Source organism: Haliotis rubra, unplaced genomic scaffold (assembly GCF_003918875.1).
Source record: "Haliotis rubra isolate DU_JTF1 unplaced genomic scaffold, ASM391887v1 Scf115, whole genome shotgun sequence".
Classification (NCBI taxonomy): Eukaryota; Metazoa; Mollusca; class Gastropoda; order Lepetellida; family Haliotidae; genus Haliotis; species Haliotis rubra.
In genome coordinates, this window is record NW_025765059.1 from 1 (window position 1) to 433,693 (window position 433,693).

Consider the following 433,693-nt stretch of genomic DNA (forward strand, 5'->3'; position numbering starts at 1 on the left):
ATGCCTTTTACTTCTATGACTGTGCACATGAGCCAAAAACATACTCTTGCAGTTGAACTCATTTTCTTGTGAGATGGAAAAAAGAATTTGTTCCAATGCCGGGAATCGAACCCGGAGCCGCCTGGGTGCGGAAAGCCAGGAATCCTAAATCCACCTCACTAGACCACATTGAAGCTGATAGATAGCAGGAATGTTGGAAGGAGTAAATACTGGCTTTATTCCTGCCGTGCATGTGCACGGAGTTGTTGTTCATTAGGATGCTCAAGAGATGACGACCTGACATTAATGGAATATCCCAAGTGCGTCAGAAACTTGCTTAGATTGATATTATCATTTTTTGAAGCATGTATTTGTGTCAACTATAGACATCTGTAAAATGAAAAGAGCTGGAAATATCAATTACTTATGTTTACAAAAGCAAGTGCGTCCCTGGGTGGGCTTGAACCACCAACCTTTCGGTTAACAGCCGAACGCGCTAACCGATTGCGCCACAGAGACGGAACTGACGAGGTGGGGCTCATTTTGAGATGTGACTGGTGTGGTGGAAGGTAAGATGTCCTTGCAGAAGGAAACGTCTCATGGTGTGTTTCATCCTCTGGTGTGTGAGGGATGGGATAGTGTTCCACAATAACACACTGGCTGACTTGATGCATGTATTGGAAAATGTGGACACTAGGATATACATGAACTTAAATCTATGAATTCAAATGCATGCCTTTTACTTATGACTGTGCACATGACAAAAGCATACTTCTTTGCAGTTGAACTCATTTTCTTGTGAGATGGAAAAAGAATTTGTTCCAATGCCGGGAATCGAACCCGGGCCGCCTGGGTGAAAGCCAGGAATCCTAAACCACTAGACCACATTGGAAGCTGATAGATAGCAGGAATGTTGAAGGAGTGAATACTGGTTTTATTCCTGCCGTGCATGTGCACGGAGTTGTTGTTCATTAGGATGCCTCAAGAGATGACGACCTGACATTAATGAATATCCCAAGTGCGTCAGAAACTTGCTTAGATTGATATTATCATTTTGTAGCATGTATTTGTGTCAACTATAGACATCTGTAAAATGAAAAAGAGCGAAATATCAATTACTTATGTTTACAAAAAGCAAGTGCGTCCCTGGGTGGAAGCTTGAACCACCAACCTTTCGGTTAACAGCCGAACGCGCTAACCGATTGCGCCACAGAGACGGAACTGACGAGGTGGGGCTCATTTTGAGATGTGACTGGTGTGGTGGAAGGTAAGTGTCCTTGCAGAAGGAAACGTCTCATGGTGTGTTTCATCCTCTGGTGTGTGAGGGATGGGATAGTGTTCCACAATAACACACTGGCTGACTTGATGCATGTATTGGAAAATGTGGACACTAGGATATACATGAACTTAAATCTATGAATTCAAATGCATGCCTTTTACTTATGACTGTGCACATGACAAAAACATACTTCTTGCAGTTGAACTCATTTTCTTGTGAGATGGAAAAAGAATTTGTTCCAATGCCGGGAATCGAACCCGGGCCGCCTGGGTGAAAGCCAGGAATCCTAACCACTAGACCACATTGGAAGCTGATAGATAGCAGGAATGTTGAAGGAGTGAATACTGGCTTTATTCCTGCCGTGCATGTGCACGGAGTTGTTGTTCATTAGGATGCTCAAGAGATGACGACCTGACATTAATGAATATCCCAAGTGCGTCAGAAACTTGCTTAGATTGATATTATCATTTTGTAGCATGTATTTGTGTCAACTATAGACATCTGTAAAATGAAAAAGAGCGAAATATCAATTACTTATGTTTACAAAAGCAAGTGCGTCCCTGGGTGGGCTTTGAACCACCAACCTTTCGGTTAACAGCCGAACGCGCTAACCGATTGCGCCACAGAGACGGAACTGACGAGGTGGGGCTCATTTTGAGATGTGACTGGTGTGGTGGAAGGTAAGTGTCCTTTTTGCAGAAGGAAACGTCTCATGGTGTGTTTCATCCTCTGGTGTGTGAGGGATGGGATAGTGTTCCACAATAACACACTGGCTGACTTGATGCATGTATTGGAAAATGTGGACACTAGGATATACATGAACTTAAATCTATGAATTCAAATGCATGCCTTTTACTTATGACTGTGCACATGACAAAAACATACTTCTTGCAGTTGAACTCATTTTCTGTGAGATGGAAAAAGAATTTGTTCCAATGCCGGGAATCGAACCCGGGCCGCCTGGGTGAAAGCCAGGAATCCTAACCACTAGACCACATTGGAAGCTGATAGATAGCAGGAATGTTGAAGGAGTGAATACTGGTTTTATTCCTGCCGTGCATGTGCACGGAGTTGTTGTTCATTAGGATGCTCAAGAGATGACGACCTGACATTAATGAATATCCCAAGTGCGTCAGAAACTTGCTTAGATTGATATTATCATTTTGCAGCATGTATTTGTGTCAACTATAGACATCTGTAAAATGAAAAAGAGCGAAATATCAATTACTTATGTTTACAAAAAGCAAGTGCGTCCCTGGGTGGGCTTGAACCACCAACCTTTCGGTTAACAGCCGAACGCGCTAACCGATTGCGCCACAGAGACGGAACTGACGAGGTGGGGCTCATTTTGAGATGTGACTGGTGTGGTGGAAGGTAAGTGTCCTTGCAGAAGGAAACGTCTCATGGTGTGTTTCATCCTCTGGTGTGTGAGGGATGGGATAGTGTTCCACAATAACACACTGGCTGACTTGATGCATGTATTGGAAAATGTGGACACTAGGATATACATGAACTTAAATCTATGAATTCAAATGCATGCCTTTTACTTATGACTGTGCACATGACAAAAACATACTTCTTTGCAGTTGAACTCATTTTCTTGTGAGATGGAAAAGAATTTGTTCCAATGCCGGGAATCGAACCCGGGCCGCCTGGGTGAAAGCCAGGAATCCTAACCACTAGACCACATTGGAAGCTGATAGATAGCAGGAATGTTGAAGGAGTGAATACTGGCTTTATTCCTGCCGTGCATGTGCACGGAGTTGTTGTTCATTAGGATGCTCAAGAGATGACGACCTGACATTAATGAATATCCCAAGTGCGTCAGAAACTTGCTTAGATTGATATTATCATTTTGAAGCATGTATTTGTGTCAACTATAGACATCTGTAAAATGAAAAAGAGCGAAATATCAATTACTTATGTTTACAAAAAGCAAGTGCGTCCCTGGGTGGGCTTTGAACCACCAACCTTTCGGTTAACAGCCGAACGCGCTAACCGATTGCGCCACAGAGACGGAACTGACGAGGTGGGGCTCATTTTGAGATGTGACTGGTGTGGTGGAAGGTAAGTGTCCTTGCAGAAGGAAACGTCTCATGGTGTGTTTCATCCTCTGGTGTGTGAGGGATGGGATAGTGTTCCACAATAACACACTGGCTGACTTGATGCATGTATTGGAAAATGTGGACACTAGGATATACATGAACTTAAATCTATGAATTCAAATGCATGCCTTTTACTTATGACTGTGCACATGACAAAAACATACTCTTGCAGTTGAACTCATTTTCTGTGAGATGGAAAAAGAATTTGTTCCAATGCCGGGAATCGAACCCGGGCCGCCTGGGTGAAAGCCAGGAATCCTAACCACTAGACCACATTGGAAGCTGATAGATAGCAGGAATGTTGAAGGAGTGAATACTGGCTTTATTCCTGCCGTGCATGTGCACGGAGTTGTTGTTCATTAGGATGCTCAAGAGATGACGACCTGACATTAATGAATATCCCAAGTGCGTCAGAAACTTGCTTAGATTGATATTATCATTTTGAAGCATGTATTTGTGTCAACTATAGACATCTGTAAAATGAAAAAGAGCGAAATATCAATTACTTATGTTTACAAAAAGCAAGTGCGTCCCTGGGTGGGCTTGAACCACCAACCTTCGGTTAACAGCCGAACGCGCTAACCGATTGCGCCACAGAGACGGAACTGACGAGGTGGGGCTCATTTTGAGATGTGACTGGTGTGGTGGAAGGTAAGTGTCCTTGCAGAAGGAAACGTCTCATGGTGTGTTTCATCCTCTGGTGTGTGAGGGATGGGATAGTGTTCCACAATAACACACTGGCTGACTTGATGCATGTATTGGAAAATGTGGACACTAGGATATACATGAACTTAAATCTATGAATTCAAATGCATGCCTTTTACTTATGACTGTGCACATGACAAAACATACTTTTGCAGTTGAACTCATTTTCTTGTGAGATGGAAAAAGAATTTGTTCCAATGCCGGGAATCGAACCCGGGCCGCCTGGGTGAAAGCCAGGAATCCTAAACCACTAGACCACATTGGAAGCTGATAGATAGCAGGAATGTTGAAGGAGTGAATACTGGCTTTTATTCCTGCCGTGCATGTGCACGGAGTTGTTGTTCATTAGGATGCTCAAGAGATGACGACCTGACATTAATGAATATCCCAAGTGCGTCAGAAACTTGCTTAGATTGATATTATCATTTTGAAGCATGTATTTGTGTCAACTATAGACATCTGTAAAATGAAAAGAGCGAAATATCAATTACTTATGTTTACAAAAAGCAAGTGCGTCCCTGGTGGGCTTGAACCACCAACCTTCGGTTAACAGCCGAACGCGCTAACCGATTGCGCCACAGAGACGGAACTGACGAGGTGGGGCTCATTTTGAGATGTGACTGGTGTGGTGGAAGGTAAGTGTCCTTGCAGAAGGAAACGTCTCATGGTGTGTTTCATCCTCTGGTGTGTGAGGGATGGGATAGTGTTCCACAATAACACACTGGCTGACTTGATGCATGTATTGGAAAATGTGGACACTAGGATATACATGAACTTAAATCTATGAATTCAAATGCATGCCTTTTACTTATGACTGTGCACATGACAAAAACATACTTTTGCAGTTGAACTCATTTTCTTGTGAGATGGAAAAGAATTTGTTCCAATGCCGGGAATCGAACCCGGGCCGCCTGGGTGAAAGCCAGGAATCCTAACCACTAGACCACATTGGAAGCTGATAGATAGCAGGAATGTTGAAGGAGTGAATACTGGCTTTATTCCTGCCGTGCATGTGCACGGAGTTGTTGTTCATTAGGATGCTCAAGAGATGACGACCTGACATTAATGAATATCCCAAGTGCGTCAGAAACTTGCTTAGATTGATATTATCATTTTGAAGCATGTATTTGTGTCAACTATAGACATCTGTAAAATGAAAAAGAGCGAAATATCAATTACTTATGTTTACAAAAGCAAGTGCGTCCCTGGTGGGCTTGAACCACCAACCTTCGGTTAACAGCCGAACGCGCTAACCGATTGCGCCACAGAGACGGAACTGACGAGGTGGGGCTCATTTTGAGATGTGACTGGTGTGGTGGAAGGTAAGTGTCCTTGCAGAAGGAAACGTCTCATGGTGTGTTTCATCCTCTGGTGTGTGAGGGATGGGATAGTGTTCCACAATAACACACTGGCTGACTTGATGCATGTATTGGAAAATGTGGACACTAGGATATACATGAACTTAAATCTATGAATTCAAATGCATGCCTTTTACTTATGACTGTGCACATGACAAAACATACTTCTTGCAGTTGAACTCATTTTCTTGTGAGATGGAAAAGAATTTGTTCCAATGCCGGGAATCGAACCCGGGCCGCCTGGGTGAAAGCCAGGAATCCTAACCACTAGACCACATTGGAAGCTGATAGATAGCAGGAATGTTGAAGGAGTGAATACTGGCTTTATTCCTGCCGTGCATGTGCACGGAGTTGTTGTTCATTAGGATGCTCAAGAGATGACGACCTGACATTAATGAATATCCCAAGTGCGTCAGAAACTTGCTTAGATTGATATTATCATTTTGAAGCATGTATTTGTGTCAACTATAGACATCTGTAAAATGAAAAAGAGCGAAATATCAATTACTTATGTTTACAAAAAGCAAGTGCGTCCCTGGGTGGGCTTGAACCACCAACCTTCGGTTAACAGCCGAACGCGCTAACCGATTGCGCCACAGAGACGGAACTGACGAGGTGGGGCTCATTTTGAGATGTGACTGGTGTGGTGGAAGGTAAGTGTCCTTGCAGAAGGAAACGTCTCATGGTGTGTTTCATCCTCTGGTGTGTGAGGGATGGGATAGTGTTCCACAATAACACACTGGCTGACTTGATGCATGTATTGGAAAATGTGGACACTAGGATATACATGAACTTAAATCTATGAATTCAAATGCATGCCTTTTACTTATGACTGTGCACATGACAAAAACATACTTCTTGCAGTTGAACTCATTTTCTTGTGAGATGGAAAAAGAATTTGTTCCAATGCCGGGAATCGAACCCGGGCCGCCTGGGTGAAAGCCAGAATCCTAACCACTAGACCACATTGGAAGCTGATAGATAGCAGGAATGTTGAAGGAGTGAATACTGGCTTTATTCCTGCCGTGCATGTGCACGGAGTTGTTGTTCATTAGGATGCTCAAGAGATGACGACCTGACATTAATGAATATCCCAAGTGCGTCAGAAACTTGCTTAGATTGATATTATCATTTTGAAGCATGTATTTGTGTCAACTATAGACATCTGTAAAATGAAAAAGAGCGAAATATCAATTACTTATGTTTACAAAAAGCAAGTGCGTCCCTGGGTGGGCTTGAACCACCAACCTTCGGTTAACAGCCGAACGCGCTAACCGATTGCGCCACAGAGACGGAACTGACGAGGTGGGGCTCATTTTGAGATGTGACTGGTGTGGTGGAAGGTAAGTGTCCTTGCAGAAGGAAACGTCTCATGGTGTGTTTCATCCTCTGGTGTGTGAGGGATGGGATAGTGTTCCACAATAACACACTGGCTGACTTGATGCATGTATTGGAAAATGTGGACACTAGGATATACATGAACTTAAATCTATGAATTCAAATGCATGCTTTTACTTATGACTGTGCACATGACAAAACATACTCTCTTGCAGTTGAACTCATTTTCTTGTGAGATGGAAAAGAATTTGTTCCAATGCCGGGAATCGAACCCGGGCCGCCTGGGTGAAAGCCAGGAATCCTAACCACTAGACCACATTGGAAGCTGATAGATAGCAGGAATGTTGAAGGAGTGAATACTGGCTTTATTCCTGCCGTGCATGTGCACGGAGTTGTTGTTCATTAGGATGCTCAAGAGATGACGACCTGACATTAATGAATATCCCAAGTGCGTCAGAAACTTGCTTAGATTGATATTATCATTTTGAAGCATGTATTTGTGTCAACTATAGACATCTGTAAAATGAAAAAGAGCGAAATATCAATTACTTATGTTTACAAAAGCAAGTGCGTCCCTGGGTGGGCTTGAACCACCAACCTTTCGGTTAACAGCCGAACGCGCTAACCGATTGCGCCACAGAGACGGAACTGACGAGGTGGGGCTCATTTTGAGATGTGACTGGTGTGGTGGAAGGTAAGTGTCCTTGCAGAAGGAAACGTCTCATGGTGTGTTTCATCCTCTGGTGTGTGAGGGATGGATAGTGTTCCACAATAACACACTGGCTGACTTGATGCATGTATTGGAAAATGTGGACACTAGGATATACATGAACTTAAATCTATGAATTCAAATGCATGCCTTTTACTTATGACTGTGCACATGACAAAAACATACTTCTTGCAGTTGAACTCATTTTCTTGTGAGATGGAAAAAGAATTTGTTCCAATGCCGGGAATCGAACCCGGGCCGCCTGGGTGAAAGCCAGGAATCCTAACCACTAGACCACATTGGAAGCTGATAGATAGCAGGAATGTTGAAGGAGTGAATACTGGCTTTATTCCTGCCGTGCATGTGCACGGAGTTGTTGTTCATTAGGATGCTCAAGAGATGACGACCTGACATTAATGAATATCCCAAGTGCGTCAGAAACTTGCTTAGATTGATATTATCATTTTGTAGCATGTATTTGTGTCAACTATAGACATCTGTAAAATGAAAAAGAGCGAAATATCAATTACTTATGTTTACAAAAAGCAAGTGCGTCCCTGGGTGGGCTTGAACCACCAACCTTTCGGTTAACAGCCGAACGCGCTAACCGATTGCGCCACAGAGACGGAACTGACGAGGTGGGGCCCATTTTGAGATGTGACTGGTGTGGTGGAAGGTAAGTGTCCTTGCAGAAGGAAACGTCTCATGGTGTGTTTCATCCTCTGGTGTGTGAGGGATGGGATAGTGTTCCACAATAACACACTGGCTGACTTGATGCATGTATTGGAAAATGTGGACACTAGGATATACATGAACTTAAATCTATGAATTCAAATGCATGCCTTTTACTTATGACTGTGCACATGACAAAAACATACTCTTGCAGTTGAACTCATTTTCTTGTGAGATGGAAAAAGAATTTGTTCCAATGCCGGGAATCGAACCCGGGCCGCCTGGGTGAAAGCCAGGAATCCTAACCACTAGACCACATTGGAAGCTGATAGATAGCAGGAATGTTGAAGGAGTGAATACTGGCTTTATTCCTGCCGTGCATGTGCACGGAGTTGTTGTTCATTAGGATGCTCAAGAGATGACGACCTGACATTAATGAATATCCCAAGTGCGTCAGAAACTTGCTTAGATTGATATTATCATTTTGTAGCATGTATTTGTGTCAACTATAGACATCTGTAAAATGAAAAGAGCGAAATATCAATTACTTATGTTTACAAAAAGCAAGTGCGTCCCTGGGTGGGCTTGAACCACCAACCTTTCGGTTAACAGCCGAACGCGCTAACCGATTGCGCCACAGAGACGGAACTGACGAGGTGGGGCTCATTTTGAGATGTGACTGGTGTGGTGGAAGGTAAGTGTCCTTGCAGAAGGAAACGTCTCATGGTGTGTTTCATCCTCTGGTGTGTGAGGGATGGGATAGTGTTCCACAATAACACACTGGCTGACTTGATGCATGTATTGGAAAATGTGGACACTAGGATATACATGAACTTAAATCTATGAATTCAAATGCATGCCTTTTACTTATGACTGTGCACATGACAAAACATACTTCTTGCAGTTGAACTCATTTTCTTGTGAGATGGAAAAAGAATTTGTTCCAATGCCGGGAATCGAACCCGGGCCGCCTGGGTGAAAGCCAGGAATCCTAACCACTAGACCACATTGGAAGCTGATAGATAGCAGGAATGTTGAAGGAGTGAATACTGGCTTTATTCCTGCCGTGCATGTGCACGGAGTTGTTGTTCATTAGGATGCTCAAGAGATGACGACCTGACATTAATGAATATCCCAAGTGCGTCAGAAACTTGCTTAGATTGATATTATCATTTTGCAGCATGTATTTGTGTCAACTATAGACATCTGTAAAATGAAAAAGAGCGAAATATCAATTACTTATGTTTACAAAAAGCAAGTGCGTCCCTGGGTGGGCTTGAACCACCAACCTTTCGGTTAACAGCCGAACGCGCTAACCGATTGCGCCACAGAGACGGAACTGACGAGGTGGGGCTCATTTTGAGATGTGACTGGTGTGGTGGAAGGTAAGTGTCCTTGCAGAAGGAAACGTCTCATGGTGTGTTTCATCCTCTGGTGTGTGAGGGATGGGATAGTGTTCCACAATAACACACTGGCTGACTTGATGCATGTATTGGAAAATGTGGACACTAGGATATACATGAACTTAAATCTATGAATTCAAATGCATGCCTTTTACTTATGACTGTGCACATGACAAAACATACTTCTTGCAGTTGAACTCATTTTCTTGTGAGATGGAAAAAGAATTTGTTCCAATGCCGGGAATCGAACCCGGGCCGCCTGGGTGAAAGCCAGGAATCCTAACCACTAGACCACATTGGAAGCTGATAGATAGCAGGAATGTTGAAGGAGTGAATACTGGCTTTATTCCTGCCGTGCATGTGCACGGAGTTGTTGTTCATTAGGATGCTCAAGAGATGACGACCTGACATTAATGAATATCCCAAGTGCGTCAGAAACTTGCTTAGATTGATATTATCATTTTGTAGCATGTATTTGTGTCAACTATAGACATCTGTAAAATGAAAAAGAGCGAAATATCAATTACTTATGTTTACAAAAGCAAGTGCGTCCCTGGGTGGGCTTGAACCACCAACCTTTCGGTTAACAGCCGAACGCGCTAACCGATTGCGCCACAGAGACGGAACTGACGAGGTGGGGCTCATTTTGAGATGTGACTGGTGTGGTGGAAGGTAAGTGTCCTTGCAGAAGGAAACGTCTCATGGTGTGTTTCATCCTCTGGTGTGTGAGGGATGGGATAGTGTTCCACAATAACACACTGGCTGACTTGATGCATGTATTGGAAAATGTGGACACTAGGATATACATGAACTTAAATCTATGAATTCAAATGCATGCCTTTTACTTATGACTGTGCACATGACAAAACATACTTCTTGCAGTTGAACTCATTTTCTTGTGAGATGGAAAAGAATTTGTTCCAATGCCGGGAATCGAACCCGGGCCGCCTGGGTGAAAGCCAGGAATCCTAACCACTAGACCACATTGGAAGCTGATAGATAGCAGGAATGTTGAAGGAGTGAATACTGGCTTTATTCCTGCCGTGCATGTGCACGGAGTTGTTGTTCATTAGGATGCTCAAGAGATGACGACCTGACATTAATGAATATCCCAAGTGCGTCAGAAACTTGCTTAGATTGATATTATCATTTTGTAGCATGTATTTGTGTCAACTATAGACATCTGTAAAATGAAAAAGAGCGAAATATCAATTACTTATGTTTACAAAAAGCAAGTGCGTCCCTGGGTGGGCTTGAACCACCAACCTTTCGGTTAACAGCCGAACGCGCTAACCGATTGCGCCACAGAGACGGAACTGACGAGGTGGGGCTCATTTTGAGATGTGACTGGTGTGGTGGAAGGTAAGTGTCCTTGCAGAAGGAAACGTCTCATGGTGTGTTTCATCCTCTGGTGTGTGAGGGATGGGATAGTGTTCCACAATAACACACTGGCTGACTTGATGCATGTATTGGAAAATGTGGACACTAGGATATACATGAACTTAAATCTATGAATTCAAATGCATGCCTTTTACTTATGACTGTGCACATGACAAAAACATACTTCTTGCAGTTGAACTCATTTTCTTGTGAGATGGGAAAAGAATTTGTTCCAATGCCGGGAATCGAACCCGGGCCGCCTGGGTGAAAGCCAGGAATCCTAACCACTAGACCACATTGGAAGCTGATAGATAGCAGGAATGTTGAAGGAGTGAATACTGGCTTTATTCCTGCCGTGCATGTGCACGGAGTTGTTGTTCATTAGGATGCTCAAGAGATGACGACCTGACATTAATGAATATCCCAAGTGCGTCAGAAACTTGCTTAGATTGATATTATCATTTTGTAGCATGTATTTGTGTCAACTATAGACATCTGTAAAATGAAAAAGAGCGAAATATCAATTACTTATGTTTACAAAAAGCAAGTGCGTCCCTGGGTGGGCTTGAACCACCAACCTTTCGGTTAACAGCCGAACGCGCTAACCGATTGCGCCACAGAGACGGAACTGACGAGGTGGGGCTCATTTTGAGATGTGACTGGTGTGGTGGAAGGTAAGTGTCCTTGCAGAAGGAAACGTCTCATGGTGTGTTTCATCCTCTGGTGTGTGAGGGATGGGATAGTGTTCCACAATAACACACTGGCTGACTTGATGCATGTATTGGAAAATGTGGACACTAGGATATACATGAACTTAAATCTATGAATTCAAATGCATGCCTTTTACTTATGACTGTGCACATGACAAAAACATACTTCTTGCAGTTGAACTCATTTTCTTGTGAGATGGAAAAAGAATTTGTTCCAATGCCGGGAATCGAACCCGGGCCGCCTGGGTGAAAGCCAGGAATCCTTTTTTTTTTTCATTAAAATATTTATTCACATGATTGGATAATTACAGGCGCAGACAGTGCTCACACTACCACCTCAAAAATAAAATATTTATCACAGAGTTTGGGTGGTAGTGGTTAACATATCAATTGTAAAGAGAGAAAGCATATTCATAAGTATTTTACAATTTACAATCCACATGTGTACATGAATAAATATGAAATGTATTTCATTCAGCTCTAATACATGCACTTCTACAGATGTAATGAACTACGTATTGTTCTAATCTAAAGGTGGATTGAGAATAATCTCATTTCCATCTAACGATATGAATGCATTGCTCATGACATATTTTTGAGTGAAAATGTGTGATTGATTTGTTTTCGAATATTTATACAACAACAGGCTAAAATGGCGTTTTATCAATGATTTGAAAAATGCCCTCATGTGAAATGAGATTGTGTTTTGGCTCAATATAACTCTCCTTTTAAATACAGCAAGACGATAAATTGACAATACAATGTCCATGAATGATTTACATGACAACTTCTTTTCTGGTAAGAATCCAAACAATAACCAGAGGGATAACTGTCCAAAACTAAATCCTGTATCCTGGCACACATCTGTCAACATTTCAGTCACCAGTTCTTGCAAGGAAGATAACTCTTTGCAGAAGATGAATAGATGTAAAATGTCTTCTGTTTCACTTTGACACACTGGACAAACATCAGTGTTTGACAGTCCAATTTTTAGGAGTTTATCATATGTGAAGACAATATTATGAGCAATTTTGAAATCTAACTGTACGGAATCTGTTGATTTATCTTTTCCCCATACATTCAGCCAAATATCTTTCCAATTGATATCTAAAGCAATTTGATTCCACCAAGAGATAGCTACTGGTTTCTTGAAATGTTTTTTCCTGAGAACTTCATAACAAAATTTTGTTGTAAATAAATCAACAGACAGATCCTGTTCATCAACAGTGCATATTATGTTCCCTGAGGGGGGCTTTGTGGCAACCTCTGATAAAATTATCTTTTTCCACTCTGATGGAAGCGCTAATAAAATAACCCCATAACATTGTTGTATGGTACTAATATCCATCTCAGGTAAGGTGTCATGGACTATTTTCACAATAATGTGTCCAGACATGAATTTTGGAATGACTTCAAAACAAATATGTTTGATACAAATAATTCCACTTGAAATAAACGATTGAAACATAAGAGTTTTTCCATTAAATGTAATTAATGGATTTTTAAATAGTGGCTGATTCATGATGTCTTCTACATTTTTAAGTAATGGTCTTTTTCCTTCGTTCAATTCATTCCATGCAGCTAATAGTTCAGCATAAAATGGGCTTATATTCTGTAAATAGGTTTTATCATATTCAAGAGATAATGCATAAATTCCTAAGTTCATTGTCAAAAGATGTGACATAAAATATACAATGGTTTGTTTCCAAATACAATTGAGCTGGCAATTGACAAAGACTCTCAGCAATTTCAGCCTCAATGCATATTTTCGTAAACGTAAATTTGGTATATTAAGACCTCCATCTAAACAAACACCAATGCATGTATTGTTGCTATTTTGGCAGTTTTATTGTGCCACAAAAAATTCCTGAACAATTGAGTGAATTTATTCTCAACCCAATACGGAACAGGTAGTACAGTGAACATATACCACAAACGAGAGCTCATCAAGATATTAATAACAATGGCTCTGCCTTGTAAAGTAAGTTGTCTGCGTAGCCATGAATTTAACAGTGCTTGTATTTTGTCTATTTTCTTTCCCCAATTTAATGTTTCACACATTGCTTTGTCCATGCCAAAATAAATGCCCAGTATTTCTATACAATCCCTCTTAACTTTAACCGGAATTTTGATTGAAAAATCACTAAACCTATTTTTACCCAATAACAAAATTTCAGATTTTTCAATGTTGATTTTGCACCTGTTGCCTCACAATATAGGTTAACTGTACTAAATGTTTCAAGGACAGAGTTAACATCTGAGACAGTAATTGTAGTGTCATCAGCATGTTGGTATATTAAAGAGTTAATATCATTGCTGATGCTAATTCCATGAATATCAGGATTATTTCTGATGATTAAATTCAGTGGCTCTGATATCAAAACGTATAGCATAGAACTCATTGGATCCCTTGCCGAACTCCACGGGTTAGTGTGAAATACGGTGTCAAATGGCCATTGCACTTCACAGAACTCTTTATATCAGTATATAAGATCTTAATCCATGAAATGAATAAATCTCCAAAGTTAAATTTCCTAAGAATTTGAAATAAATATTGGTGTGAAACCCTGTCAAAAGCTTTTTCTTGATCTATTTTATGAGATATGAGTCATCATTACGATTATTGATAACATCAATAACATCTCGAACAGAGTGAAGGTTGTTGGCTATGTCTCTTCCTGGTACACAACAAGATTGTTCAGGGAGACAATTGAAGCCATGACATTTCTCAATCTCAACGATAACACTCTTGATATGAGTTTAGAATCTACATTAATCAATGAAATAGGTCTATAACACTTAATGTCTCTCTTGTCTCCTTTCTTTTATAAAACAAACTGATAATACTCTTTTTCATGGAACGAGAAAGATTATGTTCTTTGTGTATACCATCCACAACTTCTAAAAAGAAGGGACATAAAATATCCCAAAACTTTAAATAAAACTCAACAGTTAGCCCGTCCGGGCCAGGTGATTTATTCTTTTTCATTCCTTTGAGTGCCACTGTAAGCTCACTCTGAGAAATAGGTAGGTCACATGAATTTTTCTTCCTCAGAAAGTTTTTTTCAATGTTATCAATGAGGCCCTGTGCTTAATAACAAACTGATAATACTCTTTTTCATGGAACGAGAAAGATTATGTTCTTTGTGTATACCATCCACAACTTCTAAAAAGAAGGGACATAAAATATCCCAAAACTTTAAATAAAACTCAACAGTTAGCCCGTCCGGGCCAGGTGATTTATTCTTTTCATTCCTTTGAGTGCCACTGTAAGCTCACTCTGAGAAATAGGTAGGTCACATGAATTTTTTTTCTTCCCTCAGAAAGTTTTTTTTCAATGTTATCAATGAGGCCCTGTTGTTTTACTAAATTACATTGCTCGGCATTAAATAAGGATGAGTAAAATTGCTGAGCAGTATCCAAAATATCCTCTGTGCTCCTGGCTATCGTACCATCTTCCTTGAAGAGTGATGTTATTGAATTAGCCTGTTGTTTAGTTTTTTCAAGATTCAGAAAGTAACTGGTGTTTCTATCTGAATCCAGCGTGCACTGTGCTTTTGACCTGAGAATGGCACCCTTGCATTTATTATTCTCATATATCTCAAGTTCATTTTCCAATGATTGTAAATCAGTAGATGTATAGCCAGGAATGGAGGATATTTTATGATATTCAATTCTAAGCTTATTTTGAATTTTGTAATAATCAGCTTTTGCTTGGTTGCCTTTTTTAGATGCATAAAATCTGGAAAATGTTTTGAACTTGTATTTTAAGTTATCCCACCATATCAATGGCTCTGTTTTAAGTAAAGGGCACTGTTTTGCCTCCTCTATTAATGCAATAATTCTTAGGTAGAATGTAAAATCTTCCAGAAGCTGATTATTAAAAATCCATACCCCAGGACCTCTTTCTACTGAAGAAAAGTCCAACCTCAGTGCAACTATGCTGTGATCACTCACAGAGGAGTATCTAATGTAACTGTTTATAGCGCTTGTAATAAGATCTCTTGAAACAATTATGAGATCAATTCTAGATTGTTTAAGAACTCCTAACACATACTGCATTCTAGTAAACTCTTTTTTGTCATAGTTTTTATACCTCCATATATCAACAAAGTTGTTATTGGTGAGAAAATTGTTTAAAACGTTGCTACTTTGAATGTTAAACGATGTATTATTTATGCCCTTATCAAGTAAAGGATTTATTATCTCATTAAAATCCCCAGCACAAATTAAATGTTCTTTTTCAATCCATTTTCTTAAATTGTTGAAGAAATGTATTCTCTCCTTAATCTCATTTGGGGCATACACATTTAATAAACTCACTGTTCTATCTTCAATAGATAAAGAAGCCTTTATTATTCTTCCATCTTCATCTTTTTAAGCATCGTAACTTTTTGCTCAAAACCAGTTGAGACTAATATCGCTACACCTCTTCTGTCATTTTCTGCATTAGAATATAAAATAGTTCCTGGCCATAAATGTTTATATTTTTCTATATATTCATCTGACCAAAAGGTTTCCTGCAAAAATGCAATATCAACGTGCGAATTCTGAATTAGTGCAAATACATTTTGCATTTTAGCTATATCACGGAGTCCATTTACATTCCATGACCATATTGTGACCATTACAATAAAGAGCAATAGATGGATAATGAACAACATTATGAGGTTTCCATAACACTTTTCGACACACCTGATAGTTCTCTTCTGTCGTTGACCTTTTCTGCTTTCTTTTTCTTTTGTTGGTCTTTTTTGCTTTCTCTCACTTTATTTTTCAAGTCATTGCTATGTATTACTGTGTCTGTTAACTTTGGCTGTAGTTTGTGCCTTCTTGCACGTTTACGTGAAGAAATTGTCCACTTAGCAGGTGTCACAAGTGTTTGTTGAATGTCTTTATCATCTTCTGTTATGTCAAGTCTATCTTGAGACAAAGCGTTCTTGTCCGTGCTGTCATTGTCCTTCTCCTTGTCACAACTAGGAATGATCTCAGAAGACGGAACTGCACGTGGATGTGGTTCCTCAGCCTTTCTTTCCTTTTCTTCTCCTTTTGTCTCTTCCTCTTCATTGTCTTTTTCTTCTTCTGGTCCATCTGTATGGTTCTCATTTGACTCATGGTCCAGAGGAACCTCATCCCAAGATTTCGTTGGGGCTAGCTCTCTCTCCAGCTCAGAATCAGAAACACTGCTCTGATCATTATCTTCAACATCAGAGAAACAGTTGCAAATATCAATTGAACGAAAACATATATCGCAATTGCGTTCCTGTTTTCTTTCTGCATTGCAATTTCTGGCTATATGCCCTTGTCCATTGCATTTAAAGCATTTGGTATTTGGGCAATCTTTGACCATGTGGCCCCCAGAATTGCACTTGAAACATAAACGCTCTTGATTGTTATGTATAACTCTAAAGTACCTATATCCATCTAGGGTGTTAAATCCCATAGAATATGGTAATGAGGTGCACTGAGGGGGAAATACAACCCGCACATATCGTGTTCCGTCAAAAATGTTTGTGCCTTTCAGAGTCCTGTGTTGTATATCACTTTTCATTGTTATTCCTCTTTTGATGAGAAGCCTTTCAATTTCTACATCATCAATGTAAGGCGGAGATGTAAAATGACACCACCACGCTGTCACTGTGAAGAAGTCTAAATGAGATGTGTTGATCTCCTATGACCAAGTCATCGGTTTCTGCAAGAATCCTTGCTTCGGTAGTATCTGGGACTGTTACGTCATAGCAATCGGTGCCTTTCAAAACACATGCCCACACATCAGATACATATTCCACCAATGCATTGGATAGCATAGTTGCACTTATAACTTTATTATCTCCAACATGAACTTCAATTGTGCAGTCTTTCTGATACTTTCTTTTTGATTTGATGTCCGCCATTTTGTATCCAGTCGGCAAGATATCAACAAGAAAGACAAAGTCTTGAGCACGCACCAAAGTGCTTGCTAATACGGTAGGTTCACCTACAATTACATTGTGAATGTTCTCCTACCTTCTAAGCACCGAATTGAAATCCAGACGCAAGTATAAACGATGATATCCGAGAAAATCTATCACTCTCTCGTCAACACGTCCACACACCTCCGAATCAAGGGAGGTAACCCCAAGCCAGGAATCCTAACCACTAGACCACATTGGAAGCTGATAGATAGCAGGAATGTTGAAGGAGTGAATACTGGCTTTATTCCTGCCGTGCATGTGCACGGAGTTGTTGTTCATTAGGATGCTCAAGAGATGACGACCTGACATTAATGAATATCCCAAGTGCGTCAGAAACTTGCTTAGATTGATCTTATCATTTTGTAACATGTATTTGTGTCAACTATAGACATCTGTCAAATGAAAAAGAGCGAAATATCAATTACTTATGTTTACAAAAAGCAAGTGCGTCCCTGGGTGGGCTTGAACCACCAACCTTTCGGTTAACAGCCGAACGCGCTAACCGATTGCGCCACAGAGACGGAACTGACGAGGTGGGGCTCATTTTGAGATGTGACTGGTGTGGTGGAAGGTAAGTGTCCTTGCAGAAGGAAACGTCTCATGGTGTGTTTCATCCTCTGGTGTGTGAGGGATGGGATAGTGTTCCACAATAACACACTGGCTGACTTGATGCATGTATTGGAAAATGTGGACACTAGGATATACATGAACTTAAATCTATGAATTCAAATGCATGCCTTTTACTTATGACTGTGCACATGACAAAAGCATACTTCTTGCAGTTGAACTCATTTTCTTGTGAGATGGAAAAGAATTTGTTCCAATGCCGGGAATCGAACCGGGCCGCCTGGGTGAAAGCCAGGAATCCTAACCACTAGACCACATTGGAAGCTGATAGATAGCAGGAATGTTGAAGGAGTGAATACTGGCTTTATTCCTGCCGTGCATGTGCACGGAGTTGTTGTTCATTAGGATGCTCAAGAGATGACGACCTGACATTAATGAATATCCCAAGTGCGTCAGAAACTTGCTTAGATTGATATTATCATTTTGTAGCATGTATTTGTGTCAACTATAGACATCTGTAAAATGAAAAGAGCGAAATATCAATTACTTATGTTTACAAAAGCAAGTGCGTCCCTGGGTGGGCTTGAACCACCAACCTTTCGGTTAACAGCCGAACGCGCTAACCGATTGCGCCACAGAGACGGAACTGACGAGGTGGGGCTCATTTTGAGATGTGACTGGTGTGGTGGAAGGTAAGTGTCCTTGCAGAAGGAAACGTCTCATGGTGTGTTTCATCCTCTGGTGTGTGAGGGATGGGATAGTGTTCCACAATAACACACTGGCTGACTTGATGCATGTATTGGAAAATGTGGACACTAGGATATACATGAACTTAAATCTATGAATTCAAATGCATGCCTTTTACTTATGACTGTGCACATGACAAAAGCATACTTCTTGCAGTTGAACTCATTTTCTTGTGAGATGGAAAAAGAATTTGTTCCAATGCCGGGAATCGAACCCGGGCCGCCTGGGTGAAAGCCAGGAATCCTAACCACTAGACCACATTGGAAGCTGATAGATAGCAGGAATGTTGAAGGAGTGAATACTGGCTTTATTCCTGCCGTGCATGTGCACGGAGTTGTTCATTAGGATGCTCAAGAGATGACGACCTGACATTAATGAATATCCCAAGTGCGTCAGAAACTTGCTTAGATTGATATTATCATTTTGTAGCATGTATTTGTGTCAACTATAGACATCTGTAAAATGAAAAAGAGCGAAATATCAATTACTTATGTTTACAAAAAGCAAGTGCGTCCCTGGGTGGGCTTGAACCACCAACCTTTCGGTTAACAGCCGAACGCGCTAACCGATTGCGCCACAGAGACGGAACTGACGAGGTGGGGCTCATTTTGAGATGTGACTGGTGTGGTGGAAGGTAAGTGTCCTTGCAGAAGGAAACGTCTCATGGTGTGTTTCATCCTCTGGTGTGTGAGGGATGGGATAGTGTTCCACAATAACACACTGGCTGACTTGATGCATGTATTGGAAAATGTGGACACTAGGATATACATGAACTTAAATCTATGAATTCAAATGCATGCCTTTTACTTATGACTGTGCACATGACAAAAGCATACTTCTTGCAGTTGAACTCATTTTCTTGTGAGATGGAAAAAGAATTTGTTCCAATGCCGGGAATCGAACCCGGGCCGCCTGGGTGAAAGCCAGGAATCCTAACCACTAGACCACATTGGAAGCTGATAGATAGCAGGAATGTTGAAGGAGTGAATACTGGCTTTATTCCTGCCGTGCATGTGCACGGAGTTGTTGTTCATTAGGATGCTCAAGAGATGACGACCTGACATTAATGAATATCCCAAGTGCGTCAGAAACTTGCTTAGATTGATATTATCATTTTGTAGCATGTATTTGTGTCAACTATAGACATCTGTAAAATGAAAAGAGCGAAATATCAATTACTTATGTTTACAAAAAGCAAGTGCGTCCCTGGGTGGGCTTGAACCACCAACCTTTCGGTTAACAGCCGAACGCGCTAACCGATTGCGCCACAGAGACGGAACTGACGAGGTGGGGCTCATTTTGAGATGTGACTGGTGTGGTGGAAGGTAAGTGTCCTTGCAGAAGGAAACGTCTCATGGTGTGTTTCATCCTCTGGTGTGTGAGGGATGGGATAGTGTTCCACAATAACACACTGGCTGACTTGATGCATGTATTGGAAAATGTGGACACTAGGATATACATGAACTTAAATCTATGAATTCAAATGCATGCCTTTTACTTATGACTGTGCACATGACAAAACATACTTCTTGCAGTTGAACTCATTTTCTTGTGAGATGGAAAAAGAATTTGTTCCAATGCCGGGAATCGAACCCGGGCCGCCTGGGTGAAAGCCAGGAATCCTAACCACTAGACCACATTGGAAGCTGATAGATAGCAGGAATGTTGAAGGAGTGAATACTGGCTTTATTCCTGCCGTGCATGTGCACGGAGTTGTTGTTCATTAGGATGCTCAAGAGATGACGACCTGACATTAATGAATATCCCAAGTGCGTCAGAAACTTGCTTAGATTGATATTATCATTTTGTAGCATGTATTTGTGTCAACTATAGACATCTGTAAAATGAAAAAGAGCGAAATATCAATTACTTATGTTTACAAAAAGCAAGTGCGTCCCTGGGTGGGCTTGAACCACCAACCTTTCGGTTAACAGCCGAACGCGCTAACCGATTGCGCCACAGAGACGGAACTGACGAGGTGGGGCTCATTTTGAGATGTGACTGGTGTGGTGGAAGGTAAGTGTCCTTGCAGAAGGAAACGTCTCATGGTGTGTTTCATCCTCTGGTGTGTGAGGGATGGGATAGTGTTCCACAATAACACACTGGCTGACTTGATGCATGTATTGGAAAATGTGGACACTAGGATATACATGAACTTAAATCTATGAATTCAAATGCATGCCTTTTACTTATGACTGTGCACATGACAAAACATACTTCTTGCAGTTGAACTCATTTTCTTGTGAGATGGAAAAAGAATTTGTTCCAATGCCGGGAATCGAACCCGGGCCGCCTGGGTGAAAGCCAGGAATCCTAACCACTAGACCACATTGGAAGCTGATAGATAGCAGGAATGTTGAAGGAGTGAATACTGGCTTTATTCCTGCCGTGCATGTGCACGGAGTTGTTGTTCATTAGGATGCTCAAGAGATGACGACCTGACATTAATGAATATCCCAAGTGCGTCAGAAACTTGCTTAGATTGATATTATCATTTTGAAGCATGTATTTGTGTCAACTATAGACATCTGTAAAATGAAAAGAGCGAAATATCAATTACTTATGTTTACAAAAAGCAAGTGCGTCCCTGGGTGGGCTTGAACCACCAACCTTTCGGTTAACAGCCGAACGCGCTAACCGATTGCGCCACAGAGACGGAACTGACGAGGTGGGGCTCATTTTGAGATGTGACTGGTGTGGTGGAAGGTAAGTGTCCTTGCAGAAGGAAACGTCTCATGGTGTGTTTCATCCTCTGGTGTGTGAGGGATGGGATAGTGTTCCACAATAACACACTGGCTGACTTGATGCATGTATTGGAAAATGTGGACACTAGGATATACATGAACTTAAATCTATGAATTCAAATGCATGCCTTTTACTTATGACTGTGCACATGACAAAAACATACTTCTTGCAGTTGAACTCATTTTCTTGTGAGATGGAAAAGAATTTGTTCCAATGCCGGGAATCGAACCCGGGCCGCCTGGGTGAAAGCCAGGAATCCTAACCACTAGACCACATTGGAAGCTGATAGATAGCAGGAATGTTGAAGGAGTGAATACTGGCTTTATTCCTGCCGTGCATGTGCACGGAGTTGTTGTTCATTAGGATGCTCAAGAGATGACGACCTGACATTAATGAATATCCCAAGTGCGTCAGAAACTTGCTTAGATTGATATTATCATTTTGAAGTATGTATTTGTGTCAACTATAGACATCTGTAAAATGAAAAGAGCGAAATATCAATTACTTATGTTTACAAAAAGCAAGTGCGTCCCTGGGTGGGCTTGAACCACCAACCTTTCGGTTAACAGCCGAACGCGCTAACCGATTGCGCCACAGAGACGGAACTGACGAGGTGGGGCTCATTTTGAGATGTGACTGGTGTGGTGGAAGGTAAGTGTCCTTGCAGAAGGAAACGTCTCATGGTGTGTTTCATCCTCTGGTGTGTGAGGGATGGGATAGTGTTCCACAATAACACACTGGCTGACTTGATGCATGTATTGGAAAATGTGGACACTAGGATATACATGAACTTAAATCTATGAATTCAAATGCATGCCTTTTACTTATGACTGTGCACATGACAAAAACATACTTCTTGCAGTTGAACTCATTTTCTTGTGAGATGGAAAAAGAATTTGTTCCAATGCCGGGAATCGAACCCGGGCCGCCTGGGTGAAAGCCAGGAATCCTAACCACTAGACCACATTGGAAGCTGATAGATAGCAGGAATGTTGAAGGAGTGAATACTGGCTTTATTCCTGCCGTGCATGTGCACGGAGTTGTTGTTCATTAGGATGCTCAAGAGATGACGACCTGACATTAATGAATATCCCAAGTGCGTCAGAAACTTGCTTAGATTGATATTATCATTTTGAAGTATGTATTTGTGTCAACTATAGACATCTGTAAAATGAAAAAGAGCGAAATATCAATTACTTATGTTTACAAAAAGCAAGTGCGTCCCTGGGTGGGCTTGAACCACCAACCTTTCGGTTAACAGCCGAACGCGCTAACCGATTGCGCCACAGAGACGGAACTGACGAGGTGGGGCTCATTTTGAGATGTGACTGGTGTGGTGGAAGGTAAGTGTCCTTGCAGAAGGAAACGTCTCATGGTGTGTTTCATCCTCTGGTGTGTGAGGGATGGGATAGTGTTCCACAATAACACACTGGCTGACTTGATGCATGTATTGGAAAATGTGGACACTAGGATATACATGAACTTAAATCTATGAATTCAAATGCATGCCTTTTACTTATGACTGTGCACATGACAAAACATACTTCTTGCAGTTGAACTCATTTTCTTGTGAGATGGAAAAAGAATTTGTTCCAATGCCGGGAATCGAACCCGGGCCGCCTGGGTGAAAGCCAGGAATCCTAACCACTAGACCACATTGGAAGCTGATAGATAGCAGGAATGTTGAAGGAGTGAATACTGGCTTTATTCCTGCCGTGCATGTGCACGGAGTTGTTGTTCATTAGGATGCTCAAGAGATGACGACCTGACATTAATGAATATCCCAAGTGCGTCAGAAACTTGCTTAGATTGATATTATCATTTTGAAGTATGTATTTGTGTCAACTATAGACATCTGTAAAATGAAAAGAGCGAAATATCAATTACTTATGTTTACAAAAAGCAAGTGCGTCCCTGGGTGGGCTTGAACCACCAACCTTTCGGTTAACAGCCGAACGCGCTAACCGATTGCGCCACAGAGACGGAACTGACGAGGTGGGGCTCATTTTGAGATGTGACTGGTGTGTGAGGGATGGGATAGTGTTCCACAATAACACACTGGCTGACTTGATACGTTTCATCTCTCCTGGAGAAGAGGAGAGGAGAGGAGTTGAGGAGAGGAGAGGAGAGAGGAGTTGAGTTGAGTATTAATTATATAAGAGTAAAACATGCTTTGAAGACGTCTTTTAATTCCCAAGAATTTCATTTGTTTCTTGGATATTATCATTTTTGCATTTGTTGTTGATTTATAATTTAGTTTGTTGATAAATCCATAGGTGTATTTGAATTTTTTGTCACTTCTCATTGTGACAATGATGTGGTGATTATGGGATATGGTAACGTACGTCCGGTGTCTGGTCACGAGAAATATTTCGTAAATGATCTCCCTTTAGGATATATTGCAACAGTGCAAAGACTCTCATGGCGAACTTCACTGGAGTTTACCGAGAAACTCACTGTAGGTCTAGTAGAGAAGATGTTTGGGGTTGTTCAATGTCCCGCTGAGGATATTCCAGTTACATGACGGTGTTCTGTAAATAACGTGGTCCGGACAATCCAGTTGTTGACGTCTTGAACATCGATCTACGCAAATTGACTAGGATTTAAGATTATGTCACATGTCTTTTCTTTTCGAGTATGACAACACACAGGCCTGTTTGTAACAATGGAGTCATGAATTTGCTCATCTGTTTGTTTTAGCGATGAGTTGTATAATGTAAGACGTCAACGCCAGAGAATAACTAGTCTCGATTATGCGGTAACTGAAAATCGGTGATGATGCCAGTGTAGGAATCTGATTCCCTACTGTTAACACACATCACTTACACAATTGGCATTAAAGAGTGTGAGTTTGTTGCCTGACAAATGCCTAGAGATTATGTTACACCAAAGTGATATGTTGATAGGAATTTTGTCGGCTGAGTACAGAAGTTCTGACTCTTATCAGCAAAGAACAACTTTTAAAAAATGTGTTTGATGTGCAGCAGGTTGGAGGGCAGTTATAACTTTGATTGTTGATTCAGTTTAATTGATAAGTGCTGTTTGGTTTACCTTGAAACTTAGGGTCTTCAATTTCTATCATCAGGGATATCTTCACTGATCTCTTTAAGAGCGCTGAGTTCTCATTCGATCAATTTCCTTGGAGCTATTTGACTTTCCACACGAACAACCGGTGTACTCAGAAGAATGCATTAATATATAATTGCTGTGTGTTTACAGAATGTCTGTATATAAAGGAAGTCCATTTATCCTGAACAGCTATGCAAAATGAATTTGGTAACACTGTTTAATTCCTATGTCAAGATTCATTTCAATCTTTGTAATGGGCACAGTATCAATCATCAGAAGCGTGCAGATAATGTATGTGCGGTGGTATGTTATGCCACTAACCTTTCAGCACGTAAACGGGACAAGGCGTGTATTCCGTTTCCAGACTAATCTGTACATGTTTTCCTGTTCACATTGTATTTTCTTCTAACGTGTTCAGAATAATGTTATAACCCTCATAAAATGTCACAGATGTTACCAAAAAATGCCGAGCCTCAAAGTGTTCGGTTCCTGACGCTGGAAAAATTGCTTTCTCATCTTACATGAAATTCGCTAAGCTTGGAGTTGATTTTGGTTACTATTGGACAGAATCCACCGAAGAGGATTCTCGACCACATGACTTACAACGTTCCACTGAATTAGGTACACTCAATGATGTATGTACGTCTTTGGTACACTTGATTAATGTAACCGACGGGTATTAGGGATTACGTGTATTGAGTTATTATTCAACGCTAGTGGTATTTTGACAGTGTAAATTTTGTTGGCTCTTTTACTGTGAGTCTATCCAACGTAGAGAGAGATAGGATGTACTATAGTCCGTCACACACTGCGACATTGTTGATAGCTATTCCAGGGCTTGCCAGTACTCCCGTGTGAAAATGTTGTTGTCAGAAACTTTATATGATAGTTCCTTTAGTAAAATATTTAATAGTTGACATAAATTTTAGAAATTCAACACCCAGTTAGGTCGACGGGTATCATTATTAACTGAGCCAAGTTGGATACCTTTTGTTGTTTAAACGTAACTTGCAAAAATCCGTGTTCCAAAAGTTAGGTTGACGGACTATAAGAGAAGCAACTGTAACCATGATTGGATGAAGCGTCGTAAATCACCTTTTAGCCATCCGCTTACCATTGGGTATGAACAGATGTAACTGAACTGAAAAAGCAAATTAACCACGTATATCTCAGTTTTCAGTTCCACGTACACTGTCACTGTTCTTGAGAAAAAACCAAACTGTTGTGTATAAATGTATTTCCCCATTTGAAGCCAGTTGCTTTCCTGTAGGATATATATGTGGTAATACTCTTTCCATGAGATGTTTGATCGTGTAAAGAAAAGCGCAAAACCCTTTCCACAGAATACCTGAAACTGATGAAATTCTTCAAAGGCATTTAGAAGTTGGTGTAGTAATACAAGACAAACATATGGATAACAATTTCTTTATTTGTTCCACACGACGTTTCAGGGCTAGTTCCTGCCCTTTCTTCAGGTGGATGCATTTCAAAATCTGATGAATCAGTTGGCAAAAATGATGTCGGATGCAATTCCCAATACCATACGTTCCCCATTTTTTTCAGGTGAAAAGGTGCCTAGCCTTTGCATGTTTAAGACGGGTGCAACTGGTGGGGCAGTAGACGCCCACCTTCTCGCGAACGCCAGATATTATCACTGTTTGGTCGTGATCCATAAACACATGCTCAGTTATCGTATCATCATGGTGTCAATCATTGGATTGTCCTGATTGTCCACAGGCAACGACGTACGGATGTCTTCTTCTTACTGCAATGCCCCCACCCCCCAACCCCCAATCTCACATGGGTGTTATCAATGAAGGCACCTAACTTTTCAAATATAGTTTTTCCAGATGATATTCACCTTTGACATTTGATTTGTACTTTTGCTGACAGAAATGTAACTATATCTTTGGTCAACAATTTCAGTAGCATAACTGGACTAAATATTCTAACCTCAGTGAGTTTCGAGGTTTAATTAAATCCACTTCCCTATTTCTCCTAACGGCAGTGTGTAAGACGGCGTTGTCCACGTAGTGGTTGCTTTTATACTCAACTGCAAACGTATTGTGTGAAAAAAATAATCTGAAGACAATCACGCACTTCAGGAAATGGAAGCCATTCTGGTGGGGGTGGAACAGGATTCCTCAAGCCTTCCTTCAAAGACTTGTCTACTGTATGAAACGGCGAGGTGCGGCTTGTGTCGCAGCTGAGGGAGACATCACACGCTATCGCTTCCAAACTCAGCTGAAACTTGTCAGTTTTTTGTTTGATGGCAGGGGCGTACCTACCGTTGTAGAAAAAAAGTCCGGGCTTACACATGATTGTTGCAAAAAATGTTGGGCAAGCCCTCAATACTATCTAAATGTAAAGTTTTGCAACCTATCGGACTTACACGAAAAAGGTGGCTTGCTACGCCCCTGGATGGGTAACCTGTTTCCGGATTGATCTTTTCAGGGAACGCAGATCAACGCTCATTTGTTATCAAGTGTATTCTTAATCATTCTTTCTTAACATTATCTACATATTTTATGATCTTTGTGTTATCTAATTTGTATGTACATCCTGCGGGTATGTGTTATCAGTTATCAATATTAACATACTCCTGGCATTTAAACATATTTGAATATTGAAGCTGATAGCTTCTCATCCCATGATGGTGAAACTACTGAACAAAATTCAAAGTGTTGGACACGGTTTCTAAAAGTTGAATCCAGAAATGTCCTCCCTTTGAAATTATTTCCTTTGCTATCTGTAAAAGCTATTGAAGATATCTGTGGTAAGGTGAAGAATCGTTTAAAGCTCTCTTTTGGTTCAGTGGGCGTAGAGACAGCGAGCTATCAAGATGTACTACTTTTGCAACACTAACTTTTCTGTGCTCAGAACACTACATTAAATTCGAGGAATTATCCACGACAGAACCCGCTGTCTGGCAGAAATGACAGAAAATGAAATCTTGCAAGTACAGCACACTTCCGTGAAACCTTTCACAAAGAAAGATTGAGAATGCATTATTCCAACCAACACATATTTTTCACCTTTTCGTTTGCTTCCACACCTAAATCTATAAAAGCAGGATATTGCAACATCGGAGTGGAGGTATATGTATATAAGTGGAAGAAATTTGGACCTGGTTCTAAATCTTGCACTCGCCCGATTGTTTGTCATCGTTGAGGTAGCATCCATTAAGGCTCTGATTGCCTAGCAGACTTATTTAACATTACCTGTAGGGCAAACGCGTTGCATTTTCTAAATCCTGTCTATTGTGGAAACAGGAAAAAGAAGTTTTGACAGTAAAATGTCAAACATCAATAAACCTACATAACTTCTCTGAGCTATGGATGTTACTCCGTCTTCACAACATAGCAACTCTTCACGTTCACGTGAGCGATCTCCTATCGAACCACCACGAGCCATTCAAATCTACTTCAGTGGATTTGCAGGGGACTTAGGCATAATTTAATGAACTGCAGTTATTAACACAGGATATAAACCCATGAGCTATCTTCTTACAAGAAATATATCTTAAACAAACAGATAAATTTGATTAAAGGCAATATAGTTCAATTCATTCATTTTCTCGTCCTAGTGATAAGGCTACCGGAGACACTTCTATTTTAGTGCGTCAGGGCGTCATCCATAGTGATGAACCCCTAAACACAAATCTGCAAGCTGTGGCAGTTCGTCTTACCTTGAATATTACCTTCACATTTTGCTTCTTTTACCTTCCTCCTTCTTTGAGTCTTCTGCAGACGTCTAGACTTATACGACCAGCTCACAAAACCCTGTATCATCATGGGTGATATAAATGGACACAATACTTTATGAGGAAGTTCAAACATTAATAAAAAGGAAAAGAGAAAGGAAAAGATTTTATGTCCAATAATGACCTGTTCATCTTTTTAATGATGACTCAGAAACTTACCCTGCTACTGGTACATATACATGTATAGTAATTAGATTTATCTGTAATAGATTCACACTCATTGAATGAATTTACATGGTCAGTGCACAATGATCTCTTTACAAAGGCTAAATGGCCTTTGTATGAAACTCGGTGAACAAAGATGGTTAAACCTGAACTATCCATTGACCTTCCTGATCCATTTAAATGTTGTTGTTTTTCTGATGAATTAAACAATGTAGCTGGTGAGTGAATAGGAAAAGTGTGTCACGAAAATACAGTCGAGCACCGTTGTGTCGAACTCTGATAACACGATATCTCGGTTGTCTCGATATAACGTCTCGGTCCCGGCAAAATCCTTCATAATTTATCATTATTCAAGCTCTTTTAACTCGATACGGATGTCTCGATATTTCGGATATCTCGATATAATTTCATGGTCCCAACAAGCAAAATTACCCTTTTAACTCGATATTTGCACAGAAACTCGATATTCACCTACTTTTCATGGGCAAGTATCCATGAACTGAGGTTGTTTCACGGTTGCAGATACCTAAGGTATGGAACGTGATAAAGAGAATTAAAGGTAAGGGTACCAAATCGAACATCGACTATCTTTAAAATGAAAATGAACTATTTATGACACTACACTCACGTGCAAAACAAACGTCCCCAAGTATTTTTCAACTACCAAACAACACAAGCTCAACCACGAATAGATATGCACGTTTACTATGCATGACGAAGGTGTATGTAAAGCATGTCTGACATAAAGAAAGAGGACGTGGTAAACCTAACAGTGGTACAGGGAATGTTGTCACCTGTTGGTCGATTGTCCAGTATTCGAACGCAAACCAAAACAACAAATGACAAAACAGAGGTTGAAATGGGAAGGGAGATCGTCAATACCGCGCATGTCCACCGCTTACACCTGTGCACGTCAGAATACGTCGTCAGGCCGCATGTGTAAGTCTCCTGACCACGTGACTTTGGATCCGACGCAATTCTGTCTGTAATGCCTGAGCCAGTGCATTTCTCGTCAATCGAGGATGTGGAAGCTGTAGAATCAGACGTTCAAGATAGCCCCACAAGTGCTCTGTCGGAGAAATGTCAGGGGATCTTCGTGGCCAAGGCTGTACGAACACGTTGTTGACGTTGAGAATGGCAGTTGTGACAAAAGCGGTGTGAGGTGTTCTATTGTCTTGTTGAAACAAGGTTCCTGGATATTGCTGGAGGAAAGGCAGGATATGGGGCCACAGAACTTCATCAACATACCGAGGGGCTGTCAGGCTGCCATTGATGATAACAAGGCCGGTCTTGGTGTTCCAACATGCCATCCCAAACCGTCACACTCCCTCTACCATATGTTTTCGTTTCCTGAACGCAACAACGTGCCGTCCGTTCCCCTTGCCGATGGTAGACACGTCTTCGGATCTTCAGTTCTGTTCAAATGGAACCTACTCTCGACGCTGATAAAACCCGTTGCCGGTTCCGTTGCTGCCACTGACGAACATTCCTGGCCAAAACCAATCTTCGACGTCGATATTCTGGAGGTAACGTCATGCCCCTCAACGGTCTATAGGCTCCGATTTCCATGTTGACGTTGTCGTCTGGACACTGTCCACCTGCTGACGCGATGACCAAGGCTAAGCACTAATGATGACGTCACGGCGAGGAATCTGTTGCTTAAATGAAGCGTCCGTATATAACGGCCCTCTTGTGGGGTAGTGACTTCCGGTCGATCACTCTTCCAATTTGTCTGTAACGTGTGACAAATGTCCTAATCGTTCTTTTTGCACAACCCAGGATTCTTCCAACATGGTCGTGCGTTGCCCCCAGCTGCAGCATGCCAATCGGTCTTTCTCTCGTTTCTGCTGTTAATCGAGGCATGCTCTACTGGTTTTTCAGAAGATTGTGTTTGCAAAGAACAGTTTCCAACGTGTTTTATGACCGATCTCCATACGGGTGATTTCCTGCACGTGCATGAAATTTCACTAAATAAAGTCATTATTCCCGCTTCTGGCATGCAACACGTGCATTTCCTTGGGGAGTCATACATTTGTGTGTTTGGGCAATGTGTTCAGTACTGTTTTTCATGTTTTTGACCATATCCAGCAAATATAATATAAATTGAATTTTGGGGACGTTTCTTTTGCTCGTGAGTGTATATATATTGCAAATAAACTTGGTGAAACTTTGGCTAAACATTCTTCCTCGTCTTAAAAAATATCGAAAGCAGCAAGAAAAGAGAAACATAAATTTCAATTCAGATAACAGAATAATCAGATTATCTGAAATATCTTTCTATTCGAGACTTTCATGATGCTCTTGGCCAAGCTCATGATTCCGCTACAGGTGATGATGATATACATTATCAACTCCTGAAACATTTACCAGAATCATGTTCAGAAACCCTGTTAGATATATTTAATGACACTTGGATATCTGGTAAATCCCCACCATCAGGGAACGATGCCAAAGTTGTTCCCATGCCGAAACCTGCACCTCATCATACCAGTCGATCGCATTATCGTCCCATTTCATTTGTACAACCGTGGAACGTATGGATATGGTACTTAGAATTAAATAACTTATCAACAAATATTTAAAGTGAATTTCGAAAAATTCGTACCGTTTAACATTTAGTCCGCATGTAGTCATTTGTTAAAAATGTCATTATTAACAACAAATTTGCAGTGTCTATCTATTTTCTTTATCTAGAAAAGGCATGTGACACGTCTTTTGGTTACATTTCATCATCCAGGCCTGAGGTTTTGCCTTGATTCCTTTAGAATCCAAATAATAGAATGTATGTGCAAGCTGATGAGCCATCTCCAAAACAACGACCCAAAAACTGTCCCACAGCCATCTCTAAAACAACGACGCAAAACTGTCCCACTAAACCATTTTAAAATCTAACTAATCCAGCTATTGACTGTGTTTATAATTCTGTGTTGCAAGAAAAAATAACTTATTCCATCCCTAGGCATAAGAACACTACATAAGAACACTGCTGTAACAAAATTTACCCAACCCAAATACTTTTCACTCTTCAACTGCTTAAGCCACAGGTGGATCTTTCGTTAACACTAAACTAAACAAATCGACCACAAAGCAACTTATGTATCTGCAAGAATATAATCAATTAAGAACCAGTTACAGTAACTACAAATCAATATTTACAGATGTCAGTAATACTTTCAGGAGATCCAGAACCATATCATCATGATTACTAAATGACAGTTCAATGTTTACAGCAGAATCAATAGCTTTAAATTATGTAAATGCTCAAACTAAATAAATTGATAGCATTTCATAATATACTGGACAAAATATGTCAGTGATATTGGTATTTTTATGATTGATATTTTATCAGTGTGTCAATGAATAAATAGATTTTACATAGATCACTACCTATTTTTGTCCAGTACATTTTCTGTTTCCCTTTCCTGTCTCCAGGCCATAACGAATATTTCTTGTAAACATCCACTTTTATTTAAAATCATAGAATTATATATTAATCTCGCTACTAGCCAGTACGACATTCTCTTCTGTTGGTTACCCAGCAAGGTTGGCATTACACTATGACTGATGCTGCAGCCAAAACAGCACTCAAAACAGCACTCACCAATCTGTGACACCATATCTAATCTGTGATTAAATGCCTGTAATGAGAAATTACATTAAAGGTCAAATGCAAAAGATGTAGGTATAAATAAGTTACATGAAATTAAACCAACTATCGGTTAAACCTACTTGTGTTGTCAGTACAGATGTGGCATTGGCCACTCGAGATACACACATGAATATTTGTTGGACGATCCGGATCCCATGTTTTGTTCCTTTGTGAAGAATCACAGTGAGGCATGTTCTGCTTGACTGTTTTGATTTTTCCTTCACAAAGGATAAAATTTCAAATCATCCTATGAAGGACTTTTTAGATATAATTAGTTCTTATTTGATTATTGGTTTTTCAAAAGGAATTGAACCACATGATACATTTTGACGTTATTCATATATATGTAGGTAGAATATGATTATGAACTTATGATTGTTTGGTAACTTGACTCCTGAGGGTTTCTTGGACTTCAGTCATGCACAACAACAAAGCACATGTGATACATGTGGCTCACCTTAGACAAGTGAGTTTGTTCAAAATTGCCTCTGTTCATCCAGCAGAAAATGGGTACCCGGTGAGATAAGTCATGTGACTATTAACCTTCTAACGCCTCACATGCAGCTTGGGTTATCCGGGGTAATAATAATCAATTTGTGATTACAGAGTCCCGTGTCAACTAGTCAGATGGATACTAGGCGCTATATAAATGCATTATTATAATGTATTATGTATATCCTTGACGGGGATTGGAGTAATGAAAAACTATTGTCCTCCCTGAAAAGGTATATCATCCAACATCATTCAGTGAATATTCATATCTATCACCGTTTTTAATCTTAGTATATTTGTACATTTTAGGTACATGTAAATAGCTAACATTCACTGCAGTTGCTAGCAGCTGAAGGAATGGTAAAATATCTTGCTGAGGAACCGTGCAGGAAGCCATGCAGGAAACCGTGCAGGAGGGCGTGCAGGAGGCCGTGCAGGAAACCTTGCAGGAAACCGTGCAGGAGGCCGTGCAGGAAGCCGTGCAGGAGGCCGTGCAGGAAGCCGTGCAGGAAACCGTGCAGGAAACCGTGCAGGAGGCCGTGCAGGAAGCCGTGCAGGATGGCGTGCAGGAAGCCGTGCAGGAGGGCGTGCAGGAAGCCTTGCAGGAGGGCGTGCAGGAAGCCGTGCAGGAAGCAGAAGAAAGGCCTTAGTGTGGTGTCCTAACTTTGGCTTCTTGCGATCTTTGGCCCCTTTTTATACTGTGTTTGTTAACTGATAGTTTAATATTTGCATGCTATTAAACTATATTTAGAAATGTTATAATCTGGTTATTATAATGTCATTCGATGTCAGCTCTTTTGAAATAGACCTATTCTTCATTCTCACTCACTCACCCAAAGCCACCCACGAAACCCATCCAACCGACCACCCACCCATGACCACCCACCCGTCCACCCGTTCTCACTCACTCACTCACTCACTCACTCACTCACTCACTCACTCACTCACTCACTGTGTTAGCTCATGAAGTATTGTGGTTACGATATGTACAATATTGTATTCACATGATAACTGTCACATCTCATGAAGTATTGTGGCTGCTATATATACAATATTGTATTCACACGGTGACAGTCACATCTCATGAAGTATTGTGGCTGGGATATGTACAATATTGTATTCACACGGTAACTGTCACATCTCTTGAAGTATTGTGGCTGGGATATGTACAATGTTCCACGCACACAAGTAACTGTCACATCTCATGAAGTATTGTAGTTGGGATATGTACAATATTGTATTCACACAATAATTGTCACAGCTCGTGACGTATTGTGGCTGCGATATGTACAATATTGTATTCACACGGTAACTGTCACATCTCATGAAGTATTGTGGCTGGGATATGTACAATATTGTATTCACACGGTAACTGTCACATCTCTTCAAGTATTGTGGCTGGGATATGTACAATGTTCCACGCACACGGTAACTGTCACATCTCATGAAGTATTGTGGCTGGGATATGTACAATGTTCCAAGCACACGGTAACTGTCACATCTCATGAAGTATTGTGGCTGTGATATGTACAATATTGTATTCACACGGTAACTGTCACATCTCATGAAGTATTGTGGTTGGGATATGTACAATATTGTATTCACATGGTAACTGTCACAATCTCATGAAGTATTGTGGCTGGGATATGTACAATATTGTATTCACACGGTAACTGTCACATCTCATGAAGTATTGTGGCTGGGATATGTACAATATTGTATTCACACGGTAACTGTCACATCTCATGAAGTATTGTGGCTGGGATATGTACAATATTGTATTCACACGGTAACTGTCACATCTCATGAAGTATTCTCATGATAGTATTGTGGTCACATCTCGATATGTACAATATTGTATTCACACGGTAACTGTCACTTCTCATGAAGTATTATGGCTGCGATATGTACAATATTGTATTCACACGGTAACTGTCACATCTCATGAAGTATTGTGGCTGGGATATGTACAATATTGTATTCACACGGTAACTGTCACTTCTCATGAAGTATTGTGGCTGCGATATGTACAATATTGTATTCACACGGTAACTGTCACATCTCTTCAAGTATTGTGGCTGGGATATGTACAATGTTCCACGCACACGGTAACTGTCACATCTCTTCAAGTATTGTGGCTGGGATATGTACAATGTTCCAAGCACACGGTAACTGTCACATCTCATGAAGTATTGTGGCTGGGATATGTACAATATTGTATTCACACGGTAACTGTCACATCTCATGAAGTATTGTGGCTGCGATATGTACAATATTGTATTCACACGGTAACTGTCACATCTCATGAAGTATTGTGGCTGGGATATGTACAATATTGTATTCACACGGTAACTGTCACTTCTCATGAAGTATTGTGGCTGCGATATGTACAATATTGTATTCACACGGTAACTGTCACAACTCATGAAGTATTGTGGCTGGGATATGTACAATGTTCCACGCACACAACAACTGTCACAACCTATGGATTATTGTCGAGTTGTAATCATGGTGTAGCAGCCACTGCTTATTGTGCGGTTTGCTGAGGTCTGTCATTTCGACTAACTGTGGGCGAGATAGTTGAAATGAGATATAACCATATTGACTGAATCTATAAATCGCCCTATAACAAGATTCCCATGAGATTTCTCTCGTTCAACATAATGATAGAATCCCATTGAGCTACCGAGACAAAGCAGTGTTATAGAGGAGTTGAGTCTTGATATATGCACATACTTAAACTCACTCATTCGTCTTATTGATCAGGAGAGTGGCTGGAGTCCTCGTCGTCACTGGTGCCAACAGACGCCAAGTGTAACACGCCACCGTGTGAAGAGACGGTTCCAAGTGTGGGGATAAACACAAGTGATATGAGGAGTTGAGCCTCACGGTGCTACCAAAAACAGGACAGTTCCGGCTTACCTACAAGGCCCCGGTACAACAAATGAGTTAACCAGCTTATGGATGCGTCGTCAGGGACCCTCAAATAGGAATTAATTCTTCACCTGTATGACAGATTCAAACGGAAACTTACTGAGATTATGACTTAGCAGCGGAGCACGTGATGGTTTTCACGCGCCCCTGAGACCATAGGTGACTGAACTCAACAAGTCCCTTCCAGTCCCACAAGGGCATCGACTGGTACAAAGGGGTTTTCCTGGAGATGGCCTGTGCAGTGGTCAATGTCACAGGTACGTTGCTTTAAAGTATTTACTATGCCTTGCTTACAATAAAATCATACATTATATTGTTCCTGTATCCTAGTCACAACATCACATCATTCCATTGTCAGCCTCACCACCTCACTGTCCCATCAGTCCATGTCTTCAACATCACCACATCATTCCATTGTCAGCCTCACCACCTCACTGTCCCATCAGTCCATGTCTTCAACATCACCACATCATTCCATTGTCAGCCTCACCACCTCACTGTCCCATCAGTCCATGTCTTCAACATCACCACATCATTCCATTGTCAGCCTCACCACCTCACTGTCCCATCAGTCCATGTCTTCAACATCACCCACATCATTCCATTGTCAGCCTCACCTCACTGTCCCATCAGTCCATGTCTTCAACATCACCACATCATTCCATTGTCAGCCTCACCACCTCACTGTCCCATCAGTCCATGTCTTCAACATCACCACATCATTCCATTGTCAGCCTCATCACCTCACTGTCCCATCAGTCCATGTCTTCAACATCACCACATCATTTCATTGTCAGCCTCACCACCTCACTGTCCCATCAGTCCATGTCTTCAGCATCACCACATCATTCCATTGTCAGCCTCACCACCTCACTGTCCCATCATTCCATGTCTTCAACATCACCACATCATCACATCACCACATCATTCCACTTTCCTCACCCTCACCCCATCATAAAACTGTCCTCACCCTCACCCCATCATAAAACTGTCCTCACCCCATCATACCACTGTCCTCACCCTCACCACACCCTGACAACATCATTCCACATGTCCTCATCCTCACATCCGAAACCACCCCTTTCCCATGCGGAGTGTTTGGTGCCTCCCAGAGTTTGTGGAGCATGAAGACATTGTAGATAGCCTTGTGACTGAGATAATCACAGTGATAAAGCAGTCGCTGTTCTACCGCTACTCGCGACCACATTAGTAATCAATACACTGTAAGTGACTTCTATTCACTGATGTAACCAGTCCGTGACGAGGCGACATCACGTCAGCTGACAGCAGCCCCGGAGCGCATGTCACCTGAGTGCGTATGTCATAAGTATTGTGCTTGTATATGATTGGTCCTATTGTCAATAAAAATGCCAAGTCTCAAGAAATGGCATGATATCAACTTGTTTTCTGTACAACCGATCGTTAACAGTGTTACACTTCAGAAGATTTGACAGTGGCTGTATATATTGAAATCAATGAAATCAGAGAGCCCTGTGGGTCTGTCTATGAATTTTTATGCCGTCGGAATTCACAAAAATAACAAAATACTGTGTGCATCCGTGTGTACGTTGTACCAAAACGTATCGTGTTTGTATACTGTCGACATTTTCGTGTCTGAGCATGGTAAACAAGTAAACAAAGACTATTCTATATTCAGATGTTGCCCCCAATAACACATACCCAATCCTTGTAGTCGTGGTTCTTGCAATAGGACATCTGTAGCTATTGACTGTTACCCTGGTAACACATATACCCTCCAAGCACACGTGGTTCTGGCTATGGAATAAATCTTCCCTCTCCCACCTCCAAGTGAATGTGGGTCTTGCCATAGAATAATCTCCCAATGTACCTTCTATGTGGTGAGGGTTTTAGATTACTGATTGATCCTTCCCTAAAAACAATCCGTATCTTCCTTGTGAGGGTTCTCGTGGTACCGTTCTCGCTATCGAATAATCACCCAGTCGGACACATACTCTCTGTGTGGTTCTAGTTCCAGCTATTGAATAATCCCATATTACACATGTACCTCCTCTGTGATGAGGGTTCTCGCTATAGAATAATCCCCCAACAAGACATATACTTTATGTGTGGTTCTAGTTCTAGCTATTGAATAATCCCACATTACACATGTACCTCTCTGTGATGAGGGTTCTCGCTATTGAATAATCCCACATTACACATGTACCTCCTCTGTGATGAGGGTTCTCGCTATAGAATAATCCCCCAACAAGACATATACTTTATGTGTGGTTCTAGTTCTAGCTATTGAATAATCCCATATTACACACGTACCCTCTTTATGGTGAGTGTTCTCGCTATAGAATCATCCCCCAGTAACACATATTCTCTCTTAGCGGCGGGTGTTCTCGCAAGAGAATAATTGCCCAAACAGCAGATGCATGCCTTCTTATCCTGGTTATGAATATTTCATTTCTATCTTCGACCTGTCTTTCAGTTGTCGACGTACCGTAATTAGAGAGTGTCTTGACATCGCGTGATACAGATGAAACATACTGTCCAGAAAAAATACATCAATATTTATTGCTGTCCCTCTACATTAACTGGACTAAATATCACCTTTTACTGTTGTGTCAGCTGATTGGTCAGCTGATTGGTCAGCCCATACATAACCGATCGCTAGAGCTCAGAGTGAGTGAGTTTGTTTTTACACCGCTTTTAGCAATATTCCAGCAATATCTCGGCAGGGGACATCAGAAATGGGCTTCACACATTGTACCCATGTGGGGAATCGAACCCGGGTCTTCTGCGTGACGAGCGAACGCCTTAGCCACTAGGCTACCCCACCGCCCCGGTAGAGACCAGAGTGCACACCCCATTTACTGTTTGGTATAAACAAGAACAATCACTCCTTTAAATGCTGTTAGTTTACTGACCGTTTATTTTAGACAATCATTAGACTTCGTTTTACTGCTGTGTCAGCTGAACGCTCGATATACACAAAAATGAACATCCTTTTTCCTGCTGGGCCACCTGATTGCTTGATTTTTACCAGAATGCACGCATCCTTTCACTGACGTGACAGTTGATCGCTTGATATAAAAGAGGATGAACATCCCTTTAACTATTGTGATACCTGGCCGCATGATAGAAACCGGAAAGAACATCCCTTTTCACTGTTGTGACAGCTGATCGCCTGGTCTACACTGTCGTATAGTCGGTGCTTGGATCTGTGCTGGATGAAGTCAGTGTAGGGCAAGTGAAAGCATTTTTTTTCTGAACTTGTGTCTTCTGGGTTGTAGCGTGTTTGTCTCGAAATATGAGTACACGCTGTGCTGGTTTTACGTGTAATTGTCGACCGGATGCGGCCGTAGTGCGTGGATATGCGAAGACCGGCTGAAAGGTTCTGAGGCTAGTTGTGATGGATTGGTGACCATTTTTCAACATAATCCTCCTCTGAGATCCACACGCTTGCTGGAATGACTGGGGACCACTCAATGGTGCAACAAGTTTTGAAAGAGACTGAGATCTGAGGGATTCCGCGATGTTCAAGGAGTTCAAATCTACAGTGGATTCGTGGAAAGCCGAATCCATCACCAGCTGATCATTGTTTATTCTCGGGCTCATCGTGGCAAATCCAAGAACGAAACTAACAATTTAAAACTGGATCTGTTTGAAAACGGGTGTCGGATTGACATGCGGTAACCAGTTTTGTCATCACCAGAGAATGCCTAGTTATTCTGATGCCTGCAGACATATGCTCGCAGTCTGTGTTCTTGATTTAACTACAGCCTGTATGCAAGGAAGGGGTTGTGCGTAATGCACCTCGTGCAACTCGTGATGTCCCGCATGGACTACAGCAACAGTCTGTTGTATGGTTTGAGTCAGCATCTGCTGAACAAACTCCAGAAGGTACAAAATAGGGCAGCTCGTATTGTGAGTCGTGCACCAAAAAGATGCCACATAACACCGGTATTGATGTCCCTACACTGGCTACCAATAGAAGCCAATAGATCTTGTGTTTTGCCTACCACTGTTTGAATGGTACAGCATCGAGATATCTATCAGAACTGATCTCCCCATACCATTCTTCACGACGTCTAAGGTCTGAAAACCAACGCCTACTTGCAGTACCAAACTCAAGACTAAAATCCTACGGCAACAGATCGTTTCAAGTAGCAGCACTTCAGTTATGGAACTCACTACCTCAGAACATTAAAGAATCCCCCACCCTTGAGACATTCAAAACCAACCTAAAACCCTTCTCTTCAGAAAGTTCTATCCCCACGAACTATCTCCTCCCGTGAACTTCCAATCTATGACTATTGTAGCGCCTTGAGCATGCACCTTTGTGGATGGAACCCAGCGCAATATAATTAGACATTATTATTATTATATTATTAATGCAGGCAAAATGTAGGTATTAGTAGCTCGGTTCAACACTTTTCAGTCACCCCTTGTATTTATCTTCTCTCGTTGACGTCTCCTATCGCTGTGGACGTCTTGTACGACGGACGTGGACGTGGGTGTCTACCAAACACGCAGCATGATGAATATTGAGAAGTCACTTAGGCGTCTGCAAGCAAGATATGGAGCAGATTGTATATTGGATCTGGACGTGAGTATCTGCACCAGGGACTCTACCGGATGAGGATGTTCATTGTGTGGACGTCGGTGCATGCGTTACGATGCATACTTGTGTCTATGTCTGCCGGGTAATCAACGTACTGATTACACTGTGTGGAAGACGGGTGAAGAGATTATAGTCTCCTTAGTCGATATCAACATACAGTAAGAGCACATAACAACACATGCACGAGACAGGTTTCATCGAATCGTATAACTTAAAAGTACTCGGTGTCGAGTGGTATAAATTCATATTCACTAATCGCCTGTTATGTAAATCGTTGGGGACAGTTATGTATTTCATCAGATACTCCCACGGTAGTTGTGTATTGATTTCCCTTACGCTGGAGTGCAACATCCACGGATTATCCTGCCAATTGTGTCCTTCATTAGCTATCATAGGGGAGACATAAGTTGATATGAGTTGTTCCAGTAATGCGTATACAGCAGTAATCCCCGAGTAGGGCTCTGTTGTTGCTGATCAGGCCATAACTGTATCAGATATCTGGCTATCTGTGTCTGGGATCATCTGCAGCTGTCTGAATAGAACATGGAGGATTATGACTGTCGGAATACAAATCGTTTCATTGTGACAATACAACAATGGTAAATTATGACTGTCGGAATACAACTGGTTTCATTGTGACAATACAACAATGGTAAATTGTGACTCGGAATACAACATGATAAATTGTGACTGTCGGAATACAACACGGTAAATTGTGACAATATAACAATGGTAAATTGTGACTCTCGGAATACAACACGGTAAATTGTGATTCTCGGAATACAACACGGTAAATTGTGACTGTCGGAATACAACTCGTTTCATTGTGACAATACAACAATGGTAAAGTGTGACTCTCGGAATACAACACGGTAAATTGTGACTATCGGAATACAACACGGTAAATTGTGACTGTCGGAATACAACTCGTTTCATTGTGACAATACAACAATGGTAAATTGTGACTCTCGGAATACAACACGGTAAATTGTGACTATCGGAATACAACTCGTTTCATTGTGACAATACAACAATGGTAAATTGTGACTCTCGGAATGCAACACGGTAAATTGTGATTGTCGGAATACCACATTACCAGTTGTAATCTTCAGAGATAACTAAATGCATAAGTAACTTAATAAAAATATGTCATGCCATCCAAGTAACCCGTGATAGTGGGTTCCAGTGCCATGATTAGCCCCGATTATGGTTAATAAGTTTGTGAGCTCTGTACCCGTGCTGGTTGGTGTCTCCAACGCTCTCAGATCTATACCTGTTCGGGATCTTCCACACTCAGATCCCACGCCGAGATAGAACTAAAATATTGGCCATAGAAGGGTTTCACTCACTCACTCACCCACCTACAGACTCAGCTCACTCACTCACTCACTCATTCACCATGGAACGTTGCCATGGTGTTCTTCAGTTATTGTGATGTACGTGTGTGATACATGTCAGACACACATCTTTCGTTGATCACGTATATTAGGAAATTCATTTTCAAATCTCCAAATATAAATATACATAGAATGGATTTGGAAAAGTCGGTGGGTTAAATCTCTTGATAGTATTTAGCACTAGTGAATCACATATCGTCCATTTTAACCATTAGCCATCAGAGTACGAGTAGGTAGGTATGTAGGTAGGGATGGCACGTCATGAGTATCAAGTGCAGATGTACTGAACCAGGCCCACCTCTCTGCCTACATAGCTTCTCCCATTGCGGATACAGCGGTATAAATGGGGATGGCGACGTCCCTATGGGCGCGGATCACGTCAATGTGGGTGGGGAACAGAGGTCTAATTAGAATAGACCCATATATCTTTCAGCTACAGCATGACATGGAGTGAACGCCCCTCCGCCCAGATAGTAGTGACTGAGTCTCCCCTTGACGTGTGGTAACAAGATACGCGGGCTATATCCTAACTAGAGGCAGCACGGTGACAATACATGCCCACTGTCTACTGCACTACGATGCCAAAGACTGAAGATGGGATCTACTGGATTACTTTGTCAGCAGTACGTGTAAATAGACCGCCAAAAACAGCCGTGGTCGACTCTAATCACACACTGTATGATACTATGGACCAACAAAGGCAGATGTGGTCCAAGATGCTGATAGCATCCGCTGTGCAATGTTCAGTCACCTAACTCAGTGAAGAAATAGTCACAAAAAGGTTACCATCGTAATGCCTAGTGTTGTGATAGAATCCATGGAGTTGCAGACAACGGTTGTGAGATACAGGCATCCATGGTGATGTTGACAACAGTTGTCAGACACAGGCATCCATGATATGGTGATGTTGACAACAGTTGTCAGACACAGGCATCCATGGTGATGTTGACAACAGTTGTCAGACACAGGCATCCATGGTTATGTTGACAACAGGTGACAGACATTGGCATCCATGGTGATGTTAACAACAGTTGCCAGACACGGGCATCCGTGATGATGTTAACAACAGTTGACAGACACAGGCATCCGTGATGATGTTGACAACAGTTGACAGACACAGGCATCCGTGATGATGTTGACAACAGTTGCCAGAAACAGGCATCCATAGTGATGTTGACAACAGTTGTCAGATATAGGCATCCTTGGTGATGTTGACAACAATTGCCAGACACAGGCATATTTTGAGCCAGCTGTTGTCACCCACAAGCTCACGAATATACTGCAGAAACCATTGGTCACACAGAGAAAGACACTTCAGACTAACATGCATTCAGTATTGTCAACATTTACAATAATGCAATGCTGAAATCGAATAGAAGACGCCAGTCGTTGGCCTCCTCCTAGCGTGGAAAACCCTGGTTATGCATCCGCATTTTCTTTTGTCAACACGGACCGCCAGAAATCAATTGTTAGGTTGTCTTTATACAACACAGATCTCACTGCACTGCACAAGGGCCAACTGGAAGTCTAATGACGCAAGTTTACCAAGAAAAGTAGATCTGATTTCCTCTGTAAATATTTCATGAACACATTGGCCTGAGGGGCGTTATGAGCATTGCCGGCAGGGGGCGCTAGTGTAGCTGGGTCTTGGCAAGAAGTATAATTGAACAGGAAACGTCTTGTAAGGGAACAGACACTTCATGGGGAGAGAAATAACATCCTCCGAGCTGGATACAAAACGGACAGGAGTCCAAAAGGCCAGGCTGCTATATTCCTTCCCTCCATACTGTTATGCGGTGCATTTTGCAGCGCGGCAACTTTCGATGTGGGATTGCTCCCGGTCGCTCTCTTGCTGCTATGGTTTGCTTTTGTACTGGGGAGTCCTGAATTTAATGAATTTTTTTTTCGCGTAGCATTTATCAGCTCTGGATTCCGAGCGTTTCTCGTTTGCGACGTAACAAAGATAACGATCCTCGTGCACGACAGTGTATCGGTGGTGCCCAAACCATAATAATGACAACTGCTAATAATTAAGTGAATGTAGACCTCGAACCGTAACCGTTTGACCATTTTATTCATTCTAGCCTTCATTGTATTCATTTGAAATACGGCAAGATAGGTGGGAGTGTTGTGCATACTTTGAGTGATCGTGTCTTCTGCCTTGTCTTTATGTACACTATATGTGTAGATGTTTTTAAAACGCATACGGTTTCATTTTAATCAGGACTTATGGAACAGAATCATGGAGCATCCGCCCAATACTTAAACAAATTAACCAAGTAAATACATTGAAATGTTGGGTAAATCCGTCATGATGAATGGGACCGCTCCATCATGAGATGCATGTTAGTTTCATAACGAAATGTGGGCTAGTAGCAGCATTATGTTGGTCAGATCAATCTTGACATGTGGGTTAGTTTCAACATAGTATACGGGTTAGTTTCGTCGTTAGATGAGAGATAGGCTCATCATAACATGGGAGTAGTTAGATCCCACTTGAGATATGGGTTAGTTTAATTATGAGATGTCAGTAAGATACATCGTGAGATATAGTTTAGATATCTCGTGAGATATGTGTTAGGTACATAATGAGATGTGGGTTAGATACATCGTGAGATGTGGGTTAGGTACATCGTTGATATAGTTTAGATACATCGTGAGACGTTGGTTAGATATATCGTGATATATAGTTTATATACATCATGAGATGTGGGTTAGATACATCGTAAGATATAGTTTAGATACATCGTGGGATATGGGTTAGATGCATCATGAGATATAGTTTAAATACATCGTGAGATATAATTTAGATACATCATGAGATATAGTTTAGATACATCGTGAGATATAGTTTAGATACATCATGAGATATGGGTTAGATGCATCATGAGATATAGTTTAAATACATCATGAGATATAGTTTAGATACATCATGAGATGTGGGTTAAATACATCGTGAGATGTGGGTTAGGTACATCGTGAGATATAGTTTAGATACACCGTGAGATATAGTTTAGATACATAATGAGATTTGGGTTAGGTACATCGTGAGATATAGTTTAGATGCATCATGAGATGTGGGTTAGGTACATCGTGAGATATAGTTTAGATACATAATGAGATATGGGTTAGGTAAATCGTGAGATATAGTTTAAATACATCATGAGATGTGGGTTAGGTACATCGTGAGATATAGTTTATATACATAATGAGATGTGGGTTAGGTACATCATGAGATATAGTTTAGATACATCATGAGATGTGGGTTAGGTACATCATGAGATATAGTTTAAATACATCGTGAGATGTGGGTTATATACATCATGAAATGTGGGTTAGACACAACGTGAGATGTGGGTTATGTACATCATGAGATATAGTTTAGATACATCGTGAGATGTGGGTTAGACACATCGTGAGATGTGGGTTATGTACATCGTGAGATATAGTTTAGATACATCATGAGATGTGGTTAGACACATCGTGAGATGTGGGTTATGTACATCATGAGATATAGTTTAGATACATCATGAGATTTGAGTTAGATACATCGTGAGATATAGTTTAGATACATTATGAGATATGGGTTTGGTACATCGTAAGATATAGTTTATATACATCATGAGATGTGGGTTAGATACATTGTGTGATGTGGGTAAAGTACATCGTGAGATGTAGTTTATATACATCATCAGATATGGGTTAGATACATCGTGAGATGTGGGTTAAGTACATCATGAGATATAGTTTAGATACATCGTGAGATATAGATTAGATACATCATGAGATATGGGTTAGATACATCATGAGATATAGTTTAAATACATCATGAGATATAGTTTAGATACATCGTGAGATGTGGGTTAAATACATCGTGAGATGTGGGTTAGGTACATCGTGAGATATAGTTTAGATACACCGTGAGATATAGTTTAGATACATAATGAGATGTGGGTTAGGTACATCATGAGATATAGTTTAGATACATCATGAGATGTGGTTAGACACATCGTGATATATAGTTTAGATACGTAATGAGATATGGGTTAGCTAAATCGTGAGATATAGTTTAAATACATCATAAGATGTGGGTTAGGTACATCGTGAGATATAGTTTATATACATAATGAGATGTGGGTTAGGTACATCATGAGATATAGTTTAGATACATCATGAGATGTGGGTTAGGTACATCATGAGATATAGTTTAAATACATCGTGAGATGTGGGTTAGATACATCATGAAATGTGGGTTAGACACAACGTGAGATGTGGGTTATGTACATCATAAGATATAGTTTAGATACATCATGAGATGTGGTTAGACACATCGTGAGATGTGGGTTATGTACATCATGAGATATAGTTTAGATACATCATGAGATGTGGGTTAGATACATCATGAGATATAGTTCAGATACATCATGAGATGTGGTTAGACACATCTTATGGGTTATGTACATCATGAGATATAGTTTAGATACATCGTGAGATGTGGGTTAGATACATCATGAGATGTGGGTTACACAACGTGAGATGTGGGTTAGATACATCATGAGATATAGTTTAGATACATCATGAGATTTGAGTTAGATACATCGTGAGATATAGTTTAGATACATCGTGAGATGTGGGTTAGGTACATCGTGAGATATGAGTTAGATACATCGTAAGATGGGGGTTAGATATATCATGAGATGTAGTTTATATACATCATGAGATATGGGTTAGATACATCGTGAGATATAGTTTATATACATCATGAGATATGGGTTAGATACATCGAGAGATGTGGGTTAAGTACATCGTGAGATATAGTGTAGATACATCTTGAGATGGGGGTTAGATACATCATGGAATATAGTTTATATACATCATGAGATATGGGTTAGATACATCGAGAGATGTGGGTTAAGTACATCGTGAGATATAGTTTAGATACATCGTGACATATAGTTTAGATACATCATGAGATATGGGTTTGGTACATCGTGAGATATAGTTAGATACATCGTGACATATAGTTTAGATACATCATGAGATATGGGTTTTGGTACATCGTAAGATATAGATGTATATACATCGTGAGATGTTGTTAGATACATAGTGAGATGTGGGTTAAGTACATCGTGAGATATAGTTTAGATACATAGTGACATATTGTTTAGATACATCATGAGATATGGGTTTGGTACATCGTGAGATATAGTTTAGATACATAATGAGATGTGGGTTAGATACACCGTGTGAGATGTGGGTTAGGTACACGTGAGATGTGAGATACATCTTATATTTTAGATACATCGTGAGATGTGGGTTATGTACATCGTGAGATATAGTTTAGATACATAATGAGATGTGGGTTAGATACATCGTGAGATATAGTTTAGATACATCATGAGATGTGGGTTAGGTACATCGTGAGATATAGTTTAGATACATAATGAGATGTGAGTTAGATACACCGTGAGATATAGTTCATATACATCATGAGATCTGGTTAGACACATCGTGAGATGTGGGTTAGGTACATCGTGAGATATATTTTATATGCATCGTTAGATGTGGGTTAGGTACATCGTGAGATATAGTTAAGATACATCATGAGATGTGATTAGACACATCGTGAGATGTGGGGATAGGTACATCACGAGATGTGGTTAGACACATCGTGAGATATAGTTTAGATACATAATGAGATATGGGGTAGGTAAATCGTGAGATATAGTTTAAATACATCATGAGATGTGGGTTAGGTACATCGTGAGATATAGTTTGTATACATAATGAGATGTGGGTTAGGTACATCATGAGATATAGTTTAGATACATCATGAGATGTGGGTTAGGTACATCATGAGATATAGTTTAAATACATCGTGAGATGTGGGTTATATACATCATGAAATGTGGGTTAGACACAACGTGAGATGTGGGTTATGTACATCATGAGATATAGTTTAGATACATCGTGAGATGTGGGTTAGACACATCGTGAGATGTGGGTTATGTACATCGTGAGATATAGTTTAGATACATCATGAGATGTGGTTAGACACATCGTGAGATGTGGGTTATGTACATCATGAGATATAGTTTAGATACATCATGAGATTTGAGTTAGATACATCGTGAGATATAGTTTAGATACATTATGAGATATGGGTTTGGTACATCGTAAGATATAGTTTATATACATCATGAGATGTGGGTTAGATACATTGTGTGATGTGGGTTAAAGTACATCGTGAGATGTAGTTTATATACATCATCAGATATGGGTTAGATATATCGTGAGATGTGGGTTAAGTACATCATGAGATATAGTTTAGATACGTCGTGAGATATAGATTAGATACATCATGAGATATGGGTTAGATGCATCATGAGATATAGTTTAAATACATCATGAGATATAGTTTAGATGAGATGTGGGTTACACATCGTGAGATGTGGGTTAGGTACATCGTGAGATATAGTTTAGATACACCGTGAGATATAGTTTAGATACATAATGAGATTTGTGTTAGGTACATCGTGAGATATAGTTTAGATGCATCATGAGATGTGGGTTAGGTACATCGTGAGATATAGTTTAGATACATAATGAGATGTGGGTTAGGTAAATCGTGAGATATAGTTTAGATACATAATGAGATGTGGGTTAGGTACATCATGAGATATAGTTTAGATACATCATGAGATGTGGTTAGACACATCGTGATATATAGTTTAGATACGTAATGAGATATGGGTTAGCTAAATCGTGAGATATAGTTTAAATACATCATGAGATGTGGGTTAGGTACATCGTGAGATATAGTTTATATACATAATGAGATGTGGGTTAGGTACATCATGAGATATAGTTTAGATACATCATGAGATGTGGGTTAGGTACATCATGAGATATAGTTTAAATACATCGTGAGATGTGGGTTAGATACATCATGAAATGTGGGTTAGACACAACGTGAGATGTGGGTTATGTACATCATGAGATAAAGTTTAGCTACATCATGAGATGTGGTTAGAGACATCGTGAGATGTGGGTTATGTACATCATGAGATATAGTTTAGATACATAATGAGATGTGGGTTAGGTACATCATGAGATATAGTTTAGATACATCATGAGATGTGGTTAGACACATCTTGAGATGTGGGTTATGTACATCATGAGATATAGTTTAAATACATCGTGAGATGTGGGTTAGATACATCATGAAATGTGGGTTACACACAACGTGAGATGTGGGTTATGTACATCATGAGATATAGTTTAGATACATCATGAGATTTGAGTTAGATACATCGTGAGATATAGTTTAGATACATCATGAGATGTGGTTAGACACATCGTGAGATATAGTTTAGATACAGCGTGAGATATAGTTTAGATACATAATGAGATGTGGGTTAGGTACATCGTGAGATATAGTTTAGATACATCGTGAGATGTGGGTTAGGTACATCGTGAGATATAGTTTAAATACAAAATGAGATGTGGGTTAGGTACATCTTGAGATATAGTTTATTTACATAATGAGATGTGGGTTAGGTACATCGTGAGATATAGTTTAAATACATCATGAGATGTGGTTAGACACATAGTGAGATGTGGGTTATGTACATCATGAGATATAGTTTAAATACATTGTGAGATGTGGGTTAGATACATCATGAAATGTGGGTTAAACACATCGTGAGATGTGGGTTATGTACATCATGAGATATAGTTTAGATACATCATGAGATTTGAGTTAGATACATCGTGAGATATAGTTTAGATACATCGTGAGATGTGGGTTAGGTACATCGTGAGATATAGTTTAGATACATCGTGAGATGGGGGTTAGATATATCATGAGATGTAGTTTATATACATCGTGAGATGGGGGTTAGATACATTATTAGATATTGTTTAGATACATCGTGAGATATAGTTTAGATACATTATGAGATATGGGTTTGGTACATCGTTAGATATAGTTTATATACATCATGAGATGTGGGTTAGATACATCGTTGATATGTTAGCTTTAGATACATCGTGAATTAAAGTACATCGTGAGATATAGTTTATATACATCATCAGATATGGGTTTAGATACATCGTGAGATGTGGGTTAGCAATACATCATGAGATATAGTTTAGATACATCGTGAGATATAGATTAGATACATCATGAGATATGGGTTAGATGCATCATGAGATATAGTTTAAATACAGCATGAGATATAGTTTAGATACATCGTGAGATGTGGGTTAAATACATCGTGAGATGTGGGTTAGGTACATCGTGAGATATAGTTTAGATACACCGTGAGATATAGTTTAGATACATAATGAGATGTGGGTTAGGTAAATCGTGAGATATAGTTTAGATACATAATGAGATGTGGGTTAGGTACATCATGAGATATAGTTTAGATACATTATGAGATGTGGTTAGACACATCGTGATATATAGTTTAGATACGTAATGAGATATGGGTTAGCTAAATCGTGAGATATAGTTTAAATACATCATGAGATGTGGGTTAGGTACATCGTGAGATATAGTTTATATACATAATGAGATGTGGGTTAGGTACATCATGAGATATAGTTTAGATACATCATGAGATGTGGGTTAGGTACATCATGAGATATAGTTTAAATACATCGTGAGATGTGGGTTAGATACATCATGAAATGTGGGTTAGACACAACGTGAGATGTGGGTTATGTACATCATGAGATAAAGTTTAGCTACATCATGAGATGTGGTTAGAGACATCGTGAGATGTGGGTTATGTACATCATGAGATATAGTTTAGATACATAATGAGATGTGGGTTAGGTACATCATGAGATATAGTTTAGATACATCATGAGATGTGGTTAGACACATCTTGAGATGTGGGTTATGTACATCATGAGATATAGTTTAAATACATCGTGAGATGTGGGTTAGATACATCATGAAATGTGGGTTACACACAACGTGAGATGTGGGTTATGTACATCATGAGATATAGTTTAGATACATCATGAGATTTGAGTTAGATACATCGTGAGATATAATTTAGATACATCTTGAGATGTGGGTTAGGTACATCGTGAGATATGAGTTAGATACATCGTAAGATGGGGGTTAGATATATCATGAGATGTAGTTTATATACATCATGAGATATGGGTTAGATACATCGTGAGATGTGGGTTAAGTACATCGTGAGATATGGGTTAGATACATCGTGAGATGTGGGTTAAGTACATCGTGAGATATAGTGTAGATACATCTTAAGATGGGGGTTAGATACATCATGGAATGTGGGTTACACACAACGTGAGATGTGGGTTATGTACATCATGAGATATAGTTTAGATACATCATGAGATTTGAGTTAGATACATCGTGAGATATAGTTTAGATACATCTTGAGATGTGGGTTAGGTACATCGTGAGATATGAGTTAGATACATCGTAAGATGGGGGTTAGATATATCATGAGATGTAGTTTATATACATCATGAGATATGGGTTAGATACATCGTGAGATGTGGGTTAAGTACATCGTGAGATATGGGTTAGATACATCGTGAGATGTGGGTTAAGTACATCGTGAGATATAGTGTAGATACATCTTACGATGGGGGTTAGATACATCATGGAATATAGTTTATATGCATCATGAGATATGGGTTAGATACATCGTGAGATGTGGGTTAAGTACATCGTGAGATATAGTTTAGATACATAGTGACATATAGTTTAGATACATCATGAGATATGGGTTTGGTACATCGTGAGATATAGTTTAGATACATCGTGACATATAGTTTAGATACATCATGAGATATGGGTTTTGGTACATCGTAAGATATAGATGTATATATCATGAGATGTTGTTAGATACATAGTGAGATGTGGGTTAAGTACATCGTGAGATATAGTTTAGATACATAGTGACATATAGTTTAGATACATCATGAGATATGGGTTTGGTACATCGTGAGATATAGTTTAGATACATAATGAGATGTGGGTTAGATACACCGTGAGATGTGGGTTAGGTACATCGTGAGATGTGGGTTAGATACATCTTAAAATATAATTTAGATACACCGTGAGATGTGGGTTATGTACATCGTGAGATATAGTTTAGATACATAATGAGATGTGGGTTAGATACACTGTGAGATATATTTTAGATACATCATGAGATGTGGGTTAGGTACATCGTGAGATATAGTTTAGATACATAATGAGATGTGAGTTAGATACACCGTGAGATATAGTTCAGATACATCATGAGATCTGGTTAGACACATCGTGAGATGTGGGTTAGGTACATCGTGAGATATATTTTATATGCATCGTTAGATGTGGGTTAGGTACATCGTGAGATATAGTTAAGATACATCATGAGATGTGATTAGACACATCGTGAGATGTGGGATAGGTACATCACGAGATGTGGTTAGACACATCGTGAGATATAGTTTAGATACATCATGAGATGTGGTTAGACACATCGTGAGATATAGTTTAGATACAGCGTGAGATATAGTTTAGATACATAATGAGATGTGGGTTAGGTACATCGTGAGATATAGTTTAGATACATCGTGAGAAGTGGGTTAGGTACATCGTGAGATATAGTTTAAATACAAAATGAGATGTGGGTTAGGTACATCTTGAGATATAGTTTATTTACATAATGAGATGTGGGTTAGGTACATCGTGAGATATAGTTGAGATACATCATGAGATGTGGTTAGACACATAGTGAGATGTGGGTTATGTACATCATGAGATATAGTTTAAATACATTGTGAGATGTGGGTTAGATACATCATGAAATGTGGGTTAAACACATCGTGAGACATGGGTTAGATACATCGTGAGATGTGGGTTAAGTACATCGTGAGATATAGTGTAGATACATCTTAAGATGGGGGTTAGATACATCATGGAATATAGTTTATATGCATCATGAGATATGGGTTAGATACATCGTGAGATATAGTTTAGATACATCTTGAGATGTGGGTTAGGTACATCGTGAGATATGAGTTAGATACATCGTAAGATGGGGGTTAGATATATCATGAGATGTAGTTTATATACATCATGAGATATGGGTTAGATACATCGTGAGATGTGGGTTAAGTACATCGTGAGATATGGGTTAGATACATCGTGAGATGTGGGTTAAGTACATCGTGAGATATAGTGTAGATACATCTTAAGATGGGGGTTAGATACATCATGGAATATAGTTTATATGCATCATGAGATATGGGTTAGATACATCGTGAGATGTGGGTTAAGTACATCGTGAGATATAGTTTAGATACATAGTGACATATAGTTTAGATACATCATGAGATATGGGTTTGGTACATCGTGAGATATAGTTTAGATACATCGTGACATATAGTTTAGATACATCATGAGATATGGGTTTTGGTACATCGTAAGATATAGATGTATATATCATGAGATGTTGTTAGATACATAGTGAGATGTGGAGTTAAGTACATCGTGAGAGATATAGTTTAGATACATAGTGACATATAGTTTAGATACATCATGAGATATGGGTTTGGTACATCGTGAGATATAGTTTAGATACATAATGAGATGTGGGTTAGATACACCGTGAGATGTGGGTTAGGTACATCGTGAGATGTGGGTTAGATACATCTTAAAATATAATTTAGATACACCGTGAGATGTGGGTTATGTACATCGTGAGATATAGTTTAGATACATAATGAGATGTGGGTTAGATACACTGTGAGATATATTTTAGATACATCATGAGATGTGGGTTAGGTACATCGTGAGATATAGTTTAGATACATAATGAGATGTGAGTTAGATACACCGTGAGATATAGTTCAGATACATCATGAGATCTGGTTAGACACATCGTGAGATGTGGGTTAGGTACATCGTGAGATATATTTTATATGCATCGTTAGATGTGGGTTAGGTACATCGTGAGATATAGTTAAGATACATCATGAGATGTGGTTAGACACATCGTGAGATGTGGGATAGGTACATCACGAGATGTGGTTAGACACATCGTGAGATATAGTTTAGATACATCATGAGATGTGGTTAGACACATCGTGAGATATAGTTTAGATACAGCGTGAGATATAGTTTAGATACATAATGAGATGTGGGTTAGGTACATCGTGAGATATAGTTTAGATACATCGTGAGATGTGGGTTAGGTACATCGTGAGATATAGTTTAAATACAAAATGAGATGTGGGTTAGGTACATCTTGAGATATAGTTTATTTACATAATGAGATGTGGGTTAGGTACATCGTGAGATATAGTTGAGATACATCATGAGATGTGGTTAGACACATAGTGAGATGTGGGTTATGTACATCATGAGATATAGTTTAAATACATTGTGAGATGTGGGTTAGATACATCATGAAATGTGGGTTAAACACATCGAGAGATGTGGGTTATGTACATCATGAGATATAGTTTAGATACATCATGAGATTTGAGTTAGATACATCGTGAGATATAGTTTAGATACATCGTGACATGTGGGTTAGGTACATCGTGAGATATGGTTTAGATACATCGTGAGATGTGGGTTAGATATATCATGAGATGTAGTTTATATACATCGTGAGATGGGGGTTAGATACATTATTAGATATAGTTTAGATACATCGTGAGATATAGTTTAGATACATTATGAGATATGGGTTTGATACATCGTAAGATATAGTTTATATACATCATGAGATGTGGGTTAGATACATTGTGTGATGTGGGTTAAGTACATCGTGAGATGTAGTTTATATACATCATCAGATATGGGTTAGATACATCGTGAGATGTGGGTTAAGTACATAATGAGATATAGTTTAGATACATCGTGAGATATAGTTTAGATACATCATGAGATATGGGTTTGGTACATCGTAAGATATAGTTTATATACATCATGAGATGTGGGTTAGATACATTGTGTGATGACGGTTAGGTACATCGTGAGATATAGTTTAGATACATCGTGACATATAGTTTAGATACATCATGAGATATGGGTTTTGGTACATCGTAAGATATAGATGTATATATCATGAGATGTTGTTAGATACATAGTGAGATGTGGGTTAAGTACATCGTGAGATATAGTTTAGATACATAGTGACATATAGTTTACATACATCATGAGAGATATGGGTTTGGTACATCGTGAGATATAGTTTAGATACATAATGAGATGTGGGTTAGATACACCGTGAGATGTGGGTTAGGTACATCGTGAGATGTGGGTTAGATACATCTTAAAATATAATTTAGATACACCGTGAGATGTGGGTTATGTACATCGTGAGATATAGTTTAGATACATCGTGAGATGTGGGTTAGGTACATCGTGAGATATATTTTAGATACATCATGAGATGTGGCTTAGGTACATCGTGAGATATAGTTTAGATACATAATGAGATGTGAGTTAGATACACCGTGAGATATAGTTTAGATACATCATGAGATGTGGTTAGACACATCGTGAGATGTGGGTTAGGTACATCGTGAGATATATTTTATATGCATCGTTAGATGTGGGTTAGGTACATCGTGAGATATAGTTAAGATACATCATGAGATGTGATTAGACACATCGTGAGATGTGGGTTAGGTACATCGTGAGATATAGTTTAGATACATCATGAGATGTGGTTAGACACATCGTAAGATATAGTTTAGATACATCATGAGATGTGGTTAGACACATCGTGAGATATAGTTTAGATACAGCGTGAGATATAGTTTAGATACATAATGAGATATGGGTTAGGTACATCATGAGATATAGTTTAGATACATCGTGAGATGTGGGTTAGGTACATCGTGAGATATAGTTTATATACATAATGAGATGTGGGTTATGTACATCGTGAGATATAGTTTAGATACATCATGAGGTGTGGTTAGACACATAGTGAGATGTGGGTTATGTACATCATGAGATATAGTTTAAATACATCTTGACATATAGCTTAGATACATCATGAGATATGGGTTTGGTACAACGTAAGATATAGTTTATATACATCATGAGATATGGGTTAGATACATCGTGAGATGTGGGTTAAGTACATCGTGAGATATAGTGTAGATACATCTTGAGATGTGGGTTAGATACATCATGGAATATAGTTTATATACATCATGAGATATGGGTTAGATACATCGTGAGATGTGGGTTAGATACACTGTGAGATATATTTTATATGCATCGTTAGATGTGGGTTAGGTACATCGTGAGATATAGTTAAGATACATCATGAGATGTGATTAGACACATCGTGAGATGTGGGTTAGGTACATCGTGAGATATAGTGTAGATACATCTTGAGATGTGGGTTAGATACATCATGGAATATAGTTTATATACATCATGAGATATGGGTTAGATACATCGTGAGATGTGGGTTAGATACACTGTGAGATATATTTTATATGCATCGTTAGATGTGGGTTAGGTACATCGTGAGATATAGTTAAGATACATCATGAGATGTGATTAGACACATCGTGAGATGTGGGTTAGGTACATCGTGAGATATAGTTTAGATATATCATGAGATGTGGTTAGACACATCATGGAATATAGTTTATATACATCATGAGATATGGGTTAGACACATCGTGAGATGTGGGTTAGGTACATCGTGAGATATATTTTATATGCATCGTTAGATGTGGGTTAGGTACATCGTGAGATATAGTTAAGATACATCATGAGATGTGATTAGACACATCGTGAGATGTGGGTTAGGTACATCGTGAGATATAGTTTAGATACATCATGAGATGTGGTTAGACACATCGTAAGATATAGTTTAGATACATCATGAGATGTGGTTAGACACATCGTGAGATATAGTTTAGATACAGCGTGAGATATAGTTTAGATACATAATGAGATACGGGTTAGGTACATCATGAGATATAGTTTAGATACATCGTGAGATGTGGGTTAGGTACATCGTGAGATATAGTTTATATACATAATGAGATGTGGGTTAGATACATTGTGTGATGACGGTTAGGTACATCGTGAGATATAGTTTAGATACATCGTGACATATAGTTTAGATACATCATGAGATATGGGTTTGGTACATCGTAAGATATAGTTTATATACATCATGAGATGTGGGTTAGATACATTGTGTGATGACGGTTAGGTACATCGTGAGATATAGTTTAGATACATCGTGACATATAGTTTAGATACATCATGAGATATGGGTTTTGGTACATCGTAAGATATAGATGTATATATCATGAGATGTTGTTAGATACATAGTGAGATGTGGGTTAAGTACATCGTGAGATATAGTTTAGATACATAGTGACATATAGTTTACATACATCATGAGATATGGGTTTGGTACATCGTGAGATATAGTTTAGATACATAATGAGATGTGGGTTAGATACACCGTGAGATGTGGGTTAGGTACATCGTGAGATGTGGGTTAGATACATCTTAAAATATAATTTAGATACACCGTGAGATGTGGGTTATGTACATCGTGAGATATAGTTTAGATACATCGTGAGATGTGGGTTAGGTACATCGTGAGATATATTTTAGATACATCATGAGATGTGGCTTAGGTACATCGTGAGATATAGTTTAGATACATAATGAGATGTGAGTTAGATACACCGTGAGATATAGTTTAGATACATCATGAGATGTGGTTAGACACATCGTGAGATGTGGAGTTAGAGTACATCGTGAGATATATTTTATATGCATCGTTAGATGTGGGTTAGGTACATCGTGAGATATAGTTAAGATACATCATGAGATGTGATTAGACACATCGTGAGATGTGGGTTAGGTACATCGTGAGATATAGTTTAGATACATCATGAGATGTGGTTAGACACATCGTAAGATATAGTTTAGATACATCATGAGATGTGGTTAGACACATCGTGAGATATAGTTTAGATACAGCGTGAGATATAGTTTAGATACATAATGAGATATGGGTTAGGTACATCATGAGATATAGTTTAGATACATCGTGAGATGTGGGTTAGGTACATCGTGAGATATAGTTTATATACATAATGAGATGTGGGTTATGTACATCGTGAGATATAGTTTAGATACATCATGAGGTGTGGTTAGACACATAGTGAGATGTGGGTTATGTACATCATGAGATATAGTTTAAATACATCTTGACATATAGCTTAGATACATCATGAGATATGGGTTTGGTACAACGTAAGATATAGTTTATATACATCATGAGATATGGGTTAGATACATCGTGAGATGTGGGTTAAGTACATCGTGAGATATAGTGTAGATACATCTTGAGATGTGGGTTAGATACATCATGGAATATAGTTTATATACATCATGAGATATGGGTTAGATACATCGTGAGATGTGGGTTAGATACACTGTGAGATATATTTTATATGCATCGTTAGATGTGGGTTAGGTACATCGTGAGATATAGTTAAGATACATCATGAGATGTGATTAGACACATCGTGAGATGTGGGTTAGGTACATCGTGAGATATAGTGTAGATACATCTTGAGATGTGGGTTAGATACATCATGGAATATAGTTTATATACATCATGAGATATGGGTTTAGATACATCGTGAGATGTGGGTTAGATACACTGTGAGATATAGGTTTTTTATATGCATCGTTAGATGTGGGTTAGAGTACATCGTGAGAGATATAGTTAAGATACATCATGAGATGTGATTAGACACATCGTGAGATGTGGGTTAGGTACATCGTGAGATATAGTTTAGATATATAGATGAGATGTGGTTAGACACATCATGGAATATAGTTTATATACATCATGAGATATAGAGTTAGACACATCATTGAGATGTGGGTTAGTACATCGTGATATATATTTTATATGCATCGTTAGATGTGGGTTAGGTACATCGTGAGATATAGTTAAGATACATCATGAGATGTGATTAGACACATCGTGAGATGTGGGTTAGGATACATCGTGAGATATAGTTTAGATACATCATGAGATGTGGTTAGACACATCGTAAAGATATAGTTTAGATACATCATGAGATGTGGTTAGACACATCGTGAGATATAGTTTAGATACAGCGTGAGAGATATAGTTTAGATACATAATGAGATACGGGTTAGGTACATCATGAGATATAGTTTAGATACATCGTGAGATGTGGGTTAGGTACATCGTGAGATATAGTTTATATACATAATGAGATGTGGGTTATGTACATCATGAGATATAGTTTAGATACATCATGAGAGTGTGGGTTAGAATACATAGTGAGATGTGGGTTATGTACATCATGAGATATAGTTTAAATACATCTTGACATATAGCTTAGATACATCATGAGATATGGGTTTGGTACAACGTAAGATATAGTTTATATACATCATGAGATATGGGTTAGATACATCGTGAGATGTGGGTTAAGTACATCGTGAGATATAGTGTAGATACATCTTGAGATGTGGGTTAGATACATCATGGAATATAGTATATATACATCATGAGATATGGGTTAGATACATCGTGAGATGTGGGTTAAGTACATCGTGAGATATAGTTTAGATACATAGTGACATATAGTTTAGATACATCATGAGATGTGGGTTAGGTACATCTTGAGATATAGTTTATTTACATAATGAGATGTGGGTTTGGTACATCGTGAGATATAGTTTAGATACATAATGAGATGTGGGTTAGATACACCGTGAGATGTGGGTTAGGTACATCGTGAGATGTGGGTTAGATACATCTTAAAATATAATTTAGATACACCGTGAGATGTGGGTTATGTACATCGTGAGATATAGTTTAGATACATAATGAGATGTGGGTTAGATACACTGTGAGATATATTTTAGATACATCATGAGATGTGGGTTAGGTACATCGTGAGATATAGTTTAGATACATAATGAGATGTGAGTTAGATACACCGTGAGATATAGTTTAGATACATCATGAGATGTGGTTAGACACATCGTGAGATGTAGGTTAGGTACATCGTGAGATATATTTTATATGCATCGTTAGATGTGGGTTAGGTACATCGTGAGATATAGTTAAGATACATCATGAGATGTGATTAGACACATCGTGAGATGTGGGTTAGGTACATCGTGAGATATAGTTTAGATACATCATGAGATGTGGTTAGACACATCGTAAGATATAGTTTAGATACATCATGAGATGTGGTTAGACACATCGTGAGATATAGTTTAGATACATCTTGAGATGTGGGTTAGGTACATCGTGAGATATGAGTTAGATACATCGTAAGATGGGGGTTAGATATATCATGAGATGTAGTTTATATACATCATGAGATATGGGTTAGATACATCGTGAGATGTGGGTTAAGTACATCGTGAGATATGGGTTAGATACATCGTGAGATGTGGGTTAAGTACATCGTGAGATATAGTGTAGATACATCTTAAGATGGGGGTTAGATACATCATGGAATATAGTTTATATACATCATGAGATATGGGTTAGATACATCGTGAGATGTGGGTTAAGTACATCGTGAGATATAGTTTAGATACATAGTGACATATAGTTTAGATACATCATGAGATATGGGTTTGGTACATCGTGAGATATAGTTTAGATACATCGTGACATATAGTTTAGATACATCATGAGATATGGGTTTTGGTACATCGTAAGATATAGATGTATATATCATGAGATGTTGTTAGATACATAGTGAGATGTGGGTTAAGTACATCGTGAGATATAGTTTAGATACATAGTGACATATTGTTTAGATACATCATGAGATATGGGTTTGGTACATCGTGAGATATAGTTTAGATACATAATGAGATGTGGGTTAGATACATCGTGAGATATGGGTTAGGTACATCGTGAGATGTGGGTTAGATACATCTTAAAATATAATTTAGATACACCGTGAGATGTGGGTTATGTACATCGTGAGATATAGTTTAGATACATAATGAGATGTGGGTTAGATACACTGTGAGATATATTTTAGATACATCATGAGATGTGGGTTATGTACATCGTGAGATATAGTTTAGATACATAATGAGATGTGAGTTAGGTACATCGTGAGATATAGTTTATATACATCGTGAGATGTGGGTTAGGTACATCGTGAGATATAGTTAAGATACATCATGAGATGTGGATTAGACACATCGTGAGATGTGGGTTAGGTACATCGTGAGATATAGTTTAGATACATCATGAGATGTGGTTAGACACATCGTAAGATATAGTTTAGATACATCATGAGATGTGGTTAGACACATCGTGAGATATAGTTTAGATACACCGTGAGATATAGTTTAGATACATAATGAGATGTGGGTTAGGTACATCGTGAGATATAGTTTAGATACATCGTGAGATGTGGGTTAGAGTACATCGTGAGATATAGTTTATATACATAATGAGATGTGGGTTATGTACATCATGAGATATAGTTTAGATACATCATGAGGTGTGGTTAGACACATAGTGAGATGTGGAGTTATGTACATCATGAGATATAGTTTAAATACATATGACATATAGTTAGATACATCATGAGATATGGGTTTTGGTACAACGTGAGATATAGTTTATATACATCATGAGATATGGGTTAGATACATCGTGAGATGGGTTAAATACATCGTGAGATATGAAGTAGTTTAGATACATCTTGAGATGTAGTTTAGATACATCATGGAATATAGTATATATACATCATGAGATATAGGTTAGATACATCGTGAGATATGGAGTTAAAGTACATCGTGAGATATAGTTTAGATACATCGTGACATATAGTTTAGATACATCATGAGATGTGGGTTTTAGGTACATCTTGAGATATAGTTTATATACATCATGAGATGTGGGTTTGGTACATCGTGAGATATAGTTTAGATACATAATGAGATGTGGGTTAGATACACCGTGAGATGTGGGTTAGGTACATCGTGAGATGTGGGTTAGATACATCTTAAAATATAATTTAGTTGAGATGTGGGTTATACATCATTGAGATATAGTTTAGATACATAATGAGATGTGGGTTAGATATCTGTGAGATATATTTTAGATACATCATGAGATGTGGGTTAGGTACATCGTGAAGATATAGTTTAGATACATAATGAGATATGAGTTAGATACATCGTGAGATATAGTTTAGATACATCATGAGATGTAGGTTAGATACATCGTGAGATATGGAGTTAGGTACATCGTGAGATATATTTTATATGCATCGTTAGATGTAGGTTAGATACATCGTGAGATATAGTTAAGATACATCATGAGATGTGATTAGACACATCGTGAGATGTGGGTTAGGTACATCGTGAGATATAGTTTAGATACATCATGAGATGTGGTTAGACACATCGTAAGATATAGTTTAGATACATCATGAGATGTGGTTAGACACATCGTGAGATATAGTTTAGATACATCTTGAGATGTGGGTTAGGTACATCGTGAGATATAGTTTAGATACATTAGATACATCGTAAGATGGGGTTAGATACATCGTGAGATGTAGTTTAGATACATCGTGAGATATGGTTTAGATACATCGTGAGATGTGGGTTAGAATACATCGTGAGATATAGGTTAGATACATCGTGAGATGTGGGTTAGGTACATCGTGAGATATAGTTTAGATACATCATGAGATGTGGGTTAGATACATCGTGAGATATAGTTTAGATACATCATGAGATATAGGGTTAGATACATCGTGAGATGTAGGTTAGAAACATCATGAGATATAGTTTAGATACATCGTGAGATATAGTTTAGATACATCATGAGATATGGGTTAAGTACATCGTGAGATATAGTTTAGATACATCGTGAGATATAGTTTAGATACATCATGAGATGTGGGTTTGGTACATCGTGAGATATAGTTTAGATACATCATGAGATGTGGTTAGATACATAGTGAGATGGGAGATGAGATATAGGTTAAATACATCATGAGATATGGGTTAGATACATCGTGAGATATAGTTTAGATACATCATGAGATATGGGTTTGGTACATGATATTTTTAGATACATCATGAGATGTAGTTAGATACATCGTGAGATGTGAGTTGGATACATCGTGACATCATGAGATGTGAGGTTAGTTTAGATACATCGTGAGATATAGTTTAGATACATCATGAGATGTGGGTTATGTACATCGTGAGATATAGTTTAGATACATCATGAGATGTGGGTTAGATACATCGTGAGATATAGTTTAGATACATCATGAGATATGGGTTAGATACATCGTGAGATATAGTTTAGATACATCATGAGATATGGGTTAGATACATCGTGAGATATGGTTTAAATACATCGTGAGATATAGTTTAGATACATCATGAGATGTGGGTTAGACACATCGTGAGATGTGGGTTATGTACATCGTGAGATATAGTTTAGATACATCGTGAGATGTGGGTTAGACACATCGTGAGATGTGGGTTATGTACATCGTGAGATATAGTTTAGATACATCATGAGATGTGGTTAGACACATCGTGAGATGTGGGTTATGTACATCATGAGATATAGTTTAGATACATCATGAGATTTGAGTTAGATACATCGTGAGATATAGTTTAGATACATCGTGAGATGTGGGTTAAGTACATCGTGAGATATAGTTTAGATACATCGTGATCGTGAGATATGGGTTAGATACATCATGAGATATAGTTTATATACATAATGAGATGTGGGTTAGATACATCATGAGATATAGTTTAGATACATCGTGAGATATAGATTTAGATACATTATGAGATATGGGTTAGGTACATCGTAAGATATAGTTTATATACATCGTGAGATGTGGGTTAGATACATCATGAGATGTGGGTTAGATACATCATCATGAGATGTGGGTTATATACATCATGAGATATAGGTTAGATACATCGTGAGATGTGGGTTAGATACATCGTACATCATGAGATATAGTTTAGATACATCGTGAGATATAGTTTAGATACATCATGAGATATGGGTTTGGTACATCGTAAGATATAGTTTATATACATCATGAGATGTGGGTTAGATACATCGTGAGATGTGGAGTTAAGTACATCGTGAAATATATAGTTTAGATACATCGTGAGATATAGTTTAGATACATCATGAGATATGGGTTTGGTACATCGTAAGATATAGTTTATATATATCATGAGATGTTGTTAGATACATAGTGAGATGTGGGTTAAGTACATCGTGAGATATAGTTTAGATACATCTTGAGATATAGTTTAGATACATCATGAGATATGGGTTTGGTACATCGTAAGATATAGTTTATATACATCATGAGATATGGGTTAGATACATCGTGAGATGTGGGTTAAGTACATCGTAAGATATAGTTTAGATACATCGTGAGACATAGGTTAGATACATCATGAGATATTGGTTAAGTACATACATCGTAAGATATATATACAATATATAGTATATATATATATATATATATATATATATATATAGTTTAGATGAGATATATATCATGAGATGTGGTTAGATACATAGTGAGATGTGGGTTAGGTACATCATGAGATGTGCGTTAGGTTCATACTGGCATCTGGACTAAATTCATATCAGCTCTGCCTTAGATGTTATGTGATTGTGGTTACATAATTTGTAAGATGTGGGTTAGATCCACCATTATATTTTTAGTTGATGTGGTTACATGCATCATGCGATATTTGTTAGATACATCGTTAGATGTGGGTTAGTTTCATCGTGAGATGTGGGTTTTGTCAAGGTTGTGGTTTGTTCCATCGTGAGATATGGCTTTGTTCCATCGCCGATAAAAGTTGTCTTTAACGACTTCTTAAATACGGCCAGTATTCTTCCCCGTCCATGACAGTTAGAAAAACTGTTGACAGAGAGACAGAGTTTTCCCCCTAATCGATTTAGCTTGCTAGTTCGGTATCATACCGTGTTCCCGCAATGTATAATCAATTGTCCAGGTAGAGTTATTTCCCTTTGAACACGCAACCGATTTCGCCCTGATTCCTTTATCTTAACCGCTGGCTTGCTGACCAAGAGTTCGGAATATTTTCTGGTTTGAAGTTCCGATATTGAATAGAATATCAACTCTGCATAGGCACCCCGTACACAATATACATGGTTGGTATGAAGAAGAACCTTTGTCATTACACAGTATTGCCACATACCCTCAAAAGATCCTGGCGTCCTTGGTTTAACGCGAGTTAATGCTTCTTTGTTTGAAAGCTTGGATCAGAAGCTTCCCGACCCTATTAGTGTCGTTCTTCTTCAAGCCACATACAGCGATTGATCGTTCTACATCGTAGGATGGTTCGCCCACTTTGATCGAGTACCTACAAAGAAGAAGTTCTTTTCGGGGTATCCAATGAACGAGGTCTTTGAAACAGGTTCACAACTGCAGGTTTTAGATTCGTTTATTTATGTTCTGCTGATTCTATTGTCAAACTCTTTACATTGCTGTGCCACTGGATCAAGCAAGGCGGTGTATGAGAAGGCAGTGAGGGTATTGTTAGTGGCATGCCGTTATTCACTTTCTACCTTTTTTCCCCTTTGCTTTGCCAGGATCTGCTGATCTCAGGACTGAATACTACAGATTATTAGGTTGTGATCCTTCCTAGGGAGTACTACGAGCTGCATCCATGAACATTCTCGAATATGATTATAACGGTGATATAACTGATAATCTGCTTATAGCGGCGGTCAAGCCAACTCACTCATCAGTGATAAATCTATAAGAAAGCTCCGGAGGATATTTGTCGTTCGACCTTTGTTCGCCAGAATGTACAGATTCGTCGATTCAGACCAAAACCAAACGTGACAAGGTACACGCAATTATCAGAACCACAAAACTGTTTATTGTAGCTGTGGTCTAACTGAGAAGTCGTCAGTGCAGACACTCATCTCATAGTCCCTCAGTGAGGTCAAGCATGCCCAATATTGTACACCAGTAGCAAGCAGTAATCGTGCTTCGTATCCAGTGTGATGTGATAAAACTAACACCATAACATTCGGTCATTTCATGTGATCAACAGTTTCTCATAACAAATTCCCTGAAAAAGCCATGCTTGACAACAGAGGGCGGCGCATCCCCAAGAAGGGGATGGTATGACAGGCAAACAGACAATGTCAATATCGGGTGTGGCCACTATTTGCTTTGAAACATCAACTTGGGGGAAGAAGCAAACAAAGGTTGGCCCCAATGAGTTTGCGTTGCCGTCTGGTTCTAGTCCTGTTGTTGACTCAGTACCATCTCATGCATTACCGTAATGGTCTATGTGTGAATTTTTTATGTGAGGAGATTTGTGCAGCACACCTCTGTAATGCTGCCTCAAAAAAATGTTTTAACATATTCAACAAGCGAGCGGGTATTGTTCTCTAGCAACGTGACGCTACGTCACTCCATTAGCACGAAGGGTAGAACCTGATTTCGGCCAATGTAGGTACCGTACACCATTCAGCTTGACATTAACAATACTGCTTTGTGATGCCAACCACCCGATACTATTATACTACAACCTCAAAACAGATGACGTTGAGTAACGCTAAAATGTTCTCCTGGACGCCGGTAGATCCTTGCGTGGTCTCGTGGTCATCACGAGAGCTGTCCAGATGAGAAGTGTAAAGAGTATACTGCCCAGACCTTGTCTTCTTCACCTCAGACGCTGTCTACGTCAAGGTAGGCGTGCCAGACGGAGATGTGGATGTACAATTGGGCGGATTGCTGGACGTTGGCGCTGGATGTTGCGCTTCCTCAACCGGTTGCTTACGGTTCTGCCACTAATTGGTCTCATTGTACGAGCTGTTAATATGGCATTTTGCAATCGATTCAGTCGATGTACCAACCAGATATGGTTGTCTTATTTACGTGACGTCAAATGTGGACGGGTGTTGCTATGCTGTGGATAATGTATCAAAAATGATGACATCGTGTGTCGAGGAGCAGTCATATGCCTAGCAGGTTTTCCCTATTCCTGCTCAACCGGGGCATGTAATATCTGAGTTTCAGCTAGAAGGATCAATGCGTACACTTTATTGGCGGTTAAACAAAATTGTTTATGAGGTTTTATAGCTAAACAATAATTATGTGCTGTACACCTTATTAAACGCATGTGTTGGTCAACACGCAAACATCCAAAGTCGGCACCTAGTATGTTTGCACATGCACATGTACATTGTGTGTCACTACCATAATGTCTTCCTAAATATGAAATGAAGGTTGCATTATTTAATTTCAGTTTACATGTGTTTTCCTTGTACTTTATATGAAGCACAGTTGTCGTATATCTTAAGCCACAATTGTTGTTCCATATCAACAGCGAGGCTTTGTAAGCAATTATGAGAGGTGGGCTTCGTACACCCTCAATATCATATTTGGTGACAGATGTTGCTGACATTGCAATTTCTTACTCAAAACAGGATAAAGGTTCCAAACTATCTGCTGGATCACTCAATATACACCATGTAAATTATTGCATGATTTTCAGTTGGTGCCAGTAGAATGAATATATGGACATGCATTTCCTATGATAACTTGAAATATACTTATTACAGCAAACAGTTTGTACTGTATTAGCATGTTTTCATTAGAATCCCGTTACTTACATTATGTGTGACATGCTGCACTTGTATACGATGAAAACCTAGTGAAATGAATCATGTGTTTCCAGAAATACACCATGAATGCGGAAGATGCCTTGCAGCAGAAAGAGCGTGCGTTTCCCATTCTAACATTGTACATTTAAGCAAAAATAACAATGGCATATGTGACATAAACAAAGTCCACTCAACAGCGGAGAACCAGTTATACATTATCTGTCTGTTTTCACGCTCTCTCATATATAATAGTTAAACCCTTAAGCCCTGACACTATCGTGTAATGAACACGAAACACAGTACAGATTGTAATCCTGAGCGTCAGGCATGATAGATACGTTCACATCGTAATGCCTGGTCCCCCGCCCCCTCCCCGCGTTGTCCCGTCCCAGCAGGGCTATGTAGTTAACACACTTTAACGCTGTGCCAGTCTTCACCAATCTGCTTCCTTCCGCTGTTGTCACAAAATCAATGTTCCGCTGGCTGTGATCTACTTTACAACAAGCTCAGGCCATCTCACATTTGTTGGATTATTTATTTGTGTTTTGCGATAACGGCACATTCAAGAAATTTCAGCTTCTATAGTAATATGTGGTGGTTGTCGTCCACATACATGGCGTCAAGTATGTGGCAGAGAGTATTGAAAGAAAGTGGAAATGCTTTATAGAAAGAAGAAACGTTGGATGTCAGGAATTGTGTTACTTGTAGGAGTGATGTTTGAGGGAGGTAACTATGACACATGATGGATATGTGTTAGACGAAAGAGAGACGATAGATAGGACAAGTGTTATATGAAGGAGAGACAATAGATAGGACACGTGTTATATGAAGGAGAGACGATAAATAGGATAGGTGTTATATGAAAGGGTCGTTAGACAGAACTACAAGTGTTAAATGAGCGAGAGACGTTAAAGTGTTGTGAGTGAGTGAGTAAGTGATAAATACCAAGTGAAAGTACAAGGACATTTTGGGGAGAACATATGAGCGGTGAGAGTTGTCTCCCTTCCAATGAGCTGCTCCAAGATCTCCAAGAATTTTTCACATATGAGAAAAATGCTAAAGATATCTTCTTTATTTCAGTGCTAGAAGATCAGAAGAAATATTTAAGAAATTAAGACACACATAGGTAATGAACCGTTTTGATAAACGTGTACTGAAATAGTCAAACAAAGAATGCTCGTGCACGTGCTGATGAGACAGGAACAATTTGCTGTTCATCAGTGGAAGTTGCCATGGCCAGTCGCCGACCACCGTCACGGATCTGCATCGTGTACACTGTTGGCGGAGTCGTGCTGGTGTAAACGGATTAGAACGTGAGCGTGTGTTTGTCATATTGATTTTACGAACCATGAAAAAAACGACTACACGGGAATTCAGGCACGAGTGTATCAACATGATACATGGCATTGGTGTTGCAACGTTACACGGTACGTCATCTATAACCATGTCACGCACTCCCAAGATGCAGGGCGCTGTTACTGGAATAACGTAGCTTGTTGAAACACTTTGGCCGCAGAACCTGCGTCATTTTAATGAGCCCGTAATTTCACCGGAAAGAAAACTTCAAAACTCAATGTAAAACTTACTTATCGTATATCTTATCAAATACGTTGTTTTCCTACTTTGCTAACTTTAAACTGGAAGCAAACTTCTCGTGTGTTTTTCTTCCTGAATCCATCAATACAAGCAGGAAGTGTACTTAGTGTTCTAATGAGCAGAGATGCACAGATGACGTCAGTAGACGACAGCTCTTATAGATGACCAGCTTCACCTTCTCAGTGGAACCCCCTGGAGGCACACAGGCCTCTCCACTTGTGGCGCCCCTAGAGGCAGAAAAATCACCCCTGTACGCGCTGCCCTCTTCTACAGACAGCGCATACTACACCTCCAGTCTTTTACTGACGGAAATCTCAAAACGAATTTCACTACTGGGACGCAGGTGAACTCAGGGATTTGTCTCCAGGTGGCCACGGTGTGTTTTACATTGCCTAACCTCCAACGTGCACGCCACGGTGATCAATGGTAGGCTTTTCTTGGACACTAGTTCAAGCTATACTGGGAAGACCAACTACTCTACTGTCGTATGCAGCTCATCTTCAACAACATAGACTGGTCGGATGCAACCAGCTGCATTGCACGTTGAGTCAAGATATCAAGGCATCTTTCAGAAACCTATAATCTTGGGGTTGTCAAGACATCTTTCTGAAATATATGATCTTTGGGTTGTCAAGGCATCTTTCAGAAATATATAATCTTGAGGTTGTCAAGGCATCTTTCAGACAGCTATACTCTTGGGGTTGTCAAGCCATCTTTCAGACACCTATACTCTTGGGGTTGTCTAGGCATCTTTCAGAAATAGATAATCTAGAGGTTGTCAAGCCATCTTTCAGACACCTATACTCTGTGGGTTGTCAAGCCATCTTTCAGAAATAGATAATCTTGAGGTTGTCAAGCCATCTTTCAGACAGCTATACTCTTGGGTTGTCAAGCCATCTTTCAGAAATAGATAATCTTGAGGTTGTCAAGCCATCTTTCAGACACCTATACTCTTGGGTTGTCAAGGCATCTTTCAGAAACCTATAATCTTGGGGTTGTCAAGCCATCTTTCAGACACCTATACTCTTGGGTTGTCAAGGCATCTTTCAGAAACCTATAATCTTGGGGTTGTCAAGGCATCTTTCAGACAGCTATACTCTTGGGGTTGTCAAGCCATCTTTCAGACACCTATACTCTTGGGGTTGTCTAGGCATCTTTCAGAAATAGATAATCTAGAGGTTGTCAAGCCATCTTTCAGACACCTATACTCTGTGGGTTGTCAAGCCATCTTTCAGACATAGATAATCTTGGGGTTGTCAAGGCATCTTTCAGAACACCTATAATCTTGAGGCTGTCAAGGCATCTTTCAGAACACCTATACTCTTGGGGTTGTCAAGCCATCTTTCAGACACCTATGCTCTTGGGTTGTCAAGGCATCTTTAAGAAACCTATGCTCTTGGGTTGTCAAGGCATCTTTCAGAAACTTATAATCTTGGGGTTGTCAAGCCATCTTTAAGAAACCTATTATCTTGGGATTGTCAAGGTACCTTGAGAAATATATAATTTTGGGGTCATTAAGGCATATTTCAGAACCTATAATCTTGAGGTTGTCAAGGCATCTTTCAGACAGCTATACTCTTGGGGTTGTCAAGCTTTATCTTTCAGACACCTATTCTCTTGGGTTGTCAAGCCATCTTTCAGACACCTATACTCTTGGGTTGTCAAGGCATCTTTCAGAAACCTATAATCTTGGGGTTGTCAAGCCATCTTTCAGATACCTATACTCTTGGGTTGTCAAGCCATCTTTCAGACACCTATACTCTCGGGGTTGTCAAGCCATCTTTCAGAAACCTATTATCTTGGGTTGTCAAGCCATCTTTCAGACACCTATACTCTTGGGGTTGTCAAGCCATCTTTCAGAAACTTATAATCTTGGGGTTGTCAAGCCATCTTTCAGAAACCTATTATCTTGGGTTGTCAAGCCATCTTTCAGACACCTATACTCTTGGGGTTGTCAAGCCATCTTTCAGAAACTTATAATCTTGTGGTAGTCAAGGCATCTTTAAGAAACCTATTATCTTGGGTTGTCAAGCCATCTTTCAGACACCTATACTCTTGGGGTTGTCAAACCATCTTTCAGAAACTTATAATTTTGGGGTTGTCAAGGCATCTTTCAGAAACCTATTTTCTGGGGATTGTCAAGGTATCTTTGAGAAATATATAATTTTGGGGTCATTAAGGCATATTTCAGAACCTATAATCTTGTGGTTGTCAAGGCATCTTTCAGAAACCTATAATCTTGTGGCTGTCAAGGCATCTTTCAGAAACCTATGACCTTGGGATTATCAAGTCATCTTTCAAATTATATCTTTCAAATGCACGTGTTTAGATATACTTGAATAACACGTATCTAGAAATACATGAATCACATATATGTAGATGTACAGTCAGGGTGTACATGACATGTGTCTAAATGTAGAGGGATAACGTGTCTAGATGTAAATGATAACACGTGCCTGGAAAAACATGGATAACAAGTGTATAGATATACATGAATAACACGTGTCTAGATGTAGATAGATAACGCGTGTTATTCCCTCCGAAAAGTTTAATACAGAGGTCCATGGACTACCAATTGTCCGACTTCCATTTTCGAGGAAGCCGCGCTGGCTGAGCGGGTTAGATGGCTGACTTTGTGTGCTGGCGATTACGTGCCTGAGTGTGGGTTCGAATGCCGGATGAGACTCAATCTGTACTTTACTGAGAACATGTTACATTCGACCACTTTCTAAATGACATTATGTATTCATGAATAACACATGTCTAGATACACATGAATACGTGAAACGAAATGTTTACGACATAAACTGCTTCATTTAGCCGGAAGTCAACTTCCGGATCCACACTGGGAATTTCAATTACCAGCTGTTTACAATACACAGTATTGTGTTCCGCTTACACCAGCACGCTTGGCGATGTTTGTTCTGCAATTCATCATCCAGCATGCAATATCAAAAGGGAGGGTATGGCGTGGCCTGTGTTAAGCTACTCATGTCATTGCATATACCGGTTATAATAAATGGGTTTTTTTTGGTATATCTGGACTTATATTTGTGAACCGTTTTCATTCAAACCTTTACAAATCATCAGGGTCCCGTTGTACAAAACAACCTTAGCGCTAAGGTTACCATATCGCCTTAAGTTTTAGCCTTAGGCCGTTGCTAAGGTTGACGTCCCTTTGTACGAATAGTTAAGGTGAAAATTTAAAGTTGGTCCGACCCTTAGTGTGGCTAAGATTGACATTTCGAGTAAATTCAATATGGCTACATTCTTGTTTATGCATGAGGAAAGGTTGACCAAAGGTGGCTTTGTGTTAAGGTTGCCTTTTGGTTAACCTTAGTCACTAAGTTCAACCTTAGTAAAGGTTGTTTTGTACAACGGTACCAAGGACAAATATGCATGCTTAACGTGTGGCTCTACCCTTATACACTTATAACGTCCCTGGTTATAATGTCCCTGGTTATAATGCCACCCTAGTTATAATGACTACCTGGTTATAATGCCACCCTAGTTATAATGACTACCTGGTTATAACGTCCCTGGTTATAATGCCACCCTAGTTATAATGACTACCTGGTTATAATGCCACCCTGGTTATAATGCCACCCTAGTTATAATGACTACCTGGTTATAATGCCACCCTAGTTATAATGACTACCTGGTTATAATGCCACCCTAGTTATAATGACTACCTGGTTATAACGTCCCTGGTTATAATGCCACCCTGGTTATAATGACTACCTGGTTATAATGCCACCCTAGTTATAATGTCCTACCTGGTTATAATGCCACCCTAGTTATAATGACTACCTGGTTATAATGCCACCTGGTTATAATGCCACCCTAGTTATAATGACTACCTGGTTATAATATAATGCCACCTAGTTATAATGCCACCTAGTTATAATGCCTACCTGGTTATAATGCCACCTAGTTATAATGACTACCTGGTTATAATGCCCCTGGTTATAATGCCACTCTAGTTATAATGCCACCCTAGTTATAATGACTACCTGGTTATAATGCCACCCTAGTTATAATGACTACCTGGTTATAATTACCTAGTTATAATGCCACCCTAGTTGTAATGACTACCTGGTTATAATGCCACCCTAGTTATAATGCCACCCTAGTTATAATGACTACCTGGTTATAATGCCACCCTAGTTATAATGACTACCTGGTTATAATGCCACCTAGTTATAATGACACCCTAGTTGTAATGACTACCTGGTTATAATGCCACCCTAGTTATAATGACTACCTGTTTATAGTGCCACCCTAGGTATAATGCATACCTAGTTATAATGACCCTGGTTATAATGCCATTCCTGGTTATAATGCCACCCTAGTTATAATGACTACCTGGTTATAACGACCCTGGTTATAATGCCACCCTAGTTATAATGCCACCCTAGTTATAATGACTACCTGGTTATAACGTCCCTGGTTATAATGCCACCCTAGTTATAATGCCACCCTAGTTATAATGACTACCTGGTTATAATGCCACCCTGGTTATAATGCCACCCTAGTTATAATGCCTGTTTATAATGACACCCCTGGTTATAACCCCTGGTTATAATGCCCCCTGGTTATAATGCCACCCTAGTTATAATGACTACCTGGTTATAATGCCCCCCTGGTTATAATGCCACCTAGTTATAATGACTACCTGGTTATAATGCCATCCTAGTTATAATGACTACCTGGTTATAATGCCACCCTGGTTATAATGTCTACCTGGTTATAATGTCTACCTGGTTATAATGCACTACCTGGTTATAATGTCTACCTGGTTATAATGCCTACCTGGTTATAATGTCTACCTGGTTATAATGCCACCCTGTTATTTATAATGCTACCCTGGTTATAATGCCCTGGTTTATAATGCCTACCTGGTTATAATGCCACCCTTGTTATAATGACTACCTGGTTATAATGCTATTATAACCTGTTTATAATGTCTACCTGGTTATAATGTCTACCTGGTTATAATGTCTACCCTGGTTATAATATAATGCCACCCTAGTTATAATGACTACCTGGTTATAATGTCATCCTAGTTATAATGACTACCTGGTTATAATATCATCTTATTATAATGTCACCTGAGTTATAATGTCTACCTGGTTATAATGAATACCTGGTTATAATGACTACCTGGTTATAATGCCACCTACCTAGTTATGATGTCATAGTGTCACCCTAGTTATAATGACTACCTGGTTATAATGTCCCTGGTTATAATGCATCCCTAGTTATAATGCCACCCTAGTTATAATGACTACCTGGTTATAACGTCCCTGGTTATAATGCCACCCTAGTAATAATGCCACCCTAGTTATAATGACTACCTGGTTATAACGTCCCTGGTTATAATGCCACCCTAGTTATAATGACTACCTGGTTATAACATCCCTGTTTATAATGCCACCCAAGTTATAATGTTATAATGCTACCTGGTTATAATGCCTACCTGTTTATAATGCCTACCTTGTTATAATGCCTCTGTTTGTCCCCCTTGTTATAATGTCCCCTGGTTATAATGCCCCCCTGGTTATAATGCCATCCTATTATAATGTCTACCTGATTATAATGCCACCCTATTATAATGTCATCCTATTAAAATGTCTACCTGGTTATAATGTCATCCTATTATAATGTCTACCTGGTTATAATGTCATCCTATTATAATGTCTGCCTGGTTATAATGTCATCCTATTATAATGTCTACCTGGTTATAATGTCTACCTGGTCATAATGTCTACCTGGTCATAATGTCTACCTGGTTATAATGTCTACCTGGTTATAATGTCTACCTGGTTATAATGCCCTGGGTTATTGTTATGCGGTAGTGTCAGCTGTTATACATTGTACCTGTAAATTCAGGGGCAGTGGTGTGCTATATGTAGACCTGCGCTACATTAAGACAGAGTTCTGACCCAGAGAATATTATAGAAAGCACTGCCTTGGCGTAGATTTTTCACGTATCTTATTTTTGTGTATATATGGGGAGGGAGTTATTGCCTCTCATCTCTCATTACATCTCAAGTCATCAACAGACCAGCATTGTGTGTGAGGAGTTTCCCCTGTCTTGTAATGTAGGGGTGTCACGATACACCAATCTTGTTGATACGATACGTATCACGATTTTAAGGTCACGATACGATACGTATCGCGATACATAATTACTGCCTTAGTGATGCCTTTTAAATAGTTTTACCTTACCGGCAACGTACGCGTTCGCTGATTGGTCCATCAAAATAGTCTAGCCAATCACTTAAAAGCTGTTAGTTTCCAACCTATTTTTTAAGTAATGAAGCCCTGCTTGCTACATCTATTTATCGGATTGGTTTCTGGGTGAAATAACCCTGGTTTACGTCCCTATTGTAATGACTTGAAATGACACCTTGGTTGCAATGGATATAGCATAAAAATTTGAATCGATGTAAAGCTTGTTTAAAATAGGAATCGACTGGTTGCAAGCATGTAATCACCCGTATCGTATCGTCAGTAAAATGTATCGTTGTAATCGTTGTAATGACATTCTGGTTGTAATGACCCTGATTGTAATGTCCCTGATTGTAATGTCCTGGTTGTAATGTCCCTGATTGTAATGTTTCTGGTTGGAATGAGTAACCCTGATTGTAATGTCCCCTGATTGTAATGTTTCTGATTGGAATGACACCCTGGATGTTGTAATGTACTCCCTGTAATATCCCTGAAAGTAATGTCTCTGGGTACAATGCCACCCTATATAAACATGTATGATATGTTGCTAAGGATACACGCCAACCAGGTGGCTATATACACATGACTGGATGTACAGGAGGCTAGATGTACAGACCTGAAGCTAGATATGTATGATATTAAGGCCTGGTATTATTAAGCTGGACATACACAGGCTGAACATAATCTGATTGGGCTAGACATACAGGCCTGGTATTAGGCTAGACATACAGGCCTGGAATTGGAAGCTGGACATACAGGCCTGGTATTAGCTAGACATACAGGCCTGATATTAGGCTGGACATACAGGCCCACCTGGTATTAGGCTAGTCCCATACACAGGCCTGGTATTAGGCTAGACATACAGTCCTGGTATTAGGCTAGACATACAGGTCTGGTATTAGGCTGGACATACAGTCCTGGTATTAGGCTAGACATACAGGCTTTGTATTAGGCTGGCTGGGCTGGTATTGAGCTTGATATGCAAGTCTGATAAAGCATTTTATACATGACTGTCTGTGCAGACATATAGGTAAATAGGCATAATGCTATTGTTGTTATTAATAACGACTAATGGCGATAGATAAGCATCCATGGGCTACACTTTGCGTGAGAAGACTACCCCGAGTATATATTCCGTTAAAGCCCAGTGCCCCTGAGTCTATAGCGAGGACATGTCTCAGACAATCTCAGACCTACAGGCTGCTCGATATGACGACCCGAATATACGTGGTAATCATAATGGTGGAAATCTGATTAGAGACGCGACCCAAGACAGCGTCCAATTCACCACTATAATCACACCCATCTGCCCTGAGCTAACAACATTTTGGATGTTTTCCCATCTACCAAGTGACCATAAGAGTGACCGCTGCAGCTTTCACAGAATCAAGAGCTAATGCCTGACCAAGGTTCACATCTGCAGGAGCAAGATGTTTAGGTTTATACATATATAGTTTCCTGCATGCACCACCGGATCGCACATTTTCCGGAAATGTTAGCCTAAAAGATGTACTTTGGTATACCCATTTTTTTAACGTCAGATGTCATTACTTTATAGGTACCAGCATTACACTTGGGTCAGACCCAGTCTACCCTCGCCTATATATGTGTGGTTTATATTATCTAACATAGCAATTCAGACTCGCTGTATCCTCCTTTAAGCAGAGCTTTGTTGTACCAAACAAGGTGCAGGTTTAATGGTAATCTCAATAAGCTCATTCGTGACGGATAGCCTGCTTGTACTGCCTTAGTGATACCTTTAAAAGATTTGTATTAAATTGTGAACTTAGTCACTTTTAGAATACACGTGTAAATTACATCAAATTTCTTTGTTGTCTCCCTGGTTGTAATGTCCCTGATTGTAATGTTTATGGTTGGAATGACACCCTGCTTGTAATGCACCTGATTGTACACCTGATTGTAATGACACCCTGATTGTAATGACACCCCTGATCGTAATGGTAATGTTTGGTTGTAATGACACCCTGGTTGTAATGCACCTGATTGCAATGTTTCTGATTGGAATGACACCCTGGTTGTAATGACACCCTGCTCGTAATGACACCCTGATTGTAATGTCCCTGATTGTAATGTTTGTGATTGTAATGGCACCCTGCTTGTAATGACACCCTGCTTGTAATGTTCCTGGTTGTAATGACACCCTGCTTGTAATGACACCCTGCTTGTAATGTCCCCTGATTGTAATGTTTGTGATTGTAATGGCACCCTGCTTGTAATGACACCCTGCTTGTAATGTTTCTGGTTGTAATGACACCCTGGTTGTAATGTCCCTGATTGTAATGTTTCTGGTTGTAATGACACCCTGATTGTAATGTCCCTGATTGTAATGCTTGTGGTTGTAATGACACCCTGGTTGCAATGCCCCCGATCGTAATGTTTCTGGTTGTAATGACGCCCTGGTTGTAATGTCCCTGATTGTAATGTTTCTGGTTGTAATGACACCCTGGTTGTAATGTCCCTGATTGTAATGCTTGTGGTTGTAATGACACCCTGGTTGCAATGCCCCTGATTGTAATGTTTCTGGTTGTAATGACACCCTGGTTGTAATGTCCCTGATTGTAATGTTTCTGGTTGTAATGACACCCTGGTTGTAATGTCCCTGATTGTAATGTTTCTGGTTGTAATGACACCCTGGTTTGCAAATGCCCTGATTGTAATGTTTCTGGTTGTAATGACACCCTGGTTGTAATGTCCCTGATTGTAATGTTTCTGGTTGTAATGACACCCTGGTTGTAATGTCCCTGGTTGTAATGACTCTGGTTGTAATGTCCCTGATTGTAATGTTTCTGGTTGTAATGAAACCCTGGTTGTAATGCCCCTGATTGTAATGTCTCTGGGTACAATGCCACCCTGGATGTAATGCCTCCATATATTGGTACTCTGGTTGTAATATCCCTGAAAGTAATGTCTCTGGGTACAATGCCACCCTGGATGTAATGCCTCCATATATTGGTACTCTGGTTGTAATATCCCTGAAAGTAATGTCTCTGGGTACAATGCCACCCTGGAATGAGACAATATTAACATGTATGGTATGTTGCTAAGGATGCACGCCAACCAGGTGGCTATATACACATGACTGGATGTACAGGAGGCTAGATGTACGGACCTGAAGCTAGATATGTATGATATTAAGGCCTGGTATTAAGCTGGACATGCAGGTCTGGTCTTAGGCTAGACATACAGGCCTGGTATTAGGCTAGACATACAGGCCTGGTATTAGGCTAGACATACAGGCCTGGTATTAGGCTGGACATACAGGCCTGGTATTAGGCTAGACATACAGGCCTGGTATTAGGCTGGACATACAGGCCTGGTATTAGGCTAGACATACAGGCCTGGTATTAGGCTAGACATACAGGCCTGGTATTAGGCTAGACATACAGGTCTGGTATTAGGCTGGACATACAGGCCTGGTATTAGGCTAGACATACAGGCTTTGTATTAGGCTGGGCATACAGGTCTCGTATTGAGCTTGATATGTAAGTCTGATAAAGCATTTTATACATGACTGTCTGTGCAGACATATAGGTAAATAGGCATAATGCTATTGTTGTTATTAATAACGACTAATGGCGATAGATAAGCATCCATGGGCTACACTTTGCGTGAGAAGACTACCCCGAGTATATTCCGTTAAGCCCAGTGCCCCCAGTCTATAGCGAGGACATGTCTCAGACAATCTCAGACCTACAGGCTGCTCGATATGACGACCCGAATATACGTGGTAATCATAATGGTGGAAATCTGATTAGAGACGCGACCCAAGACAGCGTCCAATTCACCACTATAATCACACCCATCTGCCCTGAGCTAACAACATTTTGGATGTTTTCCCATCTACCAAGTGACCATAAGAGTGACCGCTGCAGCTTTCACAGAATCAAGAGCTAATGCCTGACCAAGGTTCACATCTGCAGGAGCAAGATGTTTAGGTTTATACATATATAGTTTCCTGCATGCACCACCGGATCGCACATTTTCCGGAAATGTTAGCCTAAAAGATGTACTTTGGTATACCCATTTTTTTTAACGTCAGATGTCATTACTTTATAGGTACCGGCATTACACTTGGGTCAGACCCAGTCTACCCTCGCCTATATGTGTGGTTTATATTATCTAACATAGCAATTCAGACTCGCTGTATCCTCCTTTAAGCAGAGCTTTGTTGTACCAAACAAGGTGCAGGTTTAATGGTAATCTCAATAAGCTCATTCGTGACGGATAGCCTGCTTGTACTGCCTTAGTGATACCTTTAAAAAGATTTGTATTAAATTGTGAACTTAGTCACTTTTAGAATACACGTGTAAATTACATCAAATTTCTTTGTTGTCTGAAACCCTGGTTGTAATGTCCCTGATTGTAATGTTTATGGTTGGAATGACACCCTGGTTGTAATGCACCTGATTGCAATGTTTCTGATTGGAATGACACCCTGGTTGTAATGACACCCTGCTTGTAATGACACCCCTGCTTGTAATGACACCCTGCTTGTAATGTCCCTGATTGTAATGTTTGTGATTGTAATGGCAACCTGGGTTGTAATGACACCCTGCTTGTAATGCACCTGATTGTAATGTTTCTGATTGGAATGACACCCAGCTTGTAATGACACCCTGCTTGTAATGACACCCTGCTTGTAATATCCCTGATTGTAATGTTTGTGATTGTAATGGCACCCTGCTTGTAATGACACCCTGCTTGTAATGACACCCTGATTGTAATGACACCCTGATTGTAATGTTTGTGATTGTAATGTTTGTGATTGTAATGGCACCCTGCTTGTAATGACACCCTGCTTGTAATGTTCCTGGTTGTAATGACACCCTGGTTGTAATGTCCCTGATTGTAATGTTTCTGGTTGAAATGACACTCTGATTGTAATGTCCCTGATTGTAATGCTTGTGGTTGTAATGACACCTTTGGTTGCAATGCCCCGACCGTAATGTTTCTGGTTGTAATGACGCCCTGATTGTAATGTTTCTGGTTGTAATGACACCCTGGTTGTAATGTCCCTGATTGTAATGCTTGTGGTTGTAATGACACCCTGGTTGCAATGCCCCTGATTGTAATGTTTCTGGTTGTAATGACACCCTGGTTGTAATGTCCCTGATTGTAATGTTTCTGGTTGTAATGACACCCTGGTTGTAATGTCCCTGATTGTAATGTTTTCTGGTTGTAATGTCCCTGATTGTAATGTTTCTGGTTGTAATGACACCCTGGTTGTAATGCCCCTGATTGTAATGTCCATATAATTTGGTACTCTGGTTGTAATATCCACAGAAATGTGTGTCCTTGGTACAATGCCACCCTGGATGTAATGCCTCCATATATTGGTACTCTGGTTGTAATATCCCTGAAAGTAATGTCTCTGGGTACAATGCCACCCTGGAATGAGACAATATTAACATGTATGGTATGTTGCTAAGGATGCACGCCAACCAGGTGGCTATATACACATGACTGGATGTACAGGAGGCTAGATGTACAGACCTGAAGCTAGATATGTATGATATTAAGGCCTGGTATTAAGCTGGACATGCAGGTCTGATATTAGGCTAGACATACAGGCCTGGTATTAGGGCTAGACATACATGCCTGGTATTAGGGGAGACATACAGGCCTGGTATTAGGCTAGACATACAGGCCTGGAATTAGGCTGGACATACAGGGCCTGATATTAGGCTAGACATACAGGCCTGGTATTAGGCTAGACATACAGGCCTGATATTAGGCTGGACATACAGGCCTGGTATTAGGCCTGGTATTAGCCATACAGGCCTGGTATTAGGCTAGACATACAGGCCTGGTATTAGGCTAGACATACAGGCCTGGTATTAGGCTGGACATACAGGCCTGGTATTAGGCTAGACATACAGGTCTGGTATTAGGCTGGACATACAGGCCTGGTATTAGGCTGGACATACAGGCTTTGTATTAGGCTGGGCATACAGGTCTCGTATTGAGCTTGATATGTAAGTCTGATAAAGCATTTTATACATGACTGTCTGTGCAGACATATAGGTAAATAGGCATAATGCTATTGTTGTTATTAATAACGACTAATGGCGATAGATAAGCATCCATGGGCTACACTTTGCGTGAGAAGACTACCCCGAGTATATTCCGTTAAGCCCAGTGCCCCCAGTCTATAGCGAGGACATGTCTCAGACAATCTCAGACCTACAGGCTGCTCGATATGACGACCCGAATATACGTGGTAATCATAATGGTGGAAATCTGATTAGAGACGCGACCCAAGACAGCGTCCAATTCACCACTATAATCACACCCATCTGCCCTGAGCTAACAACATTTTGGATGTTTTCCCATCTACCAAGTGACCATAAGAGTGACCGCTGCAGCTTTCACAGAATCAAGAGCTAATGCCTGACCAAGGTTCACATCTGCAGGAGCAAGATGTTTAGGTTTATACATATATAGTTTCCTGCATGCACCACCGGATCGCACATTTTCCGGAAATGTTAGCCTAAAAGATGTACTTTGGTATACCCATTTTTTTAACGTCAGATGTCATTACTTTATAGGTACCAGCATTACACTTGGGTCAGACCCAGTCTACCCTCGCCTATATGTGTGGTTTATATTATCTAACATAGCAATTCAGACTCGCTGTATCTCCTTTAAGCGGAGCTTTGTTGTACCAAACAAGGTGCAGGTTTAATGGTAATCTTAATAAGCTCCTTCGTGACGGATAGCCTGCTTGTCCACCTGGCTACTTCTAAAAATAACGCATTTCTTTTGTTTTTCTTCACTTTCATTACCGAACGTACGCAAGATCCCCATCGTTATGTACACCATAAAGCGAACAGTGGATGAAGCTAATAACGTTGACAATATGCAGTGAAGTGGGTGTATCAAATATCACACAGTAGCCCAATTAGGACCTGTCAAATTTGAAGGTAAACAAATCAGTTTTTATCATCTGAGCCACATGTTGTTTAGGAGTGACACGGAAGTATTGTCAAATATAGTTTTAAAAAATCGATAATTCGATAGCAGATGCTACCTTCTTGTACGTAGATCATTATATCAAATACGTACATGAAAGTATCGCCTACAGAGATGTGAGTGGGATTTTTAGGATGTGGTCAGATCGTATTGACTGAAACACTGTGGTGTTACAGCATGAATTCTGGACTGTACATACAGGGACGTTCCCCACGTGGCCACTCAAACAGAGCAAAATTAGCGAGTTCTCATTACGTTTGGCTGTGTACAGACTAGCGAGTTCTCATTACGTTTGGCTGTGTACAGACTAGCGAGTTCTCAGTACGTGTGACTGTGTACAGACTAGCGAGTTCTCATTACGTTTGGCTGTGTACAGACTAGCGAGTTCTCAGTACGTGTGGCTGTGTACGGACAGATTAGCGAGTTCTCAGTACGTGTTGCTGTGTACAGACAGACTAGCGAGTTCTCAGTACGTGGCAGTGTACAGACAGACTAGCGAGTTCTCAATACGTGTTACTGTGTAAAGACAGACTAGCGAGTTCTCAGTACGTTTGACTGTGTACAGACAGACTAGCGAGTTCTCAGTACGTGTGACTGTGTACAGACTAGCGAGTTCTCAGTACGTGTGGCTGTGTACAGACAGACTAGCGAGTTCTCAGTACGTGTGGCTGTGTACAGACTAGCGAGTTCTCAGTACGTGTGGCTGTGTACAGACTAGCGAGTTCTCAGTACGTGTGGCTGTGTACAGACAGACTAGCGAGTTCTCATTACGTGTGGCTGTGTACAGACAGACTAGCGAGTTCTCAGTACGTTTGGCTGTGTACAGACAGACTAGCGAGTTCTCAGTACGTGTGGCTGTGTACAGACTAGCGAGTTCTCAGTACGTTTGGCTGTGTACAGACAGACTAGCGAGTTCTCAGTACGTGTGGCTGTGTACAGACAGACTAGCGAGTTCTCAGTACGTTTGTATTGTGTACAGACAGACTAGCGAGTTCTCAGTACGTGTGGCTGTGTACAGACAGACTAGCGAGTTCTCATTACGTGTGGCTGTGTACAGACAGACTAGCGAGTTCTCAGTACGTGTGGCTGTGTACAGACAGACTAGCGAGTTCTCAGTACGTGTGGCTGTGTACAGACTAGCGAGTTCTCAGTACGTTTGGCTGTGTACAGACTAGCGAGTTCTCAGTACGTGTGGCTGTGTACAGACAGACTAGCGAGTTCTCATTACGTGTGGCTGTGTACAGACTAGCGAGTTCTCAGTACGTGTGGCTGTGTACAGACTAGCGAGTTCTCAGTACGTTTGACTGTGTACAGACTAGCGAGTTCTCAGTACGTTTGACTGTGTACAGACTAGCGAGTTCTCAGTACGTGTGACTGTGTACAGACTAGCGAGTTCTCGAGTACGTACGTGGCTGTGTACAGACTAGCGAGTTCTCATTACGTTTGGCTGTGTACAGACTAGCGAGTTCTCAGTACGTGTGACTGTGTACAGACTAGCGAGTTCTCAGTACGTGTGGCTGTGTACAGACAGACTAGCGAGTTCTCAGTACGTGTGGCTGTGTACAGACAGACTAGCGAGTTCTCAGTACGTGTGGCTGTGTACAGACAGACTAGCGAGTTCTCAGTACGTGGCTGTGTACAGACAGACTAGCGAGTTCTCAGTACGTGTGGCTGTGTACAGACTAGCGAGTTCTCAGTACGTGTGACTGTGTACAGACTAGCGAGTTCTCAGTACGTGTGGCTGTGTACAGACTAGCGAGTTCTCATTACGTGTGACTGTGTACAGACTAGCGAGTTCTCATTACGTTTGGCTTTGTACAGACAGACTAGCGAGTTCTCAGTACGTGTGACTGTGTACAGACTAGCGAGTTCTCAGTACGTTTGACTGTGTACAGACAGACTAGCGAGTTCTCAGTACGTGTGGCTGTGTACAGACAAGCGAGTTCTCAGTACGCGTGGCTGTGTGTACAGACTAGCGAGTTCTCAGTGCGTGACTGTGTTGGCTGTGTACAGACTAGCGAGTTCTCAGTACGTGTGGCTGTGTACAGACTAGCGAGTTCTCAGTACGTTTGGCTGTGTACAGACTAGCGAGTTCTCATTACGTTTGGCTGTGTACAGACTAGCGAGTTCTCAGTACGTTTGGCTGTGTACAGACTAGCGAGTTATCAGTACGTTTGGCTGTGTATACGCGAGCGAGTCTCAAGTATATGCGGTCAGGTACGAATCTTAGGTGTATTTGATCGTATTTAGTCGGGATGGTCTGTATGGGATGGGCTGTACAGACAGAAGTGTCACAAATGTCTCAAACTGAAGGGTCACTTACATCACTGTATGGCTGTCATCTGTCTCCACTACCCTAAACCGTCATTGCCCTCACCCACACAACACCCCCACACACGCAGGATGAGAGTGATATGCTTTTGGTATATTCCTGGAGTAATAAACAAAATGGCTGTTGTCTAGCTCAGCGCTTTCCAAGCTGAGTATCCCGTCTCCAAGGGCTCCATGACATGTCTACTTTTGAAAATGACATCGTAGGGAACCCTGTGATTTCCTTTCGTTTATCGATAAAAGTAGTCGAGCGCTCTTGACAATGACCACTTTGCATAATCACAGATAACTACTGGTATTTCCAAGTCTGCACGCGAACAAACGGACCCGAATAACACAGGATGGGTCTATGCGTTAAATTGTGTTGATACAAAGGAAGGTAACTGTCAGCTGTGTGGAGTACTGCGAAAGAAACAGAGGGGATATAACCCCTATGGTAGACAAACAAAATGAAGACAGCGTGCACAGAAGTCTGTAATTGAACTAACATGAAAATGTCGATCAGGAGATGAAATGAAATTAAGTTGAAGAAGAAGCTAATGAAAGTACTATTTACATGCTGGGCATTGACATAGGAGCATTAAATACACACGGGACAAACATGATTAGCATATATCTACATCGTGCTCTACCCAGACAGAACATCACATTCTCAAGACAATGACACGACTGACCTGCCTAACAGAACGGGAAGATTTCGTGACATACGCTTAGTACAAATCTCTACACACACAGAGTACATCCTAACACACACCAAATACATCCTGACACACTAAATACATCCTGACACACTGAGTACATCCTGACACACACTAAGTACATCCTGAAGCAAAGTACATCCTGACACACTAAATACATCCTGACACACTAAGTACATCCTAACACACCTGTACATCCAAACACACTGGGTACATCCTAACACACACTGGCTACATCCTGACACACACTGGGTACATCCTAACAAACACTAAGTAAATCCTGACACACACTAAGTATACATGCCAATAATAAGTTTGTCACCCCTCCTTACAACCCCACACACCTCACACCCCATCCAATTAAACATATTGAAGGGGTGACATATTAGCATGAGTACATCCTGACACACTAAAAAACATCCTGACACACTGAGGACATCCTGACACACTGAGGGACATCCTGACACGCACTAAGTACATCCTGACACACTGAGTACATCCTGACACACACTAAGTACATCCTAACACATTAAGTACATCCTGACACACACTAAGTACATCCTGACACACATTAAGTACATCCTGACACACACATTAAGTACATCCTGACACACACTCAAGTACATTCTGACACAAATTAAAGTACATCCTGACGCATACTAAGTACATCCTAACACACTAAGTACATCCTGACACAATACATTGGCACATCCTGACAAACAGAATACATCCTGACATTAAATAAACACACTAAGTACATCCTGACATACAAAGTACATACTGATACATTAAGTACATCCTGACACACACTAAGTAAATCCTGACACACCAAGTACAACCTGACACACTGAAGTAAACTGACATACTACTAAGTACATCCTGACACATTAAGTACATCATGACACACACTAAGTACATCCTGACACACTGCAGTACATCCTGAACACACTAAGTACATCCTGAAACACACTGAGTACATCCTGACACACACTAAGTACATCCCTGATACACACAGAGTACATCCTGAAACACACTGACTACATCATGACACACACTGAGTACATCCTGTGACACACTAAATACATCCTACGACACTGAGTACATCCTACACACACTGAGTGCATCCTATTACACTGGAGTGAATCTTTAACACGCTAAGTACATCCTGACACACGCTGAGTACATCCTGACACACACTGAGTACATCCTGACACACTGAGTACATCCTGACTCACACTGAGTGGCACATCCTGATACACACTGAGTACATCCTGACACACACTAAGTACATCCTGACACAAAGTACATCCCTAACACATTAAGTACATCCTGAAGCACACTAAATCCTGACACATCCTGACACACATTAAGAACATCCTGACACACAAAGTACATCCTAACACACTAAGTACATCCTGACACATTAAGTACATCCTAAGACACAAATTAAGTACATCCTGTCGCATACTAAGTACATCCTAACACACTAAGTACATCCTGACACACACTTAAGTACATCCTGACAAATCGAATACACATTAAGAACATCTTAGCACATTAAGTACATCCTGACATACTAAGTACATCCTGATACATTAAGTACATCCTGACACACACTAAGTACATCCTGAGACACTGAGTACATCCTGACACACTAAGTACATCCTGACACACTAAGTACATCCTGACACACGCTGAGTACATCCTGATACACACTGAGTACACCCTGACACACTGAGTACATCCTGAAACACACTGACTACATCCTGACACACACTGAGTACATCCTGATACACACTGATTACATCCTAAGACACTAAAAGTACATCCTACGACACTGAGTGCATCCTATCACACTCGGTGAATCTTGTACATCTTGAGCTCGCACAGAGGTACACTCTGACTGCACTGAGTACACCCTGACGCACACTGGGTACATCCTGGCTTTTACACCTCGGTACATCCTGACACACTGGGTACACCTGACACACACTGAGTACAACTTGACGCACACTGGAGTACACCTTGACACGCCCCTGACACGCTGAGTACACCCCTGATATTACACTGACGGTACACTGACACGCCCTGCCTGACACACGCTGGGTACGCCCTGATACACGCACTGGAGTACACCCTGACGCACTGAGGTACACCCTGACAAACACTGAGTACACCCTGACACACACTGGGTACATCTTGACTCACACAGGTACACCTTGACGCACTGGAGTACCTTACCCTGACACGCACTGGAGTACATCGACTGACACACACTGAGTACATCTTGACACGCACTGGGTATACCCTGACGCCTGACGCACGCTGAAGTGCACCTGATACACTGGGTACACCCTGAGCGCCCTGACGCACGCTGGGTACACCCTGATACGCACTGGGTACGCCCTGACACACTGGGTACACCCTGACGCATTGAGTACGCACTGAGTGCACCCTGACGCACACTGAGTACCTGACGCACTGGTACATGCTGGTACACCCTGACACACACTGAGTACACGCTGAGTACACCCCTGACACACACTGAGTACACCCTGACACACCCTGAGTACACACTGAGTACATCCTGGTATACACACTGAGTACACCCTGACACACACTAAGTACATTAACTCCAAACATAGAAGGCAGCCAGTGCCGACATTGACGCGACACAACATTACCATTACAACTCACCATTAAACAAAGATTTCGTGACATACGCTTAGTACATCCTAACACACACTAAGTACGTGCTAACACACACTGAGTAAATCTCAACACACACTGAGTACAGCATAAACACGCAAAGTACATCCCTAAACACATTGAGTACATCCTAACACATTGAGGACACCTTGACAAAAACTGAGTACATCTACTGCTGCTGCTGCTACCGTTACCACACCACCACCACCACCACACCACTACTACCACTACTGCCACTGCTACTGCTACTACTACTACTACTACTACTACTGCTACTTCTACTACTACTACTACTGTTTCCGATGTGGCGTTAAATATTAACTCACTCACTACTACTTCTGCTACTGCTACTACTACTACTGCTACTACTACTGCTACTGCACTACTACTACTACGACTACTGCTACTACTACTACTACTATTTCCCGATGTAACGTTAACTCCATTAACTCACTCACCTCACTCACTACCACTACTACTACTACTACTACTACTACTGCTACTACTACTACTACTACCACTACTACTACTACACTACTACTACTACTACTACACTACTACTATTACTACCACTACTACTACTACACTACTACTACTACTACCACTACTACTACTACTGGCTGCTACTACCACCACTACTACTACCACACTACTACTACTACACTACTACTACTACTACTACTACTACTACTACTACTACTACTACTACTACACTACTACTACTACCACTCCTTCCTATCCAGCAATATACGTTCTGTCTCCGTTCGTTATGTTGTGTTAAAGTGTGCTCCGAGTCTTTCCTGATCCAATTTAATGGTCACGTAACTTGATCGACTTACAAGCCAAGAAATAGTAATATTCAACTAAAAATAGAATTCAAACCCTGGAGTTGTTCTCATTTTATCCCTGTGTTTGAGAAGAACCAGCTGTGTGCCAATAGCGAACTGAAATACAGGCAAGGGAGCACTTATTGATTTACATAAGCCTCTTAAAATAATTCACCATGTCGACAGGGGCTTGGTGTTGAAAGGAGAATCTCGAGCAACCATATGCTGGAAAAACATACATTAGGTGAACAATCTAAACCTGTGTGTGCTCCAAGTCTGCAGGGTGACATCAACTGGACTTGTAACTGTGCACGGCCTCTCAAAGGCTGTATATATATCTTACTTTATATGTTTACAATCTAGCAATAGCCAATTTGTTTATCTGTGACTATCCTTTTATAAATACATGTATTTCAATAACCTGTAACGATCAAAGTATACGACCTCTAAGTAGCTTGACCTGTAACTATCAAAGTATACGACCTCTCAGTAGCTTGACCTGTAACTATCAAAGTATACGACCTCTAAGTAGCTTGACCTGTAACTATCAAAGTATACGACCTCTCAGTAGCTTGATCTGTAACTATCAAAAAGTATACGACCTCTCCAGTAGCTTTGCAGCCATCAAAGTATACGACCTCTCAGTAGCTTGACCTGTAACTATCAAAGTATACGACCTCTCAGTAGCTTGACCTGTAACTATCAAAGTATACGACCTCTCAGTAGCTTGATCTGTAACCATCAAAAGTATACGACCTCTCAGTAGCTTGACCTGTAACCATCAAAGTATACGACCGCTCAGTAGCTTGACCTGCAACTATCAAAGTATACGACCTCTCAGTAGCTTGACCTGTAACTATCAAAGTATACGACCTCTCAGTAGCTTGATCTGTAACTATCAAAGTATACGACCTCTCAGTAGCTTGACCTGTAACTATCAAAGTATACGACCTCTCAGTAGCTTGATCTGTAACCATCAAAGTATACGACCTCTCAGTAGCTTGACCTGTAACCATCAAAGTATACGACCTCTCAGTAGCTTGATCTGTAACCATCAAAGTATACGACCTCTCAGTAGCTTGACCTGCAACCATCAAAGTATACGACCTCTCAGTAGCTTGATCTGTAACCATCAAAGTATACGACCTCTCAGTAGCTTGACCTGCAACCATCAAAGTATACGACCTCTCAGTAGCTTGATCTGTAACCATCAGTATACGACCTCTCAGTAGCTTGACCTGTAACTATCAAGGTATACGACCTCTCAGTAGCTTGACCTGCAACCATCAAAGTATACGACCTCTCAGTAGCTTGATCTGTTACCATCAAAGTATACGACCTCTCAGCAGCGGGTATGTAAGTCTCCCAATTAAAGAGTCTGTAAATATATGACTGTATATCTAACTCCTCTCTCCACTCTTTCTATCCATCTTCGCGTTGTTATATTCCCTATATCTGTCCTGCATTTCAGGATCCCAAATCCCCTCTTCACATCCCCCTATACAAGTATCTATCTGTAGCTCCTCACTCGACGTGCTCACTTATTCCCACTGTGTTGCCGATTACAGTATTACACATGGACAGGCGTGCATAGAATCAGGTTATTTATTTTAGACAAACGATGCTCATGTGTTATTCTTTATGTGCATTTTAAGGTGTTTGGAAGCTGCAGATCATTCCTTCTTCTAGCCCAGCATTTGTTTTCTCGGCTGTGCAGGATCAAGAGGAAAGGAAATCTCGTTATTCGATTTTTTCGTCATAAGCAGTGTCGGTGTTAGCTGGCTCCACCGGGACATTACTGCGCCATCACCACTATAATTTGTCCCCAAAACCATTTTATCGCCGAGGGAACTATTTTACTCTGGTTGTGATCAATATCTGTGGAGCGATATGACCGGAACTGGACTAAAATCACAAATGTTGATATTGAAATCAGGACGACTAAATGATATATATATATATATAGCCCTACAATATATATCCCCATACATGTTAGACGTGGACAAACCAAGGCTAATTTATTCTGGGGACGAAGAGTATACTTCTATATAGAATCTACCCATACTGCCATATCTATACAGAATGGGGCAGTTATGTTACACTATACATAGGGCAACCTCAGGTCGAGTAGATGTTGTCACACTAAAATGAGGGCGACTGAAGGACGGGTAGGTCACACTATACATAGATCTACCACAGGATGTGAAGGTGATGCCACGTCATGCATAGGGCGACTATATATGGGATATGTAGGTGATGTAACAATAAACATAGGGCAACTATATATGGGATATGTAGGTGATGTCACAACAAACATAGGGCGACTATATATGGGATATGTAGGTGATGTCACAATGAACAATGGGCAACTATGGAATATGTAGGTGATGTCACAACAAACATAAGGCGACTATAGGATATGTAGGTGATGTTACAGTAAACATAGGGCAACTATAGGAGCATAGATCTACTGCAGGATATGAAGGTGATGTCACTTCCAGCCCAGTACATCAATACGATCTACCCTAAACTACCTTCCAGCCCAGTACATCAATACGATCTACCCTAAACTACCTTCCAGCCCAGTACATCAATACGATCTACCTAAACTACCTCCCTGCCCAGTACATCAATACGATCTACCCTAAACTACCTTCCAGCCCAGTACATCAATACAATCTACCCTAAACTACCTCCCTGCCCGGTACATCAATACGATCTACCTAAACTACCTCCTGCCCGTAGTGGGAAGTACATCAATACGATCTACCCTAAACTACCTTCCAGCCCAGTACATAAATACGATCTACCTAAATACCTTCCAGCCCAGTACATCAATACGATCTACCTGGATCAGTGATGGTACACTCTACATGGGGCAGCTATTGTAGGTGTCTACATCTACCCTAACTACCTTCCAGCCCAGTACATCAATACGATCTACCTAAACTACCTTCCAGCCCAGTACATCAATACGATCTACCCTAAACTACCTCCTGCCCAGTACATCAATACGATCTACCCTAAACTACCTTCCAGCCCAGTACATCAATACGATCTACCCTAAACTACCTCCTGCCCAGTACATCAATACGATCTACCCTAAACTACCTTCCAGCCCAGTACATCAATACGATCTACCCTAAACTACCTCCTGCCCAGTACATCAATACGATCTACCCTAAACTACCTTCCAGCCCAGTACATCAATACGATCTACCCTAAACTACCTCCCAGCCCAGTACATCAATACGATCTACCCTAAACTACCTCCCTGCCCAGTACATCAATACGATCTACCCTAAACTACCTTCCAGCCCAGTACATCAATACGATCTACCCTAAACTACCTACCAGCCCAGTACATCAATACGATCTACCCTAAACTACCTCCCTGCCCAGTACATCAAACGATCTACCCTAAACTACCTCCCTGCCCAGTACATCAATACGATCTACCCTAAACTACCTTCCTGCCCAGTACATCAATACGATCTACCCTAAACTACCTCCTGCCCAGTACATCAATACGATCTACCCTAAACTACCTCCCTGCCCAGTACATCAATACGATCTACCCTAAACTACCTCCCTGCCCAGTACATCAATACGATCTACCCTAAACTACCTCCCTGCCCAGTACATCAATACGATCTACCCTAAACTACCTCCTGCCCAGTACATCAATACGATCTACCCTAAACTACCTCCCTGCCCTGTACATCATACGATCGATCTACCCTAAACTACCTCCTGCCCAGTACATCAATACGATCTACCCTAAACTACCTCCCTGCCCAGTACATCAATACGATCTACCCTAAACTACCTCCCTGCCCAGTACATCAATACGATCTACCCTAAACTACCTCCCTGCCCAGTACATCAATACGATCTACCCTAAACTACCTCCCTGCCCAGTACATCAATACGATCTACCCTAAACTACCTCCTGCCCAGTACATCAATACGATCTACCCTAAACTCATGTAGTAGCTGTATGCATGTTGTAAGATTACCAACCAGTCGTGTTGTGGTCCTGTTTCAAGTACTTGTCATACAATAGTACAATCCAGCAGTCGGCCTATGGTCTGTGGCATATGCTTATTGTGATATCATCTACCAATCAAGAAGTGACTCTATATTTGTTGTGACGACACAACAACCTTGTGGAATATGCTTATTGTGATATCATCTACCAATCCAGCAGCCACCCTATATCTTTTGTGACGACACAACATGTGATATCATCTACCAATCCAGCAGCCACCCTATATCTTTTGTATGCTTGTGGAATATGCTTTTTGTGATATCATCTACCAATCCAGCAGCCACCCTATATCTTTTGTGACGACACAACAACCTTGTGGCATATGCTTATTGTGATATCATCTACCAATCCAGCAGCCACCTTATATCTTTTGTGACGACACAACAACCTTGTGGCATATGCTTATTGTGATATCATCTACCAATCATTTTGTGGCCCTATTTGTTAAACCATAACCGACCAATCATTTAGAAGCCCTGTGTTTTTGGCAACATCACCTGCAAATAATAGCTATATTGCAATATACAAACGGAGATTACACAATAGGACTCTGTGATGGGTAGAGAGCATGGCTCTGCCAGTGAAGACAGGCGACATGTAGACTAAATCCTTCTCGAGCCATTCCAGGTCATTTATGCTCCTGGTGGTGGGCAATTGTGAGGGCTTAACTGTCGATGATAATAGCGATATGTGCCTTTGACAAACGCTACACATCAGGCGATAATCGCCGACACGCTGACCACTGCTGCACAACTGTTGAAATATACAGCCGTCTGCTTAATCGATACGACTTAGCCAATATGCTAATACAAGAAACACAACCTCCCTGACTGTTGGATTTATTTCCCTCCTGCCACACATTTCAGTGAACCAGCCACATGGAAGACAAACGTGGGTTGAGAATGCTGTGATGCAGGACATATTGTTGTTGCTTCAGGATAGCGGGGGTGCATGGGATTGGAGTCGGGGGTAGGGGAGGAGCGATGCAGGAAGTGTGAGCTCTGTAGAACTGAAGATAGTGGGGTGGCTGGAGTTGAAGCTTTGGAGGAACTGCTTGGAGATGAAGATAGTGGGGCTGCTTGCAGATAAAGGGGTTGAATGCAGATGAGGGTAGTGGGGTTGATTGGAGATAAGGGTAGTGTGGTTGGTTGGAGATAAAAGTAGTGGGTTGATTGGAGATGATGGTAGTGGGGTTGATTGGCGATAAAAGTAGTGTGGTTGGTTGGAGATAAAAGTAGTGTGGTTGGTTGGAGAAATAGGTAGAGTTTTGATTGGAGATACAAGTGTGGGGTTGATTGGAAATAAGGTTGTGGGGTTGATTGGAGGAAAAGGTAGTGGAGTTGCTTGGAGACGAAGACAGTGGGGTTGTTTAGGGTTAAAGTAGTGGGATTGCCTGGAGATGAAAGTAGTGGGGCTGCTAAGCGTAGAAGCTCAGAGGAGTTGCTTGGGGTGAGGGTAGTGGGGCTATTTGGGTCTTGAAGGTAGTGGGGCCTACTTTGGGTAGCGTTTATGGCCTTCCCGTGGGCTTTAGTGATAGTGTCTTAGAAACAGGCGTTCTTGTTGCTCCATTGACGTGATTCCCAAATCAACCTGACTCCACCGACTTATTCCTAAAGACGTAAGTAGGGACGTTTCACCGTCCACATATGCATATCATGACTTGTTGCAGGTATACATATACTGGTCATATATGCATAATATGTACACATAATAAATCCATACACATTCAAAACACTACTATCTGTAAACATCATAAACTCCGTCCAGTTGAAATATGTCACGTTCAAAATATTCTTGTAGATAACAGATATATTCCCACTACACCAACATCCCCCACCGGTGACGGTCCGACTGTGTGCTTTGTTTATGAGACGCCAGGTGGCAATAGTGGCATGTTGTAATTAGTAAATTGTGGACAGGTATCTGATAAGTGAACAACGCCCATCGCCCACGTCCATGCGTCGTGTAAATCTGCAGTGATGTTGGGAGAGACCTGTGATAAAATTACATTGTAGATTGAAATTAACACCTGCGTGTATTCAAAAGTCGATAATACCACGCGGTATAGGAAACAATGCAGCGTCAGAAGTGCTTGGTGCCACGTGGACATTCTTATAGTGTCGTGGGGAAAGGTACCTTCCAAATTCATCGTTTAATAAGAGACTGTTTGGACTATATATTCACTGCAATTACATCAATCTTTTCTTGCAGTCCATATCTATATTCTTTACTGGTGACAGCTGGCAATGTGGGTGTAACGATTTCAAATAAGTGTACAGCTGCTGGGCTATAACGTTGTAGAGACTGGTGTAAAATCTGACCTCCCACGACATTGACTAATAGATATAAAGAGAAAAAGGTAATAAAATAAACAGCTGTATTTTATGAAATATGAAGGTTATTTGTCATAACACAAAGATATACTCAAATGTACTCACACCTAAGTGGAGATAGAGAGATAAAACAGTGTACACAGTAAACCGGGTGTCTCAACCGTGTCCACACAGAGGACCATGTGTGAAGTGTGTTAATGCGTTTGGTTTGGTTGTTGTTTAACATCGCACTCAGCAATAGTCCAATATAACAATCGAGTCTGGACCAGACAATCCAGTGATCAACATCATGAGCATCGACCTAAGCAACTGGGACACGATGACATGTGTCAACTAAGTCAGCGAGCCTGATCCCGTTAGTCGCCTCTTACGACAAGCATCGGTTGCTGAAGACCAATTCTAACCCGGATCTTCACGGGTAGTTAATGTGTTAATGGGGGTGGGGGTAGGGTAGTGGGTGTCATCAACACTGTGGACTTGGTGTCCTAGTCTTTGATAATACATTGCCCGTTGATAACGTGAAGAAGGTGGGCCGTATTCTGAACGTTGAGGATACCTTGCCTGTAGATAACGTGAACAAGGTGGGCCAGGTGTCTTACCGTTTATGAAACTTGCCCCCTAGATAACGGGAACAAGATGGGCCGGGTGTCTTAACGGGGAGGATATTGTCTAGATAACGGGAACAAGGTGGGCCGGGTGTCTTAGCGTTGTTGAAAATTGACCCCCTGATAACGGGAACAAGGTGGGCCCGGTGTCTTAGCGTTTATGAAACTTGCCCTCTAGATAACGGGAACAGGATGGGCCGTTTGTCTTAGCATTGATGAAACATGCCCCCTAGATAACCTGAACAAGGTGGGCCGTGTGTCTTAGCATTGATGAAACTTGCCCACTAGATAGCAGGAACAGGATGGGCCGTGTGACTTAACAGGGGAGGATACTTGACCCCTAGATAACGGGAACAAGGTGGGCCCGGTGTCTTAGTGGGCCGGTGGAGGATATTTGTCTAGATAACGGGAACAAGGTGGGCCCGGTGTCTTAACGGGGAGGGGATGATTGTCTCTTGATAACTTGGGAACAAGGTGGGCCCAGTGTCTTAACATTGGGGAGGATATTGTCTAGATAACGGGAACAAGGTGGGCCGTGTGTCTTAGCATTGATGAAACATGACCCCTAGATAACGGGAACAAGGTGGGCCCGGTGTCTTAACGGGGAGGATATTGTCTAGATAACGGGAACAAGGTGGGCCGTGTGTCTTAGCATTGATGAAACATGACCCCTAGATAACGGGAACAAGGTGGGCCCGGTGTCTTAACAGGGGAGGATATTGTCTTGATAACAGGAACAAGGTGGGCCGTTCGTCTTAGCATTGATGAAACTTGACCCCTAGATAGCGGGAACAAGGTGGGCCCGGTGTCTTAACGGGGAGGATATTGTCTAGATAACGGGAACAAGGTGGGCCGTGTGTCTTAGCATTGATGAAACATGACCCCTAGATAACGGGAACAAGGTGGGCCCGGTGTCTTAACGGGGAGGATATTGTCTAGATAACGGGAACAAGATGGGCCGTGTGTCTTAGCATTGTTGAAACTTGACCCCCTGATAACGGGAACAAGGTGGGCCGGGTATCTCAGCGTGGTGGGTGATAAAAAAATGCAGGGGCGATGTAGGAGCTCGATCAGTTGTTACAGAGCAGCCTGGTTAAGTAGAAACTGCGAAGTGTTATTTCCTAAGTTGATTCAATGTTTGAAGCCCATTCCTGATGTCCCCTGTCTTCGTATAGCTAGTGTATTTCTTACTGGGGCGTATAAATGTCTCCAATTAAGCTGGTTCACAAAGCTATGTGTTCGTCCAAATACCACATGGGTACATGGACCCTTTTTCTGTCAACCACGACAATACACAAATTAAAAACCAGTTAACCAAAATCAGAACATCGATACACAGAAACACGTTTTAACCTTTTCGATCCTTTGAAACGGCACGGCTAAATATGTCGCTTCATGCTTTATGTAAAATACCTTTTTCTTGAACAAAGCCAGTTATGTGTGTACAGAACAACTCTTATTCAGTCAGATGGACATTATATTGATTAATTTAAATCTGTATAGTTTGTGAAGCCGCAATCGGTGTTTTATGCAAACGAAAATAAAAACGAATTCAATAACTGCACTGACTTTCTTAGATCCCATCAGTTGTGTCCCAAGAAAACCCCACATTGCGCCACTGTTCAAAAATATTGAAGTGAAACCTGTATGAAAACGTTCGGTATTATTATTTCCCCAGCTGAGTCTGTGCCAACTATGACTATGGTAAAAGGGAGCAGACTTTGGCCAAAAATCCAATAAGATCCCGCGACAATACAAAGCTTCGCTTCATCGCACCTGTGACATAAGCTCCGCCGTCCAACAAATTTAACGTATTTCTCTCACGTCATTGTGAAACATGGTGTTTTGAATCGAAGGTCGGGAAAGGTTGGATGTTAGCGTGTCGACCTAGCGTAAGATAGATAGTGAATGAAATCCTAGTAATGAATATTAATGCGGTTCTATGATTAGGTGGACGTCACAACATGGCGGCCTCGGAGCTGTCTGACAGTGAGACGAGCCTTTAGATGCGGGTGTATATTTTAAGGATACCGAACATCTCGCGTTCCGTTGACATGGTTAGACGCAAGTCAGGGACCGTCTCTAGGATACTGTGATTACCATGTCGCTGCTGTGTGTGTGGTAAGTATTTTCCACATTTTGGGGAATGAAATGGTCAAATTTCGCGCACTTGTGATGCCACCTCTACTCGCGTAGTGGCTGCCGGTGTCATTGTGGTTACAACCGCTGCGTGTTTACAATGCGCGTGTACTGTTACTCGTGCGTATTCTAGGTTCTGCGCTACATAAAAAAAAACTTATATATTCCTTTTGAAATTGTATTCATTTTCTCTCTGTTTCAGTGAAACGTGCCCGGCTTATTGGTAACGCTGGTGAGTGACAGTTTATAGATTTTTGACATCTCCATCTATTCTGAGCGAAACCCGGGCCTTGTCTCAGAGCTGTCAAGCTAGCGATAGCTTGCTGTTCGAGGGGGAACATACTCACTCACACGGAACCCGTCTCTTACTGTTTTTCTTCTATGTCACATATATTCCACACTAACCACTACACGAGATAATGTGTGTTTGAGGTATCGTAAATAAATTTGCATAATATGTCACCCATATTATTAGCCAATATGATTTGATATTGCGATAGCGGGAGACACCTGACAGTGTGTATGTATGTGGAGGTATTCTACAAAGTACAACTATCTGTGGGAAACAGCCGTTACGCGTGGTTAATCCTGTCAGTCGGTGTTTACATCTGACTAGTCAACTGTGATTCACGCGGAGGTCAGTGCTGTGTAGTCACCGGGATTGCCTGGGCATTGTGGGGGCATATGTATGTAACTATACCGACTTCACATACCAGCAGTGTATATATATATGGTTGTTGTTGACAGGGTGAAATTTCCCACATTTGTACTGCACGATTGTATGATCTTGTTGGGTATCCTTCACATACCAAATATTCTCATACACTACTTGACAGTATGTTCATACAGTAGAGTATATACATATATTTACTCTGCTGGTGTTCACAGACACTGTGAATGTATATACACATGAAAGTGCCCAGAAATTCATACACTGTATATATGCTCACAAATACACACAGCAAAGTCAATATGTTCACGATCAGTATAAACACAACCGTATATAAACACGGCACAGTCAATATGTTCACGTTCAGTATAAACACAAAGGTATATACACAAAACAGTCAATATGTTCACAGTCAGGATAAACACAACCGTATATACACAAAAGGTCAATATGTTCACATTTAGTATAAACACAACCATATATACACAGGACAGTCAATATGTTCACATTCAGTATACATACAACCATATATATACACGCGACAAAGTCAATATGTTCACATTCAGTATAAACACAACCGCTATAGACACAACATAGGATGTTCACGTTCAGTATAAACACAACCATATAGACACAACATAGGATGTTCACGTTCAGTATAAACACAACCGTATAGACACAACATAGGATGTTCACGTTCAGTATAAACACAACCGTATAGACACACAACATAGGATGTTCACATTCAGTATAAACACAACCGTATAGACACAACATAGGATGTTCACGTTCAGTATAAACACAACCGTATAGACACAACATAGGATGTTCACGTTCAGTATAAACACAACCGTATAGACACACAACATAGGATGTTCACGTTCAGTATAAACACAACCGTATAGACACAACATAGGATGTTCACGTTCAGTATAAACACAACCATATAGACACAACATAGGATGTTCACGTTCAGTATAAACACAACTGTATAGACACAACATAGGATGTTCACTTTCAGTATACACACAACCGTATAGACACACAACATAGGATGTTCACGTTCAGTATAAACACAACCGTATAGACACAACATAGGATGTTCACATTCAGTATAAACACAACCATATAGACACAACATAGGATGTTCACGTTCAGTATAAACACAACCGTATAGACACAACATAGGATGTTCACATTCAGTATAAACACAACCGTATAGACACAACATAGGATGTTCACGTTCAGTATAAACACAACCGTATAGACACAACATAGGATGTTCACGTTCAGTATAAACACAACCGTATAGACACAACATAGGATGTTCACGTTCAGTATAAACACAACCGTATAGACACACAACATAGGATGTTCACGTTCAGTATAAACACAACCGTATAGACACAACATAGGATGTTCACGTTCAGTATAAACACAACCGTATAGACACAACATAGGATGTTCACATTCAGTATAAACACAACCGTATAGACACAACATAGGATGTTCACGTTCAGTATAAACACAACTGTATAGACACAACATAGGATGTTCACGTTCAGTATAAACACAACCGTATAGACACACAACATAGGATGTTCACGTTCAGTATAAACACAACCGTATATAGACACAACATAGGATGTTCACGTTCAGTATAAACACAACCATATAGACACAACATAGGATGTTCACGTTCAGTATAAACACAACCGTATAGACACAACATAGGATGTTCATGTTCAGTATAAACACAACCGTATAGACACAACATAGGATGTTCACGTTCAGTATAAACACAACTGTATAGACACAACATAAGATGTTCACGTTCAGTATAAACACAACCGTATAGACACACAACATAGGATGTTCACGTTCAGTATAAACACAACTGTATAGGCAAAACATAGGATGTTCACGTTCAGTATAAACACAACCGTATAGACACAAAATAGGATGTTCACGTTCAGTATAAACACAACTGTATAGACACAACATAGGATGTTCACGTTCAGTATAAACACAACCTGTATAGACACAACATAGGATGTTCACGTTCAGTATAAACACAACCGTATAGACACAACATAGGATGTTCACGTTCAGTATAAACACAACCGTATAGACACAACATAGGATGTTCACGTTCAGTATAAACACAACCATTATAGACACACAACATAGGATGTTCACGTTCAGTATAAACACAACCGTATAGACACAACATAGGATGTTCACGTTCAGTATAAACACAACCGTATAGACACACAACATAGGATGTTCACGTTCAGTATAAACACAACCGTATAGACACAACATAGGATGTTCACGTTCAGTATAAATACAACCGTATAGACACAACATAGGATGTTCACATTCAGTATAAACACAACCGTATAGACACAACATAGGATGTTCACGTTCAGTATAAACACAACCGTATAGACACAACATAGGATGTTCACGTTCAGTATAAACACAACTGTATAGACACAACATAGGATGTTCACGTTCAGTATAAACACAACCGTATAGACACAACATAGGATGTTCACGTTCAGTATAAACACAACCGTATATACAAAACATAGGATGTTCACGTTCAGTATAAACACAACTGTATAGACACAACAAAGTGTCTTCACATTCAGTCTGAAGTCATCTTACCGGTATTTTCAGTTAAACACAGTGCATTTTATCTTGTTCCTCTTTGAAATCACCAAAGTGTTAACATAACATTTGCAATCAACTGCACTTTTGTACCACAAATTAATGATTCAAAGCACCTTTCTCCTGATAGATATAATGTTTTCTAATGAAATAGATCTTGGAGGATTAACTCTGTTTTCTGTTGTCTGGCCTTTGAATAACTATGGTCTTCCTAACAGTTTGGTCACATACATCGCATAGATATATGGAGTAGTTAATATGTGCACATACAGTTTTTAATTTATATGCACAATAGTTGATCACATATAGTATAAATATTCACAATAACGAATAAAATAATCAATATGTTCATATTCTTATTGCACATCCTTTATAAGATCAACCCTATAACATCAAGTTTATATATTTATATAACAATACACCTTTATGAAAAGGTGTTAATAAAATCTCATCGGGATGGAAGTATTTTAGGCAGCAGCTGGTCATACGAGTGGTAGGATTGGCAGCATGTTGCAGCTGTACGGGAACTCTGGAACATCTTCTCAACTCCAAGATGAAAAATCTACCTCGGATACTCACTACTAAATGCCTCACAAGACACCTCATTTCTGGTGTCCTCCGCTGTGATGTTGCTGGAATATTGCTAAAAGCAGCGTAAAACCATACTCACTCACTCAAAAGATACCTTATTGACATGTTTTAATGGAATGTGAAGAATCTGAGGTTTTGCTGTTGCCTATGACCTTTAGCCGGATTCACAAACATATAGGTTGAAAACAGAGCGTGTTTGAGGGCTCTCTATGTTGTAGTGTATTTTGGACTCTTTATTTTGAATTGTTGAAGTGCATGTATTGAAGCGACAGTTATCCGGCTTCAAGAAACACAGAATTATGTTGACAGGTCATCACAATATTCATGGCAGTGTCATCTTACAACCTTGAACTTCGAGTGTGTGTGAATGGAGCCTTTTTTGCCAAGTGGACAGTTGTTAAACTGTTGTCCTCAGGTCAACTGGCTCATGCTGTCAATGTGAATGGTTGGACACTGAACAGATGTGTAGCTTCTCTGTAATTACACCCAATTTCATGGCAGTAAACCATCTGCTCACACACATGAAGTCCCACAGACAACATGACTGGAGTCAGTAGGCTCATGGGCTCCTCTCACCCCCTCCCTCTCCCACAGACAACATGACTGGAGTCAGTAGGCTCATGGGCTGGAGTCAGTAGGTTCATGGGCTCATGGACCTCTCACCCCCTCCTCTCTCTCCCACAGACAACATGACTGGAGTCAGTAGGCTCATGGGCTCTTCTCACCCCCTCCCTCTCCCACAGACAACATGACTGGAGTCAGTAGGCTCATGGGCTCCTCTCACCCCCCCCCTCTCCCACAGACAACATGACTGGAGTCAGTAGGCTCATGGGCTCCTCTCACAGACAACCCCTCCTGTACTCACCCTCCCTCTCCCACAGACAACATGACTGGAGTCAGTAGGCTCATGGGCTCCCTCTCACCCCCTCCATCTCCCACACAGACAACATGACTGGAGTCAGTAGGCTCATGGGCTCCTCTCACCCCCTCCCTCTCCCACAGACAACATGACTGGAGTCAGTAGGCTCATGGGCTGTACTCACCCCCTCCCTCTCCCACAGACAACATGACTGGAGTCAGTAGGCTCATGGGCTCCTCTCACCCCCTCCCTCTCCCACAGACAACATGACTGGAGTCAGTAGGCTCATGGGCTCCTCTCACCCCCCCCCTCTCCCACAGACAACATGACTGGAGTCAGTAGGCTCATGGGCTCCTCTCACCCCTCCCTCTCCCACAGACAACATGACTGGAGTCAGTAGGCTCATGGGCTCCTCTCACCCCTCCCTCTCCCACAGACAACATGACTGGAGTCAGTAGGCTCATGGGCTCCTCTCACCCCCTCCCTCTCCCACAGACAACATGACTGGAGTCAGTAGGCTCATGGGCTCCTCTCACCCCCTCCTCTCTCCCACACAACAACAGTCAGTGATGACTGGAGTCAGTAGGCTCATGGGCTGTCCTCACCCCCTTCCTCTCCCCACAGACAACATGACTGGAGTCAGTAGGCTCATGGGCTCCTCCTCACCCCTCCCTCTCCCACAGACAACATGACTGGAGTCAGTAGGCTCATGGGCTCCTCTCACCCCTTCCTCTCCCACAGACAACATGACTGGAGTCAGTAGGCTCATGGGCTGTACTCACCCCCTCCCTCTCCCACAGACAACATGACTGGAGTCAGTAGGCTCATGGGCTCCTCTCACCCCTTCCCTCTCCCACAGACAACATGACTGGAGTCAGTAGGCTCATGGGCTCCTCTCACCCCTCCCTCTCACACAGACAACATGACTGGAGTCAGTAGGCTCATGGGCTCCTCTCACCCCTCCCTCTCCCACAGACAACATGACTGGAGTCAGTAGGCTCATGGGCTCCTCTCACCCCTCCCTCTCCCACAGACAACATGACTGGAGTCAGTAGGCTCATGGGCTCCTCTCACCCCCTCCCTCTCCCACAGACAACATGACTGGAGTCAGTAGGCTCATGGGCTCCTCTCACCCCTTCCCTCTCCCACAGACAACATGACTGGAGTCAGTAGGCTCATGGGCTCCCACCTCTCAGGGCCCCTCCATCTCCCACCCAGACAACATGACTGGAGACTGAGTCTCACCCCTCCCTCTCCCACAAATGACTGGAGTCAGTAGACTCATGGACTGTCCTCCCCCACAGACAACATGACTGGAGCCCCTCCCTCCCACCAAGTATAATGCCTGATGTTTATAACTGGGTGATCTTTGTGTATATAAATGCTGTCATGAACATGATTTTATAATCAGCAACTTATCATTTTTCTCAGCGAGCTCACAGTAGGCAACCCACTTTGTAACCCTTGTGTACCTGAGGTGACAAATCTATAGAGAATAGCAGCAAATGTAGTATTCATGTGCCGTCCCTTTTCCTTTAGTATCTTCTGTTGACATGTGACTATAGTCTCAGTAGTAGCCTCCACGTGACTATAGTCTCAGTAGTAGCCTCCACGTGACTATAGTCTCAGTAGTAGCCTCCACGTGACTATAGTCTCAGTAGTAGCCTCCACGTGACTATAGTCTCAGTTAGTAGCCTCCACGTGACTATAGTCTCAGTCAGTAGCCAGTCCAGTAGCCTGTGACTATAGTCTCAGTTAGTAGCCTCCACGTGACTATAGTCTCAGATAGTAGCCTCCATGTGACTATAGTCTCAGTTAGTAGCCTCCATGTGACTATAGTCTCAGTCAGTAGCCTCCATGTGACTATAGTCTCTGTAGTAGCCTCCACGTGACTTTAGTCTCAGATAGTAGCCTCCATGTGACTATAGTCTCAGATAGTAGCCTCCATGTGACTATAGTCTCAGTCAGTAGCCTCCATGTGACTATAGTCAATAGGTAGCCTCCCACGTGACTATAGTCTCAGTAGTAGCCTCACATACAATGGGATAGCCTCATGTTATATGGTCAGTGTCTCATGATCAATAGGGATACTTATACTATAGGGTCAGCATTATCACATACAACAGGGATACTGTATACTATAGGGTCAGTTAGTAGCATACAATAGGGATACTTATACTATAGGGTCAGCATTATCACATACAATAGGGATACTTATACTATAGGGTCAGTGTTATCACATACAATAGTGATACTTATACTATAGGGTCAGCATTATCACATACAATAGGGATACTTATACTATAGGGTCAGTGTTATCATATACAATAGTGATACTTATACTATAGGGTCAGCATTATCACATACAATAGGAATACTTATACTATAGGGTCAGTGTTATCATATACAATAGTGATACTTATACTATAGGGTCAGTGTTATCACATACAATAGGGATACTTATACTATAGGGTCAGTGTTATCATATACAATAGTGATACTTATAATATAGGGTCAGTGTTATCACATACAATAGTGATACTTATAATATAGGGTCAGTGTTATCACATACAATAGGGATACCTATACTATAGGGTCAGTGTTATCACATACAATAGGGATACCTATACTATAGGGTCAGTGTTATCACATACAATAGGGATACCTATACTATAGGGTCAGTGTTATCACATACAATAGTGATACTTATACTATAGGGTCAGTGTTATCATATACAATAGGGATACCTATACTATAGGGTCAGTGTTATCACATACAATAGTGATACCTATACTATAGGGTCAGTGTTATCACATACAATAGGGATACCTATACTATAGGGTCAGTGTTATCACATACAATAGGGATACCTATACTATAGGGTCAGTGTTATCACATACAATAGTGATACTTATACTATAGGGTCAGTGTTATCACATACAATAAGGATACCTTATACTATAGGGTCAGTGTTATCACATACAATAGTGATGCCTAATACTATAGGGTCAGTGTTATCACATACAATAGGGATACCTATACTATAGGGTCAGTGGTATCACATAAAATAGGATGCCTATACTATAGGGTCAGTGGTATCACATAAAATAGTGATGCCTATACTATAGGGTCAGTGGTATCACATAAAATAGGATGCCTATACTATAGGGTCAGTGGTATCACATACAATAGGATATACTTATACTATAGGGTCAGTGTTATCACATACAATAGGATACCTATACTATAGGGTCAGTGTTATCACATACAATAGGGATACCTATACTATAGGGTCAGTGGTATCACATACAATAGGATACTTATACTATAGGGTCAGTGGTATCACATACAATAGGGATACCTATACTATAGGGTCAGTGTTATCATATACAATAGGGATACCTATACTATAGGGTCAGCTTTATCATATACAATAGGCTGTACTATAGGGTCAGCGTTATCATATACAATAGGGATACCTATACTATAGGGTCAGTGTTATCATATACAATAGGGATACCTATACTATAGGGTCAGCGTTATCATATACAATAGGGATACTTATACTGTAGGGTCAGCGTTATCATATACAACAGGGATACCAGTATACTATAGGTCAGTGTTATCATATACAACAGGGATACCTATGCCATAGAGTCATTCTTTGATAATATTTTAATATATGTAAGATTTAAAAAAAAGAAATGATTATAGTATGACTTTGTCTCATTCTACCAGACATTTTATTTCTAAACCACAAAATCTTTATTTCCACCACTAACCAAAGGTTTTAGGAAAAGAATTTTTACCTAACTAATGAAAAGAAGGCCTTATTAGAATGATGACTCTTTGTATAGATTCAGTAATGGAGAAATCATCAGATTCAAGTGATTTCTCCATTGAATCCTGAATTCTGCTTCCAGAATGAATTCTCAGACTTGATCCATGTTATTGTCAACATTTCTCATAATGGTCCACAGTAAATGCAATCTCAGTATGATCAGTGAATTCCTGTGCCAGAATCAACTGAAACAATAGAATGGCATCATCATAATGGTGACTATCCAAAGAACAACAGCACAATGCAAATAGACATTCCGATTCAGTCTTCCACATGTTACCTCTATTGTCAACACAGTTATGCGTGGATCAGGTTTTCTGTCTACATTATTCATAACTACGACCCATTCTGTATCCCATTTTCAACATGTAATATTTCACGCCATTGACGTGATGTTGTTATTGTTCTTTGCAGCCTACCAGTAAAAACATGTCTGCTGTTATTTCAGATTTAGCTTGACAATAGAAGAACCAGTGTGAACCAGTATTCTCAAATGAATTTGCAAGTGAACTTGTTTATCCCTCATATACCACAAACTTCAAGCACCATCTGAAATCTTGCTCATTTTTAACCTTCAACTCCAAGGCACCATCTGAAATCTTGCTCATTTTTAACCTCCAGCTTTAAAATGCCATGCAACACAAATCTTGTTCATAAACCACATACTTCAAAACACCAACATTTACTGGTCTGGTTTAAGATTGCAATGCAAACAATGGAAACTGATTTTTCATGATTCACTCTTTACAAAGGATTTGTGTCAGAGGCAGACTGTGTTTTGACAATTCTCCGGTATACTCAAAGGAGTAAAGAAACAAGTTACAGGACATCTGCTTTGGCAAGGAACCAATTTGGTTCTTTTAAAACCTGAGGCAAAATTCATTTTTTTTAAATAGTTTTGGGAACAAATCATTTCCATGAAAAAGAAATACCAGACTTTTCAACAGAACGTCAAATGGTTGGTCCTAAACAGCTATTTCCAACTGTTAACACCACTAGCTCTGTTTACTGCAGTAACATAAGGAATTTCTCTAAATAGGAATAGAGGGCTGGTGCTGAAGTTCCTGTCCCTTGTCTGGAATGATGCATTTGCAGTTCCATTGCACCATTGGAATATACTGTTTATATAGTGGTCTAACTCGACTGACTGTATATAGACCAAAGGCCATTCCACAATGCATTGGAAAATGACTCAATTCTTGTTGATGAATAAGAGGTTTCTAACAGTATTAACCATGACTGATGGAAACAGCTGGTTTCATGACTACGTTGCTGTGGTAGGTAAGATTCAAGGAAAGTGTTTCTTCAATGCGGCAATTTGAAACAATCCATTATACAGTCATAAGTTAGAGGATGAAGATTTGTGGTTAATTCAATATTTAAAGTATATGTTCAATACATCTTGGACAGAAAATGTGCTGAAAATTGACCAAGTTTTCTGGACAACACAGCTTGAAATTTGGTGCTCTTCAATATCCCACTGTGACACCCTCTATTGTGATGGTCATTAGACCCTCTTAATAGTGACCTGTGGTGTAGAACTAAACCTTGAAAGGACAGCTTAATCTTCTTTAGGAGTTTAGACTTGATGAAGGCTTATGAAATAGCTCTGCCACTCACTTTCATAGCTTGAACATACACATTGCCTTACTTTGTTCATAGCCTACAGTATCTGTGTCCTTCTTACACATCAATAGCTCACTTAAAACAATACTCAACTTTATACCGCTTTGCACACTATCTTTGCTCACACTAAAGAGTATTATTTCATATATATATTTCAGATACTTTGTTTTCAGTGTAGAGCTTGGTTGCTTGTAGATTTATCTGTGCAAACCCGTGAAGATCCAGGTTAGAATATTGATCTTCAGTAACCCATGCTTGTCGTAAGAGGCGACTAACAGGATCGGGTGGTCAGACTTGCTGACTTGGTTACCAATTGCGCAGATCAATGCTCATGCTGTTGATCACTGGATTTGTCTGGTCCAGACTCGATTATTTACAGACCGCCGCCATATAGCTGGAATATTGCTGAGTGCGCCGTAAAACTAAACCCACTCACTCACTCATTATCTGTGCAAAATTTAACATTTGGAACCTCATGCTGTCCTTTCGGTTCCAACATAAATTTAGCCCAGTTTAATCTCCAGGTAACCTAGCTCTACACTGAATACACAGTACATTTATCTCCTAATTGTATGTAATGATATCGATCTGACCAGGTGATTACAGGCAGTTTCAAGGCCACAGAGCTGATTACAAAACTGGGTAATATTTCCTACCATTGATCCAGGTGGTCTGACGCCTGCTTTGTGGAAGTATAGTGACCCTGCACCAGCTGCACATCCTGAGCCCCTCCCATCCCCCTGGCAATATGGTAGTATCAACATGGATATAGAGCTGTAATTCGACATTTCCCAAGTATTGTACACACTGCTGTGTAGGTTTTTGTTTCAGGGTCTGTATGAGACTAATTTCCGCTAAGTGTTTTCAACTGCAACAAGGCCTAAAGGGATGTTTGAACTTATGGGATGGGAAATTGGCCATCATCTGATGGTTGTAAACATTCTGTTTCCACCTTCTTCCCCAGGAGAGGAGCTGTTGGATGTATGAAGGTGACGCTGACTGGAGGTTATCCAACAGGGGGTGAAATTTGTTCAAGGCATGAAATAACCCAATCAAAACGGCCATATCCATCAAAATATTGGTTAAACGCTTTGGACAGGGCGTCAGTCTCCAGTTCTTCTATTCATAGATGTTAAGCATATGTTGGAAACTGAAGTAAACTTTCCTCTGCTATTTGGTTATGTGTTCTTAAATCTTAGTATAGATGGCAGATAGATGTAGGTAGGTTTGTTTTACTGAGCGCCACCTCAATGCTATACTTCTATTTCTACGCTACTAGTATAGATGGCAGATAGATGTAGGTAGGTTTGTTTTACTGAGTGCCACCTCAATGCTATACTTCTATTTCTACACTACTAGTATAGATGGCAGATAGATGTAGGTAGGTTTGTTTTACTGAGTGCCACCTCAATGCTATACTTCTATTTCTACACTACTAGTATAGATGGCAGATAGATGTAGGTGGGTTTGTTTTACTGAGTGCCACCTCAATGCTATACTTCTATTTCTACACTACTAGTATAGATGGCAGATAGATGTAGGTAGGTTTGTTTTACTGAGTGCCACCTCAATGCTATACTTCTATTTCTACGCTACTAGTATAGATGGCAGATAGATGTAGGTAGGTTTGTTTTACTGAGTGCCACCTCAATGCTATACTTCTATTTCTCACGCTACTAGTATAGATGGCAGATAGATGTAGGTAGGTTTGTTTTACTGAGTGCCACCTCAATGCTATACTTCTATTTCTACGCTACTAGTATAGATGGCAGATAGATGTAGGTAGGTTTGTTTTACTGAGTGCCACCTCAATGCTATACTTCTATTTCTACGCTACTAGTATAGATGGCAGATAGATGTAGGTGGGTTTGTTTTACTGAGTGCCACCTCAATGCTATACTTCTATTTCTACGCTACTAGTATAGATGGCAGATAGATGTAGGTAGGTTTGTTTTACTGAGTGCCACCTCAATGCTATACTTCTATTTCTACGCTACTAGTATAGATGGCAGATAGATGTAGGTAGGTTTGTTTTACTGAGTGCCACCTCAATGCTATACTTCTATTTCTACACTACTAGTATAGATGGCAGATAGATGTAGGTAGGTTTGTTTTACTGAGTGCCACCTCAATGCTATACTTCTATTTCTACACTACTAGTATAGATGGCAGATAGATGTAGGTAGGTTTGTTTTACTGAGTGCCACCTCAATGCTATAATTCTATTTCTACACGCTACTAGAAAAAGATGGCAGATAGATGTAGGTAGGTTTGTTTTACTGAGTGCCACCTCAATGCTATACTTCTATTTCTACACTACTAGTATAGATGGCAGATAGATGTAGGTAGGTTTGTTTTACTGAGTGCCACCTCAATGCTATACTTCTATTTCTACGCTACTAGTATAGATGGCAGATAGATGTAGGTAGGTTTGTTTTGAAGTAAATGAAACGTATGAGTCTCACTGACATTGAAAATACAAAATAACTTCTTGTCACTGAAGTAATATTTATTTTGTCTGTCAAGTGAAATTTATTACTGGTAACAACTCTGATGGAGGAAAGTCATTGTTTCAAATGAATAAACACAACATGTTTGGCTTTGTATGTTGAGGTCATGAGATCAGATGACCATGTCAAGGACAGAAGAAGACAAATACGGGAAATACTTGTATTTTCTGCCCAATCTACTTGATCTTACTTGCAAAACCATTGTATTTTTGAAGCAGTTCTGGGAAAAAGTGTTATTTCACTTGTGTGAGATAATGATTTCAGTTTTTCTGATAAGTGCAGTATTTCACAATAAATACGTTATACATCATAGTCTTTCTACACTTGCAGGTAGCGCGCGTGTTGGTATTAATCAAATATTTGATGTAATCTGTGATAAAGTAAACTGGAGCAATTGCATAATCCGTTCAAGTAATCAAGGTAAAAATCATAATGTCAGAAGTAATTTCTTTAGTCCTATCAATCCTGAGTCTAAATGTTGGAATACAAATGATTGATGAGAATGTTTTGTATGAGTTTGTGGTAAATCAATATTGCAAGAATCTCTGAGATGTTGGGTAATGCATAGCCCAGTACCTTGAGTTCTTGGAATCAAGGACAAAATGAGGCCAGTCTTGGCAAAATGGTGATCAGTTTCAACTTGGGTGTTCGCTGGAGCAATTAAATATTCTTGCGTACACAGCAAGTCCCTTGTGATTCATTGATTTTAGAACAATTGCTTCAGTTTGTTTATATCTGACACTAAATGTAACCCAACAATTTCCTGTATCAGTTATGAGATGCTCATTTGAATATTTATGTATTCCCTACAGAAAATATGGTAGTTCTATGTACATCTGGTCTTGACGTTGATTTGACTCTTGCAATTTGGTAACATGTTTTGCTGGCTTACATTGGGGTCAGGGCATTTTCAGTGCATGGTATGGACATACATGGTGTTGTTCCCACCAGCAACCAGTGTCGGTCCTCATTCATTACCCCATTCAGAAAGATCATCCGATCATACTTATTAAAGCCATACAAGCTTGTGCAGAACATACATGTTTTCAGAATTATTCATGATTTTATGTCTACATTTGTTTTGGGCATAAATACTGAATGTTTTACCCTCAGTAAATTGAGCCTGCATTCTTTTCTTTGTTCATGGGTGTTTCTATCTACAAGTATGCTTTCAGTTTAAGAAACAGCCACTAAACCATGCAGATTGTGTTTTTCTGAAGAATCTTCACACAGTCTTTGTAAATATTTCCATGAGACATTGTGGAAGGAAAAGCTGGAATTCATTTCAACAGCTTGAACAACAGCGTTTAACTTGCTGACTATATCAGCCATCATATGATACCTGAAATAATCTTGCATTGGCGACTTCTATCTAAGAACTGATGATGGATTTAGTTACAATTTTGTGTAGGTGTCTGTGCTCACAGTTTGCTCAAAAGTTAATATATTCACTGTTTTTTTATGAAACCTCTCAAATTGAAGAAATGTGCGCCATATTTAAGAATGATCTTCTCACACACCTCAAGATGCAGGCTGGTATGGAAGTTCAGTGTATACAGATAATCTTGTATTACACTTTATGATACCATACCTATACACTGAGTAGCGCTGTTGGCCTGCTTTATGTGAGGAATATGGGACAATATTAATGTGCATTTAAGAATTTACTTATATTTTTCATATTTTTAGGTATAAATGTAACAGCCAGTATGCATATTGTGTAAATCCATGTAGAAGATTCATGCTAAGTGTGCACTTGGGTTGTTACGTCTCTACCTCCTTGGAAGCAAAAACATACTGAATTTTCTTTAAAAATACTTGTCAAGAATGAAAAAACTTCACAGACTGCTTATGTAAACACTAATACCAAAATTGTCGACAAAAGGACAAAAAAATGTCCACGCAACAATGAAAAAAATCCCTCCTCTTCCCATGCTATTATCTCCAGACCAGGAAACAGTGATCCATTAGTGGCAGCGACATGATGTTTTTCCAGTTTAGGAAACATAATCATGGACTCCTCCTTGCCTCAATTTGCTCGTCACGCCGAAAACCCGGGTTCGATTCCCCACGTGGGTACAATGTGTTAAGCCCATTTCTGGTGTCCCCCGCCGTGATATTGCTGGAATATTGCTAAAAGCGGCGTAAAACTAAACTCACTCACTCACTCACTCCTTGCCTCAAACATGGATGTTTAGCTTATGAAATACCACTGAATCACTTGCACTTTATTTCTTTTGTGTTAATATATAATCTGATCATAAACGACCAGCTTGTTTGAGACATGCGAGTTATTAAATATTCAGCTTCAACTTGAATTGGAAAAATTAAAAAAAAAAACTTCTGTCTATGAAATCCCAATTTTGTCATCAGTGTTATGACTGATCTAATGTTAGTCTAAAAGTATTTTGTTATCATATGAGCTTTTACTTGATTAGACTAGAATTTGGGACTAAAGTCTTGAACATATGGCAAGAGTGTGATACAACATAATGTCAGTTGTTATATATAGTTAATACATTATGTGGTTGCCATGCCATTGGTTTCAGCATGATCAGACAGCAGATTTTGCAATGATAATGGATTTATAGTCAAGTTAAGTATGAGTTATGTTTGTAATTTATTAGCAGACAGACTGTGATTACACACTTTCCTGATAAGACCGTCAGCTGATAAATTACCCGTCAATGTGCCAGCTATCACCAACTTGTCACAAGCACAAAGAGTGCTGTATGTTTAGTAGGCTGAAATCTAATTAGAAATATTTTAGAGATTGTAGGGTTTTGTCACTTATTAAAGAACTGTTTGAAATTATGCAGTAACTGAACTTGGAAACTTCGGAGGCCTATTTTGCAGATAGGATTGAAATCAGTATATCAGTCAGTAGGCCTATCCCATATGTGTATGACTTGTTTGTTGTTTTGCACACTCAGCAATATTACAGCTAAATGGTGGCAGTCTGTATATAATCGAGTCTGGACCAGACAATCCAGTGATCAACATCATGAGCATTGATCTACGCAATTGGGATGAGATGACATGTGTCAACCGAGTCAGTAAGACTGACCACCCAATCCTGTTAGTTGCCTCTTAAGACAAGCATGGGTTGTTGAAGACCAATTCTAACCTGGATGATTAACAATGGCTACAATCAAGGAAGCACTTTCTTTATATTCACAGGATGTATGTGAAATACGTGGAATTAATACCTTGTAGATTCTTGAAAACTTGATTTAATTTACTTTTTACAACCTCAAATAAGAAACAAGTGTACGTGGGATCCACGACTATGCCAGTCAGTCCTTGGTACATGGAGCTCCTACACACAATATGGTGACTGCAACTACAGTTCTACATCTTCAGAGCTTCAATACAATTTGTCAAACATGAAAACAATTCATCAGAAGTATTACTGAGAGAACCATATGTGAAATGTTTGAATTTCTCAGTGATAACCTCAAATCATGTATAAAACATTTAGATAAAAATTTAGCATCCACATGGGCACTAGTCATGCTTCCCTCCTCGCACATCTGTTTCTATATACAAATTAAACAGAATTTCTGCACATAATGGCAGAGTCAAAACAGGGTAATTTTGCAAAGTAGTTGAACTCCTGTATATTGATGATCTGACATCCTTATTATAAACATCACTTGCCCATTCTCCTCCAATGATTTTCCTACCTGAACTAGAAATAAAGGAGATGAGTGAGACCGCCGCACTTGTTTTGTATTTAGATCTATGCATGAAGATACTGAGTTACAAAACACTTGCCACAAGACTGTGTGTTGAGATGGATGACTTCAACTTTCCACTAGTGATCTTACCACCATGTCAGGCAATATTCTAACTGCTCCAGCCTTTGGTGTATGTATTTCACAGAATTTGGTGTAGACCCAAGCCTGATCCTTTTACCAAAATATCAAAGAGTGTCAAATAACTCTTGCTGAGAAGCTGTTTGATCAAGGTTATGATATTCCAGGCGTCAGGAAAGCTTTTGGAATGTTATATAGTAGACATGTGGAGGATATTTAAACATTTGGTGCGTCATTTGTTTATGATACAGTCCGTTTGAGACAAAATGATACCGATGAATTGCAATCTAACACAAAAACAAATAGACATAAAAGAATCAAACCAACGCAGACTGCAATAAAAACAACAGACCAACTCTAGAAAAAAATTGCATACTATTGGCCTTTTGGTTTGCTATTAGCCTATAGCCATATGTGCCTTTCTTGAACTTTGCATCTCAAACAGTCAGTTTGTCTGTCTATATCTGATTTTATGTATCACTGGCATACAACCTTGAAGTTTACATTCTCTGTCAAACATTGTACCAATCTTGAACCGGTTTGTACCAGCCAGAGATAGAGTATATCTGGTTTTATACAGCAGTTTTATATAATACTGTATATCTGTACAGCCACAGAATTACTTCATTACACTTTTCAATGTCCATCTCCTTGAACTTTGTTATGAAGCTTGTACAACAAGCTGATGCCTGTTCGTACCCATGTGTTTGTACCCATTATGCTGGGATAAAAAAAATTTTTTAAAAAGTGAGAGAAAATGAAAGTCTATAATTTACAATGTCTATGATTTCTTCAAGGATGAAAATGACAGGGGATGACCCAAGTATGCGATAACTAAGTACATACAGCACACTGCCTGTGCAGCTGGGGTCCGTGTCATCTTGCCAGCTCAAAAGTTTGTTGAGAACCCGTTAACGCACGTGCATCTCGCTTTTCACGCTGTTCCTTTAGTTGCCAATGCGCCCTGGTAACAAACTGGGAAAACGCACAAATAAATGATGACAGTTTCTTAAACAACTTTTTTATTTATGTGACACAAATTAAGCAATTTTTTTCTAGAGTTGGTCTGTTGTTTTTATTGCAGTCCGCGTTGGTATGATTCTTTTATGTCTATTTGTTTTTGTGTTAGATTGCAATTCATCGGTATCATTTTGTCTCAAACGGACTGTAGGTGCTAACGCTGGGGCAGAAAATGCTCACCTTTTCTCGTAGACCTGGTGTCATTACTACTGAGTACTGATTCAAAAACACAATGTTCATTATGTTGTCAGAATCTTTGAATAGATTCTGCTTTTATTAGAGATGTTTTATAGGTGTGGAAAGGATTTTATTGCTTATACTCACTTTTGCCAAAGTTTATATTTTAAATTAGATAAAAATTATATCAAAGTAATTGGTAAGAAACATATCCATGGCTTGAACTGCACCATATCATGTGTAAAATTACGCATTCACTATAACAGTAACACATGCACAGAGACTCCCACTCACCCACCCACTCACTCACTCACCCACCCACTCACACACCCACTCACTCACTCACCCACCTACCCACAAACACACCCACTCACTCACCCACTCACTCACACTCACTCACTCACTCACCCACTCACTCACTCTCACTCACCCACTCACCCACTCTCTCCCTCACTCACTCACCCACAAACCAACCAACTCACCCACTCATACACCCACCCAGACCCCACTCACTTACTCACCTACTCCCTCACTCACCCACAAACCTACTCTCTCACCCACCCACTCATCCAGACCCCACTCACTCACACACCCACACACTCACTACACACCCACTTACACACCCACTTACACACCCGCCCAGACCCCACTCACTGACTCATTAAACATGTTTTTAAGCATTCCCAAGGCATGGATTGGTGTATTTAGTACTGTCATTACAACACTGCGAGACAGTGAATCACCAGCACAGTACACAAGAGTATACAATATGATCTTGTATTCAACATGTCTACTCCATTAAGTCACTTAAAGTCACCCCATTCCTGCTGTTACCACCTCCACCAAAGAGACCTGTGTCGTCAATCCACAAGTCCTCTGTGTGTGTCCTTCCTCATGCTTGTCCTCCACATAAGACCTATGTTCGTGTCAGTCACCTTGACAAGTCCTCTGTGTGTGTCCTTGTGTGCCACCTCTCCACCAGAGACACTGTGTGTGTCGTCCACCCCATATTTGGGGTCCTCGTGGTGTGGGTCCTGCTGTGCCACTGTGTGTCAGTCCATGTAGGTCCTTGTGGGGTCATGGTGCCAGGACCTGTGTGTGGTCGTCAGTCCACCATGCCTCTGTGTGGTCTGTGTGTGCCACTGTGTGTGTGTCCGTCCATGCCTGGTCCTCGGTGGGGCCACCACTGTGTCAGTCCATGGTGTGTGGTCCTCAGTCTCCTGGGTCAGTGTGTCTGGGTCCACTGCTGCTGTTGGTCCTTGTGTTGGTTCGGTCCATTCCTTCCTTGGGTCTGTCTGTGGCCACCCCTCTCTGTGGTCCTTAGTTCATGGTTTCCTCCACCTGCTGGGCCAAGTGTTGTCCGTGTGGTCCAGTCCGTTGGCCACTTTCCTTCCCTGTGCCTCCTTTCCACCTTCCTCCACCTCCATTCTCGGCACTCCTCATTGTGTGTGTCTGTTCCTCCACCTGTCCCAGTGTGCTGGGTGTCTGTCTCGTGTTGTCTTTCCATCCTGTCTCACCTCCGTGTCATGTGTCTGTCTCAAGTGTCTCGGTCCAGTCCCCATTGGTCCTTGTGTCCATTGTGTCTACGGGGTCCGGTCTCTTCCTCCTGTGTGATTCTGTGGTTCAGTGTCTGTGTTGTGTCTGTGTTGGTCTCTCTTCCTGGGTCTCTATGTGCCTCTGTGTCCATGTGTGTCCATGTCCACATGTCTCGATGTCCATGTATGGTCTGTGTGCTTGGCCACATGTGTCTCATTACCTCCGTTGTCTCCACTGGTCCGTTTCCTCATCCTCCTTGTCCCTCATCCTTGTCCACTCACCTCCACTGTCCATCCTCCACCTCCACTCATCCTCCATTCCTCGTTCATGATTGCTTTCATCCATGGGTTGATTCCACTGTGTATTTCCTGGTGTCCACTTGTGTCTTCTGGGGTCAGTCAGTCAGTCCATCCACCTCCATTCATCCTTGTGTCCACGTTGTCCTTGTCTGTCCTCGTTCGTCCTCCATTCCGTCACCTCGTTCGTCCATCGTTCATCCACCTCGTTCTGTCCATCCTCCACCTTGTCACCTCCATCTCCATCCTGCATTCATCCCATCCACTCCTCACCACATTCATCACCTCCATCCCCTCACTCCATCACCATCCATCCCCTCCATACCATTCCACCATCCACTCCACATTCCACTCCCTCCTCCACACCCTCCTTCCATCCACCACATTCCATCCACCCCTACCATTCCACCTCCATTCCATTCCATCCACATTCCTCCACCCATTTATCCACCTTCCATTCCACATTCCATCCACCACCTATCTCATCCACCACACATTCATCACCTCCACACTCATCACCTCACATGCCTCAATCACCACTCGTCTTATCACCTCACTCCTCACCTCACCATCCACACTGTCTCATCACCTCACACTCATCACCTCACACTCATCACCTCACTCATCACCTCATCACGTTCATCACCTCACACTCATCACCCACACACTCATCACCACACATCACCATCACTTCACACCTCATCACCACATTCATCACCTCATCACACTCATCATTCATCACCTCATCACCTCATCACACCCACACTCATCACCACACATTCATCACCCCACACTCATCAACCTTCCCCTGTACCCCTACTCCCATCAATCTACCCTCCATCACCCTCTTCACCTTTCACCTTGTCATCATTCTCCACATGTGGACATTATCAAATGCTGGTCAATCCTTTAATCCTGTTATTGTTATATGCTGGTAATATCAGTTCTGATCCATCATGGCCATTGTTGTGATACTGTGGAAGCTTGCTATTGATTTCTTGTTTTAATACAATTACCAAATCTGGGTTTGGTGTCTGCTATATCTGCTGTTTCACTCGTCCATACACATGAAATGTGTGATGCCAGTCCATTGTGATATTGCTAGAATGGATGCAAACTATGAGCACATGTTCCGTTAAAAAAGAGATGTGGCCTGCTATATCAAGGTCATCTATAGATTATTGCGTGTTGGACTGTCAAACCAGTGATTGATACTATGTGCCACCTTGCACCAGGGAAGTACATGTACATCAACCAAATCACTAAGTCCGACACACCAAAGCAATTTGGTTGCCTCTTTATGCAAGTGCCGAAGACATATTCCAACCAGCTTGGTCTCAAGGGGTTCTTCCTGACAGTGACACAAGAACACAATAGCTTTCCTTGAATCTGACTTCCACCAAGGGAAACTTCATGTCGCCAGAACAATGCAGCTAACAAATAGACCAGACCAAAACATGGATTAGAAGCAATATGTTTGGGTTAGAGATTTTTTATAAAGCCATTGAGTACTAAAATAATGAGATATACTAATCATTCTATGCATGTATGTGAGTTGGTTGAATAGTGTTTCAGTTATATCATAAATCTGAGATTCAAGCAGATCCTGGCTTGACAAAGGGATGCAACTCTGCGTGGTGAATTGCTCTGCATGAAGTCTCCTTGTTATGAGGAAGGCAGCAACAACAAGCATCTCCTGCTCCTACCTCATCCAGTGTCCATGGTACACACAGTAGTACTTTGTGCTAGTTTTGTTTTTTATACCTATTGTGTTCTTCAGTTGGTTTACTGGGTGGTGGGGTAGCCAAGTGGTTAAGATCCCGGTTTCGATTCCCACATGGGTACAATGTGTGAAGCCCATTTCTGTAGTCCCCCACCGTGATATTGCTGGAATATTGCTAAAAGCGACGTAAAACTAAACACACTCACTCACTTCAGTTGGTTTACAAAAATAAGGGATTTTACTTCTTCGCATATGGTCAGAAATGTTTTATTGAAAATAATGGTAAGAAATTTTTTATTGAAAATAATTTTCAAACTTATAGACTAAGCTTCCACAGGAGATACCTGTGGGTGAGATAAAAGTGATATCTCCAAGGAGATATATGATAGTATTGCATCACAACTGTGATCATGGTGATATCATTGGTTGCCATGACATCACAGTCAAATCCATACCTGACCTCACTGCCACTGTAGCGTGTTAGCTCGGTTGTTCAAGGTCGTACATTTCTACAACTGAAACAGTTGGTTGAATGATTTTGGTGAAAAATCACAGAATCGATAAGAATAGTTTTAAGAAAATGCCACACCTCAGCGGTTCACCTTTTGTCAACTCTTGTTGCTATGTTTGATATAAAAATACATGAGAGTGAAATTCTTTATATTAAATTCTGCATTATAACTTTTACTGTAAAAGGTAAAAAGGTAAAAGCATCGAAAAAAGTTGGAAGTCTCCCTGACATGACTTTCCTCTGCCATTGTATGGCACCCAGATGATTCTTAGGGGACGTAACAGGAAATATGAAAGGATTGAAACCTGTGGCTCCTTACTGGGGTGGTGGGGTAGATGTTTTCGCTTGTCGAAGCTTCACCCAACTTAGCTCCTATGATGTATCTCTAATTACCACTTCATCTGTTCACATGCTTGCTTCACACAAAGATCCCCCTAACTTATTCATATTCCTGTTCTTCAGATACCTTCATGCAAATCCCTCCATGAAGGTAGATCCGTTTCAGTTTTCAGATTGTAGCTCAACCAGAGGTCTCTATATTTCAGTGTATATATAACTGGGAGTAGTTGTCCCAGGGTGATCCATAGACTTAAAGATATATCGACATGACTGCCCTGGAGAGAGCAACAATCTTCCATCGTTGTCCTCTTTACCTCTATTCAGAGCCTCCCAAACCACTCATTATGTCTAATCATGCTACACTACAGTGTAAAAAAAGCATTTAATAGAAGAAGTTTAGATATTAAGTAGCAGTGCTTTACAAAGCCCTCATTTTGTTACAACCAATCAGACCCTTGCAAATGTTAAAGTTTCTGCCAATGGCGTGGTTGTAGGCCAGAGTTGACAGAGCCAGCCCAGTTACTAGCAGGATTCATGAAAAGGTCAGGGGCTACTGCAGCCTTGCTCCCTATCCTCCCACAGCCAGACACACTGACATTCTGCACTTATTGATTTTGGTAAACTCCTTGAAATCACATAGACTTGACATTTCTTCCAGTGATGAGGGTAAATGTAAGCAGACCTTTGAGGATATGTATTCATCATCAGGCAAATAGCACTGAGTGCAAGCTCTAGACCATGGAAACCTTAGTTTGAAGACAGTTTAGACCTTAGTTTGTAGAGTGTGGATATCTTATATTGTTGACACTGTAGAACTTGTTTTGTAGACAGTAAAGACATTGGTCTGTTGACAGTGTAGATTTTTTTTATGTAGACAGGGGGACCTTATGTTGTAGGCAGTAGAGACCTTATATTGTAGGCAGTGGAGGCCTTATGTTGTAGGCAGTGGAGACCTTATAATGTAGGCAGTGGAGACCTTATAATGTAGGCAGTGGAGACCTTATAATGTAGGCAGTGGAGGCCATATATTGTAGGCAGTGGATACCTTATATTGTAGACAATGGAGAGCTTATATTGTAGGCAGTTGGGGACCTTATAGTGTAGGCAGTGGAGACCTATAGTGTAGGCAGTGGAGACCTTATATTGTAGGCAGTGGAGGCCATATATTGTAGGCAGTGGGAGACCTTATATTGTAGGCAGTTGAGGCCATATATTGTAGGCAGTGGAGACCTTATAATGTAGGCAGTGGAGACCTTATAATGTAGGTAGTGGGGGACCTTATAATGTAGGCAGTGGAGACCTTATGTTGTAGGCAGTAGAGACTTTATATTGTAGGCAGTGGAGGCCTTATGTTGTAGGCAGTGGAGACCTTATAATGTAGGCAGTGGAGACCTTATAATGTAGGCAGTGGAGACCTTGCTTATAATCAGGGGGACCTTATGTTGTAGGCAGTAGAGACCTTATATTGTAGGCAGTGGAGGCCTTATGTTGTAGGCAGTGGAGACCTTATAATGTAGGCAGTGGAGACCTTATAATGTAGGCAGTGGAGACCTTATAATGTAGGCAGTGGAGGCCATATATTGTAGGCAGTGGATACCTTATATTGTAGACAATGGAGAGCTTATATTGTAGGCAGTTGGGGACCTTATAGTGTAGGCAGTGGAGACCTATAGTGTAGGCAGTAGAGACCTTATATTATAGGAAGTGGAGACCTTATGTTGAGGGCAGGGGAGACCTTATAGTGTAGGCAGTGAAGACCTTATGGTGTAGACAGTTGAGAGCTTATATTGTAGACAATTTAGAGCTTATGTTGTAGGTGGTGGAGACCTTATATTGTAGGCAGTGGAGACCTTATTGTGTAGGCAGTGGAGACCTTATATTGTAGGTAGTGGAGAACTTATATTGTAGGCAGTGGAGATCTTATAGTGTAGGCAGTGGTGAACTTATATTGTAGGCAGTGGAGATCTTATAGTGTAGGCAGTGGTGACCTTATATTGTAGGTAGTGGAGAACTTATATTGTAGACAGTGGAGACCTTATAGTGTAAGCAGTGGCGACTTTGTGGTGTAGGCAGTGGAGACCTTATATTGTAGGCAGTGGAAACCTTATAGTGTAGGCAGTGGTGACCTTATATTGTAGGTAGTGGAGAACTTATATTGTAGGCAGTGGAGATCTTATAGTGCAGGAAGTGGCGACTTTGTGGTGTATGCAGTGGAGACCTTATATTGTAGGCAGTGGAAACCTTATAGTGTAGGCAGTGGTGACCTTATATTGTAGGCAGTGGAGATCTTATAGTGTAGGCAGTGGAGACTTTGTAGTGTAGGCAGTGGAGACTTTATATTGTAGGCAGTGGAGACCTTATATTGTAGGCAGTGGAGACCTTATATTGTAGGTAGTGGAGAACTTAAAGTGTAGGCAGTGGCGACTTTGTAGTGTAGGCAGTGGAGACTTTATATTGTAGGCAGTGGAGACCTTATATTGTAGGCAGTGGAGACCTTATAGTGTAGGCAGTGGCGACTTTGTAGTGTAGGCAGTGGATACCTTATGGTGTAGGCAGTGGAGACCATATATTGTAGGCAGTGGAGAACTTATATTGTAGGCAGTGGCGACCATATATTGTAGGCAGTGGAGACCATATATTGTAGGCAGTGGAGAACTTATGGTGTAGGCAGTGGAGACCATATATTGTAGGCAGTGGAGACCATATATTGTAGGCAGTCGAGAACTTATGTATATTGTAGATGCTAAAAGCTATTTTGTAGATGCAGAAAACCATATGTTGTTGACAGTGGAGACCTTATATTGTAGACATTGGAGACTTTACACTGTAGACAGTTTTGATGTTTTACAGTATACATGGTAAAATCTAAAAGTGTAGACAACAAATACTTCATATTTAGCCTCAGTGACAAATGATTGGTACTTATCGGTTGCATTCTGAAGAATATGTACAATGTGTGAAGACCGTTCTTGCTGTCTTCCAGTGTTGTGTTGCTGACACACTGCTTAACATCACTGTGATCTCATATAGTCATATATCTACAACAGGAATATTCCCTGTAAGACTACATTGTCAGACAGGCACTTTTTGTCATATTACTGCCCCCATCTTATGGAGCCTAAGGTGAAGTTTATTGTATCTAGAAACCAACACATGCAATACTGTTCCTGTTCCAGTCCACATTCTGCAGATTGACAACATCAATAGAAGTATTGATTATACCTATTCCTCATGCCAATGTTGAGTATCACAAAACAAACAATGAACTTATACTTTCATGAAATATGATAAGCCATGTCTCTGTGTACTTTTAATGGCAGGCAAGGCTTTTCCTTTTGTCAATATATTTTTGCCAGCCTATAAGGATGATGAGGGATAGTGATGTTTTCGTCTTCCTCTGCTGATGCTTACAGTGATAGATACAAGAGGAGTAGCCATACCATGTGTCCAGCACTCATATCAATGACCATAATGAGCAGGTGTGAGTGACCTTGTTTGGCGATATGCTGGAGTAAAGTGTGCACCAGCTGACCTGTGTGTGGCCGGTGTTGTGGGGTATTGATCTCCTGGCTGTGCTGGGCGCTCCCCGCTTGACTTGCACAGCTTCCTATAGATTGCTGCATGATCAGCGTGGCAGACACAGAGAAGCAGGGCAACTCGGGCAACTTACTCATTGTTACTGGTGCAGCCAAGCGGGAGTGCCTGTGTGATTGTGTATGCGTGATTACGTGAGTCTGTGTCTGTGAGTGTTAGTCATTGAGCGGCAGTTAGTATCTGTGTTTGTGCATGTGTTTGTGAAAGTGTGTCTGTGAGTGTTATTCATTGAGCGGCAGTTAGTATCTGTGTTTGTGAGAGTGTGTCTGTGTTAGTCATTGAGCAGCAGTTAGTATCTGTGTTTGTGAGAGTGTGTCTGTGTGTGTTAGTCATTGAGCGGCAGTTAGTATCTGTGTTTGTGAGAGTGTGTCTGTGAGTATTAGTCATTGAGCAGCAGTTAGTATCTGTGTTTGTGCATGTGTTTGTGAGAGTGTGTCTGTAGTATATGAGAGTGTGTCTTGAGTATTAGCATTGAGCGGCAGTTAGTATCTGTGTTTGTGCATGTGTTTGTGAGAGTGTGTCTGTGAGTATTAGTCATTGAGCAGCAGTTAGTATCTGTGTTTGTGAGAGTGTGTCTGTGAGTGTTAGTCATTGAGCAGCAGTTAGTATCTGTGTTTGTGAGAGTGTGTCTGTGAGTGTTAGTCATTGAGCAGCAGTTAGTATCTGTGTTTGTGAGAGTGTGTCTGTGAGTATTAGTCATTGAGCGGCAGTTAGTATCTGTGTTTGTGCATGTGTTTGTGAGAGTGTGTCTGTGCGGGTGTGTGAGTGTGTTTGTGTGTGATTGCATTCTACATGTGTGTTTGTATTTCCATGTGTAAGATTACGTGTTTGTGAGTGTCTGTGTTTGAGTCTGAGTGTATCGTGGAGTATGTGTTTGTGTGCGATTACAATTGCTTGTGTTTTCTGAGCGTGTCTGTGAGTATGTGATATGTGACAATTGCTTGTGTATGTGTTTGTGTCTGAGTATGAAGGGTATCTCTGTGAGTATGTGATATGCACAATGTGTAAGCCCACTGTGTATTTGTGAGTGTGTGTATGTGTGTGTCTGTGTGTATGAATGTATCTTTGAGTATGTGTGTATGTGTGATTATGAGTGTGTGATGTGTGACTGTATTTGTGAGTGTGTGTATGTGTGTCTGTGTGTATTAATGTATCTTTGAGTATGAGTATGTGCGCATGTGTGATTACGAGTATGTGTGATGTGTGACTGTGTATTTGTGAGTGTCTGTCCTTGAGTTGAGGTGAGGTGAAATTGGGTTTAACGTCATGCTTGAGAATATTTCGCTCATATGACGACATGCGTGTGTGTATGTGTATGTGCGGCTGCTTGTACTAGCCCAGACTTAAGCTGGTTTTATAGTTCTAGCACACTGAGATACCATGCCACAGTGAAGCATGAATACCCCACTCAGACACATTATACTGACTCCGAGCCGACCAGTCCTTGTTGTACCCATTAATGCCGAGCGCCAGGCAGGGACCTACAAGTACCATATTTTAACGTCTTTTGGTATGACGCGGCTGGGGATCGAACTCGCGACCTTCCGCTCTCCGGGCGGACGCTCTAACCACTACACCACGGAGGCGGTCGTCTGTCCTTGAGTTTATGCGTCTTTAATACTAGTATGTGGGTTTTTGTGTGTGACTGGATGGGAGGGGCATATGAAGAGTTGTTGGAATTCATTGCATTTTGTCCGATGTTGTTGGAGCCCAGGAGCGATTTTGTGCGTGGATGATTGTTTGGGGAGCTCAGTACTGTGTGGGTGATTGTTTGGTCACCTAGATGCAATACTTTGATTTGTTTAGGACACCGTCAATTTATGGATGTCAGACAGAACCCTTATCACCAAACACCATCTGCTTGTCTGGAACTACAGACAATAATGTTTCGTAATTGGACATCTGCTGGACATGCACCAGACAGAGCTGGTCAGCCGGCACTAGAATTAGAGCTTCATTTGTTCCTCTGTATACTTGTCATGGGAAACTGAAGTGTAGAAGGGGAATATTGTTGCTGAGTAACTATAATAAAAAATGTTTTAGTGTACTAGATTTTGGATTGTGTAAGTTTGTTCACTGTTTGTTCATTTATTGAAAAAGAAACCAGATCATATAAGTATAAAGTCACTTTCACCAACTTTATATTTATCATGCTGATAACATATGCATGACTATAAGGATTATTCACCTATACACACCATTTTAGTACAATTGCCAAATCAGTATTTTGATAACTGTTAACCCACACACTCTCATTCCTAACTGACATTGTCAGTCTAAATATGAAATTCTCTGTAAACTCAAAAAGATCGGACATTTACACCGTTGTGGAAAGGTCACAATGATGTATCCTGCTGCCATCCCATTGGAATTCCGACATATTAGCGAGATAAAGTAGTGCTTAGGTGGGATCCACACCACATCCAGAAGCTCAATAATATATGTGGATCAATTGAATTAAACCATTTCCATAGAGAGTGTAATTTTTCCACTCATACTCTATAGATTATTTCAATATTATTGCCATAAGGAAAAAATGGGTTATTCATGCCATTTTTCCATGTTAACACATGAAGATCTAAAAATTTTGATACATCATCATGTTTACCGCAGAGGTAGTCTGAAGTCACTTTGTTTTATTAATGACAAGCCAGCACAAGAGGAATTTCCTTATTTTAACAAAGCTCAAAAGAACAGGAAGAGTTTCAAACTTCAGCTTCTGGCATCAGATGTAATGATCAGAGTTATCTATCCCCTGTTTCATTCTTCCTTTAGAGTTACCTGACTTTTTTTAATTGATGCTGAAAGATAACAGAGATGCTTGGTTCACGCTTATTTGTGTAACTTTTTAACTTATTTAATGGATGTGCTAATTGTAATCTTTGTTGAATTGAATAAATGCTTCTAAATTTGCCTTTGTCTCCCACTGATATGCTGATACTACACAGCTAAATGTTAGGTTGTGAAAGTAACTGAAGGTTTATTTCAAACATTCTGGTGGTTCCTTGACAAAATTCCTTGGAAAGATCACTTTGAGAACATCCCAGATATCTTCAAGGGGCACCTGTATTGACGTGGACTGGTATTTCTGTGTCTATGCTACTGATAGTGTAACGAATGTGTCATGCTCTTCAAAGAGGTTCTTTACTGTATCAAGACTGACATCTCATTCCCTGCCATCGGTGTAACAAACATATCACAATCACCAATGAAGCTCTCCGCATAATGGCTGATTCCAATCTATCTTTGTATTACAACAGCTTTATGGTACGTAGAGACAGATTCTGTTCGTGATCTGGGCTATAAAATCTATTTGGAGCTGAAACTTCATGCTATGATCACATTTTCGTTAAGAACATGATATTTTTTTCGGATTTCTGTGCAGGGTAATAAGTTTGGATTTGTTTTCCGGATAGCCATTGTAACAAATGTAGGACTGAACAAATAGATCACTGCGTGAGATCTACGTCAGCCAGGGGCTTGTGAAACATGCATGGCGTGGGGTGGTGATTTAGCATGACACCCAACTGTAGCATATGTATGAGACCGCCACATGATAGACACCCCAGTGATTGACATTGTTAGGGATGACACTCATCTAATCCAGTCACTCAGCCTGACCATACTTAATGCCTTTAGACACCTCCTACAATCAGTATATGCTGCTGGGAACATACTCTGGCTTGGAATATCCAAGATTTGCCTCCTAGAATCAGTATGGGTTGCTGGGGACATATTCTGTCCTAGAATGTCCAGAGATTCACCTCTTATAACCAGTATTGGTTGCTAGGGACATATTCTGTCCTAGAATGTCCAGAGATTCACCTCTTATAACCAGTATTGGTTGCTAGGGACATATTCTGGCCTGGAATATCCAGAGATTCACCTCTTACAACCAGCATTGGTTGCTGGGGACATATTCTGGCCTGGAATATCCAGAGATTCACCTCTTATAACCAGCATTGGTAGATAGGGACATATTCTGTCCTAGAATGTCCAGAGATTCACCTCTTATAACCAGTATTGGTTGCTAGGGACATATTCTGGCCTGGAATATCCAGAGATTCACCTCTTACAACCAGCATTGGTTGCTGGGGACATATTCTGGCCTGGAATGTCCAGAGATTCACCTATTCTCTGAATGTCCAGAGATTCACCTCTTACAACCAGCATTGGTTGCTGGGGACACATTCTGGCCTGGAATGTCCAGAGATTCACCTCTTACAACCAGCATTGGTTGCTGGGGACATATTCTGGCCTGGAATGTCCAGAGATATAGAGATTACTAAATGAGTGTCTGTCAGATACCATTTGTCTTATGAGTTGTAAGATAAATGGCATCTGACAGACACGAGTACAGTAATCTGTTTTGTACACACCATAAAATCGCACCATTTTATGGTCGAAATGATTCAAATTTCATTGTTTCTCATCGTAACTGCGCAAAAATACACAACACAACGTGTATGAATGAGTGACGTCACTTGGCTGCCTAATCACTACTCATGCCCATGGTGACCCTCCACAAAAATGTTTCTGCCACCTCTTTGCATCATTAAGGCAATAGTGATAAGATCACAGAAAATTAGTTAAACCCTCTAAAACGATGATGTTACCATGCAAATGTGGATGATTTTAATTCTCGCAAGCGTAAAATATTTGAACATGTGACGTCATCGTTATCGCTTGGTGGTTGTTGTCATCGGAAGTGTGTTTTGGATATCTCTGCACATTGGGGATCTGTACATGTGTACCAGTTTACGTTCAATGTTCTCCCATCGACCGGAGCCAAAACTATTGAGTGTGTGTCATTAGGTGCACCCAGTGTGCTTGAATGTGACATTGCTGAGGTTATGTTCACTATCAATGGGGGACTACTCTTCTTCGCCACATCCTTCTCGTTTTTCCGAGCCAGAAACTGTCACTTGGAAAGTAATGGAATTTACGGAGTTGTCAGTATGAAATGTGAGTTGATTACATCCTGTATGTTATCAAGACATAAACTTTGCATTATCATGTGTCGGAGGAATATCTTGAGCAATGACTTATGTGTAGATCAACCGTTTCTGTACATGTTCGATTGAATAGAAAAGACGTGTGCCGCCATTTGCACTCATGAAGCCTCGCAAAACATTCCATGTTGATACATTGTTTCAACGGGTGTGTTTTTGTTCTGATTGTCATGAGTGAATTTGATAACATTGGAATCACATAATATCTCGAAGCTGGAAGTGGGTCTTCATCATGTTTATCAGTGAAAAATGTCATTTCATCAATGCATCAAAGAAACAACGAGGCAAATCGATCTCACAATGGACAGACACTGACGTTATCGTGTCAGGTATTTTGCAAGATGATACATACTTGTTCTCCAGTAAAAGTACCAATGTTGTACATTTTGAATATTCGAAGGGAATCCCGGTTTTTATTTCTAACGGTGATTTTCACATAACTGTTTACACAGGTATCACTGATTGTTCGAGCCATTTTGAATTCATGACTGGAAATCTAAAGTGTTAATAAAAGGAATTAGAACATAAATAGATTCGTGTTATATTTATTCTAATTGTGTTTCATTGTATACGTACCTGTTTATGTTGCAATCGTGAAAATAACAGGTAGGTGTAAAGGTGTTTTTTGGGCGCGAGTAACAGGTTTCTGTTCAATTGAAGCCCGAGTAACTTATCAATGAATTTTAATCTGGAAAGCAGTCCATCATAACCTGACCCTAGGTCATCACCATGGAGTAGCCAATCACGGGATTAGAAATCGATCTCACACATATGTGTGATACCAGTTTTCTCACATGGGTTTCTCCCCCACGGGTGTGTAAGAATATCTTCTTAAAACCAGTATAGGTTGCTTGGGACACATTGTAACCCAAAATCCCATGGGGAGCTCTGGTGTCAGTACCATTGGAAATTGAGCTGTTATTGAGTCAGAGACTGCAGAATATCTGCATTTCATGAAAATTCATATTGATGATCAAAGAGGCAAGTCTAGCTAGTTTTATGAAATCAAATCTATGAAATTATAACTGAAATGACAATTTTGTTAAAAGGGCTTTTTATGTTTTAAGAGATTAAGTATTCATAGACTTCATTAGTTTTGCTGTTTTACCCCATGCCGCGACTGGATAGTGTCATGAATCTCAAGGGCAGGATAGTGAAACATATGGTCTGCATTGTGAAATATATACAAGGCCTTGCGAGGATGTGTTGAACTCATAATGACCAGTGCATGGTATATCCACTGGAAGAGGAGGTTACAGGACATGTTCGTCCTGACTGGAGGTTGGGGCTGCAGGACATGTTTGTCCTCTCTGGAGGCCAGAGAGGATGGGCCTGAATTACACATTAGTCCTCACTGGAGGGAGGGGCTGCTGGCAGTGATTGTCCTCACTTGTGGAGGGGCTGCTTGAAATAATCGTCCTCCCTGGAGAAGGGGCTGCTGGAAATAATTGTCCTAAGTGGAGGATGGGCAGCTGCTGGCAATGATTCTCCTCTCTGGAGGGTGGGCAGCTGCTGGCAATGACTGTCCTCACTGGAGATGGGGCAGCTGGAATTGATTCTCCTCTCTGGAGGAAGGAAATGATTCTGCTGGAGGATGGGCAGCTGATTCTCCTCTCTGGAGGATGGGCAGCTGCTGGCAATGATTGTCCTCACTGGAGGAGGGTCTGCTGGCAATGATTGTCCTCACTGGAGGAGGGTCTGCTGGAAATGATTGTCCTCACTGGAGGAGGCAGTCTGCTGGCAATGATTGTCCTCACTGGAGGAGGATGATTGTCCTCTCTGAGGAGGGTCTGCTGGCAATGATTGTCCTCACTGGAGGAGGGTCTGCTGGAAATGATTGTCCTCACTGGCAGAGGGCTGATTGTCCTCACTGGAGGATGGGGTCTGCTGGAAATGATTGTCCTCACTGGAGGAGGGTCTGCTGGAAATGATTGTCCTCACTGGAGGAGGGTCTGCTGGAAATGATTGTCCTCACTGGAGGGGGCTGTGGCAATGATTGTCCCTCACTGGAGGAGGGGCTGTTGGCAATGATTGTCCTCACTGGAGGAGGGTCTGCTGGAAATGATTGTCCTCACTGGCAGAGGGGCTGTTAGAATGATTGTCCCTCACTGGAGGAGGGTCTGCTGGAAATGATTGTCCTCACTGGAGGAGGGTCTGCTAGAATGATTGTCCTCACTGGAGGAGGGTCTGCTGGAAATGATTGTCCTCACTGGAGGAGGGTCTGCTGGAAATGATTGTCCTCACTGGAGGAGGGTCTGCTGGAAATGATTGTCCTCACTGGAGGAGGGTCTGCTGGAAATGATTGTCCTCACTGGAGGAGGGTCTGCTGGAAATGATTGTCCTCACTGGAGGAGGGTCTGCTGGCAATGATTGTCCTCACTGGAGGAGGGTCTGCTGGCAATGATTGTCCTCACTGGAGGAGGGGCTGTTAGAATGATTGTCCTCACTGGAGGAGGGGCTGCTGGCAATGATTGTCCTCACTGGCAGAGGGGCTGTTAGGAATGATTGTCCCTCACTGGAGGAGGGTCTGCTGGAAATGATTGTCCTCACTGGAGGTCTGCTGGCTGTTACTGGAAATGATCAGCTGGCAATGATTGTCCTCACTGGAGGAGGGTCTGCTGGCAATGATTGTCCCTCACTGGAGGAGGGTCTGCTGGAAATGATTGTCCTCACTGGAGGATGATTGTCCTCACTGGAGGACTGGAAATGATTGTCCCTCACTGGCAGAGGGGCTGTTAGAATGGAGGATTGTCCTCACTGGAGGAGGGCTGCTGGCAATGATTGTCCTCACTGGCAGAGGGGCTGTTAGAATGATTGTCCTCACTGGAGGAGGGGCTGCTGGCAATGATTGTCCTCACTGGCAGAGGGGCTGTTAGAATGATTGTCCTCACTGGAGGAGGGGCTGTTAGAAATGATTGTCTTCCTTCGAAGATGGCTCTGCTTGCAATGATTGTCCTCAATGGAATGTCTTCTTTGAGTGGCATTTAGAAGTTGGTGTGATGAACAACGAGGAGAGTTCTATGGATATACAACTTCTCTAATATAATATGAGCGACGTTGAATGCTCTCAGAACAATCACATAGTGAAAAGCAAGGACTCCTAATAATATGGTAATAAATATGTAAAAGAATATGTATAAATAACAACAGTAGAGTTGAGTTTGGCACTGTGTTGAGACATCATGCATGATTATTTTAGTCTTCATGTAAATTGGTTATCTCTCCTTCATGCACAGCCTAATGCTTTTACATGTGCACCTCCTGTGTACTTCTGCTTATGGTGAAGTCACCAGGTATTCAGAATATAATCCTTTGACTATGAAGATTGATTTATTCCGCAAGAAATAAAACACATTTTACTAAGCTGTGTGTTACGTTTTTCAAGTACTGACAACCTTGGTGCACTCACAGAATGGTTTTTCAGGATCTCTGAACCTAACTTGCCTCCTAATGCTGACAACATCTTTACACACGAAGTGTTGTAAATATGCTTACCAACTTTATCTTGTAACAATCAATATGTGTCTCAGTTGTAAATTGTTTTTTGCCTCTAAACAGTTTCTTTCTCCAGAAGACCAGGTTTGACCAGAATTATCAATAAATGACTTGGACCTTTTGCAGATTAATTCAAAACTATTCACAATCATTAAAACAGTTGAGTTCACTTAGTTTGAAGTTGGACCAGTTTTTGAACTGTAATTAATTTTTTCTTTTCCTGAACTGGTTTCCTAATAGTACACTGTTGCAAGGCGTAGCAAGGCTGCTGTCACTTTGCTGCCATCCATCTTTGTAAAGTGAATAAGTAATTGCAAAGGATTCATGCAGGGTGTTTTAATCAGTTTTCAAACAAGTTTCTGACTGACATGATTGGAGACACATGCACCATTAATTCAGAAATAAATTTCCATGTGAAGGTAATTTGCTGGCTGTATGTTGTGTTGGTTGAGCAATATGTTGTGCGTGTCCTCAATAATATGGAGATATGTGTACATGTGATTCAGCAATATAAAAGAAGGTCAGATGTCTTCAGTTATGTTCAGCAGATGTGTCAAGACAGAAAAATATTTATTTATATATTAAGAGATGATATCCAAATTGATACAATAATCGTTACATAAATAGCTTAAGTGTGAAATCAGTGCATGACCAATTATCAGCAGATTATATTGAAACACTCAGTTTTAGGTTTGCAATCAAAACAGACAATACACTGGGTCAAATAAGTGGCAGTAGTAGTAAGTAATAACAGCCCTGTAATTAATGTAAGCATATTCACAGATGTTCAGAATTTTGTCACTTTAAATGTTTTCAAAACAGGCCTATGTAAGAAGCTGTTAGGAACACAGTGTTTTCAAACTGGTACCCAATCCACATATGGCAAACAAGCTTGAGTGCCTTGATAGATTTGTATGGTTATATCAGGAATGCTTACATGCATGCCTTCAGGTGTGTTCGGTTTAGTGAAGTAGGCGGAAGACTTTGGAATCATTGACAGATCTTTCCAGTTGGTAGGATTTGAAGCTGTTATGTCAAGGCATGTTAGCTTAGTGTGAGAAAACAGCAGAGCTTCACAGGTCCTATATCTGACCAATAGGCTGGGAATTGTGGTATTGTACAGGGTTGGGTTCTATGCTGTTTTCTACAATTGCTGGTATAGCTGGTGCAGGTATCTCCATAGAGGGATTATCGCTCTTTGGCCTTTTGTTTTCCGCAGTTGAGTTCATGATGATGAGGATGATGATGATGTCCCAACACTTCATGGCCAGGTATAAGTGGCCCCCTGAGTCTGACCTGAGCCGACAATTATCCTTAACAACAGCTCAGCATGATCAGTTATCAGTCCAAGGTCACATTTGCATTTGGTTTTTAGCTCATTTTGTCAAAGCAAAAGGGTTTGGTTCATTTTTAACGTTAATGATATTACTGAAAGCTTTGAATCATTGAACCTAAAGTTTTCCTGCAAATGGTGAATCCAGGGCTCCAGATAAGGGCCGTATGGGCGTATGTACGGATAAAAAATATGCACAATATGGTAGGATATAATTTAGAAACAGTAGCAGATACGCAGCACAGCAATGGTGTACGGTCTTAGAATCATTTACAGACGTATTTATCTGAAAAAAGTATTGTTTTATTGTTTTTTACCTGTTTACAAAAGAGTAGCAATGCTGTGGTGCATATATGAAATGAAACACAAGATCACATACTCCATTAAATTCCATTCAGTACTCCAAATGTACTCTTAAGTTTTTCCAGTACATTTTGTACTCCTATATTTAAAAAATAAGGAGTACGTACTCCTCATGTTGAAAAATTATCTGGAGCCCTGGTGAATCCCAAACTCACTGAAAATATTCTTATGTGAATTTCCACCACTGCAATACTGAAAAAAATCCAATCTAGACCATTAGCCCAGCCATATTTGTATGGATACATGTGCAACGTGGTATGCTGGAAATCTGAACATTATTTAATGCTTTCTAAATTGCTCTGTTTTGACCTGTAAATGTTGAATTTCCCCAATATCTTGTAGTATACAGTCAGTCATCAATAAAACACCCTTGATGTATTTCTACTTAACTAAAATGCAGATCCCGCTGGTTTCCAAACTTTTGATCAAGATTTTCCTCTCAATAAAAAGCAATATTGCATGAAAATTACAATTAACTACTGAGATTTGATTGTCAGTTAAGCTGGTTATTATACTTGTGGGAATCCTGTTTACAATGTCCTTCAGCATGTGATCAATAATTTGCGTTTCGATCAAAGTAGTTTGAATGAAACACAGATACAGCATTCAACATACAGGAAGTAAACACAAGGTATCATAGCAAATGGCTGGATTGTCCACTTTCATTTCTATGTTCATTGTCTTGTAATGTCATGATGGTCGGAGACAGGGTAGCCCAGTGGGTGAAACATTTGCTGGTCATGCTGAACACACAGGTTCTATTCTCCAAATGATTGTACTGACTGACTGACTGAGTTTGGTTTTACGCCGCTTTTAGCAATATTCCAGCAACATCACGACAGGGTACACCAGAAATGGGCTTCACACATTGTGCCCACAGGGGGGTTTCGAACCCGGGTCTTCGGCGTGACGAGCCAACGCTTTAACCACTAGGCTACCCCACCGCCCCCCAAATGATTGTACAGTGTGTGAAACCCATTCCCGGTGACTTATGCTGTCATGTTGAAAGAATATTGCTAAAAGCAGCTTAAATCCAAACTCACTCCATGTGATTATGCTTGTTTCTGTCTCACATAACGTGTACTGGTCATGATTGCATCCTGTATCACAACAAAATTTATGTTTATCCATCATCGACCTGTGGTTCATAAACCAGTAGCAGGTGGGGGGTATTATCTGTTGTCAACATGATCAATTATTAAAATGCCCCTGTGAAGATCTAGGTTAGAATTGCTCTGCAGCAACCCAGGTTTGCGTTAAGAGGCTACTAACAGGATTGGCTGGGCAGGCATGCTCACTTCGGTAATGCATGTCATCTTAGCCAACCTGCACATGTAGCGGCCATAAAGTTTCCGAACCACTGACCTTCTGATCTGAAGTTGGATGCCTTATCCACATGGCCAAGGAGGTAAACCCAGTCAGCAAGCTGACATGGTAAAGATGTCATCTGTAGGATGATCCCCACCCTGCTAGAAACAGATTGATCCTCATGAAGTCAGTCACCCGATTGTTGATCATTTACAGACTGCTGTCATATATAACATATGCTAAAGTGACAATTACATTTTCTTATTTTGTTAGAATGTTGCTTAATTTAAATACAAACAATATTCAAATCTGACAAATGGGGCGGTGATGTAGCCTAGTGGTTAAAGTGTTTACTCGTCATGCCAAAGACCTGGGTTCGATTCCCCACATGGGTACAATGCATGAAGCCCATTTCTGATGTCCTCCACCTTCATATTGCTGGAATATTGCTAAAAGCAGCATAAAACAAAACTCACTCGTTTAGTCAAATCTGAAATAAAAATTTACAGTACATCATTGAACTGAAACGATTATTGTTAACTATTCCACCAGTATTCATGTAAAATATTAATAAAACAAATATATATGTGAAAAATCTCCCGGTTAAATACGATCTAATTACTACATGTGTGTTTGGCTGCATTACCACAGAGACTGAAGTGAGAAGAGGAGTGATTAGTCTCTGTGTGTACAGTCTGGCACTGAGTGTAATTTGGTGTTTGTGTACAATTCCGTATTTTGAAAGATCGATTTGTCTTCATCCGGTCCAACACTCCCAAAAGTATTATACTGATAGTCGAGCTTGTAATACATCTTATGAAAGAAATAATAAACAATACCTCTGCTGTGGTCTGTTATGCTCTCTAAACACAATGATGTTAGTAATCAACCAACTTATTCCATAACATCATTTGATTGCAACACATGTACATTAGTTGTCTGGCAAACATTGTCTGGACCATTACAGGCCGTTTTAGTTGGTAGGACAGCCAGGTAATCAACAAGCGTGTGTAGTGAAATTTCAATTTCACACGTGCAACTCGCACACCTGTCTGTTCTACCAGCAAGTGGTCCCCCCTCGTAAGAAATAGTAAAAAGTGACAACAAAATAATGATCGTTTGTTAAACGACATTGTTATTTGGGTGTCCAAAATTATGATACAAATCATCAGCGTTGGTCTGTCGATTTCATGGGACTGTGCAAAATTTGTTTTTGTTGCAGTTATTAGATTTTGTGTTAGTGAGCAATTCATCTGGTCTAAAATGAAATCAAATGGCCCATAGCAGCAGTATAACAATGCAGGTTGAAATATGGCCCCTATTGGCAGTGTTCTATTAAGAATTGCCTGCTTCACATGCAAAGCAGCCTTATCTGTAAAGTGAAGCTGAAGTTCCACATGGATCATCCTATCTCTCAAAAACTCCTGATAGAATTCTGATCTGATGTTCATAACAGCTGTCATTTTGAAATTCCTTTCATGAATCATTTGATTCTTTGAACTTTCATTGCTGGCTTAAAAATAGAGAAATCATATACCCGTCCTTCGAAGTCAACTGAAGTTGCAGAGCTTATGATGCTAAATCTGACTTTGCAATGATTCTGCCAATTGACTCACTTAAAGGTTTGAAAACTCAATAACTTTTAAGCAGGCCCATAGAGATTGGAAATCAAATGGCACATGCTATCTTGAAAGCGGTCCAGAATTGATTAGCCTTTGAATGACCTCCTCATTAAGTCAAGGTCATTCATTAACTTGGTTCAAGTATTATGCCTTTTTCTCCACATAATATGGAGTGTTTTGCATACATGTGTGGTTATTTTGTTAGTTAGATGTATTCCATCGGTTAAGCTGATTGCTTTCTTGTGGCATTGAATGCACCCAAGGGATGTCATATTTGGTTAATCTCTACTTTACATCTCTTGGGAAATCTTTTGATATCCCTATTAGTTATGCAGAAGGTCAAGTCACTCAAAACAGAATCATTTACATGATAACTAAGTATTTAGTGTTGTAAGCATTGGAAATTTCATTCCAGTAAGGTCAAGGTCATAGTGAAAATGGTCCTTGTCAAGTTGTTACAGTTGGAATATTCTGTCATTGTTTTAGTCCTCCTGTCAGGGTGGTGAAATCAGTGATTATATCACTTTTTATGACAGGTGATGATTATCCAGTATTTTGTTACTGTTTCTAACATATTGCAAGCCAGACATGCAGTTGTTGATGTAAGCACTTACAACTGCAGCTAGCAAGCATTTTTATTTTCATGACCATAATGTGCCTGTACAGCCAAACTCTTGACAGCCACACAGCAGGATGTGAGACATTAGAGAGCTATTTGTGTCACATTATTTCAGGTCAGTTTTGGATTCACACATATTTGGGACATATACAGCTTCTGGAATTCACTCATGTCCACTGGCCCAAGACTACTGCACATGTCAGGACAAGTCAAAAATCCAATGGTCCAAGTCTCGTTCACTTGTTTAAGTAGAGAGTCAGAGCTGTAATTATCAAGCAGTTCTTGGCGCTTCAATTTTGCTACCAACTGGAAGTGAATAAACCTGACAGAAACATAGTGAACATTTTTGTCTTGTTCAAACAGAGCTGGCAACAAAGTTTGAAGGTTTTCACTTACACTAGTCCCCTGGACTAGTCTTTAAAAGGCTACCCGTGAAGGTCCGGGTTAGAATATTGATCTTCTGTAACCCATGCTTGTCGTAAGAGGCGACTAACGGGATCGGGTGGTCAGGCTTGCTGACTTGGTTGACACGTCATCGGTTCCTAATGCGCAGATCGATACTTGTGCTGTTGATCACTGGATTGTCTGGTCAAAACTCGATTATTTACAGACTGTCGCCATATAGCTAGAATATTGCTGAGTGTGGTGTAAAACTAAACTCACTCACTTACTTTCAAAGGCAGATATGTGAGAAATTACAAGTGGCAGAACTCCTTCCTATTGAATTCCTACATCAATCATTCATACATCAGGACATTGGGCAGACATGTGTAGCGAGTGGTCATTGTGGCTCTGTATTTGTTGTCTTCATGTCACATGAAAGGCATGTTCTAGGAAATTTCACTTATGTCAAACGACATTAGAGTAAGAGTGGTGTGATCTTGAAATCTTCATAGAAAGAGTAAACTCTAGTGAACCTCAAACAGCTACCTGTGAAATGTGGACACAAACGGTTGGAGATGCAGGAACATTGCTTGTTGTAAAAGCAAAGTTGACTGTTGGAAAGATGAAGTGTCATACAGCCTTGAGGATAATTGTTGCCTTACTCTTTATTTATAGATCTGAATAGTTCAGGTGGTTTCACTGGTTTTACTATTTCTAGCGTAGCTGGTAAATCAGTGGAAAGGAATGGACTCTTTGACAATTTGGGCTTCTTAACTAACCATATCAGATCATCATTCATAACTGAAGATTAATTTAAGCTGCTTGATCATGTTTGCTTGTTTAGATTTTGTTAATCCGAACAGAAATCCTTACTTGCATGCTTCAAGAGACAGATCAGCAACATTGCTGGGCAATTGGTACCCATGGAGATATCTACTTCTTTCCTCAATGGCTTATCCCTATATTTCAATAACATGTTATCAATGAGGAATACCAGCATTTTACACATTGTATACTCTGTAAATTTCAGATAAGAATTGCTTTCATTTTGGACAAATTGTCTTGAACTTTTGACAATACTGATGTAACAGTGTTTATGGCCATCATTGTTGACAAATGCCCTATGGTTCCAGGAATACAAAGGTCATCAAACTTTTATTCCGTATAAAGGCCATAGGCCCAAGTATAAAAACTCATAAAATAATAATGCAAGTGACAAAATGGTTAGATACACCTTTTAAGCACTTCTTAACATTAAAGCTTCTTTTACAAATTTTGCTAAGTTAATTAGGATATTCACTTTGTCACAACTTAATAACATGTTAAATTTATAAATAGAGGGATACAAAGTTTGTCTTTTCTCAAATTGTTGTTGTTTTTGAGAATCCACAAAATAATAATTCCACTTGTCATGCATTTTTCTGAGAATAAAAAAAAGATCCTTCCTTGATCATGATAAGGTCTTTGGTTAATCTTTGAGACAGGGATTTGTTGGTACTTATGCTGGACCCAGCAGTGTATTTCACCAAGTGTGGGTTACAATGTTCATTTGGAATCGAGTACAAAAGAGGAATGTAGTTGTCTTCAGGGTTTGGAATCAAGTCACATGTTGACAGCACTGATGCATGGTTTTGTCAGATTTCTTCCTGACAGATTTGTCAAGTCACTCACAAGGTCAGCATGCCATCAACAACGTGATGTTTTTGCTTTTGTGACGTGATTACAACTTGTGCACACAATCATGTCTGCATTATGTCAATAATGGTATTTGCATTATGTCAACAATGTTGCCGAGAGTCTGAAATCATTATTACACGTGTGTTTTGTATGGATTTGTATTTACTGTTTTGAAACATATTGATGAAACTGCTGTACTGTTTAGAGCAACACTGATCATTTTAAAAACCACCTCACACAATTAGCCACTTACTCATGTGACATGAATATTTTAAGACCAGTTAGTCTCTGTAGCTGTTGTATGGCTGAAGAGGGAACTTTACATGATTTCATTGAATTCAATGTGAAAATGAATCAAGTAAGAAAACAAGAAAGCTCCTGTAAATACTAATATCAAAGAGATTAAATATGTCTTGCCCCAAGTTTGGAATCCTAGGTATATCTCTGGTTGTAGCAGATTTTGTATGTTGGAGGACATGGCAGCATGTGCAATTTGACATGGAGCAGTAGCCTATTGTTAAGTGCTTACCTCCCCTTTCCAAAGAGCATTACTTTTTGTAAATGCCTTGATTGAAGAGAATGTGATAATGGTACAAGCCACAACAAGTTTCAGGAACCAGCATGGTTGAACAGCACTGAACAACATGCCAAGGCTGAAGCATAAATCTGTTGGGACATGCCATGATTTAAAAACATATGTTTAGTGACATGAATGTTTAAAGAGCAAATTGTAGGGCATGTAATGGTCAAACAGCAAATTTTAGGGCATGTAATGGTCTAACAGCTAATTTTTTAGGGCATGTAATGGTCAAACAGCAAATTTTAGGGCATGTAATGGTCTAACAGCAAATTTTAGGGCATGTAATGGTCAAACAGCAAATTTTAGGGCATGTAATGGTCAAACAGCAAATTTTAGGGCATGTAATGGTCAAACAGCAAATTTTAGGGCATGTAATGGTCAAACAGCAAATTTAAGGGCAAACCATGGTTGCTGAGCAACTGTATAAGAACATTCTATCAGTTAGGAAGGTGACTCCTTCTGCATGCTAAGGCCAGACTAATTTTATTTCTTGTTTTACGGATTTTTGTCCTCAGAAAACCTAAAGGCAGGAGGAAAAAAATAGAAAATAAATGTCACCAGTCAAGTAATATTCCTTTTAAATACTAAAAGTATTTTAGTTTTGGCAATTTATGAAGTGAAGTGTATATGGGGCAACAAACAATCCAAACAATTTGTTTTGTAAGTTTACATTTTTGGCCAATAAAAACATGAGGATTATATTTTTTGAGCGGGGAAAATTTACTATTTTTTCTCTCTTATTCTTGAAAAAAATACTGTCGGCGGGGAAAATTTACTATTTTTTCTCCGTTAAAGCAAGAAATAAAATTGGTCTGGCCTAATGGTTTGTATGTGGTCAACTCTACATTTGCTGTGTTTATTTTCAGAACGTTTCAACAGCTACGTGACCCTCAAGCTGCAGAATGTGAAGTCCACCACAATCCAGGTGAAGGGGAACAACCCCTGCTGGGAGCAGGAGTTCCTGTTGTAAGTACCAACCTTCCTGTATATGTCCAGGGTATTAGTACCAACCTTCCTGTAGCCAGGGTATTAGTACCAACCTTCCTGTATCCAGGGTATTTTATATTGCTGTAATCTTGTTCGTCCCTCTAGTATCCAGGGTATAAGTACCAACCTTCCTGTATCCAGGGTATAAGTACCAACCTTCCTGTATCCAGGGTATTTTATATTGCTGTAATCTTGTTCATCCCTCTAGTATCCAGGGTATAAGTACCAACCTTCCTGTATCCAGGGTATTTTATATTGCTGTAATCTTGTTCGTCCCTCTAGTATCCAGGGTATAAGTACCAACCTTCCTGTATCCAGGGTATTTTATATTGCTGTAATCTTGTTTGTCCCTCTAGTATCCAGGGTATAAGCACCAACCTTCCTGTATCCAGGGTATTTTATATTGCTGTAATCTTGTGCTGTAATCTTGTTGTCTGTATCCAGGGTATCAACCTCTAGTATCCAGGGTATAAGTACCAACCTTCCTGTATCCAGGGTATTTTATATTGCTGTTATCTGTTCCTCCTCTAGTATCCAGGGTATAAGGGTATTTTATACCAACCTTGTATCCTCCTGTATCCAGGGTACTAAAGTACCTTCCTGTATCCAGGGTATTTTATATTGCTGTTCCATTCCTCTAGTATCCAGGGTATAAGTACCAACCTTCCTGTATCCAGGGTATTTTATATTGCTGTAATCTTGTTCGTCCCTCTAGTATCCAGGGTATAAGTACCAATTGCAACCTTCCTGTATCCAGGGTATTTTATATTGCTGTAATCTTGTTCGTTCCTCTAGTATCCAGGGTATAAGTACCAACCTTCCTGTATCCAGGGTATTTTATATTGCTGTAATCTTGTTCGTCCCTCTAGTATCCAGGGTATAAGTACCAACCTTCCTGTATCCAGGGTATTTTATATTGCAGTAATCTTGTTCGTCCCTCTAGTATCCAGGGTATAAGTACCAACCTTCCTGTATCCAGGGTATTTTATATTGCTGTAATCTTGTTTGTCCCTCTAGTATCCAGGGTATAAGTACCAACCTTCCTGTATCCAGGGTATTTTATATTGCTGTAATCTTGTTTGTCCCTCTAGTATCCAGGGTATAAGTACCTTCCTGTATCCAGGGTATTTTATATTGCAGTTCCCTCCTGTATCCAACCTTCCTGTATCCAGGGTATTTTTATATTGCTGTAATCTTGTTTGTCCCTCTAGTATCCAGGGTATAAGCACCAACCTTCCTGTATCCAGGGTATTTTATATTGCTGTAATCTTGTTCCCTAGTATCCAGGGTATAAGTATGACACTTCCTCAGTATCCAGGGTATAAGTACCCTTCTGTATCCAAATTCTAAGTATCCAGGGTATAAGCCTACCGTATCCATGCAGTTCTGTAATCTCATTCCTGTATCCAGGGTATAAGTACCAACCTTCCTGTATCCAGGGTATCCTTATATTGCTGTAATCTTGTTTGTCCTATAGACCACTTGTTCCAACCTTCTGGTATCCAGTGTATTTTATATTACTGATCTTGTTCCTCCTGGTATCCAGCGTCTAAGAACCAACCTTGTTCCTTCTGGTATCCAGGATATATCCAGGGTATAAGTTCCAACCTTGTATGCAGTTCCAATTCCTGTTCCTCCTTTTATCCTGTATGCAAGCGATGTCTAAGAACTGACACTTGTTCCTTCTGGTATCCAGGGTATACCTAGCCATGCAGTTCCTCCCTGTATGCAACGTCTAAGTTATGACACTTGTTCCTTCTGGTATCCAGGGTATACCTACCGATGCAGTTCCTCCCTGTTTGCAACGTCTAAGTAATGACACTTGTTCCTCACTATATCCAGAGTCTAATTACCGAATTTTGTTTGTTCCTGTATCGAGGGTATAAGGACAAAATCTTGTTCCTTCCAGTATCCAAGACATAAGATCCAACCTTGTTCTTCCCTTTAGCATCCATAGTATAGGTACTGTCCTTGGGTGAACTCAAGCTCATTGGTGAGAGAAGATCTCTGTTAAATATATGACAAGGTGAGGTTAAGAGGGTGACATTACTTCTGACATGGATCTCTAATGGTGAGGGGGTCAGGGTGTATATCACAATGGGTCCTTGATACCAAGGATAATCAAGGCTGTTTGCCAAACCGACACAACACCACTTCCATGATGTCATTCAGCATGTGTACACACATTACAACATTGTCATGGAAACGGTATACAGTGGTAGTTATGCAATCCAAAAATTCGGTATTTTCGGTTTTCGTACCATCATTTCTATCTAGTCATTAAATGACAGTTTTGTTCATTCAAAATAACAAAGATTATGGTTAGCAGTGTCAGATACAACTCACAATATAAGACATAAATCTAACTGATGTTGTTACTTTAGATACAATATTGTTACATTAGATACAATATTGTTACATTAGATACAATATTGTTACATTAGATACAATATTGTTACATGAGATACAATATTGTTACACTTAGATACAATATGTGCTTGAATGATGCCATTGCTTAGCGTGTTTAGTCACTACTAGGCATTGAGTTGGCATACGCCATAAAGCTCAAATGAGACATGCGAGAGGCGGACACGATGTAAACAAATCTCCATTTCGGAGTTACGGTCAACTGAAATAGCAAAACTTGTTACATGAAAGAAAATGTGGCGGATATTGTCCCTTGGCTCTTAGATATTCTTCAATTTGTCACACATTTTAGGATGTTTTTAAGTTTCATAAGCACAATCTGAAGGCCTACAGTATCTTGTTAACAGAGCAAAATATTCGAGGAGTAATATTTTTTTATTCAACGGAAATATTGTCAGTGTCAGCAGTTGCCTATCATGCAATATCCAAGTATCAAACTTAATTCATATGAGTGCCTATAAAACCTTGCTTTAAATATTTCAGCTTTTTATAAAGAGTTGCATGGGACTTTGAATTGAATTACCTTCCTCCATGTTGATCGAATCACGAAAACTATGTGAGAAGAATAGTGATTGACTTTCTGGAGTATTGGACGAGTGAAATAAAGTGTATATCTTAATTAGGAGAACATTATTTGAAGTTTTGTTACCACATAAATTATTCACATATATTGGTACATTCTAGGAGTAATATTACAACTGTAATTTTGATTAATTCACTGGAAATGATAGCAAGGTATGTTTTAAGAATCTTGCTTTTTTAGTAAACGTGGAAGGGTAATAAAATTAATAATAATCTAATCAATAATAAATAATTATTTGATTGATTGACATATCAGATTCTTATGATTTTAAGGCAGAACTAGGCAAACAAACACCATACATATCATGCAGGACAATCACTTGGTATTAACTTGGTTTCTTGGCTCCTGCTTTTAGATGTTTTTAAATACTACATTTACTAATATTAAGATAATTCTGAAAGTGATTGCTAGTATCATAACTCATTTAAGTTATTTCAACATCCAGAGAATTTGAAAAAAGCAAAGGCTACGTTTTGGTCAACCCTGGTCAGGCATTATCCAGTCCTGGAACAGAATAACTTACAAAAAATCTCAGTTGACTTTTCATGTAACGGAATAAATATTGAAACATATATTTAACCCATATTTGATGTAATTCTTCTGATAAATCATCAGTTTTTAGGAGGTTACTAATATTTGAAGACTGAGCCAAAGCTAGTGTTTATTAAGATGATGGATTTGGACAAATTGTTCAAGGTTTGTTGATGGTTATTTGGAAAATGAGTTTCATATTTAATTGCACACTGGTTTGTAGGAGGTGAGCGCTTCAGGACATTTTCATGTCTGTTTTCCTAAACCTTTGTTATGACTTTGACCAAATTTTGAATCAACTTTACTATAATTCTTATGACACCAGTAAAGTATCTCAGAAAAGGAAATAGATCAAAATCAGTGTTATGTCCTCTAGGGATATGGTCTCAGATCTAATAAAACAAAGATTATCATTGTTTAATTAGAAGCAATAATGTCAATATGTAATTGTATTGACAAAAGCTTTGAACTTAGGATATATTCTTTGCACCTTATTTACACTAGTAGTTAGCAGTTAAACATCTCTGATAAAAAAACAATAGATCTACATTTGTATTTTGTGTAACATTCTACTTCAATGCAAGTTAATTGTTCGGATAACTGTGGATCCTCTGTTCCAAGATTTTGCATCACATGTTTCCTATTTCTGGAAGGCGGGTCAGCTAGTGTACAGGTCCAGACTGTATCTTGGATCTTCTTTGTGTTCTGGTGCTGTGACATACCTGTACATAAGCGCTGGCAGTTCATGAAGTCCAGTATTGTGGAAGTTTGTATGTAAATTGGGATTCAATAACAAAGTACATATAGAAAAATAAAATGGAAATGATGATTAAAAATTATTTTCTTATATTCAGTGTCATTTTATCATGGTGTACAGATTTTGAAGAGAGAAACTTTACTGAGAATTGCTGCAGATCAGCTGTTGAATATTTGCTTCTGGGTATATCCAGATACGTCCATGGAAACATACTGTGTCCCCCTAACGTCAAAAAGCGAAGCGGGCGTGAGGGCTTATGGTCTATTGCTTTGTATTATATATAAAACAAAAATAAACTGATGACTGAAGGTTGGTAGTTATTGTATATCAGCAATCCATTAACATCAGTATTTTTTTATATTTATTTTTATTTTTTTTACCTTTGTTATATTTACTGTTTGTTATTTTGTTTCATATACATATACATTTGGTCTACATTTTGTTATATTCCGTTGTTCATTAGACAGGACTGAAACAACAATAAACCACAACAGTTTCTGAGCAAGTTTTTTAACCTGAGAAGGTAATTTAGGTATACAACATTGGCTGACATAATTAATGTGGATCGATAGCCACATCTCACAAATATTGCCTGGTTCTAAATATATACTACTCAACTTTTAAATGGAAAGATAAAATATGGCATTGTATTTGAATATACTATTGATACATAGTAACCAGTTTACTGTGTCATGGAAAGATAAAACATATCCCTATCAAAAGTAGTGTAATATAGGTAGCTCCTGTTACAACACAAGCAATTCAGTAACCTCTAACCAGAAGGATCTAGCTACATTTATGAACATATCTGTACTCAATTCGAAAAGTTGCATAAATACACACTAAATCTCGGAAACATCAACACAAGGTTTCGAAGAATAGACCAACCTCAGTATTTTTGTGTTGGTGCCTGTTTTTATAAACAGGTACATATATCAAAATGGTAAGGTTCTATGTTGGTCACATCCTGGAAAATAGCCCACTCCTTGCTGTATCATTCAGCCAGCTACTCAGTCAGGCAATGACAATCAAGTGTATGTTATGTCACAAGCTGGACAAGAATAGGTTCCTTTATGCCAAAGTAGTACTCTGACCTTTCCTCGTGGCACAAATCATCCTGCTGTTTGTCCACTAGAGCGATGTAATGGGACGCGTGTTGGTTCACATGAACGCTTAAATAGCCAGTCTTATTGTATGGGGATGCTGATTTAAAGCAAATTAAAGAAAAATATACTTTAGCTTTCTCCAAGTGAAAGTTCACTGTGAACATCAGGCATTATCCATCCTTTCCTTAGTGCTTTGTAACCTGATACATTGCTGATATCTCCAGTGAGATGAGATGGTAAAGTAGAACAGCTTGCTTAAGGCAACAGGGGTTCTTATATTTACACACAGAATTCTGATCTCTTTACAAAAATAGATACATCAGTTACCATAGTGAACATATCATGTTACTTATTGCTCAATCATTATGAAATTAGATATTGAGGAAGTATGAGTTCATAGAATACAATCTGTTAAATATGTTTCATTCTATCATAGGCCTAAATATTACCGTAAGCCTTCAAACTGAATCTTGTTTACAGTATGTTCTCCATGGAGCCTTATTATCTGGGGGGTATTAAACTGGACTCCGTCCGTGCACATTTGTCTTTTCCGGAGCAGAACTCTAAAACCGTTCAATATTTCTTCACCAAACTTGGCACATGGATAGATCTGGTGATGTACTGGTGCCTTTTGGTAGTTTTGAATTCTGAGTAAAATATTTTTGGCGTTTCCATGGCAACAAGTTCGACTCAGACTGAAATTGGTGGTTGTGCTCTTTTCTGGCGCAGAACTCTAAAACCGTTCAATATATCTTCAGCAAACTTGGCACATAGATTGGTCTGGTTGTGTACTGGTGCCTTTTGGTATTTTTGGAATTTTGAATAAAATATTTTTGGCATTTCCATGGCAACAAGTTTGACTAAAACTGAAATTAGTGGTAGTGCTCTTTTCCAGAGCAGAACTCTAAAACCGTTCAATATTTCTTCACCAAACTTGGCACATGGATAGATCTGATGGTGTACTGGTGCCTTTTATTAGTTTTGGAATTCTGAATAAAATATTTTTGGCCTTTCCATGGCAACAAGTTTGACTTAGCCTGAAATTGGTGATAGTGCTCCTTTCTGGAGCAGAACTTTAAAAACCTTTCAATACTCTCCTTCCACTTTTCTATATACACACTTAAATATTTGACATAATCATAACTCGTAGACATAATCATGAAGAGTATTTTGCCATTGAGGGGGATATTGATGACTTTGTCTTCTTGTAGAGCTGAAAGTGTATTGATTCAGTCAATGGTGGAACCATGTAAACACTACATGCTGGAAATGTAATTTGTTGCCATAGCACAGGCAATTCTGTGTGTTACATTGTGAAATTCTATAAGCTGTGTAAGTTTGTGCATTTACAGGATACGTCACATTTTTCCTTGGTATTTTTCTTTTTTCTTTTGATCTTAATCTGTGACAGCCATGGAGATTGAAAATGTAATTTGGCCCTTACAAGTTTTATGAACCATTATGTGTAATTTAATACACAGTGTGTATGCATGTTGGATGTGTGGAATCTCAAGTTACGCAGCTCACATTTTTATTAAAAAAATCTTTGTAGCCATTTTAGATCATAAGATTTTGCATGTATTGTTGCAAACATTTCCAGAAAATACTGTATGCAACAGACCATCATGGCTGTTTCTATTAATGCAGGTGAGGTTTTATGCACAGGTGTTTCATGTGTTTCGATACATATGTTACAGCTTTGCTACATGTTTTAACTGGTAGTAAACTAGGATTCAACACGTACAGCCCTGGCAGGCAGTTAAGGTTAATAAAACATTTTCTCTAATATTGTAATTTTAAAGGTATTTTAACATTGTATTTGCATGTTATTATTTGGGCACATACCATTATTATCAAGGGTACAGTTCAATGAAGCCTTTATATATGCAACCAACCATAAAATGTGTTGTTTTAAGTGGTCTGTTTTTTGGGAGGTCTGTCTTATGGGAAGATACCATCTAATGTGCAGGTCTTGATAAATCCCTGTATATTCCGGCTGAACCAGTTACAACACTACTGCACTTGTCACGATGTTTACATAACATTATGAAGGTAGAGATGCTGGCAATTTTCCATCACCCTGTGTAGCCTGCACACCAAGTCCCTTTTATCTTGAAAATTTGTAAATTAGTTTTAGGAATGAAACTGCGGGCCTGAACAGGAACCTATTGAGAGTGTTATGCCATCACTGACTGACTGCCCCTCGACAAGCAATCAACTCCTGTTTGTGCCTTAATATTGTCCAATTTGTTGCTAGCCTTCTTTGCTATGCTGGTGCTAGTGTCAGCATAGTCCCAATTTCACATCATGAAAATAAATCTTGCTTTAGTGGTTGAAATGAAGCCAAATGTCAACTGCAGCCATCTTTGACTACAAGCAGCTATTGGTGTGTGCACAGAGCCCAGGGTGTATGGACTCAGCAATATCACTTCGACGTGCTTGTCGCAGCGGAAATTGAGAGTTGGCTCCGCATACACTTCTTCATTGTCTGCAGAATAAAGATTCACAGTTTATTTGATGTGGCCATAAAACGTGCAACCTCAGCATCAAATATACACCCTTGGATTATCTCTGTGAAGTGAAGGAGTGAAATCTATTGATTATTATAAGGAGTTTAATCATATTGACTCTTTTCTTTGTGGATCACAAATGTAAAAGAACTCAATTTTGAATTTCATTCTATGTTTTTGAGATGATTGTATTTGAAATTCATGCTCTTCCAAAGATTTAAATAACATTTGTAAGAGCTGTAAATTCATGAGAAGGAAGTAGTCCTGGCTGTCTGCTTTGTCGTGTATTATCCAACATTTTTTAGCTAAGTCAGCGATGTGATACTGGGATTGAATGAATTTTTTTTCTAGTATTTCATTTTGTAATTCTAATCAGTGTGCAGGAAATTCAGTTTGTACATGTATGAATTTGTCTTCAACTCAACGACATGTTGAATCTGGAAAGGAGCTGAGAATGAAAGGCTTTGTATATATTTGTTGTGTAATTAAAGCTGTGGTTTTTCCTGTCTTTGTTGGTATATGACTTATCAGTGTCATATAAATCAAACTGTACTGATATGGAGGTCAACTGTGGATATCAGGATTGGTCAACTGTAGATATCTGGATTGGTGAGTTGTGGGTATCAGGATTGGTCAACTGTGGATATCAGGATTGGTCAACTGTGGATTGGTCAACTGTCGATATCAGGATTGGTCAACTGTGGATATCAGGATTGGTCAACTGTGGATATCAGGATTGGTCAACTGTGGGTATCAGGATTGGTCAACTGTGGATATCAGGATTGGTCAACTGTGGATATCAGGATTGGTCAACTGTAGATATCAGGATTGGTCAACTGTGGATATCAGGATTGGTCAACTGTGGATATCAGGATTGGTCAACTGTGGATATCAGGATTGGTCAACTGTGGATATCGATATCAGGATTGGTCAACTGTGGATATCAGGATTGGTCAACTGTGGATATATCAACTGTGGATATCAGGATTGGTCAACTGTGGTCAGGGATATCAGGATTGGTCAACTGTGGATATCAGGATTGGTCAACCATGGATATCAGGATTTGATCTGTGGATATCAGGATTGGTGGATATCAGGATTGGTCAACTGTGGATATCAGGATTGGTCAACTGTAGATGTCAGTAGGTCAACTGTAGATATCTGGATTGGTCAGCTGTAGATATCTGGATTGGTCAACTGTAGGTGTCAGTAGGTCAACTGTAGGTGTCAGTAGGTCAACTGTAGGTGTCAGTAGGTCAACTGTAGGTGTCAGTAGGTCAACTGTAGGTGTCAGTAGGTCAACTGTAGGTGTCAGTAGGTCAACTGTAGGTGTCAGTAGGTCAACTGTAGGTGTCAGTAGGTCAACTGTAGGTGTCAGTAGGTCAACTGTAGGTGTCAGTAGGTCAACTGTAGGTGTCAGTAGGTCAACTGTAGGTGTCAGTAGGTCAACTGTAGGTCTGAAGATAGAAGGTTAACTACACCTGTCAAGGGAGATCAATGATATAACACACATCTACTCATTGAAGGCTTGCTATGTAGCCATTTATTTGCATTATGGCTGGAGTCAATATCATTATTGAGAATCATTAGACATATTTATTCCTGAGTACAAAAACAATATTCCCTACTTTGTTATGCCTCCATTCACTTCCAGTGTAACCTATTTCTACAGACACACAGACAGGCTCCTGACGACTCGGCCCACATTTAGCTCTCACTTCCATTGTTGGCGACTGGTCCCAATGTTTGGTGATAATCACCCTAATTATCTCCCTTTCCCTGATCAGCTCAGCTGACCTTGTAAGTCTGTGTAGTGTTTACCGTGGCAACATCGGACCGGTATTAATTGATGTCAGACGTGTATCATTCCAATCAGTAACACAGAGCCCCAAAAGCAAATTAATGCTTCGATTTCTACCCATTGATCTGCTGCTACCGTTTTCTCTGTCAATGGTCTTGCTGAAACCTGTGTCCAGAGGCTACAGGTATCAGCTAGGGAACTGTGGTGTTTCATTTATGAACAGTTAACATGGTTAGCCTTCTCTGATCTATACCTTCCAGCTTTATACAAGTACATATTGCATCAACAATGTATAATGCCACTGCTGGATTATGGCATGTTGTCCCACAAGAGTTTCATTAGGAACTACTGAATCCGGCCCAGCGTGATGCTGGTTCTGTCTGATTCATTGATCACGCAGCCGTCTGTACTGGGGGATCAAGGTGTGGGATAGCAGTAAATATGCAGTTGATCAGTCATGGCCCATCCCAAAGTGACCTAAGCTGGTGCTACCTTTCCCACTAAACATTGCCTCAGTGCTGCCATGGTGAATCAGTGCTATTGTATTCTTACATACCTGATGACCAAGATCTGAGATTCCTCCAAAATATAAGTGAGTCTTCACTTACATTGAAGTTACAAGCAATATGCCTCCCCCATCCCTGTGATTGTGATACTTTGCTTGGCATGGAAAGATAGAAAGTCTCTTAATCCACAAGCATGATGTCCGGTGACATCACAATGACTGCGAGACAACAAAGTACCTGAAGCTTTTTTGTATCTATCTGTCTATCTATCTGTCTGTCTGTCTGTCTGTCTGTCTGTCTGTCTGTCTGTCTGTCTGTCTGTCTGTCTGTCTGTCTGTCTGTCTGTCTGTCTGTCTGTATGTCTGTCTATCTATATAGAAACTGCCTTGTGTGTATAGGTGAGGTGAGGTGAGGTGAAATTGGGTTTAAAGTCGTGCTTGAGAATATTTCACTCATATGACGACGTGCATACGTGTGTATGTGTATGTGCGAATGCTTGTACTAGCCCAGACTGAAGCTGGTTTTATAGAGCTAGCCCACTGAGATACCATGCCGCAGTGAAGCATGAATACCCCACTCAGACACATTATACTGACTCCGAGCCGACCAGTCCTTGTTGTACCCATTTATGCAGAGCGCCAGGCAGGGACCAACAAGTACCATATTTTTACGTCTTTTGGTATGTCGCAGTCTGGGATCGAACCCTCGACCTTCCGCTCTCCGGGCAGACGCTCTAACCACTACACCACGGAGGCGGTCCTTGTGTGTATAGAGAACTAGTGATATTCTGATCTCTTATAATGTCATCTGTATCTCTATATACTACTCACAAGTTGAGTAGCAGCAGATTACTACAGATAAACAAGTGATTCTTTTATGTCACTATATATGAAAGGATCAGGCGGTCCATGACTTCTATTGAGTGTTGTGTAGAGAGCAGTGAGAGTTCAGGAGGACCCATGATTGTCGATGGTGTTCCACCTATGAAGGGGTGGGGAGGTAGCTGGGTGGTTAAAGGTCTTGTCTTCTCACCGAAGGTCCTGATTCTGTTCTTATACATGGGTTCAGAGAGTGAAGCTAATTTCTGTAGTGCCCCTACTGTGATAATGCTGGAATATTGTTAGAAACAGTGTGGAACCATTCACTCTTGGTTCACCAAAATCATTGATATCTGAGGTATGAAGAAATACCAAAGGCACCCAAAGGCTGGAGGATCTACACATGACTTGAACGTACAAAATGAGATTTCCTATCTGCACACCTTTTTAACTATTAGTCAGGACTTGAATGTCAAGAAAACAATGTACAATAATTTATGCTAATTTGAAATTAAGTAGGTCTGTGAATTAGCCCTTGATGGCTACGTGAAAGCTGACATGCCATGATATGATTGAATTACCATTCAAGGTGGTATTAACCCAATTCTCTCACAGTAAAGGATTAGCATTTTTACCTTTTATGTGCCAGGTTTGCATAAAGGATAAAGTATGCTTTTTATCAGTGTACTCAGAGGAGTGTGGACTTATTCAAGTGTTTCTACCGAAACTAAAGTGTTTGCCACTAAAAAACGGGCAGATATTTTTCGAAACATTGTGCACATGACTGATGTAAGAAGTTCAGGTATATGTCCAGTCCATAACTTGATTCCCATTTTCTGTTGTTTGGGTTGATGCAGAACCAGGCAATGTATAAACAATTAAACATATACCCTGCATCTTTGATTCAACTTTTGTTTGGATAAAAGTTTAAGTATCTCAAAATTACAGGTATTTCATTTTTAATTATCACAAATTCACAAATGTTATCACAAATCCTAGATGTTCAAATATATTCAAACCTGCATGTCTATATTTTTAGATGTTTAGTAATCAGATTTGTGCTGCCATGTCCACGTGGCATGCACTTTATTTGAAGAAGACATTCTGATTGAGCATGAGCTGAAGACATGATGTAGACCCAGGCTAGCACTCTATGGGTTTGCCTGTACATTTTGGTATGTTGCTAAGGAGTAATGAAGTCCTGTGTAAATAAATCATCAAATTACGTTCTTGTTTGTGTCTGATGTGTAAGTTGAGGAAGACCTGTGCGTGGTTGCTGTCCTCGGCCAAGCACGCCGACTGTATCGGCAGTATTCAAAGGCGGAGGAGGATAGATCAATTGCATATCAATTGATGCTTTTGTTGGGATTTCCCTGATCAGTTTTGCAATCTCCAAGTTGGCCTTTGATGTTGACCTCAACTGTGAGAACCATCTTGGCAGAATGATTTATAATACTTCCTATCACATGTCCTGAGAAAGAAGGGGGTTAAGAGCTAATTTGGCGATACTTAGACCTGAAGTTATCTGCCTGATTAAGGCAGGCAGGGATGTGCTCACTGATTGCTATAGGGTTTTGGAATTCCATTTTGGATTGCAGACGTGTATATTTTGGAATAGCCATGTTCAAAGCAACCTTTACTTTTGCATATAACATTATAGCCCTGTTTAGAGTACATGACATCATCACACTGTTGATGATGTTCATGATATGGGCAGTTGACGGTTTAAGCCTCATGTCCACAGGCTGATATCAGTCAAATTAATTGTGTTCAAGTAAACAGAGCTAGGAATAGTGCACATATGCATGTCTCTTTATCTTCTGGTGGTTGTGGCATGTACATTCATCATTTGCCTGAACAAGGTGTAGAAAGACTTAGTGTGAAAGAGGGCGTTGTTTACCGGAAGGGTCTATTGGATATTTGTGTACTGCACAATATGTTGTCTGTCTCACAGTCCACCATATTTTCCCTTCAGCCCTTCCTTCAATGCAAAAACCTAAATGAAACAAGTCTAGATTTCCCTCAGGTTCATTCTGAAGCTCCCAGCTCACTCCGGCTCCTTTTCAATATTTTATTTATGTAATGACAGGTATATTATCTACACAGTGTGTGATATGTATGTGTGAGGTTTTTGATCTGTGGTATTTATTAAGTGTCTTTGATAACATGTTTTATACATCTGTGTACTGCACAATGATGTTACATATTTGTGTGAGGAGTGTTTGATCTCCACAGTACTATATGTCTTTGATAGGAGTGTTTGATCTCCGAAGTGTTATATCCTTGTGACAGGAGTGTTTGATCTCCACAGTGTTATTATATGCCTGTGACAGGAGTGTTTGATCTCCACAGTACTATATGACTTATATAGGAGTGTTTGATCTCCGAAGTGTTATATCCCTGTGACAGGAGTGTTTGATCTCCGAAGTGTTTTATCCCTGTGACAGGAGTGTTTGATCTCCACAGTACTATATGACTTATATAGGAGTGTTTGATCTCCGAAGTGTTATATCCCTGTGACAGGAGTGTTTGATCTCCGAAGTGTTTTATCCCTGTGACAGGAGTGTTTGATCTCCACAGTGTTATATCCCTGTGACAGGAGTGTTTGATCTCCACAGTGTTATATCCCTGTGACAGGAGTGTTTGATCTCCGAAGTGTTTTATCCCTGTGACAGGAGTGTTTGATCTCCACAGTGTAATATCCCTGTGACAGGAGTGTTTGATCTCCACAGTGTTATATCCCTGTGATAGGAGTGTTTGATTTCTACAGTGTTATATCCCTGTGACAGGAGTGTTTGATCTCCACAGTGTAATATCCCTGTGATAGGAGTGTTTGATTTCTACAGTGTTATATCCCTGTGATAGGAGTGTTTGATTTCTACAGTGTTATATCCCTGTGACAGGAGTGTTTGATCTCCACAGTGTTATATCCCTGTGACAGGAGTGTTTGATTTCTACAGTGTTTTATCCCTGTGACAGGAGTGTTTGATCTCCACAGTGTTATATCCCTGTGACAGGAGTGTTTGATTTCTACAGTGTTATATGTCAAGTGAGAAGTGTTTGATCCCCATAGTGTTACAGGTCTGTACGAGTAGTGTTTGATCTTTTTAAGGAGTGTTTGATTTGTACAGTGTGAAATATATCTGTATTATGCACAATGAAGTTTTTGTCTGTGTGAGGTGTGTTTGATGTTCACTATGTGGTTTATATCTATATGAATCAGTATCTTGTCTGAACAGTGGATATAGGTTATGTGAGGAGTATGATAATGTTACAACCACTTTTGTCTGTAAGGAAGGTATATCTTGTTGCAAGAGGTTAAACCTGTGTAACATAGAACACTGATGGCATTGATGGAGGTAGGGAATACTTGTTTCTGTGGTAACAACTAGTTTGGCAAATCAACATGGTGAAATGTGCTGACAACCACAGATATATTGTATGTGTGCTTCACTCACTTTCATGAGGTAGGACTGTAAGCATGCATGCCATTGTATGTGGTGTGACAAAGTCATAAATACAGAAGTTGAAAGTAGACAGCAGCTTGACTAATACTTGTCTTTGTTTCCAGTGAGACCATGCGGCTTGACACAGGCTTGATTGTGGAGGTATGGAACAAAGGAATGTTATGGGACAAACTGATCGGACTCCACTGGCTCCCCCTCACCAAAATACATCACTCCAACCAGGTAAATAACTCACCCCTCACCAAAATACATCACTCCAACCAGGTAAATAAGTCACCCCTCACCACAATACACCACTCCAACCAGGTAAATAACTCACCCCTCACCACAATACATCACTCCAACCAGGTAAATAACTCACCCCTCACCACAATACACCACTCCAACCAGGTGAATAACTCACCCCTCACCACAATACACCACTCCAACCAGGTAAATAACTCACCCCTCACCAAAATACATCACTCCAACCAGGTAAATAACTCACCCCTCACCACAATACACCACTCCAACCAGGTAAATAACTCACCCCTCACCACAATACATCACTCCAACCAGGTAAATAACTCACCCCTCACCACAATACACCACTCCAACCAGGTAAATAACTCACCCCTCACCAAAATACATCACTCCGACCAGGTAAATAACTCACCCCTCACCACAATACATCACTCCAACCAGGTAAATAACTCACCCCTCACCACAATACACCACTCCAACCAGGTAAATAACTCACCCCTCACCAAAATACATCACTCCAACCAGGTAAATAACTCACCCCTCACCACAATACACCACTCCAACCAGGTAAATAACTCACCCCTCACCACAATACATCACTCCAACCAGGTAAATAACTCAACCCTCACCACAATACACCACTCTAACCAGGTAAATAACTCACCCCTCACCAAAATACATCACTCCAACCAGGTAAATAACTCACCCCTCACCACAATACACCACTCCAACCAGGTAAATAACTCACCCCTCACCAAAATACATCACTCCAACCAGGTAAATAACTCACCCCTTCCCGGAGACTTCTTCCTTGGTCTCGTTAAAAGTGCATCCCTAGCTGTACCTAGACATAAGGAGATTTTGTTCCTGGTTTCCCGACCTACTGGTATGTGTCTGACTTGCTGATTCCAGTGTTTGAGGTTCACATACTAACTACAAATACAAAGATTGCAAGTATGATCCCACTGAAATATTTGTAACATTTGTTGTTTAATGTTACATTATTTGTCATATTTCCCAACAGAATCTTTACGTCAATGGTTCTGCATGTATTTAATATCATGCCTGAAATAATTTCCAAGTGCCCTTTAGCTCATGCAAGATTTCATTCTCGAACCAAAACAACAGAACTGAAAACTGAAGCACTGGACATGCATGTGCATGTATTTACTGGAGACTTTAAGGTGAAGACATGGCTTGTGTGGGTTTTTTAACAGATGAGTACTACTTGCCAGCTTGATTGGATTTGAAGCCAGTATTTATTAAAGCCAAGATTATAAAATTTAATCATTGGGCTTATAATGTTAATCAGATTGCAGAACACCTCCTACCCAGAGCTCCGTGGGGCCAGTCTTGTAGCTCTCTCACATTGTACCATCTTACACAGCCCATTCAAGATGCTGCATTTGTTTTTTCTGTTTTTGATAATTTAGATAAACATATGTATTATATGTTTTCTTTCAGTGAGACAGGATCATAAAACATGAAAACTACTGTCATATGTATGTTCACAATTTGTTAACTCTGGCTCACATTACATCATCAAAGCCCAACAGAGCTGGCGATATGTTCACTTTGATGTAATTGTAATTTATGTTATGTACATTACATTCAGTGGCCAAACAAATCTCTAACTTGGGACATGTCAAACCCACTTTGCTGGAATACCCGGGGACTTTCTGTAGAAAGATATTCTGCTGAGAGATGTTGTGTCTATAGTCCCTAAGTGGTTATTCTATGAAAACAAGCTCCTGTGAAACAAGAGGGTGACATCATTAGAGTTAGTGAGTAAGTTTAGTTTTACGCCGCACTCAGCAATATTCCAGGTATATAGCTACTGTCTGTAAATAATCGAGTCTGGACCAGACAATCCAGTGATCAACAGCATGAGCATCGATCTACGCAATTGGGAACCGATGACATGTGTCAACCAAGCAAGTGAGCCTGACCACCCGATCCTGTTAGTTGCCTCTTATGACAAGCATGGGTTACTGAAGATTCATTCTAACCTGGACCTTCAGGGGTCAACATCATTAGAGATAGATAGTGTATGATGTAGATGTAGGTGTGTGTTATATTTATGTATGCATGTGTGCTACATTCTGGTATTGTTTGTGGTGTGCCAGTCAGAATACTGTAAATGTGAACATTGTATATTAAATGTTTGTTTTCTTTGACAGGAGGGGGAGGGAAAGTGGCTGTCCTTGGAGGCAGAGCTTATTATGCAGAACGGGGAAGTGGTTGGCACCCAACACCAAACGGGACACAACGTCCTCATTGACGCTCGCTTTGAACTGCCATATGGTAAGATGTAGAATGAAGGATATGTTTCATGAACTGCCATATTGTAAGATGTAGAATGAAGGATATGTTTCATGAACTGCCATATGGTAAGATGTAGAATGAAGGATATGTTTCATGAACTGCCATATGGTAAGATGTAGAATGAAGGATATGTTTCATGAACTGTCATATGGTAAGATGTAGAATGAAGGATATGTTTCATGAACTGCCATATGGTAAGATGTAGAATGAAGGATATGTTTCATGAACTGCCATATGGTAAGATGTAGAATGAAGGATAGGTTACATATGGTAAGATGTAGAATGAAGGATATGTTTCATGAACTGCCATATGGTAAGATGTAGAATGAAGGATATGTTTCATGAACTGCCATATGGTAAGATGAAGGAATGAAAGGATATGGTAAGTTACATGAAGGAACTTTCATACTGTAAGATGTAGAATGAAGGATATGTTTCATGAACTGCCATATGGTAAGATGTAGAATGAAGGATATGTTTCATGAACTGCCATATGGTAAGATGTAGAATGAAGGATATGTTTCATGAACTGCATATGGTAAGATGTAGAATGAAGGATATGTTTCATGAACTGCCATATGGTAAGATGTAGAATGAAGGATATGTTTCATGAACTGCCATATGGTAAGATGTAGAATGAAGGATATGTTTCATGAACTGCCATATGGTAAGATGTAGAATGAAGGATATGTTTCATGAACTGCCATATGGTAAGATGTAGAATGAAGGATATGTTTCATGAACTGCCATATGGTAAGATGTAGAATGAAGGATAGGTTACATGAACTGCCATATGGTAAGATGTAGAATGAAGGATAGGTTACATTAACTGCCATATGGTAAGATGTAGAATGAAGGATATGTTTCATATGGTAAGATGTAGAATGAAGGATATGGTTTCATCATGAAACTGCCATATGGTAAGATGTAGAATGAAGGATATGTTTCATGAACTGCCATATGGTAAGATGTAGAATGAAGGATATGTTTCATGAACTGCCATGTAAGATGCCATATGGTAAGATGTAGAATGAAGGATATGTTTCATGAACTGCCATATGGTAAGATGTAGAATGAAGGATAGGTTACATATGGTAAGATGTAGAATGAAGGATATGTTACATGAACTGCATATGGTAAGATGTAGAATGAAGGATATGTTTCATGAACTGCCATATGGTAAGATGTAGAATGAAGGATATGTTTCATGAACTGCCATATGGTAAGATGTAGAATGAAGGATATGTTTCATGAACTGCCATATGGTAAGATGTAGAATGAAGGATATGTTTCATGAACTGCCATATGGTAAGATGTAGAATGAAGGATATGTTTCATGAACTGCCATATGGTAAGATGTAGAATGAAGGATAGGTTACATATGGTAAGATGTAGAATGAAGGATATGTTTCATGAACTGCCATATGGTAAGATGTAGAATGAAGGATATGTTTCATTAACTGCCATATGGTAAGATGTAGAATGAAGGATATGTTCCATATGGTAAGATGTAGAATGAAGGATATGTTTCATGAACTGCCATATGGTAAGATGTAGAATGAAGGATAGGATTTTCATGAACTGCCATATGGTAAGATGTAGAATGAAGGATATGGATAAGATGTAGAATGAAGGATATGTTTCATGAACTGCCATATGGTAAGATGTAGAATGAAGGATATGTTTCATGAACTGCCATATGGTAAGATGTAGAATGAAGGATATGTTTCATGAACTGCCATATGGTAAGATGTAGAATGAAGGATATGTTTCATGAACTGCCATATGGTAAGATGTAGAATGAAGGATAGGTTACATGAACTGCCATATGGTAAGATGTAGAATGAAGGATATGTTTCATGAACTGCCATATGGTAAGTGTAGAATGAAGGATAGGTTTCATGAACTGCCATATGGTAAGATGTAGAATGAAGGATATGGAACTGCCATATGTAAGATGTAGGAATGAAGGATATGTTTCATGAACTGCCATATGGTAAGATGTAGAATGAAGGATATGTTTCATGAACTGCCATATGGTAAGATGTAGAATGAAGGATATGTTTCATGAACTGCCATATGGTAAGATGTAGAATGAAGGATAGGTTACATGAACTGCCATATGGTAAGATGTAGAATGAAGGATATGTTTCATGAACTGCCATATGGTAAGATGTAGAATGAAGGATATGTTTCATGAACTGCCATATGGTAAGATGTAGAATGAAGGATATGTTTCATGAACTGCCATATGGTAAGATGTAGAATGAAGGATATGTTTCATGAACTGCCATATGGTAAGATGTAGAATGAAGGATATGTTTCATGAACTGCCATATGGTAAGATGTAGAATGAAGGATATGTTTCATGAACTGCCATATGGTAAGATGTAGAATGAAGGATATGTTTCATGAACTGCCATATGGTAAGATGTAGAATGAAGGATATGTTTCATGAACTGCCATATGGTAAGATGTAGAATGAAGGATATGTTTCATGAACTGCCATATGGTAAGATGTAGAATGAAGGATATGTTTCATGAACTGCCATATGGTAAGATGTAGAATAAGGATATGTTTCATGAACTGCCATATGTGGTAAGATGAAGGATATGTTTCATGAACTAGGTTATATGGTAAGATGTAGAATGAAGGATATGTTTCATGAACTGCCATATGGTAAGATGTAGAATGAAGGATAGGTTTCATGAACTGCCATATGGTAAGATGTAGAATGAAGGATAGGTTACATGAACTGCCATATGGTAAGATGTAGAATGAAGGATATGTTTCATGAACTGCCATATGGTAAGATGTAGAATGAAGGATAGGTTTCATGAACTGCCATATGGTAAGATGTAGAATGAAGGATATGTTTCATGAACTGCCATATGGTAAGATGTAGAATGAAGGATAGGTTACAGAACTGCCATAAGGAAGATGTAGAATGAAGGATATGTTTCATGAACTGCATATGGTAAGATGGTGAAAGATGTAGAATGAAGGATATGTTTCATGAACTGAACTGCCATATGGTAAGATGTAGAATGAAGGATATGTTGCCAGAATGAAGGATGACATATGGTAAGATGTAGAATGAAGGATATGTTTCATGAACTGCCATATGGTAAGATGTAGAATGAAGGATATGTTTCATGAACTGCCATATGGTAAGATGTAGAATGAAGGATATGTTTCATGAACTGCCATATGGTAAGATGTAGAATGAAGGATATGTTTCATGAACTGCCATATGGTAAGATGTAGAATGAAGGATATGTTTCATGAACTGCCATATGGTAAGATGTAGAATGAAGGATATGTTTCATGAACTGCCATATGGTAAGATGTAGAATGAAGGATATGGTTCATGAACTGCCATATGGTAAGATGTAGAATGAAGGATATGTTTCATGAACTGCCATATGGTAAGATGTAGAATGAAGGATATGTTTCATGAACTGCCATATGGTAAGATGTAGAATGAAGGATATGTTTCATGAACTGCCATATGGTAAGATGTAGAATGAAGGATATGTTTCATGAACTGCCATATGGTAAGATGTAGAATGAAGGATAGGATATGTTTCATGAACTGCCATATGGTAAGATGTAGAATGAAGGATATGTTTCATGAACTGCCATATGGTAAGATGTAGAATGAAGGATATGTTTCATGAACTGCCATATGGTAAGATGTAGAATGAAGGATATGTTTCATGAACTGCCATATGGTAAGATGTAGAATGAAGGATATGTTTCATGAACTGCCATATGGTAAGATGTAGAATGAAGGATATGTTTCATGAACTGCCATATGGTAAGATGTAGAATGAAGGATATGTTTCATGAACTGCCATATGGTAAGATGTAGAATGAAGGATATGTTTCATGAACTGCCATATGGTAAGATGTAGAATGAAGGATATGTTTCATGAACTGCCATATGGTAAGATGTAGAATGAAGGATATGTTTCATGAACTGCCATATGGTAAGATGTAGAATGAAGGATATGTTTCATGAACTGCCATATGGTAAGATGTAGAATGAAGGATATGTTTCATGAACTGCCATATGGTAAGATGTAGAATGAAGGATATGTTTCATGAACTGCCATATGGTAAGATGTAGAATGAAGGATAGGTTACATTAACTGCCATATGGTAAGATGTAGAATGAAGGATATGTTTCATGAACTGCCATATGGTAAGATGTAGAATGAAGGATATGTTTCATGAACTGCCATATGGTAAGATGTAGAATGAAGGATAGGTTTCATGAACTGCCATATGGTATGTAGAATGAAGATGTGAAGAATGTAAAGGATATGTTTCATGAACTGCCATATGGTAAGATGTAGAATGAAGGATATGTTTCATGAACTGCCATATGGTAAGATGTAGAATGAAGGATAGGTTACATTAACTGCCATATTGTAAGATGTAGAATGAAGGATATGTTTCATGAACTGCCATATGGTAAGATGTAGAATGAAGGATATGTTTCATGAACTGCCATATGGTAAGATGTAGAATGAAGGATAGGTTTCATGAACTGCCATATGGTAAGATGTAGAATGAAGGATATTGTAAGATGTTTCATGAACTGCCATATGGTAAGATGTAGAATGAAGGATAGGTTTCATGAACTGCCATATGGTAAGATGTAGAATGAAGGATAGGTTATATTAACTGCCATATGGTAAGATGTAGAATGAAGGATAGTTACATGAACTGTAGAAGATGAAGGATGAAGGATAGGTTACATTAACTGCCATATGGTAAGATGTAGAATGAAGGATATGTTTCATGAACTGCCATATGGTAAGATGTAGAATGAAGGATAGGTTACATGAACTGCCATATGGTAAGATGTAGAATGAAGGATATGTTTCATGAACTGCCATATTAACTGCCATATGGTAAGATGTAGAATGAAGGATATGTTTCATGAACTGCCATATGGTAAGATGTAGAATGAAGGATAGGTTACATATGGTAAGATGTAGAATGAAGGATAGGTTACATTAACTGCCATATGGTAAGATGTAGAATGAAGGATATGTTTCATGAACTGCCATATGGTAAGATGTAGAATGAAGGATAGGTTACATATGGTAAGATGTAGAATGAAGGATATATGGTAAGATGTAGAATGAAGGATAGGTTACATTAACTGCCATATGGTAAGATGTAGAATGAAGGATAGGTTACATATGGTAAGATGTAGAATGAAGGATAGGCTACATTAACTGCCATAGGTTAAGATGTAGAATGAAGGATAGGTTGCATATGGTTAGATGTAGAATGAAGGATAGGTTACATTAACTGCCATATGGTAATATGTAGAATGAAGGATAGGTTACATAATTTGCCAAAGAAAGGCGGGTGACCGTTATAGTTAATATTTGGTGTTTGGTCAGTAAGAGAATGATCAAACTATGTATGAAAGTGACACATACCTGTCTCACATGGTGATAGGACACCTACATACAATTCTACTAGATTTCACTACTGATACTTTTGATAAGCTGTATTAAAGTACTGTTTGAATTGAAGAGTCTTGAATGTATTTGGTTACGTATTCACTCATACAGTTGTTTCAGAACATGTTTGCCGTTCAACCTGAATATATTATTGACCGACAACAGTAACATTAGTTATATGATTTGTGAATAAAGACATTTTGATTTCGATTCATGAATAATGATCTTTGGAATTGTGGCTGTGTTTAAAGGGCTTGATTGTTAAGAATTTTACAATGTATAAGCTACCACAGTTTGATATATGCTCATGGAAATGAATAAAGGAACACATGAAAGTACAAGTGTTCGTTTATTCATTCCCAGAATTTCACCTGCAGTGCAGTACATACCTTGTGAAGAAACCTGGAAAAGAATAAAGGAACACTTGTATTTTTATGTGTTACCTTATTCGTTTCCATGAGTATATATTTTGAGCTCAAATTCCTGTTTGGTCATGATTATCTGATCTTGACATGAACATCTGTGATTACGTGAGAGGTTGGTGTATGTCAGTTACCCCTTTGTGCCAGCTGTTCCCTTTACTGTTATGTCATTGTTAGCACATCATGGAGTGCATGGATCATTCAGAAAGATTCAAGATGTTAGGTCTTAGGTTTTAAGTGTGTTGAAATCAGTTGAATACTGAATGAATCACTCATAAAATGGTCATATGTCAGTGATGAATCAAACCATTGTTTCAAGTTCAAGGGTTTGGAAATATGCAACTGTGTCACCATTAGCTCATCTTGATATAGTCATTAGGAATTCCACCAGGGATATAAACTAGCTGTATACGTCAGTAAATGTAAACTTGCTGTATACTATGTAAACTTGCTGTGTACAACAGGGGATGTTGACCTGCTGTATACAACATGGGATGTTAACTTGCTGTATACAACAGGGGATGTTAACCTGCTGTATACAACGGGGATGTTAACCTGCTGTATACAACTGGGGATGTTAACTTGCTGTATACAACTGGGGATGTTAACTTGCTGTATACAACGGGGATGTTAACCTGCTGTATACAACGGGGATGTTAACCTGCTGTATACAACTGGGGATGTTAACTTGCTGTATACAACTGGGGATGTTAACTTGCTGTATACAACAGGGGATGTTAACCTGCTGTATACAACAGGGGATGTTAACTTGCTGTATACAACAGGGGATGTTAACTTGCTGTATACAACAGGGGATGTTAACACGCTGTATACAGCAGGGGATGTTAACCTGCTGTATACAGCAGGGGATGTTAACCTGCTGTATACAACTGGGGATGTTAACTTGCTGTATACAACAGGGGATGTTAACCTTATGTATACAACTGGGGATGTTAACTTGCTGTGTACAACAGGGGATGTTAACTTGTACACAACAGGGGATGTTAACCTGCTGTATACAACAGGGGATGTTAACTTGCTGTATACAACGGGGATGTTAACCTGCTGTATACAATAGGGGATGTTAACCTGCTGTATACAACAGGGGATGTTAACTTGCTGTATACAATGGGGATGTTAACCTGCTGTATACAACAGGGGATGATGACGTGCTGTATACAACAGGGGATGATGACCTGCTGTATACAACAGGGGATGTTAACCTGCTGTATACAACGGGGGATGTTAACCTTATGTACACAACAGGGGATGTTAACTTTCTGTATACAATAGGGGATGTTAACCTGCTGTATACAACAGGGGATGTTAACTTGCTGTATACAACGGGATGTTAACCTACTGTATACAACGGGGGATGTTAACACGCTGTATACAACAAGGCATGTTGACCTGCTGTATACAACGGGGGATGTTAACCTGCTGTATACAACAGGGGATGTTAACCTGCTGTATACAATGGGGGATGTTAACCTGCTGTATACAATGGGGGATGTTAACTTGCTGTATACAACTGAGGAAGTTAACTTGCTGTATACAACAGGGGATGTTAACCTGCTGTATACAACAGGGGATGTTAACTTGCTGTATACAACGGGGATGTTAACCTGCTGTATACAATGGGGGATGTTAACATGCTGTATACAACAAGGCATGTTGACCTGCTGTATACAACAGGGGATGTTAACCTGCTGTATACAACGGGGGATGTTGACCTGTATACAACAGGGGATGTTAACATGCTGTATACAATAGGGGATGTTAACTTGCTGTATACAACAGGGGATGTTAACACGCTGTATACAACAAGGCATGTTGACCTGCTGTATACAATAGGGGATGTTAACCTGCTGTATACAACGGGGGATGTTAACCTGCTGTATACAACAGGGGATGTTAACCTGCTGTATACAACTGGGGAAGTTAACTTGCTGTATACAACAGGGGATGTTAACCTGCTGTATACAATAGGGGATGTTAACCTGCTGTATACAATAGGGGATGTTAACCTGCTGTATACAATAGGGGATGTTAACCTGCTGTATACAACTGGGGAAGTTAACTTGCTGTATACAATAGGGGATGTTAACCTGCTGTATACAACAGGGGATGTTAACCTGCTGTATACAATAGGGGATGTTAACTGCTTCTTTTCTTACTGTTTTCCACAATTGATGCAAATCTAATCATGCTTCTTTTCTGTGACTGTTTTACTTTGAAAATCAGAGTTACCATGCAGTTGCACCATGCCATTGAGTTTTGTGTTTGATACACACGAATAATACCTATTGAAGCAGCAGTCATTTGTTAGGTTAACTCCAATCCAGTGACAGCATGATTTACAGCCTATCCTTCAAGTTGAAGTCACTTGTGAAGGTGAGCTTCAGGTCCTGTAGTACTGATGTATGTGTGAGACTTCATAAGGGCAATCACTAACATATGCTTGTACTTTGACTGACTTCAGATGTTGTTGCAGATCTGCCTGAGGCAGAGGCCGCTGAGTTGCAAAACAAGCTCTTAGTCCTCAACACAATGAACCAAGAGGTACTTCTCGCATGTATCCAGCATAGCCACTGCTGTTTGCTGAATCCCACCCACCTCAAATCTTAACTGACTTAACCACTTGATTTCACACACACAACTTCTTGATCTGATCTCTTTGCCTGCTCAACTGTATTCTTCACCTAGGCCTAGATTTTCGAAGCTCTCTTAGCGCTAAGATAGTCGTGTGCCATACATTAACATTAACTTACGACTATCTTTGCGCTAAAAGAGCTTAAAAAATCTAGGCACTGTATTCCTACTCACCTGTCTTTCTTTCTACTCACCTGTACTCCTTCTCACTCACCTTTCTTCTTTCTTCCTACTCACCTGTACTCTTCTCACTTGGCCATCGTCTTACTTCCTATTCACCTGTATTCCATATCATCTAAGTTCCCACATATCTGTATTCCCAACTCACCTGTAGTCCTACTGACCTGTATTTGTCACTCTTATATACATTCCCCACTCACCATTATTCACCGACCATCTGTATTCCCAACTCACCTGTAGTCCCACTGACCTGTATTTGTCACTCTTATATACATTCCCCATTCACCTGTATTCACCAACCATCTGAATTTGAACTCCTCTGTATTCCCTGCTATCGAACTTGTCACTCACCTACATTTACCTCCCATCTGTATTCCCCAGTCACCTGTATTCACCAGCCATCTGTATTCCCCACTCACCTGTATTCACCAGCCATCTGTATTCCCCACTCACCTGTATTCCCACCCACAACTCCTACCACCCATCTGTATTCCCCACTCACCTGTATTCACCAACCATCTGTATTCCCCACTCACCTGTATTCACCAGCCATCTGTATTTTCCACTCACCTGAATTACCACCCACAACTCCTACCACCCATCTGTATTCCCCACCCACCTGTATTCTCCACTCACCTGTATTCCCCACTCACTTGTATTCCCACCCATCTGTTTTCCCCACTCACCTGTATTCCCCAATCATCTGTATTCTCCACTCACCTGTATTCACCACCCATCTGTATTCCCCACTCACCTGTATTCCCAGCCATCTGTATTCCCCACTCACCTGTATTCCCCAGCCATCTGTATTCCCCACTCACCTGTATTCACCACCCATCTGTATTCCCCACTCACCTGTATTCCCCAGCCATCTGTATTCCCCACTAACCTGTATCTACCACCAATCTGTATTCCCCACTCACCTGTATTCCCACCCACCTCTCAGCTGCTACCAACCTAAAACTGTGCTTCTGTTTATTCAGCACATTTTTTTACAAGTTGACATTACTTATTTAAATATTGCCATATCTTTGTTTGTTCAAATTATACATTACATCCTACATATCACCACCAGACAATGACCACATGGAGATTAGGGCTAAACTGGTATTGAGCAACCCACACTTGTTGTAAGAGACAGTCATGGGACTGAATAGTCAGGCTCTTTGACTTCATGCATATCATTGTCTGCTAGTTGCATAGGTGAATGCTCACACTGTCTAAAACCGATTTGTCTCGTCCAGTGTCAATTATTTACAGACCCCCATGATATAGCTGGAACATGCTGAATGCAGTGTTTTACCGACAGACATAAACCAGTAGAGAGACAATGGTGCTTGGGCTCATTGTTACTCTCACTCTGATTAATGCTGAGATCTTAAGAATGTAAATTACGTTCCTTTGAGGAAATTGGGAATATGAATTATTGATGCATGGTTTTGTCAGCAGTAACAGTCTCTCACAGTTGAACACCTGGGGAATATTCCACCTGAACGCTCTGCCGTCATGTTGGTACGACCTATGCACAAGGTAGCTTCTACTGATAGTGTATCGACTGTAATCCAATGAAGGGTGTTGAGGTGTGACACATTACATACACATGTTCCTGGCCAAAGGATATTCATTGTGTTAGGCACTATGGATTATTTTTCCTCACTTTCTCTTGTGATATATATCTGTGACTTAATCGATTATATCTCAGCAATTTAGATTTGTTTGTTATTTTATCATCAACAGATGCTTGCTTTACAAGAACAACCACGACGGCCACCATCCTATTCTCAGTGTAAGTGTAGTAAGATTAGATATTACATCAGCAGACAGGCAGCATATGAGGGAAAGAGATAATTTAGTAATCCATTTTGGGTTAAATCAGTGTCCTCCATCAATAGAAAGCCAGAACAAGTAATATATTCTACCCAAATCTTAGTAGGGATTATGAGATGTGTTTATGTGTAATCGGGCCCGTGAAGATCCAGGGTAGAATTGGTCTTCAGCAACCCACGCTTGCCACAAAAGGCGACTATGCTTGTCGTAAGAGGCAACTAACGGGATCGGGTGGTCAGACTCGCTGACTTGGTTGACACATGTCATCGGTTCCCAATTGCGCAGATTGATGCTCATGCTGTTGACCACTGGATTGTCTGGTCCAGACTCGATTATTTACAGACCGCCGCCATATAGCTGGAATATTGCTAATATTGGAAAAATTGACAGTATGTATCTGTGTATTTTACTCGAAACAAGAATACCCTCTTAATGTACTACCCATCACTAGTGTAAATATAGCCACTTACTTCAGTCAACTGATATAAACTAGACTTTGCAAAATATTCCATAAGGTTTAAAGGTACTGTTTACATATGAACTGAGGTATTGTTAAACAAATTAGTAACTTTGAAAACATTATTGTCATGAGTTCAATAAATGATGAAACTCTGTGAAAATTGGACAATTCTTAACAAAACTTTACACCAAAATGCAGCTGTTCACATGCACAATATTTGCACATGCTTTTCAGCAATTTGATGCATGATCCTCGTGCAATTCAGCTGCATAAGGTTTGCAGTTAGTTCCCCCATGTTAGTGGAGAAATTCATCTTCGATGTAGCCATATGTATATATATACTACCCATCAAAAGTTTAGACTCACTTGAAGATCTCACTATATGTTATGTATATATATGTGGTTACATAGAAGATGAATTTCTCCATTAACTTGGGGGAACCAACTGCAAACCTTATGCAGATGAATTGCAAGAGGATTATGAATCAAATTGCTAAAAAGCATGTGCAAATATCGTGCATGTGAACAGCTGTGTTTTGGTGTAAAGTTTTGTTAAAAATTCTACAATTTCCACTGAGATTCATAATTTATTGAACTCTTGACAATAATCTTTACAACATTACGAATTTGTTTTACAATACATCAGTTCATGTGTAAACTGTACCTTTAAACAGTATGGAATATTTTGCAAATTCTAGTTTAGAACAGTTGACTGAAGTAAGTGGCTACATTGACACTAGTGAGTCTAAACTTTTGATGGGTAGTATATATATATATATGCATAACATATAGTGAGTGCTTTAAGTGAGTCTAAACTTTTGATGGGTAGTATATATGAATCTGTTCTTTTACTTCTATTGAGTAGTGTGGGCGGTGGGGTAGCCTTGTGGTTAAAGCGTTGGCTCGTCATGCCGAAGACTCGGGTTCGATTCCCCACATGGGTACAATGTGGGAAGCCTATTACTGGTGTTCCCTGCCATGATATTGCTGGAGTATTGCCAAAAGCGGCGTAAAACCATACTCACTCACTCACTAACTCTTTTTGAGTAGTAGATATGATACACTGATTCATGGATACGAAGGTCACATATGTTAAACAATGTGTTAAGAGTCAAATGTCTTAGCAGACTTTAAGTCTGCCTCAAACTTGTCATACCAGATACGGTGCTTTCATTGTCTTCCTTAACCCCAAAGACTAGAAAGTGTATGTACTAAACTGGATGTTTGAATTTGTTCTTGTCATGCTCCCATATGTATGGTCGAGGGTCAAACTTTTACCGACAATTGTATGTGGTACTGACTTACAACAGATTGACACATACATGGGCAGTTAGTAACCCAACTGAGAGAGTCGAGAGTTGATGTGCAAGTATGTGTCCAGTACCTACAAATATCGATTATTGATGCAGAAAAGAAAACGATCAACTGAGTGCCAAGGGACGTTATGTGACTAAGTTGAGAGTGATAATGGGTGGCCAGTGACAAACGAGAGCTTTGTGAAATGGAGCCATGGTCTTCTGTGGTATGTCATTGTATCAAGTGACCAACGAGTACCTGTTGGTAGACAGACGAACAAGTTACATATACCAGCAGCCTTATGTATCACCATTATATGTGGTTTGACAGGTCAATATAGTGCTGTCAGCTTCACCTCTCTCCTGGCCCAGCAGCCATCATGGTCACAGACACGTTAACAAACTCTAGTTATTAATTCCACACATTCATTACCATACAGACTCAACAAGCAAATCTTTTGGGAGACTGTGCTTAAGACAATTTGGAGACAGCCATAGCACATTTTTCAGTCTCGGCATATGGTTTGTTGTCAACCTTCCAGTCTCCATGATGGAGGGGAATGTCTGGCACTGCAGACAAGTGCATACGTTCCTTGAAGTTAAAGAATCAGCAGCATGGAAGATGAGTAGACATGATGCAGCGATGGAGGTTGTTGTGATTGCTCTCCAACAGATGGCCAGCTATCTCCAGCTGGCTCTCGGCATCTAGACTGTCATAGTGTCAGTGTTTCTGCATCACCTAATTTCAGGTTCCCATGCAGGTACATATACTCCTCTTGTATTTATGGAATCTAGAATTGTGGTCTGTGACCTTTAAAGTGAGGTTTGTGACATGTGATCTGTGAAGTGAGGTCTGTGACATGCATACTGTGACATGTGACCTTTGAAGTGAGGGCAGTGACATGCAGACTGTGAATATGACATGCAGACTGTGACATGTACCCTTTGAAGTGAGGACAGTGACATGCAGACTGTGACATGTGACCTTTGAAGTGAGGGCAGTGACATGCAAACTGTGACATGTGACCTTTGAAGTGAGGGCAGTGACATGCAGACTGTGACCTTTGAAGTGAGGTCTGTGACATGCAGACTGTGACGTGACCCATGAAGTGTATCACTTAACACCTGTGACATGTGATCTGTGACATGCAAACAAAGATGTATGGGTATATGTAGAATGTTTTGTGTCAAGAGTATTTAAGGCACACACTTCAATCATCTCTGTGTAGGAGTAAACACAGGTGGACAAGCTGCTGAACACAGTTGTATCCTTTGCCAGAAATTTATAATTATGGGTTTGAATCCTTGATTTTTCCAGTTTTTTAGCACCATTTCCTACTCTCAGTTTCATGAAAGTGGTACATATTTAAGCCTGCATCAAGTAGAACTTTCCTGCAACATCAAGTCGACACATCAGGATATACATTCAGACATTAGACCAGAGATACATCATATAAGCTATCTATGCCTACTGGTCAGAGATACAGTCCAAGAGAGATCAGTTTAACCATCTATTCTTGTCATTCATATATTAAACCTGAGATGTAGCTTCCATTTCCTATTGTCATCAAATCGGTTTCAGCTGGCATGTCTGAGGACAGTGACTATACCAGCGATGTCAACTTCCCCCTACAACACCAGCACAATACATCAGCACACCAATATCGAAGCCACCCGGACCATCCCTACAGGTTGCGGGAGGATCGTGACTACCCGCGCTTTGACTCCTTCGACCGCTCATTTGACAGAGGGTTTGAACGTGAGCCAGACTACTACCAAGATGGCAGCCTGTACCAACCAGGGCGCAGTGACACCGACTCAGAACCCCTATACTACAATAGTCGACCCAACAGTCGGCCTCAATCTTTCATTAACGACAGGTGAGCTTTGTTTTGACAGGTAAGATATTTGATTGTAATATGATCATTCCGTACCTGTACAGTAAGAATTTGTCGTGATTGCTCTATCCTTTGACACTTTTTGATGTAGTTTTTGTCAAGTTGTCCAACAAAGCACTATTCCCAGTGGTAGACCCTGTTACATCAGTTTTGTGATAGTGAGAAATGTTTGGTGTCGTTGGACACTGTTGGTTTTGTGTGACTGTTAGGCTTATTGGAGTTACCTGACATTGTTTTGTATGTGAGATGAGTTTTCAACCTGCCACTGTTTCAGTATGATGAGCCCTCCCAGGTGAGCTGTTTGACACAGTTCAGTAGATCAGCCTGTAGTGTTTCTACGTAGTACAATTGCATGATGAACAGTGCATGTTTTACATACCAACTCTAACATGGGATCACAGAAGCCTAATAGACTAAGACATTGTTCTGTGAAAACTTGTTAACAATCGAACTGTCCTCTAGATATGACACTTTGACAACTTTCTTAGAAAAAGTTTGAATTTGAATTATTTTTCTTTTATTATGTCATAAAATTTTGTTTTTTTGTTGGCTTTGCACCTTTATTCAGTCTCATTCAAATCATATCTTAGAAATAGCTACTGCTACGCAAAGATCTGAGGACAGTCCAGTATGACCTCTCCTGAACTTTGCCCTACTAATGAAATTGACTAAGAGGTTGTCAACATTAGCTCTTCAGCACTAGTTTCAAACTCCATGTTGACCTCTGTCCCTTCTTATACTTTGAAAAGTACTGAAGCAAAGTTGTTGATTCAAAATTTTAAGACTGAATAACAGAAGATTCTGGAATGTCTGATTTAGGGCCATGATTTATAGGCTGTGTGTAATGTCACCTCTGTTTCATAGTTTTATGACTGTTAAAGCAAGAGAGAGGCAATGATTTTTTACGGAACCACAGTCTATGACTTTTGCTCATTAAATCTTGTCTTAACCTTTAAGGTTTACATGATTAGGAAATGCCTTCCAACTGTCACTTTCAGTCTCTGAAGCTCTGAGGGAGCAGATGAAAGGTCATTGTGATGTCTTGTGATGGGATGTCCTCTGATCTGTATGTATATGTAATGGCAGCTAGCACAAGGATCTCATTAACCTCCGATCTGTATGTACGTGTAATGGCAGCTAGCACAAGGATCTAATTGTCCTCCGATCTGTATGTACGTGTAATGGCAGCTAGCACAAGGATCTGATTGTCCTCCGATCTGTATGTACGTGTAATGGCAGCTAGCACAAGGATCTGATTGTCCTCTGATCTGTATGTAAGTGTAATGGCAGCTAGCACAAGGATCTGATTGTCCTCCGATCTGTATGTAAGTGTAATGGCAGCTAGCACAAGGATCTGATTGTCCTCCGATCTGTATGTACGTGTAATGGCAGCTAGCGCAAGGATCTGATTGTATTGAGACTGCACCTGTTGACAAACTGCTATCACAGCATAAGTAGGGTTCACAGCTTACAACAGACCTACTTACAGGTGTGATTCAGATGATTCTCACTTATGGTATCCAGTAGGTAGCTGTTGTAGTCAACTTCCTGTACATAAATGGTTTTTATTGATCCCTAGTTTCCTTCAGTATCGTTAGTTAAAGGTCACCTTTCATCTCACTGACTGACGTGCCTCAGATGTACTTCATCTGTGTTCTTCTTTTGATTAGTTTTCATCCATTTTGAAACTCTAACTGACAAGTTATACAAAGAGCTGGGAACTCCTTTTGGATTATTTTCCTCAGGAGAAATTCAGGGGCTATCATTCCACTTTCCTTCAGTTATCAGTACCGGTACTTTTCTTCTGCATGCTTTTTATCTTCTATGCTTGATTTTAGTGTATTATTGATAAAAAGATAATCATAATCAAAATAAAATGATATTCAAATGTTGAATAAATTAATGAATGGATATAACTGGGACTCTTCTGGGAAAACATGGCTCGTTATATTGTACATTATCACGAGCACCATTTTACTCACTTTGAGAAATAATGGGTAAACAGTAGGTTTATGGGCTTATTCTTGTCAGTTGCATCTACATCTGGAAGTAAACATAGAGAGGTTGTCAGGTCTGCCATACTATTCAAGGGCACACCTCTGTGGAATAATCAGGAAGAACTTGGGGTTCTGTCTCCTCCTTTTCTTAAACAAGGGGGGAATGAATTGTCTGTGTTCCTGATGGTATCTCTCCCATCGGTCCATACACTGTGGTTGGTGTTCCTGAAGGTATCTCTCCCATTGGTCCACACACTGTGGTTGGTGTTCCTGATGGTGTCTCTCCCATCAGTCCATACACTGTGTGTTGGTGTTCCTGATGATGTCTCTCCCATCGATCCACACACTGTGTGTTGGTGTTCCTGATGGTATCTCTCCCATCCGTCCATACACTGTGGTTGGTGTTTGTGATGGTGTCTCTCCCATCGGTCCACACACTGTGGTTGGTGTTCCTGATGGTATCTCTCCCATCGATCCATACACTGTGTGTTGGTGTTCCTGATGGTATCTCTCCCATCCATCCATACACTGTGGTTGGTGTTCCTGATGGTATCTCTCCCATCCGTCCACACACTGTGGTTGGTGTTCCTGATGGTATCTCTCCCATCGGTCCATACACTGTGTGTTGGTGTTCCTGATGGTATCCCTCCCATCGATCCATACACTGTGGTTGGTGTTCCTGATGGTATCTCTCCCATCTGTGGTTGGTGTTCCTGTCCCCCACACTGTGTGTTGGTGTTCCTGATGGTATCTCTCCCATCCGTCCACACACTGTGTTGGTTGGTGTTCCTGATGGTGTCTCTCCCATCGATCCACACACTCCATACACCTTGATGGTATCTCTCCCATCTGATGGTCCACACACTGTGGTTGGTGTTCCTGATGGTGTCTCTCCCATCCGTCCATACACTGTGTGTTGGTGTTCCTGATGGTATCTCTCCCATCCGTCCATACACTGTGGTTGGTGTTCCTGATGGTGTCTCTCCCATACACTTTGTGTGTTGGTGTTCCTGTCCATACACTGTGTGTTGGTGTTCCTGATGGTATCTCTCCCATCCGTCCCACACACTGTGGTTGGTGTTCCTGATGGTGTCTCTCCCATCGGTCCATACACTGTGTGTTGGTGTTCCTGATGGTATCTCTCCCATGTGTTGGGTCCACACACTGTGTGTTGGTGTTCCTGATGGTGTCTCTCCCATCCGTCCATACACTGTGTGGTTGGTGTTCCTGATGGTGGTGTTCCTGATGGTATCTCTCTCCCATCGGTCCATACACTGTGGTTGGTGTTCCTGATGGTATCTCTCCCATCCATCCATACACTGTGGTTGGTGTTCCTGATGGTATCTCTCCCATCCGATCCACACACTGTGGTTGGTGTTCCTGATGGTATCTCTCCCATCCGTCCATACACTGTGTGTTGGTGTTCCTGATGGTATCTCTCCCATCGGTCCATACACTGTGTGGTTGGTGTTCCTGATGGTATCTCTCCCATCGGTCCATACACTGTGGTTGATGTTCCTGATGGTATCTCTCCCATCGGTCCATACACTGTTCCTGATGGCATCTATCCTTGTTGGTGTTCCTGATGGTATCTCTCCCATCAGTCCACACACTGTGGTTGGTGTTCCTGATGGTATCTCTCTCATCCCATCCCACACACTGTGTGTTGGTGTTCCTGATGGTATCTCTCCCATCGGTCCATACACTGTGGTTGGTGTTCCTGATGGTATCTCTCCCATCGATCCATACACTGTGTGTTGGTGTTCCTGATGGTATCTCTCCCATCAGTCCACACTGTGGTTGGTGTTCCTGATGGTATCTCTCCCATCCGTCCATACACTGTGGTTGGTGTTCCTGATGGTATCTCTCCCATCCGTCCACACACTGTGTGTTGGTGTTCCTGATGGTATCTCTCCCATCCGTCCATACACTGTGGTTGGTGTTCCTGATGGTATCTCTCCCATCGGTCCATACACTGTGTGGTTGGTGTTCCTGATGGTATCTCTCCCATCAGTCCACACACTGTGTGTTGGTGTTCCTGATGGTATCTCTCCCATCAGTCCATACACTGTGTGTTGGTGTTCCTGATGGTATCTCTCCCATCGGTCCATACACTGTGGTTGGTGTTCCTGATGGTATCTCTCCCATCAGTCCACACACTGTGTGTTGGTGTTCCTGATGGTGTCTCTCCCATCGGTCCATACACTGTGTGTTGGTGTTCCTGATGGTATCTCTCCCATCGGTCCACACACTGTGTGTTGGTGTTCCTGATGGTATCTCTCCCATCAGTCCACACACTGTGGTTGGTGTTCCTGATGGTATCTCTCCCATCCGTCCATACACTGTGGTTGGTGTTCCTGATGGTATCTCTCCTCTCCCATCAGTCTCCCATCCATCCATACACTGTGGTTGGTGTTCCTGATGGTATCTCTCCCATCGGTCCACACACTGTGGTTGGTGTTCCTGATGGTATCTCTCCCATCCGTCCACACACTGTGGTTGGTGTTCCTGATGGTGTCTCTCCCATCAGTCCATACACTGTGGTTGGTGTTCCTGATGGTATCTCTCCCATCAGTCCACACACTGTGGTTGGTGTTCCTGATGGTATCTCTCCCATCGGTCCATACACTGTGGTTGGTGTTCCTGATGGTATCTCTCCCATCAGTCCACACACTGTGGTTGGTGTTCCTGAAGGTATCTCTCCCATCAGTCCACACACTGTGGTTGGTGTTCCTGATGGTGTCTCTCCCATCAGTCCACACACTGTGTGTTGGTGTTCCTGATGGTATCTCTCCCATCAGTCCACACACTGTGTGTTGGTGTTCCTGATGGTGTCTCTCCCATCAGTCCCACACACTGTGTGGTTGGTGTTCCTGATGGTATCTCTCCCATCAGTCCATACACTGTGGTTGGTGTTCCTGATGGTATCTCTCCCATCAGTCCACACACTGTGGTTGGTGTTCCTGACTGGTATCTTCGGTCCATCAGTCCACACGTGGTTGGTGTTCCTGACATCGGTGTGTGTGTTGGTGTTCCTGATGGTATCTCTCCCATCGGGTCCCACACTGTGGTTGGTGTTCCTGATGGTGTCTCTCCCATCGTCCACACACTGTGGTTGGTGTTCCTGATGGTATCTCCCCATCGGTCCACACACTGTGTGTTGGTGTTCCTGATGGTGTCTCTCCCATCGGTCCACACACTGTGTGTTGGTGTTCCTGATGGTGTCTCTCCCATCAGTCCATACACTGTGTGTTGGTGTTCCTGATGATGTCTCTCCCATCAGTCCACACACTGTGTGTTGGTGTTCCTGATGGTATCTCTCCCATCGGTTCATTCACTGTGTGTTGGTGTTCCTGAAGGTATCTCTCCCTTCGGTCCACACACTGTGGTTGGTGTTCCTGATGGTATCTCTCCCATCCGTCCATACACTGTGGTTGGTGTTACTGATGGTATCTCTCCCATCGGTCCACACACTGTGGTTGGTGTTCTTGAAGGTATCTCTCCCATCGGTCCACACACTGTGGTTGGTGTTCCTGATGGTATTTCTCCCATCAGTCCACACACCGTGGTTGATGTTCGTGATTGTAGTCTGGAGATACAGACTGTTCACTGGTCAGTATCGAACAATTTCATCAGTTACTGTATGGAGATGGAGGTACAAACTGCTGACTGGTCAGTATCCAACACTTTCATCAGTTGTAACATATGTTATATTTGTGATTACACTTTATTAGTTAAGTACAGATTCTAGTACCTTTGTTGAGTCCCGTCCGGGATTCGAACCCACACCCTCAGAGTCAGGCACCTTAATCACCAGCACACAAAGTCAGCCGCCTAACCCGCTCAGCCTCTGCTATGTGGAAGTCAGACTGTTCACTGGTCAGTATCCAACAATTTCATCAATTCAGCCTTGTCTGCTAGCGCCAAGAGCATGCTTACGAGCATGGATATGTGCGCATTATAAATACATTTTTGTATGCACTATTATTATTATTATTATTATTATTATTAAGCTGGCATACTCTGACATTCTACTAAAAATACAACCCATTTTAGTAACAGGACTATAGTTAATGTATCATGTTGAGATGGTTGTTAAATAACTTGTGTTATTTTTACTGAAATGCTGCTGAAAGAGTCATTACTCACTGACCCAGCATATTTGTGCTTAGTGGGCCTAGTGCAAGCATATAGGAATTCTTAGAGTCTTTGAACGGCATTTAGAAGTGATACACATAATGGCAAGAATTTATGGATGTCAGCTTCTTTATTGTGATGGACACAAGGTTTCAGATTATATCCTTACTCCTTCATCAGTTGAAAACAAAGAAGTTGACATATACTAGTATAAAATTCTTGCCTTTACAAATTTCTAGTCCTTCATGTTACTCTGTATTGTCGGTCTTTTTTAAATGTGTACTTGTAATTACAGTTTGCCACTGAGACACTATAACTAATATAGAATATCATCTGGCAAACAGAATACATCAACTCAGCTCATGCATTATGTATGAAGTAATAGCGGGTTCAAGCTGGTGGTATTGACCCACAATATTTCCACTTGAATATTCACTGGCTGAAAAAATACCACCATATTTGCTTAATCATCATATTGCAAGTTATTTTTCAAAAGCAGATGCATAAGTTAACTTGAATAATTTTTCCCTGATGTTTCAGACTGTGTTCGTTTTATATTAAGCTAACGGTTGGTCTCATACCATGGGATTCTTGACAGTGTTTTTTTTTAATTCAAAAGTTGAAATTCACAACTTATTTTCCTGAACTTATTTTATTGCTAAATGTGTGTTGATTGCTTTTATTATAAGCATCTTAGAATATACTTGCTGAGACAAGTGTGATTTGTGTTTTTCCATATGTGAATATTAGTGGTGGTGATCCTTGGAGATTATACTGAAAATTATCAGATTTTTATGCAATTACAGAATTCTGTGAAAAAATTTATGTGGAATCAATTATGGGTCTGAGCTTCTACTATCAGACCTGATCAATGAATGGTTTAAGCTACATCTTCAGACCTGATCATCAATTATGGACCTATTGACCTTATCATCAATTATAGATCTGTAGACCTGATCATCTATTATGGATCTATAGACCAGATCATCAATTATGGATCTGTAGACCAGATCATCTATTATGGATCTATAGACCAGATCATCAATTATGGATCTGTCAACCAGATCATCAATTATGGATCTGTAGACCTTGTCATCATCATGGATATGGATCTATATCAATTATGGATCAACCAGATCATCAATTATGGATTAATTATGGATCTGTAGACCAGTTCATCAATTATGGATCTGTAGACCAGATCATCAAGTATGGTACACCAGATCATGTACACCAGATCAGATCATCAATTATGGATCTGTACACCAGATCATCAATCATGGATCTGTAGACCAGATCATCAAGTATGGATCTGTACACCAGGCTAGCTATTCTCGAAACGTTCTTAGCCCTACAAACTTCTTAAGCCCATTCTTAACACATTGGCTACGATCGAAGTTACGAAATCTTAGGGCTACAAACGTTTCGAGAATAAGGGCCCAGATCATCAATTATGGATCTGTAGACCTGATCATCAAGAATGGATCTGTCGACCAGATTATCAATTATGGATCTGTACACCAGATCATCAATTATGGATCTGTAGACCTGATCATCAAGTATGGATCTGTAGACCTGATCATCAATTATGGATCTGTAGACCTGATCATCAAGAATGGATCTGTACACCAGATCATCAATTATGGATCTGTAGACCAGATCATCAATTATGGATCTGTACACCAGATCATCAATTATGGATCTGTTGACCAGATCATCAATTATGGATCTGTAGACCTGATCATCAATTATGGATGGATCTGATCATCAAGAATGGATCTGTAGACCAGATCATCAATTATGGATCTGTACACCAGATCATCAATTATGGATCTGTAGACCAGATCATCAATTATGGATCTGTAGACCAGATCATCAATTATGGATCTGTAGACCTGATCATCAATTATGGATCTGTAGACCAGATCATCAATTATGGATCAATTATGTCCACAGACCTTATAATCAATATTGGGTATTGGACCTGTTCAGCAAGATCTTCACCTGCAATCGGTGAAAATTGTGATAAAATACATGACTGGATAATGAAGAAGTCACCACATGTCACATGGCCTATAGAGATGCATCTCTGATAACTGAGCTGAATACATTCAGGATAATGAAGTGGGTATCACAAAGGTTTCAGCACGCTAGGTTCTAGGCTAGACTCCACTTTCATCACATGTTTAACATTGTTTTTAAGCAGACCCAACTGGGTCAGTTGAGTTATTTGTAATCATGGATAAGTGTTGGGTTCATCACTTTCAGCCAGAAAGGGGAGGGGAACATCGAACCTTCAGTAGAAGATGTGGTGATAAGATATTAATTAAATGCTGTTCAAAGTTCACACATGGTCACACATGACGGAAACATTTAAATTGGTGTTGTATTTGTTAATCTTTTAAATGAATGTAATAACAAGAATCAAGCAAGGGTTTTTGTTGAACAACCAGCTGCCTGAAAAAACTTTTCTTATGTTTCATAGCTTTATATCTTTGTGCACTTTATGTAGACATTTTAGTTCGTATATTGAAGCTTGTCACTTGAGATATTGTGAACATACTACCTTTACGAATGACAAGTCTTTATGGATGTTCAACTTCTTTATCATACAATAGCGACGTTTCGGTATAGATACTTCTACCGTGTTCAAGCCTCGGAAAACACTTAAGTATCTACACCCAAACGAAGCTATTGCACAATAACGAAGTTGATATCCATAAAGACTTGTCATTCCTATTACTTACAACTTCTTGAATGCCTCTCAAACAGTTCATACTACCTGTACATTTTGAAAGTAGAAGTTGTGTGCTTCTCTTTAATATTTTTTCCGCAGTGATGTTGGCAATCAAAGGGCCCCTTTACCCTAAAATGCTGACTAAAATGGGAGGTTGTGCTTTCTCCCAGCCGGTGGTCGTCTTATACTTCTGTGATAACATTTGTGACTGGTCACGAAGGTTCTTTCTTCACAGACACACTTCTATTTCAGCCCAGCCATGAGTCGTAACTCTTCCATGAACATGAGCCGTCAGAGCACCCAGGACTATAGGTCAGTATAGGTCAGACCTTAGATTTCAGCTTCGTATCAAACTCAGGTCCTAGACTTCGACTTAGTACCAAAGCGAGGCCTTAGACTTCGACATAGTAGTAAAGCGAGGCCCTAAACTTCAGCAAAGTATCAAAGCGAGGCCCTAAACTTCAGCATAGTATCTAAGTCAGGTCCTAGACTTTGACATAGCACCAAAGCGAGGCCTTAGACTTCGACATAGTACCAAAGCGAGGCCTTAGACTTCAGCAAAGTATCAAAGCGAGGCCCTAAACTTCAGCATAGTATCTAACTCATGTCCTAGACTTCAGCATAGTATCAAGTTTGGTATGCTCTCATCCTTACCACAGCCTGCATGTTATCCCAAGAGGACAGCCAGATCATATTTATGAATAATGATAATTTGTTTATCAAAGCTCCTGTATATTTTTTTCAAGAGAGCAACTTAACCCGGATTAATCTAATGATTTCTAGTACGAAAGGATCAGATAATTTTAGAGCTCTTTATGTTCAAATATGGAAATAAACTGGCTTTTGAAACCTGAAAAATCATTCCTGTAAGATATCTTGTATTCATGCAAAATATGTCTTAGTACTACACCAAGAGCTGAGAATAATATCTTCACATTACATATGACCAGAAAGTTATGTCTTAGTATCAACGTGAATCATGTCTGTGAATGAAGTGGTAAGACTATATTTTAGTACTAATATCCTAGGAATGAATCATTGTTTTTTAAGTTATGCTTGACAGTTTAGCTAGTAGATGAGGCTGAAAAATATATCTTATTATACCCAAGGATTATACCATAGCTACTGAGGTCCAAGGATTATACCATAGCTACTGATACCCAAAGATTATACCATAGCTCCTGAGGCCCAAAGATTATACCATAGCTACTGAGGCCCAAGGATTATACCATAGCTCTGAGGTCAGATGATTATACCATAGCTCCTGTGGCCCAAAGATTATACCATAGCTACTGAGGCCCAAGGATTATACCATAGCTACAGAGGTCCACGGGTTGGTGTGTAGCATGTGACACCCTAGGACTTAAGGTAATCAAGTGGGGTCCAACACCTATTATCTTACCTCACATATAAATGTCGCTTTCTGATTGGCTGAGCGCTCTTCTATTATTTTCAATGTACCCCACTTACAAGCGAGTAACATTTCAATGTACCCCGCTGTCAATGGCAACTCATTTGGTACTTCGTGGTAGTAATTCTTTATCTCGAATAAAATTGAATCACGTATGATGTACCGAAATTACTGATGTTTTGCGTATGTAAATTGATGGAAGGGAGCAAAATCAAAATCTTGTCAGCAAAATCTAGTGATGGCTACAAAAAGAGTTGTACCCGTGCTTCAAACAATTCAAAATTGACATTAAGGTGTTCGGTAAGATAAATACGTTGTTCACTGGTCCTTCGGGGCCCATGGGTTGATGGGCTCAAGGAACATAAACAAACATCGAGGGTACATCAACCCATGAAGTGAAATGAGTCTAGCCCAACTATCATGCCTAGTATGTGGAGCCGAAAGATTAATGTTTGGTGAAACCTAAAGTTTATTGGTTAGTGAAGCCCAAGGAATAGAATTTGGAGTGTGATATGTCCAGATTAGCCAAGAATGTGATGCCCTTGATAAGAAAATCCCCAGCCAGATGTCCCGGTTTCTACAAAACACATCCTTAATGCAGTAGAGACCTTGTGTAGCCTGACACTATTGTTCTAGTTCTCAGCACAGTGACACAAGTCTTCAGCTGTGTATAAGGTACATGTAGTTGTTTCTCTGGGGATGTTTAGTCTCTCACATCAGTGATAAATCAGGTACTGACAGTATTGGCACACTGCAATAAGGTGCTTGCCTGAAGGGAGGTAGAACTTACTTATGTTGTTAAACAAATGGAACAAATTGTTAACAGCATGTCAGAGATGATACTTTCAGACTTCCTCAGTTAAGAATCTCTGAGGAAACAGTAGTCCATCATCCTTGGACATTGTGGTGAAACAGAAAATTCTTAGTCTTGCTTCAACATAGATTCACTTACCCTGCACTCTAGAATGTGTCATTATGGATGGGTAAAAGAGATGAGTAATGCCAGATTAGATTTTATGTGATACATTTCAATATTAAGTAATTGTGTTGGGAATACATTTCAATACATGCTGACTGTATTGTGATACATTTCAATACACACTGACTGTATTGTGATACATTTCAATACATTCTGACTGTATTGTGATACATTTCAATACACACTGACTGTATTGTGATACATTTCAATACATTCTGACTGTATTGTGATACATTTCAATACACACTAACTGTATTGTGATACATTTCAATACACACTGACTGTATTGTGATACATTTCAATACACACTGACTGTATTGTGATACATTTCAATACACACTGACTGTATTGTGATACATTTCAATACACACTGACTGTATTGTGATATTGTGATATATTTCAATACACACTGACTACTTAGATACATAAAACTGTATACCTGCATATTGATATTGATTGTATGTATGCATGCATGCATGTATGTACTGGACACATACCTGTGTACAGATATATGTTGTATTCCCCTTTTGACCTTGTTTGTGTTGTATAGTTAACAGGATTAATTAGAAAATATTGACATTACTTTAGCTGCCTATTGCCTGAAGTAACCATAGGTTTGCATGTGACACAGTATGTTATATTGCTACAAGGAGTGAAAACAAACTCACTCACACCATCACACCCTCTCACTCATATCCACCTGCTCACTCACTCACTCCTAGACCCCTGTACACTCACTCACTCATACTCACCTGCCTGCTCACTCACACCTAGCCCCCTGCTCGCTCACTCAGTCACGCACTTACTCCTACTGCCCTGCTCACTCACTTACTCTTACCACCCTGCTCACTCACTTACTCGCTCACTCACTCATACTCACCAAACTCACTACCACTCAAACCCACTTGCTTACTCATACCCACTCAGCTGCTTGATGACTCACTCACTCGCTCACTCACTCACTCATTCCCGGCCATTCACTCTCTCTTACCCACTCACTCATACCCACTTACTCACTCATTCACTCATACCCACCCACCTGCTTGATGACTCACTCACTCACTCTTACTCACTCACTCTTACTCACTCACTCACTTACCCACTCACTCTCCATACCCTTACCCACTCACTCACTCCTACCCACTCTATTCACTCACTCACTCATACCCACCCACCTGCTTGATGACTCACTCACTCTTACTCACTCACTCACTCTTACCCACTCACTCATATCCACTTACTCACTCACTCTTACCCACTCACTCATACCCACTTACTCACTCACTCACTCTTACCCACTCACTCATACCCACTTACTCACTCACTCCTCATACCCACCCACCTGCTTGATGACTCACTCACTCTTACTCACTCACTCACTCATACCCACTCACTCACTCCTTAGTGTAAATCCTGAGGTAGTCATGATAATTCCCTGGTTTGGTCAGAGCTTTATAGATGATATGTATTGTATGAACCTCACTCTTATTGTTTGAACATTCTATTTTGAACTTTTTACTGTTTTTAAGAGCCTGACTTGTTCAGCAAGATGCATTGATGCATGATTTCTCAAAGACATGTTGTGCAACTACTGCTCCACAAATACAATCTGCCATTTGCAGCTGCTTGTAGTCATTAGTGTTATTCATGTATAATTGCTCCCATCAGCGTGGTACTTATGTTAAGTAGGCAGCTGATCTGCTGGTGACATTTAGCTTGTTGAACAAAGACCGCATGGAAACACACTGTGAGGTTCAAGCTCATGTTAATAATGTTGATACCTATTTCCAGGGTTGACATTTTGTAACTGTAAACTTTGTGGAAACACCTTTTTACGTTTTACATTTACCAGTCTGCTGAGCTGGTGTAGAATGAAAACATTTACATTACCTTCTTGATGTCATTTTAGTGCTGCTTGTTGCTGGCTTTATGGATATAAAATGGAAAGCATAAATTGTCTTCAGCTAAATTCCAAAAAGGCACAAATTTGTGAACATGTAGGATAGCTTTGAATATATTGGGAAACTGAGAAGGAATGTTGCAAAAATGTGTAGAAATGTGAGAAAATATCATTTCAAAGGCATCCCAAACCTGTGAAGATCCAGGCTGGAATTGATCTTCAGTAACCCATGCTTGTCGTAAGAGACGACAAATGGGATTGGGTGGTAATCGTATCCAAATTGTGTAGATCAATGCTCATGATGTTGATCACTGAATTGTCTGGTCCAGATTCGTTTATTTACCAACCACCACCATATAGCTGGAATATTGCTAAGTGGGGCATAAAACTAAACTCATTTAGTCAGAACCATCGTCATTTAGCAAGAGTGAGTGAGTGAGCTTAGTTTTACGCCGATCTCTGCAATATTCCAGCTATATGGCGGCGGTCTGTAAATAATCGAATCTGGACCAGACAATCCAGTGATCAACAGCATGAGCATTGATCTGCGCAATTGGGAACCGATGACATGTGTCAACCAAGCCAGCGAGTCTGACCACCTGATCCCATTAGTCGCCTCTTTCATTTAGCAAGAATATTGCCGAGTGCAGCATTAAATAACAAGCTAAACAAAACATAATCAAACATACTAAGATACACAGTGTTACACATAGAAGCATAACACTGATACAGAGTGTCATGTCCAACAGTCAAACATAGACACACAGTGTTACACATAGAAGCACAACACTGATACAGAGTGTCATGTACAACAGTGTACAATGTTACACATAGAAAACATATACAGCTACACAGTCACACTGATACAGAGTGTCATGTACAACAGTCAAACATAGATACACAGTGTTACACATAGAAGCATAACACTGATACAGAGTGTCATGTACAACAGTCAAACATAGATACACAGTGTTACACATAGAAGCATAACACTGATACAGAGTGTCATGTACAACAGTCAAACATAGATACACAGTGTTACACATAGAAGCATAACACTGATACAGAGTGTCATGTACAACAGTCAAACATAGATACACAGTGTTACACATAGAAGCATACTGATACTGATACAGAGTGATCATGTACAACAGTCAAATGGTCAAACATAGATACACAGTGTTACACATGGAAGCATAACACTGAAACAGAGTGTAATGTACAATGGTCAAACATAGCTACACAGTGTTACACATAGAAGCATAACACTGATACAGAGTGTAATGTACAATGGTCAAACATAGATACACAGTGTTACACATAGAAGCATAACACTGATACAGAGTGTCATGTACAATGGTCAAACATAGACACACAGTGTTACACATAGAAGCATAACACTGATACAGAGTGTAATGTACAATGGTCAAACATAGATACACAGTGTTACACATAGAAGCATAACACTGATACAGAGTGTCATGTACAATGGTCAAACATAGATACACAGTGTTACACATAGAAGCATAACACTGATACAGAGTGTCATGTACAATGGTCAAACATAGCTACACAGTGTTACACATAGAAGCATAACACTGATACAGAGTGTAATGTACAATGGTCAAACATAGCTACACAGTGTTACACATAGAAGCATAACACTGATACAGAGTGTAATGTACAATGGTCAAACATAGACACACAGTGTTACACATAGAAGACACACAGTGTTACACATAGAAGCATAACACTGATACAGAGTGTAATGTACAATGGTCAAACATAGATACACAGTGTTACACATAGAAGCATAACACTGAAACAGAGTGTAATGTACAATGGTCAAACATAGCTACACAGTGCTACAAACTGAAGTCTTGACATGTTATATGACAGATTATATAACTCAAAGTAAATATAGTTAAAATTAGCATCCTGGTACACAGACCGGAACTTGGTGCCATTAGTCCTTATAATTGCACACGTATCTGTACATTATTGTGTTAAAAGGTCATTGTAATAGCACTAGAGAATTATTTGTTCTCCATTTGGACTCCGTTGCTCACACTGAGGTTCAAGAAATATGTACGGAAAACTTGTGGTAGCCACAGTTTGGAATGGAGTTAAAACTGCCTGCAGTTATTGTTGTGACTGTGGACTGTGGTCAGTAATGCATGTTTTAGAAAACAGTGGTCAGAAATTATTTCTTTGCAGATTGATATTATTAATGTCACAAGCCATGACCAGTGTTTGTGTGGCTTGTAGTTCACAGGTGTCATAGTGTTGTTACTCTTATCTTGGTGTACATTGTGTTGTGATGAGCCGTACATTAGCCTTCAGTATGTTTTAATGGCCTCTATAACAGTCAGTGGTATTTTGTAATAGCCTCAACAGTAGTCCATGGTGTTGTTATGACCTCTGAAACAGTCTACTGCTTTGTAATGGCCTCTAAAACAGTGTACTGTTTAGTATGGCCTCTAAAACAGTCTACTGCTTTGTAATGGCCTCTAAAACAGTGTACTGCTTTGTAATGGCCTCTAAAACAGTGTCAGTCAGTCTAAAACAGTGTACTGCTTTGTAATGGCCTCTAAAACAGTGTACTGCTTTGTAATGGCCTCTAAAAAACAGTGTACTCTAAAACAGTGTACTGCTTTTTGTAATGTAATGGCCTCTAAAACAGTCTACTGCTTTGTAATGGCCTCTAAAACAGTGTACTGCTTTGTAATGGCCTCTAAAACAGTGTACTGCTTTGTAATGGCCTCTAAAACAGTCTACTGCTTTGTAATGGCCTCTAAAACAGTCTACTGCTTTGTAATGGCCTCTAAAACAGTCTACTGCTTTGTAATGACCTCTAAAACAGTGTACTGCTTTGTATGGCCTCTAAAACCTCTAACACAGTCTACTGCTTTGTAATGGCCTCTAAACACAGGCCACACTGCTTTGTAATGGCCTCTAACACAGTAATGGCCTCTAAAACAGTCTACTGCTTTGTAATGGCCTCTAAAACAGTCTACTGCTTTGTAATGGCCTCTAAAACAGTCTACTGCTTTGTAATGGCCTCTAACACAGTCTACTGCTTTGTAATGGCCTCTAACACAGTCTACTGCTTTGTAATTGCCTCTAACACAGTCTACTGCTTTGTAATGGCCTCTAAAACAGGTCTAGTGTGTTGTAATTACCTCTACAACAGTGTAGTGTGTTGTAATGGCCTCTACAACAGTCCATTGTTTTGTAATGGCCCCTACAACAGTCTACTATTGTGCAAAGGCCTCTACAACAGTCTACTATTGTGCAATGGCCTTTACAACAGTCCATTGTTTTGTAATGGCCTCTACAACAGTCTTCTATTGTGCAATGGCCTTTACAACAGTCCATTGTGTTGTAATGGCCTTTGCAACAGTCCATTATTTCGTAATGGCCTCTACAACAGTATATTGTGTTGAAGCTTCCTGAACAATAATTTAGTGTTTTGATTGTACCTAAAATAATCTACATTGCTAAAATGGCTTTACAATAGCTCATGCTTTCTTGAACTGACATGTCTTTTCAGCCCTGTCAACAGCCGAGTGTCATCATCTAATGTGAGTCGCCAGAGCACCCAGGATTACTGCAATGATTCCTATGAAGGAACTTACAACAACACAAGTCAAGAAATGCCATCAACAGCTCAGGTTCTGTGGCTCAAGGCCTATGATGGAGTCATCACCCAACTAACTGAGGTTAGTCCAGCTAGTCATCTTGCATGCCCCTGTTCTTATCACAATGTTATGTGGCTAAACTTTTGATGGAGCTTTTATATGATTCCAAGATGTTTCACATGGCATCAGAGGGGAGGGAGGAGATATGAACGGAGCGTGTGGTGGAGCTGTTTGTCATATCATGCTCTTGTAGCCTCAATTACGTGCATGTGCTCACGTGGATTGGGTGGGTTGTGTCTGGGCACATGAGTGCACCCTTGGTGTCCTTTGACATGTCATGCTGATATAGTCTCTGTTATAGAGAACAGAGGCATAGAACAATAGAAACATTAACTAGGCTATTCCACTTTTAGGGATTAAAACAAAATATATGTGATATAGAATTATTTTGATCCATCAAATATGTGATCTATATACAAAAGTAAATCCATAAAGCATTGGTGAAACATGTATGTATTATATGTTGATCTGTATGTTCTAAAACATCGCTACTAAAACTGATGTATCAAAACATGATTTAATTCCACTTATAATGAAAGGCCTCTCTTGTAGAAATCAGGTTAGTGCCTTTGATTGTTTGTTGTAATTAAGTAAATGAAACAATGGAGCATGTATGGCTGACAGATTCCTCTGATTCTTTATCAGTGCCATGTAATTAAGATTTTAGTTGCTTTGAATGTCATCGGACTCTGTCTGGAAGATACTTATACTGCCGTTTAACTAGGTCTTCCTCTGATCCTGTACTATGTGGAGACAATATCCTGCTTGTGGAAAGTGACGTTGAGAAATCAATAAGATCTCAAGTAGTGGCTTCAGCCATTGATGTTGTCTGTTAGCAGGTGGCTAGTTGGACAATCAATTCCATCTGTACACAGCTTCTTGCAAACAATATATTTCTTTACAGAGGAGTATTGATTTCCTGTCATTAGTTACAATGACTTTACAGGTGTTTGTAACAGGCACCTCCCAACTACTTACAGTTGCCCCCTCCCCTTGTTGATGCCTTTCAAGTTCCTTCCCTCCACTTGTGTGAACAAGTTTCTTCCGGTTTGTTGCCATTGTAGTTTCTCCCTGGTTGTTGTGTGAACATAATAGACCTCGCACTGGTGTGAAAGTTACAGTTTGTCTCTGAAGTTCTGGCCTCCCACTTGTGTAATCATTATAGTTCCAACCTCAAACACATTAAAGTTCAGACCTCACACTTGTGTGAACATTAAAGTTCAGATCTCCCACTTGTGTGAACATTAAAGTCCAGAACTCCCACTTGTGTGAACATTAAAGTTCAGAACTTGTGTGAACATTAAAGAACTCCCACTTGTGTGGAGAACTCACACTTGTTGTGTGACATTAAAGTTCAGAACTCACACTTGTGTGGACATTAAAGTTCAGAACTCACACTTGTGTGAACATTAAAGTTCAGAACTCCCACTTGTGTGGACATTGAAGTTCAGACCTCCCAGTTGTGTGAGCATTAAAGTTCAGAACTCACACTTGTGTGGACATTAAAGTTCAGAACTCCCACTTGTGTGAACATTAAAGTTCAGAACTCCCACTTGTGTGGACATTGAAGTTCAGAACTCCCACTTGTGTGAGCATTAAAGTTCAGAACTCCCACTTGTGTGAACATTAAAGTTCAGAACTCTCACGTGTGTGAACATTAAAGTTCAGAACTCACACTTGTGTGAATTGTTTTTCCCCCACTTATTGTTTCTTCCTGTTCAGTAAAGTTTGAAGTTTGTTTCAATTTCCATGGACATTGAAGTGTGGGGATTGACTAACTCAGCAACTGAGGCTGTTCCTTCTGAAACTTAAAACATGAGGTAGTCAAAGGGTAAAAATGAAATCAGGATGCTAGAAGTTGTATGCAGCTAGGTTGTATAATGTTCGTTTCAGCTTTTGCCTATTGTGTACTTTGATTCTGTTATGTTGTCTCTGTACATGAGGTTTGCATTTCCAACATACTGTAAAACATATGAAGCTGAACATTCATTGTAAACATTCATTGCTGGGAACCTGTGTCTAATTATTTGGAATAAAATCTTTATTGTCACTAGTAACTAAAGGCATTAGTTAGTTCAAGAGATTCATTGCTATTGATGTCTGCCCAATTAGTGTAATGTTGGTCTTTACCTTCTTATTCTTTTTTTTTCATTCTTCGACCTCTGCCAAGGAATTGGTTGCTCTGGAATTCTTGTCATATCAGGATTTTGATATAATTTGTCCACACAAACATCACATTGTTGTCCTCCATGCGACAGAGACACATGTCTGCAGAATTTCTGCATGTTTGTTTTTGTCGTGATAACTTTGGTTCAGTCTGCCTGAGTAGTAATATTGGAAAACAGCATACTCAGCCATCTTGAAAAATAGACCCCACAGTCATTTGGAAGAATAGCTTTAGATGTATACAGTATTATACTAGGTATCTGTGATGTGTGAAGTGTATATAATATATCTTCAGACATAATATAAACTGTATGGAGCACTGACTTGGTCTGAACTGTATTGAACATTGACTTGGTCTGAACTGTATGGAGCACTGACTTGATCTGAACTGTATGGAACATTGCCTTGGACTGATCTGTATGGAACACTGACTTGGTCTGAACTGTATGGAACATTGACTTGGTCTGAACTCTGTGAGACATTGACTTGTGACTTACAAAACATAACTCACTCGGGACAGATAGTCTGTCCTTCCTCATGACTCATAAATTATTGTTGATGTAAGCACTCATGCAGGATATTCAATATTATCAGTACAAGACCTGTTGTCAAGAGATAGCCAAGGGGGAAAAATGCTTGTGGTAAAGAAAAAGTAACATTTGTGTTTGTTTTACCTTTAGAAATAGCCTGTGTGGTTTCCAGTTTGTTTAACCAACAACTATAGTTCCAGTTTTGATATTACAAAAACTCACTCGTCTTGCTGTCTTCTTTCAGGTTGGTCAAAGACATTCTTGTAACCCATCAATGTTTGATTAATCCAAATGGTTACTCTTTCATATTGTTGTGACGAGACACCTGTCTCGTCATACCTAATGTACACAATAGGAAATAAAAAACAAGGAAGTCATGATAAGAAATCAATGAATGTCATCATAAAACATGCATAGATAATTGGATATGTCTCCCCAAATAATTAGATGTGACAAATACAGAAAATGTAGCAGAGTACTTCATGTATGGAGAGCTATATATTATTCATAAAGATGAGGATGTAACATTGAATTGATCTACAAATATGTAAGCTGAAGCTTGGATAATATGTGACAAAGTCATCAGGCATGAAAAATAATTAAAACCGGCTGTCGGCCAGCAGCTGGCCAGAAATACACAGTTCAATTTCCTTGTTTGGAGAGCCATACAAAAGTGGTAACGATTTCTCTGCTATCCCAGGTGGGTATCAATAAGATAAAACTCAGTCTCTTGCTCTACTGGATGTATGAATGTTGGATGACTGTTGAAGTTTTATATGCAGATTGAAATGAGTTATCTGTTGAGGACATGTAAACCTTCTGCATCATAATGGATATGTCAGCTGGAGAGGACAAAGCGTCATAATCAATATACCTTGTTGTCACCTGTGTGACCTAGAACACTCAAGGATAGCAATGGTAGAGTGGCGACAGCACATTTGATGACACAGCACTGACAGTACAACATTAGGGAAAAAGGATTTGACAGAACAATTGTCAAAAGTGTTGACAACAGAAAGTTGAGCAACAGTGTTGACAACAGAACCCTGAGCAACAGTGTTGACAACAGAACCCTGAGCAACAGTGTTGACAACAGAACCCTGAGCAACAGTGAGCAGAACAAAAAGATCACAATGGTTTTTGACAGCAGGAAAATGGGATACCGTTAACAAAGACAAGACAGTGTTAACATCACAACAGTGGACAACAGTTTTGACATCACATCAGTGGACAACTGTGTTCTGAACACACAACAGTGTTGACATCACAACAGTGGACAACAGTGTTAACATCACATCAGTGGACAACAGTGTTGACATCACAACAGTGGACAACAGTGTTGACATCACAACAGTGGACAACAGTGTTGACATCACAACAGTGGACAACAGTGTTAACATCAAAACAGTGGACAAATGTGTTGACATCACAACAGTGGACAATAGTGTTGACATCACAACAGTGGACAATAGTGTTGACATCACAACAGTGGACAACTGTGTTGACATCACAACAGTGTTGACATCACAACAGTGGACAACACGTTTGATGTAGCCGCATTGGAAAACAGTTGACATGACAAGATGGTGATGACATCACAAGAAGTTGATACACATAGCAATGTGGTATAGAGGGGAGAATACATGCATAGTCGTTTTTGTTTTCTGAAGAACCATGGGAATAACACAGCAATATCTAGGGAGATATTCACAGCATATTCTTGGAACTCCAGAAAATCAAACACAGATTAATGTGTTTACTACTTTTGGAAACAATACAACAGAACTTTGGTGTCATCATTAGTTTTATGTGAAATTAATATTGTGTGTATTTGGAATAAGCATATAGGATGTGTGATGAAGGATCTAGTGAGGTGCTGAGTTAGTAAAATTACTTGAGATGTCCCAAACATCAGCAGTTTGCCATCTTAAACCTGCAATTGCCTCAAGCTACTATATGTAAGGCAAGACCAACCCGAAACACACTTGATGTTTAAGAATTTATCATCAATTATATGAACAATTTACAGCTTTTCAAAACATGAATCTATTCAAAATTGACTGATGAAAGCTTCTGTCATATACAGTATATAAAATGGACTCTGTTGCCTGATTAATCTAGTGTCAGTTAATCTAGTATAATCTCTCGGAAGTGAGTTCCTTTGGAGATGGGCAGACTTTATCTCAATGTTTTTCATTGTTAAACAAGTTTGGCATGTTTTTTGTGAACACAGATAGGTGTCAACAACACTATGTTTATCAGGGAAAGAATCGTGTAGTGTTGCACAGAGGCCAGCAACCGAGACACCTGCCATAGTCTGTGTGAGTCCGATTAACATAGACATACCACCTATGTGCGTATAAAAAAACATGTGGCGTCTGGAAATACTGCTTAACACTACAGCAATCAAAAAATTACTAAGCTACAAATTTTCACCCAAACTGGTATCCTAGCAACAAGATGGGAAGTTTAATAGATAAATTCATATCAGAAAATGAGAAGTCAAACTGTGAAACACTAAAAGACCAGGATGAGGATGCGAGAAGTGACTCATCTGAGGCAGTCAGCCATTGTGATAGTTTAAAACACAAGTCAAAAGAAGAGCACAGATTACTGGACATCTTACCATTATTTGTACAGCAACTGTGGCGGATTCGGAGTGAAAACCGAGAAGCTGTGTTAGGTGCTGACAAGGCAATGTCTACAAGTTATGGCAGGTCACAAGAGTTGGAAGATGTTGAGGATGAAGGTGCTACTGGAGGAACAGATGAACTTGATAGTGACCCTGAGTGTGACTTCTATAATCAGAGCTTTCAACAGGAAGTCAATGGTCATCAGAAATCACAGGTACTAGTACACTGTATGTATCATATATATAAGATGATGGGTTCTATAGATGGTTTCCTTCTGAAAAAAGACTAATTTGGGGTGGACCCCCAACAAAAGTGGACCATATGCTGCTTAGATTTTTAGATACGTTTGAACTGGATGTATTTTTTCATAGATTTTGCCTATGGGTTGGACTACACCTGCTGTCTATACCTATTTATTGATCATGACCATGGTTATACATGACACCATAAAACTGTGGTCAAGGCAAGCAGATCTCAAATCACAACTGTTTACATAAAAACAAGCAGTGTTGTAACAACATAAGAAATGACAACATCATGTATAATTATACTTGACTGCCACTATGATCTGTAACTGCCCCTTTGACTATTTACTTATTTTGAGTGCATATCTCTCCTCACACTCTCGCAAGCTATGTCTCCCCACCCATATATCAACTCTTCCCAATCATTCCCCATCTGTCCCTGCTCAATCTCTTTTCAACATATAGATTTCACCATCCCAATCTCTCCTCATCCTGTATCTCATCACCTGTGTATCCCCATTCCAATATCAAATTTCTGTCCACCTCTTATACTACCCCTCTGTCTTCCCACAACCTCTCTCCCTAGCCTTTTCTCTTCCCAACCATGTCTTCCACTACCATTGCCTCTTCAAGCTCTTCCACAAAAATATCTTGTCACAACTGCCTCTCCCTCAACAACCATCTCAACCACAATCATCTCTCCCTCTTCAATATCTTACACAACCATGTCTCTCCCATAACCATCTCTCCCTCTTCAATCTCTTCCACAACCATGTCTTCCCATAACCATCTCTCCCTCTTCAATCTCTTCCACAACCATGTCTTCCCATAACCATCTCTCCCTCTTCAATCTCTTCCACAACCATGTCTTCCCATAACCATCTCTCCCTCTTCAATCTCTTCCACAACCATGTCTTCCCATAACCATCTCTCCCTCTTCAATCTCTTCCACAGCCATGTCTTCCCATAACCATCTCTCCCTCTTCAATCTCTTCAACAACCATGTCTTCCCATAACCATCTCTCCCTCTTCAATCTCTTCCACAACCATGTCTTCCCATAACCATCTCTCCCTCTTCAATCTCTTCCACAACCATGTCTTCCCATAACCATCTCTCCTTTCCAATATCTTTCCACAACCATGTCTTCCCACAACCATCTCTCCCTCTCCAATCTCTTCCACAACCATGTCTTCCCACAACCATCTCTCCCTCTCCAATCTCTTCCACAACCATGTCTTCCCATAACCATCTCTCCCTCTTCAATCTCTTCCACAACCATGTCTTCCCATAACCATCTCTCCCTCTTCAATCTCTTCCACAACCATGTCTTCCCATAACCATCTCTCCCTCTCCAATCTCTTCCACAACCATGTCTTCCCATAACCATCTCTCCCTCTCCAATCTCTTCCACAACCATGTCTTCCCATAACCATCTCTCCCTCTCCAATATCTTCCACAACCATGTCTTCCCATAACCATCTCTCCCTCTCCAATCTCTTCCACAACCATGTCTTCCCATAACCATCTCTCCCTCTCCAATATCTTCCACAACCATGTCTTCCCATAACCATCTCTCCCTCATCAATTTCCCAGAACTATCTCTTTCAGAATCATCTTGTCCTCAACCATCTTTCCTTCAACCATCCTGCCCAAACCTCAATGTCTGCTCCTCCCTAAACCTATCTGCAACACCATCATTTGTCCCCACAAACTTTTCTCCTCGCTTATCATTCCCCAATGCCTCCTCTCCCAGTTACTGATAGAGCCTATAAGATCTGTTAGATTTAATTTCAAAATTTTCTAATACCTTTCCCCTGTTGTTGATGAATACAGAAACATTTCCCATGAATTGCATTCATCTGGGGAATACTAACAAATTTATGTCTGAACCAAATCAGTATTCGTTATATATGCCATATACCATCATTGCTTTTTAGAAAAAATCATTTTAATCAGACTTGTTATGTACTCTGTAGGTGTCCGGTCTCTGTATTATATGTAACAGCTGTCAGATATATTTCAATATTCGCCGGTGGTTGTTTGTTATTGATCTTGGCGGTGTGTCATGTTCAGGAGGTGGGATGGGGCCATCTGTTTCTGATACAGGTCTGATGGCAACTCACCTCCCAGTCATAATAACACGTACCACTCTCATAAATCCTGTCTGTTCCATGTGTGGAACTCTGTTGGCCTAGTCAGCTTTGACCAGCTAATATAAGCTATGATTTTTGAGAGAAGCAGTTGTAAAGTGTTTTTTATTGTGGTTCAGCAAAACAGTTTGAAAGTGTATGGATCATATTCAAACATATCGATATTACATATTGATATTACATATTGATCCCATATAGGGACTCATTTTGAATGTGTGATTATGTTTTCTGCAGCTTGCTATGGTTTATGTTTCATAAGGAACCACCCATCTAGTGCTCTGAAATTCTCTTTGTGGGTAGAATGTTCATCTATAATTCGTACTCATTGAGCACTTTTTAACATGTCCAGTGAACAATGTTCTGTCTGTTAGACCCATGGATGACTATATTCAAATATAACCTACACTGAACAACTACACCCAACTGTCACAGTTCTGCCCTTAGCAACATATCTACACCCCAGGCTACACAGCTAGATCTTAGGCTACACAGCCACACCCCAGGCTACACAGCCACACCCCAGGCTACACAGCCATGCCCCAAGCTACAAGCTACACTCCAGGCTACACACCTACACCCCAGGCTACACAGCTACACTCCAGGCTACACAACCACACCCAAGGCTACACTGCCACATCCCAAGCTACAAGCTACACTCCAGGCTACACAGCTACACCCCAGGCTACACAGCTAGATCTTAGGCTACACAGCTACGCCCCAGGCTACACAGCCACACCCCAGGCTACACAGCCACACCCCAAGCTACAAGCTACACTCCAGGCTACACAGCTACACTCCAGGCTACACAGCTACACCCCAGGCTACACAGCCACACCCCAGGCTACACAGCTACACCTCAGGCTACACAGGTAGAACCTAGTCTACACAGCTACACCCCAGGCTCAACAGCTACACTCCAGGCTACACAGCTATGCCCCAGGCTCAACAGCTAGATCCCAGACTACACAGTTACACCCAGCCTACACAGCTACACCCCAGGCTTCACAGCCACACCTCAGGATACACAGCCACACCCCAAGCTACAAGCTATGCTCTAGCTACACTGCTACACCCTAGGCTACACAGCTTCACCCCAGGCTACACAGCTACACTTCAGGCTACACAGCTAGATCCCAGGCTACACGGCTACACTTCAGGCTACACAGCTAGATCCCAGGCTACACAGCTACACTTCAGACTACACAGCTACATCTTAGGCTACACAGCTAGATCTCAGACTACACAGCTACACTCCAGGCTACACAGCTACACCTCAGGCTACACAGCTACACCCCTCAGGCTACACAGCTACACCCCAGGCTACACAGCTACACCCCTCACAGCTAAAGCAGGCTACACAGCTACACTCAGGCTACACAACTACAGCCTAGGCTACACAGCTACAGCTTAGGCTACACAGCTAGATCCCACACTACACAGCCACATCCAAAGCTGCATAGCTTCACCCCAAGCTACACAGCTACACCCTAGGCTAAACAGCTAGATACCCGGCTACACAGCCACACCCCAGGCTACAACGCTAGATATTCAGCTACACAGCTAGATCACAGGCTAAACAGCTAGATCTCAGGCTACACAGCCAGATCACAGGCTACACAGTTAGATCCCAGGCTACACAGCTACACCCCAGGCTACACAGCTACACCCCAAGCTGCACAGCTACACCCCAAGCTGCACAGCTAGATCTTAGGCTACACAGCTAGATCACAGGCTAAACAGCTAGATCTTAGGCTACACAGCTACACCCCAGTCTACACAGCTAGATCTTAGGCTACACAACTAGATCACAGGCTAAACAGCTAGATCCCAGGCTACACAACTACACCCCAGGCTACACAGCTAGATCTTAGGCTACACAGGCACACCCCAAGCTACACAGCTAGATCCCAGGCTACACAGCTAGATCCCAAGCTACACAGGTACACCCCAGGCTACACAGCTAGATCTTAGGCTACACAGCTAGATCACAGGCTACACAGCTACATCCCAGGCTACACAGCTACACCACAGGCTACACAGCTAGATCTTAGGCTACACAGGTACACCCCAGGCTACACAGCTAGATCTTAGGCTACACAGGTACACCCCAGGCTACACAGGTACACCCCAGGCTACACAGCTAGATCCCAGGCTACACAGCTACACCCTAGGCTACACAGCTAGATCCCAAGCTACACAGGTACACCACAGGCTACACAGCTAGATCTTAGGCTACACAGCCAGATCATAGGCTAAACAGCTACACCCCAGTCTACACAGCCACACCCTAGGCTACCCATCTGCAGTGAAACCCAAAGCCACCAGTATTTTGTAATTGCAGTGTGTTTAGTATCTTTGCTGCATGTATTTCTGTGGAACAATCAGACATTTCTTGCTGATTGTTCAATCAGTAGTCGTTAACTTATGTTTCCACAGAATCTTGATGCCTGTTGACTCCAGGAGATACAAGGTTCAACTCAGGCTCAAGCACCATATTGCTTAGAATAGCAATAACATCCTCTTAATCTGTCTAGGGATTAAGTAGATCTGCTAAGCCTGTTGTTGAACATCCAGTGACAAGGCATATCCTTTTCCTTTTCAGGCAAGAAACAAGAAGAGATATTTATTGCCATTGACTGATAAGCCCTGTCTAATCCAAACTCGAAAGCTTTTACGGTTATTTCTCTTCTGTTCACATCAGGCTATGTTTAATGTAGATAAAAGTGATCTGTAACATAATATATAGGCTTGACACAACTCAGTCATATTAATGTAGAGACTTAAATATTACTTCCTTTTGAGTAGAACTGGGCTGATTGAAGAAGCTGTAGATATTTCTGTGTTTGCTAAATGTCACAGGTTTCATGTTATAACAACGTGGGCTGGTGGTAAAAGCTGACAACTGGCTAACTGTTTGGCTGTAGTTCTTTTTGTCATAGCAAGCAGATCCCTGTGTTCAGAATCAAACAAAAATGTGTTGCCTACAGCAGAGATGGAAAACAAGCATAGTTTAGATAGCTACAGGATATCACACACCACACTGACACATAATACAGACACACACAACCATGCCTGCACGCACGCACGCACACACACCTGTCAGACACATTACTCAGACACACCCAACCCTGCTAAGACATTACAGAGACACACGAAACCCTGCTTAGACACATAACACACACAACCCCATGCAGACAGACAGAGACGCATTCATGCATGCACAATTGCGCGTGTACGCACGCACGCACATGCTTTACACACACACACACACACACACACACACACACACACACACATGAAGACCCATATTTACAAAATACAGCAAGTGAGGATGTATATTCCGAAATCAAAATTTAATTAGCTAACAAAGTATCTCAAATATTCATGAAACTAAAATTATTTGCTAATCATTACTTAACAATTACTTATGCCTTCTTCACTGCTGTTTTTAATGCTTTATTCACAAGAAAATATGGACTGTCCTCTCAATATTTGGCTTTAGAATTGGGTGCATTGAAAGTTTACCTACATTTTACTGCAGTGGTTGGTCTGGAGTCACTGATTGCGGCAGGGTGCTCTAATTGTTGTACATGGTACTTTGGATATTTGTTGAACTGAACATACCATACCGAGCATGAAAGAACTGACTTCTTAGAGTTTCATTTTATTTCACTTCTGCCATATATTTTGTCAGACAGATTATGAAATACAAGAAGCATTTAATCACAGGCTCACGTTCTACCTGCCAGCATTCATTCACAAGTTTTGCAAGACACAGTTATCCTTGATGTATATTGATAGCAGAGTTAAGCCCATTATATTTAAAAATATGAATGTTCTGTAGAGGAAGAAATGTCTGTGAGTGGCAGAGATAAAGTTAAAGGATATCGTATTGCCATGATTTAAAATAGTATCTGCGTAGGCTTCTTTCAATAAATTGAGTCGAAATCTAAGCAGGTGTCGTATGTCAGCCTTGTGGAATAATATCAGTGTTGTTGCTAGCTTAATGAGACCCGTGTCATTGGTTGATGGACAGGCAAACGTCATTAGAATAGATTAAATGCTGAGGGCTTAGATGAGTTAAAATCTGACCCTCCTGACAGACTGCCATGACTAGCATCCTTGATTGGAGCGAGATCTCAGACAGCCAATGATATGTCAAACAAATCACAGTCAACTTCTGCTTATAGGCAGCTAGTCATGGATTAAGACAAAGGTTCTACTTTCTTCATACCATGGCATGACCAGGTGACCAGTGTATTGTGTAGCAAAATATCGTATCAGGAACCAGTGCTTGAATGAAAGTGTTGATGTACAATTCCTAGCAGATGATAATGCCATCATACCAACTGTCTACAGTCCTTCATGGATGTATGTAACATGTCTGCTACAGTGGCAAGTGGAATCATCGTTCATCTGTCTCATCATCGCCTACAGTAATGTGGAAAACATGATACCCTGACTGATGACTTTCAGATGTCTTCATGAAAGATAGACAATACCTGCAGCATAGAGGACCACACAGGCTTCCATACAGATATTACTGTCATCATCAGGGGTCAGTTTGGTAGTCTAGTTCAGTGTAAGGGTTGTGTCTGTTCTGGTAGCAGCGTGTGATCCGTTATTGCAGAAGTGTAAAACTTGACTGACTGATCCCTCTCTTACATGCTCTGATACCATGGATATGTACTCCATAAAACACTTGGGTAACACTCTGTATTCATAGCATAGGAGCTGAATACACTGTTTGATAACTGTGTACATCAATTACTCACAATCAACAGGACAATACTGAACACCCTGTGCTGGTTGTTTACAACAATCTCTCACAATCAACAGGACAATACTGAAAAGCCTGTGCTGGTTGTTTACACCAATTGCTCACAATCAACAGGACAATACTGAAAAGCCTGTGCTGGCTGTACACCAATTGCTCACAATCTGACTGTGTTACACCAATTGCTCACAATCAACAGGACAATACTGAACAGCCTGTGCTGGCTGTTTACACCAATTGCTCACAATCAACAGGACAATACTGAAAAGCCTGTGCTGGTTGTTTACACCAATTGCTCACAATCAACAGGACAATACTAAACAGCCTGTGCTGGCTGTTTACACCAATTGCTCACAATCAACAGGACAATACTGAACAGCCTGTGTTGGTTGTTTACAACAATTGCTCACAATCAACAGGACAATACTGAACACCCTGTGTTGGTTGTTTACAACAATTTCTCACAATCAACAGGACAATACTGAACACCCTGTGTTGGTTGTTTACAACAATTGCTCACAATCAACAGGACAATACTGAACACCCTGTGTTGGTTGTTTACAACAATCTCTCACAATCAACAGGACAATACTGAACACCCTGTGTTGGCTGTTTACACCAATTGCTCACAATCAACAGGACAATACTGAACAGCCTGTGTTGGTTGTTTACTGCAATTACTCACAATCAACAGGACAATACTGAACACCCTGTGCTGGTTGTTTACAACAATCTCTCACAATCAACAGGACAATACTGAAAAGCCTGTGCTGGTTGTTTACAACAATTGCTCACAATCAACAGGACAATACTGAAACACCCTGTGCTGGTTGTTTACAACAATCTCTCACAATCAACAGGACAATACTGAACAGCCTGTGTTGGTTGTTTACACCAATTGCTCACAATCAACAGGACAATACTGAACAGCCTGTGTTGGCTGTTTACAGCAATTGCTCACAATCAACAGGACAATACTGAACACCCTGTGTTGGTTGTTTACAACAATTGCTCACAATCAACAGGACAATACTGAACAGCCTGTGCTGGCTGTTTACACCAATTGCTCACAATCAACAGGACAATACTGAACACCCTGTGTTGGTTGTTTACAACAATTGCTCACAATCAACAGGACAATACTGAACAGCCTGTGCTGGTTGTTTACAACAATTACTCACAATCAACAGGACAATACTGAACAGCCTGTGCTGGTTGTTTACACCAATTGCTCACAATCAACAAGACAATACTGAACAGCCTGTGTTGGTTGTTTACAGCAATTACTCACAATCAGCAGGACAATACTGAACAGCCGTACTTACCAACAAGGTCATGCTGAACTACATCCTTCCATCAGGGGTATATGAAGTCTTCCATCGGGATTGTACTGAGCAATGTTTTCTGTTATTACTGAACACAGAGTAACATCAGGGTGTGTGTGAAAAAGGTGTTTTGTCAGCTCATACTGATAACACCTGGTGGTCTAATGTGTACACAGGTTTCATGCTCATCCTCAGAATATACCATCACATCCCACTGGTACACACAATAGTGTCTGCAGACTAGACAGACATATGTTTGTCTTAACCCCATAATTACAGCTGTTCATAATTACAGCATAATTATCTCTCACAAACAGTTATTTTGTAACTAAACCAGTGATGGTTATTAATGCATATTAATAGCATCATCTCTGAAGCATACTATAACTGTCAGTGATTCAGATGATTATCTGCAGAGCTAATTGTAGGCAGCCATTGTTTTAAGCTGAATATAAGTGTACAAGATGTTTCACTATTCTTGTCATAGCCACTTGTGGACAATTTGGGATATGTTCAATTGAAGAAGTACACCAAGGATGATGTGTCTCGAGTCCATGATCGCACTGACCTGGCCAAAACACCAGAAAACTACAAAGCATCTGCAGGTCTAAAGGGCAAGTAGAGTTAACGTTGTCTGTTTGAAGAGATCAAGACATACATAAATGTAACCAAGCCTTGTCTCCATTACGACTAAAATCCAAGTCAATTATCCAAGGTGTAATCCTCCAGAATTTGGCTCGTGGCAATCTCAGACAGCTGCTGATAGTCACAGCCAGTTACTTCTGGTCAGCATGGGCGCCATGATGGATAGGATACACCCAGCTGAAAGCAGCATGTCGACAATGATGAGCAAGACGGAGGGTGATTGGGTGTATGATGCTGAAGAAGAAGACCTTACATGCAGACCAGCCAGCCTTGATCTATACAGGCAGAATTCGGCCAGATTTGAAGCCAAGACATGGAGACGAACATTTAGTCGGCATGCTCGGCCATCTTGGCAGAAGCGAAAACTCGAAGACCATGATGCCATTGAGGAGGAGGTGGCTACTCTGTCGTCCATGGAGGACGGGACAGCAAGCAGAAGCTGTTCCAGCAGCCAGGACATGGGTGTCCCGCACACTGAGGACTCCACCAGCTACTCTTCAGACACTTCGGTTCAGTTGCGTCTCATGAGAACCAAGACTGTTGCTGTGTGTCAGCATGCTAAAGGTCATCGGATTTGGTCAAGAGAAGCAGCATATAGTGTGGAGGTATGTCTGTAAAGTCTTCATCATGTCAAAAGAGACAAATCTTTTAATTCATGATGTTTTTGAGTATCACAAAACAAAGAAAACAAACAAAATTGCACTGTATCATAAATTTGCAACATATTTATGGTGCGATTGATTGTAGAGGTAGATATGTTCTATAGAGTTTCTGTTGGCCTTTTACCTTGAGATTTTACTGAGGGGTGTAAAAACATATCCTTTAGTGAGCATGGCCATATCGGACTGGTTTGGTTGTAAGAATAACTCTGTGGAATCTGTTTGGCTATAGCATTGAGCATAGAGAAACTGTATACTGTAGCATAGGTGAATTTTTATGCCAGTTCTTTCGACAGCTCAAGTTGAATGTGCTCTGTCGTATTACCCAATGTTCCAGAGCCCCAGACGTTGCATACATGTCATTCTATTCTGGCCATGACATAGAAAGTTGCATCATGTGCTATATGTCTCTACGTTGAAGGTTCAGATTCGCTCATCACACCAAGCCCCGGGTTCGATTCCCCACTTGATACAATGTATGAAGCCCATTGCTGGTGTCTCCTGCTGTGACTTTGCTGGAATATTGCTAAAAGCGGTGTAAAACCAAACTCACTCACTCTTTACGTTGAAAAATATCTTCTCTTATCACTCATTCTCAGATAAATGTCAGATAGAGCGTTATTAATACTTTACTTTGAAATGTCCATTTTGTTTAATATGATGTCCGTTGAAATGAGGAAGAAAATAAAGAAACAATGTTAGATTACTCTTGCCAGATTTTATAAAAACACGAAGGGATATCAAAAAGCAACTTGCTCAAAACTGTGTCCCTGAGGCTCCTGTAGGGTGTTTGACAGATGAATAAAAACTTATCATGTAACAATAGCCTAAACTTTTGAATTTCTACGTTTACATTACAATCGTGTGCTATCATATTTAGTCGTTTAGAAGCCACCAGTCCTGTAAAAAAATGCTGAGATTCAAACTTCAGTTGTCCCAACTTTTACCATCAGATAAGTTACAGATTTTCATGTGGTTCTGACACATTTGACTTTTATCAACAGTGGTTGAAATAATAGCTCGTTCGATTATGTTTATAATAATAAATCCATAACTTGTTAACATTTTTCTGACAGGTGACTAATAGCAATATGACCACAAGTATTACGTTACACTAACCAAACCACAATCAGCGAAACATCGGTGATTAACATTAGCTCATATAATCAGAATGCAACGATTGGTCACGTGTTTCTTGGACGCTCTCCGCTTCCGATTTCCGCTCATGGCGGCATCAAACTCGCTTTGATGTTGGCAATATTCCATTCACAATTGGTAAGTAGCAAGTGTCATCGGACTCTAATTGATATCTAACCTTAAATTTCAAATTTAGATGTTAAATTACATGACATGAAATTATTTTAAAGGATCATGAAAAGTTCAGTAATTTAGGGAAATCCATTCTGACCATGTGAGCAAATTGATCAGCATAACGTATTTGATGATAACATAACGTATTTAATGATAACATAACGTATTTGATGATAACATAACGTATTTGAGGAACCTATGATTCAGGGTAAAAATGTTTGATAAACAGTGATCTTATTTATTTTCATTTGTCTCATGTTGATTTGTATAAGAGAACATGTAAAGACCAACATATGTTCTAAATATGCATTATCAAGCGTTCATGGTCAAATAACGTATTTGATGATTTCGTCACGTATTTGATGAAATTCACAAGTACCTCATAGAAAAATTCTGGTTCTTGTAAACGACAAGCGTTAGAAGCAGTGAAATAAGGCAAAGCGACGATTCAGGATGCTTGATACTTTTAAAACTGGGCAACATGAATAAGAAATCTATACAGTTTAGATTCTATTCCATGGTTGAGATAGAGGAAACTGCACAGCACCTAAAAATGTCGAAAGCCTAAGTAGTTCCCAGAACAATCAAACAACATGCAGTTCTGATCAAAGACGGTGTGCTCTTCTCAAACATTGTTTCTTGCTACTGTGCCGGATGTCTCCGAGTTGTGTAAAAGTTAGCATTGTCACCATGGTGTCTAGACCGTATCCAAGAGACATGGGGAAACTTTTAAACCAGCTGCTGAATCTGATGTCTCATCATCTTCACTGCCTTCCATCCCAGTTGTTGGAAAATATCTTGCTGCTACTTGCGATGGAAAATGGTATGTTGGGAAGGTTTTTGAGGTTGACACTGATGACCGTGATACCAAAGTAACCTTCCTGGAGAAATACCAGGCAAGGGCAACACTGACACATACAAGTGGCCAACTCATCCTGATGAAATCTGGATCAACGTTAATGATGTACTTTGCTTCATCGAGGACCCTATTGCCATTGGGAAATCACACGCAAATTCACCATTGGTACAGCTGATGTATCATGTATTGAAAAGGCATTTTCTCATTTGTTCCCGAACAACAAAAACTCAGTTAGTGAAAATTTCATCAAATATGTTACGTTTTGACAGTTGCAGAATTTCATTGCAATTTTAGTATATTATTTCTCATATACCCAGAACTTGTACTGGCTTTCATGGGTGATACTTTTGACATATGATTCATACTGTTCTCATTATGATTAAACGGCTCATCACAGTTCAGTCAGTTATGTTGTTATTATTTTAAGATTTGTAAAAGGTGTATTTTAAAATACAAGTTTGTATTAGTGCATGAGCCTCTGTGATCAGTCTTTATATAGACTGTATACCTTTCCAAACCAAGGACGAACCTCTTCTTCATACAACAGAGGACTTATTTTGATACAGAAGTTGGACGAGTGTATCATATCTGAGACTTAACAAGTATATGGCGCGTAACGTATCTGACTACAAAGACTTTTACCCATATTATTTATGCACTCAGTGATTAAATTTGAGTTACGATTTGGGTCCCCCAATGATGGATCAAAAACGTTAGATCATGTATTTTTTTTAAATCAATGGTTTCATGCAATATCCGAATACTTTTTTGGAACATTTGAATTTTCAAATTTTGCATTTAGCTGAGAATGAGTGTAGCTTTTGATTGGTTAATTTTCCATGTTGCTGCTCTCAGACACTGTACAAATTTTATGCAGCTGAGAAATCAACAAAAACACATCTAAGTAATCTGTATATTATGCATTAATTTCATAGAGTTTCTGAAATTAACCAGTGTTTACTTGAATGCAATCGGTAAAGGGAAGTAACTGTGTTCATTCATGTCATCTACCCATTGTGTTGCTATTTACTTAGTGTAACAAGTTTTGCTAGCTCACATGTACTCAGGTGGTGTAATGTACCCTGTGTGGAAGGGCTCGGGGTAAATATGTTCACACATAGGGTTCATCACACCATATACCTCTCGATGTCGGTGGACAACTGTATTGGTCTCTATGACGAAGGTACTTGTTGGTACCATGCCTGGCTATTGTCATTAAGGACTTGGCTGGGAGTCAGAACACTGTGTCTGACTGGGTTGTCTATGTTAGCCTGCTGCATGGTGTCTGAGTGGGTTAGCTCAGTAAAACCATCATTTGTCGAGATCAGTACACACAGCCACATCTGTATACATACAAGCTCGTCACTATATTAGTGGAACATGCCTTACACCTAATTTCGCCTGATCATCCGTGGTAGGAAAATATAGAACAGTCATGTTCATATAGAATGCACTATCTCATCTGAAAGCTTTATTAATCTTAGATCCTTTATGGATGAGTCAAGTATCATTTGATTAAAACCCTTTCACATCCAGTTGTAGTTGTAGACACAAATATAATGTTCTAATGCAAATGTCATTCAGACCTATTAAGTTGTCATGTGCACAGACTTTCTAATTCCAGTGTTATATTGTTCAATTTTGTGTGCAGTTAATAACTGATAATTGCCTACATATGTATCACGTGGTGAAAATATGCAGTAATTTATCAGCCCAAAGTGACCTTCATCTTCACTGGAGCATTGAATGTAGTAGTGATTCTGCTTCATGTGGTATACGACACTGCTGAGTCTAGGATGCTTGGGGAACCTTTGATTCCAGCTGCAGCATCATTAATAATTGCTCCAAGCACTCATGCATTGCAGACAAGGATCCTTTGAATGGCATGTCGACCTACTACAAGGTGGAACGCACTGTCAGTAATGTATGCTGATAACAGCTTGACTTATGACTATGTGCTTAAAATGTCATTAGGAATAGTTTCTGTTTAATATAATTTTGAATGGGTACAGTTTGAATTTAAGAATGTGTTTCCAGTTCATAAAAAGTACCGTATACCAAAAAATGTCACTAACTTTACATAACTTCTTTGAGAGGCATTTTAGAAGTTGTATAGATGAAGGAAGGTACTAACACTGTTATCAAGCAGGTGATATCAACCATGTCAATTGTATATACTCACTAAAAAGGAAAACCAATTTCTATGGATAGTCAACTTCTTTATTGCAATGAGTGCAACGTTTTGGTGTAGGTATCTTGCTTGATAATGATGTTAGTATGTACACCGAAACGTCACACTCATTGCAATAAAGAAGTTGACTATCCATAGAACTTGGTTTTCCTTCAACTTTACATAGACAAGAATGTTATTCCTTACAATGTTGATGATGTTGTAGCAACATGACATAATTAGCTACAATGTTGACAACGTTGTTGCAACATGACAGTTCCTTCAAATGTTGATAACCTTGTAGTAACATGACTCTTCATTACAACGTTGTAGCGATTTGACTCTGTTCCTTACAATGTTGGTAACTTCTTGCAACATGACTGTTCCTTACCTTGTTGGTAACTTTGTAGCAGTGTGACTCTATTCCTTGATAACTTTGCAGAAACATGGCTTAAATAATTAGCTACAATATGGATAACTTTGTAGCAACGTGATTCTATTCCTTACAGTGGTGGTAACTTTGTAGTAATGAGACTATTCTTTACCATGTTGATAACTTTGTAGCAATAAGACTGTTACAACACTGATGACAATCTATTGTAACACTTGTGAATCAGTTCCATACAGTGTTGATAACGTTGTAGCAATAAGACTGTTACAACATTGATGACAATCTATTGTAACACTTGTGAATCAGTTCCGTACAGTTTTGATAACTTTGTAGCAATAAGACTGTTACAACATTGATGACAATCTATTGTAACACTTGTGAATCAGTTCCGTACAGTGTTGATAACTTTGTAGCAATAAGACTGTTACAACATTGATGACAATCTATTGTAACACTTGTGAATCAGTTCCATACAGTGTTGATAACTTTGTAGCAATAAGACTGTTACAACATTGATGACAATCTATTGTAACACTTGTGAATCAGTTCCATACAGTGTTGATAACTTTGTAGCAATAAGACTGTTACAACATTGATGACAATCTATTGTAACACTTGTGAATCAGTTCCATACAGTGTTGATAACTTTGTAGCAATAAGACTGTTACAAGATTGATGACAATCTATTGTAACACTTGTGAATCAGTTCCGTACAGTGTTGATAACTTTGTAGCAATAAGACTGTTACAACATTGATGACAATCTATTGTAACACTTGTGAATCAGTTCCGTTACAGTGTTGATAACTTTGTAGCAATAAGACTGTTACAAGATTGATGACAATCTATTGTAACACTTGTGAATCAGTTCCGTACAGTGTTGATAACTTTGTAGCAATAAGACTGTTACAACATTGATGACAATCTATTGTAACACTTGTGAATCAGTTCCGTACAGTGTTGATAACTTTGTAGCAATAAGACTGTTACAACATTGATGACACTCTTTTGTAACACTTGTGAATCAGTTCCGTACAGTGTTGATAACTTTGTAGCAATAAGACTGTTACAACATTGATGACAATCTATTGTAACACTTGTGAATCAGTTCCGTACAGTGTTGATAACTTTGTAGCAATAAGACTGTTATAACATTGATGACACTCTATTGTAACACTTGTGAATCAGTTTCGTACAGTGTTGATAACTTTGTAGCAATAAGACTGTTACAACATTGATGACAATCTATTGTAACACTTGTGAATCAGTTCCGTACAGTGTTGATCACTTTGTGGTTCCTTCGTCTAATCCTGACAAAGCCAGACCTCGGTTCCAGAGATTCATCATGGTGGTATTTAGCTCACTGAGACCTATGGTTTAACAGGGCTTATTTGGTGACACATTGTCCATCATTTGACTTTCCTTCGAACATGTAATCCACAAACGTCTTCCACATGACAGAAGTAATTAAAAGGTAAATTTTAGAGGCCATCTGGTACTGCAGAGGGGCATCTTGATGGTAACATTCAACAGCCTCTCTGATCAGGAAGTGTCTGGATTGCATGAATTCATTATCATGGCCGTCATTAGTATGTGAAAACATTTAGGATCTTATAAATGTATTTGATGAAAGTGAAATTTTGTGCTTGAGGTCTCTGGTTTCTGTTTTAACACAAATCTTCTGTTTCAGAGTGGATCACTGATGGGAGGTGATGGCGAGTACGGTGATGATGATTATCGCAACAAATACTCTTGGTCACACCATGCCAATGGAGGGTAAGCTGGTTCAACTTTAAGCCAGTTTTTTTTATCTAATGTCATGTAATGTGATCTGTAGTGCACTAAATTTGAGTACATATGTAGCATTGATAGACAGAATTAAATCTATCAAAATAATACTCATTTTCTTTTCACAGACAGACCTTGAATGAAGTGCCACATTGGAGTAATTAATTATCATAAAACAGTAATTACTTTTGTAGCCATCTGTAGCCCAGTCATTGACTATCCAGATATGTTATTATCTGTCATAATGATGAATTAGGTGAGGAAAAAGGTATTTGTCGAACTATAACATTGCAATAGCAATAATGTTAATGATAGTCACCAGTGTTTGAAATTAAGCAAAAAAGACAAGTCCTTGTGATGATGCTAATGTTGCTTACATTTGGAGACCCTAGGTTCAAATACTAATGGAGCCTCCTTAATTTCATACACAGGTCACTCCAGTTGTGTGGGAATGTTGAGGTGGAGTGACACCTCATGTGTGTTTCAGCCAATAACACCTTATGTTAGTGACACCTTAACTTACCTTCATGTTAAATACTTTAATTCTGTTGGTCAATGATGCTTTAACAAGTTTCCGTGTCACCACTCCCAGGAGGCTGACAACTGGAAAAAATATTACCCACTGCCACGGTAACCGCCAAGCTCTCCGTCGAGAAGTTGTATCACTAACAATCGTATGGCGTCATAATATGACGCATGCAGTGCATGGCATTTTAAAACCGTTCGATTAACTGTTTTTGAGTTCACTTTGTACACTTTTTTTTTATCGACTTTCACTGCTTTATTTAAACTATGTTATACATTGCGTCGTTTGCACACTCAACTTAAACATAATTAACTACTTTTATAGCAGTTTTAAGCTTGTCAAAATATGTTTCACTGATATAAAAATCCAGTCGAGAGGCAGACACCATTTTGTTTACATGTCGGTAGCAAGCTTATCGATCTTCAAAATAAAACAAAAAGATAGGTTTTGTACATTCATTTAACATGTCGGTAAGATAAACATTGTAAACTTTTTCCTCGAGTAATACGGTCTGATATACGCCTCCTTGTAGCAGTCTTATTCCTCGCCTACCGGCTCGGGTAACACTGCAACAAAAAGGCATACATTAGACTGTATTACCCTCGAGAGAAGCATACAACTTATATTATGTGTGTGTTTCAGCCAATAACACCTTGCGTGTGTGTTTCAGCCAATAAAACCTTATGTGTGTGTTTCAGCCCTCCAGAACACAACCCATTCTACACCAGCATAGACAGCATGCCGGAGATTAAGCCTCGCCGCAAGTCCATCCCACTAGTCAGTGACTTGGTGAGTGCTCCTGTCCACTGCAGTATTCACACTTTCATTCATCTGATGATGCCTTGAACTCTGGTTATATAGTTTGCTCTGGAAGTATATTTTCAGTGTAAACAGTTTAGTTTCAAGTTTATCTTAAGACCCATTTAAACAAAATTATTAACTGGCATGATGGTATGAACAGTTACTTGTTATATAAGTACATTTTGAACATGTATGCTCCCTAATACTTGTTGATTTCTCCTTTTCTAAGATACATCCTGTATTTGATCATGCATCCACTGGGTGTGGACAAATTGTATCTAGCTTGTATAGCCTGTTTCATCCTCTTGCACCAGAACATAATCACACATCAGTAAAATAATATATGTTCATCATATTCAATTTTTTCAAGTTTGTTGGAGTGGCTCAGATACTAATGTTGAGTTTAATTATTTCATAGCAATAGTGCTGACATATTGGTTGTTGGATGATGTCAGGTTTTCTCTGTACACCTTCTTGGAGACAGAGGGTCCGGTACCCATGGATGTATTAAACGATTACTGATAAGGGTATTAGGTGACCACACTGGATTGTTCATGGTTGGGTGACCTCCAAGAATAAGTATATTTCTGTGTAACTGAAAGTGTGACATTGTACCTAGACAACAAGGATCGTTTCACACCACTGGTTTCGCTTGTCCAAGCTTTTGTAAGATTGTAGTTGCTGCTTGTCACTAATATTGCTCACATTTAACTAGTAGTTGATTCTGTGACTGACCGTCGATGTCCACTGACTGCCAACTAACCCAGTTCTGTTTCTTCCTATGTGTACCCAGGTACTCAAGGTATACCGCCGCAAGGCCCAGGACCGACACGGAGTTCCATCATGGAAGGAGCAGATCACGTTGCTTGGACAACCCCAAAACATGTCACACACTAATATCATGATAATTGTTTTGGCAGAAAGTAACATTTCTACGTTGTCCATGCAATTGATACATCTGCCTCCAGGACCATGATGAACACTCCTTTTTTTTTCCCTCAGTGTGATTGTAACTATAGGTCTTACACTGAGCCAGATCTGAAGGGGAGCCCAAGACTGCACAGTTCATTTCTAAGTGTCATAACATCCAAAAACTCTAAAACCTACAATGTTACAACTGGTGCAAGTTCCCCTTCAGATTTTGTTTTATCATTTCTTAATATCTGTTTCGTCTTACTTCAAATGTAGCATTTTTTTTAGAGAGATCAGTACATTAGTAGTCACACTATCCATCCTCGAGTGGTTTTGATGCATATCAGTGCACTGAACACACAACACAGACTGTGTACTACAATGCTAGGTTAGCCAGAACCTGATTAGGAGTTGGGCTGATTCTGATACAGGCTAAGCTTCAGAAGTCATTTCAGTGAGTTGTTGGGCTTAAAGGTGGAGAGGGTAGACACCATCTTATTGTGGACAGGTCCGTGGGTTGGGTGGCTAGATGTCAATGCAATTAGTAGACAATGTGTAGACAGGTCCATGGGCTGGGTGGCTAGATGTCAATGCTATTAGTAGACAATGTGTAGACAGGTCCATGGGTTGGGTGGCTAGAGGTCAGCATAATGAGTAGACAGGTCCATGGGCTGGGTGGCTAGATGTCAATGCTATTAGTAGACAATGTGTAGACAGGTCCATGGGTTGGGTGGCTGGATGTCAATGCAATTAGTAGACAATGAGTAGACAGGGTATGTGGGCTGGGTGGCTAGAGGTCAGCACAATAAGTAGACAGGGTTCAAGGATGTGAAGAGAAGACAACTCTCTTTGTAGGCCAAGTTCTTTGATTAAAAGTATTAGATGTCAGCTAGATCTGAAGATGGGCTCTTGAGGGTTTGAAATATGAACATTCACCAGATTTGCAGACAGGGTCCTTGTTTAGATAAATGTAGACTTTGAAGATCCTAAATGGGTTTATTAAGCAATATCCACAGAGTGGTATGTGTGTAGCTAGTAAGTAGAGAGGTACACACTGACTGGTTGTACATTGATACAATGTGTTTAATGCTTGATGGGATTCACAACGCTGGCATTCCCTTGCAGTTACGCACCGTTATGAGAGCAGAAGCTGGTCTACTCAAGAATAAAGTAAATATGTGCTCCACAGCAGTGGATGCTAGATGTTTTCAGTTCAGTTACCGGTTTTTTCTCCCTTGGTTTATTAGCATGACCATGCACGATGATGAACAGAATAGCTGCTACATCCCCTAGACATTTGTCAGCAGTAGAAGTGTTTCCAGTGGAATAGCCCCTCTTGATTTGTCAGCTGAAAAGTAGTTTGGACCATTTCTGTATGTGTATAGATAAAATTAATTTTGCATGATGTTTGTGAATTCGAGTTCATTCCTGAGTTTGTGTGGTTTAGAATGAAATAGCTGATTTAGATTTAGGAATATTAAATGATGAATTTTGAATGTACTCTTCATCCACTGTGACAACTGCGCAGACCAGCAAGGAGGGAGGTAAGGCTTGCTGGAATGGTTGTGAGTCTTCATTGAGGGAGGTAAGGTTTTCTGGAGTAGTTGTGAGTCTTCATTGAGGGAGGTAAGGTTGGCAGGGGTGGTTGTTAGGATTCATCAAAGGTGGTTTTGTTTCGGTGGTTGTCTGGATTCATTGAGGGAGGGAAGGTTTACTGGTGTGGCTGTGAGTCTTCATTGAAGGACATATTGTTTGTTGTTTGGATGTGAGTTTGAGAGAGGGAAGATGGAAGCGTTTTCTGGCATAGTTGTGATGCTTTGTTGAATGAGGAGGGTGGTTTGCTCGGGTGTTTTGTTGAAGTAATGGTTGTGAGTCTCCATTGGGGGAGGTATCGTTTGCTGAGGTGGATGCAAGGTTTCATTGTGGGGGGGTAAGATTTGCTGAGTTGTTGCCAAGATTCTTTGATTGACATAAGGTTTTGCTGGGGGTGGTTGTCAGGATTCATTGAGGAAGAAATGGTTTTCTGGGTGGGCTCCAAGGATTCATGGAGGATGGAATGTTTTTACTGGGATGGTTGTTAGAATTCATCGTGAAGGAATGGTTTTCTGGGAGGGCTGTTAGGATTCATGGCGGAAGGAATGGTTTTGCTGGGATTGCTGTTAGGATTCATGGCGGAAGGAATGGTTTTGCTGGGATTGCTGTTAGGATTCGTGGCGGAAGGAATGGTTTTGCTGGGATGGTCGTTTGGATTTATCGAGGAAAGAATAGTTTTGCTTGGATGGTAGTTTGGATTCATGGAGGACGGAATGGTTTTGCTGGGACGGTTGTCAAGATTCAACTGGGGAGGTAAATATTTGCTGGGATCGTTGTTCAGATTTATTGAGGCAAGTAAGCATTTGCTGGGGTGGGTTTGAATCTTGATGTAGGGTGGTAATATTTGCATTGGTTTGAAAAGGGTATGATTTGCTGGGGATGATTAATTGATGGAATTGTCAGGATTCATTGATAACAATAACATTAATACACATATCCGCACCAACATCTACATGTTAATTGCATTAAGGCTGATATTGATGGTTTTCTGGATTAGTTTTGGCCTTCATTAAAGGTTTGAAGTTTAGCTGGGGTAGTTTTTAGACTTCACTGACGTGTGTTAAGTTAACTGGGGTGGCTTTTGACCCTTATTGAAGGTTAACTGGGTTGGCTTATGGCCTTTATTTGTGTGTGGTAAGGTCAGCTGGAATGTTTGGGGGCTTTTATTGAAGGTTAACTGGGGTGTTTTTTGGCCTTCATTGAACTGTGGGAAGGTTAGCCTTTTGGCCTTTATTGAAGGTTAGCTGGGGTGGTTTGGGGCGTTCATCATTGGAGTGTGGGAAGGTTAGCTGGAACCAGCTGGTTGGGCCTTTATTGACTGATTGGAAGGTTAGCTTGGCCTTTCCCAAGGGATTAGATGATTATTTTGGTTGAGGCGTTGTAGAGGGGGCGGAAAGGTTTGAGGACTATACTGGATGGTGTTGTGGGGCTTCATTGAATTTGTTGGTGCCAGGGATGATAAGCCTACATTGTTCAGGAGTTTCAAGTTTAGAATGCCAGAATGAAGGTTTGGGGTGACATTTGTTGAGAGCTTAATGTGGGAGATTGAGAGTTGAAGAGACAGTTGTAAATGACCACATAAATGTTAATGAACAAGGTTACATTCTAAAGATGTTTGTAGTGATGTCTAAATTTGAAAAAATCGGCTCAAGATGTTTATGGCAAAATGCACAACAGTTGAGGCTGTCTTGAGGTGTCAATGGCAATGTGGACACTATGGACGTATGGCTTGGGTGTCAACAGCAATGTGGACACCATGGAGGTGTGGCTTGGGGTGTCAATAGTAATGTAGACACCATGGGAGGTTAGGCTTGTGTAGTTGATGGTTAGGTGGACAGTGTTTGTGGTTAGGCTTGTGGTTGATACTTCAAAGGAATGCTTACAGACAGTCATGTCGGAGGTTGCAGTTTTGAGGATGTTTGTATACCTGGAGGAAGAGTTTAAGATAAGTTTAGGTTGTCTGGCCTGTGGAGTTGTAGGATGTGGTTGCACCATTGGTTCTATATGTTTCTTAGTCATCTGTATATCATCTGTGTCTTGCCTGTGGAGTCATAGGATGTGGTTGTACCTTTGGTTCTAAATGTTTCTTTGGGATCTGTGCATCAATTTAAATCCTGCACATCAGTCATATTAATTGTTAATCCAAAACTATTTTTCAACTTCCTCATTTAACATGAAGCATGTTCTGTTATTCATGAAATGACAAGCTGGACATGTAACAGTATAGCTCACTTTATGCCCAGTTATGTTTGTTGGTACACTTAGCAGGCAAAAAACCCCAAAGTTTTCCACATCACTTTTTGTTCAAACACAAATACTTTAAAAAGTCTTACCTCCCTCCTCGCTTGAGAAACAGATAATTGTTTTTATGCAGCCTTATTTATGGATTGCGAAATCTGTTTAAAACCAAAGAAAACCTAATTTTGTCAACTGTCAGTTTTCAATATCCACACAGCTTCATGGTCAGTCAGGGATCCTTGTAGTGGTGTTGTGATGACACATGAACCAGGAGGGCTCATGAAGGCAAAGATTCTACATCATTAGTACACGGTCATTATGGTGTTAATGAAACATTTAGGAGTAAGAAACATCACAAAGGGTAATCTTGGAGGAGGTGCTGACCCTGACGATGAAGATAGAAACACAATGATAAGGATGTTTTAAGGTGTAACTTTGGTAAAGTTTTGGTTATATTCATGGACCTACAGTTCATATGTAGGTATATATGGATATAGCATCAGCTTTTAAGTAATGAGAAAGTTGCACATTGCTAATGTTGGATATTGAAGGGAATAATATAACATTTGTCAGACTTTTACCATGGGTAACATACCAGATGATGTAGGTATCAGGGAGAGTTACATACCGGCCAGTGTAGGCCTCAGTGAGGGTAACGTACCAGCTAGTGTAGGTGTTAGGGAGGGAAACATACCAGCTAGTGTAGGTGTCAGGGAGGGAAACATACCAGCTGGTGTAGGTGTCAGGGAGGGTAACACACCAGCATGTGTTGGTATCAGGAGGGTAACACACCAGCTTGTGTAGGTGTCAGGGAGGGAAACATACCTGCTAGTGTAGGTATCGGGGAGGAAACATACCAGCTAGTGTAGGTATCGGGGAGGGAAACATACCAACTTGTGTAGGTATCTGGGAGGGAAACATACCTGCTAGTGTAGGTATCGGGGAGAGAAACATACCTGCTAGTGTAGGTATCGGGAGGGAAACATACCTGCTAGTGTAGGTATCGGGGAGGGAAACATACCAGCTTGTGTAGGTATCAGGGAGGAAACATACCTGCTAGTGTAGGTGTCGGGGAGAGAAACATACCTGCTAGTGAAGGTATCCGGGAGGGAAACATACCAGCTAGTGTAGGTATCAGGGAGGGAAACATACCAACTTGTGTAGGTATCAGGGAGAGAAACATACCAGCTTGTGTAGGTATAGGGGAGGGAAACATACCTGCTAGTGTAGGTGTCAGGGAGGGAAACATACCAGCTAGTGTAGGTATCGGGGAGGGAAACATACCAGCTAGTGTAGGTATCGGGGAGGGAAACATACCAGCTAGTGTAGGTATCAGGGAGGGAAACATACCAACTTGTGTAGGTATCAGGGAGAGAAACATACCAGCTTGTGTAGGTATAGGGGAGGGAAACATACCTGCTAGTGTAGGTGTCAGGGAGGGAAACATACCTGCTAGTGTAGGTATCGGGGAGGGAAACATACCAGCTAGTGTAGGTATCAGGGAGGGAAACATACCAGCTTGTGTAGGTATCGGGGAGGGTAAGATACCAACTTGTGTAGGTATCAGGGAGGGAAACATACCAGCTAGTGTAGGTATCAGGGAGGGAAACATACCAGCTTGTGTAGGTATCGGGGAGGGTAAGATACCAACTTGTGTAGGTATCTGGGAGGGAAACATACCAGCTTGTGTAGGTAAACATACCAGCTAGTGTGGAGGGTAAGATACCAACTTGTGTAGGTATCAGGGGAGGGAAACATACCAGCTAGTGTAGGTATCCGGGAGGGAAACATACCAGCTTGTGTAGGTATCGGGGAGGGTAAGATACCAACTTGTGTAGGTATCTGGGAGGGAAACATACCAGCTAGTGTAGGTATCGGGGAGGGAAACATACAAGCCAGTGTAGGTATCGGGAAGGGAAACATACAAGCCAGTGTAGGTATCGGGGAGGGAAACATACAAGCCAGTGTAGGTATCGGGGAGGGTAAGATACCAACTTGTGTAGGTATCAGGGAGGGAAACATACCAGCTAGTGTAGGTATCGGGGAGGGTAAGATACCAACTTGTGTAGGTATCTGGGAGGAAACATACAAGCATGTGTAGGTATCAACCTTGTCTAGGTAAGGGAAACATACCAGCTAGTGTAGGTATCGGGGAGGGTAAGATACCAACTTGTGTAGGTATCTGGGAGGGAAACATACCAGCTAGTGTAGGTATCGGGGAGGGTAAGATACCAACTTGTGTAGGTATCTGGGAGGGAAACATACAAGCATGTGTAGGTATCAGGAGGGTAACACACCAGCTTGTGTAGGTATGGGGGAGGGAAACAGCAGCCAAATTGGCATCATGGAGGGTAACATACCAGCCATTGTAGGTATTATGGAGGGTAACATACCAGCCATTGTAGGCATCATGGAGTGTAACATTCCAGCCATTGTAGGTATTATGGAGGGTAACATTCCAGCCATTGTAGGCGTCATGGAGTGTAACATTCCAGCCATTGTAGGCATCATGGAGTGTAACATTCCAGCCATTGTAGGTAACAGGGAGGGTAACGTACAAGCCAGTGTAGATATCATGGAGTGTAACATTCCAGCCATTGTAGGTAACAGGGAGGGTAACGTACAAGCCAGTGTAGATATCATGGAGGGTAACATACCAGCCAGTGTAGATATCATGGAGGGTAACATACCAGCCAGTGTAGATATCATGGAGGGTAACATACCAGCCAGTGTAGATATCATGGAGGGTAACCAGCTGAAGTACCGGGAGGAGGCATTACCCAGCCATGGTAGTACACAGTCTGCACTCTTACGAGCATATTTTATACTTTTAACACGTTTTGCCCAACAATTTAGAACTTTTCTGAGTGTGTTGGCAGTTTTTCTTACATTTTGACTAGTCTGCCACCACATCTTGCATGAACAGCTTTAGACTCCATCATCACTGTCACAACTTCACTGCATCTTCCCCCACGTATCCACCTTCACGGCCCGCATCACGTGGCCTGTAGCTGGTGAACAGAGAGGAGTCTTGGGGTACAGCCTGTCATACGTATCACTTTTACATTACAAGGAACATTATGGTACACTTTTGGTACCCACTGTAACGTACCTGTATTAACACCACCTTCTACTTCTTCATACCTGTGTTTAGTCATGGTAACGGCAACATTTTTCAGAGGATCATCAACAGAAACCGTTGCTTGCCATAGCAGGCAATGTTGTTATTCCTTTCTGAAATGTTACTTACTTTTCCAAACTGATACCTCTGAATCTCTTGTACTGTTCTTGTCATTAGGTGACTATGCTGAGTGTAGAAGGGGATTGTTGCACCTGCATTATACTGACTATGGGGCATGACAGGTGCTAAAAGGTATTAAGATACTCAGAGTGGTATCTGCTCTGTTCTGTAGGTGATATTACATTTGTAGGTACTGAGAAGTCTGTTTCATCTGTACTTTGACAGCAAGAACATTTTTGACACAGTAATATCATGGAAAGATTAGTAAAAGGTCATGTCATTAACATTTCTAACTTGATCAACAATATTTTTGAGGAGATAGTAAACATCACTCATTGGTCAAGAGATACCTTTAAATTTCCAAAAAGGTTACCTTTAAATTTAGAAATGTATGTTTTAAATCAATTCATTCCATCAATGTTATAATTTGACCATCAGTGAGGATATGAGTACATGATAACAACATCACCTTTCTACTGTGATGTCATCGGGAGCCTTGATACATCAGTAGGTCAAATTCTGATTGAACATTTTACGCAAAAATAAGACGATTTTTTTTATACTCTCATGTAAATTCAGTAGTTCAAACAAGCCTGGGGTTAGTTTGAGCTTCAAGATGAAGATACACAGCCAATGGTTCTATTTCTGTAATTGTTGCCATGGCTGCAGGAAAATATCTAAGCTGCAAAATAAGAAATAGATAGAGAATAAAAAGGTTAAGATGTTGGCCAGATGAGGCTATACATTCTATATTTATCAAAGGATGAAGTTGTGAGAGTATGATGTTGGTGCTGAAGTTGTTACTGCATCGTTGCCATGACAATAAGCATCACCCACATTATGTTAGGTTCTAGAGCTGTCGTCCCTTTTACAGGTTATGCCTTTGTATTTTTTTCCATTTCTCATTTCAATTGCAACAACTTGTACTGAATGACAGTTTATTCTCAGCATGTCTTCTTGACTTTGGTTTCCAACTGCATGGGGAGGAATGTGATTATATCTCTCTTCATTCTGTGTGTAGTTTAGACCTTATAGAGGCAACATCACAGCATTACACTGTAAGCCAGCCTTCCTCATTGGGAGATGTTCTTGTAAACAACAGCCTTGGACAACCTTTAAGTAAATACTAGAAGATATTGTTGTAGAATTTAATTTTAACTAGTAGTAGATTTGTTCAATAGCTGTGCATCTACATTTTTTTCAATTTATTGAGTAACAAATTAAAGATAATTTTCATCATTGAATTAAGAATAATAATCGTGATTTGATAAAAGACAGTTTGGCCATTGTGAGGTGTCGTTCTGGTCAATACCTTGTATATAAATGTGTATATTTGTCTGATCTCTGTGTGCTTAGCTGTAACATATTCTCTGTGTTGCCCGGACTCCCAGTATACATCCAGGTGGCATATCACGGTAAATTGATCACACATTGAATATTACAGGGACTTATATGTCATAGACAATAATGTAATGAAGGCAAAAGTGTTTACATAATGACAGGAAGAAGTATTTATGTATAATTAGAGGCACTATTGTTTATCTAATGACAGGCAATATTGTCCACATAATGATAGGCAATATTGTATATTAATAACAGGCAATATTGTCTACAAAATGATAGGCAGTATTGTCTACATAATGATATTCAATATTGTCTACATAATGATATTCAATATTGTCTACATAATGATAGGCAATATTGTCAACATAATGACAGGCAATATTGTATATTAATAACAGGCAATATTGTATATTAATAACAGGCAATAGTGTCTACATAATGATAGGCAGTATTGTCTACATAATGATATTCAATATTGTATATTAATAACAGGCAATAGTGTCTACATAATGATAGGCAATATTGTCTACATAATGACAATATTGTTTAAGTCATAAACAGCAATATTGTTCATGTAATGAAGGTAATATTGTTTTTGTTTTGACAGGCAATATTGTTTGCATAAAGATGAAAAATATTGTTTACATAACAGGCAATATTGTTTATATAATGCCCAACAATATTGTTTATGTAATGCCAGGTAATACTGTATATTGAGAAACAATATTGTAATTGACATTCAGTGGTCACTGTTTAGAAATGCCACTAAGTCAGTGGAAGACTAAGCTGAGATGCATTGTGTTGCATTATAATGCATGGACCTTGATGTTATCTTGTACTTCTTATTCCAAGGAAGTGTTTTATAACTGCTTTTAACGTCAAGAGAATGTCTTTTCTCTGAAAATGTCCTCATTAATGCATTGCTGCAGAAGACCAGTGAGGCTTGTTAGATAACAGAGACGATAATTGATCCTGCAATGACCTGACAGCTGTGTCCTCTGCCTAACTGTTTACACTGACCATCTTTAATACCTACCTCTCTCTCTCTCATTGAAGTTGGTAATTTTAATTGTACTAACAAAGTCGGACCGAGCTGTCAGTGGCATAGATTCATATCAGTTTCATATTATTGTCTCTGCAGATCACATGTATTACATGTGGTTGGTATTTTCAACATTCAGCTATGTTGTGTTTGGTTGACAAGCGTTGTATGTGTCAAATGTGTTTTAACAGAGCATGGCAGCCAAGAGAAATGCAGGTGTGCCCTCAGCGATGGTGGCTCGCCAGTCTCTTAATGATGAAGAACTGGTAAGTTGAAGGCCAGGGAAGCCTTACGATGAGTGTGTTTGAATGAGTTGAGTTGGGGTTAAGGACATGTTGAACACTTTTCTAGCTATGTAACAGTCTATCAGCTTGTTTGATAGGAAGGCCCACAATAGTAAAGCTTAAGGTTGATAAATGGGGACTATGGATGATTTGAACGCATGACCAGTGCATCCTAAGATAGCCAAGAAACAAAACTCTAGGCCACTGGGCCAAATGCTTTCCCTGAGTACCCGTGAAGGTCCGGGTTAGAATATTGATCTTCAGTAACCCATGCTTGTCATAAGAGGCAACTAACAGGATCGGGTGGTCAGGCTCGCTGGCTTGGTTGACCCATGTCATTGGTTCCCAATTGCGCAGGTCGATGCTCATGCTGTTGATCACTGGATTGTCTGGTCCAGACTCGATAATTTACAGAACCACCAAATGACTGGAATATTGCTGAGTGTGGCGTCAAACTAAACTCACTCACTCACTCATTCACTTCTCCCTGAGTACTGAGAAATATCCTGGACCATATGGATGTGAACTAGTTGACCACATGATGGGACAAACAGATAATGGGGAAAGATGCTTGGCCAAGGAAATGTTTTAAAGAAAACAGCATGAAGATGCTGGGTTAAAATTGGTCATCAGGAACCTGTGCTAGTTGTAAAAGGGGACTTATTGGAGACACAGTGTCAGGGTCATAAGTGGGTGTCAGAGTTCGCTGATGGTATGGATTTTTGCTATCAATATTGATCACTAGATTGTCTAGACCAGACCTTATTAATTACAGTCCACCATCATTTCATTGGAATATTGTCACCTATCACAAAAGAATTATTTTGGAATTATTTTGAATGTCGCCATTGTACAAAATGCACTTAATTCATGCTCTTAAATTCTTAAATGGCTGTAATTGTTTATGTCAGTTCTTGTATGGGGTTTGATCACTGGATTGTCTGGTCCAGACTCGATTATTTACAGACCGCCGCCATATAGCTGGAATATTGCTGAGTGCGGCATAAAACTAAACTCACTCACTCACTCTTGTATGGGGTAGTGTCTGCAAAGTCTTGTTCTTGGACATGTCGCTCCTAATAAAAGATCTACATTGACTTTACAGAAGATGCATGTTTACAAGAAAACCCTCCAGGCTCTCATATACCCCATCTCCAGCACAACACCACACAACTTTGTTGTGTGGACCGCAACATCACCGACATACTGTTTTGAGTGTGAAGGACTGCTGTGGGGACTTGCGCGCCAGGGAGTGAGGTGCACTGAGTGTGGGGTCAAGTGTCATGAGAAATGCAAAGACTTGCTCAATGCTGACTGTCTGCAAAGTAAGTCACTTCCCCGTAACCTCAGAAAGATGTACCAAACACAATGATAGCTGTAATGAATTATGTTAACAATGTTATGAACTGTCTCCTTGTAACCTCAGAAAGATGTACCATACACAATGATAGCTGTAATGAATTATGTTAACACCTCAGAAAGATGTACCAAACACAATGATAGCTGTAATGAATTATGTTAACAATGTTATAAACTGTCTCCTTGTAACCTCAGAAAGATGTACCATTCTCAATGATAGCTGTAATGAATTATGTTAACAATGTTATAAATTGTCTCCTTGTAACCTCAGAAAGATGTACCATTCTCAATGATAGCTGTAATGAATTATGTTAACAATGTTATAAACTGTCTCCTTGTAACCTCAGAAAGATGTACCACCTCAATGAATTGTCTCCTTGTAACCTCAGAAAGATGTAGCTGTAATGAATTATGTTAACATTCTCTTGTAACCTCAGAAAGATGTACCATTCTCAATGATAGCTGTAATGAATTAATGATGTACCAAACACAATGATAGCTGTAATGAATTATGTTAACAATGTTATAAATTGTCTCCTTGTAACCTCAGAAAGATGTACCAAACACAATGATAGCTGTAATGAATTATGTTAACAATGTTATAAATTGTCTCCTTGTAACCTCAGAAAGATGTACCTCAGAAAGATGTACCAAACACCAATGATAGCTGTAATGAATTATCTTAACAATGATAGCTGTAATGAAAATTATGTTAGCAATGTTATGAACTGTCTCCTTGTAACCTCAGAAAGATGTACCATTCTCAATGATAGCTGTAATGAATTATGTTAACAATGTTATAAATTGTCTCCTTGTAACCTCAGAAAGATGTACCATTCTCAATGATAGCTGTAATGAATTATGTTAACAATGTTATAAATTGTCTCCTTGTAACCTCAGAAAGATGTACCATTCTCAATGATAGCTGTAGTGAATTATGTTAACAATGTTATAAATTGTCTCCTTGTAACCTAGAAAGATTTGCTCAGTGTTACCCCCTGTCACTGACTTAAACCATCTTTTGATGCTGTACCAGGAGGTAAGTAAATGAAGCAACTTTTGAGATGTTTCCATAGTGTTATACAAGATGGCTGTATGGGATGTTGTACTGTCATCTTCAGGGGCAGCTGAGAAGAGCTCCAAGCATGGAGCGGAGGACAAAACGCACAACATTATCATGGCTATGCGAGAACGGATGAAGATACGTGAGAAAAACAAGCCAGATATATTTGAGCTCATCAGGTAACGATCTTTCCTGTTCCTTCCCATTTGACCATGTATAGCTAGACTTGAATGGTAAAACAAGTAACCACTGTGGTAAACAGTCAGGTTTATAGGAACTTATGTCTTATTCAGTTGTCATTGTTTGGGGATGTTATTGCATGTCTCCAGTAATATATAACATGTCTATAGGGTGGAGTATGTTATTAAACATGTGGTTCATTGGCTCATGGTATATGCAACATGTATGATACAGTATTCTTATCTTGTGTAACCATGTTTAACATGAAGACAGATGGTTTCTGTCGCCTGCACTAATATATCTAACTTATCTCCAAGAAGTCTCACTGAATATCTCAATTACATGTACTTCTTTAATCATACTAATGGAAAAATACTTTGCTGAGTTACAACATAACCATAATTGCACTTGGAAGGCAGTGTATTACACATATTCAAGTATATAGTGTTTGAATTGTCTGCCCCTTGACTAAGACTGCAGTAGCAGGCCCTTTTGCTGACCCCACTACAGATCCCTTAACCAATGAATATCCTATACATAGTCATAATGGTGTATTGTGTGAAGTTATAGAGAGTTACTACATGTGAAATAGGGGAATAACTGTGTGTATCCTATCTCCAGGCAAGTGTTCAGTGTAGATAAAAAGTCTCACTCTGGTCACATGAAAGCTGTCAAACAGAGTGTGCTTGATGGGACGTCCAAGTGGTCAGCCAAAATAGCTATAACTGGTGAGTGAAGTGGTGCCCTGAGCATGCTCACTGGCCACTTCCTGCACATGTGTGTGCTAGAGGTAGATGTTGTAGCATGAGTGTTGTACCAGACCTTCAGTGTTGTACCCTAGACTGTAGTAGCTGCACACATAGCGTCACTCATTCAGTTGCTGTGAATACACATGTATAGTTCATTCATGTTGACTAATCACAGACCTGTAAGCTCTTGTGGCATTTTCATTAAGCTTTCAGTTGGAAACACATTTAAATAGTTGTAGATGACCTCCATAGCCAGACTTGTGCAGGCATGTGATGCCTGCACTTGTGATGCCTGCACTTGTGACATGTGATTGTAGATGTGTGATTGTTGTTCTTGAAACATATGGGGCGGTGGGGTAGCCTAGTGGTCAAAGCGTTGGCTCGTCATGCCGAAGGCCCGGGTTCGAGTCCCCACATGGGCACAATGTGTTAAGCCCATTTCTGGTGCCCCGCCGTGATGTTGCTGGAATATTGCTAAAAGCGGCGTAAAACTAAACTCAGTCAGTCAGTCTTGAAACATGACCAGAGGGTCGTGGACATGTGATGATTGTCTCCAATGGTTGCAACTGGTTGAGGATGTGTGATTGTTGCCTTCCCTTGGCGTCCATGTTGGTCAACATGAACACAGCAGCAGCAATAGATAGTCATGGCAGATACTACAATAAGCATTACTTTACAAGATTCCTAAAAAAATACTTGCAATCAAAACTACCTCCCTCAACAACTTAACTTCTTGTACTTAACCTTCTGAATTTACTAACCATCTGGTTGTCGTGACAATTGCTGGGGAGGTCACTATTGACATCCATTGCTGGGAGGTCACTATTTGATTATCAGTAACCATTGCTGGGGAGGTCACACTGACGCATTGCTGGGGAGGTCACTATTGGTTGTTGTAACCATTGCTGGGAGGTCACTATTGTCGTGGACCATTGTTGGTTATCGTCGTGACCATTGCTGGGGAGGTCACTATTGATTGTCATGACCATTCCTGGGGAGGTCACTATTGGTTGTCGTGACCATTGCTGGGGAGGTCACTATTGATTGTCATGACCATTGCTGGGGAGGTCACTATTGGTTGTCGTGACCATTGCTGGGGAGGTCACTATTGATTGTCATGACCATTGCTGGGGAGGTCACTACTGGTTATTGTAACCTTGACAGTTGTTTGGCCGGATGGTACAGACTCTACTTGCCTGTTACAGTCTTTACTTGCCTAATTACAGCATGTTCATCTGAACAAAGTGCCGCCGTCTAACCAGAGCGAGGTTTGTACCTCCTGCTACAGCCTGGTAAAGGTTTTTTTTATTAATTTTTTAACTTTTATACAGGAAAGGGTTTACATTTTATCTTTCTTAGCTTACCTAGACCAAAGGTTTATGTGAGTGTATGTATATGGCCAATTGTCCATCCCTTATGTTGTTATGTATAGTTTGGGCAGCTGACACTAGATGATCGGTTCCTCGCTAACACAGGGAAGGTATCACTAAAACATGCTCGTAAAACACTGACCTGAATAATATGGCTGCCATGGCCAATGACTCTATGATTATCTCTGTAAAGATGTGTAATTACATACTTAATAATTGTGGAGGTTTGTTAAAGGTGTTTGTTTTGTTTTTCACAAAAAAAATGTCAGTACTGACTTTTAACCAATTACCTTGAATGACTGCCATCACATGATGGGGATGTCCTCTCAAACTTCCTGACTGACGAAGCTCAAGTTTTGTTGAAGCCAAATAAATCAAATCAATACAGAAGTGATTGACGTACAAGCCTTCTTTAAATTGCAAGTTTACACTAAAATATACCATTTTGTCATGCACTTTTTCAACATTAAAAGTCGTTTCAAATCAAAACCAGGACAGATATAACAAGTAAATATTTACTTTTGGCATTATATATATTTGAACATTTACCGAGAGTTCTATTTTCATAATAAACTCACCATGGCATATGTCCCTAGCAAGATGATGTCACTGGTGCCAGCTGATTAAAAACTGACATGATCAGACCTTATTGGACCCATTTCATGTGTTGAAGGTTCAGGTGTGTTGTTCTTGTATCTCAGTGCAATTGTGCCAAACTTGGTTGATTGTCTTTCCATCAGTAAAGTGTCAGTGTCACCAATTTCTGCATACAGTGTAACCAAATTGAAAAAGTAAATGCACTAGATCTCAGCCATTGCTGAATGTGCAAGTATTCTAAGTTAGTTGCTACTTTTCTACAGAAATTGTAAAAATATATGTCCTTCATCTTCAACAATAACTTTGATGTCGAAAAAATAACCAAATAGATCAGGAACATAAATGCACTTTGCAGTTTTGAATTCTGTGGGAAATGAAAACACACAATCAATCATTGCTTCGTGCATCTTTCTTTTTTTAACACACGTATTAATGCAATTGATTTCACTATGTGTGTCTTTGGCTTCGGGCTTAGACAGGAGACCAGTCTATATCAATTGGCACCAATTGCGTCATAATCTAAAGGAGCTAAATCTGGCCTGTTTAGCTTTCAAAACAAAGGCCTCATAATGGCATAAATGTGCTAATCCTTCCTCAGAAACTGTAACAGGTGAGCCTTAATTCATACTGTAACTGTGGACCTATTCCATTTGCCCAACAAGTGTTATAATACCTTTGTTAGTTTATTTGTTTGTTTGGTTGTTTAACACCTCACCCAGCATTATTCTAGCTACATGTAGGCGACCTGTAAATTATCAGGTCTGAACCAAACAATCCAGTGATCAACAGCATAAGCATTGGTCTATGCTGTTGGAACATGGTGACATGTATCAACCAAGTCATCAAGCCTGACCACCCGAACCCATGACAAGCATGGGTTGCTGAAGACCAACTCTAATTTATAATAACATCATAAACTGTTGCACACTAAGCGTGTGTGTGTGTGAGTGGAGTGAGTGTGCACATGAGTGTGAGTAATATCAGCTGTGACGACCAGCCAGGCACCAGGTAAAGCTGTTAGATACAATGTTTTGGTAGCTGCTTGTGATATACATTTTAATTATTCTAGGCACTTATTTCTATTTCAAATAATCACACTTTTCCATCCCTATAGTCACTTCCGTTGTGTCAGCATGCTTCACTCCAGATGGAAGTGGCAATTTTAACATTTCACTTTTTATATTTTGCACTTAGATTTTATAATATTGTTTTGTTCCATTTTACTGTAGTATCTGTTGAGTCAGCGAACATTATTAAATGCAACTCTGTGGGGAAATTCTTCCTCTTTAATATTTTAATATTTTAATATTTTAATGTGGGTAGTTGTCACTTGAAACTTGAACCAGTCCCAGTTTGTCAGCTCCCTGTTTGCTGATCCTTGGTGCTATGTTGTGTACCTGTAGACCTGCTTCCATCATACCCTCCACAACCTGTGCTGTAGCGTAGTGTATGAACAAGGGAGATAACCCATCTCCGAACGTTCGGTGCATCGCGATACTCTGTGGTGTCATACAAGTAGCATTTCATGACTAAATCATAAAAATTATCTGATGAGGAATTGTAAAACTCAATGAGAAATAATTGTAAAACACTATTTTCTCATGGTTGTATGGACAAGACATTAAAATATCTGTTCCAGCTCAGATCTCACCACTGTTTAACTGACTCCAATCAATTGATAAGTTTTAGGTCTTATTATTTCTACTGTTTAATGACAGAATATGTGTTCTTTGAATGGCAAGTGTTGGGATCTGTTGATACATCAAGATATGGATTGTGTCATACAACCCAAGTGTTAGCTAACAGCTAATCTACGTCACAAAGAACTAAATCTGCTATCTTGTCCAATATTTTTCATCAAAAAGTCTATGTTGTGCTACCAGTCTAAAGGAACAGTGTTGCGTGCGATGTTGTTTGTGACATTGTATGCACTGTTGTGTGCGATGTTGTGTGCGCTGTTGTAGACAACTGTGTCATATTCCAGATCCTTGTTTGAAGTTGAATTGCCTCTGCATGTGGGACACATGAAAGCAGCTAAACAGAACATACTTGATGGCACATCTAAGTGGTCCGCTAAAGTAGCAATCACAGGTAGACCTACGTCATATTACAATACACACCGCTTCGGCTGATTACAAGGATCATATCCGTGTCCCATCATTGAAATACCCATTGACTCATGGCTTGCTTTATATGTGTAGTATGTCCACCGGCTGTAGCTAGATGTTAGTGTTGTAGTATGTTGTAATCAGCTTGTTAGCATTGTAGTATGTTTTTAGTAGTTGTTAGCATTGTAGTGAATTGTCCACAGCTTTGTGTCCAGCACCCTATACACCATGGTAGCACCGTTTGTCTGCACTGTGTTGATGTTCTTCTTGTATGTGTCTGTCCTGGTTCAACAAATGTAAAGAAACAGAAAGAAACATTGACTAATTGAATATTTTTTCGCCACACCAGGTTCAGTCGGACAAAGTCTAGTAATTTTCACTGTTTAGTAAAACAAAACAGTTAGTCCTCTTCAGTAAGATCGTGTCTAGCAATTTGCAGTGAAGTAATACAATTTCCAGCAATTTTAATCTCAAATACATTGGTTGACAATAATAACTATTTTGCTGTATGATGAACTGTGTCCGTGGTGTACGTGAGATGACGCGATGTGACGTGTTGCAGTGATATGTGCCCAGGGCCTGATCGGGAAGGACAAGACCGGAACCAGTGATCCCTATGTTACAGTGCAAGTTGGCAAAGTGAAAAAACGAACCAAAACAGTGCCTCAAGACTTGAATCCTGTGTGGAATGAAAAATTTTATTTGTGAGTTTCTTTGTCACCTTTAGTATCATCTATTTTGTGAAGGGGCGGTGGGGTAGCCTAGTGGTTAAAGTGTTCGCTCGTCATACCGAAGACCCGGGTTCGATTCTCCACATGGGTACAATGTGTGAAACCCATTTTCTGGTGTCTCCCGCCGTGATAGTGCTGGAATATTGCTAAAAGTGGCATATATGTAACTGAATTGTGACTAAAGAATGGGAGGATATATGTATACTTTGGAGGATACATGTGTTTTGTGTTTGGGTGTATCTGTTGTTCTTTGGTCAAGGAAACAGATGGTCAAAGTTAAACACCTGTTGAACTGAATCAAGCAATTCAGATTGGTAAAGTGGGCCATATTTGATAGATATGTGGAATGCCTGTTTTACCTCAATACACCAATAGATGCTGTTATATTGGAAATGTGACTTTAGACTTGTATGAAGCTGTGGTAGCTTAAGTCCTCTACCTTTACACTTTCTGTCTGATTACTAATGTCTTTATGTCAATTATTACTAATGTCCTGTGTCTATTATTACTAATGTCCTCTGTCTATTTTACTAATGTTTATGTCTATTATTACTAATGTCTTATGTCAATTATTAATGTCCTGTGTCTGTTCCAGTGAGTGCCATAATTCCTCTGACAGGATCAAGGTCCGTGTGTGGTAAGTTCATCTGTGGGAGTTGTACGCATCTACAGACCAGGGCCCCAGTACATAAAGTGTTCGTGTTGTTAAGACTTATCGTAACTATGTAGGTTGTGTAGACTTATGATTGTCTTAGTGTGATGAACACTTTGTGGATCAGCATCCTGCAGTAAGTTACCTTTTGTAGCAGTGCAATCTTTCCAAAAAGGGGCGGTGGGGTAGCCTAGTGGTTAAAGCGTTCACTCGTCACGCCAAAGACCCGGGTTCGATTCCCCACATGGGTACAATATGTGAAGCCCATTTCTGGTGTCCCCTGCCGTGATATTGCTGGAATATTGCTAAAAGCGGCGTAAAAACTAAACTCACTCACTCACTCCAAAAACGAAATATCTCAAGTACCTCCTTTAACACGTGTCTCTCTTGTCTCCAGGGATGAAGATAATGACCTCAAGTCCAAGTTACGCCAGAAATTGACACGAGAATCTGATGATTTCTTGGGCCAGACTATTATTGAGGTGCGAACTCTGAGTGGCGAGATGGATGTCTGGTACAACTTGGGTAAGTTTTATCTGCTTCTTTACCAATCAGACAGACAGATCTGTATCTATGTGTTAGGCAGCTGTACCATTTGAAAGCTCTTGATAATATAAATATAAGTCATCACTTCCTCTTTATTTTACAGAAAAGCGGACTGACAAATCCGCAGTATCTGGTGCTATCCGTCTCCACATTAGTGTGGAGATCAAGGGCGAAGAGAAGGTTGCCCCCTACCATGTGCAATACACCTGCCTTCACGAGGTGAGTTCAGTGTGGCAGGGTCAAGGTCATCCCCAGCTGACATCCTTACCTTGTCACGCTGGATCTTTGGTCAGGTGGACAAGGTGTTTGATCCCAGATCAGAATGTCTATGGTTCGAATCCCATCAACATAACAATACATCATTCAGAATGTCCATGGTTCGAATCCCATCAACATAACAATACATCATTCAGAATGTCCATGGTTCGAATCCCATCAACATAACAATACATCATTCAGAATGTCCATGGTTCGAATCCCATAACAATATATCATTCAGAATGTCCATGGTTCGAATCCCATCAACATAACAATACATCATTCAGAATGTCCATGGTTCGAATCCCATCAGCATAACAATATATCATTCAGAATGTCCATGGTTCGAAACCCATCAACAGAACAATATATCATTCAGAATGTCCATGGTTCGAATCCCATCAACATAACAATATATCATTCAGAATGTCCATGGTTCGAATCCCATCAACATAACAATATATCATTCAGAATGTCCATGGTTCGAATCCCATCAACATAACAATATATCATTCAGAATGTCCATGGTTCGAATCCCATCAACATAACAATATATCATTCAGAATGTCCATGGTTCGAATCCCATCAACATAACAATATATCATTCAGAATGTCCATGGTTCGAATCCCATCAACATAACAATATATCATTCAGAATGTCCATGGTTCGAATCCCATCAACATAACAATACATCATTAGTGCTCCTGTCTGTGCAGAATACTTTCTTCTATAAAAGTGGCTGCAGATGTCCTACATAGACGCCTATCACACAATTTCATATCTGCTTTCACGTGGAAGTCACCAGTGTCTTCTCTATTTCAGAACCTCTTCCACTATCTTTGTGAGCAAGCTGAGGGTGAGGTGAAGTTACCAGATGCTAAAGGGGTAAGCTGTGCTAGCCTTCTGTCAGTGCATCTGTTTCCTGTTTGATAACAAGCAATGTAATTGAAACGTGGGATAAAATCTGCAGTGTTATTCCAGGTTGTTATTTTTCGGATTGTGTCTTCCTGATTGTGTTAATTTTCACTGATTGTGTTATTCCCTGATTGTATTTTTCACTGATTGTGTTATTCCCTGATAGTATTTTTCACTGATTGTGTTGTTCGCTGATTGTGTTATTGCTGATGGTATTATTCCCCGATTGCAGCAAGATGACGCATGGAAAGTGTACTTCGATGAACCAGCCCAGGAAATTGTGGATGAGTTTGCCATGAGATATGGCATCGAGTCCATATACCAGGCCATGACGTGAGTGTGATTGGCAGTTATCATCTCGTTTCCTTATTACTATACTAAAGATGCAACGAATCAATAACAATGAAAAGTAAAGAGTGATATGAAACTCACATGGGTATAGAGAGATTCTGTGATTGTGCTGCATCCAAGGGGAAGTAACTAGAGTCATCTTGAATCCACCTGATTTCTATTCTTGGTTTTCAGCTCCTGCACTGATCCTGACATTCTTGGTTTTCAAAGCAGCATTATATACAACTGACCAAATTTTCCACAATCTTAGGAGTCATAAAGCGTCCTTGTGCATTCTCTTGGGGTAGCCTAGTGGTTAAAGCGTTGGCTCGTGCGACTAGGTTCGAATCCCCACATGGGTACAATGTGTGAAGCCCATTTCTGGTGTCCCCCGCCGTGATGTTGCTGGAATATTGCTAAAAGCGGCGTAAAACCAAACTCAGTCAGTCAGTCTCTTGTGCGATTCTGACTGTATCATAACCATGTGTCTGTAAATCACTATAAAACCAGTTGTTTCCCAAAACATGAGTGTGTCCTGCTCCAGTGACATGCTTCACAAACACATGCAGAGGCAAGAGAATTGTTCACCTGATAAAACAAGGGACCTTATGGTACAAGTCAGTGATATTTCTGTCACTTATTTGCCAAACTTAGTCCTTCACATACCTACCATAAAACATTTGGCAAACTTTACTGAAGCCTTGAATGTGGTTAGGCCAATAAATCCAGCTGACTGCTGACCATCTTCTACTCTTTCTACAGTCACTTCTCCTGCCTGGCAACCAAGTACATGTGTCCCGGCGTGCCAGCAGTCATGAGCACGCTCCTTGCAAACATCAATGCCTTCTATGCACACACGACGGCAACAACAGCTGTCTCTGCCAGTGATCGCTTCGCTGCATCCAACTTCGGGGTGAGTGGATTTGATTTTGATTGAGGGCAGTCACATGTTTGTCTGAATGTGAGGCCACAGTTAATTGTAGCTGACTGATAATGTTAATGTAGGATCTGCGCTTGAGTTTGGGGGCTTATTTCAGTCTGTTGTAACATTTTGAAACATTGTGCAGTCATGAAAAATATGTAGGTTATACATTCCATTTCTCGAAGGAGGAATTGCTGGAACATTTGATTGTCCTTCAGTCAGGATTTCATACAGTTGGATTGGATTTTGACTGTTTCAGCTGATAATGTTAAAAAGATTTAGTTTTAAATTGTTAGTGTTGACTGATGGCAGTCGTCTTGAGATTTTATCTCCAATTCTCATTGCATCTACCCCATAATTGATTTCCGTTTGTGTTTATGTAGTGCTATGAACGTGCATATGTGGGGGCCATCAAATTTCCTTTGTCATTCTTACATCTTCATCTCTTTATGGTCAGATGAGGGATATGAGGAATAGTTGTCAAACAATGTCATCTGTGGTGTTTAAGCAATGGCAATGACAGGGCCTTTTTTGTATGTTAATGTGCTTATGCTTTCCTAATTGTGTTTGAAACTACTATGTAGAAGAGTTAATATCTCAACTCTGATAATGTATTGAACTGAAGTGTTTTGTAAATATTTATTTCAGAAAGAGAAGTTTGTCAAGTTGCTGGACCAGCTGCACAACTCACTCCGGATTGACTTGTCAATGTACAGAGTGAGTTTTCTATCTAGCCTGTATATAGCATAACCCAAACTCAGTTTGATACATGAAGTCCTTATACCTACCTGATCAGGATGTTGTGTTTCTGGTATGTCAGAATGATTGTGGCTTCGTCGGCTCCATCAAACCCTTGGCTGTCAATGTATGCAGGTTAACATATGCATCTTGCTATTAGTCATCTCATCTGTTTCTTGTATTTTCCAGAACAACTTCCCGGCATCTGACCCAGCCCGCCTCCAGGATCTGAAATCCACGGTGGACCTACTCACTAGCATCACCTTCTTCAGAATGAAGGTAAAGTCAGCAGTCATATTCTTCTTTTCTTAAAAATTCTTGTCCAACCACTCAGATGGCTGACTTACATCCTTGTCTAGCCCATGTCTGTTCCCCACCACATGATAACCAACCTGGGGTGGTGGAGTAGCCTCATGGTTAAAGCTTTTATTTGTCATGCTGAAGACCCAGGTTCGATTCCCCACATGGGTGTGAAACTTATTTCTGGTATTCACTGCCCTGATATTGCTGGAATATTACTAAAAGCAGCATAAAACTAAACTCACTCACTTACCTAACCAACCATCTGTCCCCACCACATCATGACCATCCATATTGACCACTTCAAGTTCAGCTCATATATACTAGGGGGCGGTGGGGTAGCCTAGTGGGTAAAGTGTTCGCTCGTCATTCCGAAGGCCCAGGTTCGATTCCCCACATGGGTAAAATGTGTGAAGCACATTTCTGGTGTCCCCCGCCGAGATATTGCTGAAATATTGCTAAAAGCGGCGTAAAATCAAACTGACTCACTTACTCATTTATAATAGGATGTCAACATTTCGTGTAATACATGTAGAAATACTTCAGGTAATGTCTGATGACCTGGCTCTGATTTCTCAAAAAACTTAAGTTTTACTCAAATTTCAAACTGAGTTTGACAATTTGAAACAGCTGATTTTTTAACTCAACGGCATTTGTTTTAATAAAAAGCCCAAACAACTTAAGTAGCCTATCTACCCAACTCAAATTATCAACTATGTTTGAGTGTAATATCAATTTCAGTTTATTCTGGAAATGCATTTTCCTGCTTTTTCTCATATTTGAGTAAAACTCTTACTTAAGTCAAACTCAGACTTAAGTTTGTTTCGAGAAATGGGGCCTGATGTGTCCGACATTGTTTTGTAGGTGCAAGAACTGGCAAGTCCTCCCCGCGCCAGCACAGTTGTGAAGGACTGTGTCATTGCATGCATTAAATCAACGTACAAGTTTCTTTTTGACAACTGCTATGAGCTCTACAACCGAGAATTCCAGACAGACCCATCAGAATTACCAAACCCAGACTTCGAGGGCCCAAGTAGTCGAAGCCTGGACTTCTGGCACAAACTCATTGCCCTCATTGTATCTGTCATAGAAGAGGACCGCAACAGCTATACTTCAGTGTTGAACCAGTACGTATGCTCTGACTCACACAGATTGAAGTTTATTGTCTTTTATGGTAGTTCACACAACTTTGTCTTAGTGTATTTTCTTGGATTGGTAAGAAACTGTTTGATCCATTTCAGGTTCCCTCAAGAGTTGAACATTGGCCAAGTTAGTGCTGCCATGCTGTGGGACCTGTTCTCTAAAGACCTCTGCTTTGCTCTGGAAGGTAGTCAGAGGCTGACTCTCTCAAACTCATGTTCTAAAACTGTTGTTGGGCATTTACTATAGTGTGGAAAAGTAGAGCAAGTAAATAGTAACTGTAGATGGGAGGTTGTTAATAGTAAAGTTGTATATATTTGGGAAAGTAGAGCAGTTAGACAGCACCTGCAGATGATTTGATGTTTTCTCTTCAGATCATGAGAAGGAGCCAATCTGTAAGAGTTCGGAGTACATGAACCTACACTTCCGGGTGAAGTGGCTGTACAGCAAATACATCGCTGAAGTGCCTCAGTGCAAAGGCACTGTCCCACAGTACCCTCAGTAAGTACACCCACTACATCCTCACAGTACCCTCAGTAAGTACACCCACTACATCCTCACAGTACCCTCAGTAAGTACACCCACTACATACCTCACAGTACCCTTAGTCTGGACACCAGTACATCCTCACCCTTAGTCTGGACACCAGTACATCCTCATCCTTAGTCTGGACACCAGTACATCCTCATCCTTAGTCTGGACACCAGTACATCCTCATCCTTAGTCTGGACACCCAGTACATCCTCACAGTACCCTTAGTCTGGACACCAGTACATCCTCACAGTACCCTTAGTCTGGACACCAGTACATCCTCACCCTTAGTCTGGACACCAGTACATCCTCACCCTTAGTCTGGACACCCAGTACATCCCTCATCCAGTACATCCTCATCCTTAGTCTGACACCAGTACAGTCCTCCCTCACAATACCCTTAGTAAGTACACCCAGTATGTCCCTCACAGTACCCTTAGTCTGGACACCAGTACATCCCCTCAGTACCCTTAGTCTGGACACCCAGTACGTCCTCACAGTACCCTTAGTAAGTACATCCTCACAGTACGTCCTCACAGTACATCCTCACCTTAGTCTGGACACCAGTACATCCTCACATTAGTCTGGACACCAGTCTGGACACCAGTACATCCTCACAGTAGTTTTCCCTCAGTAGGTACACCAGTATATTCCCTCACTACCATCAATAAGTACACACAGTTTTCAGTATCTCAGTAAGTACAGATAGTACAGCTGCAGTATTTTCAGTAAAGGCACCCAATATATCTTCACAGTGAAATATACACAGTGTGTCCAGACCCACCCAGTATCATCATGTTAATACACCAAATAATCCCCTCAGTTTCGTTAGTAAATATGCCTGGTATTTGTTATTCAGAGATGATGAATGTTACTGTTATTCAGAGTTGATGATTCTAATTGAAAAATGGTGACTGTTGTTGAGAGATGATGACTGCGGTTGTTGCAGATGGTTCGAACCTTTCGTCATGCAGTGGCTCAACGAGAATGATGATGTTTCAATGGAGTATCTTCATGGTGCTTATGATCGAGACAAGAAAGATGGTGTAAGCTGAACCTTTATGACTGCCTGATGTTTTAGTCAACATCTGACTGTACAATTAACAACAGGCTAGCTATTCTCAAAACGTTTGTAGCCCTACGAACTTCTGAAGCCCGTTCTTAACACATTGGCTACGATCAAAGTTAAGAATTCTTAGGGCTACGAACGTTTCTAGAACAAGGGCCCAGTTCCTGAAGAGTAACTTACATTCTGTATATTAGGATGGCATGGCTACTGGTTAACCTTATAAACAAGTATTACATTTGACATTTGTTATCAGGAATTGCTTGCCATTGTAAGAGATGTGCTTATATGTGTATATTCTACTCTAAAGAACATGGGGGCGGTGGGGTAGCCTAGTGGTTAAAGCGTTGGCTCGTCACACCGAAGACCCGGGTTCGATTCCCCACATGGGCACAATGTGTTAAGCCCATTTCTGGTGTCCCCAGCCGTGATATTGCTGGAATATTGCTAAAAGCGGCGTAAAACTAAACTCAGTCAGTCTAAAGAACATGAAGAACACCCTATGGAAGAATCAGATGTCCTCTACCTTGGTGTAAGTTTCAGTGAGGGTACAACAGTGTTAGTAATCCATTCTTCCGGACATTACTAACGATTTTATGTGTGTCCATCTATAGTTTTATTGGAGCGATCGCAAACGTTTCAAGTGTTTTTCAATCAGTTCATTAACAGCTGTTTCATGTATTGTGGTCATGTGTCCCATCTCCTGTACAGTTCCAGAAGAGTTCGGAGCATGCACTGTTTTCCACATCGGTCGTGGATGTGTTCACACAGCTCAATCAGTGTTTCGATGTCATCAAGAAACTGGAGTGTCCTGATCCAGAAATTGTCAAAAACTACATGCGACGTTTTGCCAAGGTAGGCATATCATTTCTGTTGTGCTTGACTATTGTACCAAAGGGGTGACCTGTATCAACTGTCCCATCTCTGATCTCACCTGGTGATCCTATCTTATGTTACCTGGTGATACCTGTATCAATGTTCCTATCTGTTATGTTACCTGGTGATACCTGTATCAATGTTTCTATCCCTTATGTTACCTGGTGATACCTGTATCAATGTTTCTATCTCTTATGTTACCTGGTGATACCTGTATCAATGTTTCTATCTCTTATGTTACCTGGTGATACCTGTATCAATGTTCCTATCTCTTATGTTACCTACCGGTGAAGGTCCGGGTTAGAATATTGATCTTCAGTAACCCATGCTTGTCGTAAGAGGCGACTAACGGGATCGGGTGGTCAGGTTTGCTGACTTGGTTGACACATGTCATCGGTTCCCAATTGCGCAGATCGATGCTCATGCTGTTGATCACTGGATTGTCTGGTCCAGACTCGATTATTTACATACCGCCGCCATATAGCTGGAATATTGCTGACTCACTCAGTCTTTCTTGTGTTACCTGGTGATACCTGTATCAACTGTCCTATATCTTATGTTACCTGGTGATACCTGTGTCAACTGCCCTATCTCTTATGTTACCTGGTGATACCTGTATCAGCTGTCCTATCTCTTATGTTACCTGGCGATACCTGTATCAGCTGTCCTATCACTGACTCCACTTTCTATTTGGTATTTTTCAGACTGTGAATAAGGTCCTCCTAGCCTATGCAGACATTGTGAGGAGGGACTTTGAGAAGTACACAAACAGACAGAAAGTGGTATGTATGCACGAACAGTTCCGTCCGTCAACAGGAAGTGGTATGTATGCATGAACAGTTAGTCCGTCAACAGGAAGTGGTATGTATGCAGGAACAGTTGTGTCCGTCAACAGGAAGTGGTATGTGTGCAGGAACAGTTGAGTCCGTCAACAGGAAGTGGTATGTATGCACAAACAGTTGTGTCCATCAACAGAAGTGGTATGTATGCACGAACAGTTGTGTCCGTCAACAGGAAGTGGTATGTATGCAGGAACAGTTGTGTCCATCAACAGGAAGTGGTATGTATGCAGGAACAGTTGTGTCCGTCAACAGGAAGTGGTATGTGTGCAGGAACGACTTTTTGTTGAAAATACTATACATAACTTTTCATACAGTATGTACTTAGATGAACTCTGTGGGGATTCTCAGATAGACTGATCCCACCAGAAATGTCCAGCAATGATACAGCAGCTGATTGTCATATCTGAGATCATGTGTGTCCCCCCAGGCCTGCATCCTGATGAACAACATCCAGCAGTTGCGGGTGCAGCTAGAGAAGGTGTTTGAATCTATGGGCGGGGAGAAGCTGGATCCCGAGGCTGGTGGCATCTTGAAGGAACTCCAGCAGAAACTCAACAGCGTCCTGGACGACCTTAGCAGCATCTTTGCCAAGAGGTGGGTGCAAAAGGGTTACTCTGTCTCATGCATAAATATACCCTTCATGATATTTAAGAGGATTCAGGAAACTTGAAGGTACCCATCAAGATGTCATGTTATAAATGCCTTGGATGTGAAGTTTATGAAGCAAAAATGGCATGTGGTTCTTTTGGTATGCCTTCTAGTATGACTCAGTGACCATCTCTAAAAATGTAAAAATAGGTGGATCATCAGACAGTATTTCCAGCTACGTGTTCTGACAGTCAGCCAATAGTGCAAGTACGTGTTCTGACAGTTAGCCAATACTGCCTGTTTATTTCCTCCAGTCTGGAGCCTCAGATCCAGCAAAGCATGATTGAGCTGGGCCAGCTGCTGTCTAAGGTGAAGGGGGCGGGGCAGGTATCATTGTCCCAGCCCAGCCAGAGGACCAGCATCCAGCAGGAATCTGATGCAGTCCTTAGACCGCTCATGGACCTGCTTGATGGAAGGTGAGATATTCACACTCATCAGTATAAATATCCCAGTTCTACAACAACTGCAGTAATGCATATGGATTTACATATACTTGAGAAAAATTGATTATGAATAGATTGTTAACTTGCATCATTAATGTTTACTGTTTTACATATCATGATATCGATATACGTAGCTGATGTATTACTAGTGTTGCTAGTTGATAGAACTATAGAACTAAGCCTACACTCTGTTCAACTGTTACCTTTTGAGATGATGTTTCCACAAACTGCCCAGCTGACTCAACTATGCTCACTGTGATAGTTCAACAGATGCTGGGTTTTACTCATATATTTTAACTCAGTATAGTCACAAACAGTCGGTGCGCCTAGTGGCTGCAAGAGTTGTATACTCCCCAGGGAGTTGAGATTGATAATGCGATGTGCCTTTGAGATTGACATCAATGATCGAGGGAAAAAATACCAGCACCGTGAGCATGCACTAGTGCGTGGATATGTGCGCTATATAAATATCCTATAATAATGATAATAATAATAACAAACAAAATACACAGCAACTTCAGTTGATATGCCCAGTCTGGCATTTACATTCTGATGCGGGGTTTGGCAAGATGTGCTACCAGTGTCAGATGTGTTACCAGTACTTAACATCTTTGTAATTCCCATAATAACCCCCAGAAGTCTGGTGCAGTGAGAGCACAGTTTTAGGGTGATGCAGGGATTTGAACTCAGTGGTCAGTGGTTACTGGAATTACTAACGACTGTGCTGTGAAGTGTGCCTTAGATCTCTGGTGCCTGCTGTCATTGAAACATACTCTGGTAATGAGTATTGTAAAAGCCATGGCAACAATTGTATGTCTACATTTCAGTTCTCTATGGGTTAGGGTAAACAAGAGAAGCTTGGGTGATTCAGAAAAGGCAATGATTATGAATATTGGGGTAATTGTTTAGGTACACATGCGATTGAACCTCTCAGTACTGGAGACAGGAGTATGGAACAACTGTGGAACCAGACACTAGTTGTAACAGTTGGGCAGGGTATTGGTGCCAGATATGTACCAGCAGGGTATTGGTGCAAGATATGTAACAGTTGGGCAGGGTATTGGTGCCAGATATGTAACAGTTGGGCAGGGTATTGGTGCCAGATATGTAACAGTTGGGCAGGGTATTGGTGCCAGATATGTAACAGTTGGGCAGGGTATTGGTGCCAGATATGTAACAGTTGGGCAGGGTATTGGTGCCAGATAGTTCAGCATTGACTTACTAACAATATAATATCGACTAACAGGTCTGTAATTCTGATATTGACCATGCTACTTCTTAACAGCTTGTATAACATGTACTAATGTTGACACAGTTCGGGCACATCATGCACAGCCAGTAATGTAATGCTGTACTTGTACAAGTACAGTTGTTTCAAGATGTCCCACTAATCCTCCATCATCGGTCACAAAACCCTCAGTATATAACACTCACAGTAGGAAGCTTTCTGCTAATGTTGAATTCAAGCTGTTCACATGTCATTTAGTTTGATCGTTTTAGTCATTGCCTTAATATTATTAACTGTTTTTAAACAATGTGGCCAAATAAAAATAACATTAACAAAAGTCATTTCAAAATACATTCCAAAAACATCAATCATTGCTCTCACTGGGAAACATTCCAAGGAATTTCAACTGCTGCAATGCAATCTTACAAACTTGTATCAAACTTTCTTTTGACCATAGGTTTTGGACGTTCTGAATTTTCAAGGAGTGAACATTATATTCTATATTTCCATTAAAAATGCTCTACTAATTACTTGCCAAGGATTGCTCTGATAAGTAATATTATGTGAGCTTGGAGTTGAAATGCTCATGATTGTCCTCAGTTCTACTTCTTTCCCTGTCCAGAAGGACTTAACTAATAATTACCCCCAGTACTGTTCTTATCCATGTACAGAAGGGCTTGTTAAGTGATAGTGCCCTCAGTACTGCTCTTATCCATGTACAGAGGACTTACTCAATAATTACCCTCAGTACTGCTCTGATCCATGTACAGAAGGACTTACCCAGTAATTTCCCTCAGTACTGCTCTCATCCGAGTACAGAGGACTTGCTCAATAATTACCCTCAGTACTGCTCTGATCCATGTACAGAAGGACTTACCCAGTAATTTCCCTCAGTACTGCTCTTATCCATGTACAGAGGACTTACTCAGTAATTACCCTCAGTACTGCTCTGATCTGTGTACAGAAGGACTTACTCAGTAATTACCCTCAGTACTGCTCTGATCCGTGTACAGAAGGACTTACTCAGTAATTACCCTCAGTACTGCTCTGATCCGTGTACAGAAGGACTTACCCAGTAATTACCCTCAGTACTGCTCTGATCCATGTACAGAAGGACTTACCCAGTAATTACCCTCAGTACTGCTCTGATCCATGTACAGAAGGACTTACCCAGTAATTACCCTCAGTACTGCTCTGATCCGTGTACAGAAGGATTTTCCAGAATGATTACCTACAGTACTGGCCTTATCCCAATCCAGAAGGATTTTACCCAATGATTACCCTTAAGTACAGATAGTGCTATGAATGCCTTGATGTGTCAAGTGGTTGCCAGTTAGTTTGCTTGTAATTATGCATGTGCTTCCTTCCCTCCTCTGGCAGTCTGTCCATGTTTGCACAAGTGTGTGAGAAGACCGTGTTGAAGAGGTTGCTCAAGGTAGGTAACTCTATCCAGCTCTTCACACAGAACATAACTTCTCACTTTTGCTGTCTAAGATGGGGGTTTATGTGCTATACCTCATGCTAGTATACGTCTATATGCTGGTGTGAGTTTAGCTGGGGTTTATGTGCTATAACAGATGCCAGTGTATTTCTATATGCTGGTGTCAGGTTAGCTGGGGTTTATGTGCTGTAACATTTGTGAAGCCTATTTCTGCAGGTACTAGTGTACTTCCCCTCTAGTATACTTCTATATGCTGGTGTCAGGTTAGCTGGGGTTTATGTGCTATAACACATTCTAGTATACTTCTAGTATGCTTCTACATGTGTGTCAGGTCAGATGGGGTTTATGTGCTATAACACATAACACATTCTAGTATACTAACACATGCTAGTATACTTCTATATGCTCCCAGTGTCAGGTGTCAGGTCAGATGGGGTTTATGTGCTATAACACATGCTAGTATACTTCTATATGCTGGTGTCAGGTCAGATGGGGTTTATGTGCTATAACACATGCTAGTATACTTCTATATGCTGGTGTCAGGTTAGATGGGGTTTATGTGCTATAACACATGCTAGTATACTTCTATATGCTGGTGTCAGGTTAGATGGGGTTTATGTGCTATAACACATGCTAGTATACTTCTATATGCTGGTGTCAGGTCAGATAGGGTTTATGTGCTATAACAGATGCCAGTGTACTTCTATATGCTGGTGTCAGGTCAGATGGGGTTTATGTGCTATAACAGATGCCAGTGTACTTCTATATGCTGGTGTCAGGTTAGCTGGGGTTTATGTGCTATAACACATGCTAGTATACTTCTATATGCTGGTGTCAGGTCAGATGGGGTTTATGTGCTATAACACATGCTACTACACTTCTATATGCTTGGGGGCAGTGGGGTAGCCTAATGGTTAAATAGACGAAGACCCGGTTCGACTCCCCACATGGGCACAATGTGTGAAGCCCACTTCTGGTGTCCCCCGCCGTGATGTTGCTGGAATATTGCTAAAAGCGGTAAAACCAAACTCAGTCAGTCAGTCAGTCTATATTCTGGTGTCAGGTCAGATGGGGTTTATGTGCTATAACACATGCTAGTATACTTCTATATGCTGGTGTCAGGTCAGATGGGGTTTATGTGCTATAACACATGCTAGTATACTTCTATATGCTGGTGTCAGGTCAGATGGGGTTTATGTGCTATAACACATGCTAGTATACTTCTATATGCTGGTGTCAGGTCAGATGGGGTTTATGTGCTATAACACATGCTACTACACTTCTATATGCTGGTGTCAGGTCAGATGGGGTTTATGTGCTATAACAATTAGTATATTCTAAACTTGATTGTTCTGTTGTAGGAGTTGTGGAGGATCGTGATGCATACGATGGAGAAGACGGTGGTTTTGCCACCACTCTCAGATCCCAGACAGGTACATTACTACCATGATACATAATTCTGCCATAATCCTACTATCATTATCATCAGAATGTGTATGTTATGAGAATTTAAATAACATGAGCCATAAATTACTTGTAAATGGTTTAACCCATGAAGGTCCGGGTTAGAATATTGATCTTCAGTACCCATGCTTGTCGTAAGAGGCGACTAACGGGATCGGGTGGTCAGGCTCGCTGACTTGGTTGACACATGTCATCGGTTCCCAATTGCGCACATCGATGCTCGTGCTGTTGATCACTGGATTGTCTGGTCCAGACTTGATTATTTACATACCGCCGCCATATAGCTGGAATATTGCTGAGTGCAGCGTAAAAACTCACTCACTCACTCACTGTATATGGTTTAAATGACCAACTTTTCATAATCACCTGTGACATATCATAAATGTAAATTGTTTAGTATTCTGACGTGATATTTGGTCTTCACTCAATGACATTCTGTTTTATACAGGAATCTAGTTCTAATAAGTCCAAAAATATGGTGAGTCTAGTTAGCATGGGTGACAGGTCTATATCTAACAGTTTAACTGTTGCCATGGTGATCTGCTAACACAAGCATCAGACTGCAGGTGATGGCTGCCCTTGAATTTGTCTTAGCATCTTTGTTTGAATATGCTGGTTGTGGGTGCACGGTCAACATGACAGAGGACATGCAGAGGTGACTGGCCATTGGTTGGTTGTCTCAGTTAGGGCGCATTAGGGTAGGGCGCATTACGGTAGGGACATGTGACACTTACTCATACAATAGTGATAAGGGGCATTGGTTGTTGGTCTACTGTAAGGGACATTGGTTGTTGGTCTACTGTAAGGGACATTGGTTGTTGGTCTAGTGTAAGGGACATTGGTTGTTGGTCTAGTGTAAGGGGCATTGGTTGTTGGTCTAGTGTAAGGGACATTGGTTGTTGGTCTACTGTAAGGGACATTGGTTGTTGGTCTACTGTAAGGGACATTGGTTGTTGGTCTACTGTAAGGGGCATTGGTTGTTTGTCTAGTGTAAGGGGCATTGGTTGTTTGTCTAGTGTAAGGGGCATTGGTTGTTTGTCTACTGTAAGGGACATTGGTTGTTGGTCTACTGTAAGGGACATTGGTTGTTGGTCTAGTGTAAGGGGCATTGGTTGTTGGTCTACTGTAAGGGGCATTGGTTGTTGGTTCAGTGTAAGGGGATTGCTTTGGATCTAGTACTGGGGGGATGTTGCTTGTTGGTCCTGTGTATGTAGCAATGGCTGTTGTTCTAGTGTATTGAGCGGCTCTGCTCAGTTGTCCAAACTATTGTGTGCTGCTCATCAGTTTTGAAGGGCAAGACAGACTCAGTAGGTCTGTGAGCTGTAGTGTGAATCGAAGCGACCACATACCCTGCATGTCCTGAAACTTTCCGAGTTTCATTCTCTCATGGTCAGTTCTAATCTTTACTAACCTACTCTTTCTGAGGCAACAAAGTAATCATGAGTAAGAGCCTTCTGCAGAGTAGCAGTGTGTACCACATAACCTAGACCTGAAATTCCTCTTGCCAAGTAACACTGCCAGTTCTGCATGTATCTGTCACAGTTCTCATGTTGATCCTATGCTAGTGCCAGAACACTAGTTCCGTTCAGCTGGAGAAATTGGTCCTGATGTCCGCAGTGGACAGTAGTCCTCCCCATCAGGATGAGTTGCAGAGGATTAAGCTCATGTTTTCATCTCTTCATCCACACAGATGAAAACTTGCCATCTTTGTTTCAGTTACTTCCGTTTCATAACAAAAGTGCCAACTTGGATGATATGTCCAAGCTGTTTTCCTTCCGTAGTGTAAGTCTTTAAGGCACCACCCACTTCCCAACTTGCCAACGTACTGACAGTAGACTAGAGCAGCTTTGGTGACGCCTCCCTGCTCTCTATGTGAAAACAGACTGTCCCTGGCCCATGTGTTGAGTCCCGGCCTACATCCCGGCTGACCACCTAGTATCCGGAGTCTCCGACTGGATCGACTGAAGAGTCTGTTTTCACTGCATGAGCCCTCCTGTTGTAAATTCCTCTTTGCAGGTTTCTCGTTACATGCACGGTTTCCATGGCAGCAAAATGTGTCTGCTGTTTCACAGACACAAGTTTGTTGTTTGGTAATTTGTGTATGTCTACAATTGCTGGAGTTTGGCCACATCCCAACTGCTGTGGCTTTCCATGTTGATTTATTCTTTCCTTGGCACAAAAGGAGCATGATGGTTGCATCATTGCTCCACATGATAAATTACGTCCTTTAGAATAATGAGAAAGCCTGTAGGATGGGAGCCTCTTATTCTCCAGCAGCTGTTTGTGTGTGCCCTGCATGGCCGACTGACTCACTAGTGGTAACTGTCCAACCCTGACTGACTGATCTACTGAAGGTCTGTAGGGGCGGTGGGGAAAGCCTGGTGGTTAAAGCGTCCGTTCGTCACGCCGAAGTCCCGGGTTCGAATCCCCACATGGGCACAATGTGTGAAGCCCATTTATGGTGTCCCCCGCCGTGATATTGCTGGAATATTGCTAAAGCGGCGTAAAACCATACTCACTCACTCACTGAAGGTCTGTACCTTTTGCCTTAATGTAGGAGTTGATAACTGGGGAATCCAGTGACCTTGGTTAGTGTTGGTAGTACTGGGATAGTGATGGAGGATTGACTGAAAACACCATATCAAGACTGACCGTATCACATAGTTGCTGAAACCAAATTGGTTCTCAACAGAACACTTTCATATGACTGGGACAGTTTATCATGAAACCACTTTCAGTTACTTGACAGAGTGTACATGACATACAAACTGATAATCATCTTGTGTGACTGTGTGATTTAGAATCATTACATCTGGCGATGGTTCATGATCTACTGTCTTATAAGGAAGGATGACAGACTGTCTGACGATGGTTACTGATGCTGAAGGGGTCGTTGTCAGCACAGGTACTACAGATACGTATCCTAAACAAAGTCAAAATACAGAAATGTACCCGGTACCCTAAAAGGCGGACAAGTCCATATTCTGCAATCCCAAACCGAAACCACATGCAGTTGTTCCCGTTCAACTGATTCCGAGTGGTATTATGCATCACGAAATATCCGTTACTGTGTATTCTCATTACTTACATAATGCAATCAAATGTTTCTAATACAACAGTATGACAGTTCCAATCAAGAATACGACACAATGGGAATGGAATTCCCAGGGGTACATATCTGTAGTACCCGTGCCGACGACGACCCCTTCAGCGTTACTGACTGTCTGTCTAATGAAGAATTATGACTGACCATGTGATAAAGGTTGGTGACTGATAAAGATTAAAGACTGACTGACTGATGAAGATGACTGATTCTCTGATGAAGGAAGCTGACTGTTTAATCCTTTACAAACGGCCATTGCTTGACTGGCTGGCTGACTGCCTGCTTAGTGCCTGGTCCACTCTCCCTTCTCTCCTCTTTCAGCTGTTGCCCATTGCTGGAAATGCACAGGCAAAGATCGAGGATATGTCTCGCTTGTTGCTCAACCATGTTAGTCAGATGCCCGGCAACAACCCAATGAAACAAGTCAAGACACTTCAAGCAACATTCTTGGTATAACACAGTCACTGTGTAGTAGAAGACATTGTTGTCTGTAAATTGTTGTTCAGTTGGCGTCAAGTTCCAACTGCCTTGTTTACAGCCCTACATTGCTTCAGTTTTGTCTCAGTTTCCTATTGCAGATGTTCTCTTCACCTCCCTCTGTTGCAGATGTTCTCTTCACCTCCCTCTGTTGCAGATGTTCTTGACACCTCCCTCTGTTGCAGCACTTCAACCTACTGCCACTGCTTACTTACACGTTTCACTTTCTCACTTTTCCATTTGTTTGTGTTTTCGTAACCCATTGATTTAATCTGTTTGCTTTTGTATCTGGAACTAATTACAAACTGTATTTAGTTCTACTGTATTCTAGAATATATTCAGTTTTAGATCACATAGTTTGAATCTCCAGGTGAGATAATCACTATAACTGTACTGCAATCTATAAACTCTTCACTGAAAATATCTGCAGGGAAATGTTTTCTTGTTTTATCTAAACTTTCAGTTAATTCAATATTCTATAAATGTTCTCTTGCAATTAAGTCAAGGTCATCCTGTGACCTGGAAGAGGCTATTCTCTCCCCAGTGAACATATGTTTTTGTAAATAACTTCCAAAGTACTCCTTATGTTCCTTCCAAATGGAATTATTTCAACATTCAGTGATTTCAACAGGGATCTCTTCGACATGTAATGCTAGTACCAATGTGTCCAGCTATAGATATTTCAACACTTTTGTTTGCCATATGAACATATCTGTAAGATCTATGAGAAAACAACAACTCATGTTTTCAATTTTTAATGTGTGAAAGAGAAAATTATCCATAAGTACTGTTCTGTTTTCTCATAACCTTACTATTTGTGACAAGTACTATGAATAGTAAAGCATTTATCAATTCCAGTGTTTAAAATGCAGCTGCACTTTTCAGATATATGAGTCAGATGAAGTTTTCATTTAAATTGTCAAAACATCTTAAATTGAAGGAAACCTGTACTATTGTATTATTTTTGTACATAACCTGCACATGAAGGTCAATATGTCTGTTCTAACCTACACTTGTTTATGGCATCACAGGACATGTCTAAAGAAGCTGAGAAGAACTTGAGTCCGAAGCAGTGTGCCGTTCTGACATGGCCCTGGACACCATAAAGCAGTATTACCATGCCAGCGGACAGGGACTGAAGAAGACATTCTTGGACAAGAGTCCAGAGTTACAGTCTCTGCGATATGCACTTTCACTGTACACACAGACCACGGATACGCTCATTAAAACCTTTGTCAGCACACAGACGCAGCAAGGTGACTCCTGATGATGATGATGATGATGATGATGATGTTGATGATGATGATGATGATATTTATATAGTGCACATATCCATGCAACTAGTACATGCTCAAGGCGCACACTACCCGTGAAGGTCCGGGTTAGAATATTGATCTTCAGTAACCCATGCTTGTCGTAAGAGGCGACTATCGGGATCGGGTGGTCAGGCTTGCTGACTTGGTTGACACATGTTATCGGTTCCCCATTTTGCAGATTGATGCTCATGCTGTTGATCACTGGATTGTCTGGTCCAGACTCGATTATTTACAGACCTCTGCCATATAGCTGGAATATTGCTGAGTGTGGCGTAAAACAAAACTCACTCACTCACTCAAGGTGCACACCCCACATACAGATACAGTAGATGTGAAGACATTGTCAGTTTTGTTTGTATGATGTTCACATTTCTTAAAATACTTTAAGTTCTGGCTTTTCACCAATATGTCAGGTGTCACTTTCCATCTGTAATGCAGGGTTTGCTAAGCACCAGTAATGTGAGCTGTCACTCTTCACCAGTAAAACATACAGAATTGCTGAAACACTGATTTGAATTATGCCCTCTATTTTGAATGGGTAATGTCAGAAAGAAAGCAAACATATGCACACAAGGGAAAATTTCCTGATTGTATTAGAAAAATAGCAGAATGTACCAGTATCCACTGTAATATACATGCAAGATTTGTGTCTGTATAATGCACAGTGAGGCCATGTACACATACAGGTGATGATACATACAATAGGTCTGTTTTTTATCTATTTTGAATTACCCTTGTGACCAGTATTCTTTAATAACTGTTTGTTTATCTTATTTAATCTTAATGTTGAGAAAAGGGACTCCTTGAAGTCAGCAACTCTGTGATCCTGATATAGATTATGTTTATGGGATTGAACTAATCAGCTGTCCACCAGTACTGCCAGTTGTACCTTGCCACTAGTAAGTGGAGAAGTACCAAGTGTCAGACAAGCCCCAGGCCTGTGTAGGACAAATTTCATATATATGTTTTGTTCTATGTTGTAGTGTCCTTCTCAGACCAGCCAGGTGTGGCAGATCCGGTGGGGGAGGTATCTGTCCAGGTTGACCTCTTCACTCATCCAGGGACGGGTGAACACAAGGTCACTGTGAAAGGTCAGTGATAAATAGAAGAGTGTTGCCGAAATACATTAATGTATTTGAATGTTTTACGACTAGTTACAAAGATAAGTTCTAAGTCAATCAGAAAGTCATGGCATACCTCTTGCATTTTAGTTGTAGCAGCCAATGATCTGAAATGGCAGACAACAGGAATGTTCCGGCCGTTTGTTGAAGTTCACCTTATTGGCCCACACCTCAGTGATAAGAAGCGGAAGCATTCAACCAAATCCAAGAGTAACAACTGGTCCCCCAAGTATAATGAAACCTTCCATTTGTAAGTATCATCAAGGTCACAACCTCTCATCATTAAATATCATGAAACACCCCATTTGTAAATGTTTCATGATCATGTCCTATGGTCAACCAAGTCTAGTGGAACTTTGAGTTTGTTATAAGTCTCAGGGTTGGTTAACCAAGTCTAGTGGAACTTTCAGTTTGTTATAAGTCTCAGGGTTGGTCAACCAAGTCTAGTGGAACTTTGAGTTTGTTATAAGTCTCAGGGTTGGTTAACCAAGTCTAGTGGAACTTTGAGTTTGTTATAAGTCTCAGGGTTGGTCAACCAAGTCTAGTGGAACTTTGAGTTTGTTATAAGTCTCAGGGTTGGTCAACCAAGTCTAGTGGAACTTTGAGTTTGTTATAAGTCTCAGGGTTGGTTAACCAAGTCTAGTGGAACTTTGAGTTTGTTATAAGTCTCAGGGTTGGTCAACCAAGTCTAGTGGAACTTTGAGTTTGTTATAAGTCTCAGGGTTGGGTCAACCAAGTCTAGTGGAACTTTGAGTTTGTTATAAGTCTCAGGGTTGGTTAACCAAGTCTAGTGGAACTTTGAGTTTGTTATAAGTCTCAGGGTTGGTTAACCAAGTCTAGTGGAACTTTGAGTTTGTTATAAGTCTCAGGGTTGGTTAACCAAGTCTAGTGGAACTTTGAGTTTGTTATAAGTCTCAGGGTTGGTTAACCAAGTCTAGTGGAACTTTCAGTTTGTTATAAGTCTAGTGGAAGTTTCAGTTTGTTATAATTCTCAGGGTTGGTTAACCAAGTCTAGTGGAACTTTCAGTTTGTTATAAGTCTAGTGGAAGTTTCAGTTTGTTATAATTCTCAGGGTTGGTTAACCAAGTCTAGTGGAACTTTCAGTTTGTTATAAGTCTAGTGGAAGTTTCAGTTTGTTATAATTCTCAGGGTTGGTTAACCAAGTCTAGTGGAACTTTCAGTTTGTTATAAGTCTAGTGGAAGTTTCAATTTGTTATAATTCTCAGGGTTGGTTAACCAAGTCTAGTGGAACTTTCAGTTTGTTATAAGTCTCAGGGTTGGTTAACCAAAGTATTGAAACTTTCAGTTTGTAATCAGTCTCAGGGTTGGTTAACCAAGTCTAGTGCAACTTTCAGTTTGTTATAAGTCTCAGGGTTGGTTAACCAAAGTATTGAAACTTTCAGTTTGTATTAAATGTCAGGTTCATATAAAACAAGTCTCCTGTGGTGTCACATAATGTAATGGGAGTTTCAGAGAAGGATAGATGTCCATAGTTAGAATGATAAGATGAAAATGGTATTGATAGTAGTAATTTATCAAATGAGTGTTTCATATTTTCCAGTATTCTTGGTAACGAAGATGAGCCTGATGCCTATGAGCTACACATATGTGTGAAGGACTACTGCTTTGCCCGAGAAGACCGACTGATTGGTGTTGCAGTGATGCAGTTGCGAGACATCGTGGAGCAGGGCAGTTGTGCCTGTTGGTGCTCGCTGGGACGACAGATGCAGTTGAATGAAACAGGATGGACAATATTGCGTATTCTCTCACAACGAACAAATGATGAAGTTGCGAAAGAGTTTGTGAAGCTAAAATCAGAATGTCGACACGCAGAAGAGATGACATGATACCCAATTTGCTCCAATAGGTGAAGGTCATATCTAACTTGTAGTCCAAAGCCAAGGTCATATACATTGATTATGCTGAGAGATGTGAAGCCTGCTTCAACATCTGTGTAAGGTCACGGCCTGTCCTTGTATGCAAGCATGCAGTTAATATATACTAATGAAAGGCGTCAAGGAAAACATTGACAGGAATCTCCACTTTTGGCTTGTCTCTCTTCTTCATCACTCATCCCTTCATGTGGTAGATGTAGACTGTAGAAGAACCAAGTGTAGACTGCCCCCCCCAGCCCTTCCGCGTCTGAATAGTGTCACTCACTGTGATTGGCCATCCTGCATCTGACTAGTATCACTTGCTGTGATTGGTCCTCCTGCTTCTGACTAGTATCACTCATTGTGATTGGTTGTCTTGTTTCTGGTGGACAACTGATGTTGCTCAGTGATATACCGAGCTTTGTTTCAACTGATGCTGTGAAGACGGCTGTGATTGGCCCAGCTATGTTTCAACTGACGCTGTGAAGACGGCTGTAAATTGACCCAGCTTTGTTTCAACTGACGCTGTGTCCTCCCTTGCTGTGATTGACCCAGCTGAATTATCCATCAGAGACCATGTGTACAGATGTGTAGGAATTCATCCTTTGTTGTATAAAGAGCGCCAGAATATTTCTGTACATACAATTTGTTTTTCTACAATACTGTAGATGATTGTAAATCTGTGTACAAACTGGTTGTTTTTTAAGAGTTTTTTAGAAACAAATCATGCATGCATTTTAATTTGCCAAAGTAAGATTGAATTCCTTGAAGGTACTATATTTTTATGTGTATGTATATGGAACTGTGAAATGTGCTTCCACCCCAGGGAGCTTGCGGAGATGATTGCCATACTTGCAGCAGTAGCAGAATCAACAACCAGTATCTTATACACTTTGTATCTGTGATTGGTGATCAGAGAAATATTTTAATTATAGGTAGGTTTGCAATTTATAGATGGTTTTAAGCAAGATGGATACACATATCCAGGTCAGTTGTGATTTTTGCTTTGCAGTTACATTTACAAGGTAATGATGGAGACTTTGGTCATGATGTAACCATGGACCCATGTTTTAGATGCAAGTAAGGACCTTTATGTCAGATGTAACTAAAGACGTTTGTGTCGGATGTAACTAAAGACCTTTGTGTCAGATGTAACTAAGGACCTTTGTGTCAGATGTAACTAAGGACCTTTGAGTCAGATGTAACTAAAGACCTTTGTGTCAGATGTCAGATGTAACTAAGGACATTTTTTTGTAACAGATGTAACTAAAGACCTTTGTGTCAGATGTAACTAAAGACCTTTGTGTCAGATGTAACTAAGGACCTTTGTGTCAGATGTAACTAAGGACCTTTGTGTCAGATGTAACTAAAGACCTTTGTGTCAGATGTAACTAAAGACCTTTGTGTCAGATGTAACTAAGACCTTTGTGTCAGATGTAACTAAGACCTTTGTGTCAGATGTAACTAAGACCTTTGTGTCAGATGTAACTAAGGACCTTTATGTCAGATGTAACTAAAGACCTTTGTGTCAGATGTAACTAAGACCTTTATGTCAGATGTAACTAAGGACCTTTGTGTCAGATGTAACTAAGGACCTTTGTATCAGATGTAACTAAAGACCTTTGTCAGATGTAACTAAGACCTTTAGTGTCAGATGTAACTAGGGACATTTGTGTCAGATGTAACTAAGGACCTTTGTGTCAGATGTAACTAAAGACCTTTGTGTCAGATGTAACTAAGGACCTTTGTGTCAGATGTAACTAAGGACCTTTGTGTCAGATGTAACTAAGGACCTTTGTGTCAGATGTAACTAAAGACCTTTGTGTCAGATGTGTCAGATGTAACTAAGGACCTTTGTGTCAGATGTAACTAAGGACCCTTTGTGTCAGATGTATCTAAGGACCTTTGTGTCAGATGTAACTAAGGACCTTTGTGTCAGATGTAACAGATGTGTCAGATGTAACTAAGGACCTTTGTGTCAGATGTAACTAAGGACGTTTGTGTCAGATGTAACTAAGGACCTTTGTGTCAGATCTAAGGACCTTTGTGTCAGATGTAACTAAGGACCTTTGTGTCAGATGTATCTAAGGACCTTTGTGTCAGATGTAACTAAGGACCTTTGTGTCAGATGTATCTAAGGACCTTTGTGTCAGATGTAACTAAGGACCTTTGTGTCAGATGTAACTAAGAAAACTTTGATAAGTAACTATCGCCTGCTTCATGTCAAATATTCGCTGAACTATTACAGAACATTGATACATCCCTTCTTTCAATGTCAGTAGGGTGAATTGAGTAAAAGTCCAACTGGTGACATCCATAACAACATACTTTGACATACGCAGCAAGTATGGCCTTAATCTCCTCAGTGAAGCTGGGCTCTGGTTGCCATGGTCACATTCACTTAGTGTAGTTGGTGGATTCGGTTGTGTTACAATGCTGTTGTAGATGAGTTCAGTTACATCTCATTCTACCAACATTCTGTGTTTTGTGGAACTTCAGTATGTTTGGACTGTGTGTCATGTAATATGTCGGGACAATGATGAATCATTTAGCACCAAGATTAGTTATATTGGGGACTGGCAATATTATTTTGTGATCAAACTTTGGACGTTTTAACAAATGCAAATGTTTAAATGACCCAAGGTTACAGATGTTTTTTGCATACATAATACATAAATTATATCCCAGCTTTCATCTGGAAATTCAGATGTGTTTTGTTACTAAAGTGTTTCCAAAGACTCCAAAGCCGTGTGTATCAGATGATTAGCCCCAGCTGAAACCTATGGAAACTCTGAAACCTAAATGGTATATATATCAGACTTGCCATTATAACTTCATTTGCCATAAGTTCTTGTCACAGTGTATTTGTAAAACATAATTGCTACGTGAGACTATTAGAGAACAACAGTGCCCTCTCCTTCCCATGTACTGCCTAGTCTGACGAATAGACTGTAGATGCGTTACTTGGTAGGTGTGTGGTCCTTTGCAGTAGCCAGGTAGAGATAATGTGTACAACAGGCTCCAGATACCTTGTACAATGGTGTGCAGGTACCTTGTACAACAGGCTCCAGATACCTTGTACAATGGTGTGCAGGTACCTTGTACAACAGGCTCCAGATACCTTGTACAATGGTGTGCAGATACCGTGTACAACAGGCTCCAGATACCTTGTACGATGATGTGCTGATACCTTGTACAACAGCCTGCAGATACCTTGTACAACAGTCTGCAGATACCTTGTACAACAGGCTCCAGATACCTTGAACAATGGTGTGCAGATAATGTGTACAACAGGCTCCAGATACCTTGTACAATGGTGTGCAGGTACCTTGTACAACAGCCTGCAGATACCTTGTACAACAGTCTGCAGATACCTTGTACAACAGTCTGCAGATACCTTGTACAACAGCCTGCAGATACCTTGTACAACAGCCTGCAGATATTTTGTACAACAGTCAAAAGATACCTTGTACAACAGTCTAAAGATACCTGTACCACTGTCTGCAGACATCTCTGGGTGTACCTGTACCACTGTCTGCAGACATCTCTGGGTGTACCTGTACCACTGTCTGCAGACATCTCTGGGTCTACCTGTACCACTGTCTGCAGACATCTCAAGGTCTACCTGTACCACTGTCTGCAGACATCTCAAGGTCTACCTGTACCACTGTCTGTGACCAGTTCTTCTGTCTGTGTGTGCAGCTGTCTGTAGCTCCTGGCTGTTTTCACTGACAGCCATTGAAACCTACTGTGACCACGATATATATAGATATATATATGTTATCTAGTTATCTCTTGAAAACCTTTATCAGTGTTACAGTGTTTTTTTCAGTCTTAAATAGTTCAAACTAGCAGACAACATTAGTCCTGACTATTTGAGCCTGTCCCGAGGTGTGATGGCCTTATTTCCTCGTACAACACATGTCGGTGTGCATGAGAGCGTGTTGTGGTCTTGCAATGCAAGAGTTCAGTGTACAAAGGTTGTTTTCTACCTGTCATGTTATTCACACATTGTTCCTCATGTGATATCCGTTACCATGACAACAGAAATGATGTGTTATTGACAGTTTTCACTTATCTTGGTTCCGAGTTTGGCAAGCATTATTAAGTAACACATAAAGTAAGTCTTGAAATCTACCCAGCTTCTTACTCACCGACACCATGGCTTTTCATAGGTAACCTGACAACCTAACTCTGAAGCTAACAAGATAGAGCTTCAATCTAGGAGCTAAACAGGGATTTTTTCAATAGAATGCTTTTACAAATGTTACCAGTTGGAGGGGAAAGTATGAATGAATATGACATATTTAGGACAGTCATCTGCTGGAAACTGCAAATATGTTGTGCAAGGAATTTTGGTGACTTGTTACTGAACAGTTGTGGTGACATATTGAAGTCAAATTGAAGATCAATTTCATGGAGTATTTTTCCTTATTAAGGCCAGACCAATCTTTTTTCTTGTTTTATGGATCTGCCGGTCATATTTTTGCAAGAATAAGAAGAAAAAGAAAAATTAATTTTCCCCGCTCAAAAAATAAAATGTTAATATATTGGCCAAAAATGTAAATGTGCAAGAAACTGTTTTTAGATTGTTTTTTGCCCCATATACACTTCATAAATTGCCAAAAGTAAAATACTTTTAGTATTTGAAAGGAATATTACTTTGACTGGTGATTTAAAAAAAAAAAAAATTCCCTCTTGCCTTTAGGTTTTCTGAGGACAAAAATCTGTAAAACAAGAAATGAAATTGGTCTGGCCTAAACTCAAAATAATTTTGCATGCATGGATGTTGGATAAACAAAACAAGTGTAAATTTGGATTAAATTTTCCCAGTTTTGAAGAACGTTATGTAAGGAGAACGAGTATCCATCAATACATAAAATGGCCTTAGAGAACAAAATGTGTGAGGAATATCCCTGAGACTGCTCTCCTTACAGAAATTCACTCGCTCTAGTGCTGGATGGTAGCATTTCTACAATAGCACAGTGTTATTACATACCAGGCATAGCCTGTCAGTGTCACATTACGCAGCACTTTGGGAACCTATCTTATATCAACAAATGGATAAATTAGAAGTACACACCATTAATACTTACTGCATCCATTTACACTTGAATTAACCTCCATGTTATAGATTCTCATTCAGTTAGGTTGATAATAGGACCATTTAGGAGTATAAGATTTATAATAAAAATATCTAATCAAAATACTATTAAGTCTTTCAAATGGTTTGTAGAGACAACAGTCAACAGTTGGATGAAGCAGGAGAAAGCTGACCATAACACTTCAGTTCTGTTGTTTTGTTTATAAACATATTATTGTTCAATAATGGTAAAACTCCATGTATGTTGTTATACTTTTTACAAACATATTTTACGATTGTTTTCAAATCATGCATCCTCCCTGATCCCACAGCCTTCAAAATTCATGCAAGTCCGCAAGTCCGTATCTAGTAAATTATGCTGAAGACGAGAGAAATTCCATTGTATAGCCCCATTGACCATTAGCATCTGGGCACTGTAATACTGAAACAGTTTTTAACGCTTCCGTCAAATTGGAATTTTAAAAAACAAAGAAACTGGAAACACAGCAAACATTTTTCCTCCGACAGTGAGGGAAATCAGGCTTACGCTTATCATTTGGACTCAATGCGAAAAGTGAATTTCTAAGGCTGTCCCATGTTCATGTTTCACAGTATCATGTTGGCTTCTTGTGTCACATTAAACATCAACTCCACAACCCTGTCCACTCATTTCTCACGCAACTGGTGGAGCTACCTCCTGTCTGAGGGTACAGTGTGTACCCAGCTCAATCTACTGGTCTCATCCTCATCACGTCCATCAAGGCTTTAGTCATCACATTATGGCTGTCACAGCTGGCAAACACAATACATCTTCAGGCACACACTGGTCAGCGTGGCGTTACTTTATAGGTTAACCAGTGGTCCTATTCTAGGATAGTAATTCATAGAACAGGTTGATCAATATGAGATAAAAAATTCAATTATTTGGATTATACATGTATTCCCATGTTAGAAATATAGCGTCCTTGTTTAATCAGTGTGAGATTTCATGGACTTGGTATTTAAAATTAAGGACAATGTGGTCGCACTTGTTTAAAACAGGCACCGCATCACTTGCTTACTGGGTTAATAGTCACTGCAGGTGCCCTGTATAGACCTGTTGACGGGTAGTGAAAAAAACAACAGGTGCTCTATATAGACAGGATCATTTTCAGTTGTTTACAGGAGTAGTAATAACAGGTGCCCTGTATAGACAGAATCATATCCACCTGAGGTATAGGGGAAGTGGGTGCCCAGTCCCCACCACAGTTGACTGTGCTGTGCTGCGTCGGCAAAGAATGCAAGAAAGACGATCATGGGTGGGCTTGAAGATGGTCCAGTAACTGTCAGCATCCTTTCCATAGTGGGCGCAGTTATCACCAAAGTCCAAGACTTTCATCACACGTCTTTCAACCCACATCATGCTGACACATCATATGTAACTGAAATGCTTCAACCCCCGTTAAACGTGACTCTCTCACTGACATCATAGAGGGAATAGTGGTAACTGCAGGTGCCCTATGTACAGAGAGCCTCTTCAAGGAGTATAGTATTTACAACAGGTATTTCATCCTTCATATCATGCAATAGCCCTTACTGCATATATAATGGGAGCTGCTCCAAACAAGACATTAATGGTAACTGTAGTGAGAAATATAATCAACAATTATTGGTCATGAGGGTAGGTGGACTATACCTCTTAGTTTCAGATTACATGGTCACATTCCACGTGCAATTCTGTGCTCATCCTCTCGTCTGCCAGTGATGAGGCTGAACAGCACATTCACTCCATTGTTGATACCAATTTTGCTTCACATATTTACTTTATTAACTTCATTCATTACATGTTACCATTCCCTCACTCTATTTCACCCAGGAATCTGAATACCTCTTAGATACATACTGACATGTTGGTTCTAGTCAGGAGTTGTTATAGACAATGTATAGATTCCCAATATTTTGTCTTTAACCTTGGCATGTTTATCGTGGGTTACTACAGAATCTTCTCTCAACAGTGTTTCCCCTATTATGTATATAAAGTATCAGGTAACGGTGTTGCTGTTGGTTTAGGTGGTACAAGACAGGATTTACTGATGCCAACAGCTCTTGTAACAGCCAGTCTGAGAACACTTCATACCTATCTTTGTGGAAGCTGCAGTCTCCAGGCCGGGAATTCTTCATTACGACACAAATATCCAGTGATGGTGCTGTCTCCTGACTAGTGTCTCAAAATAAATTGTATGTTTTCAGCAGACATGTAGCAGAAATGGTGCTGTATACTTTGAATGGACCGACAATTTAGTATTCTGGCAGTGTTTGTAATTTGTTCTTCTGGTTTAAAAAAAATGTTAGAAACCATAATTTTCACAAGGGTTACGAATAAATAATATTGTTCATTGGATATGCTGAAATGGAAATCATGAAACCATACATTAAAAACTCCTCAGTCCCGCACTCTTTTCCTCTCCCAGTCCCTAGAACACTAAACGGTCGGATCCAAACAGGGTGGTCATCAGCAGAGTTGATGCAGTGTCTTCACACGTGTCATCAGCAGGGTATCCCTACCCTTCATGCTGTTATTGGACAAAGTAACAAACAAATGACAACTGTAAGGACCTCAACTGGCTTGTTAATCAGCTCATTCAGTAGTTTGTAAATAGAACAATTATATTATACATATAAATTCTAAATTACCTGATCCTGGAACTAATTGTTAGGGAAAAAGAGAGCCTTGAACAATTGTTTCATAAACCTGGAACAACTAGAAACTTATTCATATTGGAAAACCTTAGAAGGTAGATGAAACGATACACAGATTGTGTTAGTTTGTTAGTGTGTGTCCCCGGTGCCTACATGGTTGTGGATCACACTTGCTGCTGTTCCCATTGACTGTTTCACTTTATCTGTGACATCCTTCAGGATGACATGGACAACATTAAACTTTGATATAATACCATCTGATGTGTCTAGTTTTATTTTAACAGGTTAAAGACAGTGAATACAAGTAATATTGAAGTTGTTGAATATGAACTGCATCAAATGTCGCCATATTGTAGTTCAAACTTGCAGTCAAGTAGCTGCAAGACTGGAAATGGTTTCAAGAAATATGCACTCGCCCTTAACCCTGAGTATGGTTTATGTATATTGAATATAACAGACATTCGACAAAAAGAGTGAGTGAGTTTAGTTTCACGCCGCACTCCGCAATATTCCAGCTATATGGCGGCGGTCTGTAAATAATCGAGTCTGGACCAGACAATCCAGTGATCAACAGCATGAGCATCAATCTGCGCAATTGGGAACCGATGACGTGTCAACCAAGTCAGCGAGCCTGGCCACCCGATCCCGTCAGTCGCCACTTATGACAAGCATAGTCGCCTTTTGTGGCAAGCATGGGTTGCTGAAGACCTATTCTACCCCGGATCTTCACAGGTATCACCAACAAGAATGATATTTGTGTATAATAGTTGAAATGCTTGCATGTATACATACTGAAGGTTGAATATTGAAGCAGTGACTGAAACAAAATGTGGTCTTTTAAGACAAGAGTACCAGCAACTAAACTCTGATGATTAAATGGTGGGCATTTTCTGATGAGCATAGATACCTGTATATGGCCACTGATAATACACGAGACAAAGCAGACATTTCTCTGACAACCCTGTGGGTATCCAGTTCAACAAGATGACAAAGACAATCCCATCTTTCAGAGAGTTTTTATTGTTGACAGAGACAGCACAATACAAGTAAATGAAAGAATTTACATATGATCACAATACGAATGGCATGTGTCTGGCAGAAATGAAACTGGACAAATTGTAAGAAATGGTAACAGTAGTTGATAGACTGGACAATGTGAATATATACATGGCCAACCAATGGCTGATCCAGTCAACAGATCATTCTAATTCCCTGGATTGGCCAATAGCTTACCCCTCACCACCAATGAGAGAGTTGTAGGATGAGGATCTGATGCTCTGAGAAACAACCCTCAGTTGGATGGGAGCCACTGACAAGGCAGTCTTGAATGGGGTTTGATTAATATGGGAGCCACTGCCGAAGGAGACAGGTTCCAAAAAGGACTGAAGCCAATGCTGAAAGACATGAGCCTATAGTTCAACAGGATAAACACTGGCAGTCACTAATGAGAGAACAGCTTCATCAGTGAAGGTGTAATCTTCTGCTGACCATGCCAGGTTCACAACCTATTTCCCTGGTGGTCAACCCTCACACTGGCATCGATAAATGTGACAACTGGATTCCAGTCTGAGATAGCCATGCTAACTACATGCACCTTCGTTAAAAATTAGTTGTGCAAAACAATATCTTTAACCATTATTTGACACCAGCTGCTTCTGTAAATACTGGCTTGAGTTGGCTTCTTGACTGGCATAATGACACCAGCAGTCTCTCACTGACTGGTATACAGACACCAGCAGGCTCTCAATGACTGGTCAACAGACACCAGAAGGCTCTCAATGACTGGTACACAGACACCAGCAGGCTCTCAGTGACTGGTATACAGACACCAGAAGGCTCTCATTGACTGGTACACAGACATCAGCAGGCTCTCACTGACTGGCATAATGACACCAGCAGGCTCTCACTGACTGGCATAATGACACCAGCAGGCTCTCAGTGACTGGTATACAGACACCAGCAGGCTCTCACTGACTGGCATAATGACACCAGCAGGCTCTCACTGACTGGTATACAGACACCAGCAGGCTCTCACTGACTGGCATAATGACACCAGCAGGCTCTCACTGACTGGTATACAGACACCAGCAGGCTCTCAGTGACTGGTATGCAGACACCAGCAGGCTCTCAGTGACAGGTATATAGACACCAGCAGGCTCTCAGTGACTGGTATATAGACACCAGCAGGCTCTCACTGACTGGTATATAGACACCAGCAGGCTCTCAGTGACTGGTATACAGACACCAGCAGGCTATCATTGACTGGTATATAGACACCAGCAGGCTCTCAGTGACTGGTATATAGACACCAGCAGGCTGTCACAAACTGGTATATAGACACCAGCAGGCTCTCAGTGACTGGTATATAGACACCAGCAGGCTCTCATTGACTGGTATATAGACACCAGCAGGCTCTCACTGACTGGTATATAGACACCAGCAGGCTCTCAGTGACTGGTATACAGTCACCAGCAGGCTATCATTGACTGGTATATAGACACCAGCAGGCTGTCAGTGAGTGGTATACAGACACAAGAAGGCTCTAAATGACTGGTATACCGACATCAGCAGGCTCTCCCTGACTGGTATAAAGACACCAGAAGGCTCTAATTGACTGGTATACAGACACTGGCAGGCTCTCATTGACTGGTATATAGACACCAGCAGGCTCTCAGTGACTGGTATACAGACACCAGCAGGCTCTCGTTAACTGGTATAAAGACACCAGAAGGCTCTCATTGACTGGTATACAGACACTTGCAGGCTCTCATTGACTGGTATACAGACACCAGCAGGCTCTCAGTGACTGGTATATAAACACCAGAAGGCTCTCAGTGACTGGTATACAGACAACGGGAGGCTCTCATTGACTGGTATATAGACACCAGCAGGCTCTCAGTGACTGGTATATAGACACCAGCTGGCTCTCATTGACTGGTATACAGACACCAGCAGGCTCTCATTGACAGGTATATAGACACCAGTAGGCTCTCAATGACTGGTATACAGACACGAGCAGGCTCTCATTGACTGGTATACAGACACCAGCAGGCTCTCATTTATCGGTACAAAAATGCAAAGTCCATGACAACATGAACTGTAATTGATCACTTACTGCAAAATTGGTGTTGGGATAGAATAGAGATTCGAGATGAGATTGCCTCCTGACAGACTGGGACAGTTCCTGATTAAGTAGCATTGGGCTTGGAATGAGATATGGGCAGCTTGTAGCTCCCATCTGATAAATGCTACAAAAGAGGCAGCTAGTTGAGAACACTCATGAACATGGTTGTTTGACATGTTGCCATGCTTTGTAATGTACAAAGTTCCCTGCCTAAAACAACCATCTGTTACAGAACAAATAATGCAGTGTAATATGTACAAAGGAAATACATGTATATACAAAGATATTTACAATGAAAGTCATAATAAGATCCAGTACACATTAATATACTCAGCCAAGGCTAAATTTTACCACAGTATCACTGAACAAATGAAATAATCCCTGACAGAAGCAGTGAGCTTATTCCATTCAACAAGCAGAACACATGTAGTTTTGCAAACACAAATCTCAGAGGCTTAAAGTAAATGAATAACATACTTATCATTCTGTTTCACAGACAATTATGTCTGGAGGTATCACATTCTCATAGATTTTTAAATTTGAAATTTGACATGCTTTGCTTTTGTTAGATTTGAACATAAAAAATAAAGCTTAAATCATTACAGAGCCATGTTCAGCAAAATCAACCGTAAAAACGTTATAAAAACTTATGAATTTTGAGAAACCATATACAATTGTTGCTTAAAGTATAGGGATATGACATTACAACAAACACAACACACCAGCATGTTGCCAGTATGGCAGCCTGAGACAAGACAGATCAAGCATGGCATTTGTCAGCACTAGAGAGAAAGAAGAATAACAAACTTCATTCAAAATTTGCTTAAATCCTGTCCAAACCTGCAAGATCCTATACACTCACACTATTTATTTAAAATGTTCCTGTGGAGCTCCAGACTGTTTAACTTCCCTGTCCATGTTATATCAAATACATGTCCCCCACACAACTTCAAATACACACAACAGTATGGCAACTTCCTGCTGCCATCTTTAATGCCCAGTATCCCTGACCAGTCATTACTGTATTGGGCATATTTCAAGTCAATTTCCGAATTTCCATCTTCTAACACAGACAACCCAAAGCACTCGCTCAATGAGGCAATGCTGAGAACATTGATGTTTTCCAGTTGTCAAACCACACATACACAGGCAGTACTAGGAGTTGTCATCAGTGGATGCTAACCGTGGCATCTTACTGGGAGAGTTGCCTTCTGGGGTCTCAAGACTGGCCCTGGTGGAGTCACGCTTCTTGCTGGCATTCTGGAAAATACATTAACTCTGTAGATCTACTGAGGCGTAATCACAGCAATATAGAAACAATCCATCAGATATTTTAAATTGAGATCTCCCAGACTACAGAAAATATTCTCAAGCCACGGTCCTTTGCCATTTTACAGTGCTTTAGATGTCAAACCTTAATCCAATTCTCTTTTAACTTCACCCATATTCTGTTTCCAGTAATGCAGATGATGACCAAAATTCCTCATCTCCCTCCTGAACCCTATTTACCCTTGTCTCCACCAACCCAGACCATAACCTGAACTCTCCTCTCTATCCTGTACCCACCAACCCAGACCATAACCTGAACTCTCCCTCTCTATCCTGTACCCACCAACCCAGACCATAACCTGAACTCTTCCTCTCTATCCTGTCTCCACCAACCCAGACCATAACCTGGACTCTTCCTCTCTATCCTGTCTCCACCAACCCAGACCATAACCTGAACTCTCCCTCTCTATCCTGTACCCACCAACCCAGACCATAACCTGGACTCTCCCTCTCTATCCTGTCTCCACCAACCCAGACCATAACCTGGACTCTCCCTCTCTATCCTGTCTCCACCAACCCAGACCATTACCTGGACTCTCCCTCTCTATCCTGTCTCCACCAACCCAGACCATAACCTGAACTCTTCCTCTCTATCCTGTCTCCACCAACCCAGACCATTACCTGAACTCTTCCTCTCTATCCTGTCTCCACCAACCCAGACCATAACCTGAACTCTTCCTCTCTATCCTGTCTCCACCAACCCTGACCATAACCTGGACTCTCCCTCTCTATCCTGTCTCCACCAACCCTGACCATAACCTGAACTCTTCCTCTCTATCCTGTCTCCACCAACCCAGACCATAACCTGAACTCTTCCTCTCTATCCTGTCTCCACCAACCCTGACCATAACCTGAACTCTCCCTCTCTATCTCCACCAACCCTGACCATTACCTGGACTCTCCCTCTCTATCCTGTCCCCACCAACCCAGACCATAACCTGAACTCTTCCTCTCTATCCTGTCTCCACCAACCCTGACCATTACCTGGACTCTCCCTCTCTATCCTGTCTCCACCAACCCAGACCATAACCTGAACTCTTCCTCTCTATCCTGTCTCCACCAACCCAGACCATTACCTGGACTCTCCCTCTCTATCCTGTCTCCACCAACCCAGACCATAACCTGAACTCTCCCTCTCTATCCTGTCTCCACCAACCCAGACCATAACCTGAACTCTTCCTCTCTATCCTGTCTCCACCAACCCTGACCATTACCTGGACTCTCCCTCTCTATCCTGTCTCCACCAACCCAGACCATAACCTGGACTCTCCCTCTCTATCCTGTCTCCACCAACCCAGACCATAACCTGGACTCTCCCTCTCTATCCTGTCTCCACCAACCCAGACCATTACCTGAACTCTCCTCTCTATCCTGTCTCCACCAACCCTGACCATTACCTGGACTCTCCCTCTCTATCCTGTCTCCACCAACCCAGACCATTACCTGGACTCTCCTCTCTATCCTGTCTCCACCAACCCAGACCATAACCTGAACTCTCCCTCTCTATCCTGTCTCCACCAACCCAGACCATAACCTGAACTCTCCCTCTCTATCCTGTCTCCACCAACCCAGACCATTACCTGAACTCTCCCTCCTTATCCTGTCTCCACCAACCCAGACCATAACCTGAACTCTCCCTCTCTATCCTGTCTCCACCAACCCAGACCATAACCTGAACTCTCCCTCTCTATCCTGTCTCCACCAACCCTGACCATTACCTGGACTCTCCCTCTCTATCCCGTCTCCACCAACCCAGACCATAACCTGAACTCTCCCTCTCTATCCTGTCTCCACCAACCCAGACCATTACCTGAACTCTCCCTCCTTATCCTGTCTCCACCAACCCAGACCATAACCTGAACTCTCCCTCTCTATCCTGACCCGTATCGTTTCCTGTCTCCATCAACACAGACTGGAAACCCTGTCAACTGTCACCGTTGCCTACACCAATCACACCTCAGCTAGTCTCTACCGACCCCCCTACACCATTCTTGGCTGATTTACAGCTCCCTATATCTGTAACTGTGACACACCTTCTTATCCCACTGTTGGTGAAGATAGCGGAGGAGGATGTTGGTCTTCTCCGTCGTGATCACTGAAATTAACATTAGGCCTTCTCAGTAATGTTGACAAGACAAAGAAAGCAACATAATTAAATGGATTGTATGAACATTGTGAAAATATTGCTTAATCTAAAAAGTCAATGAGCATGTTGGGAACATAAAAATGTAATTTTTAGAGTAAAATTGATATTTTATACTTATCCTGACTCATGCTCTTTTGCTTGTCTTCTTCCTTTTGCGAACATAGTGGAACACTTGTATCTCCTTAATTGAAGCTCCCTTCAATGTAAAATCACTAATTGGTACTCACCAAGAGTTGCCTCCCTTTGCCGTTTGCACGGGAACAGGTGTCGCCACCCTCTGGCCTCATGCTTCACTCTCTCCTGATTTTGCGAGCCCAACACTTGAATTTACAGGGAAATCCAAAGTGTTATGTGGGGAGGATGGGAGGGCTTACCTCATGAGTCAGGATAAGTATAAAATATCAATTTTACTCTAAAAATTACATATTTTTCCTTATCCTTAAGACTCATGCTCTTTTGCTTGTAGAATCCTCCGGAGCGGAGGTGGGAAAAAACAGAATACTTTGGATTTATAATTAGTGATTTATATAACTATAGGTGTAATAACCCCTACGGGAACTTCATAAAGGTATTGACTTAGGATATTTCCTCTATTATAAGCCATAGGTTATATATTGGCATAACTGGGGTATTACAATACTAATATACTGATATACTAAGATATTATAAATAGATATAAAAGCAACTCTGATAGAGAAGCTGTACAACTGAACATAAACATCAGTATGAGCTTAAGGCTGAGTAAACCTAAGCTAAGTATATACATAGCCCTAGAACTCCGTAGAGTTATAAGCTAGATAAGGTATGTATAATAATACATAATAATCTCGTCGGGAGTAAATGTTAACGCCTACGAGGGACTGTCAGCTGCTGAGCGAGGACCAAAGGACCGAAATGGTGAATGCCAGAGACGTCCTCGGTGGTGATATCTCTCAGATAGTGATTAGCAAACACCATGTTAGATTTCCAGAAGCATCCTTCCATAATTGTATTCAATGAACAGTTACCGTGTAGGGTGAGAGTGGAAGCCAATGCCCTGATCTCATGGGGATTTGATGCTGTTGGAGGGTCCAATCCTGCTGCCTTGTAGGCGCGTAGAATGACAGTCCTTATCCATATAGATATGGTGGTACGAGAGACTTCTGTCTGATTTGTTGCCGATAAGGGGATGAATAATCTTTTGAGAAATCTTCGCCTTGTTTTGGAACGTCGTAAATAGATTTTGAGAGCTCGGACTGGGCATAGCGATAAGTCCAGTGTATCTTGAGATCCGAGAATCGAGGATAGTGCAGGGACGTGAAATAACCTGTCTGGTTGACCTGGTAGTTGATTTTTGGCGATGAAATCCCATCTTAATCCCAGGTGTGCTGTGTTTTGATTGTCATCAAACTGTATCCTCTAGAGCGTGAATTTCTGACATTCTGGCTGCCGTGGCTAGAGATAACAGGAAAAGTGTTTTCTGTGAGAGAAATTCAAAGGTTGTCGATTCCAACGGTTCATAATCCTCACTTGTGAGGTGTTGTAGCACTACATTCAGATCCCAAGCTGGGGCGTGGAACTTCCGCTTTTGGTCCTCCAATCGGAAAGCACGTAGTAAGGCCAGTAACTCGGGAGTTTTACTCAATTTGACACCCGTTCTCATAGTAATCACAGAACTAAGCGTGGCAAGATATGTTGACAATGTCGAGCCTTTTAAATGTTTGTTTTGGCGTTCGAATGCCTAGGAACTGCAGATCTTGCGATGGTACTAGGTCCGACTTGAGTAAGTTTACTAACCATCCTAGCTGTGTTAGTAGCTTTATGATGTAGTTTAACTGTAGTTTGAGACGCTGTGGATCTTGATCTACTTGTATCCCGTCGTCGAGGTAAAATGCACTGCGTAGCCCTTGACGATGTAGATAGGTGATAATCGGTTTCGTTATCCTCGTGAATAGCTAGGGGGCTGATGATATTCCGAATGGGAGTACTTTCCACTGGTAATGTAGCCCGTCTAGTGTAAACCGTAGGTATTTCCTGGATTCGGGATGTATTGGGATGTGCAGATATGCATCCTGTAGATCTATACTGCCCATGTAGTCCATGGGGCGAATCAACTGCCGTAACTGAGGTAGATGTATCATGCGAAACATCGGTGGTTTGCGTAGATAATTCTTGTTGAAGAAGCTCATGTTGTAAATGAGTCTGTATTTCTCCTTGGAGTTTTTCTTGGGTACTAGGAAAACTGGGGAGTAGAAACCTGGTTCGATGTTTCCTTGATCTATTACTTCTATGGCCTGCTTGGTTAGGAGTGATGTAACAGCCTCTCTTAACTTTGGTAGTTGTTGTGCCTGTAAGTCGAACTTGTGAGGGTTGACTGTCAGCGGAGGCTTGGCCTGTAGTGGGATACAAAACTGTTGAAGAATGTTGGAGACATAAGGGTCTTGTAACATTCCCCAGTTTTCCCAGTGTAGTTGAAGGCGTCCACCCACTTGTGATGGTTGTACTGGAACGGCTGGGGGTGGAAGACTCCAGTCGTTCCGAACCTGTCTTTCAGCGTTTATAGTTGCGGGAACCTCTGGGTGTCCTGCCTCTTCCTGACCCTCCTCTATAGTTGCCATATGGGCGACGAAAAGAATCTTTTCCCCTGGAGCTGGCTATCTTCCTGTCCCGTGCTCTCTGTAGACCAGTGAATTTAGATCTCCCTGAGTATCTTTGTGAAGTCTGTCGGATGACGCTGGCTAGTGTGTCCATCGATTTAATCATAAGGACTTCTCTGGAATCCTTAGTGACTTCCTTGGAGACTTTGTCTATTCCTCCGTCAAAGATGGATGGGGAAGACCACGGGGCTGTATATAGTGGGGCTGTAAAGTTCTCACCCCAGCTGCAGGAAGCGAGGAGGCCTTGACGACGAGCTAAGGTCAGTGCTGCTGAGACAGATGTGAGATGATCCGTTAGGAACTGCTGGTCCTTCTTTTGCATAAGTAGGGCCGAGTAAATCATTCTATCATCTTCAGAGGTCGTGTTACGAAATCTGGTGATAAGTGTCTCATTGATCGTTCTAGATCTATTTAGACCAAAGAACATACGTCTCGTCATGGTTTCTATCTGAACCAGTTTGCGATCGTCAATCTTGTAGTTCTTATTCTTGACATCGCTGATCAGCTTGTAGTTTTCATCGATGTCTTGAGCCTTGAAGAAGGGGTCCATGTTATGCGTGGAGAACTTCTTGGCGTGAAAGTTTGGCAGATGTGGTGTCTGAACTTTCGTGGCTTTATGGAATGCTGTGTCTAGATTCTGTGGTACCGCAGCAATCGGGTCGATCGGAGGTAGTGTGACAGCACCTGCATCGTCTTCTTTCATCAGGTATGTCTGCGCCGGATTGCCACTCTTGGAAGGTGATGAGAGATCTAGGTTGTTTACCATCCAATATCGTATCTCTGCATCTGAGAAAATAATTCCTCCATCATCTTCTATTCCAGCATCATTGATGAGAGGTTGGTGCTCTTCTGATGGTGGACTGTGTGGTTCTATCTCTATGTCGGGTGACGCTTGTGGAGACCTGGTTGTAGACTTGTGTGCAGACCTGTGTGGTGATCGACGTGGTGATGTACGCGGAGATCGGCGTGGTGAATGGCGAGGAGATCGTCTTGGTGATCTACGTTTATGGGTTGACCTTCTCGGAGACCTGTGAGGAGAACGTTGATAGCTTCGCGAAGCTCTTGTGTAGTCCCTCGATGTCTTTCTAGATGATGACGATCTGGGTTCAGGCGTCCTTCGCGAAGGCCTTCGCGAAGCTTCCTCTACGTCCGGTCCTGGGGAACGGTGATATGACCTTCGCGAAGGCTTTCGTAAGGTCTGGTGGTCTGAGTCCGTATCTGAGAATGAAGCCGAAGAAGGTGATGATCTATCCCGCCTTCGCGAAGGCTGTACATCTGGGTCCTTCGTCGAGGTGGTCTGTGACTTCCTTCGCGAAGGTGGCATCGTCGTGGCTGCTACGTTGACGGGGGGTGCCTCTGGGGTGCTGTCTACGTTGGAGCCTTCGCGAAGGCTCGGACCCTGGGTTGGCTGCTTCTCCAGTCTGTAGTGGCCCTCCATCATGATCATGATTTGCCGCATTAGATCGTCTGGGATGGTCTGCGACGAAGTAGACGGTGCCCTCTCTGCGATGTTAACGGTGGGGCCCTCAGGGATTTCGTCTGACATCAGTGTAGAGGCATCAGGCTGCATGGTGATCTCAGCTGAAGTCACTGTAGCTGTCACCGGTCGCTTCTTGTGGCGTATGTCGGGGATGATGATCGGCTGGTCATCGTAGAGGCCCAATTCTGCGGCTGGAACGATCTCGGCTGAGAAAGTTCTTGACGACTTCGTAGACTTTCCTTTGGAGGTTGACGCTGCCCTGGGGGTACGAAGTCTGCGTTGAGAAGACGTTGAGGCCCTCTTGGACTTTAGCTGCGATGACGGGATGTCTGGGGAGGCCGGTCGCTTCTTAGAGGTGACGGACTGCATCCCACGGCCCTCTTCCGATGGGGTCTCTAGCAGAACACCAGACGGGAGGGGGTCGATCGACAGCACCTGCCCGCATGGGAAATCCAATGTATCGGCCATGTCTAACCCTTGTTTGCGTGACCTATCTGCAGCACGTCTCAAGACGCTAAAATGGTCTTTATTAAAAGCAGAATTAGTTAAATTAATGCAGTAACTGCAACGTGAATCAAACGCACAAGGCGTAGAACAACTAGGGCATACTACATGCGGATCAGCAGCAGAAAAACGTAATCTACAAATAGTACAGATTTTCATCAACGTAATACTACCTGAACAATCACGAACTCACGTGAATAAACAGTAGAAATATGATTAATTATCAATACAAATTAATGAAGGATACTAGCTATACCTTTATAGTAAACTATAAGAGGTAACTAACTAAGAAAAACCAAAGGATATAGTGTGTAAGGAGACACAGGCGCTCTCACATCCTGCTCACTGGGCGAAGAAGGAGAGAGTGAAGCATGAGGCCAGAGGGTGGCGACACCTGTTCCCGCGCAAACGGCAAAGGGAGGCAACTCTTGGTGAGTACCAATTAGTGATTTTACATTGAAGGGAGCTTCAATTAAGGAGATACAAGTGTTCCACTATGTTCGCAAGAGGAAGAAGACAAGCAAAAGAGAATGAGTCAGGATAAGGAAAAATATACAAATCGCTTTTCAAGACCAACTGCAATTGTATGAAAAGTATGAAAGCAATAGTGTACATCATAAATTCGTGCATGCCATACTGACTGACTGACTGAGTTTAGTTTTACGCCGCTTTTAGCAATATTCCAGCAATATCACGGCGGGGGACACCAGAAATGGGCTTAACACATTGTGCCCATGTGGGGAATCGAACCCGGGTCTTCGGCGAGACGAGCCAATGCTTTAACCACTAGGCTACCCCACCGGCCCCATGCATGCCATAAATTAATTAATAATAATAACATGTATACATAAAATCAGTTCCCTATGGGTTTGACAGCTTTTGAAAGGTTCAAGCAATAACACTGTTAAAGTGAGGAAGCTTTGACAGTTTGACTTCAGTTAAGTTACCGACTGAAAACATTTGCTGAAACCAGTTCTGCTTGATGTGTCAGTGCAAACTCCATCGGTAATTACATTGGATGTGTTGCTGGAAGCAAGCTGAAGAAGCTTACCTTGCTCTGAGGGGTAGTCTTTGGTTGAGATGTAGACAGTAGGTCTACCAATCTATGGAGAAATCATAGAAAGAAAGGTGATAAATAGCTGTGTTGCCACAGAATAAGGTATTAATGACTTAACAAAAGCAACATGTTCTGAGTGATACATGTTAACCCTATGGAGCTCCATCCCACACTTCCACACTATCAATATTACAAGTCAATTAAATTATTTAATTAAAGCCATTAAAGTTTGTGCCATATTGCCTCATTCCTACCCACTCAGGACCCTGTGGTCTACATAACTAGACAAGTGTTAGTACTGTTACAAGATGAGATCATGACCGTGCATACATATGTCTTGCACATCTTACTAAATGCTACACCACAGCTACCCTAATGTCTGTAAGCCCCCTTTAATCTGCTATTGTCTTGCCAGTCATCATTCCCTAGTGAATTTGTAAGAGCAACAACATATGCTTGACAAATAAGATGATCACTTGCTGCGATCAGGCTGACTGGGCTCTGGCGAATCGTTAAAATAGTGCAGTACATCAAACACGAGAAACCTGATTTGACCCAAGAGCAGGAGAATACCATCAGCTGCAGATTATTTTTGTATGAGGGTCAATTTCATCTGATTTTATAGTCATTTTACTCTACCTCCCCTTTTAAATTAAATTTTGTCCAAGCTTTTTGTGATTAAACATATGTAAAGCTGCTATGTTGAGTGTACTTGCCCATTTATGCTTCATTTTAACATATATATTGCATTGAATGCTACCTTAAAAGAAATCTAAACTTTTAACCCCAAATATTACCATCCATAATCTCTTAGTATTGAATCCTTATTGAATCCATGTTAGTCAAATTTAGAATAAATGTTAAGTGTTGAACATGTGTGTTGTCCTGGACAGCAGATAAGCATTACATGGCGATCTAATATTAATGTGAATAGGGCAGTTCATCATGTTCATGCTTGGTGCCACTGGTGGAGAAAAGTTGTGTATGAAAACCCATGAAGTATGACAATGTTACTGCCTATAGCCAAGTCTTTACTGGATTCGAAATGTGCTTCAAGAAATAATAATGACAACCTCTAAATAAGCTACAATAGCACTGCCTGGCAGCGTTCAATCGTATTATTTGCTTGAAAGACATTTTTCGTAAAGTGACGGGTCTTGTAGCTTTTTTCAGCAAACACTGAAACACTGAGGCGTCATGCAGGCTGAACAAATTGAATATGAAACAGATCGTGATGGTAATGTAAATATCTGCATAAAATTCATACATACGCTGCTTTTGCAACCCGAATCTGTGTGGAATTTAGCAAAATTACTCTCATTGTAGGATGGGAGACCTTTCAAAAAGTCCGCCTGCAAATAAAGTACACAATGAAATATTGATCAAACATTAACCAACATGATGCATACTTCAATTAATATTACATATTACAATCAACTAGCATCATCTGGGCGCAAATTTGATTTTGACAGCATAGTTAGCTTGCCTACCCACCATTTTGGCTCAAAACTTCCTGTCCATTCAGACATGCGCAACCGGAAAACATTTTTGTATTACTTGTGTTAAGACATATTTCTACTGAAACCATTGTTATAAGTGGAGGCAAAATAGAACAATCAAATATGACAAAAAAAATCCAAATAATAATTTTGAACATCTTATGTTAATTTTAGGTACGTTTGTTATTGACAATGTTGTCTTTTATGAAATAAAAGAAATATTATATGCTTCTTATTATAAGTCGTTAAAGGCATATCACCATCAGTTCAAGATGTCGGACGATGATTTTATGTGCGATGACGACGAAGAGTATGATTTGGTAAGTAGAATTTGACAATTTTATGACATGAACTGCCATCAGTGGTTCCCCTTCCTCTGTGGCCAAAGCTTTTTTGAATAAAAATGCCGAATCCTATGCCTGTCAGCAGGATGTCAACAGCAACTCAGTTCAATCATGAGTTGGGTTGCGAACACAAAACACAGTAGAGAGTAGTAACACTAGTAATAAATAGTAAGAATGTTCTGCAGCTTATAACTACAAGGTGTAGCTTACACCGATATTTGGCTGCAAGCTCTTGCTCTCGCTTTACTGATCTCAGGGGTTTCTCCGATCCTTAAGGGTAGTTACGTTTGGTAAGGGCAGGTAATCCAGAATTTAATCCCAAGAAAATCTTTCCGGTCAAGCTCCCATATGACCTAGTAGTAGTAATTAATATAATAGTTATTTCATTCATACACCATTTGGCAACAGTGCACTTTAGAGTGGTGACTGGGGTAGCTTGCAATATCGCAAATTGGCTTAGGGTGCCAACTGGGCCCTCAACAGTCTCGCATTGTAGAAATTTTATCGTTTTTTGTCATATTTGGGGTCAATTTTGTTTGTTTTAAGGTAGGTTATCCTAAACTTCATCCTTAGCTAATGGATGCCCTATCCGATCAAGCATCCCATGAAAATCATCAGCATTCATCTGATCAGATGCCCCTTCACGAACCTTGGGTTAGGCACCATTGTTTATTAATCAAATGACCATTTTCAATCCTTAGGATTAGTTGAAAAGTAAGGTAAGACTACAAAATACCGGATACCTTCCGCCATCTTTGAAAGCATGCGAGTTTACTTAGGGTTAGGGTAAGGTTTAGGGTTAGGGTGACGTGACACTAAACAATATGGCTGGTCGGTATCCTGTATTCTGTAGGTGTACCAAAAGTAATATATGAGTTATTGATGAATAAATACAATGTAATCTGAGGAAACTTTGAAATTGGTTTTGTTTATAAAGTTTTTCAGTTTCATGTAGAAAATGTCTACTTTACAAGCACAAAAGTGAACATCTGGATGCTGATGACTTCGCCAAACACTATTTGTGATAGAGCCCATGGTCCCGTGTTTTGGCTCATACCATTATATCATCAGCCCAGCTGATCTTAAGGCAGGTAGGGCGGTGGGGTAGCTTAGTGGTTAAAGCGGTCGTTGTGAAGCCACACGGAAGACCCGGGTTTGATACCCCTCATGTGTACTATGTGTGAAGCCCATTTCTGGTGTCCCCAGCCGTGATACTGCTGGAATATTGCTAAAAGTGGCATAAAATTCAACTCACTCACTCATTCTTAAAGCATTTCAGCTCAAGTTTGATCCTCAGTAGCGCATTAATTGAAATCGAAAAATGTGCAGTACTTCCAATCTGGATGCAGCAATAGAAACATTTTTACCTCACTATCCAAAAATGATAAGATAGCCAGCCCTTTAAAAAAGGCATGTTTCTATGTGTCCTTATGGTAACTTCACTAATGTGACTATTAGGTAATTTGGAATGGACTGTACGACTAGTACCAGTTTCTATCACTGCACATGAATTGGGAAGAAATTCACACCCACTACTACTTGATTACTTTCCTAGTAAGCAATCCCTTGCACACGGGAGACCTCATCTTGTCAAAATTTTGGGTTTGCTGTGTATTTTTTAACCATAAGTCAGATTAATGTTACCAGTTTTCAGTGCAGCCTCAGTGCTGATTGTTCTAGTTGCAGTCGTTGCAATTATTACCGAACTTATTACCTACCCGAAACCACTAACATAATAGAGCCACAAAATATGTTTTATACGTTTGTCCAATTAAGAAAATATTAATTTTACAGAGCTACAGATAACTTTTTGGGTCATTGAGTTATGTACTCGCTTGTGTTCATCTCAGTTGGGTAACCTACTTTTCCTTTAAGTAACCAAATAAATTGTACTCACCTCACTCAAACTCAATTGGGTATTTTGCCATTTTCCATTAATTTTTAAAATAATCATATAGTTTAAATGTTAGTGTTTGTTATTTATATTTGATCTGTAATATGAGAAACGATAAGAAAGACTGCAAGTTGTCATGTTCATGTCCTGAAATACAACCTCTCAATATACCTAAGTTATTTTATCTATCCACTGGTACCCAAGCTAAGATTTGACGTGTTTGTGTGTACACAAGTAAGATCACATTTATTGAGTATTTACAAAAATTCAAGCGTACTTGTACGCAACAGACTTAATAGGAATTGAGTTTTCACATAAATATTTTCGTAATTTACGCAGATATGCAGCTTATCTGTACCTCTGATTTTATCTTTTGGAAGTGTCCTGAGACATTCACAAACGAAAGAGTCATATGAGTGAAAGAGAAACATTGCATGTGCAGGGGTGGAAATAAGCCATTGGCCGACGTCCGAGTCCAGTGTTTTTTTCTGTCGGGCAAGCAAATTGTATACCAGACTGTACCATTGTCCAGTTGACTTTCCAATGTTGATTATGTTGTTTATTTAAAAAATGAACAAGAAAATCGGCTGGTATAGTGGAAAACTTATCAGGGCAAGTGATTTTATATGTGCCACTGTGCCGGAGTACACTAGTAATTTTAAAGTTATTTCCATCCCTGATGTGAATGAAATTCAACACCGAATGCTCTTGTCTAACCCTACATATTACAGAGGTGGTGGGCAAGCTGGTACACATGCACTTGACTAGATACATGTCCACCTTAATTGCTTAGTACCTTGTATTTGTTACAAACTTATATTACTTTTACTTACTCATTCAAAACCTTTGTGTTGGGCACAGACACTTTTATTCAATATCAAAGCCTGAACCACCAAATAAATAGTCATGCACAACCTGATAGCAACTTTCATGTTTCTAGTTTTTCGCAGACCCGTGAAGGTCCAGGTTAGAATGAATCTTCAGTAACCCATGCTTGTCATAAGAGGCGACTACCAGGATCGGGTGGTCAGACCCATGTTATCGGTTCCCAATTGCGCAGATCGATGCTCATGCTGTTGACCACTGGATTGTATGGTCCAGACTCGATTATTTACAGACCTTCGCCATATAGCTGAAATATTGCTGATTTCGGTGTAAAACTAAAACTTAAATCCAATGTTTTTTGGCAGATTTAAAGAAACACTGCAACTTTGTTTATATAGTTTCATTACTGGTACCAAATACTTATATCAGGTTTTTGTTTTGGTGAGAAGTAAAGACCATGATGACCCTCCACTTGCTAGAAAGACTATTGTTATGTTCGACACATTCTGCTGCTGTAGGAATACTCCGAAGAGAGTAACTCAGAGCCGGATGTGGACCTAGAGAACCAATATTACAACTCAAAAGCTCTCAAGGAAGATGATCCTAAAACAGCCCTGGAGAGTTTCCAGAAGGTGAGTCATAAACACGATTAGTACCATGACTACTGTCAGCAGCCCTGTCAGGCATAGACTGTCTTAGGGTAGTACTGTTAGGCGTACATTTTCTTGAGGCACTACTGTCAGGCATAGACTATCTTAGGGTAGTACTGTCAAGCGTAGATTTTCTTGAGGGAATACTGTCAGGCATAGACTATCTTACGGTAGTACTGTTACTGTTAGGCGTAGATTTTCTTGAGGCACTACTGTCAGGCATAGACTATCTTAGGGTAGTACTGTTAAGCATAGATTTTCTTGAGGCACTACTGTGAGGCCTAAACTACTTCAGGGCAGTACTGTCAAGCATACACACATTATCTTAGGGATGTGCTGTTCGGTATAGGGCAGTGTTGTTAAGTATAAATTATCTGTGAGCAGTATTGTCGAGAATAGATTATCTGTGTGTGGTATTGTCAAATACAGAATATTTGTGAGCATTATTGTCTAATATAGTTTATGGTACATGTATAGATTATCTGTGAGCAATATTGTCGAGAATAGATTATCTGTGTGTGGTATTGTTATGTATAGATTATCTGTGAGTGGTTGTGTCAATATCTGAGCATTATTGTGAAATATAGTTTATCACTGAGCAGTATTGCAAAGAATAAATTATCTGTGAGCAGTAATCCCAAGAATAGATTATCTGTGAGCAGTAATCCCAAGTATAGATTATCTGTGAGCAATTTTGTCAGGTATAGATTATCAGCTAGCAGTATTATCTGGTATAGAAATGGATCACATACGATGATACAGGACATTGCCTAGAACAAAAATGTGCTGTAGCAATTGAATGATACACTCAAGTCCTGAAGCATGCTAAAACACCTGCTACACTTATCTGATCTCTGTTACAGGTGCTGGAGTTGGAAGGCAAGGAGAAAGGGGAATGGGGATTTAAAGCCTTGAAGCAGATGATAAAAATCAACTTCAAACTGGTAATAACACTGTTTGTGTGTTTTGCAAGGTCTCAAGGAACAAGAAATGGACTTTTCTGTTATGTATCATCAGATGATCATAGATGAAATTGTTAATTATTAGTTGTCACAAACATATAGATGTGATTTGTTTCCCAAATTCAGTGACTCTGCCCCTTTAGTTATTGCTTATCAAGCACTTTTGTGAACATTCATATGTTGACCTTGTTCCTGAATTAATGAAATTACATGTGAATTTGACTTTTTATGGACAGAATTATCCTTTTCTGCAGGATATATTTGAGTGAGTTGTTGTATGATTCATCTGTTGGACGTTGCAGGGCAACTACGATGAAATGATGAAACGATACAAGCAATTGTTGGCCTACATCAAGTCAGCAGTGACCCGGAACTACTCTGAAAAGTCCATTAATTCCATACTGGACTACATCTCCACATCCAAACAGGTCTGAATATAACGTCTGACTAAGTCAAGTTCTTGGATGCCCTTGTACAAAGTGATCTTAGTGTTTAGACGATCGTAACTCCTATAGCTTAACATAAACTAAGGACAGTTGTAGCTCTAAGATTGTTATATACCACAGCACCCTGATGCCACAGAGGCACATTTGAGTCAACGACAACAGGATTAATACAGTTTGATTCATAAGGTAAATCTTCAGCAATTGAATAGGATGTTACCACTCTTACTGAAGTGAAAGAAGCTTCCCATATTACAACCACTTATTATAGGGCTTAGGTTGAAATGATATTTATGAAGTATGAGGCTAGATGAGAAGTATTCTCATTGGCTGTCTTAATTCCAATGAGCACACCTGTTTGTGCCGTGTGACACACAGTACATGTGTATCCTTGGTGTCCCAGATGGAGCTCCTGCAGGACTTCTATGAGACAACACTGGAAGCCCTTAAGGAGGCCAAGAATGAGAGGTTGTGGTTCAAAACTAACACTAAACTTGGCAAGCTGTACTTTGACCGGGGAGACTACACTAAACTACAGAAGATCCTCAAGCAGCTTCATCAGTCCTGTCAAGTGAGTAGCATTGTGGTCACCATTACATACAGTTTCAGTCTGATTCAAAGTAGCATTTTGAATGCAATTTGAGGAAACAGTTTTGAGGAAATGTAAAATTCTGTTCTACAAGTTATCAATATTATTCAGTATGGCGAACAGTAAACCAATGAATACTTTGTCAAGTCACTATAGAAAGACCTTTATTAGCAATGGATGTAAGTGTTCATTGTTTGACAATATATATCGTTAACCCTAGTAGAGAACACAAATGATTTTCTTTTCATTAGACGGATGAAGGGGAAGATGATCTCAAGAAAGGGACACAACTCCTGGAGATTTATGCACTAGAGATTCAGATGTATACAGCACAGAAAAACAACAAGAAGCTGAAGGTAGGAATCTGCAATCCCCTGTGCTATGTGATCGGGTATTGCAGATCAACACTTTTCTCCATGATATTGCTCTTCCAAAGGTAGTTTTGTTTGCTCCTTTACTGCTGTAGTCTTCTTGTTATCCCTTGCCGCAACGTGGAACGGGGGACTTTGTATTCAGCAGTCCCAATTCTTGTTAGCGTGATATCTCATGAACTGTTGTACCCAATGTGTTCAAAGCCTACCTAGGGGGATTACGCAGACACCAGTCGATTTGGGTGACCTTGACTTTGACCACTTTGCAAACTCTTGTTAACGCGATATCTCATGCACTGTTGTACCAAATGTCTTCAAATTTGGTGACAGCCTACATTGGGGAATTACGCAGACACCTGTCGATTTGGGTGACCTTGACTTTATCTTCAAGGTCACCACAACACTTTGACCACTTTTTTTACTCTTTTTAATGCAATATCTCGTGCACTGTTGTACCCAATGTCTTCAATTCTTTTTCAGAGAGATCGTCCTTGGGGTACATATTATGCATTTTCCGGCTGTAAAATGTCCTGTGACAGTTGTATCAATGTTTTTTGAATAAAAAGATTGTACAATAAATAAACTCTTTTACTTATTATACGGACCCTACCTCACGGAGTTACCTCCCTTAGCGCATGCGCACCAACTGGGTAGGCTCCTAGACCCGTATCATCATTCCTTCTGCTGTCACGGCCCTGAACAGACGCTCGTTCAGATTACCTTTCATGAGCCGTGACGCGCTTCATTTTAAGATGTCTGAGACACCACCTGTATGTTTGGTTTTATTTGTCTAAAACAATAACAGTAAAGCCTTATAGTGGTGGTTGTTTCATAACTGTGACTTTGTATAAGTACTATCAAAATAGCACGCAAACTTTCCGTGGTTTCACGCAAGTTTGCTCTGCCATGGAAGTTTAAGCGTGCAGCGTGGTCGTAATAATATTGGCGCTTTAAAACCAACTATTACTTTCAGGGTAACCTTCACGTATTTTCAATGTTTTCTACGGTTTCTCTGCTTCTGGCCACAAGTTAACTAACATGTTTACGTGTTTGTTTCAGGCTTTTACCTGTTGTTCGGCTCTGTGGGGAAGTATTCCCGGCTGACAGTCACTCCTAACGCGGCCTGTCTGGAGAAGACGGGCCATGTGGCTGATACATGTTCAATTTGTCTGGCCTTTTCCCCGGCACAGAAGAGGCGGGCGCCGACACCCTGTTTTACCGCGAGATGCGTGAGGCGGAGGGGACCTGACGCAGGTTCCCCGCCAAAACCTAAACGGGCGCCCAAAAGGAAAAATCCCGCGGCCCTTCCCCCCTCCTACCACTTCGAAAGTGGTTTTGACATGTCTCTAATGGAGTCGATGTTTCAGAAGCAGATGGACTCAATGAAGTCCTTCGCTCGAGTCGGGTTGGAGGTCTCTCGCCAGGAGTTCTCGCCCTCCCGACGGGGCGAGAGTCCGGGTGGGATCGCCGCCCGGCTAGATCCTCAGCCTTGAGGCGTCTGTCCATCCGCTGCCTCTGGCTTCGGGTCCGACGCCGGGTCTGCTGCCCGGGAGAGGAGGTGCTCCCAGTCCCTCTCTCGAGCTTGGGCGCTTGGGCCGCTGAGTATTCCTGGTATTCCCGTCCCTCGCACACCCGCCTCCCATGAGAGCGGAGGCACCAGTTCTGCCTGGCCTGCCTCCCTGCGCCTCGGGACTGGGTCCACGCACGCCGGGCTGGCGCTGACGTGGAGCAGTCGGTCTGTTCCTCCCTTCCTGTGGTGCCCAGCTAGGCAGTCCACCGGTCGGGTTAGGGTCCTCTTACGGAGGAGACCCAGCCTCTGACTCGGGCTCGGACGCCGAGGCAATGGAGCTCGGGAGGTCGAGGAGCATGACGGCAGCTTCCGCTTTGCTTGCGCCTGCGGGAGGTCCGGCAGAGAATTGCCGAGGGCCTACCCCAGGCCGCTGGGTGCCTGCTGGTGGCGTGGACTCGACTGAGTTCCGCTTGCCTGGTGAGGCGCTTGCCCCTAGGCAACCCTCACAGACGCAGCTCCGCATTCTGCCATCGCTGGTCGCGACGGGTCGCATCCCCTCTTGTCTGGTACCCGAGTCAGGTTTGACTTACCTGAACTCGCGGCGGCGCTTACCAGCTTGGGGAGGATTCCCTGTTCGTCAGACCCCATCGTGGACGCAGTGTGTTTTCACTCCGCCGCCTCTGGGAGGCTCGGCTTCCTCCCGAGCAGCTCCGGCTGCTCGGGCAAGGGCTTCACTCCACCTTTTGCCCTCGCGGGCGCCGCGGCGCGGCGTGCACTCGACCCACGAGGAGGTCTACCGGAACGCGATGCAGCAGGTGCGGTGGTGGTCCATGAGGCCTACCTCTCCTCGAGCACAGAGGTCGGCCCTGGAGGCGGAGGGGCATGCTGGCACACGGTCGCCGCGATGTCGGCTACTCCGCCAGCTGTCGGAAGTTCAGGCTCACCTCGCCACTCTTTGGCGGGTCTGCTGCGCCGACGGTGATGTGCGCAGTCATCAGGGGATGCGCAGGCTGTGGCTGTCGACGCCTAGGTACTCCGGCAGCAACACAGCAGACCTTGCTGGCTCTCCCTTTTCCGCCTGGGAGCCACCTCTTCCCGGGCACAGCAGGTCATACGGAGGCTGCCGCTGCAGCTACCTCCTTCAAGGATTCTAAGGCCTTGTTGGAGCACCCGCCGGGTGTCTCGCTTCAGCCCCGCGCCACCTTCCTCCGCCGGGTGCAGCCTACACCCGAAGTCTGCCGGGCTGGCTTCGCCGCTTGGTAGGGGTAGGCGGAGGAGTAGGTCCGCTTAAGGGTAGGGGCAAGGAGCAGTCCTCGACTAGCTCCCAGCCTTTCAAGGGCGGAGGTCTGCCCCCACCTCCGTTAACCCAACAGGCTGCCGCCAAGCCGTGTGTCACACCCAGTCAGCTCCGCTTACTAGGGTCCACGACGCTTCCTACCCCATATCCCAGTGGGAGGTCAGCTTTCTCTCTATTCCTGCCGGAATGGGAGAAGGCTACCAACAACGCTGGGTGCTGGCCACGGTCAGCATAGGCCATCTCCCACTGTGGAAGCGCAGGTCCGCCTCGACTTCACCGGGCATACGACGCACTCCGTGCCGCCATGCCAAGCCAGGGCGGACATATTGCGCGACGAAGTTCAGGCTCTGCTGGACAAGTCCGCAATCGAAGTTTTATTCCACCGAGAGGAACAGGCGGATTTTACTCCATCGCACTTCCTCACCCAAGAAAGACGGCGGGTTCCGTCCGATTCTCAACCTCAAGGGGTTGAATCGCGATGCTCGGTACCATCCTTCAAGATGGAGACACTGCGCCGGTGATCTCATCTGTTCAGCCCGGCGATTGGCTCACGCCAATCGACCTAAAGGACGCGCGATTCAGCATGTACCCATACATCCCTCGCTCAAGCAGTACCTCCGCCCTCTCTTACCACGGGATGTATTACCATTCAGGGTGCTCCCCTTCGCATATCGACTGCCCCAAGGGTGTTCACCAAGCTCATGTTAGTCCCAGCTACCCTAGCTTCATCGCAAGGAAGGCGTTGTTACCCTTACCTAGACGACTGGTTGCTCGGAGCACTAATCGACAGCCAGCTTGAAGTCAAGATGCTACTCACACAGTGATAGACATTCTAACTTCGACTGGGGTGGATCATCAACCTCAAGAAATCCGACCTGGTACCCACCCAGGACTTGGTTTTTCTTGGAGCCGCCGATTCCAAACGAACAAGGATCTCGCTTTCCTTGTCGCCCGACCGGGTCACCAGAGTTCGGGAGATGGTATCTTCATTCCTCTCTCCAGCCCCAGGCACCAGCTCGGGACTTGGGCTCGTCTACTGGGCCATATGGCGGCGACGCATCTCTGTAGTGTGGGCGGGCGGTTGAGGATGCGCCCCATACAGCAAGCTTTGGCTGGGCTGTGGACTCACACGGAGGATCTGGAGCGCCAGTCTCCACAGTCCCCGAAAGTGGTTGACACCTCACCTTCAGTGGTGGACAAATGTCGGGAATCTCACCAGGGGTTCCCTTGGAAATCCCGGACGCCAGCTCTCACAGTTCAGACAGATGCGTCCCTCACGGGCTGGGGGCGTTCTGGGCAGTCTGTCGGCTTCGGACTCTGGTCCGGCGAAGCTCACCTTCACATCAGCGTGTTGGAGCTGAGAGCTGTGCGGTTGGTATTCGAAAGCCAGAGAGCATGTCCGTGGCCAGGTAGTCCGCCTTCAGTTAGACAACCAGACGGCCATGTCGCGACATCCTGAAGCAGGGAGGCACGGTGTCCCCAGCGCCTCCGAAGCGTGGGACTTTCTCCTCTGGAGCCACCAGTGCGCATTGTCAGGTACTCCCTGTTTATCTCCGGGCTGGAGAACGTATGAGCAGATCGGCTCTCGCCGGATCCTGGCCCCGCGACGTAGTGGATGCTCGACAGGCAGATATTCACAGTAATCTCCCAGTTGTACGGGTCGCTCGAGGTGGATCTGTTTATGCGCCCGGCGGGACGCATCAGACACCCGTGTTCTGCTCTCGGATACGGACCAGAGGCGCTGGCTGCCGACGCCTTCCTGCTGGATTGGACGGGCAAAGTGCTCTGGGCGCTCCCGCCGTTACCACTCTCATTCTCGCCGTGTCCTTTCACAGCTGTCCACCCAGCCAGCTCGGCTACTTGTGCTACTGGCACCGCTTTGGCCGTCACAGAGCTGGTTTCCGTAATTCTCAGGTTTCTGGCTCAGCCTCCTGTTCCCATTACCTTTGCTGACCGGACATTCTCACTCAGAACGGAGCCCACCCAAATCCACGGATTCAGTGGGTGGCTTGGCCTCTGTCAGGTCTAACCTCGAGGCACGCTGGAATTCCTGCAGCAGTTGCAGACACAACCCTGGCTTCGAGTATGGATTCGACAAACGCTCAGTATGAGGATAGGTGGTCCCGCCATGCCGCTGGTGTTCAGATAGGGGCATTGCAGATCCCCTTTTCGCGGATTTAGTCCGAAAGTATTGGAGTTTTGCAAGCTCGCTTGGAAGAAGGCCTGGCGGCTTCACCATTCGTGGCTACTCCACCGCTATTTCCACTTTTCACACCCCTGTCGATGGTGCTCTTCTGGGGCAGCACCCTCTCGCATAGCGCTTAGCTGGCGCTGAACGGATTCGACTCTGCTCTCAGGCTAACCAGTCCACCTTGGGATTTGTCGATCGTGCTCGATTGGCTGTCCGTCCCACTTTCTCACACCTATCGGCTATTTCCATTCAGTTGTTGACCTGGAAAGCTGTGTTTCTGGTGGCGGTAACATCTGGTCGAAGAGTCGGCGATATACATGCTATGTCGCCCGACCGGGCGCTGACTGTGTTTCACACGGATCGTGTCAGCATTCGCCTCCCAGATACTTACCGACCGAAGGTCGACCACGCTTTCCATGTGACAGCTCCTATCGAACTTCCTACTCTTACCCAGCCTTCCACATCGGGACCACTCCCCACGCAGCACTCACCCGCTGGATGTCCGTGAAGACGCCAAAGTCTATATCAAACTAACGAGGGGATCCGTGACGGGTACCCAGCTGTTCTGTTGTTACGTATGGAAGAAGGTTGGTCTGCCAGCGAGCAAGCAAACTTTGTCTCGCTGGCTTGTTTCGTATTTGTGCCGCTTTATCAGGCTAAGGGCAAGCCTCCCCTGAGGGGTTGAAGGCTCACCGGTCAGGGCAGTAGCCGATCAAAGCTTTTGCAGCCGCACTCCCCATTGAAGAGATCTGCTCTGCCGCTATTTGGAGCCGCCAAGCACTTTTATACGCCATTATCAGCTCGATACACATTCACGCTAATCGCGGCGAAGCTTTGGTCGCATCGTTTTCCAGTGGACAGTGTCCTGCCACCCTGACCAAGTGAGTCTTGGTTTATTGGTTTGTGTTGACGCTACTGTACAATGATTCCATTATTGACATGTCTGCTACGAAAGCACTCAGAGAACCTGTACCCCTTCGATTCTCTAAGGAGTTACGATATCGCTAGTGAGTGGTATTTTTGTTTTCCCCACGGTGCTCTCAATGAAGAAGCCACTTAGTGGGTCGGATTTCACTGACATTCGTGACCACGCGGCAATGTCTCATTATGCTAGAGGTCGCCTTTGAGCACAAATCCTCCCTGTCAGTTCCCTCCCATAATGCCTCTCTCGAAGCTTAAACTGGGTCGAGTGACAGGTGAGTGTTATGGCTGCCTGTTCAATTTTTTTCCATGATACGATCGCTATATTTTGTGTGTGCTTGACAGAATTCCCTCCTCCCTGGCCTCCGGGTCTTTGGGAGTCTGTGTTTATGATAATATGTACCCCAAGGACTATCTCTCTGAAAAGAATTTTCCAAACCTGCAGAGGTTTTCAATTCTTTGAAGAGAGTCGCCCTGGGGTAGGGCCCACCCACCTCCCCGCAATTCTGTTCACTGATGAGAATTCAGCAGAAGGAATGATGATACGGGTCTAGGAGCCTACCCAGTTGAAAGCATGCTTAAGGGAGGTAACTCCGTGAGGTAGGGTCCCAGATAATAAATAAAAGAGTTTATTTATTGTACAATCTTTTATTCAAAAAACATTGATACAACTGTCACAGGACATTTTACAGCCGAAAATGCATAATATGTACCCCAAGGACTCTACTCTCTTCAAAGAATTGAAAACCTCTGCAGGTTTGGAAAAATTTCAAAATCTCATCCGTCTCAATACCCGGACCGTTATGATCATGTGACTAATAGATTAAAACATTGTAATATGTTATACTTTCTTGATTAAAAGGTTGTATTGTCTTTGAAGATTTAGACATAATTTACAGTCACCTGTTTTGAATATAATTTATGGTTAAGATATTGAAAAACTCGAAATTTTAGCCTCCGGGCTGAAGAACATATTGCCATTTCTTACAAATTTGATGTCAGGAATTAACATGACGGGTAACAGGGTAGGGTAGAGTTATAGGGGGTGGGGTACTCAAGTAGAAAATTTTGACCTGACCCAGCCCTATTACACACTGATACTGACAGTGGATATGTGCATCTGCATCTATACATTCACATCTACTATATTCCTGAAATATCTTCAGAGTTGGGAGAAGATTCTGAGAAGTGACCATGACTAAAAACTACATCACACAAAAGATAATGTACTATGTGAGCAAAAGATAAAAACTAGTAAATATGTTAGATTTCATTCTTCTTTAGTGGCAGGGGACATTGCCGTGTTAGTGGCAAACACTGGTTTTGCACTGCATTCAACCATAGTCATGGGAAGCTGTAATTAACTGTCTGTGGCAGACAAATCAGTGGTTGATGTTATGAGCGACATTTCACACTTACAAAGTATGAGGTGTGTAATCAACCCTCTAGACAGGGATCAACATTGTTAGCAATCTACCACTGGTTTGTTTGAGCAAGATCTTCATTTCAGGTCCTATGTGCATCCTTAAACGTAATATGTGTCACAGATCTGTGTATGTAATGTGTTCATGTTTCAGGCATTGTATGAGCAGTCGCTGCACATCAAGTCTGCCATTCCCCACCCTCTCATCATGGGAGTCATCAGAGGTGAGACTTTCCTGTAACAATCATTTAAGAACAGTCACTCTATGAGTGAAATAGTGTTGATGTGGCTAAATGTTTCACTCATCGAACATGCCCTGAGCTCAATATTCACAACTTGAACTTGGCTATCAAAGACAACAATCACACAATAAATTGTTTCCTTTACTTTCATGCTTTCAGCATTAAATTGGCATTTTTCTGGTTCCAACTCAGCAGTCTTAACACTTTCAACTATTGTTCCTACTATAAATAGCTTCCAATCAAGTACTGTTACAAGTAGTATATAGGGGTGATTGGGTAGCCTTGTGGTTAAAGCGTTCACTCATCACGCTGAATGGGTACGATGTGTGAAGCCCATTTCTGGTGTCCCCCTGTTGTGATATTGCTGGAATATTGTTAAAAGCCGCGTAAAACCATACTCACTCACTCAGTAGTATATTACTATTATTAGTGCTTACTCTATTTGGGGGTGGTGGTGGTGGGGTAGCCTAGTGGTTAAAGCGTTGGCTCGTCACACCGAAGACCCGGGTTCGAATCCCCACATGGGTAAAATGTGTGAAGCCCATTTCTGGTGTCCCCAGCTGTGATGTTGCTGGAATATTGCTAAAAGCGGCGTAAAACCAAACTCAGTCAGTCAGTCTATTTGGGTGATCAGAGTGATCATGTTCATTCCAGAGTGCGGAGGCAAGATGCACTTGAGAGAAGGGGAGTACGAAAAAGCCCATACTGACTTTTTTGAAGCTTTCAAGAATTATGACGAGTCTGGAAGTCCAAGGTAACAAATACTTTCAACATGTTTTAATTTTAATGTCTATCTCATTATTTCGAAAATGTCTCTTGCTGCCGATAGGCGTGCGCTCGTCACGCTGAGGACCCGGGTTCAATTCCCCACATGGGTACAATGTGTGAAGCCCATTTCTGGTGTCCCCCATCATGATATTGCTGCCATATTGTTAAAACAGCGTAAAACTCAACTCTCTCACTCTTGCTGCTGATATTAGCCGACAGACTAGATAAGATTCATCAAGCTAATGTCATGTTTACTTTTTGTTCATATTTAACAAATCTGCAGAATTTCCTTTGTAAGTGAGGTCTTATTGGTTTCAGGAGAACGACTTGCTTGAAGTATCTGGTGCTAGCAAACATGTTGATGAAGTCGGGAATCAATCCATTCGACTCCCAGGAAACCAAACCCTATAAGAATGATCCAGAAATCTTAGCTATGACAAACCTAGTTAGGTGAGTCTGCCGGCTTATGAACATGATGAAAGGGAAAGTAGAACTTGTTTGTAAATGATGGTAGAGGCATGGCATCAAGACATACAGACAATCTCTTACAGATAATAGGCCACTTATATAGGGCAAGACTCCATGCACACCAGTGATGCATACTTTTTAAAACATATCACTTTAATACCTGGTCAGTGGTTGCATGAAGTTGCATTTTCATCTCATGGGGATTCAAGGTATGAATAGAATCCCCTTCCCTAAATGGATTGGTTGTCAATCTCAGGGACTTGCTTGAATGCATGTCGCTGTGTCGTCTCTTTGTCCGTCAATGCTTATGATGTCAGTCACTGAATTATCTAGTCCACATGCAACTAACATGTGCCTTGTATATTACTGCATTCAACATATTCAGTAACAAAATCATACTCAGCTCCCTGAGAATCATACCACCTTTTCACTATTAATCAACACTGTTTATCCATATCTGAAAGATCTTTGATATACTTCTGTTCACAACTTGTGGTTTTCTTTTTCAGTGCTTACCAAAATAATGACATCAATGAATTTGAAAAAATATTGAAAACAAACAGGAAAAATATAATGGAAGATCCCTTCATCAGAGAACATATTGAAGGCAAGTACTGCTCTGTATTACGATTATGGCGTGTGGCCTGTGCAGAGAGCTCAGGCCACAAATCAGTTGAAGGTAAGCAACATCGAGTTCAGACAGTCCTTGGATGGGTGACAGTGTTTGGCAGCTTGACACCTGAGAGTTTCTCGGACTTCAGTCCTGCCCCACAATGAAGCACATGTGATACATGTGGTCTCACCTTAGGTACATGAGTTTGTTAAAAATTGCCTCTGTTCACTCAGCAGAAAATGGGTACCCGGTTGGATAAAGTCATGTGACCATAACCTTCTAGCGCCTAACAGGCAGCTTGGGGTATCCGGAGTAAGATTCTGATTAAGCATCGCGAGCAATCACTTGGTGTTTGGAGACTGTGCGCTATAGAAGATGACTCATTATTATTATGTGTTTCTTATGTATGCAATGCAAAAAGTGTAGTGTACAGAGCTATGTTTTGTATGTTGAGTACATCAGACATCATGCATGTGATAGCATCACCAGTAGAAGGCCTTCACTATGTCATTTGATGTCATTTTGTTTTCAGATCTTCTTCGGAATATCAGAACACAGGTTTTAATCAAGCTTATCAAGCCTTACACACGAATTCACATACCATTTGTATCTAAGGTGAGAATACAGTCTTACACATGAAAATGTGTATACACAAAGTAGCTTTCTCATTATCAGTTGCATTTTGGGAGATCAGAGTTAGTTTTTGATATTGATATGGTTTATATGCCTCGATCTGATATTTCTGAAACTGTCATGTGTTTGTGTGAATGGTGATTGGAAGGGCACAATGGCTGCTGATTGTAGGCAGAACATGGAATGGTGACCACCTCAGTGGATTAGGTCTCAGCTCTGATGAAGCTACTGAATTGTCTTGGAACAGCATTAAGTTGGAGCTGAGAGGTTTTACTTGCTTGTAATTTGTAGACTGTGATTGTCACTTGTACCTCAAACGTTACCCAAAGTAACTCACTCACTCACTGTACTTACAGGAACTGAATATTGATGCCACAGAGGTAGAGAACCTCCTTGTCTCCTGCATCCTAGACAGGTGAGTTGTCTTGCACTAAGACAGATGGGTCAGTTGTCCGCCCAGTCATTATACAACTCTTCAGAAGACACCTGGCTAGCTATTCTCGAAACGTTCGTAGCCCTACGAACTTCTTAAGCCCATTCTTAACACATTGGCTACGATCAAAGTTAAGAATTCTTAGGGCTAACGTTCGAGAATAAGTCTAGTCTCATGTTCAAGAAAACGTTCATGATGGTACCTATTGAAAAAAACTTTGGATGTGACAAACTCCACCAAATGCCTTAATAAAAAAATGTTTGTCAAAAAAACAAAATTGTTCAAATGGTATGAAATAGCACAATAAAGTCATCCAAATTTCTATATATAACTTTTTACAGGGACAGGTCACAAGTCGAGACATCAGTTTCACTTGGCTTTAGTCCTGAGTGGTTCAGCACACTGATACCAATGTGTTTGTTTTGGCAGCACCATCAAGGGGAGTATTGACCAGGTGAACCAAGTGCTGGAGTTGTCCCAGGAGGCCAGCAGTCTGGCAGCACGCTACTCCGCCCTGGAGAAGTGGACCAGCCAGCTCCACAACCTACATCAAGCTGTCATCAACAAGATCGCATGAGGCGCACACTAACTGTGCTGCATGGCTACTTAGGGACTGGCTGACTAACAAACTGAAACCAGCCATGTTGTTGTGATTCCAGGAACTGAGATAGATGTGTCATCTGTGACTGACGTAATTTCATCTAGAGGATTCACTTACAATAACAGTTCTAACTTCTGGAAATGAGTCTTTCTGGCTTGATTTCCTACTTAAGCACACAGAATGTGACTTTTCTTTGTCCTGTAGATACAAGTGTCATGCACGTCACCAGGTATAAGTGACCTATTCTGGCAGTCTGTTATGGACATGATTCTGCCCAATACTACTTGCTGCTTCTTCCAGAGTTTTCTGTGTATGAAGAAGAAACACAAAGGCGAATAATTGGATCTTTGTTGTGTACCCGGTACAAAGAATGTTTCAAAATATTGGATAACGCAAGGGAATAAAGTGATGTTTTCTATTTACAAATATCTTGTGACTTGTTGGGGAGTTTCATATTTGGCTCTTGGATTAATCATTCATTTATGACAGTTTTTACCACACTAATCGCTTTTTGTGAGTATTATATTATGTACATATACAAGATTAAGTATTAATATATCACACAGGTGTTTTGTATTAATTACCGACCTGTTTGGAACAGCTTATGTAATGACACATAATACTAATGTGAATAGAACCAGGGTATCTCACACCGAATATGATATAACAAGACTTTAGTTAAGTTTTGACTGCCATTTTCAAACATAAATTCCTGAAAGCGTGTGAGATCCATCCTTGAAAGTATGCTGCCAGTGTCAAGCAGTTTTATAGCAGATGTCTCTGTCTTTTTCACAGCATGGATGTTGCATGTGTTCCATGCTGTGTGATGGGATGGGTCATGTAGTAGGTACACCCATCTGCCGTGGCAGTCTGCTGGGCTGGGAGGAAGGTCAAATCCACTCTGCTGATGCGGTGACTCCGCCCCTGGGTTGGCTCCAGTTGCAGGTCTTCCTTGACAAGATGGCCAACATGGTCGGCAATACCCAGACATCCAGACAGGCCGGTGGAACGAATTCCACCAACTGTGATCCACTGTCTGGAACATAGAATAAGAGTCATATCTATTTTCTATGAATTAGTGGTTGGATGTCTGATCAGGCCAAATGAGACTCCACCTAACATAGTGTTGACTAGGGTCTCAGTCTCAGCAGACAAATAAAAAGAGGTAAATGTTGTTTAATGAGGCAGTAATATTTCAAGTATATCACAGGAGCCTGTAAATTGAATACCTAGCTACTACACAAAAAGGTGATGAGTGACTACCTTGTTTGGTCGCTGGTGATCTGATAATCCTTAAACTGGGTGGCAGGCCTCACACCAGTGTATTCTCCGATGACATCACAGCCGATCAGGTTTGGAATTGTCTTTTGGGCATGATGGAGGAGCCTGGCCTTAATGAGTGGGTCAGGTGCTGGAATGGAGCGCTCCACCACATCCTCCGCTGTGGGGCCGATGATTAGATTGTTGTACACTGGAAAACAACGCAGGTACATCTGAGAAATTTATGACATAAATAAGTTGTGTGATTATCTAACGGTATGTAGACGGAGTAGGGTTGAGAGTATGTTGTAGGAGAGGGAGGTGCAAAGAAGTGGAGGCTGCTGGTGGGGGAGGAAGGGATGGGGAGTCCAAGCAGCTGGTTGGGGGGTTCGAGTTACTGGTCAAGGGGGAGGGACAGGGGTGTGGAAACTGCTGGAGGAAGAGTCAGGGCTACTGGTTTGGGGTGATGGGGGGAGGAGGAGGAATGGGCAAGTACAGGCTACTGGTTTGGAGAGAGGAGTATAGAGTACTGGGGGAAGGGAATTGATGTGGGCGATAAGTAAGTGAAGCACCAGATATTCAGTGAGAAAGTTTCAAATGTACTGAACTTACCAGATTTGAAAGCTATGACACCTTTCGTTTTGTCTGTTGGAACTGGGAGAATGCTGGAGTTGATGAGACTCCCTTTGTGTGAGCCATACACAATGTACTGCCCCTTCCTGGGCCTGATGCTGGAACAGTAGGGATGTTGCTCATGATTCCATCACAGTTATCACAATATACCATATATAACTGCAGATGCATGGATCAATGTGGATTTGTTGACTTTCTACTTCCGATGAGGAGAAAATGAACAAAGGTTGTTGCTTCGGCTTTTGTATGGAACATTTTGAGTGATATGTCAACAATAATACTTGGACTCACTGGAAGTCATGTTTCCCTGCCAACTTGTCCACTTCATCACCATGGAGACCAGCACAGTTGATGACAGCCTTGCACTTTAAGGTGTTTTTATTAGTTGTGACAGTCCAGGAGCCATAGCTTTGTCTACTGCATGAAAGAACCTTGCAGTTTGTCCATACCTACAGAAATTGACCACAACAAACTGAAACCTTTCCATCTGTCCACACTGACCTCATTATCCAGTATACTGGCTGTCGTTGAAAGAGTGTACACTTAAGCAATACCAAATTTCACAAGAAAACAGGAAGTGGTCCTAAAATATATTGTGTATGTGTAAAATTTCGGATTTTTAAGGAGAAATATTTACATCGTTGAAATGTGGAAAATGTGATCATGTAGTTTTAATACTAATAGTGCAAGAGCTTTTGGCACTTCAAAGTATGGAGATAAGTGGTTTCCAGTTCTGTTTACATCTGTGTATCCACAACTGGTATGCTCCTTGCATCATGTCAAATCACAAATAGTCATGCAATAATAGTAACAATGATATTTCTCAAAACACTTTGCATAAAGGACTTCAGTGTGTAACAGTTCACTTAAAATATTACAATCAACATAACTGACATACTGTTTTGGACACTGTTGAGAGGTGTGGTTACACTCACCTGAGCCCCCTGCCTGCGGGAGTGATGAAGAAGAGCTACAGGCACATGCCAGGGATCGACAATTGTCTCCCCTGGAATCCACAGAGCTGAGTGGGCTTGTCTACAAAGGTTGGGTTCCATCTGGTACAGTTCGGAGGCTGTGATGTTGTAAATGTCAGGAATATGTTTGTCTTCAGACATTTTCTGTATCTCCTGGAGTTTCTGCCCCTTTTACAGAAATATACACTTGTACATTTCTCCATGACGTCATGGATATAGCTGCCCCTATCTGGTATTACTTCCCCTGTAAACACTGGTGTCCCTGTTGGACTTGAGCAGTGTATTTTTTACCATCCCTGGTAGTACCTGTATATTATCCCATGCCATTATTGGTAGTGCCTGTATATTATCCCATGCCATTATTGGTAGTGCCTGTATATTATCCCATGCCATTATTGGTAGTGCATATATATTTTACCCCTTGCCATTACTGGTAGTGCCTGTATATTATCCCATGCCGTCCCTGGTAGTACCTGTATATTATCCCAAGACATTATTGGTAGTGTCTGTATATTATCCCATGCCATTATTGGCATTACCTGTATATTGTCTCGTGTCATCCCTTGTAGTACCTGTATATTGTCCCATACCTTTATTGGTAGTGCCCGTATATTGTCCCATACCTTTATTGGTAGTGCCTGTGTATTGTCCAATACCTTTATTAGAAGTGCCTGTATATTGTCCCATCCTTTTATTGGTAGTGTTTGTATATTGTCCCATACCTTTATTGGTAGTGCCAGTATTTTGTCCCATACCTTTATTGGTAGTGCTTATATATTGTCTCATACCTTTATTGGTAGTTCTTGTATATTGTCCCATACCTTTATTGGTAGTGCCTTGTATATTGTCCCATACCTTTATTGGTAGTGCCCGTATATTGTCCCATACCTTTATTGGTAGTGCCAGTATATTGTCCCATACCTTTATTGGTAGTGCCTGTATATTGTCCCATATATTGTCGTATATTGTCCCATACCTTTATTATTGGTAGTGCATACCTTTATTATATTGTCCCATACCTTTATTGGTAGTGCCCATACCTTTATTGTTGTCTCATACCTTTATTGGTAGTGCCTGTATATTGTCCCATACCTTTATTTATTGGTAGTGCCTGTATATTGTCCCATACCTTTATTGGTAGTGCCCAATACCTATATTGTCCCATACCTTTATTGGTAGTGCCTTGTATATTGTAGTGCCCATATATTGTCATACCTTTATTGGTAGTGTCCCATACCTTTATTATATTAGTGCTTGTATATTGTCCCATACCTTTATTGGTAGTGCTGTATATTGTCTCATACCTTTATTGGTAGTGCTTGTATATTGTCCCATACCCCAGTATATTGTCCCATCTTATTGGTATACCTTTATTGGTAGTGCTTGTATATTGTCCCATACCCATATATTGTCTCATACCTTTATTGGTAGTGCCCTTCATATATTGTCTCATACCATTGGTAGTTTATTGTTGGTACCTTTATTGCTCATGTCCCATATTGTACCTTTCATATATTGTCCCATACCTTTATTGGTAGTGCCTGTATATTGTCCCATACCTTTATTGGTAGTGCCTGTATATTGTCCCATACCTTTATTGGTAGTGCCAGCATATTGTCCAATACCTTTATTGGTAGTGCCTGTATATTGTCCCTTACCTTTATTGTTAGTGCTTGTATATTGTCCCATACCTTTATTGGTAGTGCCCATATATTGTCCCATACCTTTATTGGTAGTGCTTGTATATTGTCCCATACCTTTATTGGTAGTGCCGGTATATTGTCCCATACCTTTATTGGTAGTGCCCGTATATTGCCCCATACCTTTATTGGTAGTGCCGGTATATTGTCCCATACCTTTATTGGTAGTGCCCATATATTGTCTCATATCTTTATTGGTAGTGCTTGTATATTGTCCCATACCTTTATTGGTAGTGCCAGTATTTTGTCCCATACCTTTATCCCATACCTTTATTGGTATTGCCCATATATTGTCTCATACCTTTTATGGTAGTGCCCATATATTGTCTCATACCTTTATTGGTAGTGCTTGTATATTGTCCCATGCCATTATTGGTAGTGCCTGTATATTTTCCTATACCATTCCTGGTAGTACCTGAACATTATCCCATGCCATCCCTGGTAGTACCTGAACATTATCCCATGCCATTCCTGGTAGTACCTGAATATTATCCCATGCCACCATGCTTGCCCCAAGCCTTGTATATGGCACCCCCAGCTTGTCCAAGGTGTGGTAGATCCTCTGCTGACACAGTTTGATGCAGGTCAGCTCCAGGCTCCCTTGTGGAGCATCAAACCCTGTGTGGAGCATGCCGCTGACAGCATCAGGGTTGTTAGGATCAAATAAATATAAAGTTAATAATTGCAGATTTCTCTGCTGAGAATATTTACACATGATTATGCCTACTACATTACTGGATTCAACCTTAAAAGGGACACTGATCCCGAAAGCAACTAATGTTTTGCTCCAACAATCTTATCACATCATTTAGCTGCCAGGTGGTCAGTCCCTGCTCCCTCGAACATGATGGACACGGGGACTGGACAGCTGTCCACATTGGCAAATTTCTTTAACCTAAACAATGGAACAATAACAACAGTTGATGCCCATCAGATGGCGTTATTTGAAAATATCCCTGGTGGTTCCAGTCTGATTGTGATAAAGTATCCCAGCAGTGTAAGCTTTTCCAGATTTTCTAATGTGTGGATGGTAGGATAACTGATCCAATTTGATCCTATTAGCATTTCTATGTTTTTACCACGTTATTTAATCATGTCACGTAACAATGTGATGTCTATTGAACTATGATATTTCATTTGTTTGAATCCCTAAACTAAATCAACCCCACTTTGCCATTGTAGAAAATTCTGAAAAGTGACTAATAGGTAAATATAGGTATACTGGCTAGCGAACAGTTATTGCCAATACATCAGTATCACACGTGCGCAGTTCCCATCAATTACAATGATGGTAATTTTTCCCACGGTATTTGATAACTTTTGATAAAGGAAAGCAAAAGAACATTCTTCATGGTAAGTAACATAAGAGAAAAATTAAAGGTAAAGTTATGGACTCTATAAAATGTTTTTAACTCAGTCGGTGGGTTGTCACACTTTAAGCAAGTTCAAGTTCATAAGTCCTTAATTGTTTCATTCCCTATCAATCTACTGTAAAATAAACACTCAAATAGTCACACAATCAATGATTTGAGGTTGTATGATATAAATATATATATTACTTCACGAATACAGAGACCATATATGGTCTCTGACGAATAGCATGAGAACTTCGGGAATGGCGATAACTGTCACAGTTAGTTGTGAGAAAACATCTATTTATACTGCCATGTTTACCTTCTGCCGCGTTTTATAAAAACTTGATCAGCGGCAGTGACGGGCTGGACACATCGGTGAATAGCTAAATTAGTATCCTAATTAATTCTGATTCATAATTTAACGAACGGTGGAGTAATTTTATAAATACCGATAAAATATGGCGATAACTGTTCGGTAGCCAGTATACAGTTTAACTAAGCACACAGCAAATGCTTATATATGCATTTTTATGCAACAATGAAGTTGTGTTCGTATCCTCAAAACAGTGTTGACCCCTACGATTTTGTAGGCAATCTAAATTGCATGCAATAGAGCCAGCAGCTGAGGTCGCGACCCAGTCAAGATTTCTGTGATATCATCCGGGTAGTTGCGAGGGAAGAAACAATAACAAAAGCAACAACCAGTCACGGGAATGGCTCTGGATCAGTGTCCCTTTAAATTTCGACGTAGTGGACTGGATGGATTCGTTGACCAGTCATATACATTCCACACTACAACCGATCTTACCTACCTCTGTTGGTCACCATAGTGTAAATGTAATGTATCAACGTATTTTTAAAACGTTTAGTGTATAAATGACTTGTTACGAGACTGTACCTGTTGCCGGAGCTGGCTTCGCTGAGGACGTTATCATTCTTCTCAAGTAAGGCGCAGCTGTATCCCATATTCGCGAGGTGGAAGGCTGTAGCACAGCCCACGACCCCACCCCCAATTAGGATCACGTCAAACACCTCACCTTCTGCCATGTTGCACACACTTATATTCGTATCTGAACAACTGCGTCGCTTCCACGCCGGGTCACGTGACACAGTTTTTTTATGCGTAAACATACAGAGGAATGGAAACTCGTTTCCGCTATAATTACTATTATAAACTCGAATTGATTCAGAGAAATGCATGTATATCGTCATCGTCTAAACAACTCGAGGCCGCCAAAAGACAGTGGCAATGAGCATGATTGTCGCTGTGTGTGTGTGTGTGTGCGTGCGTGTGTGTGTGGTGGGGGGATGATACATGTCTTAATTGCATATATACTTTCATTCTGTTCGGTCCGGTCCTCCAAGCTCAACAGAAAAAAATACTGAACGAAATAAACATGCTATGAACCTCAGCGAAAACATTGTTTCACATAACAGTCACCATTACGTCATAATTGATCAATAACTTAATATCAAGACTTGGTCTTGTTATTATGAGGGGGAAGGTTATTACATTTCAAGCCACGATGTGATGATCATACCCTGGATATTCCCTGCTTTGCCCTTTCTCCAGTTTGGATTGATAGGGGGTGAATATTACCACCATTGCCTTTATTGATACAATATCTACTCTCTATATATATTACTTCTGAATTTGTACTGCCACACAATTTTATACTGCCATAATATGATATCATTGAAGTGATTTGTGAACTTTTACTTTTAAGTTACTGTTAGAATAAAACTGTTAAGTATAGCACATTTCTTTGTTGTTCGTTGGTTTCACCCGTAGTTCTCTTACGGGATGATTCCTGGTTTACTTCACACGTAACAAAATGACAACAAGAATACCAGTTTTCAGCTAGTACTTATAATGTAATTATGTAAAATACAGTGTACACAATAGCATATCCATTCAAAGGCTTGGGTTTTCTAAATGTCAATCAAAGCCAGCAGAGAGTCCAACTCCCGCGACAACTCCTCCTGGGCTGCACGTCGTGCCGCCCTGTCCATCACTGGCCCAGCACTTGTTCCCCTAGCAACCTGGGAATCAGACTTACATTCAGTTCCAGAAATAATGTTTTCTTGGTTAAAAATAGGTTGTATATCTAGAAAAAGAAAATTTAATGAAATCCAAAAGGAGATGAGAACCAACACTAATCCCCTAGATTAAAGGAAATCGAGACTTGCCCAAGCATTCTAGATTTGAGTTGAACTCCTTTTAAAATATATCCCTTGGGTCTGGGAAACCTCGTGCCCTGACACGCCCTGATACTGTAGGCCCAGCAGGCCGGGGGTGGCTCTGAAGATGTGGTGGGTGACACTGCTGCAGACAGTCATGCAAAATGTGGTCGCTACGTGCATTTCTCTCCTCTATTCCGCATTATCCGCCCTAAGGGTACGTGGTACTATTCTGTAAGTCTGACTTTTGCATACATTCCCGTATACAGAAACGTACCTGAGGTACATATCCGCAGCAATCGTGCCGACAACAACCCATCCAGTCCTAACATTACACAAGGTTAAATGTCCCTGTTTCTCTGCGAAGAGAAACCTTGTGAATAGGAGTCCCAGTTTACTGAACCAAGGATATATGATATCTTTATATTTGCAAAGGCGTTTCCCTGCCCATGGAACTGAGAGAATAAATGTCAGCAGAAAGAGAGAAAGTAAGCATACGAAACTATTTGTTGTCCACATCCGTCTCAAAACGGAAACTGCAACTAGTTCTGGGGGGCAATTTCGTTTGTGTCAGATATAATACAATATATTTGCATTATATACTAGGCACATAAAGAAACTGTGCATACAAAAATTTAAAATCTAAATTTATCAAACCTGTGTAGACACATAAGGATTTAAACTCAGAGATTAGTGTCATGTATCCAACATGCATGCACGTGGGCCCTTGCGATCGTTCAAAAAATTAAACGGCTATTGAAACGCATAGCATGCCAAGGCTCACGTCTGCACAACGTCATGAGGCCATTGGGATGGTCCGTGGGGGAATGTCTCAACGACAAGTGGCTGCACATTTCCACTGCCACCGGAACACCATTTCTGCACTGGTGAGACGCTACCAGAACACAAATGACGTCATCGATCGGCCACGTTCTGGACGTCCACATGCAACAACGCCAAGACAGGACAGATGGATAAGGGTGACCCATCTTCGCCACAGGTTTCAGACTGCAGTGATGACTGCCCGAACCATCCCAGGACTTCGCCGTATCAACCCCAACACAGTTCGAGAACGTTTACGTCATCATGGGATCAGACCACGACGTCCCGCCATACGGCATATCCTGACACAACGTCATCGACAAGCTCGCCGAATGTGGTTCCGAAATCATGTCCGCAGACCCTTGTTTTGGTGGAGAAATGTTGTTTTTACAGATAAGTCCAGGTTAAACATTTCCTATAGTGATGGAAGTCAACGTGCCTATAGACGCGTGGGAGAACGTTATGCACAGGCCTGTGTCTTGGAGAGGAATCGCTTTGGTGGTGGTTCCGTGATGATTTGGGGTGTAATAACAGCACGCCAAAGAACTTGGTGATTGTTCAGGGCAACTTAACTGGTGTGGGCTACAGAGATCAGATTCTTCGACCTGTGGCACTTCCTTTTCTGCAACGTCCTGGGTTAACATTCCAACAGGACAATGCCCGCCCTCATACGGCGAGGGTTGCTATGGATTTCTTGCAACACCACAACGTTGACTTACTGCCTTGGCCTGCAAATTCACCGGATCTCTCCCGATAGAGCATGTTTGGGACGAGATGGATCGACGTCTACGCCGTCTTCCTCATCCGCCAGATAACGTCCTTGACCTTGCAACAGAACTTGAGAGAATCTGGCGTGGCATCCCACAAGCCTTCCTTGCACGTTTGATAGGCTCTATGCGTCGTCGATGCACTGCTGTTCAAAATGCCGTTGGTGGACATACCCGTTATTGAGCTTGTGACATGGTCGTTTGACCCCTGTCCCGCTTGTGGACTCGTGACGTCATTGTGATTGACTTTTCAATTGAAATTCTCTCGACTTGTTATGGTCTCATGATCCCTCCATTAAAGTTTATATGTACCTTTGACATTGTTATCGTACTTATCAACTGGGATAATATTTTGACAATGCACAGTTTCTTTATGTGGCTAGTATATTTCGGCTTGCAATTTCGACACGCAACACACATCTCTGTTGGTTGGAATATTGCAGATTGAAGAACAACATTCACCCACCAAACCCAACCAAAGCGGGTCAATAATAAATCATGGTGTATTGGGCTCACCGATGTTGAGATCCTCGCTGAATCCTGTGCTGCGGTGAACTTTTCTAGAGTCTTATCGACAGCTGCATCGCCATTTTGGAGGGCCCTTCCGTCTGAAACACAAGTTTCAATCCTATCTAATATATTTGTAATTTTTATCAATCATTCTAATTTCTAAGTGTTTATCGTATCTTATTTATTGCCTGGCTAAAAAATTGAAACGATTGAAAATACCCGCTTCATTCTGCTAATTTCTGCGTTCCGTGAAATTATGAGGTACCCTCATTCTGCAAGCCAGGTAGATATTGTAATGCCCCATAGTTATAAAGCATGTACCATTCTGCATAGCTAAAAGTATATTAAAATGACGCACACGTTTGCTGAAGTCTTCAAATATAACAAACACCAATGGTTAATCGATGCTGATTTATGCGCATTCGATGCGTATAATTTAGACGGGTATCACAGTTGTGTATTAGTTGGTAATGTTGGATTGTTTCGGCGACAGTTTCCAGCCAAATAGGGTCTTATAAATAACGTTTGTATAAGTTTTAAGAGACATTTCTGCTTGCGTCTTGCTGATATAATTTTATCGTCTGCTGAGAGTTCTGCTCACATTGACTTTGTTGAAGTCCCATCTTGCAGTTCTCTTCCGAGTCCTCTCTTACATGGAACTTCCTCCGCGGCTCTTCCATGGCCTCCAGGTCCTGCAGCAGCTCCTCCAGTCCATCCAGAGGATCTGTGGGATGAGTCAGGATGGGCACGGTTTGTCCACGACTTCCACAGCCATCTTGACCAAAATAAAAACGTAATATTCTCTTTGCTATATATTATATGGGGTAACTGGAATTTGGTACAGTTTATGAATTCGAATACAAGGTAGAATGGAATGGGTTTGGTCCAGATATTCCACTGACCTACCTTTGGGTACAGTTGTTGTCTTGGGTATTTGACATGTGGTGTCTGTATATGTATTTACTTGGATTATAGGTTGTACATACATTTAATTTGTTTCTACCATAGCCATGCCCCAAACGGTCAACATACCCTGTCCAGTGTTTCTGGCTGTAGTCATCCTTTCTGTTGTCTTACTAGGGGATATTAGTAGGTCCCCCAATGAAGTTTTCGTTTCCACGGTCCTCGAGGTGCATGTATGGGCCCTGACCTTCCCTTGTGTTCCCGCACGTCCCGAGCTACATGGACCCGCCTCCACCTCGTTCTCGCTTCCACTCGTCCTCGTGCAGAAAGGAACTGATACCAGGACGTTTTGCTTCCTGTTATTTTTCTCGTTTCTGATACAGTCGTTGTTCAGCAGATTTACATTTCCTGATGAACAATGGCTCTTTGAGCTCCGATCAGTTTCCCGAACACAAGAACGTCCTACCAATGAACGTATAAGCCCCATTTCATAGTCCTCACGATTGTCAGGTGACGATGAACCGGATGCCTTGGACTTAAGAAGGATCTTGGGCTCGACACAGGCGGAATACTCTAGGACGGTATCATTGTCCACTGCTGTGACCTCTGATAGCACAACATCCCTTCTCTTACTCATACGCAAAGATTCCCTAGTCGGCAGTGTGTCATTTCCGGGGATCTTCGACTCATCTGCTGAGAACCCTTCCACGTCAATCTTCTTCTGGACACATCGCTTCCCACACTTCTTTCTTGACCTCTTCCGACAATTTTCACCTTTGTGTTTGGACGAACCTCTCTCTGGCACTATACACACGACACAAAACAAACACCGGTGTAAAGGAGTAGCTGGAGTCGTACATGCTGTGTATGAATTAATTTTGAAAGGTCACTGGCCAGGAGGGCTAGTTAAATAAAAATGTTGCTAGCCCACACCATACTTCAAAATGTATGCCCTGCAAAATATCAATAACAAAATGCACATCGGTCAGAATTGGTGTGATGTCAAACGTTACATTTGTATTGCAATGGTTCCTGACCTCTTTTGCGCAACGCTATTAACATTGTTTATATACCGATCTTCCTGTGACAAGAGATAATAAATGTCACGAAACTTTTGCAGACTGACTTTTAACACCTTAATAATTCACATCATCATATTCATGTGCATTAAATAAAGAACAAATTATCTGAGATTTTCTGTTGGCCAATCGGGATTATATACTGAAAGGCAAAAGAAATGTCGTAATATTGGAAATGACATTTAAGTATCAATGGAACATTTGAACCTATTTTTTAAATAATACGCCACTGAAATGCAGTACCGACTTTCATCAGAGAAGAAAACCCCTCTCCATTGTCCCCCACGACAGTTTTGCCGCTGTTGTGTCCACTTCGATACGTTCCCGGCGGTGACGTTGGGTGAATATTGGTCTCCTGGCAGGACATCGACAAAACAGGTTCCTGGCTTGGAGACGTCGCCGAATGGTAGGTCACTGTCTGGTCGCTGGTGGTTTCCTATGGTCACCCAAGCTGTGTCTCTGGCCCTTGCGAATAGGTCTTGCACGTGTTGATGGACGATATGACGGTCCTGGCGACGTGTTGTTACACGGGGTTGACCACTACGTGGACGGTCATCAGTGCTGCTGGTGGCGTTGTATCGCACTCTAAGACGTTCTATCGTTCGTACGCTGCAACTGAAGTCATTAGCAATGACTCGAGCATGTTGACCAGCGTGCAGACGTCCACTAGCTTGTTGTGGTTGATCTCTCGTTAACCTAGTCATAGCTGCTGTGTTCAGAAAACAAGTGAACGATTGCCATTCAAGCCGGCAATTTATGCCTGAATGCATTTATGATGCACGTGCATCTCGATTTCAATGTTGTGTTTGTGGGAACTTTTCCCTCTCCAAAAAACCAAAACATTTCTAACTTCAATCTCAAACAATACTTTATTGGGCAATGCAGGCTATACGACCACGATTCATGTTTCCTCAAACTTGACTTCTGGTGTATATTTAAAAAAATAGGTTCAAATACTCCATTGATACTCAAATGTCATTTCTAATATTACGACGTTTCTTTTGCCTTTCAGTATATTACTGGCCCGATCCACAATCAGCTAGCATTTGGCTAGCGGGCCAGTAGCTATTTCGAAAGTACATGTCATATGCCAGGCCACATGTTACGTCAAAACATGCTTCACTAGCATTCCATACATTATTAACAGTTATATTAGCCATTTATTTATATACCTCCCTCTCTGATATAACTGGACTGTTGCCTATAAAGCGGTGTAAAAAAACATATACCCACTCACATGGAACGTTCACGGGAAGCGTTGAGACCATGACGTGAGTTGTACCAGATACATACCACTGATGCCACTGTCTCTGTGTAGTTGTCTGTAGAGGTCGATGGCTCTATTCCCGGGTTCGGTATATGCATGGACGCCGTTCAGGTCGTTGTGAGTCGTCACCAGACTCCGAAACTGATCAACATTTGCACATGGCGTTTCAAACATAGTAATGTTAAAGATGGTGTACTCTTCGTGAATTAAATCTTAAGTGATGCCCATCGTGATGTTATTTTCAAGTTTTTCTCACTAATTATGTCTCGCCTTTTCTTGGTGTCTCCCACCATGATATTGGCGGAAGACTGCTATAAGAGGCGTTAAGCCATCATCAGTAGCTCACTCTTTCACTCATTGACTTACTGCTGAAGGGATCAAATACAATCGTGTTATGTTTCAGTAACATTAGTTGTGCACAATTGCCGAAAGAACTCACTACTTACAAATGAGGTCACCTTGGCTCCGACGCTGGAAGTCGACCTTGGCCTTGTGTGACGTTGTTGACCAGGCATCTTTTTTCACCTGTAATATACATCCATTATCGTGTTACCACCTTCGTATCTTGCAGCCATTCCGTAGCTTTCTATTATGTTTCATGTCTCCATTACTCTCCGTTTAGTTGTGTTAATGCACGACTTTGTATAACACGGTTTCTTAAAGTTATAATTTTTATGTAAACGGTGTGAACTTTCTAATGGACATAATGTTTACATGGGACACACTTTATTTTGCTTGAGATGTTGTTTATCCGCTGTACAGACATCCACTCAGCAATATTCCAGCTATATGGCGGCGGCTAAATAATCGAGTCTGGACCAGACAATCCAGGGATCAACAGCATGAACATCGATCTGCGCAATTGGGATACGATGACATGTGTCAACCAAGTCAGCGAGCCTGACCACCCGATCCCGTTAGTCGCCTCTTATGCCTAGCTATATTACCCGCGTGGTTTGGGAGCTTGTTTAAATAATTCCGTAGGGAAGTAAATAGAGAAAATACGACGTTTGGAATGGATGCGGCGCTAAACAGACCTTACCTCATGATGCCGTTTTGCGTTCATGTATAACTGTATTATGACGTCATTCGTCTGTCTATCACAGTCACGTGCTATTTTAGGTTGTATCACGTGGTTTCTCTGTTACATTTGTTAAAAGTTTCGCGTGTCATCGAGAGCTAATTAGGTTCATACATAAAAGAACCCAACAAAATGTTTGATAATAAAGTTCGGAGAATAAATTTATATTTTGATTGTCTTTCATAGATGAAATCCTCGCATGTTTACAGTGAGTGACTTTGGTTTTACGTCGCTTCACATGTTTACAAAACACACATATAACAATCATGTTATGGTGAATGCTGACTATATACTGATAGTGCTATTGGTTTAGGTAGGGGTTCAGGTAGTCTGTCATATAGACTAACAACTAGCCTCTGAAATGAACACATTTTACAGAAAAAAAAGCTCATAGTAAAAAAACTTAAAAATATAATGAAAAGGAGGCCTGAGACTTTCTTCATTTTCAGAAACTGGAAATCTTGACTTGCTACCAATTCTAGAATTGCGTGGGGTTTCTTGAATGTATTTGTTTCTGGGTCTGTAGACTATCTGACAGACTATCCGGCATACAGACTCTGAAAGAAAATATCCCAAAAAGTCTATGCAAGTCTAGAATATGTGGCTAGTCTAGATTACCACAGTTTCTGAAAAACGGCATCATGTCCCATGTAATGTAATGATGAAAGTCTCTGGGCTCCTTTTCATTAAAGTTTATAATTATAATTTGTGAACCGTTCTTTTTGTAGAATATGTTCATTTCAGAGACTAGATGTTAGTCTAGAGTTCAGGGATCCACACCCCCAGTGTATATAGGAATTAACACAGCAAGACACTTCTCGTCTGTTCTTATACCATTTCTAATTAATTTTAGTTATTTATAGATATCGTACAATATCACGCATGGGTATAAAACTAATACCACATAGTTTATTTATTTCATTTTACATACATATGTTTCACTTGTATGCATATTAACAATTTAGCAAAGAATACCTGTAAATAACGCAAGTCCTTCAGGAAACTGTTGGGTCGCGGTATGTATCACCTGGAGTAAATGTATTACCTCCCCTTGAAAAGGGCAAGTAATCCCTCATTACCAAAATGCCAATGCCAAGATGTGTTGATTCACACAGCTATTTTAAGAGGAATTTCACATCAGTTAATAATTCGTCACCACTGAATTTTGACATGAAAATTAACTGTATTATTTCAACGATGTGATTCCGAGGAACACACCAGCTCAAAGTTGGTAAGCCAGACGGAGGACATGTAATTTGATATGTTCATGATGTTCGAGATTGTTTATCTGTTTATCATGTCTGCTACTAGGGCTGTGTAGGAATCGATTCTCACTTTCATTCTCTGACAAACTTACACTGATAATATGCGGATTGTTACATCCACCAATAGGAAGACAAATATTCAAAGGCGTTAATTTGATCAGTTGAATCCATCTCTTGTTGAAAGTTTTGACAGCTCGATTCAACATGGTGTAATGACGCATGCCGGTGAGTGTTTAGGAGAGTGTGCATAATAATCATGCTACTTATCTATATCTAAATGCAAATGTGAATGGGGTTTAATTTCATATCCATGCTTAATTTGTGACTAATGAGGTAGTTTCACTGATAGAATTGGCTGAAATTTAGCACAGTCCTGCTTCCCTTATTCTGCCCTCTGGTCACTAATATATTGTGCAGCTTCTAGTCACACATTCATAACGTTCTGTAAACGTTCTGATGCAGATTTGGGGTGTGGGTAGCCTAAACGTTCGAAGACCCGGTTCGAATCCCGTTCTGGGCACAATGTGCAGCCCATTTTGGTGCACAGGCAGTCAGTCTGATGCAGATTTAGCACAGGCAGACCTAATCTTAGCCCTTCTGAACAAAAGAATATGATATTTGTTCACAGGTAGCTGTCAAATATTGTCAGTAATAGTACTACTTAGTGGAATGTTCAAGATGTTGAAGTGTCTTTGACTTAGGGGTGACCATTAGAGTGTGTGTACGTGTGTGGGGGTGGGATTTGTGTGTGTGTGTGTGTGGATTTTTTGCACCTTAAAACTTTACATTTGTCTTTATATGTCTAATTGCTTTAGACATGTGGACATGGTAGACACCTGACTAGTCACTATGTTAAGTGTACCCTTGTTTAGATGTTGAAATATGTTAAAGGTTCTATGTATTTAAAGTGTTTCAGTGACTAGTACACTGAGCTTCACTCAGCATGGATGTGACTGGACTGAGTCACATTGGGGATCCAGCCCAGCTGCCATCTTTCAAAGCTCTTCTTCGTGATGGTCCCGTGCCATCTACTGCTGCACTTGATGTCTTCATCACTGATCTGGATATTAGGCTGGACCAAAACTCAAAAGAGTAAACAAACTGTTTTTCATTTAACTTTCATATTTTGATACTCTCCTTCCAAAAGAAAAACCCATGCCCAACTTTGCTTGTGTTCAAAGAATACCTTGTGAAACATGTGAAGGGTCACTTAAAGTGTTATGTTAAATGTCATGTTATTGTCAGTTTGTGAGGTCATTACTAAAAAAGCCATTGTTTTGGACTACCCACTAAAACCTGCAAGATGTCTGACTGAAGACAGATGGACTCTGACAGTTATAAGTATCCAGCCATGCATGTGAGGGGACGTACTACACACCATATCTTCTGTCCATCCATGGTCATTTAATCATGGTTTTAGGTTGGGAAACACAAAACCCAACCAAATTATTCCTCAAGTTCATGTACATATTTGACTTTGTATGTTGTTGCCAGGGACAGAAATGATGGCCAGTTTTGAAAGAATGTTTTTCCACCTGTGAAAATATTTTCTGTGCTTTTCTAAACAGTTTTACAAATGAAATATTGTTTCATTGGTATCCTTGTAATGGTTTTCTGACACGTAAGAAACATACATTGTTTACTCGCTGACCTAATCAATTGTGAAACATTTCATAAACTTATGAAAGACAACACAATCATAAAAACAAACTATCATTCAAATATTTTCATGATGCAACACACCTTGTTACAACTGAAATAAACACTGCTGTCAGAAAACACATGATAACTGAAAACATAATTGTATGATGTGTGCTGCTCCAGGCTGGATGTGTGCCTCCAGTCTGTGCTAGACTTCACGAATGACCTCCCAGGAAGCAAGTGTTTCACGTCTCCCAAGGAGGGCCTTGCTCACATGCACAACAGCCATGTGTTAGAGAAGGACTCCTGCTATGACCCAGAGATGGAAGATGTAATGGCAATGCTCACTTATCTAGTAAGTCAGTTTGACATGGAACTCAATAAATCTTCACGGATAGGTGACATGCAGTAGCGCATGCTGGGATGTAGTTTGGAGTTGTCTGGTGTTTCATATTGTTTATGAATATTCAGTTGGGTACATATAACAGCAAACTTGGTGGGATCATGCTTAGCCCCACTCCAGTCATCACCCCTGATTACCGTCTTCTACAATATGAAACAAGTGCCCCATGCTACATGCACTAAGCTCTCAAATGTACATGACAGTTCATATTTTCTTGTGTATTCAACGAATTGTTTCACTGAAAACACAGCAAAGGATGATATGTATATGCATGATATAATTGGCCAGTGCCTGTTATCAAAAACATCTGAGGGGCGGTGAGGTAGCCTAGTAGTTATTTGCTCATCACGCTGAAGGCCCGGGTTCGATTCCAAACATGGGTACAATGTGTGAAGCCCATTTCTGGTGTCCCCCACTGTGATGTTGCTGGAGTATTGTTAAAAGCGATGCAAAGCCATACTCACTCACTCATTCAAAATCATTTCAGTTTCATTGACATTTGAACCAATTTTTTTTTCTGACAAGAAATCTAACTTGTGTGTATTTTAAATAATAATTTAAATAATTCAGGGTGCTTATTGTGCATACATGGTATAATTTGTTTGACACTGTCCTTGGGGAAGCAGGGGTGAAAGACCAAGGCCCTTATTCTCGAAACGTTCTTAGCCCTAAGAATTCTTAACTTTGATCGTAGCCAATGTTAAGAATGGGCATAAGAAGTTCGTAGGGCTACAAACGTTTTGAGAATAGCTAGCCTGGGCCCACAAAGCGATCTTAGCACTATCACTCTAGTGATCCAGTGCTAATGTATGAGAGTTCTGATTACATTAGCGTTTGAATTGTTTTGTGGAACAGGGCCCTAGTGTTGATGTTTGATATGTTTTCCTCTTGCAGCATAAGACTCTAGAGCAGTGTCCTGGATGTGAGGAGGCCGTTCTTCAGGAGATCCTGACACTGTCCTCGATAGAAGGTCTCTCTCTTCCTCTGAAGGCCTCAGACACAGACTCTATGTCCATGTCCATGGTATCTCTCAATATGGTGGTGGACAGCGGGGACCAGCTCATTGAGCAAAAGTGGAAGAAAGTCACACAACTTCTCAAGAAACATTTTGTGGACCGACTGCTGCAGCTTCCAGTCAGTAAGATAGACAGCAACCTCAACGTGCTGGTCAACATGAGGCTCAACCTACTGCAGAGCCTGCGAGCCATTGCTCCCGATGAGGATGTGTGGAACAGGTTGGTAGTAGGATGATAGAATATGCTGCACATATTTCACTTCTTCCAAGAAGGGATCCTGAGTTTTGGGATAAACAGGATCTTAACTGAAAGTGTTCCTGTGTACATAATAATAAACCATATGCATTGTATGAGGTGCTATCCAGTTGTTCCAGCCCACCAATGTGTAGACATATTTGCAAGTATCATCTTGTAAGTGCTCCTGCGATGACTGAACATTGACATGAGAGTCCATATTTACTAATGTAAATTACACATGTTTTTACACAACACCGCACTGTAGAAAGGGAATCACTTAGAAATTAAAGTTTTAGTTTCATTGACATTTGAACTGCCGCTTCATCTCTCACAACCGACTTGTGTGTTGTTTTATGAGAGCCTGCTAACTGATTGTTGTGTTCCCAGGTATCGGTCTCTGCGAACACAGCAGCTGGAGAAATGTTTCAGCGACATGTTGCCTGAGCAGCAGTCTGAGAGCACAGACTACAAGGCGTTCAGCCATCACTGCAATGCCATGGCAGACATTATCATCAGCATGCTTGACGAAGACTTCATCGTCCTCAACACAGGCATGTTCACAAAGGTCACCGGGGTGTTCAAGGCCCTGCATGATCTGTACCTGGAGAAGTATAGTGACGAGATGTCCTTGCTTGTGGAGGAAGTGTGTGATGAGATCAGTGATATGAAAAGCAAGGGAATGGCTCAGTCACACAGTGAGTTCACCATTCAGAGTAACCACCATAGCAGTATGGCTAAAAGTGGCCTGGCTCAGAGTCTGGACAGCATGGTGGCCACATCCACGGCGGTACAGGCTGCACCAACAGAACCCAAGTCCTATATCCCCCAGACTTGCATGAAGTCTTTGCTGCAGATTCTGTGTTCCATCCTGAAGATTGAGGAGCATGTTGACCAACTGCTGAGGAACACATCGTGGGATGTGTGTGGTCTGGCAGGCAAGAAAAGCAAGAGGAAAGGCAGTCTCAGAGGTAACATCTGTGTATGAATTGAATGTTAGAGGTGGATAGAAGGTGTATTCACTGTAGATAATCATGAAATGAGATTATATTAGATTTTCATCAGTAATGCAGGTCTCATCACTTGGGTGAAGATACAAGTTAGTGTATCAGTTAGTTAGAATTTCTTCTAATTCTGAGTAATTTGTTAACATGACCACATTTAATGCAATCTTTTGCACCATGTGTTTTCCTTACATCAAACAGTTTTGTGGATGTATTGTTTTTGTACAACAGGAGTGTTGAAGCCGAGTTCCAGCCCTGAGATGAGTCGCCACTCAATGAATCTGAGTGGCCTGAGTAACAGTGAGACGAACCTTGATGGCTCAGTATCGTCCTCCGTGTCCTCACTCCACAGCAGTACAGCAGCTCCTAAAGGTCAGTCATCCCTGGACTCTGTCCTTGCTATACAGCGTGTCCTGTTTTGTACGATATCAGTATTATGAGGAAACCTCATAACTGATTGGTATCAGTGTTCTGTGTGGTATTTATCTTGTAAGTCCTACTGATCCACAACTTGGGTACAATGTGTGAAGCCCATTTCTGGTGTCCCTTACTGTGATATTGCTGGAATATTGCTAAAGGCAGCGTTAAACAATACTCACTCACTCACTCACTCACTCACTGTTCCACAACTACTGCTAACTAAGGTATTTCTCCTACATCTGCAGTGATAGAGAGAACAAAGACAGAGGATAGACTTCACTGGGATTGGAAGATCATCTTCAAGAAAGTGTCATCTGATTTGACTCATGCAGTAGAGAATGACCTTCATGAAGTCATGTCAAATGGCCTTGACCTTGACCTCAGGCAGTGGGAGCTAAGCAGGAAGTTAGAGACATGCAATGTTCCAGAAATTCTACATGGAGGAAAGCTTGATTATCCCAAAGTTGTTTCCAAGGTAGTGAATGAAATGAGTTTACAGGTTACATCTTATATATGTCACTGTTTTATGTGCAAATCGTGTCAGAATGCTGTTTTCTGTCAGTGTCTCTCTACTCTGAATTCTCAGTGGGACTGCTCAGTTGAACCAGTATAATGGTATGCAGCAGTAAACTTTGTGATGGGTATTGCATTTTTTATAACTCTGAAAAGCTACACCAAAAAATTATTTCCAAAATTTATTTCCCTTTTGAAACTGACAAAATGGCAGAAATGTGGAAGTGAATTTTTCTCAGGTTGCTATCTCCCTTGTATCCATGACCAAAAACATTTTACCTACTGACCAATAATTACTGACATACATAGAATACAGGAATATAGACTCTGTGTGTATAATTACTGTCAATCACTATCAGACACTTTAGATCCTGATATATTGCAATATGGATCACAATACAGATTCCTGGATCGCAACATAATGAAATGCAGACATTTTGCCAATGCACCTTTCTCCCCAGATAGAATAGGGACACAAATGACTTGTTTGTTGGTCTCTGTCCAGGCTGTGTTTGACTTCTTCTATGCCGCTGACAACTTGCTACCCCTGGCACGAGCTGGCCGGGATGGCACCTTCCAGACTGTGAGGTCAGCATTTATCGAAGCCATCAATCTTGGGCTCAAGAACTTTAGTGTGCATTTTACAAAGGTGAGAATGATTTGTCATCAATTTGACCTAATTATCTGTGCTTGAAAAATGTAAGGTCTGGGTTAGAATATTGATCTTCAGTAACCCATGCTTGTCATAAGAGGCGACTAACGGGATCAGGCGGTCAGGCTTGCTGACTTGGTTGACCCATGTCATCGGTTCCCAATTGCGCAGATCACTGCTCATGCTGTTGATCACTGGATTGTCTGGTCCAGATTCGATTATTTACAGACCGACGCCATGTAGCTGGAATATTGCTGAGTGCGGCGTAAAACTAAACTCACTCAGTCACTATCACAGCTCACCTTGAGTTTGCTGTGTTCCTTTCCCAGTTGGGTGCTCTAAGGGAATGCCATGTTAGTGATGTCATTTCTCTATTCAGGGTTAAAGAAAACCATGTCCTGATGCACATATAGCACATGCAGTGTCTCCTCTAGCATATTTGAAATATGACCCTGTTCACCCAACACTGAATAAGTACACAGTTCGCCCAACACTGAATAAGTACTCAGTAGGATGAGATGTGGCTGATAACCCTCCAGCGCCTCACAGGCAGTATTTGTTGTATACTACTAGGGCTGTTAACTCCTAAGGAGCTGAGAAAGAAAATTCACATTTTAATCTACATACTGAGATAATAAAGGTGTTAGTAGGAGTCAGATGGAATATTGAGCATCACAAACGTCCGCTTGGGCGATTGAGAAGAGAGTGAGGATAAGGCGTGCATGGGTCACGTGGGTGCCTTTTGGTGCCAAAAGGGAGGTAACTCGAGGGTGAGTGATTGTACGTTCGCTTTAAGGGATTTGAAGGGATTCAAGTTCCCAGATAGCATTCAGACGTTGGCCCAATGTTGGCAATGGGCCAACGTCCAAATGCTATCTGGGTTTCCACTTGACCGTTCGGAAGAGAGGATTGAGTAAGCAAAAAAGCATGAGTCAGGATAAGTATAATATATCAGATTTTTAAACTTATCCTATCTCACGGTATGCACTTCTCTCTCTTGATTCGACATTGAGTGGAACGATGTAAACTTTTTTCCCTAGGCCTCTCTTGTCCATCCGCCCAAGCACTCCATGCTACCGTCATTATAAGATAGCTTCCTAGCTCTCATGCAAAGCATGCGGCATGCACCACTAGCTGCCCACAAGACTATCTCCGAATCATCATTCTCTTTCTTGATGCACAGTGTGGACGTATTTTGTTTTGCTCAATGTTTTCAACTTAGTATACAACATGGGGAAAGTTGACCAGCCAAAGAAGGGGAAAAAATGCTCCCGTGTAATAAAGCGTTCTCCGCGAGTGATCCACATGGATATTGTATTGACTGCATGGGACAGTCATTGCGAGTGACTACACTCGGGCTTGCGCTCGTCATGTTGCTGACAGGGCTTGTTATGCTGCTTCACTTGACGGACCCAGTCCCTCCAAGTAAGGAAAGTTTGTGCGTCCTACTTTGTCTGCTTGGCGGTCACAGTCCCCTCACTCGAATAAAGAGGACCCATGAGAGCGTTGTCAGATTACTTATCGGAAGACATTCGGCATTTGTTGGGCTCTCAACATTCCAGCCCGACCAGTTATCTCGGCATGCTTCTAGCATGACCATTCGACTTGGCTCTCCAGATTACTTATCCCAACTGGTACCCCCTTTCAGCTGATTGAACAGATGAAGTAGGTATGTCAGTAGCGCAGACATTTAGATTACGCTGGCACTTCACGCTCTGACGATCCCAGATCTCCCAGACTTAGACTACATGACCAGAGCTCATATCATTCTGGATTTATCTACCTTCCGATCTTCACTTGTTGGATGATTTGGTTTAGGAATCTACCCTTTGGTGTAGATATCAGCTCCACAACCACTCGTCTGTGCATTACTAGACAGGCTTGCTATCCAGGAATTTTTTCGACGCTTCACTAAGTCCAGTTACTACAAACTACTCGTAACAGCGTTATGGTGTAATCATGGCCTGTTCCCTTTACATCAGCAAGCTTCTGGACAGATGGGTCAAGTTTCTGCGCATGGTACCAGTACTGATGTCTTGTCAAGTAGCTATCATCCAGTTGTGCCTCGCACGGTTCACCGTAGACTGTGTTGTCCGGATTTTTGTCACTGTTGCATTGTGGGTACCATTTGCAAATGGCGGACTACCCCTTGTTTACCGGAGAATTATGATATTTAGAGTCACTATGAAGTACACTGACAGATCTGTCTGGGTCCTACAAGCGGATAACAATCCCAGCTTTTATTGCCAGTGACGATGAACAGTGCCATTCCCGGTAAGAGTGATTCGTCAGCCAGCCGAGAGAGACAGTTCACCAAAAGTTACTCGGCTTTCAACTTTAGCCCAAGCCCTCAGAGGTCACTGCAGTTCTGCCCGCATGGTCCATAGGCACCTATTTTACTGCCTTCATCTCCCAGACGAACCTTCCCTGACGTCGCCAGGATTTTTTACCTTCGTCATTACAGCAACTTGACGAATGTTTCAGTATATTTACGATCTCCATGCATCGAATCTACTAATTTTATCACTCCATCTGGCGGACCAATACTTCATTTGGCGAACCAACTTTCCTGAGTTCACTGATTTTACGACCTTCATCACTTCCGTGCAGTGTGAACGTTCCTGAAGATTGACTGACAGCCTCTATGCGCCGACTCTACTACATTCAGCACTCGGTCAGTGCTGCCATGGTAGCTTGACTATTTAAACGTTCCTATCTCAGGAGAGATATCCCTACATCAGTGACAAGAGTTGCTAGGTCTCCTTACCTCAGCACTAGCCTTCACCGACAGGGGGCGGTGGGGTAGCTTGGTGGTTAAAGCATCCGCTCGTCATGCCAAAGACCCGGGTTCGAATCCCCACATGGGCACAATGTGTGAAGCCCATTTCTGGTATCCCCCGCCGCGATATTGCTGGAATATTGCTAAAAGCGGCGTAAAACTGTACTCACTCACTCACATCACTTACAGAGGTCAACTTTAGGCGCTACTTCACCTTCGAAGCTACATTGATGATTGCATCCAGGTACAACAGGATTCATTCGTACTTCTTCGCCAACTGCAGTTCACCACCATGCTGCTCCGGCAGTTAGGGTGGCTATTGTACATTGTGGAATCGATCCAGAGACTCCACTTCATCGATCCATTGTTTGACATCAGTCAAGGGATGATGTTCGCCCTTCAAGACAGGTGGATCTCCAGTGCTATCTCAGTGGCAGGAGCTACTAATCTTTCTGACGTCAGATCAAGCCCAAACGTACAGAGTTCAGCTTCGCCGTTACAGCACTTTTTGTGCCCGTACCTTTAGGCCGACAATCCCAAGGAACTGTTTCATCTTCCCGAACCCGTCATGCTGAAGACCCGGGTTCGAATCCCCGAATGGGTATAATATTTGAAGCCCATTTCTGATGTTCATGCGTAATACAGATGCTGTTGACCACCAGCAAGATTCTACTGCTTTTGGTCGTGCACTAAGTCCTGACCAGCGAGAAGTTAGTTTGTTGACCTAAGAAGCCTGGCAGAGCCAAACCCAGTACCGCTTCCCGACCGGGGCAACCTGCTTTCTCACCCTCACCCGGAACTACGCCTCTGGTCCCCTCAGACCCTTAATCTACACTTGGGCATCTCCAGAGATTACTCATAGCTCATGATTTCAGCTGGATAAGGCTACTCTCATCAAGTAGCCACAGCTATCACTTCAGTTCATCCTTATTTCGACCCATTCTTTCTACGACGATAGTGGAAGAAGTTTGAAGGCTGTTGTAACATTAGGGAAATCCATCTCCCAATCTGCCTCTACTCGCGGGTCATTTCTGTGTTCCTGCAGCATCTCCGTGCTACTAGGGAACTCAAGGGTACTACATCGGCTACCTAACTGGCTGCTATCAACTTGGTTTTGGCTACTAACACAGGCTCGAAGATCTCCACTCTTCCAGAATTGCAGAGTTTTTTTCACTTCTACAACTCACCGACCAGTCCAGAAAGTTCAGACTTCTGGCCTGTGAACTGTCCGTTGTCCTTCATCATGTGATTCTACAGACTACAAACCTTTAGAAGACAGGGACTTCGAGTGAAGTGACGTTCTTCTTCCTGGTAGCATGGCTACTGCTGCTCGTATATCTGAGCATCATGCGCTTGTTGTCAATCGTGTGCGGTTCGAGCGGAAGAAGCATGGCAAGGTTTTTTACTGGGTCTCCACTGAGACTTCATCGTGAAAAAACCAACTGCCAGGGCAACCGGACCGGATGTTTACCATTCCCCCATTGTCCATCTTTGGGCCTGGTGATACTGAAAATTTGACACTCTGCCCTGTTAGGGCTGTACACCTTTACCTTGCTGCCTCCAAGGATCGTCGATGGCTACAAAGCGCCTCTTCATACCCTTGTCGGCCGCTTCAAGAGCTGAGGTTTCCCGAGCCACATTGGCTTTCTGAATTCGTGGCGAATGCGTGCAGGGTTGCTGCCACCAATCCTCATGAGACTCCTGCATTAGCCTTGACGATGGCCTTCTGTAGCAACTGCTCCTTGACTGCTCTCATGGAAGGTTGCTTCTGGCGTTCAGATACAGTCTTCTCTTCACATTAACTGCGAGACCTGTCTGTCACAGATGTCCTGGGACTACACTAGTTCGGACCTCAGCAGCTTACATCAGCCCACCAACGCAGTTGAGGGACAGTTCCGCTTGCGTGTTACTGCTTCTTTCTACATACGGAACAAAGTTGAACAGGATCTCAATCATTGTTCTCAAGTTATGGGTTTAAGAACTACTTCACATGGCTCTCATACCAAGGCATGGATCTGAGACACAATTAGTATGACGATGCAGAGGTGTTTGACATTCACGCTTACTGTCCTCTACTCCACGGAGCAATTACGTCAGTGAAGTGTGACGCTCCCGAATTCCAGTGGATTTCGTTGCGTTCCGACTCCGAAGTTGCCGGGCACATCCTTTGACTAAGCTTATGCAAAGGAGTGAGGGTCAATTTGATGCTGTCCCGGAACTGAACGTTAAAACTTTGAGTTCCCGAGTTGTGCTTCTCTTTCACCCGCCCCTGGTTGGTGTCTGTGGGGGTCTTCTCGAAGCAGGGGCTGGCCCGATTATTGTCAACCGACTTTAATTTTTCGGGGGTACCTTGAAAATTGTGGCAAAGTGACATCCTTTCTTGTTTAGCTGCGTCCTTATTCGGAGGTTATTGCCGAACACCACATTGCTCAGGAGCACCCATCTCCCTGGGAGACGTTGTGCTTAGTAAGCCAAGGAGTTCAAGAGAACTCAGCACAAGCATAGGAGTTGCGTGCATGCCTAATAGGCCTCCCTTGTGCATCGCCAGTCTACACAGTTCCTGCTGTTCGCACTGTCAAGACACAGGGTATCTGCGTCCCGCCGTCCGACTGTGGGATAAGTGCATACCGTGAGATAGGATAAGTTTTAAAATTTTAAAATTTTACTATAAATTGTATATTTATATACTTATCATATCGCATGCGACGGATTCCCCCCCATCCTTCCCACTATGCAGTCTGGTGTCCCCCGCCGTGATGTTGCTGGAATATTGCTAAAAGCAGCGTAAAACCAAACTCAGTCAGTCAGTCAGTCCCGCTATGCAGATTCTCCAAGATGGATATTATCCAGTGGCTCCAAGAATGAGGGCAGCTAGTGGTGCATGCCGCATGCTTTGCATGAGAGCTAGGAAGCTGTCTTATAATGAGGGTAGCATGGAGTGCTTGGGCGGATGCACAAGAGAGGCCTAGGGAAAAAAGTTTACATCGTTCCACTCAGTGTCGAATCAAGAGAGAGAAGTGCATACTGTGAGATAGGATAAGTATATAAATATACTGACTGATGGACTGACTGAGTTTAGTTTTACGCCGCTTTTAGCGATATCCCAGCAATATCACGGCCGGGGACACCAGAAATGGGCTTCACACTTTGTGCCCATGTGGGGAATCGAACCTGGGTCTTCAACGTGACGAGCCAACGCTTTAACCACTAGGCTACCCCACCGCCCCATATAAATATACAATTTATATTAAAAATTTCAATTTTATCATAAAAATTACATTATTTTTTGTTAATGTTATATCATTTTTGTTATTAGTTGTATTATGTTGAGAAACGAGTGCATGACATGTTCTGTGTGCAGCTGTGCAAGGATGTCCCCAGCCAGGCCCCTTTGTTCAGCATGTATGTCATCCTGTCCAGTGCTGCCTACATCAGGAACCAGCTGGTTCACTATGAGAAGGTCCTGGTGTTTGACGAGGCAGGGTGAGTATAGGCATGAATGAATGGTTCTATTACACATGGGACTCATAATCATATCTTGATAAACAATGACATCAACACATACAGATAACACAACTGCTACTGTTGTTATTTACAAAGAGCTGAAATGATCAGACATACTTTCTTTGAACGTGAAGGCTCTGATTTGCATCCCTTTCATTAAGGGATTGTACATGAAAAAGAGATCTGGCATGTTTTGTGTGTGAGTTGGCATAGGGTGATGGGCAGGGTGATTTTGTGGTTTAGATTATCAGAGACAATCTTCCATATTGAAAATATTGCTAAAATTATGTCCATGTAATTTCTGTGTTTCCAGGAAGAAGCCATTTAATGGTCTTTACAAACAGTTTGTGGAGCTGACAGAATCGCTGACTCAGCAGGTTATCGAACTGCACACTCAGCTAATATCCACCAGTATTTTACATGATGCTGACGGGGGTGACTGGGCCAGTATGAAAGATTTCTATGAGGTGGGTGTAAACTGCATTAAAGATATTTAAATACTTCAGTATCACTTGCAGTGAAGGAGGTATAAACTTAATTCTACCTACCAAGCTTAACATGTAGATTATTAGTGTCATTCAAGCCAATCCAGGCTCTAGTGTCCTGACAGAACAAAATACTGATTGTAATTAGAGAAAGCTTGAGGACCATAATACAGGACAAACTGTTTGGTTAGCCAATCAAATCCCTTACAGTGTATTGCTACCTGACAAGGTGTGGTGCTGTAGTCATGAAGAGTATGTGATGTCTGCTACAGGATGAGCGGTGCTCCTTCACCATACAGATGTGGAACTACCATCTCCGGGCATTGCAGAGTGACCTGTGGTCAGTGGCTCCCCCACAGATGGCTCAGTACATCTTCAGCATGGTCTTGAAGGAGTCTTTGACTGTCATTGCTCACAGATATGTGAGGGTCAAACCCAGCTTTAAAAGAGTTAAACAGTTCAGGTAAGACTGATATGGCCTACTCTCTTACTATGGCTGTTCAATGATAATACCCAGTCCCTGATTATCTCAATAACTGCAGTGTTATGTAGGCCTGGTGTCTGTGGATGTCTGTACTGCATTGTATAACAGGTATCAACTGACCAGTGTTTTTATAGCTAGCTGTGTTACAAGGAGGACCTTATGACTGTGGGGTGCAAGGGGTGTGGCATAATGGTTGTGTTTGCTTACAGGTATGACGTGACAGCTGTGTTGTGTTACAGGTATGACCTGATGCCTCTGTTGAGTTACAGGTATGACCTGATGCCTGTTTTGTGTTACAGGTATGACCTGACAGCAGTGTCAGAGTTACAGGTATGACCTGATGGCTCTGTTTAGTTACAGGTATGACCTGACAGCTGTGTTGTGTTACAGATATGACCTGACAGCTGTGTTGTGTTACAGGTATGACCTGACAGCTGTGTTGTGTTACAGGTATGACATGACAGCTGTGTTGTGTTACAGGTATCATCTGACTGATGTGTTGTGTTAGAGGTATGACCTGACTGATGTGTTGTGTTTTACAGGTATGGCCAGACTGCTGTGTTGTGTTACAGGTATCATCAGACAGTTGTCTTGTGTTACAGGTATGACCTGAATGCTGTGTTGTGTTAGAGGTATGACCTGACTGATGTGTTGTGTTTTACAGGTATGGCCAGACTGCTGTGTTGTGTTACAGGTATGACCTGACTGATGTCTTGTGTTACAGGTGTCATCTGACTGATGTGTTGTGTTACAGGTATGACCTGACAGCTGTGTTGTGTTACAGGTATGGCCAAGCTGATGTGTTGTGTTACAGGTATGACCTGACAGCTGTGTTGTGTTACAGGTATGACCTGACACTGTGTTGTGTTACAGGTATGACCTGACAGCTGTGTTGTGTTACAGGTATGGCCAGACTGATGTGTTACAGGTATGACCTGACTGCTGTGTTGTGTTTTACAGGTATGGCCAGACTGATGTGTTGTGTTATAGGTATGACCTGACTGATGTGTTGTGTTACAGGTATGACTTGACTGCTGTGTTGTGTTAGAGGTATGACCTGACTGATGTGTTGTGTTAGAGGTATGACCTGACTGATGTGTTGTGTTTTACAGGTATGGCCAGACTGCTGTGTTGTGTTACAGGTATCATCAGACAGTTGTCTTGTGTTACAGGTATGACCTGACTGCTGTGTTGTGTTAGAGGTATGACCTGACTGATGTGTTGTGTTTTACAGGTATGGCCAGACTGCTGTGTTGTGTTACAGGTATGACCTGACAGATATGTTGTGTTTTACAGGTATGGCCAGACTGATGTGTTGTGTTACAGGTGTCATCTGACTGATGTGTTGTGTTACAGGTATGACCTGACTGATGTGTTGTGTTACAGGTATGGCCAGACTGATGTGTTGTGTTACAGGTATGACCTGACAGCTGTGTTGTGTTACAGGTATGGCCTGACTGATGTGTTGTGTTAGAGGTATGACCTGACTGATGTGTTGTGTTACAGGTATCGTCTGACTGATGTGATGTGTTACAGGTATGGCCAGACTGATGTGTTGTGTTACAGGTATGACCTGACAGCTGTGTTGTGTTACAGATATGATGTGACAGTTGTGTTGTGTTACAGGTATGACCTGACTGATGTGTTGTGTTACAGGTATGACCTGACAGCTGTGTTGTGTTACAGATATGACCTGACAGTTGTGTTGTGTTACAGGTATGACCTGACTGATGTGTTGTGTTACAGGTATGACCTGACTGATGTGTTGTGTTACAGGTATGACCTGACTGATGTGTTGTGTTACAGGTATGACCTGACAGTTGTGTTGTGTTACAGGTATGACCTGACAGCTGACTGCTGTGTTGTGTTACAGGTATGACCTGACTGATGTGTTGTGTTACAGGTGTTGTGTTACAGGTATGACCTGACAGCTGTGTTGTGTTACAGGTATGACCTGACTGCTGTGTTTTGTTACAGGTATGACCTGACTGATGTGTTGTGTTACAGGTATGACCTGACTGATGTGTTGTGTTACAGGTATGACCTGACAGCTGTGTTGCTGTGTACAGAAGAGTTCCTACTTCACACCAGCAGCTCGGTGTCTCACATCCTCGACCCAGGACACACAGACCAGCCAACCTACACCATTCACAATCTTTGCTCCACCATCTTCTCAGCCATAGCCATCGTCAGCTCACCTCTTGAAATTCTCTACAGGTCAGTGTCAGCTACAATGTTTAGAGGATTGTTTCAGAATCCCCGACCGCGTCATACTAAAAGACGTTAAAATATGGTACTTGTTGGTCCCTGCCTGGCGTTCGGCATTAATGGGTACAACAAGGACTGGTCGGCTCGGAGTCAGTATAATGTGTCTGAGTGGGGTATTCATGCTTCACTGCGGCATGGTATCTCAGTGAGCTAGCACTATAAAACCAGCTTAAGTCTGGGCTAGTACAAGCAGCCACACATACACATACACGCATGCATGCACGTCATATGAGCGAAATATTCTCAAGCACGACGTTAAACCCAATTTCACCTCACCTCACCATTTACATGGTCTATCTATTTCTCAGTCCATGGGACTTTCAGTAATAATTTGGGGGTCCAGTGCATGAACCAAGGTCTTAAGGTTGCATCATTTGGTTTGCTTCACTTGATTGCCGGGGTTCACATGGACACAAAGTTATCAGTTTACCTGCTATGTATCTACTAGAAGTTTCCCAGTAGGGATTTTAGTGTGAGGTCATCCATTGATTGTCAGAACATTGCCCTCCTTGTGGATATATCACATCCTCCATGGGTCACAAAGGAATTCTGCAGGTGTTTATCTGTGTGGATTTGGAAAATCTGTACAGTCTTTTCTCCATAACCATTCAGAGTATACAAGAAGGGATATGGTCGACGGCGTGACAGCCATGAAGAGTTCTCACTCCATCTAGCAACATCTTACACTGGTTCCAACACTCACTGGCTCCATTGGATCCGCCCAGAACTCTATCACACCAACCAAAAGCAGTGAGTATATTTCTGGAGCCTAAACTGGGAAGGTAGCTGTCATTTAGAATAGCTGACGGTGATGGCTAGATAGGATCTCATATTACATATATACAGTGATGGCTAGACAGGATCTCATGTGACATGTAGACAGTGATGGCTAGACAGGATCTCATGTGACATGTAGACAGTGATGGCTAGACAGGATCTCATGTTACATATATACAGTGATGGCTAGACAGGATCTCATGTGACATGTAGACAGTGATGGCTAGACAGGATCTCATGTGACATGTAGACAGTGATGGCTAGACAGGATCTCATGTGACATGTAGACAGTGATGGCTAGATAGGATGTCATGTGACATGTAGACAGTGATGGCTAGATAGGATCTCATGTGACATGTAGACAGTGATGGCTAGATAGGATCTCATGTGACATATAGACAGTGATGGCTAGATAGGATGTCGTGTGACATGTAGACAGTGATGGCTAGATAGGATCTCATGTGACATGTAGACAGTGATGGCTAGATAGGATCTCATGTGACATATAGACAGTGATGGCTTGACAGGATCTAATGTGACATGTATACAGTGATGGCTAGATAGGATCTCATGTGACATGTAGACAGTGATGGCTAGATAGGATCTCATGTAACATGTAGACAGTGATGGCTAGATAGGATCTCATGTGACATATAGACAGTGATGGCTAGACAGGATCTAATGTGACTTCAAAATATAGCCGCTCCTACAACATATAGACAAAGATGGTTGTATATTATCGTATGTGACTTGTATATATTGTAGCTATGACGACATGCAGACAACGATGGCGGTGTATGTGCAGTTGCAGCTGTTGTTGCATCAGCCAGATCCTCACTGGGGGAAGCTCATACAGGTCAGTTCACACAATCAGGTGTCCGAAAACATAGAATCCAGTTATACTTGTTAGTACGCCATGATTCATTTAACAGATTCTGATGAGTTCTGTATGGGAGTTGTTTTGATTTCAGTTGCTGATAATGAAGGAATACACAGTGTCTATCCTGCTGCTCACTCGAAGCATGGAGAGGATACGTGCCACAGAGGAACTTGTCATCCAGATTGAGACAGCCACAAATAAGCTGGCAACAGTACCCACCATCGACACCAATCAGTTAACTGTGGCCAAGACGCTCTTCCAATCTATAGTGAATATCCTCTCTCTCAGTCAGAGCTTCCCTGATGCACTTGCCAAGTCACTCATCCCAGTAATTGACCGGTTAGTGGACTTCTGTGTGTGTTGTCTCGTGGAGATAAAAGAAGGGTGGGACCCAAGGTGGCTCCTCTGTGTGTTATCTTGTGGACATACAAAAGGGTGGGACCCAAGGTGGCTCCTCTGTGTGTTGTCTTGTGGACATATAAAAAGGGTGGGACCCAAGGTGGCTCCTCTGTGTGTTGTCTTGTGGACATACAAGAAGGGTGGGACCCAAGGTGGCTCTTCTGTGTGTTATCTTGTAGACATACAAGAAGGGTGGGACCCAAGGTGGCTCCTCTGTGTGTTGTCTTGTGGACATACAAGAAGGGTGGGACCCAAGGTGGCTCCTCTGTGTGTTGTCTTGTGGACATACAAAAGGGTGGGACCCAAGGTGGCTCCTCTGTGTGTTGTCTTGTGGACATACAAGAAGGGTGGGACCCAAGGTGGCTCCTCTGTGTGTTATCTTGTAGACATACAAAAAGGGTGGGACCCAAGGTGGCTCCTCTGTGTGTTGTCTTGTAGACATACAAGAAGGGTGGGACCCACGGTGGCTCCTCTGTGTGTTATCTTGTGGGCATACAAGAAGGGTGGGACCCAAGGTGGCTCTTCTGTGTGTTATCTTGTGGACATACAAGAAGGGTGGGACCCACGGTGGCTCCTCTGTGTGTTATCTTGTGGACATACAAGAAGGGTGGGACCCAAGGTGGCTCTTCTGTGTGTTATCTTGTGGACATACAAGAAGGGTGGGACCCACGATGGCTTCTCTGTGTGTTGTCTTGTAGACATACAAGAAGGGTGGGACCCACGGTGGCTCCTCTGTGTGTTATCTTGTGGACATACAAGAAGGGTGGGACCCAAGGTGGCTCTTCTGTGTGTTATTTTGTAGACATACAAGAAGGGTGGGACCCACGATGGCTTCTCTGTGTGTTGCCTTGTAGACATACAAGAAGGGTGGGACCCATGGTGGCTTCTCTGTGTGTTGTCTTGTAGACATACAAGAAGGGTGGGACCTAAGGTGGCTCCTCTGTGGGTTGTTATGTATAGATTCAAGAAGGGTGGGAGCCAACATGGCTCCTCTGTGTTTTGCTTTATGCAGATACAAGAAGGGTAGGTCCTAAGGCAGCTCCTCTGTGTGTTGTCCTGTGGAGATTCAGGATCATAGTAGGGCCGAATAAGAAGGGTATCTCTCTGTGCATTGCCCTGTGTAGATTCAGGACTAGGGAAGGATCCATCATGACATTTCTATGGGTTGCAGGGTGGACAAGTAGTTGGTACAGTCTTGTTCAGTATTATTAGGTTTCTAGATCTCTGTCTTTGCATCTGTGTGTCGCTGTCTGTAGGTAATACAGTTTTGACTAAAGATTTGTTTCAAGAAGTGTTCTTATGGATTTCTTACAGATTGACATTCAGTACAATTATTGGCTTATTTTCTTCTTTCTGCTGTAACCTTTTTGTTTGTTTTCCCTAACAGATGCAGTGACTGGGACTGTCTCAACATTAAAGGTCTGGCAGCTTCTCCTGATTTTAAGGTCAGTATTTTTCACTTGATTGTTTCACTAAGTATACTCGCAGAGATGCCAACCTCTACGATTTTATTGTAGTCGCTACAAATTTTAGCCTCAAACTACACCAATACCATTGCACTAGAAATTCTATGAAATTTGAAGAAAATTGATTAAAATTTGCATACATAGACAAAAACATATTTTTTCATAAATTAAATACATTTTCGCTTAAAAGAGACGACAAGAAGAAATGTAATGCTAATAATTTGGAAATCTGCTATTGGTATGTGAAATTAAAGCTTCACTCTTGATTAGTGTCATATTATCTTTATCAGAATACATTATGATTTTAAGTATTTAGTTGACGACTAATTTTATGGTCAAACTACTAATTTTGATCCTTGATACTACTATTTGCAACACTTTGGGGTTGGCATCTCTGTACTCGTTACAAACAAAATTATTTGGGTACAAGAAGTCATCTAAACTTGTCCAGAATTGAGCAGAATCTGTAAAAACTCCAGAACCTACTGCTTTTCAATGTTTCTGACATGAAAGTAATAATGCAATTTCTCCTTTCAGCCTCCATTTTGGATGGAAGCCATATTTTCTGTGATAGAACCCCTCATACAGAGGTAAGTCAGAAATCCTTCACACCAGTAGTAACTTCCAAGCTTGTTATTTCCGAGTGCAGTGTTGCCAGATGTTGAGATGTGTGTCTTGTCCCCAGAGTGCTGGGCCCAGTGTTAGACTACCTGATGATGCTGCCCACCAGCACAGCCTCCCTGGACCCCCTCATCATGAAGATCAGTGAGCTGCCTTGTGGGTGCCCACCCTGTCAGCACGAACCCAACAACAACAGGAAGCCCCCAGGTAGGTCACACAAGCACCTGCCGCAGCCAGCATTATGCTGATTGTGTGTTTGGTCAAATTCTTGACAGGACATGCAGAAAAATAATAATGACAAGTGTCTTTTGGAGATGTATATGTTTATAAAGCCTGTCACTTTAAAGTTCATGGGTTTATCAAATTTGACTGTTTTATTTAAAGCTCAGTTGTTCTAAGTTCAGAGTGAGTGAGTGAGTGCATATCTTTTTACGCTGCTTTTAGCAATATTCCAGCAATATCACGGTGGGGACACCAGAAATGGGCTTCACAAGTTGTACTCATGTGGGGAATCGAGCCAGAGTCTTCGGCGTGACAAGCGAACACTTTAACCACTAGGCTCCCCAACCGCCCCTTTAAGTTCAGATGATATAAGAGTATTCATGATTTAGGTTCATGCTTTTGAAGACTATTTGTGTTGAATTTATCAGGTTACAAGTGTGTGCTGTTTATGGTTCACAAGATTATTGAGTTTGTCTGTTGCCAGCCTTGAAAACTGTGATGGACGGGGCACTGAAGATCCTCATCTCTGAGCTGAGTGAGAGCGTCCTGTGTCTCAGGACTCCAGTGTGCCTCATGTTCAATGTCCTGCAGGAGGCCTGTGCAGAGCGGAAAATCAAGACAGGGCACAACTGTGTGGGCTTGCAGGTATGTGGCTTCTAACAGAGGACTGATGCTGTAGGGTACTAGGATTTATTTAAAAGTTTGTTTCTTCTTTGAAAAATCCCCATTTATAAACAACCCTCAAAATGTATCTGTAATAGGTGGTCCCTTGTATACCTCCCCTGAGATAGTGTTACCAGTGTTACCATGGTCGGCATATTAATATGGTGAAGAAATCTTCCCAAGACGGAATTGTTTTTGGTATATGTTGTTGACAGGTTACATGTTGTGAGAAAGTTAAAAGGTATTTATGTATTTGTTCCTTCTCTGGGATTGGACCTGCTTTCATATGTTTTTTGGTAATATATTGCGAAGGTCAAGGTCAGGGTTTAGGTTTTCTAAAAACGCTTTAGTGTAATTGAAGCAAGGCTGCTTCCATAGGCATGGGGCTTTGTACATGAAAGTTTCATAATAAATTCACTTTAAGTGTCAACTACACTTATGTCAACACTCAAAGTCATCTTTGAGGTAATTGTCCAAGTAGTTGTATTATTACTTATCTTAAATTTCATGAAAACAATTTTGAAAATAGATCATGTCCTCCTATAGTCTTATTCCATATCATTGTGGAAAATTCACATCCTGAACAGGCCAAAATATAATGGCCAAGGTCATCAAAACCTCAAGAATGGCCAAAGGTCAAAGAACATTTTTTGCGTCACTGTTCTGAGCAAGATTACCTCTAGATGCATGGAAGTTCAAATGTTTCTAATTCTGTTACCAATTCTACACATTACATCTTGTTGGCATATCTATCAAAGGCCATGGTCATCATTGAGTTTATTATGAAACATGGTTGTTTGTCTTTTACCTTTACTTGTATAATTCTGTTGCTTGGTAAAATGTTGGATGATGTATAAAGCCTTGAAGTAAAGTTTTTTGGACTGAACAGAAATGGTGCTGTTATAAGACTTTAGATAACTGTGGCAATGGAGTTATGGGGCTGCTTCTGTTCTTGCTCATACACACAAACAGCTCTGGTTCGTATGTGTGGTAGTGCAAGTCTGTGTTTTTAACTGTTTGTATTTTCCCAGTATTTTGATTTTTGATTGTTGTCCATCTGTATCAGCTGATTGCAGCCAGTCTGAAGTGTAAGCTTCAGGATACAGAGTACCTGGAGAAGGCTGTTGGGCTCAGCTTCCACCCTGAAATGCTGAAGCAGATGGCCTCCCTAGCCGAGTGTGTCTACTATGTCCTGGCTATAGGCAGATGTAAGTTTGGGGTACAGATGTGGACATATTTCATTCACTTGGAAGATGTGCTAGAGATACAGTAAAGCTCATTGTCAGATGGTTAAGATTTTGCTCTTAATGTAGTCATGCATCTTGTGTATGTTTCACACCTTTTTTCGACTGTGTTGAGGACATTTCATATTTTACATGCAGATAATGATTTCTTTATGTGTTATGCCAATAAGTGTGCAGTGAAGAGGTACAGTTCTAACATTGTGGTAGCACCTGGCATCAGTTCTGTGTACAGGTGGCTACACAGGAGATTCATGTACCTGACAGCCTGGGGACACTGTGATGTGTTGTTGATAGTGTAGGATCAACTTTCCTTTATGCTCGCTCTTCAGTAACAATAACTCAAGAAGGGCCTGAAAGTGCCTGATATGAGAACATATGTATTGTTTCAGCTAAGAGCCAGAACACCCCTAAATTAGCTTCCAAGTTCTGCAAGTCCCACAAGGAATGGATGGCTCAGAAGTTCCACGTAATCACGAGTCACTTCATGAATGAGTGAGTTTCAGATCCTGCTCTACCTGTGTTAAGTTAATCTTTTGCTTTTAGGTATAGAAACCAGATCAATATTTTTATTACTCACCCATTGAAGATATCCCTGTTTAATAATTTTACAATGTTATTACACATTGTGTAATAACATCACTTGATGCCGTACATATGACGTCAAAGTGGTTTATAGTTATGACGTCAAAATGCTAATACCTCTTTCACAATAGTATTAGACCTTGCTTGACTCGGAAAACTGAGAGTCATCACACTCGTTGAATTCTTAGGAAAGAAGTACTTTGCTCGATATTATTTTGCTAATGTTGGGTGAGTAGCATAGAAAATACTAAACTATTTCCCCTTGTAATACCATATTTATGAAACTCACTTTCGCTCGTTAGATACCAAACCATTCACTCGTTTCATAAATATGGTATTACAAGGGACATCGTTTAGTATTCTCTATATATCACCTTCAAATTATCAACAGGAGTTTATTTCTTTGCTTTTTGCCTGCCATCTACTCTTTATTGAAAGATGTTATGAAGATGAAAGGGCTGTACATGTTACAAGTTAGACTGCTTTTCTAAAACAATTCATGTAAAATATATTGTATCTAAACTTATGACATACAGTAAACAGTGAGACTAGAATATGTGTGTATGTATGTATTTTCAGTAAATCAAAATGATGACTTTCTGTGACGTTTTTATTTATAGAAAGAAAACTGCATTAATTACAAAGACCGTTATCTTATTAAAGTAGTTGTAGATTACAAATATTTGTGAGCAAAGCTTACCTCTGTTCATCAAATGGCACTAAGAAATCAATGAAAATATATGTACCAGAGTGAACCACATTGACAATTTCTTTCATTCAAGCACTAATGTAAGCTCCTCTTTTGCATGGTGATTTGCTTTAAACCCTCCTTAAACCTCGTCTCTCTGTAACGGACAGCAATGGTGTTTCATGCATCACATCAGTGTGTTGTCGGCACACTGATTACATGCAGGAGGTAAGTAGCCGTCAACATGACATTCTCAGTTTCCAAAGCCATGCTGATTTCTTTGCAGTATCTTCTGTATGCCAGACAGTGATATCCTAGAGGGCGCCACCACAGCGTACAGTGACGATGTGTTCACAGCTATGGCCAGCAGTACTATTGATGCAGCCACAGGTGAATACACCATATTCTCATCTCCTGCAATTCTGTTGCTAGTCAAACAATCCAGGACAATATCTGGCAACCAACACTGCAACCTCCGCCTTCAAAATACACAATAGTTCTCAGCCTGAGACAAATAAAAATTTTAAGCACAATTAAAAATCCAATGATGGTAGACCTTGCTAGTTTCCTTTGAGGGATATGATAGTGAACCAGTTCTCAATAGTTAATAATGCTTCAACTTAGAGCGGAGTGTTACTGACAGAAATTGCAAACACAGTAAATATTTGTATGTGGTTCAAACATGACTAAAGGACAGATTGTCAGTTATCATTTGTTTTTGTGCTGACACAGTAGTTGTGCCAACGCTGTTGGTTGTTGCAGGCCTGTATGACCTTCAGACAATACACGACATGGTCCACAACAACGGAGAGTGGCTGCTGCAGCAGATGGACGTGAAGCCAGTTATCAGCAGTGAGGGAGTGGACCCAGTACAAAACTTCACTTTCAACATCACAAAGCCAAAACCTAAGCCCTTCATCCCAGTCAAGGAGTTCTGTCGGCTTGGGGACTGTGTCTTCGATCAGGTAGGGAAGGCACAACATGTCTCTGTGATCTAGTATTTATGGTGGCACATGTTGTTATGTTTCCGTTGTTGAAACAGAAGATGTCTGTTCCATTGTTGAAACAGAAGATGTCTGTTCCATTGTTGAAACAGAAGATGTCTGTTCCATTGTTGAAACAGAAGATGTCTGTTCCATTGTTGAAACAGAAGATGTCTGTTCCATTGTTGAAACAGAAAATGTCTGTTCCATTGTTGAAACAGAAGATGTCTGTTCCATTGTTGAAACAGAGGATGTCTGTTCCATTGTTGAAACAGAAGATGTCTGTTCCATTGTTGTCACAGAAGATGTCTGTCCAGAGTAGTAATGACAGTCATCTGGGTCTTTGTGTGAGATGCAGTATCAGTTGGAACTCATGCTATCAACCACTAGGTCCATTTGCACAAAGCAATCCTAGCATTGCGACAAGTCTGTGTTAGAGTTTGGGAGTTATGATTTGTGCAAGTGGGCCATGTACTATTGTTTAACATGCTGCTGTGATATAGTTCACTCACTCAATAGTCACGCCGAAGACCTGGGTTCGAATCCCCACATGGGCACAATGTGTGAAGCCCATTTCTGGTGTCCCCCGCCGTGATGTTGCTGGAATATTGCTAAAAGCGGCGTAAAAGCAAACTCAGTCAGTCACTCACTCACTCAATATCCAGGACAGTGGAGTAGTCTAGTGGTAAAATGTTTGCTCTGCTTGTCAAAGGTTTGGGTTTCATTTTCTTAAACACTATATTTGAAGACATTTTCACTTTTCTCATACCATTATATTACTGAACCATTGCTAGACGTGGTTTAAAATTTAAATCACTCTCTGGCATAACATCTAGGTGTTGGAGATCATGCAGATGACAATGCACACTGATGTCTATCTGATCTGATAGATCACAACAAAAGGCTGTCTTGTATCAGGGCTTCGTGTAGTGATTCTAACAGTGTTGAATGGAAGCGTTGCATGCTGTCATTGTTGAACTGTACTTTCCAGGACTACCTAATCCACTTCCCCTTCAAGTGGTCCGAGATGCTGCAGAGTGACTTGGGCTTGAGTGAGCACGGTTTCCGCTCTCTCCTTTTCCACCGCCAGGAAATGCAGGATGGGGCTTTCCTAGAGGATGTGGAGAAAAAAACCAGTAGAAGTCCTTAAAGCAAAGTTTGACTCCGAAATGATTTGATCACCAGCAGTGTTTTGTGTTTGAAATCTGAAAATCTATTTTGTGAAAGCCATTGAAGGCAGTGTTTAAATTTAGCGGCATGCAATTTATTGTTTTAGTTTGTAAGCACACACGTGTGCACCTTTTAATGAAGGTATGTGAGACAATCATGATGAAATATCAGCTTCCTGATCTCTGTAAGTGTTAAGTCTAACCCATTACCAGTGCCCTATAATTTCCTTGCGCGCACATCACTCGTATTCTGATATTTCCTTGGCATCAAACACCATCCTTTCTCGCCCGCCTACCTGGTGTTTCTTTGACAATCCACTACTCTCACACGTTAAGTGTCTGTACCACCTACCCACATTCAGTATTCTGGTAGTGTCTGGAACATTCACGCATCCATCACAAGTATCATGTTATTTCTGACCCACCACATGTATGCTGGGGTAGCTGATGGTGTTTGATAAGAACAAGACGATCAGAAAAAGGGTTGTACAAAAGCAAAACTGGATAGTTAGAAGTGTATTATCTCCAATAGTCGCTGCCTCCAGACATACAAACAACAATGTTGTTATTGTTGTTGAAACTGCCCTGTCTGACCGCTCATCTTCCTCTGTGTATCAGTATTTTGTCAGTGCATTATCCTCATACTAGCATTTAATTTATCAAAGCGTATTTGTGATCCTTTTTTTGTGAGTAGATATTGCTGTTTTACTGTCAGGTTATCAAAGGTTTTTTGCATGGCAGAAGACCAGTGACTGTCTGTTGTCATTTTCTGTTGTCTCCTCTGGTGCAAGACCAGTGAGTGTCTCTTGTCATTTTCTGTTGTCTCCTCTGGTAGAAGACCAGTGACTGTCTGTTGTCATATTCTGTTGTCATCTCTGGTACAAGACCAGTCACTGTCTCTTGTCATATTCTGTTATCATCTCTGGAAGAAGACCAGTGAGCGTCTCTTGTCATTTTCTGTTGTCTCCTCTGGTAGAAGACCAGTGAGTGTCTCTTGTCATTTTCTGTTGTCTCCTCTGGTACAAGACCAGTGAGTGTCTCTTGTCATTCTCTGTTGTTCATTGTCTCTTCATTGTTTCCCAGGAAATAATCACAGTCCCTGATATCATAGACAAACAAATATACCTATCATGTCAAGATCTGCTTGAGCACAAATCTACTTGAATTTAGTACGAAGAAACTGTGATATACCTACTAGTTTACACTGTATTGGAAGCATGACTTAAAGCAGTACAATTTATACACATATAATGTTCTGTAGTTGCTATCTTCAGGAAGTACAGTTGCTTAGCTTCATTGTTATTGTTTGCCGTCCAAACCCCTGTCCACATGCTATTTTACACATAATTGTTCTTTGTTTTTTTGTTGGAATGTTTTATTCTTACCACACATATTGTTATCACCCATAATTTATGTTTACGACACGACCTTACACAATAAAACGTGAACAGTACTGGAACACTAGCTTCTGTTGTCATTCCTAGTTAGAATTTGTCTTCAGCAACCTTTCCTTGTTCCTTGTCAGACTAGGTTTCTGGCTGGTAGCATGTCAACATACTGCTTTGGCTAGGATTACTGCTTACAAGGTAAACCAATGACTGACTTGTTATAGCAGTTGTCAAATAGTTATTGATGCCCTCATTTAATTATTACTGAGCATGAACTTAAACCCAGTTTTGGACAGTATTTCAATAGTACTAGCATTGATATGGTGCTAACAAACATGAATGAGGGATTTCAACCCATGATCATAGATTTCTAGGCCACCAAAGGAATGTAACTCTGCTTACAGAATTATAGCATGCTTGAGAACTGGGCCACGATGGTCCTACTTGGGATGTATGGTACACACGGACTACTGTAGATGTGACTATTGCTGCGGTTTTTGAGATCTGCAACATGGTCCAAATTTATTGTCTTTATTGCGAGTTATACATGTAATGATTAAAGATCCACTTCTGAGATTCATCCTCTGGGAAACAGGCGTTCATGATGAGCCCCTGATCGTCCATCCCAAGACACAGTTGGCTGGCCTCGTGTCGAAGCATACCACCCTGGAGTGAAGGAAATATGGAATATGGGTGAGCCACAACAACTGCAGCTGTCATCATTAATGGGCATGGGACCTTCCACTGACACTCCATGCAGGTCTGTGGTTCAGCCATATAGAAGGATTTGAATACATGACATGATTTATGGGTAACAACTTCCTTTTTATTCTTTTCAGGACGTTTCAGAGCTAATTCTTGCTCAAATCTTTGAAGGGCATTTAAAGTGGAATACATAAGAAAAGCAAGATTTATGGATGTCAACTTCTTTATTGTGAATAACACGGCGTTTGAGGTATGCTTGCTCCTTCACCAGGTGAATGAAGGAGCAAGCATACACTCCGAAACGTCGTGTTATTCACAATAAAGAAGTTGACATCCATATATCTTGCTTTTCTTAATTCTTGCTCCTTCATCAGGTGAATGCTGAGTCAGTGTACAGGAGCAAGAATTAGCTCTGAAACGTCCTGAAAAGAATAAAAAAGATGTTGTTATCCATAACACGTGTCATGTATTCATGTTCGTCCAACTTCTAAATGCCTTTCAAAAACTTCATATAGAAGGATTTGTATAGCATAAGTTGACTATGAACACTTAGAAAGCTACTGTTAATGTCTTGTTCACTGAAAGCACAGCTGTCAAAGCCAAAATATGGAATTGTGCAGCTCTACCAAGCTAAATTTCCTTTTTGAAGTGGTTTATGACAATTATGCCATTTCGTAGTACAAACCTTCACGTGTGACCACTTGTCATGTGATCCAATGAGACAGTCCTCCAACATGGGATGCCCCCCGACCTGCACCTCCTTCACCACCACACACTGCAGGGACGTTCGCAACAACCCATCCGTCGTCCACGTGAAACCCTGCAGATAGTGGGTTAAACACACTTTACCCTCAAACAAGTGAACCCAACAAGTCAAACAAGTGAACCCATACTTTATCCTACATCAATCACGTGCACACACACTCTAACTTACATGACACACCAAACCCATTCTTTACTATACATAAAGCACGTGAACCCGACCTTTACCCTACACAAAACACAGGAACGGGCACTTTACCCTATATCAAACACGTAAACCTTCCCTATACTTTACATCAAACACATGAACCAAAGCTTTACCCTACACCAAACGGAAAAAACGGTCATCGAATAGTATTTCAGCAAAAACCAATATACAAACGGTAAACTTGAAGCCCTACAGGGAATGCAGATATCCAAACAGTAAACGTGAAGCTCTACAGAGAATTCCAATATCCAAACAGTAAACGCGAATCTGTACTGTGTATACAAATATCTAAACAGTTAACGTGGAAACCAAAACAAACATCCAAACAGTACTAAATGTAAAACCCTACACAAATATCCAAACAGTAAATGTGAAACCCTACACAAATGTCCACAGAGTAAACGTGAAACCAAACACAAATATCCAAACAGTAAACACGAAACCCTTCAAAGAATTCAAATATCCAAACAGTAAACGCGCAACCCAACTGATGATTCCAATATTCAAACAGTAAACGCGAATCTGGGCCCTTATTCTCGAAACGTTCGTAGCCCTAAGAATTCTTCATTTTGATCGTAGTCAATGTGTTTAGAATGGGCTTAAGAAGTTCGTAGGGCTACGAACGTTTCGAGAATAGCTAGCCAGTAGCGTGTACACAAATATCTACTCAGTTAACGTGAAACCCCAAAGAAACATCCAAACAGTAAATGTGAAACCCTAATCAAATATTTAAACAGTAAACGTAAAACCCAACACAAATATCAAACAGTAAACGTGAAACCCAACACAAATATCTTACACAGGGGGTAAACCCTGTCCATGCTCAACCGGAATTTGGTCGTCATCAACTACCATTTCCCCGATAGACATTCGATCCCGGTAGAGAGAATACCAAACTTTGTAAGATTTTGATATTTCCAAGAAGTAAATGTTTATGAAATCGACGACTTTTAAGCTGAATGGTCATGGATTATAACCCCTACACGATATATATACTGAGTCAAAAAAGAAACTTCACAAAATGTAATTTGAAAAAATAATGAATAATTTTTCTCTGATGATACATATATGTATCCGAAATGGGATCCCTATCTTTCGACTCTAGAAAAACGTTAGCAAAACCCACTCAAACCCATCCATTCGTCGTGCAAATGACGTTAGTGCCAAATCAGGTTTTGCACGTGCAGTCGATCACGTGATCTTCGCATCGAAGTTTTCTTCATATGCACGTGTTTGCATTGGCCTCAAGAATTAAAAAACACTTTTAAACCACAGTTCTAACTGTACTTGAAATGCCACGATTGTCAAATGAGCAACGTGAACGTGCCGTTGGCATGTTGCAAGCGGGAAGATCAGTTATTGACGTCGCAAGAGCAATGGGATGCAGCCGTCGTACTGTGTATGACTTGCGAGGTCGTCTACAACAAACTGGCACCACTTCTGATCGCCCAAGGTCGGGTCGTCCACGTGTGACTTCACGAGCAGAAGACCGTCAAATCGTCCTACGTCACCTACGTGACAGACTTCTGCCGGCTACACGAACCAGGGCTGAGATGTTTAAAGGTCGATTGTCCTCACTTTCGAAATCGGTTGCGGGCTGCCAATCTCCATTCTCGACGTCCATATCGTGGGCCAATATTGACGCCGTTTCATCAACGTCAACGTCTGCTGTGGGCCCAACGTCACCTCCGATGGACCCAGAGAGACTGGAATCGAGTCGTCTTTAGCGATGAATCCAGCTTTACCCTCAGATTCGCGGACGGCAGGCATAGAGTCTGGAGACGACGTCGTGAACGGTATGCCCAATGTTGTGTACAGGAAGTCGACAGATTCGGGGGTGGCAGTTGCATGGTGTGGGGTGCTTTCTGTGGGAACAGCCGTTCCCGACTTCTGGTCATCCGCGGAAACCTCACAGCTGCTGCTTACCGCGACCAGGTGCTCACCTCTGAACTCGTTCCTTTCATGGCGGCTCATGGCCTAGGTCTACAGTTCCAGCATGATAATGCTCGGCCGCATACCGCGATGTTGACACGAAATTTCCTTCAAAACGCTGGAATCAACGTCATGGACTGGCCATCGAGGTCCCCTGACCTTAATCCAATAGAGCACGTTTGGGATACACTTGGGAGAAGGCTTCGTGGTCTTAGGAACCAACCTCAGAATTTGCAGGAACTTGGCGCTGCCTTGCAAGAACAATGGCGCAGAATCCCCAACCACGTGTTCACAAGCATCAGGCAGTCGATGAGGAGACGGTGTTTGGCAGTGGTGAATGCGCGGGGCGGCCATACATGATATTGAACTGAGAAATTTCGCATTTTTATTCTTGTGACTTGACATTCTGTATACCCATGTTTTGGAACGGCGGTGTAGCCTAATGGAACTGATTACGGCACTGTCAGTGTATCGAGTACATCACACAGATCTCAGCAATGAAATAATAACAATTTAACCATCTTACCATCTCTTGTTCTTTTATAGTGCCCTGAAGAAAGAATGTGAAGTTTATTTTTTGACTCAGTATATATGTTATTTACATTTGAAGCATTTCTTGACACGCCTTGGATGTTGATGTCGACCAACTTCCGGTTTAGTATATATCCAAACGTTAAATGTGAAACCCTACGCAAATGTCCAAAGAGTAAACGTGAAACCCTACACAAATATCTAAACAATAAACATGAAACCCAACACAAATATCAAACAGTAAACGTGAAATCCAACACAAATATCCAAACAGTAAACGTGAAACCCTACACAAACATGTAAACGTGAAACCAGTGTACACAACTATCTAAACAGTAAACGTGAAACCTACACAGATATCAAATAGTAAACGCGAAACCTACACAGATATCAAACAGTAAACGCGAAACCCTACACAAATATGTAAACAGTAAACGTGAGACCTACAGTGTACATAATTATCTAAACAGTAAACGTGAAACCTACACAGATATCAAACAGTAAACGTGAAACCTACACAGATATCAAATAGTAAACGCGAAACCCTACACAAATATCCAAACAGTAAACACGAAACCTTACTGAGAATTCGTGAAGCCACAGGAAACTGAATACACAGTGAAAACAGTAAAATGTCACAGGTTATAGCTTGAAATTCAGGTACGCTTTAACCAGGTAGGCAACTATAACACCATGCCACAATGGCCTCAAGAGCTGTGTTAGTAAACACGTGGCACTACGGTTAGTTATGATTTGTTTGTTTATTTGTTTGTTGTTTGGCGCAGCTCTCAGAAATATCCCAGCGATATTATGGTGGTCTGTAAATAATCGAGTCTGGACCAGATAATCTAGTGATCAACAGCATGAACATCGATCTACGCATGTGTCATGATACGATGACATGTGTCAACCGAGTCAGCGAGCTTGAACACTCGATCCCGTTAGTCGCCTCATACAACAAGCATGGGTTGCTGAAGACAACTTCTAGTCCGGTTCTTCACGGGTCAGTAAGTTATGTGGAAGATAAACTACTACAATCCATGTATATAGTTCAACATAGTATGAAGTTGACTATCCCATAAATGGAGAAAGTAAATTTTCTTGTAGTAGTGACAATGAACCTGCTTTATTAGCATTTATGGTTGAAGTTCAACGACCTGTGTATCACATAAAGAGAAAAAATGACTTTCATTCAGGCGATTCGGGTGAGGTCACAACGGAGAACTGGGGACACCAGATGAAGAACCTTGAGGGATGTTTCTCAAAAAGTCATCCAAAGATTGGCTAGACTGAACTAGCTTTACCAGGTGGTTCTGGTTCTGTCGATGTCGCCTATCCAGCCCACCCAAGGCATATTGTGATGTTACCCATACCATTACACTTCCATCCCAGAAAAATGACGACGTTGAGAATTGCAAGCGTCGCTAAACCGATCTCCTGGACACCAGAAGGCCCAAACACAACCTTCAGAGATGTCCAGATGACACTTGAACTAAACTAAAGTATACTGTCCCACTCTTGTCTTCTTATGCTCTCATCTACCTGCCTGACGGGGAAGCCAAATCGGGGCCGGATGTTGCTCCAACGACTGGTTACAAACTGTTCTGCAACTTATTGGTCTTATACGGGGAATTGTCGAATGTGTCGGGTTGGTATAGATTCCGCTATTGCAGAATATGGATGTCTGGTTGACCGCTATTGCACTAACAGAAAATGGATGTCTGGTTGACCGCTATTGCACTAACAGAATATGGATGTCTGGTTGACCGCTATTGCACTAACAGAATATGGATGTCTGGTTGACAGCTATTGCACTAACAGAATATGGATGTCTTGTTGACCGCTATTGCACTAACAGAATATGGATGTCTTGTTGACAGCTATTGCGGTAACAGAAAATGGATGTCTTGTTGACAGCTATTGCACTAACAGAATATGGATGTCTTGTTGACCGCTATTGCACTAACAGAATATGGATGTCTTGTTGACCGCTATTGCACTAACAGAATATGGATGTCTTGTTGACCGCTATTGCACTAACAGAATATGGATGTCTTGTTGACCGCTATTGCACTAACAGAATATGGATGTCTTGTTGACCGCTATTGCACTAACAGAATATGGATGTCTGGTTGACAGCTATTGCACTAACAGAATATGGATGTCTGGTTGACCGCTATTGCACTAACAGAATATGGATGTCTTGTTGACCGCTATGGCACTAACAGAATATGGATGTCTGGTTGACAGCTATTGCACTAACAGAATATGGATGTCTTGTTGACCGCTATTGCACTAACAGAATATGGATGTCTGGTTGACCGCTATTGCACTAACAGAATATGGATGTCTGGTTGACCGCTATTGCACTAACAGAATATGGATGTCTTGTTGACCGCTATTGCACTAACAGAATATGGATGTCTGGTTGACCACTATTGCACCAACAGAATATGGATGTCTGGTTGACCGGCCTGTGGCACCAACAGAATATGGATGTCTGGTTGACCGGCCTGTGGCACCAACAGAATATGGATGTCTGGTTGACCGACCTGTGGCACCAACATAATATGGATGTCTGGTTGACCGGCCTGTGGCACCAACAGAATATGGATGTCTGCTTGACCGGCCTGTGGCACCAACATAATATGGATGTCTGCTTGACCGGCCTGTGGCACCAACAGAATATGGATGTCTGGTTGACCGGCCTGTGGCACCAACGGGATATGGATGTCTGGTTGACCGGCCTGTGGCATGTTATAAGTGTTGCCCTGCTGTAGTATAATAGGTTCCAAAGAGATAAATATGTCCGCATACTCATGGAGGATAGACGTACACCCCGCGTGTGTGAGCATCATGTTTCCCACAAATCGCCGTGCATGAACATGCACGTGAAAATTGGCAATCACGACCATCAAATTGAGGAGATGTCTCAATTCAAAGATGCATTATTTTATTTCTGAATGTCTTATTGAACTTCATATGAAGCACAGTTGCTTGTTTACAGTTAATATATATACATATGGAACTTAAATAAGCACACACACCCCCCCCCACACACACACACCCTGTTTTTTCATATTGTCATGAAACTGAGCAACTATTACCATTGGTATGTATACTGGAAGGCTTCAACGCTATTGTTTCCTGGAAGTTGACATTTCAGACTAAACAATAACAACAAATTCATGACAGTTTGCAATATGTTAATTTACTAAATGACATGAAAACGTCAACGATGTTTTGCGAACAAAATATATCCCTGTACAACTATGGGGCAGCAGTTTCAAAATGGGAGAGGTGAGTGTCTCTCAGTCTGAAAATGTTCTCTGTTATCTTCAGACAACAAATACATGAAAAATGTTAATAGCGTGCATATCCACCTTGTGCACGGATGGCTGCTTATGACCCCCTCCTCATGCTTGTCGCGAGTCTCCGGATTCGCTCCAAAGGCAGCTGCTGCCACCCCCGGCGACAAGTTGGTTCCAAACATGCCAGATCTTGTACAGGCGGATTCAGCGCTTGCACTCGGCGTCCAAGAATGACCCAGACAGGATCCAATGGGTTCAGATCAGGGCTCATAGCAGGCCATGGAAGATTGGTTACAGCGTTGTTGGAGTAAAACGTCACAAGTCGGGAACGATGTGGTCGGGCGTTGTCATCCATAAATACAGGGCGAGTGATTAACGGGTGGTTATCAAAATGTGGCACAAGAACAGGATCCAGATTGCCCCCGATGTCGGTCGCCATTGAGATTTCCACGAACAGTTACCAAGTCCAGATTACAATCATGGCAGAGACACCCCCAGACCATGACAGATCCATCACCGTAAGGAACTGATGCTCTGATGTTCTTAGGCTCATAGGCACTGTTCTTGGTCCTCCAGATTCGCTGGCGCCCGTCTGTGACGAGCAATAAAAGTGACTCTCATCCGACCAATGCACCTTCCTCCGTGACGTCAAATTCTAATGACGTCGGGGTAAACACCACTCCAAATGACCTCTCTTGTGAAGATTGGTCAAGGCGGGACGCTTGATCACCGTTCTTGCCGTCATCCCATGTGCCTTTATGCGGTTTTTAGTCCTATTGCACAGACGTCTGTTGGGGAGCCATAGGTGTTTCAGGACGCCATTTGTAGTGAAAGCCTGACGTCTCACAAGGCTTGCTAAATCCCGATCCTCAACTTGAGACGTCTTTCGGGGTTGTCCTTAACCTTGTTGGTTTGACGGTGTTTTTGATCAAGTCGACTTATGACGGTGTGGTAAATGTCAAGCTGTCGCCCAATAGCCCTGCATGGCATCCCAGTGTCGTGCATTCCAATACTTTTCCATCCTCTTGCTTCTGGTAGTCTGATACGTGTCATTGTAACATATACTGGTAAAATCATTAAAACGTTTTGGCGTTTTATGCACTTAGCCGCATTGAGTTAATAGTGCTTTTTGAGATAACCATGGGTAGTGTCCTTCAATTGCATGCTGGGATGTTTTCTGACGATTGATTTAACAAAACCCTTAAACAATATTGAAAGGGAATACAGTTCAAATAATAGTCATCTTTACAATTCAAGATTTATCATTAGGTAAGTCAGTAGCTTAAAATATGTCAGGGGGTGCTTAATAACTTCCATGTGCATACATAGTGAACTTACTTTATTACGGTGGAAGCTAACCTGTGTGGGTGTGGGTGAACTCACCTTTTTATTATGGTGGAAGCTAACCTGTGTGGGTGTGGGTGAACTCACCTGTGTAGCATAGTGAAAGTGACACTGTTCTGCAAACAGCGGCTGTGCTGCTTGGAATAAGTACTGGTGGTTGTCTAGGCAACGGTTTGAAGCGGGATTCCTGGCCTAGGAATGGACAGAAATACAATGACGGGGATTATATAAGTAGCAGTATTTTCAATGGTACTCTTTCATCGTAAGACTTAGTTATATTTGTCTCCATATACTTACCGACCCCCAAGCCACCGCATTCTTATCATAGACGTTGAGTTCAGGCCAGTGATTCTCTAGGAACCATGTGAAACTCTTGCATCCTAGCCTTTCCTTTAACGCCAGACGTTCACTCAGGTCTCCGACATCCATAGACTGCAGATCAGAGGTACAATAATATTGACACTAGTACACAATCACAGATTATCCGGGTAACAACAGTGGAACCAGCATCACTACGGATGTTTTTGTATTTTTTTCATAATTATTGGCGTAAAGTTTATCGTAAAATAGAACTAACGTCAAGGTCATAATATAGAAAAATACTAAGTACTGTAGGAAGAGTGTTAAGCTAAACTCACGCCATGGCTGAAATGAACTTAAGTCAGGTAACACTGAAGCTATCTTTCAAGGGAATTTGCGAATGACACTCCACGGGGGCAAGACAGTCAAGACGAAATGCCATGCGTTTCTCTTTGCCTCGGACGTAAGTATATCTGGACCCACTTTCACAAAGGGATATATGGTAGAAGGAAGCCTATGCTGTTGTATGCGGGTCACGATCACCTTGGTGCTAAGATCGCTGTGTACAAGTGAACCCTGATGTCCAGACGCCTTATTGTACATGTGAAACCCGAGATTCGCAGCTTACCTCCATCTCAGGGAAGTAATCGTAGATGAACTTCTTGTAGGGCGGGTCTATCCACACGTCCACAGCCCGCTTGTAGTTGAACACCTCTGTCTCTCGCCGACCCTCCGGGAACTTGTAGGGCTGGACCCGGGCGATGTGCCCCACCTTGCTGCAGGGGAGATGCACGAGCCGCCCGCCGCACATCCACACCTGTCATTATCAACATCCTGTTTATTTGAAATACTCCCAATAATTTTGCATTCGTGAAGATTCGGATCAGAATTGGTCTTCATCAACCCATGCTTGTCGTAAAAGGCGACTTGTTTGACACATGTCATCGTATCCCAATTGTGTAGAACGATGCTCATGCTGTTGATCACTCCATTGGTCCAGACTCGATTATTTGCAGTGAGTGAGTGGGCGAGTTTGGTTTTACGCCGCTTTTAGCAATATTCCAGCACTATCACGGCGGGGACATCAGAAATGGGCTTCACACATTGTACCCATGTGGGGAATCGAACCCGGGTCTTCGGCGTGACGAGCGAACACTTCAATCACTAGGCTACCCTGCCGTCCCGATTATTTACAGACCGTCGCTATATAGCTGGAATATTGCTGAGTGCGGCGTAAAACTAAACTCACTCACTCAAAGAAATGGAATATTGCTGAGTGCGGCGATTTTCACCAAAGGTCGAAAACTGTTTGTCACCACGAAAACCTATACTCTAATAACATATTCTGAAAATTGTGGTTATTTCAGTTAGTAACACTGAACTTGTATAAACATATAATACTTCATGTTTAAAAAGGCCTTTACTATGACAGGTATTAGAGGATAGTCCTTTCAATACATTCTCTGTACACGAACAACCTTCTCTATATGGCGTTGAGACTGTAATTTGCTGACAATTCTCTTTGTACTTCGAGCGTATGTCGACGTGATTAGCTATGAAGGCTTTCTATAAGTTGCATGTACTCTTTCGTATGTAGAAATTATGTATGTAGTTTGCTCCACATTATGCAGGTGCGATACACCCCGTGAATTACTCTGTGCACTATGTTGGGAGTTCTATAGACTATAAATTATTTATACACCCTTTAGCGTGTACATATGCTTTCTATAAAATATAGGCCATCTTTACACTGACAGGATAAAATCCTTGTACTGAACTTCACGCCGCATACAGGCCCTGCACAATACTCGCTATGTGTATCCTGAAGTCACTCACAACTGAGCATGCGTACCCGCCAGGCAATCTCCAGGTTCTCGCCTCCCCAAACCTTCATTTTCTCATCAAAGCCGCCGATTTCCGCGAAGTATGTTTTGTCCACGGCATAAGCCGTACCCACCATCACCGAGCCCCTGAAAGGAAAAGTTCATAACGCATATATTATTGTATATATCAGGTGTCACCATCACCGATCCTCTGTAAGGATAAGTTCATAACGCATGTAGTGTTGTATATATCAGGTGTCACCATCACCGAGCCTCTGTAAGGATATAAGTTCATAACGCATGCAGTGTTGTATATATCAGGTGTCACCATCACCGAGCCTCTGTAAGGATATAAGTTCATAACGCATTTAGTGTTGTATATATCAGGTGTCACCATCACCGAGCCTCTGTAAGGATGTAAGTTCATAACGCATGTTATTGTATATATCAGGTGTCACCATCACCGAGCCTCTGTAAGGATATAAGTTAATAACGTGTGTAGTGTTGTATATATCAGGTGTCACCATCACCGAGCCTCTGTAAGGATATAAGTTCATAACGCATGTAGTGTTGTATATATCAGGTGTCACCATCACCGAGCCTCTGTAAGGATATAAGTTCATAACGTGTGTAGTGTTGTATATATCAGGTGTCACCATCACCGAGCCTCTGTAAGGATGTAAGTTCATAACGCATGTAGTGTTGTATATATCAGGTGTCACCATCACCGAGCCTCTGTAAGGATATGAGTTCATAACGCATGTAGTGTTGTATATATCAGGTGTCACCATCACCGAGCCTCTGTAAGGATATAAGTTCATAACGCATGTAGTGTTGTATATATCAGGTGTCACCATCACCGAGCCTCTGTAAGGATGTAAGTTCATAACGCATATATTGTTGTATATATCAGGTGTCACCATCACCGATGTAAGTTCTGCAAGGTTGTATAAGTTCACCATCAACTGTAATGTAATGTTGTATATATCAGGTGTCACCATCATCGAGCCTCTGTAAGGATAAGTTCATAACGCATGTAGTGTTGTATATATCAGGTGTATATATCAGGTGTCACCATCACCGAGCCTCTGTAAGGATATAAGTTCATAACGCATGTAGTGTTGTATATATCAGGTGTCACCATCACCGAGCCTCTGTAAGGATATAAGTTCATAACGCATGTAGTGTTGTATATATCAGGTGTCACCATCACCGAGCCTCTGTAAGGATATAAGTTCATAACGCATGTAGTGTTGTATATATCAGGTGTCACCATCACCGAGCCTCTGTAAGGATGTAAGTTCATAACGCATGTAGTGTTGTATATATCAGGTGTCACCATCACCGAGCCTCTGTAAGGATGTAAGTTCATAACGCATGTAGTGTTGTATATATCAGGTGTCACCATCACCGAGCCTCTGTAAGGATATAAGTTCATAACGCAGTGTTGTAGTGTTGTATATATCAGGTGTCACCATCACCGAGCCTCTGTAAGGATGTAAGTTCATAACGCATGTAGTGTTGTATATATCAGGTGTCACCATCACCGAGCCTCTGTAAGGATATAAGTTCATAACGCATTTAGTGTTGTATATATCAGGTGTCACCATCACCGAGCCTCTGTAAGGATATAAGTTCATAACGCATGTAGTGTTGTATATATCAGGTGTCCCCATCACCGAGCCTCTGTAAGGATATAAGTTCAAAACGCATGTAATGTTGTATATATCAGGTGTCACCATCACCGAGCCTCTGTAAGGATGTAAGTTCATAACGTGTGCAGTGTTGTATATATCAGGTGTCACCATCACCGAGCCTCTGTAAGGATGTAAGTTCATAACGCATGTAGTGTTGTATATATCAGGTGTCACCATCACCGAGCCTCTGTAAGGATAAGTTCATAACGCATGTAGTGTTGTATATATCAGGTGTCACCATCACCGAGCCTCTGTAAGGATATAAGTTCATAACGTGTGTAGTGTTGTATATATCAGGTGTCACCATCACCGAGCCTCTGTAAGGATATAAGTTCATAACGCATATATTGTTGTATATATCAGGTGTCACCATCACCGAGCCTCTGTAAGGATGTAAGTTCATAACGTGTGTAGTGTTGTATATATCAGGTGTCACCATCACCGAGCCTCTGTAAGGATAAGTTCATAACGCATTTAGTGTTGTATATATCAGGTGTCACCATCACCGAGCCTCTGTAAGCCCGAGCCTCTGTAAGGATAAGTTCATCATAACAGGTGTGTGCAGTGTTGTATATATCAGGTGTCACCATCACCGAGCCTCTGTAAGGATATAAGTTCATAACGCATATAGTGTTGTATATATCAGGTGTCACCATCACCGAGCCTCTGTAAGGATATAAGTTCATAACGCATGTAGTGTTGTATATATCAGGTGTCACCATCACCGAGCCTCTGTAAGCATGTAAGTTCATAACGCATGTAATGTTGTATATATCAGGTGTCACCATCACCGAGCCTCTGTAAGGATGTAAGTTCATAACGCATGTAATGTTGTATATATCAGGTGTCACCATCACCGAGCCTCTGTAAGGATATAAGTTCATAACGCATATATTGTTGTATATATCAGGTGTCACCATCACCGAGCCTCTGTATTGTATATATATAAGTTCATAACGCATGTAGTGTTGTATATATCAGGTGTCACCATCATCGAGCCTCTGTAAGGATGTAAGTTCATAACGCATGTAGTGTTGTATATATCAGGTGTCACCATCACCGAGCCTCTGTAAGGATGTAAGTTCATAACGCATATATTGTTATATATATCAGGTGTCACCATCACCGAGCCTCTGTAAGGATAAGTTCATAACGCATGTAGTGTTGTATATATCAGGTGTCACCATCATCGAGCCTCTGTAAGGATGTAAGTTCATAACGCATGTAGTGTTGTATATATCAGGTGTCACCATCACCGAGCCTCTGTAAGGATAAGTTCATAACGCATGTAGTGTTGTATATATCAGGTGTCACCATCACCGAGCCTCTGTAAGGATGTAAGTTCATAACGCATGTAGTGTTGTATATATCAGGTGTCACCATCACCGAGCCTCTATAAGGATATAAGTTCATAACGCATGTAGTGTTGTATATATCAGGTGTCACCATCACCGAGCCTCTGCAAGGATATGAGTTCATAACGCATGTAGTGTTGTATACATCAGGTGTTACTGGTCTCTTAATTAGAAGGCAGGACCTATATATGTACGAAGAGTTTAAAATGACTACGTGTGATAAAGTGCCAATGGCAGGCTTAAATACACAATGACTCGGTTAACAAAAAGTCCTGGGCCTCAAGGGAACACTCAAACAAATACTTTTGTTAAAAACGCATACACTCAGATTTTGATAAGTCAGTGATAATTGTACTACCACACAAGATACCTAAACAAACCAGTAGGAATAATGAACATAATACACGCTTAGGGAAAGCTAACTTTCACATGACTTATTTCTTATTTAGATTAAAAGCATTCTTATGATTGGAACACTTCAATCGAAAAGGACAAACCTACAAATCCACATATACTCACCTATTCCTCGTGTGACACATTTATTCCTCGTGTCACACCTAGACATCTACATTTATTCCTCGTGTCACAAAAGACATCAACATTTATTCCTCGTGTCACACCTAGACATCTACATTTATTCCTCGTGTCACACCAAGACATCTACATTTATTCCTCGTCTCACACCTAGACATCTACATTTATTCCTCGTGTCACACCTAGACATCTAAATTTATTCCTCGTGTCACAAAAAGACATCTACATTTATTTCCCGTGTCACACCTAGACATCCACAGGTTTTCCCCCTGTCACGCCTTGATATCAACATTTATTCCCCGTGTCAAATCTAGACATCTGCAGGTATACTCTGTGTTACATCAAGATATCCACAGGTATTCCTCGTGTCACACCTAGACATCTACATTTATTCCTCCTGTCACACCTAGACATCAAGATTTATTCCTCGTGTGACACCAAGACATCAACATTTATTCCTCGTGTCACACCTAGACATCGAAATTTTTCCTCGTGTCACACCTAGACAATAACATTTATTCCTCGTGTCACACCTAGACATCAAGATTTATTCCTCGTGTCACAAAAAGACATCTACATTTATTTCCCGTGTCACACCTAGACATCCACAGGTTTTCCCCCTGTCACGACTTGATATCAACATTTATTCCCCGTGTCACATCTAGACATCTGCAGGTATACTCTGTGTTACATCAAGATATCCACAGGTATTCCTCGTGTCACACCTAGACATCTACATTCCTCCTGTCACACCTTTATTCCTCGTGTGACACCAAGACATCAACATTTATTCCTCGTGTCACACCTAGACATCTACATTTATTCCTCGTGTCACACCTAGACATCTACATTTATTCCTCGTGTCACACCTAGACATCAACATTTATTCCTCGTGTGACACCAAGACATCAACATTTATTCCTCGTGTGACACCTAGACATCTACATTTATTCCCCGTGTCACACCTAGACATCAACATTTATTCCTCGTGTCACAAAAAGACATCTACATTTATTCCTCGTGTCACACCTAGACATCAACATTTATTCCTCGTGTCACACCTAGACATCTAAATTTATTATTCCTCGTGTCACACCTAGACATCAACATTTATTCCTCGTGTCACACCTAGACATCAAGATTTATTCCTCGTGTGACACCAATACATCAACATTTATTCCTCGTGTGACACCAAGACATCTAGATTACCCATGTCAAATCTAGACACCCACAAGAATCCTTATTGTATCAAATACAGCGACTTTCTGGCATACTCTTCATGTCTGCTAACAACCCATACAAGAAACAGAGAAAAACCCACATCAAATATCTATCGATATCACTAAATAGAGTTATATACGCATAATACATCACCTCAATTTCTGGATATAGTCAAAATACTGAAATAATGACCTGAGGCATGTCCCTCCATCAGGAGGAGTAAACGTACGGTTTTGGGCTGTGGTTTCCTTCTCCATAATGGTCAGGCCGGAAGAAAGTCTCAAAGAAGATGAGTCTCCAGTCAAAGCCGTAGCGGGTGACGTAGTTTTCATGCCACGTGTACTGCATGGTGTCCGCCTGTATGTAGTCCAGTGTTCCGAGAGCCACCGTCTTCCGGTCCTTCTTTATCTCGGTCAACAGGGGCTGTAGCCTGGCGGAATCAAGGGCCGTTACACAAAACTGTACACATGGGAGTTTAGACACGGGACGAAAAGACGGATTTTACATCACGGAACCAAATGCAAATACAGTTTGAAAACCATATTTTGGCCGCATTTGTGTATTTTTCCTAAAATTAGCTATTTTTATTTCATATGAAGATACACATTCGGAATATATGATCAACGTTTATGACTGTATGCAGATATTACGAAGCATGAATTCAGAACTTTGATACCTCAGTAAATACTTGATCACAGAGTATTTCCAATACATTCCTTTTATTTATAACCTGTACATATCCGATTCCAAGCTTATCTGGGTTTAAAATATATTTCCGTATTGAAATGAGTTAATGCCATAGAAAATGATATATAATTCCGGATATTAGGGGTATGTATTTGAAAGTTTGTATATAATCATGTGACCGGTACCAACACAGGAAGATCATAGATAATGTGAAATATAAGGTTCACATTGATCTATTTTCTATATTCGGTTACTTTTGCCATTGAGCCTCACATAAGGTCATTAAGCAACACAAGTTATACAAGCTGACATGTTTCAATTAGGCCAAGAGCTTAGTAACTTCACATCAATCGGTTGCTAGTACTATAGACAAATGTGAGTGTAGCAGAAAAGGGCTCCAGACAGTCAGTGACTGAGTTTAGTATTACGCCTCTTTTATCAATATTCAAGCAATATCACGGCGGGGGACACTAGAAATGGGCTTCACACATTGTACCCATGTGGGGAATTGAACCTGGGTCTTCGGGACTCGAGACAGATTTTGAGCCATTTAGCGTATACCCACATATTATCACTCACGTATTAAGTTGCAATGAGCAAGAATTCCAAAGATGTAGCTGGCAACTAGGACCTAGCATAAACCACATTCACTCACTGAAGCCAGGCAATAATCAACACGACTGGTTTCTGTCCGTATGCGAATGCAGGAGTCCGTTAACTTGGTAGGACTGGGGGACAAGACAATTCACAGCATACGAAGCGGGACGACGTAGTCTAACAGCATCTTACCAGTAACGTATGTTACTAACCAGTCGATATTCACCTCCATGTGACTATCAAATATGACAATAACGTCACCCTCAGCCATCTTCCATCCCATTTGTCGGGCCTTGATAAGGCCCATTCTCCCGGGCATGCGCACGACTCGCACCAGACCTTCGGGGAACTTCTCAGACACATATGTGCTTAAATTGCCTTTAAGTTCTGCTGAAAACAAGAAACACCTACGTTTATTTCTAAGATATTTAAGGCACAACTAAATATTCCGCCAGATAATGGACTACGGTTGCCTGATTCCCGATTGTTTGGGGCTTGTGTTGCATTAGTAGGGCCCGTTTTAGGTCACGGCACCTTAGTACTCCCGGTGACAAACGACGTACGCTTGGTCCGGTCTAGTAAAGTCATATATGGCGGTCGCGCAGTTTGGATCCAGAACTGATTCTTGAATATACGCTTCTCACCGGAAATCTGGTACCGGAAGTAAGCTGAGCCCCGTCTCGCATATCGCCATTTGGCCCACGCAATCAGCTTAGCACCGGCAGTTGCGCCTCGCGAGATACTGGCCCTATTGCCCTAAAGATGTCACTGATTGCTCTCAACGTTTGTCTTTGTAGGTAATTCAATGATCAACCTGTACGTATAGCTGACATATTTATTCATAAGAATTTACTGCTTTATGTTTTAACGTTCATTGAACTATGCGGATGCGTACCTCTTTACGTTAATAACTGCATTAACGCAAACAATGGAAGTCATTTCTTAATAAGCAACGCTAATTAAAACATGATGACCTCATTCATACTTAACTACGTCACCTCACACATATCCCTGTCAACTCATCCGTCATTGTCAACTCACACATGCGTCGATCAACTCACACATGTCCCTGTCAACTCACACATGCTACCATCAACTCACACATGCTACCATCACCTTACACATGTCCCTGTCAACTCACACATGCGTCGATCAACTCACACATGTCCCTGTCAACTCACACATGCTACCATCAACTCACACATGCTACCATCAACTCACACATGCTACCATCAACTCACACATGCTACCATCAACTCACACATGCTACCATCAACTCACACATGTCCCATCAACTCACACATGCTACCATCAACTCACACATGCTACCATCAACTCACATGCTACCATCAACTCACACATGCTACCATCAACTCACACACATCAACTCACCATGCTACGGTCAACTCACACATGTCCCTGTCAACTCACACATGCTACCATCAACTCACACATGCTACCATCAACTCACACATGCTACCATCAACTCACACATGCTACCATCAACTCACACATGCTACCATCAACTCACACATGCTACCATCAACTCACACATGCTACGGTCAACTCACACATGTCCCTGTCAACTCACACATGCTACCATCAACTCACACATGGTACTGTCGTCATCCAGCAGCAGGATCTCCTGCAGCAGGTGCCTGGGCGTCCTGTTGATGATGCTGTAGACAGTCCTCAGCAGGATGGAGGGCCACTCGTTGTGGAATGGGATGATAATGGAGGCAGTGGGGAGGTCGTGGTCATAGGAGACGTCCTTGCATCTACACACACACAAACAAACAAACACAGGGGCACTTTTAGAATCAGCTGTACATAAATGCACACAAACGTAAAAATATGCAGGGGCCATATAAATTCACAATTGAAGAATTTTCAGAAATATAACTATTGTTCCAGTCTGTAGATTTTAAAAAAATTAATAGATATAAACAAAATGTCCATAGAAATATGTATTGTGATTAAAGAAACACTTACTCTTGGAACCGCGAATCCGGCACAATCCTGTTGAGTGGAATTCTGTCACTAGCAAGAGTATTCACTCGATGCGTTTCGAGAACATTTCGAACCTTCTCCATGTCATCGGACTCGAACGCAACTCCCCGTCCATTTTCTCCCACCGCCCGGGGGTCGTTTTTTCCATAATTATCAATTAATGGATTTCCAATTTTCAAATCAGAATTTTTTCTGAATTCTTCTGCGGTTACCATACGTCTTTTTACACACACGCATATTGGATAAGTTTGATATGTTTGCCAGTCCCGTCTGTAGGCGTCCTCTCATGACGTACAACGACAGCAGCGCCAGCTGCACGAACAGACACGTCACGAGGTAGCGCTCTGACAGACGCATCGTCAGTCTACGTCTTCACGGAGTCACGTGATGTCTAGAAGCCCCAACAAAATCCCATTCGTAATGGACAACTTCTGGCTCTGTGACACAGCAACTGAAATGTACGGAGTGGTACGCTATCATGACACACTTATCCGGTATAACTAATTTCTCTATATGTCATAACCCGTGAAGGTGCGGGTTAGAATATTGATCTTCAGTAACCCTTGCTTATCGTAAGAGGCGACTAACGGGATCGGGTGGTCAGGCTCGCTGACTTGGTTGACACATGTCATCGGTACCCAGTTGCGCAGATCGATCCTCATGCTGTTGATCACTGGATTGTCTGGTCCAGACTCGATTATTTACAGACCGCCGCCATATAGCTGGAGTATTACTGAGTGCGGCGTAAAACTAAACTCACTCACTCTATATGTCATAAACAATCTATATCTATAATTGTGTTTTGTTATTTGATCGTCATGCATTAGCTACGGGTGACACAGCTGCAGCTTGAACCTTGTATTTTGTAACGATTTTCAATGGAACCTTTGTGTATAGTTTCTTTTGTTTGGTATCATCATCCCACAACGGTGTGTGGTCCATGCCTGGCTGCCCCCGTCGTGATGTTGCTGACACATTGCTAAAACGAACTTATACAAACAACCAGTCACTCCTCCCAGTATATAAAGATGATCCAATGACACACACACCTTTAACTTTCTTGTCTATCTTTCACCTGGCTGATTTGTAATGAATTACAGTGCCTATCTAATTTTGAATTCGTACTGACGTTTTTTTGCTGCTGAGTATATATAGCTTTGCAACCTATTGGGCTTACACGAAAAAAATGGCTTGCTACGCGCCTGGAAGAAGTTTTGATATAAGAACATTAGATCTACTCCAGCATACGTGTCTCGTATTGATGACACTATTAAGGGATCGGTTACTAAATTACCTGGCAAAAGAAGTCCATGGCTGTGAAGTCCATTTCTAGTGACCCACGCCGTGATATTGCGGTAATATTGCTAAAAGCGGCGTAAAACTACAAACACTCACTCAGTCGGTCGATGATGTCAGCAGGAATCCTGTTCCATATGTCCAAGAGAGTCTGTTCACGTTCCTGTCGGTTGTTTGGAGGTGGTACACGCTGTCCAAGACAATACGTTGACGTTAACGTTGTGCAGGTATTCTCGAACAAGTCTGGCGGCGTGAGGCCTTGTGTTGTCATGCTGCAAAATGACTCCTCTTGGCTGTTGTCGAATAAAGGGCATCACAAAAGGTCTCAACACTTCATCCCTGTATCGCTGGGCATTCAGATTTCCTCGGATGATAACCAGTCTTGTTGTTCTCTGTAGTCCTCCTCCTTCTTGAACGCTGTTTGGCGCCAGTCTCCTCTACGTCGACAAACTCGCCATCGTTTCTGAACCGACTTTCATCTGTATAAAGGACTCTCTCCCAGTCACGTCGCTGCCACCGACGTAGAGTTCGAGCCCATTGCTGTCTGCGTTGACGGTGTACACGGGTCAAGGCCATTCCACGGAAGGAGCGGTAGGCTCGTATACCAGCCATACCAAGTCGAAGGACTGTTCGTCCTAGTTCTGTCGCCGACGTTGACGCCGCCGTCACGAATCTGTTCCGGAGGTGGATCTTCCGGATGTAGCGGTCTTCGGCCGGTGTCGTGACTCTTGGACTTCTTCATTTGGGGCGGTCTTGGGTCTGACCTGTTTGCTGGTAGCGGTTTATCAATTTGCCGATGATTACCTGGTTGCAGTTGAACGTTCTTGCCAGCTGACGATGTGAAGCCCCCATATTGGCCATACCGATCGCGTTGACGTATGTCTTATTCGTGGTGTTTTTTTGGTTCCTGCATGCTTTGCTCTGTCCAACATCAGTATTTATGCCACAATAATGCACGTGCATTTGTACTAACGTCCCACAATTATGATTTTCACGTTTTGAAAAAATGCACGATATGTACTTAGTGTACGGACAGCTGCATTGTTATCGAGACCATGTTGCGTTTTAGCGAATGCTTCCTGCGTGGGTTCAAACCTGTACCAGCGTTTTTGGTTTTTATACAATTACTTTAAAGTGATAACTTTCTTTAGCCCGGTAGTTTAGTAACTAGGGAATGTCGTTATCAACCATATGCTACACTTCCGTGAACATGTTTAACATGCTCAAATTTAGGGGATGTTCTGAGATCCCAGCCTTATTCATCTAATAGACCATGAACGTGTTCAGTAATTTAACAGCGACAAAACGCTTTTCATGACCATCAGATCTTCATGCAAAAAGCTGAGTCTACTGTACGATATCGACATGGGCGAGTCGTTATGATTCTACATCAACAAGAGAATATGCCAGGTGTTCAGATGGGACTTCTGTTGATAAAGAGAGAGCTATGTGGGTGTATAAAGTCCTCGTGTTTGTGAAAGTCTTTCGATTCAATAAATAAATCCGGGTGTTCGTGTGTCTATCTTGCTTCAGTAAACAAATCAGGGTGTTACTGGGTCATCGACATCCACCCGTAAAGACTCGGTTTAGAATTGGTCTTCAGGAACTCACGCTTGTGGTAAGAGGCGACTGAGGTGGATCCAGGTATATGTTAATATACCAAGTGTTTTAACAGACAGTTAGTGCGTGGTGTTTGCACAAGACTAATTATCAATTGTACTTGAGAATAGTAGATCTAAAATCAAGTGCGCTTCAATAACATATTCATATACTCACTGTTCAACCTGCTACAATACTTCAGAAAGTTTCCCAGCTCTTATCCATGCTTCCAGTCTTCTGGAGTAGACGACCAGCATGCCGTCTCACCCGTTCCCGATAACGCCTCCCTAACAGGTGTCTGGTCTCACAACATTGCACGTAACAAGCAGGTCACTGATTAACTTTACTCTCGCCATTGTCGCATCAAAACGTGTTGTACAGTCGATGCCGCCATGTTTTTGATTATACACGCAAGAGTATTTTGCACACGGCACTAAACATTTAGTCTTTGAGAACATCAGATAACTGCTTCTTTTGTCACGTATGATAGATATGTTTTGTCGCAGAGTTCATGGCACTATCTACAAGGGTTCCCACTGCTGCCACATTAACACTGACGTAGTATAACACGTTATCTTTGGGAGTTTGGGAAAGTGTAAGTGTCAACCCAAATACGTGTTACCATTTGACCAAATTCTTCAAAGGCATCTAGAAGTTGGTGTAGTAATACAAGACAAATCTTATGGATAACAACTTCTTGATTTCTTTTGTGTAAAAGAAATCAAGAAGTTGTTATCCATAAGATTGTCTTGTATTACATTTGACCACTTTCAAATGGCAGTGTGTATTTATTGACGTAGTAGAAGTACTATGCGTAGTAGTAGTGGTTGAAGTAGTTGTAGTAGTAGTCCTGCTGAAGTAGTAGTAGCAGCAGCTGTAGTAGTAGTAATCCTAGCAGTAGCTGAAGTAGTAGTAGTAGTAGTAGCAGCAGCAGCTGTAGTAGTAGTAGTAGCAACGCAGCAGCAACTGTAGTAGTAGTAATCCTAGCATCAGCTGAAGTAGTAGTAGTAGTAGTAGCAGCAGCAACAGCAATTTACAGCAGCAGTAATAGCAGGAGAAGTAATCAGGCGCGTAGCAAGCATTTTTTCGTGTAAGCCCGATAGGTTGCAAAGCTGTATATTCAGTTAGTATTGAGGGCTTGCCCAACCTTTTTAGCAACAAGCATGTGTAAGCCCGGGCTTTTTGGATAATGGTAGTTACGCCACAGCAACAGCAAAACAGTGGTAGTAGTAGTAGCTGCAGCAGCAAATCAGTAGCAGTAGCAGTGACAGCAGCAGCAACAGCAGTAGCAGTAGTAGAAGTAGTAGTAGTAAAATAAGAATTCATTCTATGTACACAATGACTGACTAGAGAAACGTGAAAATTAAAAAATGACATAAAAAAGAAATCAATATTCTTTTTTTAAAGTAAATAAATGCTATTTTTCACAGAAAGAACTACTATATACGTGTGTGAGTGAGTGAGTAAGGTTTTACGCCACTTTTAGCAATATCCCAGCAATATCACGGCGGGGGACACCAGAAATGGACTTCAAACATTGTGCCCCTGTGGGGAATCGAACCCGGGTCTTCGGCGTGACGACCGAAAGCTTTAACCATTCGGCTACCCCATGGCCCCAACTATATATAAAGTAACTTCTCTCTCTTTTAGCTCCATGTTAACATTATGCTTACATAGATACATCATTAAACATTCAGTTGTTGGCTTCTACGGGTAAGTGTTATAGGTGGTGTAAGCGCCTTGTGCAAGCATCATCACCTGTGTCAGATGCTCACTTGTGTAGTATCTTTGTTTGTTTATGTGTTTTTCGTGGTCACTGATAAATACATAAAGGTAAACTTAAATAGGAGTAGGTACACATTTAACAGGTTTATGGAGAGAGGAAAATGGAAAAGATATGAGTAAAAGTGTGAAACATTCTTCATCTCAATACACCCGTGAAGATCCGGGTTGGAATTGGTCTTCAGTAACCCATGCTTGTCGTAAGAGGTGACTAACGGGATCGGGTAGTCAGGCTCGCTGACTTGGTTCACACATGTCATCGGTTCCCAATTGCGTAGAACGATGCTCATGATGTTGATCACTGGATTGTCTGGTCCAGACTCGATTATTTACAGACCATGTAGCTGAAATATTGCTGAATGTGGCGTAAAACTAAATTCACTCACTCATTCCTTTCGCAACATAGCAAATCTGGGTAACCATGTGGTATCGAACTACTGCCGTCATTTGACAAATGTCATTTATCGCCTATGTACGATTATGTAGTTTTGAAACTGATTAATACATTGTTAAAATTTCTACATTGATGAACTGTGGCCATCGTTTCAGAGTGAGTGAGTGAGTTTAGTTTAACCCCGCTTTTAACAATAGTCCAGCAATATCACGGCGGGGGACACCAGAAATGGGCTTCACACATTGTGCCCCTATGGGGAATCGAACCCGCTTCTTCGGCGTGACGAGCGAACGCTTTAACCACTAGGCTGCCCAAATACCCCCATTGTTCAGAATGGTTAAATATTCATCTGACGATGCTTAGAATATCTGATGACGTATGTGGTTTTGAATGTTAAATTTTTGTTTCTGTGAATACCTTTCAATTTAATCATTTTCGCCTATGACATCTGGAACTTGGTCAGAGATGAATGATTAGGTTTTGTCACGAAGCACAAAGCCATACAAAACCCGTAACCACTCAACAACATTGATCCTGTTTCCCGACATCGATAGTATGTCTGATGGTAGAATGAAGATGACCTTTGGAATAATTGGAAATGTCAAAGAGGTCCAAGCTGGCATGAATGTATTGGATATAGTTCACGGGGAAGACGAATGTAGAAACAGCAGGAAAATTACTGAAATCTTTCAACGCGTAATTTCACACTGAAGACGCCTTAAGAATTCATAGGTACTTTGTCTTAGAAATATCCAAATCTCTAAAGTTTGTTCGTGTATTTTAGGAATCTAGTTCCTGAAGCGCAGGCTTCTGTTTCATGTTCCATTCTACTTCTTAAATATGGCTTGCTAATCTTTTTACCTATTGATAAAGGTTGATAAATGTTGGGCGAAATTACCTCGTTTCCCGACTCTCTAAAAATAACAAAAAACAAAAGAAAACCAAACCAAAATTAGAATAGATAAAAAACGAAACCGAAAACAACAAAACATAAACAAGTGTTATAACAATCGAACTGGCTCTGTTATGTGTTATAATACGCTTTTGAGAGCAAATCTGAAATGTCTCTAATAATTTTTTTGGAAAAGATGTCTAATCCCTGTGGATCCCTGTAGTTTATGTATTTTATTTAGAAGGTTCCGATACCCGGCATTCATTCAGGTTCTTTGTACAATGAGTTTTTACATGTACGGATGGGTCTTTAGTGACACTGTATGGAACCCTGGAAGGGACATAAAAAGTGCATAACGTAACTAAAAATTGTGGGGTTTTTCAAGGTAACTATTCATTTAAAGCTGAGTCGTGAGATCAGCCGGGTGTTTACGAGTCAAGGTAGCGGTTTGAACCATAGATATATACAGGTGTGGTAAGTGGGGACCATATAATGAAATGCAATAACAATTAAATAAGTATCCAAAGAAGTATTAAGTGTAGTTACTGGAACATACAACTGAATGAAGTAGAAAGACAAACTGTGCATGACAAGGTTATAGGAGAAACATAAAATATTAATAAACACCTTACCGATCTGAAGTCTGTCGAATGTTTCTGCTTCTCTATATACAGATAACCTGCTGCGTCACGGTGGGTATGTGAGGGTGTGAAACAGGTCACGCTTCATGACCATCTTCTTTGTGAACAGACGACTGTCACGTGGTACCGCCTTGGCGACCTGTATGGGTATAACGTATCGGTTTCAATGATGTAAAAGTCCACACCTTTCTTTTTCTCAGGTGGTATGCTAACTTTTACTACAGCCCGTACCCATTTGAACTAATTTGCTTGCTTACCGGATATATCATCTAAGCTAGATCAGTTTAGTTCATCACGTTGGGGATTCACTGAGAGACTGCCTGTGATATATACTGTCATGCGTCTAATATCTGGAAACTTGGGCAAAGTGCGCTCTATGTCGGGAAGTCTCTCAACATAACAATTGTAATCTCCATGTCCATTAAGGCCCCCATTCTATTGTTGATAGAAGCCATGAGGTAATTAAGTATAAAGTTGCCTGTTCATTGAAGTAAATTTATAGTCACACAGGTGATTTTTTCCACCTAATAGGCAGCTAGTTTTAATTAGGAGTTTTGCAGTTGATATTTATTAAAAAGCTTCCTTGACGCAAGCTTTGTCACAATCACGAGCTTCCCTTCAGCACGTGGCCAAGTTACAGAATACGGTCTGTATTGGAGATGTACAAGGAATACAATGGTACCATCCAAACTCCTGGTAATAGGTTCTTGTAGACTACATCAGTTGATCATTGCCATCACCCACCCCCTCATCAGTATGCCTGACATTTCTCTGATGGACTGAGCAAGAACACAGAATACAGCACCAATCTATGACGCTGACATCATCTGTGAGGTAGAATCGTCACCTCCTACCCAACGACTACATGTTCACGAGAGGCTTTACTTGCTCCCAAAGTATCCCCTTATTTGTCAAAATTACAGACAGCAGCAAACATTTTCTGATAGGATGAAAGAAATAAAATATGTCAACGCTATTTCCCTGTATTGTTTTTACACGAAGTTGGTTCTTGGAATTCAAACAAGACGAATGTCTCTGCGTGACTTATTAAACCAAACTGTCCCACTTGACAAAACGTGTTTAAAGGTCTCTCGTGTTGACGAAAGGTCTGCCCATTGTTCTTGCTGGCTAAACCTGTACGCTCAGTTGGCTACCAACTGATGTCGGTCACTAGCCTAAGATGACGTTTTCAAGATGTGCTTCAGCTTCAGTTAGCGAGAAGCTTGGGTTGACCAGCTACCCATGTACTGGTGGGTGAGCTCGGATCGTGGAGTCGAGTAGTCCGGAGTGTTTCAGACTGGTCAAGAGTCGTGTCAAGAGTAATTGCTTTATTGCATGAAAACAAGGGACCCCTCCTATACCAGACCGAGGGATCTCTCACTACTTGTCGATTACTACAAGGGTATCGCTAAGCCTATTTGTAAGGGCTCCGCCATTCTAGGACGTCACAACACCAGGCTCCTGTTAAATATGAGCAGGTAGAATGGCCAATGAATTCGTTGCCAAAATCAGACATAAGAACGCTTTGACGTCATCAGTATTGTCCAATAGTTGTTTCTAGGCTAATTATTACATTACTAATCCTTTCACAGAAAGTGATATTATAGCTCTGTAATTTCATGGTCGCGCTCCCTGTTAACGAGTAAAGAGTCCACGCGAAATGAACAGTTGGTGGTATGTTTATTAATGATCAAGTAGTCACCTGCGACCCAAACTGCATTAGTGCCACCAGCATGCCATGTCAATATACATCCCACCTGCGTTTCTACAGTAATCAACTCTTAATTGTCACGCGTGCTATAAATGTGAACCTGGTAGCCAGTCACCCGTACGGGGAGAGGTTAGGACACTAGACACTAGGCAGTTGGTAGAGATGTTGTGCGAGGGTAAGGTAGTTCTAATAACAGGCGCTGCTCAAGGACTGGGGAAAGCTATCGCCGAGCAAGGTGCAAAGGTAAAGTGTCTGTGGAGTGATCACCCGTACTGGACACTAGACAGTTCCACCAGCATCCATCAAGGCGTAGAGATGTTGTGCGAGGGTAAGGTAGTTCTAATAACAGGCGCTGCTCAAGGACTGGGGAAAGCTATCGCCGAGTCACTTCTCGCCCAAGGTGCAAAGGTAAGTGTCTGTGGAGTTAGCCAGATCACCCGTACAGGGAGAGGTTAGGACACTAGACACTGTTCCACCAGCATCCATCAAGGCAGTTGGTAGAGATGTTGTGCGAGGGTAAGGTAGTTCTAATAACAGGCGCTGCCCAAGGACTGGGGAAAGCTATCGCCGAGTCATTTCTCGCCCAAGGTGCAAAGGTAAGTGTCTGTGATGTTATACAGATCATGTACAGTGAAAGATTTCCACTGATTCATGTATCTAGACCTTACAGAGCAGGAACTGACACTTGACTTTACAAAGCTTAACTCCCACACCAAATGTACATTTATATCCATAATTTTGAAAATGTATGAATTACTCTCTCTCTCTCTCTCTCTCTCTCTCTCTCTCTCTCTCTCTCTCTCTCTCTCTCTCTCTCTCACACACACACACACACCACACACACATTTTGTCCTACCTTTACAGTCAATATGGCTTTACTGATACATCCTGACAGCGATGGCTACATGTGAACATGCATCTGACATATAGAATATAGTGATCAGGCTTGGTGACTTGATTGTTTGACGGAAGCCACATCAGCCACTGATTCATGTGACTCGTAAATTTACATACCACTTTCACATAGCTGTAATACTGTTGAATGCAACGTTGAACCTCGTCCTAGTCTCTCAAATATTTACGAGTCCAACACGAACGATCGATACCATATGGTGACGATTGTGTAGCTGGGTGGAAACTGTTGAGGTCCCCCGTTAGATGAGACGCCTTACCATGTCAATAACTTATTCATGGACACTGTGATTAGAATCCCTCGATTACGTAAACCCATTGTACAAACACTATTTCCAGTAGGCTACCAAAACATCACATAACACACTGTCATTAAAATGTTTTAGTTCACAGGATTAAAATTCTGTTTTCATTTTACACCAGGACACAAAACTTCACCGCAAATGTAAGAAGTGAGGAGCGAGGACTCATCATTTAATGGCAAATCATTTTCGGGCAAATAAATGCATTATTGGCCGGAAGCCTGCTATTTGAATACATTCTGCCTGGTTAATATTGACAGGTGTGTGTATGCGATGTCAACGTGGACATTGGGGAAGTGACCGTAGCCGGATTACAGAAGCAACATGGCCAAGACAGAGTGTTCTTCATGAAGTGCGACGTGCTGGTAGAAGCTGATTTGGAAGGTAGATCATCCAGTGGAGAGTCATGAGTAATGGGATCCATCAGCAGCTATATCACCTGCAGCTCTTTCTTTAACATATCCCCTTGCTATAACCTATAACACCTATAACATATGGGACAGCAAACCAAATTTAAGGTGAGGTGAGGTGAAATTGGGTTTAACGTCGTGCTTGAGAATATTTCGCTCATATGACGACGTGCATGCGTGTGTATGTGTATGTTCAGCTGCTTGTACTAGTTCAGACTTAAGCCGGTTTTATAGTGCTAGCCCACTGAGATACCATGCCGCAGTGAAGCATGAATACCCCACTCAGACACATTATGCTGACTCCGAGCCGACCAGTCCTTGTTGTACCCATTAATGCCGAGCGCCAGGCAGGGACCAACAAGTACCATATTTTAACGTCTTTAGGTATGACGTGGTCGGGAATCGAACTGCGACCACCAGTTTAAGAAATTTAGTAACGACATATTAGCAGCAAATGGTGTATTTTGTTTCATTTCCCAAATAATAGGGCTACTTCCACCAGTAAACAGCCCAATCAATGCCATGTGTGCTTTTTGGCATGGGACCGATTTCCAGGTTGAGGACAAGCATTAATATCCTGAAGATCGGGGCATCTCGTATAACGACGCATGATCCTCATGGATGATGCCATGCAGGTGTCAATATGTCTCGTGCGCCACGAGATTTGATGTGTGGCTGTGTCAACGAGCAGTAGCACTTCCTCAGATCATTATTGAACCACTACCAAATCAATTATGCGTCACAACAGAAGAAATCCTCAACAATTCATGGCACTAGCCTCCATGGAAGATAATCCCAGTGTTCCAGCTACATGACTTTACTCATCGAGTCTTGACCAGTCAATCCAGTGACTGGTATCGTAAGGGACGACCCACGCTATCAGTTTACAATGACACACGACATGGCGTTTATGTCGAATTTCTGAATATTCAGAACAGAAACCAACAGGACGGGAATCTGATTAATGTGGTCTAGATAATAAGCGTGTGTGTCATTAACGCCCCCATCCCTTGGATGTAGGTTTATCAAGTTGCTATCCCACCTCTGTGGCTCTAGGACGTCCTGGTTCAGTATTTTATACCGCTGCCACAGTGTCCGATAACACGCTTAGTGACGCCAACATTGCTGCAAACTGATGTCGACTGTATATGGTGGAGAACTAATGGCAACAGTACAAAGAAGTGAATGATCATAATGCAGCTATCGCTAAGGCGAACATTTGCAATGTCGAGAGTTTGCGCTTGAACGAAATATCCCATTCGCAATGAAATTTCAGGCATGAGTGAGTGAGTGACTATGGTTTTACGCCGCTTTAAGCAATATTCCATCAATATCACGGCAGGGACACCAGAAAAGGGTTTCACACATTGTACCCATGTGGGGAATAAAAAACCGGGTCTTCGGCGTGACGAGCCAATGCTTTAACCATTAGGCTACCCTACCGCCCTTTCAGGCATGAACAGCGGATGATGGACACAGAAGCCAAATCGTGTGCGCCTCTAATCACCGATCACAATCATTGATGCAGTTGAACTAAGTGCACAACTACAATGCCCCAGAGACAGTGTCACAGTGATAGGGCTTCAACGAGTCCATTTTCTTGGACTCGAGTACTCGAAGGGTGAGACTCGACTCGGACCCGAGTACTCGAAATTCATACCTTTCAAACAAACGATAGCGTAACCGGCATGACATGTGTTCCGATCACACAAGTGAACACTTACTTCATTCCGACTTCATATCGTCGTGTGACTAACATTTCCTATTGGTCAGAATCAGTATTTGGATGTTTACTTGCAATATGTTTTTTTTTCATCGTACTGGTTGTACTGCCTGCATAACGCAGTGATATACCGCACAGGCGGAATTTGGTTATTTTTCTCTTTTTACTATCCAGATCAAGACACGCCCATACATTTGATTTTTTTATCGTTCTCCATGTCTGTTAAGATAGTTACCTTATCATTTTAAGAAGTGAAATCCAAACCATGTATAATATTTACTCTCATCTGCAGACTTGTAACAACTAATACCATACAGCCACACCGTGTGAGGAGTAAACTATTTAATCTAGGTGTTAATAAAAACATTATCAGATGGGTTAAAGAATTCAGGGTACATAGAACTCAGATATCAGATATCAATAGATATAGATATCAATCTTCTTTACTCTCAACCTCTACTGGAGCTCCACAGGACTGTGTTCTTTCATCCGTACTCTTCGTTTTGTATACCAATGACTGTTACTTCTCATTAAATGACTTGTTTACTGTAAAATTCGCAGATGACGCCACTGTTACTGGCCTAATTTCTGATTCTGAACCTTATTATCGTCAAGGCATTGACAAAACCGTAATGACAGTTTTTATCAAACCTTTATTCAAAGTGTGTTGACCTACAATTTTCTATGTTGGTATGGGGCCTGTCTGATCGCAACAAAACATTTCAAAATTGTTAATACTGCCGACTAAATTTCGAGTATATTCCCTTTATCTATGAGCGCCAGATTGTCAAAAAGGCAACTAAAATTAGATTTGATAGTTAACATATTTTATCTCATCATTTTGAAGTACTTCTTTCTGGACGCTGCTGTCGATTACCTTCCCTCAAAACAAACAGAGCTCGACAGTCTTTCATACCCTCAAGTATTCGTGAATGCAACAAATATTTTGAATTATCACCATGTGATAACAACTAGAATAATTCAGCCTCTTTACCTATGTGGTTAATTGAATAATATCATGTCAGTTTTACTGTGTAAATAGCTTTCGTTTTGTGCATGTAATTATTGTGTATATTTTTGTGAATTGTGTACATATTCATTTTGAGACAGTTTGGATGTATAAGAATTTCCTCCGGGATAATAAAGTTATATCTTATCTTAATATTAGACGTTAACGGTGGCTCATGCTCAGCACATGGCAGACAGTCTGTCAACGTAACCCAATAATTCGAGTTATCTCCCCCTTTTCTAGTCCTCGAGTCCTAGAAAATGGACTAGAGTCCAGCTAAACCCGACTCGTCCTCGAGTACTCGAGTACCCGTGGAAGCCCTACACAGTGAACAGAAAAAGTATGGAAAGGACAAATACGGGACAAAAATAATGTCTTCTCATTACATTAATTACGATATTTCGAGACATGTTGACGAAATTTCGCCCCTGTCTGTTTGCTAGAAACATCGACTGAAAAGTTGAATTTCAAGTTAACAATGCAAGATCAATCGTGTCCAGGACGTCACCGATTACGCCCGACGAAAAGGCATATGGTGATTGGACTGGCCCTGTACTTCACCTAATAAAGCAGCTATGGGATGTTCTCGGACATTAATTGTACGCCATCCCCAAGAGCCCGCAAAAGAGGCCCAGCTTGGAGAAGCTCGTGGGGTGGAATGGCGGGCAATACCATGGGTAACCGTATATCAACAGAATGCCCTCAAGGCGTCGTGCACGTATTGATCCACATGATCCACACGTCCGATTAACGTACGCACACTCATACAGTCATTATACCTTCACTGTATTTCATCAATTCCCCTTTTCGTCCGTAGTGTATTTATCTATGTGTGGTAATCATGCCAAAGACTTCAGATATCAACGCTTTGTGTCAAGTTTCGTTCGTGTCCATACCGGGATCTTTCAATAGCTGTCGAGTATATACACAATACTTATACAGTTGTTACCGGATATGCGAATCATTTCATCACACATATCATCCGGATATAGGGGTTTGGACCCGGGCTAGACCATACATTTGATGAGCAAACCTGTGCTAATAAGATGCACCAAAGTGATCGAGTGTTCAGGTTCGTTTGATTACAGATCATCGCACCCTGACCCCTTGCTCATGATATCAATCACTAGTCTATCGGTCGAGACGCAGTTATTCAGCCGCCCCCGGCCATGCATATAGAGTGATGTTTAGTGCGGTATTAGACATTGAACAGCCACACAGCCACATTATATTATAATATCATGGTTGACTATCGATACTTCCCATATAGCTAGTATATTCTGGGGCGTAATACAACAAATAAATAAAAACAGTGTAACAAAATCATGCCACCATCCCTTGCAGGCGTGTTCGTCGCCGTGAGAGAGCGATATGGCGGACTGGACATCGTGGTGAATAATGCTGGTATAGCTGACGAGAAGAACTGGTCAAGGATGATAGACATCAATCTGGTAGGTAGTCATGTCATGGAACTCCCTCTAACCCAGGTGGAACTATTCACGTTGTAACTGTTCGGATCAACACATCTAACTGATGGGGCGGTGGGGTAGCCTAATGGTTAAAGCGTCCGCTCGCCACACTGAATACCCGGGTTCGATTCCCCACATGGGTACAATGTGTGAAGCCCACCTCTGGTGTCCCCCGCTGTGATATTGCTGAAATATTGCTAAAAGCGACGTAAAACCATACTCATTCACATATTACTGATAAACGAATCATGTAAATGCGAAATATCCACTACATATTTTGAACTTCTCCGTAGTTCATCTTCAGAAGGAGCGGTTCCAGACTATCGATTGTGCTTTCTTTGGTCTCCTTACCGACTCTTTCCTCAGACAAATACTTTGTTAGTGCACATCAATGTGTGATGGTGGCTAAAAAGACACAAAGAAGAGTGTTTATTCGATGCTGATGTGGAATTGTATGACATAGTATGCCAAATGATGTTATGATTGTAAAATATCTATTTAAACTTTTTGGGAATTCAATTTTGAACAAGCATACATTGCATCTATGAGTGTAGTAATGTAAAGGTAAGACATGTTATGTGACCTTATTTTTACGTTTATCGGATTTTGACTCCACGTTTGTTCGATTAGTTTATGCCAACCATAACACTATCCCTAGATTATATATCAACGGGTTTCCTTCCAGAAGTCGGTGATCAGTGGTACCCTTCTGGCCGTGGACGCCATGAGTGCAGCAGGGAAAGGCGGACTCGTGGTCAACTTGGCGTCTCTGTCAGGTATTAAAATATGTATCATTTATACTTCTTAATCATTCGTGAATCGCATGAATACCAGTAATATCTGAAGCTCTCACACCTGCTTGTCACTTCCAGGGATGGTGCCCACCTACCATCTGCCAGTATATGGAGCTTCCAAACAGGCTGTCATTTCCTTCACTCAGAGTTGCGCTGTGAGTATACTCCCTTCCCAAGTTTTCTGTCATCCATATGGCATAGGCTTTCAAGATAGTGATCCGTCATGGTATTTCGTTTCTCTGGCAGGACAACCCACACTACAAACGTGCCAACCTAAGGTTCGCCTGTGTGTGTCCCGCCTTCGCAGATACCGCCATCTTGCCTCAAAATGACCTTGACCCTCGCTTTCCCTACCCAAGACAGGAAGCGCAGGCCCTTGTTGACATGTTTGGTGTAATGAAGTAAGTATACGTTTCACCAGAAATAATGAGACTTAGAATTTATATCAGAATTGTCAAAAGTCAAGTGGCTTGTTAATACAAACCTTAACCCATACCGCTAATTATCCACACTGACGTGTTGTTTATGATCATACACAGTAATATACTATTCAAACTTTGCTAAGGATCAAATCATTGATTCAACAGAAAACTAATTTGGTTTAAATATCTAAGCTTATTGTAAGCGTGGATCCTAGGTTTCAGTATGTCATTTCATCTGGTGGATCCAACACCTGCTATTGACAGGTATTGTGTACTTGTCAATGACCCATGCCATGATTTGCAAAATGGTTGGTTGGGGCCATGAAAACCATTTTTATGGTTACTCATGTATCAAGTACACAAGGTTAGAATAAAGTGGCTGTTTGCCTAAAGAAGGGTTACCATATTATTGTTTATCCAGTTTTAAATTGATACAATTTAAAATTAAAAATCTATGTTTAAGTAAAGTTGGCAATTTTTGTGATCCTTAGCAAAGTGTGAGTAGTATATGTTATAACTATCAAGCGTTATCGTTCAGCCAATCGATGCTTTTTTTGTCATCTGGCTGAGACAAACATGAACACTGATGTAATGGTATCTGAAAGTGGGTATACCATGGATTGATGCTGTTTTACTTTACTTTACCGCACCCGTGAAGGTCCGGGTTAGAATATTGATCTTCAGTAACCCATGCTTGTCGTAAGAGGCGACTAACGGGATCGGATGGTCAGGCTCGCTGACTTGGTTGACACATCGGTTCCCAATGGCGCAGATCGATGCTCATGCTGTTGATCACTGGATTGTCTGGTCCAGACTCGATTATTTACAGACCGCCACCATATAGCTGGAATATTGCTGAGTGCAGCGTAAAATTTAACTCAATCACTTACTTACTTTACCGCTGTACTCTACTGGGAAAGTGTAATCCCAAATGTAACATACGTTACATTAGACCCCTTTCTCAATGGCGTTGTGTATTCAATTGGACATGATATTGCCAAGTTCCTGTATGTTTGATGTAAATCACGGTAGTCGTCTCTCTGTTCCTCGTCAATCCTCCTCACCCTTTGGCGTTACATTTAGTCTGAAAGAATTACTAGATTTTGTTGTGCCGTTGAAGTCAATATTAATGATGGTTGCAGTCTTATGTGAACCTTTTATCGTGTTTGCTGACAGCCCGAGTAAAGTGGGTGAGGCGTTTCTGGAACTACTGCAGGAGGAATCTCTCGATGGTGCTCTCGTCACGGTCAGCGAGAAGTTCGGCACCCAAGTCAAGAAATGGAGGCGTTAAACACACCCTAGCTCTGTATCTGTTTTAGCCGGGTGTCAGGTCATGCTCGGATATAACACTTCACAGGGGCGGATACAGGATTTTCGTTGGGTGTGTGTGTGGGGTGTGGGTGTGGGTGCACCCCAATCCTCGGAACCCAGGGCATATATTATAGACTATACCTATTCCATTACACATGATCGGAGGCAGCGGAAATATATACAATGCCCTCGGTTCTGAGGATGGTGCACTTGACTTGAGTGTCTTACATCTCGTTTATATGTACTAAAATGATCACTTTGGATTGAGGAACGTTTGTACAGAGCAGTCAGCGGGTACCATGTGGACCATGCCTGATATTGTTACATGGAGGACATTTATCTACTCAGAATTGAAGTGATTAATCTTAAATACTTCAGTTTGATTTTCAAAGTTGCATACAAAACACGTTTGCTTATAACTGGACTTAAAGATATAAATTATGTGTTCAAATCCAAACTTTAAGGTTACTTGTTGAGCTTAGACCATATATGATGCTAAGGTTTTCAAATAAAGCTTGAATGGACAGTAGTCAGTGAATGTGACTTGTCTACATAACCCATGGAGCATCTTTGAATCTACTGATATAGGATGCACCCTTGGAACAGACGCCGTCTGTGTTTCTGAATGTACATCTGAACAACACTTTTAAGATCAACATCACATGTTTGCATTTTAACAGTGTGAGTCCAGCTAGTCTTTCTTGACCCATAGTTGATCGCAGGTGTGACTTGACCTGCCTTAAGGAGGAAAATGTTCTCTCTGCCTCTACACTCGTGTTGCAGCATCTCTCAATAGCTGTTTGATGTTCGGGTAGACCGGGATCGGGTGGTCAGGCTCGCTGACTTGGTTGACACACGTCATCGGTTCCCAATTGCGCAGATCGATGCTCATGCTGTTGGTCACTTGATTGTCTGGTCCAGACTCGATTATTTACAGACCGCAGCCATATAGCTGGAATATTGCTGAGTGCGGCGCAAAACTAAACTCACTCACTCACTACGTCAAGAGGCGGTAGCAACTCCACCTTGGCCTGCCAAGAGTATGTCAATCCAAAAGAGCATGTTTTGGACATTATGGGTCGCAGAATACGCCAGAGTAATCCTCCAGTACCAAATCTTGATGCAATATAACAATCCCTCCATCGATAATACGTTGATTGAATATTCACTGTTATCTTGCACAGTGGGTTTGTCAAAAACATTTATGCATGTAGGTTTACCATAGCAGACGGTATACACCCCTACAGTGGCAACTGTAAAACCAACATACTTTCTTCGGGGGATTGGTCGCTAATACGTTCATCGGTTGCTGATTGATCTCTAACGAAACATATTTTTTTAAAGAACCGTGGATATCATTAAAATAGATGTGCTGTCTTAGCTGACCAATGAGACATTACACCGATTTGTAAAAGCTGAAACAAACTTACTTGATCAGTTGAAAGACGAATATCCTGAAACATTGGGACATTCTTAAATAGTGTTACAAAGCCACGTGACATCGAACAGGTTTCTATGTACAGCTTTCGATAGGATATTGTTCCTATTTGTGGATATTAATACATTCATCGAACAGGGTAACTGCCTGATATACATATAACTTGTTTTGGTTGTAATTACAACATTTGCATGTTGCTTTCATTCAATGGCTGTAGCAGGAACGAGGCCTCAATGGTTACCGATCAAAATGTACCATACGTGGAAAGCAGCTAGCAATTATTGCAAAGTGCTATTATATTTTAAATATATTGTAAAAGCTGCAACTAACATCATTCAATATTGATTTATATAATTTCTGACAAAAAACCAACAGTTTCATTCGATCATCCCGCCAAAATTGTTTGAAGTTATGTAGAGGTTTTTAACCACTGGTTGATTTGATAAAAATGTGCGTTCAGCTGACGGCTAGTTTACGGCTTATAGTCTGTTTGCAGTGAAAACGCACCAATGAATTTCACTCTAAACAAAAAGGTAAATCGAATAAAGTGAAATTAAGATTGCGAATCCTCATAATTTTACCTTGCCAATTGAACATTCAAATCTCAGAATTTTATTCAACTTAGGATAAAAGTTGTTTAACAAACGATCATAGTTTCAAATCGCTGTTATAGGTTTGCATTACAAGGGGGTATGCACTTTAAATGAAACATCGAGAACAAGTAGTGTTGGTTTAAGTTAACGCTCATCACGTACCGCACGTGCATGTGTTTCACTGTTCCATCTACTGCGCTCACCCCTTGTAATACGAACCAATAATATCGATTTGAATCTATGATCGTTTGTTAAACAACTTTTATCATACGTTGAAAAAAATTCTGAGATTTAAATGTTCATTTGGCAAGGTAAAATTATGAGGATTCGCAATCTTAATTTCACTTAACTTGATTTACTTTTTTGTTTAAAGAGAAATTCATCGGTACGTTTTCACTGCAAACAGACTATAGTAATTATGAGAAGATAAACACAGTCGTCTTGATATCTATAAAACTATGCCTTGCAGGACCAAAATACGAGTATAATGGGTAAACTTTCATGCCTAATGGTAATTTATCTCAGATTTCACACACATCATTCATCAAGTTAATCCCCTTTTCGTTCACCAGAATAGGGATACTGTGCTTGATAATCATGGTAGACAAGTCCCGTTAGTATTAACAACAAACTCATGTCAGTCTGGATGTACCTCTTTATTGCATATCCTTTGTTATGATAGACAGCTTCTCGTTCTTTGATCATCCGATAGGTGTCGCTTCGCGCAGCGCAGCGAGAATATCGCTGAACACAAGTAGAACCTATCGAAATTAGTCCATGATGAGCATATTTATATTCCGCGAAGAAACTACCAATCCATATCTCGATGCTTTGAAAGATGGCGTTTTGTTTCCCTTTAAGCTTATACATCTTTTATTAGTTGCTGTACAAAATTTACCTTCATAAAAACGAAATAACGATACGTCCAGGTCAACCGTGTTTCAGAATTTGGTGTGGTGGCATAAAACAATTAACCACATATATATATAACATATTGGTGTTTTGCAGGGTTCAACATTTCTATGACAATTCCCCTTCTCACCTTCCTTACAGTTTATGAGGCATGAGGGAGAGAATAGAGCTTCATATTGCATTAGCAATCTTTCAGTTATTGCACAGGGGCTCCTTTCACGAAGCAACCTTTACTAAGGTTAACCTTAACTCCCATACTTTAACATTGCACTAAGGTTACCTTAGTGACTTACGTTCACCTTAGTGCTTCGTGAAAGGAGGCCCGGGACAATATAAGAATCAGTAATCACAAGACAGATAACATTAATGGTGTTCCAACATCTGATACAACCAGTAGGAACCTGAAGTACTCAGAACTCCATGTAAATTGTGTACACCTTCTTACTATCAAGCATTGTTCTTTACATAGATATGTGACATTGAAGATATTTCAATAACAACTACAGATAAATGTGCTAGACCAGAGTGAATACATTCTACATCAGTATTAGCTGATACTGTAATTAATAAATGACCTTGAAATGTTGGTGTGGTATCAATAATTCAACAGCACTGATCTACAGATACATCTTCTCATACATTCAAACATATTCTCAATTTTATATGTTTTGCAATGGGACATCTACTGACCCTGACACAGAGGAAGAGGTAAGGTCAATTACATCCAGCACAGCATCATCCCTTTAAAAAGTCACTGTGATCATACACAATTTATTTTATAGTGCCCTTGACCTTTAATGTCTGAGAATATTCCAGATGTATTCCCTAGGGATACATACAATACAGATGTACATAGTCTCTAATACACACAGCATGCATACATAATGATAAGGCCACAACTCTCTATTTGCTTCGCAGGGCTCGATTTAGTGCTTTGTTACTTGCACTGATGCTAGCCAATATTACAAAGTGCAACGTAGTTATTAGTCTAGCTTGCACCAGGTGCAGGTCAATTTTTGAGTGGGTAAACTTCTGAATAAAACATCTAAATAATTCAATAGCATATTCCATTCATTACATATTACCATAAAAGCAGTGCAACTGGAATTTGGCTGGTGCAACTAGGTTTTTATCTCAGGTTGCACCTGGTGCAAGTAGGTTAACATCTCTTAAATCGAGCCCTGCTTAGTATAACAGATTTGTTTGTCAAAGTAAGAAAAGAAAAAATATTATAAACATGATGAGTTCAACATGAACTCTATTTTTTTAACTTGAACTGGATCAAAGAATGTTATTACCTATGAGGTGGGGGCCATCTTTTGCTCAATTGTCTAACTTTCTTCTTGTGTCATCATTCTCAGTGGAAAAAAGGAAGCTAATTTCTGCAAAATTCATCTGTCCAGGACGAAGGACATAGCTCTAGATATGTTGTGAAATGAGCTGAACTATGACTTGTCGACTGAACCATTTGGTGAAAAATTTCTTTGATCAAATGTAGCACAACATGTTTTCTGAAAGACTGGGTATTCCCACTATAATTGGGTATGATGTTAAGGTGGAAAAAGGTGTAAATCTGGAATATTATTTTTTGAAGATAAATAAGTAGGCAGATCCATCATCTAACAACTAGAGAAATACTGGCCCAAGAAAACATACTTAGTGGTTCGAATCAGTGGTAAATACAGTAACCAATGTGTATTACCAACTTCCATTTATACAGTTTGAATATATTTCAGTAAAATATACAGTTAGGAACATGATAATCACACTAACAATGGAATGAAGACACACAGGCCTACAGTCAGTGGAACTGTCACTTCAGCATACCTTGGTTCATACACAAAACACTGATTTGGTGTACATAATCTCATGCAGGATACAAGCAAAAATTAACAGCCATACTATTATGAGGTGTACCACACTAAACCAAGGAGTAGCTTTTCCAGATACATAGAATACAATACCTTAACAGGGAAGATAAAATTGCCACTAAGAAATGATAATTCAACAATGCCATAATTAGGGAAATAGATGTATGTAAAACATATATTTGTGCAAGATAAATAATAAAATCTTTCACCTATAAAAATATAACATAAAATTAATTACAGCTGGTTCCTACAATGTATAAAACTTCTGCATGAACTTGCAGAGCCAACATTCAGAGGAACTGTAGCTACAGTTTACAGGTGATACACTCTGGTGTATAATTCCTGTATCTTGTTGTGTCTGTTAGCGCCAACATTTACAGAAACTGTAGCTACAGTTTACAGGTGATACACTCTGGTGTATAATTCCTGTATCTTGTTGTGTCTGTTAGTGCCAACATTTACAGAAACTGTAGCTATAGTTTGCAGGTGATACACAGTGTATAACATCTGGTTGTGTCTGGTGCCAACATACACTCTGGTGTATAATTCCTGTATCTTGTTGTGTCTGTTGGTGTCAACATTTACAGAAACTGTAACATACAGTTTACAGGTGATACACTCCTGTATAATTCTGTATCTTGTTGTGTCTGTTGGTGCCAACATTTGCTGTAAATACAGTTTACAGGTGATACACTCTGGTGTATAATTCCTGTATCTTGTTGTGTCAGAAACATTTGTGAAACTGTAAATACAGTTTACAGGTGATACACTCTGGTGTATAATTCCTGTATCTTGTTGTGTCTGTTGGTGCCAACATTTACAGAAACTGTAAATACAGTTTACAGGTGATACACTCTGGTGTATAATTTGTATCTTGTTGTGTCTGTTGGTGCCAACATTTACTGAAACTGTAAATACAGTTTACAGGTGATACACTCTGGTGTATAATTCCTGTATCTTGTTGTGTCTGTTGGTGCCAACATTTACAGAAACTGTAAATACAGTTTACAGGTGATACACTCTGGTGTATAAATATCTTGTTGTGTCTGTTGGTGCCAACATTTACTGAAACTGTAAATACAGTTTACAGGTGATACACTCTGTATAATTCCTGTATCTTGTTGTGTCTGTTGGTGCCAACATTTACTGAAACTGTAAATACAGTTTACAGGTGATACACTCTGGTGTATAATTCCTGTATCTTGTTGTGTCTGTTGGTGCCAACATTTACTGAAACTGTAAATACAGTTTACAGGTGATACACTCTGGTGTATAATTCCTGTATCTTGTTGTGTCTGTTGGTGCCAACATTTACAGAAACTGTAAATACAGTTTACAGGTGATACACTCTGGTGTATAATTCCTGTATCTTGTTGTGTCTGTTGGTGCCAACATTTGCAGACACTGTAGCTATAGTTTACAGAGTGGTTTGTAATCTGTATCCCACTGTGTCTGCTGGTATCAACAAACACCGGACTGTAGCTACAGCCCTATAAAAGAGCAGATATTTAATACCATTAATTACGTCTTTGGAACAGTTCTTATCCAACCGGATAATTTCATTCAAGCTGGTTCCACTAGAGAGGAAATATAGACATTTGGCATTCCAAACATCCAAAGAATGTGTAGAATTTACATTGACAGAGAAAGCAATACAAATAGAAAGGTAAGCCACCATCCAATATATTGAATAGCTGGATAGGATTTGTATGGTCTTATTACAATTGTTTCTATTAAAGCATACATTTGATGGAAATATATACATTCATTGTGCAGAAAGCTGCCAGCAGCCATATGTCATTGTTAAGGACAATTTGAATATAAAACATTCTAAATCTATAAAACCATACCCCATTCACGTATTTTCAGTCCTGAACCCTTTTGGCTACATTAAACATTCAGATAGAGATGCCTGGGTGTGACCTGAATCACCAACACGTGCTGCACAACACATTTCCCTGCCTCTTTCACACTGCTAACTGTCTTTACTCAGGTTTAGAAACACCTCATTTCAAAAGCTGCTACTCAGGTAAAACACTATCATGTTGTACAATGTTTTCTTAGCAGAAACATGCAAGGTGCTGACAGTATTTTATCCCATGATAAACTAGACTTTTTGAGTTATATTGTGATGGACTGATGTAATGACACTGTTCGAATAACTTCCTCTGTTTTCTTTTATCAAAATGGGAGTACATTTCTTTCATTCTTGTCAAGATGGTGCCTCCACAACAATTATAAACAGGTTAAACAGTTTCTCTTATTCAAAAGAGAAACCTTTCGAGCAATGGACAGCAGTATGATAAAACCTATAATGGTGTTGACAGCCATGAGAAGGAAAAACAACCATGTATGTATCAAACACAAATTAGTGACACCAGTCAAGGCCAAGATACGCTTCGTTACCCTAAACAAGGGGTTGGAGCAAACATCACTTCTAAAAGACATGTACATGTTGGTAGTACCAGCCCCTGTTTTTGACCACTGTGTCTGATGCTGCATTGACCAAAGTGTACTGCAACTGTTGCCAGGGTGAGTGAGTGAGTGAGTGTAGTCTTACGCCACACTCAACAATATTCCAGCTATATGATGGCGGTCTGTAAATAATCGAGCCTAGACCAGACAATCCAGTGATCAGCATGAGCATCGATCTGCGCAATTGGGAACCGATGACATGTGTCAACCAAGCCAGCGAGCCATTCCATCCGATCCCGTAAGTTGCCTCTTACCACAAGCATGGGTTACTGAAGGTACATTCTAACCCGGACCTTCACGGGTAGTTGCCAGGGCGATACAGTACTGAAAACCAGTCTTATGACCCTGCACATCCTGATGTATAAATACCAGCTTGTCCTAGTGTTGTCTCATAACTAGTGCAAGAGCAGGACTGTTTTAAAACACCATGAGATCATGACGCACAATTCCCATATCACAGACATACACGCTTGGGAGTACGCTTGTGATGAGTCACTACACACATGTCCATCTTGTACATCTCAGGCTGTTACAGGCTGATGTTGATATTGATGTTGATGTTGATGTTGATGTTGCTACAGGCTGGTGCTACAGAGAGTGCTCTTACATGACAGATCTTTATAATGTGAGACACAGACAACTAATGACACATTCTTCATGGAAACCCATCAAGTTGACTCAGGCATCAACAACACAAGCAATCACTAGGCATATCACAGACATCTTTTTCCTTGGTACAAGATGACACAGATGGAAGTGACTGATTGATTGTCTGGGCATTTTGGAGATGGTCATTTGACAGAAAACACGTTGTTCCAACTGTAAATGTGATCGATTCCAAAGCAGAGGATTACCCCTACAGAAGACAGTATGTTATGACACTGCATGCTGCTGTTGTCGTTGCTGCAAGCAGCCCTGCACCCACTCGGCAATCATCACTGTATTACTGTCAGCATGGCGTTGTACAAACTGATGATTCTGCAAACAAACATTACACGCTTTTGGATTTTATGAAATAACAGAAATCACACCATTTTATCCACGTCAGATATATAAACCTATTTAAGAATACCGACAAGACTTATCATTGAACAATAATAGGGCAGTAGTACTGATGAAAGAGGACCATAAACCAGTGGTGCGGGAAAACCCCAGGGCAAGGCTGTCAGGACAAGGTTAAACACTATCTCAGAGCTCAGATAAGATTTAGCTCATGTGGGTACTGTGCCCACTGCATTTTTTTAGTGGGTATTTCATTTTCCGTTACCCACTGCTTTCAAATATGTGCTTATTTCAGTCATTTTACTCACCTAAGTAGTAAGTAAGTTTACTAAGCAGGTATATTCTGCCTTATGTCATACCTAATCAACACCAACTTAAATATAATGGAAATGATTTCATAAAAATCACTAATCCTAAACTGGTATTACAACTTGATAGCAATCGATGTCTTTTCATTCAAGCGGTTTTATAAATATATTCCGTGCAGCATTTGTTTTAAACTTTTTGCATATCTAACCCCAAATGCATAAGATACGCATAACAATTATTTTTCAATGTGTAATTTGAAATTTTCAAGGTATTTTACCCGGAACACAACTTATCTGCCTCTGCAATCTGAAGTTCAAGTCCACTGGTCAAGGCTGCAGGACTGCTCCTACCACATGATGGCTTGGAGGGACCCTTAAGTGTGCTTAAAAACACTTGGCATTTGCCTTACATTTTTCAGGACCATCAAGATCCATCTGCTCATTAGGATCCCCATTGTTCCTCCTCTACTACGTGTGCCAGGATCATGTGTATGAATAATACTCTGAGCTATTGGTTTCTCAGCACCATGTTCTGTGACTGGTAAAATACTCACTGCAAGTTCTGATGGAGTCAGTCTGCGAGCTGGATCCCTCAACATACTGAAGAATAAACAACAATCACAACTGTTACATCAAGGCTGTGGGAGTAAACAAAGCAAGCAGATACAGTTGGGGGTGAGTACTCTGTGGCAGTGTCATCCAGAAGTGGTCACTTTCTCCATGGGCCTCTCACTGACTTCAATAGTGTTATTTTTGCAATCAGATCACCCTTTTCTTATTTACCCTTAATGACATAGCATACTTTAGGACCCTCGATCATGATGAGTGAAAGCTTTAACCATCTGGGTACCCTACAGCCCTGAACTGGGCCAGGTGTTGTATGGTCATTGTTTGATGCACAATCAGCAATGTCCCTTCCTTAATGGGACATTGTGACAACCAAGTTTTCTGCGATTAAGACTGAAGACTGACTGAGTTTGGCTTTACGCCGCTTTTAGCATATTCCAGCAACATCACGGCGGGGGACACCAGAAATGGGCTTCACACATTGTACCCATGTTGGGATTTGAACCAGGTCTTCGGCGTGACGAGCCAACACTTTAACCACTAGGCTACCCCACCGCCCCTGCGATTAAGAGAGTTTAAGTGAGTAGAGTGAGAGAGTTGGGTTTTACGCCGCTTTTAGCAATATTCCAGCAATAAGAGAGTTTAAGGGTTACTATAGCAACTGGTGTGATGCAAGGAGAAGGGACTGTGGATGTAACAAAACTCACCAGCTTGCTGCAAAGCCGACAAACTCGGGAGTGAAGAACTCTTGTGACAACATCAACGGTGTCTGGAAATACAAAACATACAAGGAGTAATAGAGATTAACTGTGGCTGTTTTCTAAAAGACTTTTGTTGTCAGACTACCTTCTCTCTGAATGTAGTTACTGTTATGGAGGTGATTTACAGATCCACTAACCACATTGATCAAGACATTACATCAGCAATTACTATTTGTCTGTTGTCTTCTATATATACTCACCTCCTCTATAATACACTGCATCAGTTCAAAGGGCTGAAATACACAGGAGAATGGAATAGAAACATGCACATAATCAGATGAATTCAGGATTTGGCCGCAAGATCAAGGGTTTGGATTATTTCATCATCACTTTATGTTCTGACACTGGAGATCAAAAGACAGTGATCTGTCCAGTAATTTCAGGCCAGGTTACAGCCTCTATTTCCAGATGAAACATCATACACTCTGAAGACTCACTCATAGCCATCATACAGAGAAAAGAGTGGTTTGGTGTATTTACATAGCCCTGTATGCTCAGAGACTATATTCCAGCTATATGAGAGAGGCTTGTCATCAAGCAAGGACCACACAATCCAGTGATTGATATGAGAAATCACCACATGCAATTTACCATGTCACCAAGCTTAACATCCTGATTAATTCTGTTGCCTGTCAGGACAAGAGTATAGGCTGTTTGGGATCTATTCTAACCAGTAATCTAATAAACAGTATTTTCTAAATATGCTGCTCTGATAGAAACGACAATGTTACTTACCTTCATTTCTGGATTAAACTGAAAATTGACACATAAATTGTGCAGTTAACCAATACAGGTAACAAAATTATAGAGGCAAATACATCTTGCTGACAGAGTGTAGGCTATTCTCAAAACTGGTAAACAAATTGTAATTGAACGGTGGGTAAAAACTACATTACCGATGCTTTAAGGATTCAACAAATAAATAATGCAGACAAAAGCTGCCAAACATAACAGATATACTACATGTAAACATTCCCTACAACACTCACATTAGAATCTGAAGAGGCATGTTTGAAATATAAAGGTATGCTGCATAGACTTGCTGAATTAGATACACAATGTAAGTCATGTTTCTTAATAACAGCATGGCTCTACTTTTCATCCTCAAACATCACAACACTTACCGACTGAAAGGGTATCTTTCCTGTAGCCAGCTGCAACAGAAATCACATCGATCAATTTATGTAAACCTCATGTGACCCACAGGGGTCTATTGAGTGAGTGAGTATTTAACGCCGCTTTTAGCACTATTCCAGCAATATCACGGCGGGTGACATCAGAAATGGGCTTCACACATTGTACCCATGTGGGGAATCGAACCACCACCAGCGTGATGAGCGCTTTAACCACCAGGCTACCCTGCCGGCCCGGGGTCTATTGAACACCATCCAAACTGAAACATTCCTCACAATCACAGTATGTTCTGGTAAAAACACATCTGTTACAGGGAACCAGAAAACCTCACAAAATGTATGAAGAATTTGAAGTGTAATTGCCAACACCTAGAGTGACAGTGAGGATGCTGCTGGCTGCAACTGCATCAACAACAGCAGTCAGGAATGTGAAGACAGATGTTCTAAAAGTAAGCATAATACTGAATGTGAGCAAGGGGACACAACAAGCTACAATGTCTTCTGTGAGTTTGCTAAAATTGCCTCTGTTCACACAGCAGATAATGGGTACCCGGTGGGATAAGTAATATGACTATTAACCTTCTAGAGCCTCGCAGGCTTCTTGGGTTATCTAAGGTAATAATGTCCATTACCTTTCATGCACTTGAAGTTCAGAGTTATATAAGTGGCCTTATTATCATTATTATTATTATCTAGTGCTCATGCGTCTACACAGCATGGTGGAAACTACACAGGTTCCCTGACTCAATGTTCAATGAGATCAGAAGTCTTGTGCATCTGACCTACCTCAAACAGGGTGATGCCCAGGCTCCACACCTCCGCTGGGATCCCATAGTGGCTCCCTTGGAGCCTCTCCGGCTGAAACATGAGAGTAATCATAGCAACTACATACACCATCTTCAATAAAACACTTTTGGTAAAGTGCTGTTATGAGTGCAACCAAGCAAAGACGCTGGAATGTTAAATTTCATATTCACATTTTAAACTGATAACTAACAACAGCCTGCTAATCAGATTTATAAAAAGGGTAGTGTTTCTGATCAAGCATATACTTGAATTTAACATATTAAGATATCTACACGTTCCACCATTTACTGACTGAATAAAATCATGAAACTCAATCTATTAAAGCTTTCTGTAAAATTACATACTACGAAATTGACTGCCATAAAGGCCCTAAATGTAGTCTACCAACTATCCCCACCATGCCCCTTATGTAGGTACTTACTGCCATGTACACATTAGTCCCCACAAAGGTCGTGGCTATAGACTTGACCAGCTGAAACATCACATCATTTACATAGCGTACCAGTTTATGGCAACAAGGTAATCATCTGAACCATTATCACACTGTGCTTTACATGTCCTATGTATTTGGCACTAAACCTAACAGATAAGTGCAGTGGTTGAGGTACCATGAATGTATTTGCTGACGTGTGTCACCATGGTTACATTATGGAACAACACTTTATTGCTAGGGATACTACAGCTTGAGATCATTATAGTTTAATTAATGGCAACACTGTAACAATATGGTAATAGTTTATAGCAACACTGTAACACATAGGTAATGCTAAACAGAAAAACTGTAACACTATGGTAATGCTACATAACAACACTGTAACAGCATGATATTACTACACATCAACATTGTAACTTTATGGTAATATCACATAGCAACACTTTAACACTATGGTACTATCACACAGCAACACAATGGTAATATCGGAACAGTACACTGGTACATTATATAACACTGTAACACTATGGAAAACTTGAAACAACATTGTAACACAAATACAACAGTGTATAAGTGTGTGTGATGCAGAAACTGACCTGTGTGCTGACCCCAAAGTCGCACAGCTTGACCTCCCCCTGAGTGTTGACTAGAACATTGTTTGGCTTGATATCTGAAACCAAGCAATATTGTTTGCTGAATTTAAGGATCACAGTTTCAATTTTCTTATTTAATGCTGTGACGGTTATGTCATTTTTTCCTAGGCATAGCCCAAATCAGTAGAATATCATTTGATAAAAACAAGACCCTCCTGAGAATCTTTACCCATGTTTGTGGGCATGTTTTGTTTCTGCCCTGCTGTTCTGCCCTGACACCAGGTGGAGATGTTACCATACCTCTGTGAAGGATCTTCAGGTTCCACATGTATATGAGGCCCTCCAGGATACACACCGCCATCCTGCCCAGCACGGGTTCCACAACCGGCATGTAACGGTCCAACGACCCACCTGAAACATAGCAACATACACAAACTGATTGTCACATATACTGTAGACTGTATACTGACATGAAACAGTTGTGTACAACGTAGAAAAGTCCAAGGTCACTTAATACTTCTGAAGAAAATTGATGAACAAATTGGGGACTTAGTACTTCCGCTCTGGTATTTTCACCAATATTCACTGACTATAAGTTATTGATATCATCATCCACTGAGAATGCAAATTGCTCTATTTCATGGGTAGTATCTACAGTAATATCTACAGACTTGATGTAGTTATAAATTCAAAATACTACTCAAGTGGTTTGGTTTTCCAGCTAACCCAGAGGTTTCTATTTGGTGATGACCAGACAATCCAGTGATCAACAGCATGAGCATCGATCTGCGCAATTGGGAACCGATCTACACTGAGGAAGGTCAGTCTTTCAGTTATAAGACCTTTGAATCAGAAAGTTGCATAAAACTCAAGTGATCAGTGGAATATACATCATTTAGAGCTCACTTAGTTGTAAATAGGCGAGGGGAGGTGAAATTGGGTTTTACGTCGTGCATGGCATTTATAGTCATAATATTCACATTATAGTGCATAATATTCACATCCATCTTAATTCTTAATAAGTTTGTCATGAGTTTGGGATGTATTGCTTTGCATCTGGTGAACACTGCTTCACTGGTACATAATGTTACTTTATTTTCCAGGAAGTGATCTGCCAGGTGGTACACAGTGGAACAATCACAGCATTTGAGTGTAAGTCATCACAGAACTAAAGCTGTGACATTCATACTCCTGAAAAGTTTTATGCATGATTTTATAACACACAGAACTGTGAGGTGAAGTGAGGTGAAATTAGGTTTAACGTCGTGCTTGAGAATATTTCGCTCATACGACGACGTGCATGCGTGTGTATTTGTATGTGCGGCTGCTTGTACTAGCCCAGACTTAAGCTGGTTTTATAGTTCTAGACCACTGAGATACCATGCCGCAGTGAAGCAAGAATACCCCACTCAGACACATTATACTGACTCCGAGCTGACCAGTCCTTGTTGTACCAATTAATGTCGATCGCCACCAAGGGACCAACAAGTACCATATTTTAACGTCTTTTGGTATGAGGCGGTGCGGGATCAAACCCGCGGGCCTTTCGCTCTCCGGGCGGACGCTCTAACCACTACACCACGGAGGCGGTCAGTTGTAAATAGGATACCAATGTTATCTTGTATAATAATTTGCATACCATCCATGTACTGGGTGCACATTGAGATCCGGTTTTCAACAAAGAAGGCACCATAGAAGTCGATGATTGCTGGGGAATTGCACTGTTGAAACAAGAAAACAAAGTGCGCATGGTGCATATCCTGCAATGTATGACTTCTAAGGATTAACTGTTAAGTTTGTTCAATTCATTGTGGTAACAATACACAAAAACTGAGTTACAAACTGTATGAATCTGCAGTTGTTGGAATCTGCAAAGTAAAACTATGTTGACACACCTTGTGAACTACAACATTTATCATTAGGTATTGCTATTGTTGATGTACAATAGTCATTAAACATGTACTCATCTTACGGTGGACCCACACAAGGCAGACCCCACACCAACTAATTACACACTAAAAAGTACCATGAAATAAGCAAATATGTACATGGCCACCACCCAGCCACACCAAGGGTCTCCACCATGTATAGGGCAACCACACCAAGGGTCTTCTATGTGTATAAGGCAACCACCCAGCCACACCAAGGGTATCCACCATGCATAGGGCAACCACCCAGCCACACCAAGGGTCTTCACCATGCATAGGGCAACCACCCAGTCACACCAAGGGTCCCCACCGTGCATAGGGCAACCACCCAGTCACACCAAGGGTCCCCACCGTGCATAGGGCAACCACCCAGTCACACCAAGGGTCCCAACATGTGCATAGGGCAACCACCCAGCCACACCAAGGGTCCACACACCATGCATAGGGCAACCACCCAGCCACACCAAGGGTCCCCACCATGCATAGGGCAACCACCACCCAAGGGGTCCACACCAAGGGGCAACCACCCAGCCACCATGCATGGGGCAACCACCTGCCACACCAAGGGCCCCACCATGCATCAGGAAACCACCCAGCCACACCAAGGGTCCCCACCATGTTTAGGGCAACCACCCAGCCACACCAAGGGTCCCCACCATGTATAGAGCAACCACCCAGTCACACCAAGGGTCCACACCATGCATAGGCCAACCACCCAGGCACACCTAGGGTCCCCACCATGTATAGAGCAACCACCCAGCCACACCTAGGGTCCCCACCGTGCATCAGGCAACCACCCAGCCACACCAAGGGTCACCACCATGTATAGGGCAACCACTAAGCCACACTAAGGGTCCCCATCGTGTATGGGACCACCAAGGGTCTCCTGTGTGCATAGGGCAACCGCTCGACCACAGCAAGAATTTCCACCATGCATAGGGCAACCACCCAGCCAAATCAAGGGTCTCTACCCTTTGTATAGGGCTGACACTAAGACAGCCAACTTGGTCCTACCTTGCACAAGGCAGCCATCCCAACAGGTGCTTTAGGTTCAGTTCCCCACCTTGTATTGGGAATCCACCCCGTTTAGAGTAGCAATGTTAGTTACCCCTAGGTTGCCCACCTTGTGTGGAGTAACCACCTGTTACCCCCAGGTTCCCCAGCTTGTATAGGATAGACACCTCAGTCACCCCCTAGGGTCCCCACCTTGTGTGGAGTAACCACCTGTTACCCCTAGGTTCCCCAGCTTGTATAGGATAGACACCTCAGTCACCCCCTAGGGTCCCCACCTTGTGTGGAGTAACCACCTGTTATCCCCAGGTTCCCCAGCTTGTATAGGATAGACACCTCTGTCACCCCCTAGGGTCCCCACCTTGTGTGGAGTAACCACCCTAGGGTCCCCACCTTGTGTGGAGTAACCACCTGTTATCCCCAGGTTCCCCAGCTTGTATAGGATAGACACCTCAGTCACCCCCTAGGGTCCCCACCTTGTGTGGAGTAACCACCCTAGGGTCCCCATCTTGTGTGGAGTAACCACCTGTTATCCCCAGGTTCCCCAGCTTGTATAGGATAGACACCTCTGTCACCCCCTAGGGTCCCCACCTTGTGTGGAGTAACCACCTGTTATCCCCAGGTTCCCCAGCTTGTATAGGATAGACACCTCAGTCACCCCCTAGGGTCCCCACCTTGTGTGGAGTAACCACCTGTTACCCCTAGGTTCCCCAGCTTGTATAGGATAGACTCCTCAGTCACTCCCTAGGGTCCCCACCTTGTGTGGAGTAACCACCGTAGGGTCCTCACCTTGTGTGGAGTAACCACCTGTTATCCCCAGGTTCCCCAGCTTGTATAGGATAGACACCTCAGTTACCCCCTAGGGTCCCCACCTTGTGTGGAGTAACCACCTGTTATCCCCAGGTTCCCCAGCTTGTATAGGATAGACACCTCAGTCACCCCCTAGGGTCCCCACCTTGTGTGGAGTAACCACCTGTTATCCCCAGGTTCCCCAGCTTGTATAGGATAGACACCTCAGTCACCCCCTAGGGTCCCCACCTTGTGTGGAGTAACCACCCTAGGGTCCCCACCTTGTGCGGAGTAACCACCTGTTATCCCCAGGTTCCCCAGCTTGTATAGGATAGACACCTCAGTCACCCCCTAGGGTCCCCACCTTGTGCAGAGTAACCACCTGTTATCCCCAGGTTCCCCAGCTTGTATAGGATAGACACCTCAGTCACTCCCTAGGGTCCCCACCTTGTGTGGAGTAACCACCCTAGGGTCCCACCTTGTGTGGAGTAACCACCTGTTATCCCCAGGTTCCCCAGCATGTATAGGATAGACACCTCAGTCACCCCCTAGGGTCCCCACCTTGTACAGGATATCCAGCTCACACAGGATCTGCTTCTGGACTTCAGGAGAGATGTCAACCTGTATCACCTGAAAATTATACACAGCTCAGACTCTCATGTTTGTCATCATCTTTGGTGAATGAATAATTGTAGAAACTCTGCTTTTTAGAGCCAATCTGACACACATGAACTACGACCAAGGATACCACGATTAACTGGCTGTATTAGAGCTGCCGGATAATAGTGCTACATCAACAAAGTGTTCTTATAACAATAATTATCACTATAACATATTCTAAATAGATAAGGCATGTGAAAAATATTTAATCCACCAACAGAAACATCCACCTACCTTGACAGCAATCTGTTTCCCTGAGGGCACATGCACCGACCTGAATGGAGAGAACCAATGTTTACTTGTCAGTGAAATGAGTGTCAGTAAACTATCCGTCTTTGTTTGGGTCCAAGATACTAAATGGTGTGTCATGTGTGTTCTCCATTACAGCAGAAAGACACTGTCTGGCAACGTGACCACTGCCTCCACCAAGATGTTCAATGGTGGGTACGGTGTGACCACTGCCTCCACCAAGATGTTCAATGGTCGGTACGGTGTGACCACTGCCTCAATCAATATGTTCAATGGTCGGTACAGTGAGACCACTGCCTCCACCAAGATGTTCAATGGTAGGTACGGTGTGACCACTGCCTCCATCAATATGTTCAGTGGTCGGTATGGTGTGACCACTGCCTCCATCAATATGTTCAATGGTAGGTACGGTGTGACCACTGCCTCCATCAATATGTTCAATGGTCGGTATGGTGTGACCACTGCCTCCATCAATATGTTCAATGGTCGGTATGGTGTGACCACTGCCTCCATCAATATGTTAAATGGACGGTATTGTGTGGCCACTGCCTTCATCAATATATTCAATGGTTAGTACGGTATGACCACTGCCTCCATCAATATATTCAATGGTTAGTACGGTATGACCACTGCCTCCATCAATATATTCAATGGTTAGTACGGTATGACCACTGCCTCAATCAATATGTTCAATGGTCGGTACGGTGTGACCACTGCCTCCATCAATATGTTCAATGGTCAGTACGGTGTGACCACTGCCTCCACCAATATGTTCAGTGGTCGGTACCATGTAACCACTGCCTCCACTAAGATACTCAATGGTCGGTACTGTGTGACCACTGCCTCCACCAAAATATTGAATGATCTGTACCATGTGACCACTGTCTTCACTAAGATACTCAATGATCTGTTCTGCGACACTCACCTGTAAACCCTCCCTCCAGCACCAGCACCAAGACACTCAATGGTCTGTATTTGGTCTTCAGTAATGTGGCCATCAGTGAGGACACGTTGGAGGCCTGCCGGGGACATCTCAGTGGACGTGCTGAAGTCATGACACACAATAATCACAAGAAGAATATCTATTTCAATGAGCTCAGTTTTCATTTATTAGTGTACCATTGTGTTTGAAATATCATATTGTTCAATCTAAATCAGAAAACTCATACTTCAAGCAAAGAACTGTAAGTTAGCATAACTGATCCTTACTCCTGTGAGGACAATTTGGTGTGTAAACTAATGTAAGATTTACCTCACAGCCATCTGAGACAGGTGTGGCCCAGGTTGAAGGGGTGTGGAGGTGTGTGGGGTGACAGTAATTGGCCCCTGAGGTGGGGAGTTGGTGGGAACCATCTGTACAGGTGTGTTGCCCGGTAGGTCTGCGATGGATGGAGCCTCTGGATCGACTGGACTGGGGCTGCCTGGCGACTTATTGAGTTGTATCTGCATCAACACACACTGGACTTCAGAGAGGACATCAAGATGATGGCCTAATCCACACAATTCTAAGAAAATCATAACTGTGTGTTCACAAAAAGAGCTACAAATGGAAAATGCTCAAACATGTCATCGCTTTGCTGATGACAACACACTCCCCTGAAGGCCCTACAGCTTTCTCTCAACACACTCACCTTATCACCTTAAGGCCCCACAGCTTTCTCACAACACACTCACCTTAAGGCCCTACAGCTTTCTCTCAACACACTCACCTTATCACCTTAAGGCCCCACCGCTTCCTCACAACACACTCACCTTAAGGCCCAACAGCTTTCTCACAACACACTCACCTTATCACCTTAAGGCCCAACAGCTTCCTCACAACACACTCACCTTAAGGCCCTACAGCTTTCTCACAACACACTCACCTTATCACCTTAAGGCCCCACCGCTTCCTCACAACACACTCACCTTAAGGCCCAACAGATTCCTCTTCTGGGCAGTCTTCCCAACTACAACAATCAGTGAAAACTTCTGATAATGATTATGGTGGATTAACTGTAGCAGTATACTGCTAATGTAAGTATGGTTGAAGCAGGACAAAGTTTATGTTAGTTGGATGTAGCAGGATATTTTGTTGATGTAAGTATAGGTGTAGCAGGATTATGTTGATGTAAGTATAGCTGTAGCAGGATGTTGATGTAAGTATAGGTGTAGCAGGATTATGTTGATGTAAGTATAGCTGTAGCAGGATGTTGATGTAAGTATAGGTGTAGCAGGATTATGTTGATGTAAGTATAGGTTTAGTAGGATTATGTTGATGTAAGTATAGGTTTAGTAGGATTATGTTGATGTAAGTATAGGTGTAGCAGGATTATATTGATGTAAGTATAGGTTTAGTAGGATTATGTTGATGTAAGTATAGGTTTAGTAGGATTATGTTGATGTAAGTATAGTTGTAGCAGGATTATATTGATGTAAGTATAGGTGTAGCAGGATGTTGATGTAAGTATAGGTGTAGCAGGATTATGTTGATGTAAGTATAGGTGTAGCAGGATTATATTGATGTAAGTATAGGTTTAGTAGGATTATGTTGATGTAAGTATAGGTGTAGCAGGATTATGTTGATGTAAGTATAGGTGTAGCAGGATTATGTTGATGTAAGTATAGCTGTAGCAGGATGTTGATGTAAGTATAGGTGTAGCAGGATTATATTGATGTAAGTATAGGTTTAGTAGGATTATGTTGATGTAAGTATGTTGTAGCAGGATTATGTTGATGTAAGTATAGGTGTAGCAGGATTATGTTGATGTAAGTATAGCTGTAGCAGGATGTTGATGTAAGTATAGGTGTAGCAGGATGTTGATGTAAGTATAGGTTTAGTAGGATTATGTTGATGTAAGTATAGGTGTAGCAGGATTATATTGATGCAAGTATAGCTGTAGCAGGATTATGTTGATGTAAGTATAGCTGTAGCAGGATTATATTGATGTAAGTATAGGTGTAGCAGGATTATATTGATGTAAGTATAGGTTTAGTAGGATTATGTTGATGTAAGTATAGCTGTAGCAGGATTATGTTGATGTAAGTATAGGTGTAGCAGGATTATGTTGATGTAAGTATAGCTGTAGCAGGATTATATTGATGTAAGTATAGGTGTAGCAGGATTATATTGATGTAAGTATAGGTTTAGTAGGATTATGTTGATGTAAGTATAGCTGTAGCAGGATTATGTTGATGTAAGTATAGGTGTAGCAGGATTATGTTGATGTAAGTATAGCTGTAGCAGGATTATATTGATGTAAGTATAGGTGTAGCAGGATTATATTGATGTAAGTATAGCTGTAGCAGGGTGAAGTCAATGTGAGCATAGTATCAGGATAATTACTCACGTTTTGGGAAGATAATGAGAGGTGGGAAGAGGCCCCGGTCTCGGTCCTCCTCACTCATCTCACGGAAATACTGAAACAAAATATGGCTGCACTGCACACACCTAACACAACATGGCAGCACTTGCAAGAACTGCAAAAAATTCTTTCTCTGCCCTAAAACATAGTTTAAATAGGAAAGTGTAGACTTCTTGTTTTCTCTCAGTAAATTCAACGATCAGTTAGACTAATCTGTTGCTTGTGCCACTTTGATGATTGGACAATAGGCTTTTGGATTAATCAGGATCAGGTCTGGGACAAAATCACAGACACGAGGTATTTGTACATTTGAACAAGAAAACAGAAGTTAATGAGTGTATCCCGCCAGCAGACTTGGACAGAATGTCACTTATATCACAGCGGGTACTGAGGAGTGAGTGAGTGAGTTTAGTTTCACGCAGCTTTTAGCAATATTCCAGCAATATCACGACAGGGGACACCAGAAATGGGCTTCACACATTGTACCCATGTGGGGAATTTAACGCGGGGGTTCGGCATGGCGAGCGAACGCTTTAACCACTAGGCAACCCCACTGCCCCTTGGGTACTGAGGAAAGCCTAAAGTGATACAGGTACTAAATGTTGAACAGTTTGATGGACTCCACAGGCTTGGCCACAGTACAGACAAATATGTCAGGATAGGATTCTTGCAGGTCAATGGCATGCAACTCTACACAGTAAACCACAGAAGAGGAAGAAGGAAGTGGCTAAGCACACTCCTGAAAGTATCTTACATTGTCAATCATGCCTTTCATTTCTTCCTCGCTGCGAACTGTGATGTGATCCCCATCCTCGTCTTCATCTGACAACAGAAAGCTCAAAGCTCAAATTGTGTGATGTGCCAAAATGATAATACAATAAGGTAGTCATATTCTGAGATATGGCCAACTGCCTCCAGAAAACTTCTTTGAGTGGCATGTTTAGAAGTTGGTGAATCAGATAAGGAACAAACTTTATGGATAAACAACTTCTTTATTTGGATGCGATTCTTGTATCAGTTAGGATTGGTTGATGAGGCATACGATGACCTCATCAACCAATCCCAACTGCTTGTATACTTGTATAAACATGTCCTATCACTCCTGCTCTGTACACCCCACAGGCTTCTAATGTATCCATTGTCACTGGCTTCCACATGGACCGTCTCCGTGGTGTAGTGTTTAGAGCGTCCACCCGGGGAGAACGGAAGGTCGCGGGTTCGATGCCTGATCGCATCATACCAAAAGACGTTAAAATATTGTACTTGTTGGTACCTGCCTGGCGCTCGGCATTAATGGGTACAACAAGGACTGGTCGGCTTGGAGTCAGTATAATGTGTCTGAGTGGGGTATTCATGCTTCACTGCAGCATTGGTATCTCAGTGGGCTAGCACTATAAAACCAGCTTAAGTCTGGGCTAGCACAAGCAGCCGCACATACACATACACACGCATGCACGTCGTCATATGAGCGAAATATTCTCAAGCACGACGTTAAACCCAATTTCACCTCACCTCACAGTTCTGTGTGTTATAAAATCATGCATAAAATGTTTCAGGAGTATGAATGTCACAGCTTTAGTTCTGTGATGACTTACACTCAAATGCTGTTATTGTTCCACTGTGTACCACCTGGCAGATCACTTCCTGGAAAATAAAGTAACATTATGTACCAGCTGAAGCAGTGTTCACCAGATGCAAAGCACTACAGGGGGTGGAAATAACTTTAAAATTGCTAGAGTACTCCGGCACAGTGGCACATGTAAAATCACTTGCCCTGATCATTTTTTCACTATACCAGCTGTTTTCTTGTTGCATTTTTAAATAAACAACATAATTAACATTGGAAAGTCAACTGGACACTGGTACAGCGTGATATACAAATTTGCTTGCCCGACAGAAGAAAGCACTGGACTCGGACGTCGGGCAATGGGCTATTTCCATCCCTGCAATACATCCCAAACTCACGACAAACTTATTAAGAATTAAGATGGATGTGAATATTATGCACTATAATGTGAATATTATGACTATAAATGCCATTGAATGCAAATGATTCTGGAATGGTTGAAGCTTATTGAAGCACATATGTAACATTTATGAGATATATCTGTTCTGATGAAATATGTATCTATTCATCAGCAAGTCAAATACAGATTTTCTTCAGTCAAACACACAAGGATATACCATCTTGGCATCTATAACAAGCATGCAATGAGCATAAGCAGGGGTGGAAATAACCCATTGCCCAACGTCCGAGTCCAGTGAATTTTTCTGTCGGGCAAGCAAATTTGTATATCACACTGTACCGGTGTCCAGTTGACTTTCCAATGTTAATTATGTTGTTTATTTAAAAAATCAACAAGAAAATGGACGGTATAGTGGAAAAATGATCAGGGCAAGTGATTTTACATGTGCCACTGTACCCGAGTACACTAGCAATTTTAAAGTTATTTTCACCCCTGATAAACGCATGACACTTCTACAGTTCTAGTCATTACATTGTTGGATCGGATATATGTACAATGGTCAGTTTAATGTTATCAATTCACACAAAACTGTTATGGTGGTAAGTGTTTTCCATATATGACACCATAGCATTTTGAGACTTTGGCAGAGTAGATAACAACAGCACACAAACTTCTTCTTTCAGCTGGAAAATTTACAAAATTATACAAACCTATAAACTACTCATTTTAAAAACTCTTAACATAGACAAGCAGTCACCATGATAATCCCTAAACATAAGTCACAACTTCATGAATCAAAGACATAGGCAACCTGCTAGCATGATAAGGCACTGACATCAAGTCATAAAAACTGGAACTTTGCAAAGTGGGTAGGCAAGGTATGCATCAGTTTGGCTATCACTGTTCCACTGTCAAAATGACTGGGTGCCACTATTGTTTATGTGAAAGTCAGTGGTCCTTGCCTGTGTTACAGTCAAGATACTACTGCAACCACATGAATATTCACTAAGTCAATGACCATGAATACCTGGAGTTGATGCTACCGTATATCTCCAAGCACAAGACTTGTTATAAAACACAGGAAGGACCAGCTGCATTTCAAAGTGAACAAAACTTTTACCATTAGGTAAAAGGCAGCTCTGTAGCAAGGCTTGGTACATTTTGTAACCACTTTTACCCTTTGCTCTCAAGCATATGATTCTTGTGAAAACATAATAAATTTCTAAAGTTGCCATGATGTCCCCCTCATTATTCACTGGCACCATGAATGCCTACCAGAGTCTGTCTGAAGGTGACTTCGTCTGGCTGGACCATCCAGTCCATATCCTGATCCTGGTCATTCCGGATGCGGATGGTCAGTGGCGGAACGTTCATGTTGGTGGTCAGTTCTTCACAGGAGAGTGACCTTGGTCACATGTCAGCAGGAACCTAAGACAAGACAAAAAACGACTTATTATGACAAGTAAAATATCTCACTATCACGCTGTTCCTCTGTCTGTAGCAAATGTGGAACAGCATCAACAATTATGCTGGCTCCAGGAAAATGTTCACTGTTGGCAAATACTGGACCATGGCGGGCCTCTGTCAGATATTTAGTAGAGATAATAAAGCTTCGCCGAGTTATGAAATGGATTAAGCATGTATAACTAATTATATACACTCTAACCAAGTTAATATAGTTTGGACTCGGATAAATTTGCCATGTGCCAAAGAGTCCCATATTTGGACTGAAATAGAAATCCAAACAGGCCATGTAGGACCCACTTAAAATCAGTATACAAATTAAACCAAGAGATACTCATCATGATGTCTATTATACATTGTGACGATGGTACATTTCATAGCAAGCATGAGTTTAAGAATGCACCTATATTTTAAACATATTATACATTTTGCTTTCAAATGAACTTAAGGATTACATATGGAATCTAATATACATATATATTTTTACACACAGTAACTTGCATTGTTATCCACAGGAATGGTGTTTATTGAGAATATTAACTGATGCTGCACACATCTTTAGCAATAAATCTGTTAGGCTCCAGTTTTGTAATCAAAATGAAGAAAAAGACAAATGCTGGTACACAGATAATAACCATGTGGATGTAGCTTCATCAGTATCTACGGGGCTAACAATCCGAAGGTTCCAAGTTTGCTTCCAACAAACTAACAAAACTGGTTGCTGTTTAAGTGGCATGTGTCCTATGGCAGATATCGCCCTCATGATAGGTTGTTGTGCTTAGTTCTAAATGTGTTCCTTGGTGATACTGAGGCTAGGTGACAGTGGTTAGTGAATGATCAAGTAGACAACTTGGGGAGTAGTTTGCTTCCAACAAACTCAAAACAAAACTTTTAATGGCCATAACTACAAATATTAATAACTGATCATATAACAACTCGAGCCAACATTTCATGATAACCAAAGCGGAGACAAAAACAGCAGGAATGTCAGTGATTGCTGATGTCAAAGTGACCTACTGTCAGAAGTGAAAATTCAAACGCCAACATTGGACTAATAACGGATGTGCAGTAAGCACGTTGGAAGAAGGCTTGGGGTATTGTCTTGTGCAATGAGATACTGGGCCAGTTCTGCGGTTGTTTCCTATGGCACGGTGTGGTCGGGCATTGCCACCTTGGAATATGGATCCACGCCAGTCATATAGCGATTTTGGTCGACATAGAGAGGTGTCCTTTGATGAAAGGAAAACGCACCCCAAACCCCTCCTCCTGGAAGCCAATCATGAACTGTAGAGTAAACCTAGACTCGTTGGAGATAGGTGCCAACTGAGCACGCTGCCAATGAACATGGCGCCTACACCAGTCATGTCTTGCCGTCGGTGTCGCTGAAGGAAGCGGTGGTGCTGGTGAGTTCTAAGATTGTTCCTCGCCAGTCGGTTCCTGACAGTCTGATCAGATACCAGGGTACTTGTGGCAGTTCTCAGTTGGTCTGGTATCTGCTGGGAGAGCCATATTTGTCAAGTATCGATCTTCTCTAGGAGTTGTTGATGGAGGTGCCCGAATAGTCAGCGTTCCAGCGACACCTAAACCGGTACCATAACTTTCCAATGACATCTGACTCACATTTAGTCTCTGAGCCACACTGCGTTGATGTTAGGTGTCATCTTGAAGCCATGCAAAGAGCTCTTCCTCCGTCTGTCATGCTCAGTTGACGCCTTGCCATAGTTGAATGATCAAGTGACAATAACAAGACGAATTACAAGTTTTATAGGGAAAATAAGCATGCACAGCACTAATCCTACGAAGAACGCGTGCACATGTTGTTCGTGATGAAACATCATCTTTCACACGCACAGTGGTGGCGCTTCTGTGAAGCACTCAATGTTTCAATTTGTTCATTTTTTAACACCCTACCACATGATGACTATTGGCACCACGGTTATCTGCAGCCTTTATCCAGGTTCTGCATTGGTTTTGAATAAACTGCCATACACGGAATGTAAAATTTATTTAAACATAATGCAATCAGCCTCATCAATAACATTACATGATGACATCGCATGACCCTTAACTTGTTTTGAGTAGTATATATTAGTCGGTACGCTGACTGGAGAAAAGAACACCGTTTCTGTACTGACAGTGGTACTAACACCTGTATCCTTATTTGTATTTATAGATTCGTACTCATATTGGTTTATTACTTTACGCTAAGATGCCGATGGGTGCTATCCTTAATCTTCTTAGAAAATATTTTAAGAAATCAGTTTGAGCAAATACTCACAGTTTGTATATATTTCGGCGTATATTTCCTCTTTAATAATCTGATAGAATGTTCAAGATCCGTGAATATATTATTCATTGAAACCCCGATAAGCCAGGATGTCTGTGATGTTTGTTTCGCACTTTCCTATGGGCGCGGCCATATTGGTTTACTAACATCTCGAAAATTCTCACGAAATGTGACAATTCGCGAGACCCGTTCATTTCAACTGGGTCCACTGTTGATACGCGCCACAAACACAGCGCTCACTCTACCAAAGGCTGGTTTTAGCAGCGCGTGATCGTACCTTTCTTGTTGGTCGGCGTAAGAGAAATGAGAAAATAACAAAAGGTCATTCAGGCAGCAAAGATTCCTTATTCTTCAAACTACTATTTGTATGTGTAGCGATTAATCTGCACTGTGTCTAACAGTCAATATCCTCTGCATTATGTCGATCAATCTATACTATAAAAAAGTAGGGGATGTTAATTGCATGGGAACCAAGTTGTAAGATTGTATATGGATTGGGAAAATAACTCTTCCATTCACAACGTGTGTGAATTTCGTCTGGTTATGTTTCACCATTTTAATTTATTACTCACCCAACATTAGCAAAATAATACCGAGCAAAGTACTTTCCTGAGAATTCTACGAGTGTGATTACTCTCAGCTTTCCTCGAGTCAAGCAAGGTCTAATACTATTGTGACAGAGGTATTAGCATTGTGACGTCATAACTGTAAATCACTTTGACGTCATACGTACGGCATCACGCGATGTTATTACACAATGTTTAAAATGATTAAACAGTGATATCTTAAACGGGTGAGTAATGAAATATATTACATGTGCATATGTGCCCATATCACTTTTGCCCAGCAACCATTGTTTCTGTATTTCGTCGTCTGTGACGTCATTATACAATTGAACGTGACGTCAGTGAAGGGGAACGTCACAATTGCTTACCGTGTTTTACTGCACAAATGTACATGAATAAAATGGATAATAACGAAATTATTACACTCGAGCAAATGTGCCATCTGACCTCTACGAAACTCGTGGAAAATTATGTTTACAAAATTTCACACTCGTTTTGTATAATTCGTATGTTACACTTGCTCGTGTAATAATCTCTATATATCTCGCCGTCTGCGTTATGAGAGTAACGTGTTTGTGCGATTGCTAATATGTAGACATTGATGGAAATATTGCAGAGTAAAGAATCACAATATATACTGTGGTGTTCCTGTATATTGTTTACAGTCTTGACAGGGAGCATAGCGCTAAGAAACTCAATGCAGTCGCGACTTTCACTGGAGTGTTCCTGTATATCGTTTGTTGTCAGTGCAAAAGTCCTGATAGTGAGCATAGTCTTATAAAAGGGTCATCTCTATCACACTGCTCCTGGGAGTGACGATTAGAAACTCAATGCTTCGACCAACAAACGGTTGGGACACGTTAACGACGTCGCCCTGCAGGAATCTGTGACGTCATCACTATGGCTACGTCATTGTTTATTGACTGCCACAAAGTAATGACGTCGACATCACAGACACATTACGTCAACAATCACTTGACGTCACAGAAAATGACTATATCGGCACTGTACCTCGTTGGCGGGTATGTAGCTTTCGGTGTTTACAGCAAAAACGGGTTTTCGTGAGACAGGAAGTGTGTTTGCGTCAGGTGAGTCAGCGGCTTCATTCTTTGATGTGAAATCCTTTTTAGTTTAATGCTGAAACAAGGCCCAAGTGTCATCAGCTGAACAACACTGCCGACGACTGTGTAGAATTGGTGATTGTATCTTCTCGTGACTTATCATTTAGTATGAACTGACAAAGCCAATAGTCTTGAGGGAACTGTCCATGGCAGCTTGGCATGCTTGTCGTAAGAGGCGACTGACGGGATCGGGTGGTCAGGTTCGCTGGCTTGGTTGACACATGTCATCGGTTCCCAACTGCGCAGATCGATGCTCATGCTGTTGATCACTGGATTGTCTGGTCCAGACTCGATTATTTACAGACCACCGCCATATAGCTGGAATATTGCTGAGTGCGGGGTAAACCTAAACTCACTTACTCACCTTATTGTGAAACTAAAGTGTCTTTCTTATAAATTTTGTTTTAAAGGTGATGGCCAACTGGGCTATCGAGCGTGGCAACTAACATATATATATTTGTTTTTCATTCAGTAATTTGCACCATAACACAGGATTAAGTTTTGAGTACATTTATCTACCGTCACATCTAGCATGTGACATATTTTTGCAATACATTAGTTAGTTCATTAGGTTCCACTGCACTAAATCAGAATCACATGCTCCCTGAGCGAGCACGGTATGTAACAACTGAAGAGACAGAGACATGTGACAGCTGTGATTGGATGAAATAGTGTAAGATGTTTATGTCTTTTAAAAGCACATCCATCCAGTAATTAAAACTGACCACAATTTTAAGTATTTAGTGCTGTCATTTCTATCACCATGACTTGTGCTTTTTGTGTGTACAGATATTTTCCAGTAGGTGACATTTGGTGCGGAACTGGAGTTGATGCCGCTTCCTGTGCTCGGAAAATGAGCCGCACAATTTTGCCAAAAGTAGAGTTTTATTGTAGTTTAGAGGCCAGACTGTATCCATGTGTACCTGGAATGGCTGTTGAAAGCCTGGATAATTTTTAAAAAATAATAAGGTTAATATAGAAGACTATGGGAAACGTTTGGTGTTGTGTAACCTGTAGGCTCCGGTTTTGTCAAGTGGTTGAAATATAATTCTTACGGACTGTGTAGATTTGTTAAGTTTATCTTCAGGTTGAATTGACCTCGAGGAAACTGTCCTTGACACCGTCCGGGAAAACTGCTGAGTTCAGGGTCAACCGCTGAACACCGGAATATCTGTGTACTTTAGTGACTATCGTTTGCCTTCATGAATAACTTGAATATGCGTGATTGGATGAGATTGTAAAAGACCGAAGTAAAATACCACTACTGAAACACGAGTGAATTTGCCAGATCGTTTCTCCTGCAGCGGAGTCAGTGAGAAAAATGGGTCAAGTCGTGTTAAATACAAAGGTTATTTATTCAGATGTTACTCATTTTACATGGAAAATTCATAGGCATGTCGCTGACGCCCGTTGTACCCGTCAGTAAGTATTGCTTGTAGATCAAGGGCGGATTATGCCGATGCATTGCTCCATCTGACAGGTATTTGCCACGGTAGTGCTTTAGACAGCGAAAGGTTAACGTTGGGAGCTCGAGGGAACTACTACAAGACGTACCATTCATCTATTCTCACATGTCTTTGTGAAATATTCCAATAAGATTAAGAAATCAACAAAATGACAATAAACTTAGACGTTGAATTTGGATTGAAAAAAAAATGATCCCGGTTTTATGTCCGCTTCACAGATCTTCAGTTCTGTACGGCGACACACTTCATTCGATTCCTAAAGGGTTTGATGTTTCTCAGAAGTAAGCTATTGTTTATTTACAGATTAGTAAATGACGATTACTTTTACGTTATCCTTTTGCAAAAGCTTCAAGAAATATCTGCCATCTATTTCACGGACAGGGTTTCGCTTCTTGTGCCACTTCTTGTGTTCTGAAATCCTGATTTCAGTGTCTAGTATATGTCACTCATTGAGGAACAACAGAGTAAGTAACAACGAGTCTAGCATCTTCTAAAGTCACGGGCGGCGGTGGGGGTAGCCTAATGGTTAAAACGTTGGCCCGTCACGCCGAAGACCCGGGTTCGATTCCCCACATGGACACAATGTGTGAAGCCCATTTTTGGTGTACGCCGCCGTGGCATTGCTGGAATATTGCAAAAGTCAATAATAATGTGGCTGATAAACTGGTTATTCCATCTGTCGAGGATACGGCGAGTTACTAACCGTTTATGAAATCCAATCTCAACTGGTCTATGCACCCTAATGTTTGACATGAACAGCCTCCACACAGTCCAGAAACTCTGGACGATGCCAACACTTAGTCAATACACCAAACATGTCCATACAAGAAAATTGAAAAATACAAATATTTATGCTTAGACATTGACTGAGTTGACTCTTCACTGTGAATTAAATTCTGCATTCAATGCAGGGAAACGTGTTGAGAGAATATCTATAGAAGAAATCTGTACCTTGAACAATTGATATTTTTTAGTTTTAGAAGTATTAAAATCAGTTTACCCTTACAAGTAAATCGTTTCATGGCAAATGACTGATGATGAATAAACGTAACACGGAGAGAAGCAACTGTTTGGTAAATCAGCATCTCCAACTGACTCACCAGTCTATATTCCATGCACGGAACAATTCAAAGGCTTGTACGCTCTAATTGGGCATAACAGTCGGCCTTATAAACATACAGATAGTATATTCACCGACAGGTCGTGTAACAGCATCTCCGAATGGCTGCTCACGACTTGAAACAGCCATGGTTCTACACGCCGACGCTGGAGCATTAGATCAGCCGCCCTAGCCCATTCTCCAAGGATTCAAAGGGGGACACTACCACCTGCTCTTTAAAATCATCGAACACATTTCACAACAAGATGGGTAAAGAGGGAAATGCTGCTGACACAGAGCCTGACTTTGATGAAGTCATTCATGCAACGGGTTACTTTGGTCGGTACCATGCCTTGCAGGGGACGCTCCAGATGTTGATAGGCTTCTCAGTTGCATACCCCCTGCTCTCCATCGTCTTCACGGGTAATATACCACACGTGTACCGTTATTGTCTTATATACCACATATGAACAGTTATTGTAATTTATCTCCGTCGTGTTCACGTGTAATTAACCACACGTGTACCGTTATTGTAAAGATTTTCACGTTTACGTCTTATATAACCCATATTTACCGTTTTAGTAATTTACATCCTTCCCATTTACGTCTTATATACCACTCCGTCGTTTTTACGGGTAATATACCCCATGTGTACCGTTGTTGTAAAGATCTTCACATTTACGGGTTATATCACACATATTTACCGTTTTGTAATTTAAATCCTTCATATTTACGTCTTATATACCACTCCGTCGTTTTCACGGGTAATATACCCCATGTGTACCGTTATTGTAAAGATCTTCACATTTACGGGTTATATAACACACATTTACCGTTTTGTAATTTAAATCCTTCATATTTACGTCTTATATACCACTCCGTCGTTTTCACGGGTAATATACCCCATGTGTACCGTTATTGTAAAGATCTTCACATTTACGGGTTATATCACACATATTTACCGTTTTGTAATTTAAATCCTTCATATGTACGTCTTATTAACCACTCCGTCGTTTTCACGGGTAATATACCCCATGTGTACCGTTGTTGTAAAGATCTTCACATTTACGGGTTATATAACACACATTTACCGTTTTGTAATTTAAATCCTTCATATTTACGTCTTATATACCACTCCGTCGTTTTCACGGGTAATATATCACATGTGTACCGTTGTTGTAAAGATCTTCACATTTACGGGTTATATAACACATATTTACCGTTTTGTAATTTAAATCCTTCATATTTACGTCTTATATACCACTCCGTCGTTTTCACGGGTAATATACCACATGTGTACCGTTGTTGTAAAGATCTTCACATTTACGGGTTATATAACACATATTTACCGTTTTGTAATTTAAATCCTTCATATTTACGTCTTATATACCACTCCGTCGTTTTTACGGGTAATACCCCATGTGTACCGTTATTGTAAAGATCTTCACATTTACGGGTTATATAACACATATTTACCGTTTTGTAATTTAAATCCTTCATCTTTACGCACTATACACCACATATGTACGTTGTTGTGATTCATTTCGTCTTCACGGGTAATATACCACTCCAGCGTAAGATCCACTTCAGGCCGCTATGTGAGGCGTGAAACCTTCGCCACAAGGACACTGCGTGCCTCACAGACGTTTGTCAAACAAGACCGTGCGTTACCGTCTCAAGGATCATCAGGAGTCAAACTCTGACTCATGTTTTGTTTGCTCGACGTCGCTGGAATCTTCGAACCATTGGTCACATGTTTACGGATGGTCGCCTGATAGTTTGGAGGCACACTGATACTGCTGACATGCCCATGAACATTCCTCCTACTGTTCCCTTTGGTGGAGGCTCAGAAATGGTGGGGGGATGTATGCCCCACGACTGTAAGATGACATTGGTGACTGAACGTAGAAATCTTAATAGCAAGTGTCGCATCATGGACATTCTTGATTAAGTTGTTGTGCATCATTTTGATAACCACCCATTGGCTATTCGCCCGTATTCATGGCCACGTCGTTGCCGTGCTGTGGCTGTTCCTGTGGAATAACGCTATTGAGACTCTTCCTTGACAAGGAACCCTGAGCTGAACCCCATCGAGCACATTTGAGACAGTCCTTGTCGTCGTTTGCAGGCAAGGGTACTTGCTGTACAAACTGTGGGTGAACTGGAGGCAGCATTACATGAGGAATGGCGGCAATTGCCTCTGGAACGCATCCGCCGGCTGACTGGTGGGATGAGGAGAAGGGTGGAGGCTGTCATCCAGGCACGTAGCGGATACAGGAGCTACTGATGTCAAACATCTCGGCAGATTTACAGACAGCGAGGGGCATTTACAGACACCATCTCATCGTGTGTCGTGCCAGGATAATACTTTTTCAATGAACTACTTTTCCACAAAATCAACAGTGTTGGCATTTCTCACGTACAGAGCATACAAATACACATATTGCATATATTTTGTAACCGTAGCCAGTTATTCCACCTTCCATAAGATAATCAGGCATTACTGCCCTTTTAGAAGCAGGAAAGTTCTGACCTGTCTGTTCATATTACTGTTCTAAAACATGGGGTGCAGAATTATGTTCCGTGTGTGTATTTCAACACACTGTCAGTGTTATTTAACGACTTCTAGAATCTGTCAAAACAATCTTCATTGTTTATTGCCATTTGGCAACCAAATCATGAAGCGATTTATGAAACGTATCTAATAAATTACTCACAAGCTTGAGCAACTCAAGTTGCAGTAAAGAGCTTTTATCAATGTATAGTCGATTGATGATCCAGTTACATGGTTTCAGCCCTTTGAATTATGTTCTTTCATTATTTACACATATTACCAATTTTGCAATTTTGTTAACTTGTTCACTTTCTTACTTTATCATTTCAGGCTATGAAATTCCTCACAAATGCAAAGAACTCGTCAATATTACAAGCATCAACCTCCAACATGTCGTCATTAACAATTCAACAAGTATTGAATATGGAGAGTGTGAAATAAAGGTTGAAAACAACATTTCGGGTGTTGTGAAAAAGGATTATCTCCCTTGCGTCGCGGGACATAATTACAGTCAGCCCATATATGTGTCATTCGTTGCGGAGGTAATTCACGACGCGTTACTTCTGACATGAAGTGCGATATTCCGTATATTCCACTACTTCAAAGATATGCAACCGCGATGTTAAAAAACATGTCAGTTCTAGTTAAAACTGATCATATTGATGAGCAGAATGTGTTAGGCTAAATTAGATCGGCGTCCAACATATTTCAACAGTAGGTGTCAACTCTTTTCCATCAGTAGGTGTCCAGCATATTCCACAAATAGTGTCCAACATCTTCCAGCTGCAGATTGTTCATCAGATTCCACTACTTGGTATTCTACTTATTATCAGTAGGTGTTCAAGATATTCACTCGTAGGTGTCTGTATACTCATCCAGTATGTGTCCAACATATTGCAAGTCGGTGTCCACCAGCAGGTAGGTGTCCAGCATGTTCCACCAGCAGGTGTCTAACATTTTCCACTGGTGGGTGTCCAATATGTTCCACTGGTAGGTGTCCAAAATGTTTCACTGGTAGGTGTCCAACATTTTCTAACGGTGGGTGTCCAAAATGTTTCACTGGTAGGTGTCCAACATGTTTCACCGGTAGGTGTCCAACATTTTCCATCAGTAGGTGTTCAACATGTTCCACTGGTAGGTGTCCAAAAATTTCTAACGGTGGGTGTCCAACTTCTTCAAACGGTGGGTGTCCAACATGTTCCACTGATGGTTGTCCAATATTTTCCACCGGTAGGTGTTCAACATGTTCCACTGGGGGTGTCCAACATGTTCCACCGGGGGTGTCCAACATGTTCCATTTGTAGTTATCTGTCCGTACTTAGGGGTAGGATGCACCACCTTATTAAGTTTATAGGTATGGTTCTAAACAAAGCTGTGGAAGCAGTTGCTAGTGGATTTGGGAATGGTGAGACCACTGTCAGAATGCCATTGAAAATGACAAGTTTTGTCCGACCAGGAGATGTGACGCTCACCCTTAACATAACGCTTTCGCCACCAAACTGTCAACGTTGAACAACGCACGCGTCAGCATACCGTTAACCTCGCCGTCTGTACACCCTTGCCCTGTCATCCAGATGAAACCTGTCTTGTCTGCTGATTCTTGTCTCCCAATCTTGTGCCCTGTACCGTAGATGCTGCCGGCACCAGGCAAGACGTACCTGTCGGTGACGTTGGAGCAAAATTGGACGTATATTGCAGGCCGTCGGTGCTGGATGTTGTGCTCACTCAGTCAGTTCCCTACAGTCCTGGAACGGATTGGACATAAACCAGGAATGGTCCAAGCACTCAAACTGGTATTCTGGAATCGATTCCTTCGGTGGATCAGCCGAATGTGGTTGTCTTAATTGCTGACGAGACGCCACGCGTGACGAGACACTGGTTTTCTGTAAGCAGTGGCATGACGTACGCGCAGTTTAGATTGAAATTAACGTGTTTTCCACAACATTCAGAGGCTAGAGAATAATCAACCGTTCTTCAATTTTCAATATCAGGTGTGTGTACAAATTGTGCACATAGCGCAATACGCGCCATCATATTTCATGCGAAGTGCTTTGCTAATTGTTTATATAGGACTAGTTTATGGCTTTTCAATAACGTTTATTTTATGCAATGTTATGTTATGCACAGTTACATGTTTATATGTACGGAGGTGTATCCTTGGTTGCAGTGGGGCCTAAAAGTGTTTGTTGGTTATAGTGTGATGTGAAGGTGTTTGTTGGTTACGGGTGTGTGTGAAGGTGATTGTTGGTTACAGTGGGGTGTGAAGGTGTTTGTTGCTTACAGTGGATCGTGAAGATGTTTGTTGGTTGTGTTACAGTGTGTTATAGGTTACAGTGGGGTGTGAAGGTGTTTGTTGGTTACAGATGGATGTGAAGGTGATTGTTGGTTACAGTGGGGTGTGAAGGTGTTTGTTGGTTACAGATAGATGTGAAGGTGATTGTTGGTAACAGTGGGTGTGAAGGTGTTTGTTGGTTACAGTGAGATGTGAAGAAGGCGTTTGTTGGTTGTGTGAAGGTGTTTTGTTGGTTACAGTAGATGTGGGGTGTGAAGATGTTTGTTGGTTACAGTGGGATGTGAAGGCGTTTGTTAGTTGTGTACAGTGGGGTGTGAAGATGTGAAGAAGGCGTTTGTTAGTTACAGTGGGGTGTGAAGATGTTTGTGTTTGTTGGTTACAGGGGTGTGAAGGTGATTGTTGGTTACAGTGGGATGTGAAGGTGTTTGTTGGTTACAGTGTGATGTGAAGGTAATTGTTGGTTACAGTGGGGTGTGAAGGTGTTTGTTGGTTACAGTGGTATGTGAAGGTGTTTGTTGGTTACAGTGGTATGTGAAGGTGTTTGTTGGTTACAGATGGATGTGAAGGTGTTTGTTGGTTACAGATGGATGTGAAGGTGTTTGTTGGTTACAGATGGATGTGAAGGTGTTTGTTGGTTACAGTGGATGTGAAGGTGTTTGTTAGTTACAGTGGATGTGAAGGTGTTTGTTAGTTACAGTGGGATGTGAAGGTGTTTGTTGGTTACAGATGGATGTGAAGGTGTTTGTTGGTTACAGTGGGATGTGAAGGTGTTTGTTGGTTACAGTGGGATGTGAAGGTAATTGTTGGTTACAGTGGGATGTGAAGGTGTTTGTTGGTTACAGTGGGATGTGAAGGTGTTTGTTGGTTACAGATGGATGTGAAGGTGTTTGTTGGTTACAGTGGGGTGTGAAGGTAATTGTTGGTTACAGTGGGATGTGAAGGTTACAGTAGGATGTGAAGGTGTTTGTTACAGTGGGATGTGAAGGTGTTTGTTGGTTACAGTGGTATGTGACGGTTTGTTAGTTACAGTGGGATGTGAAGGTAATTGTTGGTTACAGATGGATGTGAAGGTGTTTGTTGGTTACAGTAGGATGTGAAGGTGTTTGTTGGTTACAGATGGATGTGAAGGTGTTTGTTAGTTACAGTGGGATGTGAAGGTTTGTTGGTTACAGTGTGATGTGAAGGTAATTGTTGGTTACAGTGGGGATGTGAAGGTGTTTGTTGGTTACAGTGGTATGTGAAGGTGTTTGTTGGTTACAGTAGGATGTGAAGGTGTTTGTTGGTTACAGTGGGATGTGAAGGTTTTTAGTTACAGTGTGATGTGAAGGTAAGTGTTGGTTACAGTGGGGTGTGAAGGTGTTTGTTGGTCACAGTGTGATGTGAAGGTGTTTGTTGGTTACAGTGGAATGTGATGGTGTTTGTTGGTTACAGTGGAATGTGAAGGTGTTTGTTGGGTACAGTGGGATGTGAAGGTGTTTGTTGGTTATAGTGGAGTGTGTAGGTGTCTCTTCGATAAAAATGGGTGCGAAGGTTGCTATTTACTGTTGGAATGAATTTGTTTGTTTTTTATTACAGTAGGATGTAAATGTGTCTGTTTGGTTACAGTGGGACTTGGTGTGTGAGAAGGCCGGACTAGGCGAGCTATCTCAGACAATAATGATGCTTGGTCAAGGCTTTGGAGGACTCATCTTTAGCATCATGGCCGATAAGTATGGGAGGAAGCCCATCTACATCGCCACCCTGTACGGTCTGGCCGCACTCTGCTTCGGAATGGCGTTCTCCAATGGCATCCTCGTATATATCATCATACGGTTCCTCATTGGAGCTTTTCAGCAGGTGCGTGATATTCTTTAATTTAGCTTTCATTCACATTTGGAAAGTACTGTTTTCATTCACACTATTAATTTCACCGTTCTAAACATATGGAATTAAGTGGATGGGGTTCAATTATATGTATATTACAGGGGTCGGGTCTTACAGCGTATACCATACTTGTGGAGATGCTGACGACTGAACATCGCCCTCTTGCGGGGACTATTGGTGGTGTAGTGTGGTCCCTCTCCGTCATGACATTGGCCCCGGTTGCATACCTGATGCAGGACTTCAGCTGGCGATACCTGCAGATCGCCCTCAGCTGTGTCACTCTCTATGTCTTCATCCTTTACTGGTAGGTGCAAACAGCCGTCACCTCCACTGTGTCTCTCTAAGTCTTCACCCTTTACTGGTAGGTGCAAACAGCCGTCACCACTGTGTCTGTCTAAGTCTTCACCCCACTGGTAGGTGAAAAAACCCGTCACCCCCACTGTGCCTCTCCCGTGCAAATACTCCTCTCGTCAAATGTCGGCATTAATGGGTACAACAAGGACTGGTCGGCTCGGAGTCAGTATAATGTGTCTGAGTGGGGTATTCATGCTTCACTGCGGCGTGGTATCTCAGTGGGCTAGCACTATAAAACCAGCTTCAGTCTGGGATAGTACAAGCAGCCGCACATACACATACACACGCATGCACGTCGCCATATGAGCGAAATATTCTCAAGCACGACGTTAAACCCACTTTCACCTCACCTCACCTCACCTCGTCAGCTGTTTGTCTTTATATTTCCACATATTACTGGTGAGTGCAAACATTTCTTAAACTCTGTCACCATCTTCATTTTCCATCGGGGCGTCGGGGTAGCCTTGTGGTTAAAGCGTTGGCTCGTCACCCCGAAGACCCGGGTTCGATTCCCCACATGTATACAATGTGTGAAGCACATTTCTGGTGTCCCCCGCCGTGATATTGCTGGAATATTGCTAAAAGAGGCGTAAACCAAACTCACTCACTCAAACATACTCATTTCCACAGCTGTACAATTCAGTCACCTCAACTTTAGATTACTTACCATGTATGTGCGTTCTGGTGACTAAATACCTATTTCTTACACAGTATACATTCACAATCCTTGGCCACACCAGCTGATGACTTCTATCAGTAATACTTTGTAGTTTGACTGTGAACACTGGTGACCGTTATTGCAATCATTGTGGCCCTGATTAAATGATCGCCAGTTCATTTGTCTTTAAGCTGAGGTAAAACTCGTCTTTTGCAGCACGCTGGACGAATCACTACGGTGGCTACTTACAAATAACAAAATAGATGACAGTAGGAGGATCGTACGGAAAGCCACGGCCATGAACAAGTCTAACGTGAGCAACGCTCTCAAAGTGCTAGAGCGAACTATCAGGCTTGTTTCTCAGGTAGTAGTAGCTGATGCACCAAACACCGCTGACAAAGTGAGTGGAGGAAGTTCCTTGTTGGTGAATGAGGTCAAGGTTGGCGGCGAGAGTGAAGGCCGGGTTGACGGCAGTGTGCAGTATTCCATCCTTGACCTGTTTCGACACAAGGCCATCCTGTATACTTCGGCTATCACCTGGTACATCTGGTAAGATTGGGCGGAATAACAACTGAACAACTCAAGTGAAAAGCATCAGTGTGTATCTTTACAGAACAACTGTAATTTAGAGGTTTCCTCGGGATTGTTTCACTTTAGTTGAACTAATATGTCTTACACATATGTTACCCTCTAAAAGACTCTATTTAGGTCTTGCGTATAATAAAACGGTAACAACTGCCTGTTTGGATTCTAACGAGAATATTACAAAAGCACCATACATAGAGGTGTCTTCTGTGACGTGGTGATACACATCAATGACGCAATTCTCCTATTATTTCTACCATAATCATATTCCTGTGTTTATTATACTCAACATTTGACTTGACGTTGTCTGTGGATGGAGGCATCTTTACGGGAACGCCTGTAATCATCTCTATTTGATACTGATTCATAAATCCATGCTTAGTACATAGTCGGAAGTGTACATCGGTTTTGTTTTTAGCAGATATTTATATGATCATCAAAATAGTTATGTCGCTTTTAATTAGCGCCCAAAACAAAACAAACACAACAAATTTCAAGTATAGAGAAGTTCACTGCAATATGAACTGCCCTGACACTTAACTATGTGCATTTTCTGTCGTTGACGTTGTAGGACAGTTAACAGTCTGACGTACTACGGGTTGTTCCTGACTGCGTCGTCATTGGCAGGGGATCGGTTCCTCAACTTTTTCCTGTCTTGCGTGGTGGAGATTCCTGGAACGATCTCAGTATACTTTATGCTCAAACGGTAATCACGACACGGATGTTTCACTGGTCTCACCCTGTTGGCATAACACAGATGTATTACTGGTCTCACCCTGTAGGTATAACACAGATGTATTACTGATCTCACCCTGTAGGCATAACACAGATGTATTACTGACCTCACCCTGTAGGCATAACACAGATGTATTAATAGTCTCACCCTGTAGGCATAACACAGATGTATTACTGGTCTCACACTGTAACACAGAGTATTACTGCATAACACAGATGTATTACTGGTCTCACCCTGTAGGCATAACACAGATGTATTACTGGTCTCACCCTGTAGGCATAACACAGATGTATTACTGGTCTCACCCTGTAGGCATAACACAGATGTATTACTGGTCTCACCCTGTAGGCATAACACAGATGTATTACTGATCTCACCTTGTAGGCATAACACAGATGTATTACTCACCCTGTAGGCATAATACAGATGTATTACTGGTCTCACCCTCACCTTGTAGGCATAACACAGATGTATTACTGGTCTGTCACATAACACTGTAGTACATAACACAGATGTATTCCTGGTCTCACCCTGTAGGCATAACACAGATGTATTACTGGTCTCACCTGTAGGCATAACACAGATGTATTACTGGTCTCACCCTGTAGGCATAACACAGATGTATTCCTGGTCTCACACTGTAGACATAACACAGATGTATTCCTGGTCTCACACTGTAGGCATAACACAGATGTATTACTGGATCTCACCCTGTAGGCATAACACAGATGTATTACTGGTCTCACCCTGTAGGCATAACACAGATGTATTACTGGTCTCACCACTGTAGGCTGGTCTCACCCTGTAGGCATACAGATGTATTACTGGTCTCACCCTGTAGGCATAACACAGATGTATTCCTGGTCTCACCCTGTAGGCAACATAGATCATATATATATCATATATACAGATTTGTATTAATAGATATCCAGCCCGTCTCAGGCATCACAAGGCGCTTTACTTTTCTCTCGTTCACTGGTAGTCAATCAATCGTGCAGGATGCGTTACTCAATCTCAACTCCCTGTGGGAGCATACAAAGCTCGTTGCAGTCTCACCAGGTAGGCATATGAGCCGAGATTATTATGGTTCCCATCCTTACGAGGCATGACATGTATGTACTACTAATACCAACCTGGAGGTGTAATACAGATGTATTCATAAAGAAATCCCAATTTCTATAGTATCCTGTAATTGCTAGTAAATGTGGTGTACTACTGAGTACTGTTTGATACATTGCAGACAAAACACACACTTTATTAGACTCACCTTGTAGATATAGTACTGTATTAATAGCCAAACCATTTTGAAGCCACGGTGCAGTGCAACTTGACAGCAATACGGTGATGACATGTCCTTAATGCAGCCCTGCATGGATACTTACAACATCATTCCTCACCTTGAACTATTCATGTTTAGGTTTGGACGACGTCAGGTGGCGATGATCTACCATTTCATGGCGGGTACCTCTCTCATACTCTCTGTCATCATCCTCACTACCGCAGGTAAGCTATCTGTGATTACCCTCTCCCGGTTAGGTGACACCTGTAATGTCCGATGTCCATTATTGGTCGAACACACATTTATGTTCAACCAGAGACCATATAATAGAGGGACGGCCCTCCCCAACAGTTTATCACCGACCATCAGCGCTACGGCCTGGCATGTAACCAAATATTTCGGAAAACATCATATTTCGTCGCATTGCAGGAGCCAAAATAAGGAATGACGCGACCGCCCTAGACTTATAAATGCCACTATACCAATCTTTATCTTATCTTCTTTCATTACACCCCGGTAAGTAAGGATTTGTATTGAGAATTAGTATCCGTTATTGAAAATCAAAATCGGAACTTTCGCCGATTTTTCACCTCCGCCATTGTTCTCACAGAACAACGAGCACACATGACAGTATTCATCAAATACAAAGACAAATATATGCTTTAGCACCCCTAATACACCTCTAATGCACTGTTGCAAATATAAGTATATGCATGAGAATACATGAAAAACATCAAATCTTACCTTTGCAATGAAAATACGCGAAATCGATGACTGAAGTCAACACACGTTTTTGCCAGCTTCCGGACAGGCTGCGCAGTAAAAGCCGTAGCGCTGATGGTTTTGCGCACTGGCTCGAGGGCCGTCCTTCTATTATATGGTCTCTGGGTTCAACCCATGAAAATGAACATACACTCGTGTTTGTATCCCAAGTCACACATATGCAGGTGGGTCAGCAGCTACTGCACTCAACATGTTTGGGAAGTTCGCCATCACTGGATCCTTCAACGCTCTCTTCATCTACAGCCCCGAGCTGTTCCCCACAAACCTCAGGTACAGTGACCGCATCACTGCTGGATCTGTAGGAAGGGATCACACATAGGCAGAAATTACGTTTTCAGATTCCGAACAAACAGTACACACCTTCAAGGCTGTACAAATATTGATGCAGAACTTGTTAGATACATGTAACGAAGACAATCACGAATCTGACTATAATGCATGCCCATTCATTCCCACCTCGGTAAATATATTGTTTTCATCGTTAGTCAAGTCTGACAAATCATGGCGTCACGTATGCGGCATATATTCAAATTAATTTAAAGTGGAGCAAATGTTTAATGATCTCAGTTGCACGTACAGAGTATAGCTTGATGAAATATGTAGACGTTGTTACGTTGGTTTCAGGATGGCAGGTTTAGGAATGGGGTCGACTATGTCGCGGGTAGGTGGGATGACGGCACCGTACTCAGATCGACTGGTGAGGCCAACCATCCATTTTGGATATTTATCCACTGTAAATATCACCCCCACCCCAAGCCATTCCTATCCACCTAACCTCCCCTTTCCACGATCCATCAAAAGACGTAGACTGATTGTTCACTGTACAACAAACGCGTTATCGGGGCTAAACACAGCTCTAGGGAGATCAAACATGGTACGTGCTGACATGCAGTACCCCTGCAGTTTACTCGACATTCTGACATAGACACGTGTTGTATAGAGAGTGTTCCACACAGATAGTCGCGATTATTTTCTGCCAACAGATACAATTGCTTTCGTTTCCACAGCCAGACAGATACAACCTGCGTTACTGACATCAGATTCGCATCTTTTTCAACAGGCTGCGAAGGTGATATGGGGTCCAGGGGCTCTGTTTGGGACACTCTGCCTTATCGCTACGTTCCTCATACGATTCCTCCCAGAGACAAAGGGACGAGAACTCCCCACAACAATAGAGGAAATCAATGAGATGTACACAAGGAAACGAAAACCAAAGCAAGATGAGAAGCAGGATGACAGTTGACCTTCACATTGGATTGTTCTGAAAACATTGTTTATGTTGTATGTTTTCGTTGCTAAGTAATAATACCAGAAATAAAACTGTGTTTTATTGGTGTGTTTTCTGTAGATCACGTGTTTATCACATGTGTGAGAACGTTACGCCTATGAGTGTGGTAGAATCGGGAGACAGCAATCTCAGTTAGGTTGGTGTATTGACCGTTTCTGATTTCATGACCACAAATATTCCGTAAATGTTGAAATTTGGTACAGTAGTACATTTGAGAAATAGACCTGAATCGTCCTGAATAGTCCCCCTTCATAGTATGTTGACGCTCCCCACAGACGATGGGTATATGGCGGCGGTCTGTAAATAATCGAGACTGGACCAGACAGTATAGTGATTAACAGCATGAGCATCGATCTACGCAACTGACATACGATGACATGTGTCAACCAAGGCAGTGAGCCTGGCCACCCGATCCTGTTAGTTGCCTCTAACGATAAGTATGGATTGCTGAAGATCAATTCTAACTCTGATCTTCAGTGGTTGAAGGTAATGAGATTTACCCAGGGAAATGAAACCGAAGAAGACGATGAGAAGCAGGGTGATAGCTAACCTTCACATTCTATCACCCGGTGGAAAATGATCTTATTGAACGTTTACGTCTCTATGTAAGACTGCGAGAACTGTTGAGTAATTACTTTAACCAAGATATTGTTTGAAGAACTTACTCTGGACTTTTTCTGGACTTTTACGAAATGTAAAGCCCCATATTTCACTGCCATAACATGCAATTGGTGCAAGTTTAGTATCAAATATGGACAAAATAACCTTCAGCGAAAGATCTGGGTAAAATTTCATTTGCTGGTAAATAGGAAAACAAGCTTTTGATGCTTGGTTTGCAAGAGTTTCACAGGCTGTTGACCAACACAGTCGTGATGAAAAGATCACACCTACATACTTATAATACGTCACAGTTTTCAGTTGGTTGCCCTTATAATACCACTTCTCAACCGTTTTAAGCTTTCCGCCATTACGAAAAATAAGTGACACGATAAATTCGATGTGATACCTCCGTATTATCTTACTGAAGCCTCACATGATAAATACCACTACACATTGATACGTTCAATACAGGACCGAAACGACATCTGATAGAATACCAACTATGTCATCAAGATAAATCTGAAAATACTCGGAAACTAGTCGGGGTCATGAAGCAATTATTGCAAAATATCCTGCAATCGGTCAAGCACTGTGCTTCCGTTAAGAGATACGTTTTAGAAAGGTCTGCTACAGGAGTATTGAGCAGTGCCAACAGACAGATACTCGATAGTTGTTTCGCTACAGTTAAACCGTTATTGAATGTTGTCTTGTTCCGTCAGTTTGCAATGTTCCAGCCATATCATGACTAACCTATTCAAGGGATTTAGTTAGCGAGTCTGTTCAAATGATGGCAGAATGCAAACAACCAGCAAAGGAATTTGCTTTTTGAAGACGTATTTATTATTGCAAAAGAGTAAACATCTGACGAACAAAGACCTGTCCTCAGTGGAGTTTTGAATGAACGTCTTATGCGCAGATGCAGACAACAAAGAATACAGGCCCAACTCTCCTGAAACGCTGAGGGCAGTAGTCGGTGTTGGAATGATATTTGTCCGCGTTGTAAACGCAGTAGTGTGTGATATAATAGACGCAATAACTCGGTGCGCCTAGTGGCCGCAAGAGTTGTATGATCCCCAGGGAGATGAGATTGATAATATGACATCCACTGATCGAGGGAAAACAAAGAAGCGCTTTGAGCATGCAATTGGGATGGACTATAGCGCTAAATGAATACCCATATAATAATAATAATATAATAATAATAATTGATGGTGTTGAAGACGGAGTAGTTTGTTTTGTATAGGCAGCAGTTGGCGTTGTAGGTGATTTAAATGGTGTTCTAGAGGCAGTACATAGTGTTGAAGCAGCAGTAAATGGAGTTGAAGAGGCAGCAGCTGGTGTTTAAGAGGCAGTAATTGTTGTTTTAGAGGCAGTAACTGGTGTTGAAGAGGCAGCAGTTGGTGTTTTAGAGGCAGTAATTGGTGTTGAAGAGGCAGCAGTTGGTGTTTCAGAGGCAGTAATTGGTGTTTTAGAGGCAGAAATGGGTGTTGAAGAGTCAGTAATTGGTGTTTCAGTGGCAGTAATTGGTCTTGAAGAGGCAGCAGTTGGTGTTTTAGAGGCAGTAATTGGTGTTGAAGAGGCAGAAATTGGTGTTGAAGAGGCAGCAGTTGGTGTTTTAGAGGCAGTAAATGGTGTTGAAGAGGCAGTAACTGGTGTTGAAGAGGCAGTAATTGGTGTTGTAGAGGCAGAAATTGGTGTTGAAGAGGCAGTAATTGGTGTTGAAGAGGCAGAAATTGGTGTTGAAGAGGGAGCAGTTGGTGTTTTAGAGGCAGTAATTGGTGTTGAAGAGGCAGCAGTTGGTGTTTTAGAGGCAGTAATTGGTGTTGAAGAGGCAGAAATTGGTGTTGAAGAGGCAGCGGTTGGTGTTGTAGAGGCAGTAATTGGTGTTGAAGAGGCAGTTACTGGTGTTGAAGAGGCAGTTACTGGTGTTGAAGAGGCGTAGAGGCAGTAATTGGTGTTGAAGAGGCAGCAGTTTTGTGTTTTAGAGGCAGTAATTGGTGTTGAAGAGGCAGTTACTGGTGTTGAAGAGGCAGTTACTGGTGTTGAAGAGGCGTAGAGGCAGTAATTGGTGTTTAAGAGGCAGCAGTTTTGTGTTTTAGAGGCAGTAATTGGTGTTGAAGAGGCAGCAGTTTTGTGTTGTAGAGGCATTAGCTTGTGTTGAAGAGGTAGTAGTAGGTATTAACTGCCGTCGAGGAAGGCAGTAGTTGCCTTGGTAGGTGCAGTAGTCGCTGTTGTAGAGGCAGTAGGCAGTTGTTGGTGTTGTTGTAGAGGCAGTAGCAACACGTAATCTAATACCTCGCGTCAACATATCTCAAATTGGGGAACTATCTAAGTATCACGAAATTAGGACACGGCAGTAGAAGGTTTTCCAAACCACGAGTGATTTTGTAATAATGTAGTAAGGGATTTACAAAGGCAAACAGATTGAAAAAGGTGATTAATCATATTAGTGCAAGGCTAAGCATCTCTGTTCTAAAGTGAGGTACCGCCTCCGTGGTGTAGTGGTTAAAGCGTCTGCCCGGAGAGCGGAAGGTCGCGGGTTCGATTACCGACCGCGTCATACCAAAAGACGTTAAAATATGGTACTTCTTGGTCCCTGCCTGGCGCTCGGCATTAATGGGTACAACAAGGACTGGTCGGCTCTGAGTCAGTATAATGTGTCTGAGTGGGGTACTCATGCTTCACTGCGGTCTGGTATCTCAGTGGGCTAGCACTATAAAACCAGCTTCAGTCTGGGCTAGTACAAGCAGCCGTACATACCCATAAACACGCATGCACGTCTTCATATGAGCTAAATATTCTCAAGCACGACGTTAAACCTAATTTCACCCTCTACAGTGAGGTTTACAGATGCCCAGACACGACCCTGTCCACGTGACTGGCGACTCTCCACACCAGCACTGTGAGGACATATTGTTCAACGTTTCTGGCGTGATTGAGGTCCTCTCTGTTGGGATCCCATAACATCACGTTGCAGGTAGGTGCTGGATTGTGCAATAGTGCTAGCTACTGCGCAGTGACCTTCTTCCGAAATATTGGTGAGCTGAAGTATTGAGTTTTAATATACTCATGCAATACCAAAATCTTGATGATGGGCCCAACAGAGGAATAGAGGAAGTACAATCACTGTTTTCATGTACAATGCTTCTTAGGACCACTTGTTCTGGAATTAATATTGATCAGTTTGTTTTAGACAAGTAAATATTCTCTTGAAGGATTGATAGATTTTGAAAATAATTTGAGGATACCAGAAAAATTGTTTCTTGTCTTAGTCGAAACTATCATAAACATATGGAACATACTGTTTTCACACTAACAGACTGGGGAAAATGCGCATCAAAAGTTTCTTTTCAGACGTTTCACATTTTCTTTCCTTAGAACAAACTCACATGTCGTCAAATAGAAGCCGCCCTATTTAAGGTCTTCTTTGTTGCAATGGTAACGTACATTTCGAAAAGACCCGTGAAGATCCGGGGTAGAATAGGTCTTCAGCAACCCATGCCTGCCACAAAAGGCGACTATGCTTGTCGTAAGAGGCGACTAACGGGATCGGGTGGTCAGACTCGCTGACTTGGTTGACACATGTCATCGGTTCCCAATTGCGCAGATCGATGCTCATGCTGTTGATCACTGAATTGTCTGGTCCAGACTCAATTATTTACACACCGCCGCCATATAGCTGGAATATTGCTGTGTGCAACGTAAAACTAAACTCACTCACTCCATTTCGAAAAGGAAGAATTCACGTCTCGGTATGGGTAATGTAACACAGTAGGCGGTCTTTAGCAGCATCGGTGTCGTACAGCATCTGTACAGGCGGCATGTTGGCTTCTATAATGTTCACAATATGCGCATAGTTTCGAATACTACTTTGGCAGGAATGATGAAACTTTTGTATCCTTTTCATATGTATAGATGTTAGGGTATATCATCCATAGGCAGTCGTGTATACATATGTACATTGAGTTCCAGGTTGGCAGTATAGGGAAATTTGAGTTTAACGCCAATAAAGTAAAATATGGCCTATATGTATATGTTGGGAATCATATTGGCTGTTATTCATAAGTGTACTTGTCTACGTTTCAAATCAGACAAAAACCTTTGCATTTAGAATCTTCTATAATATCAAGCCATGAGTTCTGTGGTCTTGTGTAAATGCATGTTTTGTAAGTTAAGTAAAAGCAAAATCTTATTAAAATCAGTTAATAGAAAATAAATACATACATGAATGACTGACTGACTGAATGAATGAATGCACCGACGTTATTGGTAAACCATCACGTTTCTCATGATACCCGTGTGCTCTATGTGGGCTTGCTTAAGAAATTAAACCGAATTGTTTTAGTAATTTAAAGCCTAGTTTACATGCACTGATTTGACACCGGGGTTCTCTGCCTCCCTTGGTTCTCTTAACATTGTGCATCATCAAATCCTTTACCGGTTACATTCCACCAGTTTCTACTTCTTGGTCTTTCCCATATGGATCTTTCTGTGAGAAAAGACGATGTCTAACTGTTCACAGCAGTTTCATAGAATCTGTATCGGTGTCACTGTCGGGACCGGCGTTTGTTCACATCCTTTGCTCTGTATGAGCTGTGATTCATAAATGGTTGTTATTACTTTTATCATTATATTTCCGAGCTAACAATGATCATGTAAACGTACTTCACATTTGCCCTTTGCCACCCCGGGGGTATAATACCCACAGGGACAAATCGGTGCATCCAAACAAGGCTTAAGATAACATCTGATTGGCTCAAAAACACATGCATCCTTCATTTAGAGTAGGTGGTCAAAGTTCGTCGAGGGTTCAACTGACGCAAGGTGTGAGCATATATAGGCATATATTCTCCGGGTTTACGTGCAGTGAAGAGTATTGCACCTAACCCAACATATATCGCAGTGGGCTAGCACCAGACAACCAACATTAATCTAGACAATCAGCCACAAACAGGTACGTCGAAATTCGAAAAAAAATGTATATTTGCCTCGCCTCCACTGAACTGGATCAAAAAGCTAAGGTTTACGTTCAGGAAATATCAGACAAGTTCCTCCCTGGTGGTAACACAGGTTTGTTGTTATCACAGGCACGATGGACCATACTAACCTCGACCGGGTGCTGAACACGCTGAAATGGTACGGGAGGTACCAGGCGACACAGTTGGGTCTCATCTACATGTCCGTGCTCCCTGGGTCCCTCACCATCCTCTCCTACATCTTTGTGGGTAAGTCATGCCACACATGTGGACACATTCCATCACGACATCAAGTAGTTCATGATTCTTATTGGTCTGAATCAGATGAAATCAGGTGTGTATATCCTTTAGATACCTCAAAGGTAACAAAGTGTTATCATACAAACACATTGCTTGTGAAAACCCGATCTCTCGATAGTCTACCATCGCTGTGTTGTTACAATGGCTGCCAATAGCCCCTTAACATTATATCGATATCAGACACCTCACAACACACACGCTAATGTAAGTAACGTAAAGCACTCAAGAAATCTGCGTCATGCTGACACTGCAGATAAAACGGCGGTATTTTACCATACATTCGGGTGGTTCCGTTGGCAGTGAGGTTGTGTATCAGACTCACTGCCCAAGCAAGTCATCATAGATTGTCCTGTTGGTTAATACAGATCTTTTGATCTTTTGGCAGCCATGGAAACAGCCAAGCCATCAAATTTAGCGCTGTCGGGGTGGAGATATAGTCTTATAAATATATATTACTGTTACTTTGGTAAACTACTAGTACATTAGTATAACTAAAAAGAGTCGAGCATGCATTCCAAAGCATTAATAATTCTAAACAATTAAACCTCCCAATTAAATGGGGGCTAACTTAAAACAACCCAATAGAGACAGTAAGGCTCCGAGTTATGGGAATCAGTGAACGGAATTCGTTAAAATATGACTAACCGGTCGATAAATTTCCGTAATTTCACCCCAGGGCGCAAACACGGGCTCATTGTCTGATATGGTTTCTAACGAATCAAGGTGATGTCTCAGGCAAGTCAGGCTCGAATACCTTAAAATGAAAGAGGATATTTGCGGTCTTGAAATAGAGTCGAATGTCTGCCGTTCTAGTTTCCCACATGACTAGTCCATTCGTGTGTGCGTGCGTGCGTGCGTGCGTGCACGAACGCTTATTTAGGTTATTAGGAGCCATCGCCCATGGACTTAGCGGAAGTCTCACGGCCGTGCAAGTTGCAGATTGTTGTCACTGACCGTGGCGGCACGGAACGGTGTGGTTCGGAGTTACAAATAGCAATCCCCACTGGCCACTTCTGGTTACCTGCCGTTTTAACCCCACCTCAAAAGTGATGGTTATGTTGGTTATGATGTTGCAGGTTATGACGTTGCAGGTTATGATGTTATGATGTTGCAGGTTATGATGTAGGTTTTGATGTTGCAGATTATGATGTTGCAGGTTATGATGTTATGATATTACAGGTTATGATGTTATGATGTTATGGTGTTGCAGGTTATGATGTTGCAGGTTATGGTGTTGCAGGTTTTGATGTTGCAGATTATGATGTTGCAGGTTATGATGTTGTAGGTTATGATGTTGCAGGTTGCAGGTTTTGATGTTATGATGTTGCAGGTAATGATGTTATGATGTTGCAGGTTTTGATGTTGCAGGTTTTGATGTTGCAGGTTATGATGTTGCAGGTTATGATGTTGCAGGTAATGATGTTGCAGGTTATGATGTTGCAGGTAATGATGTTATGATGTTGAAGGTTATGGTGTTGCAGGTTATGATGTTGCAGGTTATGATGTTATGGTGTTGCAGGTTATGATGTTGCAGGTTATGATGTTGTAGGTTTTGATGTTGCAGATTATGATGTTGCAGGTTATGATGTTGCAGGTTATGATGTTATGATGTTGCAGGTTATGATGTTATGGTGTTGAAGGTTATGGTGTTATGGTGTTGCAGGTTATGATGTTATGATGTTGCAGATTATGATGTTATGATGTTGCAGGTTATGATGTTATGGTGTTGAAGGGTATGATGTTATGATGTTGCAGGTTATGATGTTATGATATTGCAGGTTATGATGTTATGATGTTGCAGGTTATGATGTTATGATATTGCAGGTTATGATGTTATGATGTTGCAGGTTATGGTGTTGCAGGTAATGATGTTATGATGTTGCAGATTATGATGTAATGATGTTGCAGGTTATGATGTTATGATGTTGGAGGTTTTGATGTTATGATGTTGAAGGTTTTGATGTTGCAGGTTATGATGTTGCAGATTATGATGTTGCAGGTTATGATGTTGTAGGTTTTGATGTTATGATGTTGCAGGTTTTGATGTTATGATGTTGCAGGTAATGATGTTATGATGTTGCAGGTTTTGATGTTGCAGGTTTTGATGTTGCAGGTTATGATGTTGCAGGTTATGATGTTGCAGGTAATGATGTTGCAGGTTATGATGTTGCAGGTGTTGATGTTATGATGTTGATGATGTTGCAGGTTATGATGTTGCAGGTTATTGTTATGGTGTTGCAGGTTATGATGTTGCAGGTTATGATGTTGTGATATTGCAGGTTATGATGTTATGATGTTGCAGGTTATGGTGTTGCAGGTAATGATGTTATGATGTTGCAGGTTATGATGTTATGATGTTGCAGGTTATGATGTTATGGTGTTGCAGGTTATGATGTTATGATGTTGCAGATTATGATGTTATGATGTTGCAGGTTATGATGTTATGGTGTTGAAGGGTATGATGTTATGATGTTGCAGGTTATGATGTTATGATATTGCAGGTTATGATGTTATGATGTTGCAGGTTATGATGTTATGATATTGCAGGTTATGATGTTATGATGTTGCAGGTTATGGTGTTGCAGGTAATGATGTTATGATGTTGCAGATTATGATGTAATGATGTTGCAGGTTATGATGTTATGATGTTGGAGGTTTTGATGTTATGATGTTGAAGGTTTTGATGTTGCAGGTTATGATGTTGCAGATTATGATGTTGCAGGTTATGATGTTGCAGGTAATGATGTTATGATGTTGCAGGTTATGATGTTTTGATGTTGCAGGTTTTGATGTTGCAGATTATGATGTTGCAGGTAATGATGTTGCAGGTAATGATGTTATGATGTTGCAGGTTATGATGTTATGATGTTGCAGGTTATGATGTTATGATGTTGCAGGTTTTGATGTTGCAGGTTATGATGTTGCAGGTTTTGATGTTGCAGGTTATAATGTTGCAGGTTATGATGGCCCGCACACGTGCAGTGGGGTGGCAAATACATCGGACTTGGGTCTGACTGTCCGGAACGACAGCAGAATCAGGTACGGCGAGTGCGACATCTTCGTTGACACCAACACAAGCCAGGGCATCGTGACTGAACGTACTGATTGTGTAGCTGGAAACACCTACCTGGAACACAAACAGGTGTCCATGGTGTCTGACGTAAGTGTGTGGCAGTACCTGGAATCTTCTTGGCCGCAATAACGGGTTAACATGTCCTTGAGTACGGTAGCAAAAACATTCTGCAATAAATCAACATTAAAGTACTGTCGGAAATAGAAAAAAACGTTATTTTCGCATTTATATCTACAATTTATGGAGTTAATACATGAAAGTGTGAAATATCTGTTAAATTAACTTCGGCCTAACTACAGTCTCAGTGGTAGGGAGATAGGTAACGTAGAAAAGGACTTTACTGAGGAGAGATTAGTGCAGAAATTAGCAATGTTTTTTTTTCTATGTCCATGTCGACTTATTTGGAAATTGGCTTTATGCAAATTAGTGTGCGATTATATTGTATTACCAAGGACACTTTTTAAATGCCCATTTGGTAATTAAACTTAGCTTCATTATAAACGATAGCTGACATAAAAAATAATAACTTTAACACTGAAACTATTAAGGATGTAGCTGCCATGGAGTCTCACTATCACTATAAAAAGAAACAGGTGGGAGGGGTCGTCTCAAAAGCAAAACCAGGGCGGGTGTCGCAGACGGTGGTTGAGGTCGGGCTGGGGGAATAGTGATATCAGCTAAGATAAAATGATCTTTCAGGCGAACTGGGGAAAAAACCGGCATGTCATTAACAATTTACAAATAATATCCAATCCTGTCGATCTTCTGGTAGTCACGCCACCTATATATTTTGAGACATTTCATACGATGGCTGATATAAACTTTTCTATGGGTATCTTATCACAACATAAACTTTATGAAAGAAAGACACGTACGATGTTAATCAATAGACGAAACATATTCCACTCATAAAAAAGCATAAAATATCTTTTAGATGACCTCTTGTGCCTGTAGGCAGCAGATGCTGTCCACCATCGTGCTTTGAGATTTTTCTTTGGGGTGGGTAAATATGCACCTAACGTTGCAGTGAATGGAGACATGGGATGGATCCCTCCAATTGTTCGACAATGGATATGTATTGTTAGACAATACTGTCGTTTTAGAAAAATGTCTTTTAGAATAAATAAGTATGTATTTATATGGTCGGAGAGTTGTGCGAGTGGATGTGTGAGAAATTGGAATTTCCGAGTAAAAGCAAGGTTAAATGAATGGGGCCTTAGTGTGGAAGCTGATGTTAATGTTAAACGGGTATGCGAGAAGGTGCGAGATATTTGTATGCAGAAGTATGTGAATGATTGGTATGAGTTATTACACAAGCCAAGCGGTAGAACGGGAGGTAATAAATTACGAACGTATCGAATGTTTAAGGATGTGTATGGCTGTGAAAGTTATGTGAGTATGAGTATGCCCCCTTCTTACCGCTCTGCCTTCTCCAAATTCAGATCAGGTACTGCTCCTCTGCATTTGGAAACCGGCAGATATACAAATGTGAATGTGAATGAGAGGGTATGTTTTCAGTGCAGTGAGAGTGTTGAGGATGAAAGACACGTTCTGTTGTATTGCCCTATGTATGATGATTTGCGTGAAAGTTTATATGAAAATGTCTGTTTTAGCTATCCCAACTTCTTAGATCTTTGTGATGATGATAAGTTAGTTTCACTTTTTAAACACCATGTATATTTCAGTGCCAAAACCTGCTTTTATATCTTGCAAAGAAGAAAACATATTTTATACGGTTAGATTTTACACTGTACCTATATAATTATTTATTATTTAGTATTTATAATTTTTTAATACATTAGTCTCTCATAACCCTTAAAGGGTGGCTCACTTATATGCTATATTTTATAAATATATTTATATATGTATTTTATGTGAGGTGAGACTGAAATAAAATATCTGTCTGTCTGTCTGCATTTCATGCCACGTGAGTCGACGGTCCGTCGTCATACCTGGCTGAGCGACCTAATTGCCGTCTATAGTCTGATCTATTGTTTTCAGCAGCTGTTCGTATTTTTTCTACGTTTTGCCCGATTTTACGACTAAACATGCTTTTCTGGATATCCTATTACGCATCCCACTGAACGCCTAGTTAGGCCGATGTGGGTTATTTCGACATATGCTATTTGCAATTGTGTACATTTTAGGGATACAGAGTGACAGCCTAAAAGCAGTTTTTTTTCTATTTCCGACAGTACAACTCCTTTTCAGGGTTTCTAGGAAAGAGCACGTGGGTATGGCAAATGACTGATTGAATGCGGATGATTTTACGCCGTTAATCCACCAATAATGATGATAATATTGGGAGCGCTGAAACACTCACCTGAAAATAGAGCACACAGTCGCCAGAACGAAAACACATTAAAGTTGGGACCAGATAACCCTGTGTGAGTGGCAGCACTTTGGATGATGTAAACCATGTAAGCGAGTTACTGATCAGTGTGGCTTTATGTCGTTATTCTAACATAACAATACTAGAATAACACACACTGGCCGGGAAATAGAATTCCCTGTTCCAGTGTGAACGTTAACAAGTAGCATCACGGTGAGTGACACCTGAAATGGGTTTCAACATTGCGCTCATCAGAGTGACGAGCGCACGTTAACCACTAGGCTACATCAGTTGGTTGATATTCAGTGCAAATACCGTGAGTTTATGATGGACTTCCTGTTGTTCTAGTGGGATCTGGTGTGTGAGCAGGCAACGCTTTCGGAGCTCACCCAGACTTTGTTTGTGTTGGGGCAAGCGACGGGCGCCATCTTGTGTTCGTCTCTCTCGGACAGGTTCGGCCGGAAGTGGACGTACACAACCAGTGTGATGGGCCTGATCGTCACAGGACTCGTTTTGGCTTTCTCTCCAAACTATGCCGTTTTCGCGACTTTTCGATTCATCGGCGGGATCTTCCAGCAAGTACGTTCATTTGGAAGTGCCAAGTACCTCTTCATGCAGAACTGTGTAGCATAATAAACACTAGCCAACAAACGTCATCGAATCTAAAGGATTTATTCAATCACTTTAATTTACATCAACACTGATACATAATACACTCGTAAATAATTAAGTCACTTTGGTTTTCCCAAATATGCATGGGATTTTGGAAATTACATGTATTGTCGTAGTAAATGTCAAAGTATTTCCTGTGGAAGAGCAAAATATGGTTTTCGGTGAAACAGTTTAAACGCTTGCTGTTGCCTTGTTGCGACATCTGTGACAACGTAATTGGGCGACATCACGTGAGGCATGAGTTGATGTTATACCTTCTGTCGCTGCAGGGGACGGATCTGACGATAGCGACGATGATACTAGAGTGGGCGCCAACAGACAAGAGGTTCAAAGCTGGAACTATCGGGAGCTGCCTGTGGGGTTGTTCTCTCGTTACCCTCGCGCCCCTCGCATACCTCCTCCGTAACGTCAGCTGGAGGTACCTACAGCTGGCGGTGGCCTTGACCGCCATGTATTCCCTCATTTTACCCTTGTAAGTATAGGCTGGTAACATTTTAATCTGTAGGTGTGTGTGTGCGTGCGTGCGTGCGTGCGTGCGCCTGAGTGTTTGAATAAATGGACATTGCAAATATACAAAATGTTCCCGAAAATGAAATTTATTACACGTTAGGACTGAATCATTCTGTCACCCAGTAGTATTTCATCTGGCTTTTCCCTAATTTTGTGTTCTTTCCTTTCAAAAACAGTGTGCTAAAGTCCGAATGGATTGCCACTGAATGCCTCTATCCTACTCGTTTATATCCCTATATTGTGAAGTTGATCTACCTGTTTCTTTGACTAGCAAACTGGATGAGACACTCAGGTGGTTGATGGCCAATGGAAAAACGAAAGAAGTGGAAAGGATATTGAAGAAAGCCGCCAAAATTAACAACGTCCCAATAGATGACGTGATGGCGTCGTACAATTACTCCGAGAAGGTCACTCCCAACGCTGCAGACAAGGGCAGTGAGGACATGGTGCGACCAGTGAACGGGATTAGCAATGGTATCAAGAAAACCGTAGTTGAGGCTACCGTACACGTAGCTACTGACGCCAACGACGTACAGATGGTCGACTGCATCGAGAATGAGTCTACCGCTGAGATCGAAACTAAGACATTGCTTCTAAACAGTCAGAACGGGAACGGCGTGCTGCAGAAGATGACGGACGACGACGACAATGGAGTAACTCACAAGCCTACTAAAAAGTACAATCTGCTTGATATCCTCAGGAACAAGATGATTTTTAAAAACGCACTTATTGTGTGGTACTGTTGGTAAGTAATATGAAAAACTCAAACTGTACGTGTTTCACCTTTAAAATGTTTTTGACATTAAATAGGACAGTGCTAGAACCGACACCCTTTTCCCTGCTTCAGGATCGTGGATTCTCTGGTGTATTATGGGTTGTACATGACGTCGTCCACACTGGCAGGAAACCGCTACCTGAACTACTTCTGTAACTCCGTGGTCGAAGTCCCGGCAGCTCTTCTCATCTATTTGACTCTAGAAAGGTACTGGGGCTGGGTGATTGTGGGTTGGGCTGAGTCCTCTTTCACATAAAAACAAGACAGCGCCTTGTTACAGTTGTACGTCAAAGCGCCGAAGAGGCTGTAAAATGCCTATGATCTATATGTATTTACGGTTTCTAATATACACAAACCTTTGAAACAAAAAGCGGACACAAAACAGATAACTATAAAACTAAGAATAAAATAGTGGAGTGTGGTAGGAATCGTGAAGTCACCAGAGCTGATACATGATCCCGAAGACTATCAACAGTAAGGCCACATAAAAATATACTTGTTTCTCATCACTATGGGTCGGACGGGAGGATTTAATTTTTACATTTTATATCCAAACCCCTTGATTTCTGAGGAAATTAACACCTTTCTCCGAAAGAAAATCCAAACTTAGAAGTGTGAAATATTCATGCACATTTTGAGAGTCTCTGGTGTGAAAAAAAGAAGAAATATTAGGGTCGGGTCGAATTTTTGTGTCGGGCGGTAATGAGAAACAACAATATATTTATATATGGCCTTATCATTTTACATAATCATTTCGCTGTTGTGTTGTAGATTTGGCCGGAAGAAGCCTTCACTGATGTTTCACACCACAGCTGGAGTGAGTTTGCTTGGGGCCGTTCTGCTCACGACATTCGTGGGTAAGTCCTTGCATGGCTCAGTGCAGTCCCCAGCCAGGATAAAGGTGTATAGAAATATGCTATATGGATGGCACATACCAGCAGGTGCAGGGTTGTCAACTCGGCGTCCACTCGGCGTCTTCCGTTACCGTCACGACATCTCGGAATGTGACGGAGTAGCGCCACTGCGTGGTTTCATTCTTAAAACATACTGACCAGACCCTCCGATGTATCTTCAAGCCATGACGGCAGCGTTTCAAGTTTGATTATTGTAAATGGAACAGAGTACATAATATTTCAGACAGAAACATATGCGTTCCAGGCAATAGGTGCCTACTTCACTGACATGTTATCATTGTCGGATCCGCCTCTCTCTCTCTCTCTCCCCCCCCTTTTGAAAATGACTAAAGCCACATTGAAGTTAATGTTTCAGGGGGTTCGCCTGTCTGTTATAATGATAATGCAAACTGGAGTATGCACGGATTCTTCCAAATGGTGTCCAATGATGAGTGGAATTTACGAATGTTGTTAGATGACCTAAGGTACCGGAGTGTGTGGATTGAGGTGTTGTGTGTACGTGCTTTTGTTTGCTCGTGAGAGACAGAGAGAGAGAGAGAGAGAGAGAGAGAGAGAGAGAGAGAGAGAGAGAGAGAGAGAGAGAGAGAGAGAGAGAGAGAGAGAGAGAGAGAGAGAGAGAGAGAGAGAGAGAGAGAGAGAGAGAGAGTTAAGGATTATTGTTGTAATCAGTGGTTCTTGAACAAATGATTGTATTCAGCTGACAGCCAGGCGGCCCAGATCGCCGCCACCATCTTGTCTATGATCGGGAAACTCACGATTACGACGGCCTTCGGCACCCTCTTCATCTACACTCCGGAACTGTTCCCTACAAACCTTAGGTCAGTGGAAACAATAATCGACACAAACATGAGGTCATTGATCCCTCTAATTATCCCCACTCTGTCCATCACAAGAACACTCCCTTAGAAACATCAGTTTAGTGGTTCCTCTAAATCTCCCTATTCAAGCAAACACAATGATACTCTTTTCACTAACACCAATTCAATGATCCATCTAAATCTCTCCACAAGAATACTTTCTGTAACTTGACAGACATTTGTCTGTTTACCTTCCAGGAACGTTGGTCTCGGAGCAGCGTCCTCGGTGTCTAGGCTTGGAGGAATGCTATCACCATACGCCTCAAAGCTTGTAAGTCAGACCAAGATTACACTATAATCATTGCGGTACTTCCAAATACTTCAAGGCGCCAAGAAAGTCATCCTTGTCCATGTTATTATGTCCTGTCTCTCCATTATCTGGGGCGGTGGGGAAAACCTAGTGGTTAAAGCTTTCGGTCGTCACGCCGAAGACCCAGGTTCGATTCCTCACATGGGTACAATTTGTGAAGCCCATTTCTGGTGTCCCCTGCCGTGATATTGCTGGAATATTGCTAAAATCGGCGTAAAACTAAACTCACTCGCTCTCCATTATCTGCAGGCAAAGGTCGTGGCCTGGGCTCCGGGTGCAATCTTTGTGATCATGTGCCTCCTGGCCGGCTTCTTCATCCAGTTTCTACCGGAAACACGTGGTCACGAGCTGCCGCAGACGATGGAAGAAATCAAAGAATGGTACCGAGCCAACATCCCCGGCCAGAAAAAGAAAGATAAACGCTCTGATGCCATATAATTCTCACCACCTCGGACATACTGACGCTGAAGTTGATAGTGTATGTAAATATAAGTATGAAACCAGCCATAAAGCGCGTGGTGACATCATGTAACTGACATCCAAACTGCACGTGCCGTCGTGGACAGAAGATACGCATCCAGGCGAGAAGATATGTAATCACTCACTTCAATTTGAATTTTGTGAACCAAATGAAGTTGTTATTGTCGAAACCTCTCCAACTGCCAAATAAATTGATTCTACTGCAATCTATAGTCACCTTTATAATGGTTTGTCGCGCGCACGCACACGCACAAATACGCACACGCACGCACGCACGCACACACACACACACACACACACACACCTCTCTTAGATCTGCCAATGTAATGGCTGCTCAGTATGACTAGTGAAAGGATTGGTGACAACGAGAGAATCTGGCCTGAGGGTCTCTGGTAGTGAAAACAGCCCAGTATGAACAAGGGACGCAACTCTGTATATCAACCTCAAGAGGCAATGAAATCGACAGAGGCGCACGTACAATATGCAACACTGCACACCAAAGCTCTCAATTACAACGCTTTAGAACAGATGCGATCATTGCATTTCTGAATGTGATTGTTTATTGGACCCATTTAAAACAAAATAATAAAAGTATGGTGTTTTTACGACCGGGAAGGGTGTACGGCTCAAACATATACACAAGCGAGAAACATTTCCATAATTATAAAACCCTACAGCAAGCCACTATATAATAATAATATAATAATAGTGGGTATTTGTAACCGCGCCTATATCTGTGCATGCAATGCTCGCTCAAGGCGCTAATAATCATAAGCACAGGTTATTGGTCATTAATCATTATGAAAAAAAGTGACGATACCAGGTGTTCGCTAAAACAATAGCGTATCCTGTCACATATCCTGGCACCCGTCCCAAACACATACAGAGGCAAGTCAATTGTTCATCTTAGAAACACCGGAATATTCACTAGACGCCAAAAGAAACGTTACCCTCCTACCTTTATGAATTACTGAAAAACTATCAAAGATATTTTAGAAGGATTTAGTTTACAAGAAAACTTATTAACACAGCTTTATGCAAATCACGAAAAACAATTCTCAAATGCATTCATATTTGGGTGAAATGCATCTTTTTCAGAAGAGTTAAATTGTCTTATATTCGTCCATGCCGAAACAAACCAATAATAGTGATTTTGATGTCAACAACTGTTGTAGAGTGTGTAAAATTGTAAACTAATCATTGCTATGATTTCAGTCTTTTAACATATATTCTGCTGATTTGCAAGAGTGAAAACAAGTGAAACGTGTCTTTGATATTGTGAAAAAATGGTAAGGAACATGTACAATTTTCTTTGTTAACAGTTGTGCTTGCAAAGTAACATATTTCCATTTTCTATTTACACATAGCAATATCAATAGGCAAAACGCAGCAATATTCAAGCAGTATTTACATCCATTTCACATGTAGAATGATTCTATAGGGCATGAAGAGAGCCTAGAAGACATGATCTGATACACAAGTACGAGAAATATGCCACGATTAATAGCTGAAGGGAGAGAAAGAGCCATTGGGATGGTGCAGATGGGGTCGACATACACTGCTGTTGCCAACACCCTCGGATGTTACCGTATCGCGGTTATAAGACTTATTCAGCCCTATAGACAGACTGGGCCACCGTAGACAGACCAAGAAGTGGACGTCCACGCATCACAACGCCAGCTGAAGATAGGTACCTCCGTCATTAAGGAAGGAGGGTAACGTTTCTTTGGGCGTTTAGTGTATGTACAACTACAATAAGGGGACTGGTAAAAGATGCGTAACATTTGGAAAATGTTTTCCACATTTTATTTCAATACTTTACTAAGTCCTCGAATGACGTAAATCTGTGAAATTATTGAGCAAGACGCGTCTGAAAAGCATGTTCGGTTGTACCTTAAACGTCAAATGAAAGCATCCTGGAACAACCAGCTCCCCAAATAGTGTAACTGGTAGCTGGACGGCGATATGGCGTAACGGGAACCTCTCTTCCAGGAACTGTAGAACCATCCTTTATATACCGACTGCTTCCACTGTCATTGCGCGGAAGATTTTTAATCTTCTGAGATGTCTGCTGTTGTAACGTCTGGTGGCATATTAATTTCTGTTTTCGGAGTTTATTTAACAACAATCCACCATGAAAATCTTCAGAAAGCCATAAGTGTAAGAGGCGACTAACGGTAACTGGTCCGGCTCGAAGACTTGGTTAGCGCATGTCATGTTATTGCCTAGGTTGATTCTCATGATGTCAAGCACTGAATTGTCTCATCCAGAATTGTCTCTTTACAAACCACCGTCATCCACCTTGATTTTGGCGTTGAACAACAATGACAATAACCAAAAAGACATAGAAACAATATTGCTTCGTACGACTCTGTGACAAATATTTAACCTTGTCAGGTTCGAAATTATACTACCACAGCACGAAAACGAATACTATTTTTGGAAAAAAAAAGCAACTTTCAGATTCCATTATGTCATGAGCCCAGACAAATGCTTTCTGAAGATGTTCTTTAAGAAGCAAACCTTTGAACGGAATTCGATTCAATTTCCTCTCGCCGTTCAAACAAATGACACTTTCAGTTTCATCGCGTTGAGTCCTCTGTTGGGGGAGGTCCAATGTCTAGCATCTACGTAAATCGGGGGTTAGGGGTTACGGGTTGGTGGTGGTGGAGGGAACAGTACTAAAGCCAGAATTACATTTGTATGTAAGTCGTATTAGATATATTCTACTTTATCATCATCATTTATGTATCGATAATATAATACTCACGTATCGATAATATACTATACTTACTTACAAACACCGCCGTGATATTGCTGGAATATTGCTAAAAGCGGTGTAAAACCATAGTAACTCACTCACTCACTCACTCACTCACTGTTGCCGCATCTATTCGAGCTGATGTTCATTAGTGTACGCGGACATCCTCCCCGTGTTGTGTTTCAGTCACGCTATTGTTGTACCTTCACTGTGGTACCTCAATTCCATAGTTGTGTCTGGTTGCAACGTGTCATATATCAACCTCATGCATGTATCTGGCACCAATGTGCCATCTTAACGCGTGAGATATATATAACCTATTTACTATACAAAATTAATTGTGTCTGTACCCACATTTGGACAAAAGCCGAATAAGTTATCTATGCATACATATATGAACGTATAAAACTCGTGTGAATTCAGAATTACTTATTTCGGTGTACATGTATGGGCACACAGAATAGCTTTAGATACATTTTAGTGAATATTTGTACACATGGAATTCTATTCAAATATTCTCGGCCTTCAGACATGGGCATGAATATATTTCTTTAATGCAAACTAACCTGCATAAACATCGAAATATATTGAATGTTCCATAACGTATTAACGTATTATCTGTATACTTATTATCTATCCTAGCATCATCATATTGTGACATATAAACTGAACACACATATGGACATATATAGAATTCGCTTTAAACAGAATAATTCTTGTCAACTATAACATTAACAACTACTACTGCTGTTACTACCGTTGCCGCTACTGCTGTTGCTGCTGCTACTACTACTACTACTACTACTGCTGCTGCTGCTGCTGCTGCTGCTACTACTACTACTACTACTACTACTACCTACCTGTGAAGGTCCGGGTCAGAATATTGACCTTCAGTAACCCATGCTTGCCGTAAGAGGCAACTAACGGGATCGGGTGGTCAGACTTGCTGATTTGGTTGACACGTCATCGGTTCCCAATTGCGCAGATCGATGCTCATGCTCTGGATTGTCTGGTCCAGACACGATTATTTACAGACCGCCGTAAATAATACTGCTGCTACTGTTACTACTATTACTACTGCTACTACAGTTCCTATTACTACCTCTATTCTTGCTTCTATGACGCAATGTCAGCTGACACACAAGCCACCATTACGTCGTGTGTAAACTGTATTCGAGTTATCACTTGAGCTATCTTTATTATGCATCATTACTGTGTTTACATCCACGCCTGTCCAGTTGACTGGTCAGTTTGTTTTACCAAATTTGATACCTATATAAATAGACAAAGTTTATCCAAGCCATGTTTAGAGTGTTTTAATGCATTTACAGACAGTTATATTTAATTGGACCCACGTAGTAGGCTGACCTTTCGTTGACTGCTTCACGCAAGCGGCGCCATTTATCAGTGTCCCAAATTTACATTGCGTCAGGCAATGCATAATATTTCAGAAGCCCGCCATTTTGTTTTATCACAGGAAGCACTTCCGGTTACATTTATTTATTTATTATATATTTATTTACTTATTATTTATTCATTCATTCATTCATTCATTCATTCATTCATTCATTCATTCATTCATTCATTCATTCATTCATTCATTCATTCATTCATTCATCCATCCATCTCCATCCATCCAGCCAGCCATTCATTCAGCCAGCCAGCCAGCCAGTCAGTTCATTCAGTCATTTATTCATTCATTTATTTATTTATTTATTTATCATCCAGTCAGTCAGTTTGTCATTCTATGAGATAATCATAACTTGACTACTTAGTTAAGTATGCTCTCGCAGATTTGTATGACTACACCTTTCCAACAGGTCATCACTTAACACTTTCAAGGTCCCGGCGTAACTGACCATACGTGGCTGACAGCGACTGACCACACCTGCTTGACGAAAGCCCC

The 433,693-nt window shown here is 41.2% G+C and overlaps 10 protein-coding genes, 3 long non-coding RNA genes and 50 other non-coding genes across 64 annotated transcripts; 6 read left to right on the plus strand and 57 right to left on the minus strand.

Annotated features, from left to right (window-relative positions):
* Positions 1 to 424: 424 nt before the first annotated feature.
* On the minus strand, positions 425 to 498 carry Trnan-guu. The gene has a single exon. It is a non-coding gene; the product is annotated as a tRNA-Asn (tRNA).
* A 300-nt stretch (positions 499 to 798) lies between these two features.
* Positions 799 to 871, minus strand: Trnae-uuc. The gene has a single exon. It is a non-coding gene; the product is annotated as a tRNA-Glu (tRNA).
* A 249-nt stretch (positions 872 to 1,120) lies between these two features.
* On the minus strand, positions 1,121 to 1,196 carry Trnan-guu. The gene has a single exon. It is a non-coding gene; the product is annotated as a tRNA-Asn (tRNA).
* A 298-nt stretch (positions 1,197 to 1,494) lies between these two features.
* Trnae-uuc lies at positions 1,495 to 1,566 on the minus strand. Its single transcript has one exon. It is a non-coding gene; the product is annotated as a tRNA-Glu (tRNA).
* Positions 1,567 to 1,813: 247 nt separating this feature from the next.
* Positions 1,814 to 1,888, minus strand: Trnan-guu. The gene has a single exon. It is a non-coding gene; the product is annotated as a tRNA-Asn (tRNA).
* A 300-nt stretch (positions 1,889 to 2,188) lies between these two features.
* Trnae-uuc lies at positions 2,189 to 2,260 on the minus strand. Its single transcript has one exon. It is a non-coding gene; the product is annotated as a tRNA-Glu (tRNA).
* Positions 2,261 to 2,508: 248 nt separating this feature from the next.
* On the minus strand, positions 2,509 to 2,582 carry Trnan-guu. The gene has a single exon. It is a non-coding gene; the product is annotated as a tRNA-Asn (tRNA).
* Positions 2,583 to 2,880: 298 nt separating this feature from the next.
* Positions 2,881 to 2,952, minus strand: Trnae-uuc. Its single transcript has one exon. It is a non-coding gene; the product is annotated as a tRNA-Glu (tRNA).
* Positions 2,953 to 3,200: 248 nt separating this feature from the next.
* Positions 3,201 to 3,275, minus strand: Trnan-guu. The gene has a single exon. It is a non-coding gene; the product is annotated as a tRNA-Asn (tRNA).
* Positions 3,276 to 3,571: 296 nt separating this feature from the next.
* Trnae-uuc lies at positions 3,572 to 3,643 on the minus strand. The gene has a single exon. It is a non-coding gene; the product is annotated as a tRNA-Glu (tRNA).
* A 248-nt stretch (positions 3,644 to 3,891) lies between these two features.
* Positions 3,892 to 3,964, minus strand: Trnan-guu. The gene has a single exon. It is a non-coding gene; the product is annotated as a tRNA-Asn (tRNA).
* A 296-nt stretch (positions 3,965 to 4,260) lies between these two features.
* On the minus strand, positions 4,261 to 4,333 carry Trnae-uuc. Its single transcript has one exon. It is a non-coding gene; the product is annotated as a tRNA-Glu (tRNA).
* Positions 4,334 to 4,581: 248 nt separating this feature from the next.
* Trnan-guu lies at positions 4,582 to 4,653 on the minus strand. Its single transcript has one exon. It is a non-coding gene; the product is annotated as a tRNA-Asn (tRNA).
* A 296-nt stretch (positions 4,654 to 4,949) lies between these two features.
* Positions 4,950 to 5,021, minus strand: Trnae-uuc. The gene has a single exon. It is a non-coding gene; the product is annotated as a tRNA-Glu (tRNA).
* A 247-nt stretch (positions 5,022 to 5,268) lies between these two features.
* On the minus strand, positions 5,269 to 5,340 carry Trnan-guu. Its single transcript has one exon. It is a non-coding gene; the product is annotated as a tRNA-Asn (tRNA).
* A 296-nt stretch (positions 5,341 to 5,636) lies between these two features.
* Positions 5,637 to 5,708, minus strand: Trnae-uuc. The gene has a single exon. It is a non-coding gene; the product is annotated as a tRNA-Glu (tRNA).
* A 248-nt stretch (positions 5,709 to 5,956) lies between these two features.
* Trnan-guu lies at positions 5,957 to 6,029 on the minus strand. Its single transcript has one exon. It is a non-coding gene; the product is annotated as a tRNA-Asn (tRNA).
* Positions 6,030 to 6,327: 298 nt separating this feature from the next.
* Positions 6,328 to 6,398, minus strand: Trnae-uuc. Its single transcript has one exon. It is a non-coding gene; the product is annotated as a tRNA-Glu (tRNA).
* Positions 6,399 to 6,646: 248 nt separating this feature from the next.
* Trnan-guu lies at positions 6,647 to 6,719 on the minus strand. The gene has a single exon. It is a non-coding gene; the product is annotated as a tRNA-Asn (tRNA).
* Positions 6,720 to 7,015: 296 nt separating this feature from the next.
* On the minus strand, positions 7,016 to 7,087 carry Trnae-uuc. Its single transcript has one exon. It is a non-coding gene; the product is annotated as a tRNA-Glu (tRNA).
* Positions 7,088 to 7,334: 247 nt separating this feature from the next.
* Trnan-guu lies at positions 7,335 to 7,408 on the minus strand. Its single transcript has one exon. It is a non-coding gene; the product is annotated as a tRNA-Asn (tRNA).
* Positions 7,409 to 7,705: 297 nt separating this feature from the next.
* On the minus strand, positions 7,706 to 7,777 carry Trnae-uuc. The gene has a single exon. It is a non-coding gene; the product is annotated as a tRNA-Glu (tRNA).
* A 248-nt stretch (positions 7,778 to 8,025) lies between these two features.
* Positions 8,026 to 8,099, minus strand: Trnan-guu. The gene has a single exon. It is a non-coding gene; the product is annotated as a tRNA-Asn (tRNA).
* Positions 8,100 to 8,396: 297 nt separating this feature from the next.
* Trnae-uuc lies at positions 8,397 to 8,468 on the minus strand. The gene has a single exon. It is a non-coding gene; the product is annotated as a tRNA-Glu (tRNA).
* A 247-nt stretch (positions 8,469 to 8,715) lies between these two features.
* Positions 8,716 to 8,789, minus strand: Trnan-guu. The gene has a single exon. It is a non-coding gene; the product is annotated as a tRNA-Asn (tRNA).
* Positions 8,790 to 9,086: 297 nt separating this feature from the next.
* Trnae-uuc lies at positions 9,087 to 9,158 on the minus strand. Its single transcript has one exon. It is a non-coding gene; the product is annotated as a tRNA-Glu (tRNA).
* A 248-nt stretch (positions 9,159 to 9,406) lies between these two features.
* Positions 9,407 to 9,480, minus strand: Trnan-guu. The gene has a single exon. It is a non-coding gene; the product is annotated as a tRNA-Asn (tRNA).
* A 297-nt stretch (positions 9,481 to 9,777) lies between these two features.
* On the minus strand, positions 9,778 to 9,849 carry Trnae-uuc. The gene has a single exon. It is a non-coding gene; the product is annotated as a tRNA-Glu (tRNA).
* A 247-nt stretch (positions 9,850 to 10,096) lies between these two features.
* Positions 10,097 to 10,170, minus strand: Trnan-guu. Its single transcript has one exon. It is a non-coding gene; the product is annotated as a tRNA-Asn (tRNA).
* A 296-nt stretch (positions 10,171 to 10,466) lies between these two features.
* Trnae-uuc lies at positions 10,467 to 10,538 on the minus strand. The gene has a single exon. It is a non-coding gene; the product is annotated as a tRNA-Glu (tRNA).
* Positions 10,539 to 10,786: 248 nt separating this feature from the next.
* Trnan-guu lies at positions 10,787 to 10,860 on the minus strand. Its single transcript has one exon. It is a non-coding gene; the product is annotated as a tRNA-Asn (tRNA).
* Positions 10,861 to 11,158: 298 nt separating this feature from the next.
* Positions 11,159 to 11,230, minus strand: Trnae-uuc. Its single transcript has one exon. It is a non-coding gene; the product is annotated as a tRNA-Glu (tRNA).
* A 248-nt stretch (positions 11,231 to 11,478) lies between these two features.
* Trnan-guu lies at positions 11,479 to 11,552 on the minus strand. The gene has a single exon. It is a non-coding gene; the product is annotated as a tRNA-Asn (tRNA).
* A 6,487-nt stretch (positions 11,553 to 18,039) lies between these two features.
* Positions 18,040 to 18,113, minus strand: Trnan-guu. The gene has a single exon. It is a non-coding gene; the product is annotated as a tRNA-Asn (tRNA).
* A 297-nt stretch (positions 18,114 to 18,410) lies between these two features.
* Positions 18,411 to 18,481, minus strand: Trnae-uuc. Its single transcript has one exon. It is a non-coding gene; the product is annotated as a tRNA-Glu (tRNA).
* Positions 18,482 to 18,727: 246 nt separating this feature from the next.
* On the minus strand, positions 18,728 to 18,801 carry Trnan-guu. Its single transcript has one exon. It is a non-coding gene; the product is annotated as a tRNA-Asn (tRNA).
* A 298-nt stretch (positions 18,802 to 19,099) lies between these two features.
* On the minus strand, positions 19,100 to 19,171 carry Trnae-uuc. The gene has a single exon. It is a non-coding gene; the product is annotated as a tRNA-Glu (tRNA).
* A 245-nt stretch (positions 19,172 to 19,416) lies between these two features.
* Trnan-guu lies at positions 19,417 to 19,490 on the minus strand. The gene has a single exon. It is a non-coding gene; the product is annotated as a tRNA-Asn (tRNA).
* Positions 19,491 to 19,788: 298 nt separating this feature from the next.
* Trnae-uuc lies at positions 19,789 to 19,860 on the minus strand. Its single transcript has one exon. It is a non-coding gene; the product is annotated as a tRNA-Glu (tRNA).
* A 247-nt stretch (positions 19,861 to 20,107) lies between these two features.
* Positions 20,108 to 20,181, minus strand: Trnan-guu. Its single transcript has one exon. It is a non-coding gene; the product is annotated as a tRNA-Asn (tRNA).
* Positions 20,182 to 20,478: 297 nt separating this feature from the next.
* Positions 20,479 to 20,550, minus strand: Trnae-uuc. Its single transcript has one exon. It is a non-coding gene; the product is annotated as a tRNA-Glu (tRNA).
* A 248-nt stretch (positions 20,551 to 20,798) lies between these two features.
* Positions 20,799 to 20,872, minus strand: Trnan-guu. The gene has a single exon. It is a non-coding gene; the product is annotated as a tRNA-Asn (tRNA).
* A 297-nt stretch (positions 20,873 to 21,169) lies between these two features.
* Positions 21,170 to 21,241, minus strand: Trnae-uuc. Its single transcript has one exon. It is a non-coding gene; the product is annotated as a tRNA-Glu (tRNA).
* A 247-nt stretch (positions 21,242 to 21,488) lies between these two features.
* On the minus strand, positions 21,489 to 21,562 carry Trnan-guu. The gene has a single exon. It is a non-coding gene; the product is annotated as a tRNA-Asn (tRNA).
* A 297-nt stretch (positions 21,563 to 21,859) lies between these two features.
* Trnae-uuc lies at positions 21,860 to 21,931 on the minus strand. Its single transcript has one exon. It is a non-coding gene; the product is annotated as a tRNA-Glu (tRNA).
* A 247-nt stretch (positions 21,932 to 22,178) lies between these two features.
* Trnan-guu lies at positions 22,179 to 22,252 on the minus strand. Its single transcript has one exon. It is a non-coding gene; the product is annotated as a tRNA-Asn (tRNA).
* A 298-nt stretch (positions 22,253 to 22,550) lies between these two features.
* Positions 22,551 to 22,622, minus strand: Trnae-uuc. The gene has a single exon. It is a non-coding gene; the product is annotated as a tRNA-Glu (tRNA).
* A 248-nt stretch (positions 22,623 to 22,870) lies between these two features.
* Positions 22,871 to 22,944, minus strand: Trnan-guu. Its single transcript has one exon. It is a non-coding gene; the product is annotated as a tRNA-Asn (tRNA).
* Positions 22,945 to 23,241: 297 nt separating this feature from the next.
* Positions 23,242 to 23,313, minus strand: Trnae-uuc. The gene has a single exon. It is a non-coding gene; the product is annotated as a tRNA-Glu (tRNA).
* Positions 23,314 to 23,560: 247 nt separating this feature from the next.
* On the minus strand, positions 23,561 to 23,634 carry Trnan-guu. Its single transcript has one exon. It is a non-coding gene; the product is annotated as a tRNA-Asn (tRNA).
* An 11,891-nt stretch (positions 23,635 to 35,525) lies between these two features.
* Positions 35,526 to 254,537, plus strand: LOC124254198 (protein unc-13 homolog B-like). The gene is given in 44 exon segments (XM_046688088.1): positions 35,526 to 35,980; positions 98,169 to 98,198; positions 141,013 to 141,112; positions 155,744 to 155,861; positions 158,063 to 158,186; positions 166,599 to 166,678; positions 168,686 to 168,734; positions 172,113 to 172,410; positions 172,703 to 172,720; positions 181,552 to 181,611; positions 189,143 to 189,311; positions 210,842 to 210,927; positions 212,164 to 212,254; positions 213,060 to 213,068; positions 221,642 to 221,665; positions 222,828 to 222,902; positions 224,026 to 224,245; positions 225,401 to 225,521; positions 226,144 to 226,250; positions 230,909 to 231,050; positions 231,673 to 231,714; positions 232,127 to 232,254; positions 232,379 to 232,494; positions 233,357 to 233,419; positions 233,682 to 233,782; positions 234,542 to 234,692; positions 235,350 to 235,418; positions 235,629 to 235,718; positions 236,604 to 236,866; positions 236,981 to 237,066; positions 237,254 to 237,380; positions 238,360 to 238,456; positions 239,188 to 239,331; positions 240,057 to 240,134; positions 240,622 to 240,788; positions 241,097 to 241,258; positions 243,894 to 243,948; positions 245,316 to 245,387; positions 248,843 to 248,944; positions 250,030 to 250,078; positions 250,081 to 250,254; positions 251,298 to 251,405; positions 251,526 to 251,685; positions 252,997 to 254,537. Coding segments are annotated over 44 exon segments (4,839 nt in total). The 5' UTR covers positions 35,526 to 35,952; the 3' UTR covers positions 253,283 to 254,537.
* On the minus strand, positions 254,423 to 255,426 carry LOC124254205. The gene is made up of 4 exons (XR_006892418.1): positions 255,402 to 255,426; positions 255,028 to 255,127; positions 254,831 to 254,904; positions 254,423 to 254,497 (listed from the first exon to the last, which is right to left on the minus strand). It is a non-coding gene; the product is annotated as an uncharacterized LOC124254205 (long non-coding RNA).
* A 6,646-nt stretch (positions 255,427 to 262,072) lies between these two features.
* Positions 262,073 to 274,878, minus strand: LOC124254188 (DET1- and DDB1-associated protein 1-like). Its single transcript, XM_046688077.1, has 5 exons — positions 274,842 to 274,878; positions 274,619 to 274,699; positions 273,342 to 273,393; positions 267,558 to 267,619; positions 262,073 to 265,455 (listed from the first exon to the last, which is right to left on the minus strand). The coding sequence occupies exons 1-5, from the start codon at positions 274,842 to 274,844 to the stop codon at positions 265,351 to 265,353; spliced, it is 303 nt and encodes a 100-aa protein (XP_046544033.1). The 5' UTR covers positions 274,845 to 274,878; the 3' UTR covers positions 262,073 to 265,350.
* Positions 265,781 to 267,547, minus strand: LOC124254212. The gene is made up of 4 exons (XR_006892422.1): positions 267,381 to 267,547; positions 267,289 to 267,334; positions 266,417 to 266,712; positions 265,781 to 266,375 (listed from the first exon to the last, which is right to left on the minus strand). It is a non-coding gene; the product is annotated as an uncharacterized LOC124254212 (long non-coding RNA).
* Positions 274,879 to 275,070: 192 nt separating the features above from the next.
* LOC124254158 (COP9 signalosome complex subunit 2) lies at positions 275,071 to 292,446 on the plus strand. Its single transcript, XM_046688034.1, has 13 exons — positions 275,071 to 275,166; positions 278,428 to 278,541; positions 279,423 to 279,503; positions 279,824 to 279,949; positions 280,368 to 280,535; positions 280,805 to 280,909; positions 288,421 to 288,490; positions 289,163 to 289,262; positions 289,595 to 289,726; positions 290,254 to 290,351; positions 290,890 to 290,972; positions 291,347 to 291,405; positions 291,853 to 292,446. The coding sequence occupies exons 1-13, from the start codon at positions 275,119 to 275,121 to the stop codon at positions 291,998 to 292,000; spliced, it is 1,332 nt and encodes a 443-aa protein (XP_046543990.1). The 5' UTR covers positions 275,071 to 275,118; the 3' UTR covers positions 292,001 to 292,446.
* On the minus strand, positions 292,359 to 299,161 carry LOC124254170 (uncharacterized protein MG039 homolog). 2 transcript variants are annotated; one of them, XM_046688045.1, is made up of 7 exons: positions 298,845 to 299,161; positions 297,040 to 297,226; positions 294,853 to 295,059; positions 294,209 to 294,366; positions 293,897 to 294,015; positions 293,288 to 293,495; positions 292,359 to 293,060 (listed from the first exon to the last, which is right to left on the minus strand). In XM_046688045.1, the coding sequence occupies exons 1-7, from the start codon at positions 299,156 to 299,158 to the stop codon at positions 292,814 to 292,816; spliced, it is 1,440 nt and encodes a 479-aa protein (XP_046544001.1). In that variant the 5' UTR covers positions 299,159 to 299,161; the 3' UTR covers positions 292,359 to 292,813. The 2 variants fall into 2 exon arrangements, with proteins under 2 accessions (XP_046544001.1, XP_046544009.1); XM_046688053.1 differs by having other exon boundaries at positions 297,073 to 297,226; positions 298,845 to 299,155.
* Positions 299,162 to 299,809: 648 nt separating this feature from the next.
* On the minus strand, positions 299,810 to 306,559 carry LOC124254179. Its single transcript, XM_046688065.1, has 7 exons — positions 306,518 to 306,559; positions 305,922 to 306,000; positions 305,502 to 305,616; positions 303,259 to 303,933; positions 302,828 to 303,001; positions 302,233 to 302,324; positions 299,810 to 299,989 (listed from the first exon to the last, which is right to left on the minus strand). Exons 2-7 carry the CDS (start codon positions 305,988 to 305,990, stop codon positions 299,879 to 299,881), a joined length of 1,236 nt encoding a protein of 411 aa, XP_046544021.1. The 5' UTR covers positions 305,991 to 306,000; positions 306,518 to 306,559; the 3' UTR covers positions 299,810 to 299,878.
* Positions 306,560 to 307,622: 1,063 nt separating this feature from the next.
* LOC124254220 (uncharacterized protein KIAA0825-like) lies at positions 307,623 to 334,377 on the plus strand. The gene is made up of 24 exons (XM_046688111.1): positions 307,623 to 307,787; positions 308,730 to 308,913; positions 309,646 to 309,817; positions 310,760 to 311,100; positions 311,506 to 312,086; positions 312,351 to 312,491; positions 312,785 to 313,014; positions 313,558 to 313,701; positions 319,845 to 319,966; positions 320,301 to 320,454; positions 320,745 to 320,935; positions 322,994 to 323,173; positions 323,837 to 323,974; positions 324,767 to 324,857; positions 324,973 to 325,220; positions 326,668 to 326,725; positions 327,284 to 327,336; positions 327,432 to 327,574; positions 328,074 to 328,234; positions 329,319 to 329,460; positions 329,886 to 329,988; positions 331,053 to 331,156; positions 331,529 to 331,731; positions 332,741 to 334,377. The coding sequence occupies exons 2-24, from the start codon at positions 308,765 to 308,767 to the stop codon at positions 332,897 to 332,899; spliced, it is 4,008 nt and encodes a 1,335-aa protein (XP_046544067.1). The 5' UTR covers positions 307,623 to 307,787; positions 308,730 to 308,764; the 3' UTR covers positions 332,900 to 334,377.
* A 444-nt stretch (positions 334,378 to 334,821) lies between these two features.
* LOC124254231 (polypeptide N-acetylgalactosaminyltransferase 11-like) lies at positions 334,822 to 356,543 on the minus strand. Its single transcript, XM_046688121.1, has 11 exons — positions 356,396 to 356,543; positions 353,306 to 353,774; positions 352,925 to 353,091; positions 351,526 to 351,703; positions 350,259 to 350,459; positions 345,252 to 345,369; positions 344,028 to 344,216; positions 343,397 to 343,531; positions 343,187 to 343,291; positions 335,697 to 335,831; positions 334,822 to 334,972 (listed from the first exon to the last, which is right to left on the minus strand). The coding sequence occupies exons 2-11, from the start codon at positions 353,536 to 353,538 to the stop codon at positions 334,838 to 334,840; spliced, it is 1,596 nt and encodes a 531-aa protein (XP_046544077.1). The 5' UTR covers positions 353,539 to 353,774; positions 356,396 to 356,543; the 3' UTR covers positions 334,822 to 334,837.
* Positions 356,544 to 361,953: 5,410 nt separating this feature from the next.
* Positions 361,954 to 370,098, plus strand: LOC124254239 (15-hydroxyprostaglandin dehydrogenase [NAD(+)]-like). The gene is made up of 7 exons (XM_046688136.1): positions 361,954 to 362,046; positions 363,113 to 363,236; positions 367,339 to 367,445; positions 368,149 to 368,239; positions 368,336 to 368,412; positions 368,504 to 368,658; positions 369,856 to 370,098. Exons 1-7 carry the CDS (start codon positions 361,954 to 361,956, stop codon positions 369,968 to 369,970), a joined length of 762 nt encoding a protein of 253 aa, XP_046544092.1. The 3' UTR covers positions 369,971 to 370,098.
* Positions 370,099 to 375,541: 5,443 nt separating this feature from the next.
* LOC124254241 lies at positions 375,542 to 376,022 on the plus strand. The gene is made up of 3 exons (XR_006892426.1): positions 375,542 to 375,662; positions 375,732 to 375,815; positions 375,976 to 376,022. It is a non-coding gene; the product is annotated as an uncharacterized LOC124254241 (long non-coding RNA).
* A 1,473-nt stretch (positions 376,023 to 377,495) lies between these two features.
* On the minus strand, positions 377,496 to 396,729 carry LOC124254247 (dual specificity mitogen-activated protein kinase kinase 5-like). Its single transcript, XM_046688159.1, has 21 exons — positions 396,574 to 396,729; positions 394,107 to 394,259; positions 392,460 to 392,508; positions 391,619 to 391,686; positions 390,850 to 390,919; positions 389,429 to 389,469; positions 388,773 to 388,963; positions 388,446 to 388,565; positions 387,506 to 387,545; positions 387,173 to 387,241; positions 384,523 to 384,604; positions 383,184 to 383,294; positions 382,887 to 382,960; positions 382,279 to 382,329; positions 381,837 to 381,908; positions 381,042 to 381,071; positions 380,653 to 380,670; positions 380,118 to 380,150; positions 379,864 to 379,925; positions 379,144 to 379,189; positions 377,496 to 378,257 (listed from the first exon to the last, which is right to left on the minus strand). The coding sequence occupies exons 2-21, from the start codon at positions 394,203 to 394,205 to the stop codon at positions 378,153 to 378,155; spliced, it is 1,431 nt and encodes a 476-aa protein (XP_046544115.1). The 5' UTR covers positions 394,206 to 394,259; positions 396,574 to 396,729; the 3' UTR covers positions 377,496 to 378,152.
* Positions 396,730 to 400,978: 4,249 nt separating this feature from the next.
* LOC124254678 lies at positions 400,979 to 429,232 on the plus strand. The gene is made up of 21 exons (XM_046688527.1): positions 400,979 to 401,257; positions 403,719 to 403,930; positions 407,287 to 407,517; positions 407,646 to 407,848; positions 408,773 to 409,105; positions 409,713 to 409,847; positions 411,295 to 411,380; positions 412,089 to 412,209; positions 412,564 to 412,636; positions 413,000 to 413,180; positions 415,342 to 415,752; positions 418,915 to 419,052; positions 422,061 to 422,263; positions 424,857 to 425,087; positions 425,450 to 425,652; positions 425,962 to 426,435; positions 426,538 to 426,672; positions 427,237 to 427,322; positions 428,077 to 428,197; positions 428,435 to 428,507; positions 428,796 to 429,232. The coding sequence occupies exons 1-21, from the start codon at positions 401,101 to 401,103 to the stop codon at positions 428,982 to 428,984; spliced, it is 3,996 nt and encodes a 1,331-aa protein (XP_046544483.1). The 5' UTR covers positions 400,979 to 401,100; the 3' UTR covers positions 428,985 to 429,232.
* The last annotated feature ends 4,461 nt before the right edge of the window (positions 429,233 to 433,693 follow it).

Bases quoted from the DNA above. Each gene is read 5' to 3' on its own strand.
- LOC124254188 (XM_046688077.1), bottom strand. The intron at 273,394-274,618 runs GTATGTATGAAT...ATTTCTCCATAG, and splicing joins ATTCGGGTTGCAAAAGCAGC to ATTGGTAGACCTACTGTCTA. The intron at 265,456-267,557 runs GTGTGTCACAGT...TGTATTTTCCAG, and splicing joins ACCAACAGTGGGATAAGAAG to AATGCCAGCAAGAAGCGTGA.
- LOC124254158 (XM_046688034.1), top strand. From the start codon at position 275,119: ATGTCGGACGATGATTTTATGTGCGATGACGACGAAGAGTATGATTTG. The intron at 288,491-289,162 runs GTGAGACTTTCC...TGTTCATTCCAG, and splicing joins CATCATGGGAGTCATCAGAG to AGTGCGGAGGCAAGATGCAC. The intron at 289,263-289,594 runs GTAACAAATACT...TATTGGTTTCAG, and splicing joins GACGAGTCTGGAAGTCCAAG to GAGAACGACTTGCTTGAAGT.
- LOC124254170 (XM_046688045.1), bottom strand. From the start codon at position 299,158: ATGACGATATACATGCATTTCTCTGAATCAATTCGAGTTTATAATAGT. The intron at 295,060-297,039 runs GTACTACCAGGG...TTTCTGTAAAAG, and splicing joins TGGCATGGGATAATGTTCAG to GGGCAGAAACTCCAGGAGAT. The intron at 293,061-293,287 runs GTAGTCACTCAT...TCTATGTTCCAG, and splicing joins ATCACCAGCGACCAAACAAG to ACAGTGGATCACAGTTGGTG.
- LOC124254179 (XM_046688065.1), bottom strand. From the start codon at position 305,990: ATGCCTGGTCAACAACGTCACACAAGGCCAAGGTCGACTTCCAGCGTC. The intron at 305,617-305,921 runs GTAAGTAGTGAG...AATGTTGATCAG, and splicing joins GAGCCAAGGTGACCTCATTT to TTTCGGAGTCTGGTGACGAC. The intron at 299,990-302,232 runs GTGAGCCCAATA...TCTGATTCCCAG, and splicing joins CAGCGAGGATCTCAACATCG to GTTGCTAGGGGAACAAGTGC.
- LOC124254220 (XM_046688111.1), top strand. From the start codon at position 308,765: ATGGATGTGACTGGACTGAGTCACATTGGGGATCCAGCCCAGCTGCCA. The intron at 312,087-312,350 runs GTAACATCTGTG...TTTGTACAACAG, and splicing joins GAGGAAAGGCAGTCTCAGAG to GAGTGTTGAAGCCGAGTTCC. The intron at 319,967-320,300 runs GTGAGTATAGGC...CTGTGTTTCCAG, and splicing joins CTGGTGTTTGACGAGGCAGG to GAAGAAGCCATTTAATGGTC.
- LOC124254231 (XM_046688121.1), bottom strand. From the start codon at position 353,538: ATGGTAACCGCAGAAGAATTCAGAAAAAATTCTGATTTGAAAATTGGA. The intron at 351,704-352,924 runs GTGAGTTGATGG...TCTTGTTTTCAG, and splicing joins GGATGACGACAGTACCATGT to CAGAACTTAAAGGCAATTTA. The intron at 334,973-335,696 runs GTTTGTACTACG...CCTTCACTCCAG, and splicing joins ACAAGTGGTCACACGTGAAG to GGTGGTATGCTTCGACACGA.
- LOC124254239 (XM_046688136.1), top strand. From the start codon at position 361,954: ATGTTGTGCGAGGGTAAGGTAGTTCTAATAACAGGCGCTGCTCAAGGA. The intron at 362,047-363,112 runs GTAAGTGTCTGT...TAATATTGACAG, and splicing joins TTCTCGCCCAAGGTGCAAAG to GTGTGTGTATGCGATGTCAA. The intron at 368,413-368,503 runs GTGAGTATACTC...TTTCTCTGGCAG, and splicing joins CCTTCACTCAGAGTTGCGCT to GACAACCCACACTACAAACG.
- LOC124254247 (XM_046688159.1), bottom strand. From the start codon at position 394,205: ATGAACGTTCCGCCACTGACCATCCGCATCCGGAATGACCAGGATCAG. The intron at 388,566-388,772 runs GTAAATCTTACA...TCATGACTTCAG, and splicing joins CTGTCTCAGATGGCTGTGAG to CACGTCCACTGAGATGTCCC. The intron at 387,546-388,445 runs GTGAGTGTCGCA...CTCTCCATTCAG, and splicing joins GCTGGAGGGAGGGTTTACAG to GTCGGTGCATGTGCCCTCAG.
- LOC124254678 (XM_046688527.1), top strand. From the start codon at position 401,101: ATGGGTAAAGAGGGAAATGCTGCTGACACAGAGCCTGACTTTGATGAA. The intron at 412,637-412,999 runs GTGAGGCCAACC...CTTTTTCAACAG, and splicing joins CACCGTACTCAGATCGACTG to GCTGCGAAGGTGATATGGGG. The intron at 413,181-415,341 runs GACCTTCACATT...TTGGTGTTTCAG, and splicing joins TGAGAAGCAGGATGACAGTT to TGGCAGTAATTGGTCTTGAA.